Genomic DNA, 504,751 nt, shown 5'->3' with positions numbered 1-504,751 from the left:
TAAGACCCTCCCGTGACAAGTCAAAGTGAGGTGACTGGTGTCGGCACTGTGAGGTAGTGCTAGTAGCTACTGACCTGCTGACCATATGTCAGAAGCAGGAGCAACCAGACCATGGTTGACCACAGGTAACTGAATCCACGGATGAGGGGGGACTCCTGTGAATCCGGAACCTAGTCAGCTGGTAATTGTCTTTAAGCTCCTATTATGCACTTAGTTATAGGGGAGCCACTCAAGCGAGGAATAAGACGTAACTGCTTCTTTTCAGGAGTTTAAAAGCTAGTTAAAAATGATGGCTGGCAACATTTTCTTTGTCCACACCAAGGCAGTTATTTCAAGGTTTTTGATTATAAAGAGTTTTTTGTTCCCAAATTCTCAGGAACGCTTCTTATTTGGAGTCCTGAATGCAGATGTTAAATCACTTTTATTTGATGCACAGAGCTTTCGGTAGAGTTGTCATGTGTTGTATAAGATTTAAAGACTCTTTTTTCGGGTAGGGCGTAACACCCGAAGGCTCAGAGAGATGGGAGACAGACCCATTTATTACTTACAGGGCTAACTAGAGAAGGTCTCTGGGTAGGGCCAAGAGGGACAGAGCAGGGACAGGGCAACAGCAAGGCTGGACGTGTACGAGGCAGTTCGAGTATGGCAAGTGGGATGGGATTAGCATGGGTTCTCAAGTTCCCTGCATATTGGCTAAATTGAATATTTTGGCGGGCTCAAAGGCATAGGGGCAGTCTCAGCTGTGCGTTACCTGGCCCTGGGGTGATTAGGGTTGACTCATAGTAGCCTGGAGTGTGAGAACTCAATAAGCAAAGTAGTTGGGTATGTACTTAATTAGCTGCCCAAGAAAAGGAACTTACTGAACTCTAGTCAGGGACTCAAAACTGGGTCAACACAGCACAATTAAAAAAGAAAACTGTATGGAGTGCCTGGGTAGCTCAGTCAGTTAAGCGGCCGATAATTTGTTTTGGCTCAGGTCATGATCTCAGGGTCCTGGGATGGAGCCCAGTGTCAGGTTCCCTGCTCATTGGAAGTCTGCTTCAGGATTCTCTCTCTCCCTCTGCCCACTCACTCTCTCTCTCTCCCTAAAGTACATAAATGAATCTTTAAAAAAAAAGTATATTACATAGTCATACAGATTCAAAGTATAAAAATATTATCTATAACGTATTCAGACATTTGTCATTCATATTTGTAATACATATTTAACAAATACACATTGATCCCATGATAGACATTGAGAAAACAAAGATGAATAAGTCTTCTCGTTCATTCAGTGAGGAAAAAAACAGTGATAATGTAGTTAAAAATATAAGAGAGTCATAACCCAAGGTAACACTGGAACACAAATATGGGTGTCACTTTTATGGCCCAGACCACTCAGAAAAAGCTGGCACGCACAGGCTGCATCATGAGGAAAGATACAGAAGCAAGACATAATTTAATAAGCAGAAATCTTACCAAAAAGCCTAGTACAAATAAACTTCATAAGTAAGTAAAAAAACACCCAGGAAGATCAAGAGACCTGGTTTATGTCACAGATACAGCAAACAGCCTAGCCTACCTTCCACACTTTGTATTCATCCGTATTTTCCCTTGCAGGTCAACATCAATGTTGTTGAATCACAACTGCGCATATTGGACCATCTGGACGTGATAGATGAGCGTTATAATAACCTGGCCAGAAGGATCTATCACAGTAAAGAATAGGCTTGGAATTCCACTCTTTCTGAATGAACGTGTAATCTCTTCTATTGGACGAGGGGGCATCTGGGTCCTCAGCTTAGACCTGAATTTTATGGCGGCTGTCATCAGGGTTGAGCTTTGTCCGAGAGCACTGAAGCAGAGGCAAAAAGTAAGATAAAGTTGCGATCTCGTGCAGAGACATAAATGTGTTCTCAAAAGTTTAAATGTTAAAACCAAGGAAAAGGCAGGGACCAAATTCAAGGGTTAGTGACACTTAGGAGGAGTGAGGTAGGTTCTGGAATGTAGCATAGAAATACACCTTGAACAAGGGTTAAAGAGGAAATTTGTAGTGAATGCTGCTGACCTAATCTGTGGGTAAGGAGGGAACCCTTCAGGTCTCAATGTGTTAATGGTGGAGTCTTTACTTACAAAAAATCGAGACTTTCTGTGTGTATTTTATGAGATTTAAATAGCTCTATACCGGAGGAAAAATATTGGAATACTCAATTTTTATGTAGTCGTAAACTATATTACACTTTTTCATTTTAACAGAATTGACTATATGGTATGATCCAGAACCCATATAGAATTAAACCTTGATAATTTAAAAGAATTACTGATAGTTAGAGTCTAATAACATTTATTAGGTGTAGCTTTAGAGCTCCCACTATAGGAAAGTTCGTAATACAGTTTTGAATGCTTATAATCTCATTGCTTATAATCTCATTTGAGGTATGACAAATCAACATAGCCAAAGAAACGTACAAAGTGTTTCAGACGTGCACACCATTTATGTGAAATAGTTGGCCTCTTGGTTATGATTGTTTTGCATGCTACTGAAGATATAGACTGTGGTTTTGCAGGCTATATGCATAGACTACATGCATAATCTTCATTCCTGAACCAACCTCTGAAACTTCAGTAATAGGCCTCAAAACTCAGCTTGTCCGATTCGAACTGACTTCACTACTATTCTCCTGTTCAGATTACCCCTTATTGCCTAAATTAGATCTTTTTACATTTGGCTTATCTAAATCGTGATCGAAACAAGATATAGTTATTGAATTGGGTTGTATGGGCTTAAAGCAAACACAAATCGATTTTAGTCTTCTACTGATCTCTTCCACTCCAGCTTCACTACCATTTTCGTGGCATTGACTTGTGGACAGTTGTCCTTGGAATGTTGACAAATTACCTCATAGTTTTGCCATTGAAGACGCTTCTGCATCTCCCATATTGTTCATATAACGGTAGTATAACTTCAGTGGATTTTACTTCATTATCCTATTAGATAACCTGTCTTCTATCTGTCAAGCTTGGTCTATTACATCTATTATGATAACGGACACATTTGAATTCATTTCTACCATTTCTATTTTATATTTTTATGTGTCACTTTTTCCATTTCTATTTTTGGCATACTGATTGCTTTTTCCTTTTAATCGTTTGCCTTTGGATAGAAATATTTTGAAATTTTCTCATATGTAATTAACTTAATAACTTTATAAAGTTATTTAGTATCTCAATCACCTATCAAAAAAGTACAAGACACTTAGAGTACTTTAATTCTGATCTCCCCTTTACTGATTAATATGCTATTGTTATATAGAATTTTATTTATATTTTGTGTTAAATATACAGTTAGACTACACTATTATTACCTTACATAGACAACACATATTTCAATTTACTTACATATTTATTTGTTTCTTTGCTTATTATTCTCTCTTGAATCTTAGATCTCTTTTCCTTAAGTATACCTGATAGAAATTCTTTTTTTGAAGATATATTGAAGCTATATTGAACATTTATTCATTTTGGGTTCTATTTTCGTTTTGTCTTCCTATTTTATCCCATGGTTGTTCTTATTGATTGCTTTTATTTGTCCCTAAAACTTTCTTCAGTTTGTTTTTTTTTTATTAGTCCAGCAATGAATTTAAAGTATGTATGTATTCAATGATTCAGAATCTCATTGTTTCATTTCCAGAGGTTTATTCAGATATCCAGACCATGTGCTTCCAGGGAATGGATATCAGAGAGGGTTTGGATTTGGAAGACTGTATAAGAAATGTGAGAAAAACGAGATGTGAAGTAAGACCTAAGAAAGGGGAGTCTGCATAGAAGACTGAGAGCATTTCAAGGGCCAAGTGTCTCAAAAAGGGATGGGAATTTGGAAGAAAAATCTTATGAATATTTTTATACTATAATAGGGATTGTGAGTCAAGGTCATTGATAATGACATTTCAAGACTCACTATTACTTCCATTTGATTAATAACCAAGCTAATATGAAGTTTTAAAAACAAATGGAGTTCCATAATTTTTGTTAATGTAAGGTCACAACTGGTAGCTCTCTCACTTAGTAATTAATACCTTTAACTTTTAAAGACCCTATTTGGAAAATAAACACAATAATAGTGACTTACTAAAGATAAAAACAGGATTCTGGCCTTCCTGTCATATGTAGAGTGATGTGTCTCTGTGTTTAAAAATCCTTTTCCATCTGTCTTAAACTCCTTCGTCCAGATCTGTTACATCTGGTCATCAACTTTGACCCAGGGATGGGATTTAAAAGTCATCCCACCATCTGGTGTTCTTTCTAGCTTTGCTCTTGAGATGAGGTTTCGGAGAACTTCATATTGTAACAACGTGGGATTTTGAGGCTGCCAGTTTTCGGCTTAGCTCATCACTCAAAATGTTCCTCACGACTCCTCTGTAGGCTCCTTTATACTAATCATGCAAATGAGTGTTCTCTCTGCTGTAATTCAAATACATCATTTTACTTGCCTTTTTCACTCCCTCAGTCTCCAAGAGAATTCAGCCTGGTGTTTTGCAAAGGCACATGGAATGAATAAATCAATTAATCAATAACTTGATTCCCCCTTTCTGGAAATACTTCTTCTACCCCTTCTTTTAGCTATGTTTCTTATCCTCTGAGTCACAAGTTAAGTATCAACTACTATCCAATAGCATGGGTTCCAGCTCTTACCTACTGAAAGATTAGCATTTGAAGTGTGTCATCTGTTAGGTGTGGCAGTGCGAATGCAAATATGATGTTCTTCTCCTTATACATGGGGTGAGTGCTATATAAATGCAGGTGCATTACATTTTACTTAATTCTACTTTTACAACCTATAGGAGATTTATGTAACTATTATTTCCCTTTAAACTATAAAGATGACACTCCTTCCAGAAGTATAAAATGTACAGGAAACCCAGAGACATCAAGATAATTAATTAGTTCTAAAATCACTCACTTGCTACAAAAAAACATTAGTTCTACTTTAAAATTAGAAACAATAACAACAACAACACAATTGGGTTTTGAGGGGGTTTTGTGGTCAAAAACACTTAATTCAATGACCTCAAAACAACATTCTGTAAATTTGTTACTGTTTGTCAGAATACAAATATCATTGACTGGAGAAGCAAAAAAAGAAAAAGAAACCAGAAAACAAAAACAAAAAACCCAACCAAAAACAAACAAAAACCCCCATATGACAAGATAATTTAGCTGGGTTAAGAAAACTTCTATTTAGTTTCAAATATTTATAATTAATATAATTTTATTTTATCTATTTACAGTAAAATATAACTGTTTCACTTAAATAACATTAGGCTTTTATAAAAGTGAAAGAAAAGTCTAATCTCTATTATCTCCACTTGAATTACTATTGTCACTTATAAATATAAGGTTTCCAGTACATCTGTTTTATAATCCTCCTCCTCCTCCTTTATAAATCCCCTTTAGCCAGGATGACTGGCTAAAGAATTTAAATGTCATGATGGCTCTGCCATGCTTAAAGAGCCCGTCCTGGAAAGAGTTTAGTGAACAGGCATGAAGAATGCCATTCTTGAAAGAAGATTGGAGGCACCCAAGAATGTTTTTTTTTCAGCAATTTAGTTGTCATGTCTCCTCAGATTTAACGCTAATCTAAAAAAGAACTTCCTCTTGATTTGTACTTATGATATGAACATATACATAAAACCAAGGTTTGAGGGACATCAGGGCTGCCACAATGTGAATTATCCCATTGGAAAAGATTATTCTGCATTTTTAATTGATGTGCATGTTTGACTCATATTGTACTCATGTATACTGTTCTTATAAAAAGGACAGCTAAGGTTTTATAAAGAAAATGATGTGTGCACTCTTTCTAAACATTGTCCAATATCCTCCCTTCATTTGTATTTTCTTTCCCCTAAGACTATGTTAGGTATATTCGGAAATGTAGAATATATAATACAGGTAGCAAAATTCATTTTAAAATTAAACTTATCAAAAATCTTCATTTCCTTGACTACAGTAAAGGATTTAACTGATAAAATCATGCAATTTTCATTCAAATGGAACATTATATATTCAATTATTTCTTATTCTTCTTATGTAAGATAATTGAAAACAATATAATTTAAATAAAAAAAGAAGTAATAAAAAAGTCAAAGCTAGATAACTTAATCCCCTCCCTTACAAACCTAGATGTATTCTAAACTGTCAATCAGGATGAGAATGGAGCATTAGGAGGGAAGATATAGTTGGTAAATGCAGTGATATAGCCCTGAAAGTGCCAAGTTTTGTAAGATAAATCGCAAAATTTGAGGGTGAATCTCTTTTCAGCAGATAGAATTTCTCCAATGAACTGTTATTATTCAGTAAAGATAAAGTTGACAGAAGGTTACTGATGAGGCTCATGTTAAATTGTTACATATTCTTCTTTGTAAAAAAGCCACCAAAGTGTGATTATGTTTAATTAGTTTTCAAACTCTAAGGAACTAATAAGCTTTAAAGATAATTGATAAGTTGTAATAGTAGCTGTAATAATAGCTATAATAGGAATTAGCAATTGTCCTATAGTAGTAATAATAGTTGATATTTATCAAGCACCTATTTCATGCTTAATATATGTAGTAGACTATATGTATTAAGCAATTGATATGAATTAAGCGCATGGTCCAAGATCTTAATGCTTACAAGAGGTGAGGCTAGAACGAGAAACTCAAGGGGCTAACTCCTGAGCCGGGCCAGTAGGCTCTGTGTCTCCGTCTGTATCATCAATATCACCACATGGGGGATGAGAGCACAGAGACGACATAAACTAAGTCTTTAGAAAGAATACATTGAATATGATGTTTTATAATTATTTCTTAATTACTTTTAAGTGGAGAAAAGAGATGAGTAAGGAAAAAGAATTGGTCTAGGCAGACAATAGAAACAAAGATAGTAATTTTAAAACCATTTAAACGTTGTACTAAATTAATTCGAAAAGCTTCTAAGCAATAAAAGCTTAGAGCAATAAAAGAAAAATAGAAAAAGAAAGAAAATAGGCTCATATTCCATTATGCAGTGAGCAAGGGGAAGTGCTCTCTTTAAATTGATGGGACGTTTTCCCAGTGAGCGCTGGTGCCGGCCTCATTCAGGGCCCATTACAGAGCATTTACCCCATGCAGGCGATTGGAATCCCGAGCCCTAAACATTGCCGTTTGCGTAAGGATAGTCACACCACCCACAGGCAAAGGAGGCATTCATACGGGGGACCAGAGCCAATCACCCTTCAGAACTTCAAGAACATAGAGTGTAGTCAACTAGTACAGGATGCCAGTGAAATGATGTATTTTGGGGTTAGAGCTGCAGGCATTGTGTCATTTAAGGGTGATACATAAGCAGGGGAAGCCGTTTTACTGACTGAAATGGGAAAGTACAGCAAATAAGCAGAGAGAGAAAAAGGAGATCCAGAGATTAAGTTTAGTGAGGGCCAGCTTCCCAGGTTCTGTGAGACCAGGCTCGCTTTCTGTTCATGTCTCTAAGTCTCTGAGTTGAGGTTTCTTTCACAGCAACCCCTTCTCTGATCCTTGCATAAGTGACTCATGTATCCTTGAAATTAAGATGACATTGACTGGAACAAAATAAGAGTAGTATGTCCATTTCCATTTTCTTATTTGAAGATGTTAATTTGGTTTAGATTTAAGGAAGGAGGTGTGAGAAGTGAAAAGGTCTGGCTTCCTGTAATTTTTTTTTTTTCTTTTTGATGAATGGACAAACACCAGAAAATTAGCTTCTTGGAGCTAAGTATGATGAGATATTTCCTAAGCCAGGTCCCCTAATTCAGTAGCTAAAAGCCTCAGCCTCTGGTCAAAAGGACAACTAGACAGCAGGAGGTGAAGTAAATGAGAAATTCCAGTACTCACAATTGAAAAAGGTACACTGAAATTCAATACGAATGTATCCAAGTTATTTGTTTTACTTAAAGTTTTCCCATCATGATTTTTTTTTCACCATCAGGTTTTAAATTGGTGACATCACAAAAATGACATTTTTGTCATTCTTTTCCACAGAGGAATTACATTGCTTTTTTTGACTCATTCAGTTAACATTTATTTACTGTCCAACCTCTGCTTGGTGTCAGGGTTCCAAAGGGAATAAGATATATTCCTAGTATAAAAGTATCTTCCAAGTTACAGGAGAGAATACTGATTTTGAAGTACAAAATCATATTAAACTTTTAAATTATGTTATAAAACTTGATAATAACCTATTAATATTTTCCAAAATCAAGTTATTGTCGAAATTAGGTTCAGAGGTTTAAGCAAATCTGCTTAACTGATGAAGAATCTATCTTTCTTAAAACTTATTTGTGAAATATAATACTGATGAGCATTAAATTAAAAACAAATCTGCCTAATGATTTAATAAAGTGCTTAATGAAATACTGAAGTTTCAACTATGGCATAAATATTCTATCAGACAAAAATAATATTTAACACATTATCCTCCTATGGCTTCTTCTGGGTTGACTTGTGAAATATACAACTTAGGACTCTACTTGAAACTGATGAACTGCATGTTAATTTATGTTGTGTAAATTCAATGTGTTATTTTAGTGCAAGGGAATATTTACTTGGGTATTTACCAATCCTCACCACATCAACACTAAACTCGGTGATAATATATAGTAGGTGCTTAATAAAAATTGTTGAGTAAATTAATAACTTTTCTATCCTAAGCAACACACAAAGTGAAAAAATAACTTTCTTAAGGGCTAGGATATATTTAGGAAAGTGATACCAATATAAATACTCTATGTTTTATTCTTTACCTTCTCACTTTGCTTTAGGAAAGTGATAGTTAATATAATATCACTAACTACAAGGAAATTAGGTAGTTTAATATAAATGTATCATTTTGTGCAGTGACATACGGAACTATTTCATGGATGGCCCTGGTAAAGATTTTGGACTCAGACAAAGAATGAGTATGGTTTTTTCTGTCTTTCATTCTAGTTCAAATTAGAAAAGCATGAGTGTTTTCAGAGAAAAATCAAGCACACTTATGGTAGATACTCTTTATATCAAACAAATTGTTAAAATTATTTCAAAAGGGAAATCCTTGATTTTTAGACATGGATGAGCCAATCAGGGGACATAATTAAAACCAAATGCAAAGAAATTCATTCATCCTTTTGAAATGTGTAGGTTGTTTATGTGTGTGGGTATAGGACATAGAAGAAAGGATATAAAGATAACTGACAATTTTGAGCACAGATAAATTTAGATGAATATATTTAGGTATAAAAATAATATGACAAAATAAATCAATAATTTCCTCAAACTTCTGAAACCTATTGACATTTCATAAAATTTTGTTTCCTAAGAAAAAGGTATAGTCTTAAAAATTACAAATATAATTCATATTTATTATAAGTGAGACATAATATCCTCTATATCACACTTCCATATTTTCTAACATTAGTAACTTGAACTTCTGTATGCAGTGATATCCTTCCAACATTTTCTGAGTTCTTTTTTTTTTTTTGAGAACTTTTTTTTTTAAGAATTTATGTATTTAGGGAGGGTATGGGCTATGATGAGTGCTGTGAAATGTGTAAACCTGGCGATTCACAGACCTGTACCCCTGGGGATAAAAATACATTATATGTTTACTTAAATAAATACATAAATAAATAAGAATTTATGTATTTATTTGACAGAGAGAGATCACAAGTAGGCAGAGAGGCAGGCAGAGAGAGAGGGGGAAGCAGGGTTCCTGCTGAGCAGAGAGCCTGATGCAGGGCTCGATCCCAGGACCTGATCATGACCTGAGCTGAAGGCAGAGACTTGACCCACTGAGTCACCCAGGTGCCCCCATTTTCTGAGTTCGTACATTTACCTGTGTTTCACTTGTCAACACTCATTCTATACTATTGTTCTTAACCTTTGCTAGGCTTGAGGACTAAATATACAAATCACAACCTAGAAAATAATTGAGGGGCACCTGGGTGGCTTAGTCGGTTAAGCATCTGCCTTCTGCTCAGGTCGGGATCCTGGGGGCCTGGAATCGAGCCCCATGTCAAACTCCCTGCTCAGCGGGGAGTCTACTTCTTTCTCTCCCTCTGCCCCTCCCCCCACTTGTGCTCGCTCTCTCTCTCTCTCTCTCTCAAATAAATAAACAAAATCTTTTAAAAATAAGAAAATAATTGAAAAGAAATTGACTTCATAATTTAAAACCTTCCCTCAAAATAAAATTCCAGTCTCAAAGTTTATCTTTACTGGCATATTTCTCCAAATATTAAAGGGATAAATGACATACAATTTATACAAGTTATCTCTAGAGAATAGAAAAAGAAGAAATATTTCCCAGTTCATTTTTTGAAACCAGCATAAGCACCATACCAATATGTCATATGAGCATCGCAAGAATGGAAATTATGGCATGTCTCATGTATATAGGTAAAAAAACAATGAACTAAATAGTTACAATCATATCTGTGTTATATGTATATAGACACACATACAGATAGGTAGCATATATGCACACAAACATATATAAAACACCATGTCCAAGTTGGAGTTATTTCAAGAATTTGAAATTAATTACTGTTCCCCAGCCAATCAAAGTAATTTATCACCCTAATAATAAGGGAAAAGAACCATATAACCATTTCCAGAGGCAGTAAAACCATTTGATAAAATTTAACAACCCAAAAAACTAGGAATTAGAGTAATCTCCCTTAATGTCTTAAATGATTATCTACCAAAAAAATCTACAGCTATCACACTAGAAGATGAAATATGTAATTCTTTCTCTTTAAGATAAGGATATCCAATCTCAACATTTTTCAGTTTTGTACCGAGGGTCCTAGCCAATGCAGTAGAAGAGAAGGCAATTAACCTTATAAATGTATTGGAGAGAAAGAAGTAAAATTACATTTATCACAAATGATATGTTTGTTTGAAAATTCAAAAGAATGTACAAAAACATTAGTATTAATAGGTTAATTTAGAAAGATCATTTAATGCATGATCAATATGTTTCTCTACACTAGCAACAAATAACTGGAAAAATTATTAAGTACCATTTATAATATTATTAAAATCAAGTGTGTTAGATCTTTCTGAGAGAAATGTGTTAGATTTTTGCTGAAAGAATTTTTAAAGGACCTAAATAAATAATGGGATTTTCTTGCTCATGGATTGGAAAACTCGGTATCATTCTCCCAAACTAATCTATAGTTTTAATGCAATGAATTTAAATTTCAGTATGCTTTTTTTTTAAAGATTTTATTCATTTTATTTGTCAGAGAGAGAGAGCACAAATAGGGGGAGCAGCAGGCAGAAGGAGAAGCAGGCTCCGTGCCTAGCAGGGAGCCCAATGCGGGACTTGATCCTAAGACCCTGGGATCACGACCAGAGCTAAAGGCAGACACTTAACAGACAGAGCCACCCAGGCGTCCCCAGTATGCTTTATTTTTGTGGTAACAGAGAAAACTTCTCTAAAAACCATGTGGAAATGCAAATGATTTGGATTAGGCAGTAGAAAATTTGAAAAAGAAAAAATTTTGGAAAACACTCATAGTCAGATTTCATACTTTCAAAAGTTGCACTAATAAAGACAGTTGGGTATTGGTACAAGAAAAGTCTCTTGGTATATGACAACAACACTAGTACAGTTTTGAGGGAAAGAATGGTCTTCTTAGTAAATGGTGCTAAAACAAATGGAAACCTATTTAAAAAAATGAATAGACACTTATCTCTACCTCATACCATGTTTCAAATGTGAAAGATAAAAATGTAAATAAATATTTTTTGAAGAAAGCACAGAACAACATCATGACCTTGTGGCAGGTAAATAAATATAGGGGATTTAAAAATGCACTTTGGAAAGCCACCAACACGTGCAACAACATATACAACAAACAACAAGAAAGAAACCTCCTGTGTTATCAAACTATTTCACAATCTAGCTATATGCATCTGCATTTGAATTCTTCATTAGAAATAATGTGTATTTTTCTTGAATGCGGGTGATTTAAAATAAACCCTAAAGTTCACAGGGACGAATTTCAGGTTTTATCGTGGACTATAGAATGAATGCATTCTAATGAATGCATTCTAATGAACTCTTATTTTAACACCGCAATAGAGAGAATATGGGAAATTCACAATGTACAAAGTAGGATCCCTTATGTATCATAACAGATGGGTATAAAAACTTGTTACATTTATATGTCTAACTTTGGTGCACGCACACACACACACACACACACACACTGCTTCTATATGATATAAAAAATTGAATCATGCTATACATGTAATTTATACAGAAGAGATGAACTTGACACTGAAAAATTTAGGAGTATATTTCATGATATGGCAGTTGGTCATTCCAAAAACAGGTGAATATTCGATATATCATTATGAATGAGCACCAGGTTCAGTTCAAATTTAGACTTAAATAGCAGCACCTTTAAGTCAGTGACTAATAGTTATGTATCCCAATATATATTCTTCTTTTCTTTTCTTTTTTTTTTTTTAACAAAACCCTGGTGACAATGCACAACTTTCCTTGAATCTTGGTATGGCTATGGAATTAAATTCTAGCCAATGACTTCGACCCTCCAATGATGGAGGACCGAGTCAGACAGAACTTGGTAGAGCGATCATTCCAGCCCGTTCTATTCCTTCCTGACAGATACTTACTCTTTGTCAAACATTTGGGTCTGTACTATGTGTTAAGATCTGTCCTTCATGTTTTATGTGTACTCTCTGGTGTAGTCACCACAATCATCCTGAGAGATGAGAACCACAATCACCTCCAATTTAATGACAAAGTGAAACTGTTGAGGAGGATAGCAAGTGAAGCATGGATTTGAATCCAGGCTGAGGCTGTCAGTGTAATTTTGTTGAATACGCTTTTGATTTTCCTTCATGTTTTACTTGTTGCGCATACTGATGACATTGTCCCTAAGTATTTGTATGTGTGTTTTCTCGACCTGCTCACAAGAGGTTTCCAGTGACGTGTCTGCTTCCATTGGTGTTTTGTCACTTTTATGACTTTCCTCCGAAAAAGACCAAATGTTCTTCTTGTTCAGTTTGCTCCCCCTGTTTCTAGCATTCCATTTGGTGTGTTTCTGAAAGATATCCTGAACAAATACTGGCTGTGGCTCATTGGTGGACATGGTTTTGAGATGATACCATAGTGGCGGGGCGCTTTGGCCGCTCACTCAGTTAAACCTCAGACTTTTGATTTCGGCTCAGGTCATGGTCTCAGGGTCTTGAGATGGAGTTGCACCCTGGGCCCCCTCTCTGCTTTCCCCCCACTGCTTCTCTTCCAGCTAGTGCACGCTCGTTCCCTCTCTCTAAAACAAACACACTAACAAATACAATCTTGATACCATAGAGGCATGTGTGCAGTGTGAGGTGGGGAGGAGGGAAGGAGAAGAGGATTTAATGCCCAAGATCACGGCTACGGGTAATTACCGACGCTTTTATTGTTAACGACAGCTATAACCCTCCATTTTTAATCTGGAAAAATTCTTAGTATCGTTTCATGACTTTCAATCTCATCAGGTAAGTATAATGAGTAAAATTAGTTGGGAGACTGTGTGTTTCTGGCTCCATAAGTTTGTTGTCTCACTGTTCATGGCACCACCTACTCTGTACAGCAGATGGCATGGTTGTCTCTAGCTACAGAAACACGAGACTCCAAAACTCATATTCATGATAAAGAAAGTGGCACTTATAATTAGTCAAGTACGAGCAACATTATTTATGTGGGAAGTAGCCATATATTTAAAATTCCCTTTTGCATCACTATATTATTATTTATTTGAGTGTATGTATAGGTACGTGCCAAATTGAAGTATATTCATACAGAGATATTTGGTTGTATAAACCCCATGAAGTGCTTAGCATTGGAATCAATCATTGCATAAAATACTCCTCATGCTCATAAAACTGAACGCTATTGAGAAGCAATAATCAAGAAGTTACAGACATCTTCCCAGAGGAATAGCTATATGATGTTGTGTACATTGTAAAAAAAAAAAAAAATTCAAGTCATCACTCTGAAAATGTTGGTATGTTGGACAACCACCACACTGTGACAGTCCTGTACCACTATCCTTGGAATTCACCAGAATGCTTAGGTACTTCTAGTGCCTCCTTGAATGAAGTATTGGTTTTTATTAAGAGCATGACTAGGAAAAAAAAAAAAAAAAAGAGCATGACTAGGGGCGCCTGAGATGATACCATAGTGGCGGGGCGCTTTGGCCGCTCACTCAGTTAAACCTCAGACTTTTGATTTCGGCTCAGGTCATGGTCTCAGGGTCTTGAGATGGAGTTGCACCCTGGGCCCCCTCTCTGCTTTCCCCCCTCTGCTTCGCTTCGCTTCGCTTCTCTTCTCTTCTATTCTCTTCTCTCTGCTTCTGCTTCTCTTCTCAGTGAGTTAAAGCCTCTGCCTTTGGCTCAGGTCATGATCCCAGCCCCGCATCAGTCTCTCTGCTCAGCGGTTAGCCTGCTTCCCCCTCTCTCTCTGCCTGCCTCCCTGCCTGCTTGTGATCTCTGTCTGTCAAATAAATAAATAAAATCTTAAAAAAACAAAGAAGAGCATGATTAGCTTCACTAAATTTTAGCTCCAATACTGAGTTGATGTGTACCACATGGAGTCAGTTATTCACCCTTGTTTCCTTAACTGGAAAATGGGGGTGATAATAATTGTACTACCTTGATGGAATCACTCTAAGAAATCAGTGTCTTAGTACATACAAGGTTTAGAGTACAGAAACATTCAATAAATATTAACTGTTAGTAGCAGCAGCAATAGTGGTAGTAATAGCGACAATAGTGTTCTGGCTTCTGAAGATAATAACAAGGAAGCAACAATACATTGCTAATAAGAAATTTTAAGAAGGGGAGAGTACATATTTTACATCATGTCCAATACATTTGATTGTAACTGTGTTAGAAATGATCATCCATAATCTCATTTTTCAAAACCATGTTCAAATTATAAAAGCAATGCACTTGCTAGTGAACCACAGAATTTCGTTGTCTAGGACTAGTTTGGTGTTTCTTCTTCCTACCCTGAAATAGTTTCTACTGGGTTAGTCGCCTCAAGGTAAAGGCTCTCTAAAATCACCACATGCTCTGTCAGGCAATCACAGTAATAACACAACACTCTATCTGAAAAACAGTTGGGAACATAGCACATGTTAAAATTACTCCTTACTGAAACAATAATAATTGAGGAAAACTTTGAAACTGGGACTTAAGAGTAATAGAGTACTCTCATTGGTTAGTATTTATTAATGAGATTTTTAAGGCAAAATGAATAATTTGATATAAAATTCCTCAGTTTGCATGGAATTATAATAAAATAGTGTCTTCTCTCTAATGAAGAAATAATTTTTCACCTTTGGAATGTTTTGCATGTAGTGCAACATTCCCTTTAAAAAGTGGAAGAATTTGACATCTGCATGATTGTTTATATCTTCTTAGTTGGTAAGGTGCTGAAATGGCCCTACCAATAATTGCATAATGAAACCGAGAATGTGATGTTAGAATCAATAATAAAAAACACACTTTTTTTTTTTTTTCTAGACAACAATTCCCTTGCGGGGATTGGATAAGGTAGATATATTGAAGGCCTTCACCTGTGTGTGTCATGAAGAAGGAAAAACAGGGATTAGATCAACCTATATTACTGCTGGTAGCCCCAAGATGTGCCAAAAAGTGATGGTTAAAGCAAAATCTGTCTTTTTGCATATACATACTTTTCCCATCTACTAAATGGAGAGAGGAGAAGTATCTATAGGCAATGACAATAGTTAGCAAACTTGAAACGATTACTATGACCAGTATATTTAGAAAAAGACAAAACTGCGTTTTGCCTACAAAATTAATTCTCGAACTCATTCAAAATTCACTATCTAGATGTTTAAACACACAAACTGTATAGTCTTTCATTGATTATATACAATGAATAACATATTTGAGTTTTACCTTGCATGAAAAAACACAAAATTTTTATGTATAACTTACCGTGATAAAAAATGTGCGTATGGTTCTCTCTCTCTGTGTCAAGTAAATAAATCTTAAAAAATGTACATACACATTTCTCCCAATTGAAGAATGATTTATCATAACTTGTAAATCTTTCTTGATAAATATTATAAATAAACAACGTGAAGAAAATATCATGTAAGAATACCTAACTTCAATTTTATTATGAAGTAAAACTCCAGGCCATTAAGAACCAAATCTCACAGTCCAAATTCAGTGGCATAACGATAGGTGTGGACTTAGGGAAACAGTATCCAGCTCTGGCAATGAACTTCAACCTCCAAGGTTGCAGTTGGAGATAAGTAGAATCATGTATATTGCTTACCTGTGTGGTTCATTTATCTATAAGGATTTTTGGTAAAAAATATACTTAATTAAATATTTATGGAAAAATGAATGAATGAATGAATATACTCTGTGGATGGGAGTGTTCTGTCTGGTTATATAGTACATTTTGGCTATCATCTCAATTATGGTTAAACAAACCCCATAATTCTGTTAGATATGTACAGTGCACTATATTTAGTCTGGAGGAAATTCTTCTAACCTAACTTCAAACTTAACTTTGATTTCCTTTCTCTACCTCTTCAAGTACACCAGTAACGGATGAAACTAAAAAAGCTGCTTTTACAAAATAAGGAATCTGTTTTATATGACGTATGTAGACACAATTGAATTCAGTATTTCTAGAAACTTGTGATCTTGGGGTAACACCATAAATGTATTAACCACACCAACTGTGTATTTGAACTCATCACGATGAAGGTAAATTTTGTGTATTAATTATTTACTGCTGCTTCATAAATCACCCCAAACATTAGCACACTGAAACGACTCACATTATCTCACAGTTTCTGTGGATCAGTAATATGGGCACGGTTTGGCTGGGTCCTTTGTCTCATTGTTTCTCACAACACTGAAATTCAGGTGTGGACTTGGGTTTGCACTCTTATCTGAAAGGCACAACTTCTCGGCTCTTCTGTGGGTGCCAGGAACATTCAGTACCTCTCAGGAGGCTGGACCGAGGGCCTCAGTTTCTATCTGTTGGCTAGATTCTGTCCTCAGTTCTCCGACACAAGTTGCATCCTGAAAGAATGCAAACCCCAAAAGCAACAGAGTCAGCTATCAAGGTGGGAGTCACAACCTTGTGTAAGTAACCTAATTACCAAACTCATATCCTGTCAGCATTGTCGCAATTTATTGGTTGGAAGCAAGTTACTCAGGGGGAGAGTATTACACAAAGCTGTGAATATCAGGAGGTGTGGATTTTAAGGGCCATCGTAGAGGCTGCGGAGTACAGTATGACTTGGTGAGTGTGTCCTTAAATTGACAGGCATTATTTTGTGTCCAGCCAAAAGATTCTAAATACTTTTAGCAGATAGCTTGTTTTGTGATTTTAAATTTCATCTGGATGCTCATGTTGGTTTAATTCAAGCTGTTTCACAATATAAAGGTTGGGAGGGAAAAAAATACATATATATAGAGGAAGAAAAAGTATCCTGTGAAATGAGCAGAAGAGAAACTGCTGTAGCTTCTGCTCATGTCCAAGAAAACTGGAAGGCAAGAAAGCCCCTTGCTTATTTTGTTGCCAAACCATACTCTCTGGAAATTTAATAGATACTGAATGAGTTCATGTTGAAGTATGGAAGAATATGACTAAATTGTTTAGACATTTTTTCCTCTTCACTATTTCTTCAAAGCCTTGAAAATTTGCCTTTTTGGTGGTTTGGGTTTGAGAAGTTTCTTTTATCCTTTTTCTCATTTACAAATAGACTATAACATAACGGGGCAATTCACAACCACTATTTTAAAGTCCTAATTTAAATGGCATTCTTATGTAAATAAAAGTGAAGTTGAAATTAAAATAAAGATTACAAACTTTTTAAAAAAATTAACATATAATGTATTATTTGCTTCAGGGGTACAGGTCTGTGAATCATCAGTCTTAGACAACTCACAGCACTCACCATAGCACATACCCTCCCCAGTGTCCATAACCCAGTCACCCTATTCCTACCTCTCCACCCCCCAGCAACCCTCAGTTTGCAGATTACAAACCTTTTAAAACCTACTTTCCCAGTAATGCCTAAGAACACTTAGTATGCTGCAGATACTAAAACAAATCAAAAGTTGTATTTTAGCCCTTACATTTAAAAAAAGAAAAAAAAAAGCTAGTTGTAATAAAATTAATATTAGTTTCCTGAAGGAATTTTTCCAGGGTGTTCTAACTTTATGGTGAATCTCTTATAATGATCTCCTATATCCTATTTTTTGTTCTGGAAGAACTTCCCATCCTCCCTCCCTTCTCTGACTCCTTTTTTTTTTCCTTTCATTTCTTCTTGTTTTTCTTTCTTTTTTTTGTTTGTTTGTTTGTTTTTCTTTCTTTTTTTTTTTTTTAAAGATTTTATTTATTTATTTGACAGAGAGAGAGAGATCACAAGTAGGCAGAGAGGCAGGCAGAGAGAGTGAGTGAGGGAAGCAGGCTCCCTGCCAAGCAGAGAGCCCGACGCGGGACTCGATCCCAGGACCCTGAGATCATGACCCGAGCCGAAGGCAGCGGCTTAAACCACTGAGCCACCCAGGCGCCCTGTTTTTCTTTCTTTTATAAAATAAGAGTAATACTATACAGTTTTATTCCCTGCCCTATGTTTTCTTTATTGTGCACATCTCATTTATCCAAGTTCTAAAAAATTAATTAGCTTCCAAATCTTCCTTTGTGTGAATGTACTAGAGTTGAATTACTATCTTAGAATTAAGATTGTTATTGTGTCTTCTTATTTTAAATATGCAGAAAATAACTGAAAAGTCTGCTTTGAGAGGCTTCCTAGAAAGATCATTAAAAGACCACAAAGGCTAAGAAGTTTTTCTGAAACAGGAAGATGTTCTTCCAAAAAGGAAGAAATGTATTAAGGTACCCCCTTTGCTATCCTGTCATCATGCTATGTATTTCTATTTTTAATTTTTTTATAATTTTATTGCCATTCTTTGAGTATTCATGATACTGAATGTTCATATGTAGTTATGGGTCACTGATGTTTCTTTTAGTAAGTTGTCTTAGTAACTTAGTAACATTTATTAATTTTGATTTGAGTTTTCTGATTTATAGGATGTTCCAATGTTTGTGTGTGGAAATGCTTTGATTTGTTTTGAATTTCCATTGCTTTTCAGAATAATATTCTCTAGATCCATTAAGTATTCACCTATAGATTTTATCCATTTTTAATTTTTATTGTAATGTTTTAGCATGAAATTTTAGCATGTAAATGCACATTTATTATGTAACAACATACACACTTACACGGTATGTTGTATGGCTATACAACTTGATTTTTTGGACAAATATTTTAGCACTATTTGGTGAATATTCAACTGATTTTCTATTGGTATGTAGCAATTCCCACTCTCCTCTCTCTCTCTGCCAATCTTTTTCTCTCCCTCATGCACATGAAACACACACACACACACACACACACACCCTTTCCACACACTATTTTCTGTCTCATTGGTTTGCCTTGTCCATTCCTTAACAAAATGGCACACTTCATTGTTTTACTCACTGTAAACTTACTATCTACATTTTCCTATAGAACAAGGTATTATGCATTGTTCTTTTGCAGGCTCTTACTTCATTGCATCTTGTACTTGTGGGGATTTTGTAGTTGCAAAATAGAGAAATCAGACCAAGAAATAAGGAATTTATTGGTGCATTTATCAAGGAATCCCCTTCTTAGGTGGTGTCCTCAGGTTCTCATTCATATATCTTTCTCCTAGACTTCTCCCTATAAGTTGGCTTCCTTGTTCCTGCTTCTGCATTTGGACATCAGATAGATCCAGGCTTATATCAGCCCATGCTGCCATCCTGGAGAAAGGAAATACTTTCTCTTTCCCAGTGTTTTTATAAAAAGTTTGAGATTTTATCAGATCTCTGCCAATAATGTGCTTGAAGTATAAGGTAATTTATTGGCCAAGCCTGAGTTGAATCCTCACATTTTAAAATCCAGAGTAGGTGGTGTGCCCGGATGGCTCAGTGGGTTAAGCCTCTGCCTTCAGCTCAGGTCATAGTCTCAGGGTCCTGGGATCGAGCCCCATATCTCTGCTCAGCAGAAAGCCTGCTTCCCCTCTCTCTCTGCCTGCCTCTCTGTTTACTTGTAATCGTTCTCTCTGTCAAATAAATAATTAAAATCTTTTAAAAAATAACATTCAGAGCAGAGTTCAGTAATTGGAACTTCTAATAAAGCCACATGAATGAGGAAGTCAAATTCTTAAAATAAATCTGGGTGTTACTTCCAGAACAAATGAAGAAGAGGAAATCAAGCAAAATAAAAATAGGAGATGTTATACACAACTCTAGGACAGAATGTAGTAGCAAATTTCAATCTCCAGCTTAATAAGCTTTTTACTTTATTTTGCACAAATTCTACTATTTTTAATGGAATAACTTTGCATATATGGAGTAGAAAGCTAGAATAATAATATAGGAAATAATTTTGCTTCATATAAGTATTCTTTTTTTGCTGTTCTGGTGAGATTTGGAAAACTTATATACAGTGATAATACCTCTAGAATAATGAAGCAATCTTTCTCTTTTGTTGTGCACCTTAATGAGTTTCAAGAATCGATTAAATCAAAGTGCTAAATAGTAATAAAATCACAAAAAACTGGTTGGATATAACATAACCAAAAGATAATGTGCTATAAAAAACAAAAATCTAGAGCAGTATGTGTAGTATACACTTTGGCTAATTACTATATTGTCCCTTTGTGCATAAAGACATTTGTAGATGATGTTTCTAACTTCACCATAAGTTTCTATATAACTGGAACCACATATATTCAGCTTCCAAGAAGTTAATTTTAAATATCAATTTTTAAAGGGATATTATTAGAACATGGCTGAAAGTGAGTCTTGGCTGTCTGTAGAACTTATACCTGACTCTATCTTACTTAAATAATTAAAACATTCAGAATTAAAAAGGGGAAATCATAGTTTGAAGTTTTATTTCCACTTAAAATTAATTATAAAATCCCATTCAAAATTATCTGGGATCTATATAATTCTAGTTTTTACATAATGGAAAGTAGGATGCATATATGTAAAAATGTAAACTAATTTTCAAAATAGCTACAATGACTTCTTTCTTTTAAAAAAAAATTCTCACTTTTTTAGGGACTTACAGTTTGTTCACTACAAAAGTGTTCACATCATTTCACCTGCTATGTGTAATAACACTAAATGAGAGATGAGATTATGTTGATAGTAAGGAGGTGACCCAATTAAATCTAATTATCAGATTCTGTTATTTTTAAAGCTCATCCCTTTCTATCTTTTCCCCTTTAATTTCCCCAGAGATTTCACTCTGGAGTCTACAGGATTTGAAGATGCTAAACTTCTTCCTGTTCTTTGATGCTCATCGAGAATATTGTTTTTTTAAAAGCAGTCATGGAAATAAAATCTTCTACTTACTCTTCCAAATGCTCTTCCTTTAGGCAAGGCTCTTAATGAAATCCAGAATTTAAAGCCACAGCAGCAAAGTATTTAATTTTAAAAGAAAGTCATATTAGTATACATTAGCTAAAATTGGGTGGCTAGGCCATGAAGACAAGAGGCATCAGAGCTGTCTTTAACATCAAAGTGCTACCACATGGAAGAGGGATTAAAACAATTTTTTTTAGTTTTTTTTTTTTTTCAGTGCTCCAAAATTCATTGTTTATGCACCACACCCAGTGCTCCATGCAATACATGCCCTCCTTAATAGCCACCACCAGGCTTACCCAACCCCCCACACCCCTCCCCTCCAAAACCCTCAGTTTGTTTCTCAGAGTCCACAGTCTCTCATGATTTTTCTTCCCCTCTGATTTCCCCCAACTCACTTCTCCTCTCCATCTCCCCATGTCCTCTGTGTTATTCCTTATGCTCCACAAGTAAGTGAAACCATATGATAATTGACTCTCTCTGCTTGACTTATTTCACTCAGCATAATCTCTTCCAGTCCCATCCATGTTGATATAAAAGTTGGGTATTCATGTTTTCTAATGGAGGCATAATACTCCATTGTATATATAGACGATATCCTCTTTATCCATTCATCTGTTGAAGGGCATCTTGGTTCTTTTCACAGTTTGGTGACTGTGGCCATTGCTGCTATGAACTTAGGGGTACAGATGGCCCTTGTTTTCACTACATCTGTATCGTTGGGGTAAATACCTAAGTCGTGCAATTGCATGGTCATAGGGTAGCTCTATTTTTAATTTTGTAAGGAATCTCCACACTGTTTTCCAAAGTGGCTGCACCAACTTGCATTCCCACCAACAGTGTAAGAGGTTTCCCCTTTCTCCACATCCTCTCCTACACTTGTTGTTTACTGTCTTGTTGATTTTGGCTATTCTAACTGGTATAAGGTGGTATCTCCATGTGGTTTTGGTTTGAATCTCCCTAATGGCTAATGATGATGAACATTTTTTCATGCATCTGTTAGCCATTTGTATGTCTTCTTTGGAGAAGTGTCTGTTCATGTCTTCTGCCCATTTTTGGATGTGATTATCTGTTTTGTGTGTATTGAGTTTGAGGAGTTCTTTATAGATCTTGGATATCAGCCCTTTGTCTGTATTGTCATTTGCAAATATCTTCTCCCATTCCATGGGTTGCCTCTTTGTTTTGTTGACTGTTTCCTTTGCTGTGCAGACACTTTTGATCTTGATGAAGTCCCAAAAGTTCATTTTCGCTTTTATTTCCTTTGCCTTTGGGGACATATCTTGAAAGAAGTTGCTGTGGCCAATGTTGAAGAGGTTACTGCCTATATTCTTCTCCAGGATTTTGATAGATTCCTGCCTCACGTTGAGGTCTTTTATCCATTTCAAGTTTATCTTTGTGTATGGTGTAAGAGAATGGTCGAGTTTCGTTTTTCTACACATAGCTGTCCAATTTTCCCAGCACCATTTATTGAAGAGACTGTCTCTTTTCCACTGTATATTTTTTCCTGCTTTGTTGAAGATTATTTGACCATAGAGTGGAGGGTCCATATCTGGGCTCTCTACTTTGTTCCACTCGTCTATGTGTCTGTTTTTGTGCCAGTACCATGCTGTCTTGGTGATCACAGCTTTGTAGTAAAGCTTGAAATCAGGCAACGTGATGCCCCTAGTTTTGTTCTTCTTTTTCAGCATTTCCTTAGCAATTCGAGGTCTCTTCTTGTTCCATACAAATTTTAGGATTGTTTGTTCCAGCTCTTTGAAAAATGCCAGCTGGGGGTGGGGGGGGGGGTGGTGGCGCCTGGGTGGCTTAGTGGATTAAAGCCTCTGCCTTTGGCTCAGGTCATGATCTCAGGGTTCTGGGATCGAGACCCGCATTGGGCTCTCTGCTCAGCGGAGAACCTGTTTCCTCCTCCTCTCTCTCTCTCTTTGCCTGCCTCTCTGCCTAGTTGTGATCTCTGTCTGTCAAATAAATAAATAAAATCTTAAAAAAAAGAAAAGAAAAGAAAAATGCCAGTGGAATTTTGATCAGGATGGCATTGAAAGTATAGATTGCTCTAGGCAGTATGGACATTATAATAATTTTATTCTTCCAATCTATGAGCATGGACAGCTCTTCCATCTTTTTGTGTCTTCTTCAATTTCTTTCATGAGTGTTCTGTAGTTCCTCGAGTACAGGTCCTTTACCTCTTTGGTTAGGTTTATTCCCAGGTATCTTGTTGTTCTTGGTGCTGTAGTAAATGGAATCAATTCTCTAATTTCCTTTTCTATATTTTCATTGTTAATGTATAAGAAAGCAACTGATTTATGTACATTGATTTTGTATCCTGCCACATTACTGAACTGCTATGAGTTCTAGTAGTTTGGGGGTGGAGTCTTAGGTTTTCCATATAAAGTATCATGTCATCTGCGCAGAGAGAGAGTTTGACTTCTTCTTTGCCAGTTTGAATACATTTTATTTCTTTTTGTTGTCTGATTGCTGTTGCTAGGACTTCTAGTACTATGTTGAACAACAGTGGTGAGAGTGGGTATCCTTGTCGTGTTCCTGATCTCAAAGAGAAGCTGTCAGCTTTTCCCCATTGAGAATGTTATTCACTGTGGGTTTTTCATAGATTTTATGAAATTGAGGAATGTTCACTCTATCCCTATATTTTGAAGAGTTTTAATCGGGAACATGTACTGTATCTTGTCAAATGCTTTTTCTGCATCAATTGAGAGGACTGTGTGGTTCTTCTCTTCTCTTATTGATTTGTTCTATCACAGCGATTGGTTTGCAAATGTTGAACCACTCTTGCATCCCATAGATAAATCCCACCTGGTCATGGTGGATAATCTTCTTAGTGTACTGTTGGATCCTATTAGCTAGGATCTTGTGGAGAATCTTGGCATCCATATTCATTAGGGATATTGGTCTGAAATTCTCCTTTTTGGTGAGGTCTTTGCCTGATTTGGGGATCAGGGTAATGCTGGCTTCAAAAAAAGAGTCTGGAAGTTTTCCTTCTGTTTCAATTTTTTGAAACAGCTTCAGAAGAACAGGGTATTATTTCTTCTTTGAATGTTTGATAGAATTCTCCATGAAATCCATCAAGTCCTGGGCTCTTGTTTTTTGGGAGGTTTTGATCACTGCTTCAATCTCGTTACTAGATATTGGTCTACTCTGGTTGTCAATTTCTTCCTGATTCAGTTTTGGAAGTTTATAGGTTTCCAGGAATGTATCCATTTCATCTAAGTTGCTTAACTCATTGGCATATAACTGTTGATAATAATTTCTGATTATTGTTTCTATGTCCTTGGTGTTAGTCATGATCTCTCCCTTTTCATTAATAATTTTATTAAATTGGGTCCTCTCTCTTTTCTTTTGGATTAGTTTGGCCAGTGGTTTATCAATCTTACTGATTCTTTCAAAAAACCAGCTTCTAGTTTCATTGATGTGTTCTACTGTATCTCTAGTTTCTATCTCATTGATCTCTTCTCTAATCTTGATTATTTCCCCTCTTGTGCGTGGGGTTGGATTAATTTGTTGTTGATTTTTCAGTTCTTTAAGGTGTAAAGAGAGCTGGTGTATTCTGGATTTTTCAGTTTTTTTGAGGGAGGCTTAGATGGCTATGTATTTCCTCCTTAGGACCGCCTTTGCTGTATCCCATTGGTTTTGGACCTATGTGTCTTCATTCTCATTGGTTTCCATGAATTATTTAAGTTCTTCTTTGATTTCCTGGATACTCCTAACATTCTTAAGCAGGGTGGTCTTTAGCTTCCAAGTGTTTGAATTCTTTCCAAACTTTTTCTTGTGGTTGAGTTCCAGCTTCAAAGCATTGTGGTCTGAGAATATGCAGGGAATAATCTCAGTCTTTTGATATCAGTTGAATCCTGATTTGTCACCCAGTACATGGTCTATTCTGGAGAAAGTTCCATGTGCACACGAGAAGAATGAGTATTCTGTTGTTTTAGAGTGGAATGTTCTGTATATATCTATGAGGCCCAACTGGTCCAATGTGTCATTCAATGCTCTTGTTTCTTTATTGATTTCCTGCTTGGATGATCTGTCTATAACTGAGAGTGGGGTATTAAGATCCCCTATTATTAATGTATTCATATCAGTATGACTCTTTATCTTGATTAACAGCTGTCTTATGTAGTTGGCTGCTCCCATACTGGGGGCATAAATATTTACAATTGTTAGATCTGCTTGGTGGATAGACTCTTTAAGAATGATGTAGTGTCCTTCTTTATCTCTGACTACAGTTTTTAGTTTAAAATCGAATTTATCTGATATGAAAATCGCTACCCCAGCTTTCTTTTGAGGCCCATTGGCATGAAAGATGCTTCTCCATTCCCTTCGCTTTCAGTCTGGATGTATCTTATGTTCCAAATTGGTCTCTTGTAGACAGCATATGTATGGGTCCTGTTGTTTTATCCAATCTGCAACCCCGTGATGTTTTATGGGAGCACTTAGGCCATTCAAGTTGAGAATGATTATTGAAAGAAATGTTTTTATTGACATCATGGTGTCTGTGAAGTCCTTGTTTCTATAGGTTGTCTCTGTAAATTTCTGTTCTATGTCACACTTGGGTTATTTCTTCTTTTATAGAACTCCCTTAATAGTTCTTGTAGTGCTGGCTTGGTGGTCACATACTCTTTTAAACCTTGCTGGTCTTGGAACCTCTTTATCTCTCCAACCATTTTGAATATCAACCTTGCTGGATAAAGTGCCCTGAATATCTCTTGCCAGCCCTTTCTGGCTTGCCAGGTTTCTGTGGACAGGTCTGAAATTATTCTGATGGACCTTCCTCTGTACATAAGGGATCTCTTCCCTCAAGCTGCCCTCAGAAGCTCTTGTCTAAAATTATGATTCATCAGTTTCACAAATAAGTGCCTTAAGGTCTTTCTAGATTCATTGATCTTGGGGGGTGTTCTTTCTGCCTCTAGGACAGGAACGCTGGTTCCATTCCCCAGACTGGGAGAATTTTCATCCTGAATTTGTTCAACTATATCTTCTAGTCTTCTCTCTTTCTCCACTACCTCAAGGATCCCAATAATTCTGATGCTGGAACATTTCGTGGCATCATTTATTTCCCTAATTCTGTTTTCATGGCTTCTAGGCTGTTTCTTCCATGCCTCCTCCTGATCCTTTCTCTCTATAAGTTTGTCCTCTTAGGTCACTAATTCTATTTTCTGCCTCTGTTACCCTAGCTGTTAGAGAATTTAGATTTAGATTAGATCTCATTGATAGCATTTTTAACTTCTTCCCAGGTGGCTTTCACTTCTGCTCTTAGAGATTCTACGTTGTCACTAATGGTTTTCTGTAACCTAGCCATTTGCCTGGATAATTGTTACCCTGAATTCCCTTTCTCACATACTGTTTATGTCCATATCCAATAGTTCTAATGGTGAGGGCACAGTCTCTGAATTTTTCCTCTGCTGGGTGTTCCTCCTTCTAGTCACTTTGGTGAGAGGGGGTTGAGGGGATGTATAGCTGAATATATCAACTGTGATCCAGGCAATGTGCACTGTGGAACACTTCTAAGCAATCAGAAGTCACCACCAAAAAGAAAGAAAAAAGAAAAAGAGGGAGAGAGAGAGAGAGAGAGAAATAGAGAGAGAGAGAAAAAAGAGAAGACCTATCCAGAATGGGTCCCAAAGGTAAATTTATAAGGCATACAAGCAAACATGGACAAACAAAAAGACTGACAAAAGTAAATGACAAGAATAAAAAAGAACCCAGCCAAAATGAACCCCAAGGATAAGATTTATATAATACCAGAACAAAAACAATACACAGAAACACTGACAGAAGAAAAAGATGGGTGGGTGGTTATAAATCCTCTTTGTGGGTGAGGCAGGTTATTGTGATTCTTCCTGGGTGCATCTTGATATCTTTGTTAAAGGACTCAACTTTCCAGAGATAAAGGGAGATTAAAACTGGTTTATATATAGGGGTAGTATTGATTAGGGAAAGAGAATTACCTTGAAGCTTATATCTATATGTATATTTAAAAAAATAGAAAAGAAAAAGAAAAACAAGTATATATATGAAAAAAGTTCAAGTTAAAAGGTTATTATGGAATATGTTGTATTAAACCTCTAGTTGTAATGTTATGTCTGTAAAAAAAATTTTAAAAGAACAAGAATAGTGAGAATGAATTAAAAACAAAAGTTGTATCTATGAAACATACAGATTTTAGGGCAGTACTGGGAGCTTAATACATTGTTTTCTCAATGGTTTTACAGTTTAATGGGGACCCTAGGGTGGTTGTCCTCTGGTTCTTTTGGCTGGATTTCTGGGCGAGGGTCCTGCTGCATTGTTTTTCAGTCAGTCTTGCTTGGGTTGAGTCCTCCTGCCCCCTATCAAGGGGCTGGCTCTGTGGAAATCAGTTTTTCAGGCTTTTGTTCTCTGGAGATTTTTTTCCTTTGGTGGTGTTTTGTGGCTTTTGGGGGGTTTAGTGGAAAGCAAACTGCATCCAGATCTCTGTCTCACAGAGAATCCTCAGTCTGCTCTCCTCTGGGTGTTCCAGAACACACAGACTCCCCCTGAATGTGCAACCTCCCACAGGCAGTGCAAGTCCCCAGCCACCATCTCAGGGGTCACCCGAAGTGCCTGCTTGTCTCTGCACCCCTGTGCCACTAAAACCGTGAGTGATACTGGTCTAGGAAGCCCACTTCCGGTGGCTGCCTTTGCCGGGACTGCTGTCTGAGGTCCAGACCTCACAGTTGCGCAGGTTGCCACAGAGGGATCCCAACCAGAGATCGTGCTGAGTTCCTTCAGGCCTAGGTTGGGAGAGTCCAGACCCTCGGCTGGTCCTAGAGACCACCAGCTAGTGCCCACACAGAGCTTTCTCAATCGCAGGCAGGGAGCGGGTCAGACCCTGGTTGCACAGTGCATGCAGAGTGCAAAAGGCTATAGTTCTAGAGAGCACAGGATGGCATCCACACCAGACTTCCTCATGTGGGGGCCGGAGTGCACCCCAGCTGAGCGGTGGTGTAAGCTGTGCAACCCCTGGGCTCAGGGACCATGGTTTGGAGGCTTCGCCGCACTCTCTCTGGCATGGGTGGTTGCCGGTGGTGGCCATCCTGGGTCTGTGGGCGTAGGCCTTTGTCTGTGACCACTGAATACCACCAGTTGCCTTGTAAGATCTTTTGCTCTTTTTGAGTGCTTTTATCCAGTCTCCCAGTTAATGCTGGTCCCCAATCACAGGGCACTTTCGTATTGGGGTATTACTTTCCAATGGGTTGCTTCTGGTGGCTTCCTCCCCCTTCTGTTTATCCTCTGATATCCATCCGAGCATTCCCACTCCACTTCATCTCTCCGCTGGTGTCTTCTGCCCCCGTAGAGATCTAGACGCGTATAATCGTACATCTCAGGCTGATTTCATGGGTGTTCAGAGTGTTCTGGTAGATCATTAGCTCACTTTAGGGGACCGGTTGAAACAGGGTCTCCTCCTTCTCCGCCATCTTGCCCCTTCTCTTAAAAAAATTTTGAGAGGCTTCTCAGAGAATACTTTAAACCAGAGGATGAGATTAACATAGCCTACATAAGGAAGATGCTCTTTAACCATTAGAGTTGCTCCTGACTCAACTGTTTGCTAATTTTTGGCTGTTTTCTAGAGGGATGCACAGGGAAGAAATTGGGTTGGATAGTCTTCCAAGCCCACTTTCTATCTGAGATCCTGGTGATTAAACCTTTAGTGAATCTAAAGAAAGTCTTAAATTTCTTCTGTAAAACTTCTGTAGGTAGCATAGCTCATATTTTATTAATACTTACTGTCTAATCATATAGATGATAAAGCCAAAACTCTGACATTAGAAAAAATATTATACATTATTCTTATAATGCATGTCCTTTTATAATATTGGCTCTTTAATATAGGTTATCACAGTTTTACTTCACGGTGTTGACTTTTTTCATTCTGTTTTCTTGTGGAAACAATAAGGAGAAGATATCACTGAGCATGCAGTCATAAAAGACTTTCATGGAGAGGCAGGATTTTTCATGTTTTGGCAATAAGTTGTAAACTATCATAAATTTACCCTAAAATACACAAAAATAAAGCAGATTTAGTAAACAAATAACATTTATACTGACTGAGAAAGGGACAAGATGAAAAAATGGACAAAGAGCCTAATTTTATAACTTCTTAGGAAAACTCAATATCAGAAAATAACAGCACTGAAATCCACCTTTTTAATTTTATTTCTTGAATTTGCTTTATGCAAGGTTCACCATTCTTTGTAGTTAGTTATTTTGCATGTTAAAAAGAGAAAAAGAAAACACTGCCAAGTATTTTCATGAAATTGTGATTTCACATTCCAGAAGCAGGGCTTGAAGAGTACGTACAAGTTAATGGACTATAGATGAGTGATTTTTATGACTCTCTTTTTGTTAACAGATAAGTAATCTTGTCAACAGAAGCATCTGCAAACATATGAAAAGAAGCACATCCAAAGAAGTGAGCTGCATCCTTTGATGCTCTCTTGATAGATCAGGTGGATTATCTTGTATAGTCACTCACTATTGAGACCAAGTTAGAAAAATTAATTCCACATCTGGCTTTATCTGTTCATTTGCAAATCAAAATAAGTTACAAGTAACCAGTAACAAAACAAAACAAGAAAACACCACCTTTACCTACTGACTTTACGTTGCTCTCTGAGAATTTAATTAACAGTTTCAAAATTTGTAAAGAAAAGATTAAGTTAAGATGCAAGTCATATTGGGGTTTTTCTCCATCCTGTAATCATCTGAAGGCTGTAAGTGGTGACAGTAAAGAAGGAAACCTAATTTGCTATATTGTGGAACTGGACATCAGAAATGCATGCAAGTAGGAGAGAAATAATCCTGCGTAGAGGATAAAGATATTTTGGTTTTGGCCATGACTGTGGAATGACTAACTATGTGACCTTGCAAAGTAATTTCATTTTGTTATTAAATTTCATAATTTGTAAAATCAGGGATTGACTAGACACATTATTTTCAACCAGTTTTTGCCCATGAAATTCTGAGGCAGCCATGAAGTTTCACCATCTGGGTCTTTCTTCAAGAGAGAACTTTCTCTAGGGAATGTAATTAGCTGACAGCCTCTTTAGAATCGGATCGGCTGCTCTTTTCCTGGGCTTCTTCCAATAACAAAGGACAGTGGGAGTATAAGAACTGTGTTATTTGTGCCTCATAAGAGTAATTTCGTTCTTCCATCGGGTGATCTTTGCTCAGTATCTCTCCATCAGGTTAGTGGGAGTTGCTCAGAGTTGCACCGTAGTTTGAGGCTTTTACTAACTCAATGGTTCCCCTTCCCTCTCTTCACTGGTATCAGATCAACATTGTGGTCTGGAGTGCACCCATGTGGCAGCAAGGAGGATGTACCTCACCGACTTCCAATAGTTGGGAGAATAATTGACCAAGGGCTCCATCTGCTGTGCCTTGACAGCCACTGCCAAGTTTGCAAGGAGACTATGGTTTTCATAGGATGCTGCCCACAAATGACTGAGGGATAAGGTAGGACCATTCCTGGTAGACATAACGTTCCTCTGAAGGTTAACTTTAGCTTGAGAACCTTGCCGACCCCTGTCTTAGATTGCACAGCATCTGAGATGCTTCCGTTCAACATTCCCTCTTGCCTTCCCTTATATAGGACTTGCATTATGGTCTGATGACTCTCCCAGCCTTCTTCAGGCACCTGCTTATTTCCTTTCACACAGGCATTTCTGTTATAAAGTTCTGATTTTTTAAATTTTATTTTACTTATTTATTAGAGAGAGCGAGAGCATGAGAGGGGAGAGGTCAGAGGGAGAAGCAGACACCCTGCTGAGCAGGGAGAATGACTCGGAACTCGATTCTGGGACTTAAGGATCATGACCCAAGCTGAAGGCAGTTGCCCAACCAATGAGCCACCCAGGTGTCCCCAATAAAATTCTGATGTTGATATCACATCCCATCCCATCCATTATTGCTGTTCCTTCTCACTTTCATCCTCTACAGGTATTTCCTGCAATTAATATCTTAACACTCTCAGCTCCATATTGGTATCTGATTTCTAGAGGTCCAAAACTGGCACAAATACTTTCTTTAAGTGAAATTCAACAGGAAAAGGCCACTACTTGAAGTAACAGAATGGGCCTCTTCGGATGGAAGCAAGATTTGGAGGCCAAAGATTTCCTTATTCATGGCCACTCACCCCACCTTTGCCTCTAGTGGGAGCTCCTGAATCATCATTGAGAAAGGCCTTAGAATATGGGAAAGACAGTTTGGAAACTCAAGAACAAAATGTCCTAACACATTAAATGGTATAATACTATAACAACGAAAAGGGTTTTTTTTTTTTAAGACAATTTTTTAAAAGACAATTTTATTTATTTATTTTTAGAGAGGCAGCATGAGCAGGGGGCGGGGAGGGGGAATGGAGAGAATCTTAAACCGGCTCTGTCCGCAGCATGGAGCCCCCATCCAGGACTCAGTCACACAACCTTAAGATCATGACCTGAGCTGAAACCAAGAGTCCGACACTTAACCAACTGAGCCACTTAGGCGCCCCACATCTAAGTGTTTTAACTGGAATCCATATAAAACCTTTATAGTTCTCTTCCCAAACCTGAAATTTTATCACCAAAGCCAAGCCATAGTAGAAATGTCCCCGGCAGCAACCACAAAAATCAGGTCACCAAACAAGGATTAAAATTCCCTTCCGTGAGATATGGGCAACCCTGAGCTAGGCAGAGAGAGAGAACAAAGACGACATCCACCAGCCTCCCTTCCCTCAAAGTAGCTCTGCTCCTAGATGCCAGCCAAGCCAGAAGCCAGACCCTCGGGCCAAAGCTCCTGGATAAGCCCATAGGCCTGTTGCACAGAAAAGCAGGGGAATGTTTCAATCTGCCGCCCTTGCAATGCCCCAGGATAGTAACCTGCCAGAAGTCTTCTAATTGTTTCTGTGCCATGGGACCCAAGAACACAAGGTCCCCAGGCCTCCAGCGCCAGGCCATCAAGGGGTATCCCCTGAGTGGCCCCAGAGTGCGCAAGCGCTCCCGCCCAGGAGCTCGTGGCGCTGGAGAGTGGGGACCCGGGAGCGCGGATGAGGGAGAGCCTCAAAATGGCACCGCAGAGCTTTGTCCCTCCTGGGCGGTGGAGCAGGCACCTACGGATGTGTGTCCAATTAAATGCCTGCCAATCAGGCCAACACTTTAATATAAACAAAAGAGCCTCCTTCCTTCACTGGCTAAGATCAGCTGCCTCCGCGCTGAACCCCGAGAAAGGTAAGTCCACCGCGTGAGCTTTCCTGAGAGCCATTTCTCAGCTTGTTACAGCTTTGTGGGTATCTCGGAGTTGTTTTCAAAGCTAGATGCTGTGGACGCTGGTCTCTCACATGCAGGTCTTAAAATTGTGGGTGCCGGAAGTGGGGTTCAGACGTTTCACTTAAGGAGAAGCACTGGGTTTAGAGGTCCGACCTGACTGTGGGTCATCGCGCTGGAGGCTGGGTTTCTGCCGAGATTGTCTCATTGTCTCAGCCTCTCCTACTCTTCTTGTATGTGGGTTGCTTTTTGTTTGTTTGTTTGTTTGTTTGTTTCTACTTTGCTCAGCTTGTAGTCTTTGCTCAGCTGGCCTTTAGGGTTTCTTTTTTTTTTTTTTTTTACCCCCGAAAGGAAGCTTTTTCCCGGGGCTTGAGTGGCTCAGTCCTTTAAGCGTCTGGTCCGCGTTTGCTCAGGTCGTGATCTTGGGGTCCTGGGATCACTCCGTGGGCTCCCTGCTCAGCAGAGAGTCGGCCTCTCCCTCTCCGCCTCCCCCTCCCTCATGTGTTCTCTCTCTCTCTCTCCCTTAATAAATAAAATAAAATAAAATAAAATTAAGGAAACTTTCATATATAGCTGTAGACTCGTGTATCTGTTGGAGGTGAGTTCACGATCTCCCTAGGTGGCCAATCTTGCACCAGAACCTCCCTTTCTCTTGTAACTGAGAATTTTCAATTTGATTTAATCTGTTTCTTTGTTAGACTTTTACCCATTCCTGATTCTACTTGTTTGTTGCCTCTAATTTTCTGTGGTTTGAGATATCAGGAAGATTTGTTCAAAATTGTATGTGAAGACAGAGGAGGATAAGAGAAAAAAAATTACATGGCTTGAGTGTAAAAATCATTCATTTGGAGTCCATTGTAGACAAATACTTTTTTTTTTCAGTTTATTTTATTTTATTTCTTTTCGGTGTTCCAACATTCATTGTTTACGCACCACACCCAATGCTCCGTGCGATACGTGCCCTCTTGCACCTTGAAAGGAACTGAGCAGTTAGCGCTTCATCTAACAATTTCATATTTGCTTCCATTTCCTTGAAAAGCACTCTGTTCAGTATCTAAGGTGATTGTCCCTTGGTCAGTGAGTACGGTACCCGAGACTTACCTTATGCTGATTCCTCTTGTAAAGAAAACGAAACCATTTTCTTTGCTCCTCCGTTGCTCTGATGTACAGGTCTGTGGAGGTGGCCGGAGGTGAGGCAGGGCTGGAGCAGGCAGGAGAAAGGAAGTACTTCTAAATTAGACAGGTGAAAACAAGAATGTAGTATAGAGATAGTACACCAAATAGATTAGGGTGGCTATATAATAAATCAGTGCCTAAAGAAAACTGCCCTATTAATGTAATCATTAGGGATTGTAATAAAAAGATAGCAACATAACACATCCTGAGACTAACAGACTTTCAGATTCTTCGAATAACAAGGATCAGATCTTAAGTTTTATTCATGTCAGTGATCCAAGCAGTTTTTAAATAGTTTACTTTTCTGTTTGATCTGGAATACAAATTGCTCAGACCCATTCACTATTGTAAGCATTAAAAGGGGAGTTTGTTCACATTATTCTGATATGTCATCACTTTTCGGGGTTCATTAGAAAGGTAAACATGGTTGATACCTGTGAGTTATAGTCAACTCAGCAGGCATTTAAAACATTAAAGGTATGTGTTCCCTTTCAAAAGAGAAGGAGCTGTGCAAGCACTAACTTTTTATGTCTAGAGTAAATAGGAATTATTGTCTTTTGTGGTAGTCAATTAATCACCTGGAGTTTTACATGTGATCTTGGCTAGGTTAGAAAGCTTTATTCTTTCTTTCTAACTCATTTTAGCTTTAAACAGTTATTATGCTATTAATTTCTTGGCATTCATTTCGAGTAATTTAGGAAAATGTTTATATTTCATTGCCAATGTATGATGCTATCCTACCTCCTTTATGAAGTCTTTTCTGGCCGCAGGCTGTCATCTCTGATAAGAGTTTAACTTGTTTTCTCTACCTGTAACTTGTCACTTTCTACCTTGCATTGTAATATCTTTGGCCTATGCATGTATTACATCCACAGATTTTAAGCTACTGAAATTCAGGCATTTATCTGAAATTTCTTTATTTCTTCAGTCTTTAATTCATGAATTTTTTTTAATTGGAGAATAGTTGACATACAGTATTTTATTAGTTTCAGGTATACAACATGGCAATTCAGTATTTATATACATTATGAAATGATCACCGCTCATTCAATAATTCTTGGTTGCTTTGCAACCTCATTTTCCTCAGCATATAACACGATTTTTTTCCGTGTAAATATTTCACTTTGTATTCTAGCTTCTGGCATATTCTGATAATGCAAATAAGATACTGAATACAACTGAAAATTCCCATATTTTATCGCCTTAAAGCATAATTGAGAAGTCAAATACTATAAACATTGAAGATGAAAGTTAGTTATTTATCTATTTATATGTAGATTTTCTGAATCAGTGCATTTCATGTACATCAAAAATGATTTATCATCTAGATAAAAATCTGTCTGGAAACCAACCTGGCATTCAGCTTGCCAGCTGCGTAATATTCATTAATCTAACCATCAGGTCCTTAAACTGTAAAATTAAAGAATTTGGGGCCTTAAGAAACATGGATACAGACAGCTCCTAAATTTCACATCTTAAAAGATCATCTCTAATGATCCGTTGTCATTTTGTGTGTGCATTTAACCAACAGTTACTGCGTACGTACAATCAATTAGTAATTTTGTAAGTAACAGAATTCCACAGTGGAAAAAAAATTAGAGTTCACATTTGTGTGTGTGTGTGTGTGTGTGTGTGTGTATGCTTATGTGTTGGAGTAGGGATTGTTAGTGTGTATGTAAGATGTCAAGTTGTTATAAATAAGCAAAGAAAAATAAAGGTCAGTAAAGGGTACAGGTTGATGGATGTGGGTACTAATGTACACACATGGGTAGAGAAGGATTCTATAATGAGGTTACGTTTGAGAAGAGACATAAATGAAGCAAACCATTTGATTATCTAAGGGAGCAAAGTTCCATGAAATATAAATGGTGAGTACAAAAACCTTAAGAACAGATCTTGCTTGGCATGATTAAGGAATAGTTGGTGACCTGATACTATCTGAACAAGGGGAAGTGTGGCAGAATATACAGTTGGAAATGTGGTCAGGTATCTGATCATAGCCTCTTGCAGGACACAGAGAATTATAGATTATATTCTGATTATGATGGTAAACCCTTGAAAGTTTGGAGTCACTTGAGATCTGATCTGACTTACACCATACAAGCAATGGTTAAGACAGACTATCGGAATTAATGCACTAATAAAACATGATTTACACTGTTGGACTTAGCAGGTATTTAAAATGTTAAGTATATGGGCTCTTTTTCAAAATGTCGTCTATGTAATTAAATCATGTCTAGGACTCTGAATCTTGGGGATTAACCGCAAAATACTAAGATAGTTCATTTGTTAGTCATTGTTACTGTCTTATTTTGAGTGCTGGTGACCTTGTTTCTGAGTACTGTGGAACTTCAGAAGGGTTTGGTGACCTTAAGGCCAAGTAGGTGGTGCTGGTATCCGTTGATTTGACTCTCAGCAGTTTGGTAGCTCTATTTGCATGATTCACCTGGCAGCTACATTTTCATAGGCCACCTTCTTTAGTCTCTCATGTGAAGTAAAAAATTCTGAAAACCAGGCACTCTCCACTTTTAAGAGACATTTTTGCCCAGTGCAACTTCCACTACCAAATAAATATAAATAAATAACTAAAGGACTTAGATTGACTTTTTTGGACCAGTTGTCCCATTTTCAGAATAAACCATGGAACAAGGCCCATTCCTCTGCATTTGGAGCTTCTCCCAGTGATGTGGGAGAAAATCTGCAGCAAGACGTTCGTGTCAAAAATCTCTTCTCCAGTTACAGTGACAGAGACCCAGTAAAAATAGAGAGCATCTCAACAAAAAATAGAGATTCCTGGGAGACAAGATTGTAGTGAAAGTAATTTTAACAGCAACATTCCTTCATTCATTAAACATTCATTGAATGGCGAGTATGTATAGGCACCTAGAGATACTGTGAGTGCGGTGATGACCAAGTCAAAGTCACTTGTGGCTCATGTACCTGCATTCTGTGGAATTTCCCCCCCCTCCCTCCCAAACTGTACTCGAGTCAATCCTAAAAGAAAAAGCTTTCATAAAGGGATCAGTAGTTCTTGTTCTGGAAGGAGGGATATAATTTCTGAGAAACAGAAGGCTGGCTGGTGTATTTGTTCAAAGGAAGGAAAATCAAAACACTTTGTGATCATATTATCTCAAAAGCTGTTAAGTTTTAGTTGTATATTTGAATTCCCGGGAAGCTTTGATAAAAATCCCAAAGCCTGGCTTGTACTCCAGGCTAATGCATTCAGCTCTCCAGGATGGATGGGGCTCAGGCTTTAGTAATTGTTAAAGTTGTGCGGGTGATAGGAGTGTTCATCCAAGATTGAAAAACCACTGCAGTAGCTTGATGGTGACTTTTGTTCTCCTGGGTATTTTCTTGGGCAAATATATACTCCAGGACATATGTACGTATATTTGTATGTATGCATATCCACATGTGTATGTGTTTCTCTTTATATGGTGCAAATACAACATGAAGTAGGGATTATCTGACTGGACATATATTTGGGGGACTTCGTTTTGCTAAATACATCCAAACTCTTCTGTAAGCTGTGGCAATTTGGTATAATAACAAATCGTGTTTGGTATCACTGCAGAGAAGACTCTACCAGGCTATGTAAACTCCCCAGTAGTAGTAGTAGTAGTAGTAGTAGTACTAACAGTAGTAGTAATTCAGCATAGTTTCTGACTAGAAGCTGCATTAAACCCGTGATCACGTGTACTACCCTAATTTATTTTCCTTTGAGAAAACCAGCATAATCTCTCAAAAGTTAGATTTTATCTTAAAATAAGGTGAAACTTCTTAACATAACTCTCATTCAACTATTAGATGTGATATTACTGTTTCTTATCAAGCAAACTTGGTTGCTGTTGAAAGCCTGTTTCTTGCTTGTGATTAATAGACGTGTGAAAATAGGTGATACATACAAGGGCACTAACACCATTCCTTGACCAGCACAGCTGTGCCTCTGTCTCTTTTTCTGGTCTCTGTCTCTCTCAGCAATGGCTCTAAACACATACAGACAGAGGAAAGCATCTTCTTGAGGAGCTTAAAGTGAATTTGGTCTCATAAAATAATAAGAGAATGGGCCATTGATGTCCTCTGCTTTAGGGAAATAATGTATTTCTTAGTGTGGGGTAGAGAACCAAATCAACATTTAATTATCTCTGTGTAAGTAAATTATATGATATCAGTAGTTAAGAAACTTGAATATAAAAACATGGCCTGAGGGGCGCCTGGGTGGCCCAGTTGGTAAAGCCTCTGAATCTCGGTTTTAGCTCAGGTGGTGATCTCAGGGTCCTGGGATAAGCCCGGTGTTGGGCTCCCTGCTCACTGGGGAGTGTGAGATTCTCTTATTCTTCCTTTCCCATCCCATACATGCACCTGTGCTCTCTCTCTTTCTCAAATAAATAAATAAAATCTTGAAAACACAACAAAATAGCAGAAAATCCCCAAATAACCTGATATATGAAAATATTTCAGATTTACTTCCAGATCACTTGACATCCATCTTTAAATCCTTTGATGGTACAACCCAAACCTTTAAGCAGTTTGATTCCCAGCATCTCTCCTCATCCTTCAAGTAGGATTCCAGCTGTGATCTGTCCAATGTTATGAGGTTACTATCAGATCTAGACTGAGTGTGCTAATTATTCTTTTAACAGATGCCAGGATTTCTTCATGCAATTACAATATTTTGCTCTTCTTAAAATGATTTCAAAAGTTGATTCCACCACACTGTTTCTATTGCTTATTAGTTTTTATCATTTTTTTAATAAAAAATGGGGTGTATTGTATTGATATTATTTTGGGATGCATGACAAATAGTCCTTTTAACAGTGTATAAACATGAATAGACCATACAGGGGTTTATTGCTGAAATTTCAGAGTCTGTTGCTCTTGGCTTCTTGATCTTCCACATTTGTGTGGAATAAAGAGCCTGTGACCACTTTCATTTTGTTGCTGCTACTTCTGCCAGATCTAGCAAAGCTAAGACATGTTGCTTTGAGTTACATCCTAGTAGTTTTTGTTAGTATTGTAATTGAGCTTCTCCACTTTAGTTCACTCAAGGGGTTCTGTGGATATCTTGATGCATTCCATATTATACATGGTCATAAATATCCTGTGGAGAAGAACTTTGTATGATAGTTATTGCTTCTGTGGTTTTGACATGGGTTCATTCTAGGGCTGTGATTTCTTTTTTATTGGTAAACAGTTCCCCACCTTTAATTATGTATAAGTTATCCTAACAGAAAAGTGAAAAGAACAAACATGTTTGAGGCACATGCAACCAAATCATAATCAAAAGCGATGTCTTATCCGTCCTTCCCTGCACTTCCATCATCTAGTTAACAAACTGGGGTATTTATTAGACTCCACGGATGAACACTCCTCAGTTTTAGTGTGTATACGCAATACCTGGGGATCTTAGGAAAATGCAGATTCTGATTCAGAAAATTTAGGGTGGGGCTTGAGCGTCTCCTTTTCCGAAAGTTGCCCAGAAAAACCAAGCTGCTTGTCCAAGGACCACACTTGAATGAAAGAAGCTAGAACTGGCTTAAAACCTAGATTCTTGGGCTCTGTACCTCACTTACTAAATTGGACTGCATTGGAATCTCCATAGAAATCTGATTGTTTTTTAATTTCTCTATTAATTCTGGTGAAAAGCAAAATTTTAAACCACAGACTACAAGACACAATGCAAATAACTCAACAGGATAAGTCAGAGTTCAATTTCAAATTAATTTTTCTAGTATCTTTTAAACCTTGGAGGAAGTTCATCAAATTCCGTGCTGCTGAAGATTGAACTTTTAAAGTAGAAGCCTGCTTGGAAAGGTCGTGCTCCATCAGGAAACATCTTTTTCCCTACATGTTTCCCTCAATCCAAGGTGGACTGTTTCTCGGAGCAAGGCTTCTGGTGCATGGCCTCTGTGATGCCAGAAGATGGAAAGCATGCCTCCCCCCCCAAGCATTGCTGTGTCCTCAGAGCATTTGAGAGCAGGCTTGAGTCTGAGGCAGTGTTCCCAGGGCAGCTAATCGCACCATGCCCAATGTTGCTCAGTGTAAAGGGAAACTTCTAATAGTCTATCATTTGGAGGGCCACCGATTTGCTTAACAGTATGCCTAAAGTTGAAATTTTAAGTTATGTTATTTTCCAAGTGTCTTAGAATATTCATACTGTATGAACACCTTTATGTATAAATCTGTCACATTTTGTATTTCATTAAGATATATTCTAACAGGTGAAATATTTAAACATAATTATTTTAAGGTTACCATTATATAGTAAACAGTTAAATAAATATTACCAATTTATAGTTTTAAGAAGAACCTGTAGAAACATATCTTTTACTTTATCCTTGCTAACATTCAGCAAAACTTTTCTAAAAATAATATGGGAGGTTGAGTCGTGGGAATAGAAATGAGACAAGATTGGCCTTGTGTTGCTAACTTTTGAAGCCAGATGAAGGATACGTGAGGCCTCATTATTCTATTCTGTCTACTTTTGTATATGTTTAAAATTTTCCTCAATAAAATGTGGGAAAAAACTTGGACTCACTATAATAATACAGCCAGCAAACCTTTCTAAAGGAAAATCTGTTCATATTTGTCCCCTCCTCATAGTCTTTGGTAGCCTCCTTTGCTCTCAAACTTTAAATGAGTTAACTGAGCTCATGTGGCCCCCTAGGTTCTAGCTCTTGTGTAATTATTTAACTTCATCTTAAACCAGTTCTCCTTTGTTCTCTAAGATTTTCTAAGTTGATTTATTTGCACCTCCTGTGACATACTTTTCATCTCGGGGGCCACATTTTTTTCTATTTGAAACTTCTTTCGCTAACCTCTAATCCCAGTTTCTCATAAGTATTTTTTTTTTAAATTTATGGTTTCTTTTTTTTTATAGTTCAGTGTCCATATTTTGTCCATGTATCTTTAATATCCTCTGAGATAACTTTTATTTCTTCTTTTACCTTTCTTTTCTTTTTTTTTTTTTTTTAAGATTTTATTTATTTGCCAGAGAGAGAGAGAGAGTACACATAAGCAGGCAGAGAGGCAGGCAGAGGCAGCGAGAGAAGCAGGCTCCCTGCCGAGCAAGGAACCCGATTCGGGACTCGATCCCAGGACCCTGGGACCATGACCTGAGCCGAAGGCAGCGGCTTAACCAACTGAGCCACCCAGGTGTCCCTACCTTTATTTTCATCCAGTGCTTTTGATTCTATTGCTGTCACCAATTGAGTATAAAGCATTTGAATTTTGCTTTTGATACTGTTAATGGTAGTGCTGATTCTCTAATCATTATTTAGTTTCATTCTTTTCTTATTTTATTCAACCTTGCTTTGTTCAGCTTATTGTGACATTTGATATTGAACCTCTGTTTTCTTTTATTGACCATGAAAATGATTTTAAAATTCTTTCATTTCATCTAGTACATGATTTTTAGATGCACCTCCTTCATGTGCATTTTCAGAGCACTGTTTCCTCATCTTAGGATGAGCATTTTCAGAGTACTGTTTCCTCGTCATTCATTTGCAGAATCCTGTCATTAATTTTGCTTAGATTGGGTACATGCCAGTGGACTCTGAGATGGAAATTTTCATGCAGAGGTTTAATCAAGAGTGTCCTTCGGAGAACCACTTCTAAGATGTAGGGAAAGCAGGATCAGGCAGAGGGAGAAGTTCCATCACAATGCAGTTTAAGAAGTGAACTCAGCTGTGCCACAGTTTACACTGAGAGCAGTGTGCTAAGGAGACAGAGGTAGCCAGCCTTGAACACATTAGCATTAGCGTGAGGGGGCAGTTGGTAATGTGGATGCAACTTTGAGACTTCAGCAGCCCAAGTCCTGTCCGTTGGAAGATTAGACACCTTGGACATCAAAGGGTCCCTGCTATCCACTCAGATCCACTTCTAGTGATTTCATCCTGTCTTGGAACAATTTTCTCAGGATTCTGGTTTGTCTCATCTCCTGAGGAACCAAAAGTTGAAGATTAGTGGAAGAGACTTAATTCCTTGTTGTTCCAGCTGATTTAAAAACTCATTGTCTCCTTCCTTTGGGTTTCCCCATGCCTGTGGACAGCACCTTTGTTGCTCCCCGTGGCACACCTGGTGATGTGATCCAGACATAAGCCCCTGGTCACTGTGTCCTTCTTAGGCCAAGCTACTGCATTTTTTTCATTTGTCATCAGGATTGGTCAGGGGAGTGCCAGGAGATACCACCTAGATCAAAGATCTCTTGGTCCTGAGATACAACAGTAGCCTTTTTCAGATGATCAGGGTCAGTTACACCAGACAACATTTTTTCCTTTGTATGCTTTACTTCGGTCATGGGATCCTGAAGTGATTGGTTGGTAGTCTTAGTTTAGGTTCAGTGGAGCTTAGGTTCAAATGGAACTCTTAACTCTCTCCCCTGGTGGAAGCATTTTCCTCTCTGGGAAACTGGATGTTCAGATCAGAGTTCCTCAGTCTTGCCACCATAGACATTTTGAGCCAGGTAATTCTTTGTTATAGGGAAGTTTTGGTATATTACAGGAGGTTTAGCAGCATCCCCAGCCTCTAACCACTAGTCAGAGTAGTGTCCTCTAGTTGTGACAATCAGAAACATCTATGGACATAGCCAGATGTTCCTCCTTCCTCCCAGGAGAGGCAAAATCATCTCCAGTTGGCCTAGGCCCACAGAGACTAAATTATAGAGAACAAGAAGCTGTCCCTCCCCAGCTGTCTCACTAGGAGTGACTGTACTACTGTCCTTTGGTTCCAGTATCCATGCATCCTACCATTTAGGAACAAAATAGGATTTGCTAATTTAGGGAATGTACCATGTGCTTATGGAGAATGGCACAGGGTATCTTCTCCAAGCTGACCTGTGGTTGCACTTTTAAAAGACCACCTTCATTCTATTTGCCCAGAGCCTTGGGACAATGGTGGGAGGAGAACAGGGGAAAAAAATATTTGATGAGTCTATGGACGTTAGTCAGCACATTGTAAGCCAGACCTTTCTTTGCCAGGACTTCATTTGTTATCAAGTCCACATACACCTGTCTAACAGAGGCACCATCATGATATTTAGGGACCTGGATTATTAGTATTGATCCAGACCTTTTGTCCTAGAACTAAAATCCTTACTCCTCTCTCCCAACACATAGTTGCCAAGTAGATGGTCATGCGTTTCTTTAGAAAAGCATTGGGGGTATCACTGTCATCCACACCCATAGTCGTGCTGTACAGTCCTTCCTTAGGGGGACTTGATGCTTCTTCATCAGTCAGTGGATTTCAGTCACAGAGTTGGCTCATGTCTGGAAACTGGATCTGAGAATGTGACGTTTTATTGGGGCGACTGCCCTCAGCCTTCTCATTGTCCATCTCCAAAATTTTTTTTGTACATATTCAGCAACATTTCTGTTGGCTTCTACACTATTCTGTGCCTCAGAACATTGTGTTCTATTTTTTCAATAGTTCTCTGTGGGTCAGGATCACAGGCTGCCCCTCAAACCTTGCTACTCATTATGGTAATTGCTCCCACCTGAATTCTGTTGGTTAAGGGCTACCAGCTGGACCCTATTATCTAAAGATCCTTATTACTTTCAGGGACCTCTGTTCTGAAATAGCATTTTGTGTGACGATCCTAGCCATGGGGGACAACCACCATAGAGCTTCCCGATGATCCTGGCTAACTCTCACTAATATGTATCTTTATGCTTTGATGAGTGGAGTACCTTTGGGCACTCCCACTGAACATAGTTGGCTTGTGGGTTTTTCAGCCTTATCCAGGAAGAGGGACCTCACCAAGAGATGAATCTGTAGACACCTTATCTTAGACTTTCCAGCTTCCAGAACCGTGAGAAATACATTTCTCTTGTTTCAGTCACCAGTCTGTGGTGTTTTTTATAGTAGCCTGAGCAAACTAAACAGACCTTCCTCCGGCCAGTAGCTTAGGGGGGGGTCACTTTATCCAAGCTTCCAAGGCCATCCTAGTAGCTTATTAACAGTGTTTCATAGGGTCTCTGCCAAAATACTAAATCTCATATTTTGGGAGAACTCTTTATATCCACCTTTATGCCTCTCTTCTTGACTCCACATCCAAAATGTTTTTTCCTCTTTCTCTAGGACATACTGCTTAGATGCCAAAGCTCTATTTCTTTTCCTTCCTTAGAAAGTCCAACAACGGCTTCAACTGGGTTATACTGACATTTGACTCAAACTATTGGTCCAGTGGCCAGGCAGGGAAGGAAGGGTATATTCTATAGGAGAGAATATACTACCTTACAAGGCATAGGCCTCTGCATTGCCTACAAGCAAGGTCAAGAGGGAATACTAATATTCAAACAAGAGACTGAGATGCTTCTGAAGATCAAAGGGTTCAGGGAGCTGTGAAGTTTCAGAACTCTCCAGAGTCATAAAATAAGATGTCCCCATCTGAAATCTCAGGCCTCCATTCTTTACCTACCAGTGCCAAATCTAGGTGTAGCAAACTTGCCAGGATCGAGAAGTCAAACCTCTCAATAGAGATTTCCACCCTTATGATTAAGTTCTGGGCCCAATCTTCATATGTTTCTGCACTTTAGCTATAGGTGGTGGGGATCTTTTCATAGGAATCCAAAGAAACAACCCTCTGACTTTCACATTTCATCTTAAGCTGGTGATTATTCACCTTCAGACTGCTTTCTTTCTCTGATGCATCAGATGTCTCCCAGCAGCAACCATCTAATTTCATAGTTGTTAAAAATACTACTTTCCCTGTCCCTTCCAAATGCTTGGGGCACGCCTTACATTCTGTTCACAGGCATCTGTCCCCACTTCCCACCAGCGAGGGGCTTCACACTTGTCCCTAGAGAACACCAGGGGCTGCCAGTGTTCTGTTGACCACCAGAGAAGGATCTTCATCGTCAGCTGGCTGGCTGGGAAGTCAGTCCTCTGGTTCTCACTTTAGAGTTGGCTTCCTAGGACCTTGGCTAATGCAACTCCCTCAGGCCAGATTTCCTGGAAATGAAATGCGGTAGAGGTTTCTGTACAGGAGGTTTATTGCGAGGACATGCTGGACCACTCCTGGAAGGCTGTGAAGAAAGTGGGATTGGGCAAGGAGAAAAGCAGAACTGCGGTTCAGTCTCAATATTGGGGCTGATCCATGGGGAGCTCCAGAGCTCATCCCAGCAGGAAGCAGAGAAGTGTAGGGAATTTGTTGAGCACCATCTCCTCCACAACACTTAAAATTAGTGAATTTTATTATGTATAAGTTATACCTTAATAAATAAATAAGAGGAAGACATTTATACTCCTAAGGACAAGTAAAATAAAATTTTAAAATAACATTATTACAGGGGACTGAAGATTTTTCTGAATATGTCATAGGATGGAGGAGAGGGTTAGAGTATATATATATATAAACTTTAAAATCCCTTTTAAAACTCTTCTTGCTCAATATCTGACTTGCTACCTCTCTTCTATACTCTTATTTCACCCTACTTGGAGCCTTTCCAACATCATCTTGGGCTTTTTTCCTATATCCATATATCTCCCTGACCATTTCTTTCTCATGTAAGATAATTTCACTCTCTGCTTTCACTGTTCACAGCTCCATCCACTGATCTACTCTACTAGTCAGGATCTTCTTTGGGATCCATCCACCTTTGAAGGTTGAAGACGAGATTATAATTCTTCGTAGTCAGTATTTTATTCTCTCATGTCTACCTATGTTAATTATAGCCCTCAAATGTTCCCTATCAGTGAAAATAAAATCTTTTAATATTTATTTCAAAATAGTTTTTATTGTTTAAAAATTGTTTTTAACAATTTTTTAATAAAAATAATGTTTTTATTGTTTAAAAATTGGATAAAAATTAGAACTCACCAGTATCTACTTAACCCAAGGTGCCCTTTTAAAACTAGATTAGGCAGGAGAAGTTCAAAATCTGTCCCTCAGCAAGATGCTGCATTCCTCATGATAGAGTATTTTAGATAAATGTGTATCAGAAATTAGTCTTTCAAGCAACATTTTATTCTGTTTAGAAAAATTGATGACTTTACTACAGATATATGTATTTCAATTAAATGGTAGTGCAATGACACTAAGATTCAGTTTAAAAGTTGATTGCAAATGAGAGCGATAGCTCATCTTTTAGATATTGAAAACTGTCATCAGATCTCTGCCTCAAATATTGTCTTTTTTACTAAAGAAAACCTGTAGGAATATTTATTAACCTATTGGTAAGCTCAGATAGGTGGGGTTTTTTGGTTTTTTGTTTTTTTGGTTTTTTTTTTTAATGCCAGGAGAGGAAATTGGAAATTTCTGGATAGAGTCATGATACCAGAGGTAATGGGAGAAAATAATAAACTGGGTAGATAAGCAGTTCCTTCTAGCATGAGAGTGAGCTGCTTGTCCATGTTCCCAGCAGATTTTTTTAAAAAGATTTTATTTATTTATTTGAGAGGGAGAGGGAGAGAGAGAGAGAGCCCACAGAGGGAGAATGAGAGGGAGAAGCAGACTCCCTGCTGAGCAGGGAGCCCAATGTGGGGCTAGATCCCTGGACCCTGAGATCATAACCTGAGCCCAAGGCAGACGATTAACTGCCTGAGCCACCCAGGCGTCCCCCTAGCAGATTTTTTAATATCTTTTTTCTCATTCTTTCAGGGCCGCAGGTGAGCTGCTATAACACGTCACTGGACTCACCTAAGGTTTTCTTTTCTGATTCATTTACCAATCCAAAGCCAGCTTCCCTTTGTAAGGAAAATGCATTGAGGAAGAAAAAAAAATCTATAATATCCAGGACCATCCCAAATAACTTGAAAGTAAGCATGCAGACTTTGCTTCTTAAACTTACACCATCATTTTACACAAAGCAAGGATTGCCTCCTACTTGGTCCACTGTGTATTGTACTAATTTTGACAATAGATTCTAAAAATATGCTGCTTAAATATAATGCAAGCATTCACCATGAAACCTGATTATTTAAGTATTAACTCTAAAAACCTTAGAGATTATGAGGCTTATTGAGTTGAACCAACCTCCGAGGATAAACACTCTTGAAAAAAGTCCACTCACATTCTGTCAGGTTATTTTATGTATACAGTTATTTCTCCCAAACATGGTGACATTGAGATAAGCCCAAAAATTTCATAAAATGAAAAAATACTAGATTTTCCATTTTTAGTAAGCAGAATATGACTCTGTGCAGTTTAAGAAAAAAATGTGCTTATTTATCTATCATGAAATATCAAAGTTCAGTCCAGTAACAATGAGCATTTTAGGCTCATTCTGTAAAGCAGAATATTTGCAGAAATTCATCAGATACTTGTTAATGTTTACAAAATTAAGCATTTCTATACAATGTATACTTTTTTTAAACCTCTTAGGCAAGCGGTAAGATAGTCCTAGGTCCTTCCAGGAAGAGAAAAAGCCAGTGCAGAAGTGCAGAATAAAGAACAGAAATTATCTCTGTTTGGATGCTCCTTTGTCTTTTTTTTTACTAAGATATAAATACCCCTCTCCCCAACTCCAAGGTTATACATTATTTATGTCTATACATAAATAGAGAATTTTTATCCTTTGACTCTACACGAAAATTTAATTTAATGGAAGTGAATGCTATAATTGAGATTTTAGTTGGTATTTTAATTTTATTTAAAAAATACTTGTGCTAATGGTACAACCAAAGCACTGTTCAAAATGTTTAATTAATATTAACTCATTTACTCTTCTGCATACTGAGGTGGGCAATATTTGATATCCCTATTTTACAGACAGGAACAGGCATAGAGCAGTTAATAACTTCCTGAAGGTCACACAGCTGGTAATTGGCAAAGACAGAACCCATTCCAGGAATTCACTCTCTGGAGTTCAAACTCCCAACCATTATACTATGCTGGATAGTAGAATGACAAATTATAAAGCTAGAAAATATTAAACAATTGTGTTTTTCAAGTTTACACAAAATAAGAATAAAACTAAGTTTAAAGGAGCTCTGTACCTCATTTGCAGCTTCTGTCTCCAATCCGTCTCCTAATTTATCCTCATTGACCCCAGCATGTTCACTGTCAAGCCATAAAACACCATAGCCTAATGCCCAGTACGTTAACTTTCTCTTCATTAGGCAGCAAAGATTTAAAGAAGGGGTCTTGGAACTGTGCTTTCTAAGTTTGCATCCTGGTTCTGCCATTTAGAAACCATGTAACTCTGCAAGTTATTTACCTTCTCTGGGCCTCCATTTAGGTTCCTGGGAGGATTAAGTGATTTAAAATGAAGAGTGCTTAGTTAATGAACAGGTCAGTATTGCTGTTTTTATGATTTATCTCTGTAGAAGCACCTACTTCATAAGAGGGTTGCAAGTTTTAACTCATATCTTCTATAGTTCTCTCAAGCATCCCCCTCATTGCCAGGTGCCTAGTAGGAGGTCAGCAATGAGTGTGAGTTTCTTCTCTCAGTGGTTCAGTCCTTCTAACTCTCTTCCCTAGACTGTGGCCATCTAACTGGGCTCTTTGCCAAATTTTCAACCAGTTCTGCAAATTAGTCTTACTTCAAAATCCAATATTGAATTATACTGTATCACAGAGTAAAATTTTAAGTATTATACAATCATTCAATGTCCTGTGGACTTAGATTCTAGCTTCTTTTTCCTGCTTCATGTCCTTAGTTTTCCTTATTTATATACCCTGTGTTCCTGTCACACCAGAGAAGTCACCTGTCCAAACACACTTTTACACCTCTGTGCTGGCAGTCATGCCTTTCTATCTACTTGAATGCCCTTTTCAGTAGCTACTTAGCACAGACCCCATTCAAAAGTTCTCTATGACCCTGTTCAGTTATTTGGAGACAATTTATTATTCCTTTAACCATGCTTCAAAGGTGGACTACTTACAATCTTCCTATAGTTCTAATCACCCTCCATAGTATTTTAAAATAATTAGTTGTGTACCTACCTGTTGTGTCACTATGCAGGAAGAAAATGCCCTGTATTCTTCTCTACAGCAAGAAAAAAAAAAAGCCCGTTATTTTTCTAAGTTCTCAAAAATATTTGTCATATGCACAAAATATGGATCAAATACTTAATGGTTCCTCAAGAATAATTTGGAAAAGGTAGCTTGTCAGAAATACAGAAGGAAAATAAAAACTTAATATTTACATTGGAAATTGGTTTGCATTCAACTTCTAAAAACAAATTTGGAAAATAATATAAAGCAGATACTCAGTTAATGGGAGCAAGATGGAAAATGCTATTGCCAAACCATATTTAAGAGTAATCAAGTTCTCTAAATTGAGCATAAGTCTGAAGCATGATCAGGTTAACAAAAAAGAAAAGACCAGTGTTATTTTGCCTCAATTGGAAACAGAGTGTGGGGAAATTTGTATTTTTCCCTCAGAGAGCAGGGTGACTTTATTCCTTCCATTAAGCCAATTTTGTGCCAAACCTTAGCCAGTGCTTCAGATCTTTATTGATACTTCTTTCCCATTGAGCCTGTTTATCCCCTGTTTTGTGCCTCCCTTTCTCTGCTCCCTAACTGATTACTCCCTCATCTTTAATTTTGTGTTAATGAACATCAGTGCAGATAGCTTCCCTTATATTAAATGGGTATTTCATATAGCTTTATGGATTTAGAGACCTGATTAAAGATAAACTAAGCATTGAATTTCTCTTAGATTGACCATGCAATATGGTTGATCAGTCAGCAAATTCATTAATTATCAAATTATGTCAACCATTATGCGCTGCAGTATTGTCAAAAGAAGGGCATCATTTGGCCGTGGCCACAGAAACAAGATGATGAAGGGGATGTCATCATTTGGAAAGTGTCACGATAAGTCGCACACGTTGTGCCACTGCTGTGGCTGTAAGGCCTGCCACCTTCAGAATCCAGCCTGTGGCAAACGTGGCTATCAATCCAAGTGGAAGAGAACGTATCACTGGAGTGCCAAGACTACAAGAGGATATACCACTGGGAGCATCCAAATGAATCATCTACAAATAGTATACTGCAGATTCCAGCATGAATTCTGTGACGTAACAACACCGAGCCCCAAGAGGGCCACTGGTACAGCATCCAGTTCATCCTAAGGATTTCAGTGACTAGCCACAGAATAAATGTTCTGGTTTAAAAAAGAGAGAGAGAGAAGGAAGGGCGAGAGGGAAGGAGGAAGGCAGACAGGCAGGCAGGCATAATCATTATCCACACAGAGCTCACAGGTCCAGGTAGCGGGAATGGCGTGTGTACAGACTTTGGGATGAAAAATGATGAGGGACTGTAGAGGCCACTGGAAGAAGTCAGCATTTTTTGCAGAGAAAACAAAGAATTGAATACATAAGGCTGGAGATAAGGGCAAGATGCTTTGAAGTCTTCTTGTTGACTTCAGCATTTTGTACTTGATCCTTGAGTTCTTTCCTCCCTCCGACAAAGAATGGATTTTCCTTGAAGTTATCAAAAGCTGTTCACTCTTCTTGTGTGCTGTATCCCGTCTCATTTAGCATACCGAAGACTTTGTTGCTGCAATCACATATGTGCTCTCTCTCCTGAATCATTTTTTTCATACTGGATCATACCTCTAAAACTATAAATCCTGCATAAGAGATCACATTTTACAAAATAAGAAGCCGTTTATCACCAGTCCATCTTCCTGCCCCATTTCTCTGCACCCTGTATAGAATATCTCATCCCCAAATTTATCTGTACTTACTGTCTACACTTTCTTATCAGTCCTTCGTAACATAATTCTGTCTGGATTTTGTCCCCATGGCACACTAAACCTACTTTGGCAAAGTAATCTGTGACCTTCATTATGCATGCCTCAGCTGATCCAATAGCATTTAACAAGCCTGCACCTCACTCTTTAAATTTCTCAGTCGGATCTCAGACCTAAGTCCACCAGTGTATTCCTAACTTTGTTGAATACATATCACATTGTCTGAGTTGTTCTGTTGGGGCCGATTCCACATTAAAACCTGTTAAACCCCTAGGGCCTGCCTGGGCCTACTTAGCCATAGTGACTCCATGTTGCCTAGGTAGCCATTTTGTTGTTTAATAAATGCCTCAGCAGTTACTGATACCGGTTCCGGGTAACTGTTACTAAAACACATACCTAAAACAAGGCCATTTTGTTGTTTAATAAATACCTCAGCAGTTAACTAGTATCGGTTCCGGGTAACCGTTACTAAAACACACAGGTAGGAGACATCCAATCAGCCAAAGCCACATACGTAGAGGTCTGCGGTTGCGCCCTATAAAACTGACCTGTAAGACCAAGGGGGGGTCACTCTCTTCAGAGGCAGCCCTGGCCGGTCAGTCTGACTTCTAATGCTTGGCGTAGAATAAAACTTTACATAGCTTTCACTTTGTCTCAGCCTCATTCCCCTGGCCAGTCAGTCTAACTTCTAATGCTTGGCATAGAATAAGGCTTTGCATAACTTTCACTTTGTCTCAGTCTCGTTCCTTTGATAACGGACCCAACAGTTCCACTAAAGCCATTGTCACTAGTCTTTTAGTGAGTTGAAGAGAGTGTTGGTGCTCATAGCTTACCAATAGTTTTCTTTAATCCTTTTTTTTTTTTAAAGATTTTATTTATTTATTTGACAGAGAGATCACAAGTAGGCAGAGAGGCAGGCAGAGAGAGAGGAGGAAGCAGACTCCCCGCTGAGCAGAGATCCTGATGCGGGGCTCGATCCCAGGACTCTGGGATCTTGACCTGAGCTGAAGGCAGAGGCTTTAACCCACTGAGCCACCCAGGTGCCCCTTTAATCCTATTTAATACTCCTTCTTTACTCCTCAACTCCTGAAGCTTTGATATTCTAGAGATGAGTGAAGGTCTCAGAGTAGCCTAGCAGGTTTTCAGCTACCTACATTTGACATTTCTATATAGTTGTCTCACTTTGGAATGTACAATCTCTGATATTAATGGCTCACGTAAACTGAGATGAGAAAAAATTCATTTTTTTATACCCATGTATCTTGAGATGAATCACAATTCTTCATTTAGAACAGAGAATCAGTCTACTTTGGGACTCTGAGTTCAAAATTTCTTCTGTGTCATGAAGTTGCTAGGTAGTTAGTAGTTGAGAAGGTGAGGCCGCTTTTTTCTTTTTCTTGACAGAAGAGCTCCAGATATAGGTCCCCAGGGAACAACATGCTTGCTTTACTCCAAATCTCTTCACCCAAGTAGAATAAACCATATGGATGAAAAAAAAAAAAAAAAAAAAAGATGGCTGTTCTGCTAAGTGTATGACAGAGCCATTTCAGTCACATGGGTAAGCCCATAATGGGCTGAACTTCCTAAAGTATGTAAAACCTCTTTCTCTGGGAGAGCCAGGCCCTGATATATTATCTTAGGAAAGAAGACATCTTGCAAAGTAAATTATAAAAGTCTGAACATATTGGAGATGAAAATAATAAATAATAAAAATAATAAATAAATAAAAATAATAAAAATAATTTAAAAAATGTGGATGTTATATTTTACAATCAGGAAAAGGAAGAGAGATGGCTTGTGAGCTTCATGATTTTCATTAATAGCAGAGCCCAATGTACATTGCAGTGTAATTCACCATTTATCTGATAATAGAAACAAACATTTTATGGAATTATATAGTATCATATTTAATATATAAAAGTGTAATTATTTTACGTGTTAGAAAATAAGTCTTATTTTTAAAATCACACCATTCTTGGCATTCTTTTAAGGGAGAAAACCTAGGAACATTTCTGTTTAGTATCATTCCAAACAGTTACAGAATTTCAGTGTTTGTATAGCTTATAAAATAGACTGTCTCAAAATCATTAAACAAAAATATGGATTATAAAAATCAAATAAGAGTTCTGCCTTATCTACTTACACCTCTCAACAACAGTCATAGTTTAATGTTAAATTTCATTGTAAGCCTCAGAGATACTGTATTGATAAGGATAAAAATTTATTGCTAAGCTTTTGATATGATATATACAGAGATTTGATTGATAATCTCCATCCATTACATAATTGTGTGATTATGTAATGTTGCAAACCTGCCATTACTTACAAAGTAACCATTTTGTCATTTCACATCTCATTTCATTTTTGTATCAGATGCAGTTACTTTGAGTATACTCTTATAACTTAATTACCTGTGATGACCATGGACATCAATAAGACAACACAACTTAAATAGATCATTTTATTTTTATAGAAACTTCATACGCATATAGCTGAAGAAGCTATTCATACCACTGACATTTTGACATGCCTAGGACATAACTCCTATCCACCAATGCATCTAACCATATGGTATATTCCTGCTAATGAACAGCCACACTCATGCAAGTTCTGGTGCTGCCATTAATCTTTTTTGGATGAATTTAAAGAGAAAAATGATAAATAACTTGGTGAGGTATAGGGATGGAAATATGAGTTCTAGATTAAAGAAGAACAAAGGAAAGTTGAGTGGATATTCACAACACATCTTGATTAATATTTGCAGTTAATTAGTCAAGGGTATTTGAACTTAACATGTCTTGCACAAGGTGCTTTACCTCTATTTAATCTTTACGGTTTTCTATTTATTGACTGTCTTTCCTTCTAAAGTGGATTGACTTTTCTCTTTATGCTTGGTACCTAGTCCCATGGAAAGAAAACATTTACAGTATAAATATAGTAGTTTTAATATAATATAATAATAAATATAGTAGTTTTAATTTAATATAATATAATTTAATATAATAATATAATATAAGTTCCATGGAAAGAAAACATTTACAGTATAAATATAGTAGTTTTAATATAATATAATAAATATATAATATATAATAATATAATATAATATACTATATATAATATAATATATAGTTTTAATATAATAGTAGTTTTAATATAATATAAAATTAATATAATATAATAATATATAACATATTATATTATTATATTAAATAAGATTATAATATATTGTAATATAATATTATAATAATATAATATAAATATAGTAGTTTTAAACTGTGTACTAAAAAAATTATATATTCTCTTCAGTTAAGTCAGTATCCAAAACAAAATATCTTAGTTTTCCAGTAGTATGTTGTGAAGCAACATTGCCTATATAATGTTGATAGATTAAAAAAGTCACATGTGTAGATGTGAGGAAAGAGGACCCGCCAAATGCTCATTGTCCAGTTGGTACTAAAGAGAAGTTTTGCTTTGAATTTTTAAGTTTAGAATGCGTGGAGGACAATAAGAGGGTTTGAAATTTCTAGCTGAACCCTAACCTTTAGGTGTTTGTCTTTGTTTATTCTTGGCAAAATGCAGTCCTGTTTCAGAGATAAAAAGGTTTAAATGGGCTATTAAAAATCTCCTTGAACTTCAAAGAGCCTTTAAAGGGAACGTTTCATGAGTTAAATACAAATGAACGAAACCATGTGGGTTACATTTCCTTTAAATTTTACATGCATTTAGAAATTAAGGAAAGATACACACAAAATAAATTCTCAGTTTTCATTAGACTCTACATTGAGTGGTCAATAATGCCATAACTTGTCTGTAATGAGTTTAAAAATTAAGTATATCTGAAGCAGAAAAATGCTTTATCAGTAAATTAGAATTAAAAAAAAAAACTTTACCATGATACAAATTCTCAGTGTCACCAAAAATTAGCTTAGCAATTTTCTGACTGTACATGACAATGTACTATAAAATGCTACTAAATTAGATCTAATCTCTGCTTTCTGGGATTTTATAGTAATTCACACTGTGAGATGAGTTCATTTATTCAACCTAAAAAAGAAAACTAATACATAATACAATATATACAGCATAATTTACAAAGTGCATTGTGCTTTTCAAGACAGCATATGTTGCTGAAGAACGATTATAGACATGCCAAGTCAGAATCTCAGAGAGAGAGGGGGATATGGATGGGGGAATGAGAGCTCTTTTGTGTTACATCTGGAAAAGAAATGAAATCTTATACGAAATTTATTTTTCAATGATGACAGGATAGTAGCTTGTCAAGCTACAGTTTGGAAGGACATTCTATCTGGTGCTGGTAATCAAACCAACTGAGGACACATTTATTGAGTCCTGGCTGTTGCATTATGCTACTACCAAACATTCCCAATGATGATAATTGCTGGGAACTCTGTTTTCAAGAGGTATTCTAATGGAGCATGGAATCTTGGAAAGAAATGAACAATCAGTTGTGTGTGGGGTTTTTTTTGTTTGTTTGTCTGTCTGTTTTTTTTTTGGGGGGGGGGGGCTCAAGTCATTTTAGGATCTCCAAATTGAGATGGGAGACAGAAAATATGAAGAATTTTCTAAAATGGCAGGAACCATGTTCCAGCAAACTCAGTGAAATGAGGCTCAAATATAAATGTGGCCAGCTACATTTATTATGTTTATGTTTGGCCATACTTCCCAATCAGTGTTTTCTTCTGGATGACTGATACAGGTTTCTAGGATTGTTCTTGTTGACTCTGCTTTCTTTCTCATTAGGAATCATATTCACAAATGTATTCTAAATTGTGATGCCAGAGTGCCTTCTGTGGGAGGCATTTTATTATAGCTACTATATTAATTCTTTAAACTTTTCTGCTTAGAATATAATGCCTTAATTCAAAATTCAGCTTCTCAGTTTTTGCAGGGATCAGATGGAATTTTTTACTATAGCTATATGTGCAATACCTTATCAATTAAATTGAGAAATCATATTTGCTTTTTATATTGTCGGTCTCAATACAACCATGTTTCTGTTTCTCCTGTATCATTTATCTAAATGGGATACTATGCCCAGGACTAGATATTCTAAATACAGTGAATCCATAGTCACAATCTTGGATGTATTATGTTCCCTAGGTCTGCTTTTTAGGAGCCCAGAGTTAACTGGCATCCGTCAACTTTGTTCTTTTTTTTTTCCTCCCCAGAAAAGCAAAGGCAAACAATTATAGTTCTTTTTTTTCAAGCACATCAAACAAACTTGTTACCAGGACCAAAAACTGATCTCTAATGTTTGAAACTTTACCCAGATTCTGATCTCTCATTGAGAAGAACTGACATACCCAATTTAGACACACATAACAAAGACTCTATTTTAAACAGCACTGGCAGTGTTTTGTTGTAAAAGACCTTACAGGTCCTTCACAGTTCTCAGCAACTAAACAACATGAAGTTTTGTCATGAGAAATCTGTTTATTTATATTGTTTCCCAGAAGACATCACTCTTGATCGACTCAGTGCTGGTTTGTGGAAGTGGAAGTTGTCACTTCTAGTTCTGAGTTAAATATTTTCTTCCCAGGGGAAGCCCTCAACTCAGTATGAATACCTTTTTATTGCACCAAGGTTTAAAGAGGCATGACAAATAGATAAGCGGATTTTGGTACACTCTTTCTTGTCATCCTCATCAGAGCATTTTTGATAGCATGTAACTATTTCCTGTAAGCTCTCAGGGATATCTCTTGAAACCCAATGGAAAAAAGCACACTGGGCTGTCCTAGGATAAGAAATGCCTGCTGGAAAGTTATCAGGAATGAAGGAAATTACTCTTGGTATAAGATTTTGTAGTTAAAAGCTTGGAATCCAGAACCAGACTGCTGGAGTTCAAATCCCAATTCCTCCATTTGTTTGCAGTGTGCTTTTGATATATATCATTTCTCCCTTTCTCTTATTTCTTCACCTATAAAATAGGGATGATAATATTTCTTGTTACAGAGGATTAAGAGCTAAAAAATACAAAGCGTTATAGTACATATAGCACATAAAAACACATTCACTGAAAGTTAACCACACTAAGAATCTATTTATTGGTAACATGACATTTATATTAACCGCAGGCAATTATTTCTTCAATACTTGTCTTTAGAGAGAGCTACTTCTTTACATAAAATAATAACAAATTGACTCAGTTAAAATCTAAAGGGGGGGCAGTTATGAAAATTGTTAGAGTAACATCAAACAAAATAGCTCAATGATACAAAATATCCATGAAATAACATTTATATAATATCAAACCATTGGGGACCCCTGGCTGGTTCAGATGATGAAGAATGTGACCCTTGATCTCAGGGTAATGAGTTCAAGCCCCATGTTGGATATAAAACTTGCTTAATATCAAACCCATTTATATTGGTGGTTTTTCTTATATTGCACAAAAACTCTCCATGAAGTCTGTGCATCTATGACTTTAGTATGTATCAACTACAACTCACCAAGATGTTCTTTGTCGTTTTTGAAAGTATAAAAATGGTTATAGCAAAGGAAAAATTGTTATGTGCAATAATAACATTTGGTAAGGAAAGATTTATTTATTTATTTATTTGACAGAGATCACAAGTAGGCAGAGAGGCAGGCAGAGAGGAGAGGAGGAAGCAGGCTCCCTGCTGAGCAGAGTGCCCAACATGGGGCTCGATCCCAGGATCCTGGGATCATGACCTAAGCCGAAGGCAGAGGTTTTAACCCACTGAGTCATCCAGGCCCCCCAACATTTTACATAGAGAAATCCACTGATTGTATGTATCCATTGATTGTTTGTATGTCTTTTAACCTATATACGCTGCCTTCTGGGAAAAGATGGAAGTATGAGTTGTCTGCTAAATCTACAACATTGTCCCCACCTATTTCTTTTTTTTCCTAGCAGGGTTTGTCTTCTCTGATAGCTGAAAATATCAGCTGCTTATTTGTTTTTTTAGCAACTTGTAGTGAGGATAAATGGGCATACAAGCTAGTCCAGACCAATGGAACCTGAGAGGATGCCTGGGATTTGTTTTTTTCCTTTCTAGTCGGAAAAACTCATGGAGGGAGAATGTTCTCCATTACGTTTGATGTTTTTGACTGTGGCACCGTCTTGGACCGTAGAGGACAAGCTGAAAGTGACTTGCATTCAGATTTTATGTTCTATGAAACGAATATGTCTGTCTTTTCAATGACTTTTAGTTGGGTTGTCTTATTTGTAGCTGTAAGCAGTCTGATTCATAAAGTTTATCAGAAAATGAATCAAATGTTAGAAATAAAACAACTTCCAGTTTTGTTTGTAACTGAGCAAAAGTAGAAATGTGGAGGAGCATGAAGGTGACAGAGGGCGGAAGGAAAGAAACATTGCCATTTTCTATAGGTGTGCATTGCTTTGCTTGAGCAACAACATTCCTTCCTTATGTGGTTTAAGAATATATGGGCTTTAGGGGCGCCTGGGTGGCTCAGTGGGTTAAGCCTCTGCCTTCGGCTTGGGTCGTGATATCAGGGTCCTGGGATTGAGCCCCGCCTCGGGCTCTCTGCTCGGCAGGAAGCCTGCTTCCTCCTCTCTCTCTCTGCATGCCTCTCTGCCTACTTGTGATCTCTGTCTGTCAAAAAAATGAATAAAAATAAAAAAAAAAAGAATATATGGCTTTAATCATACCATCAAGTATAATCTCTGTGCATAACAAATGCTAATATAATTTACTGAATGAATGTGGAATTCAAGAAAATAGCTTCTCAATGAACAATGATAACACCGAGTTTTAGTGTCTTTTGTATCTTTGTTGATTTTATCTATTTCAGATGTCAAGACCTCTTTGTCATCTGGAGCCCTAAAAATAGCATTAATTCAGAACAGACTCACAGTACTTGTCTCTCCTAAGCTATCCAGTAACCAGTGCTTGACTTATGAAAGTCCTATTCATCTCTGATTCTGTGAAACCCCTGTAGAAATCATAATGCCTTTTAAACTCAGTATGTTTACCTTCCAAGCAAAATCCATTCATTTTTGGACTTCAAATTCTGTAGTCTGACGTAATCCAAACAATTTAATTTTTCTCTCAATTAGGTCATAATTACCAACTGATAAATTGTTAAGGTATCTGTATGTAACAGAGAAATTAGTTGTAGAATATACAAAGAGGGAGATAAGTAAAGATCTCTGTTAGCAATGACCAGACAGTTCTAATCAAATCAGAAAGCTAGTTAAAATAAGGGACACCTGTGTGGCTCAGTCAGTTATATTTGATTGTTGATTTTGGCTCAAGTCATGATCTTGGGGTCCTGAGATCGATCCCCATATCAGTCTCCATGCTCAGCAGGGAGTTTGCTTGAAATTGCCTCTTTCCCTCTTCCTCTGCCCCTTCCCTCTACCCCTGCTTCTTCTCTTTCAAATAAATAAATAAATCTTAAAAAAGAGTTACTGGTTAAAATGATTAATTTACCAAACTATGATTCACTTCTCTAGCTCAACTTTTCTACACTATTAACATTCATTTTCAATGAAATCAGTAGTATGATCCTGAAAGTGGGAAATTCTATGTAAACCAGTATCCCAATATACGTGATTTTTAAAATTTATGAGCATTAAGGACTGTTGACTTCTTTATTTTGCAATTACATCTATGGCTGAATCATACTTCTTAAATACAGTTACTGTCATGCTTACTGTTTTATGGAGTTTGGGATAATTTTTTTTAAAACCTTGTAAAATCTAAAATTGGAACCAATTTCTTTGCATTGGCATAGAAATGGCATCTAAGAGATTATGAAACTTCATAAATATTTAGGGCATCATTTTCAGAATTAACATGAAATATTTAATCGAACAAATGAATTCTTTATTAAACATTAAATTCTATATGGGGCCTATAAAATATTTCACTCTGCTGTTTATAATGATAAATATCAAAGTATAAGGAAGAAGATACACTAATTAGTGCAGAATCCATATTATGTCTTCAGGAGAAATGGAAGTATATATGTGTGGCAAATTTGCTGTAAGAACACTGAAATTGTGCATTGTCTTGGGAAGGTACCAGAGGGTGAGAGTTTCTGTCAGGGAAAAAGGACAAAGTGAGAGGAGCCTGTGATCTCTTCAACAAGTCATGGTTATATCTGAGGGAAAAAAATCACAGGTTCAACACCACGAGCATTAAAGAGTAATTTTAGATTTCTCTGAATGATTCCTGGGCATATGAGGAGGGTAGTTATCTTTACATATGATAGCCAAAGCTTCCTTAAAACTCTCCTGGAGCATGTCTTGCTTGATATTCAAATTTTATTCCCTAAAGCAAATGCTATCTATCTCATTCTTCCCTTCCCCCCAACTTCTTTCTTCACAAACCCTGCCAAGCTCCACTTTTTTCCCTTCCCCAGTTTCTCCTTCTGCTTTCCTATCCTACCAAGCAAAAAGTGGGGGCGCCTGTGTGGCTCAGTGGGTTGGGGCCTCTGCCTTTGACTCGGGTCGTGATCCCGGGGTCCTGGGATCGAGCCCCGCATCGGGCTCCCTGCTCACTAGGGTGCCTGCTTCCTCCTCTCTCTCTGTCTGCCTCTCTGCCTACTTGTGATCTCTGTCTGTCAAATGGATGAATAAAATCTTAAAAAAAAAAAAAAAAAGTGGCTCAGCTGTGAGCACTGCTAAGACAGTGTTTTTCCTTTAATTCGGCTCTTGGAGGAGTGTGCATGTGTTGGGGTGTGAGGGAGAGTCTCAATTCTTCCTGCTGCATATAATATATAGGTCTGTGACAGTGTATTTGTTGCTTCTAACCTATGTGCATAGTGCTTAGCAGTGGGGATCCACAAAATGTATGCATATATATGTATACACATAAATTACATATACACACAGACACACAAATATATATAATGTATATATATTATATAATTTCCTTATTTCATATCATATGGCACTAACTTTTTTTGCAATTTAGGCTTTTACTGAAACCCAGATTATACATTTCCTTATATGACTTCGCTTCCCTCTCAAGGATATTTGGTAAGATTTTTAGTAATTTCATTGCTCTCACACCTGACACGCTCATGATTATTTTTTGCTTTGCCTGGTTTCACCTTGTTTCTGTTTCCTGGGCTCCACAATGGTCACCTCATGATAAGCCTCACAAAAAGACTTGTATGCAAGGGTATAAAATTCCAGAAGGAAAGTATTTAAATAATATTCCAAACAAGTGAGCCCCCATCCTCATTGTTAGCTGTTCTCCATTTTATTAAGCTCTGTTCATGGTTCAGGATGAGCTTCATGTCACATCTATTCTGCACTGACAGGAGCTCTGGGCTACATATCTTTACTGTCCTCTCAGGCCAGTTGCCTCGCCAGTTGAACTTTCCACTCATGTCAACATGCCCCAGCAGAGTAAAGAGTCGGACTTAGTTGTCCCACATTCTTCCCGTTTGATTTTAATTATACCCTCCTCTGCTGGAACATAACATCCCTTCTAGTCCTATTCTCAGTAAGAATAAAGAATAATTGGTTGTATTTCAACCATTTCCCCTTTATCTGCAAGCCATCATATATTCATTTTCTCCGTGCTATTTGATTTTATCCCAAACCCTCCCTGCCATTTTAAGAACATACCACAGCTAAGAAATAACTAATTAGTTATTTCATTGTGATAATTGTCTTTACTTTCAGTTTTATCTGTATTTTTTAAAAAAGAATCAACATTTCCTAAATGTATTTAATTTAAAATATTATTTGCATACATGGACATTTAACCACAGTTTTCACTCATTCTGAAATAACCTCAGGTACCTCTAAGGAGTGTGTCTTCACGGGATGTTTTTCCACTTCCATATACAAAGCAGTAGTGTCTGGGAGAGAAACCACAATAGAACAAAGCTTTGTTTCATTTAACCAACAGGTTTCCTCAATTTCAACAGGGTTTTTTTTTTTTTTTTTTTTTTTAATATCACTCATCTACTCTGAATAGAAACATTAGGAAAGTATGATATTCGCAGTCCTTTGGCTCCACATTTCTAAGTAATTTTTAAGTTTGCTTTAGTCCATGGAATAACCAGAAAGAAATGTCTTTGAGTTACACTCAGTGAAAATACTTGACTAAAAGTACCTAAGTGCATTTATACAGAGCCACATCTAATTATGGTGTTTGTGTCTCAAAGATTGGGTAATGTTGCTAATGATGATGATTATTTTTAGGTCTTTTCCATCATTAGCCCTAATGCACTTGAGTGGTACATGAAGCTTAGTGTGGGTATGCAGTTCAAATGAGTATCGTTTTATGACGAAATTGCTTAGGATAAGTGAGTTTCCTTTTCTAAATAATTTTCTTTCAGAAATAAGGGGGAAGGAACTCATTAGTAGTCATGGAGCATTCACTGTCAGGCCATTTCCATTTCCTCGAGGTAGAAAAAGGGCTTTAAAAAGCCATTATGGGAAATGGTAGACGAGCATCCGGAGACCGATGTCTTACAAACTCTAGGAGTATAGGAGGGAAAGAACACCAAAACAATCAGGAATTGTTTAAGACAGCTTTCTTGTTGGGGGGAGAAAAAAAGTAGGTCTACAGCATCTCATGAGATCTGCCCTTACCTTCCTGGTGTTTAGATTCCCCTACCTCTGCTATACACTCACCCTTCATTCTATAATTGTATTCCAGTTGGGAATTGCGAGTAATTCTTGTCATGTGATTCATCCATCCACTCTTCCACAAAAAGGCCTCTTCCTCAGAAATATAAGAAAAGTCAAAAACTTTTTTGAATAATATTATGACACAGAATTTAAAAAATGAAACTCTTAATTCCTTTCTTCTTTTCATTTCCCCCTTTCTTCCATTCTTTCCTGTCAATCATCTGTTGACCTATGACATATATCCAGCATTTTGTTATATTACAGCATGCAGTTCAGTTAGATTAAATAGACGTGTATTGAGTATTATGTACGGGGAGTTTGCCACCTTTTTTTTTTTTTTTTTTAATTTTAAGTAAGCTCTATGCCCAATGTGGGGCTTGAACTCACAACCCCAAGATCAAGACTTATATGCTACCAACTGAGCCAGCCAGGCACCCCAGGAATTTACTACTTTTAGATAACCCTTTTGCAAAGGCCAAAAGTCTTAGAATTTTAAAGGCCAAAGGTGAAAACCTGCAATTAAGGATTAGAGACAGCCACACACACTATCTGTCAAGCAGAAGTTCATTTGGGTGCTCATATGTACAGGCCCTCCTCATTCTTTCCATGATATCTGCTTGGTTCAGTGATAGGACCTCTTATTTTTAATATTTCTGTGACTGTGGTTATGTATCTAAATCTTCTTATTTCGATTGCTTGACTCTTTCTATAAACCGCATTCCAGATCCTCCTGCTTTTTCTGGTCCTCCTGCTTTTTCTGGTCTTAGCCACCAGATTCACATTACACCTTACACCTCTGTTCATTTGCTCTCGATTCAACCTGTGGTTTTTACCCCAGGACACTCTTTCAACCATTATGGGTCCACACTCAGCAGCTATTTAAGAATTCCTGGCTACTTTGGTTCCTCCCATCCGCAGTATTAGACCAGTCCTGGCAAATGGTTTTATCCAGTTTTTAATGATGTGGCTGATACTTTCCCAGTATTGCATTCATTTTGAAGGTATGAAATCCTCACATTTTTAAAAAAATATTTTATTCATTTATTTGTCAGAGAGAAGGGGGAAAAAGAGAGAGCGTGAGCAAAAGAAGGGGGAGTGACAGGCAGAGGGAGAAGCAGGCTCCAGTGTGGGCTCTATCCCAGGATCCTGGGATCATGACCTGAGCCTAAGGCAGAGGCTTAACCACCTGAGCCACCCAGGCGTACCTCCACATTTTTAAAATCAAGCTCATAGAATTCACAATGTTCTCCTTTCGTATTATTGAAAATAACTGTCAGGAATCCTAGACAAAGAGTGAAAAAGTTAATGTTCTACTCCAATTTCTTCTCCTTTTCATTCAGTCTACCCTTGCAAACACAGCCACGGGACTCCTAGCACATTCCTGTATGCAGCAAAAGTGGAATATTTCTTTCATCTCTCTTAAGATGAAAGAACTGAGATGTCTGTATTTAAACACCTTAACTTGGGTCATAATGTTGTTCTTCCTGCTGCTCTACTCTTAGGCTTTGTTTGGTTCTTTCCATTTACTCATCCAGTCACCTGCCTACCGAAACTCCCTACTTTCCACATTTATTCCAGAAACACAGTTGCTATCTATGTCCCTATTCAAGGCAGCTGATAGTTTTTCCCAGTAGCTAAAGTTACTAGGAAACCCTAAGTCTTGGTGAAAACAAGAGTCACACCTTAAAATACAGAATATTCAGGACACCAGAACACTGAAAATTACGCAACAAATGAGACATGGTCAGAAGATTCAAGGCAGATGTTGTGATTAAACATAATACAGAATTCAACAATATGTGTAACTGAAACAGAATGATTAATAGAAATCCAGCATACCAGGTTGGGCCCCTGGGATGATGCAATTATTGCAGTTTTTGGACGGCTAAGAAAAGAGGACAGATATCTTTCACAACTTAGTTTCTGCCAAAAGAAAGCCTGTTATGTGTTTCTTATTAAGTTTTTTTCCCCACCTAATTTTGAGCATAATTTTTTATATCTTATTATGTCAAGGCATTTGGATAAAAAAATAATGTAATAGTATTTTAATCCTGTAGCTTCCACCTTCAAACATGTCTGTTCGTCCTACATTTGCTTTTCACACATTTATTTAATCTCCTGTCTTTTCTCTCCTGGATAATGCAATAGCCTCCTTCCTACCTGATTGCCCACTTACCTCTATTTGTACCTCTGTTGTGACAGAGCAGCCAGCATGATCCTGTTAAAACATATGTCCGATCAGGTCATTTCTCCCCTGGAAACTGCCAAAAGCTCCCCATTTAACTCAGAGTGAAAGCAAATATTTTGAAATGGCCTATAATATTAGTCCTATGTGATCTCCAGGTAAGAGGAAAATAATTATAAAATGTTGCTTTGGGGTGCGAGAATGAAAAAGAAATTGGAAAGCATGTTTATAAATCAATGAAACATTGCCTATATAAAACATAATGCCTAATTTGTTAGAATTTAAAATTAGAACATAACTGAAATAATGGACAGTAAGATAGCATGGTTGAGGAAGGAATGATCAGAATTAAAGTTTATTTAAGCCCTTCTACTTTGAGTGGGAGGAATTAGGAAACTGATCAAACCTGGACTGTATTATTGCTATCAAACAGCATTATGGTAGAGCTTTACCTTAAGTTTATAGCAATAATTAAGAATTATGCTGCTACATTATTGTATAAATAATCCATTCAGGTGGAATAAAACTTCATATGTGAAAGAAGGCATAGAAAACACAGAAAAAATATTTCTAAGAACCTATAGGAAGAATATTTTCAGGGCTTGGGCTAGCACAGGGTTTGCAAACAAAACAGAAAAACAATAACCATGGAAGAAAAGACCAATGAACATACACATTTAAATTAAAAACCTCCATTTCTCAAAAGGCACTAGAAAACAATAAAATGATAAGCCAGAAACTAGGAAGTAGATGGCTGTCCAGAAATAACTCATACCAGTCACTAGACAAGTGTACAGAATTAAAGAACAGGTAGGTGTTGATAGTGGGGAAGGCTGTGCAGCAGCAAGGAGTCTATGGGAAATCTTGGTACATTGTGCTCAGTTTTGCTGTGAACCTAAAAATGCTCTGAAAAATAAAATCTATTTAAAAAAAATTGTGAACAAGCATTTCACTGAGGAGGAAACAGCAAAGACCTTAAACATAGGAAAATTGCTCACTTTTGATAATGATTATAAATGTATAAATGCAGACTTCAATTAGTCACCATTTCCACTGATACCCAGTAGATTGGCAAAAATTCTGTCTGATGATGCCAAGTGCTGGCGTGCATGTGAATCAATAGAACTGTTTTATACAGCTGGTAAGTATGTTTATTGTACAACCACTTTGAAGGCTAATTTGACATGGCCTTGTAAACATGAATATGCGCATTTTCCAGTATTTTACTCTTTTACAGATGTGCTAGGATACAGTTACGTAGATGCTATCTGTAATAGCTAAAACACTCACATGTAGTTGGAAAAGACAATATATAAACAAAACAGTGGTGTATAAAAAATGGAGTATTATACAGATATTTTTGAAATTATTAAATGGAAATAAATGAACTATAACTATATGGAACAATATAGAATAATATCAAAAAACACTTGAAAAAAGATCTCATGAATTACAGCAGTAAGATAATATTTTCCTTGCTCTCAAAAGAAAGCACAACCTCTACATACATAAAGCGATAAGATCATTTCAACAAAGGAAAGAAATAATTAGTCCAAAATTCTGAATAGTGGTGGACTCTGAAGGTGAAACAGTGGGATGGGATGAGGGCACACAAGCCGGTGGATGGAAGGGACTGGCAATGGTCTGGATCCGAAGTTGAGTGGTGATGATAAAGGATACGTCTTTTATTTCCAGTTTCCTAGCTTCTGTGCCAATTACATATTTTCTCTTTGTTTAGGAATTCTGTTTAGTATGGATGCATTTTCACAACATCCATTTATTGCAGCAATCAATTATCAGTAAAACATACCAAGTGTTTAAAAATTCTGGGGAATGGCACATTCACAGAACACACTTACCACCTGGCAGTTTTACCTCCTAAAGATTCCACAGACTTATAATCAGTTGAGTAAACAAGGGATTCGTTTCTCAAAAGTTTAAATTCGAGCTGAACAAAATTCTACCCTAAAACCTGTTGCATTTCAATATAGGAATAAAAGTCAGAATCAATACATTTTCTTCTCCACACTAGTACTTCTAGAAAACTATACAGTAGTGTTCAGGAGAAACTCCTGTTCAGAAGTACAACAAAGCATTCAAGGCCTTAATTCAGACTTTGAACCATTTTTCTCCAAAGATGAGAGTCAGTGCTAAGCTGGGTACCTCGTGGGATTCTGGTTTATTTTATCACAGACTCATGTCTACTCTGTCATGCAGTGTCTTCCCTTCCTTTGGTCCAGATATGCTAAAAGCTGGAAGATTCAAGTACAGTTTATGTATTTATGAGGAAAATAGATTTTGTATTACAGTGGTTATTCCCATGCCAACTCTGCACAGGCTGACTCTTCCGGGAGAATATTGTAGATTAGAAAATAGCTAGGCTCATAAGAGGCGTTCTCAGTGTGCCAGGAATTAAAACGGAGAGAATCTCAGCTAAGTCAGCTGAAGTAGGACTTTTATAAATACACTATATGTATATCACTGTCTCATGATTCTTGGAAATTTTGCCAAGACACTAGAGCACTTTTCTGTCATCATTATAAAGTACTTGAGCTTGATTCCAAGATGAGCTGATCTGTATTCTACCAAAGTATTTGCAATATTTATTTTTACAAAGCTTGACGAATGAATGAGAGAATTAATGAATTTTGAGAAATAGCTTAAAAAAAATAAGTCTACACTTCCTTTGAATGATAGGAAATGTACTCCTCACGAACAGAGGTAAAATGTGTCCTTCTTACCCGGGGCCCTAAATTACTGCTTTTATAAATTTCAGGAGAAGGCCCTGCTGGCCAAGGCGGAGAAACAATCTTGCAGCTGCATCAGAACTTTGAGTTGTAAAAAAAACTCAACTGTTTTCTATAGAAGCCACATGAACAGAGTGTGGAAAATGTCGTTAGAATAGGTTGAGCTACCGTCCCTGGTCTTCTGTGGGCATGTGGGCACTTGTGTAAGCTGTAGACCTGTAACTGGGGGTGGGGCTACTGACTCAGGCAGCTCTTCCTTCTCGTTAGAGCCGGTGCTGGGGATACAAAGAAGTATTAAGACACAGCAAATACAACAGGTTTACTTCGGTAAAATAAAAGTTCATGAAGTAACCTTGTTAATTAACAAGGTTAGTTAACCTTGTTAACCTTAGTTAACCTTGTGAACAACTTGTCATATCATAGGCATTGTATGTAATCAGGCTAAGCCATCTTGCCCTGACACAATTATAAGCGCAAATATTTGAAAAATCAGTTGAGCACTAACAATAACAACAACAAACAAAACAAAACAAAACAAATCAGTAATAGTCTTTTCCAAACTAAAATGGAAAAAAAATGCAGAATCCTGAAATATACATTAATTCCTGGATATTTTTATTTTAAAGAAAGATACTTGCTTTCTGTAATTGTCTTATTTTGTGTCATAGCTATTAGATTCATGTCCTCTCTGTAGAATCAAGGGTAAATGGCCTTTTAATGTGTGGTTCCACGTTGCACCAAAGGATATACTAAGCAGCTCAGACTCCAGACTCTTGTCACTTCCTTTTGTTCCTTTTTTCCTTCTTCCCCAAAAGTCCTTTTTCCAAAGACACGTTAAAGCCTTCTTGCATTAAGAGCGCCAGATAGCACTTCCAAATTATGTCTGGGGACCATTTTAAACAGCAACCACCAACAAAAAGCACAGAAATGCAGGCGGAAGGGAAAGTGGCAATAACTAGACCATGAAAAGAACACTTGTTTAAAGAAAAAGGGTCTGAAAAAAGAAGACAGAGCATGGCCTCATTCGACCTCAGCTGGGAACATATATGTTGAGCTACTCAAATTTGCAATCTGCAGATGACTTCAAAGGCACACCCTTAGTATTAATTTTGGGTTATATATAAATAAATTTTAGTAAGTGGGTAAGTTTTCAAATACCATGTATTTGAAATACCTTGGATAATTTATCCTAATTCTACTGCTTACAGTCATAAGGAATAAGCCTATCCCCTTCTCAGGAATTAGCCTTCCCCATGTGTGAAGATAAATAGTTAACATTTGTTTAGCATTTGATAGGTGCCAACCGGCTTTTCAGAGGATTTGCATTTATTCATTGTTTCCTTACCACGGTTTTATGAAGTAGAAACATCATGATCATCATCTCTATTTTTAAGAGAAGCCAACAAGAACAGAGAGATTCCATTATTTGGTCAAGTTACACAGTCAGTAAGTGGAGTAGATGGAATTAAATGCAGGCTGCCTGGCCCCAGGCCTGTCCAGTGAAGCACTGTGCTATACTGCTCACATGGCAACTGCCCCGTTCTCCCTACTGCCAAAATGTCCTGAACACGCCCAGTGGCTTGGTCTCAAGTAATCCCTTGGTCTCAAGTAATTAGATAGCTAGGTTTTATCTCTGAGTCAAATTAAAGTGCAGACAATTTTGTGTTTATACAATATGATCTTGGCTCCTTGGGAGAATACTTTTCACAGTATTTTGCCCTGGGCTTATACCAGAGTACACTGTAAGTAGAATATGGCACTTGTTACTTATTTTTTGGAGAGATGTTTTTGAGGATATTATTTTCAATATTACTCCTTGTTCCCAACATAGAGAGCCATGTGAGTCATTTCTCTCAGGCCTACTGCCATGAAGAGCTTAAGTAATTTGCATGTATCTTTTTTTCTTTTAGGATAATGTGAGTCAGATTAATAACCACATTTTCTAAATGGGTGCGAGGAAACCCTAGGATTCTAAAGACCTTGTATCCATAACCTACATAGTTCTAGAAACTTGCGATACTTATAATCATTACCTGTTTTAATTCTCCACTTCTTTTAGACATTTTATTCTATTGGATTTCTACCTCTTACATATATCTGTATGAGCTACATGAAAACAACTGTGGGATGAAATGGGGAAGCTATATAAATCAATCAATCCATAAATAATTTTGATTTGCAGTCCACCTCATTTTCCCTGTCACTGTCTTCTAATGCATTCTGACTTGTGAACACAACTTTGAAAGTGGTATTGAGAACTGAATGTGAAATTCCAGATATGCTCTGACCTACATTCCCAGTCTTGTTCCCACTTGCTTTGATCTACTTTTATTTAGAAGATATCATATACTCTGTGTCTAACTTATCTTAATTCACTGTTTATGGGATTCTAATATTTTATTAAAATATAAGGATATTTTTGGTAAGTTCCTGTTTAGATAAGCATTTTCTTTATTCTTTCATTTTGTTATTTTATTTAATGTTTTATTGAAGTATAATTAACATATACTGTTGTATTAGTTTCAGGGGTACAATATAATGATTCAACAATTCTTTGTATTTTTCAGTGCTAATCAAGATAAGTGTACTTTTAATGCCCTCTATATATTTCACCCATCCTCCCATCCACCTCTTCTCTGGAAACTACCAGTTTGTTCTTTGTATTTAATAGTTTTTTTTCCCTTCCATTTCTTCTTCTCTTACTCTTTACCTTTGTGGTTTGATGGCTTTCTTTAGTGATATGGTTGGATTCCTTTCTCTTTATTTTTGTGTATCTGTTCCCATTATATTTTTTTGGTTACCATTAGGGTCATGTAAAACATGTTATACCTGTAACCATAGTGGTCACTCAAGTTTGAATCTATTCTAAAGCACTAAATTCTTATTCCTCTTCCCATGTCTTATGTATATGATGTCATACTTTACATTCTTTTATTCTGTGAATCACTTGACTGATTTTTATAGATATAATTGATTTTTCTGCTTTTGTGCTTTAACCTTTGTACTGGTTTTTTAAGTGATTAATTTACTGTTTTTATTATGTTTGTATTTACTTGTGAATTTTTTCCTTTCATAATTTCTTATTCCTCATTATGGTCTTTTCTTTCCCTTTAAGATTTCTTGTAGGACATTTAGTGGTGATGAACTCCTTTAACCTTGTTTGTCTGGGCAAGTTGTTATCTGCCCTTCTATTCTGAATTATACTCTTGTTAGAGAATTCTTGGTTGCAGGTTATTTTCCTTTGGTATTTTAAATATATTTTGCCACTCCCTTTGGGCCTCCAGAGTTCCCGCTGCAAAATCAGTTGATAACATTACGGGGTTTCCCTTGTAAGTAACTTTTTTCTTCTCTTGCTGCTTTAAAACTTCTCTCTTTATCACTACTTTTTCCCATTTTAGTTATTGTGTGTCTTGGTGTGGTCCTCCTTACATTGTATTTGTTGTGGGCTCTTTGTGCTTCCTTGATCTGAATGTCTGTTTCCTCCCCAGATTAGGGAAGTTTTCAGCTTTTATTTCTTCAAATAAATTTCTGTCTCCTTCCCTCTCTGTCCTCCTTCTGAGGTACCTATAATGTGAATGTTATTATGGTTGGTGATGTCACTGAGTTTCCTTAACCTATGCTTATTTTTTTTATTATTCTTTTTGCTGTTCATTATGGTTGCCTTCCATTAGTCTGTCTTCCAGCTCACTGATCTGTTCTTCTGTTACCACTAATCTGTTACTGATTTCTTCTAGTGTGTTTTTAATTTCATTTCCTGAGTTCTTCATCTCTGATTGGTTCTTTTTTAAATTTTTCTATCTCTCTGCTGAGAATCTCACTAATATCCTCCACTGTTACACTGATACACTGAGTATCTCTATGATGATTGCTTTGAATTCACCATCAAGAATATTGCTTAACTCCATATTATTTAGCTCTTTTGCTGTGGTTTTGTCCTGTTCTTTCATTTGGGCCATATTCCTCTGTCTTCTCATTTTGTCTATAAGTACATTTTTAAATAATTAAAACCTTATTTTGATATCATATGCATTTGTTTCTATACTTATTAAAGTTATAATTAAGCTCAGCAACTTATTTTTAAATCTTATGCAGATAAATCTAAACAGGGCCAAAATGACTACATTTTTTAAATGAGTAGATGAAACTATATGGGTGTGAGCAGTGTTACAACTGCATAGATTATGCTCCAAGGTAAGCAAGAGCTCTTAGCTTTGTAAATGTTGTCAGCATAGCATCACCATCACATCAATTTAATTCAAGAAGTTCATACTAATCATGATTAAAGGATATTACTTTTGCTACCATTTTTTCTAGAAATATAATTATTTATTATGGGTTATAGATTTGCATATTTTTTTAAAAAAATTAAAACATGATAGGTTTGAAAAAGTGAAATTCCCCTATGAGTTTGTGTATCTTAGAACTTTAAAAATAATTCAAAAACATCATAAAGGAGCAAGCAAGAAGAGAGAATATACTGCTTCCTATCTTCTAGGAGGAATCAGTTAAGCATGTTGTAAAGTAAAATATGGTTTGATTTCTAAATAAGTTAATTTTGTTTTATTAAGGATAATTTATATTCTGTTTGAGACTTCTAAAAGATTTTAAATACTGTGTTAAGAAAAATGGTTTCTGGGGGTGCTCGGGTGGCTCAGTCAGTTAAGCATCTGCCTTCAGCTCAGGTCATGATCCCAGGGTGTTGGGATCCAGCCCTGAATTGGGCTTCCTGCTCAGTGAGGAGTCTGCTTCTCCCTCCCCACCTCCCCCTATTTGTTTTATTTCCATGACTAAAGATATGATATTGAATATAGTTAAAGAGTAGCTTATGGATTGACTTTTTTTAACTTTGATAAGTGCATTTTGTAGGAGATAGTTAAGTAGATAGAAGATAGAAGATTATGTGAATGTGTCTAATCATTAATATAAAAAGCAGAATCCTCACTATTCCAGAGAACCAAGAGGGCAGACCTGACTAAAGGTAATACAAAATGAAAGTATAGACTGCATTTTTCCAAGAATTTGCTCAATTTTAATCATTAAATTTAAGCTTTTTATCAAGACAGTTCTGAATTTAAAGTACTCAAATTTAAGCGGGGAAAGTGGGAGAGTGGGTAACTAAACTTATTTAAAGTGATAAGAAAAACTGCACTATAATACGTAATATATATTACTGTATAGAATAGGTTATTACAGACCAGTATTGAAGAATTCTCTTGGCCAAAGATATACATTTTGATACCCAGTAGTTCTGACTTTTGTAAATCTAGCCATGTAAATTAGTTTTTAATGCTTCCACACAAGGAAAAAGTGCTTCCTTGACTTAATTATATCAATGAGTGAAATAACAGACTCTTCCTTAGGTATTCATATTCTTTTTTTTTTTTTTTAAGATTTTTTATTTTATTTATTTATTTATTTATCAGAGAGAGAGAGAGAGAGCGCACAAGCAGGCAGAGAGGCAGGCAGAGGCAGAGAGAGAAGCAGGCTCCCCACTGAGCAAGGAGCCCGATGCGGGACTCGATCCCACGACCCCGGGATCATGACCTGAGCCAAAGGCAGTGGCTTAACCAACTGAGCCACCCAGGCGCCCTCATATTCTTTTTGATAGTCAAAATCTTAATGTTTTAAGGATAATACAGGTACTTTTTGATGTATGGCTTTTTTTCTTGACATGAATCCCTTAAAATAAAGTAAAATTCATCATTTTCAACTTATGTCAAACTTCGGGAAACATTGCTCTTTCTAAGTAGTGGAGACAAGTTTATTGGCAAAACTATAGAAAATATAAATTCTACTGACAAAAATATTTTTTATTGGAGAAGATACATTTATGTTTAATTTATTCAGAGTCTAAAGTCATCTGAAATAAGCAGCGAAGAACTTCATCATGAAAGAAACATTTTAATTTCTATGCAAAGGACTATATGTTAAGAAATCACTTAATGTGGGACTTTAAGCCATCTAAAACTAACATTTTTATGAACAGAGTCTAAAGATGATGGTATTTTTCTATGTTTGATACAAACATTAACCCTTAGGATTTGGAAATAATAAAATAAAAACCACCAAATGGAAAAAAAACCCCACAAAATCTTATTCTGTCCTTTAATTTATTAACTGGTGGCATAATATTTAAAATTTTTAATGGTAACAGTCATTCAGAATTAATTGAGCACAACTCTGTGCTGTGCACTGCTTTAGGCACTCGTATTATATAACTGAATCTAGAACTCATAGATCTATTTGCCTTCTCTTTGTCCTGACTCACTTATATTCTTTCTTTTTCTTTCTTACTTTCTTTTGCATATATTTGCTATATATTCCAGTGGGTGCAGGTTTTTTATTATTTTAGTCATTAATCTAGACCTCTGCTGTATCTGATGAGGTGGCCACTAGCCATAGATAACTGTGAAATTTAATTTAAATTTAAAATTGAGTTCCTCAGTCTCACTATCCACATTTTAGTAGAGTCCATAGGATTTTATGATGGGTTGGATGAGAAATGAAGAGAAAAGAAGCCATCCATGAGGATTCTAAGTCCTTTGTCCTGAGCATTGCTATGGGTAGATTTGCTAACAATTGAGATGAGAAAGACTGTGTATGGAGATTAGTGATTGCCTTTGTACATGTTAAACTGAAGATATTTATTTGACCTCTAGGTGCAGAAATTGGGCATAGGGAGTGAGGAGGAGTGGGCTTTGGCTATACAAGTCAGGCATTCAAAAGAGAAGTTTGGTTGAAGATTTTAATTTGAAAGTTGATAGCATACAGATGATAGTAAAGCCTGAATCAGATCGCTAAAACAGCGAGTGTAGACAGAGAAGAAGAGATAAAGGACTGAGACTTCAGACATGCCAAAATAAAGATACCAGGTAAAAACTGAGGAAAGGGTGTATGTAGGAGTGTGGTATCCTGGAAGCCCAGGTGAAGGGTATATCAAAGGGGCAAAAGAAACAAATTTTTTTAAAAATATTTTGTTTATTTATTTGACACAGAGAGAGAGATCACAAGTAGGCAGAGAGGCAGGCAGAGAGAGAGGGGGAAGCAGGCTCCCTGCTGAGCAGAGAGCCCGATGTGCGACTCGATCCCAGCACCCCAACGTCATGACCTGAGCCGAAGGCAGAGGCTTAGCCTGCTGAGCCACTCAGGGACCCCAAAAGTAAACAATTCTGTTAAATCCTTTGATAAGTCAAATATGATGATAACTGGAAATTAACCATTTGATTTAGCAACCTAGATGCCTCCAACAGAAGCAGTTTCTGAGAAAAATTAGAGTGAAAGCTTGATTAGAGGGTATTTAAGAATGTATTGGAGAGTTTCAAAACAGAGTGTAGAGGTGACTTTTTGAAGATTTTTGCTACAAATGGGATAGTAGCTAGCAGGGAAATGGAGTCAAGAGAAAGAACTTTTTCAGTCAGGAAGTAAGAGCTTGTGTGTATGGTGATGGAATGGTCCAGCAGGGAAGCAAGAAGTATTGATGACGTAGAGGGAAAAGAAGAGAATTGTTGGGAGAGGTCCTTGCTTAGAAGAAAGGGCATAGAATCTGTGCTCCCATGGAGTGATTGACCTTAGACAGACTTGCTCTTCCATAGCATTGGATAATAGAGCTCATACATGAACAAATAGTGCATGAGGTGCATGAGGTGGTGGGAGTTTTGGGAGTTCTCTTTTGAATGCTTGCTTTCTTCAGTGGGGTATTAGGTCATTGAGAGTGAGCATACGGGAGGAGATTTGGGGGAGTCGGGGTTAAAGCAGGAAGTGGAAGATAGACATTTATGAGTTTATGATACATAGTATCATTGGCTGGCAATACTGAGAGTCCTTTTGAGGTACAAGGCACAAAGTAAGATAAGTCCACATGATTTTGGGAGTTTTCCCCAGCTTTCATTCATGCAGATACAGTTGTGGAATAGGGCAGAATACATATAACCATGGTCCTGGCTTTGCCAAACTAGTATCAGAGAGAAATACAGGTAAGGAGATTAATTTTATAGACGAGGGAGTATTTAAACTCATAAAGGGGGATAGAGAACCTCATGGAGTGAGGAGCAATGACAAGATGGTAGCATCCAGAGCAGCGGTTGTTTGTGTGGTCTGGGCACTTCTGAAAATTCTCCCATATTCTTGCAGGGAATCCAAACTATTTTCATAATACTAGTAATATGTTACTTGCCTTTTTCACTCTCATTCTCTCATGAATCTACAATGCAGTTTTGCAGAAGCTCATGGTGTGTGATATCAAAACAGATTTAATACAGAAACAGATATGAGATTCCATCTGCCTTCTTTAACTCGATCTTAAAGAGACTGTCAAAATGCAAACAGTCTACATTTCTCTGTGAATTTATTTTTGCTTGGGAAATGAAGTGATTTCCCAAATGTGGAACTTGCTACTAAAATGTGTATTTATATTTATGTATGATAAGTTTACTCTTGCTATTTTAGTAAAGTTTTAGATCATTTTTTTCATTTTTAATTTATAATACAACAAAAAACAGTAAATATCACCCACATAAATAAAAGATTTTTGGCATCTTCAGTAATTTTGGAGACTGAAAAGTGTCCTGAGACTTAAAAAAATTGGAATTGATAAATATTGGTAAAATTGGTAAAATTTAGAATTGGTAAAAATATTATTGAAATCATAGTAAAATAAGGAATGATCTGGAAAGATAGGAGGTATTAATAAAAGAGTAGAATGCATGACATTGAGGTGGAGGAGGAATTAAAGTTATTGAGTGCAGAGTCTATAGCAATAGTGTCCAGTAAAATTTTCTGTGGTAATAGAAATGCTGTATATTTGGGGCTGTGCAGTATAATGGCCACTAACCATGTGTGGCTATTGAGCACTTGAAATGTGGATAGTGGAACTGAAAAGTGAAATGTTAATTTTGTATTTAATTTATTGAATTTAAATATAAATAGTCACATGTGTCTACTATATTGGACAGTGCGGTATAAGACTGTATGGCTGAAACAGATTGGAGGACAAGACTATTGGAAAAGAACTCAGCAAACATGGGCCAGAGTGTTGGAAGGATCAGCTATGAGCATATTTTGTATATTGAAATCATCAAGCATTGGGGCGCTTGGGTGGCTCAGTGGGTTAAAGCCTCTGCCTTCGGGGGCGCCTGGGTGGCTCAGTGGGTTAAAGCCTCTGCCTTCGGCTCAGGTCATGATCCCAGGGTCCTGGGATCGAGCCCTGCATCGGGCTCTCCGCTCTGTGGAGAGCCTGCTTTCTCCTCTCTCTCTGCCTGCCTCTCTGCCTACTTGTGATCTCTGTCTGTCAAACAAATAAATAAAAATCTTAAAAAAAAAAAAAAAAAAGCCTCTGCCTTCGGCTCAGGTCATGATCTCAGGGTCCTGGGATCGAGCCCCACATTGGGCTCTCGGCTCTGCAGGGAGCCTCCTTCCTCCTCTCTTTCTGCCTGCCTCTCTGCCTGTGAAATGGGTGAATAAAATCTTAAAAAAAAAAAAAAAAGAAATCATCAGGCATTAATATATTAATAACCAAAATGACTCATTTTCATAGAGCACATAATATGTACCAGGCTGATACCCTCACATGTATTCATTCATTTATTCAGTACAGTAGCTCTGAGATTTACAATACTCTGATGTCTATTTGACAGTTGAGGAAACAAATAGCTGTTAGGTAATGCGTCATAGATGCCAGGTGACATGCAAGGAAGTTGAGGCAGATATAAACCCAGGTACTCTGACTTCAGAGTCCATTCTTTTAGTCTGGACATTATATTGCCCTTCTGTCTGAGGTTGTTAATCTTTTCAAGTTGTTCTCTAAATATTGCAGGTAGCTGATTTGACGCTAACTACATTCTGTACTAGTTGCTAGACACAATCCTACTTAAAGGGCTTAAGAAGCACCTCTAGCAAGACTTTACCAATAGAAGATATACCATATAAATAATTAACAGGTGTGGTCTGTCACAGTGCTTTTTTGAACCGCAGCCGGTGAGGTGTATTGATGGCTAAAATTCCTTTTCAAAGGGAGGATATCAACCTGACTGAATTTACATTTTCCAGTTGAGCTAATTAGCCCTCCTGGCTATTTTAGTAATGCTGATAACTGTAAACACTTGTAGGTATTCGTGATGATAATATGGAAACATTGCATAGACTTTTTCTCAGGGTACATTTAAATATCTCCAGGCAGGAGTGATGTTCCTTTGTCCAGGACATGAGATGGTGCAACATTAGCTTTACCAAATCCTTATCAATACCAACGATGATAGATTTAGAATGCATTTTGCTTATAAATGCATTTGGGTTAATGATAGACAATCTTTAAACAGTTCCAGCAACAGAATGAAACAGTAACATAGTTAAAAGAGAATTTAAACTCCTTTTTATTAAAGCATTAAACTAAGAAAAAGGAAGACACATCAATTACTTGAAGGTAATAATTCATTTACTTATTTTTTATTTCTGTCTCTTGTTAAGTATTTAACATCTCAGGTAGTTAATAAATCAGAGAGGAAGATGTGGAGAGAGTGCTCGTACTTAAAACATGGGCAGTCCTAATGGAATGAAGCTCTCAACAACTTAACAATCCTGTAGGTAGGAATCATTACTGCAAAAGATAGTGCTGAAATTAGAAAGTAGTGTTCTTCAATGTTAAAGTCAGTAACTGAGGCCACGGGATAGGAATTCCATAACTATTGTTCAAATGTAGTGACCTGGCCACCATCCTAGTTGATGGTGATCTACAGGTGAACCACAAAGACATTGTCTCTGCTTTCAAGTTATAACACGTAGTGTTAGAAAATTAAGAAGAACCTGCAATATTCAACCTTCTAAGAAGATTCAAGTATTTGATAGTGAAGAATAGTTACACATAAATAAAAATCTTATAAATATTACTTTTTAAAAAAAAATTAGAGTAGTTTCTAGAAGAAATTTGTCAAGAGAAGTGTGAGGTCTGTATATATAGTAAATAGTATTTAGAGCCCTGATATTTTTCTCTATATATTCAGTGCCTCTAGTGTGACATCAGGAGTTATTATACCTCTCTCTGTGCCTTTTATTTTTCCATCTGTTGGATTATCATGATGACTAATATCTGTTAACAACTCTCAAAAGTGTAATGAACCATGCTTACTTTTCACAGAGCTTTGAAAACAATTTTTGTTACTTTTTATTACCTACACAGTCTGATGCTGCTACAAGTTTGACAAATTTTATTGCTATAATACATTTTATATGAGTATCAACATATAGAATAGACATTATTATCTATTATTCAAAAAGGTATTTCCAGCTATGGTATTTATTTAGAGGTAAACATTCTAACCAGTTGCTGTATAAATATCTCTAGTTACTTGTTTATTTTACTAAAACAAATGATGGTTTATTTTTCTTCTTTATCAGGGCAATACCTTTGTTTAATTTCTTTCATAATATATACTTTGGTGAACCATTATGTACATATTTCACTCAACAAACGCATTTGGTGCTAGCATGTACAACTTAAGTTAGAATGATGTGAAGAATACAGAGGCATATACAAATAATTTCTGTGATATTGCACTTAAAAATTTAATTGAAGAAACAAAAGTGAAACAGTGTAATATACTTATTGTATAGCATAATAAATATAGTGCAGTAAAATTAATCAGTATCACAATGTACAGAAAATAAAATATATTTTATTCTTGATTTTTGTAGTTAGATGACTGGCTATTTTGCTTGTTCTAAGTGTTTTTTGTTTATGTGTTTGCTCCAAGTCTTAAATCTATCATTTATATTCTCCCTCTGTGTATTTTTGTTATAGCTATTTCTTGATATATACTTAGCCCATTCTTTGCTTAGTTCATTATTGTTTTAGAACTTCATAGAAACCACTGAAATAGTTTCCTTTGGTCATCTCTTTATTGCCTTCTCATTTGGCAGTTTCTGTAGTATGTGTGTGTGTGTGTGTGTGTGTGTGTGTGTGTGTTCCTGCATGTGGACCTTCAGTTATTGTGTGGGTAATTGGAGCTTGTGGTGGTCAAACTCTGAAGAAGTAGTTGTATTATTATGGTATTTACTTTTAATTTAAATTGCCCGTCAGCCTAAAATCTTTGTGTTGTGCGATTGACTGAATTGTTCTCAATAGGAAAACTTGCGTGGAAAAATAACAAAGTATTTTGTAATACCAGGTCAAAATAAAAGGGCCAAGAATAGGAAGAAAAGATTATGACTGTGCAACATTTCCTCATGATCTAAAATCCATGAAGATTTTCACCTTTTAGCATTTTAATGAACATGTTATAATTTTTACAGTATATTTTACCTTAGTTTTATTTTGACAATTGCATCCTTTTATTAAAAGAGAGCTACAAGTTAGTGATCTCTTTAAAATCATAAAGTGAGCTATTTTTGGAAAGGAAGAAAACAAAAGATAAATCTATCCTTTTGTGCTGTGCAGTAAGCATTTGTATCTTTTCTCTATTTTAGGATTTAGTTTATTTAGCTCTTTATTTCCTAGCAGTAAGGGAAAACATTATCTTTACATCAGAGCATTTCTCCATAATAGTAAAATTGCTTATTTTCTATATTTTTGGGGATTTTCCACAATGCAGCATACACTCAATCTCCAAGTTTCTATATAACTTGGAAGATTTTATTAACTTTCTTTATATTTGGTTTGATTATTATTTTTGTAGACAAGGTATATATATTTAACTTAAACTTTTAACACTTCACACTCAACACACACATATGTGTGTAAAAACACACACAGAAACAGAGACAGAGATTTAACCTTTTAGTGCCTTTTAACCTTACACTAGTAATTTATATTACTATGTTATACTAGTATTACTGATTCTATTACTTTGAAGAGTTTTGCTCTTTGATGAGCAACAAACATTTTTGAGGAGTTTGAGGACAGAAGGACATTGAGACTTTTACAAGACAGAACTTACAGATTATGAATTTTAACAACAATCAAATTAAAGAAACTTTTATTGAATGGCAAAAATCATGGACTGTTTAGGGACAGTGCTTGGCACATGCGATAAATGGTGTTACTCTCAGTACATCTTTTTTGAGATGATGAGACACCTTTATCTACTTTATTGATTCTTTTTGCTGAACTACTTTCCTTTGGCTGAGGATGGCATAATACAGTGGCCTGGCCACAGTGCTACAGGCTCGCTCCTGAGCTGAGTGAGCAACCAAGGACTTTTTCCCAGCACTGAATCTCATCTGTACGGAGATTCTTTATCTTCAGTGATTTCTTAATACCCTTTCTTGAATCAGATTTTATTTGTCCAACCCTAATCCATCAAGACATCTCAGCTAGTCACATGGTTTCAGCTATCTGTATTCACTTTGCAGAGTGAACCTGAATTTGAAGGGTACTTAGAACTGCCAAATAATGGTGTTCTTGCATAAGCCTTTTGATATTGTATTATTTTCTTGTGGGTAAGAAGCTTCAGTTATATAATGTACTTGTCTTAGATACCAAGAAGCTGAATAGAAAAGTCATTAACCAGATGACAAACCAAAACTTCAGACACATATTTGATCACTGTTTTCTTCTTTTTATTTTTAAAGGGCTTCTAAGAAAGTTATTTTTATAGCAAAAATAACAAAGCAATCATAGAGTTTATTAAAAGGAAATTCTGAATAAAATATTCTGTCCTCCTCTTAGTCTAATAGAACTGTTGTCAACATAGGTCAGATGATTGTGCCAAAACGCCAAGATTGGTGATGATGCCACCTAACAAATACTACAAACTCAGAACAATATCAACTCAGATCAACACGAACTTTGGTGTATTAATTGCCAAAGCACCGTATTTCAGACTGCTTCATACTGAACTCAATGGGTAGCAATTTAAAGGTTAGGTCATTAGTTCAGAAGAAAGTCAGAAAAATCAATGAACTTACTATTACATAGTACAGAGTTCTCTTTCAGAGAGAAAGCTCATGTAGGGGCACCTGGGTGGCTCAGGGGGTTAAGCCTCTGCCTTCGGCTCAGGTCATGATCTCAGGGTCCTGGGATCGAGCCCCCCATGGGGCTCTCTGCTCAGCAGGAAGCCTGATTCTCCCTTTCTTTCTGCCTGCCTCTCTGCCTACTTGTGATCTCACTCTCTCTGTCAAATAAATTAATAAAATATTTAAAAAAAAAAAAAGAAAGCTCATGTAAACTGAGAAAATAACACTTAAGAAGTAAATTCCTGACTTCACAGAAAAGAAATCACCTCAGACAACATTTGTTCTTACTGTGACTGTATTTTCTTGCCCTGGTTCTGATTAGCTAAATTCACAGTTCTCATTAGAATTTCCAGAGCAAGATGCCGCTCTGCATTTTGGTGTGGGCTGATGGAGGCTGTTGAAGACTGATTCTCATTTTGGGCCTGAGAGAATTTTCACTTGAATAAAGAATGAGATGTTCCAAAAGATGACTTATTTTCTTCCTCTATAATTTAGATATTCTATTTCCCCCATTGATTTCCCAAGGTCAGAGATAAAGAGTTATGCAGTTTCCATTTTCCTCCCCATTGCAATATCTGGTATGTAACAAGGTTATATACTTCATTGAAAAAAACAAGTAAGTTGCATTATTTTCCAGTCTTCCCTCATTTATTTAATTTCACTAATAATAATTGGGGAAAAACATTAAATTTTAATAATACAATTTTAATATAGTATGAAATATACCTCATATAGTTTTATATTTGACTGTAGTATGTTAATAGCATATTATGATGTACTATAAAATATGTTATAACTGATATGTTTCAAAGGAATGTACTGATATTCATGATAGAACATGAATATAATGTACAATATTATGTTATATAATTGTATTAATTATGAGTGCATTACTTAAGTTATATGTAATATCATCACATTAATATTATTGCATTAAAAGCTCTTTTGAGGGGTGCCTGGCTGGTTCAGTTAATAGGGTATGTGACTCTCGATTTTAGGGTTGTAAGTTTGAGCCCCATGTTGGGTATAGCGATTACTTAAAATCTTTAAAAAATAATAAAAAAATGAAAGTTTCATTGAGTACTTGTTATGTGGTAGCTACTGGGTGAAGCAGTGTATAGCTTCTAATGTAATCCTCAAAATTATTTCTGACTTATTTTCCCATTTTCCAGAGAAGGAAATTGAGGCAAATTAAATTGCTTGCTCAGTGAGTGGAGGAGCTGATATTCAAACCAAAGTATGTTTAATTCTAAAATGACTTCAATAGACACATCTTAATGACTCATACATCCTTGTAAGAAACAACAGTGCACAAATCTGAATTTTTATTTTTATTATTATTTTTTAAATTCTAGTTAGTTAACAAATAGTGAATATTGATTTCAGGAGTAAAATCATAATGATTCGTCACTTACACTTAACACCCAGTGCTCATCAAAACAAGTGCCCTCCTTAATATCTATCTTCGATTTAGCCTGTCCCCCACCCACCTCTCTTCTAGCAACCCTCAGTTTGTTCTCTGTAGTTGAGTCTCTTATGATTTGCCGCCCCCTCTCTTTTTTTCCCCTTTCCCCTTTATTCATCTGTTTTGTTTCTTCAATTCCACTTATGAGTGAAAATTGTGGTATTTGTGTATGTACATATATATACACACACACCACATCTTCTTTATCCATCTATCAGTTGATGGACCTTTGGGTTCTTTCCATAATTTGGCTATTGTTGATAGTGCCACTGTAAACATCAGGGGGCATGTGCCCCTTTAAATCAGTATTTTTGTCTCTGGGTAAATACCTGGTAGTGCAATTGATGGATTGTAGGGCATTTTATTTTTAACTTTTGGAGGAAATGCCATACTGTTTTCCAGAGTGCCACTCCCACCAACAATGTTAGAGGGTTCCCCTTTCTCCTCATCCTCACCAACATCTGTTGTTTCCTGTGTTGTTAATTTTACCTGTTCTGACAGGGGTGAGATGATATCTCATTGTGGTTTTGATTTGTATTTCCCTGATGATGAGTGATGTTGAGCATCTTTTCATGAGTCTGTTAACCATCAGAATGTCTTCTTTGGAAAAGTGTCTACTCATATCTTCTGCCCATTTCTTAATTGGATTATTTGTTTTTTTGGGTGTTGATTTTGATAAGTGCTTTACATATTTTGGATACCAACCTTACCAGCTATGTCATTTGTAGATATCTTCTCCCATTTCACAGGTTGCCTTTTAGTTTTGTTGGTTATTCTCTGTGCAGAAGCTTTTTATCGTGAAGTCCCAATGGTGCATTTTTGCTTTTGTTTCCCTTGCCTCCAGAGATATGTCTGTTAAGAAGTTGTTAGGGCTGAGATCCAAGAGGTTGCTGCCTGTGTTCTTCTCTAGGATTTTAATGATTTACTAGCAAACATTTAGGTCTTTCTTCCATTTTGGATTTGGATTTGTGTATAGTGGGAGAAAGTAGTCCAGTTTCATTCTTTTGCATGTTGCTATCCCAACACTGCTTTTCATTAAAGAGATAATCTTTTTTCCATTGGTTATTCTTTCCTACTTTTTCAAAGATTAGTTAACTATATGGCTGTGGGTCCATTTCTGGGTTTTCTATTCTCCATTGCTATATTTGTCTGTTTTTGTACCAGCACAGCACATACTGTCTTGATAACAACAGCTTTGTAATATAGCTTGAAATCTGAAATTGTGATGTTTCTAGTATGCTTCTCTTTTTCTTTTCTTTCTTTCCTTTTTTTTTTTTTTTTAAGATTTGATTTATTTATTTGCCAGAGAGAGAGGGCAAGCGAGTGAGAAAACAAGCAGGAGGGGTAGAGGGAGAGGGAGAAGCAGGCTCCCCTCTGAGCAGGAAGCCCAATGATGCCTGGCTTCATTCCAGGACCCTGGGATCAGGACCTGAGCTGGAGACAGATGCTTAACCGACTGAGCAACCTGGGTGCCCTTGCTTTCTTTTTCCAGATTCCTTGGGCTATTTGGGATCTTTTGTGTTTGTTTGTTTGTTTGTTTGTATGTTTTTTTTAAAGATTTTATTTATTTACTTGACAAACAGAGATCACAAGTAGGCAGAGAGGCAGGCAGAGAGAGAGGAGGAAGCAGGCTCCCCACGGAGCAGAGAGCCCGTTGCGGGGCTCAATCCCAGGACCCTGGGATCATGACCTGAGCCGAAAGCAGAGGCTTTAACCCACTGAGCCACCCAGGGGCCCCAGGATCTTTTGTGGTTTTAGGATTGTTTATGTTATTTTAGGATTGTTTATTGCAGCTGTGTGAAAAATGCTGGTGGTATTTTGATAGAGATTGCATTAAATGTGTAGATTGCTTTAGGTAGTATAGAAAATTTGACAGTATTTGTTCTTCCAATCCATGAGCATGGGATGTTTTTCCATTTCTTTATGTCATCTTTAATTTCTTTCATAGTGTTCTATAGTTTTCAGAGTATAAATCTTTCCACTTTTTAGTTAGGTTTATTCCTAGGTATCTTATGGTATTTGGTGCAATTGTAAATGGGATTGATTCCTTGATTTCTCTTTCTGCTGCTTCATTATTGGAGTATAGAAATGCAAGATTTCTGTGCATTGATTTTTGTATCCTGCAACTTTGTTGAATTTGTGTATCAATTCTAGCTTTTTTTTTTTTTTTTAGCAGAGTCTTTAGGGTTTTCTACGTACAGTATCATGTCGCGTGTGAATAGTGAAAGTTTGATTCTTCCTTGCCGATTTGAATGCCTTTTATTTCTTTTTATTGTCTGATTGCTGAGACTAGGACTTCCAGTACTGTGTTAAATAGTAACGGTAGAGTGGCCATGTCTTTTTCCTGACTGTAGGGGAAATATCCCTAGTTCTTCTCCATTGAGGAGTATATTAGCTGTGAGTCTTTTATATATGGCCTTTATGATGTTGAGGTATGTTCCCTTTACACCTGCTTTGCTGAGGGTTTTTATCAAGAATGGATGCTATACTTTGTTAAATGCTTTTTCTGCATCTATTGAGAGGATCATATGGTTCTTATCCTTTTTTTTTTTATTAATGTGGTTTATCACACTGATTTTCAAATGCTGAACCAACCCTGCAGCCTTATGAATAAATAATCCCACTTTATCATGGTGAATAATTCTTTTAATAGACAGTTGGATTTGACTTACTAGTATTGTGTTAAGAATTTTTGCATCTATGTTAATCAGGGATATTGGTCTGTAATTCTTTTAAGTGGGGTTTTTGTCTGGTTTTAGAATCAAGATAACGCTGACACTGAAGAATGAGTTTGGAAGTTTTCCTTCCATTTCCATTTTTTGGAACAGTTTGGAAAAGAGTAGGTATTAGCTCTTCCTTGAATGTTTGCTAGACTTCCCCTGGGAAATCATCTGGCCCTGGACTTTGGTTTGATGAGAGATTTTTGATTATTCATTCAATGTCTTTGCTAGTTATAGGTCTATTCAAATTTTCTATTTCTTCTTTTTTCAGTATTGGTAGTTTATATGTTTCTGGGAATTTATTCATTTCTTCCAGATTGCCCAATTTGTTGGCACATAAATTTTCATAATATTCCCTTAAAACTGTTTGTATTTCTGTCGTGTTGGTTGTGATCTCTCCTCTTTCATTCATGATTTTGTTTATTTGGGTATTTTCTCTTTTCTTTTTGTTTAGTCTGACGAGGGGGTTTATCAGTTTTATTAATTCTTTCAAAGAACCAGTTCCTAGTTTCATTACTCTGTCTTTTTGTTTCTACATCATTTTTCTCTGCTCTAAACTCAATTATTTCCCTTCTTCTTCTGGCTTTAGGCTTTATCTAGTGTTCCTTTTCTAGCTCCTTTAGTTGTAAGGTTAGGTTGTATATTTGAGACTTTTCTTGCTTCTTGAGATAGGCCTGTATTGCTATACTTCCCTCTTATGACCACTTTTGCTGCATTGCAAAGGTTTTGAACTGTTGTGTTTTCATTTTCATTTGCTTCCATGTATTTATTTCTCCTTTAATTTCTTGGTTAACCCATTCATTCTTTAGTAGGATGTTCTTTAACCTCCATGTGTTTGTGATCTTTCCAAAATTTTTTTTGTGGTTGACTTCAAATTCTATAGTGATGTGGTCTGAAAATATGCATGGTATGATCTCAGTCTTTTTGTACTTGTTGAGGCCTGCCTTGTGACTCAATATGTGATCTATTCTAGAGAATGCTCCATGTGCAGTTGAGAAGAATGTGTGTTCTGCTTCTCTAGGAGGACATGTTCTGCATATATCTGTTAAGTCCATCTTGTCCATTGTCTTATTCAAAGCCATTGTTTCCTTGATTTTCTGCTTAGATGATCTGCCCATTCCTCTAAGTGGGGTGTTAAAGTCCCCTACTATTATTGTATTGTTACCAATGAGCTTTTTTTAATGTTTGTTATGAATTGAGATATATATATATATATATATATATATAAAATTTGGGTACTTCCAAGTTGGGGATATAAATGTGTACACTTGTTAGATCTTGTTGGATAGACCCCTTTACTATAATAATAGGGCCCTTTTTCATCTCTTGTTACAGTCTTTGGTTTAAAATCTAGTTGGTCTGATATATATAGTTACTTCAGCTTTCTTTTAATGTTCATTAGCATAATGAATGGTTCTCTCTCCCCTCACTTTCAATCTCTGGTGTCTTTAGGTCTAAAATGATTCTCTTGTAGGCAGCACACAGGTGGGTTTTGTTTTTTTATCCATTTTGATACCCTGTGTCTTTTGATTAGAGCATTTAGTCCATTGATAAGTATCAATTTAGTGCCATTGTATTACCTGCAAGGTCGGTGGTTCTGGAGATTTTCTCTATTCCTTTCTAGTCTTTGTTGCTTTGGTCCTTCTTGCCCACTCAAAGAGTCCCTTTAATATTTCTTGCAGGGCCAGTTTAGTGGTCAGGAACTCCCTTAGTTCTTGTGTGTCTAGGAAGCTCTTTATCTCTCCTTCTGTATTAGAAAGCTTGTTAGGTTTCCTACTCTTGAGAGTGATGGCTTTATTAAGAAGTCCTATAGTGCCTAGGGCCTGGTGCTTCAGAAAGGTTTTTTGGTGTATGCTGTGTGCACTCTGTTCTTGTGTTTTGGCTGCTCTTTCCCTCAGGTCAGTCCTTTGCAGAGTTTCTCCTTGCCTGCAGAGGGGAGTGTCTGGATCTTGTCCACGGTGTGTCGAGTTTTAACTAGGTGTGTTTGGTCTGCTTGTTAAAAAAGGCTAGATCCTGGGGTGGCTCAGTCAGTTAGGTGTCTGACTCTTGATTTCACTTCAGGTCATGATCTCAGGGGCTTGAGATTACCTCTCTTTGTGGAATCTGCTTAAGATTCTCTCTTTTCTTCCTTTCCCTTTGCCTCTACCCTACCCTCTGCCTCTTGAAAAAAAAAAAAAAAAAAAGAATGTTAAATCCTGTTTCCCCTAGAGCTTAAGATTTGCAGCACTCGATGGTCAGTAGACTCCGTGTGTGTTGGGGGTTTGTGCTGGTCTTCTGGGATGGGGGCCTGCTGCTCTCACTCTCAGGCACACTTGTGCTAGTTCAGAAACACCTGCAGAGTGCAGGTAGGCAACGCTTGGTGTAAGTGGCTCAGGCCTCCACTGTGGGGCACTTTACTGCTCAATGAAGTCCATCCATGCTGATGGGAGGGGTTTGAGCATGGCCTCAGCTGGCTCTCTCCTGCCTAAAGAGGGGGCATTTGCACCCAGTGCTATTCAGTAAGCTCTCACTGAAGAGTGAACAGTCTCGCCTAGTTTGTCCTAGGCATCCCTCAGATCCCAGCATCCACCCCATTTGTGTCTGAGCCATATGCCCTCCAAGCAACACGGTGCTTCTGTGTTTTATCTCAGGCATACCAGCTGGTTTTCAAAACTACATATTGTAGGGACAAGCGGGGCAGGGACCCACACTGATCCTCTGGGGGAGGATCTCACCACATTGTGGCTAGGGCCAGTTTGTCCCAGAAGGACAGTCACGTGAATGCACAGGGGTCAGAGTTTATGGGAAAACACAGCAAAAAGCCAGCATCCAGATTAGCTGCCCACACCAGGCATCTCTGTTCCTCTGCTAACGAATGGGGCAGCTCAGTGGTGCTTGCCAGCTCTTTTGTCCCCAGAGAAGCAGTGCCACCTCTCCTAAATGCACTCCAAGAGTGGGAGCTGTCTCTCCCAGTGCAACCCAGGGTATCCTCAGACCACGCTGTCCACTCTGAGCCTCTGCCCTCCTTCTCCACAGGAGCACCTAGACACCCACCAGCCTCTACCTCCTAATGGTGCAGACCTTTAAAACTTGAGTTTTTGAGCTCTGCTGCTTTTAAAAACTTGCCATAATCAGCCCCTCTTGTTTTACATCAGTAGTTTTGGGGAATTGTTTTTGTTTTGCAATCCTCTCTGCTCTGTTCACTCTCCCTGTCACTTTCCTCTTTCCATGATCAGGGCTCCCTCCCCTCTGCAGCACTGTGAATTCTTTTCTCCCCCAAATCAGGGCTCCATTGTCTTCTACCTTCCACGATGTGGCCTCTTTTCTCCTACTAGTTGCGCAGTTTGCTCTCAGTCCTCAGATCAATTTCCTGTGTTCACAATCGTTTGATATTTATCTAGCTGTGTTTGAGGGTCGAGGCAAGCACAGGGTCCTTCCACCGCTCCACCATCTTAACTCCTCCCCAGGTCTGCATTTTCAAAAGACTATATCTGCTCCCAAATGAAACTACTCAGTATGCCACCCAACATATAAATGTTCCTATACAGTATCACCAGAATAATCATAATTATTTTAGATGATACATGCATACTTTTCATGCATTATAAGTCGTGCTATATTTGTAATAATCAAACTGCTCCCAATAGCTCAATTCATCAAGGAGAGAAACAGACGGATGCTAACATGGCTCATCATCATTGTTTTTCTTAAATTCCAAATTTCAGTTGATATTAACATAGGAAAAGCAAGCTAATTAAAGGAAAAAAATCAGCTGATTATTTTAATGCCCAAATGACAGCACTTGACGGTCTGTCACCAAATGTCACTCTAACACTTAGAATTTCTGAAAACTATTATATTTAATGGAAGAGGATGTGGGATATGTGTAACAGGTACTGCCAACTCTGTCTACTTGCAAAGCCTCAGCTTTGCGTTGAGATGTTAGAGCACTGGGGAATCTAAGGATACAGAGGCCTGGATACACTCCTCTGTTGAAAAAGGAGCCCATAGCTAAAGCTTGGAGGTGCACTGATTAGCTCAGTGAGAGTACACAGCATTGAACACCTTGTAACTGTGCCTTCTGCCAATCAGTATGCCACCAGTTATATTAACTGGCTATAATTAGTGAGTAAATTTTGTCCCAAATTATTTTAGTGCTTCTTCAAAGGGACAGGAATGTGTGTGTGTTTCTTTCCCATAGTGTTCTGAATGTATAACAAATTCTTTTTTCTTTTCCACCTCTGTAATTAGATGAAGAGCCTTACTTTTTGGCAGAAACAAGGGAAACCTTCCAAGATGACTACTTTCTAAATTTGTATAAATTTTTCCTAGATGGGGTTCTGATTTCCTAAATCCTTTTGTTCATCTGCAAATGTAGAAGCTTGCCATGTTCTGCTCTATCTGAGTGGAAGCATTATATTTTAAATTTATTTCTTGTATCTTTTTTCTAAAACCTCAGAATAATTCCAGCCAAATATTCTACCAAATGCCAAGAAACCATGAGTATAAATATCTTATTCAAGTAATTATCTCACAGGCAGTATTCTTTTAAGAAATGACATGTCAGTTCTTTGTGAAAAGGATTAAGTAATTTAAGTGTAAAAATCCCTAAAATGAATAGTTAAGGCTTTCCAACTTTTAAAAGTATTGTATGTTTAAGTTGAATTTAGACTGAGATATGAAGATTATGCAGTTTTTTAAACTAAAAATCGTATTTGCAATGAAGCAAAGAAAGGCTTAATTTACCACTGAAAGACTCCTCTTTGTTTAACTTGTGGCCATGAAACACATTTTTCAATTAGTGTCGATGATTTAATGACATCCCAGAAAATAATAGAAAAAAAATTAAGATTTCACACGTATCATCTTTCTATTCTGGAAGAATCATCAATGACTTTCCTTCTATAATAAGTTTTAACCCCAAGAAAATGAATGTATTATAACACAAAATTCCTAAAACAAAAAGAAATCCTTTACATAGATTAATATAAATTAAAAAAAACTTATAAGAATATAGTACTTATCAATTCACCTGAAAACTTTAATATTGCTGTAATAAATATTTAGTTCTGTTTCTAATCTTATTTAATAGGACTCTTAATCTGAGGCAGGTTCAATGTCAGTGGGTAAAGATAGTAATGTATAAGATTATTAATAAAATAGATACTCACTTTACATACAGTAATTGGTAGAATAAAATATAGGGAATTTTTTAGTTTCTTTTTATCTGGAATCCAAACTTTTATGATTGAGCCTACTCTGTTTCATTTTTAAGATTAAGAATTTCAGTGACATTGACCAGAGTTGGTCACATCTGTGTGACCCTTAAGGTATATGATCCAGAGGCCTCCATGAGATGAGGCAACTATTTTCAATCCACTTTGGACATGCATATAGTCCTTAGGTATCTGCAAAAATAATGGCTAAGAAATAAATAAAAACTTACAAGTGAACACCTTTGCAGTTATGGCTTACACAGCTAGTTAGTAAAAAAAAATAAAACAACTTTTGTTAAATTGGCTTACATTAATAAGCATAAAAATTTGGCACTAGATTTTAAATTTAACTGTAAAGGTGAATTGATTTCATCAGTCAGTAAAGAGCCCATATGCATATATGCATGACTTACTGTTAGTAACAGTATTTTCATGGATGTGTTAATATAGTACTTCTTAAGAGTAAAGAATGGCAAACTTTGGGGCGCCTGAGTGGCTCAGTTGGTTGCAGGCTCTGCCTTCAGCTCAGATCTTTGTCCCAGAGACCTGCACTGAGACCTACATCAGGCTCCCTGCTCAGTGGGGTGTCTGCTTCTCCCTCTCCCTCTGCCCCTCCGCATTCTTGTGTGCATGTGCGCACATACTTTCTCTCTCTCAAATAAATAAAATCTTAAAAGAAAAAAAAAGAATGACAAACCTTTAAGAAAAGTAAAATAGACTGCATGACATCTCTAGCTTTTTCCTTCTGTGAGTTCAAAAGCCTGCCAAGTTATGAAAAGCACAGATACCCACTTGCACAAAATCTAACAGACCACAAAGTAAGGGATAAACAAGACTAAACAGATCTTCATTAGGTAAGGCTGAGGACTCAGCATTAAAGCAAGGACTTCAAAATGGAAAATAATCCGAATTCCTTTAATATTTGGTATTTCAATATATCTTTGACTGTTTAGTGTTATAAAATATATGAAACTGTATACTCTACACAAAGATAAGAAGTCTGATGATATGAGAGCATATAAATTCTAGATTATGACTCCTTTTTACTGTTGTCGCTACTGATACAAAACACAGCCTGTTTATTGATTCACCTTTTACTTTGTAGCAATCCCGTGGCAGGAAGTGTAAATCTTGGGGTGTCTGGGTGGCTCAGTCGTTGGATGTCTGCCTTCGCCTCAGGTCATGATCCCAGGACCCTGGGATTGAGCTCTGCATTAGGCTCAATACTCTGGGAAGCCTGCTTCCCCCTCTCCCGCTCCCCTTGCTGTGCTCCCCTCTCGCTGTGTTGCTCTCTGTGGAATGAATAAATAAAATCTTAAGAAAAAGAAGGAAATGTAAACCTTTTAACATAAGGAGAAGTTGCAAAACTTTTGTCTGTGTCTGCCACTGACAGATTTCAGTATGGAGTGAAGTTAGAATAACAAAATAGTTCAAATTTTGTTTCTTGTCAATTAAAAGTGAGAAATAAAATGAGTAGATAAAAATTCCTAAAATATTGAAATTAGGATTTGCTAAATGAAACTTGACTTTGTAATGTTAATGTTTAAGTATTGAAAACATACTATATAATTTAAACAATAAAGAATCCATAGCCATATTTACATTGTAATTTCTACTTTGGCTATGAATTTTATTTCAAGACTACTAAGTGACTGACAAGCAGAGTCATGTAGATTTGCATGAATGAGTGTGTGTTTTCTTAGATAACGTGAATTCTTATGATTCAGCATTTTTCAAATTATCTTTTAGAGCAAATTTGTATGAACCAATAGCAAATAGAAAGTTCATGTATAAACATTCCCCTCCACAATTTTAGTTTGTATACCTTCATCTGAAATAATGAGGAAAAAAGAAAAGTTGGGCTGCTGTTGTCTTACTGAGAAATGAGATCCCTTTGCAAAACTGCTCATTTCTAAAAGTACTTGAGCTGAAAATGAGAGATATCTAATCAAGGAGCTAGACACAAAGGGAGCAAATTAAGGATCTTAATCCCAACTGTGATCTTAATTTTTAACTTAATTTTGCTTAAATTAAATATATCTTTCTATAATTCAATTTCTTCAGAATTAAAAAGGTCATATTAATTTTACCAATTGGCACTTATACAAATAGTGTCATCACTTCAAGTCAAAAGTGTTAATATAGATCTCGAGAGTTCAGTATAAAACTTAATGAATAGTATCATTACTTGTAATAATTTCTTGTTTTACATAGAAGTTTTAATCTAGAATTTCACTGTACTTAATAATAATAAAATGGCCATATAGTTTTTCCAAGACTTTGGGGCCAGATTTTTTGGAATTCAGGATTTGGGAATTTGAAAAGGTTAAATGGTGTATATACTGCCATATCCTATGTCATATTTTCTCTAACAGTGTAGGGCTACAATTCATAATTAAACAAATGCCTGCAGTGGAAAATATATTATTTGCCTTATGAGTAGCCTTAATACCAATTTAGGTTAGATTTTGTTGCTAAGTGAATTACAAAAAGTCTATTATTTTTCCAAGTATTTTGGATTTCAGAATTATGGACATGTAATATTTATCATTATTACAACTATTTGTTTTTTCCCTTTTAATCCTCAAAACAGTCCTGAATGCTGTCTGGGATTACTCACCCCACATTGTAGTTAAGGAAATTGAGATTCAGAGAGTACTACAGATTTGTTGATTCGGAGTCCCCGTTGACTGATTTCCACCATACTATCTTTCTGCTAGGCCACACCACATCAGAAAAGGAGCATGAGGGGCGCCTGGGTGGCTCAGTGGGTTAAAGCCTCTGCCTTCGGCTCGGGTCATGATCCCAGAGTCCTGGGATCGAGCTCCACATCGGGCTCTCTGCTCCATGGAGAGCCTGCTTTCTCCTCTCTCTCTTTGCCTGCCTCTCTGCCTACTTGTGATCTCTGTCTGTCAAATAAATAAATAAAATAAAAAAAAAAAGAAAAGAAAAGGAGCATGAAAAGATAATGTAGGTGGAAGAGACATTCCTTCAGAATGAAGGGAAGAAAATCTCTAAGCCTCTTCCCACATTTAGAATTTATTAGGAAAGAAGGTGCTATATTTGTAAAAACGTATTGTAGATTTGAGAATTGATAAAAGGTATTTCTCGACCTTACTCAGCTTTGAATTTGATCACTGCAAAATCTGACATTTCTTTCTCCAATTACGCATCCACTCTCCTATTCTGGAAGGTGTATTTTTTTTTTTTTTAAGATTTTATTTATTTATTTGACAGTCAGAAATCACAAGTAGGCAGAGAAGCAGGCAGAGAGAGAGAGAGAGAAGGAAGCAGGCTCCCCGCTGAGCAGAGAGCCCGACATGGGGCTCGATCCCAAGACCCTGGGATCATGACCTGAGCCGAAGGCAGAGGCTTTAACCCGCTGAGCCACCCAGGCGCCCCTGGAAGGTGTATATTCTGTTCTTGAAAAATGCAAGATTTGATTTAATATCTCAGTTTGCATAATAAAACTCTTGAAATCTCAGTAGTAAAGCATAACAAAGAAAGTTGTAACAGAAGATCAGAACTAGATTTGTATGAGTTTAAATCTCAGTTTACCAATTACATACCATGGGCAATCACCTTTGAGAAGCAGAATAATAATAGCTCTCCACCAGGGTTCTTGTGTGGCTAAAGGAGGTGGTAAGTGCTTAGTAAATAGTTGGTACTCAGTAAATGGTAATCATGGTAAGTCCACTTTTTAAAATGAGGAAGAAGGAACATTAAATTAGGGGACTTGCCCAAGGAAGTACGTCCTGAATCACCTGGCATCCAATTTAGTTAAGCAAAAGAAAAGAGGGAGAGAGATAAAAAGCTGTTCTTTAAGGATATGGATTCTATCTTTTTACTTTATTTCTTTAAAAAATAAGAACAAGGAACTATGTTAATATATAGGTCAGAGTCTCTCAGGAGGTTGTAGTCAAGCTGCCTGTCATCTTGAGTGGCAGTGATCCCAAGGCTCATCTACAGATGAAGGGTCAACTTCTAAGCTCATTCATATGGGTTTGGGCAGGCCTGGTTTTCATGGCCTGTTGGGACTAGGAGTCTCAGTTTCTCTCTAGCTGTTGGCTATCAGACCTTCCTCAGTTCCTTGCAAATGGACCTCTCTATAGGGGAGCTAATAACCTAGACAGTGGCTTCCCCCAGACCAGGTGATGTAAGAGACAGTAAGAAAAAGAGAGCAAGAGAGAGAATGTCTAAGATAGAAACCATAGTCTTTTATAACCTAAACTTGAAAGTGACATACCATCATTTGCCCCGTCACCTACTTACTGATCACTAGACCAACCCTGGTACAGTGTGAAATGGTACTATATAGGATATGAATTCCAGAGGGCAGGGTTATTGGGGAGTATCTTGGGGGAAATATTGAGAATGCTCAAGTAGAAAAATTTACCTTCATATTGGGAATCCAACATGTATGCTGAAATAATATGTTTAAATGCTTCTTATAGTATCTGTCATGTATTGGTACACAGTAAACAATAATATCCTTCATTTTTTGAGTAATAACTATTAAATAAGAAATTCAGCTATTTAGAAGACTTTCTAGTTATAGAAGCTTCTTTATTTTGCCACTCTGAAGTGAAAATAAGAGCAAACATTATATTATTGAAATTTTTTCCGTAATCCCCTTTCTCATCAACAAAATTAGACATGTTCTTATTCTGAGTCTTGCTTTGTTAATTAATATCATTTTCAACCTACAGTTTATTTAAAGGATTTTTTAGAACCATGTCCATCTCGTGAGGGCATTTTATAGTATGCTAGATACCATATTCACACCCATAACAGCTCAGCAGACAAAAGCTGCAGTAGGTTGCAGGGCTTCCTTTCACAGAACTTGCAAGGCAAGTAAGTGAGCAAGTCAGTGATGGACTTACTCCAGCCATTTCATGGTTTAGGGCAACTGGACTGGTTTGAACCTCCACTTACTAGAGGTGTAATTCCTAGTAGTCCGCATGCCTCTGTGAATATCAGAATTACACATGGTTAAGCTAATGATTATGGAACAGAGAGCCTGCAGTTGGGGCTTTGTGAAGCCATAAATCAGGGTAGTCTAAACAAAGGAATTTTGTACATAATAGAAGCCTAATTCTCAGTAGCGTTTTTATCTTCAAAAAACCACCAAGGATACAAATGTTAGTTGATAATGGTAGATCTGAGCTCTTCTCCCCATTTGGTAAGATGAATGTTATAGAAATTGCAGAGAATACATCCATCAATGTAATTCATGAGTGACTAGAAACACTACATCTAAGTTTGGGAGCTGTGTGATTTCTAGAAAGGGAGGACTATAGATACAAACTGCATAATGAGACACTCCAGTCATACCCTGGAGGTCTGAGCCTGGATGCGGAATAATTAGCTTAAGCACTTGTTTGAATTGGTTTTGAACAAATGCATCGTTCAAAGTGACTGCAGTTTTCTTGTTCCAGGAAGGGAGCACAATTAAAATTTGAATGTATAAGGAAATAAGGCCCAATTTGGAGTATTGCTGAATGATTAAATAATCTAAAATTGTTTGTATGCAAAAAGATTTGTTTTCCTATTACCACCCCCCTCCTTTTCTTTCTAGTCAAATGATAGGGAGAAGAAACTCAGTTTAAATGAGTTAATTTGTTGTGTGGGGCGATTACCTTATTTAAATATTATGATGAAAGCATTATGATGAGCTATGCCTTTTTATGACTGCTTTACAAATAAGGAAGATGAGGCTCCAAGATACTAAGAAATTTGCCTGAGATTACAAAGTAACTGAAGGAAGCCAGATCTAACTTCAAATCCTATGTTTTTAATCCATTTACACTTCTACATTCCTGGCTGTTTGAAAATATGTTAATAATTATCAAAATATATTTTGGATGAAGCCAATTCAGTGTCTGAATATTTATCATTAAGAAAAGAATTTAAGGGGCGCCTGGGTGGCTTAGTGGGTTAAGCCTCTGCCTTCGGCTCAGGTCATGATCTCAGGGTTCTGGGATCGAGCCCCGCGTTGGGCTCCCTGCTCAGCGGGGAGCCTGCTTCCCCCACCTTCTGCCTACCTCTCTGCCTACTTATGATCTTTCTCTCTCTCTCTCTGTCAAATAAATAAATAAAATCTTGAAAAAAAAAGAAAAGATTTAAAATGTATCATTTTAATATAGTCTGTAAAACATTGCAAAAGAATTAAATATCTTTAAAATAGCAATAGTTATTCATAATTTTATCACTAGAAAAATGAAGAACCTTTTTGAATTTTTTTTTAAAGTTCAGAAATTTTCATAGCATAGAAATTCATTACTCATAAATTTGGCAGTTTTCCACAATAAACATTTATATGCGTAGGTAGAGTGCTCTTATTCTTCAAGAGAATAGAAGTGATTAATCAACCAAATGATCTTTCTTCTAGTAAAACATCTGGTGTCATACAAATATAATAAACATTAGAAATAGCTTGGCTGTTGTGAGCTTTGACAGATCACTGAAATAGAGGGAGAGGTCTTTCTCTATTCTAAATACAAAATTTAACAAAAAATTCTCTTGCCATCTGGTTCTGGATCAACGTTAGTATATATACTACTCATTGATATTGTTCCCAAGTGAAAGATACTCCTCATCAAATTGTCGAATGTACTCTCCTATGGTGCATATAATTAATTTGTTGAACTTTAGATCCTCTAGAAAACATAGAACCATTGCTTATGAAAGACCATACTGACAGCCAAGTGATAGAATAAGGCATCCAGTCAATTCAGTCAATTTATAGATGAAAAGCTTTTGTACGGTCAAAATTGGTAACTAGATGAAATTATCTGGGATAACTTAGAGATCGGATTTAGATCAACATGTATTAACTTTTATCTGTATGAATTATAGTACTGTATTAGCTATATAACATGTTAAAATGCATTTTCATTTATTATACATAATTAGAAATTGAAATAAAGTTTGCTCCTGAGTTAAAATTGATTTTCTTTAAATACTGACTAAAATATTGTATAACTTTTTTTTTTTTAGATTTTTATTTTTGTTTATTTATTTGACAGAGAGACACACAATGAGAGAGGAAACAGAAGCAGAGGGACTGGGAGAGGGAGAAGCAGGCTTCCCACTGAGTAGGGAGCCCGATGCGGGGCTCTATCCCAGGACCCTGGGATCATGATCCGAGCCAAAGGCAGACGCTTAACAACTGAGCCACCCAGGTGCCCCTAAAATATTGTATGACTTAAAAAATTAGTGACACTTTGCTTTTACAAGCCAAACTTTAAGACGCTAAATATAATCTTCTTAAATATACAAATTATAATATCCACATTCTTAATTATAGAATAAGGTATATTTTATGAAATCACACCATCATCAAATTCACTATATTTACACCATTATCAAATTAAAAAATTAAAGCCAAGTAACAAAATTCAAAATATAAATGTATTTTTACATGCTAAATAGAAGTGTTCCAGACTTAATTATACAGATTTTAACCCTTTTTTTTATTTTATTGAGGTATAATTGACATATATGTTAGTTTCAGGCAGATAACATCATGATTTGACATGTATATACACTGAAAAATGATCACCACAATAAGTTTAGTTTCTCTTTCGTCATATAAGATTGCATAATATGCAATTAAATATTATTAATTATAATCAGCATACTCTATATTACATCCCTATGACTGACTTATAATGTGACTGGAGTTTGTACCTCTTGCCATCCTTCTCCCGTTTTACCTAATCCCTAACCACTTCTCCTCTGACAACAATCTGTTCTCTGCACCTCTGAGTTTTGTTTTAGTTTGGTTTGTTTCAGTAGTACTCCACTGTGTGTGTGTGTGTGTGTGTGTGTGTGTGTGTGTGTGTACCACATCTTTATGCATTTGTCAGTTGATGTGCACTTTGATTCTTTCCACATTTTGGCTATTGTGAATAATGTTGTGATGAACATAGAGCTGCAGGTATTATTCCAAATTAGTGTTTCCATTTTTCCAGAAAATACTCAGAATTGGAATTGTTCAGTCATATGATAATTCTGTTTTTAGTTTTTTGAGAAACCTGGACACCATTTTCTGTAGTGGCTCCACCAGTCCTCATTCTCACCAACAGTGCCAGAGAGTTCCTTTTTCTCCATATCTTCATCAGCACTTGTTATTTCTTGTCTGTTTGGTGAGAGCCATTCTGCTTAGGTGAGAGATGATGTCTCACTGTAGTTTTGGTTTGAGTTTTTCTGATGGTTGGTGATGTTGAAAATCTCTTCAGGTACCTGTTGGCCGTCCTTATGTTTTCTTTTGAAAAAATATCTATTCAGATCCTCTGCTCACTTGTGAATCAGATTGTTTGCTATTGAGTTTTAGGAGTTCTTTATATGTTTTGAATATTAAACCCTTACTGGATATATAATTTTCATATATGCATATAATGTGCATGCCTACTGAGTTTAGTGGCACAAGGCCATGGTGGAACACAAGGCCGGAGTGTACCTATCCTCTGCATTTAGCATATCGAGGCCACAGGAGAGTCCTGCACCAAGGTGGGCCCACCAGGTGTATCAGGGTGGAACACAGGAAAGCAACAGGGCAGGGAAAGCATTGCCAGCAAAATAAGAGCAGGGTACAGAAATGGTGCCCACCAGTGCCTCTGTCCCCAGAGAGTTCCAGCAGACCCCCTTCCCCTGTAGCAGATGCTTTAAGATTAGCCAGTGAATCTTCTTCACACATTGTCTAGGCACTTTTCAACCTGCTTCTTCTGCACTGAGCCCTATAGTGGATAAGTCTATGTAGGAGGTTTTCAGAAGCTGAGTCCCTTTTTCATAGCTCTTTGTGTCTCCGGGACATAAGCTCCATTAGTTTTCAAAGCTAGATGTTTGGGGGTTTATCTCTCCAGTACAGGTCCCAAGGGTTGAGGTGCATGATGTGGGGCTCAGATTTCTTACTCCTCAGAGATGTGTTCTGCATTTGTAAGAGTTCTCCTGCTTGCAGGTTGTTGTGCCAGGCGTCGAGTTTTTTTGTGAGATGGCATCTCTACCTTTTCTTTTTGTCTCAGTGTGGCCTTTTTATCCTTTGTTGTAGAAGATCTGTTCAACTAGTTTTCAGGAATTTTTCAGAATTGTTTTATATGTAGCTGCTGATTTGGTGTGTCCATGGGAGTGAGTGAGTTCAGGGTCTTCTTAATGCTGCCATCTTGAACCACCACCCATATTTTTAACATTACATATTTTTTTTTGAGATTTTATTAATTTATTTGACAGATGGAGATCACAAGTAGGCAGAGAGGCAGGCAGAGAGAGAGGGGGAAGCAGACTCCCTGCTGAGCAGAGAGCCCGATGCGGGGCTCGATCCCAGGACCCTGAGATCATGACCTGAGCAGAAGGCAGAGGCTTAACCCTGTGAGCCACCCAGGCACCCCAACATTACACATTTTCTTAACCATAAGTAATACCTGGTGTTACATGTCATTTTGATGATACTGAATAAATAAAACAGGAGGAAATTTTGTCATTATTTCTTTCAAACTGTTCTTTAGAGCTCTTTTGCAGCCATATAACTATATACATTTTGTGCAGCCGAATGAATTTCACATGAGGAAAAGGCCCCAAATCACCTTTTACAAACTTAAATGCTGTATCATCAAAGAACTACTTAGAAGTTCCTACTCAGTGAATGTAACAATAACCAAAAGTTTAAAGGCATATTTTATGGTTATTAAGTTATTACAATGAAATGAAATTACCCAGTATTTTGTGGGTGATTTAACTAGAAGCAGGGTTGAGTTATTCACTACTTTTTTTCGTCTTTTAAGTTTTATTGTTACTAGTAAGAATTTTAGAAATGAGTTAAAACCCTTTAAAAGCCAATTTCTAGGGAAAATTTTTCAGAGATCTGTTTATCCAAATACAATACCAAGAACTAGAAGAAAACAAGTACTGGAAGAACATAGAGTAATAAGTAAACATTTGCAAGAATGAATATGTTACATTTTAGTAGATTAAGGAGTTAAGGTGAATGTCCATGCTTAAAGAAATCATTTCTTATAAAAACAGTTTAAATTGACAAGGTAAAATTTAAAAAACCGAAGTGATCTCTAAGAACAAACATTTCTGTGTGTTCTCAATTACATAACAATAGCTGGCATTTATTGAATGCTTTCTTGTGTCAACAAGCACCTTTTACTCTTTATCTTTTTACCTTTTGTAGTCCTCTCAACAGCCTGAAGTAGGCACTTTTGTTACTTGTATTTCAGAGTGGAGGAAACTGAGACTTAGAGGCACCATTCACTCAGATCAGGCAATCACGTGAAAGAGTCAGCACTGGTATATATTACTTATTTCAGGGCCCATCGCTTTCAATTCTGTGCTAGGCTGCCCCTTCAAACACAACTGATAAAATTGTATTCTAATTCATTTGGAAATTAATCTTAACAATGTGTGTTAGGGGCGCCTGGGTGGCTCGGTGGGTTGAGCCTCTGACTTCGTTCGGCTCCGGTTGTGATCTCAGGGTCCTGGGATCGAGTCCTGCAGAGAGCCCGCTTCCTCCTCTCTCTCTCTCTGCCTGCCTCTCTGCCTGCCTCTCTGCCTACTTGTGATTTCTCTCTGTCAAATAAATAAAATCTTAAAAAAAAATGTGTTTTAGGATACAGAAATAGAAATCTGCTGAGAAAAGAAAAGTTTCCAAAATCAGAGTAAGGAGAGGGAAATGAGATTATTCTGTGAAAGTAGACATAAGACCAGAATCAAGGCAGAAAAGGAATGACTATTAAGATAACCTAAGTGAAAGTTGATGGGATTTGAAAGCCGAGCTGTGATACTAGAGAAAGGGATGAGGGCAAATATTCAAGAAATATTTAGGAGGTGAAATTGGTGGAACTTTTTACTTGAACAAATTTGGATATTAGGTGAAGCAGAGTTTGACAATGACTCCCAGTTGCTTTGAGTTATTGAACTGATGGTTTATCAATGATTGCTTTTTAGTGTTTTGCTTTAATCGAACCATCCATATCCATATACACACACCGAAATAGAATTTTCCTGTAAATCCCATAGGGAAGTTAATGGACATACAACAAGATCTAATGCTTTCTCAAATAAAGCTTCTCATCATCTTACTTTTGAATCTGTGTTACAGACTAAATGTTTATGTCCAAAAAATTCCTGTTGAAATCCTACTTCCTGATATGATGGTATGAGGAGGTGAGGTCTCTTTGGGAAGTAATTAGGATTAGATGAGGTAATGAGGATGGAGCCTTATAAGTGTGGTTATAAGGGTCACAGAGAGCTTGTTTCCATTCTCTGTTCTTCACCAGGTAAAGAACCATAAAGTAACCAGTCTACAACCTGGGGACAGTGTTCTCACTAGCATCTGACCATGCTGGTTGGCCGTCTGATCTTGACTTCCCAGCCTCAGAGCTTTGAAAAATTAATGTTTATTGTTTAAGTCACACAGTCTGTTTTACTTTGGTATAGCAGTCCGAAATGACTCAAAGTCTTATATTTTTTTTTACATTGCTGACATACCCAGTGTTGGATGTGTAAAGTACTCCTTCTCAACATTGTGTGACCATTGAGCACATTTTCAGCTCAGGGGCAGTATTGAAAGACGAGTCTGTATTACTTCTTGCATTATGTACAGTATTTTGAGAGCTTTGCCTTATGGTAGAGTATCTACATATTCAAATTAGTGCAGGGATAGGTAAGGTTTGTGCAAAAAGTGGACATTGAGAAAGTATATAGTGTCCTACTTAAGCCACATTTTCTTTAGCTCTTCCTAATTTGTATTAGAGTACTCCAGAAAAACAGAATCAGTCAATGAAGAGAGATTCATTTTGGGGACACTTGTGACTGTAGGAACTGGAAGTTCAAAATTCCAACAAGAGTTGATGTTGCAGTTTGAAGTCTAAACGTCTAGAGAAAGAAATTCATTCTCAGTGTTGCAATATTTTCTCTTAAAGCCTTCAGCTGACTGGATGAGCCTACCCATATTATGGGATATAATCTAGTTTACCCAGTGTCTACCAATTTAAATGTTAACCACATCTAAAAAGAACCTTTACAACATTTAGACTAGTAGTTGAGCAGACAAGAGGGCAACATAGTCAAGGCAAGTTGGCGCATAAAGATTTTATTTATTTGACACAGAGAAAGAAAGAGAGAGTGCAGTAGCAGGGGGAGTGGCAGAGGGAGAGGGAAAAGCAGGCTCCCAGCTAAGTAGGGAGCCTGATGTGGAACTCTGTCCCAGGACCTTGGGATCATGACCTGAACTAAAGGCAGACGCTTAACCAACTGAACCATGAAGGAGCTCTCTCTCTCTCTCTCTCTTTTTTTTTTTTTTTAAGATTATTCATATGTTTAGTTATTTGAGAAAAAGGGTGGGGGGGGCTGGGAAGAGGAGCACAGGGAGAGAGACAAGCAGACTCTGCACTGAGCCAGAGTGCAATGTGAGGCTTGATCTCACAACCCTGAGATCATAACCTTAGCCAAAATCAATAGTCAGAGAGTCAACCAAATGAGCCACCCAGGTGTCCCTGCCTTTCATTCCAAAGGCAATGATTAGTTACTTATAAGTCATTTTATACATTTTATACTTCCTGTGGGTTTTTAACACAGCAGTACAAAGTGGTAACTTACTTAGTACACTGCATTCTTTCTGATCAAGTGAGACCCATCAGTACAAATTCATACTTAGTATTTCCTTTTTACGTAAATGTTAGACCAGTATTTAAACAAGATTCAAGAGAATTCTGTTTCTAAGCCAGCTATTTATATGAGAATCATTGATTATGTAAAACACTTTGGTCAAGATAGTGTAATTTTAGGAATGTATACAATAGTAGTTTTGTTTGATAGAGAAGCTGAATATACCAAATTTTGACAGGAATTAAGAGTTCTTTTTCTTATATATTAATTCATGGCAAAAAATTATAATTTGTTTTATTCTGTTTGAGGACCCAAATAAACTTTCTTAACAAATAGAGAGCAAGAAAGCTTAATGTAAAATGTAACTAACACTGAAATTATGTAGTCAGATTCTATTCCTCATAGAATTTTATCAAGCCTTTCATAATATTAATATCTCATGATTTGGTATATATGTACGGAAGGAGAGTATAATTTCATCAAAAAATCTTTGGGAAAGAATTTAAAAAATTAATATACAAATTTTTCTAAGAAATTTTTCATTATGAAAATTTATTAACATATAAGTTGAAAAAAGTTATAGTAAACAACCATAAACACTTTAGCATGTATCATTAACTAAAAGTTCCAATATTTGTTTACATTCCTTTTTTATGTAAAATTTACGCACAGTTAAATGCACAAATATTAGCTACACCATTCTATGTATTTTGACAAATGCATATGACTGTATAATACAAATAGCTATTAAACATTGCTGTTCATCCAAAAAGTTCCCTCCTACTCCTTCCCACTCAATCTTTAATCCCACCCTTCAATAGGTCATCACTGTTTTGACTTTTTCTTTACCATAAACTAATTTTGCCTGTTAGAGAACTACATATAGTTAGAATCACACAGTTTTTGCTCTTTTGTGTAAGGTTTCTATCACTCAGCATATCTTGACAAATCTGTGATTATAGATATATTTATGTTTATATATATGTGCTTTCTGTTGGATTTTAGCATTTTGGCAGGTATATTTTCATGATTCATAACACACACATTAGAAAAACACCATGTATACTTTAATAGTTTTGAGCACCAATAGTAGATAAACCCATATATTTACTTTTTAAATTTATTCAATGGGTCTGTGTTTGACAGTTTACAGTTTGACTGGAGAAACATGAGAAAGTCAGAAATATCAATTCAGTTTGTTGACGTTAGGCAACACTACTCTCAGAGCCACAGAGCTACATACAAAAGAATGAAACTAGACCGCTTTCTTACACCATATACAAAATAAACTTAAAATGGATTAAAAACCTAAATTTAAGATCTGAAACCATAAACTCCTAGAAGAAAACCTAGGAAGTTATTTCTTTGACATTGCTCATAGAAACATATTTCTAGATATGTCTCCTCAGAGAAGGGAAGCAAAAGCAAAAGTAAACTATTGGGACTGCACCAGAATAAAAAGCTTTTGTACATAGAAGGAAACAAAGCAAACTACCAAATGAGGGGAAATATTTGCAGTTGATATATCCAATAAGAGGTTGATATCCAAAATATATAAAGAACATACACAACTCAGTGCCAAAAAACCCCAAATAATCTGATTTTAAAATGGGCAGAGGACCTAAATAGTCATATTTTCAAAGAAGACATATCATTGGCTAATAGACACATGAAAAAGTGCTCAACACCATAATCTTCAAGGAAATGCAAATAAAAACCTCAATGAGATATTATTGTCAAAATGGCTAAAATCAAAAGGGTAAGAAATAACAAGTGTTGGCAAGGATATGGAGAAAAAGGAACTGTTGTGTTATGTTGGTGGGAATGCAAACTGGTGCAGCCGCAATGGAAAACAGTATGGAAATTCCACAAAAAGTTAAAAATAGAATTGCCATATGATTCAGTAAATAATTATACTACTGGATATTTACCAAAAGAAAATGAAAACACTAATTTGGAAAGCTATGTGCACCCCTCTGTTTATTGAAACATTAATTACAATAGCCAAGATATGGAAGCAACCCAAATGTCCATTCATAAATGAATGAATAAAGAAGATGTGAGGTGTGTATATATATAATGGAATATGTCTCAGCCATAAAAAATAATGAGATCTTGCCATTTGCAACACTATGGATGAACTCAAGGGGTGTAATGCTCAGTGAAATATATCAGACAAGGAAAGACAAATACCATATGATTTCACTCATACGCAGTATTTAAGAAAACAAATGAACAAAGGAAAAAAAAGAGACAAACAAAATAGACTCTTAAATGCAGAGAACAAAGCAGTAGCTGTCAGACAGGAAGTGGGTAGGGGGGATGGGTGAAATAGATAAAGAAGATTAAGTGCACTTACAATGATGAGCACTGAATAATGTATATAGAATTGAATCACATTGTACACTTGAAACTACTGTAACACCGTATGTTAATTATGTTTAAAAACAGGATTTATGACAGAAGCAAATAACCAAGGATAATACAGAATTTACAGTATCGTTCATTTTATATGGTTTACATTATATTAATAATGCATATGTATGTTTATTATATGTTATGCTAAATGGGAGGATTTTGGTGGTTGTTTTACTGATATGGGCATGTCCTTGATTCTCTTAAAATGAAAACTGCCTTATATTGAATTCAGGATTCAGATGATAGTGAGTATGTTGAGTTGGGTAAACATATTCAGAAGCCTGGTTTACAAAAAACATAAAATGACTCGTAATTTTAAAAAATCCCTATCAGTCAAAAATATATAATTAACTTAAAAAGTCATAGTTGGCTACCTTTGCTATAAAATATGAATAATGAATTATTTAATTTCTTAATGAAATATGTACATTAAATAACCAATTGTAGCATAATAAAACAGGTATATAGCCATGTGAAATAAATGCATTGTTTCTTCATTATTTTTAATATTTAATATTTTAATATTTTATTTTTATCACTTTGTCAGTAAACTGTTAAATCCACAACTCAGCAAAAAATCAATTTGATGAATATTATTTGTAGATAAATTAAAAATGATTTAAAAGAAAGCAATTCTAAAACCTCCATTATTTGCATCTTCTATAAAACAAATGACCAGTTTTCCTTTCGCACGGTAAGTCCTTTACTCCTTTTTAATCAGAGCCAAAAGATATTTTCAGAAAAGATTATATTTAAAATGATGACTAAGAAATTACTCAGTTCATACAGTAGTCAATCTGTTATTAAGTGATAGCAGTTGCTGTGATAAGAGCATATCACAGCCTCATGAGGGTGAGATGGGGCCAATATTTATTCACACTCAAATTAAAATAAGAGATATAGTTTTGTTTTCAAGATATAGCCCTTTTATGTTTTTAAAAATAACACATTTGAAATGATTATTTTTAAGTTTTTCTATCAAATGATAAAGGCAAAAATGGTTTAATGTGTGATTTACAGGAATCAAAACATGTACAGGACTGCAAATCCCAGAACTGACAGAACTATCAAGCTGGAAGCATAATGTGACAGATTGCATATATCTCTCACTTGTGCTAAGCATTACTAATAATTTCAGGCAGAGAGAACAAGTACATGACAAAAACAAACATAAAATAGCTAACTGAAAGAAAACACAAATGTTGCTTAAAATGTAAATAGCATTCACACATATGAAAACATCACCTACATGAGAAAAACACCCAAGATGTGGGCTCAAAAATGACAGTATCACAATGTTATTTAAAAACTCTCTTTGCCACTATACCTAGATTTGATCAGTGCATTTTCTATGGCCATATCAATACCTGTAAAATACCATCTATTCATTTTATTTATGAATAAGTAGCATCTATAGACTCTATATGAAGCATCACATTAGGCACTTGAAAGAAATGTGTTGGTGAACACACAGAGCTTTGCATTTATCAGTGGGTAGCCTAATACATAAAGTAAATTATATAACACATTAAAAGGTGATCAGACATGCCAGGCATAGTGTTGGGGGACCACAGGCAATTTTGAAAGGATGATTCAGGCTCATCCTCATTGAGATAATGGCAGAAGAAGGAAGCTGCAAGAAGGAAGTTGAAAGAGCAATAAGATGGTATCTAGAAGATATCCTACACAAAATGAGAACCATACAAAGAAAGACAGAGAGGACTATGTAGCTGATACAATAGAGATGGAAGGGAGCCATCACATATTGTATTTGCAAGTCACGTTAGGAACTTTGGTTTTGACACTGAGGGAAACTGGGAGACAGTTTGCACAAAGGAGAGACTGTACTAGTTGGAGAAGGATTAAGTGGTGGTTGTATAAGGCAAAGAAAGGAATCAGAGGTGACTCCAGGGTTCGTTGGTTGGTTGGCTTTTTAATCAGAACATTGAAGAATGGATTTCTAGGGGGACCCTATATCCCAGTTATATATCTCAGTTTATGCCTGTAATCCAATATAGTACATCTTTTACTTTGAAAATACCTAGTTGTAAAGATAAATTATTTGGTTTTCCTTTGGTCACTGAAAGAGAGATACTGTCAGGGAGGAGCAGTGTTTTTAGTTGAAGTGTTTTGTTTGATTTGTCTGTAGAAAATGTAAGTGGAAGTTTGAGTAGGCAGTTAGATATGAGTCTTACATCTCATGTCATCTCACTTGGGACTCAGTTCATGGTTGACATTTAAAGCTGTGAGACTATGTTAGATTATCAAAAAAGGTGAAATACAGATAGAAAAGGAAGAAGGCCAAGGACTGAGCTGAAGTCAGGGACATGAACGTTTACAGGGTGAATGAACCAGCCAAGGAATGACCAACAAAAAGAGAATAAGCTGTCATGAGGTGGGAGGAACAACAGGAAATATTGCTGTCTTGGAAGCAATATCAGTAAATTATAATAAAAAGAAGCCACCTTAAGTCCCACGTTGGGCTCCTTGCTCAGCAGGGAGTCGCTTGAGATTGTCGCCCTCTCCCTGTGGCCCTCCCTCTCCCTGCTCATTGTCTCTCTCTAAAATAAATAAATGTTTAAAAAAAGAAGAAGAAGAACATCCTCCTACATACCCATACCACCATTCTCATATCTAAGAAAATATCAATAATTCTTTACTATCGAATAACACATTCATGTTCAGATTTCCCTAACTGTATCCAAGATGGCTTTTGTAGCTGTTACTATTATTTTTTAAACCAAAGTCAATCCATGGTCATGCTTTGCATTAGGTTGTTATGTCTCTTTAGTGTTTTGGGTATATTTTTGGTACAGTCCTCATGATAGTTTTTAAAGATTGATTGATTGATTGATTGATTTGAGATGGTGGGGGCAGGGGGGAGGGGTAGAGGGAGAGTGTGAGTCTCCAGTGGACTTCCTGCGAAGCGCAGAGCGGAAGATGCAGGGCTGGATCTTGTGACCCTGAGATCCTGGCCTGGGCTAAAACCGGGAGTTGGAGGCTCAGCCAACTGAGCAGCCCAGTGATTAAAAAAAGAAGAAGAAGAAGAAGAAGAAGAAGAAGAAGAAGAAGAAGCAGCAGCAGCAGCCACCTTGCAACGTGGCCAGTTAAACAGCAAGCATTTTATTATATATCATAATTTATGGGTCAGGAATTTGGGCTGGGCTCACATGGGTGGGTGATCCTTTTGCTTTTCTTGCTATTGACTAAGGTCCTCAGTGGAATTGGCTGGTGGAGGACTAATCTGAAGGGACCAGTACATTTTCCCTCATATGTGTAGCTTCTTACTAGGGATGTGTGGAAGCTTGAGTTCAACTGGGGATGATCTACAGGAGCACCTACAAATGGCATTTCCATCTTGGCAGTCTCAGTAGAATCAGACTTACTGCATGGTGACTTAGGGCTGTTCTTTTAGACAACAGGTTGAAGCTGTCTGTCCCTTAAGTTCTGGTTCTACAAAGTGTTACAGGGTGACCATATAGGAGAGGGGGCACAGACTTCAACTCTCACTGAGAGAAGTGTAAGAGAATCCACGGCCATTTTTAATCTACTGTAGGAAGACTAAACGTCAGTTATGGCTGATAGCCAAACATAAGAATTAAGATTGACAATTGGGTTTAGTAACATTATGATCACTAGTTTCCTTTATAGGAGAAGTTTCCATGTCCTGATGATGATGAAAGCTTGATTAGAGTAGATTTATAACAGAATAGGAGAGCAAGACATGTTAGATAAGGTTCCCCTTTAACCCTGGGTGATAAAATTAAGCAATTCTCAAAATAATATTGCAGCTTAAATCACTCTGAATACTTTCCTAAGAAATAAAATCAGGTCTTTCAGAGCAAGCAGCAAATCGTGATCTTAAAATCCAAATAAAAGTTTCTTCAAGCATTTAGTGTTTTTCATGAAGTGGACATGAGGAACTATATCCTACAATAGTGAAATATCAAAAAATCGTTTCATAACAAGCATAGATGTGTATTTTTTCACATCTTCAATAACATGTGTCTCAATCGAGACTTTAAGGAGTAAAATTAAAACAACAACAACAATACAAAACACCTTTTCCCAATCCAGCTAAAATATAAATATTTGCCTTCTTGTTTTATTATAATTTATATTAATTTTGTAATTTTAAGAGATAACTTTTGCTACTAAATATACAGTTTTGAAATAAACTCAGTTTCTCAAGAAATACAAGAAAAATACCTGGGACCTGGGCAGAGAATAGCAATAATAAATAAGCCATTTTGTAAAAGGCAGAAGATTTGTATCATCTGAAGAGAAACGAGTGTTAAGTAAGCCATTTAGGAGTAAAAATACATGACTTCAAAGCCATCTTTTAAATCTAAAATTCTCTTTCAGTATTTTAGCTTATTTAAAGATTGTTGGTTGATCAAATGTTTCAATAAAAAAACTACAGCATTCTGTTCACTACTATTTTAGCTTTTGTACAATATGTAATACTAAGTATGAATATTTAATCAGTTAAATTTTCAATGATAATATTGCAAGGCTAGTAGATTTGAACTTTGAAATTGATTGAAGAAAAAAACCAGGATTTTAATTTTCAGGTTATTTGCTATAAATATTTAAATGAATAAAGTAATTTTGGTATATCTTATAATCTAAATGACACATAATAACTAAAGAAGGTATTTCTAAGGGCCAAAGAAATATGTTCCATAATTCAGACCTTGTAATTAATTTAGATGATGGAGAATAGAAGGATCATCTGTAATTCTTGGCACCCCTTTTTGCTGATGAGTATTTGCTGTAGCTCTTTGTTTTTGTTACTATTATGTAAATAATTTATGTCTTTAAACCTTCACAACATGTATTGGTTAAGTTATGTTATCGACTTGTTTTAGCAATTCATTCCTTGCTAAGGAAATTGTGAAGTATTATAGGGGAGTCTACAAAAAAGTCATACAATTGATTAAAAAGAGTCCTGTGTTTTAAATTAAAGATTTTCAGATGAAGAAATATGTGTATCTTTTTTTTTTTTTAAGATTTTATTTATTTGATAGAGAGACACAGCGAGAGAGGGAATACAAGCAGTGGGAGTGGGAGAGGGAGAAGCAGGCCTCCTGCCAAGCAGGAAGCCCAATGCGTGGCCCGATCCCAGGACCCTGGGATCATGACCCGAGCCGAAGGCAGATGCTTAACGACTGAGCCACCCAGGTGCCCCGAAATATGTGTATCTTTAAAAAATTTTTGAGAACTACAAAAGGTGCTAAACAAGCACAAATAACCTGCAGTAATTTCCATTTTCATTCACCTAATACAAGAGATTTAGACTGTAAGATAGCATGCAGGAGTCCTATTTGAAGGATGTATGAATCAACATTACTATTTACTGGCAGTGCTGATCTTGGCAAAAATTGTGAACGAGGTTCACAAGGTTATTCCTGCCTTTAAATTATTCTCACCATCTTCACTCCCTATTCATCAGCCCTTTTTCTAGTTCCAGTCCTCACTGCTACCCTAAAGTCCTTCTTCCTACTCCTCTGCGTTCCTTCAGGCTCCTCTGTTCTGAATACTCCTATGGGTCTCTTGCACCTGCCTCTGTAAAACGTCCAGTAGGCTGATTTTTAGCATGCCCCACTTAGTTGATAATCAGAATGAAAAGGGATTGATACATCAAAGTGTTGTAACTTGGCCATTATTTATTACTAAATTAATCTCCATACACTGTAGCATGTAGATAGATGACCTTGCTATACAACATGCGATGCAAATGTTGATTTCTTTCAGTTTGTATATACCTTATTGTTAACATCTAGGGAACAGAGTTATTTCCATGGAATAGGCACTAGTTGAAGAGAAGGGAAACTTTATGTAGCCTAAGCAAACTTGTTTTAGTCAAGGTTGCCAGAGAATCAGAACCAAAAGTATGTATTAGAAAGAGCAAGAGAGTGGGAAAGAAAAGGGGAGGAAGGAAAAGAGAGAGAGAGAGGGAGAGAAATTTATTATAGGAATTGGCTTATGAAGTTGTGGAGGCCAGGAAGTCCGACATTCTGCTCTCTGCAAGCTGGGGAACATGAAAAGCCAGTGGTGTTAATTCACTGCAAATCCAAAAGCCAGAGGCTTTGATATCAGAGGACAGGAGACAGTGGACATCCAGTTCAAGAAAAGAAAGTAAATTCGTGCTTCCTCCATTTTTTGGTTCTTTGGGCCCTCAGCAAGTTGGAAGATGCCTTCCCACGTTGATGAGGGCAGTTCTCCTTTACTAGGTTTAGTGACTCAAATGCTAATCTCTTCCAGAACCATCCTCACAGATACACCCAGAAATAATGTTTTACCAGCTACCTGGGCATCCGTTAACCCAATCAAGTTGACACATAAAATTAACCACACACATAGGTTTCTGAAACTAACATCATTTGCAGTCTACCTTCATGAGTTTTGCCATACTAGCATGCCTCATGTACTATTATTTAGTTAATTTTTAAATTTTAAATCAATTCCTTGTTTGATTTTAGTAAATGTATTTAGAAAAGAAATTGTATATCACAATGGTAAATGAAAACCAGGGTCACTTGCCATAAGTAGTAAAGATTAATACCTACTATTTAGTTTTAATATTAATGAATATTAAAACTGAAAATATCTGTCCATGCACTGCCTAAAATAGCATGGCACATAAAAAATGGGATATGAAGTCATTTACTTCCTGTCATTTAAAATATAAACAATCTAGGGAACCTGGGTGGCTCAGTGGGTTAAGCCTCTGCCTTTGGCTCAGGTCATGGTCTCAGGGTCCTGGGATAGAGCCCCACATCGGGCTCTCTGCTCAGCGGGGAGCCTGCTTCCTCCTTTCTCTCTGTCTGCCTCTGTGCCTACTTGCGATCTCTCTCTCTGTCAAATAAATAAAATCTTTAAAAAATATATAAATAATCTAATGGCAGTCCAAAAGAGCAAGTAAAAAGATCCATTGATATGAATGCTTTCTTTGCCTGATCTCTTTGTAAATCTGGAGATAATGATAGTAAACTAAAAATTGACAAGGAAAAGGAGATTTGAAAAGGGGGATGATGAGAGAGAGAGTTTGCAAAGTCGAAACAAATCATGAAGTGAAAACCTTGTAACCTACCAAAAAAGAAACTCAAATATGCACAGAAGAAGCCTGTAAGGAACCAGTAGATTTGCATTAATTTGTACTTCAGAAATCAAAGGTGTTGAGAGCAGTGTATACAACCATAAATGAATCATTTAAAAAAGATTATTCCTGCTCCTTTCTAAAGCTAATCCTTCCTTATGTACCTTAGTCCACATCACCTCTCATCTGCTCAAGAGGAGCGATCCAGAATTTCTCTCCAAAATCATCCATGCTTTCTAATCTACTAGATCCTTTCCATCAGTATTCAAATATACTATGATTCCTGCCATCTAAAAACAAGAAAAAAATCTTATGATTCTATTTTTTTTGACCATTTAGCCGTCAATTTCTTTGGTCATAGAGAGAGTTGGCCAGTTACTTTCTCCCGTTCTCTGTTAAATGCACTTGAATGAGGACTTTGTTCTCACTGGTCCACAGAAACTAGTCAAAATCACCAAAGACCTTTATTTTACAAAGTTCATTAACCAATTCTTATTACTCCTCATGCTTGACCTAGGAAAACTCAATGTCTCCTGTTGAAACACTTCTTTTGGTTGCAGAACAACTCTCTTGGTTTTTACTTTCTCTCTCCCTGAATGGCTTCTTATTTCCTCTTCTCCATCTCAGTCTCCTATTGTTGGGATGCCCTAGTCTCAGGCTTGCCCTCTTTTCTCTGCAATGTATATTCATTCCTTTAGTGACACTATCAAATGTTCTGTTTTAAATACAGTATTTATGCCAAGGATTTTCTAATTTTTATTCTTACCCATCTCTCTCTGTCTCTTTCTAGGTCCAAATTCATATATTCAGATGCCTCTCTGACTTCATTTGGATATTTAATCTCAATATCTCAGACATCCTGTCCAAATACGTATCTTCCCCTCAAATTTCATATTTCTAGGTACTCAGAAATCACTTTTTTGATTCTCTTTTTCTCTCACGTTTCAGAGATAATTAATCAGAAAGTCTTTCAAAATATATCTGATACCCAAACAAACTCAATTCCAGACCACCATTTTCTCTCTCCTATATTACTGCAACCTCTTACTGGTTAGCTTCCTTACTGATCAATCAGTATTATTAATTCAACACAATAGTTCTTTTTTAAAAGGTAAAAATTATTTTCACAAAAATGGAGCTTTGCTTTCAGTTACTATACCTGTTTTAATTTGACTCTCCAGGGACACCTGGGTGGCTCAGTTGGTTAAGCATCTGCCTTCAGCTCAGGTCACGATCCCAGGATCCTGGGATAGAGCCTAGCATCGGTCTCACTGCTCAGCAGGGACTCTGTTTCTCCTCTCCTTCTGCCTCTCCCACTGCTCATGCTTTCTCTCTCTCTCTCTCTCTCTCTCTCAGATAAATAAAATCTTTTTTTTTTTTTTTTTTTAAACTGACTCTCCACTGGATTCAGAATTTCAAGGTCAACATAGTATGGCCTGGTCCTATTTAGGTATAATGATCCTGCAATATTCTTGCTATCTTTGTGCAATTCTTTGTCCTTTGTCTAGGAAAAACGGAAAATGTGTTTCTAAATAATATAACTAGAGTAATTTTCAGTGACATGCTTATCTAAAAGAAACCATTTGTCTTCTATAGTAGCATATCTTCCTATGTATCTAGGAGCTTAAGTGATATGTTTAATATTTCAGAATATTAGCTCATCTGTGAAGAACCTGTGTAGCATTAATGACCTGTAATGGGAACCCCTATTGTTCTGACATGATTAATGGTGTAAAAACGTAAACTAAATAAACTATTTTATTATATCAACCTTCATGTCTCCAGACTTACATTTTTGTCTCCTCTACTGTACTGTAAAATTGAGGCAAATATATAGACCCGTTCTTTGATATCTGACCATAGCTAGCTAAATCTAATAAAATCTTCAAAATACAGCTTTATTTAAAATTAAGGATGTTTTGAGAATGCGGTTTTCTTACTTTTATTTCTTTCTCAGAAAGTTTCAAATCAAAGTATAGCTCTTTCAGAAGATCTTGGTTCAGTTCCTTGGATTCTTTCTCCCTTCCTTTTCAAGAACAGAGTACACGAACTTTATTCCTTTTGCAGCTCTCAGAAGGAAAACAAAGAATTGACACAGTGGATAGGATATAAAACAACAAACCGTCTCATTTTATAAGTACCTATGTAACCATTTCATTGGTATAAATATTGTTTCATTTTCCTAATGGCATTTGTTAATGCAGCAGCGTGGCAGAATGGTTAAAATTGTGAGCTCTTGAACCAGTTCCTGTCCTCTTTCAGAACCATATATACTGTTGTTCTGTTTCACCTCAGGGGTCAGTCGTTTTGATCTCTGCCAAATATGATTAATTTTACTTTGTAATAGATTCATTATGCCCTTAACATATAACTGTAGGTAGACAGTTTTAGTCAACAAGAAATAATACAGTCCATGTAGAAATTTTCTTTTGCATGATTCACTCCCTGTTATTCCTTCACTCATGTTTATTTTTATATTTTTTATCTCTCAGCCTTCGCAGTAAGATTTAGATTCTCAGTCATTTGACCTCATCCACTTTTCCATCAGTGCAGATCATTTTAGATTGAAGACAAAATTTTTGACATTTCCTGTCTGACTAGCTCAGAATTAGTAGGTTAGTTGGTTACTTAAAATATTTTAAGTAGGGAATTTTTAAACAAATTCATATAAAATTTATACATCTTGTTTTAATATAAAGCATAAACATATTTGTTAACTTCCCAGTTTTGTGATGGAGAGTCAGGCCTCTTCTTTGAATATGGGTCCATTAAACTGAAATTTATCATGGTATTTTACATAAAGCATACCCATAATGAGCTATAATTTTTCACTTCCAAATGTGTTAAAAAGATTAAGAAGTTAAAGATACTTACAAAGCTGTCTGAGTGAATAGTAATTGTAGATTTTAGAAGTTTTTCTTCCAATCTTTAATAGCTGTTTCTAGCACACTAAATTTGACAGCAATTTTTTGGTTGCTTTGTCCTTATCAAGATTTTCCAAAGCATTCTGTTGTTAGTGGACACCACATCTTCTTCTTCTTTTTTTTTTTCCCCCCCTATTTGGGGTCATATTTCATTCAGTTTGCAGAATAATGACTGAATTCTGTAATTAAATTTGGGATAAACAGGCTCACGGAACAAACACCTGATTCTTGATTAGAATACAGCTCTACGGGTGAGCAGGAAAGTTCAGGTATTTTAATCAACAGCTTAGTATTCCAGACAATTCAGCATGTTGTAGCTCTCCATGAATAAATTGACTCTGTAGTATATGTCAATCAATCTTGGGAATGGTTTAGGTGAGGTAAATTACAGTAGCTTTTATTGAAATTTTAATGGATCATGATGTCATTAGTCTCTTTTCTGTTTCATCTTACCTAAAACCACTTTCAGTAATGAGTTGCAGCAGAAAAAAGAGACAAGGTGAAAGAACCCACATTTGAAACACATAAGTTATTTGTATGCCTAAAGTCTTAAACTGGAGTAATATATTCATGACATATTCAGTGCACTAATTTTTAGGAATATTTATTATTGCCAACAAGTGAATGGTGCATCTAAAGATGGATAGATAGATAATGAATGAACAGAAAAACTACATATTAGCAGAATAAGAAATGGCACATACTTGTTATTGAATCAATGAAATTTTAATTAATAGCCCAGGGTGATCACAACATTTGTTCTTAATTATTACATGTAGTTAGTTAATTTTCTTTTCTATTTTTTCAAATCTCTTGGTAAGTACTCACTTTTGCTTAAATTGTGCTGGTCTTTTTATCTGATGCTGGCGCTATAACTCATGCTTTCTTGGTTGTAAGTTTACTAGTATACTCTTTATCTCTATTTCATTGGTTTTAATTAGAAGGATTAATGGTTGCTCATTGTATTAGTTGCCAGGGCAACTGTAACTAAGTACCTCAAAGTGAATGGCTTAAACAAGAGAAATGTATCGCCTCACAGTTTTGGAGGCTAGAATTCCAGGATCAAGATGTCAGCCAGCGTGGTTCCTTTAGAAGGCTGTGAGAAAGCATATGTTCCAAACCTCTCTACCTAGCTTCTCATGGTTTGCTGGTTATCTTTACTGTTACTTGACTTGTAGAAACATCATCCTAATATCTGCTTTCATCTTCACATGACATTCTCCCTATGTATATCCGTCTCTTCACAAGTATTCTTTTATAGGCTCACCAGTCATATTGGAATAGGGCCCATCCTACTCCAGTATGACCTCACCTTAGCTTATGATAATTACATCTGCAAAACCCTATTTCCAAATAAGCTCAGGTACTGAGGTACTAGTGTTTAAGACTTCAGTGAATGAATTTCTGCAGGATGTATTTCAGTTGGTGTCACTTTTTATCTTTGAATATAAGAATTTATAGAGAAATTCAACAAATGCAAATTCAGCTAGAAGAAATTGTCATGCACTAATTTAACACCTTCACTGTATATCCCATAAGTGAGGTAAGAACCTGTATTACCAGGACACAAGAATTAAAATCAAAATAATATCATGACCTAACAGAAATTTATGTGGTTAAAAGCAGTAGATTTTTAAAATCTAATTTCCTCATAACAGGAAAGACAGAAAATCTTCCTTCTGACTTCTGCTTCATTTAGAATTATATTTAAGAGTTATAAACAGGCTTGGTGCTTGGGTGGCTCAGTTGGTTAATCTTCTGACTCTTGGTTTTGAAGCTCAGGTCCTGATCTCATGGATCCTGGGATTGAACCTGACTCTCTAGGGCTCTGCTCTCAGTGGGGAGTCTGCTTGAAGCTTCTCTCCCTCTGCTACTCGTCCAGCTTGTGTGTGCGCACACTCTTTCTCTAAAATAAATACATCTTTTTAAAAAAGAGTTAAAAACAAATGAAATTTTCTCTTCATCATCAATATCTCCAGATTCCACCTTCTTAGTATGAATTGTCCTTTTTTCATTGTCTATACTCTCTTCCTGTGTATGCCTACATAAATAATTTAATTATAAAATATATGGTTCTTTCCCCTCTTCAGCAATGTTCACAAAAATATAATATCCTCTTTAAAACACAGAGTACTTTAGGGATCATGTTTTGTTGTTTCTGATTACCATCTGGAGGTTTTCAACATTTCTTCTTCTACGTCTCATCTTACGTTGTATTTTTGCTTCCTTTCTCTTTTAGTTGCATTTGAAACTGATTTGTAAGAATTTCATTTGTTTATTACTCAAGTTTTAATATAATTTTCCTGTTACTCATTTTGGAAATTTATTTTATAATTAAATTTTCTCAAATTAAATTGTGTAAAATTTTTATCTCTGGGTGTTATGATATTTATAAAACACTGTATTTTTCAGAGTTTTTGTATGGATTTTAAAAGTAAATGGGCAATGGTGAGAACTGATGTAAGAATAGCAATTAGATCAAATAATCTAATTTAGACTCTTTTAGAAATAATTTTTTTTCAAAATCATATAAACAAAATCTTACCCCAACTTTATAATTTTTAAATGTCTTCTTTTAGTGTTAAGAAAATTACAGCTAATAACATAGGGTCCCAAAGAGCACTTATTTGCATTTGTTACCCCCTCTAGAGATCAGCTCTTGCCATTATAACTCAATCAAAAATCAAGTTAAGCCTCTTGACATAATTGGAAGTTTCAAAGTGATCTGAAGAGCACAATTTTCTGTTACATATGTCAAAGCTAGATGGGAAAAATACCATGGGAACAGAAAGGTCAAGGGCTAATCCACTCCAAAGTCATTAAAGATCATATTTAAATTGCTTCGGAAACTTCAAGGTTTTTTAAGCCGTCATCAAATTTCCCACCAAAACAAGGTGCCTCTGACATGACAGCTGCTCTAGACAAAAAAGGAAGAGAGTTCCTTTTTCTGTCATGCTGAAATGGATCTTTGGCTTTCAAAGTTTATTTTTTCATGCAAATATTTGTATTACACAAATTTAGTTAAATTTTAAAACAAATTTGTACTGTGTCATAATAGGATTTTTTTAAAGTCTATAGGAGACTATTTCAAATTGCATTTTATAAGGCTGTATTTGTAAAACTATTTGTAGCAGTTTGCACAATGCCATCATATTATAATGTTGAAGGTAAGGAGTTCCCAATTTATCCTGAGTATATCACCACCATTCAAGATCTAGATCATTGGATTAGTTACATAGAGAATTAAGGCTACCAATGAGCATGTTTTTAACAAATTTTCCAGATAAGATAATTTTTTTTCACTTCATTTTTATTAAAACGTGCTATAGGGATACTATAATCAAAACAGTGTTGGACAGACACACATATATATCCATAACACCGTAGGTAAATTGATAGGAAAAAAAATAAAGTACATAAACATATCTAAATATGTATATATTTATGCATTTACTGTGTAAAAAATCTGCATTTATTTCAAAGGGAAAATAAATGTATAACTAATGGTTTTAGCAGAAGATAAAAATAAGGGAAACAATGAATCTATGAGACAGTATGCAGCTTGGAAATGAAAAATGCCAGTACGACCAGATGCTCTTTTGTCCATTATATAGACAGTTGATTGTTGCAGTATTATTCACAATAACCAAGATATGGAAACAACCTAAGTGTCCACAGATAAATGGATAAAGAAGATGTGACATACATATCTGTGTATCTATATAGACATAGAGAGATAAGGGGTATATAGAGAGATAATGGAATTTTATTCAGTCCTGAGAAAGAAGGAACTTCTCACAAGATGGACAGACTTTAAGGGCATCATACTAAGTGAAATAAGTCAGAGAAAAACAGATACTTTATAATACCACTCATATGTAGAATGTAAGAAAGCTGAACTTATACAGAAAGTGTAGAATGGGGCAACAAGAGGGCTGGCCGGATTGGGTGGTGTTGGTCAAAAGATACAAATTCCAGGTATAAGACAAAGAGTTCTGGGGATCTGATGTACAGCGTGGTAATTTTAGTTAACACTACTGTATTGCATACTTGAAAGTTGCTGAGAGAGTAAATATTAAATGTTCTCATCGCAAAAAAGAAACGAAAATTAAGTGGCACGATGGAGGTATTTGCTGACACTATGGAAACAGGTGACTATGAGTGCTTCCTGAAACTCATTTCCCCTGCTAATTGCTAACATTTTGCAATATATAAGTGTATCAAATTAATAGGTTGTACATTTAAACATACACAATGATTTATGGCCATTTTAACTCATTAAAGTTGAAAGAATTGAGATAACAGCCTGCATAAAACAGATTGCCCTCCTTAATATGGGTAGATCTCATCAGATCAGTTGAAGGCCTAAAGAAAAGGTTGACCCTCCATCAAACAAGAGGGGATTCTTCCTGTCTGATGATCTATGAGCTGGAACTTCACCTTTCTTCCCGCCTTTGAACTCAAACTGAAGCAGCCTTTTTGGGTTTCAAGCCTGCTGCTGTATGAAATGCAGCTACGCCATTAGCTTTCCTGGTTCTCTGCCTTTGGACTTGACAGGACTATACTGTTGGCTTTCCTGGGTCCACAACTTGGAAACATCCTTCAGATTAGGAGACCTGCCATCATCCATAATCATTTAGACCAGTTCTTTATGATACACGTTTTTCTGTATTTATGCATACTCTGGTTTTTTTGTTTGTTTGTTTCTCTAGAGAACCCTGACCAGCACAACCATTTAAAACAATGAAGCAAGAAGGATTAACTAAAAATTCAAGTAGCGTTCACATCTATTAGGGACAGGGAGGAGGGGACACACAGGGGACTAAGCTCACGACAGGGCTCTGTTGCTTCATCTGAGTGGTGAACATGATGTTCACCTTATTATTAGCCTTTAAAGTGTACTTTTATCATATGTTCTTAGTTACAACTACAACATTAAAAAATAATAAAATAAAACAATAATACCAAGTGTTGGTGAGGTGGAAGAGACTGATAATCTTAAAAACTACTTGTGTAAGCACATGTAAAGTTTGGTGATGTATTTGTTGAAGGACACTGGGCAGCTCTAATAAAATGTAAAATATGCCTACACTTTAACATAGCAGTCTAACCCTTAAGACTTTGCCCTTCTGCAATAGATGTGGCAGTAAATAAGAAGGTATGACAATAGTATTCATTGCAGCATTACTTGGAGTGACAAAAACTGGAAACAATAATTACCACCATTAGAAAAACTGAACAAATCATTCAGTATCTGTATTATATAGTTACTATATAATATATATATTTTAATTGTTTATATCTTTAGATACTGACCCAAAAAGCCAGTAGCTACAAGATACTATTTAGAGAGAGAGAAAAAAAATTGTTTAATGTGTGTAGTGTGATGTCATTTTGTAAGAAGCAGGTTGGGAGAGCAATAGGTTATGAATGGAATGTATCACTATGTTTAAGGCCGGTTTTATGCTACCTAGGTTTTATTTTAAGTCAAATCAAATATAAAAAGATCTAAACATCTGGATTGGTTTAACACTCTATATTGCTGTCATGCAGACATTTTGTTTAAGAATTTAATGTTTTAGACAGGAGAAACAGAAGTAAATTATTTGCTCTAGGCATACTGATTTTCAAAAGGAAAAGTTCAAGTGCTAAAATGGGAAATAGGTGACTACAAGTGCTTCCTAAAACTCAGTTCCCCTGCTAATATCCAGAAAAGGTATATGCTTCTCTTCAGCAATATCTCAGACCAGAAGGTAAGCAGTGAAGGAAGAGAGAAGATCCACAGCGTATCACAAATTCCCGCTTCCCTCTTAAATTCCTGCTTAACTTAGGAAAAATCATCCTTCATCCTAGACGGCATGATAATGTGGCACATTACTGCATCTTTCTAATAGTCCTATTAATATAAGACATGTTCTAATGTGTATTTGATGCACATTCCAGGTACAAAATGTAAATGTATTCTTGTATATGAGGTTATCATTTTACCATTTTTAGAGTCTAAAAATCTGTGTCTATTTGTTTACCTAATAAGATACATCTGTAGCCAAACTCATAGTAACTAAATGTGCTACTGTTTTCCATTAGTTAATTTTAAAATGTTTTAGACTGAATTGTATCCCCCTTAAGATTTTTTATGTTGAATTCCTAACCCCCGAGGTAACTGTATTTGGAAGTAGGACCTTTCAGGCAACTTTCAGGCAATGAAAGTTGAATGAAATCATAAAGGTATGTCCCTGATACAGTGTGACTGTATCCTTGTAAGACGAGAGAGAGAGACGTCTGGGATCTGTGTGCGAAAAGACAGGCCAGACACACTGTTAAAAGATGGCCTTCATCAGACCTCTGGAGAAACCAAACCTGGCAATACCTTGATCTTGGATTCGGACTTCCTGGCCTCCAGAACTGAGAAAATAAATTTCTGATCTTTAGGCCACTTCGTCTGTGGTGTTTTGTTACAACAGTCCAAGTAGACTAATTTCTACATGTGGCATGTTACATAAATTGTTTTACAATATACAATTATTATACAAGAGATAAAATTATATATAGTTATACACACACACACATATACAGGTTATATATATCATAACATATAATTGTTACACAACATGAACATAGGCAACATATGTGCATGTGTATTTGTGTTAGGGTTGCCGTAACAGAATGTAAGAGAGAAATTTATTTTCTTTCAGTTCTGAAGACTGGAAGGTCCAAGATCAAAGTAATATGTTATATATGTAACAAAATTTAGAAATACATAAGGTTAGGTGAAACAGTCTCACTGTATTTGCTAAAATAAAAAATACGCTAATGGAAATTCTTATCCTGATCATACAAATTCTATTGTACATAGAAATGGAAATGCTAGTTTTGAATGAGTCATACAGTTACTTAACTTACCGCCTTCCTTCATCCTCCTCCTATTCCTCTATCCACATCTGGTGTGAATGGAGAGAATGTTTGCTACAAATGATTGTAGATTTATGGTCCTAGAAAAATTGAAATGTGTACCAGGAGGTCAAGTCATTTAACCAGCTGTTCCTGGATCATGTTTTATTACTTAGGATTAGACTATGATGATACAAAGCCATTTAACATGTCCCTGGGCCCCTAAGGAACATACAGACTTGCTTAAGTGTTCATGAATCAACCACACTAATAAGGAATTGAATTGTTTTGGAAAATCTACTGGGAGGAAAATCCACTCCTCATTGCAGGTAGTTATGAAGAAAAAAAGATCACATGGCAGGATAGGTTTTGAGATAAGGATACATAACAAATTATTTTCCCTCAAGAAATCTCTCTAGATAGCAGTAAGTTTATCTTGAGCAAGAGAACACAGTTACAGTAAAAAGCACAATAGACAGGGAATTCTGCATATGGAAATTTAGATCTCTAGATCATGTAAACTCAATAAGGCTGATATTAACCCCTAAGGGGGCAAAAATTGGATTTTGGGGAGAGTGAAAAAAAATTGGATACTACAGTGGTTTGTGGCCCTCCAAAGAACTGTAGTGTATAAACAGATATTCTGTATATCTGGGGTGGGGGACAGTTAGGAAAATAATTATCTAAAGGTTCCTTAGGGAAGTGATTATTTAAAAAAGTCATTATTATTAAAAAAAAAAAAAAGTTAAACATTGCTCTAGTGAACTGCAACATGGATAAAAAAAGTAGCTGGACCTGGCTGTTCCTCGTCTTCCAATAAGGAACTTGGCTGAAACACCAGGCACTCAGGGCTCTCCAGAACCCCAACCTGGGGATCTCCAAAGCACTTCCCAAATTTTCTCTGACTTTATATTCTCTTGTCCTTCTTCACCTCCTGAGTTCTTCTTTTAGTCTCTTTTCACCCTTCTACCAACCTAAATGTGGGACAGAGTCACTTTACAAGATTCTACAAAATAATATTAACTTTAAAAAATTATATATATGTGTGTGTGTGCATGCGCATACATATATATGTGTACATATATATACACATATACATATATATGTATATATACATATACATACACACACATATATACACATATATACACACACATATATACATATATACATATATACATATACATATATATACACATATAAATGTGTACGCACGCGTGCGTGCGCGCGCGCGCGCGCGCGCACACACACACACACACATATATATATATACACACATGTACACAGGGGAACCTGGGTGGCTCAGTTGGTTTGTTGTCTGACTCTTGATTTCACCTCAGGTCATGATCTCAGGGTCCTGGGATCGAACCCCTTGTTAGACTCTGCACTCAGTGTGGAGTCTACTTGAGATTCTGTCTCCCTCTGTCCTTCCTCTCGCTTATGCACACTTGTGCATGTACATGATATCTCTGTCTCAAATAAATAAATCTTTAAAAAATACGCACAAAGTGGGGCACCTGGGTGGCTCAGTGGGTTAAAGCCTCTGCCTTTGGCTCGGGTCATGATCTCAGGGTCCTGGGATCAAATCCCGCATTGGGCTCTCTGCTCAGCAGGGAGCCGGCTTCCTCCTCTCTCTCTCTGCCTGCCTCTCTGCCTACTTGTGATCTCTCTCTGTCAAATAAATAAATTAAATCTTTAAAAAAAATATGCACAAAGCTTATGTGAGTCTGATAGATTTTACTCTGAAACTGAGCATAATAGGCCATAGAGTTCAGTGGACAAAAAGTCATGTTATGGTACAAATCAGGCATTTATGTTCCTGAAAACCCCTGTTAGCCAACCCACTGCCAACCTAGTTCCTCTCTGGCCTTTCCATCACACGTGCTACGCGGGCTATCCTCTTTCCCTTTTTCTCATTTTATCTCTTTTATGCTGAACCCTACCTCCTAAAAACACACAAAACTTCTGCCTAAAAACACACAGAACTTCTCTTCCTTTCACACAAGAACATCCAAGATCTCTTCTCTGGAACATTAGAAATAAATGATATCTGGGTTACATCCCTAATTCTTTGAAGATTTTAACTTCTGGCTTAATGTTTGTGATGGTTCATTCTGTGTGTCAAAATAGCTGAGCCAAGGGATGCCCACATACTTGGTGAAACATTAATTCTAGGTGTGTCTATAAGGATATTTCAGGAAGATATTAGCATCTGAATCTGCAGACCCAGTAAAGGAGATTATCTTCCTTTAATCCAGTGAGGGCCTGACTAGAACAAAAGGGCAGAGGAAGGAGGAAATGGCTCTCTGATTGAGCTAGGACATCCATTTTCTCCTATGCCTGGACATCAGTGCTCCTGGTTCTCAGACCTTTGGGTTCAGACTGATATTTATACCCTTGGCTCTCCTGGTTCTCAGGCATTTGAGTTTGGACTGGAACTACCACAGCTTTCTGGAACTTCCAGCTTGCAGATAGTAAATCCTGGGACTTCTTAACTTCCGTGATCCCATCAGCCAATACCCTATAATAAATCTCTTTCTGTCTCTCTCTCCATATATATCCTGTTGGTTCCATTTCTCTGGAGAACACTGATAATATACTGTGACTCATACGAAAATGACTCCTGTAACATTTCTAAGCAATTTTAACATCAGTAGTGATTATGCTTCTTATTTCTCTCACTTAGCTCTTCAACTCATGATACTACTACCATTTTCCTTTCCCTCAACTTCTTTCATACCTTCTAATCCATTTTACATTCCATGGCCTAACTCTCTCACATCTCGTGTTCTACCATCTTTATTTGTTTGGGGGAAAAAAAAAAAATCACATGACCTTTATCTTTCTCCATGCCTATACCTACCCAGCTTATTATGGCTGTAAAAAAACACATAGTCAGTAGTGAATCATCTTACTTTAAGTTTGTGACCATTAACCTGGAGAGGGCCTTTTTCCTGACTAGTAATTCTACTTTTTTTTTTTAAACTTCACTACATCATCCTTCTTTATTATAACTTGTTATGTGCTTCCTTTCCATTTCCTTTCTCAACTGATGATCTTGCTTCCATCAGTAAGAAAGTTGAAATATCAGGAGGGAAGTTCCACAGATTTTTACCCCCAAATCTATCCCTTTCCTACATTTGTATCCTTATATTCTGCCTTTCTGTATTACCATAGATTACCTATCTATGTCCCTACCTGAGGACAAATTCCCTTCATTTTTGTATTAAACCTTATTCCCTTCCATCTATAAGGACATAGCTGTAGAATTCTCTACCTCCAACATTTTCAGTATTTCCCTTTTACTGAATTTACTGGATCTTCATAAAAATTTCAGTATACAAACATGCTATTATTTTTTCCCTTTTCAAAAGAAATAAGCAAATCTTTCTTAAACAGAAAGATCCTGTTTTAACCACTGACCACTGTAGCCTCCAAACTGGTCTTCTTTCTTCCATACTCCCTCTTGCTGACCTCTCCCATCGCTGAGTCTGTTCTCAACATTATAGTCAAATTTGCCTATTAAATATAAATCCAGTCACATCAGTCTCCTCAAATCTTGCTCAAAAGCTTCCCAGGCTTAACTCAGTATTAACTCAGTATAAACCTCAACTTTACTAATCAGAGTACCCTCCCTGTCCCTTGCCTTACTTTCTGGTATCATCTTCTCCCATTCTGCCTCTTGCTCACTCCATCCAAGCCCCATTAACCAGTCAGGTTTTTCCCTCTTCCTTATCATTTGCCATTCCTTGTGCCTAGAATATGTCTTTTTCACCTATAGATATCCATAAAGAAACACTTCAAAGTCCATCTCCTTAATGATGCTTCCCTAATTACTGTATTTAAGGACATGATCCTCTGCTATCTATGAAAGAATATGTTTTGTCTGTTTTGTTCTCCAGTATCTCCAATGATTAGAGCCATGCAATTATATATGTATTTGTGCTTAAGTATTCTGAAGAAATTAATGAATGATGATTGAATGAACAAATGCTGTTAATGTTGACCTCTTCTTCTTCCCCAGTTCCCAAGACATATTATACAAATGATTAGCTGATAACTATTTAGTCTCTTCACCTTGTTTTCTCTCTAAAGTAGTTTTTGAATTTATATAACTATTCCTTTTCTTAAGATACCTGGGTAACATCTCCTCATGGTTAGTTAACTTGTGGTGCCAGGTAGGGTAACTCAGCAACATGGATTTTATGCTCACTAAGGCTAATATGGCTGACCATCACTGTGTGCTCAATCTGCCAGCAGCAGAGACCAACACTTAGCACTCAGTATGAGACAATCCCCAGCTACCAGGTGGCAGGTTGATTACATTGGGTCACTGCCACCATGGAATGGCAGCAGTTTGTCCTTGTTGGAATAGACCCTCTGGCTGTGAATTTGCTTTCCCTGCCCACAATGTTTTTGTCAAAACTACCATCCATGGACTTAGAGAATGTCTTACCTACTATCATGGTACCCTATACAGAATTGTTTCAGATCAAGAAACTCATTTCATAGCAAAAGAAGTATGGGAATGGGCATATGCTCATGAAATCTCATGAAATTCACTGGCCTTACTGTATTTTTCATTGTCCTGAAGCAGCTGGCTTGACAAAATGGTGGGATGGCCTTTTGAAGATTCAGTTACAGTGCCTACTAGGTGGACATACTTTGCAGGGCTAGGGCAAGGTGTTCAGAAGGCTGTATATGCTTTGAACCAGCGACAGATATAAAGTACTACTTCTCTGATAGCCAGGACTCACCAGTCCATAAATAAGGGGAATATTACCCCTCATGACCCACTAGCAAATTTTTTCTTTCTCTTCTCCTGACTTCATTCTCTGCTGGCTGAGAGGTCTTAGTACCAGAGGGAGAAATGCTTCTATAGGAAGATACAACAATGATTCTACTGAACTGAAAGTTATTGTTGTTATTACTCCTATTACCCATTATTACCCCTCATGACCCATTGTTACCCCTAATGACCAAAAGCATTTTTTTTTCCCTTTTCTCCTCATGTAATTCTCTGCTGGCCTAGAGGTCTAAGTTCCAGAAGGAGAAGTGCTTATACCAGGTCTTAGTTCCAGAAGGAGAAGTGCTTATACACAATGATTCCACTGAACTGGAGGTTAAAACTTCCACTCGGATACTTTTGCTTCCTTATGCCTCTGAATCAACAGGCTGGCAGGGGTGATTGATCCTGACCATCACTGGGAAATTGAACTGTTCCACAGTGCAAGGAAGATTATGTCAGAGTACAGATTCTTTGGGGTATCTGTTAGTATTACTCTGCCTTATGATTAAGGCCAGTGGAAACTACAACAACCTAATCCAGGAAAGATTAGCCATGGCCCAGATCCCTTAGGAATGAAGATTTGGGTCATCTCATCAAATAACCAAAAGAAGCTGAAGTACTTGCTAAGGGCAAAAGCAATACAGATGGATAGTAGCAGAAGTTAGTTATAAATACCAGCTGAGGAGTTGTAGAAAGAACTATAATTGTCTTGAGTATTTCCTCCTTACCTTGTTAGGAATGTTTGTGAATGTATATGTATATACTAGGTAAATAAATTTGTTTTCTTTTCTCTCTTGTTCCTTCATTACAAAATATAAAATGTATTGCCTCCGTATCAGTATTTAAGTATTTTCAACTTTACATCATGGATTTCAAGTTAACAGATATCAGGAGAACAGTAAACATCACTGATGGGCTTTACTTCTTCTAGGAAAGGGGTTAATACATTTTTTTATTATACATGGGATAGTTGTATCATGTTAGGCTGAATTAAGACCTTGTTATTATCTTTTATTTGGAGATTAAGTACTATTTAAGATGTGTATAGGTGTCAAGTTGTTAAGGGGTGAACTTGTGACAGCTCATTTTTATGTGTTAACTTTACTGGGCTAAAGAATGATCAGATAGCTGGTGAAACATTTTTTCTGGGTATGTCTGTGAGAGTGTTTCTGAAAAAAATTAATATTTTAATTAGTAGGCTGAGTAAAGGAGATTGCCTTCACCATTGTGGGCAGGCATCCTCTCATCCATTGGCCTGAATAGAACAAAAAGGTGGAGGAAGGGTTCATTCTTTCTCTTCCTGAGCTGGAACACTCTTTTTTCCTTCCCTTGGACAGCAGAGCTCCCAGTTCTTGGGCCTTCAGACTCTGGGACTTAACACCAGTGGCCCCTACCAGGCTCTTGGTTCTTCAGATTTAGACTGAATTATAGCTTTCCTGCGACTCTAACTTGCAGATGGTAGATTGTGGGACTTCTTAGCCTCCATAAGCACATTCCTGTAATGATCTCAACTGTCTGTCTGTCTGTCTGTCTATTTATCTATCTAGTTCTATAAGTCTGTTTCTCTCGAGAAACATGTGTTTAGGTAACAAATTACCCCAAAACTTAGTGGTTTAAAATAACCATTTTTTATACCCCCTTACTTTATGGCTCAAGGATTCAGACAAGGCATAACAGGGATGACTTCTCTGTACTCAGAAATAGCCAAAGCCTACAATGCAAATCCTGAAGTGTAGGAGCTAGAATGATCTGCCAATTTGTAGCTGCTAGCTACCCGCTGAGTCTCAGGTCCTCTCCAAATAGGTCTCTTCACAAAAGCTAGTTTGAGCTTCCTCACACTGTGGCGGCTAGCCCGTCAGGAGTAGGCATGCCAAAAAGAGCAAGCCAGATGGAAGCTGTATTCTTCTTATGACCTAACCTCAAGAGTCACATAGTATCACTTCCACTGATGTTTGGTTGGAGCAATCATAAATCTACCACCAGGTTTAAAAGAAGGGAACATGGACCTACCTCTTCAAGGAAGAAGTGGCAAAGTTTAAAATTAGATGAGATGAGAAATACCATGGTAGTCATTGAAGAAAGTGCTGTCCTCCACATTTGCTTTTGTAGGTACATTCAAGAATTTCCTGGTTCTTTGCCTCTTTACTGATGAATCTAACTAGGCATTGTTAGTTTCTGTAATTCAAGGTGAGAGTCAGTCACACATGTAACATTAGACCTGTTCTAACAACACAAACACTATATAACAACATGTGTGTGTGTGTGTGTGTGTGTGTGTGTGTGTGTGTATAGGTATGGCATTTCCTGACAGAAAGCCCCTAAATACCATGACATTTCCTGAGTGATAGAAACATGTTTTGTTCTAATAGGACAACTTTTGGCAGGCCCCTAGACAGCTTCGAGATGGGAGCTCATCACCAGAAAGATGATACTTTGATTAGAAGCCTGGGACTTTCAGCCTCACCACCGCCCCCGCCCCATGTTGGGAAGGGAAGGGGGCTGGAGATTTGAGTTAATAACCATTCATGCCTACATGATGAAACATCTATTAAAAACCCCTAAACATGGGGCACCTGGGTGGCTCAGTGGGTTAAGCCTCTGCCTTCGGCCCAGGTCATGATCTCAGGGTTCTAGGATCGAGCCCCATGTCAGGCTCTCTGCTCAGCTGGGAGCCTGCTTCCCCCTCCCGCCCCCCCCCGCCTGCCTCTCTGCCCACCTGTGATCTCTCTCTCTTTCTGTCAAATAAATAAATAAAATCTTAAAAAAAAAAATTCCTAAGCAACAGGCTTTGGCAAGCTTCTGGGCTGGTGAGCACATGGAGCCGCCAGCAGGACGGCATGCTGAGCAAGGGCGTGGAAGCTCTATGCATCACTCCATGTGGCTCTTCCTGAGTTGTATCCATGATAATAAAGTGCCTTCCTGAGTTCTGGGAGCCATTCTAACAAATTATTAAACGTGATCAGGAGTTTACGGAAATAGCAGTTTATAGCTAGTTTGATGAGAAGTACCGGAGGCCCTAGGTTGAGTGGAGGCAACTTGTGCGACTGAGCCCTTAACATTTGAGCTCTGCAATAAGTCCAGGCAGTTGGTGTCAGAATTGAACTGAATTATTGGATACCCACTTGTGGTCCGGAGAATTCAATTTTGGTATTAAAAAGCACTGCAGAGTAGGGAAGCACTGTCACAGAAAAATCTTATTTGCGGGACATTTGAGGATTCACTTTTCAACATCCTCTTTCTGCAGTATCAACAATAGATAGACACCCAGTCTATTCTGAAGCTTTACTTGGAGATGCCCACTATTACAAAGTTATTTTTCAGAGTGAACACATCAACCAGAATTGGAGGCTACCCAAATGGTATCTCTTACATTCTCTTTAAGCAATTTACTTTAATAAGATTAGCATTTCCAGTTGTCTGATTTATACCTCTTTATTATGGTTGCTCTCCTCTACTGTCCCCTTTGGACCTGTGCCTGTTGGTCCCAGGTTTAACCTACATCTTATCACAATGGTCCAGACATGTTCTGACCAGAGAATAGCATGTGATAGAACCTCAGTAAAGGTTAAATGAAGTTAAAGGGTTAAATGAATATTTCCTGACTTAATCCTTGACTGCAATTTGAGAGGTATGTATTACTGTCTGCATTTTATAGATGAGAAAGAGGGCATGTTTAATCTTGCTATACTTTATTTAGGAAGAGGGAGACAAATTAGGCCTCAAGAACACTCTTAGCTTTCTAGATGACCAAGATGCCTCTCTCTGGGGTTAAATCTGCACCTGTTCTCCTCCTTCATGACTGAGGAGCTACTCATTCCTGATCTGTGAGGCGTCAGGATTCTGCTGTCCTCCTGAGCCTACAGCATTTTCCTTGCTTTGTCCAATGACATATAACCATGGTTATTGCAAAACTGTTGGGATGAACATTAGAACACCCTTAAAATAGGAACAATGTGATATGAGATCACCACTGTGTTTAGGAACAGAATGTAATAGAATATAAACCTTGGGATGGATTTGGATCAGGCTGTTTTTTCAAAATGTTAGGCTTAGAATCGGAGAATCAGATAATCATATGCAGGGAAAAAAAAAAGAAAGAAAAGAAAAGAAACTGTCTATTTAGAATATCCCCTTTAAAAAAGATTACCCAAACTGAAATTTCCCATATTGGGCTCATCCACCAAAGCAAAAGCCAATTGAAAATCACAAACATTTAATTCGTGCTATGGAATGGGTACAGAAAGAGATAGAAAGATGCTGCTTTCCCTCTATGATTATAATACTTAATGATTCAATAAAATAAGTAAAAACATAACTACAATACAAGGCAAAATAAAGTAAGTGTTATAAGAGAGACCCCAGTAAAGTGTTATGGGGAGTTGAAAGGAAGGTCATAGAATTTTGTCAACCAAAGGGCAGACCTTTCTTTCTGGCACTGGGGGAGTTGTTCATTGGTAGGGAAGCCTTTGAGAACAGCAGAAGACTGCGCAGAATTAAGGCCAATATTAAGTGAATTTAATGGCTGAAACAATTTTCTGTTCCTGGGCTTGTAATTTAAAGTCATTATTGGGCCTTTGAGGCTAATCCCAGTAGAACAAGTCTAGGGACTTTGGGCAGAGGACAAGGAGAGCAGGGTCGAAGCAGCAGCAACTTCTGGTAAACAAATTCTGAAACTTAGTATTAGGTAATCTCTCAGGAACAAAATTCCAGCCATCAGAGGGATTTTACAACTGCAATATATTAAGTTTATAGATATGGGTAGCAGCACAGGTGTGTCTTGAACTATAAAAATTGAAAATATGAAAATAACCTCCTAATAATCATAAGAAGGTGGAAGAATGCCATTTTTTTTTCTGTGAAATAGTGGAAATACATCTAAGACCTGAAAATCCTTAAAGTGTTGAAGAGGAATTAGATGACTTTAGTAAACTGGACTGTCATTTTATTTATAAATAGAGCTTATATTTGTGGGTATAGATTGTTTTCTAAATCACTTGTATTTTGTTGAAGCAACTAATCAACTTTAAAAGGAACATTTCATTCTCTAGATCTCAGTTATTTGACTATTATTTTCAATAAAGAGAAGGATATTTAACAAATTGTTATGGGACATAGGAGCTTTTGGTTGTGAAGTTTTAATAAAGGCAGTCTCCATTTATCTTCCAAGTTAAGAAATAAAGTGGTCCCTTTAACCTATTAATCATATTAAGACTGATCCTTACGTTGTTTATCTAAGAAAAGATGAAAGCCTGGTCACCCCAGGCATGCGACATTGTCGACAGACTTTTCAGCACTCCTTCTAATTTATGGCTATTCCGTGGGAACTGAAAAATACTCAGGTGGCTGATGGTAGACATCCCAGTGATTTACTCACAACATCTGCCATCCGACTACATAGGCTCCATTCAGACGTCAGCTTCTTGTAAAACGTTGTTCCTCCTGATTTCCATCTCTTGTGCGGGTCGGTCTTGATTGACACTGGCCCTCAGATTGGTACTGAAAGAGTCTGTCTCCCAAGAGAATGATCATGAATAAATTCACTTTTCTGAATCATATCATATTTAGCCAGGTAGTTAATAGAAAAAGGGGGAGATGAAAAAAGAACGATAAAAAGAAACAAAACCCTACGAAGAGAGTTGGAAGAATCTTCGTAGGATTTCATATCTACTTATAAAATCCTGTAGTGTACTTTTATTTTTTTAAGAAGCAGTCTTCCAGAATAAGCATCTGTGAGCTTAACCTTGAGCTTCTGACGTTTATTTGTGAGAGATGATTACAGGGAACTGAATATAATTACTGTATTTTTATTACCTGCAGGGAAAGTAAGAATGTATATGTCAGCACGTATTTGTGGACTAAACTCAGTGAGCTAATTATGGTTTAATAAAAGAAATAATCTCAAATTCCTTATCTATCATGAGGATTAAAGTCAGTAAAGCTACAGATTATAAATAAACATTTTAGCAATTAATCTGTAGTAAAAGCAGTTAGTTCCCACTACATTAATGATCCACTCTGAGTTTATTTAATGAAAAAGGAACACGATAAGAAAGTCAACTAGCTCTAAAAATTGTGTCGCCTTGGAAGCATGCATGTTGCAAATACCCCATGAGCTTTCCAAAGGCATAGTATACTGAAACCAAAAGCAAGTTTAGAGCTGTTAAGGAGGAACAATACCTTGATTGTTTTTAAGGTTACATCAAGCCATTTGGCACAGAATAAAACTTCTTAAACAAAACACATAGAGCTCATCTAAAAATCTTTCCATCATATTATTATGTACTTGACACCAAGATATGCTTGGGCTGGGCACACAGCCTCTAATTCCAACAGGTGCCAACCTTGTAGCAGCCCATGGCAGTTTTCTTCTTTTACCAAAAGAAAACCCAGTACAGCATCGAGATCAGGACCACCAATCCCAGAACCTGGGTTGGGATCCTGGCTGTACAACTTGTTGAGTGACGTGGGACAAATCATGTCACTGTTTTGTCGTCCGTTTCCTCACTTGTCTAATGGAAATCATTTACTCACTAAATAGGTTTAATGTGATTAATGACTAATCACTAAAATGATTACATATATGTGAGGTCTTCAGACAGCACCTGGCACATAATCAGTGCTGCATAAACATTAGCCATTATTAACATGACTGTATCTGACTAGAGGGAAAAGTGCATATCAAGCACATCATGGCATCATGTACATGCATGTTGTTGTGTCATCTCCTGCGAACATCTCTCTGAATGCCCCCACTACTCTCTTGCCTTCTGCCCTCACCAGGCTCACATCCCCCACTAATCACCTGCATACATGGCTCCATTTCTCACACAGAACAGCTTCTCTTTGTTTCAGCTTATCCAATCTTGGATCCTCTCACCTTTGCTTCATATTGTCTTCAGACACATGAAAGTATATTTACTGTAAACACCGAATGTGTTTCCTCTCAGCAGACAGAAGATCTATGAACCAGTATCCAGCCTTCTATGATAGGAGGTAGGGAATTATAAATAACTGTGGGTTTTTTGCTAATACAGGTAACACTACTGTTAACGTGATGTATGCCTTATTCTCATAAACATTCTTTACCACCCAGTAACTTGGTGCCATTGGAAAAAAAAAATATAGCAGATGTTTAGTATAGTAATTTAGTGTAAAACATGAAAATGGACTTATTTACCTGTTTAGGCTACCTAGTCCCTAAAAATCATGATTAAAACCTATCAATAGGTAGAAATATGTGAACAGGTGTTCTTTAATCAAGACTTTACAAATACTGAGCAATATTTTATGTTTGCATATATTAGTGCAGTTTTGTTCATGGAGTAGTATTTGGTAATATTTTCATGCAGAGAGATAGTAATACAAGATAGAAGTGTATAGCCATTCTCCTGTAAACTTTCACTGCTTCCCCATTCAGGAAATGGTGAAAATTCAGAATACTTATCTAGCTGATTGTAAAGAAAGTCATTGCCTTCATTACAGGTTATCTTTTTTCATTGTTGCCTTCACTTTTTTTTTTTTTCTTAAATGCAATGGCCACTTGTTTCCCACTGGGGCATTTAAAACCACACCACTCACTCCCCCCACCCTCACACCCTCCCACCAGCTACACACATATTCTCAGTGCAGACTTGTGTCTTCCCATCACCTGGATTTTTATTGATATAGATCTTTGCATTTGCTCTTGCAGATCTTCCCATACAATTTGAAAGATGCCTGGCTAGTTAGCAATTTCTATGACCACAGTATGTCTCTTTGTGGATTTGTATGAAACTATCTTGCATTTTCTCTTTCTGAAAATTTGTTCTGTTTGTGTATTTGCTTAAATATGAGCTAAAGGTTGGGAAGACTCTCATTAAATCTATGGTGATTTATATCATATTCAAACATCTTGGTCCTTCAGCTACAGAAGGGCAACTAGTTGTAGTGGGGGGGTCTCAGCTTGGCAGACATAACTAACCATCACAGGTGTCTGAGACCACAGCCTTCCTCAGAAGGATTATCTTGGGGTCCACTGGGATTCAGTTTGCATAAAGGAATGTGAGACTTCCTATGCAGCACGGGAAAGAGCCCTCTGCCTCTCACCCCCAACAAAGAGTTATCGGCTTGGGCTGGTGTAGGTAAATTGTATCTGCTGCTCGGAATTTCTTCTGGCCCAGTCTTTCTAGTGTATTCTGATTGATGGCTGAACATAAGTGAAGTAAAAGAAAAAAGAAAGAAACACCTAAAACGTGTTTTTTAATTTTTTTCTTCACATAACTCTCTGAGCGAATCTTAAGGCCCAAAATGGTAGAATAAATGTCTGGTGTTCTCAGGAGTGATGGAATGTGGCCCTGACAGCTCTAAGTGGGGTCCCTGCAGTCTCTGCACGGTTGGTGGGGACAACTGCAGCCTCTCATGCCAGGGTCGCCACAGGCAGCCAGACAGGTGGCGTGGAAAATGTCATATGTTAGATTGCTTATGAAATAGAGGAAAGCAAAAGAGAGGTAGGCAGGAAGGAAAGGAAGAAGAAAAAAAGAAAACACTTTGTAGAACCAACAAAAAATGCTATGTGAAGATCAAACAATATTGCTACTTATAAAAAGAGACCAATTCTATTAACTTTTGAAGGATTTTAGTAGTAATTTCCGTTACTATTTTCTTTCTCATCTTTGCAAATTTTGCTCTAAAAGTTAAATCTGAGGGTTACCAAATAAGGAAAAAGAATGTAAATTAGAAAACTTTTGATGGCATTTCAAAATGTTTCAGCCTAAATGCGTTTTTTCTTCCCAAATTAGCTTGTTCTCTTAAACTTACTCACAGTTTTATAGCTACTTCTTAAAAAGGGAAAAAGAAAGCAATGAAAAAGAAAAGAAAAAAAAATTTTTTTCCCTTTCCAGAAGAGAATTACTATTTTCAGGAGCATTTTCCTATGAGATTCATGAATCATTCTTGTCCTCTTTGAAGAGGGTTCTCGTGACAATCTTTATGCCTTAGCAATAATATTACAAATATTTGTTGTCACAACAAATATGCAAAGTATTTAGTACCCTAAAATCTTTCAGTTTTATCCATCAACATCTTGATGTACTTAATGACACAATGTGAGCATAACTTAAATATATTGTATTTGGTAAAAATTAGAATAGGAGTAGTAAGAATAGTTATATATTTTTTATAAGCACTAGATATAAAACTTAAAGACTAAAAGTTTTTGTTTCCTGTAAATGATAACAATGTGAAATTTAACATGAAAAAACGTTAAAATTTCTGTAACATGTTAAAAATATTTATAAAACTGATAAGCTTTTAGCAGCAAATGAAAGCTCTTTAAATACAAACATGTAGTCTTCATTAAAACTGTTTTTTTGGGGGGGCGCCTGGGTGGCTCAGTGGGTTAAAGCCGCTGCCTTCGGCTCAGGTCATAATCCCAGCATCCTGGGATCGAGCCCCGCATCGAGCCCCGCATTGGGCTCTCTGCTCAGCAGGGAGCCTGCTTCCTCCCTTCTCTCTCTGCCTGCCTCTCTGCCTACTTGTGATCTGTCTGTCAAATAAATAAATAAAATCTTTAAAAAAAAAAAACAAACTTTTTTGTTGTTGTTGTTGTTATTTTGTTTTGTTTTGTTTTGTTTTCTACTGGGGTGCCTGGGTGTCTCAGTTGGCTAAGCATCTGACTACTGGTTTCGGCTCAGGTCATGATCTCAGGTCATGAGATCGAGCCCCTCATTGTGCCCTGCATGGGCGGCCCATGCTCAAGGGTGAGATTCTCTCTCCCTCTGCTCCTCCCACCCTGTTCTCTGTCTTTCTCTCTCTCTAAAATAAATAAATCTTTGAAAAGAAAACTATATTTTCTACTAATATTAAAATGAACCACTTAAAATAATTTTAAGAGTCTGATTAACTTGTTAATTTGATTTATAAAATGATATAGTTCATAGCATATTTTAATATTGATCTCCCAAAAAGGACATTGTACCATATATACCCACTAGGAAGTACGCTAATGAACAGCCTTCTACATATGTCCCTTTGTTAAACATAAGGTAAAATCCCCAGAAATATTTGGTTCACATTTTGAAGTTAACCCACTCTATGGAGCAAGTATTCTCCTTTGTCAACAAGAGTTGATTATTCCCTTAATTAAAGGGGCGAATGGGAAGGTCTTACTCTGTTTTTCTCACAATATGAGAAGCAGAAAATTGGGAATTCTACAACTTCAGACTTGCAATATCCATAAACCAAGTGCAATACAAATAATTATTTAGAAGCTTCTGTGTGCTGAAGACAATATTAGATAATATAGAAGTATAAATGTGGATATAAGAAACAGCCTGCTTGCAAAAAAGAATCTGACATGTACTAAAATAATGTCATACTAGGAATAACTGGACAAGGGCCATAAGAGAGCCACCAAAGTCGTCAGAAGCTCTGAGTTGAAGTACATTTACATTGATTTTAAATTTGACTCCTTATAGTTTGGCTGTTGTAAATACTGCCACAATAAACATGAGAATGCACGTATGCCTTAGAATTAGTGTTTTTGAATTTCAGGAGTAAATGAATGCCCAGTAGTGAGATTCCTGGATCATAGGGTATTTCTATTTTTAATTTTTTGAGGGACCTCCATAGTGTTTTCCACAGTGGCTGCACTTCTACATTTCTACAACAGTTTATGATTTCTACAACAGTTTGCATTTGCATTTCTACAACAGTATATGAGCGTTCCTTTTTCTCCACATCATCACCAACACTTGCTGTTTCTTGTGTTTTTGATTTTAGCCATTCTGATAGGTGTGAAGTTATCTCATTGTATTTCGATTTGCATTTCCTTGCTAATGAGTAGTGTTGAGCAACTTTTCATATATCTTTTGGTCACCTAGATGTCTTCTTTGGAGAAATGTCTGTTCAGATCTTTTGCCCATTTTTTAATTGGATTATTTGTTTTTCTGGTTATTGAGTTGTATTAATTCTTTATATGTTTTGGGTACTAACCCTTTATCAGATATGCCATTTGTAAACATCTTCTCCCATTCTGTAGGTTGCCTTTTAGCTTTGTTGATTGTTCCCTTCTCTGTGTAGAAGCTTTCATTTTGGGGTAGTACTGATAGTTTATTTTTCCTTTTATTTCCCTTGCCTCAGGAGACATATCTAGAAAAATGTTGCTATAGCCCATGTCAGAGAGATTACTACCTATGCTTGCTGGAAGGATTTTTATGGTTTCAGGTCTCACATTTATGTCTTTAATCCATTTTGAGTTTATTTTTGTGTATAAAAAATACACAAAATTATATTTTTTATGGGCAGCCATAAAAAGAATGAAATCTTGGTGGAATCTAGTTTGATTCCTTTCCATGTGGCTGCCCACTTTTCCAGACAACATTTGTTCAAGAGACCATTTATCCCATTTTATATTCATTCCTCCTTTGTCAAAATTAATTAACTATATAATTGTGGGCTTATTTCTGGGTTTCCTATTCTGTTCCATTGATCTATATGTCTATTTTTACACCAGTACCATATTGTTTTAATTTCTACCACTTTGTAATATCACTTGAACTCTGGAAATGTCAGTTTTGTTTTGCTTTGCTTTTTCAATATTGCTTTGGCTATTTGAGGTTTTTTGTGGTTCCATGCAAATTTTAGTATTATTTATTCAACTTCTTTGAAAAATACTGTTGTTATTTTGATAGGATTGCACTGAATCTGTAAATTGCTTTGGGTAGCATAGGCATTTATTTTATTATTATTTTTTTAAAAAGATTTTATTTATTTATTTGACAGAGAGAGCTATCACAAGTAGGCAGAGAGGCAGGCAGAGAGAGAGAGAGAGGAGGAAGCAGGCTCCCCACTGAGCAGAGAGCCTGATGCGGGGCTTGATCCCAGGACCCTGGGATTATTACCTGAGCCGAAGGCATAGGCTTTAACCCACTGAGCCACCCAGGCGCCCCTAGCATAGGCATTTAACAATACTTGTTCTTTCAACCTGTAATCATGGTATGCCTTTCCCTTTCCTTTTCTTTCTTTCTTTTTTTTTTTTAAAGATTTTATTTATTTATTTGACAGACAGAGATCACAAGTAGGCAGAGAGGCAGGCAGGGAGAGAGGGAGAAGCAGGCTCCCCGCTGAGCAGAGAGCCCGATGCGGGGCTCGATCCCAGGACCCCGAGATCATGACCCGAGCCAAAGGCAGAGGCTTTAACCCACTGAGCCACCCAGGCACCCCTGCCTTTCCCTTTCTATGCATCATCTTGACTTTCTTGCATTGGTGTTTTGTAGTTTTCAGAATACAGGTCTTTCACCTTTTTGGTTAAATTTATTCCTAGATATTTTATTGTTTTTGGTGCAATTATAAATGGGATTTTTTCTTCTTTTCACTTTCTGCTACTTCATTATTAGTGAAGAGGAATTCAACAGATTTCTGTGCATTAACTTTGCATTGTACAACTCTACTGAATTCAGTTCTAGCAGTTTTTTGGTAGAGTCTTTAGAATTTTCTATATATAGTATCATGTTGTCTATAAATAGTTTTATTGCTTCCTTACCAATTTGGATGCCTCTTATTTTTTTATATTGTCTAATTGCTGTAGCGAGGACTTCCAGTACTATGTGAATACATGTGAGAGTGGATATCTTTGTTGTCTTGTTCCTAATCTTAGGGGGAAACCTCTCAGTTTTTTTTTTTTTCCCCATTGAGTATGATGTTTGCTGTGGGCTTTTCATATAAGGACTTTTTTATGCTGAGGTGTGTTTCCTCTAGACCTGTTTTGCAGAGGGTTTTTTATCATGAACGGATATTGTACTTTGTCAAATGCTTTTTCTGCATCTGTTGAAATGATCATATGGTTTTTATCCTGTCTCTTACTGATGTTATGTATCACAGCAGTTATTTTGTGAATATTAAACCACCCTTGCATCCTGGGAATAAATCCCACTTGGTCATGTGTATGATTTTTTAAAAATATATTGCTGGGTTCAGTTTGCTAATATTTTGTTAAGGATTTTTGCGTCTATATTCATGAGAGATATTGGCCGATAGTTCTCTTTTATTGTAGTGTCCTTATCTGATTTTGGTACTGGGGTGATACTGCCTCATAGAATGAATTTGGAAGTTTTCCTTCCTCTTCTACTTTTTGGAACATTTTGAGAAGCATGGGTATTAATTCTTCTTTAAATGTTCAGTGGAATTCACCTGTGAAGCTGTCTGGTCCCAGACTTTTGTTTTTCGGGAGTTTTTTGATTACTGATTGAATTTCATTGCTGGTGATTGATCTGTTCAAATATTCTATTTCTTCCTGCTTCTGTTTTGGTAAGTTATATGTTTCTAGGGATTTAGCTATTTTTTTCTAAATTACCCAGTTTGTTGGCATATGGGTTTTCATTATATTCTGTTATAATTATTTGTATTTTTTTGGTGTTGGTTGTTGTTTCTCCTCTTTCATTAATGATTTTGTTGCAGGCCAAGTGCCCATAAATAGATGAATGAATAAAGAAGATGTGTTTATATTTATATATATCCACAATGAAAGATTTTTCAGCCATAAAAAAAGAATGAAATCTTGCCATTTGCAACAACATCAATGGAGCTAGAGAGTATAATGTTAAGTGAAAGAAGTTAGCCAGGGAAAGACAAATACCATATGATCTCACTCATATGTGGACTTCAAAGAAAAAACAAGTAAAAGGGAAAAAAGAGAGAGAGACAAACCAAAAAACAGACTCTTAACTATAAAGAACAAACTGATGATTACCCGAAGGGAGGTGGATGAGAGGATGCTGGAAATAGGGCATGGGGATTAAAGAGTACACTTATCATGATAAAGTCTTTATATGCAAAGTTCCCAATTAAAAACCCTTTCTGTCCAAAAAAAGAAAAAAGTTGACTCCTTAGTAAATTTTGTTCCTTTTCCTTCTTTTCTTCCATTCTGTTATTTTTTTTCAAAGAATTTAAAAATACAATATCTTGTCATTTCAATGTATAAAAAGGTTGGGCAAGATCTTCAAAGGGAATATAAAGAGGAACTGGAACTTGGATTTATTATTGTGATATATATAATACATTGTATATTTTATTTTCTGAATAATGAGTTGTTAAAAAGACAATTAAAATTAAAAAGACAATGCTGATTGTTTCACATGTTCAACCCTAGATGGAAATGGCTCCACATAGAGGAATCGTTTTAAAAGCCAAGAATTTTTAAGCGTTCAAGTGCTTTAAAATACACAAATTGTATTAACAGTGATTGTTCAACATGGAATGCACATCAGTCCTCTATGGATTTTAAAAATTTCCCTTCCTTTCAGAATGCATTTATGCATTAGGGACACAGTTTATAGAAACTTATGGATCTGGAGGGATAAACACTGCATGTACACACACAAAAAAACTTGTGTGGTTATGGCATAAGATCCCTAATCATTTGTTTTCAGTTTACTCAAAGAAAAAAGATAATTTTGGCAGTTCTTAATGAGCAAACAGATGATATCAGTTAAATTTCCTTCATAATACATGCAAAAATATGAGTATCACCCCAGATTTTCACTAAGCAGACGATTCTTTAACAAGGTTTGGATATATAATATTGATCTCAGTTTGGGAATTTGGTATAAGATAGAGGATTATTATCTATCTAATCAGCAGGAGAGCCTTGGTGTGTTTGTGTGTATTTTGGGTTTGTATTGTGCTCAAAGGTTTTTTTCCCCAGGTATCTTAATTAGAAAGCGTAACTAACTTTCCACTAACATGTATAGTCTGGAAAGTTATATAGCCTGGCTTGTGAAAATATTGCTCTAAAGTTCTTGCCCTATTTATCCCTCCCAATTTTTATGAAGAGTTGATTTTTAAAGTTATGAGAATAGAAGAACTGTTCATGTAAATTATAATGTTCAAAACTTTGATGAATGACAATTAAAATGTATTACTAGGTATCATATACAGCAATACTACTCTAGAACTGATAAAACAGTGCATTAAATAGTAACCAGAGGGGGAATTGAAGTTTCTAAATCTCTGCTATTCAATGCAAATACATATTTTAGCCAATCGTATTTCAGTCTGCAGGCGATAACCTAGAATTGACATCCCCTTCCCCTCAGAAAAGAAGTTGGCAATCTTTGCTGTAAACTGAGGGTATTTAACTAAATGGCTTCCTGGGACTGGAGAGGGAGGGGCATGAAAAGGGGACGCACTTGAAGGGAAAGAGAATCAGAGAGACATATTAACAGGAATATTTTGCAACATTCCCTCCTGCAAAATGCAAGTTCCCAATAACAATATTAAGAAGAGAAAAGAAGTTGAGATTGCAGAAAAAGTATTCGTTAAAAATATTAGTGATGAGGGAACAGAAGGCAAGCTGAAGACAAAGCAGAAGCTGACATCCTACAACCCACCCCCCCCCACCACGGGATATATGTGACATTCCTCATGCACTCCTGGCTACCCTAAAGCTAAGGAAAGGGAAAACAAATAGTTAACTTGTAGAGTCCACAAACCTGCAAGACCTGAGTCTCCCTCAGTTTACTTACAAAAGCCTTAGCAATAGGTTCCAGAAGGAAATGTAGATACAATTAAATGTCCTTATAATCTGCAGCCCATTGACAGATACTTGAAGCGGGCAGACTGTAATATTCCTCCAGGAAGTTTCCAACTGTCTTCATGTTGATGTCTTGCTAGAAGGGAAAACAACCTTAACATGACTATAGCTAGGCCTCTGCTATCCTGTGAGTCTTCTTTAACTATGAAAATCTTTTTGAAACCTCCCTTTTTCCATACCTCACCCAACCCCATAGTATATAATCAGCCCATCCTCAAAACCCGGTGCAGCAGCTCTTTCTGCCCACGGGTCCTGTCCCCGAGCTTTTATAAACCACCATTTTGCACCAAAGACATCTCAAGAATTCTTTCTTGGTTGTCTGCTCTGGACTCCACCCCACCGAACCTCACCTGTATTCCAAAATCACATCATTAGGATTTGCCAAAACGGGTGGAGAGGTACATTGCCATGTAGCTCTGGCTCTGAATCCTGTGACACCAGCTTCCTAGTGGTTCTTTACTTTTGTCATCAAGGAGTCCATGATGGTCTTGTCCCTGAGCTCCTAAATTTACAATATCAGTCATTTCATTTCCCATTGCATTTAGAGGATATCATATTTTCTTTCAATTGTAATTCAGTGTTATTAAATATTGAAAACTTACTGTAGACAAAACACTGAGAATATAGCAGTGAACAGGACATAGTCTCTGCTCTGTGTTTTGTGGTCTTACAATTTGAGATCTGAGGGGAGAGCACAGTCCTAAAATAAATAACATCAAATAAAGGAGGTTTAGAAGTTTTGATAGTGCTTAACAGAGCAGCTTGACTTAGGCTGATTCCTCAAAGTAAGACTTTCCTAAGCCATTAATAATTCATCTGATTTCTGAATGAGAAGTACATGGTAATTTACTCATGAGGAGGAAGCAGATGGAAGGTTGTATCCAAATGCCTGGAAGGGGAGAAAAATAGTGATAGTGTGTCTTCAACAACTTAAACAAAACTCAGAGTGGCTGAGGCAAAGACAGGAAACAAAATGATATGGTGAAATAAGTAAGGAGAGAAATAGAGGCAGAAAATGGAATGTGTTGTAAGCTTTGCTATGAATCCAACTGAAAGGCCTCAGCAAGCCACCATCCCAGTGTTTTAAGCTGGGGAAAAATATGATCAGATACACATATTTGACAAATAATTTTAGAAGCAATGTGAGAGCCTAGTATAGGACTAATATGCTTCCCTGTTTTAATTGCCAGGTCTTCATCCTGTTGAGAAGGGAGGGTTCTCCTCTTTAGGATGGAGATGGCTGAACATGTGACACCCAGGGCTGGGTAGATGAGATTCACAACAGTTTATTAGCCCCAGGGACTCATAGTTTGGGAGAAGAGAAAACCACCTATCACAAAGGGCCGCCTGGGGGTTGCACAGGGCCTGTGGGAGGCAGGCTTTGCAGGGAGTGACAGAGGAATGATTGGCTAATTTGAATAATAGTACCAGGAGCTGCCTGGAAACCAAAGCCCAAAAGTCGGAGGTCAGTGGGAAATGCACGTGGTCCTACTGATAAACAGGTTATCCACAGTGGGGAGGGGAAGCTTCAGATCCCTCTCCATTTTCCCATGTAGCAAGGCACACAATAGTAGTGGACCTTAATCTTAGGCCTTATGCCATACTCCGATGTTGAAACCCCAGGGAAGAAAATTTGTGTAGATGTGAATCCTGAGTATCTCTGAAAGTTCTGAGCTCCCAACCCTGTATGTGGAACTCCCTAGCTCTCACGCGCTCTCTCTCTCTCACTTCTGTTTTCTTCCCCAATCTCCATCACCATTTCCCAACACAGAACAGAAAGCCTTAGACTCAGTTGTTTCTTTCCTATAATATGGAAGAATGTTTTCAGTGGAGCCCTCCAGGCTTGGTTCTTGAAATGCTAAAAAAGAAAAGGATTTAGAAAATCCTTTCTGAAGTCAGAAATCTGGCTTAACAGCTTTTTCTGGAACCAAAAAGGTCAAGTGCCCATCAGCCTTTGCCCTGGGGAGGCAAACACAAGAGTTTGTATTGGGGTGAAGACTTGCAAGAACAGGTTTTGTGTAGGGATTAAAGTGCATTCATTTAATATTTGTCAATCTGTGTATATTATCATAGACTCTTGTTCTGTCCGCAAGTTTTGAACACCCTACATAAATATATCCTGATCATTTACCCAAAAAAGTCACTTAAAAAAATTTTTTTTTAAGATTTTGTTTATTTATTTGACAGAGAAAGATACAGCTGAGAGAACACAAGCAGGGAGAGTGGAAGAGGGAGAAGCTCTCTGCCCAGCAGAGAGCCCAATGCGGGGCTTGATCCCAGGACCCTGTGGTCATGACCTGAGCCCAGGGCAGACACTTAATGACTGAGCCACCCAGGCACCCCCCAAAAATATCACTTAAAAAAATTCTGCAGAAATGTCTTTGGACATTTTCCCCATTGAATTACTTCCAGGATTTCCACTTAAGTGCCCGTGGAGGTGGTGGCTGTGCTACCCTGGGAGCTGGGGTATTACAGCAGGGGCTGAACGCTGACCTCCAGGGAGTGACAGAGGTGGGGAAGTCCTTGAGTCACCAGAGAAGAGACCTGGTCTGGAGTTCAGAAAGGGAGTCAGTCTTGCAGGAAGGGTATGAAAGTCATCCGTTCATAGATCCAAGCAAAAACCATACTGGTGAATGAGATTTCCCAGGAGAGCACATCTAAAGAGAGAAGGGGGCCCAAACCCCAAGGACATGAGAGGTAGCATCCCTGAGCTTGTACCACTGAGAGAGAATACACTAATATTAACTTTCCAGATTTTCCACAGTAACCCTGAGTGAATATCCGTCTCAGGAATCAAGTTGTGTATACACACGTGCCCTTGCTATTTTGAGGTCTCAGCTCCGTCACCATCTGTGTGGAGTTTACCTAAGGAAACTTTATTTTATTGTATGTGCCTCTGAACAGGTGTTAGAAAATATTCACAACCTCCTGCTTTGGGCGCTGCTCTAGCTACATAATCCAAAAACTCTCTAGCCTCTCACCCAAGTCATATCTCTGATTTGACACTGGACCTTCAGTGACAGTGATGATAGATTTCCAGAATATTCATTGCAAAAATATTCACATTCGGCACTGATACCTGCAGTCCCACGAATGCGTCTCTCAGATATGCATGAAGCATATCTCTAATAGTTTTGTTCTCAAATGATTTTATGCTTCCTTGGTTGGTTAGAGGAAGCATAGCTTTTAATTATAAACTTAAAATCATAGGGGAAATATGTTCCTTCTCACAGTGTCTTCAGAATTTGCTCTGCCAATTCGAATGTTATGACAGTGTTTTTTAAACTTTTTCTCTGCTTCACATTTCTGAGATTTGTACAGAACTTCTAAATAATGCATTTCTAAAATCCAGTTTATAATGGCACTGCAGGAGCTCATTGATAGTCCCTTCTGACTCCTAAGAAAAAGGAAACAAGAAATAATGTCTCCCTGTGCTTTGTTTTGAACATGTTAACTAAATATTACAAGAGCAGATTAGACAAACAGTCCCTTTATTTAGCTGAGTAATTGCCCACTTGAATCCCTAAAGATCAGTTATTGTAACATGAACTATAAGATTTCCACTAAGAGTCTTAAATGAGTCAATAAAAGGTCATGTTTATATTCGTTAAAAACACTTGAAAGAATAATATTAACATTGACTTTGAGGCCATGCCTGCACTTGCCCACGGAAAAGTATTTCTCTAGGAAATACGCTGCTTTCCTCGACATCAGTATTCTTCTAAGTATGCAGCAGATGTAACCATTAAAAATCACTTTCGATATCTTTTGATTTAGTATTAATAAAGTGAAGACTGTGTGAAGTTAATTTGTATGGAAGGAGGTTTTGTTTAACACTAATGCTGTTGATATCAGCCATTCGGTTCCCAGAAGCAGAAGCCTCCAGAGTGTGTAACTAATGTGCTGTTCAGCTCTCTTGTTTTTAATCTGGCAAAGTAGATGTTAATGAGGGGATTTCTTACTATCCTTGTCAGTCCATTCTTAGCAGACAAATTGATACATATAGTCGAATTTGCAAAATCACTATGCACTTGGCTAGTATAAAAGAATATGGATCATTATGGGAAATTGTAGAGCACCAAGTAAATTATGATCGCTACTAAAACTTGGTTTAAAAGTTTTCATTGTCTCAGAATACACTTCTCAGTTACGTGCACTATAAAATTATGTAATGAAATATGTCACATGAGTTAAGAGTTATAGAAGTCAGAAGTGGAAATATCAAAGAGCTAAAACCCCAAAAACTCAGTGTGTTCTTAGACCCAGCGTAGCGTGGACTTTTCATGTATTTATTTTTAATGTTAGTGAAGAATTTATGACTTGAAATTATTTATTTGTTAGATTGTTTCTTTGTCAAATTAAAAAAACCTAAACTCAGTGCTTTTTGGTTTATAACTGTTATATTTTGGGAGTCATTCTCTAGGTTTTAGGTCCTAAGATTAAAATCATAATTTTAGACCTAAATTGATTTCCAATGTGTTGGGGAAAAGAAATCCGTTGGAAAAATATATATACCATTAACAAAGAATAGTAAGTCATCATGACTCTTGGAATAACACCAGAAAGCCAAGGAGAACTTAGGTTGATAACACCTAAGGTAAAGTTGCTAAGGTGAAAATGCAATGTTTCAGAATAGATTATATAAAAGCATTTCAAAATTATGAGTCTGCTAGATTGATGACATCTAAAAATCCCCTTGTAAAATCAAACTCTAAATTACTTTTTACACCAAGCTATAGAAACTCAATTCTTTACAAAATCAGATTAAATTGGGGCCAAAGAGAAGAGTTCAGTACAACCACCATTGGCCTAATTCAAATTCTCAAGCCCTTTGTCACCAGTGGAGACATGGTCCTTGGGTATCTGCCATCTTGCAAGTAATAAAGCAGGATTTGGGACTGCTTGTGTAATCATTACCAGAAAATTGAGAACTTCAAAATGCAGAAATGCGTGGAACTTCATTCTAGTACCCCAAATCTAGGACTTTGAAAGGCAGTTAAGATGTGCAGCAGAAACCAGAAAGGTTGAGCATATTTAAAGCCATAATGATGCCACCATTTTTGTGAACATCTCTAAGGCCTTGCAGTAAGAGTAATTTACAGACTCACGCTCTTTACAGTCACTCTTACTATCTTAAGGAATGACAGGGATTCGGATCTCAAAATCTTAATTATGACTCATTTGGCAACTCATCCCTTCGCGTTTCCCAGATGTCAAAGTTTAGTGTGGATGAGATAAAGCCAACAGCCATCTCCAAAGGAGTAGTACTCTCATATTCCAAAAAACCCGTGGGTCCTGAATATGGTCCAGCACTTTCTTTGGTTTTGGCAGATAGGAAGAGTGATTACAACTATCACAAAATCATGTATTCCCTGTAAGGAAGACGAAGGATCAAGGAGGTTAAGGAATCAACTGTTAATGCAGGTGTCTCTTTTCCTTAGAAAGCTTCCCACTGGGAAACTGTGAGGTTTTACAGATGGGAGAAAAGTGGAATCTTCTTTTGCCAAATACAAGTGAGTGAATTAAACAATAAGTCCAAGTGATGGTCTGAAAGAGAAAATTAGAAAGAAATGAAAATTGATGTCACTGGAAAAAATGAGAAAGGAGTTTCATTTTTAGGAAATTAAAACAGAATGATCTTATTCTGTTATTTAGAATTTTAATGATAATGTGTCAGAGGTAAAGAGGGCAGTCTTTCAAATTGATTAATTTTTAATTTTATTTTCCAGACTACAGATTTTGATCCTTTTTACTATTTTTGAAAAATAACAGTAGGAGTTACATTGAATATTCTTTCTAGATGCTTATCACATTTTTCTTTCTCAAAACATAGGATCACTTCATATTATTCCATCTGGGTTGAATCCGGGTCTCCAACTTCTGGCCAATGGAAGTGGGAGAAAATAATATATGTACTTCTTGAGCTATTTCCAGGACCTTTTTTGGATGTTCTTTAGGGACTGTGAATTTAAATGATCAGAATCACAAGATGAAAAGAGACTGAATCCCTGGGTACTTGCTTGAAGGTAAACTGCCAAAAAGAAGCAGTCCCTGTAAACATCAGACTGTGAGAAAAGGAGGAAATAAATCCTCTGTTGGTACTAACTTTATAAGATTTCATGCTTTATTTTCAACCACAGGATACTTTAGTGTACTCTGACTCACAAATTGGTATTATGTGAGGGGTACTGCATAGTAGAGACCTAAAATATTTTATAGAGGTTTAGAGACCAGGTGATGGACAGCAAGAAAACTGATGTTGAAATTTAGAAAAGTGATGATCTATATTGTACAAACATTTGGTAAAACTGACACACGCTGTAACTTGAAAGGCAGACTATGTGTCTATTTGACTAGATTCTGTAGGAGATAATGATTGAGGGGGAAAAAAATAAAACAATTAGTATATTTTGAACATTATTGACTACTTTTAACAAGGTGTTACCATCAAAGAGAGGAACTTGAGAGTTAATTAGCCATTTGCAAGCAGAAATAAAGGAGAATGAAGTCCTGAAATTCTGTGCCTTGTAAAGTTGAAAACAAAACAAAACAAAACTAATTACAGACTCTAAGCCATTGCTGATGGTATTTTAAGAGGAATGAACAATGAAAAACTAGAGAGATGTCTTAGATGATAAAATAAATCAAAACTAAAATCAGGGGCACCTGGATGGCTCAGTTAGTTAAGCATCTGAATTTGGCTCAGGTCATGATCTCAGGTCCTGGGATGGAGCCCCAGTCAGGCTCTGCACTGAGCTGAGAGTCTGCTTCTCCCTCTTCCTCTCCTCCTTGCCCCATTCCAGTATATCCTCTCCCTCTCTCAAATGAATATGTAAAATCTTTAAAATCAATAAGTATTTGTAGAACCTTCCTACCCATTGTCCGAAATAGGTGGTTACCATTAAGTTAATAAAGAAATAAGTTAGTAAAAAGCAATGAAATGAAGATATTTAAGAACTACATCTGGAAAAGAAATTTGGTTATGGGATTACTGGTATAATGGTCCCCCCTTTTCTACAATTTTGCTTTCTGAGGTTTTGGTTACCTAGGGTCAACCTCTTTTGGGAAGTAGATGCTCCTTCTGACCTATCGTCAGAAGATCAGTCACAATGCCTGTATCATTCACCTCACTTCGTCTCATCATGTAGGCATTTTATCATTTCATGCCCTCTCAAGAAGTGTAAGTACACTGTGGTAGGGTATTTTGAGAGAGAATGAGAAACAGCACATTTATATAACTTTTATTATAGTAGATAGTTGAAATTGTTTTATTATTAGTTATTGTTGTTAATCTCTTGCTGTGCCCGATTTATAAATTAGACTTTACTATAGGTATTTATGTATAGGAAAAGGCGTAGTATATATACGATTTGGTACTCTCTGGTTTCAGGGATCCAATGAGACTCTTCTCCACTGTTCTATGAAAGGGAAGTATCTGCAAATGACCTCCAAAGGCTGAAGGGGCCATAAGACAGAAGAAAAAGGCTGATAAGTCCAGCTTGACAAGAATTTTTTTTTTTAAATATTTCTCTTTAAAAAAAATTTTTTTAAAGATTTTATTTATTTGTCAGAGAGAGCAAGAGAGCACAAACGGGGGGTGCTGTAGGCAGAGGGAGAAGCAGGCTACCCGCTGAGCAGGGAGTCCAATGTGGGACTCCATCCCAGGAACCTGGGATCATGACCTGAGCTGAAGGCAGATGTTTAACCTACTGAGCCACTCAGGTGTCCCAAGAAATGGTTTCTTAAAGGGACTTACAGACAGAAGCATGTCTTTGGTGGCCACAGGATGAGTAGATCCCCATAACTGTATCTCTAGTAATGCCTGCTTTTATAGTCCTAGAGATTGGGGAGATAGTGCTGGTAGACTACCTGGGAAGAAATGTTTGAGAATAGTTGTGTGTCATGGTCTTATCTCCAGAGCAGATCAAAGACATGTCCCAGTGATGTAGGGAATGATTAGATAGAAAGAAAGAATGTTTTGGGAGGTGTGGTAGGGAGCTGTATTCAAGAAGTCTTGAGGTTACAGAGTGGTTCCTCATGGAGGATTTGTCCAAGACGGTGTTAGTCTCACTCACACACCAGTAGATAAGGTAGAACAACTTTACATGTAAAGGGTAAAACAAATCAATAGTCTCTTTGTTTGATAGAGTTTTATTAGGAAAAAACCACAAATTTGAACTAAAGCCTTTGACTGTTTCAGACTTAAAACAAAACAAAACAAAATAATAATAATATTAAAATCTTGAGCTCCCAATTTTCCATGAGCATGGGAGACAGCCTTTGGAGGCTTATAGCCCCAGTGAAGGTATTCTTGCTAATAATGCTCACTTCAGATATAGCCAGAGAGAACAGTGGACTAAGAGGAGTGTCCAAATGGGTAAATCAAGGGGCCATGGAGAAAAGAGAAAAAATAATTCTTTCTAGGGAAATGAATTTGTGCCTGACTGAGGTAACTCCATGCTCAAGGCAGTAGACCTTCAAAAGGTCTTCCCAGTGGGGTTTCAGAATCATAACAAGAGACAGTGTCCACTGTGTATCTTCTATTCTTTCCCTTTCTGAATAGGAAATTCTGTTCTTTATATGTTCCACCACTGGGCATGGTGTATGTGTGTGCACGTGCGTGTGTGTGTGCAGGGGGAGGTAGCTAAAGAACTTGTTCATTTAGTCGATAGATTGCCAATATAAAAGAAATCATAGCTCAACTATTGGAGAGGGTCGTGCTTTACCAAAATGTATAGAACGTTGAGCTTAATGCAGTCACTGGAAAGAACTTTGATTTTTCCTCTTTGGGGAGGAAATGAGTACATTACATGTAATAAGGGACAGGCAAAATTGGTAAATTATTTAATGATCAAAAGGGTAGAGTGTGTTAGAAATAATTAAGTATTCATCCTTTTCCTTGGCTCAGAGTGAGATTATATTCGCAAGCCTTCTTCGCAATTAACCTGGGATCACATGAACAGTTATATCTCATGGAAAGTGGGAGAATGATGAAAACCACTTCTGCCTGGCTGTTAATATCTCTTCTGGGAATACTATGTAGCTCTCTCTTGCCTTTCAGCTCTGATCCGAGGTTGTGCACTCAAGATAGTGGTGGTACAAGATGGAAGCATGCTCGGTCTCCAAATCCCCACTTCTAGAAAAGCCTAGGAATGTCGGAGGGAGAAAACATCATTTAAGGTATGTGTTACAATACCTAGTATTCCGTGTAATAGATCATTGACCCATTTCTTCCACTGCCACTATTTCCATTCGATCTACACTCTCTCTCCATTCTCACCCATCCTCCACCCAGATCAGAGTAACATCCCAGGTGTGATTGTGTTCTCTATAAACATTCCATAATTTGCAGACTATAGTATCATCTTCAGATTATGAACATAGAATGTAAGGTTTGAAACAGTCCTTTATTGTCTACCTCAATTTTTTTCTAGTGCCTTTGAATCACTCCCTGTTTTTATTTATCTGCTTGTAAATTTCCTGTTCATTTCCCAAGGCTTCTTGTGTGCAGTTTTCCAGTCATCTTCAGGGGCAGGAGTAGGGGTGGGGGAGAAGTGTGCTTGGTTATTTTTTTCTCCATTGTCTCACAGCATGTTACATATTTCTCTTATTTTATTATAAATATTTGCTTATGTGTATGTTTAACTGTAAATATTTTCCTCAAATAAAATCTAATTTAGAGGCGCCTAGGTGGCTTAGTCAGTTAAGCATCCAGCTCTTGATTTCAGCTCGGGTCATGATCTCAGGGTAGTGAGATCAAGCCCTGCATCAGGCTCCACACTGAGTAGAGAGCCTGCTTAAGATTCTCTCTCTGGCAGGACATCTGGGTGACTCAGTGGATTCAGTGTCTGCCTTTGGCTCAGATCCTGATCCCAGAGTCCTGAGATTGAGTCCTGCATGTGGTTCTTCACTTAGAATCTCTCTTCCCTCTCACTCTGTCCCTCTGCCTGCTCTCTCTCTCTCAAAAAAATAGATCTTTCTTTTTTAGTTTAATTTATCCTTATATTGCCATTTGCTAACATAGTTTATACACATATTAGCCCCATATATGTAATAAATATAACAAATTAAAAAGTAGCAATAGAAATGTTATTTGTATAGGCTAATTTATGTAGTTATTTAATTGTCAAAAGTAGATTTTAGTCGAAGAATGTCTCAGGAAATTCCTTTTATCATACACTTTCCTGTCTTATATTTTTATTACCTCTTCATTCATTATTGTTGCTCTTCACACATAAAAAACTATTCAGCATCAAGCTTCTGTATGGTTTTTATTATGTCCTTATACTTTATTCATGGTACTTTTATTAGCCATGTTTATCACAATCTAAGAAGTCTTCACTATGAAAGAGAAAAATAGTTATATCACCCTTGCCCCTAGGCACAACTAAAATGTGTTTTTAATGTAGACTTAATTGTTAGTGTAAAACTAAACTGGTAGTCCAAGCTACATTCAAAATCAAATCACATCACTAATTTTACAGAAGACAGTGAGCTTGGAATTACAATCCCATGTCCATTTCTGTCTTATTCTTACTGAAAATTGAAAATCGTCTTCTGGTTAAATTTTTTAATGTTTTGGATTAGACTATAAAAATTGATTTCTATTTCCCTGTCATTAACACATTGAGATGAGATCAAATCATTTATGAATTCCTGCTTTGTTAGAAAGTGATGTCTCTTAGACCCTATCAAGAAGGAAATTTAAAACAAGCCCACTTTCTGACTTAGAACTTGATTTTATAATGAGGTGTCATTCTGCAGAAACAAGGAATTATTTTATGCTAATGCTGTATTTATTTCTTTGGCAATGTCAAAGAGACTTGCCTTGAACATTTTATAATATGACTTAGTATTCATAGCAGTGACAGCTGAAGTCATAGTTTTCCTTCACATTTCTTCTAATTTATTTAGTTTGCAAGATATTTTGCCACCAAACACATGTGAGGGTTCCTATAAGTCAACAAATACAAAACTGTGAACCCACGATGTAAGGCACTATGCTAAAATGGAGAGCTATAATGTAGCGCAATTTGTAAGCCAACTACCATTCTGGAATTGAAAGTATCTTTGTTTTCGTATATATTATATCGTGTAATCTTTATTAAAACCAAGGTAGAAAGAGTTATTACTACACCTCCTTCCCTTTTTACCGATCCATTTCTATTTGAGTTCAGTATAGGAGTGAATGCTTTTCCATTGTCTTGACTCAGAAAAAAAATAAACTGATTTATTTAGAAATACTTGATTGGGGATGTTGAAGATAGGCTTTTCTTTTTATGCACTTAGGGGTCCAGGATCCACTTTCCAGTTCTCTGGGGCTTATGACTGTCTGGAAATGAGAGAAGGATTCTCTACATGAGGGTTGGTCTAGTGAGGACTCAGCAAATCTTGGGAAATGTAACCAGAATCATGTACGCTGAGTAGTTTCCAGGTAACATGCTGGCTACAGGTGATGGGAAGCACTCTTTCAACACCTGTGGGAAGAGAAATGGCTACTACTGCCCTCATTAAACTCCTTGGTGCCAGCCTTGGACATGTTCTCTCAAGTGATTATCTTGATGATTACTCAGTTCCAGTATACCTGGTCCTGGAGTGCACCAGCCACTCCCTATGACCTACCTTTGCCCATGTCTCTCTAACTCAGTTTTGTACTCCTATTTCCAGTTCTACTTCCTTAATGCTAGGATTCACTGTCTCAAATCTGTAGGCTATATTCACCTTTCTTAAATTGGTATCTTTGCTCCACACCTCTCCAACCTCATGACTCCACATTGCCACATCTCCTAAAACACAGATCTGATGTTATTTCCTCAAGAACCAGGCTTCTTAGCATAAAATTCCCCTTGCCTGATAGTCCCCATCTTTGATCACCCCATGCTTCCCAATATGGTCTAATAATGAGAAACTTTTTGAGTACTCTCTCTATTCACAATGCTCCCTAAACCATTAAATCTTTGCTCATGTTCCCACTGCTTGGAATGACCTTTTCCCTCCATTTTGTATGGAAAAATTCAAATACTTTTACATCTGCAAATTTACACACTGTTTGAACAGGGAAATGTAATGATGGCTGTTTCTTCAACAAACTTGTCTTTTAGGCATGCTTATTCTATCATTATCAAATGCATAGAAAAATTTTTGTGAATATGTCTACCCCATTAATTGCCAAAGTTCTTAAAATCAAAGCAAGCAAAAACCATGAGCTCAATGGCCCATTGCAAGCAAAATACAGTTTATTTTCTACCTTCAGTGACTGTCAAATTTTCACCAGAAATTCCTGCATCTTCCTTCATGATATACTTTTATTTGAAATACTCTGGCTTGTTTCCCATTGTGTTAAATTTCTAAGATTCTATTTAAATGTCGTTGCAATTATGAAACAATTGGTGTATGAATGATACAAACAAGATTATTTTCTTTTTTAAATGTATAATTCTACACTGCTTCAGAAACTATTAAGGATTTCTTCCTCTATTCTACCATAGCACTGTATATATCAACAAGAACACAGAATATTATTATCAAAGAGAAGTATAATGTAGTAGATAAGAACAGGGGCTCTGGAGACAGGCAGATCTAAGTATAAATCATAACGCATCCATGTACCAACTTTGAATTTGGGAGATTTACTAACTTTGCTAAGACTAAATTTACTGGGAAAGCCAACTTCACTTAAATTCAAAGATTGTTTTATGTGTGTTGTGTTTATTAAATGACACATTTTCTATAAAATGCTTAATGAAATACTAGGGAATAATAAGTGTTCGACAAATGCCAGCAATACTAGATGATTTGTGCCTCTCTCAGGTGAGAAGATTGGGGAAACCAGATAAGTCCTATTTCAGTCCTCCAGGAAATCTGGCAATTCCGAAACAGCCTGTCTAAGAGGGCAGGGCTGCATGACGAAGCAAGACTGTCTGCTATATTTACAAGGAGCACAGCGGTAAACACTGGCTAAAAATCACTGTTCTAGATTTAATGTATCTTGAAGTCAAGCACACTACTTTAGTTGTCTTGCACCTTTTTAAGTGAGTATAATTGTTGGCATAAAGCAGGTGTCTCAAAATATTTTGTTAACCTGAATTGGAAATCCGAAGTTAGATATTATTCCAGTTTTTCTTTCAAAACTAGATTATATGCTAATTTTAATAGCTTCCCACATCCTATTTTCGTTGTTTGTTTTTTGAGAAAGAAACCGTTTAGCTACTGAGGAGAGGGTTTCAAGTTGGCACTGAAATAATGACATCACTGTGTAAGAGTATAATGAACAATGAATGGAATGTGGGCTTTTGAACATGGAGAGCAATATTTGGAGCAGCACATTTGCTCTGCATGGGTGGTAGTATTTGGAAACATTCATGGTAATGTCTGGGTCATTAACCAGGTCAACCAGACTGCTACTTAGAAGCCATGTCTACGAAAATAACTCAACCGAACTATTTCCTCCTGGCTGTTCTAGAAGTCCTAGTGTGCCCTACACTCGCACCTAAATCTGAAGCCTGTCAGTTCAGTAATCGTGCAAAGGAGAACAAAAATTCTCGAAACTCTCATTCTAGGTTAATGATAATCTGATCTCCAAAACATGGTTTGGAGAAACTGATTTTTTTAGTCATATATTTCACGTTAGACTAACTTGATGCGAAGTTGCTTCAACCTCCTAGAAATAAAAGGGATTTTTTTTTTTTTTCTGGTTCAGGAAAAATTTATGTCACAGGATTCTTAGACTCATTCATTTTCACAGAAAGATGAATGGAAGAAAACTTCACTTGATAGAAAATCATGTAGACTTCACAATTTTAATTTAAAAAAAAACTGTTCATCTCAAATTTCTCAATTTTTTATTTTAAATATCTGCTAAAAGTATGCTTTCTATGTAATTTTTTCAGTTTTTTATTTGTCTCAGTTAATTGCTTACCCTGTGGCTAAACTGTCATCTGTATTCCATTGTCATTTTTTTTTTAAATACAAAATGAGCTGTAATAGTATTTACAGACTTTGATGGGCTTATAAGCTAGTATTTCTACAGTAGCTCTTAATGTAATTTATATTTGCCTTTTAATATATTGAAAAAGTATTTGGTGATTTGGGCTTCCTACACAGGTAACCAAATAATATATATGGACTATACTACATAATACATGTGTTTCATTAAAATATATGGATTTCAGTTTTTTGTGGGCCAAGATCCAGAACATGAATTATATTTTCAATGTCACCTCATAAATTTATAAACTAGAACATGTTATATTACCCAGATGCTCTCCTTTCAGAATGTGGAAACCCACTAACAATACACTTATTTTAGTGTATATCTTTTAAATATTAATGATGTAACCTTTCTCAAAGTATATTGAGGGTAATTGACTAATGACGTGCACATTTTTGAGTCTAAGAAAATCAAGGCCCTTTTAGAACGTTTTTTGGAGAAAAAAATCTAAATATAATTGGGGAAAACTACTCATTCTCCAAAATGAACTCTAAGTATCAATGATCAAAATTTGATCATTAGATTCAAAATTAAGAAAATAATAGCATCTCTGCCATGGAAATATAATGTAGATCAATGAAGTGTTAATTATATACATACTTATTTTTTCCCATCAATTCCTAGATTATTTTTATAATACATACATTTTATATTTAAAACATATATACTCATAGACATATATATTTATATATATAGTTTTTTCTAAGAGTCAAGAATGGTATTATAGTGAAATATTAATATTTTAAGAAAAAGGTTATCCTTTAAAAGTTTGGTAAATTCATGCCAGATATCCTTGTAGAAGTATCAGCAATTTAAAATATCTTGAACAGTGTATGAGAGTACCCATTTCTCTGTATTCTTTTCCAATTAGAGTAATATACATTTTATTTTATTTTTTTTAAAGATTTTATTTATTTATTTGTCGGAGAGAGAGAGAAAGAGAGAGAGAGCACACAAACAGGCAGAGTGGCAGGCAGAGGGAGAGAGAGAAGCAGACTCCCCACCAAGCAAGGAGCCCGATGTGGGACTCTATCCCAGAACCCTGGGATCACGACCTGAGCCAAAGGCAGCAGCTTAACCAACTGAGCCACCCAGGCGTCCCAGTAATATACATTTTAAAATCATTGCTAATCTGATAGGTAAAAAATACCCTGTTTCATCAATTTATAACTATTTCATTACTAGTGCCACTATCATCTTTCATTTATTTGTAGCTGAGGTTTTTTTTTTTTCCTTTTCCTTTTGTGATATTTTTCTTTTGCTGAACATTAAATGGCATACATGTAATGCCTAGCATCCACTCCACCTTTATCGTAGAGTGAGGATACAATAAGAAGTAGAATGCAGAGTGTGCAACTGAAGGGTAGCAAGAATTCCTTCATACAGTGGTAGGTAGAACTCGGGGTGCTTAAATGTCTCCTTTACGAGGATAGTGGTATACATTTGATAAGACCTGAACCTCACAATCACTCTGGCAGGTTGCCACATACAGCTATCATTATGTATAAAACTTTAGGCATTGGGACTCCTGGGTGGCTCAGATGGTTAAGCATCTGCCTTCGGTTCAGGTCATGATCCCCAGGTCCTGGGATCAAGACCCACGTTGAGGTCCTGGCTCAGTGTGGACTCTGCTAGTCTCTTTCCCCTTTCTGCTACTCTTACTCCCTCTGCCTCTTCCCCTGCTTGTGCTGTCTCTGTCTCTCTCTCAAATGTCTCTCTCTCTGTCTCTCTCTCTTAAAAAAACTGTAAAGCACTAGGGAGGCATGAGGGAGCTGTTTCATCCTTTGAGAGTTTTTATCCTAGTTCTGTTAGCAATCAAAGTGAAGAAAATTGCAACCAAACTGTCATTCACTTTTTGTATTCATACTCAGACCATTTCTTGGTAGCCTGGCCTACAGGACTGAGGGAACAGGACTCTTATTTATTTTCTTCCTTCCTTCCTTTCAGCCTTCCTTCCTTCCTGGATTTAATTATTATTTTAGAGAGAAAGAGAGAGAGCGCGTACAAGTAGTGGGGAGGGGAGGAGGGAGAGAGAGAATCTCAAGCAGACCCCCTGCTGAGCAGTCCCCTATGCGGGACTGGATGTCAGGATCCTGACATCATGACCCGAACCAAAATCAAGAGTCAGATGCCCAACCAACTGAGCCACCCAGATGTCCCCAGGACTCTTATTTCCTGTGAGAAATCATCTCTCCTGCCTCCTTCAGCCCTCTTCACTTGGATGAAGGGAATGCACGTAAAGGATTCATGTGATCGAGCATAACCGATAACAGAATTCATCTCTGACTTCATGACTGGTCCAAAATGAGTATGTAGCTCACAGCAGAGAAAATTCAAGCTTATTCTAGATTTTGTTGAGGGATTGCTTTTCTTCTTTGGTGGTTAGCTAAGAAAGTTGGATATATCCCCAAACTGCTAGCTGTCCCTTTGCCATCATGGGAAAAGGGCTTGTCTGAAATGCAGCCAACATACTGAAACACAGAACAGAGAAGTGGAGAAAGAGTTCAGATGCCATAGTTTCAACAATTCACTCCAGCTATGTATAAGTTTTCCAGCTTAATGAACAAATACATCCCTTTTCTTTTTTTTTCCCCAAGATTTTTTATTTTAATTTATTTATTTGACAGAGATCACAATCAGGCAGAGAGGCAGGCAGAGAGAGGGGAAGGGAGGCAGATGTGGGGCTTGATCCCAGGAACCTGGGATCATAACCTGAGCCGAAGGCACAGGCTTTAACCAACTGAGCCACCCAGGCACCCCAGAACATCCCTTTTCTATTCAAGCTGGTTTGTGTTGGGTTTTTGATATCAATATTGAAAGATTCATGACTACTACAATAATGCATGTTCTCTGTGTCTTTTTCCTTTGGAGTGTACTTTTTTCCCATAAAAATTCTCTTTTATTTTATTTTATTTATTTATTTATTTATTTATTATTATTTATTAATTATTTATTTGAGAGAGAGACACACAGCGAGAGAGGGAACATAAACAAGGGGAGTGGGAGAGGGAGAAGCAGGCTTCCCGCTGAGCAGAGAGCCCGATGCGGGGCTCAATCCCAGGACCCTGGAATCACGACCTGAGCTGAAGGCAGACACTTAATGACTGAGCCACCCAGGTGCCCCCCTATCTTTTTAAATTCTCCATTTTTAGTTGTGTTTATGAGGGTTTTTTCATAGAGCTTTGATGATTTTACCTTTTTCATATTTAATGCAATTCAGTCTGACTTTTACAGTTTCTTCCTCAAGTAACAACTTGTTTGCAAAATCATACTGTACGTATTCATTTCACCCATTTTTTTTAAAACAAATCCCACTTGCAACATATACTAAATTCCCATTTTATGAGTCTCTTTTAGATGGTGTTTCATTGCTTTCTCTGTCTTTGAAGACCATATTCATTTTTATTATTTTAGTTTTTGACACATTTTAATGTCATTATTTTTTTCCCCTGCACAATTTTCCTTGCTGTTACTGCATTTTTATTGCTGGGATAGAATTTTAGAATCATTTTATCATGATCCTTAAGGTAGTATGTGGATTTTGATTATAGTTATAGTCAGTATATAAATTAATTGATTGTAATTCCTACTTTTATAGTGTTAGACCTTGCCATTTAAAACTATAGCCTATCTCATATGCTATTTAAATATCCTCAGTGATGTTTTATGGCATTTAACAAAGAGGCCTTGCACATTTTCTTTTAGCTTTTTTCCCAAGGAACTCTATAATGTTCTCTTTTGTGAAGCTATTTTTTTCCATTATGTTGTATTACTGCGTATTGCGAGTATACTAGAAATCTATGGGCTATGGCATATCCCCTCCCCCCTTTTTTTAAGAGAGAGAAAGTGTGTCTGAGGAAGAGAGAGAGGGAGAATTTCAAACAGTTTCCATGCCCAGTGCAGAGCCTGATGTGGGACTCGATCTCAACCCTGAGATCATGACCTGAGCTAAAATCAAGAGTCAGTCACTTAACCACTGAGCCACCCATGTACTCTGTGGCATATCCCTTTTTGTAAGACAGTGGTCATCTCATATTAGTTTTAATCCCAAAAAATTGTTTAACTAAATCTTTTGGGATTAATTGGTAGAGAGTTGCATTTTTGTAAACCTCAACGTTCTTTTCTCATCCTTTCCAGTGTTCATAACTTTTATCCCTTCTGTGGATTGACTAATATTTCCTATAACATGTTACATATTACTGGTAATGGGCATACTGTTTTATTTCTGACACTAATAGAAATACTTCAAAAGTTTCTAGGATTATTGTGATAACCACAGTGTATGTGTATGCATATGTTTATATATATTGCTAAAAGGACAAACTGAGGCATATTAAAATTTTAAGGGTTTATTTGTGCTAACATTAATTTTAACCCAGAAGTGCCAAACAGGAGGCCGTTAGGAACACCCGTGAACAGCAGCTAAGGGCAGAATATTTGTTGATAGGGAAGGTGTGGAAACAAAACAAGGAAATTATTTGATTGGCTCCACCTTAAGCAGTTTCTTTATTTGGGAAAGCCTAGTTGACTGTATTTGGTTGTTCTTCTTCACCTTGAGGCGTTTTCAGGAACTGATTCTGTCTTATGTTTCAGTTTGCTTACTTGACCCACCAAGGCATGAAACACGTCAGTCTAATGGCCTCTTTGTTTGATCACCCTAACAGTATTCATATACAACTTAAATTCACATGGTATATAATATGGTTGGATTGACAGGGAAGGTCTTAGGGCAGAGTTGTAAACATAATTTCTACAAGGGATGCATATCTAGCCAAAAAGCTATGTAGGCACCTTGATAAACTGAATCACACACTGTTTACCTAAGGAAGCAGCCATTATTCAATACTGAAACTGTTGATTTTCTGATTAAATTAAAAAACAGGCTTTTATGATACAAATTTTGGCAAATCTTTAAAAATATGCAAAATGGGGGCACTTGGGTGGCTCAGTGGGTTAAAGCCTCTGCCTTGGGCTCAGGTCATGATCCCAGGGTCCTGGGATCGAGCCCGCATTGGACTCCCTGCTCAGCAGGTAGCCTGCTTCCTTCTCTCTCTCTGCCTGCCTCTCTGCCTACTTCTGATCTCTGTCTGTCAAATAAATAAATAAATAATCCTAAAAAAATACGCAAAATGATACTGTAATGATGGACCATTTGAAAATTCCAGTGCCCTAAGACAGCAACAAAACGTATTTCCTGTCCTTCCATGGGGCATCATGGGTTGGCCGCAGCTGTGTTGCTTGTCTGCTATACGTCATATTCAGGTCAGGCTAGTGGAGTTGCAGCAGAGGGCAAAAGGAAGGTGTTGAGTCATTCAGTAGTTCTTTTTTTTTTTTTTTAAGATTTTATTTATTTATTTGTTAGAGAGAGTGAGCACAGGCAGACAGAGTGGCAGGCAGAGGCAGAGGGAGAAGCAGGCTCCTTCCTGAGCAAGGAGCCCGATCTGGGACTCGATCCCTGTACCTTGGGATCATGACCTGAGCCGAAGACAGCCGCTTAACCAACTGAGCCACCCAGGCGTCCCCATTCAGTAGTTCTTAAAGCTAAAATTAGCTAACATTCCACATGCCAAAACAGTCACATGGCCAAAACTAACGTCTATGAGGATGGGAACTCTAATTGGCTAGAATGGGGCACAGCATAGTAACTACTTCAGTCTATAGCAACTAATTCATAATCTGTATGAATATAAAGTAGGATGAACAGAATTTGTCAGCAGGCCAGGTTTGGCTTGTGGGCTACCATCTTGTGAACTTTATTTTGTACTCTTTAGTTCTGAATTCTAGTACTAAAACCATATGATTGATAGTCTCCAATTCACTGAACCAAAAAATACAGTTGATTCAGTGAATTGAAGCTGGGAATCTTCCAATATCAATTGAAAAATAGAAAAGTCAGAACTCCACAATAGCCTTTGGTGGCCTGTGGAAGAATCACTGAACCATCAATATCGAGTAATTATTTATAAAAACTAGAATTAAAATTCTTTCCTGAAAGTCAAGATGAACACACAATATCATTTTTTACCCTACAAATTTCCTAAACTTGTTTTAAAAGTCAAGCAATGAGGCCTCTATGTTTATTTCTAATTGTTGTATAGATCAGAGATGTTCATTTAAAAATACTTTTTCCTAATCGAATAATGGCCTTCAGAAATCACAAGCTCATTTCAGTGAAATCGATTCATTAATTTATCACCTGTCAGTCAGCATTTCTTGTTATTCATTATACCTTGTCAAGGTATTTCTTATTATCTGAAAATGTTTCTTGAACCAGTACAGTTGTTCAAAGAAAGATTCTTGTCAGAGCTGCAGGGAGGGCTGTCAGTGGACCACATGCAGCCGGCAGCCCCTTCAGGACCTCCTCAGCTGCAGTAGACCACTTTGCCCAAGGTTGTGCTCCTTCCACAGCTGCCTCCACCCTGTGACGGATTGATCTGGGGATATATCAGTCAGCCTGGTTGTGGGGATATAAGAAACTTGCAGTCTTGACCTAACTTGAAACAGTTCTTAGGTGTTAGCTCCAGAACTACTGTGGGACCAGCCAAGGCACATCAGTACATGCACAACCTCTTCCTCCATCCAGCTCAGCTGCTCTGCTCTCCCTTCTTCCCTTTCCAAAAAAGCTCCTAGAAAGCCTTCTCTGGGCTAAACTTCATTTCAGAGTCTGCTATAAAGAGAACCCAACCTGAGGCAGTTTTGGAATATCCTTTTATTACTTTGTTGTCATATGAAGTAGGAAGAAAAACAGAAATTTCAAATCTTGGGGCACCTGGGTGGCTCAGTGGGTTAAAGCCTCTGCCTTCGGCTCAGGTCCTGATCCCAGGGTCCTGGGATCGAGTCCCGCATCAGGCTCTCTGCTCAGCGGGGAGCCTGGTTCCTCCTCTCTCTCTGCCTGCCTCTCTGCCTATTTGTGATCTCCCTGTCAAATAAATAAATAAAATCTTTAAAAAAAAAAAAAAAGAAATTTCAAATCTCTAGAGTTCCGCATTCACATAGTAAAAATTCTAATCAAATATGAAAATTAAAACATTTTTAAAAGAATGAGAGAGAAAGAAACAATCTTAAAATACTATGGTAGAATAACTAAATATTTTTAACTGTGTCTATCGATTACCTTGATTATATTTATCAATTATTTATTATATATTTCATCTAATTACTAAATATTACTTATCCTTGTGTGGTGATTGTATTTTGTGACTGAGTCTGTCATTAATGTGTGATCCCTGAATTGTTCTGTGGGCAGATACTTCATGGTAATATTGCCAAATCTCCCAGATCTGTGCCATTGTTCACAACAGTGCACATATGGTCAAATGATTGCATCTGGGGAAAGGAATGAGGTGGGTGAGTTGGAAAGAGGACAGGGAGGAACTAGTTTTGTTCTGTTGTTTTTAGCAGTACTGACTTTTTAAAATCATTCCCTGAAATCTTTGTATAAAAATAAATTTTTTTTAATATTCTAGGCATTATTGTGTATACTTACCTCATCCAGTTCTTCCAAGAAACCACAATTTAAGTCATTTGTTCAAGGTTGCATATAGTTAGCAAAATAAAAGTAAACTTTGAACCCAAGCAGTCCAATTCTGAAAGGCCCCACTATGGGAATTACTGCATAGTATACTTAACCCCACCTTTAAACTAAATAATTGGTACAGAAAATAATTGTTCTGGAAATTCAGGCATGACATGAATTGGGAAAGATAGCAGGGTGGATTAAGTATTTGACCTGTCCTTTAAAGTACTGATGTGAATTTGAAATAAGGAGAGATATCAGGGGGGAAAACTCTTTGTGTGTGCGTGTATGTGTGTGTGAGTGAACTCTGTGTCTGCAGACAGCAGGAGAAGAGTGAAATATGAGATGAAATAATACAAAATAAACATTCTGTCCTAAATTATTGATTCATTTTAACATGCATAATTAGTTAAAAATATAATCCTCCCTGGAAAATTCATGAACAAAAACCGTATCAGTATTAGTATCATTAGTATCAGTAATAATATCAGGTCATGATCTTGGGGTCCTAGGATCTAGCCCCACATTAGGCCCTGCACTCTCTCACTCTCTCTTTCTCTCTCTCAAATAAATAAATAAATAAATAAATAAATGTTAAAAAAAAATATAATGGCTGGTATATGCACACACATCTATATTTAAATATTCATTGGGAGGACATCTGTTCCCTCCTATAATCATTGCTAATCATACCCACTAAGGAAAAGAAAAGGCAGTAGTCAGTACCCGCTCTTTGATGCGCGTATTCATTCTGCCTTTCTCAAAGGGGAAAAAAAGTAAAAACCTCCTGCACAAAACAGCTCTTCGTGGATGGAATGTGTCAACTCAAATGCCAAGAAGTATCTTTGGCATATTCTTGAATTATTGATCATACTTTTTGTTTATGCTCTCCTAAGTCTATAGAAAATTTTGACTATCACTCCCACATGTTTTCAGCCTCGTGTGATCATGTGCCCACTGCAAGGCATAGCCTGTTTTTTTTTTCCCCTTAAACAATGAGTTTCCATTGCTTAGCAAAACAGCTATCACAAGTCAGTGCTCAGTAAATATTTACTGAATTGATTCATAAATGATCATTTGATGGAACACTGAGAAATTTTTCCATGTCTATTTCCCATTACACATTTGCTGATAGATCCTATTGGGGAAGTTGCCAATGCACTACTTCAGAGATGGTAAGTGATAGTTTAAATGACACATGGCAAAGAAGAATAGTAATTGTAATTATATCAAGTCTTCTTAGTGAGCAACCTCTGTTGTATACAGAAATTTCTACTGAAGGCTTTAAGTGGTTTTGTTATTTATATAAATGACCACAATATTGAATGTACCTTTAGCATTTCATTGGACTCCCAAACTAAATATATGATAAAGTGTATTTTTTGTTCAGCTGAACATGAATATGAACATAGACTTGCTCTGTTTTAGAAATGTTCAAATTAATGTAGAAACTATAAATATGCTACTCTACTTTGTTTTCTTTCAACTTCCATAAAATCATTTTCATTTATTCTTTTTTATAATGTTTGGCAGAATTCTTTAGGAATTTGCCAACCAAAATTAACAGCTATTTTTTTTTTCAAATTAATCAGTGGCTTCTATTAATACGCCATTCTCCACAAAACGTGTGAAAGGGTTTCAATGCCAAGAATGCAAAGATAAAATAATATTCTGTATGGTAAAAATGCCAGTTAAATATGAATGTATGGAGGACAAAAATTTGTCAGATTGATTTAAAGAATAGAGCTTTTTGTTTATAAAATTATGAGACAATTTAAGAGAAAAATATTTCTGAATATTTCTTATTTGCTAGTGTTGCCTGATAAAAATCTCATTATAGAAGGTCAAATTTTCAACCTTCTATGATTTCCATTTGGTTTCTAAAACAGTCAGTTTGGAAATATGAGTGAGCAGTTACTTCCAATTTTAAATTTTGGAGAATGTAACTAAAAATTGGCCCAAAAGTATATTCATTTTTGTACTGCTACAAAATTAAATCATTTTAAATTACTTTAAATGTTAAAATTTAGACATATATATTTTCATGCCTAAGGAATATTATATATATGGTATATATAGTAATGTATTCAAATGTTATATATGTTTATTTTTCTAAACCCATTTAATTCTATTAATTTTATATTTTCATTATCTATGATTTTTTTTTTCTTCTAGAGAAAGAGTGTGTGTGCATGAGTGGAGGAGTGGAGGTAGGCAAACGGACAGATAATTTTTTTTTTTAGATTTATTTATTTCAGAGAGGGATAGAGAGAGTGAGAGCAAGCCCTGTGAGCAGGAGCTGGGGGAGGGGCAAAGGGAGAGGAAGAGAAGCAGACTCCCCTGCTGAACACAGAGTCCAGCCTGGAGCTCGATCTCATGACCCTGAGATGATGACCTGAGCCAAAATCAAGAGTCGGTTGCTTAACCAGCCGAGCCACCCAGGCACCCTCGTTGCCTAAAAAGTTTTAACTATTGTTTCTCACTTATGAGTACTGGTATTATAACCACAATATTTTCTGTAAAATACTTAACAATAACACATTTGGAAAGTATGATTAAACATCTATAAATTGAGGAGAAATGAAGACTTTTATTTTAATAATTCCACAACACATTACTTTCAGGATTTGGAAGTTTATTCATCTAGAAATATACATAGTATTTCTAAGAAATCCATTATCCCTAGAACATGGAAGGCAGTGTACAGGAAAAACAGTGAGTTTTGAAAGCAGCTAAGGAATATTAGATAATTTCCTGTCTCTTAACGGTCATTCTTTTAGCAAGAAAATGGGGGATGATAATAAAGTTTACCAGAGTGTGCGCTTATTAAGGTTAAACCACCTAGCACATGCACCTAGGCATATTAGTCCTTCAGAATTGTTGGTTTATTTGCTTTTCATATTTTCCCGATTTAACCATGAAAGCGTGGTAATACATTGATGATTAAGAGTGTAATCTCTGCATTAGAATATTTGGGTGTAAACATAGTTCTGTCATTTAACGAATATACTGACTGGGAAAAGATAGTCAATCTCTCCTTGCTTCATCTGTAAATTGGGGATGGTATTATTAGTATTTACTTCATAGTGTTTTCCTGAGTGTTAAAGAAGTTAATACATTGAGTAATGAATTTTTAGACATTCTTAATACCTATAAATGAAGGTTGTGATTTCCCATTAATATTTACCTATGTTCGTGTTTTTCCATACCTGTAGTGGGTTGAAGAGGGTCCCCCCAAAACTCAGGTCTACTCAGAACCTCAGAATGGGATCTTATTTGGAAATAGGGTCATTGCAGATGTAATTAAGGTAAGGATCAAGATGAGGTGAGGATCAAGAATGATTTAGATTTGGGCAAAGCCTAAATCTAATGAAAGTGTCCTTGGAAGAGACAGAAAAGGACCGAGAAACAGAGAAGGTGATAGGAACGCAGAGACTCGAGTGACACAGCTACAAGCCACGGGAAGCTAGGAGAGAGGCGCGGGATGGTTTCTTCACCTCAGTGACAATGGAGTTTGAGGTATACAAGTGTGAGCAGATCAAGTCTTTGGCACCTCCGCATCCTTAGAATAAACCCTCTACAAACAGGAGACTCACTAGCGTCGAGAATTATCTTCAAAGCAGGAATCATCTCCCTTGGGATATTTAGGTCTCCTTTTATGGAGCGTTATAAACACTGCTGCTGACTGCGTTGGGTCACAAGGACTACTCTATATAGGAGATTAACTCTCCTAATCTGGAAATATCCTACCGGGAAAGGTTTGAATGAATTTAATGTAAAACTTACTGATTTTTTCACGGTAATGTAAGTAAGTAGAGCATTTAACAAGACATTTGCTCACAGCACACGTGATAAGCGTCAAATACATTAACCAATATGCTGAGTCTCTACAATATTATCTTGTGTTTAGTCTCAAACACAAGATAATATTGTACAGAGTCAGCGTGTTCTTTAGAGGGTAGGAAGATCTTCACTTCAGTCAACATCCAGGAACAGTCTGAGCATCCCATTTACAAATTAAACTCTAAAAGTGATTTTGGACACAAAAACTGAGTAATATGCAGTCTGTTATTACCTTAAGTATTTTGCTACTTGAAAGTTGAGGAATTCACAAATGCTTTTACAGTTACATTTTTAACACCCATAATATTCTTAATACTTCATCAAACTTTGCAAGGAAAAAAAATCTCTGAAACTCTGTCCTAAAGTAGGTGGAATTAATTAATTGCCTAGATTTCTGAGTGGTTAGTACATTTAATGGGAAATTAGTGTTGTAGAATTGGGGCATGTTAAAGTTATATCAATTAGTTTTCATCCCAATTATAGCTTGGCTAGGGAAAGAAATTAAAAAATCATTTGATGACAGCTGTATCTTAATAATAGGGATTTGGATTTATTTTAGAGTTCATTTGATGTCTGTCTTTATGTTAGATCTGATCATAGATTACATTTGGTACCTTATTTGACAAATCAACAAATTGCTTGCATTCTGCAATATTCTTCAGTAATAGAATAACCATCATCAATAACTGGCATGAGACTTTTAATCATTACCACTCTATTTCAGAACATTTGTTTATATACAAATCAATCCTACATATAGGTGATTAGCAATGAAATGAACTGTGTGAGAAATTGCCTTTTGCTAATTAAACAAAACAAACTGTGTTGGCCTTAAAAATAAGCCATACAATATAAAATATACCCTATCAAAAATTTCAAAGGAAATGAAAAATAGCTTAAATAAATACTGATCTTTTATCGTCTAATTCTAGATTGAATTGTTTACATGCATGAACCATCACAATATAGAAAGTTTCAATTACACAGATAAACTAGAAATCATGGGTCATTTACCAAAGGAACAAAACACAATAAGAGGTCCTATTGAACACCTAAGGGGATAAGATGTAAGTTGCCTTGGATGATTCTAGTGACACATACACAAATAGACTTTGTATAAAGAAATACAAAACTTTGTCAGAAAGCTATTGTATTCTCCTTGCAAGAGTGAAAAAACCATAACTCTAAGACACTACTTTGATTATCACAACATTGATAAATTGTGAATCCAGGCTAATGAATTCACCAAGGGGCTGGAGTTTATACCTGATCTGTTTGACATTAATTTGTACCATAAGACTCTGACTAAGAATACTCCTTAAGTTAGGAGTCTGTATGTTAAGCTTAACTACGGCAGCTCAGTGATAATTAACTGATCCACAGTTCAAGATTAATAAATTATCTAAAAGAAAACATGCCTATTAATGTCTGTTTCTGAGACAGTTGTATCTAATGGCTTTTATTTGAATGTGTACTTTTATTTTCCATAATCTAATACTTAGTACATTTTAGTATGATATAGTAAGGCAAAAGAACCATGTGGGCACATTAACAGAGAGGTACATTTCTTTGTATTAAATATAGTAACTTAATAGTTAATATTTCCCCAAGTTAGTTGCTTTATCTTTTTAAACTTTAGTGCATTTTAATCTGCTATTCTAAAAATTAGGTAAAATCTTTAAAACTGAATGATGTTTTGTGATCTTTTCAATCAAAATACTGTAGAGGAATGGGAACTAATGGTATCTAATAGTCTTCTAGAGTGAATTAATGTCCTAAAAGATTTTAGGTAAGTGCACTATTGTGGTTACAACATGGCATGTGAAATCTCAAAGTGAACACAAGATGTTGAAAACACTCACATGATGGCTGTTCACTCAGCAAGCAGGCAGATAATAGAGCAATATTCCCACTTATGTAATAGAACACCTGGCTTAGAGACCTGTCAGCACACCTGAGGTCAGTCATCTGATCCAACACAGCTCCGGGGCTTAGTTTCTACCTCCTCCTACAGTGCTGCTCTCAGAAGAAAGGCTCAGTAGTCCTTCGTATTTTCTAGATCTGGTTTCCTTTCTTTTCTTCCACACCTTAATCCACAACTTTTCTGGTTTCTATCTCTCTACTTACTGGGACTATGAAGACTTAAGAGCTCATTCTGATTCTGTTCTATAATGCTGAGATTAAATGGTTCATTAGAAAAACTTTATTAGACTCTTTTCCTTAACAACAACCAAAAGAACTGTTTGCCCTTCCTTGAAGATTAGGAATACCAGTCATTAATTAGAAGATGGTCAGTCTCTTCTCTTTGGAGAAGAGAGACTCTGTTCCTTTCTAGCAGATTATTTGCTGTCATCCTTACCATTACAGTCCTCCTCCACCCCAAGTATAGGGAAAAAGGCTTCCTCCTCTAGTAGGAATAAAAACCATGTCTGCGCCTACCAGCATTTATCTGCATCATATTTTGATGAGGTCCTGGGACCTCTCTATTATCTAAATACCTGCTTCCCTACACAAAGCCCCTTATATTTATGAAAATGAATTCAAACACTTCACCAAATCTCTTGTCAACTCCTAACACCATTGCTTCTTTATCCCTTAGCCTCAGTCATCTGGAAAAATTCCAGTTTTTGATTCATCCAGTTGTAGGCTTTTTGACCCACTGAATGTTTTGAGAAAATGCCACACATGTGGGAGTGATTGTGTAGAAGTCCATGGACTCCAACACAGACTGGGTCCTTGGCCTTGTCCAGAAAGGCAATCCTGAGTTGACTCCTTCTCTTGCCCATAACTATTTCAAACCTTTATAATTTTCCTAAAGGCATGCCCCCTCAGTACGTCCTTACTTTCTCTTGTCCCTTGATTTCAACTACACCTCAGAGAGTAAAAGGGGCTCTCTCTGTGGCTCACTTCACTCCCATCCCACTGGCCTCCTTTCTCTTCCACCCCTTGAAATAGAATCTGCTCGGATGTTTTTTCCTCAATAGGGGGAAACTTGTGCTCCTTTCCCTAAAACTGCAAACTCCCCATCTTTGATTTTCGATCTCCCTCTCTTAACTCTGTATTTCGCCATATCACACATCACCTTGTAACACACTGTATAATTTACTTAATTATGATATTTATTATTCTTTTCTGTCTTCTCCACATGAATGCGTCACAAAGACTGGGATTTATTTGTTTGCTTTGTGCACTGAGTACTCTAAAACTACAACATAATAAACATTCAAAAAGTATTTGTGAAATAGATAAACAGATAGTTTTAAAGTCCATATAGAAATAAAGTGCTTCTAAGAAGCTTAGCTTTTTTGTTAAAGAGGAAGCTATAAAAAGAAATTATAAATTTTAAAATACTGACTAAAAATGACCAAGAAAAGATTATATCCCAACTGTGAAACATAACTAAATAGATACTCAGAGTAAAATTTACAATTTTATAAAATTATGTCAAAACAGAAAATTCACAATAAACAAAACTTCTTAGGCATTCAGTAATCTGTAATCTAAGTAATTTTACAGGTGAGTTTTACTAAACACTTATTGGAAAGATAATCTCTAACATATTCATGAAAGGAAGTTGATGTAACACATTTTATAAGTATAGTTTAATTCTGATTCCAACACTATAAAAAAGACTTTCAAAAAATATTTTAAGGGCTCCTGGGTGACTCATTTGGTTAAGCGTTTGCTTTCAGTTCAGGTCATGATCTCAGGGTCCTGGGACTGAGCCCTGCATTGGACTCCCTGCTCAGTGAGGAGTCTGCTTGTCCCTCTCTCTCCTCCCCTCCACTTATGCTCTCTCTCACTTGCTCTAATGCTCTTTCTGAAATAAATTTTAAAAATCTTAAAAAAAATATTTAAAAAATTTCATTTGTGAATATAAGTATGGAAATCCTAATACATTTAGTAACTGAATCCAATAGCATATTAAGACAATGCAGTATTTCCAAGTGGGGTTTTTCCCATTAACAAAAATATTTTTTATAACATTATTTTTTAATGTTTTGATGTAATTTATCACATTAGTAGACTAAATGAAGGAAAAAGGACAGTTGATAAACTTCAAAACCCATTTATGTTTAAAAACATATTAGGAGGATTGGAATATAAGGCAACTGCCTTAACTTCTAGAAAACATTACATTAAATGAAGAAACTTTAGAGTCATTCTTATTATATTGAGGAACTGAACAACTATGTTAATATTTAGTATGGTATTATAATTTCTTGTTTATATTACAAGAGAACAGTAGGTTTATGGATTAGAAGGGGGAAATAATACTGTCATTATTATTGTATATTTACAGACACAGAAATATCTTCCCATGTGTATTTAATAAGCATACCCAGAAATGATCAATACCAAAACAACTTTTAAAAATTCATTACTTCTGGGGCGCCTGGGTGGCTCAGTGGGTTAAGGCCTCTGCCTTCAGCTCAGGTCATGATCCCAGGGTCCTGGGATCGAGCCCCGCATCGGGCTCTCTGCTCAGTGGGGAGCCTGCTTCCTCCTCTCTGTCTCTGCCTGCCTTTCTGCCTACTTGTGATCTCTGTCAAATTAAAAAAAAAAAATCTTTAAAAAAAAATTCATTACTTCTATATTAGCAACAACATAAGTGAGATTATAATAATAACAAAGATACATTCACAACGGCAATGTGGAACTTTTAGGTGTTTAGGAATCACAACCTATTAGCGCAGAAAATCATTATACCTTACATGTTGAAGAATGGTAAACTTTTTAGAGAAGTGATAATACCAAATGTTAGCAAGGATTTATGGAAGACACTTGGAAGTATTTTGCAAAATTATGTGTGGATACCCAGGGATCCAGGGATCCAATGCTTTCAGTTTATACCCCTCAGTTAATAGACTAGGTTATCCTCTGTGCTTATAGACTAGGTTGTCCTCTGTTAATAAACACTCTCAAAATCTGAGTTTCTTAAACCAACACCGATTTATTCTCACATCACATGTCCATTATGGATCCTGTGGAGACTTGTCTCAGTGTTGTCTTCATGTCTGGACACACACTGACAGAGAATTACCATCTGGGATATTGCTGGTCAATGTGATAGATGGGATGAGTGTTTTGGGGGGAGCATTACATCAACATTTCAATGGTTGGACCAGAATTGACATATGTCACCTCTGTCACATTGTCCAATGCTTTCATTTGCCCAAAAGGCAGAGAGCCAGAAATACCTCACGAGAAGTATTAATGGTAACCACGGTTTGCCCTTCAGGTCGTTTTAGCACACTCTCCCTTCCACCAGCAAACTGCACTCAGTCCAGAAATCTTACAAGGTTATGGGCACCAAGCTCAGAGTCTAGGACCTCTGGGTACTGTGTGGTAGTCTCTACATCAGGTCCAGATATGTCTCTTCTTGATTAAGAGACATAAAAGACCATGGACTTCCCACACTGACAATATACCATCATGGAACAGGGACAGCCATACCAAGTGCTCCGCTTCACAAAAGTGGGGGAATGAAGCATACGTTGCCCTCATTAGTCCACCGCAATTCTGAAATATATATGGCAAACACATTGGGAGCTAACGTGTTCTCAAAATGATGGGGAAATTCTCACATGGTTTCATATGGGGATTTACAGTAAGGTGATTAAGGCAACATTTGTGGTCGTCAGAGTTGAAAGTATCTAGAAGAAATGACTGGGGAGATAGAAAAGTAAAATATAGTAGATGTGTAATACTATGGAATACAACACTAGAATAAAGTAAGAAATGAAATACTGAACAGCATCATAAACCTATCTCATAATGAGTGTTAAAGAGTGAATAAGATAGAAAACCCTTTAACATAAGTTTAAGAAAATCATAAAAATTATTAAATATTTTCCAATAATTTGATAATTGTTAACATATAGAAAGATATCAAAGAAAATACCCCTATAGGAGGTAGAATAAGGTGGATCCAGGGGACCCCTGGGTGGCTCAGTTGGTTAATAAGCATCTGCCCTCAGTTCATGTCAGGATCTCAGAGTCCAAAGATTGAGTCCCATATTGGGCTCCTTTCTCAGCAGGGAGCCTGCTTCTCCCTCTTTTTGCTGTTCCTCCTGCTTGTGCACGTGCATGCTCTCTCTCTGACAAATAAATAAATAAAATCTTAAAAAAAAAAAGGAGGGGGTATCTGGGAGAAAAGGAAAAATAAAATGAGGTAAAGTGGAATTAAAGCAACCTTATATTGATTGCTAATGGCAATGCCCAGTGAACTGCAACACTAGTTTACGTCTACTCTTAGCAGCAAAAGGTGGTAATAAGTAAAAGTTCACAAGGAACATATGAGCAGTATATTGGCCTATAATAGGAGATCGCATTTAGCTCACAGCCAAGACCACAACATATTTTGAATAGATGTTATGAGTTACATATGCCAATTATTTATGTAACGCACTGAGATGAAATGTTCTGTAGGGAATTTTCCTTACATCTTTGTGAAAACTCGGTGCAAGAATAGACACTTTTTGTCAAATAGTCTTCACTGTACTTTTATATTCAATATTGGATGATGGTGTTCTGGATTTCCTCCCCCAAAAGTGAGTCCTATAATTCAGTTCACTCATTGCTTTAGGAATGCAACCTATATTGGGTTGTTCTTATTTTTCAAGTTTTGGGGTTTGTTTTATTTTGTTTTCCTCAAAAAAGCAAGGTGATTTCCATGACTTGGCCAGCCAGTTGGATGGTTTTAATATAGATTTGCTTCTCGATTGAAAGCCTAACCTCATTGACCAGGTCAAGTCCCATGAAACAAGAGGCATTTAAAGAAGGTAGAATTTAATTATACACAAGAGAACGTGGTTTCAGTGCTGTGGTCATAAGTGTCTGCTGGAAAATCTGAGACTGTAATATGAGAGTAAAGAGAGTAAGAGAGTCCACCTTTATGTGGACAGTGTATGCCTGATTATTTATATTTACAACTTGTCTCTTCCTCGCTCCCTCCCCCACCCCAATCTTTCATTTGCACTTAAGTGATAATAGCCTGTAGAAGTCAGTATCTGTCTAAGTATCACTAGAAGTTTACCTTTAGATAAAACTGAGCTCCTTAAAAGTTTATAAATCAATGTAGATAACAGATTTTGGGAGGCCATTTTGCAGCCAATCAAAGCTACTTGAGATTGAAGCATAGATAAGTAAATACTGGGGAATTTTTTTACAAACAGAATTTTCTGCTATTATAAGAAAAGGTAATAGTCTTATTTTGGTAAAATACTCTCTACAATGTATACTCTTTTCATAAGAGTTCGTAAGAATATAAGGTAGGTGTATATAAAATTCGTTTCTAGTATGTAAATTAGAGCAATATGCCAATTAATCTAATACACACAAAACCATGCCGTTATTAGGTTAGGAAGCTATGTAAGCTGAGTAAAGTTATAAAAAAAAGTTCCCAAAAATTAACACTGACTTTTTAAAAGCAAAATATTTAACTTCAGCAAACCACTGTATTATATGTCAATTTTGTTTATTTATGAATTTATTAAAAGATTTTCATTTATTTATTTGACAGAGAGAGCACAAGTTGAGCAGCAGGCAGAGGGAGAGGGAGAAGCAGACCCTTCGCTGAGCAGGGAGCCCTATGTGGGGCTGGATCCCAGGACCCTGGGATCATGACCTAAGCCGAAGGCAGCTGCTTAACTGACTGAGCCAGCCAGGTGCCCAGATTATACCTGTTTTGTGTGTGTGTGTGTGTGTGTGTGTGTGTGTGTGTTTAAGATTTTATTTATTTATTTGACAGACAGAGATCACAAGTAGGCAGAGAGGCAGGCAGAGAGAGAGGAGGACGCAGGCTCCCTGCTGAGCAGAGCCCCTGATGCGGGGTTTGATCCCAGGACCCTGAGATCATGACCTGAGCTGAAGGCAGAAGCTTTAACCCACTGAGCCACCCAGGCACCTCTATACCTGTTTTAAAAAGAGTCTATAAACAAACTGATACTGAAAAATTCCAAGATATATTGTTAAGAGAAAAAAAAAATCAGTGTTTAAAACTAATATGCATAGTGCATTTTGTGTAAAAAAGAGAGATAAGAATATATGTTTGTTCTTCATATATGCTTAAAGAAACTCAGGAAGGCTGAAGAAGACTTTTATATAAGAAGAATTTTATATAAGAAATTAATTAAGAGTCCTTAAGGATGGGAGTGGGGTGGTTAATGTCTAGATGGGGACTGGTATGAATGGAAGACTTTTCACTGTACATCTTTCTACAGCTTTTTTTTTTTTTCATTTGTTGTAAGCTATTATTCCAAAAGCTCATATTTTCAAAGGCAAACATTTTGCCAGATAATGCAATTACGGAAAGATCATCTTTAAAGAGAATATACAGTCTTTCAGGGAACTTGTCATAAACTTTGCATTTTGATCTCTTTTCTTCTCCCCGAAATTCCATGGTAAGAAACTCAGTTTATTCACTTCTTAATGAATGCATTACTTGAACTTTACTGTAAGATTGATTTTCCATGTGATATTAATTTCTCAGCTTTTAGGTTCAGTGGGAAAACCAAAATACAGATCTGAATTACAAACTCCCAACTTGTTTTCCAGGCAGGAAAGACAAGGTGCACCACTTTCTAAAAACAGAAAGGCAGAGTTTACTTTAAAATGATTCATTCTTTTCTGTTGTTTTTGTCCTTTTGAGTAATTTGGATGGCTCACCAAATGAGATCACAGTTGGACTTTGGAGGCTTACCACACAGTATTGTCAGTTTACTATATTGGGACTGTGGATCAAAAAATAAATGGGGAACTCCCTCCCTGACTCTCTCTCGCTCTCTCTCTCTCTCTCACACACACACACACCCCATACAATGATGATACTGGTCCATACACACTTATCTTGAATTGCAAAAGAAAGAACTAAATAAAATGTATACAGTTATTGCTATAATGGAACATAAACATCTATATAAAGCTACTTTAATATGGAGATCCCACATGAATGAGTTTAGGTGATCTGGAAGTGATTAAATAGGGTTATGATTCAAAACCAATGAAACCGGGACACTTGGGTGGCTCAGTTGGTTAAGTGGCTGCCTTTGGCTCATGTCATGATCTCAAGGTTCTGGAATGGAGTCCCACATTGGGCTCCTTGATCAGCAGGGAGCCGGTTTCTTCCTCTGCCTACTCTGCCTACCACTCCCCCTGCTTGTGCTCGCTCTCTCTGACAAAAAAAATAAATAAAATCTTTAAGAAAAAATAAAAATAAAACCAATTAAACAAAACAAAGCAAAACAAAGGTGGAAAAAATTTGCTGAAATCAATGAAATTTCAAGTTTAAAACACTACTTCTAACAGAAAATGAGTTGGTGAAATAAAATAACTCTAATTTTTGTCTATATACCATACACTTAATAAAAGAAGGAGAGTTCATTCTTTTTTAACTAAAATACCAAATTTAATTATTAACAATAAAGAAAAGGGTGTACTAAAACTTTGCTCTTTAATTACAAAGGCGAAGATTGAACTATGCTTACGTTTTGCAAAAATAGAATAATCTTTAGACAAGTTACCATTAACTGATGTCATTCTAACACTTTATTTGTATTTAAGAGGCATCAACAGGAAGAAGCAGCTATTAATTCTACCAAAGCTAACATTTATTTCAGTCAAAAACACATAGAACTGGATGTCTAAGCCCCTTCTATGTGCAAAATATCAAGTGCCTGCTAGTCATCTTTGCTAGGAAAAATCAGATTTTTAAAAAATATTTTTATTTATTTATTTGAGAGGGAGAGAGTGAGGGAGAGAGTGAGCACAAAGGGAGAGCGAGAAGGAGAAGCAGGCTCCCCGCTGAGCAGAGAGCCCCTGTGGGCCTCCAGCCCAGGATCCCGAGATCATGACCTGAGCTGAAGGCAGAGGCTTAACTGATGAGCCACCCGGGGCCCTGAAAAATCAGATTTTTTTTTTTTCCCTAAAGAAACACACAAAGAAGATTATTCCTAAAAAACCCAGGTTACCACATAGTGTTTGAAAATAATAATATATATATATGCTCTTTGCTAACTGTTGTCATCCCCCAATCCTTTTCTTTTTCCTTTCTCTATTCCAACTACTGTACTTAAAAATGAAATAACTGAGAAGACCTTCTTAACTGCTTTTTGCTGCGATCCAACAGACCCCAGTCTTGTTTGTGGCAATAGTGGCCCCGGGTAAAAGCGACCCATTCCCCAAACTCTCTTGTATCTAACAGTCAGGAAATGACATAGTTCTCGCCCATGAGAGATACAAGAAATCTACTGAGTGGTATTTCTGAGAGAAGTATCTTCTGTAAGTTTGTAGTAAAAGATGAGAAGTTTGCTTGCTTTGTTTCTCTGTCTCCAGACCTTTGCATGAACTGGTTTGAGTCCAATAGCTCTTTTGAACCATTTTCTAAGGTAATAGAGCAGTGAGCTAGAAAGACGTAAGAATCATCCCATTAGCCCTGTCCTGCCTAATTCTAGGCTTCTTAACGTAAGATATCTATTTTATCTTACATAGTAACATGTTGTTTTCTGTCAAATATGGCTAAATCTGATACTAAATACAGTGTTTCTGTGCTCTTCCACGATGCCCACACATTTATCACTGTATGTTTCTCAGTATTAAAATTGCTGATTGGTGTAATTAGGCCAGGTCTTTTAATTTCATGGAACATTATTGTTTCTTTAATAAATGAAGCAATAAAAAAATTCTAATATCAATTCTACTCCTAATATCATTTCATAAGTGAAATGAAAAGTATTTTAACACCAAAAAGGTGGGAATGAGAATATTAAAAAAAGAGAGAGAGAGAGAGAATTTGGCTTTTTAAAAAAAGTTTTTATTTGCTTGTTTTTTTTTAAGATTTTATTTTTAAGTGATGTCTACCCCCAACATGGGCCTCCAATTTATAATCTTGAGATCAAGTCACATGTTCTACTGACTGAGCCAGCCAGATGCTCCCAAGAATTTGGTTTTATAAACACTTGCAACATTGTCTCCCCAGACTGCTTAAAACTTTTTCATAAATCAGCATGCACCTTTCTGCATATCATTTTTTTGGGAATCATTGCACTGAACTATACATTTCTTTGGGAAAACCCACTATATTTTTCTCCTGAGCATAGCATCTGACACTGTTCAAGATACATTTGCTGGATGATTGAATCATCCAAACAAATTTTCATACCCAAAGAGAAAAAGGGTAAAGAGAAAGAAAAAAAAAAATGTTCTCTCTTTTCCTTTACCGGCATCATGTGAAAATAATTTAAAGTGTTCTGTGGTGATCAGTGCAAAAATGAAAATGATGACTCATCCCTTGGAGTTTTGGTAAAATCTTGTCACTCTGAGAAGGAAAGCCTATCTTCTGGTAATCTAGTCCCACCTCTGGGTACTTTCAGAGGCAGAGGCCTTGGAGCAAAATCCACAGGTTCCAGGCCTCTCTACCTACAATACAACTTTCCACACAGACTCTCCTGCCTTGAGTTTTCTCCTCTCTGAAAGAGTGGGGATTGTACCACATGATTTTACAGTATTTTTTGCTCTGGCCTGCTATGATTATTATATATTAAATATATATAACACAGTCCTCTTCGGCTGTGGTTTAAGGGTCCTCTCTTTCTCAGCCTCAGGGCAGATGGGGATCACCATCTCTGTGCTTGAAAATCACTGAAAACCATTTCTAAATGTATACTTCCATAGGCCTTGGCAATCTGAATAACTTCATTTCCTCTGTTTTTTCTCCTGCTCCTTTAACTGTAGAGCTTAAATTGAATACAATGACTTAAATTATGAATAATACACTGGAAGGTGGGGAAGAGTGATTCCTATATTTGACACATGCTAGTGCTCTGCTTACGGGTGATAGGGATAGGAGAGAGAATTAGTAGTCACTTTTAAAATTGGTCCCATACACAGGAAAGAATGCTGAAATACAGTTATTGAGAGGAATTTTAACTGTTTACTTTTATACTCTCTACTAAACTGTAGAAATAGTGCATTCATATACAGTCATGTGTGTATTTCCATCATTTATCTTGAAAGAGTGCAAATGCCACATGGGGACGGCTGCAATGTTGTTCTCTAATTCTGCTTAAAAAAAAAAAAAGTTTAACCTTCTAAAAGCATTAGGGAATAAGATCTGTGGAAGTCTTGAACAATATGAAAAGGGGATGGGGAAAGAGAAAGAGCAAATGGTTCAAGAACAAAGATTAGCCTAGTTTCTTTAGGCTCTCGCCTCATTTCTGGCACAGGAATTGTAGAACCATTGTTTACTTATTTTCAAGCTTTTAGACAAAGGCTCTCAGAACGGAACAATAAGATCTCAAAGTATGAAGATAATTAATCTAACTAAAACTCATTTAGAAATATCAGCGACATCAGAGAACAATAACAAACTCATTGTAGGTGAAGAAACGCCTTGCAGATGGAGAGCTCTGGGCTTTGTCCTATCTCGGATCTAAGGAGGAAGATCCAAGACATTCATATTAATGAATCCAAAATAGATCAAGTCCTCAGAATACATGTTTCTCTGGGGCTGTTTTCCTGGTTGGTGGTGTCACTTTCTCGTGTTTGTTTACCTAAACATAGCCACTGAGAGCTCTGAATTCAGCCACCCTGGTGTCTTTTCCCTCAGGCTCCCTCCCTAGATCAAAGGACAACACCCTGGTTAAAAGGGAGAATAAATTCTTTTCAAGGCAGAGAAAAGGGTAGCGCTGGTATATACCTGCCAAATTGTTGCTCAACAGTCCAATTCCTTCACTCCTAACGCACTAAATCTTCTCCCAACAAACATTTGGAGTTGAGATTGTTAGGATCTTGTACAGTGCCAGGACCAGTAAGGCTCGATGACTCATTTGTGTTGTGATCTTTAGCATTGCATGTGTACAAAATTAGCACAGAGCAGAAGTGAAGGTATTCTAAAACCGTTAATAGAAGCTTCCTTTTCTACATCTGTAAAATGGGTATAATACGACCCCCTATTTTAGTTAGTTGCTGAGAGAAATAACCGAACCCATGTAAAACAGCATAGTATCTATCTCATCTGAAGGATTGTTCTGTGGGTTGAAATGACAGCCTGTTTGTAAAGCGCCCATAGTGTGTGGTATATCCATGTTTGCTAAATAAAACAGTCAGCATTCAACAAATATTACCTAATAGTCTAATGACACTGCTGCCACTGATGTTGTTTTTCATGTTGATGACTGCCGATACTATTAAGAAGTCTTTGTCTGGTGTAGAGTACAAGCAGACCTCCAGATCATTTTAAAATGATGACCTAATACAAGGAATACACAGGGCATTAGGAAAGCCCCACACAGGTGCGCTCATACGTTTGACTTGCTCTGGGCTTATTTTTTAAAAAAGAAGCCAGTAAAGAGTCTATTTGTTGAACTATGTAGTCAGTCTTGCATCTTTCTGCATTTTTTTGTCCTGAAACGCCAAAGCATAAGCTCGTAAAAGCAGCTAGAGTTTATGAGGGGAGCACAATATTGGCTGTGTCCTAAGAAACCTGAAAAGGCAGTGGTGGTAGTGTAGCTGTCAAGAGATTATAAGCATGAGGAACACGAGGCTTTGGTAACAGAAATTCATGCACTTGTATTGCCTAAGGCAAAGGAAGGAGGCCTATTTAACCCTTTGACTGGAAGAGAAACTGAGCTGGAACATAGAGAAGCAAGACTACTTTTTATGAATGCAGATGGTGTTATCCTTGAAGCTACATATTTTCAAGTCTGGCTTGCTTCTCAGACATTTTTCTTCTAAAATGGCCGGGCCTTTATTGGGACTCAGGATCAGCAAAACCGAGAGATCTACATGGCCTCAGCAATTGGAATATGGTAGTGTGAGTTCTTGGTGCAGGTCAGGGTCTCCTTGAACACGTTCATCATGATCCCAAGGTCCCCTACCTTCTCTATGGTTCCTCTACAGGTAGATCAATTCCAGACAACACTGGAATACAAATTGCACTTCTGAGTCCTTCCAAGGCACACAAATGAGATCTGTTAGGAAATATGCATGCAATCTGGAAATGTGTATTTTTTTTAAAGATTTTATTTATTTATTTGACAGACAGAGATCACAAGGACGCAGAGAGGCAGGCAGAGAGAGAGAAGGGAAGCAGGCTCCCCTCCGAGCACAGAGCCCGATGCCAGGCTCGATCCCAGAACCCTGGGATCATGACCTGAGCCGAAGGCAGAGGCTTTAACTCACTGAGCCACCCAGGCGCCCCTGGAAATCTGTATTTTTAAAAAGTTCCTACAGGTAATTTTGATGCTTTGTCAGATCTTGTCAAGATGCCAGATTCATACTCTGTAGTCCATTACTACCTCTCTGATACACTAAAAATATGTAAATGTGAAGGGCAGCCAGAAAGTGATAGTGACTTAGTAACCTAAATTTTTAGAGAAAAAAAAAAGTTTGTGAAATTAAGAAGCGCTTTAAAAAATCACTTTGAAATCCCAACTAAAACTCTTCCAATTAAAAGGAATCAGCAGATGTATAAATCCCACTTAACCTCATTATAAAGAGTCTTAGGTATGAAAATAATATCAAGAAAAGAAAAATCCACACAAATGACTTCTTTATAACAAATTAATCTTTAGTTGTAGAGTATCCGTTTAATACTGTAAGCACATTAAGCAATGTCAGATGTAAGAGAATCTCTCTGGGCTACATTTCCCTTAATGGGTTTTGGTGGAAAGCCATAGAGTAATTCTAATTCATATTTAATTCCCGAAGACACAGATAGCCCAGAGAGTTATCAAGTTAAATGCAAGTAATCCTAAAATACTTTTAGTATTTGAAACTGATGTGATATTCAAATTTGGATCTTAATTCAAAGGACTTGTTTAAATTGCTTATCAAATAACCATTTGCTGTTTGTTTCCTAAATGTCAAATACCAATGAAGGTGAGTATATATTTCTACGTGTGTGTGTGTGTGTGTGTGTGTGTATAAATGTATGGATATATATGTATATACATATATGCTACCCTGTATTTCAGAATACCTTCTGGATAAATTATCATGATGACATTAAATTCATAAAATCCAGTTTAGTGATATTTCATATCAAGAATTAAGCAGTTGTTACAATTTGTAGGTATAAGTGCTGCTCAATATAATTAATTATAAGTGCTGCTCAATATAATTAATTCTATATATATTCTATATATATATATAATTCTAATATCCAAAATATACAATATTTAAGGCAATGGCCACATACGTTTTTACCCTTATTTAAGTTAGTTTTTGACAGTATTTTGACAGTTTAAAAAAAAAAAAAAAAGTGTTTGGGGGCACCGGGCTGGTTCAGTTGGTGGAGTATGCAACTCTTGATCTCAAGGTCATGACTTTAAGCCCCGCATCAGGCATAGAGATTACTTTAAAAAAAAAAAAAAAAGTTTATTAATTCACAAAGCAATACTCATATATTCTCTGTTAAACTCATTCTTGGAGAGACTTCTAACAATGTCACCTATAACCTACACCAGTGTTTCTGAGTGTGGTGCCAGATCAGCAGTATCAATTATCAAGGAACTTGTTAGAAATGTATATTGTTGAACTCCTCTCAGACTTACTCAATCAGAAATTCTGCATTCCAGTGATCTGTAGCAACACTAGTAGATGTGCTAAATGCTCATAATGGTTGGGGCGCCTGGGTGGCTCAGTTGGTTCAGTGTCTGACTTCGGCTCAGGTCATGATCTTGGGGTCCTGGGATTGAGCCCCACATCAGGCTCCCTGCTCAGTGGGATATCTGCTTTTCCTTCTCTGTCTGCCCCTCCCCCCTGCTCATGCTCTCTTTCTCAAACAAAGAAATAACATCTAGACCAAGCCCCTGTTTGGTTCTGCACTCAGCATGGAGTCTGCTTGAGTTTCTCTCTCCCTCTGCTCCCCCCGCCGCCCCCGGGCACCTCTCTAAAATAAATAAATAAATAAAAATAGTTTTGTGTTTGTTTTTCCTTATCCTCACTAACAATAGTAAACAAAATATTAGTAACAAAATAGTAAACAAAACAAAATAGTATGCAAAAAATAGTAATTTTTGCCTCAATATGCTGACTGTAAAATAAAATTATTTTACTATTTTGTATTACCATAATTATATGGCAGGTGAGTATCTTTGTAGATTTATTGGCTACTCAGTAATTTGACAGAGGTAATTTCTGGTGGTTTTTTTTTGTTTTTTGTTTTTTGTTTTAGTTCTTGGATGCAATTTTTATCTTACCATTAGGGTTTTAATTGCATGTGGCTTTCCTTTGAATTTTTTTAAACACTTTTTTTTTTTTTAAGAGAGAGAGAAAGAGAATCTCAAGCAGACTCCCCACTAAGCTTGGAGCCCCATGTAGGGCTCCATTTCATGATCCTGATGAGATCACGACCTGAGCTGAAGTCAGACACTTAACTGTGCCACCCAGGCACCCCAACCATTATTAGCATTTAGCTTAACTGACTGAACCACCCAGGTGCCCTAAAACTCTGCTTTTATCTAATTTACATTTCACATTTTTGTCATCTTTGTCATATTCAGTTTTCCTATTGTCATGGTTCTATTTCTAAATTTTCTTTTCTTTTTCATAAGTCTATGGCCTTTTGATTATTATAACACTATAACAAACTTATTATCTGGAATGATGTCTTTTACCATTTTTCTTTATATTAAATATGTTTTAGTTAATTTTGGACCTTTTCTATTTCATATGGATTTAAGAATGACTTGTTAGTTTCTCTGAAAAGTACCATAAGGCTTTGATAAGAATTCCATTATGTTTTCGTGGATCAGTATGGGGAGAATTTACATGCTTTTCACACTGAATATCCCATCAAGAATACGGCTTACATGTCTTCATCTATTTAAGTCTTTGTCCTTATCAGCAAAGGTTACCCCCACCAGCCTGCATTTTATTAAGTGGATGTTGTAGTTGAGTACTTGTGTTGTCTTACCTGTGTGTGTTTATAAGTCTGAGTTGCTGAGGCATACTAGTAGCTGTGTGCAAAACTGAGGTGCAGAGTGAGGAAGCCAGGCCAGTCAGCACTCCTTCCAGCCCATGTATGTGTGTATGTACGTATGTGTGTACGTATGTATCTTTCAATATTAGGCCTCTCTGACATGACCAGGAATCTTATAAAAAAAAAATTTTCAGGGCATATCTAGGCATGACTATTCATCACTTTAGGTATTTCTACCACAAATCACCTCTTTTCTTACCATCGAGGTGGACTTTCTTCAGGATTTCCTTTTGTAGGAAAAGTCACATTGAAAACTGGGCAGAATTTGGAGGTAGGTTAGGTAAGGGATGATAATACCATGTAGATCACCACTTTCTGTGACCTACAAAATTGGAAATCTTGAAGTTAGTGCAGACTTTTTTATCAAATTAATTGTATGTTGTAAATCTACCCCTTATAAAGATTAAAAACAAGACAAAGAAATGAAACCTCCATGCCCCCTAGCCATAAATACTATTTACAAGGTATACAGGTAGAGAGTAAAGAAAAAGCCCTTTGCAGGAACACACAGAGGGAGGGAGATTGCTAGACATGGAATTGTTTAGTTCTAGCTTTCTGTTTTCAGCAGCTCCTGGCACAGAAGCCAGGTAAATGATACTCTCTCAGGAAGCTAAGATAGAGTCCACTCAAGTTCCCAGAACTTCACTGCCCATGCCTGGCTCTTCCTTGGCACCCTAAAACACTGTATTTGTACAAGGAAATTTCTCAGCTCAGTTCTTTAAATTTACAGGATATATTTCTCATTAAAAATACCTTAGTCATGTATTGCTAAGTAACTACTCACATAGTTCTAGACTGGACAGGGAAACTAAAAAAATTTCCTCACCCATTTCTTTTTTCTCTCATTCTGATTATTAGTAATTTGCAGCCTTTGCACTTGTAGCCCTTACATTAAGAAACACTGGGATAACTGTTTGCTTGGCAGTTAACTAAAGAAAAATGCTAGTTTCTAAAATATTTATTTGAAATCTCCAAAATTTTAATTATGTCAGCAACTGCATGAATACATCAAAACAGAAGAAAGATGTATTACTGTTTCCCCCAATATAGTCTTCTAGAGTTGGACTGACCGACCCAAAGACCGGCTGAAGATGAAATTGAAAACAACTCCATGTTTAAATAACATCTTAGTCTATTTTTCATTTTTTTACAAGATGAATCAGGAATTATTTATTTAATTTTAAATAAAGAAAAAAAATGCCAATGGAACATATTAGAAGTACATCAAAACAATACTTCACAAAGCTTTGAAATCACTGATCTAATTAGTCAGTATAATCACATACTTAAGGATATAGCTGCATTTTCATTTTCACACTGGACAAGTTTTATTCGACATAAAGGTAAGGATTTTGTCCTGTGAATGAAACATTGTATCCCTGTTCTTACACTAGGAGGAAGTATGTTAATTTTCTTGGCCTCTTTTAGTCATCGCTAATATTTAAAAGGAAATATTCCATCTTAATATTTTCGTAGGTAGTCTTCCTTATATTTCACACACTTGGAAAATAAAAACAGAAAATTATTTTTACAAATATTGCTGAAAACATAGACATACGTATCCAAGGAGCTGATCCCCAAAGGTGTGTTAAGTAACTTTCTAAAGTAGTCACAGAAGAACAAAATAAAAAACTTTTGTATACAGGGCACCTGGGTGGCTCAGTCAGTTAAGCGTCTGCCTTCAGCTCAGGTCATGATCCCAGAGTGCTGGGATCGAGTCCCGCAGCGGGCTCCCTGCTCCGTGGGGAGTCTGCTGCTCCCTCTCCCTCTGCCCCTCCCTTGCTTGTGCATGTGCGCTCGCTCTCTGTCAAATAAATAAAGTCTTAAAAGAAAAGTTTTGTATACAATTAGAGTAATAAATTTAAATGAAGCTATTGATCTTTCATCTATCCAACCAGATGGGCTGTTCTAGAGTCTCTCTGTGGTGTGCATATTAGAGGCAGAAAGGAAAATCATATAAAGATAAAGAAAATGTAAATGTATAGTGGTTTAAAAACATTTCCCCAGATTCTTTGACAATCCTTTCATCATGAAGTGCAGCTTATGTTCCCTCACCTCCAAACCGTGTGGGGCTTTATACTTGTCTTGACCAATAGGATGTAACACAGGTGACTTGCTTTGACTACTAAGGCCACGTTAGGAAAGGCCAGGTAGCTTCTGCTAACATCTCTTGAGACACTTACTCTGGGAGCCATCACTGTGCCATGTGCAAAGACAACACAAGCAGGTCCCATCAAAGGGGATAGAGAGATGCCCACAGAACTCTGGCTCTTGGCATCTTCCCAGGTCAGATAACAGATAGAGATGTGACTGAAGAACCCCTGAGTTAAGCCTCACCACTCCCTGACTGCAATCCATTGAGAGACCCTGAGCCAGAACTGCCTGTCTGAACCCAGATTTGCAAACAAAATAAATGGTTGTTATTCTTTGAAGACACTGTTTAAGATTGTTACACAGCATTAGAAAATAATCAGTGCATGATAAAACTAGCATTCACGATGTATGCACTCGAGAAATATTAAGACTGTTTTCTCATAGTGCTTAATAGTATTGCCATATAAACTCATATAAATTATATGCCAGCCTAATACCGAAAACATCTTGGAGGTAGATGCTGACATATGATTTTCCAATGGTGGAAAAATTATAGCTTTCCTTATGTTATTACTACCAATAATTGCTTTGCTTTCAGGAATACCTTTTCTCTATTTCTGTGACACATTATTAGAATAGCACTACTACTTGAGATCAGAATGCAGAATGCAAGAATATGGTTTATTCTTTTTTTTTACTGAAAACAAGTTTGCCCTTATTAATCTGTCAGATTCTTTCCTAAGAAAATTGTGTATGTTCCCTCATTATAATTTCCATTAACTTACTCTATTCCATTCTAACTTGTTCTTTCTCCATTGGGTTATTGCTTTAAAATGTCTCAAACTTTTTTAAATGACTGCTGGTTTCCATGGTCGTAGTTCTATTTTCCTAAATTAGATGCAGTGTAAAAATAGGACTTGGCTTTATTATGTTTTTTTTTTTTTCATTTTTTTCACTATACAGATTCACTGTCATACTCCTTTAGTTTTATATATAGTGAACCCTTATTTCTGACTCCAATGAAATGCAAACTAAAAATCCAGATGCTGTATTGCTATTCTTCTGATATTACACATTTTCTCTCATTTGTTTCTTATTTGCGTAATTTAAGATTTTAATGTTTTTACTGGTTTCCATTCACTGAGCTGTTCAGATGCGTATTTGATTCTCAGGATCTGAAATCAACTAGGGACGGTTAAATCTTGTAGCGATTAGCTTTTTTTGAGTAACGAACCACTTCACCAATTAGAGGCTTAAAACAACAACCTTTTATTTAACTCAGATTCTGCAGTTGGGTATTTTGGATTGCCTGAGTTGTGCAGTTCTTTTGGTCTAGGCTGGTTTCTCAAACATGCATGCCAGGAGAAGTACATGTTTTATATAAAACTGATACTTTACCAAATACCTAATTCCTTTTCATTTTAACAGCTTTTAATTTCCACTTCATGAAAGGGAGAAGACAAAGAAATCTTCGTAGTTAAGGTGAATTGATGACTTAAGTTCTTTGGATAAACCCAATAATCCATTCAAAACACCATCTTGTTAATGGAAGAAATACTCATTGATAAATCATCCACAGTCTGCAACCCCTCTTTTCACCGCCGATAAAAAAGTACACTAAACAGAAACAAGAAAAAATTGCATTGCTGCCTTAAGAATGATGATGTAAATGAATTTTGGAGAGAGTCTTGCTTCTTTTAGGATACTTTCCTCTATCCTGTAAAACTTTTCCACAAATGCCTTCTTCCGTGGTGCTTACTGCCAACTTATGTTTTATAGAGAGGTTCTACTGTGATTTGGCCATAGAGAAAGAATTCCTCATTAGTTCAGATTTATTCCATGCTAAGGAATTTGCTTTCATATTGTGTTTTGATTTCTGAAGCAGCAAAACTCATTGGAAAGAGATCTGTGTAAAAAGTTTAAACCTAAAATGATGTTCCTCTTTAGAAAATTAAAATTTTTTCCGCTCCAATTTTTCATTACTTTGAAGAAAAGAATAACATGTTTCAATGTCACATGCATTAGGGTTAAAAAGCAGGGAACCATCATGCCAAATTTCACTTATTCATATACCATTTTATGAGGATCAACTCTACTAAACACAGTATTTCGCTGTAAGTTGACTCATGTCTTAAAATCAAATCCCACATTATTCTCATCCTAAATAGTAATGTTTATGAAATCACAAGCTGTATTCATTACTGTTTTCTAATAAACATGACCATTAACAGAAAACAATTATTCTATAAATTATCTAAGGTCACTTTACATAAGTCCCTTAGTAGCCTTATCTTGTACTTTGGAATTTTCACAATTGTTTGAGAATTAAGACCAAGAGTAACTATTTTCCTTTCCCTGGTGGTACCTTGTAAGAAAAATTGTGCTTATAACAGTGGATATTTAAGACGAATTCATGACAGCGGAGGTAGTGTGGAGTAATTAGTTCTGTTCTTAGTGTCATATTTTTAAGGCATCATGGATAAACTAGAGAATGTTTCTAATCAGAATAAGAAAATTTAGACCAGTTCAGGGCTGCAGATTTTCCCAAGACTAGAGGTACTCATACAGAGATGGAATGAGTAATTGCCAAAAAGGTGCGCATGGACTATATGCACCAATAAATAAGTTCTAGGATCCCTTATAAGGTTTATAGTCTTTATCATCCCAGTGCTTTGGTCCACTATAAAGTACTTAAGATTTTTAATGTAGTCATTATTAAAACCCATTGTTTGATATATTTATAGGGAAGAAGTTTTCAGGACTCTATTGTGGTTCTTCTTTAAAATTTAGTAGTAAAATAATTATAAGAATTCCCTAAAGTAGAGTTTTCAATGACAATTCATCCTTTCTTGTATGCTGGATCCTTTCTTACATGCTGGAAAGTAAGCTAAAGAAAAGAAAATGTTATTAAAATCTTAAGAAAGAGAAAACACATTTATAAGTAAAATATTGTCCTTATCATTATCATAAATTTATGTCATCAGCTTGTAAGATGAGCCATCTGTCAGTACATACGTCAATACTGCCTTTATGACATGAAACACTTTAGATGTGACGTGTATTACTAACAGAAAATCAAAAATGGAAAGGTAATGTGAAGAAGAAATTCATATTTATTTACGGGTATAAGGATTTCATGCATTGATAATGAAGAAGCAGTAATACGATTGCTTTATGGTGGCCTAATGTAATTGATATGATAGCTTCATTGTAGCCTAGGCTATACACTAATAAATGAATCTAATACTATTATATGGTCATGTAATTTTTTGAAAGCAGAGTCATAAAACAGCAAGAAAATGAACACATTATTAATTTTGCTTTGTTTTGAATATCACTAACCTTCTGCCTATGTAAAAATAGGCTGTCCACTTCCATATTTAAGTCTTGTGCACAGTGTTCTGCATGGTGAGTACTTAGGCAATGATAATGATGATGACACAGAAACATCTCACACAGTTCTTGTTGTGCAGTTATTAGATTTTCACACAAAAACACATACACACCAGGTAAGTTTAACTGTATGGTGCGATGATTATTTAGTCTTCATTAACTAGAAGTGGCTAATAATAAAGGTCTTCATCCTCATCATCCTTGCATTGAGTAGGCTGAGAGGGAGAAGATGGGGGAGGGGGCATCGGTCTTGCTGTCTCAAGGTGGCAGAGGCAGAGGAGGTAGAGGAGGTGGAAGAGAAGGCAGGGGAGCCAGGCACATAGGGTATCACTTTATAGAAAGACACTGTAATTTCTGTCTTTTTGCTTTTTCATTTCTCTAAAAATGTTTCTATATGTTACCAATCCTTCTTCTGCCATCTGCTTTAGTTTCATTGCCCATGTCAGAAAGGGTCCTGTCATAAAAGAATCAAAAGCAGTCTTGAGTAACTGGAACTCTTTCTGCTAGACTGTCTAATGTCAATTTGTTTTCTGACACTGCTTCTTCTATGTCTTCTTTCTCATCGTCTGGCACTTACATGAGAGCACTCATTTCCATCAAGTTGTCTTCTGTTAGTTCTTGAATTCTCTGTTAGTTCTTGAATTTCTCCAAGATCCAAGATCCATATATTGAAATTCTTCATCCCCTGCTTTTTCTCCCCCATATCTACAATCTCTTTCATGATTTCTTTGATTGGCTTTGTCATAAATCCTGTGAAGTCATGCACAACATCTGGACACAGTTTTTTTCCAGCAGGGATTTATTATTTCGGGCTCGATGGCCTTCACAGCTTTTTCTGTAACAACGATGGTTCTCCAATGATGTAATCCTTCCAGACTTTCATGATGTTCTGTCTATTGGGGTTCTCTTCCACGATGTTGACAGTCCTTTCCATAGCGTACCATGTGTAATGAACCTTAAAGATCCTTGAGATCCCCTGATCTAGAGGCAGAATTAGAAACATTATGTTTCGAGCAAGCAGACCACTTTGACGCCTTTGGGGTTGAGCTCAGGGATGCTGGGTGGCCAGGGATTGTCTAATATCAAAAGGTGTTTAAAAGGCAGTCCCTTCCTGGCAAGGTATTTCCTGACTTTAGGGACAAAAAGCTTCCATGGAACCAATCCAGAAGAAGGGTTTTTGTTAACCAGGCCTTGTTGTTGTACAATCAAAATACTGGCAGCTGGTATTCATCTTTTCCCTTTGAAGGCGCAGGGGTGAGCAGCTTTACTGTTATGGGCAGTCCTGATCATAAACCTGACTGTATTTCTACAAAACAGTAGAGTTAGTCTGCCCTTTCCTGTCTTAAATCCTGCTGCTCACTTCTCTTCCTTAACTATAATGTCCTTTGTAGCATTTCTTTTCTAGAATAGGGTATTTTCATCTGCATGAAAAAGCTGTTCAGGCAGATAGCCTTTTTCCTCAATGATTTTGTTAACAGTGTTCCGGAACTTGGCTGCCTCTTGGTCCTCAGATGTTTCTCCTGTGATCTTGACATTTTTTAAGCCAAATCTCTTTGTCAATTATCAAACCATCCTTTGCTGGCATTAAATTCTCGAGCTTTAGACCCTTTATCTTTTGCTTTTGACCTCAATTTTTCTCGAATCACAGTCTGTACATAATGCCTTTCTTATAGCAGTCTGGCCTCCATGTAAAAGCTGCATTTTCAATCTGAGATAAAAAAGGAATTTTGCAAAAAGTCTAAGGTTTTGTGCCTGCTGGGCTAGTTCCAGCTACAGCTTCATGAATTTGTTTCCTTTTTTACATTGGTCTTTATGCTGGAATCCTTAACTTGAAATTAAAATGGCAGGTAACTGTAGTTGCAGATGTCAATCTACAGTACACATCAAGTCATTCAACTTTTTCTTGTACCATCATGACTTTTTTCTACTTCTTGAGAGCACTTCTGGCATCACTAGTGGTCCTTCCTCTGGGGCTCGTGGTGTTATTCAGAGTTTATGGTATTGCACTAAACACGTGAGAACCAGGAGAGATCACTTTTTACTGTGATGTGTGATTCCAGGAGAGACAAACTACTTAAATGCAAAAAGATGATTAGCATCGCAGGGTGTTTTAAACAGGTAACCGAAACACTTCAGCCTCCTGCAATAGCAACAGGAGGTGGCTACAAAATTCTTATAGTAGAATAGTATGTACTACAGTTAATTGTATGCGGTTATGATTTAATTGCGCATCTTTTTATTTGTTTACATTTCTCTCCACTGCAAATTATACCATGTATCTTCTACAAGTGTTTAAGTTTTGATAAATTTTAACTTTTTATAATTGATTTGTACATATTTTATGTAAATGATAAACAGTATGTACATATATTTTGTGCATTGATGACATATCTAGGTTTTCCTTAATTTTTTCAATATGCTAGGCTGTGCAGTACATCTGCAGGTTTTTTGGGTTTTTTTCCCCCAAATTATTGCTGACTCCAAAACATTTTCCATTATATTTATTGAAGAAAATCCATGTACAGGTGGGCCTGCCCAGTCCAAATCTATGTTGTTCGAGCATCAACTGTGTACAAATTTGGGGGAAATCTTTTCATATTTTAAATCTAAATTTTTGAATAAAATGAATTAGATCATGCATTTATTTATACTATGTACTTTTTTAGTTAATCCATTCCTTTTTTTAAAAAAGATTTTATTTATTTATTTGACAGAGATCACAAGTAGGCAGAGAGGCAGGCAGAGAGAGAGGGAGAAGCAGGCTCCCTGGTGAGCAGAGAGCCCGATGTGGGACTCGATTCCAGGACCCTGAGATCATCACCTGAGCCATAGGCAGAGGATTTAACCTACTGGGCCACCCAGGGGCCCTAGTTAATCCATTCTTGCTGAAAAGCCAGATGTTAGACAACAGAAGTCTTATAAAATCATTTTGACAATCCAGCAGTAGAATTTTTATGAAGCATTAGATGAGTCACTACACCCCTATGCAAATGATAGTTAGGAGTCTTCTCATTCAATAAAATGTGATTTGAATGATGTGTGATTTCATTCTATTTTATGAGAATGAAACACTAAAAGACAATTCAAATCTCAAAAATTTCACATTTCAAATTTTCATTATCAAGTTCACATTATTTTTGAATTATACCAAAGTGCCAATTTGAATGAAAGCACAATTCAGCTTCTGTCTTCCTCCTAACTTGTATCCTGTACTTCCTGTCTCAAAAAAAGAAGGAGGGAGATCATAAAAGATTTATGTTAATGTGTTAAGTTGTTGCAGCATAGGTGAATTCTCCAAATTTGTATTGGACCATAGAAGTAAAATGTATCTACAGCAAGCTTACATTACTTACTTTTTATATCAGATCAAATCAAAATGGATTAGTTGAGTATTATATATGTCTATGTGTGTGTGTGTGTATGAAACTTATACTTTCTACCAGTAAAATTTTAAGTTACACTTGTTTAAACTTGCAAATATCTAAATTAAGTCAGAATAACCTACAAAAGGAAACTTTTGAATTTTGAATATGAATATGTTGTGAATATTTTAATTAATCAGTAGAAAACTCTGATCATTAAATAGACTGTGCTCTTAGTTCTAAAGTGAACTTGGTATTATTTTGTATATCCCATAATAAAGAATTCATTTCTCCTAAAAATAAACAAAATGTAGGCCTGTAGGGAATGTATTATGATTATTGTTACCTTGCTCTATTCCATTCTTATAGAAAGGGGCACTGAATATTACTAAAGTTGGAAAACCATTTCTTTTAAGTCCATCCATCTAGCTAGCATTAATTCAAAGGATAATAAATTTCAAGTTACATGTAATTTGTAATTGTTTCGAAACATGCCAAGTAATTCATAGCAAAGTTTTTAGGTGATCATCCCAAACTATGATTCGAGTATTTCTTCTAAATTTCAAGTTATTTAAATTTCAGGTATTTATAATATGTGTTATAATGTCCTTCAATAAATACATCTTTCAGTGTTCTAAAATTAGATTGAGGTGATGGTGGTAAACTCTTTATATATACTAAAAACCATTCAATTTGATACTTTTTTAAATGGGTAAATTGTAGGGTGTGTGAATTACATCTCAAAAACTTTTTTTAAGTGTATCTTTTTTCTTTTTAGTATTTGGTGTACATACCAAATTGTGTTTCTCCCCCTTGCTATTTCTCATACCTACACCTTTGCCAATTCTGCTCACTTAAGGACCCCACTTTATACATATCTCTGTTAGGAATGACCATATAGATTTTGTATAATTATCTGTTTACTCCTTACTAAAGTGTTCTGTGGTCATTTGGCAGTAGAACTTGTGGTTTATTTTTCTCTTAATGCTTAACATGGTAAATAATACATAAAAATAAATGTTGAACCAGTTAATTAACTCATGTGGTAAGGTAATAAGAACAGAAAATAAAAATTATTATCTGATAACTCTAAAAATGGAAATATGAAGTTATTACATATACTACCAAAAAGATGCCAAATGTTGACTATATGGATAGGCTTCAAGTTATGTGGATATAAACTTAAAAATTCGAGAGTAAGATGATTCAAAATTTCAACATACTTCTCCCCAACCTTACCCCAAAATAATACCACATCAGTTTTCTGTGGAATGCTTTTTCTTGCTGTATTGAAAATCTGGAAAAAAATTATAGCAATCAAATTTACATTCGGAGCCCTGCTAACTTACTTTTGGTTTCTCTTATGAGAAACTCTTCATGGTAATGTTGATAATTTCTCAAAATCATTAAATTTTGGCAGAATTGTTGGATAAGCAGTAACATACCTGAAAAGTCCAAGTCCAAAAAAAAAAAAAAAAAAATTAGTGAAGCTGGAAAACAAAATAAATAGTCTAATATTTTGTAATTAAGGTAACAGTTGAATAAAAATCCCCCCTTTTCTTTCTAATGAGACATGTTAAATATTTAATATGCAGTAAGGACTGTATATTATAGGATATTTGATATTCACGAAGTTATGTTCATGATAATATGTTTCACTGAAACACACCAACGTAATTGGCAAACTTAACAAGTTCTTTTGAAAGAAAATGCATTGAATTTTAAATTTAGTACCTTTTGAAAAATCGTTAGTTTGTACTACTGCAGTTCCAGAAATTTGAAAAATTTTTATTTCACCTGGCAGATTTATAGATCTCTTAAAAAAAAAAAATCACTGAAATGCCACTTTCTTCCACTTAAAATCTAGCCATGCCTTAAATGAGTAGTGGAAACAAACCCAGTGTAAACTAGCTGTAAAACAGTAGAAGCCAGTTATATAATAACTCATTATTAAACAGACTGTATAAATCAAAATATTGTACAAAACATGGTTATATGCACTAAAACCTATTCTTCCATGATTGTGATTCATGATTTACTACTATATAACATTACTTTTCTAGAACTCTAGAATTACATGTGTTTCCTACTATATTATGATCATGGTAAAGAAACTCAGGCCCTCAAAGGAGTCTCAATCTGATGAAGGAAAAATATATTTTGTTAGTGATCAATTATAAATTTAAAAAAAGCTTAAGTATATAAAAAACTGCTTTCCAGTCACTTGGAAAACCAACTGCTTGACACTGATATAATTAGGTAGACTTTAATACACTGCTGTAACACTTTTACTGATACCAACATAGAAAATCAATGCATTCATAAAAATTTTGTATAAAAATATCCAAGAGTTCCTAAATGCTTACTAACATTTTAGTTTATCAGTATTTTTTAAAAAGTGAATGGAAGAAAGTCAGAGAAACTCATTTCTTTTTAATCATTATGTATTCCACATTAAGTGTTATTACTTAAAATGCCTCATTGGATCCTTTTCAATAAAAATACAATACAAAATTTATATAACCTTTTCCATTTCATCAGCAGAAATGAAATTCTCTGCAAACACTTTGCTTGGCCGGGGTCTTGTGACTGAATCATTGGCAGGTGCTAATTGGCGAAAGAGAAGGCAGTTTGCAGTAAACACCTTTATCCGTAGAGAAAGTGCTGGGCTGCGAAACCCTAGTTCTTTGAACTTTATTGGCTGTTCAACAAATAGGCTTTTCATGGTAACAAATGTTTAGCTTTACATCAGCACTGAACAAACTTATTTGTAACTCTGAGTATGTGGCAAGTTTCACTGGCTTAGTTTCATGATTAGTTTTATTACTTATAAAAAAAAAATCTAAACAGTCTGATAATATGGAACAGTTAAAAGTTTTTGTTTGGACAGTTATCCCTCCCACTGAACTACAGAAAGACCCAAGGTACAGGTACAGTTTTATATTTATTGTGCAGTGAAAAACTGCAGCGTGTGTAGAATTACAAGGCTCTAATTTCATTGAAAGTTTCTGTAATGTCATAAACCAAAAGACTGAAAAATAGAATCTTTTAAATCCTGATAGGAAAAGTGAAAGACTCATATTACCTCAATATGTTCTGTAATCTAATCTGTGTATCATTTGTTTCTTAAATGACCCATTTCCTACTCCCATATCAAAATTTGGAAATTATAAGATATTCAGAAAAAGTTAATATCTCGTTTAACGTTCAATAATAACCAATTTAAAAACTCATTTCAGAAGGAAATTAACTATTTTCTTGCCCTAGAAATAAGACCAAATCATATTAAAATTTATGATATCAGTGAAAACATCTATTAAAATGCACATATAATTTGGAACAATTTAATCAGGATCTACCTTTTGCAAAATATTAGGCAGTCATGATGGCAATAAATCCCAGAGTGACTTCAAGGGAATAAGAATGTCTCTGTAAACCTTCCTATGTAACTTGGGGTATTTTACAGTCTACAGCTTCTTCTAAGCAAACACTGCTACCGTTTCCTATTAGTTGGAGCTCAAACTTAAGTATGCAAGTTGGCTTCGTGAATTTAATTTTTACCAGGAACAGAGTGCCTTTGGCTGAGGGAGCCTTCATTATCAATGGATAGTGGTATCCCAGGAAGCAATGATATTTTGAATAAACCATGCTAATCTTCATAAGGATTTTGTATCTTATTCCAAGCTGCCCATAGACTTGCAAATGTACTTTAAGGGCAGTCGAGGTACAAATAAAAGTTTCAAGAGTTATTTTCAAACAAAAATCAATGTGAGATACCTGGAAACTGAAGGGAAGCAGATTTCGGCATTAAAGTGACCTTGTGCTAAAGGCAATCAAATCCCAGCGGATTCTGAGAAAGTTCTTTACCTCCCCTTTCACTGTCTCAATTTACTTTGGAAAGAGGGTCTATGCCAAGAAGAGAGCTATTACCAGAGATGCCTTTTTACCTGAGAAACTCATCTGCATACCAGGGCGACCTTTGATTTCCAGACTTCTCCTTTGACTTCCCATGAGTTAGTTGCCTTCCTTCCCTTTTATATACCCAGACCCCTGCCCCTTCCTTTAGCTCACAATGTTATATAAGCCTCAGTAACCTGGCTGCTCTTTGGATCTCGTATTTTTATGAGGTCCTGTATGAAAGAAATTGAGGGGTTTTTTTTTCTGTTAATCTGTTTTATATAAATTTAATTATGAGACCAGCCAAAAAACCTAGAAAGGAAGAAGGGGAAACGTTCCCACTCTTATAAAGCTTAGTGCAAAGGCCTAAGTCTTAGCCTCCTGATGTGATGGATCACGAACGCAGTGTGGCTTTGGCGTTTAGATGTCACAGCACAGCATTATTAGAGCACATGCTGCAGCAGGTTTCCTCCGTGTGCTTCCTCTGTGTGTTTCCTTGTAATTAGTGCCCCATCTGAAACGATAGCACAGTGGTGGCGCTTGGGCAATTGAATCCAAAGCAACAGAAGTTTGGAACTGCAGTGGAAACCACAAGCACAAACACTAGCCCCCTGTTCACAGCTAGTGGAGGCTAGTGGCACGGTTGAGAAAGGCCAGCTTTAAATGTGCAGGCATAAGATACCCCACAGGGATACTTGGGGAAAAAAAGTGGAAGAAATCTTAAGGGATAAGAGGTTTCCTAGAAGTGGTTGGGGAAGAAATATGGGGGAAATGTGTTGATTACGTATGATCTGCAACGACACGATGTATGGACATATATCAGAGGTACTAAAGTTCTGGTTCCAGACCACCACAGTAGACTGAATAATGCAATTACGTGAATGTGTTGATTTCCCAGGGCATATAAAAGTTATGTTTATGCTATCATGTAGTCTGTTAAATCTAAAATAGCATTATGTCTAAAAACCAATGTGCATACCTTAATTTAAAAAGACTTGCTAAAAAATGTTAACCGTCATCTGAGTTTTCACAGAGTCATAATCTTTTCACTGGTGGGAGCTCTGGCCTTGATGTTGATGGCTGCTGACTGATGAGGGTGGTGCTTGCTAAAGGTTGGGGTGGCTGTGGCCATTTCTTAAAATAAAACAACAGGGAAGTTTGCCAAATGGTTTGCCAAATCCTGCTACTGCTTTATCCACTGAGTTTATGTAAAATTCATAGTATCCTCACCAGGAATAGATTCCCTCTCAAGAAACCACTTCCCTTCTTCATCCATGGAAGCAACTAATCATCTGTTCAGGTTTTATCATGAGATCGCAACAATTCAATCCCATCTTTAGGCTCTACTTCCAGTTCTAGTTCTTGTGCTATTCCCACCCCATTTGCAGTTACTTCCTCCATTGAAGTCTTGAATCTCTCAAGGTCATCCATATGGGTGGGAATCAATTTCTTCCAAACTCCTGTTTATGTTAATATTTTTACTTCTTCCATGAGTCACTCTCATTCTGGGTGGCATCGAGAATGGTGAATCCTTTCTGGAAGGTTTTCAGTTGACTCTGCCTGGATGCATCTGAGGAATGGCAGCTTTGGCAGCTATAGCCTTATGAAATGTATTTCTTCAGTAGTAAGACTTGAAAGTCAAAACGACTCCTTGATCTATGGGCTTCAGAGTGGTTGTTATGTTAGCAGGCATGAAAATGACATTAATCTTATACAGCTCTCAGAGCTCTTGAGGGACCAGATGCATGAGCAGTAATATTTGAAAGGAATCTTTATTTCTGAGCAGTGGATCTCAAAGTAGGCTTCAAATAGTTAGTAAACCATGTCGTAAACAGATGTGCTGTCTTTGGGGCTTTGCTCTCCCATTTATTGAGCACAGGAAAAGTCGATCTCTCAAAGCAATTAAGGGCTCTAAGATTTTTGGAATGGTAAATGAGCATTGACTTTAACTTAAAGTCACCAGCGGCAGTAGCCCCTAAAAAAAGAGTCAACCTGTACTTTGAAGCTTTGAAACTGAGCATTGACTTCTCTTCTCCAGCTATAAAAGAAATAGATGGCATTTTCTTCCAGTAGAAGACTGTTTCTTCCACACTGAAAATCTGTTGTGTAGTGTAGGCACCTTTATTAATGATCCTAGCTAGATCTCCTGAGTAACTTGCTGCAGCTTCTACACTAGTGTTTCTACTTCCCTTGGCACTTTGATGCTGTGGAGGTGACTTCATTCCTTAAACGTTATGAACCAATCTCTGCTGGTTTCAAACTTTTCTCCTACAGCTTTCTCCTGTGTCTCAGCCTTCATAGAGTTCGAGAGGATTAGAGGCGTCCTCTGGATTAGATTTTGACCTCAGGGAGTACGGCTGGTTTGATCTACCCAGACCCTTAACTTGTCTCTATATCAGCAATAAGGTTGTTTCACTTTCTTACCATTCTTGTGTTCACCAGAGTTGCGCTTTTAGTTTTTTTCAAGAACTTTTCCTTTGCGTTCACCAAGTGGCTCACTGTTTAGCATAAGAGGCCTAGATTTCAGCCTACTGTGGTTTTTGACATGGCTTCCTCACTAAGCTTAATCATTTTTAGTTTTCAATTTAAAGTGAACGACACACGACTCTTCTTTAACTCGAACACTCAGAGGCCATTATGGGATTATGAACCAGCGTAATTTCAACATTGTTGTATCTCAGGGAAGAGGGAGGCCCGAGGAGAGGGGAAGAGATGGGGCAATGGCCACTCATTGGAGTAGTCAGAACATCCACAACGTTTATCAATTATTGTTCGCCATCTTATGGGTGCAGTTCATGGCACCCTAAAACAATTACAATAATACCAACAAAGATCACTGATCACAGACCACTGTAACATATAATAAAAATGAAAAAGTTTGAAATATTGTGCGAAATACCACAGTGTGCCACAGAGACACAAAGTGAACAAATGCTGTTGGAAGAATGTACATTTACTGGCAGACTTGCGCCACACAGGGTAACCATGAACTTTCAATATGTAAAAAAGGCAGTTTCTGCAAAGTGCAGTAACACAAGGTATGCCCATAAACTATGGACTTGCTGCCATTCTTCATTTAATAGCACTAACAGAACTCATTACCGCAAATGAAAATACTCTGGAAATACTCTGACTATGAACTTTGGAAAACTTTTGTACCTAGTGTAATGGGCAATGAGACACTCTCAGTCATGGAATCATTTTTGCCATATTGTTTTTTTTTGTTTTTGTTTTTGTTTTTTTTTTACAGATTTTATTTATTTATTTGACAGACAGAGATCACAGGTAGGCAGAGAGGCAGGCAGAGAGAGAGAGAGGAGGAAGCAGGCTTCCCGCCGAGGAGAGAGCCCAATGCGGGGCTTGATCCCAGGACCCTGGGATCATGACCTGAGTTGAAGGCAGAGGCTTTAACCCACTGAGCCACCCAGGCACCCCGCCATATTGTTTTTAAATAGTTAAAATCAGATATGTTACAGATATATGTAAGACAGTCTTATTCTCGATAATATGCATGTGTGTATGCATATATGTATGTATACATATATATATATATAAAATAACTTACGTAAATAAGATCATAAGCTCTTTACTCTTTTACAGTAGTCTTTTGTTTTTCATCTTTTCTCTTTCCCATACTTCTCAAGCAACATGACCTATGGTAGCACCTCATGTGAGTATCTTGTGCCTATATTTTGAATACCACTGCTTCATTTTTTATGGAATTAATGTCTAGAAGTTAGACAATGCCTAGATTCTCTGTTAAAAGTTTTAAAAAAAGATGACTAGATGCTAGATAGAGCGATGATAGGTAGGTTGACAAGTAGATGATTAACAAATTATCTTTCAGACGTATTTATTCAATAGATATTACCACATCATCTTTTAAAGAAAGTAATTTACTCTTTTTCACTGAATCTTCCACTGTGACAAGCATTCTAACTTGTTTGAATATTTGCCAATATTTGAGCATTTCCCTTCTCACCGGTTGGGATTGAAAGCTTTCCAGTTTATCAACTCTTCAGATTTACTTTTGTTTTTCTTTGTGTTTTCTGTTCATAGCCTTTGCCCATCATTCTCTTTTTGAGCTCTTTAAGCCTTGGTAGAATATGGTGGATATTCATATGAAACTGTAGGAATATCCATGACATATTGTTAATTAAAACTAAGCAAGTGCAGAGTAAGCTATGCAATATAATTACATATTTGTTTCAAAAGTCAAGTAATCAAATACCTCTCTAGGTGTGCATTTGTGCCCGTGGACATTGAGTTAGTGAGGAGAAGGGTGTTGAAGAGCGTCACAGCCGGCTTTCCACATGGGTTACACCTAGGGTGTGAGAATGGAGGGGGATGTGGGGGGGGATGTTCATTGTGCATACATGCATTCTTCTAGTGTATTGTTTTGTTTATATCATGAAGTACATTACTACGTTTGCCATTTACAATACTAAGGAATTTTAAATATAATGAAAGGTCCTGTGACTTAAGTGATAAAAGTAGGACTGCTTGGAAGATGAAAAGTATATACTCCATTTCTCATAAAAGTACTCATTGAGCCTTCATGGCTCAGTCAGTTGAGCATATGACTCTTGATTTCCGCCTGGGTCATGATCTCAGGGTCCTGAGTTTGAGCCCCTGTTGGGCTCCATGCTGGGTGTGGACCTGCTCAAGATTCTCTCTCCCGCTGCCCCTCCTCCCTTTGTTTGCTCTCTCTTTCTCTCACTCTCCCTCTCTCTCTCACGCTCTCTCTCTCATACTCTCTCTTAAAAAATAATAAATAATAAGTTGTCTTAAAAATAATCATTGTAGGGACATCTGGGTGGCTCAATCTGTTAAGCATCTGCCTTCATCTCAGGTCATGATCTCAGGGTCCTGGGATCAAGTCCTGCATCAGGTTTCTTGCTCAGCGGGGAGCCTGCTTCTCCCTCTACCTGCCGCTGCCCCTGCTTGTGCTCTCTTTCCCTCTCTCTCTGTGACAAATAAATAAATAAAATATTTATAAGTAAATAAATAAATAAAATAATGATTGTAACCATTCTATTCTTTTTTTTTTTTAAGATTTATTTATTTATTTATTTATTTGACAGAGAGATCTCAAGTAGGCAGAGAGGCTGGCAGGGGGAGTGGGGGAAGCAGGCTTCCTGCTGAGCAGAGAGCCCGACGCGGGGCCCAATCCCAGGACCCTGAGACCATGACCTGAGCCGAAGGCAGAGGCTTAACCCACTGAGCCACCCAGGCGCCCCTCATTGTAACCATTCTAAAGGCAATTCAGAAAGAGAGAGAATAATTTCTTATTCAACTCTTATACATTTAATGAACATTTTTGTAGCATTCTGAAATTGTCTTTTTAGTACCAGAACACTTGTTGGAATATATTTATACTTTGACCAGTGCATCTTTAGGACTATGGAAATTAGTGGGAAATGATGATATTATGGAAAAAATCAATCAAATTTGACCAAAAGCCAAAAAATTTCATGAACCAGCCTTATCTGCCTACAACCACAGCTTGAAAAGCAGCTCTAAAGAGCTAATACTTGCATTAATTCATGAGAATATTCCACCATTGCTTATTAGATTAATATATTCTGTGAGATTCAGTCTGTTCTTATGCTGCTTATGTAGGATTAAGACTATTTTAGAGTAAATATGATTTTCAAGAAGAAATCTTTGAAAAGGGAAATGTATATAAAGTAACAAAATTTGCCAGAACTTGTAAGTAATTTGGGGGCTCTAGAAAGATAATCAGTTTAAGGGAAGACTGAATAATTCCCTAGTCGTTGCATAAAATTATATTTGATAATCTTATATTCATGATGAATATCTTCATGATGAATATATTCTTAAAATATAAAATCCACCAAGTGAAATCAGTCATTTAACATGAGATGCATGAACTATAATGTTGATATAATCTAATAATATTTTAGCATTAAGAAATGAAAAAAAATAATGTAAACTTCCAGGCAACGTTTCCTCATCTGAAGAATGCAGTAATTCTTCTGCCCTCACCATAGTTATAAGCTTTCTAGGTATAAATTAAATAGCTTTTTCATGTGTTTGAGTTTCCATTAAAAAAAAAAAGAGGATTTTCAACTACAAATCACAGCATTGACATACTAAACGTGAAAATCAGGCTGCAAACTCTAAATGTCGGATTGTAACATCTTTGTATTAGCGGAGACCTTAACTCAGCTTAAATTTATGAGAAATATCTTCAATGTGAAGACAACTAGAGATTATGGAAAATTGGAACAGAATATGGTGAAGTAACTAATCACTTATTTGGTCCAATTTGAAAGAGGTAAAGACATGCCCCCCTGCCAAGGGATCCTGCTGAGGGGCCTGAATTCTGACATTAATGCTCCTTTGAGAGTGTGGAGTTGTTACAAAGAAAGTATTATCTGGCCTACCCTTAACCCAGTTGTTCAAATTTCTTGAAACCATTAATTATCCAGTCTCCCAGCAGTGCACTGAGGTAATGAAACTCAAGATGGGTTGATTTTACATTACTGGGGGACTGGAAAGAATGTGGAGGGACGCGTATTGACCGGAAGGATTAGGCACGTGAGAAGCAATGTGGCAGGTATTTAGGGGGAAAGGCAGTGATTTCCAAGTGACCTGGAGCTGGGGCCAGGTGGAGTCGCTTGAAACGCTTCTCTCTGGGTTTCCTGTCTCTTACACGGCTCTTCATAACAAAATCATTTGTCATCGTTCATTATTGCCTAGGATTCTATCCACCGTCTTCTCATGTTCTCCCTCTTAAGTAGTGTTTGAGTAATGTCTATAGCATTTCCCCCACTACTGTAAGGGATATGTCAGTCTGTTCTCATTGAGCCAGAAAGAAATGACCTTTGGTTATACCTCAGTTAACATTTTGTGCTTGCATTTTTGAATACCAATGCTTTCAGCCTAGAGCTAGTTTAATGAAGAAAAATGCAAGATAAAAATTCAAAGGGAATATATATCAATAGGACTGAATGGAAGATGACTATATAAAAACCAATATTTGTAAAACATCTGGACCAACTAAATGAATCATAAAATGGTATTGAAATTCCAGTGAACTATTTTATGGGACACCCTTAAAAGAGAATATCCTGTAGCCATTACAAAGAATAGAGCAGAAATAATAAAGGACAATTCTCAATATAAATTATTAAAGGAAAAAGCAAAATATATTTGCCACAAATGTTTTATTGATTTCCAAAATGTCTGCATCTTTTCTTATCATATATAATTTCTAATGTAGTCAAATCTGGTATCTTGTTTGCAGTTACTTTTTCAAGTATAGCAAGTCTTGCGTTTACCACATTTCAAAATAAATATTCGTGTGTATATATGTAAATATTTAAAAGCATGGTACAGTATAGACTGTATATTACTCTATGATTGGCATAATCTTTTTGAAAGGGTTTAGTATACACTTAGAGCCTTCTGAGGCTGAAATGTTTTCAGAAAGCAAAAAACTGAAATGGTTTCTAAGGAGGGGAGTTGGGGGTCTGATGGTCTGGAGTGCAAAGGGATTTATTTGGATAATAGACTGTATGCTACTGTTTCTTTTAGCTTTTTAACCGAATGCAGGTATTACTTCTTCAAAAACAATTTCATTTTTAAAAATTATGATCCTATAATGTTTACATGTATTTACCACTTTATCTCTCTACCTATACCATTAAAGGATGTTATTCCTTTAAATATTACTTAAAAAGTTTAAAATCCATGATATAAGAAGATTTAAATAGTACAATAGATTATAGCATTAGAGAGCAGATCATTGGATCAGCTGATAAATATCATCATTGTGTTTCAGGATTTCTTTTCCTTTAGTGCCCAAGACTCTTGGTCACACTGCCTTAAAGAAGGAAGAGGTAGACCAGAGAAAGAGTGGTGGGCAGCAAGGCAAAGTCTATTGAGCAAGAGTCTAAAGCTCCCAGAAAGGGAGGGGACCCGAGAGGGTTGCCATTGGAGTTTCTAAGTCTAGGGGTCTTTATCGGATTGTTGGCAGATGTTTTAATCTGATTAACCCTCCATGCATCTGTCACCCAATCACGTTTTTGTCCACACGCTCATCATCTACCTATCAGGTAGTTGTTCATGTGGAAAGGGTGGAGGGCTCCTTGCAGGGTGGTGTAGAATAACAGGATGGGATCTTTTTCCTTTTAAGGGTGGCTTCCTCTTAGGGCAGGGTCCCTTGCCCCTGCCTGCCTTTCTTCTGACTATCCTCCTGAAGAGTGGCCCTGGTGGGTGACCACAGAGTGGTGTGCAATGCTAAAGTGAGTGTTCATAAAAATAGGGACTTCCAGTTTCTTCACACCCTTGCCAACACTTACTATTTTCTCTTTTTAATTATAACCATTCCAGTGTACATGAAGTGATAATTTCATTGTGGCTTTAATGTGCATTTCTCTAATGAAGAATGACTCTGAGGGTTTTTCATGGGCTTTTTGGCAATGTGTCTTTCTTCTTTGGACAAATGTCTCTGCAGATCCTCTTGTAAAATGGTGTAGCCCTTTGGCAGCCTGGCATTCTTCAAAATGTTAAGCACAGGGGCATCTGGGTGGCTCAGTCGATTAAGCGTCTGACTTGAGCTCAGATCATGATCTTGGGGTCCTGGGATCGAGTTCAGTGTCTGGCTCCATGCTCAGGGGAGAGTCTGCTTGAGATTTTCTCTCTCCCTCTTCCTCTTCCCCTCAGCCCCCCTCAAATAAATAAATAAATCTTTTAAAAAATGGTAAGCATAAAGTTTCCATAAGATCCAGCAGTCCCCCATCTAGCTATGCATGTATCCAAGAAAAATAAAAACACATGAGCATTCACAGTAACAACATGTCTCATAATAGCCAAAGGTGGAGACAATCCAAATGTCCATCAAATGATGCATGGATAAATAAAATATGGTATGTCCATATAATAGTAAATTGTTAGGCCATAAAAAAGTTATGAATTACTGATACATGATACAAACATGGGTGAACTTTGGAAACATTGTGCTACATGAAAAAACAACCATGAAAGATTGCATATTATATGATTCCATTCATATGAAATTTCCAAATTAGGCATGTCGATAGAGACAGAAGATAGACTGGTGATTTTCTAGGGCTGAGAGGATGGAGGCAAATGGAGAATGACTGCTAGTGAGGGTTTCTTTTTTTTTTTTTTTTTAAGATTTTATTTATTTATTTGACAGAGAGCACAAGTAGGCAGAGGCAGGCAGAGAGAGAGAGGGAAGCAGACTCCCTGCCGAGCAGAGAGCCCGATGTGGGGCTCAATCCCAGGACCCTGAGATCATGACCTGAACCAAAGGCAGAGGCTTAACCCACTGAGCCACCCAGGTGCCCCGAGTGAGGGTTTCTTTAGGGAGTAATGAGAATGTTCTAGAATTTTGATGGTGATACAACTCTGTATATGCTAAAAACCATTGAACTGTTCACTTTGAATGGGTGGATTGTATCAGATATGAGTTGTATCTCAATAAAGTTTTGGTTTTTTTTTTAAGAGAGGATAGAGTACATTGTCTTCAAAAAAACTTACAATCTGTATATTTCCAAATTATTAATATTGTCGTTGCTATAAGCCTACTATGGGTACTGGGGAAACAAGGAAATAATCATGGTCAAGTATGAATCCTTGTTCGTATGTTGATATATTATTCCACAAATGTTTCCAAGGGGCTTGCCGTAGAACGATTAATACAAAACAAGATATACAGGAGATACAAAGTTGAATGACAAAATATCCGGACGGTGGGTAGAGAGACAAGAAGAGTGTTAGATGAATGGCACTACATTTCTGTGACTTTATCCCCAGATACAGGAATAGTGGTAGAAGTGGAAATATTTAACCAGAAAAGATGACACCAAAATTGGTTTCATAGAAAGTAAGCCAAGTAAAGGTTACCATATATTCTGAGAATCACCCTCCCTTCCCCAAATCCACCAGGGATTTGCCTTGACAGGCATATTGTTATTATTTGATCCTATCTGCTAGCCACAATTGACTAGGCCATAAATAAACCCTTGACCCAAACTGCTCCAGATGTTCTCTCCTAGGAATTAGGAATTTGGACTTGATCAGTCTGTATGGTTGTAACTTGAACTGAAGGATGTCAATGCAGGAATTATAGGTCTGCCATTGTCTGTTCTCTCTATAAAGAAACCAGGAAAGCCAGGCTGGGGAGATGGATAAAAGACCTAGAAAGAAGCAAACATAAGAAATAAAAAGCAAGTACTGCTGGGTTACTGATAATTTGCTCATTTCTTCTTCCAGGCCCAGCAGCGCTTTGTTTTGTAAGAGACTCCAGTACTTCTAATAAAATCACCCTTTTGTCTTTAGAAGAAAAAAATAAAAATGAGGGATAGAAAGGGTGTGAAAGAAGTAGGAAATGATGTCCCATCTGAGGAGCTGGCATGTTCCAGGACACAAAACTGTGGCATTGGGCAGTAAATTTATTTGAATATAAATTTGTGTATTTTATATTACATTATTTGTTTATCACAGTATTGGGGTTGTGTACAATCATTATCAAGCATGTATCCTTATTAGAGAAAATCTGGCAAAATCACTCTATTCATAGTAATGATACAGCAATCTCCAAATATCAATGAGCATAATGAGAATTCTCAATGGGAAGAAAGATCTGGTCCCACTGGAAGTTCTTATTCCTGCCCCTTCCCTAAAAATCCAAGCTATTTCATTGTTTGTTTGTTTGTTTTTTTCTGAAATTGTTATGTCACAGAAGATATATTTGTAATTAGAAAGAAGTAAAATATAATAGCAGAACTTAAGCCTTCTAGATTAGAAATGTAAACCAAAAATACATCTAAATTTAAGATTCAGAATGGTTTTTCCGAAGTATAAAGCAAAGAATGAACTTAATACTTAACTCACTTAAATACATTAGAAGTTTAAATTTAAAAGGATTCAGAAACAAGAACTAGTAAAGAAATAGTTCAGTGAAATACTGAGGTAAAATGAGGATTAAAAGTATAAAAGTCAAAAAAATTTTCACATCCTGAATTAGGTAAAATGAATGAAAAGAAATAGAAAGTCACTAATAACTTTCTTACAGTTTATCATTCTCTGTAGACTTTTAGCCAAGAATGAAAATCTCCAGGTTTATTTTGTTTTGACTCTTTCTCTAGCATCTCTTTGTGTGGATTGATCCGTATGCATTTCACTATTTAGCAATCTCTTCCTATTATCATACAGAAGAATTTAGGAAAAGACATGATTTTTTCAGTGTCCCATCCAGACATTGTTCCCCCAGACCCTTATTATAAGGCAGCCTCACTTAGTATGGACAATGCCATTATAACTAGTATAGTTCCAACAGTTAGCATATTGCATTTAAAAAAAAAAAAGAGGATGGCATTTTAAATTCTTAAGCCAAATCATTTATGCTTTACATATATAATTCATGCACGATTTTGAGTAATGTGTTAGGAGGATTAAATGTGTCAACCAAGTTATGTGTCCAAATAGGAACATCTCATTGGTTCGGGCGAGGCTGGTGGATGTTTGAGGTTTTCTTCTTAATTTTCTGCCTCAGATAGCTGCTTTAGATCATTACAGGTCTAACTGAAATAATGCTAATGTCAGTTCACTCTTCTATAAATAACCCTATTGAAAATAATTTTTGTATTCTGTATAGCAACATGATTCTACATATTAGACTCAATTACAGATGTTCCTGCCAATAAAGTTATAGAGTTCTTTAAGATAAAAACTTTGTGTTGAACTGGATGTTATTTAGGAGAGCATTATACGTTTCAAGTGTTAACAGGAAACACCGACTGACAAAGTCACATAGAGTAAACCAGTGTAATCTATTTCCTTACTATTCGCTCTGTCTCCTCTAAAGAGCCTTTTCCCTACCCTACCTAAATTCTTTAGTTAGAATCTATGTCCTGTTCATCCTTTCATCTCCAGAGTCTGGCACAGTGTCTTTATACTATAGATGATCATTTCTTCAGTCCATTCAATTAATAAGAAGTTACCGAGTCCCATTCATTGCCAGGCTCTATTCTAAGTAATGGGTTAGAGCAATGTAAAAATCCCTACCCTTATGGGGCTTGCATTCTAGAATAGGGAAACTTATAATGAAAGGTAAAAATAGAAGATAGAGTACACTAGACATTAGTAAATGCTGTAGGAAGAAATATATCTTTGAGCAAGAATAGTAAATGATAGGGTAGAGAGAGTTACAATTTCAAGAGAGGTAGTCGTGTGCATTCTTGATGAGGTTATTTCTGAGTGAAGACCCAAAACCGTGAGCCAAGCAGCCATGTGGAAATACGGAGGGGGAGCACTGCAGGCAGAGGGGAGAGCAGGTGCAAGAAACCCAGCAAAAGGCTGCCTAATGTGTTCAAAAAAAGCAATGATGTCGGTGTACCTACTGTATGATGAGCAAAGGGGAAATTAGAAGCCAGAAAGTTAACAGGGACCCTGTGTTTGTGACATCTAGGTCATTCTAGAAACTGGAGATTTTAGATTTAATGAGTTGGGAAACATTGAAGGATTATACCAGAAGCATGACATAATCTGCTTTGTGTCTTTTACAAGATCCCTCTCGTCCCTCTGTTGAGACTAAGAGAAAGGGCTGAAGCAGGGAGACCATGGCCATGTAAGGGGTGAAGAGACACCTGCATGAGCAGGTGCACACATTTAAAAAAAAGAATGGGAGATGCAAACATAAAGTAGACTGGGGAGGTGGTGAGAAAACTACCTGCAAAAAGCAAATGGTAGAGTATGATTTGCTGAGCTCTCAGTGTGTCACAGAGAGAAAAGGGTCAGGAGCAGTTGCTATTTGCTTGTTTGGCCTCCCACAGTATGTGGTTGGGAAAAGGAGAAATCACATTTTTTAGATAACAATAGATATTCTTCTTTGTCACTATACCACAGCTCAGTAAACTATAGTTTTTTAAAGGTTAACTGCAAAAGAAATCTGAATCCATATCAGTAAACATTTTGCACTATTGCAATGACGTTCATTGGTCAGTCTCGCACTTTTTAAAAAAAGATTTTATTTATTTGGGGGAGAGAGAAAGAGAGAGCACAGAAGGAGAGTGAGAGGGAGAAGTAGACTGCCTGCTGAGCTGAGAGCCCAGTGTAGGGCTTGATCCCAGGACCCTGAGATCATGACCTGAGGTGAAGGCAGATGCTTAAACGACTAAGCCGCCCAGATTTCCCCGTCTTGTAATTTGACTGGGCTTTTTATTCATGCATGGTTTTATAACAATCTGTTTTGGTCATTTGGTAAATAACAGCTTACTGAGTTATGTAAATATTCCACATGTTCACATATTTTATTATACAATATTTTTAAATATCATTTTCATTTATATCACGCCCATTTCAGTAAAAAAAAAAAAAATACACACGTAAGTATTAGGAAGCACGAGGTGGCAAATACAAATTGTCCATAATCATAATTTTCGTTTGAAAGCTCAAAATTTATCCCTGGCAACAAATTGTGTTAGTTGTTTTCCTTGAAATGACTCACTTTCTTCATTTGTGAGGAAATGTCTGCCAAATATGCAGTCAGGAATTGCAATAATTTGTCTGTCAGTTGTTCTTTCAAATAAAAATGGTATTTCATGAAAAAAGCATATGTCGTTTTTCTAGGGACAACTTTTGTACGTTAGTATGCAGCAGAAATGTTTTGTGTCACACAGAATGTTAAAAAGACATTCATGGAAGTGATGTGAATATTTTTACTGCTTCCTCTAGGACATTCTTAAATGAAAGTGACTATTTTTTTTTTATTTTTTAAACTCCAGGTGCCTGTTTGTGGCTTCTATTGTGGTTGGTGCCGGAACCTTGACCATGTGATGATACCAACAAATTTTATCCTCTGTTGCTTTTGTACTTCTGGAGCTAAGGTCAACATGGAGAAACAGGCAGACAACATGTAAGTGCTAATATGAAAATAGTTTTGATTTCCTGGGCCCCCAAAAAAGGTCATGGATATTTACAGGAGGCTGTGGATCAAACTTCAGAAACTGCTGGTTCAGGAGACTAGGAGAGTGAGTGTTCTGGGAAGATTATATAATCATCAGGTCGCATCCAGGTTCTTGGTATGAGCTTAACATGAAAACTGGAAGTCTGGTTGTGTGTTTTTTCCTAACCTTGTTCATCCATGTGGATATTGGCTAGGATTAGATAAAAGGTAGAATTAAACTAGGATTATAGCTTGGCTGAGCAAATATAAGGAAGGGAAAGGGTCAAGAGAATTGAGCGTGCATGTCAAAGAGTGATAAGGATTGAGTCTGAAGTTCAAGCTGTAAGGTGAGGAAAGTTAGACATGATGGAGTGAGGGATAATAACCAGTAGGATTAATGAATGCTATGTCAGAGCAGGGCCAAAGGATTGTTTTATTTGGTTCTAATTTGGAGGTAGAATGTTGGGAGATGACAGTTGGAGTGTGAAATATTTGAAAATGAGATTAAGGATATTTAAAATTACAAAAAGGGTCTAAGGTATGACCAGGGAGTGAGCAGCTGCAGTAGGGTCAAAAGTAGAATTTTTGGAGGAGAGAGAATTAAGAACTGACAGATCATCTACCCACTAATATATCAGAGTGAAAAAGAGCATGCACTTTGGAGCTTCACTGCCAGAACTCAAATCAGGTAGACTTCTAGCTGTATAATTTATTCAATTCTCCTGGGTCTCAGTTCTCTATATGTATGATATGGACGATGATTATATTTATCTAATTCATGGTGTTGTTATAAGACTTAAATGAGTTAATAGGTATAAAGCACATAGAACAGTGCATGGCATGCAGTAAAAAAACAGAAACAACAACAAAAAACACCTTGTATCAATGGTAAATGTCATTAAATCTATTCAAGTCATCTGGAATTATGGCAAGAGGAATAATGAGAGAGAGAGAGCCTCAGTAAACCAAAAGTTAAAATGTCCATTATTGGAGAGGTTATAACCCAGGGGCTATGACAAGGAGGAGAAATTGCTGACACAGTGTGATGACAATTGAGATTCACAGCTGAGGGTTGTCAGAAGGAGGGAGGTAATGTGGTCTGGAAGTGACAATTAAGACGAGCTAGGATCAGTAAGGGCCCAGCAATATGAGGAGTACTTGTGAGCGCTAAGGGAAACAAAGTCTTCAGGCAAGGGCTAGAATTAATCTTCCAGATTCTCCTCTACATTCAAGTAGCAAATTTTAATTGTTGGCCATTGATACTTAAAATTGTAAAACTAAAGTTAACTCCTTCCTGTCAAGTGTCCACTTGCTCTCTACAAGTCACCATACTCTCTTGAATTTATCTCTGCGCAGACTTTCATTGGTTTTGATTTTCCCCCTTTGTTTTAATTCTCAGTGCCACCAGCCAAGTTCAGGCCAAGTCGCTCTGTGCCTGGCTGTATATTATTATCCTAGCTGTTGGCTTTAACTCAAGTCTATCACACATTTTTTTCCCTCTTATGCGTTTCATCCTGAAGCAAATCTCTGTCTGATTCCTTTGCTTTCTCAAAAAAGAGTAGTGATAATTAAAGTTTTGTTAATATTTGCAGAAATCTCTTTGGCCTAGTTTTCAAGGTCTTCCTTTTAGACACCAGCCCAAATAGCCTCTGAGCTTTACCTCCCCACTGTGAGTTACAGAACATTCCCAGTATATTTTCCATTACTGTTCCAGAGAACTCTCTTCCTACCACACCCCAAGCAAATCAAGAGCTAATGTAGGAGGCTCTTAGCACTCATTTGATTCCAATGTGATGAAGAGGGCAACATGTGGGCTCCTCTTACCTGTTGTGCTCTTGTGGTTCGTACTTTACAAACAATTGTTGGTGTTGGCCAAACCCAATGCTAGATAGCCGAAAACTTTAAGTGGGCTTGGCATTTCCTGACTTGTGACCTCAGGGAATTTCTTATGGAAATTTGCCCTTATGAGGAAAAGAACTCAGAATATACACAATTCTTCTCATTCAGCTAAAAAGATAGACACTGGATAAAAATGATATTGGAACCCTAACATTGAGGAATGTGTCTTTCAGGAAGCCCCTGTAGGGAAGAAGGGTAATACTCCCTCCACCCTTGTAGATTCTTGGCTGAGAAACACTTGCCCTCACACCCCAGTATTAGAAGACAGATTAACCAGAGACAAACAAACAAGTCTAATAACATGTGTACCCCCTGTATACACAGTTGAGTAACTCACTGAAATGACTCAAGCCATGACCTAAAATATCACCTCCAGCTAAAGATAGAAGAAAGATGTTGGGAGTAAGGGAAGGGCAGTTAAAGGAGATTACCAGAAAAACACAGTAAACAAGGGTATGGTTGTTATATGGATTTAAGACTGTGCCTTCTCTATTGATAAGAGTTTCTGGAGATTTAGTGATCCTTCCTGATACAGAGAGGGAGACACTCTTACAAATGGAGGTTTCTCTTATAAATATAAATGTCTTTAGCAAAAGTGTAACTTTTACTCTTCTTAATTGGTGTTTCAGGATTTTTAGAGCTTCTTCTGTCTGCAGTTTCTTAAAAATAACAAGCCTAGAGGGGCGCAGTGGCTCGCACCTGTAGTCCCAGCTACTCAGGAGGCTGAGGCAGGAGGATCGCTTGAGCCCAGGAGTTCTGGGCTGTAGGGCGCTATGCCGATCGGGTGTCGGCACAAAGTTTGGCATCAATATGGTGACCTCCCGGGAGTGAGGGACCACCAGGTTGCCTAAGGAGAGGTGAACTGGCCCAGGGATCACGCCTGTGAATAGCCACTGCACTCCAGCCTGGGCAACATAGTGAGACCCCGTCTCTTATAAAAATAAATAAATAAATAAATCTAAAATAATCCTTATAGCAAAGAGGCATATTTTGGGGTGGCAAATTCTGTTTTCCTTTACCCCACATTCTTCTGCAATTTGATTTGTCAGAAGAAAATTTTTTAGACCAAGTAAGACCTTCCAGAGGCATCCATTAAATATGGAAAAAGGGGATGGGATTCAACCGTATATAGAAGAAGTCTCTAGATGGGGTAATTAGAAAGGGAGCCCTCTAATGAATGGGGGTTATGTGACTGAGACAAAATTTATTTATTTTTTTTCTTTTTTCAGGAAGAGGGGCAGGCAGAGGGAGAAGCAGGCTCCCTGCTGAGCAGGAAGCCTGATGTAACCCTCGATCCCAGGACCCTGGGATCATGACTCTAGCTGAAGGCAGACACCCAACCAACTGAGCCACCCAGGTAAGGGACAAAATTTATTAACATGTACATTATAATCCTACTTTTTCCACTTCTGCAGTAACAAGACTATAATTTTTGTAATGATTCTGCTGTATCTCTTTCCTCTTCTGTGGTTTTGTCAACCGATTCCAGAATTTTTTGCAATTCAGAATGTGGAGAGTAATGGAAATACACTGGAGTTCAGAGAGAGTAGGGAAGGATTTAGCATAAAAGATTAAGAGAAAAGGGGGGGACGGGGAGTACAGGAGCCTTGTTCTTTGCAATGAACTGAATCTCTTCATTTTTGTTTAGAAAATTAAATTAGATATTGGAATTTTATTTATTCCTTCTTATTTCTGGATTTATTCCCATGCTAGTCTATAGATAGACTGGACCATGTAGGCCTTGCTTTTATTAGGATTTTAGTTTTACATATTGCTCACAGTGTAAGAAAACTTCTTTGCCATTTCCTGAATATACGTTACTATAATCATGGTTCCCAAACTTTGAACCAGCATGCCGTGTTGTGCTGTAATAAACTCTCAAAGGCACTGCCAGATATTTTAAATATTCAAAGAAAATACACTAGTATTTGTTGTATACTGTATGAACTACTGAAAGAATTTTTGGGGATTTATACTACTTAAATGGATCTGTTGTCGACTTTAAAAATATAATAACCAGTTTTTTACTAGCAAAATGAACTTATTTGGAAATGGCAGAGGAATTGCAATTTGGGGCAAGCAAACTTTGGGGAACAGTTGGCAAGTATGGAGAATGAAGGAGAGGGACTTGTTTTATCCAGGAAAGAAGGAAATTTGGGAGGGTTGTTTTGAACAAAAGTTTACTGGAGAAGGGTAAGGATTTGAGGTTGTGATGGTTTCTCATTGGCTTCGAACAGTGCTTAGTGTGCTGTTGCTGGGGCAGGAAGAAATCTTCCTTCTTTTTGTTAAAAGCAGATGAAATTCCTCTGTGAAAAATGCCCTCCCTTGTCAAGATAATTCTTATCTTCTTTCTGCTGGTGGTGCAGGCTGCAGTGAGTGGTTCGTTTATGAGGGCTCCCCCTTCAGGGATTTCTGAGTCCATTTTGAAGGAGATTTCCTTTATTTATTTTCACATGGTCAAGTATTCTATCTTATTTTTTGGTTTAAGATTGTTATGAAAGAAATACTGAGATACTAAGTCTCATGATAGAAAGTTCTATAATCTTTCCAAATTCCACACCTTCTCTTACTGCTTTCATTTGACCCAGAATAGTTTATTCCCCTATTTTTATTTGAAAAAAAATATTCTCTACTAATTTTCATAATCAGTTTCAAAGGCTGCCTCCTCTAGAAGGACTTCTTTTATACCTACTGACCTCTCTGCCACCATCCTCTGAACTTTTTTGGTCTGTTTTAAAGAGAAACAGAATTTGCCACCCTAGGATGTGCCTCTTTGACATAAAATTTTTTTAGGCTGACTATTTTTAGGAAACAGCAGACACAGGAGAAGCTCTGAAAACAAAGTAGGTTACCCTTTTGTAAGAGACACTTTAAAAGAAACCTCCCTTTGTGAAGGTGTCTTCCTCTCTGTACCAGGAACAGGAAAATGACTAAATCTCTAGAAACTTTTATCAATGAAGAAGGCACAGTCTTAAATTTACCTAACAACCCTACCCTGTTTACTGTGCTTTTTCTAGCAACCTTCCATAACCGGCCTTCCCCTACCCCCAACATTTTTCTTTTGTCTTTAGCCAGAGAAGGTATTTAAAGTGGTGACTTGGGCCATGTCAGGGAGTTACTCAATTTTCCTGGGTCTCTCCGAGGTGTCCAGGGGGTATACATGTTATTAAACTTCTGTTTGTTTTTCCTCTGGTTAATCTGTCTTTTACTACAGGGATGGGGTGTCTCAGCCAAGAACCTGGGAGGGTGGAAGGAAAATTGTTTTTCCTCCCTTACAATTACAGCACTTGTAATGTTCTCTACTATCCTCTCCTATAACACTATACATTCTCTGAAAGCAGAAACCACATCTCATTTATAGATTGAGATTTTTAAAGATGACAAGGACTTCAGAGATTATTTACTCCACACCATCTTTTTCACAAATGAGTTCAGGGAAGTAGGAAAAGAATAGTTAGTTGATTACAAAGCAGCCCAGTAACTTAGTGGCAGAACTGAGGAGTCCTGTATCTTCTCATTCTTGATAGCATTCCTTTCTGCAGAGAATCCCAAATGATAGATGTCTAAAATTATTTGATGACTGTATTATTAAAGTGATGATGGAATTAAATTGACTTTCTTTTAATAATCAGGATAATATAAATTTTCAAGAAATGCTCTCCTAAGAAAAAATTAAATTTAATTCACCATTTATTTTTCTTTGACATTGACTTTCAGATAATTAAGGGGTAATTTCTATTTACATTTATTTTCTGAGTAAAAAATCTGGGCTTTAGGAATTTCCTTTACATATCTACCTTAATGCAGTCAGAAGTGTGACAATAAATACCCAATTCATTATATTTACTTGAAAAAATTATACATCTATAGAGCATGTGATGGTGTGAAATTTTGCAGCTCCCTGGAAATTGGTAATTTTATGGGTAGTTAGAAATTATGCTGTTATTGCCTGCTATGTGATTTTTTTTGCCATACGTAATTTTAGCTTACAGTTAATGAGTTTAGGACGTTTTGTAAAATAGTAGAATTATTCTTTTTATACTATCTACTATTAATTTTTCATAATAATCAGATATTTTTCTTTATTTCCTTTGGAAAAGAATATGTTAAAGGTTGTTGCTTTAAGAAATAACATAAAGCAAAACCTAGTTTTACCTGATTTTAATAAAGCATAACACTGATTTTCAAACAATGTGTAATGATTCTAATCACGTATTTATAATTTTATTTAATTTTAATACCATATTTTTTCTATATAGTAAGGATTTTTTTTTTTTTTTTTTTTTTTTAGATTAAATGGACCCGAGTTACCAAATCTAATCGTGAACTCTGGAATTGGTTGTATATAAACCAAATGTACAACTGAATTCTCTTGAGGACACACATACACACACCCATGTAAATGTATATTATATAAATTTAGTTGTCTCTACAGTCATAGAACTACCAGTTTTCTTGGGAAAGTCTATTTATAGACTTTTAATAAGTTATATTTATTTCCAGAATTCCATAGTGAACACTGTCACAGAATAAGAGTAAAGAAAATTTGAGTTTTAGGCTAGATTGCTCTATAATGCAGTAGCTTGTTTAAGACGATTATATCAACTGTGAGGGAGAGAGAGAGATCTTTTTTTAAGCATGATTTAGGTCAATTTTATTCTTGATCTCAAGTATTTTCATATATGGCACCTTTCCTTTTCTTTTTTTTTTCCCCTTACTCATAGATTTTTCAAGTATTAAAGTGTCATATTAAGGGATCAGGTTTTTATGGAAGAATCCATTACATGAGTTAGGTATTCAGGGTAAGACTGATTTCTCTTCTACTCTAAATAAATGTCATAAAAATTTCAGTAAGATTTTGTTAATATCATATTAACTTGCGAATACTTCAACCAACGATGACCTGATTTTATTGTAAGCTTTGCTTCTGAGGGCATTTCACAATTTACCTTCCAGTTAGCACTCTAGCATGGCAAGGTGGAGGAATTCTGATAGCACATGCCACGCATATTTCAGCCCTTAGATTTCTGTTTGGATGATACTGGAATTGTAGACTTTCAGGCAACCAAATTATTTGCTCTAATGAAGAGGAATTGAGACTATTTTTACAACATAGCAAAGATTTCATCCTTTGAGCCCCAGTTATGCCTAACATAAAACACACCACTCATCATCTCTCGTACTCCTAAATGGTTCTTCAAAATGTTTATTTTAGGTAGAGAAAGCTTCTTAAATATTTCTGGAACTAACCATTTAAACGAAGAGTATACACAATACACTTTGGAATGAATATTGCAGACAGAGAATCGTCATTACGACAAGCAGGCAAGCACAAAGTAAAGGCTGACCCATTTTTTTTTTTTTTTAACCCAACACTAAAGCTGAGAAGTAAACTATCAGGAGATAAAGAGCAATCAAGATAAAAAGATCAAAATGGCTTACTCAAGTAGATTTCTAAAAGCCTTTCTCTATTATACTTTCTCCATAACATTGAACAGAACTGAATAGATTTAATCCCTGTGTGAATCTGATTTATCTGAGGATATTTTGTGATTAAAAACTGTACTTGCTTTTAGAATATCTGCCTTTGATTAAAAATAAAACAACCTCTTTGATTGTTTAGCATATACCGAGTAGTTTTAGTCTACTTTGCTGATTATTCTAAAGCTTCTATAGCTTTATATTTTAAAAGTACTCCCTTGTATTACTTTTAGCTGGTTTGAACTGAACTCTGCAGTTCTGTGCCGCTGGTTTGCTAAGTAACCTTGGGGAAGTCACATAATATACTTCTGCAATTCCATTTCTTTCAACTGTTTATAAAAAGGAAAAAATAACCCATGTGTCTCAGAGAGAATATGCTGGCTCTGTAAAATACTAAGATTTACGCGATGGAAGATATTTAATAGATGCTCCTTTTTTATAAAACAAGAGTACAGGTTTCCCTCACTATCTGAAAGTAGAGTGCTCCTATGAAATCTTGTAAGCCGAAATGGCATAAAGCAGAGAAGCAATTACCATTAATTTAAATGGGAAAAATTTCAAGTTTCTCAGACCCAACAAAATAGCCTCTCTTAGGCTTTTCTGATCTTCTGATTTTCTGATATTCTGCATCTTCTGATACATCTGCTAATGGGTGCAGAAAATAAATACAGATAAAGCACAGATGCTCACAGACACTGTCAGAGCTGTGATTTGGTGCCGAGTGTAGTTCCTGAGGAAGGAGCTTGGTGGTGCCATTCTCACTGTTTGGGGTGCAGGTTGCTTCTATGATGTTTGGCTGCACAATAAACACTGAGCGCTATTTTTGCTTTTTTTCTTTTTTTGTAAAAGTGAAAATCCTCTTTAGCTTTCTTTCAGCTAGTGAAAACAGGTACTAATGTAGGTCTTTCATTAAAATGAAATGGTGTAACGCAAAGTTTCAAAAACGGGGTACTTGCATAATCTTCTTTAGCATTCCCTCAAATGCCCCATCAAATTTAAGAAAAAAAAATCTTACCCATCATTAATAATCTTGATACATACTTTGGGCTCTTAGGGGAAAGGGCTCATCTGTTAAAGAATTATTGACACCTCCCACTCCAAGAAAAACCCTCTCACCTAAATGAATAAATAAGAGTGGAACAGGTAATGTTATTTTATTTAAGAAATCAGGGAGCTGGAGTGGGAGAAAAGTAGCAGGTTAGAGCAACTCATCCATCCTAGGTTTGGTAGGAGAAAGGGTAAGGAACAGAATTGACCTCAAACCTTCTGCTTTTAGGTTGAACAAGTACTAGGAGAAGTACAACAATGCAACTGTCTTCCCTCCTGTGCTATATAGGTGGTGAGCTTCAGTGATATTTGCATTGAGATGAATTGATGATGTTCAGTAAACATAATAAAGCACAGTGATTTTAGGAAAAAAAATATTTTGCTAATGTAGAACCACCTCAGACCTAATTTTAGTCCTCTGTTTACTAACTTTTTTACCTTGGGCACCTGAACAATCCTGTGCTCTCTTTTCTTCATCTTTACGTAGGCACGAGAACCTAAACTGCTGTGCTTTTTTTCTTTCTTCTTGTGGGCGAATGAAAATGCATTTAAGGCATAAAGCATGGTGTCTGATAAAAGGTCATTTTAAAAAATTCAGTTGATCTTGAAAGAACACGGGTTTGAGTGGCATGGGTCTACTTGCATATGAATTTTTTCTGACAAATACAGTATGTAGTATAGAACATAGTATTTAATACAACATATAATACATATACAAAATATGTGTTAAGTGACTGTTTATATTATCAATAACAGTCAACAGTAGGCTCTTAGTAGCTAAGTTTCTGGAAGTCAAAAGTTATATACAGATTTTCAGCTGTGGGGGAGGGGAGGGTAGGCACCCCTACCCCCAGCACGTTCAGGGATCAACTATAGTCGTTTTTAGTCATTTGTATGAATGAGACATTTCTAAGTTGATGCCAGTTACAATTATTAGATTGATTTGATAGCTTTAGACTATTAAAATTCTGCAGGATCATTCACTCACATCATGTGAAAAAAGAGGGAGAACCAAATTCCTATCTGCTCAGAAGGACGGCAACCCCTAGCTCTTCACTGTCACCCTGCCTGTTTCCAGAGTAGGGAGCGTGGGGGGACGGAGGCGGGGGACTTCTCTGCGCATGTCTCTCTGCTAATTGCCCTGTGAGAAGCCCAGGGCCCAGAATTACAGTCTAGGTTTTAGCACTTGTTTCATTCTCAGAACCTGTCTACAGAGTGGGAAACATTGTTACTGTCAGAATATATTCTTGCAAACTATTTAATCTCAGCCTTGTTAAAAGATAAATTCATAGAAAAAAATCACTGAAAGTTCAACAAAATGTTTATTAAAATTATGATGAATCATGATTTTTTTACATTTTATAAAATTACAACGTTTTTTGATTAAAAACTGTCAAATTAAAACAGGCACTTGCATTGCCTTTGATGTAACAATTCTACTTCTTAGAATTTATCTTCAGGGAATATTCAGAGAAGTGTATAAACGTGCCTACTGAAACATTATAAACCATAACAGGAAGAAACAATTTAAATGTTCATCAGTAGATTATGTTGTTGAAATTATTAATACATAATGTCGATCAGCATTAAGATGATTTCTTACATGATGATATATATACATACAAATGTACATGCAGTAAAATATACAGCCATTAAAAATTAGGAAAACTAATACAGTCATTAAAAATATCCACAGTAGGGGCGCCTGGGTCGCTCAGTGGGTTAAAGCCTCTGCCTTCCGCTCAGGTCATGGTTTCAGGGTCCTGGGATCCAGCCCCGCATCTAGCTCTCTGCTCAGCAGGGAGCCTGCTTCCCCCTCTCTCTCCACCTGTCTCTCTGCCTACTTGTGATCTCTCTCTGTCAAATAAATAAAAAAATAAAATCTTAAAAAAAAAAAATCCACAGTATAGGGGAACCTGGGTGGCTGGCTCAGTCAGTTAAGTGTCTGCCTTTGACTCAGGTCATAATCCTAGCATCCTGGGATCGAGCCCCACATCAGGCTCATTGCTGAGCAGGGAGTCTGCTTCTCCCTTTGCCTCTCCCCCTGCTTGTCCTCTCTCTCTCAAATATATAAATAAAATCTTAAGGAAAAAATCCAGAGTGTATTTTAAGATGAAAAATGGATAATGAAACAGCATGAATAGTATAATCCCTATTTATTATATATCCATATCTGTATATCTAAAATTTATACATACTAACACAAGTGTATTATAGATTTCTCAGGGTGATGAATTTATAGGTTTTCTTAATTTTTAAATTGTTCTCTGATTCCCTTTTTTTTTTCATTGAGGATAAATGATTTTATACTTGATAAAATGAAAAACAAAATAAAATGAGTATTTGTAAGTCATACAATGCTTATAATATTTAAAACAGATCAACCCTTGTAATTTTAAAAATCAAAAACTTGAAATAATACGATTTTAAAACTGGAGATAATAGTCCAAATTCTTTATTTTTTTCAGCTGAAACAACTGAAACCCAGAGAGGTAAAATTACCTCCCAAGTTAGGCAGTGTATTATTGCTAAGTGCCCAGTGTGTGCCAATCCTGTGTTTCTGTCATGGCTTTGTTTGCTTTCTTCATTCCATACAATTAGGTAGATGTTACACGTGCGTCAGTTGTGTACGACATTTCAGATTGCACCACGGTTCTGTGCAACACCATCTTCTGGGTCAAAGATCTGGCCTATGCCAAATCTAGAGATAGGCTTTTAGATAGTATGTTCTTGGACCTCCTCCTCTACTCCTTAATTTGTTGTCTGTTTGGTTTTATTTAAAAAAAAATGTTTAAATAATGCCAAGATCATGTTATCCCTGAGGTTGTGGTAGTGCGGTCTTCACTTTGATTTATGGGGAAACCTGGGGCTCTCTCCCAGGGAGCCTGAATGCCTGCCACTGGCGGGGACTTCCGAATGGTAAAGAGCTCCCCGCGGCTTCACAGCCCTAGGTAAAGTGGACCATCCACATTCCATCCATTCCTCCCAAGGAGGGAGCTTGTCAAGCCTGCCTTACAGAGCACAGCTGTGGACACCCCTGAGAAAGTTCCCATGGCCCTGGGCCTTATCAGTCCAGAAACCTCCGCTAGGATTCCACCCACACCTGCACCTCCTACGCAGCCTCCTTCCCTACCGTGGGTCAGATGGAAACTCAGGGAACTTCGTGACCGTGTTTCTCAGTTACTCAAGCAAACAAGTACTCCCTACCCCATTTCTCATTATTTCAGCTGTGTCAAACTTCCAGAAATTCGAAACCCAGAAAATAGCAATAGAGTCAGAATTGTGGCAAAAAGTGTGATTTCCTGGAACTCTTAAAGAACTCTTGAGATTTTATAAAAACAGCCACTGACTCACACTATGATGGAAAGTAGATAGAATTTTAAACAATTTGGCAACTAAGATCAGCTTAATTTTTCCTTGGGAAAGTATACAAATGGGCAAATATTCCCACCAAATCTATTTATTTTTTTTCCACCAAATCTATTTCAAATGCATAGATGAGCATATCCCAACATTCCACTGACTGTGAAAAAATGTAAAACTTTTTGAAGAAATAAGATTCCTTAGTTGAATGACTTACATGGTTGCAATATTTAATAATTTTACAAGAACAGAACAGGGTTTGGGTACACAAAGACATGTAGTGTAATTAGGTACTTCGCAGTTCTTAACGATGACCCCAAAATGTTTGTAAAAGAATAAAGCTGTGAAATCATTAGAGTTTCTGAATCTTTCACCGAATACCAAGAAATCTTTCACCGAATACCAAGAAATACCAAGAACCACCTTAGTGTTGTATTTTTCCTTTTTCCTTGAAGATACATGTACTTGTCTTGGGTTTGCTATTTATTAAAAATGATGGGGAGGAGCTGCATGTTCTTGAGGGCCTTAAAAAGGAAATTAGTGGTATGTGATGTACAGCTCTTACTAAGTAACAAGTTCCAAGACTTGCAGACCCCTGGGCTTTCTCTCAGTCTCCCCTGCTAGTTTCTGGGCCCAAGAAGGCTGAATTTCGAGCTGGAAGTTTTCCTAATAGCAACCATAGAGATAAATCATTTTTGAAAGATTTTGGTGTCTTCGTGATGTTCGTCAGGGTGTAACTAATAATCACCTCCTCAGATTGTAAAATCAAGTCGAAAAATTATTGAGTGAAGTAATGGCAGCTGCACGGACTTGTTTATTTCTAAGTCAGTACAAATTGTAGAACCACACATAATCATAATCATAGTTTTAAAGGAGCAGCAACACAAATCACTAGCCTGCCTTTTGTATATAAGTGGTGAAAATTATTTTATAATGTCCTTATGCATTATGCGTTAATCAACAAACCAACAATTAAGAACACAGACTAATATTTTGCTCTTCTAATGGTGGAAGTTACAGAGCATGGTTCTATACATAATTTTGTATTAATTGTTTTTTTTTTTAAAGATTTTATTTATTTATTTGAGAGACAGAATGAGAGAGAGAGAGAGCATGAGAGAGAGGAGGGCCAGAGGGAGAAGCAGACTCCCCACTGAGCAGGGAGCCTGATGCAGGACTCAATCCCAGGACTCCAGGATCATGACCTGAGCTGAAGCAGTCGCTTCACCAACTAAGCCACCCAGGCACTCCGTAATTGTTGTTTCTAAGAATATTATAGGTCCATATAAAGTGATAAGAAACGAACATATGACATATACAACTTTAAATTAGTTTGGATATCATATGTTCCATAGCTTTGGTTGTCAAACCTCTGAGAACAGTGAGAGAAGAGGAGGGGTCATGAGCCTCCCAGCACAGAAACCAGAGAGCCATCTCCAGTATAGATCAAGGTGATGATTATTAGGGGAAATTTGGAAATTCAAGGGAGTCTCAGCTTTTTTTTTTTTTAATATTTTATTTGACAGAGAGTGAGAGATCACAGACAGGCAGGCAGAAAGAGAGGGGGAAGCAGGCTCCCTGTCGAGCAGAGAGCCCAATGGGGGCTGGATCCCAGGACTCCGAGATCATGACCTGAGCTGAAGGCAGAGCCTTAACCCTCTGAGCCACCCAGGTGCCCAAGCCTCAGCTTTTTATTCCATCTTCAAGCAACCACGATTTGGCATCTGTGTCTGCAGACGGTGACTGCATCGTGAAGCGAACCAATCCCTCCCCTGATTGCTGGACCAAGAAGGGTCTAGTTGTACTTAGAGTTTGTATTTACAAAGTGAGATACTACCCCCTTCTTGAAATTCTCTCTCCTCCCTTGGATCTTGTATGCTACATCTTGGGTTTGTAGTTTCTTTATTCCTCACAGGCTCTTTTCCCCCTGTCAGACAGTGAAGTGTTACTGTGCTCTTGAGTTAGTTCCTCAGCCAACTTCTGTTCTTGAATTTTCTCCTGCTGCATATTCACATCCAGTCTCACAGCTCCCATCTCAGGTTTTCTCTGGAACCCGTAAGCTGGTTACTGCCAAACGACAATCCCAGTCCATCAGCTCCTGACCTCTTCTCACACGTGCCGTCTGCTGCCTTACATCTCCATGGTATCTTCTACAGGAACTTCACATTCAACTTGTCCAGAATTCAATGCAACATTTTGTATTTACTGCTGTGTTTTCTGTCTTATTTTTGGTTCCAACGAGTACCCTGCAATCCAGGCAAAAAAACCAAGAGATGACTCCTCCTTATTTACTCACCTCCAAATAATGACCCCGACCTGCTGATTACACGTTTATACATATGTTCCCTTTTTCCAGTCACAATTGCCACTCTCCTGAAAATCCCACGTTATTTTTCCTGGATCATTGCAGCAATCTTCCAATCCCAAATTTCTCCTTCTCAAATATATCCTCCTCAGAGCTGCCAAAGTGATGTATATAAAACACAAATACATACATATTGTATCTCTGCTTCAGTTCATCAAAAGCCTCCCATTACAAAAGGGATTAAGTTAAAGCTTTTTGGTACACCCTCCAAAACCTCCCTAAATCTTACCTTTTCCTAGATCCCCAGCCTCATCCCTCCCCATTTCCCCCTCCACTCCCAACCCCTACCTGCCTTCTTTGCTCACCCCATTTCCTTGCCCCTACCTCCAGCCTTTCATCTTTTAGAAAGTTCCTGCTTGTCTTTTACGTTCAGGAAATTCCTTACTTCCTCTTAGCAACTTCTGATTCCTCCCCCACTTCTTTCCCAGCAGGGATTGATACCCTTAGCGTTCAAGAAAATGTACTACTCTCTGTCACCTTATTACAAGAAACATCTTCACTTTCTTTCAGTTCATGCCTACTAAAATCTGACTCTCACTATTCTATCCCACTGAAACTAGAAGGAAAAGGACTTTGACAATGGACTCTCTGAGGCATTGGACCGTGTTGGCACTTTAGCCATATATTTGCAGCACATGTGAGTCTCAGTTTAGTTCCTCTCATTATGCAGTCTTTAGCAAATTATTTGACCTCTCTCTGTCTTGCGTTCCTTATCTACAAAATGAGTATAATAGTGTCATCTATCTCAAAGTTTATATGATGTGTGAGCACATGGAAACTGCTTAGCACAATCTCTAGTCCAGCATCACCGAGATCAGTATTACTGTTATTATTCAGGGTTGATGTACATAGTAAATGTGTCTGTGTAGGTATGCAAGTTTTCCTGTAAGCAATAAATAAGTCTTTTCTTGAACAATGACTCTGATGGAGATATAATAGATTTGTTTGAAAGCTAGATATAAATTTTTCACTTATTAAGTTAAGATGCCTTCCAAAGAATGACAATATAATAGTTTTGGAATATAATACAATAATATAGGTAAATATATTAGATGTTCCAAGTATCATATTTAGGCACAAGGAAATCTTCCCATTTAAAATATGTATTTTCTTGCCCATCTTAAATCATTTTATTTTAGAAGATAAAATAATAATAACTCTGAGTTAACATTCTTATACATAGTTTCTAGAAGTTTCTTGGCCTTTACGCTGCATTCCTAATTCATAAAATTAAACCTGTCTGTTGTTCTTCTTGGTAAGAAAAGTATTTTTTCCTAAATTTAAAAAAAGCACTTATATTGTCCCAGAAATACAAATCATTGTATCTCAACTTATACTTTTATTGTTGTAGGTATTATATAATTATTTTGCTTTCCTCAGAAAATAAAAAACAGGAACAAGATCTTAATTATGTAGTGAAAAGGCTATTGTAATCAAAAGCATATTACCAAGTGTCAGTCTGTGGGTAATTGTTAAAGTGGAAAAGTTGTCTTTCTTTTCATTTCCTAAATGAATCTTCTAATAAAAGCAGAGTGTACTGTCCCTTTGTCACCTCACCTGCACCCATCTCCCGTAGGCTGATTCCTTTCGTCAAGATCTTTTCCTCCCCATATTGTTCATATTGTCTGATCAACGCTTATTCTCTCCATGATCTTTTCTGCATTTTGACTAGATAATGTAAAATAACTTCTGAGTCAATATCTTAAATCTCAAAAGTAAGCTATAGATTTTATAGTACAGGTTTTTGAACACATAATGAAACAACATAATGGTAATATTTCAATGGTTTGGGAAGCTGAGCTCTCTGGCATCTTAAATTTGAGTATATCTAGAGGTGACAATTCAACTCCCTCATCCTCCCAAGGTAACAGTATTTCTGTTAACACAAGATGTTGTGTTATTCTTTATAATAAAAAAAAATTAAAATTCTTCCACATCTTACCCAAAAATCTTAAGTGCTAATTTATATGAGTAACCTCTAATTTTATAGAGAAATATTTCTAGAACCTATGTAATCAGATGGATGGCCACAACATAGAGAATACATACTGCTATTCCAACATGCTTCCATCATTGCTAAGATGGTAGGGTGGTGAGAAGTAAAGTAATTTTGAAAGTAAGAGAATAATAAAGGAGTAAAATATTAGCCAATAATATATAGCCATGATTATCTTAAAAGTGCATACTGGTCATACAAGTACTATTTTATAGTTTATTAACATTGTAAAAAAGGGTTTTGAAGGTCACCCACACTTTTTTTTTTTTTTTTAAGATTTTGTTTATTCATTTGACAGAAAGAGCATAAGCGGGGGGAGTAGCAGAGGGAGAGGGAGAAGCAGGCTCCTATCTCCCAGCAGGGAGCCCAACATGGGGTTTGATCCCAGGACCCTGGGATCATAACCTGAGCCCAAGGCAGTTGCTTAACCGACTGAGCTACCCAGGTGGCCCTCACCCACAATTTTTGTGATGAAACATATATTTTTCCTCAAAAGCTTGTAAATGGAACATGCAGATGTTTACAAAAAAAGAAGTCACCTTCCTGGAGAATGGTAGTACCAGGTATTTTCCCAACTTCACAAGGAATTATGGCAAATCTCAAAGTGTGGGAAATTTATCATATAGAATTTTTATGTACACTGCCAATGCCCCATTTACTTATGAGACATCTGGAAATAACATAATTATTTGTATGACCAAAATTGCAACTAATGATGGTCTTCTATTTTAATAGAATACATTAAAATGTAACTTTATCATAATCTCCTTTTTAAGAATTGGTAAAATGGTTTCATAAGAGTTTGCCAATGATTAGATTAATATTAAGATTTTAAATTTTGTGGGTGTGCTCCATCCATTTCACAAGTAATGAGAAGAATTAATAGAATTAATAATGAACTTCAGGTCTCTATAATAATACATCTTACTTCATTTTTAACCCTTTTATGATGCACTGACTTCTGTCCCAGAATACGTGTTTTGACTACTAATGTGGACAATCTATTTTAGTCCAGGAATTCTCAAATTTATCTCTTATAGCTGAATCTTGTAAGTACTCAAATGTTAAGTGTTAGGAACTTTAATTTTTAGATAATTAGAAAAACATTTAGTCCTAAATCATTATGAGGAATTTAGGTTATTTGATGCTAATATGGGAATAGAATATATAGGTATCCCAGGAACTGGCCTCCCATAGGGAGGGACTCTGGCTAGGGCATGTTGTAACCAATTTTTGACTTAAGGGAGCCATAGTTTATGTCAATTACATTAGTCTCTTGTCCAGGATTGACGCTGCACTCTACAACCCCTTGAGTGCCTCCAGCCCTTGACCCTACTATCCCTACACTGTCCCTCCTGGCCTACCTTGGTTTTATCGCTCTTATTTAGCCTGATTACATCCTGTTGGTCAATCTGATCAATCTGCATGCTCTTTCAACTTGTATATCTTCCTTCATCATATTTGCTTAAGAAGACACCTAACCTGTGATATCCACCACTTTATACATGTTGGCTAATGAAATCAACACTTCCATGCTTGGGTGTGACTCAGCTGTTGACCTCATACCTCATAGTCAGTTGATAAGCAAATCCCATCAGTTCCACTTAGGAAATATGTCCAGAATTCAAATCATTTCCCTGCACCTTCAGTACTGTGTCTCTGGACCAAGCGAACTTCATCATGTTCCTGAAATCGCCTAACAGCAATTTCAGGTTGACCACTCCTCCCTCTCATGCACCCAGTCAATTCTCAGTATAAAAGCCAGAATAATCCTTTTAAAAACATGATGTAGATTATGTCTCTCCTCTGCTTCAAATGCTACAGCTTCTGTTGTTACTGGAGTAGAAGCCTCCCCTTCCTACCTCATCAGCTCTTAGGTCCTATCTCCCATTCTGTATTCTCTTGTGCTTCACTGCAGCTGGCCCCCTCCTGGTCACCAGGTTTCCTTAGCTATTCCCTGATCAGCCTAGAAGTGCTCCCTGGTGCGTCAGAGCCATTGAACTCATCCGTTTGGCCTAGAATGCTCTTTCCCCTGGAGGTTAGGTTGGACTGAAGATGGAGAAGGGCTTGTTTACTCACCTCCTTCAGGTCTTTAATTATCTTTAATTATCACTTTCTCAGGAAATCAGTCCTGACCACAGGATTTAAATTTTAACATCTCCACAACCTACTACCTTTCTTGATTTTTTTTTGCCTCTATTGCATTTACCATCTACCACAATGCAATCTGTTTTTGTTTCTTTATTATTTATTGTCTTTTTCCCCTTAGAAGTCTCCATTAGGTCATTTGTCTATTTTATTCACGGTTGATTTTGTTGTTGTTGTTTTTTAGTCCCTAGAGCAGTGCTTGAATATAGGTTTTGCTTAACATAGGCTTGTTACAAAGATTATGACTCTTCTACAGTTATTAGGCTTCTTTTTTCTTAAAACTTTTTTTATTCAGGGGAAAAATCAGTTTTTAACCATCATAATTAGTAAGCATTTAGCCTCTGGAATCTTGTGTTCTCTTTTTGCGTGCACTTATTACCAGCTGCCTGACGGTAGAGAAAATAACAATATCCACCTCACAGAGTGGTTGTAATACATTAATGGAGATCAGGCATGTAGACTATTTTCCGGAGTTCCTGGCCAGAGTAAACCCTGGTCATGGTTATCCAGTGCTTTTATTAAAATGGATTAGGTGGGCAGGTAGGTGCTACTGTATATCCTGCGTGCTGTAGCTCATGAAATCTGCTGACCGTTGTGACACAATTACTATTGTGTTCGGAAACTCCAGAAATACCTGGACTCCTCCAGACTTCCAGACCGGGAGGGTTAGTATTTTCTCTGGACTTGTCTCATGTCACGCGTATACTATGGATATCTTAATTTATTCTGCAATGACTCACACTCACCTGTATTTATTAGAAGTGTAAATAAACCCATAAATTAATGGTAAAAATGATAGGGAACTATAAGAAAAATTTAAAATAACAAGAAATCGTCTCTGACACCCAGGCCAAGGCAGACACAGCCATGAGTCCCACAGGGCATTCCAGGCTCTAGGGGTCCCCGAAAGCCCCCCAGGGTTTGCCTTTTCCATCTGGGTGTGGGCCTGTGACTCACGCTGAATAACTACCACATAACCAGTCCAGCTGTTTCCATTTTCAGAGCTGGGAGCGCTTCCTTGGCCTCCAGGTTGTCAAAGGTAGTCATTTGCAGTGCTTTTAAAACTGTTGAAGTGACTTCAGCCTTAGAAAAGCAAAAAATAAATTCTGCCCTGTTTTTAGACTTATGAACCCACCTGGGAGCCCAATCCTAAATTATAAAAAGGAAAAAGTTACTCTGGCTCTCCATTTAGAAACCTCTCTTGCACCCGGACTCTTTTGATTTAACAGTGCATTCTAACATGGAGGAAAAAGAAAAGAAGAGAAACATCAAACGTTTTAAGAATGGCAATTTCAAAAAAAAAAAAAGTCATTGGTCACAATTTAGGACTTCAGGGATGAAATGAACTAGAATTCATCTAACTGAGTAGTAGGGGATTGTTAGTATATACATTTATATGAAAGTACACTTGTTTTGGAAAAACATTTTGTTACTGTTTGCCGAAGATTTTGCAAGGTAGTACATGGTAAAGTATTTAAAGCTATAAGTGCTAAAGATGAGTTAGATCAGCCTCTGGCTTATTTCCCAGAAAATATAATATTCTATAAAGGAAAGCATTATAATCAGTTTCTTATGCTATTCATTCAGGTGTCTCATGTTTTACTGAAATTTAAACCAGATCTTCAAAGAGAAACCTACTTAAAATGTAAAGCAGTAAGACCAGATACCAGTAGGAGGTGAATGGTTTTTCTGTGTATGTATGAGAATTTAAGATGCATGAAATTTATAACTTTTATAGAATTAGTAGAAATAAAGTGTAACGCAATATTAATAGATTTGTAAAATTAGTCCAGACTTATGAAGGAAAAAGGGGCTCAGTTTCACGCTCATAGATAACATAATCAGATAATCCTGTTCAGTTTCGAAAGCTAAAACAGATTAAGGAAATGCTAATCACTGCTCTAGGCACAGGCCTGTGCTTTGTGGATGTTGAACGAATAAATGAAGAAAATCAGCTGTCAGCCAACTGAGAATGAGACAGGTAAACACTGAGAGGCTAAGAAATGCCTGGAATGAATTGCACAGGTAGTTATTAAGGATAGTCAAATGATATAGAATGGCATCCAATTATTTTTGTTTTTATCAATTTTTTTTTCAACATCCAGCTCCAATTTATTTTCCTTTTTCTCTTTTGGGAAGTCCAAGGGAGAAAACCACAAAACACGAGAAGACCTCCACTTTGGGTAGGGCACAATGACACTGGAATGGATGGGTGGTCATGCCTGCCCGTTGTTGTGGGTGACATTGGCAGTCCCCCTTTGCCTCTGACTTTGGTGCTGTTCTCTCAGCTCTGGGTACCGCTGCTTCATCTGCTCTGAGAACCAACTGCCGGCCTGCCTAGATGAGACTGGCCAGGTTGTTCTGCAAGGGACTGGTGCCAGAGTCCCCAAGGGGTTGTGGCCACCTGAAGTCATCTCGGACCCGAGCTGTTGAACTTGGGAGATGGCTCCTGAGGTTTGGTGCCCTATTCCTGGAGTGCCGATTGTGCAGCATGCCGGCGAAGTCCGAGCTGCCAGCACCTCCCGTGGGGTTTGGCACCTGTCCCAGCTTCCTTCTCTGTCTTTGAGATCCAGCTTGCCCGTCTAATGCTGGGATCCAGCTCGGAGGCCCACTTGCAGTAAGCTTCGGCCACCGCCCAGGGCCGCGAGCACCTGCCGGCAGCTTCACGGCAGGACAGGTCTGTGTACCAGGTGGCCCGCGGTCCTCTCTGCCCCTGTCATGCCAGGTTCGTACAGGGCCGCAGCTATGTCAGAACTGAGGCGTTGGCCGCAATGGAGTGCAATGGCTTTCCTGTAGAAGTGCCCCCAGCTTCAAGTTTTCTACTGTCATCTGCTCGTTTCTTCCTTCCGTTTTGAGGCGTTCAGGCTCGGCTCAGTCTTCTTCTGAAGGTGCTTCACTTGGGGCTCTTCAGCTCCCGTGGCCTCTTCTAGCCGGCTTCTGCCGCTTTAGATATTTCCAGAATAGTCCGAGGCGGTGCGCATTGGCTGTCCTCCACTGTCACACTGAAAGTAGTCTCCTGGCACTGGATTGGAATACATGGGAGGTACAAGAATGAATATTCTCTTGCTTTTGAAGTTACTTGCAAAAGGTATATAACTTGTAGCCAAGAGAAGCTCAATGCTAGAAGAATTGAGGTAATGGACCCTGGAAAACGGTTTTATCGCTATTATTTATTCTGTTCCTTTGCTCTGTGGTGTAGGTTCTTAAAATCGGTTTTGTACCAGCAGGGGACATTTACAGTGATTTTCACAGTGACTGAGGGACACTCGCAGCGTCTGGCAGCTGGCAGCTGGGGATGCTAACCATACTGCGATACAAGAACTGTTTGGCGCAAGGACAGATCTCCCAGAACTTTGAAATATCTTGCTTAACATTCATATCATTGAAATACTTATGTATAATGATCTGAACCTAGATTCTTGTTTTTTACATACGAACACGTAAGTACTCAGGGCATGTTTTTAACTATACCAGATTTTCTAAGAGTACAACTGCAGTGTAAATGGAAGTGTTAAGGTGACATGTTTATTTATTTTTGTTCATTACCAGGGCTGTAATTGCAAAATACTGTGGGAATATCTCCTATCCTTCTATTTAAGGCCTAGACTAGAATTGGCCCTTAGTGGCCTTTTTCCTGGTGTTGTTCCTTAGAGCATCCTTCCCTATTAACAAGGAATGAGGAATTTTGACCTGAGTAAAAGACTATTCAGTAAGGTTTAGAGAAGAGCTGCTATAAACCGCCACCCCAGGCATCCTTTCCCTGGTGTTGCTAAATCTTACAGGGACAAAGGGACCTCCCAAGAAGAGGTAATCACAAGCTCATCCTCACCCTACCAGCCTAAGGGAAAAGGAAACAATTTAGAAAGAGGAGAATCCAAACAGAGAGCACTCCACACAGCAGAGCTTGTAACCCCTTAGTTCCTCCCTGGGAAAGCTCTTCCAACACAATGGCCTACTTTGTCCCTCTATCAATACTGAGAAAGAGAGGCTGAGCGCTACTCCTACAGTATATAGCCAATACTTAACAATAATTCACTAGAGCTATTTTAAACTATTTTAAAAATCACAGGCTGCCTTAGCCTGGGGGCTATAATTTGACAACCCCTATTCCACGAAACAGTGATCTTCCATAAGGTGATTTATTTTTTTTTATGTAGCAGTAATGGAAGATTTGAGAGGCAAAATGTAGAACTGCAATAGAGTGGATCTGGTCTCAAACACCTACAAATCATATTGAAGACAATAATTAAAGACAATAAAATAATCATGAAAGGAGAAGAAAATGTCCTTTATTGGGTATGTAATACATGCTTGTAGAATATGTTGAACATTATAAAGGAGAAGGTTAAAATTATGGAAACAATTTCCTTCAGAGTGAAACACAGCTAAACTCTATTTAGCGAGATATTTTTGTATACATAAAAGTGTGACTTTATATACAACTTTATATTCTAATTTTCCCACCTAGTATTATTTCATAAACTTTGGATGTATTATTAAATGGGCTTCCAAAAATATGATTTTAAATGGCAACCTAAAATTCCAACATAAGGCTGTGTCACATTTTATTAGGTCCTGGTATCTTGACAGACCAGTAGAAAACACAGTAAGGATAAGTGAAAGTTCAGAGGATGAGTAAAGATTACTCAGTTTAACACGTTAAACCTAAAAAAAGAGCGGCTGCAGGCATACCTAATTATAGATTTCAGAAGATGAATAGGGCATCATTTGAAGAAGCACCTCAAGGGAGGGTGGGTACCTTTATGTTTGAAGGGGAGGGAGACACCTGGGTGTATTTTTTCGTGGTGAACTTAATGGCTATTTAGAAAAGCGTTTTTAAAAATGGCCATAAGGTGTTTGAAAAGTCTTAATTCTTCCAGATATGTTCCTGAAATATACAATAGAGGTTTTACACATCTAGACAGAGGAGAACACTTTGAAACCTACTGTGATCATAATTCAAGACAGGAAGGAGTTACTGAATTGCTGCTAAGATCCTGCATGGAAAAAATGAAAAATAAATAGTATGAATAGGGTGGTTCCTCCTGCTTGAGAGTAACAAAAGTCTTTACAGCAGTGTTAAGACAGAGCTGATACATCAAATACAAAAATGCCAAAATGAATTTTGTAGTTGTGTTGGCCTCTTGCAAAGAATTGTACCATTTGCAATTCTGATTTTCCCTCACTTAGTGTTATGTGTAAAAAATATCACACCAACATTTCTTATTATTAGAAAAGTAATTTATTGTCTTCTGACATGGAGATGAAAAAAACTGAGTAGTGTAATTAAAATTTAATCATTTTTAAATTGTCTAAATTCCAAAAATGTATTTATTCTACAGAGTTAACAAATTACAGGCATTTGTTTTAATCTAACTAGGTATAAGCATTTCTCCAAAGCTTTCTTTAAATTTCCTGAATTTATTGACTGTGTGTGTTTGTGTGCATACATACGTGTATATCATTTGCTACTTAATGTAAAGCTATTCCATGGGATTTTTTTCTGTGAAAATTGCCTTATAGAAACATATTTTAATAAAAGATCTCTCAGGAACAGCATCAAGCCTACACTCTACAATGGTGTTCAAGGTACAGTTACGAATATTTTTATAAGAGTGTCATTTTTTTTAAAGTGTCATTTTATTTATAAAAACAGCAAATTATTAGGTCAGATGTAACTTTAGTCACAACTTGGTTAGAGTCTGACCACAGAGCACAACAGCAAACTGTCCTAGCTTGAATAGAGACAGTTTTGAATGGAGATAGTCTCAAAAAATTTACAAATAGCCAAAGTGAATATACCCAAATTATTTTTGCATATATAGATCTTAAAATTACTTTTTTATCTTTTTTTCAAAAGGTTACTGATAACTTATTAGAAGCCTTATAAAATGCAAAGTGCCTCTCAAATAATAAATTATTGCAAAACAGCTATTTAAAGAATAGGATGAATGTCAAACAGGACAACTCACGTAATACGCAACTCACGTAATATGAAATGGGCGTTACCCAGGGTGCATTTATCTCTCATAACTGCCTTATGGAATAAGGCAGTAGAATATGGCAAAGGTGAAGGGATATACATGTTGATACGTATTGATTGTGTGACTGTGATATGAGACTCTACCGCCGTCCTGTTGGAGTCTCTTTGAGGAAGGTGGTGACTCTGCGGAGGATTCCCACATGACGAGAATTTTGGGAGGCCTTCTAGGAGTTTGGACAACTTTTAGGAACCACCTGTAAGAAACTGAAGCTCTTGGTCCTACAGTCACAAGTTACTGAATTCTACCAAAAACCTGAGTTAATTTGGAAATGAATCCTTCCCTTATAGGGTCTAGGATGAGACCTCAGCTCTGGCCGAAACTAGGATTGCTGCCTTGTGAAACCCTAAGCAGGGGACCCAGTTAAGCCATGCCTGACTCCTCCCATACAAACTCTAAGGTAATAAATGTGTCCTCAACCCTTGAGTTTGTGGTAATATTATTCCTCAGCAATAGATAATATACTTTCCTAGGAAAAAACATGGTTGAGGCGCCTGGGTAGCTCAGTTATTGTGTCTGCCTTCGGCTCAGGTCAAGATCCCAGGGTCCTGGGATGGAGCCCCACATCAGGCTCCCTGCTTGGCAGGAAACCTGCTTCTCCCTCTCCCACTCCCCCTGCTTGTATTCCTCTCTTGCTGTCTCTCCCTCTGTCAAAGAAATAAATAAAATTTTAAAAAACAAAACAAAACAAAAACATGGTTGATGTGTCCAGATTTCTAAAGTTGTTGTGAAAAGAATTTTGAATATTTTTTAATTTTTTTTGAATATTTTTTTAAATATGCTCAAAGCATTCTTCTGCTGAGGATTAAATGTTTGTAAATTAGGCAATTGAAATGAAGTGGATCTTTAAATCAACAGAAGGAAATGGTCATAGGACAGGTTGAATCTTGACATGAGTTGCATGCTCTTGATTTCTTCATTTTTGTTTTTGCTTGTCTTTTTATTTTTTAAATTTTATTTTATTTTTTGTTTTTTTAATGAGAGCTGACAAATTGGTCTTTTAGTGACATGGAGAACATCACTCACCTGTTTTGGTGATGGGCAGGTGGGAGGTGTGAGGGGTAGATTACACATTTGAGAAGAAAATTTTTGCAAGAAAGTACTGAGAGGAGCCATGAGTTAATCAGTAAAACTGATTCTAAAGAGGATAAAGAGCCCACCTGACTTAGTATTTGCATCTTTAAAGTAACATCCTTCCTCCCTGCCATGACTTCCTGCAGCAATGCCTCGCTACTTTTGGTTTGGTCGTGGAGAAAACAGGTAATCAGGTTAATCCAAGGTTGGAGTTTTGCCAGGTGGTTGAGGAATAAAAGAGAGGTGTAAGAGTTTAGTTTATTGGCAAAGCATCATTAGAATAGGGGAAATCTTAGAATCAAAGCAGGATAAAGAAGGAAGTAAAGACAGAAGGCTGACAAATTGGAAGAAAGTCAAAAGGCAAGTAATCTAAAGGTCCAAATAAGATATACAGCAGAGGTTGTAGACGTCAACCCACTGTTGGGCTGGTCCAGTTTTTCTACAGCCTGAAGCTGAAAAAAAAAAAAAAAAAAAAAAAGTATTTTACATTTTAAAGGTCGAAAAAGAGTCAAAGGTGTGTATAATATTTTGAGACATGTAAAAATTGTAAAAAATTCAAGCTTCAGGTCCAAAAAATTTTTATGTTTTGAACACAGCCATGCCCATTTGTTTACATACCGTGTACAGCTGTTATCACACTATCATGGCAGAGTTGAGTGGTTGCAACAAAGAGCGTATGCATACAAAACCTGAAATACTTGCTGTCTGGTACCTGAGATAGAAATGGAAGGATTAGAAGGATTAGAAATCAAAGGAGTGAAAAATTAAACTTGTGGCAGGTGAGTTTTGCTCAGTGGTTGGCTGCAGAATTAATGCTTTTAGAAATAGAGCCAATTTATAGTAAAAATGTCCAAATTATAACCACGAGATTGAAACCTAGAGAAATGTTCATTGTTGATGATTAGAAGGTCAAGCAATTGAAAGTGTTGTTGGGCAAATCAGTTATTTGACTACTGAAATTGTCTAGAATTCATGAGATAGGTGCCTTAGTCTTTGATGAAAAATGAGAGGTAATTAAAAGGTGGTAGGCAGAGAGTGGTTGGTTCAAAACGTTTAAGCTCCAAAATCACAGAGCTTTTTAAAAGGAGAATGAGTAGTTGCCTTTGAGAAAGATGGGTATTGAACATAATGCCCTCTGTGCCTGCTTTCTCCCCTCCCATAGACCAGAGCGGTGGGAAACCCACAGTGTCCTTTTGTGGGGAGGAGAAGATGAACTTGGAAGTCCTGTTCTCAATAAAACAAGGTCTTGGTCACTACTAAAAGGAAAAAAAGTTTATTTTTAGACAAAATTTCCATTGATCAGGAGTGTACATTAGTGCCAAAATAGTTTTAAATGATCATCTTACTTATATTCAGCCACAGCATGATGATTTAAGATAATTTTCTTTTTTTTTTTTTTTGGAAGATTTTATTTATTTATTTGACAGAGAGATCATAAGTAGTCAGAGAGGCAGGCAGAGAGAGGAGGAAGCAGGCTCCCTGATGAGCAGAGAGCCCGATGCAGGGCTTGATCCCAGGACCCTGAGATCATGACCTGAGCCGAAGGCAGAGGCTTTAACCCACTGAGCCACCCAGGCGCCCCTAAGATATTTTGCTTTTCAAAACGTCCTCTAGACTAGGTTTATCTTGAATTGAGTATATTCTAAAAAAAATTATAAGTTAAAAAATGTATACATAGTATATACATTATTGTTTCAGCTACTTTATTAAGGTATAATTGACAATAAAATAGACATACTTAAGATGTACACTTTGATAAGTTTTGACAAATGTACACATATACTTGTAAAACAATCACTCTGAATCCAAATGGCGAATACATCCATCACCCCTAAAAGTCTTCATGTTTAATCATCTATTTCTACTACTACTAAGACTTTTTACCTAATTTTAACTTGAAGTATCTGGTATACTTCCTTTCATTCATTTTTTCTTTCATTCTTCAGTAGTGAGTAAATGAGTACATTGAGATGAATGCATTGAGATGAGTATATATGCTCAGGCTTTAAATGATAATGCCCCATAAACTGAGAGTATACACATTATCAGAAACAAGTAATAGATACTTTTTAATCTCCTGGTAAGTCTGTTTTTAATAAAGAAACAAATCCCTCAACTAAATGAAATTACTGTAAGGCACAGATTTTGTAAAATATTTTGCTCTGCATATTTAGTTTTTCAGCCTAGTTTTCAAAAGCATTTTATACTCCTTTAAATTCTGTCCTCGTCGTAAACGTGTTAAAGAGTATTCCTATATCGATTGTAGAATACTAGCTCTATTTTATTCTGAGAGGCTGGATTGTCTTTCTGCAAAGGTCATTCATTTCATTAATGGGAATGGAGAGGTATTGGGTTGCCTACTACCTGTATCTCTTCCACAATACACAGGAGGCATCCCATATCTACAGCAATGCCTCTGAATATATAGAACATTAGGAATAACAGAAGAGCCAAGTTATTTAAATCTTGAAAAAATCAATTACCCTTTTTGTAATGTTAGTTCCAGAAGTACCTAACAAGAGGTAGTTCTTTAGAGAAAAAAAGATGTTTTAACCCATTGTTTAAATGGTAGCAGTTTTTTTTTTAATTTTAAATTTTTTTTAGATTTTATTTATTTATTTGACGGAGACAATGAGAGAACACAAGCAGTGGGAGCAGCAGAGGGAGAGGGTGAAGCAGGCTCTCTGCTGAGCAGGGAGCCTAGTGTAGGGCTTGATTTTAGGACCCTGGGGTCATGACCTGAGCCAAAGGCAGATGATTAACCATCTGAGCTGCCCAGGTACCCCAAATAGTAGCAGTTTAAAAAAAAAAAAAAGTTGTATTTAGAGACTTCATGCAAATGTTTCCATACCCCCCAAAATTGAAATGAAACTTATTTAATATCTTAACATGCTAATGTTAATACAAAAACAATATAGAAAATTCTACAAATTTTTATATTAAAGCTTTGAATATAATTGTATCAATTTCAAAATATTTATTCTACTTAAGTGCACTCATTGTATTTGTCTCCATTACAGATGCTAGAAAATAATGCTCAGAGAAAGGTAATTAAGGGCACTCAGGTACATAGGATTAACTCAGGATTCAAAATATGCCTTTTTACTCTAAATATTATTCTAAAAAAATTCTTCCATGTAAAAATATCACATCATGATATTTATAGATGGTTGAAATATAAGAAACTAGGGTTTGACGTTATGAATTATAATGATGTTTAGTTTTTACCTTCTTAGTAATTACATCTTTTTAACTTTTTGACTTATAATAAAAATATAGAGTTATTATGATGTATGACTTGGAGTTTTAAGGGAAGAGCTTAATAGGCAGAGGAAATACAGGTGTAAAGGCTCTGAAATGAGAGTGTGCTTGGTCAGGCTGAGAACTGTCAAAACAGTCAGTGTGATTCCAGTGGGGTGAGAGAGAAGAAAAATAGTTAAGGCTAAAGACATAGCAGGGGCCGGATCAAGAAGAACCTCATAGACCACTTTAGGTATTTGACTTTTTATTCTAATTGATATGGATTGGAAAGCCATTGGTGGGAAGATACCAAGACATTTCCATTGCCTGAGATGGGAGTAGTAGGTTTACAGATTGAAGGGCAAAGAACAAGTCAGAGACCAAAAGTTCTGCTTTGAACTATTTATTAAACATCCATGTGGACATATATAGAAGGCAATTAAATATCCAATCTGTTTGAGTATAGTCAAGGGGTTGAATTTTTTGATGTGAATTTGGGATCGTGAGTACACAGATTTTATGAAAAGCCCGGTCGTAGATGAGGTTAGTAGAGTGTATACCAGTAAGGGTTCAATGGAGGAAGTAGAACCTTCAGGAGATATGTGTGGATTTGTTACAGGGATTTGACTATACACGTTTGTGGAAGGTTGATAATAGGTAAGGCTGGGGTCTTTGTGTCTGATGCTCGAAGTTGAAGTGCATAGAGAGGCAGTTAGAAGAGAGGAAGGGTGTAAAGTTACGGGGGGGTGGGAGGGGGATAACAAGCTGGAATCCGCAAGTAAGAACTTGAATCCAGTAAAGACAGGACTGAACTCAGTGTCAGCTCATGTTGCTTCTGACCTTCATGATGTGGGTGTGGAGGAGAAGCCAAGCTCCTTAGTTACAGAAACACATACACATGTCTTAGGAGAGAGAAACCTAAAGGAGTTCCCTGGGAAGGTGGAGTAGTTGCGATTGCAAATAAAAGACTCTATCTGTGTTACAAAATGATTGCTGTTTTTTTTGTTGGTGGTGGTGGTGGTGGTTTTTTTGTTTGGTTTTGGTTTTGGTTTTTTATACCCTTCAAATCTCCCAGGAGTTTCCTGTTTGGCCCAGCCTAACTGGAAAGAGATAATAAAGGGAATTCTGGGGAAGGTAGTTCACGCTTAGCCAGATCCTCAAATTGCAAATCCACTATAGGAGGTAGGTAGAGATGGAGAGGAGATGAGGGCGTAGGTCTGAATCCTGTGGGACTCAAAAATTCAAAGGTCAAGAATATGAGGGTTTCTAGGAAGTATCCTTAAATGCAGAGAGTATATCGTTCTTCATTAATTCCCAGTTATTTTTTGGCTGCAAAGAGGATGTGTTGGCTGGAGCTTGGACTCGGAAATGGAGGCCACCTACTGAGGATGGATAAGCAAGAAGATAAAAAATGCTCATGTTTGTTATTCATTAGTTAGTTAGTTCATTGTAGTTCCACACCAGCCCTCGACATATTCCTGGACTGTGTTTATAAGAGAAGTCAGATTTGTCATATTTAAACCACTTTTATTTGGGGTTTTCTATTACCTGCCACAAAACCCAATTCTAATTTATAGAGTGAACTCTAGAGAAAATGAGAGGTGAACACATAAAGACACTATAGATAATATTTTGACAGAATTACCTATAAATTGGAACTCAGAAATCAGCCTCTAGCTGGAGGATGAGGGAGGGCAAGGACAGATTTATTTTTTTATTATTTTTTAAAGATTTTTTAAAAAAGATTTTATTTATTTATTTGACAGACAGAGATCACACGTAGGCAGAGAGGCAGGCAGAGAGAGAGGGGGAAGTAGGCTCCCTGCTGAGCAGAGAGCCTGATGCGGGACTCGATCCCAGGACCCTGAGCTGCAGGCAGAGGCTTGACCCATTGAGCCACCCAGGCTCCCCAGATCTATTTTTATGATGGGAAATGTTACTACATTTTTTTATGAGGTTGGGGATTATCCAATAGAGAGGAATTACTTAATCCTCTAGAAAAGAATTAACTCGATGCAAGGAATTATGAACTGAATAATAGAAATAACAGAAAATTCCAAGAGAAACATGTAGTTTACTTGATTGCTTATTCAGATTGGTGAAACTTACATTCACATCGTTCTCTTATTATATGGATATTAATATTTTTGTAGTTAAAGACAGCATTCTGGGAATTTAAGCAAAGTAGCATAATTTTTAATCAGGTAATCAGAAAGAGATGATGTATCATTTTTTAAAAAATATTTTATTTATTTCTTTGAGAGAGAGAGAGAGTGCATGCACACTCGGGAAGGTGGAAAGGCAGAGGGGGAGAAAGGGGAGGAGAAAGAATCCCAAGCAGACTCCGTTCCAAGTGTGGAGCCCAATACATGGCTTGATCTCTTGATCTAAGCTGCAACCAAGTCAGACACTTAACCAGCTGAGCCACCCAGGCGGCCCCGATATGTCATGTTCTTAATGCCATAAAAATTACTTCATTGAAAATAATTGTTAAAGCAGACTTTTTGTTTTAAAACCTACATTAATCAGGGAATCCCTAATTCACTTTTCATCTTTATTTGTAACACACATTGTCATTTCTTGTATTTTAGTCCTGGAAAAAATTTATCAGATTTATTGTAGGAATATGATGCACCAGATTTATTGTAGGAATTTGATGCACCAATTAGCTTTTCATGCTTAGCTATTAAAATTTCATTCCAAGTGTGCGATTTTATTAACATTCCACTTTTATACCTTTCCATACAATGGTAAGTGGTCCATCTTCAGATCATTAAGCAGTTTATTAAAATTCTCCTGCAATTAGCTTTAGGCATAATTAATTTTAGGCATAGCTATTGCAATACACTAATTTATCCTTGGAAACATTCTAATTTCTTAGTCATATCTAATACAATTAAAAATATTCTTTCTGGGAAGGACAGTTTTGTTTTTTGTTGGTTTTGGTCAGCAAGTATAGTGAGGTTGGAGTTCAGAACAGTAGATATTTTCTGTTATTACTTTTGCATAATTTATTATGTATTATACACATAGAATTATATAAAGAAAATGTAGTTATGTGCAATTATATTATTATCCCAGAGTTATTGTAATATTAGAGATGCTTTAGGTATGAGATACAATAATAAAATCAGGGATGATTAAATTTAGTTCTAAAAACTATCACATTTTCAACTGAAGTTGCTAAAGTTCAGTCAACATGTTTTCACAAGACATATTTTCCTATTTATTCCCTTTGTTTCTGACAACATTTATGGTCATCTCTTCAAAATGCAAAAGCCTTTTCATAAGAAATGTTTTCTGAACAGAAATCTTAATGTTCTTAAATGTTCTCCAAGAACATTTAAATTATTTTCCCTTAACTGGCAAGAACCATTTTATAGGTCATGCATAGTGGCCATGCTCGGAATTTGAAGTGTGACATCACTGGATCAAGCACATTCTTTATTTTGTAATAGGAAACCAATTGTGAGCAGGAGCAGGTTTGTGGTTTCGTTTATGTATGAAAACCTGTAGTCCCAGTCTCGGCCTCCACGTGGTGCTAGTGTTATGTACTGGGCCCAAACTACCCAGGAATGCAAAATTACCGCTCAGACTACCCATCAAAAATAATCACAGTAGTGAAACAACTGATTCAAATAAAAAGGCACCATACCTGAAATTTTGCCTTATGCAAAATTTGGCTTGTGCACAATAATAATTTTGCCAAGTCATTTGTAGAAATTATAGTGAAGCTAAATAAAAGATGACAGGAAATAATGAGTTTAGAGATTCTTGTTTCATCTTGGGGATCTCACCAATGGGTTCAATATCACTTTTTGTTTTTATCTATGTATTATTTTCTTTCTTCTGTAGATGGTTATTTGGAATGGTGTTGAGGAAAGGAAATCCTTGGAAAAGAGACTTCATAGGACTTCTGCCAGGTTTTTTTCTTTTGTCATTGTGATTCCTTTGAACTCTAAAATTCACTTTCATAGCCAAAATCTGATTTATTTTTAATATTTTGATTTTCTGTCAGATTCTTCACAACTTTAAAGTTAGTGTTTTGTTTCCATTTATTTTAATGTGAAACAGGTATATTCATTGAGTTGATGGCAGCTTTATGTGATATATAAAATTTTATATCCATTTGCCAACTGTATGACAATTGAGGATACTATAAAATATTATAAAATATTTGGCCTTCTTGCTCAGTTTCTTGCCAGCTGACTAATGGATAATTGCACTGGCCTTATCTAATTCCTTCCTTTTCTTCTTTCATAATGGGACACAACTGTTTTTCTTCACTTTAGGCTTACACATTGGCCTTTCAAGACAAAGGGAACAGTGAAAGAAATTATTCAAATAATTAACAGAAATTATTGGGTCTCTAAATTTCTTAAGCCATACAGAGTGTATTTTCCCTCTTTTTCCCCACACATTTAAGTATTTACTGAATAAATTACTCCATGTCAACTGGTTTGGTTCTGGCCTTTGCAGTGGTAGCTCAAAAACAGTGTGTGCGGCTTGCAGAGAAAACGAAAGAGGACTCAAGACTTGAATAAAGAAAATATTTTTTAAAATTACATTGAGTTACTATTCCTGTCACTTTCCTCCCTCCTTCTTTTCCCTTCCCTCCATTTTTTTTTTTTTTTAAGTAAATAATCCAGAAACTGACCTTGAAAAAATAAGATCACTTCGTGCCTGGAAGACAACAAATATAAGTGGTCTTAAATTCTAGAATGAGATTAAAGATGCCAGTTGGAGGGATAACTTCTTTACTGTAGTTTGTGGCACTTATTATTGGTCTTGTCCTGAGTTCATTTCTTAAGTGGCCTGAGTATAAAGTGTTGTCTTTGGTATAGGTACATTAGTGGTAATGCTGTTTGAAAATGTTGGACTTTTTTGGGCAAAATCATATAAACATCAGAAACTATTCCTAAGTGATTTATTACCCTTAAATCCTTTCTTGGAAACGTCTTTCTTCTCCTGTAACTGTTTCTAGAAGTGTGTGTGTGTGTGTGTGTGTGTATGCACATATATGTATATATATTTCCACCAATAACTGTTGTTGCCTGACAATTTAAAAAATACCTATTTATTACACAACTATCAATATAGAATAAAGATAATTAGGGAAAAACTATTTGCTTAGTTCCCTTGCAGATTTATTTTTTAATCATTTGCCTACTGTGTTTAGCTCCAAGGTGTGCGTGATTACCAAGGTAAGAAGACAAAGCTAACAGCCTACAAGGGCCAAATCAAGTCAACTAAACAAATCGCTAAAACTTAACCTGTAAGTAGGTAAGTAGACACTTAACCTGAAGTGGGAAGAACAGAGTGTGTTCTGCCATCTGCCACCACCTCAGACAGAGGGTTTCATCTGGTGGGTTTAGTCACAGAGGCTGTTGTCAACTGGATTACCAACTGCCTTGAGTTTTTATTCTAAAACTATATATATATAGCTCACTGTTAGAATTTATTAAAGGTAAGTTCCTGTTAGTATAGTAGTTCAGAAGGATCCCTGTGCAGTCTTATCTAAATAATACTTTCCGAGAAGACATATGTAACGGTTGGAGCACAGGCCCTAGAGTATGGGTTTAAAATGGCAATTCTGTCACTCACCAGTGTTTCACCTCAGGCAAGCTGCTTGGCATCTGTGTCCCAGATTCTTCTTATGTGTAAAGACAATAAAAATGGTTTCTATTGCATGGGGCTGTTGTCTGGGTTAAATTGGATTATATATGAATATGCCTTACAAGGTGCCTAGCATATATGGAACACAACAAATTAACCTTATTATTAAATTATATTACATTACATTATATTAGTATTTTTATTCCATTAATGGAATCAGTTTGAAGTGCAGAGCTAGATGTTGCAGACGTGAGTCACACATTACTAACAATTCACCATTGGCGCCACCAATAACTCACAAATATCTATTCCAACAGACATAAACCAATAAATTACAATGTATTATGGAAGTTTCTATTACATTTTTTATAGCAAGTGATTGGAACTCTGCCTTTTTTAGGAATTCTCTACGACTCATAAGGAAGAGTATAGGGAAACCTCTTAGGACCTACAAATTATTTTAGGAATTCTCTACGACTCATAAGGAAGAGTATAGGGAAACCTCTCAGGACCTACAAATTATTTTCAAATTAATAACACAATAATTTTGTTTTGCCATAAAGAGGGCATGAGAAGCATCACTACACTTTGATTAAAGTCAGTTAAAGCTGATACTTGAAGAAAGAAAAACATTTCCTGCTTTTCTTCATTGTCAAGGACCTAAAACAAAATTAGAATAAACCTAGTGTAAGTCAGAAACAAAGAATTCAAAATTTTATAAAGTATAGTTTTTGCTCAAATTTTGAGGTTTTCCTTTTGTTTTCTTTTTATTTGTTTTGTTTTTTAAGAATTGCCGGTCAAGATAGAAAAAAAATGAAAAACCATTCTATTGAATTGTTAGCTCTCTAAATGGTGACATAAGAACGGTGTCAAGCAAACCTCTTTCAGCAAGTGATGGGAATGTATCTCGATGGTTCTTATGGATGGGATGCCATTCTTTGGACCACTCTTGATAACACACAAAAGGAAGTTAGTTGTCAGTTTCTTCCCATCTACGTGAATCACGGAATGTGGGAAATGGCCAGTCCAGACTTCGGGAACTCTCACCATGTCTATAGTATAAGGCCTTTGCACCGAGCAGCCAGTAAGTGCATCGGCAGTCTTGGCGTGGGAAGCCCGGTGGTAATGATGGCAGCAGCTGCAGCAGTGGTAGGTCCTATTGGTGGGACATCTGAGACGCTCCAGATAGCAGGGTTAGCGAGAGTCGAAGGAGGATTAGTGAACCTGAAATGCCACGACCACCGGAGAGAAAGTTTATCTTTAGTTCCTGAAAGGATCATCATCATTGCTGTTGCAATACTTTGATGTATTAATGGTTTTAATCAGAATTGTTCTTAAGATGTACTACTATCTATTCACCTCCCTTTACTGCTTATGACATCATTTTTGGGTACAGCGTTCAGTTGGGAAAATGAAGGGCATGTCCCATTTTATTCTAAAAGTGATGTAGGGATTCTCTGTATCTCTTAGCCCTCGGTTTCCACTCTCTTGCTGGCTTCTGAGTATGTTCTGATGAAGTAAGTCTTAGTGACAGTTAGGAAGGAATGGCGATATTAGTGACTTACTGATGTGCTGTGTTTGTCCCAGAGCATGTTTCCCAGGTAAAGTGTGTGCATGTAGTTACGAGAGGCTATGCCATGCTGTTGTGACAAATCAGACGGTTCCTGTTCATGTAAAATGTACTGCGGGTCCAGGGAAGCTTTCAGGCCAGCTGCCCCCAGGGTGGTGATTTAGTGATCTAAGATGCTTCCGTCTTAACAACTTCACCATTTCAGTGTGAGTCCTCCTCCTCTTCTGCAAGCTGCTTCTCCTTTTCTGCTAGAAAAAAACTTGAGACAGAATTGTGTGGGAGCATTTCGCTGCCTCGGCCCAGACGTGACACATTTATTTGGTGGTCAGAATTTGTCAGATGGCGTCACGTGACTGCTAAGGGGCTGGATAATAAGCTCTCTCATCTATTTCTTTCCTGCCTGTCTTCCTGGGTAGGAAAGAAAGAAAGAATGGATATTCTTGGGAGCATTCGTAAGTGCTGCGTCCCATAGTAAGTGAGAACACTTTAAGTCATGCAGAGGTAAACTCTTAAAATTTTTGTTGGTTTTCACGTCTTTGAAAAATATCTGTAGCACATCAAGCCTATGAGGTAATGATTTCATTTTATATAATTTTTAAAAATATTTTATTTATTTATTTGACAGACCGAGATCACAAGCAGGCAGAGAGGCAGGCAGAGAGAGAGAGAGAAGGAAGCAGGCTCCCTGCAGAGCAGAGAGCCCGGCGTGGGGCTCGATCCCAAGACCCTGGGATCATGACCCCAGCCAAAGGCAGAGGCTTTAACCCACTGAGCCAGCCAGGCGCCCCTCATTTTATATAAATTTTAATTGTATACTATGTTATTACATTAAAAGTGGTGAGAATAGTGAACGGATGTCTAATGTTTTAACAAGACTGACCTAAAGGAACCACTGTGAAACTCAGGTTTTAGTATGTGTAACTTTAGGCATGCGGGGAATATCAGGTGGGGCATATTTAGCAAATACCCATTGTGATTCAGCAGCAGATTGTCTGGGACCACATACTGGGAAGGATTATTTCAGAGGCCAGTTGCTCTTCTGCTATTAATCGGAAAACCAGTGACAGAATCCACCATAGGGAAGCCTGGGAATCCCGATGAGTACTCCATTCCCCCCACCCCGTTTTTTTCCCTCACTACCATGGTGTGACCCAGCAACAAATGGTTAAGATTTTGGAATGCAACATTTGACCTGGCAAGCAATACCTTCAGAATTGACATTTGCGCCTGGGTAGCTCAGTTGGTTAAGCATCTGACTGACTTCTGGCTCAGGTCGTGATCTCCTGGGTGATGAGACTGAGCCCTGTGTTGGGCTCCTAGCTCAGTGGGGAGTCTGCTGGAAGATTCTCTCCCTCTGCCCATCCCCCCACTCATGTGCACTCTCTTCTCTCTCTAAAATAAAGAAATCTAAAAAAAAAAATTGCCATTTCCCTTCTTACCTGGTTTTCCGTGTTGTCTAATGCTGTTCAAATTGGCAGTCTAGCTCCTCTGAAATCAAATATAATAATACCAGTAGGTGCTGTCGCTAGTCCCAGAGCTCTTCAGTTCTTCAACATTGGTGGCAGGTCAGTTTTTTCTCGGTTTGTTTTTTTGTCTGTTTGTTTGTTTTCTATTTCCATGTTCCCCAGGGGTACCTAGAAATTTCTTCCATGAAGGTTAACATGTCATGATGTCCTGATTTGTCTATAATATTCTTGGCTTATATGTGGTTATTAATAGAAGACTCTTTTACTCTTAAAACATACCTTGTTTAGATGATACATTATGTGGTGACCCTGCTCCTGAGGGTCCTTCTTGTTTTATTTTATGATGCAAATGACCGATTTGGTCTCAGAGACTATTGATCATTCCATCCATAGTGGCTGAAACCGCATGAGGGCAGCTGTGGCTTCGCGTAGTTTGGATATTTTAGAATTTTTGATAATTTTTTTTTTAAGATTTTATTTATTTATTTGACAGACAGAGATCACAAGTAGGCAGTGAGGCAGGAAGAGAGAGAGGAGGAAGCAGGCTCCCTGCTGAGCAGAGAGCCGGATGTGGGGCTTGATCCCAGGACCCTGAGATCATGACCTGAGCCGAAGGCAGAGGCTTTAACCCACTGAGCCACCCAGGCGCCCCAATAATTTTTTTTTTCTTTTGGCATCATCTTTAGGTTATAGACTAGAGAGGAAGGTAGAAGGACATATGGAGGAATTAAAGGGAATAAGCAAAGGCATGGATAACTGAAGGATAAACCAAAACACATTTTGAGAAACCCAACAAGCTCATTATTCTGGCGTGTACTTCAATGTGCCGTAATCGAACCTGAAGGATGACACGGAACACCGAAGATGAATCTCAGTATGTAGTTTGTATGCAGGTAACCGACATCCGTAACATTCATTGTCTCATGGACAGTAATGGTTGAATTTTGTATCCTAATGAATATGGATTCCGTATCCTAAATGAATAATCCTAATGAATCCTCAGGTCCATAATAGAGTTAGAGCAAGCACTGTACCATCTTAAGTGGAATTTCAGTTGTATGAGCCAGGCCATATATTTGTAATAAAAGTTATATGCCCAACATTTACTTTTCCTGGAATCCTACCATTAGATAACACATATAAAAGCTGCTATTTACTTTGTAGTTACTTCATTTCTGGAAGAGAGCAAAAGAGGATTCCAAAGGTACATTATATCACACTTAGAGCAACCTTTAGGTCTGTAGCTCATCAGACTGGCTTTTAAAATATGCAAGCGCCTACAGAGACCACCCCAGGTTAAAAGTCTCTAAATACTTCATGTTGCTCCACTGTTAAATAATGTTTAGAGTTTGTTATCTTTTGTAGACCTTGGAAATCTAATTATTTATAATATCCAGTGACATTTACATTTTACTAAAATATACTCTGCCTGTAATAGAACGTATCATGCTTAGGAAGATGGATACATAATGCATGGCTCTACATTTGCTTATATATAAAATGCAAAATATCAGGATAACCTGTGCTATCTTTTTGTTAGAATCATACGATTTTAAACATATAATTCTCAAGAAGTGCCCTTAACAGTACCATTTAAAAACAGTAAGAAAAGTTAACAGCTGAAATCATTTGTTTACCATTTAACTCTTGACTATCAAATCCCCTACCTATTCAAGTTTATTGGTATCTTAAAATAGTGACATCCATTTCCATGCCAACAGCTACAGAGTGTTTGGTTTAGTTTTTGAGATTGATGGAAAGTAGATTGTAAAGTTGACCTGTTGTGTTAAGCTTATTTACACAAACATAGTGTCTTGGAAAATAAACTCTGAAAGTGCATAGTGGGAGAATTTCACATCCTGACTCTTCTAATACCTGCTTTGCTGGAATCAGTCAGATAGAGAACCTCAACTTTTCCATAGGTGCCTTATGTGGGAGAAAACTACTTCAAAATGTATTCTTAAACTTGGGCTGAAATTTATGACTAGCTTTAAGGAAAAAAAAAAAAAAGAAGGATTTGCTTTAAATTGGTTTGAAAATTTGCTTAAGTAAAATACGTTTTTAGTATTAACACATTTATGAAACAATCACAGGTGACTTTTTTTTAAATCAGGCTCTTGAAAATACATTCCTTCCGAGAGTTGAAAAAAACATTTCTAAGATGTAATCAATTTAAAAAAACCCATAAATGTGAAAAAAAAAATACAATTTCAGTGGAAACAAACAAACAAAAAAACCCACTGTGGGTGCTGGATGGTGGCAAATAGATTATTTAAAATGAATTTGCATTTATTCAAGGGTTAATCTTGGTGAGTGAGCATTTAAAAGCGCCTTCCTGAGGCTCCATCCTCTTCTGTTGTATAAACCTCAGTAATCAGCCTATTATATAGATCATTCTCCCTCCTGATCCGCCCTCCCCATCAAAGCATGGACTTGTCTCCTGCGCTGAGTGACGTGGGGCCAGTAATACTGGGAGGGCGGGTGGGAGCAGGGCACGTGGACCAGAAACACTTCCTAGAAACAGCTCAACCCTGCCTGAACTTTCCCTGTAAACACAGCTCGCTGACAGAACAGCATCCCTGCTGGGTGGATCCTGCAACTCCTAGAGGGAATGGCACTTCTTGTTTTTAATTAGCAAGGTGAAAGGTGAATTAAAACTAGCTGTTTGGCAAGTCAGTGCAAAGACTGACCCGAGAGGCTTCAGGGAGTCAGAAGAGAAAAGAGCTCCACGGGGAAGGCAGTGCGTGTGCTCTGGGTTTGTTTTTGTTTTTTTTCCCTTTTCTGAATGAAGCGCTTGCCGAAGTGACTTAAAAAAAAAAAAAAAAAGAAAGAAATACAATTTCCTCCTGAGTCTATCCGCATAGTTGCTGAAGAGAGCTCTGGACAGGACAAGGCTCTGAAGGCTCACTCCTTGGAATGTCCTCTTGCTCCCGGCTTATAAACAACTGTCCTCAGGGAAGAAAGGTTTTACATATTCCGAATACAGCCTGACAAATGGCACTTTGGGACTGTGCTTTCTGATGACAACGCGTTTGATTTCTGACAAAGCCTCTCAACGCGCTGCCCCTGGAGGGGAGTCCTAAGTAAAACTAAGACCCACCTTAAAGTGAGGATCGGAGGGGCGCCCGGTGAGCCCCGGGAGCACGGAACACGGAGCACGGCAGCATGGCATCAGCTGCGAACCTTGTCACCTGGCTCCTGTGGGGTTACTTACTGGAGCTCTGGATAGGAGGGCACACGGCTGATACCACTCACCCCCGCTTACGTCTGTCACATAAAGGTAGGTCACCTCTTTAGATCCTTTCATTTAAAAAAAAGAGAGAGGTAGAAATTAAAGTCCTTTAACACAGATCTCTGTTCTTCACAGACCCTGAAAATGCAGCTGAAAAAAATGATTGCAAAACTGACCTAAGATTCTAAGTACCTCTAATTAACATGTCAGTACTTAACCGCACCTGAGAATAGTGCAAAACCGCATGCCAACTTAGAGATGTTATTTTTGTCTTGTAAATATTAGGTTGTATTAATGAGAAGTTCATTCTCTAGCAGACACGACAGAAGAGGGCAGGACGCAGGTTGTAAATTGCCTTGAGGGGCTGAATCCCCCAAGTTAGCAGTTAGGTATTTAAATACCGATTTATGCACTTGGGGAAGCAAGGATGTGGGAGAAGGGCTTCAGAAACAGAAGTGGAGTTGATTATGGTTCTGTGTTGTCCATAATGGGGATGAGGGGAGGGGGAAAGAAGCAAAATGATTTCTTACCCAGGATAACAGAGTCATCACCATGTAATTAGAATGACTAACGAGTGATATAAATTAGCTTTTTAGTTGAGTTATTAGAATTTCTTTTATGTCCAGCAAAAATATATTCAGAGTTTATTAGCAATCCTTGTAAACTGATTTATGTTGATTAAAGTAATAAGATACTATTCACTAGCATCTAGTCTTTTAATGTAAATTCATATTGCTTCACTGAATTTCTGTCTGTCAGAAAGTGCTTAAATATTTTATTCTGCAGCTATGTCTTGGAAAGCAGCATTTGGTCATAAATAAATTATCAAAAGATAGCTTTTGCATCAGGACCAGTAAAAGCCAGTTGTGAATAGGTTTGGTGATTCTTCCTATAAACAAACAAACAAACAAACAAAACCTGCATGTAGAGAGAAGGTGACTGCTGACCTAAAAGTAATTTGGAATACATTTTCAGAAAGAAGTATTTATTATCACTAATCATTGAGACAGAGAACAGTTGCATAACAAGAATTCCGTAAGAACCATTTTTCAATTATGTGAGCTTTCATACTGTCCCTATTGTAGAATGAACAGAAACCTGTATTTTTGAGGCATAGGTGTAATCTTTACCAGAGGGAGAAACAAAACAGGAAGCCTCAATCGCATACGACATGATTGACCTTTTTTTTTTGTTGTTTTATTGGACAATCATCAGTTATATTGACTATAGAAATTTCTTACTTTTAGGATAGTTAAAAATCTATGAAATGCTTTTTTCATTTATATTGTTTTCCTGTAGCACTCTCCAGTAGATAACATAAGTTTAAGAGACACATTGACATTAAATTTGTAAGAATTTGAAATAGAGTACCTAGCATTGACACTGATTATTTGAATTGGGAAGGAGTATCGTGGTATGTATCAAAATGCATATTTCTAAGAAGTTTGATCAAATATATCAAAATTTGGTGTGATGAATTATGGACAAAGAAAGATGTCAGAAGAAGAACATAATGAATGGATTGTTTTTCTTAGGCAGACAAGCAGATAAGCTGCTAGTTTTGGCGAGTTACCATTCTGCTACACCTGACATTAGCCTTTTATACCTCATTATTAGGGTACTTGTTCTCAGTAGTTCAGTATTAGGGTATTTTCAGAGATACCTTCTTTCAGTATTTCATTAGCTTGTAGTCAGAGCATACCAAAATTCTCTAATGCATCTAAATGCTATGCATGATACTGTGATTAGACTTATCTCCATTACATCCTTCTTGTTTTTTTTTCATTCCATCTCTCTGTAATTGATTTTATGGGTTGTGTCATTTGATGTGGGAATAGAACTGCTAGTCTCTGTGTGTACACTGGACTGGAAACTACCACCAAATTTCCCTTTGGTTTTTCTTAACCTTTTCATTTAATGGCACTGGCTGAAATGCTCATTGTTGTGCTTTTATACAAAGACAGTGTATAGTTACCTGAAAATAGAATGTTCTCACTTGTGCAGTTTAGCTAGCTAGCAAAATCAGCTGAAAGATCACACGAGAGATGTAACCTGAAGCAGCAAACGCCTACCGCAGGTGCCTCAGTAAAAGCAGAGGACTGGTGGAGCAGAAGTGTGCAGCCCCATCAGTCCACTGTAAGCCGCCCCCACTTACTCTTTACCCTCTGGAATTCAGTGGACCTTTTAGGGGGTATCCAAAAACTATGGAGGTGGTATTTCAGAGTATAATCTCTTACTATCTGGTCACATTTCAGTAATGGGTCAGTTAGTTGATTGATATTATACATGAGTATGTGATCCTTCAAAATAAGGAGCACTAGATATAAATAATGTAACACCTCTGAACTGCTGCCTAACCCTTAGGATATAAATCCAGTCGGGCTCCCTGGAGGTGGTCTCCTCCATTATCAGGGTGGCACTTGAGACCACAAACCTAGTGTCTCTTCCCAAAAAGGAGGCAAAAGTTTCAGTGTCATATACAAAGTTTGAGCTAAATTATGTGAAAATACCCGTGGCATGCCCTTTCCTCTCTCTTCCATCCTTCTCTATTTCTGGAAGTGGCATGTTCTAAAAACAGAGCTTACAAGGAAGGGGGGAGACCATTAGAGCTAAAAGGGAAAAAAAGGCAGAGAAGGCGGGAAGACAAGGTGGAAAGTTGGTATCAGGTATAGAGCATCCTCTTGCTTATTTCCCACTGCCCTCCCCCTGCAGTGGGATAAAACGGAATTCCTCCCTCATCTTACTGAATATCCACTGCACTCCAGTGTTAAGCAGATACGCTGAGAGCAAGCCTAGTGGATAAAGCTATGAGACATTTACTCTTGTTGAGGCAAAGAACATATCTTTTAATGTATTTTGTAGGTCTAAGATAAATTGGGTGAACAAATGAAAACGTAGCAAGGTGGTATCCTGCTTTGTAAGACTTTTCAGTCAAGATTTGAATTGATATTAGTGGCACCAGAAAGATACTTAAGGGTTTATGGATAGTTAAGAATTACAGCCAACTTTATAGCCAGTAACCTAAAGAGGATAATATTGGTATGATTAATTCAAAGTTATGATGTTCTACCCAAGGATTTCCTGAAAAAATAGCTGAGATCCTCATGACAGAAGTGAAGGAGAAAGAGAGGAACCAGAGTAGAGCCCTACTAGATTCAGCCACTTCTCTCTGTTGATGTCTGTTCTCTCCTTATCTCTCACCATCCTGCATTAATGAGGTTACAGGGAAGGCAAAAATAACCCTCTTGATAATGGAGCTCAGAGAAGAAAAAACAAATGAGCAAAGCCCCGTGTCAAAGAAATCCCAATGTACATGGAGAACCCCAGAAATTCAATCAAGGGAGTTTGGCAGATGGGGTAGGTAATCAAAGACCCAATAAAGAATGGCAATCACAGGGGGTGCCGGGATGCCTCAGTGGGTTAAGGCCTCTGCCTTTGGCTCAGGTCATGATCCCAGGGTCCTGGGATTCCTGGGATCCAGCCCCGCATTGGGCTCCATCGGGCTCTCTGCTCAGCGGGGAGCCTGCTTCCCCCTCTTTCTCTCTGCCTGCCTCTCTGCCTACTAGTGATCTCTCTCTGTCAAATAAATAAATAAATAATCTAAAAAAAAAAAAAAAAAAAAAAAGAATGACAATCACAGAAGCCAGGGAGAGTAGCTGTGTAATCAGGGGATGTTTGGTGAAGAGATAGTGAAGTAAAGGCATAAATATGGCAGAAAATCTTTCCTAAAATATGTTGACATTATGAATGTAGATTCGAGCATTGTATATATTATCTATACATATAAAATTGGGATATACATATAAAATTGGGATATAGAGTATTAGTCTATCTGTATTTAGTTATAACCAATTAAGAACAGATTCATCTTAGTTCAGAGAGTTCAGGATTTACAGTCTGAGGTCTTCACTCCAGCTCTAGTCCTTCCACTTATACTAAAAGTAATTGTGACTCAGTTTCCTTAATTTGAAAATAGGGATAATAATAGTGCTTTTTGAGAGAATCAAATGAAATGGCAAAACTGTGAAAATACTTTGTAACCAAAAATTATTTTATTAATGTTTCCTGAAGACTGATATAAATTGAGAAGTTTAGAAGGGAATGTGTCCTAAAGAGAAAAGTTTGAGTTTGGATATCAATAAATGCTGGGATAATGTTAATAGAGAAGACAAAAGAAGTTGGTCTTAATTAGCATAAAATGTATGGTTTATTCTGATAGGTGGCATTCACTCGAAATCCCATCTTCCATACCTTTGGCTTCTGGATATAATAATTTAGAAAATGATTGAATCATCAATGTATTTTTCTAAGATTCATGGCCAGTAGTTTTGCTTTAATAGTATGTGTAGTGTATCAATTAATTTACATTTTCATTTTATACCACAACCTTCAATTTTTTTTCCAGCTTTTATGAAAGGAAATTGAGGTAGAATTCTAGGAGAGCACAGTAAAAACGGAAAGTTTTAAGTGATCAATCATCCTGGAAACTGTGGTATTCGTTTCATATCCAGAGCAAATAAAAGAGAGGCAGTGACTAAGCCAGTTTTTCCTGATGGAGCTCATAGCTCAGCGAGTAACTAGGTATTATCAGTAGTGATTCCCTGAGTGAATATGCATTATTTAGTCCTTATCTGGAGTTTGGGTATTACAGTGTGAAAACCTTTGTCCTTAAATATAGTGATAGGGTAAGGGGAGGTCAGAGCTAGCAAAAACTGTAAGTGGAATTTATAAATGAACTGGGTCAATTTTAGACTGAAAAATAATTTAGTTGCATAAAACCATTTCTTACAAGTTTTTATGAAGAGAGTGTCCTGTTCATAATATAGAACCAATACTTGTTGTTGACTATTGAATATATGCGGTAGTCATGTTGTCACAGTGGAATATTCTTTCAAACATTTGTTGCCCTATCATTACTTTGCTGTCTGTGTTAGATCTGTCGTGTTGCCTGAGGTGATTTCATAGAGGGGGTCTCTCTGGGATGAGATCAACTTGGTGGCCTCAGTTCTCTGACCACATAATAAAGAATCAAACGTCAATTTGGTCATTGGTGGTAGACATTACTGTTAGCAGTCCGCAAAGTCAGTGTTACTTCTTCAAAGATATCTACTGGAATCATCATCAGGAGTTCTTACTGGGAGAGTGTGCAAAGATTTGCTCCTTTATCTTTGTGTGTAGAACTCTTCTGTGGTTTAGTAGAGGAATTTAGTCTGCAGGAATCCAGAAATGGTACTTTGCATGCATGCATGCCCCTTTATCCATAGCCACTGCAGTGTTAAAGTAGTCTTGTAAGGTCAGTCTTAGAGAATTGAAAACAAAACAAAAGTTAAATCATACCATTAAAACATTTTCCAGAAGCTGTGGAATGAAGATTTAGATTATTTTCTTAGTTTCAAGATGCAGGGCTAAATGCTGGTTATAGTCTTCTAGCACAACATCTGACACTTCGGAATATTATATAAATTCTACAAAGGATGATGGTTATTTAAATAATGATTTTCTCTCAGCATTTTTTTTTAAATTTATTTGAGAGAGAGAGAAAGCATGAGAAGGGGGAGGGTCAGAGGGAGAAGCAGACTCCCTGCCAAGCAGGGAGCCCGATGCGGGACTCGATCCCGGGACTCCAGGATCATGACCTGAGCCGAAGGCAGTTGCTCAACCAACTGAGCCACCCAGGCGCCCCTCTCAGCATGGTTTTAAATAACATTTGAAGCATAAGAGACTCTATCAATGTAACTCATTATTTCTTGGACTTAGGCAAGCATTATTCTTTGTACTCATGATAAGGATGCCAATGACAAGATTGAATATTGCATAGGCTGGATTTTCTGGACTCTGAATGAAAAGGATGTGTGAATGCCACAGTTGAACCCAGTACTATAGTCTCTGAAGAATGTGCTGATTTCAAGAACAGAGATGTCTTTGGAATTGATGACTTGACTTCATAGGATGGCTAAGGCAGCTGGTAACTCAAGAAATGTTCAGCCTCCATTAGTACTAATGGCTGGTTCAGGGTATTCCCACTATATGGCCCTCTTGCTCTGGTAATCTTGCCTCTGCAAGTGTGGAAAAGGAAAAGAGAAATCCATGACTTGCCTGATCACTTAGAAATGTATTTCTACTTCTATTCCTGGTAATAAACTCTCAGCCATTATTGCTCTCTCTTCAAGGGCTTAGCTTATGGCTTTGGCACAGTACACATAGAAGAATAGCGTAGGCCCAGGAATTACAGAACACTCTTACATTGTATTTTCATGGGCCTAAAGACTCTAGACTTTGGATGAGGCATACTGAATGTGAATCTTGCTTCTGGCTATATGATCCTAAGGTCCTTATCTTTTCTGATTATGAATGTTCTCATCTATAAAATGGGGTGATATGTAACTTGCATTAAGCTGAAAGAATTACACAAGACAATGCAAATTATTTGGCAAATACTTTAGCGTGGGAAGCTTTTCAGAGGTTATTCAGTGAATCAGAAGCTCGGAGAGAACTAGTCTCCCCTGGTTCCCTTTTAATGGCTTTAATTCTAACAGCCATCATGATTTAATCATTAACTTAGAACTGAAAATAAGGGAGGATCCTTAATTGGTATGGTTTTTTACTTGAAAGCAAAGATTTTCTTTCATGAAATCTGGCACTTACTGTAGTAGGTGACTAGAAGGAACAAGGAATATTGGGGTCTGTCATGTTTGTAAGTCACGTGGAATTATTATTATTTTTGGTAATGAAGGAATTAAATTTTCCTTAATTGGAAAGTTGAAACTTAAAGAGAGAGGAAAGTTGGAACTTCGTCTGATGGCACCTGGGAGATAGCAGACCAAAGCCACAAAATAAACCAAAGTTACTAACAAAGGTTATTGTAGACCCAGCTTTGTAAAGCACATAGAACTATTATTACTAAGACCAGACCACACTGTCAAAAGTTAAACAAAACAGTATCTTAGAAGCAGCTATCAATCTAGCATGTACTGCTTGCTTTGAAAGCAAAAGAAAGCTTTCCATTCTACCTTCCCCTGGACAAACAGGTAGGATAGCCGGTGTGGGCCGCAGTTCCCCCCCCCCCCCCGCCTTAGTAGGTGTTCGATAATGCTCATTGAGTGGCTATCTACATGAAACAAAATGATTTAGAGCCCTGTTTTTAAAAGGACAGTGTGATGGGGGATGGGGTGAGAAGTACCAAGGAAACTAAGGACCCTGAAGAACTATTTATGGCTCCTTTGGTAAGACATGCATGAGGAGAGAGGCAGAGGGGCTAGGGCGCTCTCTCCCTGTTCCCCTCCATTCCTCTCGGGGCTGCATGGCAGTGGAGTGGCCAGAGCCTCTGGACATCCTCCAGACCTGTTAGCCATAGTCACACATTTATAATCAAGGTTCTTCTTCTTCTCCTTCTCCTTCCCTTCTGCTGCATTTGTGTTTCCTGGGTGACTACCGCACCCCTCCCATTTTTTTCTCTTATCACTTCATTCTTTGATTACCACACTGTGTTGCTGTCACCACCACCACCACCCTTCATTTTGTCCTCTTCTGCTTTTTTTCCAGAGAGGTATTTTTATTTCTTCCCCACCTTAGGCCAGAAGTGGAATGAAAACATATTTGTAGTGCATGGTATATATTTGTTGGCCCTCAGTTTATCTTCAGTATTCGTTTCGTTTTTGTGGTCTAACTCAGTGAGTAGACAGGACCTTTGAATTAAAAATCAAAGTTTAATTACACTCCTTTGGCATTCAAAATCTGTTGAAATTCATGACTTAGGAAATAATGAAATATAATAATGTGGCAAATCCTTTAGTATTTGCTTAATAGCCACCTGGACAACTTGTCCTCTTTGTCTAGCCTGTGTTTCTAGTGGGATCCTTGTGACTCTTATGACTGTGGGGATTGGACTGGGAAGGAATTAGGGTACCTAACAGGAGTGGATATGCCTGCCCCCCCCCCCCACTCTCTGTCTCAACTTGGGTTAAGTGTAAGTTAGTATATTCTATGTAAGTCTGTCTCTTTCTAGTCCATTTTGGTTTATTTTTTCTGAGTTTTAAGTTTTAATTCATTGAAACCAGAATAAAAAAGAGGTTTTTATTCACAGGGTAGAACAGAAGAGCAGCATCCCAGAGGATAAATCTTAGTGGTGATGTTAGATAGCTAGACTAACTCCAGGACCAGAAAGGAACAGCAGCAAAGAGAATGGGGATAAAAGAAGGGGGAAATAGAGGTCAGCTAGGGACACTGACCTTTTCCTTTCTGGCCAATTCCCTTCCAGGAAATGATGGGAAATGAGGAGGGCTTTAAATTCAAAGCTTAAGATGCACTGGGGAACTAAGCCAAAGAGGAATGTACTGAGAGCATTGCGTATAGCTATTCATGCCTCCTGATTGCTTTTTTCCTAACCCCGAGTCCAAGAGTTTATTATGGACCATGGGATTTCTCAGATCCTTTCCAATTCTAGAATTGTAGGACTCTGTTCCTTCCCTTACGAGACCTCCCAGTGTGTATAATTTCTACAAAAGATGTTTTAAAATTGTTATTAGGAAACAGTATGTTCTAGTGGCAAGAGTAAGTATGGTCTCACAATTTTAAGATCCTGGGTTTGAATCTACAGTGCGTATATCCTATTTGATGCTGTATTATTCTTGCTAAATCATTGAACTTCTGATGCTTACTTTTTTCACAAGTGTAAAGGGGCTAATGAACACAGTCAATCTCATGATTATTGTAGAAAATTTAAATGTATCATGGAAATAGATATTGTGTCGTAATGACTTACAGTGTTCCCTAGTTTATGTGATTTTCTATAAACATTTAAGATTTATGAGGGCAAGGGGTATTTTTATTTTATTATTTTATTTATTTTATCTACCCTTGTGAATAGAATAAAATGACTTACTCAGATCATTCCTAAAGCCAGTAATTAAAAGCTGGGTGGTTAGTATCTCATGTATAAAAAGCAAACAAAACTTTTTATTGTTGTTGTTGGCTTCTGTGTTACAGCCAAAATGACAAAATTATAAAAGCTTACCTAATTTTTTTGAGAGATAGAACCACTTCTAAAAAATTCACCTACAGAAGGCCTAGTTGAATTTCATCGCAAAGGAGATGAAGTTACTGGGGATTTTCTTTCGTTCCCTTTCTGAACTAGGGTCCCAGAGGGGATACGCACTGGGGTGCTATGCAGAGTGTTAGAGACTGGCAACATCAGCATCCCTAGGGAGCTTCTGCGGCAATAATTCTGGAGCTTTCGGAAGCTGTGTTTTAACAAGCCCTACAGCTGACTCAGTGTATGCTCTGCTGGAGCGGGAGAGACTCTCGGTGGGCTAAGTGGGGTGATGATGCTTCAGGGGAGCCTCACTTTCAAGTTAACCTTTTTCATGTTTTTTCCCCCTTTTAGGTCCATCACCTAGGTTAAGGGTGTCATTTATTCAGATTTCCAAATCACTCCCTTGGTCTTGATAAATATACTTACATTCATAATATCTATTATACCATTCTCTACCCTTTTTTTTTTTACTAGATGATATATATAGGTAATTTATCATATACATTGTATCTGTTGTGAATGATCATCGATGATATAAATTATGAATGGTATCATTGAGTTCAGACAAGAAAACATCAAATATTGATGAATTGTGGAAAAGCATTTTGTAAGACTCTAGAACTTCATCTCTCAGGGGAATGTTTTCTGGGACTCATGAAATTAGGTCCACTTCATTTTTCTTTTGGTTATGCATCCCGATCGTTCCCTTCAGGGATTCAGAAGCTTCTGTACCTTTTTAAGAAGTATTTATTCAGGGGTGCCTGGGTGGCTCAGTGGGTTAAAGCCTCTGCCTTCAGCTCAGGTCATGATCCCAGGTCATGATCCCAGGGTCCTGGGATCGAGCCCCGCGTCGGGCTCTCTGCTCAGCAGGGAGTCTGCTTTCTCCTCTCTCTCTGCCTGCCTCTCTGCCTACTTGTGATCTCTGTCTGTCAAATAAATAAATAAAATCTTAAAAAAAAAAAAAGAAGTATTTATGCAGCCATTCACTTATTCCATGATTATTCTGTTGAGCTTCTTCCAAGCTTTAGATATTGACTATCATGCTAGGGATCTAAGAATAAAAAACACAGTTTTGTAAATGTGATGCATTTCCTGGATGGGACCCTGGGACCATAATAGTTAAAAACATAAGGAAATCTGAATAAAGTCTGAGTTTTAGTTAGTAATAATGGGTCAGTATTGGTTTATTAATTGTGACAAGTGTACCCATATTAATGTGAGCTGTTCATAGGGGAAATTGAATGTAGATATATGGGAACTATCTGTACTATCTTTACAACTTTTCTGTAAATCTAAAACTATTCTAAAATAAGAAGTTTAATAAAACACACACACACAAACACACACACACACACACACATAGCATCTCTACTCAAACACTATTTCTGAGAAGCTTAAAGCCTAGTTTCAAGAAGAGACAACTCATGATGGAGCAGGATTTTTTTTCTATTTGGAAAGTTAACAAAGAGAACTTATGGAAGCATGGGGTTGGGAAGAAGAACCAGAGCACAGTCTTGGAGATGAATAGGGTAAGAAGTGAGGAGCAAATCATCTGTGTGTAATCCTATCTTGCCACCATTCTTGCCACCCTCACACCACCATCCCACTGCCTATAATGTGCTGTGTCCTCCTAGAAATACAGTTACCCTTGAATATCTAGGTCACTGAGTTCTACTATGTTCATAGTTTCCATACACAATAGTATCACAAGTGTTTTGTGTTCATGCTCAATTAAGTTGTCCCCATTTCTATATGACTTTAAGCAATTCTCCGCTTTGTTTTGCATGAGTAATATGACTAATGTAAACACAGGTAAATTTTGAAATTTTGGAAGACAAATTTATTATTTTATTGTTTGAACCCTTAGAATCTAATGCACTTTGGCTACTTAATAAATTTATTTCATCAATTGCATTTAATATGTAGAATGTAATTGTTACATTTATTCACATTAATGTCACCAATCTGACTTCTTTCGTAGCATGCCACATCTAAATAGTTTCCTAATATAGGTGGCACAAAATGAGGTGTGGTAGGGTTTGCTGGGGGAGCATTCAGAACTCAGGAAAATGGATGAGAATACCTCTCTTCTGCTCCTGCTCCAAAATGTTTAGGCCCTACTTTGGCTTCAGGTCTTCTATTATGAAAGTTTTGAAGAGAAATCCAGAACTGCTTTAAAATTCAGGAAATATCTGTATATTATTGGAAGGCACAGTTTAGGACTTTTGCAGAGAGTGGTTTGAATTCATCTGGGCCATTACATGATCAGTGTCACATTTCCAGCATCTTTTCTTCCCATTTGCTTCAGTCACGATCTCCAGTGTCCAGTGTAGCATTGCATTCATTTCTAGAGTGATGAACTATGAAGAGAGACAAAGAGCTAATGAATGAAATCAGAAACAAAGCCAAAAACAAAGGCCAGACCGTAAAAGAGTAGTAACTTACTCAACACCTTTGTTCCTGGAGAATATTCAAAATGAACAAAAGCAAGAATATATGTTTTGTTTTTATCACTTTATCCCTGTGCAAAGGTTGGTTTATGAATAGTTTGACTATGTTGCCTTTGTTTTGTGGATTTATTATTTTAAAAGCATGGTTGTGGGCAATAATATAGTGAGAAGAATAAACAAGGTATATAGGTTTTATAATTAAAGTTAGTTTATGCAAGGTATTTTCAATTTATTTCCCAACTCAAGTTAATTGAGAAAGAAACAATAAAGAATTTACCTTAAGATTTTATCTAATAAAAATTGGCAGTGTATTTTGAAATAGTTGTATCCTTCAAGTTTGGTTTTTTTTTTTTAGTACCATACTAATTACTCAAATATAATAACCTAATATGAAAGAAGAAATTGATGGACAGAAATGGAACGGTGAAAAGTGAAGTTAACTCAGGAGAAAGCACACATTTGTCACTGTCCCTTTCTCCTAAAAGGAGTAAATAAATATGGAAACAGGAAGCACCTGATTATTTTGTTTTTAGAAACTAAAGTTGTCAAAATAAACACATAGGAAATAGGGTCATTTTGGTCATTTTGAGTAAGGTCAAAATAATATATTTTTAGAAGAAAATGTGGAAAGTAATGGAAAAAAAATGATTTCTTTTGAAATAGCTCTGTCATTACTAATGAAACTGATAGAGCTTATTTTTCCTTATGAGAAGAAAAAAAAGGAAAAGAAATTTCAAGTTCGACATTATCATGATGCATGAATGTTATACATATTTCTGGTCAGATGAATGATAATATAATAGATACTTTATAATTGCTTAGAACTGGTACTGGAATATTGAGCTTGCTGACAGTTTAAGGGTCTGCTTAAACTTGAGTTAACCATATGGTGTATTCTTAGAATAGCCATACCACCCATGTTTAAAATTTAAATTAAACAGAAAAAAAAACTTTTTTCAAAGTCAAATGTTATCATTTTAATTGATGTACTCAGCCATATAACTGTACCTTCTTATTAATAAGAGGATACAAAATATTTCCTTTTAATTGTCCAGAATGAAGAAAGAGAAGAGAGAAGCTAGGACTATGAGATACTACAATGGATATTATGAGCCATCAAAAAATATCAATTACTATCTTACTGTAATTATGAGAAGTTAATATGTTTGAACTTCAACACATTAATATGTTTTGATTCTCTAATAATTCCCCAATGCAAAATCCCCTTGTAATATTTAGATAACCACAGGAAGAAGAACAATATTACAGTTAAGTCAATTATGCTTATAATTAAAAGAATGTAATTATATCTTTGTCATTATATTTCTCAGAAATAAGATAAAAGTTACGTACTGGGCACTGCTTTTGACAGATTTTTTTGCCAAATGTTTTTTACTTGCTCCAAAATGTGTATGCCCAAACTGAAGTCTGATGTATTTTAAGATTGTAGAAGAATTTTCCATATCTGGAGAACAAAAAAGAGAAGTCTCTAAGACTTAAAATCAATAAAATGAGGCAAGAATAAAAATAAAAGATTTCAATTACAAACAGTGGGAAAGTCTACGTGCACATAAAGCCGTAGAAACACATTAGATGCCTTTTATAATACTGGTCTCAAGGGATGCAAAATACATGGAATACAGGATTTTGGGGGAATGCAGTTACATTTTGGAATATATAATTATGTTTACTAGGCATTTACATGCCTGTATGAGCGAATATATAATAATGCGAATATATTTGTTCAGATTAGAATGCTATTTGTCCCACTAGTCTGCTAATATATACCCACTGCATCGTTAGCACAGATCTTGATATTACTTTAGTTTTGAACGTCCAAAATACTGGTAATACAAGGAAATGTATACACAATTGATGATCACTATTAAGTTTTGTTGTCTTGGAATAAAACTTGCCTGCAAAGGCCCTGCTGGAGGGAGTGCTGCGCCTGTGGAAGTTTGTGGAACACTGCAATTGTGTTACCTCCAGCTCTGGTGCACTTCCCTTCTCGGGTTCCCCAGCCAGGCTCCCAAGTTTCCATTCCCGCGGCTCCCAGCGCAGTTTCCCTTTGTCTTCACTGACTATTTTTTTCCTCTTAACAAATAGGCCCAGCTGCTCCTGCAGCCGGTTGCCCACACTCCCCCATGCTGCTATTGCTGAGGATGGCAGCCAGAGCAAAGCATAACAGCTGGGATTGGCTTACTTTGGCATCTAAATAATTTTGGGTGGGTCCATTCCTAACTTTATTATTTCATTTAATTTGTATAATCTTTCCTTCTGCTGAACTTTAAAAAAAAAAAAATAGGTAAATGATATTGTTTCCGAAATGCTGTCTTTCTCTGGCTGTGACTTTTTCTTTTAAGATTTTATTTATTTATTTATTTGATGTAGGGAGCGACAGTGAGAGAGGGAACACAAGCAGGGGGAGTGGGAGAGGGAGAAGCAGGCCTCCCGCTGAGCAGGGAGCCCGATGTGGGGCTCCATCCCAGGGTCCTGGGATCACGACCTGAGCCAAAGGCAGATGCTTAACTGAACCCCCCAGGCGCCCCCTGGCTGTGACTCTTACACCTGGCTGCTCAAGACACATTAGTTCATTTTGCACACTTACTTTTTCCACTTTAAAGCCTGGTTTGGACAACAAACATTGCAGAAACAAATTTATGTATGTGATACTGGACACTGTACTTTACCCTTTCTCTGACTCAAATCGGATAGAAAAAAATTGTCCCTCTGCCATTGATTGTGATAAGGATTAAATGAAGGAGCATTTGAATGCTTTTAGAAGAGTGCCTGATGCATAGTAAATGCTCAGTAAGTGTTGGATAGAAGGAAAGTCAAGAGGAGAGGGGGGAGGAAGGAGCAGTGGAGAGCACTGGAGAGCCAGAGGGGAGCAAGGGAGAGGAGAGAAAATGGAGAGGGGTGAGAAGGAGAAAGAAGAGAGGGAGGGAGTGAAGGAGAGATGAGGCAATAACTGCTGGAATATGGAAAACCAGTAAGCACGCTTGTATAGTTAAGACCAATGTTGCACATGTAGGATTTTTTTTTTAAAGATTTATTTATTTATTTGAAAGAGTGTGTGCCTATGCATGAAATAATGGGGGGAGGGGGACAGAAGGAGAGAATCTCTCTCTCTCTTTTTAAAAAATTTTATTTATTTATTTGAGAGAGAGAATGAGAGAGAGAACATGAGAGGAGAGAAGGTCAGAGGGGGCATACTCCCCACGGAGCTAGAAGCCAGATGGGAGACTCGATCCCAGGACTCTGGGATCATGCCCTGAGACGAAGGCAGATGCCCAACCAACTGAGCCACCCAGACGCCCTAGAAGGAGAAAATCTTAAGCAGACTCAGAATCTTAGGTGCAGAGCCTGATTCAGGGCAGGATCTCAGGACCCTGAGATCATGACCTGAGCGGAAACCAAGAGTCAGATGCTCAACTGACTGAGTCACCCAGGCACCCCTCACAGAGGATTTCATTTATCTTATTACAACCAAAATAAAAATCCACAGTTAGAGAAGGACTGAAGTTTAGAAAAGCTCGTGGAATTTTACCCAAATCAGTGAATTTTCTTGAAGGTAGGAATTTTAGTGATTTAATCACATGCATGCCAGACAGGTAGTCAGACATGTTTATCATTTTGAATTTGTACACTCTCGTGAAAAGGGCATTCAGTACCAGATAAGGAAGTCCATTCCATTTTTAAAATTTTTGTTTTAGGGGCGCCTGGGTGGCTCAATGGGTTAAAGCCTCTGCCTTCGGCTCAGGTCATGATCCCAGGGTCCTGGGATCGAGCCCCACATCGGGCTCTCTGCTCAGCATGGAGCCTGCTTCCTCCTCTCTTTCTGCCTGTCTCTCTGCCTACTTGTGATCTCTGTCTGTCAAATAAATAAATAAAATCTTTAAAATAAAAAAAATAATAATTTTTTTTTGTTTTAATTTTAAGAAATCTCAGCATCCAGCATGGGGCTTGAACTCAAGAGATCAAGAGTCACATGCTCAACCGGCTGAGCCAGCCAGGCACTGCCAAGTCCGTTACATTGTTTAATGTTCTGAGGAGGTATTGCATACCTGATCCCAAATCTGACTGACTCTATCTTCTGATTTTTAGTTGTAGTTCTTTTCTCTAATACCATAAGGTTATAAATCATGGCAGAGGTCCACACGCTTAAGAGAGTCATCATGCCCTTTTGTGGCAGTGGGTAAACATTTCTCCTGCCGTGGTTATCCTGACCATGCTGCCAGGGTGCCCATCATGCTCCTCTTTGTCACTGCCCCCGCCCCCCAAATGGAGCACCACAATCAATACTCAAGAGATGCCTGCCTTGTCCTCAGAATAGTGGTGCTGTCAACTAGTGACTTTTATTTATAAAAGCCACCTGAGTTTACAGGAGCTCATTTGGCAAATATGCCAACCTATTGGTTTATGTTGAGATTGCATTGCTGTCAGATTTTTCACATAGACTCTAAGGCAGCATGTTCCTTTATTTCACATGTGTGGTTTATTTGTTGAAGTGAAGGAAAATCCTCTCTTGCTCTCTAGAACGTGAATCATAAGCATAATAACAGCATTTGGTGTCCTGGAAAAGGACGTGAGCTCCAGCGTGAGACATTCCAAAATTCAACGACTGTTTTTGCTATTGTGTTTAATTTTTCTTAACATCAGTTTTCACATTTATTATCTTTAGAAACTAGCTAGTTAGAAATGGTAAAACTTATGTTTATTTTAGAAATTCCTTTAAAGTATTTTTTTTTTTAATTTAAAATACACATTGCATGGGCTTTCTCTAGAATGTCAGTAGTTGGAAGAAGTTTAACGCACATTTAAGACAATTTTTAAATTAGCATATATGAAATATATGCTTTTGGCTTTCAGGAAAGATGTAGACCAATAAATGTCATTGCTGATTTTCTTCATAAACATTCATAAGATAATTTATATAATTACAGTAAATTAAAGGTTAGTTTGAAATTCTTTAATATGAAGAAATAAAACACAACCTTTCTTCACAGCTCAAATAAACAGAAGACTTTTTAAATGTCTTAACAATTTTTATTTATAAAGAATCTGGAATGGTCACCTCAACAGAATGGCAGAATTAAAATACCACCATAGCTGTGATTGCTTAATTTTGTAACTTTAATTTGCTGTCATTTTGTAGATTTGCCAGTCTCTCGGGTATTTGTAGAAAGTACTGAAATCTTAAAAAAAAAAAAGCATATGATTTTTCAGATTAATTTTTTTCATTAACTCCTTGTATGTCAGATAGTAAGCTCTAGAAAAATAATTCACTGAGAACTTTATATGTTAAAAACATGTGTCATTAAAATTAAATTTTTAAAAAATCTGTTTTTTTAATGAAACTTATTTGTGGTGTCTGTTCTGTTCTTGTTATAGGATTAACTTCATCAAGTGCTTTTTTCCTATATACTAGTTTATGAGCTACTTACACTTTTTTGGAATTTTGAATGTAGAGGAAAAATGACTCTAAAAATAATATTGAATCAGGTGGTCATCAAGTCCGAAGAACACTACATATCCATTGTTTCTTAAATCAATTTATAGCTTTCTGGTCCCACTAATGTAGTTATGGTCCATCTGCTTTATTACAATAGCCTCCTGACTAACATCTTACTGTCAATCCAATTTACTCATCATACTACAAAGTGATCATTAAAAATGCAAATCTTACTCATTTCATTCCCCAAAATAAATCTTTAATGGAAGAATACCCATGGCTTTTTAGAGAAAATGCCTACTTCTTGGCTTGGTACACTCAGCTTCTCTTGATCAGAGCACCGTTTACTTTTACCCTTCTTTCTTGTTATATATCTTATTTTGAGTTCCAGTCTCCAGTGATTCTGAACTCCATGACATTCTGGACATCTGTCAAGCCTTTTCTTGCCTCCAAGCTTTTGTACTTTGTCTCTGTTTCCTAGGATGGCTTTTTTTTTTTTTCTTTTGTCTCCATCCTTTCTTCCTCTTCTGCTTACTCTTAATGTCTGCTCATTTTTTAGGACTTGATTTAGACACGGTATGCCTTTGCCAGTCTTCCATTAACCTTCACAGCAGTTACATTGTATTTCAATTGTTGATTTATATGTTAAATTCACTAGGATTAACTTGTTGGGAATAGAGACAGTATTTTATTCATTATTGTATCACAAGTATATATCTTAGTACCTAGCAGAGAGTAAGAACTCAATAAATAAATGGATGAATGTGTTGTGCTATGGCCAACTGGTCTTTTCTGGGTGTTCATTCTATACAAGAAACGTGGGAAAAGCTATACTTCATTGGCACAAAAGAATCTTTCTCTAACTTAGGAGAGCCATAAATAGCCTGTTCACAGATAATTCCAAAACTACTCATAAATAAGTTACCCCAAATCTTAATCATTTTTAGGTTGATATACTTTTTTTAGTGTTGTGGAAGAATACTTTTTAAGTACTACTCTACTTTGTACAAATTCCAGATCAGCATCTTTGGTAACATCTAGTATATGAAATAGCCTTTTAAAAAGCCCATCAAACAGTGATTTACAATTTCCTCCTTCATAAAATCACTTAGTTACCAATGTAGCCAAATTATAAATTCTAGTAAAGGAAGTAGAAGCTCTTTATACTCTGTGACACAGTAATGGAAAAATATTTGGTGGGGTTAGTTTCATTCCTTTATAGTTAACCTCCTTAGGGCATTTATTAGCCCTTATATATGAAATGGAAATTGATCATTCTCAAAGGAGAAATTATATATAAATACGACTACAAAATGAGGATCATATAGGGATGTAAAACAGTAAAAATAAAAGTTAATGCTGAAAAGGAATTTGTTAACCACAAAAATACTTAAAATTATGCTTAGATTTGTTTTATACTTTGTATTTTTTATTTAAAACAATAATTATTAACATACGTTTTAGAATTTTAACCAAATTAGTTATTAAAATGGAGGTAGAGTATGAATTGAAATCTTTGAAGAATGTTTCTTGGCAGATGTGGGATCTCATCTGGGACTTGAAGGATGGGTAGGACTTCAGTAAAGGGAGAACAAGGATGAGGGCATGGCAGACTGATGCAGAAAGTCAAGACTGGTAAGGAAATTGTAGGGAATTTTTAGGAGAAGGCTGAACTTTGGAAATAGAGCAGGTAGTAACACTGAGTATGTATACTGGGGACCGTTTGCTAGGTACATCCTTTTTCTTAGAAGGTATTCAAGTGTAGCAGATTGTGATTTTTGTAAACAGAAAAATTCAAGTGTAATTCCTTTTCCTATTCTGGCAAAATGTCCCATCTCAGAACTAGTTATCTCTAACATGAGATAATGTGGTATTTCTATTTGCTCTAGAATGTACTTGTGCCAGAAGTAGGAAATGCAAAAAAAGAGAGGTTTTTTCTTATGTTTAAAAGGTCATAACATGAGTGCTAATTGCCCTAGCTACTTAGATCAAGTTTTGTAATAATCCAGATATTTCTATCTTGTTTATCAAGATGCCATTGTTCAAAATGCTTTTTTTCTTTGTTTGCAGTCTGTATACCCCACTTGTCAAAAGATTAAGAAAATAGACTCACACACAATTCACAGCTGAATTTGCCCCCAACTGAACATAATTATTGAAAAAAGAAAAGCATAGATTTGGAAGGAACCCCAAAGGTATCTAGTTCATGGTTTAATCTGTTCAAGGGCAGAGATTGAACCTGCCACAGCACAGGTACTTACTGAAGACGTGGTTTTCTTTTCTTTTCTTAATCAACTTAATCCATTTTACTACCTCTAGGCAGGATTGTTTAAAACCTTTCCTGATGAAAAAATTCCATTTAATAAATAAAGCTTTCAGGAGAGAGATTCCACAACAGCTCCCAGTATTGAGCGAAACTCAGTGTTTAGAAAGCCAACTGAAAACACGTTCTTGGGGCGCCTGGGTGGCTCAGTGGGTTAAAGCCTCTGCCTTCGGCTCGGGTCATGATCTCGGGGTCCTGGGATCAAGCCCTACATCGGGCTCTGTGCTCAGCAGGGAGACTGCTTCCTCCTCTCTCTCTGCCTGCCTCTCTGCCTACTTGTGATCTTTCCTCTGTCAAATAAATAAATAAAATTATAAAAAACAAAACAAAACACGTTCTTTATTATATCTCAAAGAGCTCATTCAGGCTACTTCCATTTAAGACCATCCTCTCTAGTGTTGTGCAGTTCACTTAAGATAGTAAAATTGCTTTATAGTTGCTATAATCTGCCTTCTGGTGGGAAGGTGTGGGTGTCTGTGTGCAAACCTCTCTCCTATAATAGGAAAAACAATGATGGAGATATATAAAGTGTGGCATTGTTAGTGTTAGTCTTTTTATGACATGAGAAGTTTCATGTAGTTTTAACCTATAAACTGCCTTTCTTTAAAAGCAAATATTCCACCCCTGCCAGCTTCTAGGAGCCCCCGCCTTCACCCATGTGGTTGCCCATGTTATGGCACAACCCATCTGGGCCTGGTTGTTTTTGTTTTTTTTTTTTTCTTCCCCCTCCCCTCTGAGCCATAGTCTGAGCTTTCAAATTTTCTATAAATTTTCATCATCATTATTTTATTTTGTCTCCGGGTCCCTCACTGCCACACTATATGCAAGGAGGGAGTAGAAAAACAACATGATAGTGAATTGAATGCCGTGTATAACATGATGTCTACAGGCATTTTAGAACAGTTTAGAGGCATCAAATCACAAAATAAGGATAATAGTGGTGGTCATTTCAGGTTACTTGTAGGGATAAAACGTAAGACGTGCTACAGAAACGCTTACAAAAGTGCTGGGTGCAGAAAAGGTGCACAGTTAGTATAGGTGGTGTTATTTGCTCTGATGAAGGTGGCATTGGTAGTAGTGTCTAAATACATTGCAGCAGGATCTGTGTCTTACTTGTTTCTATCTTCTGCAGGGAATAGAGTGCTTTGTCCTATTCATAGGTATGTTCAGTACATGTATGCATACATATATTCAATAAGTAAGTCTTGATTCAACCCAACAAAATTCTTTATTTAAGGACAATAGGTAGGAGGTGCATGGGTGACTCAGTTAATGAAGCATCTGCCTTCAGCTCAGGTCATGATCCCAGGGTCTGGGGATCGAGTTCCGCATCGGGTTCCCTGGTCAGTGGGGAGTCTGCTTCTCCCTCTACCCTGCTCGTGATCTCTCTCTCTCTCAAATAAATAAATAAAATCTTAAAAAAAAAAAAAAAAGAACAATAGGTAGGATGTTACTTAAGCATTTAAACTGTTGTGAGGTACTACTTGAGCTGTTTATTAATCTTTTAATTCTTCATTGGATACCTGATAGAATTGCACAATCCTCCCTCCCCTTGGAAGTTAGCATGGCTTGTGACTTGATTTGGCCAATTAAATGAGGTCAGAATTGACAAATGGCACTTTTGTGCAGAAACTGTTATCCATGAGGCCGAGGGTGTGATTTGTCACATGTCCTCTTCCTGCCTCAGCAGTCACAAATCCACTTGCCACGTTGGAGCCTCAGTTACCCGGGTGTCAGTGTTCTTTGCTAAGCTGGATCCCACATGACAACCTGCTTTGGATATGTAAACTGAGTCTGAGATTTCCAGGGTTGGTTTTGTTGTTGTTGTAGAGTAACCTGTCCTTTCCTAACTGACAATTGGCAATGCATTTATTTGTGAAGCAAACATTTTTGCTACCAGACATGACGAAGCAAACTATTTTCTCCACACACATAAATTACCTTCAGGTGTCACTCCGCGTAACTGAACACGCCGTGCCAACTTTCTCTACACTAAATGTGGTGAAATTCTTTCCTTACAAGGAAGAAACACAGCATCTGTTGTATTTGAACAGGAAAACTGCTTCTGGCTGGCTGTCCACAGTGCTGAATTGGAAATAAAATCTGGCTGGCTGTTTATCTCCCGATTTTTAGCACTTTGGAGCAATGACTTTGAGGAGCTAGACTTACCTATGTCATTGTATCTCACACTCACTCCTCTGTCATCTTGTGCAATACTAAGTGCAGAATGTAGTGACTTAACTTGTGACAGGTACTGTTAAATAATCACTTGGGATTATTCGGGCCAACAGAGCAACTCTTCTCTCAGTCGTAGCAAGAAAGACTGGAAGGTGGAGAAAATAATCCTCATTGCCATTCTTCTACACCACATACTTGGTTTTTCACTGAGAGATTCAACAGTATTTCTGGAATTCCTGTTTCTTTGCTCTTATATATGAATCTTGCTTTGTATTTTAAATGCTTAAAACGATGTTACATCTTCAGAAGTCATCTTGGGTGTATATTTTCACTAAATGATTATAAAGAAAATTACATTGCTTATTCTCTAATGGGAATGAGTAAGGAATTAAGGTGAAAGACATAGTGATAATGGAAACTGAAAAAAATGTTATTTTGAAAGAACTGTCTTTAAAAATTTGTTTGCACCATCCTCAAGAATTTATCCTTAAGCTGTTGAGCTTATCCTTAATTTTTCACATTAGTTTACCATCTTAGTATTAAGAATTAAAAATTATGATATTATGGGGGTGCCTGGATGACTTAGTTAAGTATTTGGCTCTTGATTTTGGCTCGGGTCTCGATCTCAGGACCCTGAGGTAGAGCCCGAGATTGGGAATCCACACTCCGCAGGGGATCTGTTAGGGGTTCTCTCTCTCCTCTCCCTCTGCCCCTCCCCCTGCTGTTGTGTGCATGCTTGTGCTCGCCTTTGAGTAAATAAATAATCTGAACAAAAATTATTTCAAAATTGAAGTATGGATTGTAATACAAAAGAATACTAAATGCAGAAAAATACAAATAAGCTTGATTCTAAAGCTTCATTAATCATACTCATGTGGGATATTTTTAGGCCTGAATTCTTGGCCTCATGCTAGGGTAAGCCTATTTCTCTATGTAAATAGTAAATAGAACTCCTTGTTTGTTCAATTTTAGATGAAATGAGTAAAGAAAGAGTACTTTCTGAGAACAGTAGTCATTTCATATTGTTTTGTGGTTTACAGTGCTCCATTAAAAACAGCATGCTATTGTTGGGTCTATTTTAAACACTCATACAGTCTCATTCACAAAGGAGAATTGATAATTCCTTCCCATAGATTTATTTTTATTATTCTGTGTATTTTATTTTATTTTAAAGATTTTATTTATTTATTTGACAGACAGATCACAAGTAGGCAGAGAGGCAGGCAGAGAGAGAAGGGAGGAAGCAGGCTCCCTGCTGAGCAGAGAGCCTGATGCGGGGCTCGATCCCAGGACGCTGGGATCATGACCTGAGCTGAAGGCAGCGGCTTTAACCCACTGAGCCACCCAGGTGCCCCTATTCTGTGTATTTTAGATTTAATTCTGTATATTATTTACTTATTGATGGGAAGATGGTGAGAAGGACAAGATAGGTTAAATGGATTAATTGGGAGACACTAAAAAGGCAGTCTCCTTTGCTTTCATGTTGTAGAATAGTTACGATGTTAGGGTGCTTCTCCCAGTGTGAATAAAATTTACTATTGTTAAGTATCTACTTTGTGCTCCATGATGTAGATGCACTATCTCAAATCTTCCCATTAGCTTTATATTATTATTCCTATTTCACGCATAGGCTAAAAGAAGCTCAGTCATTTAGGTACCGTGCCCATATAAAGCCATGTAGCTGTTTAGTGACAAAACTGGATTCGAACCTGGTGTCTGTTCTTTCTGGACAAAACAAGCTGAATTATGGGTATAATTTCAAAAGATTATTTTCACTTAGGATATCACATTGTCTTTCCCTGTGATACATAGATTAGTCTTCACTGTGTTTTTCTATGTGAAATATTGATTTTTATCATACTAGTGTTTTAAGGTTGGACAAATCTTGTTGAAGCATTACAATATGAACTCTAAATCATGGCTTCCAAAGAACTTGTTCCTCAGGGTAAGAGGACACCTATCCCAGAAATAGACATTGATGTGTTTTACCTCATCCCTGGTGAGAATGGAGCACTCTGTTCCTTGAAATCCAGGGATAAAATTAGACAAGGCAGGCCTAAACTGCACAAACCATACAATTACCAAAATATATTCTTGGCATTAGGAAGGCACTGGGGACTCGGCAGGTATTTTGTTTGCTTATTTTTTCTCATCAGCTGAGAACACAGTCAAAATTTGGCTGTGTGACCTTGGGTATTTTGCTACCTAGGACTCAGTCCTTCATCTATAAAAATATACCAGCCTCCTGCCTAAGGTTACTTTCTGGATTAATTTGAATGTCATATATAAAGTTCAAATCACAGTGCCTGTCATAATAAAACCTTGAAATTATAAGTTTTTACAGAAAACATGAGAACATACACTAAGAAAGAAATTGTGTCACCACCACTGTATTTACCTCTGGGGAAGAATATATATATGCATATGTATATGTATATGTATACACATTAGTTATTGAGTGATACTCTGAATAAAAATAAAGCAGCTTAAGGAGGACAGAATGTACTAGCGCTTCTTTTTTACATAGGGTGGTCAGAGAGAGCATCTATGACAGGTGATATTAGAGATCTGAAGGAATATGGGAACTTGGGGGAAAACATTATGGACAGAGAGACTGGCAAGTACAAAGTCACTGAAGCTGGAGCTTCATCTGTCCTTTTGAACAATGAAGTGAGCAGGAAGAACAGTAAGAGAGGAAATCCATGAAGTCGATGGGGACGTGAAGTGATCTGTTGGTCTTGTTTGCGGTACTGAAGAATAGATTTAGGCTATATGAATGGGAAACTGTTGGGGAGTTTTGAATGAAAAGGCTTTGTCTGACTTTCAGGTTGAAGAGGTTACTGACTCCTGGTTAAACAGTGATAGACTTTAGGGACCAGGATTGAAACAGGGAAACCAATTTGGAGCCTCTCTTAATAGTTCAGGTTAAGAGACTTTGGTAGCATGGGTGAGGGTGGTATTGATGGAGGCAGAAAGAAAAGGTATCATGGATATTAAGGTAGAGCTAACACAATTTGCTGATAGATTGTATCAGGATGTAAGAGCTAGAAAGAAGCCAAGGATGAATCCAAGGGTTTTGTCGTGAACAACTGGGACAATATAGTCGTTGTGTCTTCATGGGGAAGGTTGCTGGAGAAGCAGGTGTGGTTATGGCCAGAACAATGTGGTCGCTGGATGGAGTCCGAGGTCAAGGAAAATGACTGTTACTGGTGGGCGATCTGCAGCAAGATTGCCTGATGGTAGAATGACCTGGCGAGAAGAAACAACTGGTGATGTACAAGTGGGACTGAAGTCCTTGAGGAGAGCAGTGATAGGATTGACTAAAGCAGAGCACAGGCCAGGCTGCCACAGCGACGCCGAAGGACTGCATGGGATAGGAGTGTTGACGAAGGTGGTCAGCAGAATCGACAGCAGGTGGGGGACCTTGGGATTTTACTCTTGATAATTTCTAGTTTCTCGGTTGTAAGTGAAGCAAGTGTCTCTACTGTGGGAGGAGCGGGGGGAAGGTGGTTGTATTAGTGGGCTTGATTTGCCACAACAAAGTAGTACAGACTGGGTGGCTCAAGCAACTGAAATATATTTTCTTGCAATTCTGGAGACTAAAATTCTGAGATCAAGGTGTCAGCAGAGTTGGTTTCTTCTCAGGGCTCTCTTCTTGGCCTGGAGATAGCCATCTTCACCCTGTGTCTTACACGGTCACATCCCAACCTCCTCTTACATGGATACCAGTCATATTAATGTGGGGCCCACCCTACTGACCTAAAGACTTCATTTTAACTTAAATACCTCATGAAAGGATGTATCTCCATATACAGTTATATTCAGATGTACTGGGGACTAGAGTTTAAACCTGTGAATTTTGAGGGCCACAATTCAGCCCATAAAAAGATGGCTGAGTTTGAGGAAATGGTCTGGAACGGGCTAGGGAAATTTAGGAAAATTTCCCTAGGGAAATTAGCCAAAATTAGGAAATTTCAGTTGATGCTGTAAACTGTTCAGTCACAGTTCCCATTGTTGTAATATCTATAACATTAAAAAAAAAAACCAGGGAGGGGTGTCTGGGTGGCTCAGTGGGTTAAGCCTCTACCTTCAGCTCTGCCTGGGTCATGATCTCAGGGTCCTGGGGTCAAGCCCCACATCGGGCTCTTTGCTTGGCAGGGAGCCTGCTTCCCCCTCTCCCTCTGCCTGCCTCTCTGCCTACTTATGATCTCTCTCTCTGTCAAATAAATGAATAAAATCTTTAAAACAAACAAACAGATGAAAAAACAGAGATGGGGTGCCTGGGTGGCACAGTTGGTTGAGCAGCTGACTCTTGGTTCCTGCTCAGGTGGTGACCTCAGGGTCCTGGGATCAAGCCTCTCCAGTGGTGGGCTCCAAGATCAGTGGGGGGCTCTGCTTGAAAGATAGTCCCTCTCCTTCTGCCCCTCTTTCCCGCATTTGCATGTGCTCTTTCTTGCTCAAATAAATAAATAAATAAATAAATCTTTAAAAAAGAAAAGTTAAGGGTAACTAAAGTTTTAATAACTCTTTTCATGCCAATTCAATTCAATAAATGTTTTCTGTACCTATATTTTGTATTCAGTAGTATAGAAGATAAAATAGAAACTAAGAACAGTAGCTCTAGATTTCTTCAGTATACATCTGTGTGTTCCAAGTATTTTTGCCAAGTGCTTTACAATTGTTATTTCATTAATTATACCTGCAAAGGGTTAAGCTTAGAAAAGCGGAAAAGAGAGACATTGGTAAAGTGAGCTTTCATCCTATGACCTTCAGATTAAAGTCCTGTTTCTGCCACTTCCTCATGCAGTCTTACATTCTCTCTGAAAAGTCTCTGTGCATTACTTGCTTCAGGTATTTAATATATAACATTTTTGTTCACATTTTATTTGTAGTTTGTCCTTAAATCAAGATTTAGTATTTTCCATAAATATTTTGATTTCATTGTACAGTTTACTGTAGTGTGTATTTATACTTTCTATCCAAATGGAGGGGAGTCGCTTTGGATCTTTAAAAATTTGTTGTCTGTAATCATTCAGGGGGCAGTATTTAATTTTATTATGATAAAATGTAATGGAAAATTAAAAAATATAGCACATTATATAAGTAGGAAACTAACATACATGATCTCAGGATACCATTTTTTGTATCATGGTTGGAGCCTTTTTGGGCTTCATGGTTATGCTACATAATCAAATATATAGCAGTGGTGAAAATTATTAAAAAAATGTTTAAAGAGAGGTAAAATGTCTGTTTAAAAATAAATTATAGGGCATAATGTTTAAATTATCTTTTTCAATACATAGTAATTTGCCAGACATTTCTCTATACTTTCTCAATACTTAGAAATTTGTCAAATGGCTTTTCTCTTAGTTCTTGACAGTCATCCTTTTAATTCTTAAAATGAATGAAATTTTATGCTACAAATTATACCTTGGTCTACTTTACTTAGCTCTGAAGCAATGAGACTTGGGGTTTTTACCACCTATGAAAGCTTAAATGTGCTCATAACAATTTTGGATCACGTGCCATTTGAAAACCTGAAGAATACTGTGGATTCTCAAGAAAAATCCAAAACTTTGCATGTGCACTCAGAATGTTGTATGCAACTATAAGGGTAAAGAATGTGCTCTGTTCGCAGAGAAGATACTTACATTTCTAGTTTATGTCTTGAGAATCAGACTGATAACACAATCCCAAAACATCCAGTGATGTTCATACATTCAGAGAAAGTCGATTAAGTTGAAAAAAAGAGTTAAATGTGTCATTTATTATTATGTGGATACAAAAGCTAACTGATTGAATCTGTCCTTTTTAAAAGTTATGTGAGTACTGCCTGAGGTCATTTCATACTGGGGGATTGAAAAGGAAAGGCAAATTAGCTCAGTGGGAGCTAATCTGAGCATCATGTCAGTGGTTGGAATAGCACTTCTCAGTGCTCATTTAGAAGTTCAGTATTCCTGAATTATTTCCAGTTGTACCAATTAGAGAGTGTTGGTACAGCTTGACATAGTATCATTCCTGTGGATTTAACATTTAAGGAATGGGAGCATATCTCATATCCTGAGTAAATAGCCCAAGTACAACACAAAGATTGTGATATGACACTATTTTTTTAAATTTTTAAATTTTTTTATAAACATATAATGTATTATTAACCCCAGGGGTACAGGTCTGTGAATCGCCAGGTTTACACACTTCACCGCACTCACCATAGCACATACCCTCCCCAGTGTCCATAACCCCACCCCCCTCTCCCGACCCCCCTCCCCCCAGCAACCCTCAGTTTGTTTTGTGAGATTAAGAGTCTCTTATAGTTTGTCTCCCTCCCAATCCCATCTTGTTTCATTTATTCTCTTCCTACCCCCCAAGCCCCCCACGTTTTATCTCCACTTCTTCATATCAGGGAGATCATATGATAGTTGGGAAATGACACTATTTTTAGCTTTAATTTCAAATATTTCTTGGAAGCGTCACCTTACTAGATCTTATTCTGTATTTTAATATTAGTCACAATATAATATGCAAATAGGAAAATACATATAATTTGTTTAAAATAATAATATCTAACCTGATTTTTAAAAAAAATCTCGTTGAGATTGCCCAAGAAATGGATCAACTGCTAACATATTAAGGTTCACAAATCATCATTCCAATGGCTTTTTGTAGATCACACTGACAGGAAAAAACATTAACCACTCCGTCTCTTTATTCTGTAAATCAAGACTTTCAAAGATTTTTCAGCTTGGGATGCATGGAAGGTAGCAATCTTGCAAGTTCTCAATTTTCTCATCACATACAGTTACCTCAAGCTGGTGAATGCCAACCAGAGAGATAATGATTGCAGTTCACCAAAGTATAATTAGGATTCTGGGTCTCAAAATATTTAATAAAATATTTGAGATATCAAACTTTTATTATTTGTTTCATCTGCTTTTAATTTTAAAATTGTATCTCGTTACATACTTAAAGGTTCGTGTAATAACAGATTTCAATGCATATCTAAATAGTAAGAGAAAACCATTTAGGTTTAAAATCAAATCCAGAAAATTTAACACTTCTGCTTGAATTCGATCTAAGAGCCCTAACAGCCAGGCACATTTTCACAAATTGTAGACAGCCTGATTCAGAGTATACACATAGGACTTAAATGGAACAAAATATCTGAAGAGAGGAGCTGCCCTTCTCTGTACATGCTTATTACTTATTAAACTAATTTCACTACACTTTTCAGGGGCGGGGATGAAATTTCTTTGTCCTCCTTCAATTGGTTTGCTTTGCAAATGCACTATGCACCTTATTCCAACAAGGAAGCTCTTGATGAGTTGTTAGAACCGTTTTTGCTTTCCAGAAATGTGGTTATCCTCAGGTCCATTAGGTGAACCGCACAATTAGGGATATGAATCTTTATTCCCTGCATCTGAAGACATTTTTGGCAGAGGATGATTTGGCAAGCTAAACACACTTAACTTCCTATTCAGTTTCTTAGCACGTCAATTTTCTGCTTGTAGCCTTTAAAAAATATTCACATGGGCAAGAGGAGTAACCAAAGAAAAGTGTATGCAAGTGTTTGTATAATTACTCGTTACAAGTACTGTGTTGTTGCCATAGATGACTACGATGATTAAATGGCTAGCTTTTCATGTAATATTTTAGAAGAACGCAAAGATCTACAGCAGACAAAAATAAAATTGTGGCTTACGAGATTAGAAGATATTTGCATTGTGAGAAAATCATTGTTTTTGGTCTTTTCCTTTATACTTTAAATAGAATTGTACCCATCTTGCTGCTGGTATTAAAGTTAATTAAACCAGTATATTTAGTTAAACCATTATATTTAAACTAGCATTGGGTAGATTACCTCCTCATCTCCTCAACAGAATGCCTACAGCAGCATCTAGTTTTATTCTGATAAAATATGCCATTTTTCTATATGAGTAGTTATCAAAATAGTATTAGCACTTAAGTCATAAGAATATAAAACTTTAGGGGTGCCTGGGTGGCTCAGTGGATTAAAAGCCTCTGCCTTTGGCTCGGGTCATGGTCTCGGGGTCCTGGGACGGAGCCCAGCACCGGGCTCTCTGCTCAGTGGGGAACCTGCTTACCCCTCTCTTTTTGCCTGCCTCTCTGCCTTCTTGTGATCTCTCTCTCTGTGTCAAATAAATAAATAAATAAAATCTTAAAAAAAAGAAAGAATACAAAACTTTACTACTTCTTTCTTGTAGTAATTTATAGATATCGCCTCTTCATGTTGTAAGCAAGAAAGGATCAGCTGCAAGCTTTCATGTTTTTACTCCCTTTTCTCTTCTATGTTTCATCTTCCTAACACGGTCAACAAGAACTGAAATAGCCCAACGCTCTTATTAACACATGAACTTCAGGGATTTCTTTGGGTGAGAGCTAATAATGTACACATTCGTACCACTTTGAAATGCTTTATTACACCCAGAAGTAGAGGACTTTGACCAGCGAGTTAATGGTGTTTCATGGAGAAATACAGCATTGGGTTAAAAGCTTATTGGAGAAATATTATATAATGTAACTAGTTTTTCTTGGACGTGTACATAAAACAATACAAAATTGCACAGTGTGGTTGGGCTAAAATTCAATTTCAGTTTTACTTAAATATTATTGAGGACCTACTCTGTGCGAGCTGTGATACTTAAGAGGGATCAGTATACTTTTAGCTATTAAGGGAATTATAATATAATAGGAATAATGATACATGCAAACAAATGTGAATGGTATGGGTAAAACGGAGCAGCAGAGGGACATTACAAACAAAAGGTGGGAGGAATCATAGCAGGAAAAATGAAACTGATGTTTAAGAGTCCATAAAGTTTAATTAAGTTGGGACAACCAATTTTAATCGTTTTACATTTTGAGGTTAAAGTTGATAGAGTCAAGAGCATTTTCGTTTGATTCTAATGTCTTAGTTGGCTCCTGGATGCACCTGCAAATGATATTATTAGTCCTGGCACACTTTGAATTATATCATGAGATTTAGAATCTGTTAAACTTAAGCACTCATCTGGAAAAAGAAAATGTACTTCTAAGTGTCAGGTGCTTTAGACCTCTGAAGGTAAGATGAGGGCACATCTTTTTGGGAAGGGAGAGGAGCCGTGGAGAGGGGCATGTTCATTGGAAATTATTGAACATTTGCTGTGTGAAAACAGATTTTTAGATATAATATCAAGAATGGTTGTATGAAGGCAGTGGTAGCTCATATGGTAACAGTGACTCATGATTTGTGACCACCTCAACACTTCAGAGAATATGGTTTGTTTTTCTCACATTTTCTACTTCATCACGTTGCTGTTACTGACTTTATTGTGTCTCCGGATGATTAAGCAGGGATGGAAAAAAAACTACATTGCCCCTACCCTGAAACAGAATTAAAGAGATAAAATTCTCATCCACCCAATTCCCAATGTAACCCAGAGCATATTGGAATCCTCCATACTATTCAGAGTTAATAAAAATGTTCTTTTTTTTTTTTTAAGATTTTATTTATTTATTTGACAGAGAGAGAGAGATCACAAGTAGGCAGAGAAGCAGGCAGAGAGAGAGGTGGGGAAGCAGGCTCCCTGCTGAGCAGAGAGCCCAATGCAGGGCTTGATCCCAGGACCCTGAGATCATGACCTGGGCCAAAGGCAGAGGCTTAACCCATTGAGCCACCCAGGCACCCCAATAAAAATATTATTCTTCTTCCTCCCTCCTCTCTCTCCCTCTCTCCTTGTTTCTCCTCCTTTCCTTTTTATAGTGGTGCTAATGGAAGTATACAAGCTTAGTCACCATTTATTGAACTCTTAGTATATGTCAAAAATTATGCTAAGAACATTAATTACATTATGTTTTATTCTTAACACTTCTGCTCAGGTATATTTTGTGTCTGATTTTTTCAAGTAAAAGAAAATAGCATGTACTTGATTAACCAAACAGGTCAGATTTATTATAAGGGACGGTTCATGATCCAAAGTACAGCATATAACCAGGCCTCAGGAAAGGAGAAGAATCAGGACCTAACAATATGTTAGGAACTCAGGAAGGAAGCTCTCTTTTATCTTTGGTTTTATTTATATATAACTGTAGCTTGGTTTTCTCTCTTTCTGTATACACAGGACAAGAGAAAGGTGGTCACTCTACAGGTTCCAGAAACTAGCCAACATTAATGACTATCTCTCAAGCCCTAGGCCAAATTCTTAGGAAAAGAAAAATTGGACTTTCCTAAGAGCTTGACTTAGCTATCCAAAGCTGGTGCAAAGACCTTTAGCTGGAGAGTTAGATTTACTTGGATTAAAGATGGGTAAAGAGTGTGCAGAAAAACCATCTTGTGTGCATTCCTTAGGATGAGGATAAATCAAAGAGGGTAGTTTATCCAAATTGACATATTAAATAAATGGCAAGATGGGATATCAGAACACAGATTTTTGAGTTTAAAGTCCAGTTAGCTTTTGTTGAATTGTGTTGGTTTTTTATCGGTATCCTCTTAATACTATAATAGATTATTATAAATTTGGTCTTCTTAAACAACACAATTTTATTATCTGAACAGTTTGGGAGGTCAGAAGACTTAAATATGTTGGAAGGGTCTATCTTCCTTCTAGAGGCCTTAGGAGGAATCCATTTCCTTACCTTTTATACTTTGAAGAGACCTCCTTGCACCCTTCCCTCCTCTGTTTTTCTCATCTTACAACTTTCTCTCACTGTGATCCTCCTACCTCCCTCTTAAGAGGACCCTTGTGACTGCATTGGATCTACCCACGTAATCCAGGATCATCTCCCCATCTCAAGATGCTTAACTTCTTTACATTTTTAAAGTCCTTTTTGACATGTAAGGTAACATATTCACAAATTCCAGGGCTTAGAGTGCAAACATCTTTGGGGAGGCCATTATTCAGCCGACCACAGCTCTCTAGATTCTACTCCATGCCTACTTAGTGCTGCCATTGGAATTACCGCTTAATCTTCTTTTTACAATCTCATTTTCTACACATTTTTAGTTCTTCTAGTTCTCTAAGATTATGACCTTGTTTGACATAAAAAGCACTATTTTTATTTGTTTCACCGTTATACTGGTTGAGATTCTTCCATTCTTCTAACAGTGAATATTTCTTGGTCTTTGTAATTCCTGGATCCTTAATTTCTAAAGTAATTCATCCATTTTTTGAGATGGACTTTGACACAAAGTTTTAATTTTGACAGGCAGAGATGAAAGCAGAGGGAGGGCATTTCCCAGAGATGGGAACAAAGGGAAGGATTTTAATGAACAAAGGCCCAGAAGAAAATATATATGGTATAACCACAGAAAATAGTCTGTTACCTAGTCTGTAGGTAACATTTGATGGAAGGATGAAAGAGGGAATATGGATTGGAAGCTATATTTTGAAAGTTTTAAAATTAATCAGCAGTGTACTTATGTAATATGATTGATAGGCAAATGATTATTATCTAAAAATTAAGTTTTCTATAAATCTATTGCTTTTAAAATGTGTTTATTGTATGGAAAATGCTTGTATTTAAAAAGCCTGTCATTCTTTACATATACATGGGTTCTATCTTTAAAATTCCATAAAGGTCTTTCAAGAACAATTACATGATCTGTTGTTCAGAAACGGATACACGTACACACGCATACATACCCCACGCAAAGCCACCCACGCATTAGCAGGACCTCAGGCCATGCTGGAGGTAAATAGCACTGGAACCCTATAGACGTATACCTTTGAACTGGGATTTTTTTATTCCACTTATCTCATTCTTCAGTTCTAATGGTTTTTAATAGTATTGAATGGTTTTCTGAATGTGGAAATTAAGTTTATATATAACTGTCAGGTAGTAAGTACCCAAATGGACTATATATGTACTCGTTTCTATTGTATTCATCTTGGGTAGAACTATTCGTGTTGATGTTAACAAAAGTCAACTTAATTTTACAGTCATTAAGGACCAACTATGGAAGTATTTAATAGCTATAAATCAGCCCTGGAGCAAAAGTGAGTTATTGAATTTAAGCTCACAGTATAAATGAACTATTTTGGCACCCATTAGATTAAAATGATTAAATTGCTTCTCTCCTGTGTCTCATATTCACATAGGAAGTTTTGTACTTTTGCTTAACCACAAAATACTTTACCCTCTAGAAGGGAAAAAAAATAATCCCGTAGCTTTTTAATGAAAGGGACATTGTGTATGTGTAACTTAATGTTTCCTCTAGATTTGCTATTTTAGAAAGGCCTAGAAGTGGAAAATATTAGACACTAGTGGCTTACAATGACATCATTCTGTATTTAATTAAAATGTGTCTTTAATGCTTCACTAAGGCTTTCAAAGCCAGAGAGATTTATCTAATTATATTTTTCCTTTTTAAAAACTAGAATTCTTCTAATTTTCATATTTGACATTAATTTTCTAAAGGCTGATAAGTGATAAACCCAAACTTTTAAGTCCGTTTAACTCAGAACTGTTTTGCCTACGAAAATTTTCCCAGTGTCTGTGCTTAAAAAGAAAAATTTCCTAATGTTTACTGCTTATCCACTTATTTAGTTAATGTATACTAAGAGCCACATATTTAGAGATATAGTCTTTTAGAAACAGGAAGTTTTAGAGATATAAAAATGCATAACATATAGATTTTGTTCTAAAGAAGGAAAACAGATGTAGAGTTAAGTGTATAGCATGTAATGGGATAAGTGTTAGTAAAGACATAGAGAGATATTAGGGAGCCCCAAGTAGTGTCATGATAGGCTTTCTGGAGGTAATTTGTGTTATGGTTACGTCTTAGGAGCCTTGTTGATTCTGAGCATTTGGTCCCTTTAAGAGAAGATTGGAATTCTCCCAGCTTAAGCTCTGCAAATGCTCAGAACAGCAAACTGCCAGCATTATTAATGCAGTGTATTTCCAAAGGGAGGACTCTAGCCTGTATAATAGCATCGACTCACCATTGATTTTTATATATAAACACTGACTCAGTTATCTATATGGGCAAAGAATGGATAACTAAGACCCAGGATCAATGTATAAAAGCCACTAGTATTCAAAACTTTGTATTATTTAATTATTTCAATGTGTCCCCTCACTAACCCATTTACTAAAGTTGACCAATAGACTATAATGACAACATTTATCATGGTGTCATTCTTATTGTCTTAAAGGCTTTCTAAAACAATCATATTTGATACTGTGAAAACTTGAAGTATACAGAAAGATACTGAAGAAATGCTGGATCTAAGATCTTACTGAATTTAAGTTTTGGCACAGCCCCGGGGCCACCTGGATGATCTATCCTAGCACCTGCCACCACAGGTGGGTCTAGCTCACCTCTGCTCCGGTGTTCACAGTTTCAGTGGAGCCAACTGGCATTAATCTCCATATTCATGAAATAAAATAATATATGTGAGAGCCTTTTGGAAACCACAAATGACACATTACTATGAGTCTTGATAATAATAGTACGAAGTTGGGTGCAGTGCCTTCCAAATACTCTTTCTCCTCTCAATTTCCAGAGATGCATCACCGAAAATGTACCTGACCATTTTTTAATGTATATTATTTTTAATTTCTCTCATATATATTCCTCTGTACCTATACATATATATTTTTTCCATCAGGATGATTATGTTCTTCCTTTATATCAAGGTGTGGTGTATTAGTTCTATTAGAACAGTGGGGGGTAGTGGTGGGGTATTAGAATTGGGTTTGATGATAGATTATAACAACTTGAACCTATATTATCTAGAGAGTGAATATTTCATAAATTTGTACTATTTTACTGCAAAAATAACCAAGAAAAGTATAGTTGCATATTATTGTCTTAGATATATTTAACCTATGTTTGGACAAAGTTGCATGTAGTACGGTGAAATGTAGCATCACTTACTGATTGGAAGTGGGCAGGAGAATTAGAAAGCTTGCTAAATTATAACAGTGTAATGAACATGTTCAAGGGACACTTTCTAATAGGTTTCATGAAAACCACAACCAATGAGTGAAAGCTGGTAGCATAGGAACACGTGTTGAGTCAAACACAGTCAAGATAGTAAAATGCGTGAGCGCAAAGAACTGAGTGCTAAGACTGAATATCACTAAAGGTTTTTTGCGCAGTGACACATTTCAGTTAGCAAAAATAACTATCGTAAAAATGCCAAGTTTTTTTGTTTTTTTTTTTTTTTCCTGGCATGAGGTTTGAGTCATACACTGACCTGATACTTTCATGACCACCAAGGCTTTGGTGGGCTTAAGATCATAATTTCAAGTGTGTGTGTGTGTGTGTGTGTGTGTGTGTGTCTGTGTTTCCTAGTCGTTGTCTAGTCTGACACACTGGCCATAAGATTTTGTGAATCATGCTGTTAGTGTCAGAAGAGATACGTAGATGTATCTCTTTCCAGGAGTATAAAGTATGTAGGGGCTATCCATAATATCCATAAAAGAGATGATTACACTGATGGTTCTATAAAGGCGAGTATTAGTGTTCTTTCTAGAAGTGTCAGGCAATCACCTGCCCAGTTGGTCTAGTCATCATTCCATAGATTTATTGAGACTAGTGTGGTTGTGGTTTTGAGGTTTAAATGGGCAAGCTGTAATTGGGGTAAATCAAAGGACCATTAATGGAACTGTCAGGTATGAGAGCTTTCTAAAGCCCTGCCTTGGGAAGTTATCACTTTCAGTTAGATTCTAATATTGGTTTCTCTGTCATATAAGTTCCTATAAATACAGAAAGGCCCAAGATGCATCATGAGATCAGAGGGCACAGGAAAGGCATAGGAAGGAGACTGGGTCACCAATAGCAAAAGATCCCATGTCAAGTAGAAGGACAAATAAGAATGGGAAACAGTACCTAGAGGCTGGTGAGCAACATCTCCTGCCCAGGGAGTAGAAAAGCAGGTGAAGAAAGAAGGTTGGAAAGTGAAGATTAACAGACTAGTCTCATGGCTTATTAAGATATATGTACAGATAGGGGCGCTTGGGTGGCTCAGTGGGTTAAAGCCTCCGCCTTCGACAGAGGTCATGATCCCAGGGTCCTGGGATCAAGTCCCGCATCTGGCTCTCTGTTTACTAGGGAGCCTGCTTCCTCCTCTCTCTCTCTCTCTGCCTACTTGTGATCTCTGTCTGTCAAATAAATAAATAAATCTTAAAATATATATGTATATGTACAGATAGATACAGAAGTAAAGTAGTCCGTGTTTATTTAGTTATATATTTATTATATAATTAAACTAGAACACTTACACATGCATGTGCTAATATATATACATAGAGCTCTTGTCTTTATCCACTGAGAGAACCAAGAAGCAGTGACCCTCAGGCAGCAACGAGCATGTCCAGCACATAGCATTCTCTGCTAAAAGGAACCAGGGTTCCTTGGAGAAGTGGGCAGACCAGAGCAGGGAAGTACAAGATGAATCTGAAGCATTAATGTGCCCTAAAGAAAAGGAAGAGAAGGGGCCCCTGGGTGACTCAGTGGGTTAAGCCTTTGCCTTCGGCTCAGGTCATGATCCCAGAGTCCTCGGATCGAGCCCCGCATCAGGCTCTCTGCTCAGCAGGGAGCCTGCTTCCTCCTCTCTCTCTGCCTGCCTCTCTGGCTACTTGTGATCTGTCAAATAAATAAATAAAATCTTCAAAAAAGAAAAGGAAGAGAAGAGAAAGAACAAAGGGATGACAGACAGAAGGCTGGAAGGAAGGGAAAAGATGGGTGGGGTGTTAAAAGGACACAGGAGCCAACCTGAAAGAACTCACCAAGGCCAATGCTGGAACAGTTTGAACAACAAGTAAATTATGACATAGTGGATTACGACCAAAAGATCGGTAGAAGATCTGTGAGTCCAAACTAACAAATAAATTACTAAGTAAGTAAATGGGAGAAGGTACAAATGTTTCTTATAGAAGATTCTAATTAATAGTAATATTAATTACTTATTACTATTATTAAATAGTAATATTACTATTAATATTAACAATCATTGCAAGCAAGACACAATGATAGATACTGCAATTAGTGGACAGAAGTTTAAGGAGAAACAGAGTGTTTGCATAGTCAAAAAGTATGCCTTCCTAAAGTACCTTAATTGCAAAGAAAAAAGATACTAACTTTGTAGTGGAGAAATATGGCAAACATCATCTTAACCAAGTGATCAGGGTAAACAGCCCCAGACTTAACCAAATTATAACCAGCCCCGGGCCCCCCACCATATGATGCACTAAGATGAGATGCACCTCTGTAGTGTCCTTCCTAACAATTCATGACCTCAGTCCTATTTTGGGAAAACATCAGACAAATCCAAATTGAATGACGTTGCATGAAATAGCTAACTAGTACTCTTGAAGTGTGTCAGGGTCATGAAAGACCAGGAATGAATGAACAAATACCACGGAATGGAAGAGACCAAGAAGAAAGGACAACACGTACAATCTGGGATCCTGAGACAAAAACAGCAGGAGTGGAAAAACTGGTAAAATCAGAATGAAGTCTATAGTTTACTTAATAGCACTGTACCAGTGTTAATTTATTAGTTTTGATAGTTGTACCAGTCAGATTTTAACATTAGGGAAACCCAGGTGAACAGTGTAATAACTCTGTGCTGTTTTTGCAACTCTCTAAATCCAAAATCATCTCAAAATTAAGAAAAAAAATACAAGACTTGTCAGGAAAATAGCAGTCATTTTATAGGTTATGGAATTATGAAAAGCAGCCGTTGAAGCAAGCACGCTGCAATTAGGATGCTTTTCGTTGCAAGGAATGGAGAAACCAACTTAATTGTTTTAAGTAATTGCTTATTTAACTGAAGAAATGATGGAAGCAAGGGGATACAGGATCAAGATGTTCAGCTGAGACTGTCTTCTTTTGATTTAGAGTCTCTTTAGTTTAGCTTTGTTTTACAAGCCAACTTTATCCTCACCCTAACGAGAGAGCTGCAGTTCTAGGCTGATCGCTGGTGTTCAGAGTGAGACACCTGCCAATTGCAGTGGCTTTCTTAAAAAAGTTTAAGGGTCTGGGGCGCCTGGGTGGCTCAGTGGGTTAAGCCTCTGCCTTCAGCTCAGGTCACGGTCTCAGGGTCCTGGATCAAGCCCCCCATCTGGCTCTGTGCTCAGCAGGGAGCCTGCTTCCTCCTCTCTCTCTGCCTGCCTCTCTGCCTACTTGTGATCTCTCTCTGTGTGTCAAATAAATGAAATCTTAAAAAAAAAAAAAAAAAAAGTGTAAGGGTCTGCTTTCCTCGAAGTTTCCAGGAAGCTTCATCCTCCAAAGATCTACCTGGAATAAATGGGGTTGGACGCTCAGTACTGACCCAGTGGCGGGTGCAAAAGGGATCACTTAGGCCATATGTCATGGACCTGGTTTCTAAAAGCAGTCACTGGCCAGGGGATTTCAATATTCTGCCCACCCTGGAGCTGAGGATGGGGTGTTGAGCTGCATGGAGCTGTGTAAGTAGATGAACTAAACTCAGGATCTCAGGAAGGACAAATGATGGCTAAGAAGGAAAGAAACAGCCTGATACAAGGTGTTTTTCAAAATAAAAATTGTATGCTTGATTTGGGACTAACAAATTGATATTCTTTTTTTTAAGATTTTTTTTTATCTATTTCACAGAGGGAGAGAGAGATCACAAGTAGGCAGAGAGGCAGGCAGAGAGAGAGGGGGGAGCAGGCTCTCCGCCGAGCAGAGAGCCGGATGTGGGGCTTGATCCCAGGACCCTGGGATCATGGCCCGAGCCGAAGGCAGAGGCTTTAACCCGCTGAGCCACCCAGGTGCCCCGACTTATTAGGCCTTTAGATTCCATCACTGCCTAGTCTGATCCGTTTCCACTCGTTTCAGTCAGCATCTTGGAAATGGTTCTTTTGTTTACATGCATTTGGCGCATTTCCCATCCCTAATTTGATCACCTGCACCTGGAAAAATGGGTAATTTCATTTGAAGTTTCAGGTGCCCTCATTAAGGAACAAAGCATTACGTAAGCTTCCTGCTGGCTGAACACATTTAAATTGTTCTCACATAAGCGCCTCACCTTCTTACACACAAAATGTTATAGGAGAAGCAAAACAAAAGAGTGTCTTTGGATAGAGAAGGTGAAAATATTCCGTTGTCTCTAGAGAGAAACAGTCTTTAATTGGAGTAAGCTGGCAACGCCCTCTATATCGGCGCTGTTCACTCTATGGAAAACTCGCAGCCGTAATGACTAGTGAGTGTATTGTATAAAGAAAGGGCACGACTGGTCTGTGGCTCTCCAAACATTCACATAACTTTTTCTTTTTTTTTTTTTTAAAGAATTTTTATTTATTTATTTGACAGAGAAAGAGAGAGAGCACAAGCATGTAGAGTAGCAGGCAGAGGTAGAGGGAGAAGCAAGCTCCCCGTTAAGCAGGGAGCCCGACGTGGGGCTCAGACCCTGGACCCTAGGATCATGACCCGAGCTGAAGGCAGACGCTTAATCATCTGAGCCACCCAGGTGCCCCACATAACTTTTAATAAATGTGAAATAGAGCCTTTTCCACTTTTTAACATTAAATTGTAGTTTTAAAAATTGTCATCCATACATAATTAGAGTTTTGCTGATGCCATCGGGGGAACTAGTTTAAGCTTTCTGTGTTTTCTTACATATTTCCATGGTGTATTTTAAAATATTAAAAATTACACTGATAAATTACCCTTGCACTGAGGCTCAGTTGGATCCACAGCTATAGATCTGAACTCTTCTTTATCTCAAGATAAAATATCTCATTGCTTGACGGTTTTCTCAATGCGGAGAAGAAACCTTGACTCTTAGTCTGTTCAAAAGAGAATTCATTATAACACAGTCTGAACCTGTCCTCCCCCCAACATGTTCACTTTCAGTTGAGAGCCCCTGGGAGGTGATAGCCCGGGTGGTGACCTTGGCCTTTAACTCGGGCTGCCATCTTTAATTCCTCCCACCTGCTTATTGGCCTCCACTTGCAATTACTAAATACTCTTGATTTTATAGCTAAATGTTTTTTGTTTTGTTTTGTTTTGTTTTTTAAATCTGTGCTTTCTTTTCATTCCCACGGTGACCATCTTGTTACAACAGACTGTATATTTTCTACCTGGCCTCAGATTGTCTTCCTAACCCAGCACCTCCCCTCCTCCAACACCCAGACACACACACCCACACTCACACAAACAGCTTTCAGGGAGAATACTACCTAGATTTGATTTCATGATTTTGTCATTCCCTGCTTCAGAATTTTTGATGGCTGTCTAATAACTAAAGTCTAATAAACAAGGCTGTCCATAATCTGGCCACCATCTGCCTTAGTAGTCTACTTCAGTGAATCCTTTAGGTCTCAGCCTAATTGACTTTATTTGTGTCCTCCTTTTAAAAAACCCTTGCTTCTGTCATCTGTCATTTTCCAAGACCCCTTTCTCTCCTGTGTTCTCTCCTCTCCCTGTCTTAGTTGAGGCTTCTGTATCAAAGAACCATAGCCTGGGTGGCGTGGAAACAATAGGAGATTTCTGTTGTTTTGGAGGCTGGAAGTCTGAGACCAGGATGCTAGCATGGTCAGGTTCTGGTGAGGGCCCTCTTTGGTGCTGTAGACTGCTGAATTTTTGTTGTATCTCCACACGGCTTCCAGAGGGGCCACAAAGTTCTCCGGAATCCCAATTATAAGGGTGCAGATTCCATTCACAGGGATTACACCCTCATGACCTATTACTTCTCAAAGACCCCATCTCCTAAGACCATCTTACCTTGGAGGTTAGGATTTCTATCACCTTGGGGGTTAGGATTTCAACACAGGAATTTGGAAGGGACAGAACATTCAGTCCCTTGCACTCCCTCACTAGGTTTTCTTTAGCTGTTTGATCCACTCCCTATATTTTAACTAGCACCTCCATGGGAATTACTCCCAAGTTCAGTACCTTCAGCTGAGATACCTTCCTGACTCAGAACTGCGTGTCAACTGCCTACTACTTTATATATCCCCCAGAGAACAGATTGAACCTATCGCTTTCCTCTCCCCAGTCACTATGTCCCTGTATATTCAATCATCACCTGTTGATAATTCTACCTCCTAAACAGTACTGCGATCTGAGAAAAGTTCCAAGCTTTTTGGTGTAATGGGAATATTGACTATTGGTGATGGGAGGGGGAGATAGAAAAAAATATAAATTCAATGATCTCAGGGTCCTGGAATCAATCCCTGCATCAGGGTCTGTAATCACCACAGAGGCTGCTTGTCCCTCTCCCTCTGCTACTCCCCACCACTCTCCCTCCCTCTCTCTTCCATAAATAAATAAATAAATAAATATCTTTAAAATTATATGAACCAGAGAAAATGCTAAAAATACAGGGTAGACACAAATAGTACTTTAAAACCTGGAAATACTTAATTCTTTGTAAATATAGCAAGCAAAGTATTACCCCCCAACATATCCATTAGCCTAATCCTAAGTATATATTTATTCATTTTATTTAATTTCTATAAACACTTAGCACAAAGCACAAGTTTGATATTAATGATCCTCATTAAGAGCTGCAGAATAATTTTGAAGTCCCAATTTCATCCTTTTACATATAAACAATATTTTAAAAATAGAAGCATCACCATATACAGTATTTCTAAAGTTTATGGCAAAGATTTTTTTCATTACATTCTCTATAAACTCTGTTAAAAATATGTAGCAACATATGAACACCATGGGTTGTTAACATACAAATACTTTTAGTTTTATTCCCATAATTAGAACAGAACATTATATTTATAAAGCAGCATTGTGATTGCATTTTTTTGTATGACTGTACTTGCAAGACAGAATAATGTTACAAATGGATCAAAAATGTTGGATTTAGAATTACATAGGATATGTTGGCATACATCAACAACAAATCTTCACCTGATCCCTATCCCATTTGCTATAATACAGTTGTTTTATCAAGGAGAGCTCTAGTTCTGGTTTCTTTAAGTGAAATAAACATTCTGCACTTACATGCTCATTATAAAAAGAAAAAGAAAACAACTTTGAAATACAAAACAATACCAATTTTTTGTATCGTCTGGAAAAGTTTTAGCTGTTTATTTGAGTTCAACTCATGTAAAGTTGCCAGTGTTTGATCATTTATATGGTTTGATTCCATCCCACTAAATCTGTCCAAACTGTTTGCTTAATTTCTATATTTAAGAACTGTACATTAAGTAGAAATGTTGAAGGGATATTCGAATTCAGCTTTACCAAATGGTGGTTAAAACTATTGTTATTAGTATTATATTACAGGTGATGAATATGAATGGATTCCTAATATAATAGACATTTTTATATTTAACACCTTCTTTAAATTTGGTATACAGAACACTAGACACACTCCTTAAATGATACACAGACTGTAGTAATCAAATCTTCCTGTGTAGGAAGAAAATCACCACACTATAAGACAGCAACTACAACTTGCTACTGACAGCAGGTCCCATGATATCCTGTAATCCAATAAAGATTTGCACACATACAAAAACATTCTAAAATAAACAATTCTGATGGCGTGTCTACATTCTGCTTATCTAAATTGTGTCAGTTTTATTTCTACTGGCAGTAAAACTAAACATTTATCTATTCTTTGGAGAATTACTCTTTCTTTGCAAGTAACTCTAAGATAAAGTAATAGTATGTGGATGACATATGGAAATAAATGGACAGAAAATGAGTAACTTCCTCATCGAGAGCTGGTGGCTTAAATTCTCATTTTACCAACAAAAACAATTTCTCTTTCATTTTGACTAAGGTTTAGAAAACATTTTTTGATGTTTTCATAAATGAAGGTGCTTTAATTTTCATGTAACAAAACACAGCTGACCGTGGGTTGACATTGAGAAGGTTATCATGTCACATCCCAGGAAGATCCCGGTTCTGCAGCGCTATCAAGGATCCTGTTTATCATTTCATCTGCCAACTCCTGATATTTTCACTTCTTGTCTTAAGCTGATGCCCTTCAGGACCCTAACATGACTTCTGTCATCACAGGCATCGCAGGTGGACAGCAAGGTTCAGGAGAGAAAGAAGACTGTTCCCGTTTGTGAAGCTGTTACTATGAACAAGAAAACTCCTTCCTCATTTCTTAGACAAAATTACATCACATACCTCTGGCAAAGTCAATCATGGCTAGGAAAAGGGAATTATCTAATAGATTAACCAATATCCCACTTTTTAGTGTTTCTCTGTACACATGGTAAAGGTGATAGTGGACATGCAGAAAAAACAGGGGCTCTGATGGCAAGAAAGGCCCTTGTTAGGCAACGTAACACTTCTGATAGTCACCAGACATTTTTGTGTATTAGCCCTTGCTTATAAATTATTCATCCTCATTTAAGAGAAGAAAATATACATAAAATGTTGTAAACAAATTTGAGTATTTAATACCTCTTTCTAAAAATTCTCCTTGATATAGAAAATTGTCTAGAATGAACCACGGTGAACCTCCGGTAACTCCAGGGAACAAAATAGGGAATATGAGGGGAAAACACTTACTTTTTTTTTTTTTAAAGATTTTACTTATTTACTTGACAGAGAGATCACAAGTAGGCAGAGAGTCAGGCAGAGAGAGAGGGGGAAGCAGGCTCTCTGCTCAGCAGGGATGCTGAGGCAGATGTGGGGCTCAATCCCAGGGCCCCGAGATCATGACCTGAGCCAAAGGCAGTGGCTTAATCCACTGAGCCACCCAGGCGCCCCGACACTTACTTTTTAATTTAATGCTTCTATGGTGATTGATTTGTTAATCTATTAACTTAAAAATGAAAATGGGTTTTCATAGCTATGCAGTAAATTACAAAAATGATTGTATTCAGAGAAATATTTTTTCTATAATTTTAAAAAGGCAGTAGGGAGTGAATGCTGCCAGGCCGCATGCTGTTACGTATTCATCTGAGGAACCCATTTTTCAAGCTGTGAGGAGTCTATCATTGGACACGGTATACAGAAGGTTGGTATTTAAGGAAAGCATTAAAATGAAACAGGTTGTTAGACCAAGCTTGAACTGTTAAGTCACCTTGAAACCTGGCATTTCAGGACTGTTCAGATCTCTGGCATCCAGTAACACAGCCACTAACTACACAAGGTTGTTAACCGCTGGAAGCATTGCTAGTCCAAATTAGGATTGCTGTTAAGTGTAGAATACATACTTGCTTCCAATAAATATAAAATATCGCTGTGAATTTTATATTGATTATATGTTAAAATGACATTTTGAATGTATTAGGCTAATGAAATATATTAAAATTATTTTCATCTGATTCTTATTTACTATTTTAAGAAATGTATCTCATAAAAGATATCAGGTTACATATGGGGCTCACATTTGTGGCTCACATTACGTTTCCATTGCACAGCACTGTCTAGATGTCTCCCAAGGAGGGCTGGTTAGATTTCAGTTGTGGGAGAGCTCTGCAGCCTCGTTGAAAGCAGCAGCTGGACGGGCTAGGTTTGAAGTGAAATTACCAAACTCAGATCTTTATATCTCTCAGGGATAATAGCACTGCTTAATCTCATAGTTAATTATAATCTAGATGTATATCTTCTAGGCAGAATCTATATAAATAATAATCTTAGGTGGGGAAGAAACTTACTCTGAAGAAATGAGAGGAGGATATACGGAATAAGGAACGATTACTTGCTTAAGTCTGAGGATATGAGTAGTGTTGAGAGTAACAGAGGATCCTGTCAATCAGATAACCTTCTGGACTAGTCGGGTGAAGACAGGGTAATATTATGGTGATTTCAAGAAAATGATAGTTGACCAAGTCAATGAAGTACCCCGAGAGCTGAGGACACACTTGATTCTGACTCGGGAATGGATCTGAACCTGACAGTGAAGAGGATTTCCACCGCTTTCCAAAACATGCATCTGAGTTTGGTGAACCAGTGAAGATGAGAAGTGAGGGAGACGTCTTCTGGAGGGTCCACAGGATGTCACCACAGAGACAGGCTCACCAGCATCTCTTGGGAAGCCCATGAGGAGCAGGATGCTGAAGTTGAAGAATGCCCCAGGAGCTTTAGGAAGTAGCCATAGGGACAAGATTTCCAGAGATAACAGTAGTGGGGCTGTGGCTGACATCGCACGTCTCACCGTTTTCTTTTTTGTTTTTATTATCATGACCTTCATCTATGTATCATGCTAATATGCTCTGAGGCAAATGTGGACTACAATTTAGAACATTCAGAAACAAGATTAAGGCATTTAAAGACCATTAAGATAGAAAAAAGGTTTAACACTTTTAAGCTTAGAGGTCTTAGCAAATCCATCTATAATAATGTGTGACTTTTGTCATCTGCTTCACTAGCTTGAAGTACTAATAGATGACATTGATTTAATATTCAAATTAATTTCTAGACACTCTTCACATTAGCTGGGCCTACCCTTTCTCTGGATCTCTCCACCCAGACAGAGAAATTCCTCACTGCTTTTAAATGTCCATCTGCCCCAGCCTTCAACTACAGAGGTTTTCACAATTCTTTTTATTCTTTAAATAAGAAAGGATTTGGCTTCTTTAAGCATATGAGAATTAATTATATGCAGTTTTAAAACAAACTGAGGGACTTTTAACATTAAAAACTCTCGGCTCAGTGGAGAGACTGCTTCCCACCTCCCCCCCCCGGCCCCCCGCCTGCCTCTATGCGTGCTTGATCTCTGTCTGTCAAATAAATAAATAAAATCTTAAAAAATAAAAAGAAAAAAATAAAAGAAGAGCTACTAAATAACTATGTATTTATCAGTTTTATCCCAATCAAATCTAATTAAATTATATATATGAAAATCAAATTAACCTAGTGATAGCTGAAGTGTAAAATGTTATGAAAATGTACAAGTTACTGCTTAGAGTAGCATTTAAATCTTTTAATTACATATGTAATTCTCAAATACCTGTTTGGGTTAAAAAATCATATAACAGATGCATATTTTATAAGCCATAGTTATTTCCACTCCTTTTATACAATCATTATCTTTAAAATTTTTGTAGTATACTTTTAAACATTTTCCTATATAAGCTCATATATTTATACATGTGCTATTTATGATATTTTGTGCATGTATATGTATTTACATGATCATATAGGCATGTTCTTCACATATGTATGTATTTTTATCTGTTTTCTACATAAATGAACTCGTATCATATAATAATAGAATATTTGGGAATTGGATTTTCAGTCAACAATATATCCAAGATATTTGGGGCGCCTGGCTGGCTCAGTCAGTAGGGAATGTGACTCTTGATCTCAGGGTCATGAGCTTGAGCTCCACAGAGAGTGTAGAGATTACTTATTTAAAAAAAAAAAAAAAAAAGGCAGTGTATCTGAGATTCTTCCCATAGCAGAACATTTAGATCTACCATATTTTCGTAGTATGGATAAAACAGTCAGTAAGGTTGAGGAAAGCAAGTTGTTTTTCCATTTTGTCCAGTGCTTTGTTGCAAACTGTAGCAAGGGAATAAACTATATTTTTGGGTCTAGAGTGGATGAGCCTCCAGCTGTTTCAGATGCAAGAGGTTAACCAGTATCATCGTGTCTGTTTACATACAAAGAAAACGTGTCCAGAAAACATCAGAAACTTACCAAGGTCAAATAGTAAGCTGTGTGGTGCTGTCTGAATGTAGTTGGCAGCCTCCCACTTATGCCAGTGATGTGAGAACAGATTGTACTGGATTAAGGATTGTGTAAAAGGATGGATTTCTGAACTGAATACATAGTTGTGATAAAGCAGTATTTCTGACTAAGGGGGGGAAAACCCAAATACCCAATAGATTTTATGGACTATAAGTTGTATTAAAAAGAAATTGAATCCCAAAACTCTAAGTGACTATGACAGCATGGCAACAAATATCCAACACATGTGCGGATACATTGCTTAGGCGAGTTGGCATTTTAGTGGTAAAATAATATTATCTCTTTATATTAAAATTTATTTAAGTGAGCTACATTCCTTTTGCAAAGGATTGAACTCACCGAATTTCTACTGAGAATTATAATGAATTCTTCTTAATACCGTAGGATTAATATCTGAAGACACAGTTTAGAACTTTGCAACACCCCCCGCCACCAATAAGTAGCATATGTATATCCACAGTTCTTTACCTTCTTGCCTGTAAAAAAAAAATTCTGAGTCTGCCAGCTTGGCTCCTGGTCCTCTGCTAAGCTTCATCAGGGTAATGGGTAGGAAAAAAGGAGATGCCAGGGGCACCTGGGTGGTTCAGTGGGTGAAGCCTCTGCCTTCAGCTCAGGTCATGATCTCAGGGTCCTGGGATCAAGCCCCGCATCGGGCTCTCCGCTCATCGGGGAACCTGCTTTCCCCTCTTTCTCTGCCTGCTGCTCTGCCTACTCATGATCTCTCTCACTCTCTGTCAAATAAATAAATAAAATCTTTAAAAAAAAAAAAAAAAAAAAAGGAGATGCCAGAAATACTAGGCTAAATTGGAAAGGATAGCTTTATTTCTGGAAGAGAAAAGTAATATATTCGTAAAAGGAAGGAAAGGAGAAAAGTTTTTAAACATTTGGAGAAAAAACAGATTTTTGTGGATAGTTTCTGTGTGAATGAAATAAGAACACGTTTTTGCTTACATTATAAATGGGATCTCTTCTTGCCATTTAAGAAAAACTTAGTAAATATTGTAGTAAACTTCTTATGATTTTTCAATTGTAAGATTGAAGTGGTTAAAGAAAGTAATTTGAAAAAAATAGACTTCGTTTGACAAACAAACTTTTAGCATGCTACATAAAGGTTACCATTAGGTGTGTAAAATTGGGCAAAACAACTGGAACAAAAAAAATTTTTTTAATATTTTTTAAAAAATAATAGCAAGGATAGAGATAGAAAGTATTGGAAGGGAAAATACAAGTATGATACATGGTTGGTCAAGATTTAAAATAAATAGGCTGAAGAGAGTCAGTTGAGAATAATGATGTCTTAAAATATTTCAGTATGAAAGAAATAGGACATCTAATGAAAACAGAATAATAAAAAAGGTGAATCTTTTAGATCTCTTAGATCTTAAGGTGCAAGATACAAGTAACTGAAGAGAAACAAACTGTATTAAAATGTATTAATGCAAAGCAGGTGTGATTAAATAATAACGAGTTAACTATGTCCTACAGATAGGATTAAAAACATTTTAACCCAAAAGGTGACAGGCACATAATTGAATTTCTGACCTAACTCCGATTTATTAAATGGAAAATGGAATTAGTAGTATCTCTTGTATATTTTTGAATTAGATACCCTAAATATCTGAAAATTAAATACAAAAATGAATGATCAACATGTATATTTCCTAACAGCCTCAATGCCGTGATACTGATATATGGAATAACCTTTGAGCCTTAGACTCAGGATAGTATTTATTCATTTAAAGAAAAAACTTTTAAAATAACACTTTGAATAACATTGTAGCCAGCACTTACTGGACACTTACTAAATTCCATGATTTTACTAAATTTAAAATAGGATACAGTATTAACTCATTTAATTCTCAAACAACTCTGAGAGCTAGTTATTATTATTACCTGCATTTTAGAGAAAAGAAAGCTGAGATGTGCATAAGTTAAGTCATTGCTAAGGTCACCCAACATAGAAGTGGTGGAAACAGGGGTGCCTGGGTGGCTCAGTCATTAAGCATCTGCCTTTGGCTTAGGTCATGGTCCCAAGGTCCTGGGATTGAGCCTGATTGAGCCGGATTGAGCCGAATCGAGCCCCACATCGGGCTCCCTGCTCCACGGGAGGCCTGATTCTTCCTCTCCCACTAGCCCTGCTGGTGTTCCTTCTCTTGCTGTGTCTCTCTCTGTCAAATAAACAAAATAAAATCTTTTAAAAAAAAATGTGGTGGAAACAACCTCGAATCCAGGAAATCTGGGGCAAGAACATGTGCTCTTAACAAATTCACCATTGGCTCACTCAGCAGTTAATCCAGACTATTTTTAAAAGCCACAGAAAAGTTCATTTTTAGGGGAAGGCAATCACTCTTCAAAGGCATAACTTTTAAAACCAATCCGATGACTCTTAAGTGGAAGACGTTTACCCCCCTAATGATTTCTGTGCTTTTCAAGTAATAAAGGGGCACTTACTGAGCATATGCCATATAGAAAGAGCTGTTATACCAGATCTACACCTCCTTGTTCTAACCTAATAATTCATTTGTATTCCCTGTATTCTTTATATAAATATAGTGAATAAACCGAAAACTACTTTTGCTCTAATTATCAAGAGACATATTCTCAAGCCTCAAATAATTTAGAATTCTGTTAACTTGAAAGAGTTAACACATATCATCTCATTACAAGCAATCACTCGACATAGGATTTATTATTATGTTTGCACTTCTGACATTTTCTTCACGTGATGCTATTCTGCAGCAGAGTCTTCGGTTTCTGCTTACCAAACTTTAGAAAGGAATAAAAGAGAAACAGTGAATTTTAAGAGCTTCACAGTATCCAATTCTTCAGATCCTCATCCACTCTGACCTTTATTCCGTAACCTCCGGTGTACAAAATGCAGAACATGGCTGTTCTCGCAAGACTGACCTTGAAGTTTCTTGCACTGAAAGAAACAAGGAAACCGTGTATTTTTCATTTACTTTCTTTCCTCTGTCTTCATGCATACTATGACCCTTTAACTTGAATATAGCAATTTCTGAGCTCAAGGAAACCCGGAGTCTGTATTTATGCTGTTGACTATAGAGATTATTTCCTTCGCTGGAGCATGGTGGGTAATGACAGACCGAGCTTGAGGAAGCGGAAACCTGTAGATTTTTATTATAATGTTTGGAGGAAGATAAGTTTACTTAAAACAACCTCTATTATAGTCCCTTCTTTGGCTTGTTGGTCTTCAAAGATAGGTTCTTGCTGATTAAAATAGCATGCCAAATCTCTTTGGCTGCTTAAAGTGATATCAAACTGGAACATTATATTGATGTAACAGCTGAAAAGATCTTCAAGATACTCCAAATTTGAGATTATTACTCTTTTGTTGGCCCCAAACCCATTTGAAATCTGATGGAAGCTCTACATGTTCTCCTTAGAAAAAGGTAAGTTTGACTATAACTGCGACATTTGCTTGATTGGCAGGGATTCAGGGCTCCTCAGGTCCCCCCCAAAATCTCCTAGTATCAGATTCACAACTTTACTCTAGCCCAGTGCCACTGATTCATAGAGAATTAAAATGACTTGGCGATAGGAAGATGACAACCTGAGGATGCGCATTCAGATGAGTGTATTTATCTCTCCTTGCATATACATGTAGTTCCATTTTTTATAATATATGTAAGTTGAACTTAAGTGACCCAATTTCTGCCTCCCGTTTTCACATGGCCTTCTCTTCTGTCCTTGTGTCATTTATACAAGGATACTTGTCACTGGATTTAAGGTCCACCAAAATGATTTTATTCTGGGATCCTTAATTATATCTGCAAAGACCTTTTTCCAAATAAGGAAAACATTTCCTAATAAGATTACATCCACATGTTCATGTTGTTAGGGTTACTGTTCAAACCATTATAGTTAACCATTACAGATCATTTGTTCCGTACAGGGCATTTGATGTTCTGTCTCTTTTGATCTTACCAGAATTCTGTGGAGTAGGGTACCCACCATAGATGAGGAGCTTTAGACCTACAGAAGTTAAATAACTTCACAGACTTCACATAGTTTAGTCAGTGGTGGAGTTCTTGCTTGGTCCATATCCTCGCTATTTAAGGCTTAAGGATTGTTAACTAGTTACCCAAAGTTAAGCAAAACACAGGAAGTTTCACAAAGTCCTCTTGGACTTTGTGGTTTAATAAAATAGAAACTGTATGAACACAATTAGCTGAGATACAGAGTAGAAGATACATACAGTGAGGAGAAATCTGCATGAATTGTTCTGGGTTTTCAGAGGAAGCTGATTTTCCCAGCCACTTACCAATCTATGGTTTCTTAATACCCTAATATAACAAGGCTGATTATAAATGGCTTCTGTGATTTTCCCATTGCTTTAATACTCATTTTGCAAATCAGCACTGTCTTACTTAATGCACATTCAATCATTTATTTATTCAGCTTATGTCAAGGACCAGAGAATTGTGTTATATACTCAAGATGTAATGGTTAAGAAGAAAAAAAAAAAGGACAAATCTCCCCATCCCCGCCCCGTGTACATGTTGGTGAAGGAGATAAACAGCAACAAAATGAGAGGGCAAATAAATAAAACGATCACTCTTTTTAGTGAGTGCTATGAAAGCAGTGAATTGGGGAGGGGGTCCTAGTTGAAGTGGGGAGGGCCAGTCAGGAAAGAACTCTCTGTGAATGGGGCGTTGCTATTGAAGTGTAAGCACAGAGAAGCATTTACCCGTGAGAAGAGCAGTGAAAGGGCATTGCAGACTACGGAAACAGCTGGTACAAGTCACGGAAGACCAGAAAATGCTTAGCATCTTCAAATAACTGAAAACAATGACCCCTGTGGGAATGTCACACGCTGTGAACTAGGCAGGGGCTAGAGGAAGAATGACTCCTGCTCAGGGTAGGGAGTGAGGCAGCTTCCTGGGTGTACTGGGGAAATACCTGAGGCTTAAGTAGGAATATGATATAACTGAGTTCTTTTTGGGAAGATCGCTTTTGCTGTTCTATGGAGCATGAACTGGCAGGCGGCAAGTATGGGGGAAGAGGGACAAATGAAGGGACTCTGAGAACTTAAAACTTACCTGTCAATATTCAAGGTTCATTTAAAGGATGGCCTGTCACGGACATATGTGAAGAGTACACTGTACTTTTTTTTTTTTTTTAAGGATTTTATTTATTTATCAGACAGAGTTCACAAGTAGGCAGAGAAGCAGGCACAGAGAGAGAAGGAAGCAGGCTCCCTGCTGAGCAGAGAGCCCGATCCGGGGCTCGATCCCAGGACCCTGGGATCATGACCTGAGCCGAAGGCAGAGGCTTTAACCCACTGAGCCACCCAGGTGCCCTACACTGTACTTCTTTTAAAAAAATTTATATGTATAGTCAACAGTAGCATATATTCGTAGCAAATCAATTATCTGGTACCGATTATTTTGTACTCCACAAATGTTGAATATATGATATATATGTGATGTAAGGTGAATATTGTTATGGGGTGACGTGTCATTGTTAATGTAAAAGAGAAAATCTATCTAAAAATAGTTTCTCTCAAATAAGAGATGAGATGGCAATCTTGTTTCTGCAGCATCTGGCCACCCAAATAGAAGTTAATTGATCAATGATAAATAGTGGGGATTTTTACCTGGTCTGTGTGCTTCTGTGCAACTTTGTTTTCATCAACCATTGGTGCTAGACATTTCACTTTTCCATCATGAACACTTGACGGAAGTGGTCCACAGAGCAGAATTACTGCTGTTTTCAGACCGTCACTCAACCAAAGGAGAATGGAAGTGTATTATTTATTGTCTAGATTTTCATGCATTTGGACTTGAACCGTCTAAAAATAAAGTTGCAATTTGTGTCTTAGGAAAACCCTATTGCAGTTAGTTGCCAGTTCTATTTTTCATTATCAGTACAAACTGCTAATCGTATTTTTTAAGATTTTATTTATTCATTTGAGAGAAAGAGCCAGCACAGGAGCTGGGTGGGGAGGCGGTACACAGAGGGGAAGGGGGAGAGGGACGAGCAGATTTGGCACTGAGCCCCAAACCCAAGCCAGGGCTGGATCCTGGATCCCTAAGATCATGACCTGAGCCAAAAGATGCTCAGCTAACTGAGCCACCCAGGTGCCACCATTATTTTATTTTTTAGAAGTGAGATTATAGTCTTTCTTCCTTGGGACGCCTGGGTGGCTCAGTGAGTTAAGAATCCAGCTCTTGATTTCTGCTCAGGTCAAGTTCTCTGGGTTGAGGTCCAGCCCCACCTCAGGATCCATGCTGGGCTTGGAGGTAGTTTAGGAGTCTCTCGCCTTCTACCCCTCCCCCACCGCATGCATAAGCGCTCTCTCTGTCTCTAAATTGAATGAATGAATGGATGAATGAGTGAACCCTTTCTTCTTTGTATACATGAGAAAAATACTTGTATTTTTTACTGCAGTAGAAAGCAGATTTCTCTCCATGACTTGGATGTTAAGGAGTAATATAGTTATGACCTTTCATTATGCTTGCTTTAAACAACTTTAGTTTTCTTATGATGTATAATTCTATTTCTCCTCACAGCACATGAAGAGGAATAATGTTGGTATTTTGTAGTTAATTACTTTCCACTAGTAGAAACAGTGACAGGATTTCCTATTGCTAAGAAAAATCCCCCAACCACCACCCTTGATTGGCAGTGTAGACAAAACTTCTTGTGAATGAAATAAAAACATTCCCAATTCATTTCTACCTATATACTCTGACAGACTGTTTCGCATAGAGTTTGAATCCTTTTTTTATTACTCTGACTTCAGTAGCAGTTTAATGATTAGTTGGTCAGCTAATACCTTTCATCAAATTCCAGATTTTAGTTATCACTTGTAGTGATGAAAGTATGTCATCTGATACCATATTTGTTTTTAGATTTAATCTACTGATGTTTGAAAAATTTCTTTTTCATAGTGCAAAATTTCATTTATGAAATTGAAAACATTAAAAAGTAATTTGGAATTTTTGTTTAAAGTTCTATGTAGGTTAAGTAAATAAACATACCCTAAGAAAAACAAAATAAAATGGTATTTGTAGTTTAAAACCCAGTGGTATTATTATTCATTAGGGACAGGTCTTTCAGACAGGAAAATTGATAGAATTCACTTCCCTTTTTTTGCAACATAGAAGTTTAAGTTACAAGAAAAATAATTCATTGTCTGTGCCTGTAAATACTGCTGTGAGCAGTGCAGCGATATACTGCAACGGAGTATATATGGAACATTCTAAAACACAGTTTGAAATCTTTAATGATAAAATAATACACAATGGTAGGGACTTAGAAAATATGTGTTGAATTTTATTTTTAAAGACACGTGAGAAGTGAAGGACCTCAGCCATGGTATGGATCCTTGAGCAATGCTGAATCTTACGAAGTTCTAAGTCTTAATTCCTGTTACCAGTATAAAATGACTTTAGAATTCTGATACTACTTTTCAAAGACTAGGAGAGTATATCAGTTTCAGAGTAGACATGGGCCAGGCTTAATTTATGAAACTTTTAAACTACTTAAAATTAATTTAACTTTGTTCTTAAAACCCAAATTCATCATCTAGGGAATGTAACTATGAATGAAGATCTGTTATCATTTTGACATGGAATTCAATATATTAATAGGATCAAGGATTTTTTTTTGGCCTCTATATTCATTAAACAGACATGCACAGCATTTAGCGCCTTGTATCTGCTTGGAACAGGAGTTTAAAAAATAATACAGGCTTTGCCTTCAAGGCAAAAAGAAGAGGATTATATAAATTGACAATTATATTTCAATGGCATGAATACTAAGATAGGATTAAGGAAACACAGAAATGAAATTTATCAGATTGAAAAGTTAAAGAAGGCCTCCCAGAGAAAATTCATGAAGTGTATTTGATGAAATACTTGGAATTAGCTGGGAAAGTGTACTCAGATAAGTGGAAAATCATTCATTTAGTAAGATACAACAAAGAGGGATGCGTGGGTGGCTCAGCTGGTTGAGTGGCTGCCTTTGGCTCAGGTCATGATCCTAAGATCTGGGATTATATCCCGAGTCCCGCATCAGGCTCCTTGCTCAGCAGGGAGCTGCCTGCAACTCCCCCTGCTTGTGCACTCTCTCTCTCTCTCTCATATTTAAAAAAAAAAAAGAAAAGATGCAATAAATAAATGATCAAAGTCTAAGTAGAAGAAGGACCAATGAAGGTAAAGAGAAAGGGATGCACGTGAAAGACGTCATGTGGATAGAATATACAGGATTTCATGAGAAATTAGAAATAAGGGAGCTGATTGAGAGGAAGCATGCAGAATAATTTGAGTCAGTGATTTTAACTAAAATGAAGGTGGTGGTAAGGCTGAATTTACTTTGACCACTTTACTTAGTACACAGAATAAATGATTAGTGTAAGGAAAATGATTTTGAGAGTAATCCAGAAATTTCTTATTTTAAAAATAGGAAATAGATTAGAATATTCTGTCTGTTTGTAATTATTCTTGCTGTGTTTTAGGAAAAACTTTGGGTAAAGACATGTAAGATGATACCAAGTTCATCCTCTTATTGAAGTCTAGATTTTTGTTGTTGCTATGCATGATTTTTTTTTTCTTCTGGAACTAACTCATAGATTAGATTGGTTGTTTAGGCATAGAGTAGAGTGTGCTTTGGTAAACTAAATTTGGTAAAAGCAAGAATCTTTATCATGTTTATAAGAACCTTTATCATGTTTTTAAAATATTTTATTTATTTATTTATTTATTTGGGAGAGAGCATGAGAGGGTGGAGGGGCAGAAGGCGAAGGAGGAGCAGACGCCCCGCTGAGCAGGAAGCCCAGTGATGCGGGGCTCCATTCCAGGACCCTGGGATCATGACCTGAGCCAAAGACAGAAGCTTAACTGACTAAGCCACCAGACACCCCGAGAATGACTTATTCTTTCAGTGAGTTCATTCATTGTTGGTCTTCTAAAAACAAATTTAACAAGGCAGTTTGGCTACTTTTTTAACTAGACCACCTTTTTCTTTTTTTAAGATTTTATTTATTTTAGAGACAGAAAAAAGAGCATAACAGAAAGAGCAGGAGCGATAGAGGGGAGGCAGAGGGAAACGCAGACGCCCCACAGAGTAAAGAGCCCCCAGCAGGGGTGGATCCCAAGACCCCAGGACCATGACCTGAGCTGAAGGCAGACACTCAATGACTAAGACACCCAGACACCCCTATCCTTTGAATTTCTTGAGTTTTACATAAAATATGTCCCAACTCTCTTGTTAGGGCTAAGTAGTGCTATCCAATCAACCTGTTTCTCTGTATCTATCCATCAATCCATCTATCTATCTAATATTCTGTCCACAAATATCCATCATTCTTTTATGATCAACCTGTTTAAATGTAAATTTTAATGTAATTATTTTTAAAATTAGGCCTAATTCTTTGGTGCTTTCGATAGGTGGTAAGTGGATAATACATTTAACTGAGGTGAATAGAAAACATATTGCTTAAGTGAGAGAATGCGAAATCCAACTTCATAGATTTTGAAATCATATAGAACACACATTAACTGTCATGGAATTTTAGCTATGATAAAGACGGCTAAACATAGTTTGGTCATCTTCTTGCTGCATAATACATTCTACACATTCACTTGGGGTACCCAAAAACACACATTTGTATAACAAATCTACTTACGGAAAAAGAGCATTAATTAGAAACTCCTTGGTAAATTTTAGCCATTTCATGGTTATCTAAGCTGTGACATTTTCCTCTTCTACTTTAGAAACAGAAGACCAATTTTTAGCTGGGATTAACGCTGCCTGGTTTAAAGTTTACATTTCCCATCCTTCCTTATAGTTTATATACTATTTCTTTAACATTTGCATATGTCTGAAATTTTCCAACTTAAGTTTGATATATTAACCATCATAATTCAATGGAGTGATTAACTTCTAAAGAATGAATGATCACGGTATTAGCATATTCAAATAAAAATTTAAATTATTTTAATAAGTCACTGGTTATAAGAAACACACTTTTAGTTGACTGTGGTGTATATAAAATTCTTACAAAGAAATTTACTTTTCTCCATATCTTTCCAATCTCTTTATGTTCTTTTTTTTTTTTTTTTAAGATTTTATTTATTTATTTGACAGGGAGAGAGATCACAAGTAGGCAGGGAGGCAGGCAGAGAGAGGCGGGGAGTGGGGGAAGCAGGCTCCCCGCTGAGCAGAGAGCCCAATGTGGGGCTCAATCCCAGGACCCTGAGACCACGACTTGAGCCGAAGCAGAGGCTTAACCCACTGAGCCACCTAGGCACCCCTCCAATTGCTTTATGCTGATATATATTCCAGTACATATTCTTTGATAGTAATGTGACACCATTCACTGGAATTCTCCTTTCTTTGTAAACTAATATAAGTGAATGCACTGTTGGAGTCTTGAAGCTATGCAACTGAATAAATATTTAACCACCCAAGTGCTTAACTCCGTGAATAAAGCTTTCTAAATGGTGTTGTAAATAGATGAATTTATCTAGTTGTTCGTGGGTTTGATGAAATTATACTGTGAAGGTCACAGCATGTAATCTTGTCCTTTTATTGAGGATTTCTAAGTTGGTACTTTCGCCAACAAATGCAAGGAAAAATGTTAGACTATTTTTCCTTTTTCAATTATTTGAAGGTTAGAAAAATCAAAGAGGGGAGATGATATAGATCTTTGATGTTCAGAAGGAAAATGACCTACAGCTTACAATAACATTTAATTATCACTGAGAGCAGACTGGGTTGCAGCTGTTCCAGATAATTATGAGCCCAAGGGCTGACATAAAAATAAAAGAAACCATATACTTTTGCATGAAAGTTTCGTTTCTTAAATCTCAAAAAGAGTAGAAAGCATAAATATGAGTAGAACATCAGGCACGTTGAAAATGTCTTTTCAGGGCACTGAGTGGTGAGCGTTTGACTCTTGATTTCAGCTCAGGTCCTAATCTCAGGGTTGTGAGGGGAAGCCCCATGTTGGGCTCATATGCTAGGCGTGGAGACTGCTTAAGATTCTCTCTGTCCCTCTCTCTCTGCTGTTCCCCCTCTCTAAAAATAATGACTTTTCATAAATACTTGTTGCAATTGTTGTGGAAACAAATGAAATTTATCTCTGATAGCATATGTAAGTAAAATTAATCAATGATATTTGTATTATTAAGTCATAGTGTATAGAATTATTCTTTTTTTACTTTGTCACTAAATGATATATTGTGTTTAAGATGTCATATAGTCCTTGGAATATAATCCAAATCTTAACTGTGGTTTGATTCTACCTTGTAAACAGGTGATAATACTGCGATCTGCTTTTATCCAAAGAACGATTTTAAGATATTCCATCTTTCCTACCACCTTTCTCCAACTAGGGGTAGGGGAAGAGTGGTGTGCTGTTATTTCTCCTCTTTTCAGCAAGGCTGTCTTTCAGCGTAAAAACAAACTTAAATTATGATGAATCAGACTTACTAAACAGATGCACATTTCGGAGGGAAGTGACATAATAACCTGTTGCAAAGCCAACAGCTGAAATGAACCACCAAATGGAGAATTTGTTTATTTTCTTCCTCAGCAAAAGCTGTTGCTCCCCACGTCTGTTTATTGTTCCTTATATCAGTTAGTTTTTGCTGTGTATCAAACCACCCCAAAACTGACTTACTTAAAAACCTCCAGTTTCTTTAGTCTGTGGTTCCGTGGTTGGAATGGACAGTACTTCCGGTGTGTGACAGGCTGGCTGGTCTCAGCTGGCTCTCTCATATGTCTGTTCAGCTGCCAGGTCGACTGGTCACTGGATGATCTAGGATGGTATCATACATGTCTGGCTGTTGGCAGAGGGTCAGCTAGTGGACTGTTGGCTGGCGCTCTTCACTTCTCCACGTGGGCCCTCATTCGCCAGCAGGTTAGCACAGGCCTGTTCACACGTACAGCAAGAAATAGAAGTCTCAGGAGGCAAACCCCAATGAAGTGTCTACTTGAATAGTATTTGCTCTTATCCCATTGTCCAAAGAAAATCACATGGGACAGCGTAGGCTTATGTGGAGGAGAATTACCCAAAGATGCAGATACAGGGAAGGACTTATTATGGCTAGCAGTCTACCTCACCCTCTCTTTCTCTCTCTCTCTCTCTTTTTAAGACAATTCTTTTTTTTTTTTTTTTTTTTTTTTACTTTCTATTTTTTTTCCGCCCTCAGAATATGGCCTCTCGGGGCACCTGTGTGGCACAGTTGGCTGGACATCCAACTCTTGGTTTCCATTTAGGTCATGATCTCAAGTTCATGAGATCAAGTCCTGTGTTGGGCTTGTGCTCAGCGCAGTCTACTTAAGACTCTTTCTCTCTCCCTCGCCCTCTGGCTCTCCCACCCTGTGTTGTCACCTGCAAACTCTCTCTCTCTCTCTCTCTCTCAAATGAATAATGAATAAATCTTTTTTTAAAAAAAGATATGACCTCTTTGTCATTGTATGTGTTATGGTCTTTGGAACACTTTTTCATGATAAAGATTTCTTTCCCGTGGCCGTATGCCTTTCCATTTTCTTTTTAAAAATTGATTTTATTTTCCCACTTCTAGTAAAGGTTTTTGACTAGAAAAACACAATTATTTCCCTTTGTTTTTAAATTCTAAGTAATGCTGGGAACAAACTTGAGATGTCCTTCAGGCAGAGAGTGAGGCCTGAGCACTAAAAATTCTGCACAAAGAGTTTTGTAACGCAAGTCTCTGAGGATTTGGTTTGCATTTCTATTTAGTAAAGACCTGGGAGGAGAAGTCAAGGTTAATATTTGAAGATTAAGTTGCAGTCTTCGTATTTGCATATAAAACACAGCATTGATCAGAGGGAGGAGACATTATGGCTCTAAAATTTACACTTTTAGTCCATTTTTAAAGCCTTACTTAAAATGTTAATATTCTTTTTTTTTTAAAAACAGGCTTCCAGGAGATAGTGACAAAACTGGTTTTAGTTATTTTGAAAATTAACTATATCCTATAAAATGCTAAAGAAACAGTATTATACAAGACTAAAATATTTTAGTGATAAAAATAAGAACCTAAGAAGAGTGGAATATCTGACATACAATAAAGCAGCTAGCTATTTTTTTAAAGATCTTATTTACTTATTTGAGACAGAAGGAGAGAGATTGTGTGTATATGAGAAGGGAAGAAGGGCAGAGGAAAAAGCAGACTCCCCGCTAAGCAGGGAGCCCAATGTGGGATCCTGACCCAATCTGAGGGCAGCCGCTTAATCAACTGAGCCATTCAGGTGCCCCCATAATAAAGTAGCTATTTTTATTATCTCTAAAATTAAAAAGGATAAAATGAATGTATATATCTCTCTACTTATGATGAACTTCTTACCTTAAATAGGTATTGTAAGGAAGCTTTTAAATAAATTGAATTCACTAATTTTGAAGGTTATAGTTAATTGCAGTGGTCATAGAACATTACAAACATATGCTCATTATTTATGCATAAATCAGAATGTCTCTCTCCTCCTGTTATTTTTATAACTGACCAGTTTCAGAATAGTGATAACAACAAACTAGATTGCCCCCCTCCATGTCAACTTTTGCCAGGAAATATCAATTTTCCTATGACAAAATTTGTCTTAAGACAAATTAAACATTTGCATATATATCCATACACTGATACATAGGGTATGAATTTTAATTTTATTAAATATGATAGTGTATATTTGGTTAATGTAGGATAGTTAAAAAAGGATGCTTAAAAGAATGAATAAAAATTGACAATAACATTCTCCTTCAACATAAGTGTCCCTTAGAAACCAATTTTGAATAGTGTCTGTAATTTTCAATGATTCCAAAATTTAAAAAGCTAACATTTATTGAATATATATTATGTACTCAGGATATGTCATCCATAGTTCTGACAATATTGCCAATACTCCTTTACAATGAGATTGATAGGGAGAAATTAACTTGTCCAATAGCAAATAATTATAAAGTCCAAAATGGAAAAATTCCAAAGTTCCTGTGCCACATTCTCTCTATAATTTTTTCTTGGATGGAAAAATAAGATTTCCATAAGCAAATTTTTAGGCAATGATTGTATGCGTTTTGGTGTCAGTATGCTAGATAACGAAGATGACTTATACAATGGTAAAGACCGAATAGGGGAAAGAAATTCTTCAAAACACATAAGAATTTAGAAAAGGTAAAGATAGTCAACAAACATAGTCAACACTATTAGCTTACACTGGGAGACAGCCATTAAGGTATAACAGAATGATACTGTCTTGGACCTACGGGCTACACTGTATGTCGTACTGGAACTTGTATAAAAGGATGAGGCCAAGAGTTAGTAACACTGAAATAACAACCACATGTATGATGTACAATTCAAAAAAATGGAAGAAAGTCCAAAGAAGAATCAATTATTGAGTAAGGTTCCAAAGGTTGTATGTGAGAGAAATTAAATGAGTTGGGTGTTTTTAGCACCAAAGACTGAAAACATTGAGTAAGGAAATATAGAAATCATATACAACTTTAAAATGTGCTTAAAAATCTGAATGATGGTAAGATTTTAAATTCTCTGAAGACTTTAAAAGAAACAAATTGTTATGAAGATGCTATCTTGTGGGGGCAAAGGAGGAACTTCTTTCTTGTCAGTGCAATAAAATTCAAGAATCCCAAGAACGTCATAAAATTTCCACCTCTGTAAAGTGAGAAAAATGTAGACAGCTATGTGTTTTGTTTAGGCTGCAGCCTTTAGGCAAGGAAGCTGAGGCAGGGAACTTCTTATGATATAAAGTTTGGATATCAAATATATATTCTGGATACCAATATACAAATTGATAATGAATCACAAAACACATCACATCTTCATTGCACTTGCTATCTATTCTCAAGATATGTTTTTTTTCTCAAGATATATTTTTGAGTTCGTAACAATTTCTAAGCCTATTATTATTTTCTCTTTTTAAAATATATTTTTTCTTTTTTTTGCCAACCACGTTATTGCATCTATTACATCTTTTCTCCAAATAGATACCGAACAGCAAGTATGAACCAGGCACTGGGTCAGGTGCCGAAGTGATAACAGTTAAAAAGAAAATTTCCTCCCCTCATGGAGAGGACTGGGGAAAAATGATTAACAATTGTTAAACAATAGTGATTAAAGAACAAAAACATTTACCAAGAATATTTTAGCCAAGTGGTATATTGATGGAAAACTTTTTAAAATATACTAATAAGAGTGCAATGTGGAGACCACTGACCTTGAAACACCTGGACATGGCATTCCGGGAATGCAAATGGATGATTTTTTTTTTTCCAATAATACTTAAAGTTCTTTTTTCTTTAATTCCTTGAAATGCGGTTTTCCCAAATTATGGTCCATTTTTTAAAAATGCCTCTCTCTGCAAAACATATTTAGAAAGACTATATAATGCAATGACTTCTTAGAGAAAGTGAACTTACTGCCCACTGAAAGATAATATTTTAATTCTGTATTTTATTTTATTTCTAAGATTAGTTTATATATAGAATTCTAGGAAGTTTGACAGCTCTTATTTGGCCCTGTTTTCATACATGGTAGGTTTGAACTGATTGAAAAATGAAGGGAGAACTGGCCAGTCTAGTTGAGTTGTTGTCATCTTAGGTTTAAAACTGGTTGATTATATTTCTTTTTTGGTGAGTTGAATTTTAGGCATCATTCCAGACAGATACCAAATAAGAGTTGATTAACAGCTTTGACTCCTGTGGTCAAAAGGAAGAATAATGTGAAAAGGTTTTGTTTAACTTAGAGAAAGGGGGGCTAAATGGGGATAGGAGAATCATTTTAAATAGTTACGTGTTCGTATTTTCTTATGGCTCAAGTACTGAGGAAAAATAGGTAAGGTAAGAGCAGACTGACATATTTGGATTGAAAGCAAGGAGCAGTGATTCTCAGTTTTGGCATGCATGAGAATATTGCTAAAACCCTGAGCGCTGAGCCCCCACTTTTGAGTTTTTTGGTTAGGTCTGTGCTAGGACCCTAAAATTTGTGTTTTTAACAAATTCCTAGATGCTGCTGCAGCTGCTAGTCTGGGCACCGTACTGGCATCAAGTATGCCTGGTTATGGGTGGTAGCCTTTGTGTATAAAAGTCGTCAGAACAATCAAAGCAAAAATAGTAATTAATAGTAGGGACAGAGATATAGCAGTGGCAAGAGAAAGAGTTCCAGGCCAATTATACTTTGTCTATAGCCCGTTCATAGAAGAATCTCTTTTTCCTGTCAAATGTATAAAATGACCACTACAGCCAGAGTCATATCTTAGAAAGGCACATTCTATCCAGACTATCCCTTGAGACTGGCAGACATCGGCAGCTAAAACAGGGAATCTTATTCCAGAGGATCTTCCGTATGGAGCCCAGTTTGTCTGTCATAAAGTGAATTTGCTTACGGCTGACGAAAGTACCTTCTTCAACTTTTGGAAGTACCTATTATTGGCAACTGACTCTAGGGAAATAAGTCTATAGGTCCTAGCATGAGCTTTTTGGGAGCATGAAGCAGAGACATAACCAATCTCTCTCCAAAACAGAAAAGAGAGGGGAAAGTTATTCAGTAGATACTAGAAAACTGTAATAATCCAAGAAGAAGAAGCAGCAGGTAAGTAGAGCTAATTTTATGGACACAGAAAAGTCCATAGGAAGGAGAGGAGTTGCTCTCAAGGAAGATGTTACACACCTTCTCAGCTCTCTATCTACTGACTCCCTTGTTTCCTCGTGGTTTCCACTTCCTCGTGAATTTGGTGGAATCAGCTCCCTTCATAACTCCGTTGTTCATTGCGGACAGGCATCCTTCTTTACCTCAGTTCAGACTCATGAAATTCTTGGGGCAGCTTGTGGGTTGAGTAAACTTGCAATCAGGGACAATATGACAGATACAGTAATGAACAAAATAAATTCCTTCAAGGAAAACTCCTGGAGTGTACAGTGGTATGATTATCACTTGTGATAGGACATGGTCTTTTCAAGGTCAGAGGACTGTGGAAAGGATTTTAAATCTTACCATCAGTCAGTTTTTTAAACACATTTTAAAGTTGTATATGATTTCTATATTTCCTTACTCAATGTTTTCAGTCTTTGACGCTAGAAACATCCAACTCATTTAATTTCTCTCACATGCCACCTTTGGAACCTTACTCAATAATTGATTCTTCTTTGGACTTTCTTCCATTTTTTTGAATTGCACTTCATACGTGTGGTTGTTATTTCAGTGTTTCAGAGATTTTTAGAAAGCTCATTCTGGCTGCCACTACCTGAAGCCCTGGGTGTATCCCTGGGATTCAGAATAGTTCTTGGTAGAGAATATTTGGGAAAATCAGGCCCTTTTCAATTTAAAACGTTCAACCAGAAAAATAATGTAAGAAATGATACCAAATGTAACCGGAAATGATCCTCCAAGAGTTTTCAGCTTTATGGTTAAGAAAACTCCGTGGTTTTTTAATTATTCTTTTAAAAATGCTCTTTTCAGATACTTCCTTTAAAGATCTTCATTTCCAATACGCAGATTCAATTCTAACTAAAATGCCGAACGTGAGACTGATGAAGTATGAATAATGTGCTTGGTTATCCTTTGGCTACTGTATTTTCATACTTTATACGTAGGAGTCTGATAAAAGCCACAGCCTAGGGGCACCTGGGTGGCTCAGCCAGGTAAGTGTCTGCCTTTGGCTTAGGTCATGATCCCGGGGTCCCTGAGATGGAGCCCTGCGTCAGGCTCCCTGGTAGGCTTCCGGCTAGGGAGTCTGTTTTTCCCTCTTCCTCTGCCCCTCCCCCCACTCATGGTCTCTCTCTCTCTCAAATAAGTAAGGAAAACCTAAAAAAAAAAAAAAAGAGTCATGAACTACTTGCCTCTTTCCCACCAGCGCTCAAGTCAACAGTGAACTTAGTGGGGGTTTTGTCCATGGTTTTCTCTCAGGAGGCGTTCTATGGCTGAAAACCGTTAGAAAATTCAGTCCTTAGATACTAAATTAGTATGCTTTTCCACTTAGCTAAGCTAAAATGTCCTTTTTTTTTTTTTTTCAGTTTTATTGACTCTAAAGTCAGGGATGCCACATACACAAGCAGTAGGTTATCATAAAATACCATTTGTGTTAGCATCTTGATAGAATACTTAGCCCAAATGAATGGATGAACTTTTAAAATCAGTTTGTCATTATGCAGCTGCAGTAAGATTGGCACACAATTTCCAGAGTGAATTGAAAATGCGATCAGCTCGTTACTGGGAGAGCTCATGAGACTGTAATAGGGTGCTCTCGCAAAGGGCATATGCTTAAAAAAAGCAGCTTAATTCAAAGCATCAATTGATTCCTTGAGGAACAGGCTGTTAAGAAGGAAGTTGCCTGCCAGAGGGAAGAAGATGATCAGGGATTAGGAGGCAGGCGAGATTAAAAAACAGGAAAGGAAAAAAATGGAAGTGTTTGCAAAAACATAAAAATTCTACTGTGAAATTATTTTAGAAGCTCAACAGAGAGGTAGGCCATCAAAAATCGAAGGGAATCAGAGGAGAATGTTTTGTCATAAAGGAACAATAGAGGAATAAAGGATGTTTCCTTTGAATAAACCTTCTGGTTTACCTTGTGGAATATTAAAAGTCATTTAAAATGGATTGTTATTTTGAAGATCAACTTGAGTTCTCACTTCTGTCCTGTTGAAAAGCATGGTTAACTCTCAGTTTATCCTGTATTTTCACACTGTCCGCTTGGTACAGTCTGGTAAATATAGATTGCTTGTTGGTTTTGTTGGTTCTATGAGAATACCTGTGCTTTCTTAGCACATTTAATGGATGCAGTAAAAGCACACAAAAATTCCCATATCATATATAGTAATTTCTTTAGGATTTTGTGGTTAGTAATTTCCAATAAGTTAAATCATAGTTTATCATGTGTCTTTCTTTGGAAAACAGTACTGTGTAATTGACAGTATTAGCTTACCTCAGTCCATATGCTTGAAACTCTCTTATACACTTCAAAAAGGATAGAGTGTGAATGTTAAAAAGATAAAGTAGAAACAGGGGCAGGAGGATGGTTCATTTGGTTAAGTATCTGACTCTTGGTTTTGGCTCAGGTCATGATCTCAGGGTCATGAGATTGAGCCCCCCACCCCACCCCCACCCCAATGGGCTCTGCACTCAATGCTGAGTCTGCTTTGAGATTCTCTTTTTCCCTCTCCCTCTGCTCCCCCCCACCAACTCTCTCTCTCCTTCAAATAAATAAATAAATCTTTTTAAAAAAGATATAGGAACAAAGAATTGTACTCAAAATAGTTTTCTGAAAAAAGCCTTTTCGAATGTGCAAATTGCATTGGTATATAGATAAGGCGATTTGTTTAAAATGTAGAGCGGTTTTAAAATTTTATTTATTTACTTATTTTTAAATTTTATTTATTTATTTGACGGAGACAGAGAGGACAAGAAGGCAAAGCAGCAGGTAGAGGGAGAGGGAGAAGCAGGCTCTCCACTGAGCAGGGAGCCCGATGTGGTACTCCATCCCAGAGCCCTGGGACCATGATCTGAGCTGAAGACATTGCTTAGCCAACTGAGCCACCCAGGCACCCAATGAAGTGCAGTTTTAAAGGATATTTTTTATAAAAGTAATAGTCTTCTTTCTTGTATAAATTAAATGAGTATGTATCAAAGATTATTTTAACTCATTAAAAAGAAACATAGTGGGACGCCTGGGTGGCTCAGTTGGTTAAGCGGCTGCCTTCGGCTCAGGTCATGATCCCAGCGTCCTGGGATCGAGTCCCACATCGGGCTCCTTGCTCGGCGGGAAGCCTGCTTCTCCCTCTGCCTCTGCCTGCCACTCTGTCTGCCTGTGCTCGCTCGCTCTCTCTCTCTAACAAATAAATAAATTTAAAAAAAAAAAAAAAAAAAAAAAAAAAAGAAACATAGTAAGACATTATCTTACTAGTTGAAAAGAGAATTCTAAAAACCATACAATTATAGGGAATAAGGAACTTTGAAATGAATTTACAAATAGATGCAAAGCATCTATCCATAAGAGAATAATCAGTTGCATACCAACACATGGCATGAAATTGCATGTCTTTGGACAAGAATCCTTTTGATGATTATTAGTTTTTTACCTAAAAGGCAATTAGGTGAGCTAAACATGACACCACAGTTTTTCCTCCTTTTAAAGTAGAGGTGGAAAGGATTTTACATCTTACCATCAGTCAGAGATTTTCTAGGGGTGCCTGGGTGGCTCAGTGGGTTAAAGCCTCTGCCTTCGGCTCAGGTCATGATCTCAGGGTCCTGGGATCGAGCCCCGCATCAGGATCTCTGCTCAGCAGGGAGCCTGCTTCCCCCTCTCTCTCTGCCTGCCTCTCTGCCTACTTGTGATCTCAGTCTCTGTCAAATAAATAAATAAAATCTTTAAATTATTCTTTTCTAAAAGTAATAATTATTAGAATGTTAAAACAAATATGAAATAACTAAACCATTAAGACAGAATTTCCATTAATGATTACCTTTTTCCCAGCAAAATGCTAGTCTTTTATATATAAAAATGTATATATGCATGTATATGTTAATATATATTATGTGTATTATATATAAATGTGTGTGTTTTATATATAAATATATATGTAAATATATGTATATATATATAAAATATACATAGTTTGTCTTCTAATTCTATCAAATACCTTTAGAGGAAAGTATCATTTTAACAAAGAGGAAACCAAGACTCAAGAAGGTGACCTTCCTGGGACGCCTGGGTGGCTCAGTTGGTTGAGCAGCTGCCTTCGGCTCAGGTCATGATCCCGGCGTCCTGGGATCGAGTCCCACATCGGGCTCCTTGCTCGGCGGGGAGCCTGCTTCTCCCTCTGCCTGCCACTCTGTCTGCTTGTGCTCACTCTCGCTCCTCTCTCTCTCTCTCTGACAAATAAATAAATAAATATTAAAAAAAAAAAAAAGAAGGTGACCTTCCTGTGCTACCATAGCTAGTAACTAACTCTCTCAGGGAGGTTTTGGACTTGCTCTCTTGTTCCAAGTCTCTTACTGTTTTTGCTACATCAAAATTGTTACAAAGAAGAGCAATAATTAGTGATGCTTATTAAACACCAAAATGGGCTTCAGTTATCAACTGACCATGTAGCTGGTGAAATGTATACTTCATTTGAAACCTGTAAATCCAAATAAGGTAGACTAACCATCACTTTCAAGTGATGAACTGCAGGTAACAACTCAAGGAAAGCCAAAAAGAGGGCCAAAATTGGAAGACTGTCTTTGATTTATGTTGTATTTCTTTTTTTTTTATGAAAGAAAATACATTTCTTGAAAATTTGATTTTCGAGTGACATGACACGTTATTAGTTATTACTAATAATACTAAAGATAAGAATTTTAATCTTCCATTTTTAGAATGCTAAAATAGGAAGATTATTACCTCATTTTATTGTGGTTTGTCATAATAGCATTGATTCTCAACCATATTTATATTAAAGTATATTCAAATATTGAGTTCAGTTCTGAAATATAGCCATAATTTAAAAACCCATCTGGAATACATCTCTGCTAATATTAGTGGCTCTGTTATTGTTTTCCTGCTTTATAATTTGACAACTGCAATTTTTGAAAAGTGGATAAATGTATATTTTTATAGCTATCTTTCCCTCCCCAAGTGCCACATTTTATATTTTAAAGGGAAACTGCTGAAGAAATGCTCTTTAAACAGTGCTATATTTGTCTCTTGAAACCAAATACCAGTAGCAAAGACGACCACAAAAAAGTTATTCAGTAAAATCTTGGTACCAGCCCTGTAAATTAAAACAATATGGAAAATATGTTGTTTTGAAAAATCAGGGCTGGTATTTTTTGAACTTTATTACCTGGGTTATTACTTATGGTAGAATAGGGCACCTTCGGTGATGTATTAGTCAGGGTACTTCAGAGAAACAGAACCAATAGTATGGAGAGAGAGAGAGAGAGAGAGAAATTTATTATAAGGAATTGGCTCATGTGGTCGTGGAGGCTGAGAAGTCTCAGAATCTGCAGTTGGCAAGCTGGAGAGCAGGAGAGTGATGGTGCAGTTTCAATCTGTAGATCGGCAGTCTGGAGACTCAAGAAGCACCAATTTTTCAGTTCAAGTTCAAAGGCAAAAAACATACATACGGTCAGCTCAGATCCCAGCTCAAGCAGTGAAATAGGTAGAGCCTCTCTTACTCAGTGCCTTTGTTCTAGTTTTTAATTGATTGGCTGAGGCCCACCCTCATTAGGGAGGGCAGTCTGCCTCACCAGGCCTCTAGATTCACTTGTTAATCTCATCCAAAAAAAAGTACTCTCCCAGACACAGGCAGAATAATGTCTGACCAAATGTCTGTGCATTCCGTGGCCCAGTCAAGATGACACATAAAGTTTAATCATCACTGGTAATATCTTCAAATTTTTGCCTTTTTCTTTTTTAATGGCTTGATTTATCCCAAGGGTTTCCCGCATCATTTATTGAAGTTGTTTACTATACGTTACATCTACTTTCCCAGGTTGCTAAACTACAAATACTATGAAAGTTATTATAAATATATTTTAGTTAACAAGTTAAATGGAGGGCGTATTTGTACGAGGACGTCAATTTCCTCCTACAACTTCAGTGCACAGAAAAAATGTTTATTCCTCTAAATGATGTTGATATAGGAAAGCCATGTTACTGGGTTTAAAAACTTTATGTAGACGTACAAATAAAGCTAATTATTTTAGAGTCCTATTTTATACATTTTGAATGAAGTGATAATGCTTTATTTCTTGGAATAAAACTAGAGTTTGCCTTCACACCTCCCTTGAAGAGTAATTTTTAGTGAGGAAGATGGAGAATGGAGTATTGCCCACTTAACCAGCTAAACTTTATTCTAGAGACACAGCCAGCAGCCATAATAATTTCATTGTTCAGAAGAGTAGGAGGAAATTGGAATATATTTCTTCCCAGCTGTCAGCATCTTTACTGACATAAATTATGGAATATAACTTGTTATTTTAATTTATAGAAACTCATGAAATAATTTCCTTGAATAATTTTTAAAATATTAACTAATGTTTGTTTAAAATAGCTATTTGAGGAGTGCTTGGGTGGCTCAGTTGTTAAGCATCTGCATTCAGCTCAGGTCATGATCCCAGGGTCCTGGGATGGAGCCCTGCATTTGGGCTCCCTGCTCAGCGGGAAGCCTGCTTCTCCCTCTCCCACTCCCCTGCTTGTGTCCCCTCTCTTGCTGTGTTCCTTTCTGTCAAATAAAATAAGTAAGATCTTAAAAAAAAAAAAGAGAGAGAGAATTTTATAAAATAACTATTTGAATCCCCTGAGAGTTCTTAATTACTGACATTCATGATAATTAGTGAACACAGTTTAATATTTTTAAATTGGAAATTATGGGCATTAAAATGCTTATGTAAATGAGAGAGTATTAATTTTATTTTCCCATAATAAGAACACTGATTATGATAAAATCCTATCATAATGTACTTTGTTAATTGATTAGACTGTATCAACATAAGCTATTAATACTTATATTAAAAAATATGCAGTAGTGATTATTTGATTTTATGTCCTGTTTATAGATTAATAGGAATTACTTATTTTTTACCTGCCCAGTGAAAATTAGGTAAATTAAAATTTAATTTAAATGCATATAATTGCAGAAACATTATAAATATAACTGTTACCTAAATTTATTAATAAAGAGCAAATAGGATTTGCTAACACATGGTAGGAGACGTTAACATATCCAGGGGAAAAAAAAAAGAGAGAAGGCATCGTGAGGATGCAGAAAGGAGATCCAGTTTCCTCATGTGTAAAATGCATAAGCCAGAGTCTCTCTAGGGGTCTTTCCATCAGTAAAAGGTGTATAAGCTGATTCTTTCATTGATTTGCACTGAGACATGGGCAAATCGTGATTGTACTGTACATCAGTTTCTTACATGGGAAGCATATTTGCCTCTAGTGAGAGAAAGGAGTAGGTAAATAGCAAAAGTAATAGAAGTAATTCAAGATATGGGTAATTTTAGCTGATAAAACACATATGTTTGTGTCTCTAGTGGGAAAAAAATGCTGTGACTTTTACCATGTGCTTTGTTCTTTCAAACACATGTAAGTGGGAGGGGATAAAATAGGAAATGTAACACACTCATCCACAAACATTTTGATGCAGAAAGCAAACTATCATTAGACAGATTTACTCCTGGGCTTACTGTCAGAACAAAATATTTTTTTTTTGGCGAAATGAATTTCTAGTCCACAGTAAATGACTATAGGAAGAGTAATGTTTGCTTGACGATTCAAAGCTACATCTGTTCTGTGGAAAGAATGATTATTCCACTTACATTTAAATGTTTTCTATTGAATGGAATTGTTTCTATAAGAAATCCAGGTCTTTAAATTGTTTAAGAAAATGTTTATGCTTTTTATAAACCGAATGCTCTAAAATTATGCATTAAGCATAATGCATGAGAGACTTCTTTTACATTAAGTGGCAAGATAATTGCATGTTATTATTACTGGATTAGCAAACTATTGACATATTAAGTATTGTAACCTGGATTTTTAAGTCCCAACGCCTTTCCTCTTCCATTTTTTCAAGTGTATCTACATTTCTAGAATTGCCCACAAAACTGGTTGAGCTCTATATAGATTTTGGAAGACTTACTAGTTGCTCATATCTATGCTCAAGGCCTGGAGAAGCATATGTGCTGCCTGATGTCAAGCAATTTGGTTAAAGCTTTTTTTTGTGGATTTATCATTCAATTTCTTGTTAATTTGACAACCTTGATTTAAGATTACTATTAAAATCTGAGAATAAATTATAAATTTTCACAACGCTTTTTACAGTAATTGTCATTTTTGTCATAAAATGCAAAAAAAAATTGCTTTATACATACAAAATGCATGACTGTGGGTTGAAACCATGTCATAAAAGAGGTTTATTGGGTTCATTTCTTAATTTCTGTTAACATAACGATTATATGATTATGAGAATAACTGTTGTCATATTTAAGTGCTTTAAAAACTTGTACACTTAATATTCAGGAGGGAAATACTTCTGATATTTGGACTTTAGAAATAATTGAAAAAAGAAAATAAAATCAGAAAGAATAGGAAGAGCAATTTGGGCAAAATCATTAGATTTAAATCAAAAGTGCGTGGGGATTCATAGTACTGTTTTTCTCAGCTCTTGTATGTTTGAGAATTTACATGATACAGTATAAAAATCTTAAAATCTTGACCTAAAAGAGACATTATCTAGTTTTTCGAAGATGAGTCATCAAGAGATTTTCTATTTAATTTATGGATTAGAATTCTGTAGATGAAGAAAAAAAGTCTTTTTCTTCCACTCTTTTAGATTCTCAGCTGCGGATCCATAACAAAAGACAGATTAACAAGAGGAAAGCATACAAATGTATTGAATATAACTTTTATGTGACACAGGAGCCTTCATAAGGAAATTAAGACTCAAAGTGGTTAAGCCCGAGCATTTTTTTTTTTTTAAGATTTAAAAAAATTTTATTTGACAGAGAGATCACAAGTAGGCAGAGAGGCAGGCAGAGAGAGAGAGGAAGCAGGCTCCCTGCCGAGCAGAGAGCCCGATTTGGGGCTCCATGCAATGCAGGGCTCGATGCGGGGCTCGATGCGGGGCTCGATCCCAGGACCCTGAGACCATGACCAGAGCCGAAGCCAGAGGCCCAAACCACTGAGCCACCCAGGTGCCCCTAAACCCAAGCGTTCTTATACTAGGTTTGATGAAAAGTGGGAAGTCCTGGGCAAAAGGATATGCATAAATGCAGTGAACTGGGGTGATACTTAGCAAGGCCTGTTTATTCAGATTCTCTTAGCATTCCTCATCTTCAGAGACCTGGATGCTCCTTTCCTCTGGGGTAGGAAGGGCACCTCTCATGTGAGCATCTTATAACCTGCTTAAGGAAAGAAGCCTCATAGAGTCCTTCCAACACCTGCCATTCTGCAGTTCCTTTGGCTTAAGATATTCAATATGCCAAGGTACCATAATTTGGGGTAGCATGTTCTGAACCTCATCAGTTGATAACTTTGCATAACTATAAACTTACAGACCATCATGAAAAATATTTAAATAAAAGTTAATTAATACTTAAATAAAAAATGTTAAAATCTGTTTAAGTTGCATTTTCAGTATTGAATAAATGGCAGAAATGATTCTTTGTGATGGGTTTTGTCAGCTGTTTTCGGAGTAAGCAAAGCCCTAAAACCACTTAATTCATTTAGTCATTCATATGTTCAACAGGCATGTATTGATTACTTACTGAGGCCAGATACTAAGCTAAGCTTTGGAAATATAAAGGTGAAGAAGACATGGTACCAACTTTGAAGCAACTCACTGAAGGAAGCTGGAAATTCCCACTTGTAATAGGTAGTCGAGTGCTACACTGGAAGACTGTCGGGATCTGGACGGCCGTTACTTTGGTAGAGACAGAAGTCATTCTTGGCAGACAGAATGACGTGTGCAAGTTCATAAATGAGTGGAAGAGTATATGTATTTTTCAGAGTCAGAATTATGGTAGCGTATCCAATTGCACAGTCATTGTAGATTCTTTTGAGATGCGCTTCATATATAATACAAAGACACTGTGACAAATTTAAAATAGTGTCTAATAGAAAACACAATGTATGTATGTGTAATAGTGGTAGCACCAGGGTTTTTAGTGTTCAACAGTTGGCTACAAGTGAGTTTGGCTTTGTTTCATGTGAATTCCACACAGTTTATCCCTATAAAACATTAGGTCTCAACCCACAGTGATTTTGCCAAAAGATATTTGGCAATATCAAGAGACATTTTTGTTGTTACAGTTGAGAGCTTGCTACTAGCATCTAGTGGGCAGAGACCAGGGAGGCTGCTTAACATTCTAGAATGCAGACAGCTCATAGCACAGAAAAATTAGCTGGCCCAAATGACAATAGTGCCAAACTTAAGAAACCCTTCTCTGAGATTACTGTTGGCCATATTTTATGAAAAGCACACAGAAAACAAACCTCCGAGTTCTCCGCATTTATTGATGTACATAAATGTTTTAGTATGAGTAAATTGTGTTACAAATTATAAAATATGTATACCTGTAAACCTATTACCCACTTAAGATTTAAACCCTCTCCATTTTATGTCATCTACCTGTATACTCTTTCCCCAGCTCGTTTTCATCATTTATTCTGAGAGGTGGTTATTATCCTGAATTTTATGTTTTATTCTTACCCTTTAAAAATAATTATCCTTAAACAGTTTAATTTTGCTTGGTTTTGCACTTTATAAAAGCAGTATCATCGTCTGTGTGTTCTTCTGTTATGTATTTTTATTTTACTCAATATTATGTGATAAGGAATCTAACTTTTTTTCCCTTTTTTTAAAAGATTTTATTTATCTATTTGACAGAGAGAGAGAGAGATCACAAGTAGGCAGAGAGGCAGGCAGAGAGAGGGGGGAAGCAGGCTCCCTGCTGAGCAGAGGGCCTGATGCAGGCCTCGATCCCAGGACCCTGAGACCATGACCTAAGCTGAAGACAGAGGCTTAACCCACTGAGCCACCCAGGCGCCCAGGAATCTAACATTTTTGAGAAAGCCATTCTTTCACTTTTGCTGCTGCATATACCTTACATAATTTACACGCCATCATTTTTGAAACATTTGGGCTATTTTTTTTTTATTTTTTGGTGCTATAAAATGATTTTTAAAGTGTTGCCATATGCCTCCTGATGGATCTATACAACAGTGTTTTTAGGATTTATACTTAGAAGTGGAATTACTAGATCCCAGGGTATGTGAACAAATATTTAGATAATGCTATATCGTTTATGCCAATTTATAGTCCTACCGCCATGGGTATATGAGTGTTCCTTTTGATTCTTATTTTTATCAACTCTTAGTATTATCTTACTTATTTTGGTCCCATCTGATGAGTCTAATATGAGATCTCACTAAACTCTTAATTCTGTGATCATCACTAAGAAGATTGAAAATTTTTCATATGAATGTTGACATTTATATTTCCTCTTTTATGAAAGTCCAAACATATTTTATGCTGTTTTTCTGTTAGGATGTATCCATTTTTTCTGCTGTTGATTTGTGAGTCTTTGGATGTATTTTCCAGTCCTCTTATGGAATGTCAAGAATTATTGATCCTAAGAAATTGTTGGAGTTTCTCCTAATCAGCTTATCAGAACTACTTGATTAAAATATGACTCATCTGATGGATAAATGATGAAATAATGTTAAGAAAAGGAATTTGCAGGGGCGCCTGCGTGGTTCAGTGGGTTAAGCCACTGCCTTCAGCTCAGGTCATGATCTCAAGGTCCTAGGATTGAGCTCTGCTCAGCGGAGAGCCTGCCTCCCCCTCTCTCTCTGCCGGGCTCTCTGCCTACTTGTGATCTCTCTCTCTGTCAAATAAATAGATAAAATCTTAAAAAAAAAAAAAAAGGAAAAGGAATTTACATTTTGAGGTATTTTATTTTTGCCCTCTTAACTATTTATTTGCTTTTTAGAATCTCTCACAATTTAGTAACAGATATGGAAACTGGTGGCTAGTCTATAAAACACAAAAAAAATTCCTTAAAAGATCATGTTTCGGGGCACCTGGATGGCTCAGTGGGTTGAAGCCTCTGCCTTCAGCTCACGTCATGATCCCAGGGTCCTGGGTTCGAGCCCCACATTGGGCTCTCTGCTCAGCAGGGAACCTGCTTCCCTCTCTCTCTCTGCCTGCCTCTCTGCCTACTTGTGATCTCTCTCTGTCAAGGAAATAAATAAAAAATCTTTAAAAATCTTTAAAAATAATTTAAAAAAAGGTCATGTTTCCCAAATAAATGAATAGAATGTTAACTGGTAACTTCTTGTTTACACTTAGAATATATTATTGTGTTTACCTTTTGACAAAGGTATGTCACAACTTATAAAGAATCAACAAAAGGGGAGGAATAAAGAGCAATAACTCTATTTCCCCTGTTTGGAAAGGAGAAATATAAAATGCTGAATTGAGGTATTGCCTGCTTATGAACATGTATATATTTTATACATATGTATTACATATATGTATGTGTATATATATGTATACACACACACACACATATAAAACATATGCATAGGGATTCAGAAGTTAGCCTGTGGGAATCGAATAGAATAACCATTTTAAGATACTAACAATATGATCAGTCCTTCAAAGCAGTAATTTCAGATCAACACAAAGCATCATCTGTCTTACACAATTATGAATGTGGGTGTTGCCCCTTCTCCAAGTGATAGGTGACCTTCATATTCAATACCATATGTGTTTAATATTGAAGGGGGATTTAGACAAGTGAAGACAGTTGATTTCCTTGGCTCTGGATATTTCTTTAACATATTTTCTGTGGATTGACTTGTGTAACCTCAAGCAGTGTGAATAAAACTGTGGTCTTTACTTTGCAAAAATAATGGACTAGAATAAATCTCTGTAGAATAGGGGAAGGGTATTCAGACATGCCAATGTTAATAGTGTGGATGATGGAGTTTGTTTGGATTAAACTAAAAAAGACTTACTGATTTTGAATATGAAAAGTCCTAAATGTGATTATTGACCATTCATTGCTGAGGTTGAAATTGGTAAGGCAAGAAATGCAGAGAACAAAACAGGGGAAGAGAATTGAATTTGACCTCACAAAGATTATATTCTAGGAAAGTGAGAAAACATTCACTTTGCTAACATTTAGAACTTTTACAGCATTTGTCTGGGGTTCAGCAGAAGATGGAAAAAAAAGAGGGTAACTTATTGTAAGATATTGTTTTAATGGTGATACTGGTGGAACTGTCCTATGGACATAGGGCTAAAGAAAGATGAGTTAGACATTAGATAAACATACAGGGAAATTTTTTTTTAATTTAATATTTTATTTATTTATTTGACAGACTGAGATCACAAGTAGGCAGAGAGGCAAGCGGTGGGTGGGGGGGGGAGACAGGCTCCCCGTAGAGCAGAGAGCCTAATGTGGAGCTCGATTCCAGGACCCTGAGATCATGACCCAAGCCAAAGGCAGAGGCTTAACCCACTGAGCCACCCAGGTGCCCCTACATACAGGGAAATTATGATTCAGTGGGAATTGATGAAATAGTACAATTTTTAATAATGAGATAGGATAAAAATCAAACATAAAAGTGTAAGAATACATCATTAAAGAAGTTGTGTTAGGCTGTGTATCAAGGAAAATAAATAGTGACAAACATCAAAAGCAGGAAAAGAATAATTTGATTCGATTATCAGACTAAGTAGTGGAATTAGGATTCTAACTCGGGTCCGTCTGGTAAGTTTATGTTTAGCTGTATCCTTTAGAGTATGTAATGACAGTACTTGAATATTTAGAGATAATGAGGTTAGTATTGGTTCGTTGAGTGACTAAATGAGATAGCATGATAAAATACATCATAAATGCTGTCTCTCCCTCTGACCTTCTCCCCTCTCGTGCTCTCTCTCTCTCTCAAATAAATAAATAAAATCTTTAAAAAAATACATCATAAATGAAAGAGATTTACAAAGACAAGTTGGTAGGGGTGTGGTTATTGATAAAAATGTTTCCATATGATTGGAAAATCACTTCTGTTATGGGGTAGAATATAAATTTCACTATTAAAAATTTATTTTATTTGGTGAGAAAAGAATGATAGCTTAGAATAAGATATGGTTTCTGTTTTGTTCTATTTTTATATTTCTAAATTCCCAGAAGGTAGTCACGCTGTTATATTCCTTTGTCTTGGGGGCATATATAGTAATGAAAGAAGTTACCAGACAAAGGTAAGCCCTCTTCCTGGCTTTTGTTTTCCAAAACATAAAATATTGAGGGTTTATGCTTAGACTGGGAGAGGTAGGAGTTGAGTTTGTGAGTGAGAAGAGTCCTTAGCTCAGAAAGTCCAGGGAGTTGGGGCATCCTGCTTTCCTTATTTGTCTCTAGTGGAGACTCCTACTTCCCTCATTTGTCTCTCTCCGGGGATCAGAGAGAATGCTGTGTGGTATACTTCGGAGAGTGTGCTTAGTGCTCTAGGCACTAGGATTCTCCACCTCAGGAAGAATCTTCATACCCAAGTTTTGGAAACACCAGAGAGCTAGATACCCTATGAAGGGACTGTGCACCCTGGAACCACAAACCTTTCAGAGGTGGTAAGTGTGGATCCAAGACCAGAGAATATGCCTACCAGATACTCTGTCTGGATATGAAAGACCTTGAGAATCTTCTCAAGACTCTATAGAGAAGGAAGGAGTCTCAATAGTACATTTAATTGAAACTCCTCCTTCCTTTTTAGTGGAATCATTGTCATATATAATCTTAGTTAGATAAGTAATGAGTTATTCCTGTACCTAACTAGGTACTGTAATACTTGTAATTTCTTGAAAAGATAATTCTGGGAATGGGAAAGGAGCAAATCACAGACCTTTATACATTGACTTGTTTCTAGCAAGCAACGAAAACCTACTGTAGGCCTCTGAGGTGAAGCAGACTTAAATTAATTAAATATTTTTAATTCCCTGCAGAATTACAAATCAGTGTATATGTGTCTCTGTGTGTAACGTGAACAAGTTCATCTCAGTTCTCCTTTTTTCCAAAAGCTCTTAAACATGGATATGGGGGCACCTGGGTGGCTCAGTGCATTAAAGCCTCTGCCTTTGGCTCAGGTCATGATCTCAGGGTCCTGGGATCGAGCCCCGCATCGGGCTCTCTGCTCAGCAGGGAGCCTGCTTCCTTTCCTCTCTCTCTGCCTGCCTCTCTGCCTACTTGTGATCTCTGTCAAATAAATAAAATCTTAAAAAAAAAAAAAAAAAAACCATGGATGTCAACATGGAGAAAGGAGAGACCTGGGGATAGACATAGTGTGTTAAAGGAGTAGAGAAAGATTAATTCTGGAACAAAGGCAGGAAGTAAAGGAAACTGAAGCTCTGCTTTGTGAGCCCATCTTGGACTCACTGGAGCCAGATATGGAAGAAGATATTCCACTGCGGGTGGGAAAGTTCACCCGTCTGGCTTTGGCAGCCTCATCCAGACTGGGAAATGCTACCAATTCCTCATTCTTACGTATTTTATTTTCTGTTGAAAGATTGGTGATTACTCTAGCATCAGAGTGGGCGAATGTCTTCGTAAGTCTGCCTTAGTAAGCCTACTGGAGTCTGGCATCTTGCCTCACCTGGCAGCTAAAAGGCAGGATATACCCCTCTGCAAGTCTGTGGGTGGAAGAAAATTTGCCTTGGCCTGTGTTTGTTTTAGACAGACCTAATAACCACCATCTCGAGCAACAACCAAGAGATTTTGGCAAGTAGCCAGTTTTCTAAGGTTAAACATAAATCTTGAAACTTAATTTGATAAGAATAAAATAATACCATGCATTCTTCATTTTGGGGCTGTTTATAGCAAAGTGTGTCTGACAAAACTGCCATGTCTTACCTTAGTTAGGCTGTGAAAATGACAGAATGGGTGGTTCTGTTGTGAAGAGAAAGTACACTCATGACAAAATTGGAGTTGATGGTATTTTTTGTGTGAAGTCTAGGCTTTCTGCTAAAATTTTAGCAACAATTTTGCAAACAAGATAAACAAGGGAAGGTTACAGACCAATGGTTCTGCAAGTGGCATCTTGATGAACGGGTCTTGGAATCTCAAACTTTATGTGTTACCTATGGGTAAATAAAACACAGTTCCATATACTGTGATTTTTTTTACTCTGCTTAAATCTTAATTAAAAATAGCCTAAAGTAAGGCTTGTTGAAACTTGCAAAAAGTAAACTTTATAAATTATTCATACATAAAATAATAAAGCTCATAAATATTATGAATATATCCATAATAAAGCTATATTATTATATATTATTTATTCATAAATAAAATTATAATGTTGATTGGAATATATTTAGGACTCTAATTCAGTATTCTAAGAAGAAAATTTGGCTCCTGTTAACATTTGTTAATTCTTTACAAACTCAAGGCATACTCACATGGGCAGGTGGTTGAAATTTTAGATAGGACAACTTACAGCTTCATTTGGGTTGCTTATAGTTTTCAGTTTCTGCCATTCTTGTTTCATCATCAGACAGATGCTTGCTTAATTTCATTTTCAATTTATTTTGTCATGCACTTTGTTTAAATAACTTTGAGTAAGATAAATATCTCCATCAATAGAATTTTGACCTAGGATTTAGTAACAATTTAACTAATGTGTTTGGTGTTTTGAACACATACTTGCCATATCGTTATTGCTACGGAGACATATACAAATATAACTTGAATGTGCACTGTGTAAATTTAATCACTGGTTTATTCTTCATTGGACTGTGAGACTTGGTAGGATAATGAGATCTTTTCCTGGTTTCAGAGAGCAGCACTGAAAAGTTTGAGAGATGCTGATAAAGAGTGATTTCAAAGTATTGAATACAAATCTAATTTGTATTTGAAATGGATACAAATCTAATTTTTTTAAAGATTTTATTTATTTATTTGAGAGAGTGAGAGCATGAGACAGACGGGGAGGGCAGAAGCAGGCTCCCTGCCAGACAGGAAGCCCAACACAGGGCTTGGAGCTTTATCCTAGGACCCTGGGATCATGACCTGAGCTGAAGGCAGGCGCTTAACCAACTGAACCACCCAGGTGCCCTGATAGAAATCTAATCCTGATGCAAAAGTGAAATTTAAATGAGCTACCAGAGACAACAGAAATGCATATAAGACTTGGGAGTAAAACTGTAACAGGAAATGTTGGCCTTTTTTTGCTTGGTCTCTGTCCTTGCCAGTTCTTACTCCTCTTTTGCTAAGACTGGCACCTGTACCTTTGAAGATACACTCCCTCCCTCTTTCCCACCCCCAACCCTGCCATTGACCCTACCCTCATCCTGTACTCACTACATTGTCCTTCCTTCTGCGCTCCCAGCACACAGATACAACAATGTACCTATAACAGTGCATCAAATACCTGGTATTCACCTACCTAAGTTATCAAATCACCCAGTAAACCTGTAATTGTTCAGGTTACAGATCCCTATAAATATTGTTCCTTTTGTGGAACTATCTTATAAAATACTAATACAGTTAATTCCATTGGCTGAATGTAGAACTTTTTTCTAAAATGAAAAAATAAAACATAAAATATAAGCACGTAAGTTCTACCTCATCCAATATCCAAAATTGATATAACACTAGTCATCTTAGAAATGTTTATATGAATATATCTGTTACACTACTAGAGAATGGTTTTGACATACATTTTCTCCTAGGCTATCTGCACTAAAGGGAAGGGAGCCCAGTCATGGGTCCTTAATCACTAGAGTTTGGCACTGTGCTGTACTTTCCTAGTTTGACTCTTGCTGGCCCATGTGATTATTTTCTCCACTATGATCTCTCTTTCTACCACTTTTTGTTTCCATTTTTTTTTAATTGTTTTGACCCAAGAGGGTGAACAAAACTTTTTGCCTAGGAAAAGTATCATACTAGATATAAAACTACAGGTTTAATAGAGGCTTGAAAAGCTTTCAAGAAAAATCAGTAGGCATTTGGAGATTGGAAAGAGACATTTGTCATTATGGAGGGCCCCATAAACATCTCTGCAGCCTGGAAGGACAGACACAAAATGGGTAAGACTGGAAACTGGGTGAAGCCATGGCCCAGGGGTTTATCTTGATGCCAGAGGTTTTTAAAAAAAGAACATTTGCCATTTTAGCAAATTAACATAGTTCTAAATGCACAATGTCTCCTGCAGAGTTTTCTCAGTTATGGCTCCCACTTCCAAACATGCCTAACACTAAATGGGGTAGATGATGTACAGTAAAAGCATATCTTCAAATATTCATTTCAGTTATAGTGAGTCATAATTTAGTTGTTGGATTTAGCAAGGTCAGTGGATCCTGATTTTCCATTAGTGTATTTTTGATACTTGCTCATTAATTTTTTCAACTGGTAAGATTATTAGCTAGTACCAATTTAAGTTTGAAGATGATTTTATCTAATACCCTAATGTTTCCCCATGAATTAGAAGAAAAGTAAAACTTCTAATTTGATAAATTAACATCTTTTGTCCAAGTCAAGAGAACTATTGAATCATGGTTTTAAAAACACATAACTTCTCCAGGTAGCTACAAAGGAGTGAGATGGAGGTGCCTGGGTGGTCCAGTTGGTTAAGCTTCCAACTCTTGATTTTGGCTCAGGTCATAATCTCATGGGTTGTAAGATTGAGCCCCACATTAGGCTCCTCAGTGAAGGAGAGGGGTCTGCTTGGATTCTCTCCCTCTTCTTCTCCCTTTGCCTCTTCTGCTCTTTCTCCCTCTCTCTCGCTGTCTCCCAAATAAATAAATAAATAAATAAAATCTTGGGAAAAAAGGAGTGAGATGAAGAGTCCCACATAGATGGCATATAAATGTATGAGTCCACAGCAGGAGACCCTGCTGCCTTAGGTTCAGAAAGTCACCTTCAAGGCTCAGATTCAGAGGTACTTGTCTTAGAATATCAGCTCTACCTGCGTATAGGCAGTAAACAATTAAGCCTAAGTTTTCCCAGGAATAAAGTGAAAAAATAATAGTATCTACCATACTGAGTTGTGATGAGTAAATAAGGTAATGCATGTAAAGTACTTAGGACAAAGTACACAGGTGGGAACTTAGTATCTGACAATTACTAAGTGAATTCTGAACACAGCGATTCAGAAAGCTTTCTCTCACCAATGAACCTTTCATGTCTCCCCCAATGCAGCCCTGTAGTCTCCTAGAAATCAACCAGTAAATAGTCATCACCTTGAGGTTTAGAAATGATTACTATTTATATATGTCACTGCTCAAATGAAGAAGTAACACCATTTCTGAAGAATATTATTTGACAGGACACACACTGGATTTGTGCAAGCACTATAGTTCTCAATTATCTGTAATTAGGGTTTTAAGTAAATGGTGAGGTAAGGAAGGAAACAATATAAAGAATTTGTAGAGTCCACTTAAATATATTTTAACCAGCTGCCATTAAAGACCCTTAAAATGTTAGTATCATCTACGAGCCAATTATGCAAGTGCCTATTTCCAGAATGTCTTATGAAGTCTTAGGAAACAATTTAATCGGTACTTTATAGAATTTTTTGTTAATGTCTTTATTCTAAAAGGATCATATTCAATGAAAGAGGAAAGAGAAAGCAACAATTTAAAGATTTTTAAGAAAGAAAGCCAAATGGAAAATATAATGACTAAAGAATTATTGACCTAATTAAAGTTTAAACTGATCAGTTTGAAACTAGAGTGGTATAAACATCACCCCGATATTGAGGTTTCAGCTTGTGTGTGGTTTTTTTTTTTTTCCTACTATAACCCAGCAAAAATGGGAGTATTATTCGCAACTCTGAAGTCAACATTGTGTACTGCATCATTTCATAGGCATGCAGGACAAGTCCAGGGAAATAAGTTATTCATGTGCTTCAGAAAAGAGGCTTATTTAACCAATTTCCCCCATTTTTTTTCCATTTATGTCATCTTCTGCCAGGAGGAATTCAGTTTACTCTTAAGTTGTAGTTGAACTGTCTTAGCTTGTTGATTCCCCACAAGCACTTTTACATATATATCACCTTAAATTTCTGGAGCCAGTAGACCACAAACATCCCATTACAAAGGAGCTTGTTAAGAGAATGATAGGAGTTGGAACTTTACCATATTGAGTAATCAAAAATACAAACACAAGTTTGCATTAGTCCAGACACATACGCAGCCTCCTTGGAATCACAGACAAGGTATTTTAAATACTTGTAACCCCTAGTGGATCTGGCTTTTTATCTTGTCTAAGTAACAAAGAGAAATCTATTTAGTTTTCTCTTATCGTTGCTTTTGGAATAACAAGTTCAGTATTTCAGAGGATCCATGAAAATTAACTACCATATCTAAGACAGATCTGTTTTTTTTTTTCTTTTTGGTTAACTTATCCAAACTACTTTACATCTATTTGTCTCAGTTTCCCCAAACCCAGAATCATTCCATCCATGTGTTTTATTAGTACAAAACTATCAATAATAATAACTCCCACTTTCTGAGCACAGACTGTGCATAAAGGAATTTATACATTGTCTCTTACATCAGTTGTACAAGTAGGTACAACTGGGAAAAACTGAGGCCCATATTAACATGGGAAGTAACCTTCTAAAGTCTCAAGACTGGTTAACTTCTTTATTTTATGTATATATACATATAAAGTATCTTTTTTGGATATAAAAGCCACAAAAAGTTTCAAACTTCCCCTATTTATTTGGTTATAATATGAATATATAATTTGGTAACTCAGTAAAAGTTTTTGAGCATCTACTGTATACTACTTATAGTGGCTTAGAGGTAGAAATACATATGAAGACAGATAAATTACCACCTAACCTTTGCTTATTAGGAATTTACAGTCTAGTGAGAGAGATAGGAAATTTAAGTTGATTATAAAGTCAAATAATTATAATGAAAAGTTATAGGTATAATTTGATAGGAACAAAAATCTTCTATCTTCTCTCTGCTTTTTGGGTGCATTATTACATGCTATTTCAAATTATGCTTTCTGATAGGACATTAATATTTACAGTATTTATTAAAGTATTATGTTTTTAGAGTGATATATTTAGAATGCATATATGCATTTTAGAGACATAGAGTGAGGCACACTCTAAGGACAAAGTATTATTAAATATATTTTGACCATATATGTTCTTAGAAAGGTATTTTCATAAAATATATTGGATTATTCACAGTTCAAAGACTAGCAGGACTATTTGACATCCCATTGATACTGAAATGTCCCAAATTGATATGACTTACTAGATTAACATTTAGATAAAAATTATGCCTAATGGACAATTTTATATCTAAAATGATACCCATATCCTTTTATGCAAAAAAACAGTTCATAGAATAACTAATTGAATTTGTTCTCCAACATCTTTTGAGATTAAAGTTAACTTAAAAAAATAGAAATGAGACTTTTTTGTTAAACATGATAGACTGAACATGAACATTAGCCTTCATGTTTTCTCCACACTTTAGATGTCGTTAATGCCAATGGAAAATTTGGTAGGAATGGCATTAGGAAAGGAGAAAAGGGTGGGGAACATGACAGTAATAATGGAAAGAGAATCAGAGAGGAATTAGCAGCATTAACATTTGGAAGGCTGAAAACCCAAGAGGTAAGTGGTTACCGATTTAGCAAACCAAGAAAGCTGAATCCTAAACTGGAATGAAGAAGAAAGAGTAAATGCAGTCTGCCAGAGAATACCCCGAAAGTTAAGGAATTGGCAATACCAGTTTATCTGAAATTCGGATAAGGTGGGGTTACATAGGAAGACCGGTTGGAAGTCTGTTTAACAGGTAATTAGAACAGGTAATGGGTCCCTGTGTGTGTCAGTCAGTTAAGCATCTGCCTTCAGCTCAGGTCGTGCCCAAGGTCCTGGGATCAGTCGCACAAGGAGCTCCCTGCTCAGTGGGGAATCTGTTCCTCCCTCTCCCTCAGCCTCTCCCCTGGCTTGTGTGCTGTCTGTCTCTCTCAAATAATAAATAAAATCTTTAGAAAAAAAAAGTATTTAGAACATTAGACCCCCCTTTCCTTCTAAGCAAAGGATTTCTGAGTGGGGGAATCCAGGCATAGTTGAGAGGAAGGATAACTTTTCTAAAAATCCGGTGATGAAAAGAAATTTTACTAGCATGTGGAACTTCAGCTCACCTCCCTTCTGGGCTCTCAGAGGCTGGCAGTAGGCTATACCTAACAAAAAGTGTAGAAGTTTTGTGATGAATGCCACTAGTCCAAAAGTAATATCCTATACTTTCTTAGAAAGTTGCCGAACAAAACCAACCTGTAGGCTTGTAGTAGAAGAGCCCCACTTACCCGGTTGGCACTTCTTACCAACTTTCCTGTGCCCCAGTCTCATATATGAGCAGATAGTCCTGAGATTCACCAAGTATTTGAGGTTTCCCTCCTTAAGAACCACTGCTCAGATGGGGAATTGGAGCATGGGGAGAGCTGCAATGTGGAGGCATGGCTATTTTTTATAACAAATATTGCAGAATTATTTGACTAAAGTGTGAACATGCATGTTTTAGTTTGGGCTGCTATAACAAGATACCATAGGCAGGATAGATTAAGCAAGGGGAAAAAATTATTTCTCACAATTCTGGAGGCTGGGGAGTCCAAGGAAGTGGGGAGGGAAATCTTCTCTCTTCCTCTTAAAAGCCCACCAGTCCAATTGAATTAAGTCCCACCCTTATAAGTTCATTTAATCTTAATTGCCTCCCAAAAGCATTATCTCCAGATAAACACTGAGGTGTTAGGGTTTCCATGTATGAATTTTGAGGGGAGAAAATTTAGTCTGTAACAATGTATAAATTTGAATAAAGTAGAAACTAAATACTGGATATTTTCACAGGAAACCTATAATAAAATCAGCAACAAAAATTATTCCTTTACTAGATTGCCAGTGAGATTTCTGTCGCTGAGGATGTTTTTTTGTTTGTTTTCTTTTACTTTTTTAAAGTATTTATTTATTTGAGAGAGAGAGAGATAGAGCTCACATGGGGGGCACAGAGGGAGAGAGAACAGGAAGCCCAATGTGGGGCTCCATGCAGGGCTTCATGCAGGGCTTGATCCCAGGACCCTGGCTGGGATCATGACCTAAGCTGAAGGCAGCCCCTAAACCAACTGAGCCACCAAGGTACCCAACTGGGGATGTTATTAACAGTACTAGGAATACTATTTTGTTGTTGTTTTCTTGTTTCTGTTGTTGTTTTGTTTTGGATAGTTATATTCATTTGGCAATAATCTCAAATTGTTATTGTAAAGTTTGCAATGGCTTTCAACACTATCTCAGTGTATCTGGTTATTTAAAAAGTGAGCTGTTTTATAGTGAGCTGTTCTATAGGCAAGATTTTTTACATATTAAACAATTTTTTAAAGATTTTATTTATGTATTTATTTATTTGAGAGAGAGAGAGAGAATGAATGGGGTTAAGAGCAGAGGGAGAGGGACAAGCAGACTCAGTGGAGAGCCTGACACATGGCTTGATCCCAGAACCCTGAGATCATGACCAAGCCAAAGTCAAATGCTTAACTGATTGAGCCACGCAGGCACTCCAGGCAAGATTTTTTTTCTTTTATTTGCTTCTTTTGTTTTAGGTAGGCTTGGGCATCCATTTTTATCAATTGTTCATGTGATTCAGGAAAAAAGAAACAAACATTCCTCAAGCATGTTTATATCACACCAGAAATATATAGACAGTTACTCTATTTTTATAAGTTGTTATCAATTATTCAAAATCCTAAATATGGTATTAGTGACATACATTTGTCTTAGTTGATCCAAGATGTTCTCCTGGCCAACTTCAATCATTTGATGTGGTTATTTCCCTGTATGCTCGATCCTTTAAACAGTCATTTAGTTTAAAGTTTTTATTTGGTCAGTTTATTAAAAAAAAATCAAATCTTCTTAGTCAAAGTTATCGAGGATTTATTTAGATTTATAAACAAATAATTAATCTTAGTTTTACTATCACATTCATCAACATAGTAAAAAACTACAGCGTAGGTGCTTTTGAAAAAATTACCCCATTTATCAAGCTGACATTTTGGCTCTTTCACAAAAAAAGCAGATTCCATCATTGGTGTATATAGAGGCAAATTCAAATCAAATCATTCGTTCCACTTGGAGTTGTTTGATTAATGAGATCTTGCTTGGTTTTTTTAATCTTTCTGCATTCCTCACCTCTCTCTTTTGACACATAACCATTCTCTTTGAAACCACCTTCATTTTTTTTTATGTATAATGCAAATGTGATTATAATTTAGGTTTAGAATTTCCTTCTAGAAATCTTCTCATAAACCATTTATAGGACCTTTATTTGTAAGCTAATTATATTTATCTCCTCTACTGCTTGTTGTGAAGGTGTTTTTCTAACCTCTGTTAATAAAACCCACCTGGCAAAGAAAGCAAAACATTAAAATAACTAATTGAGACCTTTTGTTTCAAGCATATATGTCTTACCATACCTTTTAGAATATGAAAAGTTATATAAGTGCAGCTTTAGATTTGAACATCAGAACAACATGGCCCTTAGTAGTCATTCTCAAGGTCAATGACAGGTCTTTAATGCTGTCTTTGAAGCAAAGTGTGAACGGAATCAAAGTTGCTTTTAAGAATTCTATGGCTACTGTGATAACTGAAAGCCAAGTATATTTAATAGACAGATGAATAGTGTAAATGTTTACCATGTCAGCTTAATGGATTAATTAACCTTCTTTTACTGGTCTCTTGACCACCTTTAATGGGTTTGCTGCTTATCTTATGCACCGTCAAAACCACAACAGCTTTCAGCAGGAAACATAGTTGACTGCCAACACCACTGCTCCTTAGAGAACAAGGGAACTCTACCTTTAGTGCTCACTGAATATAGATTGGAGGTATGAAACTCCATTATGAGACTCAGGCAGGAATCTTTACCTAAAAATAGGAAGGTTATAAATTCAAGAGTTTGACAAAGCAGGACACATAGCTCCTAGCTAGTGGATTCACAGGGAACATGATCTGTTAGAGATTAGAAGTGCACTAGAATCAAGATATAATTTCATCCCTGCCTCATGTGTTGTATTTTCAGGGTTTCAGAACCCAGCTGGAGATTGTTAATCATAAAGGAGTCTTACTCCTACACGGGAATGGTTTCTCATTGCTCCTGCAAGAAAATCCAGTCCCTAGCTTGAAATCCAAGACTATTCAAAATCTGGATTCTGATTCCTTTTCTAACCTCTTCGCTTTTTACCCTAATTCCACCCTTCCTAAGGCAAAAATACTTTTTTTTTTTTAATTTTAAATTTATTTATTTGACAGAGAGCACAAGTAGGCAGAGAGGCAGGCAGAGACATAGAGGGGGAAGCAGGCTCTTCACTGAAGCAGATCCCAGGACCCCAGGATCATGACCTGAGCCGAAGGCAGGGGCTTTAACCCACTGAGCCACCCAGGTGCCCCCAAAATACTTATTTTGACAAGGAGGGGAGGCCAACTGTCTGTAAGGTCAGGAAAGAAATCGGTTAGACTTCGTGAGCCATATAATCTCTGTCACAAACTACTAACTGTGCCCCCTGTGGCAGGAAAGCAGCCAGAGATCATACATTAAAACGTGGTGTGGTTGGGTGCCAGGACACCTTTATTTACAAAACAGGTGGCAGACTTCACTTGGCCCCTGGGCGGCAGTTCTCTGACTCCAGTTCTAGATCAGTTGGTTTACAAACCGTGAATTGTGGCTGTTTAATAGAACACGGAATCAATTCATAGACCACAGCCAGGGTTTTATTTATCTGTGCAAGTTTAAATTCCTCAGCCACTGTTTATTGTAAAGGTGAATCCTGATCCTCATGATAGGTTTATTTGTAGGATTTCTGGTAGCAAGCACGGGCACCAAGCCCTCAGAACTTTCTAGGATTAGCAGCAATGGGGATCAGCCACCGACAGGATCTGATCATGTCATATTGGATGAGGATGTCTTTGATAGCTCTCTTGGAAGCCTCACCCGTGTGTTCCTGGTAGGGGGCTACTCTCTAATCCGACATGAATTGGCGATTGTAGAAATCTGGGCCACGTGGCCACGCCCCTCCCTCAGCCTCGGAGGTCCCCACAGGTGAATAGCTCATTGCGCCGGAGCGGAACAGGTCCAGTAGCTTCTACTGAAGCAAGTGTGGCTGGATTAGGGGCCTCATGTTCCCTTTGATGAGGCGTTTGCCACGTTTGCAGTGTGGCACGGTGTGGCGGTTTTCTTGCATCTGAAGACAAGCATAGACTGCAGACGTCCCTTGGACTGCGTGGCTGCAGGCATAGACAAGAGTTCCTCACCTTGTGGCTCCGCAACTGGAAAAGGCCAGTTTTGTTTTTATAATAGACGCTTATTTCTATTACTCTCATATTCTTTTAAAAATTCTGGGGGATGCCTGGGTGGCTCAGTCGGTTAAGCGTTGGACTCTTGTTTTTGGCTCAGGTCATGATCTCAGGGTTGTGAGATGGATCCCCGGGTGGGGCTCTCGCTCTAGGGGAGTCTGCTTGAAGATTCTCTCCCTCAGCCCCTCCCCCGTGCATGCAGCTTGCGGGAGATCTCTCTCAAATCTTGAAAAAAAAAAAAAAAAAGTTCTGCAAGTACGGTAAAACAAGAAACAAAATTAAGTATGATTATAAATGGAAAGATGTAAAAATTATTTACAAATGATAAGATTGTATTACTCAAAAATCCAAGAGATTCACCTGAAAACCCTTTGGAAGGGTGGGTCCCAAAGTTACCTATGCAGGGGAATCACCTGGGGGAATGCCCTTAAAAACTTAGTACCTGCTTCTCACTCCAAAGAGATTGTGATTTAATTGGCCCAGCTAGTGTTTTATTTATTTTTTAGAGCTGGGATTTAAAAAAAAAAATCAGAAAATACCAATGTGTGTGTATTGCACATAGTAAGAGTATGAACTATTTTGTGAAACCTTGTTTTTATTTAATTTAATTTTATTTTAAAAAAAAATTTCAGTGTTCCAAACTTGTTTTCGGATGCATATTTTATGTCTATGTGTGTATTGGCTATGAAGTGAAATCTATTTGTTACCCGAGAGCATGGTGTAAAAAGTTCGAAAGCTGCATTAAATTACCTAAAATATGTGTAGACGTAAAAGAGGAGCTACACTGGGGTGCCTGGGTGTCTCAGTGGGTTAAAGACTCTGCCTTCAGCTCAGGTTATGATCCCGGGGTCCTGGGATCAAGCCCCGCATCGGGCTTTCTTCTCAGCAGGGAGCCTGCTTCCCCCTCTCTCTCTGCCTGCCTCTCTGCCTACTTGTGATCTCTGTCAAATAAATAAAATCTTAAAAAAAAAAAAAAAAAGGCGAGGGGGAGCTACACTGACTTCCTTTGGAATTTGTTACATAGAATAATATTTGAATTATTGATAGAACTTGGAGTAAAGAGGAGAATTCCAGAGGCAAGAAGTCCTTCCAGAAATGCCATCATGGATATCACAAAGGAAAGTGAGCTCCTCTTTAGGACCATGGCCTACAGCACAGCTGGGAAGGCAGGCGGCCAAGGATCTTACCCACCCACGGTGCCTAGGCCATCGGACTGACGACATTTCCACTATTCACTACTTTTCCTTTTCTGCTTTCTTAATTATTCATATCTCAGTTAAGCAGAATAAGAGAAGAGAAGGAGGTTTCAGATGAAGTTAGCTTCTCCTGGAATGAAATAATCCTGGTTTAGGTGAAAGAGGGACTTCAAACCCCTCCTCACCCTGTCTTGTCTCAGATGAAGGATCTTTGTGGCATTTTTTCCCTCTCTTCTCCTGCATCCTGACCTTGTCTTCTTTCCACATGTGACTCAAACATAAATTGAGGTGAGAAAGGGGAGGTTATCTTTTAGATTGTAAATTCCGGAATTCTGCGATGCCCTAAGGAAATTCAGGTAATGTTAGGCCGAGGGGGAGGAAAAAAAGGAGGGAAAGATATAGAGGGAAATTATTATAGAATGGCTTTTTGCTTTAGTTATTTATGTTTGGGGGAGGGAGAAATCCTACAGGTTTGTAGAGGGTGAATGAGAAAACCATGCGAAAGTTAATTCATCTACATTTAAGATACAGAAAGGAAGTGCTGTCGGAGTTCCTTACCGTACAGATCACATGGTATTTAGTAACAAATTAACACAAAGCAAGACCGTACTATGCATTTATTTTATTTTAGTTTTTTGAAATGGGTAAGAGTCTCACCTAGATAGTACCTATAAATCAGGAAGGACTTCAAAATCATATGCAATCATCTGTCCTTTTTTTATTTTAATTTCTATTAAACTGAAGTATTGAGAATAAGTCAGAGATAATAAGCACAGAGAAGAAAGTAGATCCCAGGTTTCAAGATTCCTGATTAGATTGTTTCCATTATAGCAAACTTCTTTCTTCTCTTTATAAAGAAAAGTTTACATTATGCTGTATTATGCAGTCCATTCATATATTTATTCATTCAGGAACTGTTTATTGAGTTCTTATTCTATGCCACTCACTCTACTAAGTGCTCTATAGAAATAGAACAAGCAGACTTGGTGTCTGCCCTCTGGAAGCTCATGACTGAAGACGTGGAGACATTGAATGTATCAGAGAGACTGAAAATGAGAGATACTTTGAAAATACTCCATTCTGGAGGGGAAAGGCAGTCGAACATGGGTTTCCTACATTCTCATGTCTGTCAGTGTTCATTAAATCCTATCTCCTAGAATGTGAGAACAGATTCCTAGCTCCACTTTCTGTCTTTAAGTTGAAAAAAAAAAAGTCAAAGACTATAATTAGAAAAATAAAGATGTGATGAAATAAAGAAATCTCAAATGCTAAGAAAAAATCCCAGATTTGTTTTTTTAAATGTTGTCTTAAAATTTGCATTGAAATGTCTCCTCAGTGTTTCCTTAATTTGCACATGCTTTTACCCAGAAGAAATAACAGTCAGCAACACATGCTAATTTTTAAAAAGTCACGTTTATCATGTGTTGGTTTGAGAGCCAAAAGCCAAATGTCCCACCTCCTGAGGATGGCCATATGCAGCAGTGGAATGCAAATATTTATACTGAAATTATTTTCTTAGGTGTCAATCTTATGTCTTAATATGGTTCAAATTAATCGAAGGGAAACAGATCTTTCCACTGTAATTTATACAACAAAAGAAATAAAATAATTGTTGAGTAAAATATTTTGGTTTCTTTAAAGTATGCATTTTAATACTTAGTATCTGTTCAAAATTAGAAAGTAAATTACAAATAAGTAATAAATGTCATACAAACATGAAAAACAAATACAGATATTTGAAGACATCTATAGGAGGCATATTCCAATCCAGAAGCATTTACACACAGAATACTTACTATTTAGAGCAAACTAAGATTTAGGAGTTTCCTCAAGTTGTTTGCTACTTATTTGATTTTCTTACAAAGTAGAAATATTTTTATTAGAATAAACCAAATGATAACCTTAGGTGCTTAATAAAAAGAGTTATAATATTAGACAACTATTAGGGCAGACTGCTTGTAACTTATGTTTTACTGATTGTGTATGCTAAAATAAAACTTTCATACAGTTGCAAATGCTGAATTCCCTTTCTTTAAGAAAATCCATAGTAGTTTCAGGGGAAAATGAGTATGTATATGTATAGAGCTATGTATGTCTGTACATATGTGTAATATATATATACACATGATTCCAATTGATAATATATGTAATATACATAATATAACTTAATATATATTTGATGTAAGATTTATATATTGCCAGAAACACATTGGATTCATGCTATACTTACTAGACTCTTAGTTTAAAAATATAAATATTTTGGAAATTGTTCCATGCCCAACAAATAAAACTTATTCCTGCTTTTTAAGGGCTATATAGTGTTCTACTTTATGATCCTTCCATAATTTACTTAACCAGTTCTGTTTGAAAGGTACAGCATCAGGATACCTGGGTGGCTCAGTCAGTTAAGCATCTGATTCTTGATCTCAGCTCAGATCTTGACTTCAGGGTGATGAGTTCAAGCCCTATTAGGTCCACCTAAAAAAAAAAAAAAAAAAAAAAGCTACAGTATCAACTTTAGAGCTTAGGAAAGAATTGGAACAATTAGTGCATAGTTGAGGTCACTCTGTCAGTGAAATGAAAAAATGTGCCAACCTAAAGAAATTGCATGATTTCCATATTTAATACCACATAAACAGAATAACTGAGACAGTGAAACTAAGACACAGAAGGCTTAGAAGGTGGCAGATCTGACCATCAGTAAGTACAGTCCAAGTGCATTAAGATGTTATTTCCATGTCTAGTCACTTCTGGATGTGTTTTTTTAAGTTCCCATAGGCAAGTGGATGGTTCAGTTTTGTAACAACTCATATGTGTGACCCATAATCCTCCTTTTTAATGGAATTATTAGGGCATTGTATTTAAACTAGCATTCTCTAGTTTTAATGTTTTTTTTAAAAACATATTATTTGATTCCTCATCAAAATATTGTTAGATGAAGCAGATTGCTGATGTTACAGAGGTGAAATGGAAGCTCAAAAGTTAAAGGATGTGCCTAAGACCACACAGATAAAAAGCATCAGGGCTGGAACTAGAAAAGTTCATAAAGAAACTTTCAGTGTTTGTTGTCTTTTTGCCTCTCAACAAATAAATACGTACTTTTATTTTGAACCATAAATATTTTGTACACTGTTAATATCTTCCATTATGATAGTGTGGCCATTTCCGTTCCCAAGAATTTCCACTCAGTCCTTACTTGAGCAGCGGTCATCATAGCACCTTCAAATCACCAACCAAATGTGAAAGTCACCTTTGTCCTAGAGCTGGTTCCTAACGCTCCAAAGAAAGCCTTGAGCATCTAGATAATCTGAGCGTAATGGTGGTTGTTCCATTTCCCTTTTCAGCCAAGAGTAACTCCTTTTCTTTAGGGGGTACTCCTGAATCCATGTGGATTTGGAGAGGCCGACAGTCAGGATCTCAAAACTCACTCACCTCTTCTCGGCATAGTGATCAATCACACTGTTCTGTACCCCTGGACAGAAAATTAGATTCAGAGATTGGGCCTGAGATGCATCCCAGGATCGTCAGAGTTAGGACCCTTAATTCTCCGAAATAGTGCTAGAAGCGTGGTTTTCCCCGGGTTGCAAGAGGTCTGTCCAGATACAATGCAACCTTGGGCCTGCTGACAACTGTACTGAGTAGTCCTGACTATAGATGAAGGGAGGAAAATACAATCAGATACAGTCAGTGGTGGAGGGAGGCAAGAGAGAAAGATCACTAACTGGTGGCGAATCCCTGATTTCGATTGCTGAGGCTCAAATTCCTTTGACTCTGAGACATGTGTTAGCATACCTATCAGTCACATGAATCCCTTTTAAAACATGCTTGGTATGATGAGAGTTGAATGTCCATGTCTGAGAGAATACTGGATTTCTGCACAAGTGTCCCTGCCTAGGATTCTCTTCCATGGATTCCCCACACGTTGGTAGGGTCTCCCTCATGCTGCGCAGCCTTTTACCGACCCCCTTTCGGGTAATACTAAATCCCTCCTCTACTAGCTAGAGTCAGTAGTGAATGTTCTCATCACCTGAGCCACCTACCTAACTACAGCTGTTCCAGGATTTAAAAACCCTTCATATGTATGGACTACCTGCATTTACAAAATGTTGGTGAATTTTTTTGAAGGCAAGGTCTAGTTTCTTCATGAGAAATTCAATCTCTTTACCCACTACTGATACAATTTTTGTAAGACACATTTTGCTAGCTTTTGACAGAAGTAGCTCAATTTTCCCCCAGTGATTTAGAGTAGACAGAGATAGCTATTAACTGTTCTATAGTTTGGCTCATGCCTTTGTGTGTCAGTAACCCTTAGCAAGGAAGTGAAGTCACAGGCAAACAAAAGCAAATACACTGAGGGGGCTATTGGAGTACAGTTGGAGGTCATGGTGCTGTCTGTAAAGAATGTGCCAAGTTATACTGCTCTCTGGAAGAAGAGAAATGGCCTTTCTCTTCTTTGATCGAAAATATAATTTTCTAGTTATTTGAAGAGGTGCTTCCATTGGGAGTCATAAAATTCTTTAGTTACTATTTAAAACACTTATGTTACATTCCAGTGATCACTACTTGCATGATTTAAAATACTCCACCTAAAGATAATCTTTAATGGGGGTAGAATAGGCAACTTGAATGCTCTTCTAATCTCAGACCTTGTCTGGAAGATTTTTCAAAAGATAGAGCACTCTCATTATCTAAAAAGTATTTACTTGTCCACTTGAGCATGTTTGTCCATATATTTAAGCCCTTTACAGTATAGCTCATAAAAAAAATCTGAAAGACTCTCTGAAGATAAGACTAACAAATCACTACATTTTCTCTTAAATTTTGTTATGTCCTTTTATTCTGGTGTCACTTTCTGAAAATGTATTTGTTCTAAAATTTTTTTGTTGTTGTTTTTTTGTTTGTTTTAAGAAATTGAGAATGTAGTAGCCAGGTTAAATGGTTACTTTATTTTATGGCTCATACTTTGCAAATGGCACCAGTAAGTGAAAGTGTTAAAATGATAGGAGAAGCTTCTTTAGTGAGATCTTGGCTTCTACTCATTCAGTCGTTCTTGTTTTTTGTTTTCTGTTTTACCTGTAGGGATAATTATTTAATATAAAAATGAATAGTAAGTTGAAGTGATTGTGAAGGAAGTTTAACAATATTTTTTATTTATGCCAAACTGTGCTCTTGATAATAGCATCTTATAGTTTTGATTTAGTGCTTTATTACTCCAGCCATTTTCATGGCAGTCTTTGGTACATTACAGCTAGTTTGAAACAAATTGTGTCATCAGTTCCAACAAAGGTGCTATTCGGTTCTTGATGATAACTATATTGCTCTTGTAATTTCAAAAGAAAGAGAAGACAATGTTGGATGTTGTAATCGTGATTTTTTTTTTTTTTTAAGTAACGACTTTTTTTTTTTTTTAAGATTTTATTTATTTATTTGACAGACAGAGATCACAGGTAGGCAGAGAGGCAAGCAGAGAGAGAAGGAAGCAGGCTCCCCACTGAGAGCCCGATGCAGGGCTCGATCCCAGGACCCTGGGATCATGACCTGAGTAGAAGGCAGAGGCTTTAGCCCACTGAGCTACCCAGGTGCCCCTGTAATTGTGATTTTTGATATTTAGCTTTTTATTCTTTCCTCAAGGTGGAGTGTAATTTTTTAGTTCCCCTAACCTAAAAATGTTTAATAGGTCCTTTGTTAAAGATTAGTTTTTACAATTAACAGTATATGAAGACTGTTGGTACTTTATTATTTTTTGACATTTTATTTATTTATTTGACACAGAGAGAGAGATCATAAGTAGGCAGAGAGGCAGGCAGGGAGAGAGGGGGAAGCAGGCTCTCTGCCAAGCAGAGAGCTGGATGCGGGGCTTGATCCCAGGACCTTGAGACCATGACCTGAGCCCAAGGCAGAGGCTTAACCCTCTGAGCCACCCAGGCACCCCTGTTGATACTTTATACTGCAAACCTTCATTATGCTAACCTAGATGACAGTTACTTATGTCTTATCAAAGAGGGCATTATGCAAAAATTATGACAAAAGCTTTAAGCTTATAATTATAGGAGTAATGAAATATAAATTAGAGAGCCATTTTCATAATATGCATAAGCAGGGGTTATGAGTTGTCCATGTAAACTTTCTGTTTTTAACCATTCACATCTTTATTTCCTCAATTTCTTTAGCAGAAACATTAGGTTCTAGATGTAATCACTATGCAAATGTTTTTATAATAGTTGACACAAATGATAGAGTTTGCCTGCACATCACTAATGACCAAAGGTTAAAAAAAAAAAAAAAGGAACTGATTAAAAGGGCTTTGTAAATACTGTAATATATCTGATTCTGAGAAAAATATATAATGGAAATGTTATCTTAGTTCAGGAAATCATTGAAATCATTGGTCTACCAACTAAAATTGAACTTCCTAAATTTCAGGGGTGGAATATTTAATCCTGGATGCTACTATTACATCTCTGCCACCTGTAGATTTTCAGTGTTGAAGTGCAAATATATTTGGACATACATTTCTGAGGCTTTTGCACTATATAACATGGCCTCTTGAATAATAGAGGTAATTGGGCATATAGAGGCAGAAGCAAGAACCTAACCTCATATATCCCATAGGATCAGGGCTTAATGAGGAAAGGTTATGTTAGTGCTGATTGCCTGGTCTTGCAGGGAAAGAGCTAAGCCCAAGCCCTGGAAGTAGAGCATTAATTTTCCTGAGCTGCCTTAACAAAGGACCACAAACCAAGGGGCTTGAAACAACAGTGATTTATTCTCTCACAGTCCTTGAGGCGAGAAGTCCAAAATCCCCGTGTTTGCAGAGCCACGCTGCCTCTGAAGGATCCACAGAAGAATTTTTTTTCTTCTTCCTGGTTTCCATTGCTCATGCTCTCTCTCTCTGTGTGTGTCAAATAAATAAAATCTTAAAAAGAAAAAAAAACAAAAACCTTGGAGACAACAGAGACTGTGGTTGAAGGAAAAAAAAAAAGATCTCCATAAAGATTAGAGAAGATACTGCATCTGTCAAACAAGATCAGGTGTTGTTTTTGTTTGTTTTAAGGAAACTCTACACCCATCATGGGACTTGAACTCATGACTCCAAAGTCAAGAGTCACATACTCTATCAACTGAGCCAGCCAGGTGCCCCTCCACCCTTTTTAATAGGTATGTTTTAAAGTGAACTCAGTATCCAATGTGGGACTCAAACTCATAACCCTGAGATCAAGAATCATGTGATCTGCTGACTGAGCTAGTCAGGCACCCTTGATCAAGCACTGTTTTTTTTAGAAAAGTGAAAAATAAAACAGCTCTGTGAATTTAGGAGGAATAAAAAATCACAGGACAAGTTTGGGAGATTAAATTTGAGCTACTATCCCAGAGGCAGAGAAAAAAAAAAAAAAGATGAGAAAGGATGGAAAAAAGGAGAGAAAATAAGAAAGTTTGGGACCAACGCAGAATTTCAAAAAATAAGCATTGAATGAAGAGAAAAGAGGGACCGTGTGAGAGAAGTCATCAATAAAGTCATTGAGGAAAATTTCTTAGTACTTAAAGAAATTTATTTCCAGATTGAGAGAGCCCATTATAATGGATGAGAACAAATTCATACCAAAGCAGCTCATAACGTTTTAGAACATGGGGAGCTGTAGGAGGCTCTACAAGGTTCTCGAGGAAATAAAGTTACACAGTTCACAGGGACTAGAATTGCTTTGTTCTTCAGTAGATTCAGCCCTAAAAGCCAGGAGGCACCAGAAAAATGCTTCTAATTTCAAAGAGAAATGATTTCCAGTATAAGATTCTGTATCTAGCCAAAGTATCAACGAACCTAGAGGGCTGCATGAATCCGTTTCAGACATGCAAGTTCTCAGTTAACCTTGATGCACCATTTCTTAGGACACTGTAAGAGGATGGTTCCACCAAAACAGGAGAGCGGACCAACAGAGTTAGATCCAGAAAGAGGGGATACAGGTGAGGAAGGAGTAAAAGGAATCCCCAGGATAAGAGTGATGCATCATCTTAAAAAAAAAAAAAAAAAGATTATTTATTTTTAGAGAGAGAGGGCACAGGTGCAGGAGGAGAGACAGAGGGAGAGAGAGAGACTCTCAGGCTGACTCTCTGCTGAGCGTGGAGTGGGGCTCGGTTCCATGACCCTGAGATCATAACCTGAGCTGAAATCAAGGTCAGATGCTTAACCGACCGAGCCACCCAGGCGCCCCAAGAGTGATGGATCATTTTATAATGAGGGTGTGCACCGACAGCCCGTCCACTCTGCTTCTGGGCAGAGGCTCCGAGAGAGTTCTCTAGGGTGGTGATGCTGACAGGCTGCCAGATACGTCTGGAAGCACCGAGAAGGGATTTAGGCAACTGCTGCAGGCTGGGCATGGGATTTGTGATATGGGTATAGAAAATTAAACAGAAAAAAGCCCCCCAGAGAATATTTAATCTGATGATTAAAAATACCAGGAAGAAAGAAAGCATATCCCTATTACAGTATAACTTTGTTCAAAGATAAACTTAAAAAAAAGTAACAATATTTTATTAGTCCAAGAACCCGGAGTTCTGTGCTGTGTACAGAGACTGAATAAGTTGCTAAAACACACCACCTGCTTCCAGGAATGCGGCTCGGCTCCTGCACAGATTGTGTTCTCTGCATTCCCGGAAGTGCTAGCTCAGTGCGTAATGAAACAACTTGGAATTTCTTTCTCTTTTTACTAAGTGCTCTCAAAGAGCAGTCGGAAACTGCTCTGCTTTCAGAACATGAGGTCCAGGTTTCCTAGAGATAGTTTTGGTCCTTTTATTTTATCCTGCGGGGGAATATTTGAGAACCTCATGTCCTGTAGTGTACTTCATGTAGACTTGTAGAACACTGATACATTCAGAATTTTGTAAATTTCTCTATGGATATGACTTCTTGTTAAGGGGAAGGGAGCGCTCTCCTTGTGAGTTCTGTAAGGTAAACTTGGCTGAGTATCAATAAAAAAATGTAAGCTTTGCTCAAGCTGTGTTACAGTTTATGAAGTCTTTAAGTAACAGTATTTTAGTTATTACAGAAAACAAAGTGGTTTCATATTCACTCATGATTATCAGGCAAATAGGTGGGTCCTCTTGTATGGAATTTTTAAATGAGATTTTAAAGCATTTTCCCCAAGAAAGGTATATGAATTTTTTTATTCTTTTATTGTATGTTATTTACTCATTCAGAATGCAGTTACTAGTTACCATCTAGGGCTCAGGCAATGGAATTGCAAGGACGAGGCATGGTTTGGCTTCATAGAGGTGTATTTAGTCTCAAAAAAGAAAAACACATCAATATCCTTATAATTTGATAAAATGCATCCGCAATCATAGATGTAACAGGAAAACCAAAGGAAAATACGTGCACTGGGAAAGGCCTTAATCATATCCTTGTTTATGGAAAAGCTGAGGAAGAAAAATCTACCAAGGAGGTAGAGTGATGTCCGGAGTGCAAGAAGAACATACCAGAAAGTATCAGGAAAACCCAGGACAGGCAGAGTTCAGGATGGCAGAAAGGCTACCAGGGAAAATTCCATGGGGAGAGAAAGAAGATAATGACAGGAAAGAGTTACCAGTCACTTCGACAGGACAGCAATGTCTGATTATTTTCTTGAACGGAACTTCTGTGGATTGGTGAGGTTGAAACCCTTTGTGGCAAACTTGTCTGTTGATACCATTTTTGTGGTATTTTTAAAAACACCACCCTGGGCTGCCTGGGTGGCTCAGTGGGTTAAAGCCTCTGCTTTCAGCTCAGGTCATGATCTCAGGGTCCTGGGATCGAGCCCCACATCGAGCTCTCTACTCACCAGGGAGCCTGCTTCCCCCTCTCTCTCTGTCTGCCTCTCTGCCTACTTGTGATCTCTCTCTGTGTGTCAAATAAATAAATAAAATCTTTAATAAATAAATAAAAATAAAAAATAAAAACACCACTCTCTGATTCTCTCCTACCTCCATTCTCTAACCTCTCTCCTGAATAATCTCTCTCATTCTTAGCTTAACCCAGAGCTTTTTTTTTTTTTTTCCTTAGGACCACTCTTTGTGAAAATCACCAGCAGAAACTTTTCCTAAATCACCTAATGTTGAGGTTAGGTGGACGGCCATTAGACCTCTTAGTCCTTAATAGCGCTGCTAGTAAGGAAGAGGCAGAACCTCTGCTGTGCGAGTGTGTGGTGTGAGTGGCTGAGCGAGTGTGTGGTGTGAGTGGCCCTGAATGGGTTTCGCTGAGGGGCATTGACTCGGGCACATCCCACTAGATCTTTCGTCCTGGCTGTGGGCCATCCCCTTGTCTGTTTCCTTGGATCCGTCCCCTCTCTCTGCTGGGCTGGCCCTCACGGTGTGCTGTTCAAGTCACGGTCAGTAGTTGCCCAGACACTACAGTCGTAGGGTTCCCTGCCTTCCTCGTATTTCCTTCAATCCTGAAACTTGTTCTTTGTGATTCATTAAGGGTACCAGGAGTGATAGGAAAAAGTGGGAAATGAGGCGAAGCTAAATGTCTCAGGCAAGTTGAGCAAAGTGTGACAGGAAAGAAGTCCTGGATGAGTCAGTGAACCAAAGAATGAGGGATTAAATTTGAATTAGTAACAGAAAGCCCAGTAGAAGGAGGTCATAGTAAGAAGAGTAATACTTAACATATCCTGTTTATCCCCAGTATATCTCCTGATAATGTCATAGATGTTGTCTCAAGTGCTTATACTGCATTCCCCAGAAGATCTTTTTTTTTTTTTTTAAATTAGCAGATAATGTATTACTTGTTTCAGGGGTCCAGGTCTGTGATTCGTCAGTCTTACACAACACTCAACGCTTACCACAACACATACCCTCCCCAGTGTCCATCACCCAGCCACCCCGTGTCCCCACCCACTCCCCTCCAGCAACCCTTAGCCTGTTTCCCAAGATTAAGAGTCTATTATGGTTTGTCTCCCTCTCTGGTTTCATCTTGTTTCATATTTTCCTGTCTTCCCCATGACCCTCTGCCTTGTTTCTTAAATTCCGCAGAAGATCTAAAGATGCGTGTTGCTATGCAAATGATTTACTTAAGAAGTGCTCCCAGGGGAAACTGGTAAAGGTCACGGGGGTGAGGGGTGGGCTGGGCACAAAAATTAGGGGAAAGACAAGGATCGCTTCAGCTTGTTCTCACAGGGAAACTTTAGGTTGTAAAGTAACCCCTAGAGGTGCCCTGACTGAGGTGAGGGATTCGGGTTTTTATGTCATTGAGTCTGTTACATACTAGTCAATGGCTAGCCGAAGAAAGTGCCGGGCACTTCTGGCCTTTTGTGGTGTAGCTGAGGGCAGTGATCTGAAAACAGCCATGAATATAAGATGTTACCAACTTAGAGGTCACACAGCAAAAGAAACAAAACAAAATGGGGAAAATGACCTGAGGGGATCTAAATGAAGCATTCAAAAGTCAACAAATTGTGTAGGATTGGAATGAAATGGCGCCTAAATTTGCTCTCAGACCTTTCCAGGGATACCTAAAATGTTGCCTGTTCATCTTGGTAGAAGTGCTTTTTTCTATCCTTAGAAAGTCCAAACTCTGCATCCTGGCAGAGACTGGTCTCTAAGACACTACAGGAGGGACTGTGATTTGAAAAGAAAATGTTCCTTGGCAAGAACTGCTACATACGTCCCTATAAAATTTCCACTGGCATTCTGTGCATCTATACACAGGATCTTAAACAAATCTTAAAAGGTCCAGGTGCTTCCCAGAACGGGGACCAAAGCCTCTATTAACTGCAATGAAAACATTGTATTTACAGGCTGACTGCAGAGGAGGGAGTTAGCCATGTGGCTGACATCTTACCCTACACTCCAATGCCCCACACTCAAGGAGCCCCAGGGTGCTGTTGGGAGCCAGCCAGCAAGAGCTGGCAGCTCTCCACCTTATTCTCTAGGGCGGGTGTTAGTAACAGGCCAGTTACAAAGAATCTGAACTTGCCAATTTGCCGTAATCAGCAAGGCTAAGTTTGGCTAAAAATTGTCTCAGAGTGGCTGTCTTCAGGTAGACTCAGCAGTAACATCTGTCTATCTATCCCCAAAGCAGTATTTGAATTGGAAATGCTAGATGTGCATATTTTTCTTAAATGAAATAGAGGTTAGCATTCCAGTCCTGATGAGAGGGGTGGATCTTGTTCCTTGAGAGACTTACTCCCTTCCTGTTGCAGAGTTGGTCTTGGGCTCGTTCTCATTGGTCATCCCCAGCCTTCCTTCCACTGAGCCCACGTCCAGATTTAATTCTGTTCCCCACTGGTAGAGCAATTGTGGTGGTAGACCTGGGAGGTGCTGAGAAAAAAAAAAAAAAAAAAAAGAGTATAAGGGAGAAAGCTCATGTTGATTCCATCACCAAATCCTTCTCTTCGAGGTCCTTTTGTGGGTGAAGGAGCTGAGTAACTGAGACGGGGGCAGCTCTCTGGCCAGCCTGTTCCTGAGTTTCCCCAGGCTCCTAATGAGTGGAATTTGCTAGCTGTATTCTCCTAGGCAGAACTTGAAAGCAGAGATGTGAATGGCTCTCAATAAATATTTAAATGGATGCATGCTCTCTGGGTCAAAATAGTTTGGGTCTTATTCTACAGGGAGAGGTCAGAAAATTGCCTGAAAGGAGGTAACATCTTAGCAGCACCACGACAAATGAATGCCAGGGTCGATTTGACTGTTAGCCTTCTTCAACTGTAGCTTCTATATCCATTTATTTTTCACATGTTTATTGAGCATCTACTATGCAGCAAGTGTGGCGACTGAAAGGCAAGTGCAGTGTGAAGGAGCACTGGGCAGATGAAGCAACCTGCTTCACGTCCTGCCTCTGAACCTGGAAAGTTTGTGACGTTGAGCAAGTTACTTAACCTCTCTGTGTCTTGGTTTTCTCGTCCATAAAATGGCACTGAAGAAAGTTCTGTAAGGGGTGGATGTGCAGACTTGTGGCATGTGGGGTAGACGTTCAGGGTAATAACTATTGTTATTACTGTTCATGCTTGGTTCAGAAATCAGTAAGATAAAGCGCCTAAGACTCTTCTAGTTTGGCTGGGTCTACAGGGAAGAAAATTAATGATTGAAGTTCAGTACGATAAGTGCTGTAATCGGTCTATCCCAGAGCTGCGGCAGGGGTTTCTTAGTGCAAGGAGAGGAGGGTGATGTTAGGGTTTGGTATGAGTTTTGAACCACTTAACCTAAAAGACAAGATGATGAGGTCTCCAGAAATGACACAGACCTGAAAAAACGTGGTGCCTTCCAGGAATGCTACATAGTTTATTATATCCACTACCAGAGGAGATTCTGGAAGCTTGGTAGGGAATGAAATCAGAGTAATGGAAAGCGCCAGGGCCAGGCCATGCAAAAAAAAAAAAAAAAAAAAAGTCAATTTGCTTTGGAGAACATTAGGCAAGTAGGAGTCTAGAAAGTTTACTCTTGGTCTAGTGAGAACAACATATTTGAGTTGATAAGTCTGAAGGCCAAGATAGGAGAGAAATTTATGAGAAGGAACTGCAGGGAGGGGTTTCGTTGGGCTGAAAGGCAGGGAAGGAGACCCCTGGGGAAACAGTGGTCAAATGTTAAGACTGTGGAGTAACAGAAGGCCACGTGGAAGCTTCCGTGAGCAGAGGCTGTGCTCTAGTCTGGACCCAGAGGATCTCGGGGAGGAGAGAGGAAGGACAGGAAGAAACATCACCACAGGCATTCACTGACATCGGGTGCACTTTATCCTCTCTTTTGATTAATGGCTACAATTTTCTGCTATTTTGCTGTTTTACATAAATCTTTTAATTTTATCCTTACAGTAATTCTATCTGGTAAGTGCTATTATCACCATTGTATGGATAAAGGAACGGATACACATGAAGTTAAATGATTTGCCTGAGATGAAATAACTAATAAGATAAGCTTATACTTGAATTCAGATTGAAACCAAAGTTGATTTTTACAGAGTTTTTCCAGTCTGTGAGCCTCTTTCCTAGCTATATGTCCTCTTACTTTTTCCCAGTCTCCAGTTTCAACCACTGGTATTACTATCATTGTAGATTTCCTTTATCTTTTCCTTTCTTTACCTGTGATTCTAAACTGTTCACTGATCTGTGTCTCTTATTTCTGGGCTACTGAACATATTCGGGAAAACCCACAGTTATTAATTCATGTTCTCAAACTTCAGCTGAATCCTTATCATGTTCCTCAGACAATTTCCTCTGTGTATCTTGTCTGGTCTGTGGCCTTTCCCCACAAATACCTCTCAGAGTGAGACTCTAATCCTTACATACCGTCTACAAGTCCATCTCCAACTCAGAAGATGTCATATTTTTCTCCTTTCGTGAGAAAAACCAAGGCGATCAGGTGGACTAGCTCAAATTTCTGTTCCTTCTTTAGATTCTTTCTGTCCACTTTTTACAACCCCTCACACATTTATGTGCCTCTAAGGCAAACAGTAGCTTTGGGATTTCTAAGCTCCTAATGGAATTCACCCTGCTAATTACTTTTCTCACCCGCAGCCTCCAAACCATTCTTCATGGTCCTCATTTACTATGCCTGTATAAACACATCCTTATTTACCTCGGGTTCCCCTAAAAATTTACCTTCATATCTTCCAATTTGCTCTTGCCTCAGATCCCAGTAGCTGTTAAAAGCTAGAAAATCTCTTTCCATTGCCCAACAGGTACATGGCGTATCTCACTACTGTCTGAATTTTGATCTCTAGTGGTATTTTTGCTTTTATGGTCTCTTTCTCTCATCCCTTACTTTTTCCGCTCTTCTGTTGATGATTATTATGCTGCTGTAGGATTCTGCTGTCCCCCCCCCACCCTCAATCCACTCCATTCTTCATGATAAGGTAAGGGAATAACCTAGTCAAGAAAAATATTCTCTTCTTAGAAGAGGGTGGGTGATAATGAGGAAGCTAGTAGACCATGCATTACAAAATCTTTACTTAGTGATTAATTAATATATATATATTTTAATTTTTCCCTAGCATGGATTGGAGGGAATATAGCAAAAGCAGCATTTCTTGGAATATGAATGCGATTAAATTCTGAAATAGGAATTGTTGTTCTTCTCCTAAACTTATGGGTAAATAATGCTTGTGAAGTCGTCCATGTATTTAGAACAGACTCTGGAAGCATCCGTGCTTCGTGGCTTCTTCCTCCTCTGCCTCTACAAAGCCAACTTGTTCTAAAGGCCACGAAGCAGTCTTTCATGCTCTGTCTAGCATGAGGCAGCTGCAAAAACACATGGTGAGGAGCATCAAGGCCATGGCTGAAGTCTTTCCTTGTCAAGGCAGATGTGCAACTTCAATGCCTGGTCTTGTAGGCCCTGAAGGGAATAGGGAGGATCTGGTATAGGAACTGTAGACATGTGTGGTGGTCCTTTCATTTTGGTAGTCACAAGAGTACATTGAGTTTAAAATTGTATTCCGGGAAGGGAAACGTTCAATAAAATGACACAGTATTCTCATTGTAACATTCCATATATATATATATGGAATATATATATACATATATATACTCTCTGCTATATATACTCAGAACATGCACATAGGATGCCTTGGATTGTTCATCTTTACTTTCACTGCTAGAATTTATTATTGTCGTTTCACGGGAAGGCCCTGGTAAGAACCAAGAGCTCTCTAAAACATGTCCTGTACAGTTAAAAACAAGGTAGCCAAGTGAAGAAACCCAACTACTGAAACACACCATTTTGAGTCCGCTCGTGTTAAATATTTAAAATTAGGTGCTTTGAAAATATCAGACTACATTGGCTTTCTTGGTGACAATAGACGGGTTCTGTCTGTTCTAAGGATTTATGTACAGTAATTTATAATTATTGAGTCTATGTAATACTGTCTTACTCTGATCAGTTACGTAAGCAATTATTATCACTCAGCTGTGTCACAATCAAATAATAGAAAATCATTTTCTTTTCTTCCCCTTTTTAAAGATATTTTATTTATTTATTTATTTATCAGAGAGAGAGAAAGAGAGAGAGACAGAGACAGAGACAGAGCACAAGCAGACTCCTATTGAGGAAGGAGCCCAAGGAGCCCAATGCAGGCCACAGTGCCAGGACCCCGGGATCATGACCTGAGCCAAAGGCAAACACTTAACTTACTAAGCCACCCAGAAGCCCAACAGAAAATCATTTGCATGTTGACTTCTTAAAGTATGGTTGACATTCTGATAGATTTCAAATTTGCATTATCTTTATTTTTAATGGAATTATATTTTCCCTTAAATAATTATGACTTACTATGAATTCTCCAGGTAAAATCGGTAGGCCCAAGTATCTTTACGTTTCTGTTTGATTGTTCATTTGTTTTTGTATCTCTGTGAACAATGTTTAAAACTTACTAAAGGCCTATTTGGAAAAAAAATATTTAAAAACAGAAAATATGTGTCATTTAAAGGAGGGAAACTGAAGCAGAAACTCTTTTATACATTAGTATACCTGGAAGTTAGTATTGTGCATAAAAATGCTTATTTAGTTAATGAGTACAACCAAGTTTACAGGGAGGAAAATTACTTTATGGTTGATTGTAATAGGTTACATAAAAATGTAATGACCTAAGGGAGTCACTGACAACTAGTTCTTTTATATAAAGACTCAGTATTTGGGGAAAAAAATATCAAATCCAGTTTCTTTTTTTTAATAGTCTAGAGGCCTTGCCATTTCTAGGTGAGCAGTCTACCGTAAGGATCCCTGGTAATAGTTATTTCTGTAGTAAACTCTAAAGTTTAAGGAGATGGGTAAGTAGCCACAGTGCAGGCACACCTTGGACTTTTCCCAGAGGATTTTGTGGTGGAAAGATGATGCACATTAGGAATATCTCAGACTCTCCCCTCTTCCAAGCCGTCCTTCCTTGACAGGGGGGCAGTAGGCTAAGGAAATCTGTGTCATTTTCTGCTGGTTTTCTTGGTAATTTGTACACAGAATTCAGATCATCTTGAATATAAAAGAACAATTCAGGCTTAAAGCCCCAAGAACTTTATAACCACAGTTACTTGGGATTGAGGACATTCCTTCTTTTCCTAAGAAAAGTCCTTTATTGAGTTTAAGAAGTGCCCCAGAAAGTAAAACACCGGCAGTGCAGGGAGGTTGCCTGAGAGGCCTCTGCCCCCTGCCTGCCACTGCTAGAAGGCAAGGGAGGTGAGGGGGGAAGATGACGGGTTGGGGGTTGGAGGCTCTGGGTTGGGGGGTGCCTCCGGTGGACTAATTGTTTCTTCATCCCATCTGACTGAGGCCCCTGCTTTGTTTAAATTCAATCTCTTATTTGGCCTGGCAAGGACAAAGCACATTTCAACTAGTCAGGCCTCTGCTGGGGAGTGGTTGCTGTTTCAAGGGAGGGGAGAGAGTCATGCATGGGGAAAATAATTTTTCTTCATTTTTTTACTTACCATATATATGCATCTATAGGAAAAAATATATGCCGGTTAGCTGGCAAAGGATCTAAATAGGATACTAATCATTCCCCAGTTAGGATGTGGTTACTCCCTATTCCTCTTACTATCTCTCCCAGTTCTTGGGGGAAAAAAAAAAACAAAAAAAACCAAAAAACAAAAACCTTGACAAATGCTCATATAAGCAGCATATTTCTATTTCGCCAGATATTGTTATTAAATGTCTGGTTAATAACATGTAAATCTAACTTCATTGGTCTTTCTTCCTCCTTAGATTAAGAATAGGAATTTTTTTCTCCTTCTACAGCTGAGTAGTTTCCAATTAAAGAGGGAAACAAAACCTAGATTGTGTGTTAAGCATGATATTACATCAGCCAGTAAAAAAATATAAAATTTATTTATACTTAAAGTCAAGTTTGGTATGCAGTTACATTGGGCAATTAAGAAAGTTTTTATTTTTCTTCATTTTTAAGAAACACAGTCTTTGGGCAAAAAAATTTACAGAGATATACTTGAAGCTTGTTAGATCCTGAATTTGGACCATTGGTACATTTATACCAAAAACTTTGAGATTTTGAGAGCTTGATCAAAATATTATGGCATTTATGGGAGGCATACGTAACTGGTTAATGACATTTGAAAACCTATTTTTGTAAGTTCTAAAAACACAGTGTAATTTTTCTTTCCCTAAATGTGCTGAAGTCACCCAGCTAAATTGCTTCTCTTATAATATGAAAATATATGTATAGGTGAATTTTTTAAAGGAGACCCAGCCTTTAATGGTAAAAGAGAACCTAAATACGGTCTCATAGACGTTTAATTTTGTGACAAGTGCACATTAACTATGAGTGATGTATTTGAATCGATAAGATTTTAAAATTTGTTGGTGCAGCCAACATTGGACAATCATTACATTAATTTGGTTTTAGAAAAATGTGTACTTTTTGCTTCTAATTTAAAACACTTATGGCACCTCTGTGCTGATTCCCCTGGGAACTTTGCACAGAGCATTTGGAAGTGTTATGGGAAGGGCTAATTATGCTGTCCAGGGAATTTGTCAGGGAACAGAACTGTTGGAGATTAAAGGAGATGTGATGGGTGCAGGGGTCACAGCCTTGATTTTGAGCCAAGACTCACTATCACTTTTTTAATTGAGTCTGAAAACTAGAAAGCTGTGATGTGGTAGCCACCTATTACCAGGGAGGACACATCTAACTAATTGGAAATGAGTGAGCATGGGGCTTAACAACTCCAAAAACAAAGAACCAGAACTCCCAAATATGAATGGCAGTTCATTAAAACAAATAGATAAATAGAGACTTTCATAATTGATGTGTACCCTTCCTTCCTTTGATATTTTGAAAATACAAATTCATTTTGTAGAATATGAATACGTTTAGCCTCTATTCCAGCTTCAGTGAGACACTGAGAAAATCGCTTTGCATACTCAGTGATGCTTTGGGTTTCAAAGCATTTTTGGTTTTATATATTAAATAAAGTTTGTAAAATTGTATTGTAGTATTAACATATCATATCATCATTTCTGTATCACACCAAAATTAAAAAGCCGGTAGAAATTATGTCATGTTGTCATATTGAAAATACAGAAGTAGCACGTGTTAGGATATTTACCATGTACGGATTTACTGACTTTAGCATAATTGCCTTTGTGAGGGCTCCAGTTCCTTTTCAGCACATTCTCTTTTATATTCAGACCTCAGATGATAAATGACTAATTTCAGATACTACTTTTCATAAGACTCGGTTTTATAATTGCAAAATAGTTAATATGCAGTTATAAAGAAATCTGGCATCTATTTTGTTTCTCCTTGTTAAGCTCCAATTCATATCAAATACAACTGTCTCTATAATTACTTAATTTTTCCCCATTTCCTTCTTTTAGAAGTCACAGAGTATCCAAATAACATAAAATGCCTTTTTGGAATGTAATGCCCATCCCTTTGCCTTGCTTTATCCAATGTCTGTGGACACAGTGCAACTAATCCGTAGTTTGTATTTCGAGAGTTCCGTGGTTTGGGAGTCCCTGTAAGTGAAAACAGATCAACAATTTCAGCCGTAAGTAATTCTACCGCGTACTTACAGCTGCTTGGAGGTTGCCAGCCTGAGACACCTGCTAATTCTATATCTCTGTGCAGAGACTCTTCCTTTCCCCCACCCCCCCCCTTTTTTTTTTTTTTCGTTTACTGTCTGGGAGGTGTATTTGCTTTCTCCCAGCACAATTTTAAGGGAGTAGTAACAGGATAGACTGTCAGCCACCTGGATGACGACTTCAGTTAACTTAACCATGGGAACCAAGTAGATGAAAATGTCATTCCTGGGAGATTTCTGGAAAATTCTTACCTTTCTGTGTTGTTCAACCTCCACAATCAATTATAGTTCTCTTTTTTCCCATTTTCTGGGCATAAACAAATGAGATCAACAAATTGTGATCTTTAATCTCTTGTACTGGGGTAACGCTGACATTGTGTGCTCTTTTCTCAGAAAATACTTCTCATATACTGCAACATGCCATGGTCTCTGGCTGTTTTAATGTTGATATTAGAGAAGAGAGAGGGACCTTCTCCTTGATACTAATCTTGCTGGATGTGTGGAGATCTTATTGGTCCAAATTCTTCCCCCTTAGGAGCCTTCTAGCTGCTGCTAAGTAGGGACTAGATCCACTCAGAGCTTTTGAAAATGCTCTGCTGAGCAGAGGACTGCAGTCACTTGGAATAATCATGAATGTTGTTTTATACTCGACATTAGAACCCTTTGACAAGTCTGTTTCTTCGTGTCCTAAAATGTCCACTTGATTTCTCACTGTTTAATAAATACACTTAAGCCAGACCCAGAGAGCGGATTCACCTCTATGATTGATAAGCACTGTGTACAGTGTTCCAGCACATTTTTGCAGTGCATGAGTTAAACATGGCCTGATTTCTTTTAGACTAGATTTTTTACCTCAGTTGCTTAAAAACCTTACAGATGACAGGCTGACACTTATAACTTACTAAGCTATCTGGAGAATTGAGTTGCTCAAAATCGAACTTGGAGAACTCAACACATTTATTTTTGAGTTGATTCCCTTTTTAATCATCATAAATCTGAATGATGAAGCACCATCTTTTAAAAATAAACTTTATTACAGGTTACATATTCAAGGTTGGCCATCACACAAAACATGTGAAATCTTGAATAAATTAGCTTCTCGAACATTGTACAAAATAGATTCATCATGTAAAAGGCGCCTTATGGGGCAGATGAAGGACATTCCACTAAGTGTCGATTAATCACGTCATAGACTACGTACGTAAGCACCTGGGAGCAGCCACATTCCCTTCCATTATTAATACGTTGATATAATACTCAAGTAAGCTTTTTCCCTCATCCCTTCTTGGTCTGTCTGTAATGTCAAGCAGTGATCAGTTTTATTTTCCCGCTGTTGTTGACTCAGGATTGGATGATGACTGGAGCATTTTGACGTTTGGTATTCTGACACCTCTTTGTAACCGACCCATAAGCTTGGGCTCCTGTGACTGTCCGCATATCGTTTTTGAATCTTGTACTAATAGCTGAGCTCCAGCAGAATCATTCTACAGCAGAGGTTCTCAGATTTGGTGGCCTGTTAAAATTCCCTGGGGAAATTAAAAATGCCAGCGGCAGACGAAAAATACCCAACTCTGTTGTCAAGGGACTCAGGCATCAGTTCGTTCGTTCGTTCTTTCTTTCTTTCTTTCTTTCGTTTCCTGGGGATTTCTACATGCAATCAAAATTCTAGGAAAAAACAGATTAAAAATCAGCATGAAAAAAGTCTCCCTTTCTGAGCCCTGAATTTACCAATAAAATAATGTTTTTCTGTCAGGTTGATGGGTGCCAAAGTAAATTCTTGGCCAAATTACACAGACTTTTGTGACACCATTCAGACATACCCTCATGTGTCATGGAGTGTGTCTGATTGCCTCCAGAAAACCAGGCCAGAAGTGAACAATTCAGTTACTTCTGGACTTCCTATTTTGGCAACATAGCAAAGCTATGTGCCACAACCTAGAAACCTGGGGCAACATTATGAACGTTGTATTGGTGTCAACCTCTGCATTCCCCCAAAGCTCCCACATACCCCTAACCTAATATTATTCTTTGTTTCCACTTGAGAAACCCGCTTCCTCTAGGCTCATCAAATGTTTCATTTACACTAGACCCAGTTTAAGTACCCAGACAAAGCTAAATTATTAGTTGATAAAGGTTTAAGCTATAATCCCTCCCAGAGGTCCCAAAATTTTAATAGGGTCTTTTGAAAGCCAGAAATATCAAAGTTGTAAAACTTTAATAACTGGAGAAACTGGGAGGGGATTAAATAATTGGACTCAGAGGCCCATCTGTAGTACCCCTCTTCAAATTATACCACATAGGCAGTCTTGCTCATTAGGTTAGTCCCTCTGGAAGGCATTAAGCTTCTGTTCATAGTAAGTTCAGAGGACTCACTATTACGTGATCAAAAAAAAGTAATAATATTTGTTGTCTTTTTGATTCCAAATATAGTGTCTTTTTTCCCCAAATGTGGTGTCATATTGGTCATAGAAGTAGGGTAGTTAGTTATGTTAGAAATTACTATTTTAACCATGGTAATTTGTCATTGATAAACCATAAAAACCTTTATTTACTAAGGGAAGTGTGCTAATTAATTGTCTTCTAAAATTTTAATTTACTCTAGATAATTTGTTGTCATAAAATTCTTACAAGATATCATATTTACTATACTTTCTCAATGAATATTTAAGACATGAATGGGATTACTGTAGAATTTTTTAAAAAAGCAATTGACTTTATAGGAATTACAGCCTCTTTCAGTAATTTTGCCTTTGCCAGAGAAAATTATGTTACCAGTCATTTTATTCATTTTTTAAATATTCTTGGGTGTTCTCCCTATAAACATTTTAGTAATTTTGAAAGTATTTACTAATTCAGGTATAGTAATACATGTTTTTATTCCTTATGTAGGAAATCAGGAGGCTCTCAGGGCTGGTATGGATAAGTTCTCCAAAAGCAGGCTGCCTTTAAATACCTGAGTCTCATGTCTGTTAATTTGCATTATTTTTAGCAATATGCCCTACAGCCCAGATGATCGTTTCCTGATATTACTTGCATCCGTTTTAATTTCCATTTTTCTTTTTTCCCTTCTGAAGTGAACGCTTTTACACTCCTGCTTACCATTTCCCCCGTACATTAACATTCTTTAAGTTTCCTCGAATTCTCAAATCTCTGTCTCTGTCTGTCCGTCTCTCTCTCTCTCTCTCTCACACACACACACACATGTACACACACACGTGTGCGTGCACACGCGCACGCTCTAAAGGTGATAAATTCCAGCAGTCACCAACTGCGAGCATTCTAAAATATTGCATCATTCCTGTGAAGGGTGTCTGCTGGTCAGGGAGGTTAATGCGTTTGCTCCTTTCCAGTGGCAGAAGCTATCTCTTCTTGGTCATGGCAGGAAGACAAAATTGACCTCCTGTTCCCAATTTCATACGGAATTTTTTTCCCGGATAGGGGCACTGACCTTGCCAGAAAGATCCAAGCACATGTAAAATCATATTTGACTTGATGATGGATGACCAGTTACCTGGGTACAGGCATCTGCTCTGATAAAGTCGGGGGCTGGGATATGGCAGCTATCTGTTACTCTTTTCAGCTGTATTTTACTTTTGCCTTCAGCTGACAGAAAAGATATTTTCAGAAATACAGTTGATTCTCAAAGGAGCCGATGGGCAGTTCTATCATGAACGATAGAACAAGGACCCAATCTAGAATGTCCAGGCAGAACTTTGGTTTCAATCTTTCAACTTGTTCTACTAATAAATTGCTTGTCTATAGCTAATTTTGTAGTGAGTTCTACAAAGGGCATTTTAATTTGTCCTCTAAAAAATGTCTTCTAAGTTTTCCAGACTTTTTCGTACTTATCATCCATTCTCTTGTTTTCAGCATGTGTGAAAGGGTATTCACTTTTGCCAACTTGTTTCCTGAGGGGTAAGGCTTTGGTTTAGGGGGTTATAATTTACAGATGTATTATCAGATCTTTAGTTTTAATTGTAGTATGACCTAATTGACTTTTTTTCATTTTCTTAGTATGTGAGGATGAAATTAGAGGATATTTGATTCGTATCTTCCCCTTTATATGTAAAGCCTATCAAATATTACAGGAAATATTACTGATCAATAATGATACATTTATTATTTTTATACTGATAGTGATAGACTTTTTAAAAGATTTTATTTATTTATTTGACAGAGAGAGATCACAAGTAGGCAGAGAGGCAGGCAGGGAGAGCGGGGGAAGTAGGCTCCCTGCTGAGCGTGGAGCCTGATGCGAGACTCAATCCCAGGACCCTGAGATCATGACCTGAGCCGAAGGCAGAGGCTTAAGCCACTGAGCCACCCAGGTGCCCCAATAATAGATTTTTTTTTTTTTTTGACATAAGATTTCAACTGATAGAAAATTTTATCTTCTACACTAATTCTTACTTTCTCATGCAGCTAAGACTAATGTTGCAGTTCTCACAGTTGATAAAACTAACAAAGTAAAAAATTCTAGAGAGCATCCTTTGGACACTTCTACTCAGTCTTTTCCCTAACTGGAGAGGATATAGTTCATGATGTGATACAGTTTGTGAAGCTAGAAGGAACTTCAGTGATGATTTAATCTATTCCTCTTATCCTACAAATGAGGAAATTAGATCTCCTGTAGATGGTATATTCAGTAGCAAAGCTGGGAACAGACCACAGATGTCTGTGCTTATTTAAATTATTTTTTACTTTTGGGGCACCTGGGTGGCTCAGTGGGTTAAAGCCTCTGCTTTTGGCTCAGGTCATGGTCCCAGGGTCCTGGGATTGAGCCCCGCATCGGGCTCTCTGCTCATCAGGGAGTCTGCTTCCTCCTCTCTCTCTGTCTACCTCTCTGCCTACTTGTGATCTCTGTTAAATAAAATAATTTAAAAAAAATTTTAAAATTTAAATTAATTTTTATTTTTAAGAACATGATATCTGTCCTCTTACTTATTTGAAGTCAGTCAGTGGGTCAGAGGGCTTTTTTTTGTCATATATTCCATTTATTTCTAATCTCTTTCTTATCTGATCCTCTGCAACTTGTGTTTTTTCCTGATTGTTTTGATTGGATTGCACAACAGAAACATGACTGCTGTGAGGTAGCCTTTAGGATGCATGAGACAAGTTATGAGAAAAGGCTGAGGCACAGGTTGAAAAAAATGCCTGCTGCAAAGGTGTCTGTGGCCATTTATCAGGGCTAAATATTATTTGATAAGTGCGTGAAATATGGAAAAACACCTGTAACACATTCCTCTTTTTTTTTTTTTTTTTCCTGTAACACAGTCCTAAGAGATTTACTGTACTGAAAACTTCTGACTAATTTGTTTATGAAGAAAGTATGTAATGACACAAACTCTTCTGTTACGGTCAAATAACAAAATGAACAAAATAACATGTTAGATCCAGAGCTATCAACATTGAACTGAGTTGTACCCACGGAAGTGTTCAACTTTTCCTGTGAGCCTCTATTCCTTATCTATAGAATGAGGAGCATTATGCATCCATTGTTGGAGAGATATGAAGGGCAAGTGGAATTACGTAAATTGGATATTTCACACCACACAAGACCTAGCACGCAAGAGCCTTTCTGTGAATGCAAGTTCTCTCCGCTTCATAGTTTTCAAAGAAAACACAGGTGGTCTTTTAAGGTACTGTTTGCCCTGTGACTCGTTATAAACAACAGGGGTTTTTGATGGGAAGTGAATCTGTGCTTATTGAGGATTGCTGGAAAAGGAAAACAGAAGAAGAATTTGTTAGCAGCTTAGTCACTAAGGCAGCTTCTTGTGAAAGAAAGTCATCAGTGAATTGTACACATAGCTTTGGTTTGTCTCCTCTCTTGGCGTTCCTCAGCCACATTTGAAGAGAACCCATCTCCCCAGGGGGGCGATTACCTATGAAGAGGCATCCGGTTCACATGGTAGCAGCTACAGTAATTGAGGCATGTAATTTCAGAGCAAATGAGCTTTTAGTGGTTGTCTAGCATTTCCAGCGCTCTCAGATGAGGGCAAATGCATAGCCTCCTCTCTGTATCCACATACACATCTACCAGCAGTGTTATTGGTATGATTTTCTTTGTCTTATAATGTGAATGAGTAGATTCAATTCCCATTTAATTAATGGGATGTCAAAAGATTATAAAATTGTCCTTTAGTCTACCTGGATTTGAAATTCAGTTATTATTCTGTAAGAATTAAAACTATGAGGAAATGTGATGTTAATAGAAAAAGTATCCAAGTAACACAGTAGTCACTACTTTATGTTAATATGTGAGACTGAAAACCGCAGATTTTTTAAAGGTACAAATGTTCGGTGTTTTAGATGCTCAGGTGGGATGTCTGCAATTCATATTTTTTAGAAAGGATAATTTTTAGGATTAAATTATATGGCTTGAGGGGTGTCTTTATAAAGATTAGACTGTGATCTTTATTAGAGGTCAGGATGTGAGAATGCAGAGGCTGTTGAGCAGTGATGTTTTAACACCAGGTCAAACCATGCACCTGTCTAGGAATTGACAACTCTGTTCTTACAAAAACAACTACCAAATTAAATACTGGAAAACACATAAAAATTCACAGTTTAATAGTAATAGCCGAAATGTTGGAAGAATTTGTACCTGCTCTTCTGGTACTTAAGATTGAAATTTCAAGGGTAGAGATAGTTTATACATTTTATATTGAGCTTATAGAGGAATAAATGATAAAGCAGATTTAAAAAAAAAAAGATAAATTTTCTCTTGCCAGCTGAGGTAGATGTGGACTGAAAGAAGGAATCGAAAATTGTTCCAGCCTACTGTTGGTAGCAAAGCAAGATTTTAACTTAAAATACAGAATGGCTGTTTACGCTGATCATAGTAATCAAGTAGTTGCAAAATTTCCTATTTGACTTTAAGCGTATATAATAAGTCTAGAGAGTCACTATGTCCACTTGACAGAATATAATTAAGAAAGGTCTATTTTTACAGGGGAAGTTTTCATTCAATGCCCAATAATTTATCAACATCAAAGAGAGGAGAAAGAAATCCATACATATTGGCCATCCATTATGAATCCTTTGACTCTTATGGCAACCCTACTAATTAGTTATTATACCATTTCATACATAAAAAGTTGCGATTCAGAGAAATTCTTTTCATTTCACACAGCTTTATCCAGGGCCTAGCAAATGCCTAGCACTGGTCTAGGTTCTGGGGCTATCACAGTGACCAAGATGGAAAAAGTCAGTGCTCTCATGGAATTTATTTCTTGTCAGAGGAAGAAGATACATAAGTAAAGAAAAAAAAACAAAACCAAGTAACATTGACCCAGTGAAGGATGCAACAGCAAGTGCCTAGGTGGGAACTTCCAATTCTGTGGACTGGGAAGACTTCACAGAGGGAGGAGCCCACTCTAAGGGAGGTCAGAAGGAGACACACATCAGGCAGAGGGAAGAGTCAGGGCAAAGGTCTCAAGCCTGTGCCCTTCAGCTTCCTGAGCAAGGGAGAAAGTGGGGCAACATCCAGGGTGAGGTGGACGACTGACAGATCACACTGTGATAGACTTTGAACTAAGATTTTAATCTAAGGATATTGGGAAATGGTGGTAGAGTTTATGCAGAGGAAGAAACATCATGACTCAATATTTGGAATGAGTCACTGGCCACTAAGAGGTAAACAATAGGAGGATGCCTCGGGGAGGGAAGAAGCAGAAGAGGAAGAGATTCTTTCACTGGTCCAGCCTGGAAGTTGTAGTGGAGATGTTGAGGATAGATAACGCTGCATTCAGAGCCAGAAGAATCTCTTGTGAAACCAAAAACTTCACAAGATCAAAAGTGCCATTTCCACTTACTTGTAGAGCATAAGGAATAACACGGAGGGTCTTGGGAGATGGAGAGGAGAAGTGAGGTGGGGAATTTGGAGAGGGAGGCAAACCATAAGACACTGTGGACTCTGAGAAACAAAGTGAGGGTTTTGGAGGGGAGGGGGTTGGGGGTTGGGTGAGCCTTATGGAGGGCACGTATTGCATGGAGCACTGGGTATGGTGCATAAACAGTGAATTTTGGAACATAGAAAAGAAATAAAATAAAATGGAAAAAAAAAGTCCCATTTCCTGAGAGTAGAAGACTGAAAGAATTTTTTTATAGGTGGAAGTAGAGAGTTTATTCTTCATTTGCTACATTGGAGAAGCCCATTTGTTGGACTGTAGGAGAAGATAGCAAGTAGACACTTGGCTGAACGAGTATGGATTTCGTGATTAAAAAACTGAGAGTCAGGTTACTCTCATCAAATATTTGAACCAGTATGTGAGAAAGTAAAAATATGATTCAGATTTTAGTTAATTTGCTTGCTTCTTGTTGTGTGATGGTTATTTATTAGATAAAATATTTTATGTGATAGACCAAAGATCAATAAAATTGTTGTTAGAGGGAGATACAAAATTTTCACAAAAATATAAAAACGTAGAAGTGGGGGAAATGGATGAAGGTATTCAAAAGGCACAGACTTCTAGATATAAAATAAATAAGTCATAAGGATGTAATGTACAGCATGGTGTCTGTAGTTAATAATACTGTATGTTGTATTTGAAAACTGCTAAGAGAGTAGATCATGAAAGTTATTACCATAAGAAAAAATTATAATTATGTGAAGTGAGGGATATTGACTTATGGTGGTTATCATTTCATAATATATATTACTTGTAGATAAAATCATTATGTTGTATATCTTAAAGTAATGTTATATCCCAGTAAAACTAAAAAGAAGAAAAAACATGCTATGTATTAGCAAGTTATATTACTCTAACACCAAAATTATCAAATACAAAATGAAAAAATACTTTTTTTTAACTTCTTAGCATGCCTTAAATTCAGTTTAAACATACAGATTGTTAAGGACATATTAGTTTTATAGCATAAAGCATTTCTGAGTTAATATTGAAATATATAATTTAATAGCCGATTACTCTAATTACACTTATGTATGAATTAGCCGACATCAGAAATCAGAAGGCATCTTACATGCATGTTTTTGGTGGGGGTATAGATTGAGTACCAGAAGTCAAGATTGTTTAAGTATGTGTTAGAAGGAATGAATTACAAAATACTAGCATTCATTTATCATAAGCCTAATTCCGACAGAATATGATGTCAATTTATAATAGAATTATATTTTATTACTATTTCAGCTTTAAATACAAAACAAGAGCCAAGCCATTGTGAAATGTCATCATCCAGAAAAACCAGCTTTTAAAATATGAACGTGAACAAATCCACTTAGACATGTCTAACATTAAAAAATAAGCAACACATGAATAAATGAAACCAAAGCCTTGTTACTACAGACAGTTTCATAGACTGTATGAAAATATTTTGAAAGAAGAATGTTCACACAGTGATCAGACCTGCAGCATCCTGTTAGACTACCAAGAGCATTTTATAGGACTTGTAGAAACATGCCCCCCACCCCGACATACCTTTTCAATGACTAATAGGATAGAAAACATGATAGTATTTCATGTGTATTCTTGGATTCCTTACCTTCTACTTTGACTGAATGTTTCACATATTTTCTAAAATATTTGTTGCTTGGATTTGCGTATTTCTCAAGGCAAGTGTCCAGAAATACCTGCAGAGTCAAATTCATAAGAGGCTTAAAGGTCAGCTTTGGGTGAATCATTTTTCCCCTCACAGGAAAGAACCTTTCTCAATGGCTAGTATTCAGTAAAGCCTGGATGTAAGTAAAAATTGCCTCCACAGGAGTGGCCTTGGTAAATTATATATTGAGTACAACATTTCCTATATTTCATTCTAGTGATTGAATGACTAGGAAAATACTATACGGTGGCACTTAAAAGAACTCCTAGTTAATCTGTATGAGAAAGGGTAGTAAATTGGAGGTCACAGATGACAGAAAATAGTTGTTCAAACCAAGTGAGCAAAAGTGGATTCAGTAGGGAGCTTCAAAAATGGAACTGTAGCAAAAGTCTAGCAGAAGTCTAAGGGAGTTGGAGTCTAAAGACTCAAGATGGAAATATGGTACTGAAGGCAAGGGGGATGGATGAAAGGATGGAAGAGTTTGGATCATTAGCAGTGTCCTAGGAAAGGAACCATCTCATCAAGGCCTCTGGTTGTAAAACCGTTATGACCATGATAACTTAAGGCGCTTCCGCTGGGAGCAAGGCTGCTCATTGCCTCTTCCCGCATCAATCCCCAGCAGAACATTTGTGCATAGGAGTTTGTTGACATCCAAATTCATCCTCTGGGAGACTGAGCAGGTTCTCAGGCCACTTCTGCTTTGTAACATTTTGTGTGTTTGTGTGTGTCTGTGTGTGTCTGCGTGCGTCCGCACACGTGGGCTGTTAATCACCAGACAACTGGTTAATTACCCCAATCAGGAATTAGCTACTTACTAAAGTAAAACCAGAACCCATTAAAAATATATTTCTAACATGGTTGAAGCATGCATTTCTGTATTTAAGGGTTTAGCCTCCATCTCTCAACCATAACTTCCTATCACATAGAATTTTAACAGTTCGAAAAGTTCTGAAGTTCAAATGTTGACAAAGCAGCTGTAATCCCATGGAAAAATAGGCTATGAACAGAAAGAGAAAAATGGCAAAAATAAAGACAAAGTACTCTATGTGAAAAGATGCCTTACTTCACCCATAATAAAAGAACTGGAAATTTAATTTGTATTTCCCCAATCAGACCAGCAAAAATCCTTAACTTTGCTAATACAGTGTTGTTAAGGCTGTAAGGAAATAGTCAGTTTTACACAGAGTAGTAGAATATTAAGCTGATAAAATCCCCACTGAGGCAAATTGGCAATATCTGTTAAAAAAAAAAAAAATTCATGGGGTTTTTTGGCCCAGTAATTCAGCTTCTAAAAACATATCTTACAAATATATTTTCACATATGCAAATCAACATGTGTATGTATACACATTGTAGTACTGTTTTTAATAGTAAAAATTTAAAAGAATTCAAATGCATGCCAATAGGTGGTTCCTAAAACAGAATATCATGCAACTATACCCTCTCTAAGTTTTTTTTTTTTTTCTAAGATTTTATTTATTTATTTGACAGAGCGAGATCACAAGTAGGCAGAGAGGCAGGCAGAGAGAGAGGAGGAAGCAGGCTCCCTGCCAAGCAGAGAGCCTGATGTGGGACTCGATCCCAGGACCCTGAGATCATGACCTGAGCTGAAGGCAGAGGCTTAACCCACTGAGCCACCCAGGCACCTGACCCTCTCTAAGTTTTGATCAGAAAGATTTCTGAGCTGTATTAAGTGAACAAAAGCAAAGTAAACAAAAGGGTTTTTATTTTGGTTCTTTTTGTGTGCAAAGTTGGGAAGGTGTTAGAGATCTCTATACCTTATTTGTTGCATATGCATAAGAAACTCTGGAAGAATATCCAAGAAACTAGATACAGCTAAGCTATTGAGGGCAAAGAAGTGATAACTGTAGAGGGGGAGGAAGTCTAGACAGGAGGGAGTTTATTATTATAAACCTTTGTGTCCTTCCTGGTTTTGAACCATAAAATGTATTTTCTTTCTTTCTTTTTTTTTTTTTAAGATGTATTTATTTATTTATTTATTTACTTTAGAGAGAGAGAAAGCATGCAAGCAAGGGGAGGGCAAAGGGAGAGGGAGAGAAGCAGACTCGCCACTGACTGTGGAGCCCTGCGTGGGGCTCGATCCCATGGCCCTGAGATAATAAACTGAGCTGAAATCAAGAGTTGGAAGCTTAACTGACTGACCCACCCAGGCACCCCAATGTATTTCCTTAAAGAAAGAGAAGAGAAGTAAATGGGCCTAATTATTATCAAGTACATAAGCTTGGAAAACCTTACCTCTAAAATTATTTTAAACAGGGTGCCTGGTGGCTCTGTCAGTTAAGCGTCTGCCTTCAGCTCAAGTTATGACCCCAGTGTCCTGGGATCAAGCCCCATGTCAGGCTCCTTGCTCAGCAGGGAATCTGCTTCTCCCTCTGCCCCTCACCCTGCTCGTGCTCTTTCTCTCACAAATGAAATAAATAAAATAAAATAACTTTAGAGAAATAAAATGAGGGATACCAAAATCTGTTATTTTTACAGAATTACAATGATCCTTTATTATCTCTGAAATCCCCCAATGAGTGCCTAATACAGTGGATGTCTTTATATATATATTTTGAATTTTTCCTCAAATTGATTGGCTGTGTTATCCCAATCTTAAAACCCTTAAATTTGAAAACATGAAAACATACTTTTACCTTATTGTGTAAAATTTGATAGCTAGCTTTTTTCCGTTTAGTCACTCAGGTCTCTGTGTTTACTAGGTACCTGGTTTGGGTACTACCATTTTCCTCTCCTGCTGATTTAAAAAAAAAAAAAAAAAAAAAGTTTTCAACCCTCCTTTTATCCAGCTGTTGCCCCCTTTTGGCACATGAAAAACAGTTGGTATTTTTGAAATAAATATGGTCATATAATTGCTCATTAAATATTTGACAGCAACCTCCCCCCCCAAACATCCTTAAAGGAATGTTGAGTAAATGACATACTGAGGTCCCAGTTCGGAGTAGCCTCGGCACACAGGCTCAGTTTAGGAAGCTCATTCACACAGAACTTGCGCTTTAGCCTCCAGTGAAATGTCATCCTAATGAAACATTTCAGGAGGCAGTCAAAAATAGTTTTGTTATCCACTTTTAATATAGCACTTTATATTCTCCAGTGAAATGTCATCCTAATGAAACATTTCAGGAGGCAGTCAAAAATAGTTTTGTTATCCACTTTTAATATAGCACTTTATATTCTATGATTTTGTTCAATAATTTAAATACATGAATACAAATACATGTACCATGAATGGATAGACTGATTCTTTGTAACCTTGTCCTTCTGTCCCCTTGCATTTGTCGAGTTAGACACCAGTAATCTAGAAGAACATGTATAATACTAAATAATGATCATTTAAGTAAGATAAGAAGACAAGGAATCTTGAAATTCTGACACTATCTTGTTTTCCTTGACCAAGGAAGTAAAAGGCTAGTCAGGTATACACTTGAACTCTTTTTGCTTTCCTTGGAAGTGGTTTATGGTTAAAACCTGGGGCACTGCAGTGCCTTTCGAGGACCTCTGCCTTGTTAAGACAGAATTGAAAAGTTCAGAGAACGCGTGAAGGCTAGCCACTAAGAAAAAGCAATTAGCTAGAAAAAGCAATTAGCAAACCACTAAGCTATCCCCTATTTGCACTTAAAAAAAAAAAGTTAATTGCTTATTTTTCTACCACTGTGTTTCAATATTATTACAAACCATTAGTCATCATTGAGCAGATGTGTCAAAGTCATCATTTTGTAAGAAACCTTTTTCTTTTTGAACCATTAAGAAGTCAAAGAAAATTTCTGATTCATTTCTCTATTTCTCTATTTCACTTGATTTTTTTTTTAATTTTTTAAAAAAGATTTTATTTAGTTGACAGAGTGAGAGAGAGTGAGAGAGGGAATACAAGAAAGGGGAGTGGGAGACAGAGAAGCAGGCTTCCTACTGAGCAGAGAGCCTGATGCGGGGCTCAATCCCAGGACCCTGGGATCATGATCTGAGCCGAAGGCATACGCTTAACAACTGAGCCACCCAGGTGCCCCTCTGTTTCACTTTCACTAACAGAGCTTACTATATTCAGTTCAGTATTTTCTTGTCAAATTAACTTGAAGACAAGCATTGATTCAGGAAATAGTGAAAAGTTTAAATTCCCGGGTCTCAGGAAGTCGCTACTTTTCAGGTGACAGTAGAGGAAGTGTGCATTCGAGAAGAGAACACTCCTCCCTTGGAAACCTTTTTGCTTGACAGCTGAAAAATGTGTATCCCCTCCTTCCTCTTCTTACACATGGGCGTGTGGAATTTAAATATATTTTGACAAAGTGAAGAGAACTGTCTCTGTAACATATTGATGCCAATGAGTTTTAAAACTATTTCCCTTGCAGGTTAAAAAAGAAAGGCCATGAGAGGAAATGACTAAATCCTTTGTGTATATCTTCATTGACAGCTGATAATTAGCATGCGGCTTAGCGATAATAATTAGTTCCCTCTTGAGAACATTTCCGGATGAACTCTGAATTGGTGCATCTCAGTTTAGTCTTGTTTTTGTCCAGTCCCTCCCCCAAGTAATTCATGTTATTTTTAGAGTAGGAAGAACTCAAGATGAGCTCTCTCCTTTTACCCGATTCAGCGCTGTCCATTATTTGCACTGTGTTTTCTGGAGATTACCTGAGATTAGAGTTTCTTTTGTCCCCCTCTTCCTGTATGTTTTCTGATTCTTTCTTCTAGGCAGCTTGAAGCAGTGCAGACGGATAAAGAAGTTAGCTATTGCTTGCTAAAGATGCCAAGCCCATGGGCTGTAATTTGGAGCTAAAATCGCTAATATGACTTAAAGTGCTGGCTTGAAAGCTAACAGAAGGAAAAAGTCTCGAGGGAGGGAAGCTTCTTGCTTGAGTTTCTTTTGCATTGAGTCCATACCTTAAAAATTCCAGTATATCTTGGAACTCTGTAGCAAATGAAGCAAAAACATTTTCATTTTCTCACAAGAGATGTGCAATGTGGAAAATGTCACCAATTGACAAGTCAACAACAGGAGAACTTCTGTAGTTATTTGAGGTAGTTTACATAATACAAATTAAAGGAAATTAAAATTGATATTAACCTGAATTTTCCTGTTGATGTTGCTGCTATTGAGTTATTTTTAATTAATACCAACTGTTCAATGTTGGGGAAACCTTCCATTTTATCTTATTTATATCAGGTTCTGCAAAAATACTTTAGACTTCAGACACATTGTAATCCCTTGATAGACTAGATTTTTCTTCGTTGCTTCTGTGAGTTCTATCTGTAATAGGTTATGGAGTCCTTGTTAGCAAGAAACAAGCTTTTAATAGGTTAGTCTTCCTGCTCGTTGACTCTGGAGACCAGAATGGGCGATGACTGTGTGAGTTCATAGTGGTGGTAGACACCTCATCTCACAAGCATTCTTCATGGCAAAGCACTTCATTCAACTTCTCTTGCACAAATTTGCACACCAACAGTAACCAAACAACCCTAACTGTGCACCAAATATTAAAAAACCTCTTTCTGCATCTAGAAGATGGGGATAGTTGTAGGTCCTACTTCATGAAAGTGCCACATGATTGAATGAGATAATAAATGCCAAGCCCTTAGTATGTGACATATAACTACTCAATAAAAATTAATAGTTATTACCCCCCTCAAGAGTCAGGGCTGAGAGAAACGGTATTGGGAAATATGAGGAAATTTGGTTGCATAAAAGAAGGTGTCATTTCTCCACCCTTCCCCTTTTGTTTAGGACACAATTTTGTTGTTTTGTTTTGAAGATTTTATTTGTCAGAGAGAGAGATAGTGTGCAAGTAGGGATAGTGGCAGTCAGAGGCAAAAGCAAGCTCCCGCACTGAGCAAGAAGCCCAGTGCGGGATTCAATCCCAGAACCCTGGATCATGACCTGAGCCAAAGGCAGACCTTAACTGACTTAATCAGTTAAGTCAGTTAACTTAACTTAACTTAACTGACTGAGCCACCCAGGTGTCCTATGACGAAATTTCATTTTAAATAAAGTAATACATGTCCACTGGGAAAAATTTTGGTAATACAGAAATGTTACATTGGCCTCTAAAAGATTCCAAATAACAATACACTGAACCTCATTTTTACTGGTTACTGTACTTTTCCAAAATACCCTTTAAAATGGTATTTTCACATTTCTTTGTGAAAATTTTTTTTTGTTAATGCAGTTGAATTCTTTCTATGTGAATTTGGTTTTGCCTGTCATCTATTAAGACATGTCTTTTTACAAAACAGAGGTGGTAGTTCTTCTTTCTTTCTTTATAATATTCTTCAACATACTGAAAGATCAATAATTTGTTTTTATAGCTGTGCTCTAATTAAATACTTTCCACTAACTTTTTCTGTCATAATTCTTTCTTTCTTTAAATTTTGGAATTCCATAATTTATCAAACTTTACTGCTCTTGTCTTATTAATTACTTTTATTTTTACAGTGCTCTTTTTACAAATAAAAGCATACTTGCATTCCTAGGAATTTCATATGGATGAACTAGATGAATGATTCCCTATCCCAAAAGAGAACAAAAATGGAAGTAATATTCTCTGTGCAGACAGTAAGATTTATTCTCCACTTGAGGGAGGGACTTTAACAATTCACTTATTTTTATATTTGAAGATGTTTTTAATATTTGAAGATGTTCCTTAAAACTTGGTAAGATTATACTGAATGTCTCTAAACTGTAGGTCAGCTTATTCAGTCCACTGGAAATACAGATTGCAATGAATTTATATTACTGTACATTTATTTATGAATAAAGACAGACTAGATAGGTCTGTCTCTGGGATTGATACATGTACTTAATGGCGACAGCTCTGACCCCCCCATAATTAGAGGGACCACACTATTTACCACATGGCTTCTATATTTAATCATGAATGGTTAATTGATTCCAAAGTAGCCAGTCTTCAGAAAGCCAGCAATTTATGAATTGTGAACACTGGCTAAATCACCTACATTCTTTTCCTTGGGAATTTAAATTCAAAGATGCAAAAATTATTGTCATATTGTGGTGAGGTGGGAGCTGGATGTCATACAACTGGGGGCTAATGTACACCTATTTAGCATGAGCAAACTAATGAATAAACCCTTTAGAATCAGTATAGTAAAGTAGTGGCATGAAGAAAATTGAGAAGCAAAGATGCACCATTTTTCAATGAAGAAATTGCATTGTGCTTCTCTTGGTTTTCCAGTTAATATGAGGCTTGGTTTTTCCATCCTTGGACCTATATTACCCTAATTTAATCTCTGTTCATTGAAATAATTAATGTCCTTGCTAACATGGCCATCAAGTTACTTTTGGTAGATTGCACTCTGATATGAATTCAGGTGGCTTGCATTGAGGCGTGGAATTACAAGCAGAGGTGTGGCTCCTGATACCTAATTTTTGTTTTTTGTTTTTTGTTTTTTGTTTTTGTTTTAGTGGTGTTAGATGTCTGTCATTGTATTTTTCAGCTATTAAGAGGACCTCTGGTCAAGTTTCTCTTAGTCTTGGTACCAATGTTAATACTTAATACTTAATAGTCAGGGTTCTCCAAAGAAACAGAACGTGTAAGAGATATATAAAATGAGGTACTGGCTTACACAGTTACAGAAGCTGAGAAGTCCTGTGGTCTTCTGTCTGCATGACAGAGAGACAGGAAAGCTGGTGGTTTAGTTCAGTCTGAGTCTGAAGGCATAAGAACCAAGGGAGCTGATGATAAAAGTCTCAGTCTGAGGGCAGGCAAGACCAGCTCAGTTGGATAGGCAGGGAAAAAAAAGAAAAAAGAGTAACTTCTTCCTTCCTCCCTCCACCTTTTGTTCTACTCAGACCCTCAACACATTGGATGACATCCTCACATGATGCTTTAGTGGGTGCATCAAGTAAATGGTAATCTCATCCAAAAACACCTTAACAGATATACTCAGAAATAATATTTAGCCAAATGTTTGTGCAATCCTGATCTAGTCAAATTGATATATACAATTAGCCATCACGCCAACCAATGTTCCTAAGCAACTGATAAACTTTTTCTATTGTGTCTAGTGACTTTTACTTTGAATTTTGGGAAGTCTGGGGTAATTTTGGTATTCACTTTAATGATGTATAGAGATATTAAAGAATATCTTTCAGTTAATAAAATTAATTCTGGTCTTACATTATTTTCCTTAATTTTTCCCCTTCACCTTGATAACCCTAACCTTATATTTGTTCAGTTAATTGTATTTTTATAAGTCATCTCAGATCCTTTTTGGGAAGAGGCAAGTTAAATAATCAGATAAGAATAGAAAATTGGAGTTAGTATTGAAGTATAAATATGTACAGCCTTTAAAAAATGTTTCTATTATAGAATTTATTCATAATGGATACTTCTAACCTTTCCTGACTTAAAGTCTAGGATGTTGGAGCATCACAGACAGTTAAGAAGGACAGTTTGGGTCATAGAGAAAATTAAGGAACACAATCAGGATTTATACCTGCGGAAACTGACAAGAAATATATAAACCATCACATTGATATGTATTGGGCAGTATCATGATTCTGAAATAATATATCTGCCTACAAGCCCAGACTGCTTAGGAATCTGTAATTGGCACTACTGTGTTATATGGTGATGGTCAAAATAGAAAGTTGCAGAAGCAACTCAATAAGCTTCTCTCATTTTGTGAAATGTTTAAAGAAAACTATAGTCTGTCCATTGGGTCTTATAAGTTTAAAAAGGTAAAGTGACTTTAGGAATTATTCTAGGAAGTGTCTTCATAAGTAAAATGAAATTTATTGACTTACCGCCTGAGGCATGTCTATGATATTCAACTTAATGTATCCAGACATATCTTGGCAGCAGTTTCCTTTGAGGCAACATAAATAAAAGTAAGATCCACAGTTCCTTATAACTTAAAACAAAGTGTTCTTAGACCCTATATATCATTGAAATATATGAAAAGTCATAAATATTTTAACTACTTCCCTTTAGGCAAGTTTAAATATGGCACGTGTGATATTTACACTTGTTCATTATACTCCTTCCATTTGTTAAACTTCCAAAACACAAGTTTTATGCTGTACTTTGAAAGGCTCTAAAATATCTGTGTGGTTTTTTTGCAATGTTTTTATGACCTCCACTTTAGAAATGCAATTTAGTCAAAGACTTAAGAATTTTGAAGGTAGAATAGAGTTGACATGTAAGGAAACCATCAACATAAATGTTAGTTGGTATGACCATAGGCTAGATGGGTGTTCAAGGTGACACAGGTAATTAATGGCAAAGCCAAGATTTGCATGTGGCACTTCAAATTCTCCATCTACAGGACTTTTTTTTGTTAGGACATACACATCTGTTGTACTTTAATTCTCATGTTTTTTTTTTTGTTTTTTTTTTTTTTTTTTGTAATTTGAGTGATTTTTTGTTGTAATAATGTATGTCTATAGGGTAGTTATTCTAATTTCTGGGCATATGAGTTTATCAGTAAAATAAAGGACAGTGGTAATTTATTTTATTTTTTAAAAGATTTTATTTATTTATTTAATGTAAAAGAGAGACACTGCAGTGCAAGGGGCAAAGGGGGAGGGAGAGGGATGAGTAGATTCCACACTGAGTGTGGAGCCCAAGGTGGGGCTTGATCTGAATAAAGCAAGAGTGGGGTGCTTAGCTGAGTCACCCAGATGCCGCAGGACAGTGGTAATTTAAACAGTTACTCCGTGGCTGTTCACTGTTGTGGGAGGAAAAAAAAAAAAGATAAATGTAAAGGCCATAAGCAATGAACATTTTAAAAAATTTGCATTTGTTGGACGTACATTTCAGTTTTTTCTCTTTGCATTTTCCAAACTGTTTCTCCATGGGTACATGAGTATATTTTTGTGATCTCATGGAATAGACCTGGCTACCAAAATGGGAAGATGAGTACGAATAAAAGGTGATATACCAGAGTAAAATAAGCTTGATGCACCAGTAATCAGTCTCTATTACTACAGACAAAAAAAATAAGAACTACCACCTTTAGACTATTAGAATTAGAGTAAGTGTAGCAGAAATTGACGAGGTATAAAAATAAGTAGCTGTTAATAAGTAGCTACCTCTCTTTAATCTGTACAGGGGTAATAAGGTCCCAGAGACCTCATTGGGAAATAAGTAAGGTGATTTCTAGAGGGAACTGATTCCTGGAGGGCCTCCTTTACTGGTTGGGCTGCCCTTCATTTGATTTCAGACTTTTTAATATGGGCATAGACCATTCCACTCTGGCAACACTTTAGGGTGTGCTCTTGTATTTTATTCCTTTCATCACTTTATCATTTTCCAGCAAACTTAATTACCCAAACTCTGCACCTTACAGGGTATGGTTTAGAGACCTATTAAGTCTAGATGATGTGTGACCATTCTTTTTTAATTGCATCCTTTCAGATAATGATTTCACTATCCATAAAACTGGGAGAATTTTAGCAACCTATTAGAATAACAGGGGGACATTTTCTGGAAAAGAGTCCATTTAACAGCCCTGATATAAAACCGTAAGTGATCATATGTAAAGACAAGGTATAATGGCACTAGATGGTGTTGATCCATATTTTTGTTATAGTATCAAATCCCTAAAATATGCATCCCTTACTGTTGGTAGATGCCTAAGAAGAAAGGAAAATGATATGATTTTACCTTGACAAAATTGTTAAATGGGAAAAATTTGTCTTTCAAGATTCAGAACCCCTGATCATTCCTCTTTCCTCCTTCCCAGATAAAGCACCTAATTATTCTTTGCATCCCTCCCTCAAAATTTGTTCTCAGATTCTTTATTTAGGTGAAGAGTCAAATGACTCAATATCACTAGTTTTACCTTTGTAAGAGATACTTTGGTTTAACAATATTTTTATTTTATTTATTTTTAAAAAGATTTTATTTATTTATTTGAGAAAGAGAGACAGCACATGAGAGAGCACATGAGCAGTGGAAGTAGCAGGCTCCCTGCTGAGCAAGGAGCCTGATGTGGGGCTCGATCCCAGAACTCTGGAATCACAGCCCTAGCCGAAGGCATCTGCTTAACTGACGGAGCCACTTGGGTGCCCCAGCAATATTTCTTATTTTAAACTAAAGGGTTTTTATTACTATTATTATGTTTAGTGTAGTTGACACCTTGTGTTACATTAATTTCAGGTGTATTAAACTAGAGGTTTAAACTCAGCTCTACTCCACAAAATTTTGGACACCTACAATTACAGAGTAGAGATTTAGAAAGTGAATACATTTTTTAAAAAATTTATTAGAGAGAAAGAGAGAGAGAGCAACCATGAGTGAGAGAGAGCAACCATGAGTGGGAGAGAGGGGCAGAGAGAGAAGCAGACTCCCCGCAGAGCAGGAGCCCAACACAGGGCAAGATCAATGCAGGACTTGATCCCAGGACCCCGAGATCATGATCTGAGCCAAAGCCAGATGCTTAACCAACTGAGCTATCCAGCCGCCCCAAATACATTTTTTAAAAGATTCTGTCTATTTATTTGACAGAACACAAACAGGGGGAGCAGCGAGCAGAGGGTGAGGGAGAAGCAGGCTCCCCACTGAGCAGGGAGCCTGACTCAGGGCTCTACCCCAGGGAACCGGGATCAGGACCTGAGCCGAAGGCAGAGACACTCAACTGACTGAGTCATCTATGTGCCCCAAATATATTTTTAACAGAGGGGGGAAAAGGTCCTTCATCTCTCTGCTCCCAGAAGCAGAGCGGGCACAGTGCGTGGAGATTGGTCACATCTCATCCTGCTTTCTGGAGTTTAGTATCTGGTCACCAGTTCTTTCCATTCTCTGGAAGATGCATTAGGCTTTGACTTTCAGGAAATGAAGCTGTCTTTGGATTTGTCAGCATTCCCCAAAGGGCCTCTTTGGGAATTTTTCAGCATGCAGGGTCCAGTCTTAGGGGCAGTAGTAACATCATGGAAGGCTCTCCTATATCACCTACGAAGCTTACGTCCTGAACTGCCATATACAGTTAAATACCTTCAACAAGCAAACAGATGCACACACATGAGACGTGTGTTTCAGACTGTGACTTTCTTTCTTTCTTTCTTTCTTTTTTTTTTTTTTTAGGATTTTATTTATTTATTTGACAGAGATCACAAGGATGCAGAGAGGCAGGCAGAGACAGAGGGGGAAGCAGGCTCCCTGCTGAACAGAGAGCCTGATTTGGGACTTGATCCCAGGACCCTGGGATCATGACCTGAGCCAAGGCAGAGGCTTTAACCCACTGAGCCACCCAGGAGCCCCCAGACTGTGACTTTCTAAAACTAAGTGTATGTTAGTTGAAACAAATCACTTGTGGTTTCTGCTGTAGGCATGAACATATAAACACCAGCCAAAAATCAAGAGAGATCTCTTAGAGATCCCAACCAGTTTTATCAGTTGTCCCTGCTGAACTGAATGCTATCATGCATTACCTCATTGTATTAGCAACCTGAGAGTTTCCAGACTTGGACACTTTGATTTTGGATGTAACTTTCAAAACCAGTATCAAGTGGAGACATTTTGTGTGTGTGTGTGTGAGTTGGTGTGCATCTGGAATTAAATGGACATGCTTTTAGAATATTTTTTGTAGATTTGGAATTTTTTTGCACACAGTGAAGTAAATATAAAATTTACAGTAAAATGACTTTTCTACATAGCACTTTACATAAAGATCATGAAGGTTAACTCTTTCTGTATTTAAAAACATAGGATATCTACCTTACATACTGAATTGAAGTTTTTAGATTCACAAACTTGTAAAGATTTTAATTTGTGCACATTAAAATTTATTCCCAGTTACACTTCTTTACTTGTTAAACAGTTTTTTTAGTTTTTCTTGTTTTATCAAGAAAGACCCTTACCAATATGGAGCACTGAATAAATTTAAAATGTACATGACTTGATAGACATACACATCATGAATAGACTACTACAGTAAATTTAGTTAACGTCCATTATGTCACATAGAATTTTTTTCTAGTGATGAGAACTTTCAAGATCCACTCTTTTAAGCAGCTTTCAAATATGCAATACACTGTTGTTAATACACTGCATATTTTTAATCTTTTGAGTAATAAATTCTAAAGACTTTATATTAGTGATATAGTGAATGTTGTCATACCTAGTAGAACTATGTAGTTAATAGAGCCATGATAAAAGTGTTATAAAGGTATTTGTATTTTCCCTTTTGTTTACCAAACATTTTCTTGTGCATTTCAGAACTCTTGGACCTAAATCGAACATCGATCTTTCATAGCCCTTTTGGATTTCTTGATCTCCATGCAATGCTGCTGGATGAATATCAGGAGAGACTCTTCGTGGGAGGCAAGGATCTTGTGTATTCTCTCAGCCTGGAACAAATAAGCAATGGCTATCGAGAGGTATGGAAACATCCAACTGTGTATCAGGAGGGAAAGAAAAGGGCATGGGGGAGATAACTTCTTGCAGGGTGTTACGTGAATTAGTGTTTGATTGTTGGCCATTTTAATATTCTGAGTAGATTATTTTATTGGAAGAAATAAAACGTTCAAGAAAAATGAAGTCCTTTTGAGAAAAGTCTATAAAGTATCAAGAATGAACTTTTCTAGCACACCACTGATCTCTGTATTCCCACAAGACTTTGGATTGGTGTGTTTGACATCCCTGTTTGCATGAGGGCCCTTGTCACCACACCCACTGTCCTGAGACCTGGGTTTGGAACATGCTTTTGCCAGCAGTCCCTCTAGGCTTTATGACTACAAAAACCCCAGCCTAGAGAAATAAGGATGTGTGACCTTTCTATAAATATTAACTCAGGTGGATGCTCCTTAAATGCTGGTGGATTAAAGTATATTAAAATAGGCAAGTGCCCAACATTTTCAAGCAAAGGTTGAATGTGATGAAAAAAGATAGCACTTAGAGTCTCTGCTTATACAGAGTTGAGTCTAGCTAAAAATTTTTTCAGACCCAAGTCAACCTTAAAGCATGAAGAAATATTTAGATGATAGTATCTTTCTGGCATAAAACATGAAGAAATACTTAGACAATAGTACCTTTTTGGCATAAATGTATGTATTACATAATACATTTTCTTTACAATACATTTTTTTATGTTTGTCAGAATGATCAATGTCCATATTTTTTAAAGTCACTTCAAAAATTTATGATGAAAAACAGCCTCCTTTCATCTCGCCAGTTTCTAACCCCTAGAGAAAATTATTTCAACTCTTGTGACTTCTTCTGATTCTTACCTCCATTTTTCTAAATAACATTTATATGCTATTCTTCCTTGATACCATTGATGTTAGACATTATCTATTGACTTTCTATTAAGGAAGATGGGGATTTTAACATTCTTTTTTTGCACTACCATAGCTAAAATATCTCTGCAGTATGTGAGAAGCCCCCACTTTTCTGTCCCTTCATCTTCCCAATTTAGCTGTAGCACAATTTTTATTTGAGTAACAACTATCTACATTAGTGTTATTAGGAAAATAGATCACAGTTTTTTGCCCCTTATGGGATTAAATATTATTGCTTCTTTTTTTCTTTTTGCTTAGATTTTTTTATATTACTTTCCCTAATTTTTCGCCAAACACCAAACTCTCTACCCGACGTCCTCTCCTCTTCTCAGTTTCCATCAGTTCCAAGTTTTTGGTTTTTAAATTAGAGATATCCTTTCTGGTTCTCTTACCATTCCAGAGTTTAATGTCACCATTACCCTTGAGCATCCCCTCTACCTCTCACTTGTAGAGTTTTCTTAATGAGTTTATATGACCTTTTAGTGAAATATGCCTTCTGGTAGCTTCTTGAAGAAGGATCCAAAGTAAACTTCTGAGTTTTTTATGTTTGAAAATAATAATATTCAAACTTCACATATAATTGATAGATGAGTATAAAATTCTGGAATGAAAATCATTGGCTTCAGAATTTTGAGGATACTGCTCCATGTTTAAAGACTTTCAAGATAGCTGTGAGACATTAGTGCCTTTCTAATTTCAAAAGTTTTGTATGTAACCTCTTTCCTTCCACTATATCCCCCTAATCTTGAACTAAATGCCTCTGTATTTTAAATTTTTCTCAAATTTCTCTTAGAGTTGACATATTTTTTTTTCATCCACATTGGGCCTTCTATAGGAGATCTCATGGCCTTCAGTTCTGGAAAATATTTTTTAAATGTTTTTTCTTCTTTCCATTTTCTTCTTGATTCTCTTTCCCTCGCTGTTCTGGCCTGTTTATTGTACAAACTTGGGACCATTGCTCCTAATTTCACCTGCACCTATCCAATTCCTATTCTCTGAAGGACCATAGACTTCCAATTCCTGAGAATCTCTGAAATTTTCATGAATCAGGTTGCATATTGGCTCCCTTCACTTTGTAAGCATTTAGATTTCAGTTTTTCTAGTGTGCAGAGCCATTCAACACTTTTCCATATGTCAGAGAACTTCCAAAATGTCGCTGACATTTCTTTGGCTTCTCCACTCAAGTTCTGTCTTGTCCTTTTTGGATTATGTCCTTTACCATCATTTGAGTAGTTGCAAGAGGGAGTGGAAGCACATAGTCTTTCCTTTTTACTATCATTTTTCATTATGCTCTCTCAATAGTTCTTAAAAGACAGGATATCTCTTTATATATGTAACACATATATAGTATTTATATTATATACACACTCACACCTACGTCTACCCATCTATAAGACCATCTATGACTTCCTCCTTCCAGTCAAATTTAGTGGTTTTTCCTCTCTCTGCTCGGATAGACTTTCCCCCACTAACTGTGATGTTCACCATATGGCTCTCGTCTTGTTCTCTCAGTTACATCGTCTACATTCTCCGATTTTCTGCGAAGGAATATCTAAACTAGGGACCCTAAGTATTGGATTCATAGAACAACCTCTATTATGGACTGAATGTCCCCAAAATTCATATGTTTGAGCCCTAACCCCAAGTACCTTTATTTGGAAATAAGACCTTTAAAGAGATGATAAAGTTAAAATGAGGCCGTTAGGTTGGGCCCTCACCACGTCTGATAGGTGTCCTTATGAAAGGAGGAAATTCGGTCACACAAAAAAACATCAGGGTTGTGTGCCTACAAAGGAAATACAGTGAGAGTCATAGTGAGAAGGTAGCCATCTACAAACCAAGGAGAGGCCCCAGAAGGAACCAGTCTTGCCAACACCTTGATCTTGGGCTTCCAGCCTTCAGAGCTACGATAAAACAAATTTCTGTTGTTTGTGCCACCCAGTCCATGGTATTTTGTTATACCACAGCTATAATAAACTAATACAATCTCTATAAAAATTTTAAGTATGTGAATATGGAAAGATCCTTCAAGGGATGGGACATCCTTAAGATTAAGACTCTTTGTGTTACGGAAGTGGTTTTTAAATTGTTATCCTTGGGTCAGGATCGTGTAACCCTTATGGAGTCCCTGGAATCCACATTTACAGCAAGCTTACTCGATGATTCTTCTGTACACAAAATCTCCTAATGATTTTCCTCAGCTGTTGTTTCTGACGTGGAGCTGAGACCAAGAGGTATCAGCTTCCCACATTAATGTGATTCCCCTTTTAGAGTAGAGGAAATTGAATCACCTACTTATTCTCCTTAGTTCTTTTGCCCTAATGGTGTCCTTAGGCTTGTAATGCTGGAAAGACTGGGGAAATGACCTGGGAAGACTCTATAAGGGACAAGGAGAGTGGTAGGGTTTCATGAACTGCATCTTAGGGAGCTAAATAGAATAGTATGTGACCTTTGAAGATTAAGGGTGCCATATTTCAAGAATACCAAGGAAGGTAGCTACACAAATTATTAAATTCAGTAACTTTGCTGCATTCAAGGGTAAATCCTCATTTTGTGGAATCTGAAGTATATGCAGTTTAGTGACCCCTTCAGGAAATATCCTTATTCAGACATAAATTTCAAAATTGCTAAGGTCCTTCCCTGGGTCACAAAAGAGTCATATTCCAGCAAGGAGCCCTGAGGCTTAAGCTTCGTCGACTCTGAGGTAACTTCACCTCACCTGCATTTATGGTTTTGTACTTTTTCTTCTTGGTTCCACAAAGTGATTAGCAGTGAAAGTTCAAATAGAACTTTTGTGTCTGCTTTCGGTAGCAGCAGGATTAAAGCTAGATCTGCCTGATGCACCTTTTGTTTAAAGGAATGAACTTGAGAATGAACGTGCCTTGGTGCTTTCCAGGCTCTGAAGATGCAGTGTGTCTGCCTCTGGGCCAGGCTTTCCTCTGATCTTTTCTGAACCTTGTTCCCTCTATTTTTTTGTAACCTGTCATTGCTTTATCTATCTCCTGCTATCTCCTGCTTTGCTTTATCTATCTCTGGGTTTCTCATCATGAGTTCTATTAACATTATGAATAGGTGTGAGTTGGGGAGGGAGGTGTCCTGTGCATGGTAGACTGTTTAGCTGTCCCTGGGTTTTATGTAATAGATGTCAGCAGAACGCATCCCCCCAGGCATGACAATCTAAAAGTCTCTGGACATTACCAGATACCCCTTGGGAGGCAGAATTGCTGAGGTCAAGCCGTTAAGTCCAGCCCGTCATTCTATGAGCAAGACCCAGACCCCACCATAGAAAAATCTCCCCTTAAATATATATCCATGTGATCCCAACTCCCTCCTTTTCCCTCTGAGATCAGGTACCTGAGTGTAGCCAAAGCCCACTATATTTATCTCTTAGCTTTTAATAACTTTTGAAATGTAATATTCAATACATAAAAGAATATAAATAATGTAAACATGTTAGAAAGCATAATAATGAAACCAACACCAGTGAACCCCACACTCATCCAACTCAAGAATGAGAATATCACCAATCCCACTGTAGGTGCATCTACCTTTACCTTCCCACCTTTCCCTCCTCATGCACCCTCCTGCTGCACTCAAGGGATTACTACCCTGTATCTTATGTCCGTTTTTTGTTTTTATTTTAAAAGTTATTATAATAAATGTTTTCCTGTATACTATATTATTTAGAGCTACTTGTTTTGAGCTATATAAAAATGATACACAATAGCATATTGCAGTCTTCTGGGATTATTTTTGTTGTTGTTTCGTGTTACTCAGAATTATTTCTTGGAGTCAGTCATCTTTCTTATAGTTATTGTTCCTTTGTTGTAGAAATAGAAGAGTGAATTAGGACCACAAATTAGATTTCTAGGTTCCAATCCTGACTCTCATTTATAACACTTGGCAAATTCCTTAGCCCCTTTACACCTGTTTCCTCATTTGTAAAAGGGTGGAAATGTTAATCTTTTCTGAAGACAAAAATAAGTTAACATAAGTAAGGGACGAAGAAGTATGCTTTGCACACGTTAGAAGCTATGTATAAGCTCTTATTAGTCACTTTGACTGGTATGTAATATATTCCATTGTATGACTATAGCACAGTTTACCCATCATCTGTCAAAGGACAATTGGATGGTACCCAGGATTTTGCTGTATTGATGTTTCTATGATTACTACAGTGATATCTCCTAATACGCATTCCTAAAGGAATGCCTCTAGGGCATATATTCTGGGTATATCTGGTTACAGGTTAATTGCTGTCGATGTTCACCTGTACAAAATAATGCCTAATGCTTCTCCAAAGTAGAAAGTAGTTATACAAAGTTCCACTTCCTCCAACAGGGTTTGAGTTCCTGGTGATCCACACACCCTCCAAACCTTCTTCCACTGGTCTCTTTGATTCACATATTTTTCGGCAGTCTTCCCTTGATTCATTTGTTTATCCCTACCCAATACCTCACCGTCTTGGCAACTACAATAGCATTTTTATTTATTTCTAATTTTATTTATTTGATTGAATTTTCATAACCCAATACTTACTTCAGAAGGAGGACATATACATTGTAAAAGATTAGAAAATACTGACTTAAAAAAATACCATACAATAATAGCAGATAGTGATGACTGCTGTGGAGAAAAATAGAGCTGGTTATTTCAAGGTTCAGTAGCCGGTTGTGGCTAGTGGCTGGCATAGTGGTCTGTGAGGGCTACAGAAGCAGCATCACAGTGTGTGGCTGAGATTGATTTCAAGGGACGATCATTGAAAGATCAGAGGATAGGGCATCCGGTTAGCTAGGGTGATAGCTGACGATTCATCCTTCTGAAGAGAAAGACAGTAACCTAGGTGAAAAAAATCTTTCCATTAATAAGGAGCACGTGACAAAGGATGATGGCAGATGACTACGAGGAAGGAGAGCAGGTGGTATTGTTGTGATCACATGAGCTTCAGAGCAGCAGGGGTTTTATGTTTATTATTTTGTTTTAAATTCGAGTGGGGTAGATGATTTTAGGGTGAACATTAATTAGGAGCAGGCAAGAAGGATCACTTAAAATATCTTTCTTAACATGTGGGTTTAGATTTAAAAAAAATTTTTTTAAGATTTTTTTTATTTATTTATTTGACAGAGATCACAGGTAGGCAGAGAGGCAGGCAGAGAGAGAGGAAGGGAAGCAGGCTTCCCGCTAAGCAGAGAGCCCGATGCGGGGCTCGATCCCAGGACCCTGGGATCATGACCCAAGCCGAAGGCAGAGGCTCAACCCACTGAGCCACCCAGGCGCCCCGTGGGTTTAGATTTTAAAAAGCCACTGCCATTAGAGATGGCTGGTAGAGAAACAAAAGTTTCAGGGCACATAGTGGTTTCAGTTAAAACAGGAAGGTCGAGGAACACTGGAAAAAGAAGTGGGAGTTTCGGTGGATTTTGCTAAAGCCAGAGCAGGCGTTTGAGATAATTTAATGGAAGTATTTGATGGTTCAGAAGGGCGGAGTCAGATTGGGACCTGCGCTGAGCTTTATGGGGGTGAGGGAATAAGTCCAGCTATTAGCGGTTGATCTCTTGGGGCCGGGAGCGTCCATGCTTCCCTTGGGGCGTGCAGTCACAATGTAGGAGTGGGTCACAATGGACTAGCCCTGATAATCTCCTCAGGAAGATGACTAATCGTAATTTTTAACTTTAGTAGGAAATAGAAACCATTAAACACGTGGATCCTCTCTCTCCTATCACCAGTGCTGCTACTTCTGTGTGACTTTTCTCCCTCCCTCCTTATGACAGGTGGGGGTGCTCTTTCTGCTTTCACACAGTGCCATTCCTGCTATCCCTGCTCAGTATCCCACCCTGTTGACTTTTTTTAAGGATGGGTTATGTTTTATCTTTTCTATATCATTTCCTCTCTTTCTGTAAAATCAGCAACAAATATAGTTTTGTATAGGGGGTCTTAAAAATGTTTGTGTGTCATGGATCTATTTGGCAGTCTGATGAAGTCTTTGGACCCTCAAATGTATTAAATCATTTTGTAGGATTACTAAATAAAATATTGAAAACAGTCACCAAGTTATAAATATTTTGAAATAATAAACCTATCACATTACAAGAATAGTAATTCATAGTATAAAAACACGTAGCTTCTTAATTAGTGTATTAAATAATAAGACCTACCAACTGCTCTTTTCAGTACTGTAATTTCAAAGTAATGATGAATGTTAATAATGTTTTGAGATACCTGTAACAACTCTCAAGTAATATTAAGATATCTTAATAAAGATATTTTAGTAATAGCTTTAAAATAATATCTTTTAAATAATATAACATCTAAACAAATATATAATATCTAAAATAATATCTTTAAAATAAAGATATTTTAAAGATATCTTAATAAAGATATTTCTTGGGGCTCCTGGGTAGCTTAGTCGATTAAGCATCCAACTCTTGGCTTCAGTTCAGGTCATGATCTTGGGGTCATTAGACTGAGCCCTACAAGTGGCTCCATGCTCAAAGGGGAGTCTGCCTGAGATTCTCTCTCTGCCCCTCCTCCCACGCATGCACACATGATCTCTCTTTCTCTCTAAAATAAATCTTTAAAAGAATTAAATAAAATATCAGGTATTTCTCTTCATTATTAAGCTACGGGTATTAATACTTTGATTTGTTTCTTGCATTTATATTATAGAGGTGCTAATTTTAGTTGGAGATTATGCAAATAAATAATGATGTAATTTTTTCAATCAAAGCTGGTAGATTTCCTGAATTCTTTTTTCATGCCATAGTTAACAGCTCTTGCTCCATAATCTTCGTCTTATAAAACATTCTAAAAAATTTGAGTGAAAATAAACGGAAAGCTCTGATTTTTGCAAAGTTATAGATCCTTGTTTTCTACTCTCATTTACCTTTTTAGTCTCATCTCCAGTTGCCACACCAGTGCATTCCTAGCAGATCACTTCTGTTGTCACTTTTTCCAGCTTTCTTGGGATATAACGAGACATAACATTGTGTAGGTTTAAGGGGTATAACATGTTGATTTGATAAATTTATATATTGCAAAATAATTGCCACCATCGCGGTAACTACCATATCCATCATGTCCCGTGGTTACAGTTTCTTTTTTGTAGTAAGAACATTTAAGATTTACTATCTTAACAACTTAACTTTTTTTTTTTAAAAGATTTTATATATTTATTTGACAGAGATCACAAGTAGGCAGAGAAGCAGGCAGAGAGAGGAGGAAGCAGGCTTCCTGCTGAGCAGAGAGCCCCATGCGGGGCTCGATCCCAGGACCCTGAGCCGAAGGCAGAGCCTTTAACCCACTGAGCCACCCAGGCGCCCACAACTTAACTTTTAGTATATAATACAGTATTAATCATCATCATCATGCTGTACGTTAGGTCCCCAGAACTTACTATGTTATAACTGGGAGTTTGTACTCTTTGATTAACATCTTTGATCTCCATCCTTCCAACCTCCCCTTTCTGGCAACCACTGTTCTACTCTCTGCTTCTTTGAATTTGACTTTTTTAGAGTCTACATATAAGTGATATCACACAGTATTTGTCTTTCTCTGTCTGACTTATTTCACTTAGCATAATGCTCTCGGGGTCCATCCTTGTTGCAAATGACAGGACTTCCTTTCATCTCATGACTGAATAATATCCCACTGTATACATGTACACCACATCTTCTTTATCCATTCATCATTGACAGACTCTTGATTGCCTTTGAATATACAACTAGAAGTGAAATTGCTGGATCCTGTGGTCACTTTAGTTTCAATTTTTTTGAGGAACTTCCATGCCATTCTCCTTAGAAGCTATGCCAGTTCACATTTCTACCAGCACTGCAGAAGAGTTTCCTTTTCTACACATCTTCACCAACGCTTTAAAAAAAATTTTTTTTATAATAACCATTTTAACAGTTGTGAGATGATACCTCATTGTGGTATGATGATGATTAGTGATGTTGAGGACCTCTGTTTGCTCTTTAATATCTCCTTATTGTTACACACTCTCCTTCGCTCTAACATACCCACTTTTTTTTTTTTTTTTAATTTAAGTTACCTCCTTTCTCTTCTATTTGAAGAAGATTTGGAGAAGGTTCCCCCACCCCTTTCTTAATCTTTGTTCTTATTTTGAAATTGGCTGTTTACTTGCCAGTCTACTGTATAAGATTGCTCCTTTATAATAGATACTGTGTTATATTCATGCTTGCAGTTGTAGGCACTCAAAGAATATAGATACTAAAAGAATGTAACTGTGTCTATTGTGAATCCTGACTTCATCCAATAAATATGTTCTCTTCATCCTCTGCTCTTTTGCATTTGCCCTTGTACTTACTGCCGGAAACACTTTGAAACTAATTATTCTCTAATTTCTTTTAGGTTAATTTTGTCTGCCTTCTGTCCCCACCCCTACCCCCACCAACCACCTACCCACTTCCCCAAAGGCAAACAAGGTAGGATCTTGTTTTAGTGTGGGGGTAGTTTTTACTTTGGCTGCACACTTAATAACATTATTTACAAGGTAAATAATTTCTGGGCCATGATGTCCCCCACCCCAGACTGAAGTGTGGGTTTTAAACCACCCCCTAGGTGGTTGTAATTTGCATCCAAGACTGTGAAATACTGAAGCATTATGTGTCCCTCTAAGCCTTAGGAAATCTTGGTCCTATATGTGATGCCAAATAAATAATTTTTATGTATAATAATCAGAACTTTTATGAGTACACATAGGTAAGACTGCAATTTTGAAATAGATAAGAACTTACCATTTAACAGACTTAGATATATTTGCTTTATGAATTACTTAGTTCATAGAGTTTCCTAAATGATGTAATAATAGTCTTTTGCACTAAAATTCTGCTTCGTTCAATCTGTGTTTTGACTCACACTCAGAAAAGTCAATCCAGGTGTTAAATCCTATTCACTGTGAAAATTTCAATTATAATTCTATTTGTTTTGTCTTGTGGTTTTATTTTATTTTATGAGAAATTCACACCTGCCACAAGAGAGTAGCTTCTACAAAATGCTGTCTTCAAAGATCTCTAAAATCCACAGATAATGTGAGACTTCGTGATTAAACTCTGATTTTACCTGGAACTTTCTGAGAAATTAAAAATTTTTTTTTCTTTTAATCTTTAAAGGCGTTGGTGTTAAAAACAAAAAACAAAAAACTTGGGGGCACCTGGGTGGCTCAGTGGGTTAAAGGCTCTGCCTTTGGCTCAGGTCATGATCCCAGGGTCCTGGGATCGAGCCCTGCATCGGGCTCTCTGCTCTGCAGGGAGCCTGCTTCCTCCTCTCTCTCTGCCTGCTTCTCTCCTCCTTGTGATCTCTGTCTGTCAAATAAATAAATAAAATCTTAAAAAAAAAAAAAAACTTGGATTAAGTTAGAGGAAACCATTATTTGAATGAAAAATTTTTAAATTTTATTTATTTATTTGACAGATCACAAGCAGGCAGAGAGGCAGGGAGAAAGCAGGCTCCCCGCTGAGCAGAGAGCCCGATGCGGGGCTCGATCCCAGGACCCCGGGATCACGACCTGAGCCGAAGGCAGAGGCTTTAAGCCACTGAGCCACCCAGGCGCCCCTTGAATGAAAAATTTTAAAACATCTTGTGATTTTCTGATCATAATATGATAAGATCAGGACATTCGTATGAGTAAAAAATGTGGAAAGGGAAGGACAAAGCATCCTGGCAGACATTTTTCACTTGAATTCCTATAGGTACAGCCTGGATCTATATCTCACTTTTAATAAGCAATTGTGTGACAAAATCCCATAGTCTCTAAATTGGGATAGGGCTCTAACCATGGAAATTCAGGGCTACTCATGTTTAAACTGGCTTTTGTTTTTCATCTGTTAAAAACATTCCTCATTAAATTTTCTTTTACTTAGTACTTAATTTTAAAATTTAAGTTTTAGGCCTGGGTGGCTCAGTCATTAAGCATCTACCTTCAGCTCAGGTCATGATCCCAGAGTCCTGGGATCGAGCCTGCTTCTCCCTCCCTCACTCCTCCTACTTGCATTCCCTCTCTTGCTGTGCCTCTCTCTGTCAAATAAATAAATAAATAAATAAAATCTTAAAAAAAAAAATTACAGCTCTGTATTGAGGAAGCACTTCCAATCTAGATCATTTGAAAAGAAATGTATATGTTTCCCCTCACACCTTCCACCCCAATTCATTTATACTTTTTGTAAAGTCAAGATGTAGCCAGAAGAGATAATGATAGTTTATTATGTTATTACTAAATTCTCGGGTTAGCAGCTTTATACTCAGCAGAGTTAAATTTTATTTTTATGTGATGCATAGTTTTTTAACTTTAATCACTGGTGTAATTTAATTGGACTTAAGTCTAAGAGGATTTAAATAGGATCATGGAAAATTAATGAGTTAAGTTTTTTTAGAGTTAATTCATACAAAACTGAATGTGTTAGATATATCACAATCATGATCAAGAAGGGGGGGAAAAAGCACAAAAAGTGCTGGTATTTTCTATTTTTTCTTTTTTTTTTTTTAAATTATTTATTTGACAGAGAGAGAGATCACATTAGGCAGAGAGGCAGGCAGAGAGAGAGGGGGAAGCAGGCTCCCTGCAGAGCAGAGAGCCCGATGCGGGGCTCGATCCCAGGACCCTGGGATCATGACCTGAGCCAAAGGCAGAGCCTTTAACCCACTGAGCCACCCAGACACCACAGTATTTTCTTAGCATTTAAAAGCCAACACGGTATTTACACAATTATTTAGTTATCCGGTCTTTTAAAAGAGGATTAAAAAAAACTTTTCATGTGACTTTAAAACATTTTAATAATGTATATGCTTTCAAAATGATGAATAATAATATTCATTAGTAAACTAAAATGAGTATAATCAAAAATAAAAATCCCTTTGATATTACATAAGGTAAATTTTTTCATACAGCATCTAAGAATTACTGAAAACATTTTTGTACTATTTTTTATATTCCATGAGAACAATTTACTTCCTTATTTGCATTTATCACATTCATTTAAAGTTACTACTAAGGAGGTGTTAGGTACGGTATATTTGTTTGTGTTTCTTTATTGGTCGAAAGGGTGCCCTTATTTTCCTGATCAATGTTTTATTTCTAGAATGAGGTTCAGCTGACCACAGTTAATTTTTTGAAACTTAATAAAAACAGCCAACATATTAATTTTACTTTTTACTTCATTTTAACTGTCTTAATTCATAGATACTCTTAACACTTTTTACAAAGAACAGAATGTAAATACAAAGAACACAGAATACGTTGCCAGACCGCATGGACTCCCATTTCCGGTCTGCCTCTTACGAGATGAGTGATCTTGGGCAACTTACTCCACATCCCTATTTCTCAGTTGTCTTACCTGTGAGGGAGAGGTGACCGTAGTACTTACCTCACAGCTTTTATAAGAGAATTCATTGAGTTGTTAGATGCCTAGAACAGTCTGTAGATCATAGTAAGTGCCATCTACCTATTTGCTACCAGGATTACTGTCTGAACTAGACATTGAATCAGCACACAGTTGTCATGCACTGCCATATCTAAGTAAGGTAGAAAAGTCTGACATATTTTGAGGGCTATTGAACTACATTTTGGAAACCTACATGGAGATATGAAGAATGAAGACACGAACAAAACAGTCTGTACCCTAAAATATGTGTAATATAGTGGAGAAGATACATACGCATTTGCCATATACAGCACAATTTAAATAAAACTGTCATAAGTGTCTAAAATACTAAGAAAGTATACAAAAGCTGGTGGGTGGGGGTTCCTGGAGGAGATTAAATTTGAATTGGATTTCTAATGATTCTTAGAATTTCAATTTGTACAGATTGGTGTGGGAGCAGAGTGAGTAGAGGAAAGAACAGAAATTTTAGAGTAGTTTAAAATATTGACTAATATCCGAAGTAGCTACGTAAAGGGCGGAGGTTGGGGAGAGGGTGGGATGTGAGTGGTGGGAACAGGGTACAGGGTGCGAATTAAGGATGGAAATATAGTTGGTACCAGATTGTGAAGAATATTGACTGACGTGCTGATGAAACTTAATCGAGGCAATGCATGAGCTGGTGGGAGATTCTGAATGTGTGCATAACATAACTAGAATTATAGTTAGCATGATTACTTTAGCAGTGGTACGTTTAGGAAAATGGAGCTGCGAAGCCATTAATAGTAGGGATAATTGAAAACCGTGTCTGTCTGTCTGTGGAGTCTGTGCTCTTTCCACTGTGTCATACCACTGAGAAGCAGATGACTGCTTTGGTGCGAACCTCACGTCTCCCAGCTGGTCTTCACTCTGCTGTTAGCCCTGCCTTTTGTTCGGCGGTGTTTCTTTTCCCTTGGTTCTAACACTGTTAGCATGACCGCGTTTTACCTTAGTAATGGTGAAGTACTAGTGGAATGATTAGTTGTTGGTGACAGGAATGGAGAAAAACTACTGACTAGTATAAGAAGGAACTATTCCCCACTTGTTTACTTAGGGCAAAGATTGAGAGCCACACTGACTCTCAACCATGGTATTCAACCATGGTAAGAGATTAGCATGGCGGTGTTCAGTCTTTATAGTGCCTTGCCATTAGTGCTTATGTGAGGATTACTGAAATTTCCTGAAAAACAAGTCAAAAATTTCTCTGAAAGGTAGATAACAATAGTGGTTTGAAGGATAAAATATTCTTTTCTCTTTTTCCATTTCCCAATGAAATCAAAAGTAGGTATGTTTATTTAAGTCCCAAAACTTATTGGACTTCATAGGCTTTCCCATATTAGTGATGAACTTGAATTTAACAATCACCGATAGTTTTCTCTAAGTTTATAAATTTCAGGCTTTTTTTTATTTGATGGAGAGAGATCACAAGTAGGCAGAGAGAGGAGGAAGGCTCCCTGCCAAGCAGAGAGCCCAATGCGGAACTCGATCCCAGGACCCTGAGATCATGCTTGAGCTGAAGGCAGAGGCTTTAACCCACTGAGCCACCCAGGCACCCCAAATTTCAGGCTTTTTTCTAAAATTATTCCTACCATCATTCTTTTAGGCTAGCATTACACTAGTTAATTTGGATATCTATACATACTGATCTTTTAGACACTTGCTTTTAAAAGTATTTCTGTTTTTCCCATTAATTCAACTTTATTGCATCAAAAAAAATTCTTATATTTTAGAATTTAATATTTTTACTGAGTAGAAAAAAGCATTCAAATATAATTTGCATATAAATAGCAGATGGTAGTTTACATTAGTGTTAGCAGTTGAGTAAATTTCATCCATTAAAAAGGGCATGCATCAGGCCAATAATGTTTTTGTAATAATAATATTGTCCTAGTTCAAATGCTTTGGCATATAAACATTTCAAATACAAATCTTGTTTATAGTTCAAAAGATTATAATTCTGGCATATAAACTACTTAAATAATGACAGTCATTATAATTAAGTATAAAAGCATAAACACTAAAAATGATTATATGTCAGGTTAAAGATGACCATTTATAAACCATTAGGACTCTTAGTGTGTTATACTCAAAATATATTTTTTTCATGATATTTATAGGACAAATGGTTTAAATATACATTGATGGACATGGGTACTATGAGTAGATGTAAAATGTAGAAGGAAAAACTAAAATATAAATAAACACTTATATTAGAATAATAGAATTAGAGAATATATTAGATGAAATTATAATAGTGTCTAAGGTAGTGAAATATATTCCATGAAGAGAGATTTACTGGATTGATTATTTATTTATTTATAAATGGAAATTGTTTTTAGACAGTTAAATTATTCCTTCTTTGTGGATTTGTTTTTGCTTCTCTAAATCTCAGTGTCATAATATCTTTTAACAGTAAGTTGTTAAATCTTCAACTGTAGGATAATTATGAGACTCACTAGGGAGTCCAGAAAAAAAAATAGCTTTGTAATTTAATTTTTATTTTATATTTCTCCTTTGAGATATTCAAGAATAGTAAATTGCCTGTAAATGTGAATTGGAACAATTAAATTGTATTATAGGAGGATTGTGATGAAATGATGTGTATTTAACCTTTTGCTTTTTATACCTTTTTGAAACAGAAAATTTGGAAATAGTGTTACACCCTGTTGTTTCACTGCCTTTAAAAAATGTGTGCAGAACAAATAGCTTAGTTTGATGGGGTTTTGTTGACGATAAACTCTGGAGCTGAACCAAAATACATCCTGACTTCTACAACAAATGAAGAAAATAATTTCCTTTGCTGTCTTGGCAGGATACTTGTACATGATGGTTTTAAAATAACCCCATTTTCACAAGGTCTTGCTCTCTCATCTTTTTTCACTCGAACGAACATTTGAATGCCATCCTGGGCCTGTAAGGGTTGCTAGAAAACCAGCTGAAAACCACAACAAAACTTGAGTAAATCTATAATGACATCGTTCTTTGGAGAACTCCTCAGTATTGGACTCTAGAGTACTAAGAGTTCCTAATTTAATCTTCTGCATCTCTCCCATCCTCTCAAAGTGATCTGGTTAAGACCCTTCTCTCTGTCTTCAGAAATCCCACCAGTCTTTCAAAGCTGAGATTTTTGTTAATTCGTACAGAATTTCCTCCCTGGTTAAACTGAAAATTGTTACTTGTCTCGTTCCTTTGCCATTGTTTACAGCAACCTCTCATGTCAGTGAAGCTTATTTCTCACATTTTACTGCAGATGGATTTCACAAAGAATGTGATAACGGTGTATTGATTGATACAAGTCAATCAATAGATGTTGACTAAGCAGTAACCACATGGAAAGTGTGCCCCGTTGGGATTGTGCGCTGCTAGGGATACAGAAATAAGGCATTGCCTTGCTCTCTGTAACTTACAGATGAATACGAGAGCTAAAGTTAAGTACATAAATCATGATATAATCCTAAGTAGATAAAGTAAGAAGAACAATATAGGGGATCAAAGCAGGAAGAAATATGAAGACGATACCAGGAAAGGGTTTTGTAGTGAAACACTTTGTAAGATGTGCCTGCAAAATGACTTTTTCTTTCTAAGAGCAATGGACATTATTACATTTGCTGCTAAAAACAATACAGATTCTGACAATCCTTCAGAAAGCCATTTTTCGTATTCACTATCACAAAATATATTATCTTAAATTGTAAAGAGTCTGAGATTTCTACCTCACTTGTAAGAGAGCAAGTTAGCATGATACCATTTCCAAGATGCTGCCAGAAGAAATGAGATTCCTGGGTCAGAGACAAAGGACTGTATTAGCCACAGCTTAGCATGTAGCATGGCCATCATGTTTGCAGGAATTGCTTTGCCCCCGTAAGTGCCACAGGGGGTGGCACATGGCATCCCAGGTAGATGCTGCACACACAGTGAGTGTGTGTGCCTGATAAACCTCAAGCTTAGGAAATAGGAAATCTCCTAAGGGCGTTACAGCAAACCTATTCAGCCTTTGTCTAGAGGGAAACATTCACTTTATTATCCCCGTTCAGGAAACCAGTCTTTGTTTTCTCTGGAGGGAAGTTCTATCTCTACCTTCAAGCCTGTTTGAAAAAATAATGGGGAACAGAAGCTGTCAGAAGATGTGTAGAAATTCTGTAGAGAATTGCCCCTAAACAATGTATTCAAACAGTCCTAGAAATAATGGTTATGAAGCAATCATTTAGGGGAATAGACGATTCTGTAGTATGCTGAGTTAGTTTTGCTAGTCTGGATACTATTTCAAAGTTGAAAAGCTCAACTTGGTATATTTTTCTAAAGAATTGGTTGAGTTTTACTTGGAAATTGTGAAAATGCAGTTTAAAGAAGTCATCATTTTACATAATGAAAAATGAATAAGAAGGGATGCTAATATTTCAAGAGGAAGAGCCCTGTATTTCCCAAATTGTATAAGAATATAAAGTAAGATTCAAAATTACAAATGAGGTGTTCTCTGATTTATTGATGCTGGTAACTGAATTAGTCATAAAAATCTTTCCAGTGATAGATGATTCTAAAATAAATTTGTATTTATATTTACTTGTGTATGTATAATATGCAGTATATATAATATATGCTATATATATATATATATATATATATATATACACATACATACATACAGTCCATGGACATGTATCTACATATGCACATATTCTAGCATACCCTTTTGAATAATTTATGCATCCACAGTAAAATCATAATTCCAAAACCAAATTGAATCTCAAGTGAAAATGGGCCTTAGAAATCATCTGAAAAATATCTCACCCCATTTGCAAAATGTTTTCCAAAATAATGGGTCAGTAAAGTTTGTAAATTCTAAAGCCTCACTTCTAGGATGCTTACCCTTTAATGGTATCAGTGACTGTGCTGAAGCTGATGCAGGGTTGCATCTGAACTTCATGCTGATATGATATGTGATGTCTTTCCTAAATCACATATGATCCACTGCTGGATTCACTGCTGCCATCATGAACATTGATTCTAGGATTTTAGGTGTATATGTTTGCCTTTTTAGTTGCTTTTCTTTTACATTTTTAGATTTTTCCTTAGTCTTTTTTCTGTGTTGCAACATAAATGAAAACACATGATTTTTTTTTAAGTTTATGTACTACACTGTGAACACCTGATGTTGAATATTGTTAGTAAGAAATTGGGGGGGCCCATTACACTAATAAGAATATCAAAGTAATATTTTACACCTGTAATTGAAACCATAGAGTGCTTACTCCTATGACAATACATGTAATTATGTAAAAATCATTATAATAAAATGCCTTTGACACCACTTTTATAAATTTCCAATATTATTCATGTATCAGGGACTGGATTTGGCTCCATAATGTGTGGGTTAAGTGATAAGACTCTTTCACTTCTAGCATATAAATACCTAACATGTTATTTTATGGGGCGCAGCTTTAAAAAAATAAGAAGATTAAATTGTGACCATATTTGGGATTCAAACATAAATATATCAGTTTTCAAAAACTAAAATGACTACAGAGGTCAGTCAGGTAAAAGAAAAGTCTGAAGCAGATCAGAGAGGAGAGTGCCTGGCCCATTTAGAAAAACCAGAAATCTTGATTTTTATGCAGAATTTCTCATTTGTAAATGTTGACCACTAATTAAATAATTAAAGAGCATGCTCACTAAATAAATAAAAAAAAAATACCTCCTTATCAGCAATATCTAATATTTAATTTGATACCCAGAATGGTTTCTCAGGCTAGCAGAGCACAGAAGGGGATGGTGGTAGAGGGGAGGAGGGGAGAAGTCAGGGAGAGATAATAGGGGCCTTAAGGGGACAGATTGCCATAGATAGGAAGAGGGCCTGGTCACTGACACGGGCCTAAACAATAGTCTAATGACAGTAAACCCTGACCCTGGGTAGTGGGAGGCTATACCTGAACCCTTCCCCTGGGAGCTCCTGAGCATCCTGAGGAGGAAAAGTTTATTTTAGAAATACTAATCTCCTGACAGGTCCAGGCTACTCTGCTGGTCAGTTCCTACTCCTTCACCAAAATGTTAACTTGAGAACAGAAGATGATTGCCTAAAAAAGAAGAGAACCAAAGAAATATTGATGTAGCCTGGCTCGAAGTGTCTTGGAGGGATGTAGGAGAGGAAGAGAGAACATCTTGGGAGTTCTGTACCCCACTCCATATGAATCTAAGGTCAAAGTATTTGAAAGCAATGCTGAAAAAGTTACAGGGTATTCTGGTCAGAGCTGGTATCCCTCCAAACAGAATCTGTTATCAGGATGCTGGTAATTCAGGTAACCAGCAGGAACCATGAAGATGATGCAATAACATGAGATGTTGCACCCCAGAATTCTGAGGGAGACACAAGAAAGGGGTCCAGTTGAGCTTTTTCAACCTGGTGGGAGCAGGGCATTGATCCACCAGATATGGAGATAAACTATTAATGGGAAGGCTTAGAGTCTTGGGGCAACTTACCACTAGCTATACTTACTCACATGGATCCCATTCCTTGGTTCCCATCCATAGATGTACTGCGTTGTGGGGCTGGACAGAGAAATGTACTTTTTGTTCTGTTTTGTTTTTAAAAGCAGCTCCCTGGATAATAATGTATCTTTGATAAAGGTGTGGTAAGAGTTAAATTGAATATTGAATCTGACGTGCTTAGAACAAAAACTAGAAAGCTAACAATGCAAGTGACCATGAAGATATGGGGATATTGCTTCTGGAGTATGAACAGGAGACCATTCTAGAGAGCACTCTGGCACTGTGTTAACAGATGAAATACATACTTTTCCTAAGACCCAGTAATTCTCCTCCTGGGTTATATATACGAGCCTCACTCCATTCCTCGTACATACCAGTGATGCTCTTTTACTGATGTCGGAGGGACACGTACAGAGATGGACCATGTTTGATGTGGTGGCGATCTGGAGACAGTCTGGGTGTCCCTCCAAGATAACAGGAATCCTACATCCTTTAATCCCTCACTTAGCCTCCATTAGCAAGTCCCCACACACCACATTCTGGGCTAAGTGGTAAAAATGCAAAGGGAACTCAGGGAGGGGCCTGACTTGGAGGAGCAGATGGTCAGATTCAGGGGAAAGACTCGAAGGTGGAGGTCACGGCAGGTCAAGCACAGAGCAGGGCCGCCTGAGGCATGTGTGGCCTCTGAAAGGCTGAGTCTTGAGGGAGCCTTTAGAAAGCCTTCATTAAACCACTAAGTTTTAGCATGAAATAAAAGCTCAAATATAAGTGTCTTCATTAGGCAAACATTGATTATAAAAAAGATAAAGGCTTGATTTATCATTTCAGGAAATGGAATGAAATGAAAACGTGTTGGGAACACAGCAAAAACGAAATGGTTTTTCATTGTGGTTTATTTTTGCATTTGCGTAATGGTACATAATCTTTTATTTCAGATACACTGGCCTAGTACGGCACTAAAAATAGAAGAATGCATAATGAAAGGAAAAGATGCGGTAAGTATTACTCATTGTAAATTAAACACATCATCAGTTCTGTCCCCGGTTAGTCACAAGGAACTGACTCCCTAACCTCTTATTTGCTCCTAAAAGGCGTATATGCAGTTCATTCAGGAAGAAAAAGAAATACGTACACATATTCGTCCAGACATATACATTGTATAGAGATCATTATTTGTGACTTGATTATGATGTGAGCTTAGAGTAAAGGAAGCTGAGGTGTCCCTAGATCTTGGTTTTGGTTTTATTACATATTTATGAACTCAGATTTATGAATTTCTTATAGTAATGCTTATTTCCTACATAGTTGGGAAAAATAATTTCAGGTAAATTTTTAATTCAAGGGAAAGCTAAGTGGATTCTTTGTGAGATTTCATTTTTCTCTGATGGGTAAATTAGACCCAAATGAAGAAACAAAAGGAGAAAAAGCAGAAAGAAAGGAGAAGCCAAAGGCTTTACCTATCCCACAACGTGCTTAGGGTCTTTCCTTCTGGAAGAATCCATTTTCAGTCTGTCCATAACTTTCACAAGCACGTGAGGTTGTGCCAAAGCAGCAGCTCTGACCCAGGGCCAAGCCCGCTAAAACATGCACGAAGGGACTTTAATGTGCTAGGAGTCAGTGCTTGATGACACAAGACACATGTCTGGAGGAAGGTATGTGCACATCCCCTTTTGAAAGTTAACTCATTCTTTCTTTTTCTTTTTTTTTTTTTTGGTGAGAAAAAAATACCCATGTGAAATACTAACACATGTCCTACCGAGTCCTGAGTCTGTAGCAACTGGGTCCCAGCCAAGGAGCGAGTCAAGACCTTCTTGCTGCCATAGCCCACAGCATGATGCTGACTAATTGAACACACTCTTAGGCTATGTCAGCCTAAGTCCAATAGAGCCAAAATGTAGTCTAATTTGCTCATCCTAGGTGTGACAGTGTTTCATGACATAAAAAGAAAGTGCTTATGGTCATAGGAAAATAGACTGTTTTTTCCCCTGCCTGAATGAATGGTCACATTTTCCCAATGATAGGGGGTCACCTTCAAAATAGAATGATGTATGAGTGGGAAATTGAAGAAAATGTATCCATGTGCTCTGGATAATCAGGTCAATAGTATGTTGCTCGTTCTGAACAAGTGAATGCTCTAATCTGATCACTTCTGGTAAGATGGTTCTGGTGGCTTTTGCACCCAGTATGGTGCTATGAGAGATTTTAAAAGTCATAATCTGTCCTTATGAAATGTTACATTTACTGGCTACTGCATTGTTGATATCAGAGTAATATTTAGCATTTAAAGAGTTTAGTATTTTGTAATTTATTTTAAATGAAACAGCAGTACCTAATTTACCAGGAAGGTGTTTGCTAGAATTAATTTAGACATGTTGGTTTGAGCAGTTGTAAACTTTTTTCATTCAGCATATTTTTTTATTATGTTATGTTAGTCGCCATACAGTACATCATTAGTTTTTGATGTAGTGTTCCATGATTCATTGTCTGTGTGTAACACCCAGTGCTCCATGCAATCTGTGTCCTCCTTAATACCCATCACCGGGCTAACCCATTCCCCCACTCTCCCCTCTAAAACCCTCAGTTTGTTTCTCAGAGTCCAGAGACTCTCATGGTTCATCTTCCCGTCTGACTCCCCCCACTTAATTTTTCCCTTCCTTTTCCTACTGTCCTCCATGCTATTCCTTATATTCCACAAATAAGTGAAACCATATGATAATTTACTTTCTCTACTTGACTTACTTCACTCAGCATAATCTCTTCCAGTCCTGTCCATGTTGATACAAAAGTTGGGTATTCATCCTTTCTGATGGCTGAGTAATATTCCATTGTATATATGGACCACATCTTCTTTATCCATTTGTCTGTTGAAGGACATCTTGGCTCTTTCCACAGTTTGGCTATTGTGGCCATTGCTGCTATGAACATTGGGGTGCTTGTGGCCCTTCTTTTTACTACATCTGTTTCATTGGGGTAAATACCCAGTTGTGCAATTGCTGGGTCATAGGGTAGCTCAATTTTAATTTTTTGAGGAACCTCCATACTGTTTTCCAAAGTGGCTGCACCAACTTGCATTCCCACCAACAGTGTAATAGGGTTCCCCTTTCTCTGCAGGCTCTCCAACATTTGTTGTTTCTCATCTTGTCGATTTTGGCCATTCTAACTGGTGTAAGGTGGTATCTTAGTGTGGTTTTGATTTGACTTACCCTGATGGCTAATGATGAACATATTTTCACGTGTCTGTTAGCCATTTGTATGTCTTCTTTGGAGAAGTGTCTGTTCCTGTCTTCTGCCCATTTTTTTACTTGATTATTTGTTTTTTGGGTGTTGAGTTTGAGAAGTTCTTTATAGATACTGGATTTCAGCCCTTTGTCTTTAGTTTCATTTGCAAATATCATCTCCCATTGTGTGGTTGCCTCTTTGTTTTCTTGATTGTTTCCTTTGCTGTGCAGAAGCTTTTTATCTTGATGAAGTTCCAAAATTTTCTTTTCGCTTTTGTTTCCCTTGCCTTTGGAGATGTGTCTTGAAAGAACTTGCTATGGCCGATGTTGAAGAGGTTACTGCCTATGTTCTACTCTAGGATTTTGATGGATTCCTGTCTCACATTGAGGTCTTCCATCCATTTTGAGTTTATCTTTGTGTATGGTGTAAGAGAATGGTCAAGTTTCATTCGTCTGTCTATAGCTGTCCAATTTTCCCAGCACCATTTATGGAAGAGACTGTCTTTTTTCCATTGGATGTTTTCTCCTGCTTTGTCAAAAATTATTTGATCATAGAGTTGAGGGTCCATATCTGGGTTCTCTATTCTGTTCCATTGATTTCCGTGTCTGTTTTTGTGCCAGTACCATGCCTGCCTTGGTGATCACAGCTTTGTAATACAGCTTGAAATCAGGCAACATGATGCCTCCAGCTTTGTTTTTCTTTTTCAACATTTCCTTGGTGATTCGGGGTCTTTTCTGGTTCCATACAAATTTTAGGATTGTTTGTTCCAGCACTTTGAAAAAATGCCAGTGGTATTTTGATTGGGATGGCATTGAAAATATAGATTGCTCTGAGCAGCATAAGCATTTCAATAATGTTTCTTCTTCCAATCCATGAGCATGGAATGTTTTTCCATATTTTTGTGTCTGCTTCAATTTCTTTCATGAGTGTTCTGAAGTTCCTAGAGTATAGGTCCTTTACCTCTTTGGTTAGGTTTATTCCAAGGTATCTTATGGTTTTTGGTGCTATGGTAAATGGGATCAATTCTCTAATTTCTCTTTCTACAGTTTCATTGTTAGTGTATAAGAAAGCAAGTGATGGGGCGCCTGGGTGGCTCAGTGGGTTAAGGCCTCTGCCTTCGTCTCAGGTCATGATCCCAGAGTCCTTCGGCTCAGGTCATGATCCCAGGGTCCTGGGATCGAGCCCCACGTCAGGCTCTCTGCTCAGCAGAGCCTGCTTCTTCCTCTCTCTCTGCCTGCCTCTCTGCCTACTTGTGATCTCTGTCTGTCAAATACATAGATAAAATCTTAAAGAAAAAAAAAGTGATTTCTGTGCATTGATTTTGTATCCTACCATATTACTGAGTTGCTGTATGAGTTCTAGTAATTTGGGGGTGGAGTCTTTTGGGTTTTCCACATAAAGTATCATGCCAACTGCAAAGAGAGAGAGTTTGATGACTTCTTTGCCAATTTGAGTACCTTTATTTCTTTTTGTAGTCTGATTGCTTTTGCTAGGACTTCTAGTACTATGTTGAACTATAATGGTGAGAGTGGGCATCCTTGTCTTGTTCCTGATCTTAAGGGAAAGGCTCTTAGCTTTTCCCCATTGAGAATGATATCCACTATGGGTTTTTCATAGATGGATTTCATGGGATTGAGGAATGTTTCCTCTATTGCTATACTCTGAAGAGTTTTAATTAGGAAAGGATGCTGTATTTTGCCACATGCTTTTTCTGCAAAAATTGAGAGGACCATGTGGTTCTTCTCTCTTCTCTTATTAATTTGTTTTATCACATTGATTGATTTGTGAATATTGAACCACCCTTGTGTCCCAGGGATAAATCCCACCTGGCTGTGGTAGATAATTCTTTTTTTTTTTTTTTTAAAGATTTTATTTATTTGACAGAGATCACAAGTAGGCAGAGAGGCAGGCAGAGAGAGAGAGGAAGGGAAGCAGGCTCCCTGCTGAGCAGAGAGCCCGACGCGGGGCTCGATCCCAGGACCCTGAGATCATGACCTGTGCCGAAGGCAGAGAGTCTTAACCCAATGAGCCACCCAGGCGCCCCGATAATTCTTTTAATGTACTGTTGGATCCTATTAGCTAGGATCTTGTTGATAATTTTGGCATCTGTATTCATCAGGAATATTGGTCTGAAATTCTCTGTTTTGATGGGGTCTTTGCCTGATTTGGGGACCAAGGTAATGGTGGTCACACAGAGTCTAGAAATTTTCCTTCTCTTTCTATTTTTTGAAACAGCTTCAGGAGAATAGGTATTACTTCTTTTTTGAATGTTTGGTAGAATTTCCTAGGGAATCCATCAAGTCCTGGACTCCTATTTTTTTGGGAAGTTTTTGGTCACTGCTTCAATCTCATTACTGGTTATTGGCCTATTCAAGTTGTCAGTTTCTTCCTGTTTCAGTCCTGGAAGTTTATAGGTTTCCAGGAATGCATCTATTTCTTCTAGTTGCTTAACTTACTGACATATAGCTGTTGATAATAATTTTTGATTATTTTTTCTATTTCCTTGGTGTTAGTTCTGATCTCTTGCCTTTCATTCATAATTCTATTAACTTGGATCCTTTCTTTTTTTCTTTTGGATAAGTCTGGCCAGTGGTTATCAATCTTATTAATTCTTCAAAGAATCAGCCTCTAGTTTCATTGATAAGTTCTACTGTTTTCTGGTTTCTAATTCACTGATCTCTGCTCTAATCTTAATTACTTTCTACTTATGCATGGGTTAGACTTAATTTGTTCTTGATTCTCCAGTTCTTTAAGGTACAGAGATAGTTTGTATATTCAGGATTTTTCCATGGATTTTTTTTTTTTTTTTTTTGAGTGATGCTTGGATGGCTAGTATTTCCCCCTTAGGACCACCTTTGCTATATCCCATGGGTTTTGGACCAATGTATTTTCATTCCATTCGTTTCTGTGAATTGTTTAAGTTCTTCTTTGATTTCCTAATTGACCCAAACATTCTTGAGCAGGATGATCTTTAGCTTCCAAGTGTTTGAATTTCTTCCAAACTTTTTCTTGTGATTGAATTCCAGTTTCAAAATACTGTGTTCTGAGAATATGCAGGGAATAATCTCAGTCTTTTAGTATTCGTTGAGACCTGATTTATGACCCAGTATGTGATCTGTTCTGGAGAAAGTTCCATGTGCACTTGAGAAGAGTGAGTATTCTGTTGTTTTAAGGTGGAATGTTATGTATATATCTATGAGGTCCATCTGGTCCAGTTTGTCATTCAAAGCTGTTGTTTTTTTGTTGACTTTATGCTTAGATGATCTGTCTATTGCTGAGAGTGGAGTGTTAAGGTCCCCTACAATTAAAGTATTAGATCTTCTTGTGGGATAGACCCTTTAAGAATGATATAGTGTCCTTCTGTATCTCTGACTATAGTCTTTAGCTTAAAATCTAATTTGTTTGGTGTGAGATTGCTACCTGAGTTTTCTTCTGCGGTCCGTTGACATGGAAGATGGTTCTCCATCCCTTCACTTTTAGTCTGGATGTATCTTTTTTTTTTTTTTAAGATTTTATTTATTTATTAGTCAGAGAGAGGGAGAGAACGAGCACAGGCAGACAGAGTGGCAGGCAGAGGCAGAGGGCGAAGCAGGCTCCCCGCCGAGCAAGGAGCCCGATGTGGGACTCGATCCCAGGTCGCTGGGATCATGACCCAAGCCGAAGACAGCCGCTTAACCAACTGAGCCACCCAGGCATCCCAGTCTGGATGTATCTTTAGATTCAAAATGAGTCTCCTTTAGACATATAGATGGGTCCTGTCTTTTTATCCGTCTGCAACCCTGTGCCATTTTATGGGAGCATTTAGGCCATTCACATTGAGAGTGATTATTGAAAGATAGGATTTTATTGTCATCATGTTGCCTGTGAGGTCCTTGTTTCTATATATTGTCTCTATAAATTTCTGTTCTATATCACTCTGGGGGTCTTTCTCCTTTTATAGAACCCCCCCTTAATATTTCTCACAGGGCTGGCTTAGTGGTCACATATTCTTTCAATTTTTGCTGGTCTTGGAAGCTCTTTATCTCTCCACCCATTCTAAATGACAGCTTTGCCAGATAAAGTATTCTTGGCTGTATGTTCTTCTCATTTAGTACCCTGAATATGTCTTGCCGGCCCTTTCTGGCTTGCCAGTTCTCTATGGACAGGTTTGACATTATGCTGGTGTTCCTCCCTCTGTGTGTAAGGAATCTCTTCCCCCTAGCTGCCCTTAAGATGGCTTCCCTGGTTTTAAGATTCACAAGTTTCACTGTTACATGCCTGGTTGTCGGTCTCCTCTCCTTGATCTTGGGGGGTGTTCTTTCTGCCTGTAGGACACGGATGCTTGTTTCATTCCCCAGATTAGAGAAGTTGTCAGCTAGGATTTGATCAAATATATTCTCTCTCTACCCCCTCAGGAATGCCAATAATCCTGACATTGGAAGATTTCATGGCATCGTTTATTTTATCTAATTCTGTTTTCAAGGCCTTTAAGGTGTTTGTTCTAGGCCTCTTCCTGTTCCTTCCTTTCTGTCAGTTTGTCTTCTAGATCACTAATTGGTTCTTCTGCCTTGTTTACCATAGCTGTTAGAGTATCTAGCTTAAATTGCATCTCATATATAGCATTTTTAAGTTAGGCCTGATTAGAGTGGTTTTCTGCCCTTAGAGAATCTGTGTTGCCATTAATGGTTTTCTCCGGCATAGCTATTGTCTTTATAACTGTTACCCTGAAGTCTATTTCTGACATCTTCCTTATGCCCATATCCATTAGGTCTGTGGGGAGGCCATTGTCTCTGGTTCTTTTCTTTGTTGGGAGTTCCTCCTCCTAGTCATTCATTCAGCATATTGATCATAAAACTCATGTGGTAACTTAGGTAATAAGATTTGTTAAGCATATAATATGTATTTGGTACTGTGTTTAGGTAACCAGGGAATATGAAGAAGTGTAAAATAAATATTCTGTTCTCACAAAACTTTTAGTTGAATCCCGATATAGGCAAACTAGAGCTCCTCGGCCAAAATATCTATTTTTGTAAATAAAGTTTTATTAGAAACCAGCTGCACACATTCATTTTTGGATTGTCTATGACTGCTTTCATGCCATATTTACAGAGGTAAGTTGTTGAAACAGAGACCAGTCGGCCATTCAAACTAAATATATCGCTCCCTGGTCCTTCATAAAAAAAAGTTTGCTGATTTCTGCACAGCAGTCTTATAGTAAAGATATAAGATGTAAGTATAAGTGTAAAATGTTATATCTCTTGGTTAGCTTTCTATGTATTTATTGAAAATTCTCTATGAAAGTGCTTTGCATAAATTTATGAGTTTAAAGATACGACTTATTTTCCCAAACATAGAAACTCTGTAATGCCTTAAAGCCTGCATATGTTTCTTTAAGGGTAGCTAAACTTTCTCTAATTATTGGTTTTCTGACTTTATGTGACTCATTTCTTTATATGTACTTTAAAAACATAACAGCATTGGGAATAAATTACTGAATGGAACATGCATATTGCCATGCAAATTTTTGTGATTGAATAAATTTCTGAACAGTACTATTTTTACTCCTCAGTTATGTACTAGAATACCTGAAAAATGATATAATCCCATTATAAATATAATTCATGTGGTTAAGCTAATATGTGTTTTGGTCATGCCAGTCGGTTCTTCCACTGTTTCTTGCAACACCAGCCAAGTGAGACTTGAACATGAGATTTGTGGGGTTAGGAAAAACAGAAATAAAAAATGGGCTGAACTTTTTTTTTTGTTTTTTTTTTAACCTTAACCAATTTCTTCTTTCTGTTTTTTTGCTTTAGAGTGAATGTGCAAATTATGTTCGGGTTTTGCATCACTACAATAGGACACACCTTCTGATCTGTGGTACTGGAGCTTTTGACCCACTTTGTGCCTTCATCAGGGTTGGATACCATTTGGAAGTAAGATAATTTCATTCATATCAATAAAATTCATGCTTAAAATAACTTTTTTTGTTTTTTTAAAGAAAGGCTATGGCATTTTCTCTGGTAAAAGAGAAATGCATTTGTGATATACTAAGTCAGGTAAATGATCTCTCCAGACCTTTAAATTCCTTGTCAGCTATATTACCTGTGAATCAATTAATTTTTTACGAAATCATTCTCTGAACAGCTTCATTCACTTAATTCTGCCCTTTAAAATATTTCTTCATATCAAAATGTGTTCTCTGTTGTGTTCTTACATAAATTTTACTAATGTAACCACCAAATTAGAATGTACATATAAATATATATAAAAATAAATTTCTATAAACAAGACTAGTACATATAGTATTTTACAAAGGATAGGCAAAGACTTGTTGATTTTGGAATTTCTCTTTTTTTAGACAGGTGAAATGAAGGAGGTGGAGTTTGAGTTGGGGGATGGGGTAGGTTACAAACTGACTGAAACAAAGTATTAGTAGGTGAGAGCTGTATGCCCCAGACCCCACTACTAGGTGGTTAGTATAAAGAAAACAAATCTCAAAAAAAGAAAAGAGACGAGGGAAAAGAAGAGAAAAGAAAGAAAGCAAATCTCAACTGAATTCTGTTATACAAATAAGATTGACTAATAAACGGGCTTGAAGATCAATTAAAAAATACTCTCTGCTACCTTTCTTTAGGTCAGAAGGCAGAATCCTACATGAAGATGGGATAAAGATAAAACAGACATCTTGGGGCCTCTGGGTGGCTCAGTCAGTTAAGCATCTGCCTTCAGCTCAGGTCTTGATCTTAGGGTCCTGGGAGATGGAGCCCCACATCAGGCTCCCTGCTCTGTATGGAGTCTGCTTCTCCCTCTGACCTCCCTCCCCCGCCCCATCATGCACTCTCTCTTGTGCTCTGAAATAAATAAATAAAATCTTGAAAAGAAAATGAAACAGGCATCTAGATATTCTGTAGTGAAACAGCTACAGTCTCTTGATTCTTTTTTTTTTCAGCTCTTGATTCTTATAATCTATTTATGAAAGGATAGCAGTAGCCCTAAAATATTTTCAGATGCCATATATAAAGAATAACATTCATTTCACTGGTGAAAAATTATGTCTGATATCCCTTACACTAGTTAACACTCAGGTGCGCATATAATTAGTAGTATCTGAAAGGCTTCGTTTTGCTGCCTCTTGAGAGTGCCCCTGATTGAGGTACTTCAACTCTTAAGTGTCCTTATAGGCAGGATTTTTGATTAGCATATTTTCAAAGTTAACTAACCACCTCTACTTGTAGATTAAAGCTAAGGAGCGTACACAAACACATCGAGTGTACTCACTGAATTATTTTAAAGAGACAATACAGCTGAACTAATGGAAGAACTTTAAAAAGGGACGTATAAAGCAAGTCAACCCAGTGCAAGGTCAGACATTTACATGTATACAAGGTGTACAGACAGACATGTATACCTGTATGCGAAGCCAGAATATATACATTTTGTGGTGCCGACCTATTGGCAACAGATCCTCTCAGTTTTCATTACTTCTGAGGGGTATTGTCCCTGGATATAGAATTTTGGGTTCACAAGGTTTGTCTTTTTTTTTTTTTTCCTTTCAGCTTTTCAAAAATACTTGATTGTCTTCTAATCACTTTCTGACATATATTCAGATTTCTTTCATATTGATATTACCCTGTTTGGAATCACATTATCTTTCAAGATTTCCTCTTCATATTTGGTTTTCTGTAGTTTTTCCATAGTGTGCCTGTTTGTGTGTGTGTGGTGGTGGTGGTGGTGGTGGTGGTGGTGGTGGGAGATTGATATTTATATTTCTTGGAATATTGAGATTTTTAGATAAAAAGCTTATGTTTTATACCAAATTTGACAAATTTTTGGCCATTATTATTTCAGATAATATTGTTTCATGCTCTTGTCTCTTTCAGAGATGGGTGTGTGTACATGCCCATTGCGGGGGAGGGGCAACGTGCCACAAATAACTGAGATTTTGTTCGTTTTTATTCAGTCTTTGTTTTCTCTGCTTTTCAATTGGATGATTTCTATCCATTTATTTTCTCTGCTTTGGGTAAATTCAATCCACTTATTTTCAAGTTTATTAATTCTTTCTTCTGACATCTCCATTATGTTCTTAAGCCCACCCCAGTAATGGTCAAATCGGATAATGTACTTTTCAATTCTAAAACTCATTTTGTTTATATTTCATTTCTTTAATGAGCATTTCCCCATATTTTTATTCATAGTGACTGTATTTTTCTTTAAGCCCTCAAACGTGTTTTTAACAGCTGCTTTAAATTCCCTATGTGCTAATTTTAACATCTGGGTCAACTTAAGGTAAGTTTTCATTGATTGCTTTTCCCTCTTGACTATAGATCACATTTTCTTATTTCGTTGCATGTCTAGTAATTTTTATTGTGTACCAGACATTATAGATCATATGTTTTCAAGACTGCGGACTTGATTATCTTTTAAAGAGAGTTGGTTTTTATTCTAGCAGACAGCTTACTTGTCTGGACTCAAACTCAAAAATCTCTTGTGATGGGCAGCAGCCAAAAACCTCTTTCAACTTTCCAGACGGTGCTTTTTATGCTCTGCTTGCACATGCCATCAGGTGTCAGCCAAGGATTTGGGAAAGAATGTATACATGCGTTTGAGGGTGCCTCCTTCCATTTCTGGGTATCTCCTCTTGGATTAGCTGACCTGGTACTTTAAGTCTCTCTACTGACTTTCCAAGCTAGTAAGTCTATAACTTTCTGCTTGAGTTCTAGCCGTTCCTTGCCATATGGATTAGGGAATTTCCTTGAGTGAAAAACTCTCTAGTCTTTGCTCTTAACGGATTTCCATTTTTAAAATAATATTTAAAGAAATTACTAGTTTATCATCATTATCTGTATGAGAGTCCAGACAAGCTCACTGTCATTGGCAGGGGTGGAACTATGTGTAATTCATCTTGGTAGATATGATATTGAAGACTTTTTTCATGTAACTTCCTAAGTATCAATGTGATTGAAAATGCATTTTGGAAGAAAATCTACATGTGTCATGAAAGGAACTAGTGAATAATAGGATAATAAGAATACTGAAATATTTATTCCCAAATCTTCATGTGGAGGCTTGATAACATTTTATACAAGAAGGAGAAGTTACGCATTATTATAGGCAAGGAAAATACTTAGTTTAAAAAACACAGAGGCAGGCACATATGGAATAGGTTTGCAGACATTTAGTCGAGTTGGTTGGGGGAGTGTCAGAAGATAAAACTGGGGCAAACTGGCAGAGGGTTTTAATGCTAGACAGTGGCATTTTATAGTTACTTCTAAAGACAGCATAGAGACCATGAAGGAATTTGAGCAGGCTTGAATGACATGACATGAGTAATATTTAGGATTGATTCAAGCAGAGAGAGATGAAAGGCAGAGAGAAATTAAAGGAGGCAATTACAAAAGTCTGGAAGATCATGAGGATATTTAACAGTGTTATCACAATAGCAAAGGAGAGGGAGTGTGGAACTGATGTGAGAAGCTGCTCAGCAGGAAAGGTTATATAACAACATTTTATTGGATGTTGCTGCCTAAAGGGAATTAAGAAACAATTCCAATTTTATTTCTCGATGACTGAGAAGAAAAATAAGAGGGAGCTGAGGAGGCAGAGTATGTTTTGTGAAAACATTTTAAAAAATGCTCAGTATTTCTCAGTTATAGCTTCTTCATTTCTGTGTTTAGTTATTAGAAAAATTGATCTGCATGCTAGGAGAGGGTGTAATCAGAATAGGTTGAATTATTGAGCCCTAGGTAGTTAATTGTCCCGGAATGAGTCTCCTCTCTCTTTCTCCTTGTCTCCCCATCTCCATCCAACCCTCCATCCTATTCCATCTCTCTCCCCCCTCCCTCTATCCACATGCTTGGAAAATTCCGTTACTTAGCTGGCAGCACATGTCTAGGGAGTATCAGTCTAAATAGAGACTGAGCAGACAGAGTAATATAAGGCGAATCAGGTTAGCACACAAATTTATAATCACTTGAAATAGGAAAAGAATATTATAAAATGACAGACAATATCAGTGCTACAGAGAGGGCAGTTTTGCGAAAAGAATGAGTCATTAGAATATAGGAGATTAAAAAGTGACTGAATAGTGACCAAATAAAGACAATAATAATACCTGTTTCATCCAGAAATAGAATTGTACAGATTTGGGAATTAATTGTCTGTGTGTGTGTGTGTGTGTGCGCGCGCGCGCGCGTGCGTGTGTGTGTGTGTGTGAGTGTGTGTGAGTGTGTGTGTGCGCGTGCGTGTGTGTGTGCGTGTGTGTGCGCGCGGGCGCGCGCGGGCGCACGCACAGCAGCTAAGATCTTTAGATATGATGTGATTGCCTAAAAAGATAATTTGAGCAAAAAGGGAAAAGAGCTAAATGTGGAGCCCAGAAATGCCAATACTCGAACGGCTAGTGGAGGAAGATACGCATTCTCTGTCTCTCTTTCTCTCAAATAAATAAAATAAGTCTATTTTTCTAAAAAAAGGAGGCCTAGGTGGCTCAGTGTGTTAAGCATCTGACTCTTGATTTCATCTCAGGCGGTGCTCTCAGGGGCACGAGATCCAGCCCCACGTTGGGCTCTGTGCTCAGCAGGGAGTCTGCTTAAGATCCTCTTTCTCTGCCCCTCCCCCTGCTTGTACATGTGCTTGGTCTCTCTCTCCCTCTCAGAGAAATAAAGTAAGTCTTTAAAAAAAGAACAGGCTGGTAGAGGAAGAAAAATCCAGAAAGGAGATTTGAAAGGAGGGACAAGGAAGTTAAGAAGAGAAATCAGAATGAGATGGCACAGAAATAAAGGAGTGATTGCCAAAGTTAGAAGTTTTGAAGAGTCGAAAGTGTCATGGGACCTAGAAAGTCTTTGGTGGCATTGATGAGAGAGTTTCAGTAAAATGTGCATACAAACCATGGTCTTCCGGCAGTAAAGATTAAAGCCACTTTTCTCTTGAATCACTTCTATCTAACACTGCATTATTTTCAATTTTTTATTGAACACAATATAAATGCAAGAAATACATAGTATGTGAATGAATAGCTAGATCATTTTCACAAATGGAAGACCCCTTTCTTACAAGTACCCAGATCAAATCCTTTTATTTTATTTTATTTTCTATTTTCAACTCTTTTTCTTCTCATAGGGTGTAAACTCTTGGGATATTTTTTCTCATATGCCCCTTCTAGTTTAGTTTTCATTTTTAAAATTGTTTTTCCTTTTTATTTTAAAGTCCTTCCTGACTTCTGTCACCTCATTTTTGGGTATTTCTAATTTTGCTTATGGTTTATTTCTTCTACGATTTTCTTAATTTCTTCGAGGTTCTATTGAAATACTAAATTGTGGTTGCTTCTTACCTATTTTGTGGCATATTTTCTGATAAACTGTCATTATCTGTGGCAAATGTTTTTCTGTTCCTTATTTTTTTTTTCTTACAAGAACACTGTAGTGGATTTAGCTGTTCTCTGTTGCTCATTTTTATGTAAAGTTAGTTTTCCTGAACTTCTAAAAGGGAAGTGTGGATCAGAATAGATATCTAGGACCTTCGTGTTCCAGAACTCACCATTCACGTTAAAAAATATGGAGAACTACGTATACACACTTCTCCTGGCTATTGTCTCTTCATCTTTTATTGGGACATTGCTCTTTCTCTGACCTTCTATATCTTTTTCTTGGACATATGGTATTGTAATTTCAGCAGTTTCTTCTTGGAAGGGAAGTGGGCTGGTGAATTTCTAGGGTTCATAGAGCTTCATCCTTCCCATGAAGCTCTTGCAATCCCTCACAGATTGAATTGGCAAGAATTCCTCCCAAGTTCAGCTGATGATCTAAAGTGATGCTACACCCTCAGTGAACACTTGGAAATTCAAGAGTTCTTTTTTTTTTTTTTTTCCTCAGGTTTATCAAAACTTGGTTTCTTCTCTCTGCAAGATACTAATACCCTGTGTGGTTTATGGCTCATGGTAGTTCATCCACACGTGCTCGTATTTGGGGACTCATGGAGATGTCTCAATGGTCAGTTTTGCTCTAAGTGTGGTCAGTGAGATTTTGGTTTTGCATTTCCAGTCAATCCATCTGTTTTTCTGGAAGAATTTATAGGGAATAGAATGTGTGCCTCTGCTGGTATCCTTACAAGCTCACAGTACCATTTTTTAAAAGACTTATTTATTTCAGAGAGAGTGAGAGATAGCACAAACAGGAGGGCCAGAGGGAGAGAGAGAATCTCAAGCAGACTCCATGCCGAGCACAGAGCTCAATGCAGGGCTCAGCCTCATGACCCTGAGATCACGATCTGAGCCAAATCCACGATTCAGAAGCTTAACCAACTGCATCACCCAGGTGCCCCTCATAGTACCATTTAAGTAGTGAAATGCTATAAGATATAGAGTAATATATAAAATACAATACGTTTGTGTCTCCCTCTAGTTTTACATACCTTCCAAGGAAAATGGAAATCATATTTTATGTAGAGGTTCAGATAAAAGGAAACAGAGGTTCAGGTATAAAACATGTATTTCTGGAGAACTGGCAAAGACCTTGATCTCCTGCAAAAATAAAATCACTTTTGTTACTGACCAACCTAAGTTTCTGTCAGAACACAATGACTTCAGTACGATATTAGCATATTACTGTTTGTATTAGTTTTCTATGATGCAAAAAAATTACCAAAAATCTGGCAGCTTAAAACAACATACATTTATTATCTCACATTTTCTGTGGGGGAGGAGTCCAGATACTACCCAGTGGGCTCTACTGCTCAAGATGTCTCTAGGACTGCAACGTCTTTCCAGAGTGCAATGTCATATCCCAAGTTCTTGTGGTGGTTGACAGAATTCAGTTCCTTGCTGAACTGTAAGGCTCAAGTCCCTGTTTTCTTAACATCTGTCACCTTCACAGCTCATGGAGGCCACCTGCAGGTCCTTGCCACAGATGTTTTAAGAGGCTGTTTCTGGGGGAGGCAAAGCAAAGGCAGAGTCAAGGGTGAGAAATGAAGTCACTGGTTTCTAAACTTTGTCAGCAGCTCTCCTCTTAAAAGAAAGCAGCATTCCTTTTGGTGAGAACCAGGAATTAAGGGATGAATGTGTGGGCCATCTCTAAAGTTTGCCCAAACTTGGGAAAATACGATTATCCTTGTGGGTATAAGCATTTGAATGTAGATTGCTGTGATATGTCATTAGTGTAGGGTATATTTTTATTGAAACCCTATTTAGATCAATTTTTAACTATGCAGACTGAATTAACCATGCAACTATGCTTGGCACCGACTGTACTCAATAATGCATTCTTTGATTTTCAGTGTACAGTTTTGACACATTTCCTCTAATGTGCTCAGCTATGTAAGTTGGGATATTATCGCCTTCAAAGTCACAAGGTTTACACATATCCCTCCATCCAGTATAAGTCTCTTTGAAAATGTGTTAGAAACTGTACGTAAGTAGGGGTTCCTAGCAATTAGTCCATATTTGTACTTCACAGACTGAAAATTTGTATTCTCTAGTTAAATATTTTATAATGTGCCAGTAAGAGATTATAATTTAGACGTAACAGAACTCTTGCCTTTTAAAGTCATACATTTACATACTACATACACTCATACATTTTACATACATACATTTTTAGATAGTTTACATATTACAGACATACATTTACATAAATTTACATATTATATACAGAGTTTGGACTCTGTATTTTCAATAAATATTGAAAATATCTTTTCAGGCATTAATACCTAAACATCCAAACTAGATCAAAGCATCCATGTTATGAATACATGGATTTTTTTTTACATCAAATAGATATTTTTGACAGGTACTTAATTTATATTTGTTCCTTAGTTAAATTTTGGTTTCTGCTTATAGTACAGAGTAAAATTTCATTGGGTAGCCAACAGAACTAGTAACAGTTTCTAGAAGTTTAAAAAAATCACCCAATAGAGTTATATAATTGATGTCAGTATTTTGTTTTGCACAGCTCTGATCTGTGCATTTAATATTCTTCATGTTTTTCACGAAGAGATAGGTTTATTTTTATTTCATGAATTATTTTGTTTAATACCAACTTTGCCACACCCAGCTTCTAAACCCACAAAATTATAAAGATTTTTATTTTAAAAAAATTTTTAAAGATTTTATTTATTTGAGAGAGAGCGCAAAAATGGGGTGGGAGGGGCATGCGGAGGGAGAGAGAGAAGCAGATTCCCTGGTGAGGTGGGAGCCTGATGCGGGACTTGATCCCAGGACCCTGCGATCATGAGCTGAACCGAAGGCAGCCGTTTAACCATCTGAGCCACTCAGGTGTCCCCACAAAGATTTTTAAATTCATTCTTTCAGTGGCTTTCTGTTAGGTCCCTGTTCATTCCTGTTTAACTGCAATTATCTTAACAGTTGGTGAAAAAAATGTTAAGGTAATCATTTTAAAATAATTTTGTAAAAATCAATGGTGGGCATTGGCCATTTAAATAGAACAAATATATAAAGACTGTGCATCAAGTATTATGCAACATTTGTACTTTCAGGAAATTTTTATATATTAAACTAGCCTTTAGTTAACAGAAATGTCCAGATCATAACTCAGACCAAGGTATTTGTGTAAGCCTTATTGGTCACATGTTTTATAGGGTAACCCTGGTTGTAATTTCCTGACCCATTTTTGTGAAAGTACATAGAAATGTTTTATTGATTTAAAAATTATGACAATTTTTTATGTTCTCATTTCAAATAAGTGATTAAAAGGCAGTATGGATCACCCTATGATAATCAGGTTTAGGTTTTGTTTTGGCCTTACTCTACATTTTTCATTCTGTGGACCAGGTGCTTGTTTATGTATTTTGCACGGAAAATCTAGTGAAAATGATGGCAATGAAAATAGACACTACTTTACAGTAAGACTTTGAGGGGTTTTCTTTTTTGCAGCAGAGAGAATGGAAATATTTCATGTTTTAAAATACATATTGAAAATTAAATGGTGGAAGGGGAAATTATATATACTAACAGAGTAACTATCAAAGATAATATATCAGTAGTTATTTAAAAAAGAAGACAAAAATCTTTTGAGTAGGTCAAGAAGGCTCTTTCAGGTTTAATATTGCACTGTATCAAGACTTATTTAGAAACTAGCATTAGGAGATCTTTAAACAGAATCAATATTTTAAAAGAAATGATACCATTTTGTCAGCTGGGTCCTCCAGTCATTTTGTACATTGTTTCTTCTGCCTTATTTACTGCAAATCAAAAGTGAGTGTGGGGCTTTCATCAGGAGCTTTGCAGTCGGTTATTTTTGTGATGTTTCAAACCCCTCAGGTATTTTAAAGTGCCTGCAAAGAGAGAGATTGCTCCTTCAGGTCCTTCTCTTCTGTCACTTCCAATAGGAAAGCGTCTTACATGATCTGGTGGGAAGGAAAACAGGTTTCCTTGTGCTGCTTTTTCTCTGAGGATGATTCCATGAGAGCTCTTGGAAAGGCAGCCCGCCTGACATACTTTACTTACGTTGTGTCTCTCTACTTTGCACCCTCTCTCTCCAGCTCTGTGTGCCGTGAGCAAGGGGAGGGTGCAGAGAGAAGTTGGGTGATGCTGTGTGGTGGAGCAACTTCCCCGTTGGCCCCTGGGAAACGAGGGAGCAGGAGAGGCTGATGTCGGGCCATCCACAGGGAGCAGAGAGCTCTGCTATAGGGCTTTGGGCTTTGTTTCCCCTTAAAAATATGAATACATGGAAGAAGTCAATAAAAAAAAAAAGTGAAAGTGCTGCCATGTCCACTCTGGCACACCTCTTCTGTGGCACCTTTGTGATCATACTTGGATGCAGAATTTTCCAAGCATGGGTGCGTGTATGTGTTAAAACAAAAATGTTAAGCTCCACTTGAGGTTCGGATTTTGTTGATTTGAACTCAAAAATATTTCATGGACATTCATTATATGCTAGGACATAATAATCCTATCTCATTCATTTAAATGGCTGCATAGTATTTCATAGTAAGTGCGAATCATAATGTACTAAATGGAGCGTTCTATTGTAACCCCGAGGCCGCAGTGAAGCAAAGAATGAACATGGTGCTTGGGTGGTTGGGCACCTAAAAGGCAAATGAGCTCCTCGTGGCTCATGGAGCAGTAAAGCATTCATGTCTCTTTAGATTAATCAGATGTTGTAAACTGGCAGCCGTATACCTGATTCTGCTCACAGCTGTGCTCTGTGTATCCCAGTGTTTCTTGTTTGTTCTGGTTTAAAGAGCCTACTTTTGAAAACTGGTTGGTTTCACATTGTAAATTGTGAGTCCTCTTGAACTGACATGAAAAGAAATCAGTTGGTGCTAAGTAGTTGCTGCTGGACTCCTCACACAGTGGCCATGCCATTAACAGTGCTCCACCGTCCCCATCACTCACGCATGCGCCCAGGCTCTTTCCTGTCTGTCATCTTCTGCTGGTCCTGGCAGGCATTTGCATTTGATGCCCAAGCACTAGAAGAATTAGGAACTTCCCCCAGAGCCCTAAGTGCTTAGAATCTAGTAGTCATCCAGTAACCTTGGAATGAATAAATGACTGTGTGGACTAATGAATTGGTGAGTGGGTTTGTTACATTTCTACTTTGATGTAAAACTCTGTTTAGGATACTGAGAAGTCCAGCTTGAGAAATGAGTGCAAGTGTTGATAAAATACAATTTTTAAGTACCCTCTCCCACACCTTTTTTCTTTTCATTATGTAGATTTGCCCACTCTTGAAAATGCTTGGTGATGAAATAATAATAGATATTTGTTTTTACTTCTCTGGTCTTTTTTTTTAAATTATTTTTTAAAGATTTTATTTATTTATTTGACAGAGAGAGAGAGAGAGAGAGATCACAAGTAGGCAGAGGCAGGCAGAGGGGGGGGGGAACAGGCTCCCTCTCTGCCCAGTAGAGAGCCCGATGCGGGGCTCGATCCCAGGACCCTGAGATCATGACCTGAGCTGAAGGCAGAGGCTTAACCCACTGAGCCACCCAGGCACCCCTTCTCTGGTCTTTAGAACATAAATTAGGTATCATGACATGGACAGGAGAGACATTCTTTAGGTATGCTTTTTTGTTAATTTACAAAATGCATACGGAAAAGTGTACAGATCAAAAAATCGTACTCACAATTAATTTTTACAAATTGAGCATGTCTATACGTATCCAGATCATGAAATAAACATCACCGGCACCCCAAAATATCTGCTCTCTACCTTCCCAGTTACTATTCCTTGCAGATAACCGCTATTCTGACTTCCATCACCACTGATTAGTTTTGCCAGTTTTAGAATTTTATGTAAATAGAATCACATGGCATATATTTTTTGTGTGCCAGCTTTATTTGCTTAGTAGGGTGGTGAGATAAATCTGTGTTGTGTGGGGGCACCTGGGTGGCTCAATGGGTTAAAGCCTCTGCCTTCAGCTCAGGTCGTGATCCCGGGGTCCTGGGATCGAGCCCTGCGTCGGGCTCTGCACTCGGTGGGGAGCCTGCTTCCTCCTCTCTCTCTCTCTGCCTGCTTCTCTGCCTGCTTATGATCTCTGTCTGTCAAATAAAAAAAAAAAAAATCTGTGTTGTGTGTAGTTGGAGGTCATGCGTTCTTGTTGCTGCCTAGTATTTCTTTGTATAGATATACCTCAGTGTATTTACCTCTTCTTCTTTTGCTGATTATTTGGGTCATTTGAGTTCTGTGCTGTTGTATTTTTGTGAACATTCTTGGACATGTCTTTTGGCCTATGTTTTAGCTTAGTATTTTCTGGGAGTAGAATGAATGCATCGTGGAGGATACATAAGTCTAGCTTGAGTAAGTACTACCAAACCGTTTTCCAGCCATTGTACTGATTTCATGCCCTCCAGCAGTGTGAGTGGTCCAGCTCCCCCGCGCTCCGCAGACAATACTGGGCATTGTCTTTTTTCCGGCCATTTTGGTGGGTACGTAGTGGTATCACATTGTGGTTTCAGTCTTCATTTTCCTGATGACTAATAAAGTTGGAGCATTTTTCATATTTTATTGATGCTTAGAATTTTTGAGTTACTCTTAAAATGAAGTCTCTGGCTGGCCAGTGAAGAGCTGTTTGACCTTTGCCAGATGGGTTTGCTGAGGGAGTTTATGAGAGAGCAAATATAAAATATGCAGGTCAGTTTGGGAGAAAATGATTATCCATTACTGATAATTATCTATCGCTGCTGGTACGACCCGTTTCTTTGCTTTTCAAAATTGGTAGAAAACTTAAAATAAGGGTTGGAAATAAAATTGGGAGGGAAAATAGTGGAAGAGAACTTTTGGATTATATATAAAGAGATGGTGGGAAAAGAGGGAGCAGGGAGGGCAGTAAAACTAATATTTCCTGTTAACGATATTAAGCTTCTTATCAACCAAGGTAAGTCTATGAAGAAAGAGTTAGGTCTTACTGGAAGGAATAGTATAGAGATTAATGGTATGAGCTTTAGTTTCACCAATCCCTGAGTTTTCATTTTCTTTCATTGTAACTTAATTAGGTATTTTACAGGGTTACCCATTACATAGTCATCAGTCATTAGTGAGAATTAAATACATTAAAAATAAATATAGGGGCGCCTGGGTGGCTCAGTGCCTTAAGCCTCTGCCTTCGGCTCAGGTCCTGATCCCAGGGTCCTGGGATCGAGCCCCGCATCGGGCTCTCTGCTCAACAGGGAGCCTGCTTCCTCCTCTCTCCCTGCCTGCCTCTCTGCCTACTTGTGATCTCTGTCTGTCATATAAATAAATAAAATCTTTAAAAAAAAATTAAATAAATAAATAAACAAATAAATAAATAAATATAAGAACATTTTAAGTATAAAAATAGCATATAAGTCACATATAAGTAAAAAAGTGTAGCCCAATAGTGAAGTAAATACGCAACAAAAAGTAGCTACTTTTATGACCTTTTCCATCTTTGAGCTTTGAGATGTAATTATGACATAATTCTGTATATAAGGGACACTGACAACATAATGCACAGTATCCACAGTATAAGTCCATCACAAAGAGACTTTCTACATGTGGACTTTTGTACCTCATGCCAAAAACTTCATGTTTTCATAGTTTATCACTTTTCACATTTATAGTACTTTGACAGCTAGAGATCTTTTTCTCTAATGTGATGGCTGCTAGGTAATGGTAGATGTTTTGTGGTAGCTACATTAGCCTGCTTTAGGTTGGAAATTATGTGAAATGGATTCAGTTTTTAAATATTCTCTTGAAAGTATCTGAAGAAATTTTGAAAAAATACACTTTAGGATGTTAATAAAATTCTCTAACTCTAAAGATATGTTTGACATTCATTGAAACTTAGTAACTGTTAGGAGAAAATGTGCTGACCTGGTGGGTTTTTCTTGTTTTCAAGAATGTTTTCATGAAGACATTTGAGTAACATTAGGTGATTAAGTAATATGTTGGTTCCTTACAACTAACTTGAATTTTATTTGTGTAGTCAACTTAAATTAGTTACAAATTTAATCACATGCTATACTGCTAATTCACGAGCATGATATAGAACAGATGTACATAGAGTTAAATTTGGTGGTCTAATTAAAATATTGGCTTAATTAAAATGACTTGCTTATTCCCGTCTGGCAAATTGAATTTTCTCAGGTTTCACTTCCCAAAGGGAGATATATTTAAAATAAGTAGACTCAAATTTTACTCATTTATTGTGTTAACTTTTAAAATTCTTTAATGTTGTGGGTATCTTTTCCTGAAAATTTGTTTGTATAGATGAAGCAACGAGGCAGAGAACAGTAAGAAGTAGTGGAAAAGTTCCATAGGAATACAGGATTCTCAGTGTGTTGCCTATCACCATAATTTTGGTGAATATGAAAGAAAATAAGGAAGAAGAAAAGGAAGAAAAATTAATACAAGAGACTCAAGATTTAAATGTTAAATATGCTTTTTATATGTCCATTTGTATTCTCACACCTGAAACATTTGTCCAACTTTGGTAGTCTGTGTAGATTGAGGGATCAACATAGAGATTCAGTTTTATGTCCTGAATAAAATTCCGGAGCAGCATTAACAAGGTATAGTTTCCTCCTGTCCAGTGTCCTCAGGAAAGATTGTTTTCCTGCATAATTCCCCATTTCTCATTTGTAAGATGAGATAAAGGGTCACTTCTAATTTAAAATTATATAGCAGTGAAATAGTATCTTCTTCTTCACAGTCTTATTGTGAATATCAGATCATCCCAGTAAGAATGTTAATAAATGTAATGACTGTGTATTGAGTACATGCCACGTGCCAGATGTTTTTGTTCCTTTGCTTTGAGCTCCTAACTTCCCACAAGGGAAGAATAATCGCTCTCATATAACAAATGAGGAAAGTAAAAAGAAGGTAAGTTGCTTCTTATGGCTGCACAGTAAGTATACAGACTTGGACTTCGCGGTCCAAGGTCAAGTTTTTTGCATTATGCTGTGCTTTGCTTCGCTTCATGACATACTGTCTTAAGGCATTTTGTTAACCATCGAGTGCCATATAAAGAGTTTAGTGATGGTGGTAATAACTGAGTCTAAACAGGCATCGTCTACATGAATCTGTGCCCTCCACTGCTCTTCTTCTCTCAACTTGACTTTCATCCTCTGCTTCCTTCTGTAGACATCATCCCTTTTCTCTAATCCTTCAATCTCTTCATATTTTACTACCTTCTTGATATAGTGGAGACCTCTTTGCCGTGACATTGACAAAATACAACCACAAACGAGTTTGATCTTTGTGTATCTGCCTTTATGATTTATTAATCCTTGTTCATTTGAACCTTTGGCTTTCTCCAGTGGACCTTCCAAACTGCTGAATATCATTAGAGACATTTAGAAGATGTTGGTTATCGCGATTGTTATTCAGATGAGCCCATGTACGTATGGTCCGATCACTTTCAGTCCTTAATTAACTGCCCTGGCATTGTCCAGGTCACTACGGTTCTGGAGGTAAAATGATATAATGAAAAGAATACAGGCTTTGAACTAGGCAGATGCAGTTTCAAATCTGAGTTCTGCTGCCCACTACCTCCATCAGTACTTCGCATATTTGAATTTTGGTTTCCTCATCTGTAATTTAAGTCTCTTCTAGTACCTTGCTTGCCAGGTTGCGTGGCTTTTCTGAGATCCTACATAGGAAAGGAGCTGCTTTGCAAGAAGAGTCCATACTCACCATCTCTACTTCCTCAAATTCCATTGTTTCTTCAATCCAGGGTACATTTATCACTTTTCTAAAACTGCTCATATTACTGTTACCCATGACCTTCTAGATGTCAAATAAGCATCTCCTTAACTCTGTATCTTGTGCTGCTTCTCAACTGCATTTGACAGTATTCATAATTTTTGTGTAAAAGCTTTCCTCTTATAGTTTTTAGGACCATTATATTTTTCATAGTTTTAAAATACTGAATATTCTAGCTTCCCAGTCCTTTAAATTTTGGTGATTGTAGGAATTCTATCCTTAGTATATGTTTTTCTACATTTTGTGCTTTCCTGGACAATCTGATTAATTCACAGGGCTTTATTATCTATTTGTTGACTCCCGCATCTTATCCCCAGGCTTGACCTCTGTCCAGCACCTTACATCTACATTTTCTACACCTGCTATACCCTCATGAGATAATGTCCTAGAGACATTGCAAAGAAGCGGTTCTTTTCATAATAAAACGTTGAAAATTCAGGTTGCCTAAGGAAGGAGAATCTTCTGGATGAAGGAGGAGGTAGGTCCACCCTACTTTTATGACTCACCCATCCTAAGAGACCAACGAGGCGATCACAACATTCTGTGCCACGTCTCAGACACTGTATTCACTCATTTGCTCATGTCTTTGTTCATGCTGATCCCTTTGCTTGAACAGCTTATCTTTATTCTTTGTTGAGACAATCCTAACTCATTTTTCAGGGCTGAGTTTACACATCAGCTCCTCTGTGATGTTTATTTCAACCTCCACCTGGTAGAATTAATTACATTTCCTTTGGATTTCCATTGTACTTAAGTCTTAATTATGAATTATGATTTCTAATATGAATGTCAAAGTGTCTCTAAGGAAAGAGGTTATCATTTCTATTACTGTCAGCAAAATCCTAACAGTAGTCATTGAAATCATGCACTAAAAACATGGAACGAGGAACTCTTCTTTCTGATGGAAATAAAAAAATATACAGCCTTTTTTGGGTGTTTCTTTAAAGTATTATTAGAATTTAATATTATATCAAGTATAATTCACTTCTGTTTGATAAACTTATTCTAAGTTTATCTTATGAATTTTAAACACATGTGTGCCCAGTGATTGTGATTTGCACAATCTCTGTCTCAATCTCACAATCTCTCTCTGACCCCTCCCCAGCCCTTGGCAGCCACTGACCTGTTGTCTGTTCTAATAGTTTTGTAATGTTGAGAACATAATTTAAATGGAATCATACAGTAGGCAGATTCTGAGATTAGCTTCTGTCACTTAGCATAAAGCATTTGAGATTGTATCCCGTAGTGTTTATCAGTACTTTGTCCCCCTTCATTGCTGAGGCATTTTCCATAGCATGAATATATCCTAGTTGCTTATCCATTCTCATACTGAGGGGTACTTGGGCCATTTCCAGTTTTTGGTGATTATGAATAATGCAGCTTGTGGTGAGCCAAATTCCAAGATGAGCTTGAGGACTCAGACCCTGTATCGCCCCCTCCCCTTGAGTTGGGAGTGGGGAGGGACCTGTAACTTGCTTCTACCCAATAGAATATGACAAAGATGATGTGATGTCACTCCCATGACTAGGTTATATTGTATGAAAAAGGTGAAGTGAGTCTGCCGGTGTAATTAGTCCCCAGTCAGTTTTCTTTAAGCTGGCAGTTGCTAACCCTTGTCAGTAGATGGCACTGAGGAACATTCCAGAAGGAAGAGGCAGTCTTTGGTTCTGGTCTGGCTCTTTCCTTCACCAGGTTTCTAGAGAGTGTACTTTTTCTTTATTGCCCAGACCCTGTCGTTTTCTAAGTGTGAGGTGTCCCATGGACACAAATTTCTGCAGCACCTGGCCGCAGCTCTCAACTCCAGCAGATGCAGCACGGAGCCTGGGAGTACGTGGGGCTACATCCCAGCGGGGGCAGATTGCTGCCTGCCCAGCTCCCTTTCCTCACCATGCAGGGCCAGTGAGCCCACAGGGCTGGTCATCCAAGGAACCACCCAGTTGACACCCTACCAGCGTGCTAGGTTCTGTAGAGGGAGGCCTCTCCCACAGGGCATCTGTTCAGGTGTTCCCCTGAAGCCCCGTGCACGCATGACTTTCTCTGTGGGCCCAAGGGTTACTGCTCTTGCCTGGGGACAGCGAACCCCTTCAGACCTGGCAACAGCGCAAGCTACTCCTCCATCCAGTGGCGGGAAAGCACACTTTCTCTAGTGAGGTGTGAATCTCCCCTTCCCAGGGTTTTCCTTCCTCAGCCTTCCTTTCGACATACTTGCTCTCTTGTCATCACTTCATCATGGTTTATATTAAACGCCTCCTGTTTAACCCACTGTATCATTTTTTGGTCACTTGATTAGATCCAGACTGATTAAAAAAAAAAAATAAGCTGCTCCTTTTACCACTTAGGAACCACATATTTGCTGATTTCCTATTGAAATTGCCAAAAGGGTATTACCAAAGCAGAAAACTTGCCTCAGTGTCGGCTCCTGAGGAGGAGACTGCTACCATATGCTAGAAGGTCCAAGGATGTTGTATTAGCTATGATACAGAACTAGACTTGAGGAAGGCACTTAGGGTCGAATAGTGCAACTCGACAGCACAGTGCCTTCTTAAGGGATTTTTCTGGCAAACTCTCAGGACCTTGCTGGGAACATCTGGAAGGGGGCTAGGTGAAACCCATTACTCACATGACGTAGAGCCTGGCCTAACCATAAAGTTGTATGCAGAAAGCCTACAAAATAAAACCAATACACACAAACAACTGACCTGCAGGGTGGCAGCTTTAGCAAACACAGGAGGGAGAAAACACAAGTCAACAAGCCTTGCACCCATGTTGTTTTCCTTTCGGGACTTACCACAGGATCCCTTCCAGTCCCTTCCCCTCTCAGGTGGCTAAATCACTGTTGAGATCGTGTAACATTTGGGTCAGCTAGATGTGTGGGAGGACAAGTGACAGGAGTCCAGAGGACCCTAAGAGACTTAATGGGGAATGGCTCACCTCGCTTCAAGCCATACCAGGCCTGTAGACACCTCTTCACTCCGGCAATGTGTAAATAAGAATCCATGATCCTCGGGGCTTATAGAAGATGTCCTGAACCTAAAATATTGTAGAACTAGAGAATGAAAAGTATTTGTTGGAGGAACGCAGATAGAATGTAATATTTGACATCCATGTAAACCCCACGTAACATGGGCTCTGTGAGATAGCATATCAGAGATGCTATAAAGACTGGATGGAAGTGTAACACAGTTCAGCAGTGGTTCTCCAGATACTAGGGTTATGAAGAGTCATCATTTTCAACCTTTATTTATTAATAGTCTACATTTTCCTCCATAATGATATATTGATTCAATAGCAATGATATTTTTTTTCAGTCATTTATAGTCCTTACAAGTCCTTACTGCCTTTTCCTCTGTAAAGAGTTTAAAAATAAAAGGCAGAGTCAAATTAAAAGCATTTTTTTCAACCTTTGCCCAATCTCATTCCCCTTCCCAGAACGAAACACCACCCCCAGTTTGAGTTATGTCTTTCACACCTCTCTTTTTCTCTCTGGAAGTGCTCAACCCAAACAGTGTGGGTGAGTGTGTGTGTGGGGGGGTAACTTAAAATCCCAGTCTCCTGTTGTCTGTGTAACTTGGGGCAAGCACTCTTCCTCTCCATGCCTCAGTGTCCTCCTCCATAAAATGAATTTATAGTAGTAATCCATGTATAGGGTCATTGTGAAGATTGGACTAATACAAGTAAAACACCTAGAACAGTGCTTGACAAATAGGGACCGTCAGGGAGTCATCAGCTGTCACTGGCACCACCAACAGGAGCATCTCATTCCTTTAACTTTCCAGTGGGAACTGCCCCCATGTGTTAGTGCCCTCGTGTTCATTCAAAAACCTGAATTCCTGGTTCTAACATACCTTTGGTTATCTCCTACCAAGTTTCTGGTATATCCTGTCATTTAAAAAGTATCCAAATCAGTAAATCAAACACATTCCTAGGGTGAGATTTACCATGTTTTCTTAGAAATCTTTTCTTTCATTTTTTCCTACTCTGCTCCTTAGCACAGTTAAGATATTACTCTTTTCTCTCTCACTCATGCTTAAAAACCTCAGTGTTGTGTTGTCAACTCAGCTTTCTCCCCCAAGTTGAATCAGGAGCGATGTGATTTTTTTTTTTTGGCTGTGTCTTTAAATTACCTTTCCAATTCACTCCTCTTTCTGTTCCTTCTGCCAGAACTATTCTTATCCCTGACTGCTTCTCCTCGTCTCCTTAGGGTCTCACTGGCTCTTTAGTCTGGCTTTATCTCTGCTGTCAGATTAACTTCACGAAACAATACGTCTTTTCAGAACGTTCACGATTTACCGTTGCCCATGCAGTGAAGGCCGCCAGAGTGCCTCATCTCAGACAGCCCGTGTCCTTCACAGTCTGCCTCTAACCCACTTTCTGTCTTCTCTCCCTCCCGCTCATTAAACTTCCCCTGTGCGAATCTGGTGACAGTCATTCAGGGCCACTCACTCCTTTCGTACCCATCTCTTCATCTTGAAATGTTTGTTCCCCCTTTCAGAGTGTCTTCCTATAGAAGAGTGGTTGAGGGGCTTCGGAATTCGAGTTTCCTGTTTCTAGCTGTATGAATTTGGGTCCGTCTCTTTATATCTCTGAGCCTCAGAACCTTTATTTGTAAAACTGGGTAAAAATACCAGTCTCATAAGGCGGTAGCGACAATGAACTAATAAACAAGTAAACAATGTTCTTGGAACAATATCGGAGACATCGAAAGTGTTCCCAATATAAATCTTAACTGTTGTTTGTTTGTTTGTTTGTTTCCCTGGGAAAAACATTTCAGGGTATTACCACTCCGTCTTTCAGCCCAGACCACTCTGCCCCCAGGACTAAAATTAAGTTCCAAGTTGTTGTTGTCATCAGAGTGTGTACCTCATTATAGCACTTTTCACGCTGATGCACTCATTATAGTAATTATATTTCCCTATCTAGAGCCTGAAAGACATTGTTCTCATCTTGTGATGTTCTTTGAAGAATCACTGTACATTTAAATACCTATCTTAAGGATTTGTAATAAGCAATGAAGGAGACCATTTAGGTAAAAGCGTTTTGTATCTTAAGGGCTCTGCAGGAACAAACCTTCGCAACAACTAGCACAGGGCTGCACAGAGTAACGAAGTGAACATTGGAAGAAGACCCCCACTGAGATGACGCCATAGAGCGTGTCCGTTAGGCGCAATGTTTATTCTCCATTCTGTTAGCACAGATGATGGGATCCTAGTGAAACATGCTGGTTGTCCCTTTTAATTTGATTGTTTTTCTATTCCATCTCTATCCAGAGGCATGAGCGGCCACAATAATCATTAAAAGCAAGAAACATGCTAAGGATATGCTCACCTCCCTTTTATGTTTGTGCAGTAAGCTGATTTTTGTGGCTTGATAAAGGGATGGATGAGATGCAGGGAGAATGACTACGTCATGGAGCAGGTTTTCCCATTTCAAGTATATAGCAAATTAGGCTGTAGCCTGGACATCATAAAACCAGAAAGGGTTTAATGATTATTAGCTTTGAAAATAATTTTGGAATAGTCTTCTCTAACTGTATGAGAATACCATAATGAAGATAGGATCCTCCATATGCATATTTCCTATGTGCCTAAGAAAAGAAACCAGGAATCCCTTAACCTAGACTCCAATAACCATGAAAGACTACTCATTAGCCCTATTTTCCAGAATTCCCTTTGTTGACACTGTTAACTCCAAGAGCTGTCTGGGTCCAACCAGGACTGAATGACAAATCAGCTGTTAGAGAAAGCGTCCCTTCCCCTGCAGCTGTCCCGTTCTTACTGTGCAGATGGTGAATTGATTTTTCCTTTACCAGCAATTCTTTTCTTTCTTCTCTACACAGGACTATGATCCTTTGTGATCATGTTTGACTCAGTCAGCAGTGGGAACACACAGAAGATTGAAGAGTTTTCAAATGTGTCCAAGTGAAAGGGAACAGGGTTTCAGAAATGAGGAATTGCTCCAAAGGCTGTCTGTAGACTAAAAAGGGGCTATGACTTCCTCCCCATGAAAAGTAGATATTCATAGTTTTATAAAAAGCATCTTTGTCCTCAAAAAAGAATTTTGATTCTTGCTTCATTGTGGGTGGTCAGAATAACAGTGAGAGTAGTCAGCCCCAGAGAAGGTGGACGGGAAAAACAGTCTAGAAGAGAAGTCCAGATCTTAAAGTTAACTTGAGTCAAGATGGATCTTTTCTTTCCATATAAATGTCTAAATAATTACCTGCCTCTTTCAGTTAAATTTTTTAAAAATATGCATGAAATTTTATTCACGATTATTTTTAGCATCCTCCTATTTTACAGTTTTGATGTTATCATTAACAGAGTAGTTAATGTTAATGTTTCATATTTCACATATTGATATATAAATCCTTTTATTGTCATATATATGGATGATTATATATATATATGTATATGAATTAAAATATAGGTACCATGTATTTTATCTAAGAAACAGACATAGTTTAATTGTTCATTTATGCTGTACCAATTATTTTATTATACAGTGTATAGAGAATATCAGAAATTAAACGCTGCTTATACTGAACGAATATTTACTACCACTATTTTTTCCTACTAGATTTGCCCTAAAATCTCTATAGAGGATAGATATTCACAGTTGCTCAAAAAATAGCCATTTGTAGGTACATTCACTAACATTCTTAGCATCTTATTAAGCAACTAAAATTATGAGATATAGACCATGGTGCCCATTACAGCAAAACTATTTTTTTTCAGCATTTTTACCTATAGACCTGCTTTGAGTATTGTATAATTTATTGATGTAAAGAGATTCCAAGTAAGCTACTTAGTAACTTACTACACAGTAAGTGCATTTCAGTTGCAATATCCATTATAAATTTAGCACCAGATTAACTGGGTATCCCAGGCAGGGATTGACCAGACATATTGTGATAAATTTTCTAATTAAATTTGACTTTTCCAGAGTCAAATACAGATCACCATAAGGTAAATGAATCAAATTACAACCAATGCTATAATTATTAGAAGACAGGCTCTGCTGACTTTTCACATAATTAAAATACCAAATTTCTTAATTTCAGAACTAGATATTTAATTATAATATGACATTTTCTCATGTGGCCTTATAGGGTATATCCAGCCAATACTTCGGCAGCCATCTCTCTATTTTCTTAGGCTTATTTCAGTCCGTTGCAGTTCTTCTTATTTAAAAATGGATTGTATCATTTTTGTCCTGCAGGTACCTCTTCAAGCTGACATACCTCTTCTAAGTCTTTGTGATGTAACTCTAATAGTTCTCATAGCTTCTTTGCTCTTAGAATAAAAAGAATATTCCAAGACTATTTTGTACTTCTGTGGGCCCGGACTATTTTTTTAAATTTGTTTTGTGATCTTTATTGGTTCCTGGGAGTTCATTATATAATAAGGAAAGAAGAAAGCCTCTTTTTGGCCAAAAAAATGTTTATGGTTTTTCCCCATGTAAGATTTTTTTTTTCTTAAAATCATTAAGCTCTATTATTTATCAGTCTTTCTTTGATGTCTCCTAGATTCTGTGTCTTATTTTAAAAGGCCTTTTCCACATTCAAGATTTCATACAAAATTTTTGTGTCTTTTTCTATTCCTTGTATAATCCTATTTCTTATGTTTAAATTGTTGATCAATCTGGAATTTGGCTACAGGGCTATGGGACATGAGGTAGTAATCAAACTTTTTTTTTTTTTTTCCATATGGCACTCCAGTTGTCCAAACACCATTTATTGAATAATCCATCATTTATCCACAGGTCTTTGAAATACTATCCATATTAACGTTGCATTCTTACACTTATGGCTTCTCATCATAAAATAAGGTTTTAAAGTTAACTGCAAAACAACAAAACGAAAACAAAATAATACAGAATGAAATCAGTATTATGCACCATTGTGTTTGATATAAAAGAGCTGGTTGCCAACCCTTGGATTTGTAAGAGGTCGGTTTTAGCTTCCTATATAGTTAGGTCATATTCAAATTTTCTAATTCTTAAAATTTTTTAAATATTCCTTCTTATTCTCACAACAGTCATAGGAGGGAGAAACACAGAAATATTATTTCTTCTTTTTCGCAAGTGTTGAAATTGAGGTTGAAAGAGATTATGGGACTTGAGCCATAGATCAAATCAGAGGCTTTCTTATCTCCACTTGGTATTAGCTCTCTTTGTAAAAACAGTTTGACTCTTACTTCAATTCTTATTCCTATTCCTGTTTTCATTCTCCTCCTCCTTTTTCCTAGTAGTTTATTAAATAACATAAAGACTTTATTTCTGCCATTGAAATGAAGTTAATATATTGTTTCATGAAACAAAATTAACTGGTGTATTAGTTGTAGTCACCTGTTGATTTTGGCTTTCTGTTTGTGAAATTTACAATTAGAAGGGGTGTTTTGCTTAATTTTTATGAGGTCCCAAAGGAGTCGCGTGCATCGTGTTTCCTAAATTCAGTATTGACTGAATGCTTGGAATCTAGTAGGCTTCTTAAATGCTTGCGAATTACCTGTATGTATGTACTTACAATGCAGTAGAAATAATGTTACAAGAGATAGGTAGCATAGCCTATGGGAGAAGTTTCGCTTGGTAAAGTCTCCCAGAATATCAGCAAAGTCATTTTTCCAGCATCATTTCCTCATTACATAGGGGTTTCTGCTATAGAGAATAGGAAGAATTGAGTTCCCTTTTCCCAAAGGGAAAGTATAATGGAAGAGCAGTGGGTATTATCAGGCATACAACTTTTTTTTTTTTTTTTTAAAGATTTTATTTATTTATTTGTCAGAGAGAGAGAGCGCGCGAGCGAGCATAGGCAGACAGAGTGGCAGAGGGAGAAGCAGGCTCCCTGTGGGGCAAGGAGCCCGATGTGGGACTTGATCCCAGGACACTGGGATCATGACCTGAGCCGAAGGCAGCTGCTTAACCAACTGAGCCACCCAGGTGTCCCAGGCATACAACTTTTAAATAAAGTCAGCCAGATTGTGCTTCTGGAGTTTTGGTGGGATGGTGCCAGTCAGAAGGCAGAAAGCCTAAGACAGAGCTGTTAAGATACTGAACTGCCGTTCTAAAGGTGAGACATTATAACAGTGAGGAAGCACCCGAGAGAGAGTGACATGGTTATATTTGAGAGGGTGGTGAGGAAGAGGTAGGCAGCGAGGATGATGCTGTTTTCTAATAAAAGCAGGCTCCAGGACAACATAATAATTAACGTTTAAAGAGTATTTGTTTCCAGTACTCTTAGTACACCAGGCATACGTTTCTGGTAGACAGAGCTAATAGTGTAGAATTTAAGAGACTACTGGCATAAGATAAGAGTGAGGAGAATGGAACCGTGAAGTAATTAAAGGAAACACGAAAGTGGGGGAAATATTATTTTACCCACAAATACCTATTTAAGCAAATATTTATTTACAAATCAGCACAAGACAATTGAGTTAGAATTTTGCTGTAGATGTATCATATATGCCTTTAAAAAATGGTAGCATCTGCAAGCTATTCAAATAATGTTACAGGAAATAAAACATTTGAACATAGAATTTAATAAATAGATAACTAAATAATGATAAATATTTTCTTCTTAAAAAAAATCTTAATACATATTTTCAAACCCTGACTATACCTTAATTACCTCATACAAGACACTCAGCCATGCGCAGCGGCACAAACATATATCCCGCTCTCCATCTACAATGGTAAGTAGGATGGATAATACTATATGTAAAATGAACATGGAGTGAAGTTAGAAGACACTCTCTGAGACTTGCTAAGCCTCACCCTGGCTCTAATTTCTCATCTATGAAAGGAAAATAATACTTGTGAACAGTATTATTGACTCTATTTCACCTCATAGTCTTATTTTGAAGGTGAAACAATATATACAAGAGTAGTTCCTACATTTTAAAGAATGATGCAAATATGACATTGTGTTTTAGAGATTAAAAATGTCCAAAAAATTAAAATGCAAAACTATTAGTGTCAAGATGTTGACTTAAAATTTCACTCCCATTTTTGTATTTTTTTTTTCTGCTAGTTTATTCAGTCTTTGGGAAATGTTCCAAATATTATTTAATACATTTTTATTGATTGGCAGAAGAAAAGAAAAAATTGTGTAGTGAGTCACTTTCAAAATTAATTTGCTACAGGTTATTAGATAGCTGTTATGTAAAGAACTGAAGTGCATGATACGGTAATTTATTCTTGACATTTACTTATCAAAATTGTATCTTCATTGTTCATTGTTGACGGGTACATGTTTTATGCCTTGTGTATTTTATGACTTTTTCTCTAACCATTAGAAGTAGTAATAAAATAAAATAGCGGGTTATTTGTTTTGTCCTATAGTATTTGTAATGGCCTAGATTTTTTCTGACATCTTTCAGAATTTACCATTGACACTAAGGGCAAAAATAGTTCGCAACACTGACTCATTTATGGGAAACTCTCATTTCATTTAATTGGTATCCCATTTAACACCTGATACGCAATAACTCACACCTCTTGAAAATAGCTTACAGCAGGCTTGCTGGGTTCCAAGCGCTCTCCTCAAGGCCTGAAGGGGAAAATTCTCCTGGAAAGACTTACCATTTATTCTTTAAACTTATTTTTCTGAAGTGCCCGTGTATCTGCCCACCTTTGCAAACTGTGCACATCCTGCTTTCTCTTAAGCACAGGAGAACCTATTGAAAAACTTCTTCTTACCACACTGAAACAAAAAGTGTAGGCCACACTGCTAATGCTAGTGATGTCTTGTAAATTTAAGCCACATTACTCAGGCAGAAATTCCAGCTGTTAAAACACAGATAATGGAAAGCCAGTGTAAGTACTGACCAACATTCTCAATAAGGTTAAACACCAGCATTACATATTACTTGAACCAGAAGTGCAATTGTTTTGGGGTCATTGACAATGTCATCGTGCCTCCAGTTTTCTGGTTGGTTTAGTGGCTGAATTCCACTTCAGGGAAGAAAATTACATTACTCGCCTTTTAGTATTTTATTGGATTGTGCACTAAATTAAACACTGCATTTAACATCACAATGAACTCTCAAATGTGAGAAGCTCCATTCTTGAATTTATAGTTAATTTTGGAGGCGGCTTGATCTGTGCAGAACAAAGCAATAGACTTTTGGAATTGGCCTGTTTTCTGTTACCGGTATTATCCGGTCTAGGATAAATTTTTCTCCTTGTACCTCTTCTCGGCAATTTCCACATCTCTGCTGTATGAAGTTGCAAAAATAATATATTGAGTCCTGGGGAATTAAGATGAATCAAACCAATGTGTCTTTCACAGGGTAAAGAAAGCCTTCATTCTAAAATCATGAAATGAAAGATGAGGTAAATTATTAAAAACTGCTGTCAAGTTAGTTGTTTGATAAGAATTAAGAACTCAGTCTTTCCTCTTAGCTCAGTATTGAAGTTTCATGACCATACACCGCAATATCAGAAGAATATCTTGTTAAAAGAAATCAGTCATGTGGAGAAATACCTCCATGTCACACCTCCATATTACTTCAAGATGCATATTGTCATTAATGAAGTCATTGGGGATAAAACAAACACCACTATCATTCTTCAGTATTTGATTTTATTTTTAATAAATGCCAGGGAGTATTTAATTATATTTATCCTAAACCTTAATGTATTTATCCTGTTTAGAATCCCTTATGAATTGTAAAATATATATAAAAATATATTATCTTCGTGAAATAGCTTGAGAAATAAAGAACATTCTTTTAGTTGTTTTAACACTGTAATAGTTTTACTAAAGCCAGTGGTAATCAAAATGTAGAAAAGCAATAGGACCACGATGTTGCTTCATGAGCAGCTCTCAGAAAGCATGCACAGTTTGTATATGTCGTCTGCTTTCACATCAGCACACCTGTCTACAGCAGTCTGTGAGTTCTTTTAGATACAGAAGAAAATAAGCAAAGGCAAAAAGAAAAAAAAAGTTTGTTTCTAGGAAGGTAGTATTTTTTTCAAGTGTCGTCAACAGTTGAGCATTTATTATGTGCCAGTTACTTTATTTGATAGAGGGGATCAAAGATTAACATCACATGGGCAGTTTCCTCAAGAAAACCCTACAAACTAGTAGGAAGGAGGGTCAAACAGGCAATTATAATGCAGAGAAGTAAATGATGCAAAAAAGGGATACATCTGATGTTTGGTGGTAGGGTCTCTCTAGGAGAGAGATTCTAGAGTCTCTCCTAGGAGGAGATCCCAGGGCAGACAAAGAGGTCAGATCAAGATTCCTGGGGGTTCTAGGGTGTCTGCGGAATTTTTTTTTAATTTTTTTTTTTTTATTTGACAGAGAGAGGGATCACAAGTAGGCAGAGAGGCAGGCAGAGAGAGAGGGGGAGCAGGCTCCCTGCTGAGCAGAGAGCGCCATGCGGGGCTCGATCCCAGGACCCCGAGATCATGACCTGAGCTGAAGGCAGAGGCTCCAACCCATTGAGCCACCCAGGCGCCCCTGCAGAATTTTTAATATTCTATGGACATTATTATCCTGAACACTTTGAAGAGCCCAAGTAAGAGATCTTTGGGAAGCTGCAAGTAGTTCATAACGGCCGGCGTGCAGACTGCGAGAGCCGTTTCAGAACTTTCAAGGGTTCAAAGCACCTTTTCATTATTTTGTTATAAATATGATAGTCTTCAGAATGCACATCCCAGTAGTTTTCAAATTTAAGAAGTATCACACTCTCCAGTCCAATTTGTCATTGTCTTTTTTTTTTTTTGTATTATTTGAATCCTGGAATATTATTAACCAAGTGCTATATATAGATGAAATGACTATATCCTCTAAAGTTTAGGATCTTTCTTCTCTTTGTGCATAAAGATAATGTTGCTTCTCTAAAGCAGGGGTGTTCCAGTGGTTTATCTTTTTTTTCTTTTTCTTTTACACAATTAGAAACTGAAGAACTGGAGCACCTGGGTGGCTCAGTCGGTTGAGTCTGCCTTCGCCTCAGGTCATGATCCCAGGGTCCTGGGATCAAGCCCAGCTTTGGGCTCCCTGCTCAGCGGAGAGCCTGCTTCCCCCTCTCCCTCTGCCTGCCGCTCCCTCTGCTTGTGCTATCTCTTGATCTCTCTCTCTCTGTCAAATAAATAAAATCTTTAAGAAAAGAAAAAAAGGAACATACGCATTTTTTTAACTAAAATACTACCTCTGTCCTTTATTCAAAAATATGGATTTTTAATAGTGATATAAAAATATGGATTTTTAATAGTGATATAAAAAGCAGGCAAAATAACTTTTATTATTTTTAAAGGACTATATGTCGAGGTAGCTATAGCCATTAATCAAGTAAATGAGATAGATACTTGAAGTCTTGAACACTTGAAGTGTTAAAGTGGAAGGGTTCAATCAAGGGACATGAGTTTGGACAGGAGGCATAGGTCTGTGAAAATATTGGAGTATCCAACACTCATTTATTCTCAGGTTTAAATGTGAGGTTTTGTAAAAGAGGATCCTTTTATAGAATCAGCTAGATTTACATACGGCACAGAATCAGGCCTCAGACATAACTAAAAATTCCGCCTGATTCTGGGTTCCACTTGTTTTCCAAAATGTTAGGGTTCTAGGCATCTTTTCAAATATAGGATTCCATTGAGTCAATCAACTTCTCTTGAAAGTTGAGTACACAGATATGTCAGATAATTCAAATCTCAGACCTGTGCTGAAATTCGCCAATCAACAACAGCCTCAGGAAGCTAAGTGGTGACTTAGACTTTTGAAAACCTGTGACTTTTCCAAGAAATTGTGACTTCATTCCCTTCACCTAACTACAGTCCTTTGAAGTCTGAGATTCTCTTAATCTTAGAATTCTTAGTTTGCATTTTCTATGTTTTTTCTACTTGACAGTTATGTATGTATGTATGTATTTATTTATTTATTTATTTATTTGACAGAGATCACAAGTAGGCAGAGGGGCAGGCAGAGAGGAGGAAGCAGGCTCCCCGCCAAGCAAAGAGCCCAATGTGGGGCTCGATCCCAGGACCTTAAGACCATGACCTGAGCTGAAGGCAGAGGCCCAACCCACTGAGCCACCCAGGCGCCCCTGCTTGGCAGCTTAAACCTAATATATTGTGCTGGCTCAAATAAATATGCAACACACTTGTTTTTCTCTTGCAGTTTCAATTTTAATGTTGAAGGTGTGTAATTTTATCCATTAGGTAAATCACCTTCACCTGTCATTGGTGGTAAAAAGTTGAGTGTCTGAATTCTGAAGTTGTAGAAAGTCTTGATTGAAGAGAACAGTTCAGTATATCTCTTTAACAGCTTTCTCTGATCAAATATTTGGACATTTGACTGGAGTAGAACAAATATAAAATGTATGTCCTACCTACTTTGTTTCAGGTAACTTCTAAAGTGGCAGTGACTAAAGGGTCACACAAGTATTACATTCACGTTCTTGGTCCCTTTCTCCTTCACATAACGCTGTGGGTCAGTTTTCCAAATTGAGATGCAGACAGTTCAGCCCAAGTGTTAGCTGGGCACACCAATAGTTCTCTCTCATTTAAACAAACTTTTTCTCATGCCATTGCAAATTTGTCATCTGAGTAGCGACCACAAAAATGTCTCCCAATTATTTATGGGTATTCTTGCTCTCTACTGATGTGTGTAAAGTGTATAAACAGGAAAAAAATTGGGGGGTTAAAAAAAGTTTTTTGGCTTTTAGCCACCCCTGAGTTAGGAGCCTCCATTTGTCCCCTGGGCTGTGGTTCAATTCCACGGATAAGACTGGAGGTTGTAGGGGTCAGGTGAACTCTGCATTATTGGAAAGGTTTTAGAATCACAGGATCAGAATGGTGATTTTGGAATATCACAGAGGGGAAGAAAAGTGTGTCAAATAAGAATGGCAAGATCAGGACAGAACAGATAATGGGAAGTAAGGGGGGTGGCTAAGAAAGTCAAATTCAAGTTTGAGGAAAGTGGCTGCAAATCAGAAGTTACTCAAGACTTCAGGACTGTTTTGAGGTTCATGGTTCTCAGATGGGCAGGGCCATTGATAGACACCAGGGGGCAGTATCAGCAATATTCTCTTCCAGAGTATTTTTTCTTTTCCTACAAAATTTTCAATATTGATTCTTACTGTCACTTTTCCAAACTTTCTTTTACCCAAACCATTTATAGCACACTTAATGAATAATAATTATGAAAATATATTAATGAGGATTTTGAAATCTGAGAATAGAGAAAATTTCTGTGGTTAGGCACTGGCAATAAGAAACAGTGAAGTAGTCGTTTTTCATAGAAGTACTTTCAAGCTCTTATTTATGTGACACGAGTCTGAAACATTGCTCATAATGTGACGTTTATCTATACATCTATATTCCAGTAATTGTTTATGCAGCCATCGTTTTCTAAATTATTAAAGTTAAATGTCTATACCAAGAATATGTGATGAAGAAGAAACATGATTGGAAATAAATAATCTAAATCGATAGAAAATTTTATCAGCTTCTTTTGCAGACCCTTCAAAAAAAATCACTAGTGGTCTTTGTGGGATAGCAATCAATTTCCGTATTTATCATTAAGCCTCCCTTTTAGTAACCTTTTTTTTAGCACGTTTTCATTCCTTTGGCATATTTACTGGACACCCCTCAAAATAACTAATACTGTCCACTCATGTGATAAAAACTGTTAACGTCTTTCATTTCATCACCTGTATACCTTCTGTGAGGAATGAGAAACCCATATGGGCCTGAAAACCCATATATTTATTTACAAAACCCGGTTTGGTCCTAAGAAACTTGGTACTCATGGTACCCTCTTTATAATAACTGTTTTGCAAAAGGTCAGGTTTTTATATGTCTTATCTGAGCAATTAGATTCTTGCTAAAGTTGGCAAATACATAATGGCTTTTCTGGTTTATTTGTTGTTGTTTTTTTTTTTTTTTTCAAGGATCCTCTGTTTCATCTGGAACCCCACAAGTCTGAGAGAGGACGGGGCAGATGTCCTTTCGATCCCAGCTCCTCCTTCATCTCCACCTTAGTTGGTAATTATTGTTGCCACAGACATCATCTGGTTGCCATATTGATTTTGAAACTTCGCTTAGGTTCTTCCGATGTTTCTTTATATGTGCGTTAGAGTTGTCTTTATTTATGGGTGCTGGAAGCAATGATATTAGATTTCAAGTCATGCTAAACTGAACCAATTTTGACTCTAAGATAAATGCAGCTGAAGTACGTGTGTCTCATTGTGGAAACACAAGTTTTATTTAGTATCTGATAGAAAACATCCTGTATTATGACCATTTACTATTAAAAAAAATGCAGTTAGAGAAATACTTTATAAAAACCTGGCTGGAGAAACTCAACTATTGCAACATATGTTAGTTCTTTTTGTTTTAATTACTCTGTAATTTTAGGAAAACTTTTAATATTCTCTTCTTGGTGCCTTTCTCTGTATCGGTAGAATTCATCAGAAGGTCATCTCAGTTGAGAACTTTAAAGTTATTTATCTAAACTCTTGTTTATCTAGAATCTTAACAATAGAGGTTGACCCGTTCAAACTTCCACTAAATGTCCACATTGAAATAATAAAATAAGTTGGCATGTCTGATCTAGATTTCCATTTGATTCCATTTAATTAGATGAGGTACCTCACCTGAGTACCTCACTTAAGACACAATGAAATTATTTTTCTTTCTGTTTATATTCTCGGGGTTTAAAACTGGCACACTTGGCAAAGTACTCCAGCACTGTGATGGTACAGACAGATGAGTTCCCAAGTACAAAGCTGAAGTGAGCTCTTCCCGATACCTAACTAGGAGCTATGAGGAGTCATTCTTTTCTCTCAGGGTTGTGAGGTTCTGATTTAAGTATGGTACAGATGTATGGATTTCTATTATTACATTTGCAACACTTAGAGTTATAGGCTTATATTAGGTCACCCTGTTGGCAGAAAATGGGAAAGTGTAAAATAACATGTGGGGACTTCCCATCCTAAATAAAAGATTAACACTTAAAACTCCCCACTGATGAGTAATCAGAATATAAGATTTTGAGTTGATGCAGATATTCCCGTGTATTCTAGAAACTGTACAGTCCCTGAACTTATCCAGACAGTTCATTTTGATGGGCCTTGCATCCCACTCTGTACTTCCCCATCCTGGTCATGGCACTTACGTCCATGTCAGCAAAGTTTTTTTTTGTTTTTTTTTTTAATATATGGTTGACCCTTGAACAACACAGGTTTGAACTTCATGGGTCCAGGCATATGCAGTTCTTTTTTAGCAGTCCTGTAAATGTATCTTCTCTTCCTTATGGTTTTCTTAACATTTTCTTTTCTGTAGTTTGCTTTAAAAATACAGTAGGTAATAAATAAAACATGCAAACTATGCGTTAATCAGTTGTTTTGTTATCTGTAAGACTTCTGCTCAATTAATAGTTAAGTGTTTGGGCAGTCACAAGTTCTATGCAAATTTTCAGCTGCATGGTCAGAGCTCCCAACTTCCATGGTGTTTAGGGGTCCACTGTATATCTGTAGAGCAAAGATCTTCAATTAGCGCTAATTATTAGGGAAAGATGGATTTGCTTCATTCAGCCCCATAGTTTGAAAAGGCTCTAAAATGAGATTTCACATAGTAAGTTCTTCCAGAGTTTGCTCCTAGAGATGTAATATTCTTAAAGAGTATAATGTTTTAAAGAAAAATAGTATATTTAAGATAGCTAGCGTTCCTCTGCTAACCTATTTGTGTGTGTGTGTGTGTGTGTGTGTGTGTGTGTGTGTAAACAGAATATGAGGAAGGGAGACCTTAAATATGAAAATAAGATCGCCTAAGTTTAAACTTCAGTAGGAATCCAAGTCTTGGGAGGGACACTGAATGAATGCCAGCTAGATCTATGTTAGAAATGGCATGGATGCATTAAAATACATGCATTTGATAGATAATTTTTTCTAATTCTTTCAGTGCTTTGGAGGGATAATTTCATAAATTTAAAATTTGAATATGTTTGGAAGAGATTTTCTTATCATTTTTTTTTTTTTTTTTTTACCTTACGTCTTGCATGGAACAGGCCTCCTATAAATATTCATTGAATAGACTCAATATTCCTAAACAGGCAAAAAACAAATTTTGGGATATTATTCATAAGAATATTATAAGTGATACTGAAAGTGGAAAATTACAGAGCAAAACCTACTTCTGTGGTGAAATCCTAAAAAGATTAGCACACCATTTAATTTTAACATTTCATTGAAATGGTTTAAACAATTCCTTTAGTCACCCTGCCACTCACCACTAAGCCTCCCTGGAGCTTATTTATGCATGAAACTGGGAACTTAAAACTGAATTTTTTAAGAGGGGAAATATTACTGGAGGGACATTTCCCAGTGAGTTTCATTGAACTTCCAAATCAAATTACACTGTGCTGACATGGGAAGTGCTTGCCATCTGGGTGGCTGTTTCACATATTCAGAAGAGAAATCAAATCATAAGAGCCCTCCAAACTAAACGCAAACACTATAGGAATAATCCCTCTAAAAAGAAGAAATAAAAATATAATTCTTCACCTTTCTCCACTAGCTTTCATCCCAAAGTACCTTTGAAAGATTATTCGCTCACTGTAGATACGAGGTGCCGCGGAAACCTGATAACCTCTACCTGAGCCAGCAACTCTGAGAGAGAGGAAGTAGGAATAATTCACCCAGTCGAAAAAACAGCAGGAGTTTGGGCTGGAAAAATGGAGCTACCTGAGTTGGAATTTGGCAAGCCCGGTGTAGCTTACTCTGACAGGGAAAGAATGCGTTAATGTGGTATTTTATGGCCACACATATTCTCGGCGGATGGGTTAGGACAAGACTCCAGCAAAATGTTGACTATCTTGAGGCCACGATCCTTGTTTCTTTGTTAATTGTGGGTCACACTTAACTGTCGAGTGCCCGTTCACCTCAAGTTGCGCTTTCGTGATAGGAAACTCGAATTTGTACCAATACTTATAAAGCTAACAAGGCCCCCAAAGAAAAGCAAGAGGTGCTGGTAAATCAAAGGATGTCTTATAATTTCTTAACTTCAGGTACGGTTTTCATTTCAGTTACCTTAAATTTAGTTGGCTGAAGATCACGCGGACTAAAAAGCTTACCGAAACCTGAAAAAGGTTTATTTGTTAGGTAAAAGACAAGTTAACGGACTTGCGAACATGTTTTAATTAAATTTATCATCTAATTTAGAAATGAAATGTTAGTATCTTGCAGTGATTCCACGTGAAACAGAATTAAAGGAGTGAAACAACCTCTTTGTTTAGCTGTGTTCTGAATGTTCACAAATCAGTCAAAATGAAATCATACATTAATTAAGGTTGCTCTCCAAATGCCACTTGATATTACCATAATTTATCTTGGTGGCATATAAATTCATATCACAGGTGCAAATATTTCTACACATTTAGCCACATTTTCCCCTACTGTGATGACAATTTTATATTGAAAATGGTCTTCAGTAAGTGTCTGAAGAATATAAGACATTACAGCCTGGTTTTAAAAACACTCTATTGAAACGACGACTTACTTAGTAAAATAAATTGATGTATTTCTTGCCTATACCTTTTATTTCATCCAAAGATAGTACTTATACTACTATCCAATTATTGGGTTTGGTGACTAGCCAAATAAAAATTTAGGAAATACAAATTATCCAATACAAATACAAATACAAATATATAAATAAATATTTAAGAGAGGGAGAAAGGGGATGGTGAGCAGAGGGAGAGAGAGAATCTCAAGCAGTCGCCGTGCCCAGTGGGGAGCCCAGCACAGGGCTCCATCTCCACCAGAGCTGAAATCAAGAGTTGGACACTTAACTGAATGAGCCACCCAGGCACCCTAGGAAATATTTTCTTTATGTCATATATCATTTTGGCCAGCAAGGAAAATACTGGCTGACTCTTTTTCATCAGCTCTGTTGGATATACTGTTGCAATATTCTTAATAAGTTTATAACACCTTTAGTAACGGCAGGATTTTCCTTGTACCTTGCCCTCTCGATTCTATTGCCTTTTTTTTTTTTTTAAAGATTTTATTTATTTATTTGACAGAGAGACAGATCACAAGTAGGCAGAGAGGCAGGCAGAGAGAGGAGGGGGAAACAGGCTCCCTGCCGAGCAGAGAGCCCGATGTGGGACTCGATCCCAGGACCCTGGGATCATGACCTGAGCCGAAGGCAGAGGCTTTAACCCACTGAGCCACCCAGGCGCCCCGATTCTATTGCCTTTTTAAAAAAATATTTTATTCTGACTCAGATTTGTAGTTCCAGGTGTAATTTAATATTTATCACACCTGACATGACTATGACATGCTAACATGCATGTTACTAGCATTTGGGGGAAAAGCGCTCTAATTTGTCACATACTTTTTCTTTGCTTTCAAAGTGTTAGCTTTGTTATTAGGATATTTTTAGGATGACCTCTCGAAAGTTAAAGACTTACTAAATTTTATTTCAACAAATAACTATGAATAAAATATCGTAGGCCCTGAAATCTTCTTTCTACATTCTATTTGGTCCTATCTTACCATTTTTAGCAAATAAAATTACAAAAGTTTATAGCCGCTGAAATTTTCTTCCTGTACTTTTATTCATAATAATGAGACCTTTGTGAACATATCTCCTCGTTATATATTCTGTACATTGAAGGTCAGTGTTGACTGAATGAAAGGGAGTTGGAATATATGCAGAGGAAATTTAAGTGATTATTTTAAGCTATCAATGGCATTAGTTTTTTAAAACAAATGTTCCTTTTAAATTAATTATATCCAGGACAGAGTTATGAATGAGTAGTTCTGGCACAAAATATGACTTAATAATATTAGAAAAATAAATGAAAAATCTTAAGTGAAGATAAAATGTATGTCTTTATAAATGTAACCTCTGTAAATGTAACAAATGAAGTATATCTCCTTATTTCTTGAATTCACCCCAACTGTACAGAAATTTAGACTTAAAGTCATTCCTTTGCCATGTTCCTGTCCTTAAAGAATGTGTATAATTTCTTATCCAACTTTCTTGCTCTCTCACATTTGGCACAATGCCAGTTAGCCACATGCTCGTGGCTTCTGACTTTACTGGTCCCTGTGAGCCTCTTTGGATATTTTGCTTATGGATTCCTCAAAACAAACAAACAAAAATGATAAGGCTAGAAGAAGAAAAGTCCAACTACAACTGTATAACTAATTCAAGGATATATTCTGCCTGGTTGCTTTTAGCACCCTAATCAGAGTGTGACTGTGAACTGGGATGTGGGTATTGGAATATATATCTCATTCTTATCCAATCTCATCCTCGCACGTGTATTTTGTTTTATATGCAATGACACATGTTATAGTGATTCTATAAAACAGTGCATCTGATATTTGAATGACTTTCTAACAAAATTATACAACTCAGTTATGAAATGAAGCAGTTAATTCCATCGTTAGCCATGTGCTGTCCATGAGGCAAGTATATTTCACATTATTTAGTTGTGTAGACGTTTGCAACACAAATAGGAGAAATGCTTGAGTAAAACCTAAGAAGATAAAAAGCATGGAAAACTGTGACGTTTGTCTTACCAAACAACTAAAATCTGTATTTCTAACATGGTAACTAAAAACTCAAGTAATAAGTATCTGGGCCCACGAGCAAAACTGCTGAGAATGGTAGGTTTCCTAAAACATGAAGGCAATGCAGTATGCTTAACTGAAACTTCAGTTAGAGTTCGTTCTGTTAAAAAGGAGTTGTGTAGAAAACTATTGTAATGATCCATTTTAACTTAGAATTATTTACAGTGGATTTGTTTTTATATATTGTCAAGAGTCAAATGATTCTTATTTTCTTCCATATAAGCTGTTTAGTGTAGACACAGTCTTTGAGCGCTGAAACTATTAGGGACAGATACCGGAAGAAAACAGGAAGTAGGCAATAGCCAGGCACATGGGAGGTGAAGCAGGAAAAGAGATGCAGAATTTAGGCAAAACATTTCCAGGCAGAGAGAACGGAAAAGTTTGGCAGGCTCAAGAAATTACATGTAGGTCTCTGTGATTTTATAAGTAATGAAGACCATGAGATATCGAAAAGCAGATTTCAAGCCGGGGGCTTAGTGTGACAGATTTCCAATGCAGAACTGTTCCCACTGTTATTGTGTCTGTACAGAGAGCCTATGTTGAGCATGACAATAATAAGTTACATTCACCTGTCAAAACACCCTGCAGATGCTCTATTTTTTTTAATTATAACCACACTTGACCATCTAAAATTAACATGACATCCGTCACCCTCAGAATTCAGTGCTATAACAAATGAAATGTAATATAGGGCATAAAAATCAAGTTGGTTATTTATATTCAGAATATTGAAATAGATACCAGTTAAACTTGTGGCTAAGCTAATACATTTATTAAATATCATGTCTTCATAGACCTACAAAACTGAAAACTTGGATAGTTCTATTCCTATCATTGAAACTCTAGAAGATAGTTTTTTTTTTTTTTTAATTTTTTTTAATTTGACAGAGATCACAAGTAGGCAGAGAGGCAGGCATAGACAGACAGGGGAAAGCAGACTCCCCGCTGAGCAGAGAGGCCGATGAGGGGCTTGATCCCAGGACCCTGGGATCATGACCTGAGCCGAAGGCAGAGGCTTTAACCCACTGAGCCACCCAGGTGCTCCAAGATGTTTTTTATTTATATGAAAACTTTCTCTTTTTAATCCATGAAAATATGATTTATCCAGGTTTTTTTATACTCTAAAATACCAAGGTATTGATTCATAAATTTACCCTAATTATATCAAATGGTTATAATTTTAAAGTTTTCAGTTGAGATATGGTACATATGTACTATATGTATCGCTGTAAGTAGTATCAATTATAATGATGCTGAATATGTTGGCTCATTTAATTACTATTAGGTAATAGTTGTGCCTAAGGCTTATTCTACTTGATGATTTTTCGTAAAAGTTTTTTTTTTTTCCTTAGGAAGATTTTTTACCAAACATGACTATTATGTGACTATGAATTTATTTTGTTCTTTACACTAATAATAAGCTATGAAAGGAGAATCTTTCCCTTCTGAGAAAAGTCTAACATTTCCAACAGAAACACATTTGGTTCCATTTACACAGCATCGAGTTTTTAGCACCTGTCTGGTTTCTTTGAAGTTTAAGTCATACATCTCATATTGTGTTATTTGAATTGTTCACAAACTATTTTCTTTTATCCGAATACAAAAAGGGAAATTGGGTAAAATTGGTAATATATCGTCTTTTCCTTTGTGCAGATAATGTGCCTTGGATGTGGTATTATTTGGTATCATAGGGCTGCCATCTAGTGTCTCCAAGCGGTACTTGTTTGTTAAATTTATGAAATTGATTAAAATGAGTAGAACTTTGATAGGGTGTTTCAGATTGGGATAAGTGCAATAATTGTTGTGAACTAATATGAAGATTATTTTCTCATAATAGTAATGTTTTCAAATATTGACGTTCTAGAAGTCTTTTAAGATATTAAGTGAAATCAGATATTAAAAACAAGAAATAGAAAATTGTCATGATTTTTAAGAAATTTATTTTTTTGTACCTGTTGTGCATTAAGCATTTGGCCAAGTCCATATTAGAAAAATAAGTTTTGTTTAGAATAATTCTCCAGGGGCGCCCGGGTGGCTCAGTTGGTTGAGCGACTGACTGCCTTCGGCTCAGGTCATGATCCTGGGAGTCCTGGGACTGAGACCTGCATTGGGCTCCCAGCTCCATGGGGAGTCTGCTTCTCCCTCTGACCTCCCCTCTCATGCTATCTCTCACTCTGTCTCTCTCTCAAGTAAGTAAATAAAATCTTTTAAAAAATAAGATAATTTTCCAAAATGGCCTTTATATTTTATATGGGGAATGTAAGTTAAAAAATAACAAAAACATTTCAGAAAAATCCTCACTCTGGTAGTTCAGTAGTCAATGACCCACCTCTTGTGGGTCAACTCATTCTTTTATGCTATAAAGTTGATGTTCCCCAAGGCCTTTTAATGAATTTAACATGACTCTTACCCATGTTCAAGGAGTGCAGAATGCCTCCCACAAACGGTTTATATCCCTAACCACTAAATGCATTTTATCTCAAAATATGCCTTCACCACACACAGATATAACTTTCTGATGAATATAACATTAACTGGCTCTGATATAAATTATGTTGCTTTTTTTCCTTCTGTTACCAAAGAACATGCTTAAATAAGAGTTCTAATGTAATTTTTTTTCTATCAAATTATGTTTTCAGTCCAGAGATAAAGCATCTTTGTTTTTCTTTTCTGTTACTTTCCTTATCACACCTCTCACTTAGTGTACATTCAAGTGTATGGAATGAACTCAATAAATCCAGTTTTGTTTTTTTTTAACTTGTTATCTGGAAAATTTTCAAATCCAGGAAAAAAAATGAAAGAGGAGTAAAATTTACACCTTTATACCATTTACCTGAATTCATCAATTGTTAATTCTAATACTTTGCCACATTTATCTCTTCTTTTCCTATTTCTCTCTTATTACATAGATGTATAGTTTAAAAGCAGATTCCTTTGTGGGAAAACCTGGATTTTATTTATCTTTTTCCTATATATTTTTTAAATATCCCTAGTGAATTTTGTGAACCAAAGAAGCTATTTACATTTACTTGTCTTTGTGTAAATGAACGTTAGTTTGTTATTATAATATTTTTAAAAGCCTATTTTTCCTAAGCCTTCAAATTCAATCGATATCTCATTTTTTCTATTTTAAATCTGCTATAACAAAAGCAATTATCTTTACTTTTTAAAAAGTAAGTCAGTTAATTCAAGTTGAAAATAAACTTCTCCTATAAAGTGTCCCGTTGACAGCACATTTGATTACTTTCTCAAATTGTAAACCATACAAACATATTTGGTTTATTCAAGTTTTTTTTCAAAGTTTTAAAGGCCTTATCTTAGAAAAAAAACCCTTTATAAATATTGAAATAATTTTAAAAATCTAATAAAATGTATAACGTGAGGATCACCTGGGTGGCCCAGTTGGTTGAGTGTCTGACTCTTGATTTTGGCTCAGGTCATGATCTCAGGGTTGTGGGATCAAGTCCTGAATGGGGCTCTGTGCTCAGCAGGGAGTCTGTTGGAGATTTTCTCCCTCTCCCTCTGCCCCCACCTCTCTCTGTCTCTCTAAAATAAATAAATAAATCATTAAAAAACTAAAATTTATAGGGGTGCCTGGGTGGCTCAGTGAGTTAAAGCCTCTGCCTTCAGCTCAGGTCATGATCCCGGGGTTCTGGGCTCGAGCCCCGCATGGGGCTCTCTGCTCAGCAGGGAGCCTGCTTCCCTTCCTCTCTCTCTGCCTGCCTCTTTGCCTGCTTGTGGTCTCTGTCTGTCAAATAAATAAATAAAATTTAAAAAAAAAAACCACTAAAATTTATAAACGTGAAATCGAGTTCTCTTAAATTCTGTTTATATACTTGGCCGGATTTTTATACCTGTAACTTTAAAAATTCTAATTCTAAAATCAATTATTCATTTAAATGTACTAAATTAGAGATAGTTAATTTGAATTCTCTTAAACTTTAAAGCACTTCAAATGCCATATGTACATGTTCCATATTTAACAGGAAAACATTAATACATTGAGCTCAGTATCAGCTCTATATTTTTAAACTGACCAGAATTGTATGATACTCATTATGAGAATTTTACTGCCCTAAATTGAGGGTGCTGCTTCTATTGATCTGATACTATCATTTGCTTCTTTTAGAGATTTTTGCCAAAGACAGGACACCTGAACTGCATATGCCCAGGACAATGCCTCTGGCCCCACTCATGGGCACACTGATTATCTTTTGTTGTCCCTAAGACAAAAGAGAACTCCCAAGTTCCTATGCTTGAGAGGTATTAGTCTTTCTGCAGCAACCTTTACCTTTATTTTATTTTCCTATTATATTTTGTCCTCTTCCCATAAGCTATTTTAATGTTTTTCTGGTTATTTCCAAGGACACACGTTGTCATTTCTTGGGAAACCCTGCGTACATTTGTGATTCCTTGATCCGATTTTCAGACTGGGTCCTCCACCGCATGTTATAACTAACTTTGTTCATTCTGTTAACTGACTGATTAAATTATAAATTCTTTATATCGTTCCCATCTATGCCATGACTTACAAATTAAATGACAGTGAATTGGATTATTTACAGCTTTGTCAGACATTGTGGTTCCTATACTAAAATCATGTTCATGGAAGCAATCTCTTGTTTTAAGAAGGATTTGAGTTAGCTGTCTTGCATATAATACCACTAATAATAATATAAAAATTAATAATAATACCCTGATGATATAAAGGTTAAAAGAAGTTTAGTAAAATAAAATGAACCAGCTTACCTGTGAAATACTCATATAGGTCTGGGGCACCTGGGTGGCTCATTTGGTTAAAAGTCAGGCTCTTGATTTCAGATCAGGTCATGATCTCAGAGTCATTAGATCAAGCCTTTCAGTAGGCTCTGCACTCAGCGGGGAGCCTGCTTGAGATTCTTTCTCTCTGCCCCTCCCCCCAATTTGTGTGTGTGTTCTCTCTCTCAAATAAATGAATACATCTTAAAAAATAGATTCATATAGGTCTTATGAATATATATGCCAGCTGTTGTTTGAAGTGCCTCACTCTTTACAATATTTTTGAGCGCTAGTCCTGTTTGGGAATGGGGAAACTGAGGCACAGAAAGGTTAAGCAACTAGCCCAAGCTCACACAGCTCGTAAGTGGCCGTGGATATTCCAATCCTAGTGATCTCACAGTACCATCCATGCTCTTGCAGTAGTATCCATTTCACAAGGTCATATTCACAGTAAACCTGGATATGTTTGATATCATTGTGGCTTATAGATTGTTGTCAGATCCAGAAACAAACACTGACTTCTTCTTAACTCCTTTTTCCATGTAGGTAGTGAGTTGTTTACTGGACTCTACAGTGATTACTGGGGCAGAGATGCTGCAGTCTTCCGGACCATGGGGCGATTGGCTCCTATTCGCACCGAGCATGATGATGAGCGCCTCTTGAAAGGTAGGGTTCAGGAGGAAGGAGCATGTAAGTCGGAACTGAAAACAACTCTAGAACTCATGGGAAATTTGCTGTTTTGATCATAATCATAATACAAATGTCTTTTACAGTTTTTACAAATTTCAGAATTTTAGCAATATTCTAAATTAAAATATTCCTAAATTAAATTATATTAAAATATAATTTTATATCAGGATGAACTGGCTCTATTATAAAACCAAATTGACGGGGCACCTGGGTGGCTCAGTCGTTAAGTGGCTGCCTTTGGCTCAGGTCATGATCCCAGGGTCCTGGGATGGAGCCCCGCATCGGGCTCCCTGCTCAGTGGGAAGCCTGCTTCTCCCTCTCCCACTCCCCCTGCTTGTGTTCCCTCTCTCACCATCTCCCTCTCTGTCAAATAAATAAATAAAATCTTAAAAAAAAACAAAAAACAAATTGCCCTCATAGCAATACTTAGAAATCAGGATTTAAATGAAGAAAATAAGCCAAATATATGAAAAGCAAAAAAAAAAAAAAAAACCTTTTTATCCAATAAGTTGTTTTGTCCTCTTGTCAGTTGGTATATTTTTGGATCAATTGATTGCTTTGCTTATTATAATGGGATCACATTTTTTTAGAGACGAATAAAATTCTAGGAAAATCACTAGTCATTCACTGACAGAATCCTTTTAAGGAATAATGTTTATGTTTTGGCACAGTGGTCTATCCAGGCATTGAAGTAACACTTAATAATGAATTTTTAAAATCATTTTTAGCCTTTTTATTAAGCTTTAGAGTACATAATCATTATTGGCAGCATGTTATCATTAAAATATTTAACGTAGTATATTAAGCAAGGGTTGTTCACTCCGATCCCTTAGACTACAAACACAAAGACTTAAAATAAATTTTCTTTTTTAAAATATTCTATTTACTTATTAGAGAGAGAGAGAGAGTACAAGTAGGGGGGAGGCACAGAGAGAGAGAGGGAGCAACAGATTTCTCCAGCGAGCAGGGAGCCCAACGTGGGGCTCGACCCCAAGACCCTGGAATCATGACTTGAGCCAAAGGCAGACACTTAATGACTGAGCCACCCTGGCGCTCCTAAAATAAATTTTCTACCTTAAAACTAAAATGGTCCTCCATGAGCTGCACTGGTAGATAATCTATGAATTTGAAAAAGTGATAAACTTCTCTACTCAACTATTTTACGTGTATTTATGTTGACTTTTACATACATGGGAGGAAATTTATGGAGATGATCACCATCATGCCTCTAATCTGTTCTTTGAATGCAATTTAAGATATGTTGTTTGAAATTGGTTTTTCCTTTCTTGACTCTTATTTTCCATTTAAATTGTCTTCTCCTAGATCTAAACAAAACTGTTGGTTTGCAAAGAGAGTGGAGATCTCTACATGATTTTACCGTTGATAGAAAATCTCAAGGAAGAGCCCTTTTTTGAAACTGAAGCATCCATGTGATATGCAATTTATTAGAATAACCTAGCATTTTACTTTTCTTCTACTTTTCTTTAAATCTGTAGAACCAAAATTTGTAGGTTCATATATGATTCCTGACAACGAAGACCGAGATGACAACAAAGTCTATTTCTTTTTTACTGAGAAGGCCCTGGAGGCAGAGAGCAACGCGCACGCAATTTACGCCAGAGTGGGGCGACTCTGTGTGGTGAGGACCGCCTTCCTCCCTCGTTCCGCGTGCTTATCTCCCAATTTACTGTCAGGTCTTGGTGATTGTATTGTCGGCTTTCTACTTGAACATATTTTCTGGCAAAAAAATAAATAAATAAATAAATAATAAGGAAGATGTTCTAGGATTCTATAGGCTGCCTAACAGTATTTGCTACCTAATCTTTAGACTTAACATCTCCTGAAGGTTTTATCTTAGAAGAGCTGTGCCTTTTGTGTGAGCTTCCTCATTTTCCAACCCCTACTAAGAAGAGCTAGTCTGTAGTTAGGCTGTACTTCTTCCCACACAGAAGTTTGAGCTCCCCTTTTAAAAATTAATTTAACCAAGGTCTTTTTAGTTTCTTTAGTCCACATACTGAGTAATGTATGTTATGGTTCAACAGATCATTTGATTGATTCTTTAGAAAAAACATCTGTGGTTGCTTGGGTATTCAGATAGGCTGTTAGTGAATATTCAAAACCAACTGACGTAGCAATATATATTGAGAGAATGCTAGTAATATTACAAATGTAAAGTTTGATATTTAAGAATAAATTTAAGAGGAAGTTTATATATACATATCTATGTCCATGTATGTACATTTGTGTGTGTATATGTGTGCAAATAATATGTACGTACTGTGTATGTATGTATTTCAGACTGTTTTTTTCTTTTAGAAAAAAAGAGTGGTTGTTTTCTGTATCTCCAAGATAAGCAGATTATTTATCATTAAAATAATAATGAAGTTTATTGTATTATAAAAGCCACTACTTTTAAAGGATAGACCACTCTATTAACATTCTTTAATGTTGGGAAAGTATAATTAATGGCTCAGAGTGAAAGTATACTAACAAGGCAGAATGTGCAAGCCTCAAATAGTTTTTATGGGAAATTGCAGGTATGGTATTATTTGAGGATTCGGCTACACTTTCCAGATTAAATTAAAAAATTGCAACTGTTCTCATCTGCATGTTTAATAATACGCAGTTAGTTGTGGTTGAAGCCCTTTAGGTACTCACTCACCTGCTTTTGTTCATTGCAGAATGATGTAGGAGGACAGAGGATACTGGTGAATAAGTTCAGCACTTTCCTAAAAGCCAGACTGGTCTGCTCAGTACCAGGCATGAATGGAATTGACACCTATTTTGATGAATTAGGTAAATCTTCTCGAGAGAATCAAGTTGTGCTCTTTGATGTGTGTTCCTCTCTCTACCCCTCTCTATCTCTAGCACGTATGGAAACTTGCTTCCCACAATGAGCAAGTTTCTCTTCTTTTCACTGTGGCCTGGTCTGCATGGTGGGGTCAGGGGAGTTGCAGGAACAGGCGATCGTCCCCGTAGCTGGCAGTCAGCACCTCATTTCTTCCTTGTGGCCCAGCTCAGGGTCATCCTGAACAGCCAGGTGTTTTACTCTGTGGTGATTTGGTCACGGTTGTATGACTGTGTATGGACAGAAACTGATGTCTTACATCTGCAGTGGGTTCTAAGCTATTTTATGTCAATGTATTTTCTTTATGTGCAAAGAGGACTAAAAATACTTATCTAATGGTCTTTAATTTTCCAGAGGATATTTTCTTGCTGCACACCAGAGATCATAAGAACCCAGTAATATTTGGGCTCTTTAACACTACCAGGTAAGAAATTCATAGGATCTATAAAAACATGATGAAATGAAACACGTCTTACTCCTTCACTGTGTATGTAAGTTGGAAATACTGTTAACCCGTTGTCGCCGTTTATTATTTTATGTCACCAATTTCTCTTTGTTCTCTTATGTTTGCAATTGTTCTTTTACTTTTAAAGCCATGATCTCAGTTCAGATCTTTATTTGTTTCTGTTTGAAATGCCCCAGCCTCCGTCTGTGCTCAGTATCCTAATCCCCTTCCGCTCTGACCTACAACGGAATGATTTGCTTCTCACGGTTTATAAGGTATTTGTTCCATGCTATCGAGGCTAGCATAATTCTTTTAATTGTCACGTAGTTTTCCAATCACGTTTTCAAGGCTCTCTGTCAACTGTTAGCCACTTAGCTTTGGAAGTTTTTCCTATAAGATTATACCTTCACAGAATCTATTTCTAACTCATTAGGGTTCGTTCCATCACTATGATTTTATTTGCCCACTTGTTTTGCTTCAAATGACTCTCTTCCAACACTGACTTTTATCAGTTCTCTAGTGCTGGTCGGTTGCCATCCGTATGAAATACTCCTTGATACCTAAATCACAGAGCACTTTGCGCACTCCTTTACTCAGGTGGCCCTGCTCCCATGTACCTTCATAGCAAACATGGGTTCGTGATTTGCCTACCATGTTTTAAATTTAAATAAGCTGATATAATCTATTATTTTTCTCTTTAACATGTTTGTATTTTGCCCATCGAAGAGTGTTGGAAAAATATGAAATATCATTTCACATACATGTGTCAGTATATGAATGAAAAAATATCATTAGAATCAGTTTTGGTTGAAAGTTTACATATGTAATTTCCTGAGTGTGTCTTTCCAAATAGGAGAGAGTGGATGTGAGATGACTGGAATGAGAAATCAAGAATATTCCTTTGGGTGCCTGGGTGACTCAGATGGTTAAGCATCTGACTCTTGACTTTGGCTAAGGTCATGATCTCAGGGTCTTGAGATGGAACCCCATGTTGGGCTCTGCTCTCAATGCAGTTGGCTTGAGATTCTCTCCCTTCCTCTTTCCCTTCCTCTATTTTCCCTTGTACTTGTGCTTTCTCTTTCTCTCAAATCAATAATTAAAAAAATATATGCTCATATCTCTTGAAAGGGATAGAATGATCAAGTTCCCCTCCTCTTTTGCATTGCACTGGACTTAAACTATTATAATCATGTTTATTTTGTTTGCTCAGGGTCTCTCCACAAAGCTTTTGTTTGTTTTTTTTTCAGCAGAAGATTTCTTATACTCACTCTGAAAAAAATAATAAAGTTCTTTCAAAAAATATTGTGCTATTTTAAGGAGACCTTTTCTTCAACAGAGAAACATGGAAACAATTTCGCTATCAGCTCATCGTTGATGCAAAGTAAAGTAGTGAATGTAGATTAGTAGTTGTCACAGTCCACAGAAAATCCTTTTTTTTTTTTTTAAAAAACATCATATTTATTCTTATGCCGGTGAAGAATTTATACGTTGCATTCTAATTCCATGGCTTTATATAACAAATAAAAGCTACGGATCACCAGAATAGGTTTTCTGTGGGTTCGTTTGGTCAGTTTATAAGCTACTTTCCTAAGTGTTAGCATAATGGATCTGTCTAGATTTCAAAGACAACACATTATTTTCTTCCATAATTTCAATTTGACTGTTCAGTTTATACATAAATCTGTGGAAAAGGCTTCCCAGCTGTTACCTGACGTAACAGTTGATATTTGTAACGTGGTGATCAAAGGTTTATTGCCACGTTGGTAGGGAGACCATCCCTGGTTTTCTCAGTATCGCAGGCATTTCCAATTGCTTCAAGGTGTGTTACAGAATGTGTGAGTTGATGTCCTAGGACAGGAACGTAACTGCTGTTCTACAGGTGTCTCCCTGCGTAGGACCTTCTACATTTAGAAAGAACTGTGCATTGTGCAGAGCACGTTCCCAAACATTAATTATTTTGATTCTCACAGGAGACTGGGGACATGTTAGAATTCATTCACATCATGCAAAATTAAGATATATGGTCAAATTTTTAAAACAAATCACTTTAAAATATCCTTTCACAGAATCTTATCACAAATGATCCCAGTAAAACTTGCTATTGTTACTCATCGGCTCTCTTTATCCTTTGCAAGTAGAACTTAAAAAAAAAAAAAAAATGTGATTTCACTTGCTGCTAGTTCTGGAGGTAAAGAATTCAAGTTTTACATAATTTAAGTCATTCTCCCCCAAATTAATGTAGTTCAGCACAGTCATCTTTCCACTCTGGGACAGTTTCAGTGGCCTGGTGGTCACTGGAGGAAGGGATATATGGCAAGCCTATTGATGCCTCTGTGACCCCAAGGTAAAGAATGGAACAAAGCCCCAAAGTTTCATAAGACTTTAACTTGTTATTTGATCATATGCACTGAGAAATAAAATAAAATTTGAACAGAATTAGCAGTATTAACAGCACAGAGATTGGGCAAACACTGTCTACTCTGAGTATAAACAACAGACAAGGAGACAAAGCTTAAAATTAATAATTCAGCTTAGGAATGAATCTTTTTAAATAGTCAGGTCCTATTTTCCTTCATAAAAATATAAAAACACAATGTCAGATTAGCAATAATGTGAGGTGACAGGTGTCACTTTTTTTAGTCAAACAATGTCATTTTCAGTTTATTGTAATAAGAAGGTAAAGAAATGGTAAGTTTTAGAGTTCCAGTACTTGAAATATTGCAGTAGTTAATATTTCTAGAATATCCTCTATTTAAGAGATTGCAACTTTTTTATCCAAAAGACTTCTTTTCTCTGTACTCTGAGGTGTGTGACTAGCTGACTGCTAGTCAGTTCCAGAAGAGTAATTATCTTTTTTTTTTTTTCCAGTAATATATTTAGAGGACATGCAATATGTGTCTATCATATGTCTAGCATCCGGGCAGCCTTTAATGGACCGTACGCGCATAAGGAAGGACCTGAATACCACTGGTCACTCTATGAAGGAAGAGTCCCTTATCCAAGGCCTGGTTCCGTAAGTTTAGGCATTTAAAAAAGTATTCTTATTTTTTTAAAGGCTCTCTTAGTAATATTTTGTTCAGTGTTTCAGATGCTTTACAAAACTTCCGTTAAACAGTTGAGAAATTTTACACCCCAAAATTAAGAAATAACGGTAAAGAAATATCACTTCTTATATCTGGTTGTATGCTTTTTATTTAATGAAAAAAATCTATGAAAAAAATCTTAGCAACATTATAAAGTGTATATTATCATTGCTATTTTGGCTGTCTAAGTAACCCCAACTGAAATTGTATTTTTAAGATACTGGTGAACACAGAAACATCCAATAAAAAGAGCGTCGTCCTCCTCCATTTCTTCAGAAGAATTAGTGCCACATGCATTTGCAAGGGGGAGAAAGTAACCAAGTAATTACATTGTAATATTTGAGTCAGCCTCTAAGTTCCCTGGGCCATACTTTCTCCGTACTTCTCACTTTAGTGTAACTGGAAGAAGCTTTTTCTCTGCCTCACCAGAATACTTAGCATCTCGTTCAATGTCCTTGCTGGCTCCTAGAAGAAAAATTCCAATACAGAAGTGCTACTAGAGTTCCAGAAGTTTTACCACTGGCCTCTGCACTCATGCTGCCAAGATTCTCCCTAACAATCCATGCAAACTTTTGTGCTTTTTACTTATACATGTATCTAAAAATGATGATGACAATGACAATGATCATGATTTTGTATCATGTATCCTGTGCATGACTAGGTTGGCAAAATGTAGGCTCATTGTATGTGCTCAAGGACCCTGGAAAACAGACATTTAACTTGTCATACAAGTCAAAGTCTGTACTTCTTTGAGCAGCTGGTGAAAACCCATCCCTGTGTTGATTCCACAAGTACTTGAAAGTCAAGTAGAAACCATTTTTGCAGAGCCAAAATCCAAAGTGGAAACAAACCTTACCTCCATTAACAAGTGTAAAGCTTTACCATTTCAATCATTCTCACTAGCTTAAAATTATTACTTCCAGTAAGACATAAAATATACTTTATTTCACTCTATTGATTGAAATTACAATTTAAATGGAGAAAACCCACTCCTGTGGCTTTGCTGGAAATGCTTCTTGAAACCACATGGTATTAAAGGAGATTTGGAGGAAGTGACTGGTTACTGAACTGCTTCCAGGCCGGTCCAGAATGTTTCCAATTATGTATCATGTAAGTACACTCCAGTGAAAACTTCAGGCCAAATTAAGAAATATGACCTGAATTTTAAAACAAACATTAAAAATGCCCTCTTTGCAGAATCTGACTACTACACTACTGTATTTATACCTGAAAGTGGAAAATTCCTTATCAACATAACCATTGTAATTGCTGCTGATTCTGGAGGGAAATATGCAAAATGAAAGAGTACTTAATAACAAGCATGAATCAACACAGTTAAAGGTATTCCAAGAAGTGACTGAGGTGCTGTTGAACATTTATTTTTTGAGTCAGTGATTTAAGAATTCAGGCATGGTATTGCAAATATTTCTCATTTTCTCAATTTATTGTGTTGAATCCATACAGAAATAATATAAATTCATACAGATTACAGTAGAACAGAGAGGGTTTTTTTTTTCTCAATTAACACAGACAGAATTTGAATAGCTTTCTTTGTTACAGCACTAAAATTCTATAGTCAATGAGTCCATTGGAACCATCACATTATTATTTTAGTCTTAGTAATGGGAAAGCTATTCAGTGCAGTTGTGATCCTTAATCCTGGGTGGGGGATTTAACACAACAAAGAGGCTTTTTGTTTTGCTATGAAAATACATTGTTTACCTTCAGGAGTTAATTTACACTGTGAAAAAAATAAATTTCAGAAAATGGGGGAAATGATAACAATATGATGATACATATTTTTACCACCTTTGAATTGTACCATTATCATTTGTACCTCATTTTTCAAAGTTTTTGCTAACTTCTGTGTTTTTCTAGAGCTGCATGTTTGGAATGATTCAGTCTTTCTCTGCAATCTTTAATGCAGATTTTATTTTTCTAATGAAGAATTTGTGGTTACTAAATATTTCTAACTGCAGTCAATTAATTGAACACATCCATTTTCTGATAGCTTTCATAATTGATAATAAATGTGCTCCTTAGATTTAAGGCAAAAAAGCCCTGTCTTACCGATTTGCATTTCAGTGTGCCAGCAAAGTGAACGGCGGGAGATACGGAACCACCAAAGACTATCCCGATGATGCCATTCGATTTGCAAGAAGCCATCCACTTATGTACCAGCCCATAAAACCTGCCCATAAAAAACCAATCCTGGTAAAAACAGATGGAAGGTATAACCTGAAACAAATAGCAGTGGATCGAGTGGAAGCCGAGGATGGTCAATACGATGTCTTGTTCATTGGGACAGGTAAAGAGATTACAAAGTACTGAGGCATGTCTGTGGAATCTTAAAATCAATAACATTATTAGTATTAAAAAAACTATCAACAAATCTTCCGTTAATCCGTTAGCCTGTTTGAACACTGCTTATTTGCTGCAATGGAAGAGAGGATTTGGGGCAGTTACGGCACGTAATTTCTGATACACAGTCAATACTCAGTATCTTTGAAAAGTGAGTAAGAGGAGGATTGAGTCATTGATGTTAATTAACAACACTGGTTCCAAGCAGAGATTCTCACAGAGGAAGGAGCCCCCCATAGCAAGGATGGCTGTGCTGTCTGTCCCCCAGGTCCATTGCCACCTTTGGCTGTTCAGTAAGATCTCAAGGCTCTTAACCACTTGGACAACAGCTTCACCTAAATCTGTAATCACAACAGTGCTTATCAGGCCCCATCAGAATCAACCATTTGTACCAAACAGGCCAAGTGTTAATCATAATGGAGGTTAGCTTTTGGAGCAGAGCTATAATATGCTGCATTAATGAAACAAAATAATATATATGCTTAAAAGTGAAATTTTCAAATAAATCTACAATTTCACTTAATTCCATACCTTAGATCTAGCTTGTGGAAGAGAACGTGGAATCTTTTAGCATCTGGGTAATACATGACAAATTCTGTCAAGTACTTTAAAATCCTATAGCCATTTAAAAAGCCTTTTAAATCATCATTTTTTCTTTTTTTCATATGCATGATAGTCATTGCTACACCAGTTGCTTTTTAGAGGAGGAAGTTTCCTACCATACATAACCTCAGTCATGGACATAATTCTGCAGAGACATTGCAGAGACCGCGCTCAGGAACCAGATATAATTATCAACACTGGTGCTTCAGCCTCTCCGTTCATACTTTTTGAAAAAGCAAAGATTTAAGTGAGGAAACATTCATCTGATTTACAGAGATTAATCTCTGGTGTAGGCTCTATTTTATCCTTATTTTAGGAGGTTCATGTTAATAATATGCTCTGCACTGTGGATTCAAGATTAACAAAGCATCACCTTCCTTTAACAAACTTAAAATTACTTGGCCATGCATGAATTCACTCATAATGACATCTAGTAAAGTTTTTTTTTTTTTAACTTCCATAAGCAAGAATAATATTTGATAGGAGGAAGCATGGGAAAAGGTATGTTATTTTTAAATGTCCTGGAAAGGAGCAGTCATACACAGTCTATCAGTTCAAGACTGTTTTTGGAAATACTCTTTCATTAGGTTGACCAAAGCTGTTTGAAAGAATTCCAGAAACATCGGGTGTATACTTACGCTATCATGCAAACGATGTTTAACTCAGAGATATCATTGTATTGAGCCACAGCTCTACAGCACAAAAGAACCTATTTGATGAAAGTGTGAGAAGTACAACATTGGAAAACCCCACAAATGAGAGTTATTTTTCCACGCGTGCTTTAATACTCTGCGTGTGTGTGTGCGTGTGTTTATAAAATGCTATATGTAGGGAGAGAACGTCCTTATTGCAAATCACTAGTTGGAAATTAATAATTTGAATTTCATCTTTGCTTTTTGCTTGATATAATAATAATTGAAAAATAATAAAAAGTTTATTATGTGTTCTCAGCTTAAAAATTATAGTTTATATTCCTTTTCATGTACTATCCAGGTAACTCTGACTAGTTTTATTTTATTTTATTTTATGTTTTTTTTTAAGATTTTACTTATTTATTTGACAGAGATCACAAGTAGGCAGAGAGGCAGATAGAGAGAAGGAAGCAGGCTCCCTGCTGAGCAGAGAGCCCAATGTGGGGCTAGATCCCAGGACCCTGGGATCACGACCTGAGCCAAAGGCAGAGGCTTTAACCCACTGAGCCACCCAGGTGCCCCTTTACTAGTTTTATTTTAAACAAATTTCATTAACCCAACCACAAAATTTGATAATTTTTAACAAATTAGTTAAATACCATATAATTCTTGGGTCATTACCTCCAAAGAGCTTATTTTTTCTGAGCTGTTTTTAGCACTACATCAAATTATTCTTACAGACAAATTAGTGTCTTATTAAATTTTTTATTGAAAAGACCAAGCTCAGCATATCAGATATAATTAAAAATTAGGTGGAATTTTAAATTATGAATTTAAATTTATAAAACTATTGATAATTATAGAAACTAAATGGTGAGTGCAAGAGTACTTATACTGTTATCTCAATAGTATGTACTTGAAATTTTTCTTATTAAAAATGTGTGTACGTATATATTATGATATCAAATATCATTGTGCGTATATTAATATTTTTAAAATTTCTTTTATTTTTTTATTAACATATAATGTATTTTTATCCCCAGGGGTACAGGTCTGTGAATCGCCAGGTTTACACACTTCACAGCACTCACCATAGCACATACTGTCCCCAGTGTCCATAACCCCATCACCCTCTCCCGACTCCCCTCCCCCCAGCAACCCTCAGTTTGTTTTGTGAGATTAAGAGTCACTTACGGTTTGTCTCCCTCCCGATCCCATCTTGTTTCATTTATTCTTTTCCTACCCCCCAAACCCCCCATGTTGCATCTCCACTTCCTCATATCAGGGAGATCATATGATAGTTGTCTTTCTCCGATTGACTTATTTCGCTAAGCATAATACCCTCTAGTTCCATCCACGTCATCGCAAATGGCAAGATTTCATGTCCTTTGATGGCTGCATAGTATTCCATTGTAGATATATACCACATCTTCTTTATCCATTCATCTGTTGATGGACATCTAGGTTCTTTCCGTAGTTTGGCTATTGTATATATTAATACATTTTGATTTCTCAATCTTTAATTGAATTCTGAATCAAATTATTTGAAAAACAATTACATTTTATTTGGTCTTATTTTTTAGCTAATCATATAAAGTTATTTTTTTTGCTAATTGAAAATATGAATATGTAAGCAGTCATATTGTTTCAGCCAGCGATGATTAAATGTTTCATGCATCTAAATCTCAAAGCGAATTCAAATTCATAGTCCCCACATGGTTTTTAATCGTTTGGAAAACCAGATTGTGACAACCTTCTGGTTTATCTCTTCTTTTCCTTTCTTACAGATAATGGAATTGTTCTGAAAGTTATCACAATTTATAACCAAGAGACAGAGTCAATGGAAGAAGTAATTCTAGAAGAACTTCAGATATTCAAGGTACTTTTTATAAGAAGGAAAAGGAAATAGCCAACATTTATGTATTACAGACAATTGCAAATGAGTTGTAAATAGGAAAGATGTTAGGTCAGTTTTTTTTCTAACGGGTAGGTTGTGAATTCAGAATGAATTTGAAGTGAAGAATGGTTTAAAATCTATTTGATTATTGTAGACTATTCAAATGAGAAGGCCAATATTTGCCCAGCCAGCATGAAAAGAATTTCAGTATATGAACTATGACTTAAAGAAATAACACATACCACATACGAATTCCAGAATCATTATTGCAAAGTCTCATTTTACCAATGTACTACCAACCTAAACAATTAAAGCAAAACAGTAGATTTCATGTTGTGAACATTGTGATAAGTATATTGCTTTTTTCATAACATATCAATTACCACAAAGAAGTTAGTAAAAAAACTAAAAAATGATAATGCGAAGGTTAGATCTGACAATTGTATGTATGAATGTGCACACACACACACACACACACACAGACTCAAGTGTCAATATTTGTGACAGGTATGATTTTTAAAATCACTATGAGGGGCGCCTGAGTGGCTTAGTGGGTTAAAGCCTCTGCCTTTGGATCAGGTCATGATCCCAGGGTCCTGGGATCAAGCCCTACATCGGACTCTCTGCTCAACAGGAAGCCTGTTTCCCTCTCAGTCTCTCTGCCTGCCTCTCTGCCTACTTGTGATCTCTGTCCGTCAAATAAATAAATAAACTCTTTTAAAAAATAAATTAAAAAAATAAAATAAAATCACCATGAACACCACATTAGTGAATACTGGCCAGTGCTCCTAGGGGACATACAGGGTTAGGTTCCTGTGAGTCTCTAGTCACATTTTTTATCAACCGGTCAATATATAACGTTCTCGGTGTGTTTTTATTGGAAGACACCTTATTTACTGTATATTTTTGATTAACTCACATGGAGCTCATGGGCCACAGCACTATAACGTGTACATGAACAGAGTTACTTAACCTGTGTATTTTCCCGTAATACACATCACAGCCCTTTTGAAGCTTTGAAACACTAGAGAGCACTTCAGCGCTTTGCTTAGAGGCCATTTTAAACATCAAAATTGCCAGTAAAAAGCACAAAAATGTAAAAAACCGTGGCATTAAGTAGACCATGAAAAGGACACTTGTTTCGAATAGGAGCGCTGAAACAAGAAGACAGAGTGTCGCAGTCATTGATCTCAGCTGGGGTTGTACTGGTCGGGCAGCCAAAACTTACTGCCTCTCGGTGCCTGCTTGTGTTCACGAATGACCCCAGAACACTGTAAATATTAATATTGGGATTACAAATACATTTTAGCAAATAAGCAAATTTGTTTTTAAAAAAGCCTGCAAATTATTAAGATTATGCATGTTTGTGATGGAGACGTATGAAAATATGTTTATTGGTGACAAACAGTTCATTTCACCTTGGCTGTCCTGGAGATTACATTGCCTGTAGACCAAGGTTAAGCATGTTCTATCTCAACCAGAGCAGCTATGTTTTTGTTTATCTTGCGTATTGGATTTCTGTGTCAGATTTCATTTAACTTCAGGGACCATAGCTCCCCTATGAGGAGCACCTGCCACAGTGTTTTGTTCTTATCATCCCTAAGAAACATTGTCACCTGGATGAATAAATGAGGGCATGCGTGCCTGCCTAAAGCGTTCTGTAGTTTAAAATATTGACACAGGGGATTAGATTTTCTCTTTCAAAAAGTAATTCTTTGAAGGATAATCATCCACCGAGTGGATCCCACCTGCCTGTTGCTTGTCTCCTGGCAGAAACCACCGGAGTTTGTGGTACTCATTTGAGACACGTTAGTCTTAATCACCAGCCCTAGATTAACACACAGGCTCTCAAAGCTGTGTTATAGATCATCTTTCCTCTGTTGCATTTCGAAGACAATGAACTTATTCATCTTGCTCAAAGCAACCTGGGCTCATATTGATTGACTGTGAAAACTCCAACAGAAAAAGTATTTTATTGGGCCTGGATTTAAGCAATTAAAGTCACATGGTTTGTTAATAGTATCACCTATTCAGAGACAACTGTTTCACTTCTAATGGTTCAAATACTTCATAAGAAAGAACACTGTGACTCTGCTATTTATTAAAGATACTTGAGTTTCCAAAACTTGAGTAATATGCAAATGAAAATACAAAAATTACATTTCAGAAACAAATGGTGAGCTATTTAGATTATCCACTACATTTTATTAATTTATTTTAATAAACATATAATGTATTTTTATCCCCAGGGGTACAGGTCTGTGAATCGCCAGGTTTACACATTTCACAGCACTCATCATAGCACATACCCTCCCCAATGTCCATATCCCCACCACCCTCTCCCGTCCCCCCTCCCCCCAGCAACCCTCAGTCTGCTTTTTTTTTATTGAGTCTTTTATGGTTTGTCTCCCTCCCAATCCCATCTTCTTTCATTTTTTCTTTTGCTACCCTCCCAACCCCCCCCACATTGCATCTCCACTTCCTCATATCAGGGAGATCATATGGTAGTTGTCCTTCTCTAATTGTCCACTACTTTTTTCATCTTACATATCTGACCTGTTCCATTAAAAAGAGTTTTTAAAAGAAAGCAATATTTTAATGTAATTATAAGTTCCTAATGATTTGCTAAAATGAAAGCTATAGGCTAGCATAGAACTAGTCACATATCTAATATGAGTTCGGATGATTTGCAACCATATTAAAGTATGTTTCTGTATTTCTTTAAAAGCTTAAACATTTTTTTTTCAGGACCCAGTTCCTATTATTTCTATGGAGATTTCTTCAAAGAGAGTAAGTTTGTATGTATGTGCATGTGTACTTGTGTGTATATGGGAGTCATGGTCAACGATAAAGAGCAGAAATACACTTGCTTATAGATGAATAAGTTACAGTTTTATTTTGATAAAAATAGTGATTTACATGTAATGGATTTCTTTTTCTATTATTAGAAGAAGGTAGGTAAGAGTAGATTTACTTCTATAGTCATGATAGGATGCTCTTCTGTAATTTTTTTGTTGTTTTGGCAAAAATAACGGTAAATGATGGTAATACAAAAAAGTGTGCAGTGAAACACAAACATCCTCTCCACTTTACTAGAACCAGTTTCTGGTGCAAATTTCTCCAGAAAAAGTTGTTGCATATATTACCTCAAATGTATTTATAAGTGACAATTTATGTCTAGGCAAACAGGAACATGTAATGTTAATTGTTCTGCTACTTACTGTTTTTACTTAACAATGTATCTTACAGTTTATTCCCTCATTCTGTGTATATGTCTGCATCAGTGTTTTAAATGTTGCATGTTAGTGTGCACTAATGGTGGGAAGGCAAATTGGTGCAGCCAATATGGAAAATATTAGAGAGTTTCCTTGAATGTATTAAAAATAGAACATATGATTAAGCAATTTCATTTCTGGGTGATTTTCCAAAGGAAACAAAGCACTAACTCTGAAAGGCATCTGTACCCACATTTATTGTGGCATTATTTGCAATGGCCAAGACATGGAAACAACCAAAGTGCCCATCAGTAGATAAATGGATAGGGATAATGTGCATATATGTACAATGGCCTATCATTCAGCCACGGAAAGGAAGGAAATCCTTCCATATGTGACAGCATGGGTGGACCTTGAGAGCATTATACTAAGTGAAATAAGAAAAGACAAATACCGTATAAACTCACTGATACGTGAAATTAAAACTATCACCACAAAAAAATGAGGGTTTTTTGTTTGTTTGTTTGTTTTTTGTTTTTTGGGGTTTTTGGTTTTTTTTTTTTTTTAACGGAGAGCAGTTTGGCAGTTGCCAGAGACAAGGGGTGGGAGGTGGGCAAAATGGGTGGACGGGATCAAAAGGTACAAACTTCCAGTTATAGAGGAAGACCTCGGAATGTAATATATGGCATAGTGATTATAGTTAATGAAACCCTAATGTATATTTGAAAGTTGCTAAGACAACACATCTTAAAAGTTTTCATCACACGAAAACAATTCGACCTATACGGTGTTGAGGAATGTTAGACTTACTGTGATCATTTCACAATACATACAGATATTGAATCCTTCTATCATATGCCTGAAACTAATACGGTATTACTTGTCAGTTACAGCTCACTTTTTTTTTTTTTTAAAGATGTTATTTATTTATTTATTTGACAGACAGAGATCACAAGTAGGCAGAGAGGCAGGCAGAGAGAGAGGGGGAAGCAGGCTCCCTGCGGAGCAGAGAGCCCGATGCGGGGCTCGATCCCAGGATCCCGGGATCATGACCTGAGCCGAAGGCAGTGGCTTAACCCACTGAGCCACCCAGGTGCCCCAGTTACAGCTCACTTTTAAAAATGCAACAACAACAACAAAAGACCATTTACTTACTCTGTCTATTATTGGACATCCCTAAAGGTCTTTTAAAAAGACCTACAGTGTTAAATGATGAAAGAGGCTTTCTATTTAAACAACAAAAGAACAGTCAACTTCTTGAGAGTTTTGTCAAGCTCACTCTAGCAATTTTGTTTTCAGGAGTCCAGGTCTATAAATGTATTTCAAATCTTAGAGAACTGAAAGTACCAGTGTTGTGTTACCCCTTCTGAGTAGCTGCAGTAACTCAAATGAATATTCACTGAAGGGACTGTGTATAAATGTGAAATTCACTGAGAGTTCCGTCCATTTCCGCTAGCGGCCTCTCTGTTGTTTGATGTCTCTAGCAACAGCTGTATATTGGATCGGCTTCTGCTGTGGCCCAAGTCAGATTCCATCAGTGCGACATGTACGGAAGTGCTTGTGCTGATTGCTGCCTGGCTCGAGACCCTTACTGTGCCTGGGATGGCATATCCTGTTCCCGGTATTACCCGACGGGCACCCACGCAAAGAGGTGAGAGGCCTCACTGCGGTAATTCCCTGGTTTAGAAAAGCCATAACACTTTGTCAAATATCTTTTTTTCTGCACCCATCCCATGAAAATAACCACGTTAGTTTTGTTTAAGTAAGCCCTCATAGTCATACTTTGTTCATAATATAAGCTCTGAAAGTTGAATTTTCCCTGAAAATAACTCCTCTCAATTACTGTGTAGAGATTGGAGTTTTTATTGGGTTTTTATTTATTTTATTTATTTTATTTTTTTTTAACCCATGTTTGAATCAACTCTTCCCCCTCCTGACATTCGTATTGCAAGACATGAAACCAGTTTAGATAAACTTAAAATGAGGAAATGGCAAGCCACCACCCATGAGGGATTCAAAGACTTGAAAGAAAAATAAATAAATAAATTCTAAAATACATCCTGCTTTTGCCCCACGTCCTCTCAACCAGCTGGTCTTCATTTATTTCATTTTGAAAGTGAATATTTTAACTCCTAGGCAAATGTATGACCTGTATAATTAATGAAACATGTGATTTAATTCAACACAAATGAAAGGCACTTAGAGACCTCCAAACTCTGATGTGTACAATTCAGCAAGGTCATTGCCACTTTTAAGAGAAGGTAGATCTCGGGATTCTTTGAAAAGAAGATCTTGAGGTCCAGAAAGTATTTTGAAGGATGGAGATATTTCTTTGCTCAAGCTATATGAAATTGTACATTCTTTGTGGGGAAACATAAAAGAAAATATTGTTACCTATTATAGAATAAGCATTTATTTTTTTCTCCTAGTAAAGTGGCCAAAGACAATATAAAGCAAAAACATCAAACTATATACAGTTTCCTTACTGAAAATTAAGTTTTTACTGATTTCAGTTATTTTTACTCTTCTATTCTGGCTTACTTCAAACTTTTTAAAAATTTAATTTAACCCACCTTAATCTAATTATTATTTTTATAAGGTCACATATGTAGTAGAATCTCGTTTTTGAAAAACATAGTCACCCGTTCAAAATCTTTGTTAATTTGACATTAGCTAAATTAACATTCGGTCTGATGAGTAGTTAAAGTATATCATAGGTGGATAGTGAAAAGATCCTTTGAGAGGATATTTGTTAATGAAATAACTTACAAAGTGTTTTCAAGAATCAAGCAAGTTGATGTTGTACAAAGGCTTATTGATATTTAAAAACACTTCTTGAGGAATATAGCCATGTTATTATGTAAAAATAGTGTTCAGTGATTTATTCGCCCATTATGCCAACTACTGTACTATGTCTGAGGAGGATCAAGAAGCGGTCAACAATCCTTGGTTATATGAAATCAGAACCTAAAGTGGAAAATATAATTGTAAATAAAGATGATAGTAGGTCATTACTGAGCACTTATTATATAGAAAGTACTAGACTAAGCACAGTACACATTAGACATTATTTAATTCCCAGAATAACTCAACCTTTGAGCTCAGTCTTGTAGGTAGAGAGATAAGAAGATTCCAATTAAAGGGAATTGTACACAAGGCATAGAATGTTCATGGAAAACCATGTAGTTCCCTAGGTTAGGAGTAAAGTAGCTGGTTCTGAGGGTGGAAAGATAATTTCACCAAAAATAATAAAATGAATTATTTTATTGTTATTAGCGATAATAGTAACCTTTGAAAGAAGCCATGCATCAAATACTTGTGAATAACAAGGTTTTGTTTCAGGTATCCAATAAGGGTGATGAATTCTTCTAACTGAACAGTTTCCATACCTAAATACTTCTAGATCCATGGCGCATCTTATTGAAGTATACATCCACAGGCTTGATAATATATTTGCAAAGGGCAGACAGAATGATATTTAGTGAAAGTCAAATGAATGGGCAAAATCTTAGGAAGGCGCTCAGTGCTCGAGTCAGGAGCCGTGCTCATAAATGAATGAGTTCAGTTCAGTGACATGTAATGGAGATCTCTCAGTGGTGTCAGATCCTTTTGAACCATCACTCACCCCTGGAGGAGAACTTTTTGGATGGATTCCAGCACATGAAAAGGAAAATAGTTTGCTTTTACAGCAGATCGTTTTTGCTTCAGACCTGACTAGAAGGAGAAATTGAAAACTGGTCATTAAAATAAATACTTTTCTGTTCACAGAGTGAAAATGAGTCAACAGAGGAAAAACATTAATTCACAATCCAAACCACTTGTTTAACATAGTCTTCCAAAATACACTATAATTTATATAGCTAAGTCTTTTACTTCCCCTGGCTCTTGTATTTTGTCTCTTTCCGGTGTTCTCTTTGAAAGTTTCTAAGTGGCAAGATAGAGAAGAGAAATAGGCAACTTTGAGAATAAAAGGCAACTTTGATTAACCTTTCTCAAACTCTTGAACATTTAGTCTTTTTAAAATGCTGAGATAAAAAACAGTTATGTGAAGATAGTATAAAATGAATTGAACCCTTGTTGGGGGATGAATGCTTGCTTTCATGACTTTCAACATACTCTTTGCGTACTATTGACATTGCAAAATTTTGCGTTATTCTTCACATTGCATACCTGAATTATCTGATTGCACCTCCCTTTGTTCTCACCCCACATGTGTAATAAACCTGATACAGCATTTCTGCAGAGTAGAAACTATTTCCCATTTCCTTGATTTACCCCCGCTCCATTACTCACTACTGCTCAGCAGACTTTAGATTCCCAATACCAATGCAATACTTAATGAAGCAAGGAATCCGTGGGACCAGTTTACTTCTCATCCAGAGCTGTTATCGGTTATCTATACCTGTGCACATGCTAGTATAAAATAATAACAGAAGCATAAAACTTTTTGTTTTTGCTCCTTTTTTGTCAATTTCTTTTTTCAGTTTTACCCAGTGGGATGATTCATACAGCAGTCTTAATCTGAAGTTTATTAAATCCCAGGTTTCTAGACAATGTCTTCTAATCTACAATCTCTGTATTTTGAAAAAGCCAGCTTTGCACACAGGTCATAATTCTAAAAATTGACTGTAAATAGGCATCTGCTCTAGCTTTCATTACAAGGAGATACTTAAGCCATTGCTTCTCAAGTATTGGTCTGTTAATTAAGATCTGAACTGACATGTGAGAAATCACTTCATCTCTTGAAATGATGTTCCTTTATCATTATTTGGAGGCAATGAGGTAAGCCTAGAATGAAAAAAAAATTGATATTGGAATAATTTTTAGATGTCAGACCAACGTCATTTTACAAAGGAGGACAGGAAGAACCAAGCAAGAGAGGAGATATGTACAAGATCAGACTGCACGTGAGTGATGGCGTTGGGATTTGAATCTGGTTCCTTTTTCCAGATTTTATCATTGCATATGGTTAGAGCATTTCATTGTCGCTTCGGAAGCCTAGCCATCTCCCTCTGGGGTGAAACTTCTGCTCTGCCTTCTGTTTTTTCCTCAATCTTGAAGAAATGCCATGATTTAGAGAAGCAAGTGGTATTTTCTGCACTTATGTAATACTTCTATTTTTATCTTTAATCTGAATTAATACGCTGAAGATTTTGATCTTAGAATTTCAGTGCTAATAATGATGATTTCCATTGTCCAATCCCTCAGAAAGATGCTTACTAATTTAAAACAAGATCTATACTATAGAATTTTCCCCCCAAGGGTAAAGAACATTGTTATTTTTCAGTTATATATCTAAACAATCTATAAAATATTAAAAAAACACTAGAAGTTATTCTAAATCTCATAGGCAGTCTTGCTATACAGCCTGTTAAGTATGTATAACACACAATCACATTGCATAGAGTCATATAATATCTATATATACTATCTGAGTAAAAGAGTAAGTTGACTACATTATTGATTTCTGTCTTTATTGCCAATTGTATTTTTGCTATGTGACTAAGATGGCCATAAAAGAAAATATTTGGATTCTAATACCATTACCCTTTTTGAATGCCCCTTATTATATGTAGGAGTTTTATGATTTTTATTCAAATAAATAATCTGCCTCAAATCCCACTATCTTTCCTGCACACCTACCTCCCTTATTACCCCGAACCTCCCTTTGAAACAGAAGAATTCTTATTGCACTGGATTTTGAAACAAAATATAAAAAGGAATTTTTCAAGTTATATCAGGATCCAGAATTCAAACTTATGTGAACACTTAAAGAAGAGTTTTATAGAGATCTTACCATTGAATAACATTCAGTGGAAATACAGGGAACTATGAAACTTGAATTTTATCCTTGTTTTGTATGACAGATCAATTTTTTTCAGTAGCCGAATACTACTGGAGTCCTTCATGTAGTTGCCTGCATTTTAAAGTCTGGAAAATTGAAATCTGACCATCTCCTACATGCATCTACTTTCTTTCAGGCGGTTCCGTAGACAAGACGTACGGCACGGAAACGCCGCTCAGCAATGCTTTGGACAGCAATTCGTCGGTAATCCAGAGAAAATCAATTGCTATGGGTTACTGGGGTTAGGCTAAACTGCAGACCTCTTAAAACGGTCCTTGTTTTCTTTGTGATTGATATATAGTAGAACAATGTTACTGAAAGTATTCTTTTTTCTTCCACGTAGCTAAAATTTTGTGGATTTTAACACCAAAATTTTAATTCTGTGTGGATGTATAATTTTTAATTAATTAGGAAAATAAGTTCTATATACCACCATGAAGACCTTACTATTAGACCTCGGAACAGAGGGATGTTAGAACGAGATGCCACAGTGACTTGTAGGACCTCTCTCTCCATCTCAGCCCTGGGAATATCTTCACCATGTCACACAACCTATGGTAATCCTCTTAAGGGTGATCGAACTTGTATCAAGTCACCTACTAAGCTTCAAGGTCAAATAAAGTGAAAAACTTGAAGTCTTCCACAAGAGTAGGGAAGCTGAGAGCTCAGGTTGATGTGAGTTTCTGAGATGCAGATGAGGGTTTCTGCGGAAAGTTAGTCCACAGTCTGATGGGTAAAGGATGAGAGGAAATTTGCTTCATCAAATGTAAGGAAATCACACAAGATGGAAGACAATGGTCCTGACTCTCCACACCATGTCGGTGGTGGAACTGGCTGTGTAATTGGTGGCCTCAGTTTCACAGGAGGTACCAGGGAGATGAAGCTTCATGACTGGGAGACCAGGAGTGCTTGCATACCATCCAGAGTTGCACAGCATCGTGATGTTCAATAGACCCAAGGCTGACTGAGCATTTGGTGTAGGACATAAGCCTTGGGCAACATTGGCTGGAGGAAGGCAAGATCTTAATCTATGAAAATGTAGGCATCAGTCTTGAAAGTGAGGAGAACTCAGACACAAGGAAAAAAATCCCAGGTTCTAGTTACTGAATTTGATGTTGGTTAAAACACAGGACATCCACTTGCTGTTTTTATTATTTTTTTAAGACTTTAATTATTTATTTGAAAAACAGTGAGTGAGTGAGCTGGGAAAGCACAAGCTATTCTAGGGGCAGAGGAAGAGGGAGAAGCAGACTCCCTGCTGAGCAGAGAGCCGATGGCGGGCTTGATCCCAGGACCCTAAGATCATGACCTGAGCCGAAGATGGCAGCTTAACGGTGACCCACCCAGATGCCCTATTCACTTGCTTTTATTCCCCACTGCAGTTAAGTAGATTAGTCTGTATGCAACTTTGAGTTCAAATCCAGTGAGAGCCTCTCTGGGCCAAGATATACATAATAATCAGGAAGCTCTGGATCTGGAGTCCCTAGTCCAGTTTTGTACCCTTTTCTTACTGTAGGAGCCCAACATTTGGATCAGTGCAGTCCCTTGATAAGATCTCACTTACACTTGTGTTTATGTAGCACCATATCACGTTGATTTCTGCTTTCTGCTTTTGTTGGTAACCATGAATTTTGTCTTATGTTTTACTTGAATGTTTAGTGTTCACCTTCTCTTGCCTGCTCTGTTGGTTCATGTTGTCACTGATTTTCCATGCATTTAACACTGATGCACCTTCTTAGTATCCTGACTGCCCCATACTTGGACCCACACTCCCATTTACTTCTTTCTGGTCCTTTCCATAGCCTGCAGTACTCTCTAAAGCCTAGATTTTTGGTGTGCCACTGCCTCTAAATATCTCCTTTAAGTGACCTTGCATAGAAATTAGTAGTAAATCATGAAAGATACTCCACTTTACTCCAGGAATCTAAGTGAAGAAGCTTTTAAAAAAATTATTTATTGGGACACCTGAGTAGCTCAGTTGGTTAGGCATCTGTCTTTGGCAGATAAATAAATAGATAAATAAAATCATTTTAAAAAATAGTATTTACTGTTAAAGTCAAAGTCTTAACATTAATTTTAATATTTATATTGTAGGGGATGCTTTGGATAAGACTGAAGAGCGACTGGCCTATGGCATAGAGAACAACAGCACGTTGCTGGAATGTACCCCACGATCTTTGCAAGCAAAAGTTATCTGGTTTGTACAGAAAGGACGTGACGGAAGGAAAGAGGAGGTAATTCATAGCTGCACATTCACACCGTGCTGTCTTACTTGTGGTGTGTGATTAGTAGATAGATGATGACTTATTTGATGTTTAAAAATGAATCACTCCATTGTGCTATACATGTGTTATTTAAAAAGTGGCTTTATTTACAATGTGTGATTTATATACATATAAAAAATTTAAATACACACATAGATTTCTATGTGTATATAATTTATATATGCTGTAAAAACCTAGATGTATATATAGAATTTTATGTGTATAAATATATATATAAATACATACATACATATATTAAATACAAAGTAAATATATACACATATAAATAAATTCTATACATATGTATATGTGTATGTATAAATTTGGATTCTGAAAATTGGATTTTTATTCAGTACTACTCAGAGTTTCATGATTTTAGTATCATGTTGTCAAAATGATTTAAATTTTATCACCCAAGGCAATGTTCTAGAAAAATAACAAATTTAAACACCATTAACATATGTATCTCAGACACGTGGATAATAGAATTAAAACAACAGCAGCAACATTAAACCAATTGTTTGATAGAGCAATTGAGTCATACATGAAACATTGCCACAGGGGTTCCATTAGTGCCCACTGGGAACAAAAGAAAGGCATCAGTTTGTTTGTCCTTTTAAGTAGGTTTACTGTGGAGATTATATTTCTATTATCTAAATAATGAGTGAGGACTCATTTATGCTCCTTTTATAGATGAAGAATAGGAAGCAGTTAAAGCACACATAAGGGATAGCCTGGAGGCAGTTACTGGATAATCTTTTTATGAGGCTCAAGGGATCTGGTTGTATATTGGCCAAGGTCAAAGGCATGACCCAGTTAGTAAAGGCAGGTAAAACATTATGGATGCTTATGTGGGCTTTGAACTCAATTTTCACAAAAGTGGAATTATAAAAGCAGTAAGAGTGAAATTTGGTTAATTAAAGGGAAATAGATCTTGGTGACTGCTAGCAAAATGTTTCTCGGTAAAAAGAAGGTTGCAAATTGAATAAGGGAAAAAAAAAATGTTAGACACCTGCCTTAGGACCTAGGAAAGAAGTCATAGGTTCACAGTGGGTAGAGAAGGAATCCGTGAAGCCATCAACTGTAGGTTCCAAATGTAGAGCACACTGACTTTTTATGCCTTTTTTTTTCTTTCTAGCCTATTGCGAAACTAAAAATGCAACATGTTTTTGGTCTAAAATCATGCAGTATATTCTGGGAGAGGATTAAATTTATAAATCCAAGTTTCCTGGAATAGTTATTAGAGAGGAAGATACCCAACAAAGGCTGTTAGAGATAATCTAGAAAGGCAATCAAGGACAGGAAGATTCTCCTAAATTTTCATGACGTCATAAGAATAAACATGTGTCCAAAGATGTTACAGCATATTGCACTAAAGTACATTGTTGATTTTGTACTGAAGAATTTGCCATTCCACAAAGTTGATGGAAAATTGATTTTTAAATTCTGTCGTAACTCACTTGGCAGGAGAGGACCCGGGAATATTCTATAGCTCCTCTCATTGAATGGCTTCAGAAGACAGAGAAGTCATTCTTTCATCGGTGGTTTTCTTCCCTCAGTATGTTCTGGTTCTAATTTGAAAGTCACTGTAATCTGCCTCATTTGGAAATCTTTACCAAATCATTTTGACATGCTGCATCCATCAATGTTCAATTATAAGCTTCTTTCTCCTATTGTTGATATAATCTGCTTCTCCTTTCCCCAAATTTTAGTTTCTGTTTTCAGATTTCCATGGCTGATCTATTTACTGATCCTTGAAATTTTGAATTTGTGCCATGCATTATTTGTTGTCGTCATATAATCCTTGGTTTCTGTAGACATAGCAATATATATTGATTGATTCAGAATCTAGAATAAAACACAAAGTTGCTGACTTCATAAAAAGGGAGATGTGTTTGCTGAATGCACAGAGCAGAATGACTTTGATTGTGGGTCCTTTTAGAGTTTGTTTTAAAGTTCTTTGAGAGTCTAATTTTGGAGCTTTTAGAGGTTTTTAAGATCATTTTTTTCAAAACCATTTTATTATAGTTACTATGGACAGAGGATTATTCTATTATAAAATCTTGACCATTGTATAAGATACCTAAATTCTTCCACTGTGTTTCTTACCTCATATGTTAATGCTTTTAGCGCACTCCTAGACAGTAGCCAGCCGGGTTTGTCATAGACACTTTTAGCTGTAAGTCATTAATTTATAGTCAGCCCATAACCTTTGTAAAAAATTTTGGTTGTCACACGCACACACACACACACCCTTTTATGGAACTGGAATTTTTGACTCTGGAACTTTTGCCTGCAAATCTAAACTCAGCCCCGTGGAATTCTCTGGAAAGCACATATTCAGGTGAATAAAATGTAGCTCACATAAAGCTTTTGAAATGCTACATAGCTAAATTGCTAGAATGCATCTCAAAATTCATTTATCTAGTTCCTAAACTGGATTGCTGCTCTTCTCTCAAATAGGCACTTTATGGTGTGCTGCTTTCTTAAATAACACCTATGAAACACAATCTCTGTGCATTTTATTAATTCCACAAATGTTTATTGAACGCCTGTTTTGTAGGTGTTCCCTTGGCTCAATGACCTTAGTTAGGATGTGCCTCAGTTCTCGTGCTACCTTGAGGGAAAGGATTTTAATAGAAGTCTTTATGGGTAAGGCCGTTCCATTTACCACACACAGAATCTGCAGCGGTAGGTAGGTGCCTTACCTTACTGTTCTTACAGCTTACAAATGCACACTCAATGTCATGGACCTCTTCTTACAAGTGTAGAAATGAAGACTAAGGGAGATAGAGGTCCTAAACACAGTCCGTGACAGACCCAAGGTTGGAACTCAGATATTCCTGACTCCACAGCTCAGCTACTTCACATGTAGTCATTGTCTAGGTCCCAAGGAATTTGCTGTGTGCATTTTGTAGAATATACTGTTCTACTCTAAAACCTGATTTACAGGGGACAGAATCGAGACACGGAATGTTTAACCACTTCCCGGGTTACTGACAGGTAGTAAAGTCAACTCAAATCCACGTGTCTGTGTCCTCTCTACTAAACCACGCAGCCTTCTGAAATCAGAACCCCAAATACGGTTGCAGATGCTTTGGGACATGTAGCAAATGGAAAACTATTTCCAGCCAAAGTTCTGGAATTTGACTTCTGGAAAATGGTCCTGATATCTTCTTGATTTTTACGTATATATTTTTTTTCCATCAAACTTCGGTGAAACATGCTGCTGCAGCCTTGGGAGCAAGAACAGTCGTCCTCATGTTTATTTATTTACTTTTTTTTGGTATTGCATCCTTTGTTTATTTATTTATGTATTTTTGCACAACAACGGGAATGTGCTTTTTTTTTTAATTGTCTTAGTCCCCATACAGTAGTACATCATTAGTTTTTGATGTAGTGTTCCATGATCCATTGTTTGTGTGTAACACCCAGTGCTCCCTGCAGTCTCTGCCATCACCAGGCTCACCCAGCCCCCCACCCCTCTCCCTTCTAAAGCTCTCCATTTGTTGACCTGAGTCCATAGTCTCCCATGATTCATCTCCTACTCTGATTCCCCTCCTTCATTTGTCCCTTCCTTCTTCTAATGTCCTCCATGCTATTCCTTATGGTCTTCAAATAAGGGAAACCATATGAGAATTGACTTTCTCTGCTTGGCTTATTTCACTTAGCATAATCTCCTCCAGTCCCATCCATGTTGATGGAAAAGTTGGATATTCATCCTTTCTGATGGCTGAGTAATAGTCCATTGTATATATGAACCACATCTTCTTTATTCATTCCTCTGTTAAAGGGCATCTCAGCTCTTTCCACAGTTTGGCTATTGCGGACATTGCTGTTATGAACATTGGGGTGCATATGGCCCTTCTTTTCACTACCTCTATATCTTTGGGGTAAATACCCAGTAGGTGCAATTGCTGGGTCATAGGGTAGCTCTATTTTTAATTTTCTGAGGAACCTCCACACTGTTTTCCAAAGTGGCTGCACCAACTTGCATTCCCACCAACAGTGCAGGAGGGTTCCCCTTTCTCCACAGCTTCTCCAACACTTGTTGTTTCTCGCCTTGTCCATTTTTGCCATTCTAACTGGTGTAAGGTGGTATCTCAATATGGTTTTGATTTGTATTTCCCTGATGGCTAATGATGATGAACATTTTTTCATGTGTCTATTAGCCATTTGTATGTCTTCCTCGGAGAAGTGTCTCTTCATGCCTTCTGTCCATTTTTTGATGTTTAGATATGAAGAATCACCTGTAATTTGAACAGTTCCCACTCTAAGCACTGATACCATGAATCCTTATTATACAAAGTATATATCAGTGTGTTCCCATTCTCAGTTTCCCTTTCAGGCTTCTACTCTGAGAGTAGCAAAAGGATTGGTATAAATAGGATTCTGTAGCAAATTAAATGTTCTCTCTCACTTGAGCCTATGTAGATAGAAAACCAAGAGCATTCTACCTCGTTTTCTTGTTTTTTTAACCAAAATAATGCTTCATTAATTCTTTGGCAACTTATCTATTGAGTACCCAATATGCACTGTTTGTATAGAACCTGTATTAGAGAGAACAGAGGAAGATGACGGTGTTGACGAAAATAATAGTACAACTAAATAAGAACCATATTTCATGTATCCAATGATGATGAGAAGAAAAGTACAAGAAATGTTACTTATAGGGAGAGGTTGCAGTTTTAAAGGGATGTTCATGGAGGGTCACCAACTCAGTGACATTTGAAAAGGACTTGAAAGAACTGAGGTAGTAGGCTGTATGCTAGTATTGGAGAACTTTCTGGATAGTGGGAACAGTTGATGTAAATGCCCTTGTGATGGGAGTGCCTCTGATCTGTTCAGGGAGCCCTAGACTGAAGGGCAATGTGTCCAGAAGGGAATGAGCAATAGGGACACTAATAAACTATGAGTCAAAGAGTGAGGGAAAGGGCCGGCTCATGCAGGGCTTTGTAGGCCCTTACAAAGGGCTTTGATGTTTGCTGTGAATTAAATGTATAACCATTGGATAGTTTGCAGCAGAGCCATGACGTGATCAAAATTTGGTTTATAAAGGGTCTATTAAGAATGTGGAGATGGAGAGAAAAGCAGAAGCAGGTGATCATTGAGGTGATAGGGATGTAAATTCTTATGTTCACTGATAGAACATGAACCCTGTATGTGCCCTTTACCTTCAAGGTCAAATGATGTGCTCATCACTGCCTCCTACACATAAAAGCAATGTGATTTGCATATGCTCTCTGTTCTTATTGAGAATCATGAAGGCTGTTTAACTTCTCAGGTAGAATACTTTTTCAACTTTCTGGTCTCGTCTCTCTTTAAGTATCTGCAATTAATGTTTTGAACGCAATAAGTACTCAGAGGGTACATTAGTAGGTGATGAATAACTCATAGCCTTCGCCCTTTAGAAGCCTATAGTCTTACGGGGAATACAAGAATGTCAACAGATAATTATAGTATATTGTGTTCATTAAACTTATGTAGAAACTTCAAGAAAAGTGTCCACCAACAATTGAGTATGGAGGTTGCATGATGGATAATCAGGAAAAGATTCAAGGCACAGGTGACATGTGAGCCAGGTCTTAATGGATAAGTAGAAGTTAACTGTCAGAGAGAATGGGATAAGCACATGTGTGGGGACGAGAAACAACATGGTAAGTGGAGATCTGTGGCTGGAAATGAGGATGCAAAAGTGAGTGGATAGATCAAGGAACCACTTCACTTTATTTATAAGCCATGAAAACCCCTTAGACAACTGTTTAGACACATTACTCTAGAAACTTGCATATAGGCTTTGAGGATAAGTAGATGTCAAGAAGACTAAGAAGGTATTTCAATAGTCGGGTGGAAGATTTTTGACCGGAACTAAACAATGGTGGTAGGAGGGGAGAAGATAGTTTTCATTTTTATGAGATGACATGGAGTGCATTTGATTGTTGAGAAAAAAGAGAAGCAATCAAAAATGATTCACATGTTCTTGGTTTGGGTATTTGTGAAGTTCATAGTGCAGTTAACAGGGTCTACAGGGAGGAATAGGAGGTTTAGGAGAAAAATGTTGGGTCATTTTGGCCATGGTGAACTGGGGTTTCCTGTGAAGCATTTAGGTGGAGACTTTGGTAAATATATGTTCAGGAATCTAAAATACAAAAGACAGATCTGGAATGGCAAGAGGTATGGGAGAGACGTCGGCATAGAGGCAGTAATTAAATTGATGGAGGTAATAAAAGTAAGTAGTAGAGCAGCAATTAATACTTAAATATCATTTCCTGTGTGCCAGGAAGTTCCTAACAATTTTAAGTATATTAATACTTTTAATCCTCACAACAGCCTTATGAAGTAGGTACTGTTATTGCCTCCACTTAATAAAGAAACCAAAGCACAAAGTGATTGAATTACTTGCACACTATCACATAGCCTATGAAATCAGTCTGAATCTGAGACCAGATACTCTGGTTTCAATTCTGGGCCCTTAGTCACAGCGTCATGGTGCTTCCAACTGCCCTACCTTACCCTGGAGAATGAGTAAATAAAAGGCAGTTATGAACCAAGCCTAGAAGCAAAGGGGAAAGAAACCCCGTCTAAGGAAAAATCAGAGGATAAATTCTAAAAGATAAGGTGAAAACAGAAAAACAATCCTAATTATAGTTCACCTTCATTTAGGGCCTACTAGGTGCTCTGTGCAGTCTAAGTGCCTGATGTGTAGTAACTTACTTAAAACCTACAACAGTTCTCTGAAGTAGTTAGCAGTACTGTGTGCATCACGGAGATGAGGTTAAGTAACTGATGCCAAATATGACACTGGTAAGTACCTCCAGAGTAGTGTTGCTTAAGTAAGTAGACACCATGGAGTCAGGGGAGTGTGAAATAATTGATCTCAGGGAAGAAGAACTGGATAAGGAAAAAGTCATAAACCCTGTGAAATTTTCAGAAACGAAGTACCTAGTGTTCCCTGAGAATGTGCTCAGTGGGATGGTTAAGCTGGGAGCTCTCTAGAAATAGGCTAAGTGATGAACGAGGCTGTGGAGAATTAGACACAGCTAGTGCAGTGTATTTTACCTAAAGGTTTGAAGGAGAAAGAGAGAGGTCAACAAAAGGAGACAAAAGGAGAGAGAATTTGTGGGGGTTTTTTTGACTTCAGAAAGAAGGTGACTTGGTCATGTTTATAGGTTGAAGGGAAAAGCCATCGAGAGGAGAATTGATGAAACAAGATAAAGAGCTTATGCAAGAGAACCTAACTATAGACAAAGGTGAAGGGGTGGGTTTTAAGAAGGAAGAGAAAAACCCCTCATTGTCTGAATTGGGAAAAAAGAAATTAAGGATTTTATGAATGTGGATAAGGAAGATAATTTCACAAAATCCAAGTTGAGCTCTAATTTCCAAATTCCTTGTCTATGATTATTTACATGTGGCATACGAGTTCAAATCTTCCTTACCTATATAAGGATGTATAAATGATATTTTTGTGACTGCAGAGGACAAAACTGTTGTGAACGTAACTAAATCACCTCAAGTGATACACCCTAGTTTAGGAATTCTCAGTTCAGGTACTTAAATTTATAAGCTTCCAAAATAATTGCAAAAGTTTCATCTTGAGTAACATTCCAAAGGAAAGGAGTTCATACTTGTTAGGTCACTTGGTTGGACAATTGAAGTATTTCTTTGCGTATTTCTCTTTCTCCAAAATGCATAAGGACTACATTTTAAAACTTAAGGAAATGAAGGAAAATTTACATATGTATTTGTTGCTTAGATTTCAATGTTTATTAGTTCACTGCGTGTACTTTCCAAGTTATCATGGTAAAGAAAACCGTAGTTTCGTCAAGCTCTTCACGAGATTAGTAAACAAATTTTACCTTAATTATAATACTCATCTTGAATATTGTAAATTTGGAATAGATGATTTTAACGTGAAAATAGAGTATTTCTTTGTACCTGACAATGATTTAAGGCAGAAGTTGCAAACTTCTGGCCCTCCGCCTCCTTTGTAAATAAAATTTTATTTGAAAACTGTCTCGCCCATTTGTTTACCTAGCGTCTCTGGATGTTTCCATCCTATAACCACAAAGTTGAGTAGTTATGAGAGAGACCATATGAACTGCCAAGCCCAAAAAACTTTATTGTATCACTCTTTACAGGAAGTTTGTTGGCCTTTGATTTATGGTAAAGTGAAGCTTTATTAAATGAGCATTACTGTGAAAAATATCTCTGAATTTTGGAGAAAAGAATTTTTTTCATTAATAACCAAGCCCTCACTTTGCACTAAGCACTATAATTTCATTGGAATGAGTTTTCGATAAAATTAAGCAGTATGAATATTTTTTTGGAGTGTGATCTTTTGGACTTATTCTTTAGTCCTTTACTGACAAAACCAATGTATATCCTAAAGACACTGTAAGTAAGGTTGACTTCCAGGAAGGAGTTGAATTACCATACACAAATCCCCAGTGCAGAAATTGGGGGGCAATCCCAAAACACATAAAATATTCTCCAAAGTGATATAAGGCAGGCAAGTAAGTTGCTGTCCATAAGACCAGCACCACACTTTATCCAAGCATGGAAGTTTCATTTTCCCCTTGATCCTCATAGATCTTCCATTGTGGATCCTTTCTCTAAGGGCAAATACTTCTGTTTTTGTGCTTGTGTGTTTTAAAATATTTCATTTTAAAATAGCTGATTGTCTGCATTGTATAGACTGCTTAAATAATGCACAAGTGTGCATGTTTATTATAGAAAATCCAAGAAACAATGTAAGTTGACATCAAAACTCTTAAGACTTCAGTTTCACCCCACTCTCTGAATTCTTTTTTTTTTTAAACTGGATGCCAAAAATTGTTACTTTCAACTCTGCTCTCAGACCACCTACTAAGTAGGATGAATTCATCAAAGTCATTTGAATACTGTTGAGAAATCTAAGAAGCATGGTTAACTTATAAATCAGTGGTTCCTTCCAGATAACTCGGAGCTCATTGCATCCATGCAGAATTTGCACAGCTTTAAATAAAACTAATTTTATTGGTGATTCAGTGCATTGTGAGACCGCTTCTCTTGTGAAACCAAAAGAAAAATGGAGTATATAAGTTACATCTTTTAATGTTGCAGATTTATTACATCATCAACACTAGAAGAATTATGAAGTAAAATCTCATCCTTATTCTACCATGTTGTTTGCTAAGCGACGTGTATTTTCTTGACCTTCCCAATGCTAATCCATGACAGAAAGCCTAAGGGATCAATGACAGCCATAAGTTTATGATAATGTCTTTTTACACATGTACTGAAAGCATGAGGTTTGTTCCACATGAATATTATTTGTTTTTCTTGTTGTCATAACAGAAAGTGCATGAACTCTGCCTCATTTGAAACATCTGCTTAATAGTTTTGATGTTTCTATTTCAGTCTTTAAAAAAATCTCCACTCATCTTTTCTAAGCCTTGACAAGCATATGTTTATAATGTCATTTGCCCCATATTTTATTTCTGGAGTAATTAGCAGTATAGCCCATTAATTTCTTTCTTCCTTTTTTTTTTTTTTTTTTTTTTTTACTTCACAGTTCCTGTAAGTGGAAAATAGAGAGCATTATTTTGGTCATAAGGATAGAACTGGATCTAGCGATTTAGATAGAACTCTCTTTGGTTAATTTTCCAAGAGAATACTGATGTCTTTGAAAATTAAATATGCATTCCCGAATCTATGGAATCAGACACAGACCCGTGTTTTATCCCTCACTCTGACAGTGCGCATCTGATTAAACAAACTAACATGGTAACTCTGTAAGCCCAGTGTCAGACACATGGTGGATGTTCAACAATATCAAAAATATGAATTCTCTTCACTCTAATTCCCCTGATTCCAGGATAAATTATAGTTCCTATGGTCTTCTAGATAATAAAAGATGCATCTGCATAGAATTTTATATCCATTCCACCTTTTGTGAGTCCTGTAGAATAACTTATATTGAACTGTACTTGGGCATCTTGTCTTGACCTTGAGATGTGACCTTAAGAGAATGTGTTCAGTATAGTACTATTGTTTGGATGCCTGTATGTCATTTTATGAAAACACAGACGAGATTATTTTTTTCCTCAGGCCTCAGTGCTGGGAAAAGATGTTCTTGTCATAAAGAGTAACTTTATTTTTGTTCTAATATATTTTTTTTTTATTTGAGTATAGTCAACACACCATGTTACATTATTTTCAGGCGTATGGCACAGTGATTCAACTTCTGTAGACACTATGCTGTGCTCCCCACGAGTGTAGCTGCCATCTGTCACCAAACAAGGCTATTACAGTATCATTGACTATATTCCCTATGATAAGGAATAACTTTAAAAAATATAATTTAGGGTCATTTGGGCCTTAGAATTCAGCATACTTTCCTCTTTCCTTCAGTCACTAGGTAACTTAGTGTTGACTTTGTAGTCCAAATAGACCAGTTGTTTAGTTCCTTATGGTATGCATTTTTGTGTTCAAACATCATCTTTCTTTCATCCCTTCCTCTTATTTTCCCTTCATCCTGATTATCCCGATATTCTTCCATATGGAAATTTTTAATAAAACATTACCCTTACACTGCTGTTTGTGTATTTTGCAGCATTATTTCTAAAATTGTGTGATTATGATATACTAGAGCTTGAACAGATTTTATAGACTTAGTTTATTGGTTGCCAAACCAAGATAATCATTATAAGCATATCATTTGGTTCACAGCACATTGTCATAATGGGTTCACACAAATCTCCTTTCTTGTTTGACTTCATTTTTCCTGGACCACCTTTTTCCACTTTTATGTTTGCTTCCCCATATGCATGCACTGTAATGATTGGAGTAAGTCCAATACTACATCATTTGCACTATATTGAACAAGTATATAACATTTTGAGTACCCATGAGCTGTAAAAATAGATCTATTGAGTTCTAGGTCTTATTCTCCTTCCCTTTATAACTCAACACTGTGTTTCACGGCATATCACTGTGGCTCTTCGTGTCTCTGTTTCATTGTTCCTGATTGCGACTTAGCATCCCATAGCAAGGATCCATTGATCTTGATTGATCCATCCTCCTCAGAGTGGACCAAGAGTGTCATTAATTCCCACTACCACATCTTTAAGGATCATCTCTTCAAGTAACCTCTTACAGACCTGAGTGCAAATATCTGCATTCTTGTCTTGTGACACCCTTCATTTCTGCGATTCTGTCAGCTCGCTTTCCAAATTTTGGCATCATCTGCACTCTCAAAGTGGTTTATGTGGATTCCCATTTTCCCATACTCTCACAAGTTTTTGTTATTTTCTATTTAATGCCTGTGTTGGTGGTAGAAGGTCGTGTCTTATTTACATTTGTATTTCTAAAATTACTAGTAAGATTGAACATTAACTTGTGTACTTATTAGACATTTGGGTTTCTTCTTCTTTGATTTGCTTTTTGATATGTCTTTTTCCCTATTTTTCTCTTTTATTTTTCTCTTTTCTTGACTTTTGAGAGTTCTTTGCATTTCTGTGTATTCGTTTGTTCTTGAATATAAATGTTCCAAATTTCCTCTTTAATATAGTTGATGTTTCTCAAGATAACATTCTTTCACAGTATGGTTTTGAGTTCTTATTTGTGATAACTTTCTTCTTAGCATCTTCTTGTGTTAGACAAAGGTTTTCCAATTTGGATCTTTAGTTAATCTGAAGTATATATACAACTTTATTTCTTCTCTACATAGTGTGATAGGTTTCCCTAAATGAGCTATCAAGTAATTCACCCCGTTCCTACTGGGCAGTCATCTTGATCATATAGCAGGTTCACATTGAAAAGTGTTTTTTAAAAGAAGAATTTTATTTTTATGCTGTTATATATGATATATTTTTTGTAAGTCAACTGATTTTTTTTTTTATTGAAGGTAGGCCAGATAAACAAATATATGTTATTGGTCTCTATTTCTTAACTAAAACTCTATTTCAGTGTTACATATATTCTGAAAGAAATGAGTTCAAGGCCTATGTCTTTCCTTTTCCTATGAAGAGCATGGACCCATATGGTTGATACACATGGAAATCACTGCTTCTTCCTGACCAGCTTCCAGATGTGCTGGGTTCTTTGTTCAATTACTTTTTTTTTTATTTGACATTACAAAACATACTGAATCAATCTCTATAACTCAGAATATTAAAACCATTTTCAGTAAGAAATGCTGTATTTTTGTAGATTGCCTATAGGAATATTTGAGAAAGTGATGTATTATGTATCATCTTCTTGACCAAGGAAATCGGGTCTACAGACATAGAGAAAGTACAGCTGATAAAAACAATTGTGTGATCAAGATTTGCTGCCGAAGGTGCCCATGTGGACTAAAGTGGAAAGATTAAATCATGGAAGGACTTCAAATACAAATTTCTAAGTCACTTTTATTTTTAGGTATTCATAGGCTACAGAAAATACATTTAACTTTCACAGTGATTTAACACTTACAGTGTACGGCCATCCAGATTTTGAAGTTAAAACATCTTTTATTACTGAAATTTCTAACTCATTGTAACTGTGAAGGGAAACCTACATTCTGAGACAGGCACTATCTCTAACTTGCAAATAATTGTTGGAGGACAGTTCCCATTGTAATTGTCACGTTTCCATGTCTTTGAACTTGGCTGGACTTTATATGCACACAATACAGTGTTTCTCATATTGGGCTTCTGATTTTGAAAGAATTACCTGCTTGAGGGGGGAAAAAAAAAAAAAAAGAAACACTCCTAACCCAGTGGCCAAGGATTTGTATTTTATTTTCATTTTTGCTTTTTGTTTTATTTTAAAACACTTTCATAAATGTGTTGTTATATGCCAGAAATTACACTGGATGTCCTTTTTATGTTCATATTTGCCCTCTCACGGGAAATATAGTAGGGAGAAAACAAAGGACCATATTCAATGCTGGTGTTTGTAAGCAAATTCCTTCCAGGCAAAGACAGTGTCCTAGGAGTGCTTTTTCTATGTATCTGTGAAGCATGGCCCTTCCAGTAGTTACTGACTGCTCCTGAAATCATGCTGGCTTCTTCCTTGTCCAAATCACTACTGGATCTACACAGAAGAAGTGAATCACTTCTGGACATACTTTATGGGGATACCCCATGGCCTTGCATTCTTGTACACTCTGAACAAACTAGTATGTTCTCATTTTCACTATGTTCTGAGCACTCTACTCAGTATGGAATACTCAGTATAATTAAAAAGATAGGCCTTTGCTCTTATGAAACTTACAGTTAACAAGATGAAACTTGCATGGCAAAATTATTTGATGAGGAATATAAATGTCAGCTTGTGTGCTACAGATGAGAATGCTATTGAATTATAAAAAGAAAGACGAGATCTTTAGGGCTGCAAAGAAAGTATTCATTAAGAAGTGAAAGTGTAAGCTTGGAAAGAAATTTTACAAAATGGATTGGTGGGTGGCAGAAAGGAGTTTACTAACGGAAAGAAAGAGTAAGACGAGAATCAGCCATGCAAGAGAGAAAGAAAGTGGCCATACAAGGAACCGGGAACAGAAGGAGTTCTGAAAAGGAAGACTTGACTCTGGTGTTTGTACAGGTTGTCCCCACCATCTGCCCTTGAAATTAAAACATGGTCTTGGGCTTCTAGCACAACTTGTATTAAAATGTTTATGAAATACTCATAAGAATGAAAGAAAGAATGCATTCTTTATGCGTGTGACTTTTATTCAACTATAGAAGCAAAATAAATTTACAAATAAGATACAGACAAATCTATGTATCATTTAAATCTTTATTTAATGTGATCATTTTTTACCACCAAAATAAGGCATCTCCATGAACGTAACATGGGGCACAGACTCCCACATACACGTGTGCACGTGTGTGCTTAAAACAGCTGCCTGTAGCACTTTGTGCCATGTGCTGACTCAATCCCCCTAACTCTCTATACCAGTGACTTCAAAACTTTTTATGTACTTTACTGCATAGGGATGTTGTTTGGTTTTTATTTGGCTGGAACATATCATTAACATACTGCATTCATCTTTGTTCTCAGCAGCTGGAAACCATTAAAGCTCTGAAAATGGTTCAGAGTCTATGATAAACACCAATACTAACGAGAAGTTGATCTTCCCCATGATCCCAAATATAGTTTATTAATTTACATGATGATCATGAAGGTTAAACACAATCATCCAAGAAGTCTTTACAGAACAGTCATTGATCTCCATCCAGAAATGTACTATTCCACCAAACCTTGAGAAGCACTAGAGTGGGCTGTTCAGGGTATGGATTTAGAAAGGCAGGATCTTGTTAACTGAACAATTCTTACCTGCTTGGGCAAGCAATAGAATCTGGATAAGGAGCGTGACAAAAGGAAGTGAAATTTGAAGCAGAGTAAAATACTACTCTTTTGTTGAAAGAAACAGGAAAGGTTTCAGTCAAAAGAAAATCGTTGAAGGACTTGTTATTTTTTGCAGGTAATTTTGTGTGCTCAGTTGACAAAGGTTAACGGGTGACGTAATGGTAGTAAAGGAAGGAGGACAGTCTTACAGGGGTGTGAGGGAGGCCCATTTGAAGAGATGATGTTTTAATTCAGCCTTTTCCAATATGGAACCAGCAGTAGGGAAGTCCCTCTGACAGGTACAACAGCGTGGGTGATGAAACAGAATCAAGCTGAGCCTAATAGACAGAGAAAGAAGGAAGATTTGGGAGGAGTCTACTATGAGGTAAGGTCAAAGAATCCATCACAAAGTATGAGAATCTAACACTGTGGGAAAATAGTGAAATGGAATGAATGTTTCCCACCATCACCACATAGGAAATGTTGATGGGAATTTATAATGTAGTGGGTATGAGAGCATAATAATGAGAAGTAGAGCAATGCATGAGGATAGATGGACTAGAAGAAGAATAATATAATTGTCAGGAATAAGGAAGTTAGTAAATTGGGGGGTGCAGTTTGCATGAAAAGACAGTGGATTGTAAATAATGAAGGCTCAGGTAAGTTTCAGTCAGTGTTCTGTAATTAACAGGAAACACAAAACAATGGACGATCTATGTGTAAGATACACCATCTTAGGGAAGCTCATTGAAATGAGGAAATAGATGAGTTACTACTCTTTTTTTTTTTTTAAGATTTTGTTTATTTATTTGACAGACAGAGATCACAAGTAGGCAGAGAGAGAGGAAGGGAAGCAGGCTCCCCAGTTAGCAGAGAGCCTGATGCAGGTCTCAATCCCAGGACCCGGCGATCATGACCGGAGCCGAAGGCAGACGCTTTAACCCACTGAGCCACCCAGGCGCCCCATAAAGCACTCATTTTTTTTTTTTTTTAAAGATCTTGGAAATAGATGAGTTACCAAATGGATGCAAATAAAACAGGAGATCAGGGAAGGATGGAGGATTGTGCCTTAGAGGGAAGGAGAAATCTACAGAAGAGACCAAGAAGAGAACCGGGACAGTAAAATGGCGTGTACCAGACTGTTTTAAAAAAGAAACAAACAAAGACAAGGTTTAAGAAGGCAGATCCCTGTGTCACACACAGCCACAAGTTTAAAAACATTGGAGGCTGAGCTTCAGAGTCTGAATCATCCATGACATGTGATAAATTTATGGAGAAAGTAGTGGTACACATGATGAGCAGGGACGCCAAGTCATTTGAGTTCCTGCCTAGGGCAGGAGTCCTGGATCCCTCCTCAGCAAACCTGTCGACAGAGAAATAGATGTTTGATGTAGTGATGGTGGTTTTGGTTCAACAGCGCTTCCTACTTCCTCACAAGAGAATTTCTTGAGTTAATGGCTATAGCATTCTGCCTACGTGGACACGGTCCTGCCAAGTCAAGGGAAGCCCCTGTCTGGGATTTATGGAGCTCCTTCATCCAGTGATGTCATTCTGGAGCTGCTGAGTAATTAATTTACCTTACATGGCTGGGGAGAGGGGAGGACAAAACCCTCTGAGAGCTTCATAATTTGTCTTACGACACTTCCAATGCCATTTTACCATGATTCACAGATTATGTAGTTACATAATGATATACAGTCACTTGTTGTACACACGGCAACTTTAGCCATGCGGGATCTGATTAGGGCTCCGGAGAGCTGAACCCAGCAGGCCTGGCCAGGACCTGCCCCTGGGACCAAAACATGCTTGTCTTAATGGTCTTTACTGCCAGAGTGGTTGTGGCTGCTTAGTCTGCAGCTTTTGTCTTGGCAAAGGTGAATATTGTTTTCGTTTTGTATTCTCAAGGGCCAAGTTAGCCAGTGTAATGGGAATCACCTTTACAGCACCCATGGTATGCTCCTAGGGCATCTGAAAACACCTCCCGGTTTGTTTTTAGCTGGAGGACACTATACAGGAAAGGGAGAGGTAGGTACCTGTAGCACCGTACAAAGTGTTCTCACTTAGGTTATTTTATTTAAATTTTACAACAATCATTAGGGTGACAGTAGGCTTATCTCCATTTTTAGGAAGAAAATTAAGGCAGAGAATATACATAAATGCCCTAGATCACACAATTAATAGATAGTGGTGGAAATATTTGAGTGTAGCTTTGTCTGATGTCAAACCATAGACCCGCCGTTTATCATATGAGCAGTATTTTTCAGAAGCATTTTTGTGCTCTTCTTACCTTGAATTGTATTTATTTATAGAAGTCATGTGCGTAATTTATTATGTCAAAGACGTAAAAAGGTATCTGAGCCCTGAAGTTATGTGCAATACTAATATTTACTGGAACGTGAGATTCTTCAGAGCAGATTGTGGATTTTTCTGGCTTATTTTTAAGTCTCTGTTCAATAGAAAGCCTTGTGGAAATATAAGGAGGGCTCACTTCATTAATGAATGGGGGATTTTTTTTTTCCTTCTTCATAAGGAAAGAGAGTGAAGGTATCTCAGATCTCTTAACAGAGTTCCTTATAGAGACACTAGTCTTTACGATCTGGAAGGATAAGAACCCCCGAACAAACAATGTGAGAAATGGCTTTTATGCTGTCTGCTAAAAGAAAAAGTTAAATCGACTGGACAGATTTGCACTCTAACTTTGAGTGCTCTACTGAACTTGATGGCTTTTTCTAATAATTAATTGAAATCATTAGGGAGAAACCTCTCTCACTCTGCTCTTAACAATATTGATGTGAAATAACCTTAAAATCATCAGTATGCAGTGATTTCAAAGGTAAGTAAGTTCAACATACACACATCGTCCTTCTCACTCGCTCAGTCACTCAGACGCATCTATGACTCTCAAGATTTCATCATGGGATCACAAACATTTAGAAAGAGTCAAGACGGACAGTGAAAGGGTTTATAGGTTGGTGTTGTATCCTGGAAAATATGCTAGTGGCATTAATTTTCTTGTTGTTGCAGGTGAAGACAGACGACAGAGTGGTTAAGATGGACCTCGGTTTACTCTTCCTTAGGGTTCGCAAAATGGATGCTGGGACCTATTTTTGCCAGACAGTAGAGCACGGTTTTGTCCATACCGTCCGTAAAATTACCCTGGAGGTCGTGGACGAGGAGAGAGTCGAGGAAATGTTTCACAAAGACTACGAAGAGGACGGGCCTCACAAGATGCCCTGTCCAGTGCAGAGCAGCATCCCACACGGGGCAAAACCCTGGTATAAGGAATTCTTGCAGCTGATTGGTTACAGCAACTTCCAGAGAGTGGAAGAATACTGTGAAAAGGTCTGGTGCACAGACAAGAAGAGGAAAAAGCTTAAAATGTCGCCTTCCAAGTGGAAATATGCCAACCCACAGGAAAAGAAGCTGCGTCCCAAAGCTGAGCACTATCGCCTGCCCAGGCACATTCTGGACTCCTGAGGGGGTGAAACCGTCCACTGGCTTCTGGAGAATTCCTGTTTGGAGCCGAAAACAAACAGGACGACAACGGCCACAAGGAAGAGAAACCATTCAGCTTCTTTGTATTGCTTAGAAGAGTTCTGTAACACAGAAATGACTGTGAAGGTATTATGATAAATTATTCTCCGTGCTCATGTGACTGGTTAAAAAATCTCATAGAATTAACTAATTTTTCGGAACAAATGTATTCCTCAGTGGCTTCCCACTCTATTTACCAAAAAGTGACCCTCGCTGTAGTTTTGAGTACTTGGCTGCTTTTCCTTGACAATTATTATTTTACCCTTGGAAGACTTAGGATTACTGAAATATTGGTGAAAAATCAAGAGATTTTCATAAGCATGGAAAAAAATGAAATATATATTTTAATCTTTCTGAATTCTATCTTTCCTCCATGATGTAAAATATACAGAATATCCAGTACTTTAACGTTCGCATATGAGCTGTCTGTACTTTTTAAGAATTCTCGTGTTAATATCTAAGCTATGTGTTGTGTGAAGCAGGTGTGTTGTAATTATCGTAAACCGTGAAAGAAAAATTGCGGTCACCTTGAGGTTCGTGCCCTTCATAAAACAACTCATTCAGTCCCATTTACGATAGTTACGTTTCATGATGAAAACACGTCCTTTCAATTTCACTCCACTGCATAAAGAATGAAATATAAGGTAACTTCTGAAAAAGAAATATATTAAGAAAAAAATGAAATGCCAAAAAAGTTGAAGTTTCGGTTAGAAGTCTAACTGAAAAAGTTTTTGCTGCCCTCTTGTGGTAGAAAAAATATATTATCTTTTTTTCTGTTTTTAGAGATTGTCTAGTAAAGATTTAAAAGCAGCTTCTGTTAATCCATCTTGGCCATTTTCAGGAAAAAAAACACCTTAAATAAAAATGTCTTAATGCTTATGTCATGCTCTAAGATGGAGATAATGTGTTTATGAATAATTTATTACCTCACAAGCCAAAAATGAAGATATTACAGCACCGAAGCTCTATTAAAACTTAAGTTTTATTCCTTCTAAATAATCTTCCCTGAAATATAAAAGATACTCCAGAAACGTAGGTTTGTTATTTTAAAAATGTTAAAGAAGATTGCTCTCATATCAAATTTCCCTATTTTAATGTTAACAAATAAGAAAATTGTTTCATGAGTTCACTTAACTCCCAAGATGTCTAGAATGCTTTTTGCTTTATAAATAGTATCGAAAGTTTTTATTTTCGAAAATGCTTGTTTCTTGAAGTCTTTCCTTCTCCTTTTCATTTAGTGATTGCCTTTCTAAATTATGAAGTTTTGTTGAGATTTTTTTGTTTTTTTATTTTTATTTATTTTTAAAATTTCTTTACAGTGTTCCAGTATTCATTGTTTATGCACCACACCCAGTGCTCCATGCAATACGTGCCCTCCATAATACCCACCACCAGGCTCACCCAATTTCCCACCCCCACCTCTCCAAAACCCTCAGTTTGTTTCTCAGAGTCCACAGTCTCTCATGGTTTGTCTTTTAAATAAAAAATTAAAAGTGAGAGAATTACACATGAAAAAAGTTATAAATATTTATTTAAATGTTAACTTTATTCATTTCAGTTCTCAAAGTTAGCTTATAGGGTATATAACTAAGAAAGTCCAAGTGTTGATGACTTGTAATGACTTGCAATTTCATTCAAAAACTAAGAAATACGTAGATTTTTTTAAAAAAGTTTAAAAAGTTCATTTGTTAAGCCACCAAGCTCCAAAAGGTCTAAAGCCTGGAAATACTTTGAAAATTAACATTCTCTGAAAAATACAGTTGCTGTTTGCCCATGAATCCACCAGAGGTCATTGTTGCCCACCAATATTAACTGAACACAGCGTATTTATCAGTGAAATCCTGCCCAGTTGTGGAGAAATAGAACCATAACCACGGATCACAGGGTCTTTAGCAAAGTTTATATCCGAAACACTCAAAATGTACAGATAAGTCAATAAAGCACAATTTACTGAAAACATTCTGCCATTATACAAGAAAAGGGAAAGTGGGATTTTTTTCCTGTATTCAGATTTCTTTTTTAAGTAAGGCATATAGCACATACGTTGTTGCCATTTTTGTCCAACTGAAGAGATAAGACTGAGGAGAATAACTTTTCTGATATAAGCCTGAAGAATTAAATATACCTAGAAGCTGTTCAAGTAAATGAGATGACTAGTAAGAGGCGGAGCTTTTTAAAGTGCTAATTTGAGAGAAGTCTGATAAGAAAATTTAGAGGATTCAAGTCCACAATTTAGAGAGAGCACTAGATTTTCATACATATATATGTATACTTTCCCCTTTTGCTCAGTCTCTCCCCTTTCTTCCCTCAAACGTGTCCAGGTGCAGTGCACATGCGCACACACATCACGACGTACTTTAAGATAAACCGGCATTATCCTCTCAAAAGACAAACCAACAAACAACCTATGTTGCTCTGTCCTTGAGAATCAGAAACATAACACAAAACGTATACCCCGTCTTTTGTCCGGTCTGGTGTCAGAATTCGAATTCAGGATCTCCTTTGAGAAATGTCCAGGCTTGGAAAATTACAAATGGATTGACCAGATTTATCCTCTTTTTCTCGAACTCAGGAAAGGACACGTGTTTAGCTAACTGCAAGACAGGGAGGAATTAAGAGTGGGCCCTGGACCCACCGCATTTTGCCCAGTCATGGATAGACCTGGGGACAAGAAATTATGCCCTCCAGGAACAAACATTAGGCTGAGAAAGAGTCATAACCATCCATCCTACGTTCAAGGAGGCACCTCCGTATAGGATCAGTCTCCTGCTTCTTCAGACCTCCACTGTGTTGTCCTCGGTGAAGGAAGAGGTCCTGGGAGTAGAACAAGCCTTGATACAGAACAGTGTCTATCTCCTCTTTCAATTCTTCACCAGCCCTACTAAGTGAGGGGTGTGGATTTGTTGGCAAAGAGAATGGCACCTTGAAAAGGTTTTGCTTCAGGAATTGTGAGGTCTCTTCCATGTCTAACATTCTACATTGCTATTTTTTTTTCGTTTTTATTGCTGAATATTTCAATGCAAAGCTATGAACTTGGAGAAACAGGGATTAACGTGGAAATAAACACAAAGAAGAGCTCTAGGGGGGAAAAAGGGAACAGAAAGTCTTTGCCAGTTTAGTAAATGGCAGGTCTGTATATACTTTAGAGTTTTTTCTTTGCCCAAATTAGTTACACACTTAGGATGTTTTTATGGAGTGTTTAATATTTGCTATAGGGTGTAGGGCTTTGTAAATCTTCATAGCGACTCTGAACATTTGTAAAATTTGTACGATACAGTAATAGTTCTGCATGTTGGTGTTAAGCATGAAACAAACACAGCAGCTGTTGTCCATAAAAATGAGTTGTCTTTAGCCTGCCAGATATATTGAGAAAACCGCTTGGGATCGGGAAGATTGCTGAGCTCCCAGGGTAGAGTCCCGCGTAGATACCGACGAGGAGCCCACGTTCTTGTTCTTAGAGCAGAGTATCGCATCCGAGTTACTTTTGCAAGAGCAGTGCTCATTTTTCAGGCCAACAACTGTTGCTTTGACTCAGTCATAAATGATAGACTTTCCACGAACACTGTTTTCCTTGTAGTGTGTTATTTAAGCTGGTATGTTTATTTTTTTCTCGGGAAGAGAGCATTATATTTTGGCTTTTGTTACAACTGAATGTGTTCTGTTTGTGTTTAAATGGCTTAGTTACAAGCTAGAGTACTATATGGGGAGGGGGCGGTTCTTGCCTCTCTCATTCCCTTTTATGTGCCCAGGTCCCAAACAGCATGTGCTTTCTTACTTCTTGTCACCAATTAGAAGCCATGAGACTTACCGTCTAGCGGTCAGGTCCAAAGACCACCGACACCGCGTCTCTCGGACTGTCGTGTGGACCTGCCGCTCTACACTGCATCCTTTGCCTGTACCATTATGTACGATTTCTATTTAGTGCAACTTAGATGCTAAAGAAATAAATATTTGCTAAACCCTTATGTGCTGTCCGAGCAGTGTTTTCTAAGGTGTGAGTTAAACTCAAAAGTTTCGGAATGTGTCAAAGCCCGCATGTAAACGTACAATGCTAGGCTAGTGCTGGTTTTCTTTAAGAAGTTAGAAAAGCATTCAGTTTCCCTTTTTTTCTTTTTTTTTTTTTAATTCAGAAGTCCACTTCCTCAAGGAGGAAAATGTCCACTCATCTCGTTCCCTTGCAGCATTTGGGCTTATTTTTGCCACATCATGTTTGTAGGACCGGCAGCCAGAAATGCCTTTCAAAGCTGCATCATCCAGATAAGAGGGGTGATGAAGGCTTTTGTAAGGGTAACTCGTAGGATGGTTACAATTTTTGCAGGCCTCAACATCTACCTTAATATATGTAAATGACTGTTTTCTCTGCTATTTTTATTAAACCTCCTTGGAGAGGTCATTTAAATGAGATTTGGTGTTAAGTGAATCTCTCTTTGGGAGTTTTGTTTCCAAGGCCGATTTTGTTGTTTGGGTCAGTGACTAGTTACCATATTTTGTTTATTTTTATTTATTTTTATTTGTGGTACTTTTTTATTATTTATTTATTATTTTTATTATTATTTTTATTATTTTATTATATTTATATATAATATACTATATTTATTATTTTATTATTATTATTATTTATTACTTATTTATTATTATTGAGTGAATGAACGAGTGGATACTTAATGTTTAAAGAACTCTTTAAAATGATCCAGTAGAGGGGCGCCTGGGTGGCTCAGTGGGTTAAAGCCTCTGCCTTCGGCTCAGGTCATGATCTCAGGGTCCTGGGATCGAGCCCCACATGGGGCTCTCTGCTCAGTGGGGAGCCTGCTTCCCTTCCTCTCTCTCTGCCTGCCTCTCTGCCTACTTGTGATCTCTGTCTGTCACATAAATAAATTAAAAAAAAAAAATGATCCAGTAGAAAAAGTTGGGAAAGGATACGAATAGGTCGTTTGTAGGTACAGAAATCTAAACAGCCCATTTAACGTGTTTTAAAGCAGGAATCTGACAGAAGCTTAGGGATGTTGTTTCTGGCAGCCGTATGATATGGTTATGCCATTAGTGATAACTGTTTCCACTGGTTTCAGACTTGCATTCCTGTACAATACAGCACCCTATTTTCATGGGGTGCTTGATGAGCCCATTGAAACTGCTCTTTTGCTATCTATTCAGTTACCAGTCCAGGAATCGTGGAGAAACAGTTGTGGTCCCTAGGACTCTCTTAGCTGTTACTCAAGGGAACAAAAGCATGCACCCATTTTGTTTCCTAAAGTATAGAAATGCTAAGCGTGCCATTAAGTTATATGAATAAAGAAAAATTGAGTTGTATTTGTCCTGAGAATGTGTTTACAGTTTTGACCGGAAAGATTCCAAATCCTAGTTTTCACTTGATGCAACTTGAAACACACTCAGCGTCCAGCTTTGAAAGTGCATTTCGAGTGTTTGGAATGTTGTGGAGTGTACTTCCAATTATGAATCTCGAGACTCCTGCTCAGGGTGGCTTTGAAAAGCACACTCGAATCTGGAGAAGCCGCAGAGAGGGAGCAGTGATAGACGGTATGCGGAAAGAGAAAATAATTTAACGGAAAAGAGACAGTAAGAGACAGCAAGAAGATGGTTGTCTGCGAGACAGGAAGAGGGCTCTCCCTAGGAATGACCCAATCAGGACCTTACCTTGAACTTGGACTTCCCAGCCTCCAGAACTGTGGGAAGTAAATGTTTGCTGTTTAAGCCACCCAGGCTGTGCTGTTTTCTTACAGCAGCCTGACCGGGCTAATACTTGAAGGAAAGCAGACACAGATAGAGACGTTCAGCATGAACAGAAACATGCAAAACGAGCCCATCGACAAATATTCCAAAACATCTGAAAAGATCTAAAGTTAAGTATACAATCATATATGGGAAAAGTGGCTATGATAAGCTTATATAAGTTATCATGACTGCTGGCTTATATTTTCCAAGTTGTAGGTGGGATTTCTTCTCTGGATCAGAATAGGTTCTCGGGGAAGGAGAAAAGAAAATGATCTACTCAACTTTCAACCAACAAAAGCTAGTGACGAGTAGAATGATCCATTGGAGTTGATTCCATGAATTCAACCTAATTTGAAAGAATACTTGAAACGTTTCTTTTACATGTTTGATGGTTGGTGGGTTTTAACCAGCACAAAGCAACTCAAATTTATTATCTTGTGATTTTTATCAGTCAGAAATCATGCTCAGCTCGACTCCCTGCTTGAGATCTCAACAGACCAACATCACTGCACAGGCTGCCTGGGCTTTGGGGAGGAATTCACTTTCAAGCTCATCCAGGTAATTGAGAGAATTCTGGTCCCCGGGGTTCTAGGACTGAGATCCCTGCCCCCTGCCTTCTGTATTTAGTGTCAACAATGGCCTGTTAAGTCCTCCCTACTCTTGGCATCTCTGACTCTCTGTGGCATTTCTCTGCTTCAGACTGGAGAAATTTCTCTGCTTTTAAGGTTCATGTGATCAGGCTGGATCCACGGAGATAATCCAGGCTAATCTCTTTCTTTAAAGATGTATTACCTTAATCACATCTGCAGTCCCTTTTCACCATGGAACACAACATATATTCAGGTTCTGGGGATTAGGATGTGGCCATATTTGCAGCACACAGTCCATTCCCTGCCTCCCCCCCGAATTTACGTTCTTCCCAAATGCAAATTACATTTATCCCATCTCAAGGTCCCCAAAGTTCTCTTTCTTTTACAGCGTCGGCTGAAAAGTCCCAAATCTTATCATCTGCCTTTAATCAGGGGCAGATGAGACTCTTGGTATAATCCTTCACATACCCCTAGGGCACAATTTCTTTCCATCTGTGGTTCTGTGAAACTGAAGCAATCAGTTATCTGCTTCCAACATACAATGATGGGACAGACAAAGGTGAAGAGTTTACAGAGATACTCTGTTTTGAACAGGGGGAAAATGGTAGGTAAAGTGGAGTCTCCATCCAAAGCAGTTTGATATAATTCATCAGGGCAAGCTCCATTAGGTTTTGTTTTGTTTTTTTATTTCTTTTCAGTGTGACAGTATTCATTGTTTTTGCACCACACCCAGTGCTCCATGCAATACGTGCCCTCCCCAATACCCACCACCTGGTTCCCCCAACCTCCCACCCTGCACCCCTTCAAAACCCTCAGGTTGTTTTTCAGTGTCCACAGTCTCTCATGGTTCATCTCCCCTTCCAATTTCCCTCAACTCCCTTCTCCTCTCCAGCTCCCCATGTCCTCCATGTTATTTGTTATGCTCCACAAATAAGTGAAACCATATGATAATTGGCTCTCTCTGCTTGACTTATTTCACTCAGCATAATCTCTTCCAGTCCCGTCCATGTTGCTACAAAAGTTGGGTATTCATCCTTTCTGATGGAGGCATAATACTCCATAGTGTATATGGACCACATCTTCCTTATCCATTCATCCATTGAAGGGCATCTTGGTTCTTTCCACAGTTTGGCGACCGTGGCCATTGATTGCTGCTATAAACATTGGAGTACAGATGACCCTCTTTTCACTACATCTGTATCTTTGGGGTAAATACCCAGTAGTGCGATTGCAGGGTCATAGGGAAGCTCTATTTTTAATTTCCTGAGGAATCTCCACACTGTTCTCCAAAGTGGCTGCACCAACTTGCATTCCCACCAACAGTGTAAGAGGGTTAAGGCCTGGGAATATTCTATAGCTCTCAGTGTTGCCTCCTGTGAGTTTACCTTTGGCCCTGTGAACTCTCCATCTGGATTCATTGTGTTTT

General features: G+C 37.1%; 1 protein-coding gene across 1 annotated transcript; it reads left to right on the top strand.

Annotated features, from left to right (window-relative positions):
- Positions 1–251,777: 251,777 nt before the first annotated feature.
- On the top strand, positions 251,778–498,513 carry SEMA3E (semaphorin 3E). Its single transcript, XM_080819075.1, has 17 exons — positions 251,778–252,347; positions 385,605–385,765; positions 405,492–405,551; positions 413,568–413,687; positions 444,824–444,917; positions 455,822–455,941; positions 457,462–457,604; positions 458,647–458,761; positions 459,168–459,237; positions 462,127–462,271; positions 464,427–464,649; positions 467,725–467,816; positions 470,583–470,624; positions 472,534–472,700; positions 477,031–477,098; positions 478,989–479,128; positions 496,496–498,513. Exons 1-17 carry the CDS (start codon positions 252,233–252,235, stop codon positions 496,946–496,948), a joined length of 2,328 nt encoding a protein of 775 aa, XP_080675201.1. The 5' UTR covers positions 251,778–252,232; the 3' UTR covers positions 496,949–498,513.
- The last annotated feature ends 6,238 nt before the right edge of the window (positions 498,514–504,751 follow it).

The sequence above is a fragment of the Martes martes genome (assembly GCF_963455335.1).
Source record: "Martes martes genome assembly, chromosome: 11".
Classification (NCBI taxonomy): domain Eukaryota; kingdom Metazoa; phylum Chordata; class Mammalia; order Carnivora; family Mustelidae; genus Martes; species Martes martes.
Note: the sequence above shows the minus strand (reverse complement) of the source record. Positions and strands in the feature narration are given on the sequence as shown.

Coding starts and splice junctions, on each gene's coding strand:
- SEMA3E (XM_080819075.1), top strand. CDS start 252,233: ATGGCATCAGCTGCGAACCTTGTCACCTGGCTCCTGTGGGGTTACTTA. Junction 467,817..470,582: donor AAGAACTTCAGATATTCAAG/GTACTTTTTATA, acceptor TTTTTTTTTCAG/GACCCAGTTCCTATTATTTC. Junction 472,701..477,030: donor ACGGGCACCCACGCAAAGAG/GTGAGAGGCCTC, acceptor ACTTTCTTTCAG/GCGGTTCCGTAGACAAGACG.